This window comes from Arvicanthis niloticus, chromosome 6 (assembly GCF_011762505.2).
Source record: "Arvicanthis niloticus isolate mArvNil1 chromosome 6, mArvNil1.pat.X, whole genome shotgun sequence".
Classification (NCBI taxonomy): Eukaryota; Metazoa; Chordata; class Mammalia; order Rodentia; family Muridae; genus Arvicanthis; species Arvicanthis niloticus.
Window position 1 is genome coordinate 38959502 of NC_047663.1, and position 552582 is coordinate 39512083.

The 552582-nt window shown below is 46.1% G+C and overlaps 11 protein-coding genes, 3 long non-coding RNA genes and 1 pseudogene across 40 annotated transcripts; 8 read left to right on the plus strand and 7 right to left on the minus strand.

Moving 5' to 3' along the window:
- Window positions 1-651: 651 nt before the first annotated feature.
- On the minus strand, window positions 652-6250 carry LOC117710982 (schlafen family member 2-like). The gene is made up of 2 exons (XM_034506343.2): window positions 5927-6250; window positions 652-2171 (listed from the first exon to the last, which is right to left on the minus strand). The coding sequence occupies exons 1-2, from the start codon at window positions 5974-5976 to the stop codon at window positions 1088-1090; spliced, it is 1134 nt and encodes a 377-aa protein (XP_034362234.2). The 5' UTR covers window positions 5977-6250; the 3' UTR covers window positions 652-1087.
- LOC117711002 (schlafen family member 9-like) lies at window positions 4181-32548 on the plus strand. Of its 2 annotated transcripts, XM_034506366.3 has the most exons (6): window positions 21313-21612; window positions 21977-22252; window positions 25065-26173; window positions 28826-28978; window positions 30500-31220; window positions 31391-32548. In XM_034506366.3, exons 3-6 carry the CDS (start codon window positions 25072-25074, stop codon window positions 32247-32249), a joined length of 2835 nt encoding a protein of 944 aa, XP_034362257.1. In that variant the 5' UTR covers window positions 21313-21612; window positions 21977-22252; window positions 25065-25071; the 3' UTR covers window positions 32250-32548. The 2 variants fall into 2 exon arrangements, with proteins under 2 accessions (XP_076792279.1, XP_034362257.1); XM_076936164.1 differs by lacking the exons at window positions 21313-21612; window positions 21977-22252 and adding an exon at window positions 4181-4256.
- A 16969-nt stretch (window positions 32549-49517) lies between these two features.
- Window positions 49518-64521, minus strand: LOC117711389 (schlafen family member 5-like). Of its 4 annotated transcripts, none has more exons than XM_076936165.1 (5): window positions 64235-64521; window positions 58357-59387; window positions 56942-57067; window positions 52194-52914; window positions 49518-51988 (listed from the first exon to the last, which is right to left on the minus strand). In XM_076936165.1, the coding sequence occupies exons 2-5, from the start codon at window positions 59357-59359 to the stop codon at window positions 51178-51180; spliced, it is 2661 nt and encodes an 886-aa protein (XP_076792280.1). In that variant the 5' UTR covers window positions 59360-59387; window positions 64235-64521; the 3' UTR covers window positions 49518-51177. The 4 variants fall into 4 exon arrangements, with proteins under 4 accessions (XP_076792280.1, XP_034362898.1, XP_034362897.2 ...); XM_034507007.2 differs by lacking the exon at window positions 64235-64521 and adding an exon at window positions 64089-64228; XM_034507006.2 differs by lacking the exon at window positions 64235-64521 and adding an exon at window positions 63620-63969.
- Window positions 63562-64171, plus strand: LOC143442727 (uncharacterized). The gene is made up of 2 exons (XR_013111143.1): window positions 63562-63701; window positions 63967-64171. It is a non-coding gene; the product is annotated as an uncharacterized LOC143442727 (long non-coding RNA).
- Window positions 64522-72069: 7548 nt separating the features above from the next.
- Window positions 72070-103577, minus strand: Unc45b (unc-45 myosin chaperone B). Of its 2 annotated transcripts, none has more exons than XM_076936166.1 (20): window positions 103559-103577; window positions 102788-102955; window positions 102244-102280; window positions 101334-101509; window positions 99794-99883; window positions 97274-97441; window positions 96594-96762; window positions 92372-92542; window positions 88376-88547; window positions 86068-86368; window positions 83407-83501; window positions 83083-83224; window positions 82568-82708; window positions 81436-81563; window positions 80591-80657; window positions 78977-79090; window positions 78521-78636; window positions 77597-77714; window positions 75144-75299; window positions 72070-72746 (listed from the first exon to the last, which is right to left on the minus strand). In XM_076936166.1, exons 2-20 carry the CDS (start codon window positions 102953-102955, stop codon window positions 72486-72488), a joined length of 2790 nt encoding a protein of 929 aa, XP_076792281.1. In that variant the 5' UTR covers window positions 103559-103577; the 3' UTR covers window positions 72070-72485. The 2 variants fall into 2 exon arrangements, with proteins under 2 accessions (XP_076792281.1, XP_034363732.1); XM_034507841.2 differs by lacking the exon at window positions 103559-103577 and adding an exon at window positions 103273-103426.
- Window positions 103578-106080: 2503 nt separating this feature from the next.
- Nle1 (notchless homolog 1) lies at window positions 106081-115031 on the plus strand. Its single transcript, XM_034507898.2, has 13 exons — window positions 106081-106422; window positions 106526-106669; window positions 107673-107890; window positions 108959-109038; window positions 109723-109799; window positions 109930-110027; window positions 110739-110931; window positions 111375-111510; window positions 111628-111674; window positions 112278-112480; window positions 113926-114085; window positions 114162-114232; window positions 114748-115031. Exons 1-13 carry the CDS (start codon window positions 106390-106392, stop codon window positions 114758-114760), a joined length of 1473 nt encoding a protein of 490 aa, XP_034363789.1. The 5' UTR covers window positions 106081-106389; the 3' UTR covers window positions 114761-115031.
- Window positions 115032-115176: 145 nt separating this feature from the next.
- On the minus strand, window positions 115177-122663 carry Fndc8 (fibronectin type III domain containing 8). The gene is made up of 4 exons (XM_034507726.2): window positions 122383-122663; window positions 117959-118322; window positions 117043-117279; window positions 115177-116525 (listed from the first exon to the last, which is right to left on the minus strand). The coding sequence occupies exons 1-4, from the start codon at window positions 122586-122588 to the stop codon at window positions 116373-116375; spliced, it is 960 nt and encodes a 319-aa protein (XP_034363617.1). The 5' UTR covers window positions 122589-122663; the 3' UTR covers window positions 115177-116372.
- A 1613-nt stretch (window positions 122664-124276) lies between these two features.
- On the plus strand, window positions 124277-144356 carry Rad51d (RAD51 paralog D). Of its 2 annotated transcripts, none has more exons than XR_013111144.1 (10): window positions 124277-124547; window positions 124838-124899; window positions 125074-125192; window positions 132841-132922; window positions 133179-133313; window positions 133817-133912; window positions 136322-136412; window positions 136512-136670; window positions 137916-138083; window positions 138248-144356. XR_013111144.1 is itself a non-coding variant. In XM_034508008.2 (10 exons), exons 1-10 carry the CDS (start codon window positions 124466-124468, stop codon window positions 138329-138331), a joined length of 990 nt encoding a protein of 329 aa, XP_034363899.1. In that variant the 5' UTR covers window positions 124284-124465; the 3' UTR covers window positions 138332-144356. The 2 variants fall into 2 exon arrangements, 1 of the variants encoding a protein (XP_034363899.1); XM_034508008.2 differs by having other exon boundaries at window positions 124284-124547; window positions 136512-136582.
- Window positions 144357-146376: 2020 nt separating this feature from the next.
- Rffl (ring finger and FYVE like domain containing E3 ubiquitin protein ligase) lies at window positions 146377-212023 on the plus strand. 15 transcript variants are annotated; one of them, XM_076936173.1, is made up of 8 exons: window positions 146417-146625; window positions 170885-171028; window positions 196127-196314; window positions 201186-201599; window positions 204636-204719; window positions 205556-205766; window positions 207345-207368; window positions 209643-212023. In XM_076936173.1, the coding sequence occupies exons 2-8, from the start codon at window positions 170932-170934 to the stop codon at window positions 209822-209824; spliced, it is 1200 nt and encodes a 399-aa protein (XP_076792288.1). In that variant the 5' UTR covers window positions 146417-146625; window positions 170885-170931; the 3' UTR covers window positions 209825-212023. The 15 variants fall into 15 exon arrangements, with proteins under 15 accessions (XP_076792298.1, XP_076792288.1, XP_076792294.1 ...); XM_076936172.1 differs by lacking the exon at window positions 146417-146625 and adding an exon at window positions 165094-165313; XM_034506753.2 differs by lacking the exon at window positions 146417-146625 and adding an exon at window positions 165106-165313 and having other exon boundaries at window positions 201189-201599.
- On the minus strand, window positions 157932-164936 carry LOC143442728 (uncharacterized). Its single transcript, XR_013111145.1, has 3 exons — window positions 164780-164936; window positions 161545-161616; window positions 157932-159269 (listed from the first exon to the last, which is right to left on the minus strand). It is a non-coding gene; the product is annotated as an uncharacterized LOC143442728 (long non-coding RNA).
- Window positions 211577-234869, minus strand: Lig3 (DNA ligase 3). 3 transcript variants are annotated; one of them, XM_076936167.1, is made up of 20 exons: window positions 234742-234869; window positions 232157-232710; window positions 229817-229960; window positions 227397-227597; window positions 226512-226663; window positions 225713-225879; window positions 225516-225593; window positions 224765-224933; window positions 223089-223244; window positions 221213-221344; window positions 220630-220709; window positions 219719-219806; window positions 219388-219465; window positions 219022-219145; window positions 218375-218517; window positions 217972-218046; window positions 217427-217573; window positions 216218-216422; window positions 215553-215674; window positions 211577-214557 (listed from the first exon to the last, which is right to left on the minus strand). In XM_076936167.1, the coding sequence occupies exons 2-20, from the start codon at window positions 232704-232706 to the stop codon at window positions 214324-214326; spliced, it is 3045 nt and encodes a 1014-aa protein (XP_076792282.1). In that variant the 5' UTR covers window positions 232707-232710; window positions 234742-234869; the 3' UTR covers window positions 211577-214323. The 3 variants fall into 3 exon arrangements, with proteins under 3 accessions (XP_076792282.1, XP_034362637.1, XP_034362638.1); XM_034506746.2 differs by having other exon boundaries at window positions 227397-227594; window positions 234738-234861; XM_034506747.2 differs by having other exon boundaries at window positions 234738-234861.
- Window positions 234870-234879: 10 nt separating this feature from the next.
- On the plus strand, window positions 234880-292843 carry Cct6b (chaperonin containing TCP1 subunit 6B). 5 transcript variants are annotated; one of them, XM_076936170.1, is made up of 14 exons: window positions 234880-235167; window positions 252684-252747; window positions 254254-254388; window positions 260525-260698; window positions 262392-262495; window positions 271176-271286; window positions 271868-272027; window positions 273430-273512; window positions 274354-274450; window positions 275106-275253; window positions 288695-288828; window positions 290140-290242; window positions 292101-292173; window positions 292661-292843. In XM_076936170.1, exons 2-14 carry the CDS (start codon window positions 252745-252747, stop codon window positions 292731-292733), a joined length of 1398 nt encoding a protein of 465 aa, XP_076792285.1. In that variant the 5' UTR covers window positions 234880-235167; window positions 252684-252744; the 3' UTR covers window positions 292734-292843. The 5 variants fall into 5 exon arrangements, with proteins under 5 accessions (XP_076792285.1, XP_076792284.1, XP_076792286.1 ...); XM_076936168.1 differs by lacking the exon at window positions 234880-235167 and adding an exon at window positions 250356-251890; XM_034507744.2 differs by lacking the exon at window positions 234880-235167 and adding an exon at window positions 250427-250579.
- On the minus strand, window positions 248736-250336 carry Znf830 (zinc finger protein 830). The gene has a single exon (XM_034507743.2). The coding sequence runs from the start codon at window positions 250296-250298 to the stop codon at window positions 249198-249200; it is 1101 nt and encodes a 366-aa protein (XP_034363634.1). The 5' UTR covers window positions 250299-250336; the 3' UTR covers window positions 248736-249197.
- A 71942-nt stretch (window positions 292844-364785) lies between the features above and the next one.
- On the plus strand, window positions 364786-365117 carry LOC117711677 (large ribosomal subunit protein eL33 pseudogene; annotated as a pseudogene).
- Window positions 365118-431793: 66676 nt separating this feature from the next.
- On the plus strand, window positions 431794-439279 carry LOC143442729 (uncharacterized). Its single transcript, XR_013111146.1, has 5 exons — window positions 431794-432185; window positions 432764-432909; window positions 433587-433719; window positions 434211-434349; window positions 435925-439279. It is a non-coding gene; the product is annotated as an uncharacterized LOC143442729 (long non-coding RNA).
- The last annotated feature ends 113303 nt before the right edge of the window (window positions 439280-552582 follow it).

Consider the following 552582-nt stretch of genomic DNA (forward strand, 5'->3'; position numbering starts at 1 on the left):
TTCTCTAACCTATTTTTCCTTTCTTTGTCTCACCTCATTTTTTTAAAGCAGAGTACACAAGTGTCTTAAATGCTTGAACCTCTTGCCTTCTCCTCCCCAGTTCTGAGATTCCAGGCCTGTGCTACCAAGTCTAGGTTATGTTTATCTTTAGCATAAAGGATAATGGGTTTCATTGTGTCATTTCCATAGTTGTATCCTGTAGGTTGTCACATTCAATCGTTGATTGCCTCTTCATCTCTCTCAAAAGATGCCCTTCTGATTGCTAGGTTCTATAAATAAAAAAAAAAAAAAAAAAAAAAAAAGAGCCTAAGTGTCCATCTGTGTTTCCCCCGTTTTCTTTCCCTGGTCCAGTCAGCCTGACCCACACCTGAGAATCAGTGACCTCACCCACCCTGTGATACCACCATCCTTGCCCCCACTACCTAGAGCAAAGCCAGTGGGCTGCAGTACGAATTTATTCACACACACATTACATAGAGCAGGTGTCACACTTAGGGTTTCTATCACTGCAATGAGCCATCAATACCAAAGTGCAAGTGGAGAAAAGGGGTTATTTGGGGTCCACTTCCATAGGGTAGTCAAATGTGAGAGGAAGTCAGGAGGGGAATACAAACAAGGCAAGAACCTGGAAGCAGGAACTGATGCAGAGGCTGAATTTTTTTTTCAAATATTTATTTACACTAGAAAAGGGCAGCAGGGGCTGGACAGACAGCTCAGTGGTTAAGAGCACTGACTGCTCCTTCAGACTTCCTGAGTTCAATTCCCAGCAACACCATGGTGGCTCACAACCATCTGTAATGGAAATCTGGTGCCCTGTTCAGGTGTGTCTGAAGACAGTGACAGTGTACTCCCATACATAAGAGGAGTGACTATCAACCCTTCTTGTTAATTCCCAGCAGCTGCAGTTGGCCGGATATGTTTCACCTTGGACCCGATTCTTTGTCTAAAGTTAGGTCTCCCGGCCTCTGCTTAGGTTTCTCAGTTTCTCAATCCCACTATACATGGTTGGTGGGAATTGAACTCAGGACCTCTGGAAGAGCCACTGAGTCATCTCTCCAATCCTCGTAGCCTGGTTATTAATCCTCCTTCAACCTGCTGGGGCATCCATCTGGTGCTTCACCCATTCCTCTGCGGTGAACCTCTTCACACAGCTGTCTTCCACGTGCCAGGATTCAGGATGTGCAGCGAACACTGCACAGCAGAACCTCTCCACTCTGAGCGCACACACATATCCACGCACAGCTCCGGATTCGTGCACTTCCATGAATTTGCATGTGTACTTGATCTTCTCCTTCTCCTCACAGAAGTGAGTGACAGGCAGCTGTCTGATGCCCTTTTCTATTTCAGTCTCTAGAAGCTCGAGATCGCTCTTCTCTGCTTCAAAACCAATAATTTGCTGGGTTTTGCCATCCAAACCAATGAACAAATATCCCCCATCCGTGTTTGCGAAAGCAGAAACAGTCCGAGGGAGGAGCCCTTTGATGTGCTTTCGCAGGCGTTTCGCGGAAGGCGATGTAACTTCAACGTATGTGGATCTGGTAAAGTGGAACGTCTCCTTGTACTGAAATTCTGTCTTGTTAAAAAGTGCAGTAGCCAAATCCTCCAGGTGACATTCTTCTTCTACCCCAGGGCAGGCTCTACTTGCAGGCGACTCCGATCTGACACGGGGTCTCCCTCCAGTTTCCTCCAGGTCCTGGAGAAATTCTAGAGCAGCGTCAGCACTCACCTGCATGGAGGATGACAAGCTCCTCGCATACAAATTGGTTCTCAGGGTGCCAATAGGCAGTCCAAAGATTTCCTGGCTCCACGAATTCACGTAGATATAAAGGTAGCCTTCGCTCTCCGAGAAGTTCAGGTGCCACTGGACAAACGGCAGGCATTTAGAAACAGAGGCTTCCAAATCTAGTCCCAAGCCATCCCTAATGAAACTATAATTTTCGTTTTCAACTTTAACCTTGATGGCTCCACCTCCCGAATTCAGGAGAGCACATACAGCTAGAGAGATGTTTTCATTCTCCTTCTTCCTGAGGGTAGAGTTCATTTTCTTTCTATCCTTCTCTCCAAGTGTGATTGCTCCTAGATTTAGACCCAGCTTAGCATATGTGGCTTCCAGATCGACGCTGATGTCCATTTTCCCAGCAGCCTTTGCATTTTCCAGCTGAATGTCATTCCTGGAAAACAGACAGAGACGTTAGAATGAGAGCTAACCAGGAGAGAGCATCTTCTGTACCGTGAGACCAACAGCACAGTCCTCGGGTCATAGGCTCCACGGGCTCAGTCAGTGTGCAGGTAGAGAATTGGTTGGGTTTTTTTTTTTTTTTTTTTTTTTTTTTGCAGACTTTGCACTTATTAGCAGAACTTTTATGCCTACTAGTTTTTAGATGTAATGTTACAGGTATAGTTGAGCGTGTTCAAATTTTTAATCCCATTTTAATCTTTTCTCATTTCTTTTCTGGTCCTTAATATTGTATTCAGTCTTCTTTCAATAATCCCTCAGTGGAATCTGTATTGGTCTTTTCTGTACCACAGGCTTTAGTTATGCAGTGATGTAAACGTGCTTATTTTGTGTCTATTGGCGGTTTGCCTGCATGGATGTACCATGTGCCTGCAGTAACCCTGGAGGCCAGAAGAGGGGATCGTATCCCCAAGAACTGGAACTACAGGTGGTTGTTAGCCCCATGTTGGTGCTGGGAAATGAATCTGGTGCTCCAGAAGAGCAGCCAGTGCTCTTAACCCCTGAGCTATCTCTCCAGCCCAGTTTCAAATTATTTATGATTATTATGATTGTAAATAAGATGAAGAACAATACAAAGACATCTGACATTGACCTCTGTCCTCTAAACTCCAAACATTACAAGCGATTACTATTCCTTAATCCCAGTATCTTTTTTCTATCTTAGGAAGGCTGTCCAGATGTGAAGGCTGTCCATTTGCTCTACCGACCACATAAGGGAAAGCCTCTGTCTCCATCTGGAAATGCCACTGAGAGCCATAGATGCTGGTATCCACCTACTTTCCCGGCACATGGATTGCTAAAGCATAAACTGTAGGTTTGTGTCAGTGGTTTTTGCATGAGAATGGCCCCCATAGACTCATATATTTGAACAATTGTCTCCAGTTGATGAAAATGTTTGAGAAGTATATAGCAGGTGTGGCCTTGTTGGAGAAGGTATGTCACTGGGGATGGTCTTTGAAGTTTTAAGAGACTCACCCATTCCCAGTTAGCGTTCTCTCTCTCTTTCTCTCTCTCTCTGTCTCTCTCTGTGTGTCTCTCTCTGTCTCTGTCTTTCTCTCTCTGTCTCTCTCTGTGTGTCTCTCTCTGTCTCTGTCTTTCTCTCTGTCTCTGTCTCTCTCTGTCTGTCTCTGTCTCTCTCTCTGTCTCTCTGTCTCTCTGTCTCTCTCTCTCTCTCTCTCTCTCTCTCTCTCTTCAATTCAAGATGTGAGCTCTCAGCAGTTCTGTTACCATGGACTCTAACCCTCTAAAACCCTAAAGCAAATTAAATTCTACTTTCATAAGTTCACTTGATATCTTAGTTATGGTTATTATTCCTATGATGAAACACTGTGACCAAAAAGAAGATGTGGAGGAATCGGTTTGCTTAGGTTACTTCCACATCACATTCCATCATTGAAGGAAGTCAGAACAGGAACTCAAACAGGGCAGGAACCTAGAGGCAGGGGCTGATGCAAAGACTATAGAGGGGTGCTGCTTACTGGCTTGTTCCCCATGGCTTGGTTAGTCTGGTTTCTTCCAGAACCCAGAACCACCAACCCAGGGGATGGCACAACCTACAGTGGGCTGTGCCTTCTTCCATCAATCACTAAGAAAATGTCCTATGGGCTTGCCTGCAGCCCAGCCTTACAAAGGCATTTCCTTCATCAAGGTTTCTCCTCTGAGTTGATTGACTATAACATGTCACTTTGACATACACATAGCCAGCATAACCGACTGCTTGTCAGTTGTTGTGGGTTAGCCTGATGCCACTTGTACTCTGATGCTAATATTGGTTCCTTAAGACAAGAGTCTGCACATAGGCCCAAGGAACAGCATGTGACCTTGCCTCCAAGTTATTTCTGATTGGTGAATAAAGATGCCAACAGCCAATAGCTGGGCAGAAGAGACAGAGGCAGGTTGGGGCCTGATAGGAGAAACAGGAAGAAAGTGCAAAAGCCACCGCCATGAGTCAGATGAGTTCATAAAAATGTAGTCCCGAGGGCTGGCCACTTGGATTTCAGAGGAGCCGAGATGAAACACAGTAAGTAATACTCGGGGTTATCAATAGGGAGGTAGATTCTAACCGCATAGACAGTAGACATCTGCCCAACTCTTGTGCTGTTTAAGGCTTGTTGTAAATAAAGTTGTGTGGGCCTTTTATCCGGGAACTGAATGATCACAGCAGGGTAGAAACCGAGGTAATGGACTAAAAATGTCTACAATAGTCAGTCTGTTAAGCCACCACCTTTTTTTTTTTTTTTTTTTTTCTTGTTCAAACCTACCAAAACCAAAAGCAAGCTTTCAAAAGTCCTTTCAGTTCTGCCCAGTCAGAAGCTGCAGCCCACCCTGTTCCATGCTCTTCCCCATTCCCTCCCAGGCCCTCACCCAGCATCCCCTATTCTCAGCCAGCACCACATCTCACACCAAAGTACAAAAGAACAAAGGTCATGACATCCCCAGCCCCGGAAAATTCAGAGATCACAGGTCTATAGTGCAGTCACATTTACAGGAGCTGTGGGCTAGCCTACAATACTGGCCATTGCACTGGTACCTCTGTGACTAAGAAAAATTGTCGTTCATTTAAAATGCGCATCTTTTAGGCAGGTATCTGAGACTTTTTCCTTCAAAAGCAAACAGGTGCGCTATAAACCCAGGCATGTAAACTCATTAACCAACCTTGCAGTTTTAGGTCTGCTTTACCATTCAGATTCCCATCCCCCCTGCCCCCTTCCCCCACTCCACCCCTGAAATTCTAGTGTTGGCTGAAGAAAGTTCTCTGAGACTTTGGTTTGGAATTTAAAGTGTCTTGTTAGCTGTTCTCAGAGGGCAAGAACTTGGCACCCAGATTCGGGCATTGCAGGTTGGCAGGGAGACACAGAGGCAGGAGCAGTAGCTGCCTCATGGAGAATAAGGAGAGATGGTGCATTTTCCCACACCTCTGAAACTGTTTTGCAGTTGGTTTGAGAGAACATTATAAGCTTTGCAGGGCTCTAGCACCTACCTCATTTTTTTCATCTTGAATACAGTTCCACTTCCTCCCTCCCTATTGGTCATAATTACTCATCTCCCCAGCAGGTCAGGTGGGGAACCCTCAAGAGGCTCCTGAGACCAGCAGAGCTGGTCTTAGCTGAGCAGAGCCTTAGCTGCTGTGTGTCTCCAGTTTCCTCTGTCTGCATGTCTCTCCCTGTCTGCCCTTATCTCTCCTTTATGTTTCAACTCTGAGGTACCTTTCACTCTCTTCCTAATAAACCTCTTAGACTAGATCTGTTGTGTGACATATTTTGTCAGGGATACACCAGGGCACAGACCTGCCAAAAGTACACAATGCCTGGCTTGCATTTTTATCCTATGCCCTCTGCCTCTATAGTTCAGGCTCAGACTAAGCAGAACCTGAGCTCTCTCCCTGGACTCTTAAGCCCTCCCTCCACCCAAGAAGACACAGGCATTTGCCCTCCTCCACAGCTCACCAGGTTGCCCAAGCCCTTCACAGCCAGTTTGTTAACACTTTCTTAAAATGGGCTATCAAGACTCTAAGGAGCCAAGATTCCTAGTAGAGACAGAAACTAACCAAAGTTCCAGAGAGAGGTGGGTTGTACTGATGACCCCCCAGATGGTCCCAGAGCAACTAGACTGTACCCAGGAGTGGAAGTGAGAGACAGAAAGGGCATTAGGGGTGGGGCTTGAGTAGGCTGTAATTCAGTGGTCACGTACCTTTGAGCTCTGTCATTGCCTTGCTCAGTTGCCTGAAGTCCAGTGCCCATGCCAGCAGACAGCCCCCTTGGTGAGGCAGGCTAGTGTCACCTGAGAAAGACCCTCTGTCTGCCACAAGTCCTGGCCAGCAGATGTCTTCGACAGTGGGCTTTAATACTTGGAAGAGTTCTAACTGCCACCCTGGCTGTGTGCTCGCCTCTAAGCCCACCTGAGTTCTTTGTTCTTTGCTGCATTAAAGCCTTGCACAGATGGATCCCATCTCAGCTCTGGTGGAAGACTGAAAATCCCAGAACTGTGAATGTCTTTACTCACCCTCCCTCCAGGAAGTGAAAGCCCTAGGCAAGAAGGAACCACCACAGGGGTTTTCCATTGGTCAGAATGAAACACAAACCTCACCAGTTGAGCAATCAGATCTTTTACTTGCTAAGTGCCTCAACCATTCCCAGGGCAGCAGGCAGTTCATTTGCTTAAAAGAGCAGGTTCTCTGTTAAGGCCTCTAGAGTCCCTCCAGTCCAGGGCTTAAGACAGGCACAGCACTCCAGATTCCTAGAGCCCTCTGGGAATACTCTCTATGGGTTTCTCAGAGCTAGAGTAAAGCACCTCTCCTGCCACTTTGTTACTGTAACACCTCCCTAACTCAGTACATCAAAATTTGCCTTAAGAACTGATTCTGGGGAAAGGGAGAATGGGACAGGGGTCTCGGGGGAGGGGGCGTGAGGGGCGGGAACCAGGAAAGGGTTTCATTTACATTTGAAATGTAAATAAAGAAAATATCCAATAAAACATATTTAAAAAAGAAATATTGTCAGCATGCATTTTAAACTTTCAAGGATGTTAATTTTTATTACAATTTAACTGCATGTTTTAGTACTATGTTAGTCTTAATATATAATTTTTGACTTGTAGAAAAAATAAATTACTGACTTGTGAATTAAAAAAAAAAAAGTAACTGATTCTGTTTCTGAGTGCTTTGGAACTGAACACAATATTCAGTTCCTTTGTTACATTTTTACACCTGCTCCGCCCACTGTCTCCCTCTCTTACCCAACTGCCTGCACTCCCACACCCCCAAATCACAGGCTTAGGATGTTCAGCTCACTGGGGCTTCTCTGCTGTGTATCTCTTTGTATGGGGAGCATCACCTCATTCCTACTCCAGACTCTTCTGCCTTCCAGAAGAAGTGCAGCCCAGAACTCCACCCTAAGGGTCCAGAACCAGGGCTCTTCCATGTGGGCTGTTTCACTGCCTGTCACCACCAGTTTCTGAGGAAACTGACTCAGAGACCTTTAGAATCTCTTTTTTGATCTCTAATTTAAGAGATGAAGTGTAGAAACTTTCCGGAGGTGGCGAGGGTTGCGGAAAACATGCAAAACTTAAAGGGGAATAGATGCATCAACACCCAGAAACTGAACAAAAAAAAATCCCCCTTTGTGCTTGGGTACCAGGAGGTGATAAGAGGAAGTGGTTAGGGGGTGAGGCTTAGCCAAGCCAGTCCAATGAGCATATGAATTGAACACAGCTGAACTCCTCCCCCACCCCAGCACAGCCTCTTGCTCAGGACTGAACCCTCCCATTTCTAAGGAATGTCCCAAGACTAGCCAGAGGCCAGGGCAAGCCAACAACCAGGGCTTTGAGGGACCTGAGGAAGAAAAGAAGAGGGGTAGGAAAAGTGGGGGAAGCCAGGGAGGAGCAGCATCTGGATAGAGGAGGCTGCTGGGTGGAGAGAGTCCGGTGCTCATGCTCTGTGTGCCTGCAGACTTCCCAGTTGTCTTCTTTCCTTCCCCTCTCCTCTCCCCTCCCTCTTCCTTGCTTCTCTCCCAGTCCTTCCTCAGAGCCAAGGTTCAGTTCCAAAGTCAGTGAAAAGCAATTCAACTCCAAAGGTCAGGGATTAGAACTGCAGCAAACTCTGGAACTTTGAGATCAAGTACAAAGTGCAGGGTCCAGGCTTAAGGAAGAAGCCAGCCAGGAGAGCATTTGTAAGGAGACAGTTGTCTGAGTCCAGCCACCTCAGGGACAAGTTCTCCCTCTGCTGACAGGGTCCAGCTTAGTTCCTGATCCCAGCCAGGAGCCAGCTCTATTGTTCCCTTCTCATCTTGAGTTACAGGCCAAATATGGGGGGGTGGGGGGGGGGTGGTGCCGTGCCATGGCTACCAGGCCTCTGAGTCAGAGACCTTGAAGCCAGGTGGCTCAAATAAGGCCTAATCACCAACTAATCACCAATGCTTTCTCCTGTCTTGTGACTGACAATTGCCCCGCCTACCTCCCCACCCCCACCCTGCCTGAGTCAGAGCAAAGCACAATGGAGATTCCATTGCCCAACCCCTTGTGTCAAAATATGACTATACAAGAATACAGGCCACCACACTCCACCTCCTTCTGTGGTCTCATCCTTTAAGTATGCGATGCAATTTCCCTTGAGGGACACAGTCAGCTCCTGACTTGAGTGACAACGCCTTTGTTCTTGACTGGTCAGTTTTTGCTGCCTAATTGAAATACAGAGATTGCTTTGCTGAATTCTCCTGACAAGCTGCTTGATTTGTCTTGGCTTTCCGGACTCCCAACACATTGAAGAAAGACCAGAAACAGAACAAACTCCGCCGACCATTGTTTCAAAATTGATCTAAGTTCATCTCCAAGCCCCGAGTTATAGGGTAACCACATTTATTAACCATCCAGGAGTGTCTGCACTGGATGGAGAGAGGGAGAAGAAAGGACATGTTATTTAACCAGAGATGAGGTAACAGAAATACAACAGTTAGGTTTCACTGCTTCAAAACTAAAGTTCTCTCTGATGAATCGAATCTGAATCTTGATGGAGCCACCTTGAGAGTCTGGGGAAATCCAAAGGAAATCTGGAAAGTTTGTGAGGAAAGTGGTTGGTTTTGGACCCTGGGACAAGGGACTGAGGCGCATATTTTACATATGAGGTGCATATTTTACATAAGAGCAGACCTGGCCTCAAGGTTCTCCCATCATCCCTCAGTCCCTACCTGGCATACCCTGCCCCCATTTTCCTCCTCCTCGTCCTTCTTCTCTTCCTCCTGCTCTTCCTCCTCTTCCTTTTCTTCTCTCTGTGGGGAAGAAATCTCGCGGTCAGGGGGAGGGAGTCCGGCGGCAGGGTCCGAGGGCGGTCCGGCATCAGGGTCCAGGGCGGGCTTCCCACATCGCCAGCGGAGAGTCCCACATTCACGCAGCTGTCGGTGGGCGGCCGGCGGCTGCATCGACAAGGTTCCAGGGTTCCAAAAGCTGGGAATCAGGCGGAGAGACCATGGGACACGTGGAGTCCGGTTTTCCAAAGCTTTATTGTTCATGATATGGTTAATAGATGTAAGTGGTACGCGCTTCCCCCGCCAAAAGCCAGGGGAGACCAATCTTATAGGAAAGGGAGAAAGGGGAGGGAATAACTTAATTACCTACGCCCCTGGCCTTTTGATAATTCATTAATATTTAAATCTCTGGAGGTGGAGACTTGTTAATCTCGCCCTCTACCTGTGTCCTACCTGACTGAAGGTAACAGGTTAAATGGAGTTACCTTGTCCAAGGCCCAACATCTCTCTGTGTGTCCCTTTCTCTCTTTCTCCTCCCCGGGGCCTCCTTCTCATGGAGACTTCCCTGTCCTTCTTCCTTGGGGCCAGTGAACTTGATCATCCAAGAGCAGCTTCCCAACAAACCTGTTTTTAATATATTCTAATCTGGCTTGAATTAGATCATTCCACTAGTGGTGAAGGAATATAACCTATCAGAAAAGCATAAGTCTGCAGGATGAACATCCAAGGTGCACTTGAGACAGGAGACTTCGTTGGATTCGGTGTTTGGCTCCAGCCCTTTAAGAATTCCATGGTTCCTGATGTAGATGATGAGGGAGAAAGAGGACATGAGGTGGAAGAGGAGAAGGGTGAAGGATAGAGTTGAGGATGAAGAATGTGAAGATGAGGAGGAATGGGAGGATGGAGAAGAGGTGGAGTAAGAAAGAACACTGATGGGCTCCAGCCTTCTTTATATTTTTCTGGTTTCCCCAAGCCCGTGGAGCAAGCTGGAGCCTCTGCTTCACCCCCATAGTGCTCATGGCTGTTAGGTCTCAAACCTGGGACAAACTGGGTGACTGAGATACTCATTAACATATTAGAGCCGGCCATGGCCTCCAGGTTCTCCCAGCATCCCTCAGTTCCTACCTGTATTAGCCAGGGTTCTCGAGAGTCACAGAACTTATGGAATGTCTCTCTATATTGAGGGGATTTATTGTGATGACTTACAGTCTCTAGTGCAACTAACCCAACAATGGGCGGCTATGAATGGGAAGTCCAAGAATCTAGTAGTTGCTCAGTCCCATGAGGCCCTTTGTTTCAGCTGGTTGTCTGTAGAAGTAGGTTCTAACAAATGGGCTAGCAAGTAAGTGCAGGCAGTCAAAGAGTGTATCTTCCTTCTTCCAATGTCTACATAGGTCTCCAGCAGAAGGTGTGGCCCAGATTAAAGGTATGTACCACTACACCTGGATCTAGGACTTGCTTTGTCTCAGGCTGATCTTGAACTCAGAGATCTCCTTGTTTCAGTCTCCTGGGATTAAAGGCATGTATTACCTAAGCTTTTCATGGCCACTATGCCTCAAGATCTCCATGCCAAGATCCAGGTCAGAAACTTGTGTCTTCGAGCGTCAAGATCTGGATCACAGGTGTGCCCTCCAATTCTGGATCATAGTTCATTACAGATATAGTCAAGTTGACAACCAGGAAGAGCCATTACCCTACCTGTTACAGGGTCCTCCTGGCTGGCACACTCTGCCCCCTATAATAATCTTCTCCAACTCAAACACTAGACTGGTCTTTCCCTTCCCCAGCATCTTTGAGTCCTCTATAACCCAGCCAGGCTACCTATGCCGTCCCCTTTGCCCTTTTGCCCTTTGGCGTCCTGGCCTCTTGGCTGCAGGCTCCCCTCTCTCCTCTCATTCTCCTCACATGGCCTTGCTCAGTCTGCCAGTCACATCCACTGTGGACCCATTTAGATGCCCATTTTCTCCCTCATATCTGCAGCAAAACTCCTCCACACCTAGGAGTAGCCTGTCACCTTTGACCTCTGTTTCTCATTCAATGGCCCCTATCTTTTAGGTCTCGATGCCCTTCTCAAGGGTTATCAACTTTTGTCAAGATATACACTCTACAAAATACAGTGGGGAAAGGATCTCTACACTTGTTTATTATAAATTCATTTTTATCCTTTGCTGTCTTAGGGGGTAACCTGGAAGGAATCCACACCTCTTAGCTATGGCTGTGGGGTCCTATGAGGGGCAGAATGCTCTATCTCGCTCTGTTGGAAACTGGACAGTGTTGGGCCCCTGTGTAGTGGAGAATAGTGTCAGGCCCATGGGAAACTCCAGTTCCCCACACTCCAAAAGGCAGTCCAAATAACTTGTGAAGCCAGTTTCTCTCTGCCAGAAGGAGTCATTTCCCCTACCTCTGTCAACAGGGACTCATGGCTCTCCAAGAAACAAGTACCTGTGCCACCTCTCAGCACAGCAAGGCCCCTGCTAGTCTCCAGGCTCCCTCAGTCCCTACTCACCAACACTTCTTTAAACACCTCAAAGCCTCCAGTCCAGTCTCCTGGCTTTCCCTGCCCACCCCCACTGTCTGTTCATGTGACCTAGCTATTCTCACCATGGTCTGTCCCTGCTCCTCTCCCCTCCCTTGCATGTAGCCTTTGGTCAGGTCCGACCTTGGCCATGTTCAGTCCATTTCTTTCTCTCTCTGCTCTGGACTCTGCAGATGCCTCTGGCTGTTCTCTCTCCCTCTCTCTAAATAAAACCTTAATTTTCCCATGGAACAGTCATGTAGGCAGTGTCTTTATTTCTGCCCCTCACATAACACACATATACCTGGTGCCAAAACCCTCAGATACACATGAAACTACAGTTTTCCCATTTCATTCTATATACACTGAACCCAAAGGCTACGTTGTATCTGTTCATATGTTAGCATTTACCAACAGGTGACTTTCTCTTTTTCCTGTTTAGCAAAAGGGACTGCTTTTAAAAAGGAGTTAATAAGCTTAGCAACAGGTAGGTCTGAGATGTTTCCGGAGTTATTTTGAAAACACACTTTCTCCTTTGACATGATTAATGCAGTCTTTAATGTACATTCCTACAGTGTAAAGTAACACTCTGTGTGTGTGCATGTATATGTGAGGTGTGTGTGCCTGCTCCTGTGCATGTTGGGTGCATACTTGTGTGTATGTGTGTATGCATGTGTATGTGCATGGATGTGTGGGAGTATGTGTACACATGTGTGTGCCTGTGTGTTTTTGTGTGTGCTGAGGGGGATGCACATGTGTGTGCTACTGAGTTTAATATGCAAAAAATTTACATACAATACTTACATCTATCTTCAATAGGGCAATTGGTTTTTGGTTATATTTCTGTAAGCACCCCACTTACTTACCAGACCAAGGTCAGTTAATATGGTCTCAAGGAATTAAACCAGGCCCATCGGAGGGGATACAGTAAGCCAGAGGTCGTGACAATATTATTGAGATCAATCAGACTTTTGATACCTTTATTAGGAACAGACTATAGTGGCAATTGCCAAGATCAATACAGTTGTTGACAGAATACAGTGATGATTGCAAACTTTATAGGTTACACAGATTGGTCTCTAAGACCAGTTGTCTTGTCAAGTTTCCATGTCTCATTGACTACTGAAGAAATACATAGAGAAACACAAAGTGACCTGAATGCTTCAGTACCTGAGGAAGTGCCTCAGTCTCTCAGGAACAGGGAGGCACATTGTGCCCCAGGAGCCATGGACTCCAACCTGAAAAATCCATGACCCACTCCTCTCAAGTTCAGCTAGGCCAGGCCCACTCCATTACTCCTGGTAATTTTCAGGTTGTGGTTTTTAATTTTAGGCTATACAAGACAATCTTCAAAGCAGACAGGAGCAGCAGATTAATATTAAGTCTATGATACTTCCCAGCAAAACCAACAGAAAACTTCTCAGAGACATTACAATGAGACATAGTTTAGAGGACCAATTAGAAACAGAAAAATAAAGATTAAATATCTTGGCTGTGTTCTCCGGAGCAATGGAAGAGGGTAATCCATCCAACTTTGAATGCCAAGTGGTTTATATTGCATCATGCAAGGCCTGAACATACTCAAAATATCATGTGACCATCCTAGTTTGGGGAATAAGATTAGCTGTGGGGGCACCCACAAGATCTCAGAGTCGTTGACATGAATAGGAATATTATTCTCTTCCCGGTTAACAAATGAGGCACAGGAGGACCAGACACGTAAGCACAGTTTATGTTATGTTATGCTTCAGTAAGAACAGATGCATTTAACAAAGACAACATAGTAAGAAACAGCAATTCAGCAGGTACACCTAAGACTTCATTAATTCTTTCCCTTCAGTCACTAGTTTCCTCCTCTGAGTCATTGTTGGTAGAAAGACCCTGTTCTTCATGACTCTGCAATCCTTTCACCCTGGTCTCCTCCTTTTCTTCTGGCCTCTGCAGATGCCTTAGACACTTCATCTGACTTCCACTGGTCTACTCAGTCTTTCAGCTGTCCACACCAACTTTTAGCAGCCTGAGGGAAAAACACAAACAGTCATGACTTCAATGAATCGCTGGAACCCAGTGATTCAATTGGCCAGGCATAGCATCTCTCCAATAGACTATGACCCTGAATTTTTCTGGAGGAGTCCAAAAATGTTCTGCAGCAGTGAGGTCATCCTTGTTGAAGAGTAAATAGAAGATGAGATATTGTGAAAAGTGGCCATATTACCTTTCTCTCTCTCCTATATTTTTAAATGAAGTTTAAATTGTCCTTTAGCTCTTTCCTGGAAGATGAATTCTGAGGGTCACATGGGATGCTGGGGATACAGGTTATGCCAAACTGTTAGCAAAATTGTTGAAAAGGCTTGGCAACAATGATGTACACCGGAGCATCATCCACTTATAATATTTTGCATGGCCCTAAAACAGCCAAAGCTCTGAGGAAAAAGGCAAGAATATTCTTTACTCCTTTTCCTGAAAGGGGAACAGCAAAAATGAGCACCGAGTGAGTCAGTGTCCACAATGACACGAACATATATTTCAGCCTCCCGAAGCTAGGGACATGAGTAATATCAATGTGCCAAATGTGAATTGTCAACAATTCTTGGGAAGTCCCAGGGCAAGGGGTGGCCCTATTTCTAAGATGGCTTCCTTTTTTGTCATGAGCCAAAGCCCTCTGTCCTGAGTTGGTGTGTTTTCTGATATGTTACCATGTGTTGGGTTATTTGAACCTTTGGTGGGTATACTCAGAATCCCAGAGTCTAACTCTGCAGCTCTACAAATAAAGAGACTATGTACTGAAACAAATGGCTATTCTTTAGAACCAAGGACTCTCAATATATGTGGACTGATGTTATTGGGGGATTGAGACACAAGGACCACTCAGCATGATCAAAGTTCAAATTAGGCTTAGAGAGAAACACTGCTCACAGAACAGCCTCAAATGCACATAACAGGGATTTTTTATTAATTTATATTATGTATATAGTATTCTTCCTGCATGTATACCTGCATGCCAGAATTGGGCATCAGACCCTAGTATAGATGGTTGTGAGGCACAATGTGGTTGCTGAGAACTGAACTCAGGACCTCTGGAAGAGCAGTTATATTGACTGGCTTTGTGCATCAACTTGACACAAGCTGGAATTATCACAGAGAAAGGAGATTCCCTTGAGTAAATGCCTCCATGAGGCAGCTATTTCTCAATTAGTGATCATTGGTGAGAGGGCCCCTTGTGGGTGGTGCCATCCCTGGGCTGGTAGTCTTGGGTTCTATAAGAAAGCAAGCTGAGCAAGCCAGGGAAAGCAAGCTAGTAAGAAACATCTCTCCATGGCCTCTGCATCAGCTCCTGCTTCCTGACCTGCTTGGGTTCCAAGCCTGACTTCCTTTGGTGATGAACAGCAATATGGAAGTGTAAGCTGAATAAACCCTTTCCTCCCCAGCTTGCTTCTTGGTCATGATATTTTGTGCAGGAATAGAAACCCTGACTAAGACAGAAGACCATGCTCTTAAACTCGCAGATATCTCCCCAGCCCTACAGGGAGTTTTTAAAGACAACACAGAAAAACTACATCCTTGTTGCAGTTGCAGGGGAAAGTAAAGCAAGCAAACAGTTTAACAAGAGCCAAAAATATACAGTTAGCCAGGGCATTTCCACCTCGAGTTTCTAGAACATGGTTGGGGGCTTTCCAGGGCAGGGGTAAAAAAGATGCATTTGTGGGCCAGGGTCAGTTTCAGTTTAAACCAAGATGGCTTCAGCTGAGACAAAATAGAGTGATCTTTGACCTGTTACACTGTCACCAGTATTCAGAGACTTGTCTGGGAGGCACTAGCTAAAAAGCAGCCCCCACAGTGTCAGAAATAATCCATTTAAAGTCAAACATGAATTATGGCTTAGGATATGGTGAAATGACAAAGAAAACATCCACTAAGTCAAGGACATCAAACCACAGTTTCGTTAGGGAAAAACTAAAATAGTAGAGGTATTTGGGACTGCTGAATACAGATGAGTCTCTCCTTCATGACTTGCCCTTAGATCCTGAGGCAGCCGCAGTCCATACTCCACAACATCTTATAATTCTAGAAGTATCGAGATGTTACATGTAGGTGGTGGGGTGGCACAAGGTCATAACTGAGAAAAGATGACATAAGACACTCAAGTGTCTGGAGTGCCTTTGGTTTAAGAAGACACACACATGACACATGTCTGGTGCACTCAGGGGGCAGAAGATGGCAGTGGATGCTATGGAACCAGAGTTACAGACAGTCATAGCTGTCATGTGGGTACTGGGACTTGAACCTGGGTTCTCCAGAAGAGCAGCCCATGCTTCTAATCTCTGAGCCATCACTCCAGTCCCATTATGCGTGTCTTTTGACTAAATAAACAGCCAGTAAAATATTAATTATCTACCATAGAGCCTCTACACCACAGAATTGTGGCTCTCCTTGAGGAACTATTTCTACAGCAAGCGACCTTTGAGGTATGGTTCTTTACCACCTTTGCATAAAGCACTTTTGTGGAAGGAAGGTTCCACTCGAGCAAGCTAAAAGGTCTCCTTCTAACAAAATTGTAGGACATCTGAAAGACCTAAAAGATGAGAGAAACTAAGTCTCCAAGTCTTCCTGTTCACAGTTCAATGAACCTTTGCAGATTCTAATCAGCATCAATTTGTACAATTTCAGGCACGGAGCTGAACTGGGGTCAGTAGGCAGAGGATGACTTTGTATTTAAAGGAAAGTAACATTTTACCTGAGACACTAGGCCTCAAGTTGCTTTAAATGACTGTAGTGGTTTGAATATGCTTCACCCAGGGAGTGGCAGTGTTTGGAGGCGAGGCCTTGTTGAAGTAGGTATGTCACTGTGGGTGTGAGATTTAGGACCTTCCTCCTAGCTGCCTGGAAGCCAGTCTTCTCCTAAAGACCTTCAGATGAAGATTTAGAATTCTGAGCTCCTCCTGTACCATGCCTGCCTGTACATTGCCATGCTCCCACCTTGATGATAATGGATTGAACCTCTGAACCTGTAAGCCAGCCCCAATTAAATGTTGTCCTCAGGAGAGCTGCCTTGGTCATGGTGTCTGTTCATAGCAGTAAAACCCTAAGACAGTGACCTTCAAGCAGGAACAGCAGTGCTGGAGCTACCACAATACTCATCCTCAAGCTTCATCCAGAGTCCTAGTAACAGAAATAGTGTGGGACTGACACAAACCCACACATGTAGGCCAGGGGAATAAAACAGAGGTCCCAGAAATGATGCATATAGCTACAGCTGTCAAACTTTGACAAAGCTGTAAACAGACAAACAAACAACCCATATATTGGTACATTCAGGAAGACAGCCTCAGCCAGGAGGTAGAGGCCAGCCTGGTGTACAGAGAAAGTTACAGAACAGCTTGTCTCCAAAAATCAAAAAGAAAAAAAAAATGGAGGAAAAGAAGAGGAAGAGGAGGAAGAAGAGGAGAAGGAAGAAAAAGAGGAGGAGGAGAAAGATGAGGAGGAGGAAGAAGAAGAGGAAGAAGAGGAGGAGAAGGAAGAGGAAGAGAAAGAAGAAACAGCCTCTTTAATAAGTGGTACTAGGAAAGCTGGATTTCCACATCCAGGAAGATGATACTAGTATCTCTCACCCTATTTAAAACAAAGAAACCAAAAGCCATTTCAAAAATGGTTCAAAGCCTTTTGTTTTGTTTTGTTTTGTTTTTTGTTTTGTTTTGTTTTTTGTTTTTTGTTTTTTTTGTTTTGTTTTGTTTTGTTTTTCGAGACAGGGTTTCTCTGTGTAGCCCTGGCTGTCCTGGAACTCACTCTGTAGACCAGGCTGGCCTCGAACTCAGAAATCTGCCTGCCTCTGCCTCCCAAGTGCTGGGATTAAAGGCATGCGACACCACCGCCCAGCTCAAAGCCTTAATATTAAGACACAAAACTTTGATGAAAACATAATGGAAAAATACATACATAAATACACATGCACACACACATATACAACATAGCCAAGCATTTCTGAAAAGGAGTCCAGCTGCACAGGAAGATTCTCAAAAACTGACAAATTGGATTTCCTGGGATTAAGAACGTTCAGTGCAGCAGAGGAAGCAGTTGCCAGAATGAGGAGACACCTGAGTGATAGGGGGAGCTCTGACAGTTATACCTCAGATGCAGCATTAATACAGCATGTGTTATATTAATTATATTATTCATAGATGAGTTAGAGCCTTCACAAATTAAACATCATCCAATGGATTCAATAAGTGAGCTAATAAACCACATAGATTTCTCAGATGGAGAAATATAAATGACTGATAAATACTTTTAAAGATTTTCAATATGCTTGATCATCAGGGAAATGAACATTAAAACTGCTTTGAGATCCCATCTCACCCCCATCAGCATGGCTGCTGATAACCATGTGAAGCAACTGAGATCTGAAGAAGAAAATGGTATCTAATTCTATCTAGAAAGCTGCCTGCCTAAGTGTGAAACTGGTGAGTTATGAGCTGATAAGCACAAAGAGGAAGTAGGATAGTTATGTGGCACATAGATAGATACATGCATATATACATATGTAATAATAGATACATAAATACATGCATGCATATATATATAATAATAGTAGATACATACATGTATACATACATGTATGTACAATACTAGATAGATAGATAGATAGATAGATAGATAAAAATATAACAAACACAAAATAATTGACACTAACTTCCCTTTGTCTCCTGTTGACTTAGTATGTATCTTAGTTAGGGTTTTATTGCTATGGAGAGACGCCATGACCAAGGCAACTTTTATAAAGAAAAACATTTAATTGGGGCTGGACTGCAGTTTCGGAGGTTTAGTCCATTATTGTCATTCATGGTGGGAAGCATGGCAATGTACGGGCAGGCATCATGCTGGAGGAGCAGAAAATTCTAGATCCATATCAAGGGCAGTAGTAACAGACAGTGAGCCACTAGACCTGAATTGAGCTTCTGAGACCTCAAAGCTTACCCCCTAGTGATGCACTTCCTCCAACAAGGCCACACCTACTCCAACAAGGCCACACCTACTCCAACAAGATCACAGCTCCAATAATACCACTCCCTATGAGCCTACAGGGGCTATTGTTTTTCAAACAAACATACACAGTAATTATAAGCTTTTTGTTTCCACTGTGCTTAGTGGCAACTCTGGGGCTTACACTACCTGGGTTTAACTTATCACAGCTGAATTACATGCTACTTCATGAATGATGCAGAAGCATTGCAACAGCCTCATACACTCCCTTCCTTCTTTTGTGTTATTACACAAAATCTTAAGCATTTATTTTTAAATTGTGTATGCATGTGCCCATGTGTGTAACTGTAACTATTTATGCCCACCCTTTCTCTGAATAAGGACACAGAGACTTATTGTTTTTATTATTCTCAGTTATTCTAACCCGACAACACTAGCCTGCTCTACATCTCACTGTAAGGGTCTGAAAATTGCTGAAGGAAGACCCCAGATTCAGATAGTATGCAAAGACAAAGAGCGTTTACTCTGCAGAAACATCTAGCATGCAAGAGTTACCATTGTTTCCAAATAGCAACACTCAGAATCATTATAACAGGACTGCTTCATTGCTTCAGAGATAACAGCAGACTTCTAAAACTTAGGGCACATTCCAAGGGGTTACGAAAACCATTAATTGAAGCTTGTAAGGACCCCAGGTGCAAAAGCAGGATATAAGATATTGACTGAGTTTGACAAAACTTCAAAGATGGCTTAGTTATAATCTAAAACTTTTCCATGACCTTGCAACATAGTAACAAATGGTCAAAGTTAAGCCAGATAATTGCTCCTAGTGTATATACACGTAGGTGTTTTTCTGGTATAACCTCTTATTCTACTTATGACCTGATTAATGTGCAAACCTGCAGTGAGTTTTTTCTCTTACCATGTGAACACATGCTCTGGGAGTCTTACAAGTACTGAGAACAAAGGGCACAGATAAGTCCCCCTCCCCTTTTCTCCCAATATAGGGAAGAACAAAGCCTACCACTGTGTCACTTTGAGATGCTAACTGGATGCTGGGGAAGCCGGCCTTAAAGCAACTAGGTCAGGGGGATCATCTGCAGATTGCAGAAGCATAGATAGCAAATGGTCTGAAAGCTCCATGGCTTAGTTTCTGAATGGGATATGAAAAATGAACCCCTCACTTAACACATGGCCGACCTCCTGTCTATCTTAGTCTCATCCTGGCACCGACTTCTTCATCCTTGTCTGGCTGGTGATCTGGTTTCTGGTTCCCACCTGAGACCCTCTATTTTTGCCCAGAAGTCCCACCTTTACTCTCCAGCCCAGCTACTGGCCATTCAGGAGGTGATGAAGAACAATGTTTAGAAAATGCTAAGATTCGGGCTGGAGAGATGGCTCAGCAGTTAAGAGCTCTGACTACTCTTCTGGAGGTCCTGAGTTCAAATCCCAGCAATCACATGGTGGCTCACAACAACCATCTGTAATGACATCTGATGGGTCTTTGAAGACAGCTACAGTGTACTTACATATAATAAATAAACAAACCTTTGGGCTGGAGTTAGCCAGGCCTGAAGGGAAATGGTAAAAAAAAAAAAAAAAAAAAAAAGACAAGAAAAGAAAAAAAAAAAAGCAGACAGGATATGCTTCGTAATAATTACAATACCAAAGTCCAGCTGTAATCAGATCTCTGCCAGCACAGAGATTAGCATTTGAACAATACAAGAATAGTCTTTACACAGTGCTCAAACAGTTCACAAAAACATTACTCCAATGAGCACCTCTCAGGTGCTCACCAAGGCCAGAGACAGGGAACTGGAGTTACCAGGGCCTGTGAGGAGCCACCCATGGGTGCTGGGAGTCAAAGCCAGGTCCTCTACAAGACCGTGCTCTGAGTCCCTGAGCCGTCTTTCCAGCCCCCTGTAATTATCACAATTTTTTCTTTCTATACATTATAAGCACCATAATATAGTTGTATCTTTATCTTTTTAGTAATTTTTGAATACTGAGAAAGATAAATTACCTTTTAATATTCACGTAATTACTCCTGAAGTATAGGCTTTATTTATGTGACTGTAAGTGTCAGTCTGGTACAAAGTTCCATCAGCCTTTAACATTTCATGTGACAAAGATCTCCTGGAGACAAAATCCTCCTTTTATTGCTTTGTTTCACTAGAAAAGGACACCATTCTTTTCTATCAACTAGGTGAAGTGTGTGTGTGCGTGTGTGTGTGTGTGTGTGTGTGTGTGTGTGTGTGTGGTGTGTGTGTGTGTGTTGAATTCTAGGTTGACAGCCTTTTTCTTTCAACACTGTACAATCCGGAAAATAAGAATTTTAAAGAAAAATGACTATGGTGGTATGGAAAATATACTGAAATGGGAAGTCTGAAACCATAGAAAAACAGGTTTTGAACTAGAAAACATATCCTGACGCCGTTAACCGTGTTAACCATGTGTATGTAATAAGCGCACATGCAGTAGGCACACACAGCAGATGAAGGTCTGCAAGTACCTTCAGGAGTTACACTGGTTAGTTTTCAACTCTGAGCTCAGGAGGTGAGATCCTCATAAAAGCTTCACTCTCACTATCCTTTCCCTAGATCTGTGTGAATCTGTGCTCCTTCCCCAGGCTTTCCACATTTCCACAGCAGGGAAGCAGGGAACACCTTCAGGCTGACAAGGCTGTAAGTCACTGCAGGGAGGAGCCAACAAGGATGGGGGCTTAGCTGGAAAAGGGCAGCTAACAATCGGATCAAAAAAAAAAAAAAAATGAGTTCAATCTGGCAACATGCCTGCAAAAGGCCAGAAAATCCTAGCAGTTTCGTTTTCCCCCAAAACAAACACTCCAACAGCTAGAAGGATTGAGCCAGTTCGATGTGACTACTGCTAGCCAAACCCAAGTTGTAGCCTGGAGCCGGGGCTGCTCCCCTGGGCCTCACAGGCGGGTGACCAATCCACAAGTGCAACACCACCGGGCCACAGACCTGAACGATCTGGATCGGAGGCTGGATTCTGGAAGAAAAGAGAGTTTTTATTACATTTGAACTGTTTCCAAATTCTGCTTTCTGAAGCGGCCCTGGGAAGGCGATCTAGAGAACTCCTCGGAGTCTTTTCACACAGATTGGAAACAGTGAATGAGTGTCCAGGTGCGACCTGCGAGGGGGCCAGGGACAGACGGGAGGCGGGCACCAGAGGGAAGGGCCTGAAGAAGAGTTTATCTCCTTTTGAATATGTTTTATCCTGTCTTGTGTAAATTATATGAAGAGATTCCATAAACAGGTTGATTAGTTAGTAAATAGATACAGACAGATGGGCCGGTGACAGACGGAACACTAGAATATAGGAAGAGCGAGGAGGAAAGAGGAAGAAAGAAGTGGGGAGAAGGCGGAGACCAAAAGAAACTAGAAACACCAAGAACCATCCGAAAGCCCAACATAGCTAAGGTTCAGAATTACTAAAGTTTAGTTCATTAAGCACATTCTGAGTTTCAAGGTTCCCGGTATTTTTTAGGCTTCCTATTGGTTTCTTCCCGCGCCCGGGAGAAGGCGGGTGGGGAGCCAACCAGTGAAAAGGAAAGGCGGGAATTCAATGCCACATTCGCGCGCGGTGGGATCTGGAGCGCGGGCTGGGATCTGGAGCTCCTGCTGGCATCTGGAGTGCACAGGATCTGGACGACAGGCTCGGATTCTTCGCGAAGTGCTTAGAGACCCTCAGTTCCCTCCACCCTAACCGAGGCCTAGTCCACCAGATCTGGGACCGGGTGGCCTGAGCAGCCCAGAAGCCAAGGTAACATCTGTGTGTCTTTCCTGCCTGAAGGCCGGGATATTTTATCAAACTCAGCGACTAGTTCCTTTTAAAGTAGGTGCTGAGGACTCGAGGAGCGTCAGGGTGAAAGGGAATGATCCGGGTGGATGAGAGCCTGACCAGCCCAGCACAGGAGAAGGGGGACGCAGAGAAGCGAAGGGATAAGGGAGGGAGTCTGTCTCTGTCTCTCTGTCTCTCTCTGTGTGTCTCTGTCTGTCTTTCTTGCTTGCTCACTCACTGCCTGGCTGGCTGGCTCTTGCGCACTCTCAACAGGAAGTCTCTGAGCTGGCAGAACCTGTTACCCTTAGCAGATGCATGTTAGAATATAAGCTTCAGGCCCCAAGGTTCCGTTTTGAAATTACAGTGTTGACAGGGATTCTGCAGATGCGACTGACAACCCCTCCCTCCAAGATACTGTCTTTAAGGAAGGAGCAAAGAGGTAGAAACAGAATTGTTACTATCTAACCCAGAGTTTATAATCTAGAAACTATTGGAAAAGAGCCAAAGACCCCGTGATTTCAGTTTCCCAAATATCACGGGTTCTCCAGCCTGTTTCCTTTCTGTCCCAGTTCTGCCCCAAGATGATCAGTCTCAATTTGTTTTGCCCAGTGTACTGCCCCAGCCCATCCAGAGTCTTGTGTGTTCCACTCTTACTTTCCATTTCCACACACATTTATCAGAGGCCTAATCTTTCACCGACTGTTTATATGGTTGTATAAGGGAGACAAGCTCACCTTTCTGCCGTTCTCACGGAATGGTGCCATTGCTATAGACCAGTTGTCCCACCAGCCCCTACAATCGTTTAACATTGGCAGACATCCTCTAGTACAGCTTTATTCGGTGTCATGTGACATTTTTAGGATTTTACTCCCGAAAAAAAAAATACTCAATTATATATAGATCTGGAGAGATGACTCAGCCGTTAAGAACATTTCTGGTTCCTGCAGAAGACCCAGGTTCAATTCCCAGCACTCACATAGCAGTGAGCAACTCTCATAACAGGTCCCAGAGGATCTGATGTCCTTTTCTGACCAGGCACTAGGCGGGTGATGTACAGACATACATACAAGTAAAATACTCATATACCACTGAGCCATCTCTCCAGGACCATTGTCTTTAATTTTTATGCAAATATTATCATAATGTAATACCTTGCTATAGAATTGTTTTTTCAAGACATTATTACATATTACAGATGTGTAGATTTGTGTATGTTGGATGCATGAAGACATAGTGTAATGGCACTCACCTTCACCTTGATGGGATATGGGATCTCCTAGGAGAAAGGCCTCCAGGCACACACATGAGAAAGGGGGTTGCATTAGAAAACTTCCCTCCTATCATAACCTAACCTCCATCAGGCCCGCTGTTTGCCTTTCTCCTCTCCTTCACCTTCTCCTCCCAGTTCCTGGACCACCATCATTTCCAAACCTTGATGCTCGGGATTCTGTTGTTTTAGTCCCTCAGCCTCTTGCTCCATCTTTAAGTTCTCACTTCTGTTCTGGCTCTCTCTCTCTCTCTCTCTCTCTCTCTCTCTCTCTCTCTCTCTCTCTCTCATCCATGGTAAATATTGTTAGCATTCCCATCTTAAAGAGAACCTTCAACTTCTCTTTCTTTGTGTTCATTTCTGTGCCTCTCATTTCTTTAGTAAGTCTGTCTAGTGGCTTTTCTCTACCTGGTTTTCATTTCTCAATCCATTGTGACAATTCATAGAGTTTTGCTTACTAGACATCTATGAGCCAAAGCATCTGGGGGCTTTTCAAAGTCACCACTTATGTCATTTCACTAAACACCCTTCCCACCACCACCCTGCCATGCCACCAGACAGGGTTTCTCTGTGTAGTCTTGGCTGTCCTGGAACTTGTTCTGTAGAGCAGGCTAGCCTTGGACTCAGAGATCCTCCTGCCTCTGTCTCCCAAGTGCTGGGATTAAAGGCGTGTACCACCACTGCCTGGCATTTCACTAAATCATTCAGTAAGACTTCCTAATCTCTATGTGCAGCACTCATCAGCAGCTTATAAACCTGGAGAGTCTGAGCAGGCTGCCTTGAGCTCTGTGCCCTGAGACCATGATCCTCTGCTTTTCGCCCACCTCTGGGTTTTCACATCCTGTTTCACATCTCCTTCCAGTATAGCCTTCTTTTATCTCTTAATTTATTAGAAATATGTTCCAAGCTGTGATATCTCACTCCATGGCACACCCTTGGATTTATTGATTCCTCCTGGTCCTGTACCTCAATGCTGATGGCTTCACCCTGACAATTCTGGTAACTAGGTGACATTATCTCCTCCAGAGAGCATTACCAAAGTACAGTTTAATAGCCAAATTCGTTCAGACCCCCCATCAATATGTTTTCCCTCCTATAGCCCATGTCGCATGTGATGATAAGTTCTACTTTCTTTCTTTCTTTTTTTTTTTTTGTTTTTTGTTGTTGTTGTTGTTGTTGTCGTTGTTTTTCGAGACAGGGTTTCTCTGTGTAGCTCTGGCTGTCTTGGAACTCACTCTGTAGACCAGGCTGTCCTCGAACTCAGAATCTGCCTGCCTCTGCCTCCCAAGTGCTGGGATTAAAGGCGTGTGCCACCACTGCCCGGCATAAGTTCTACTTTCATTGCCCCCTCAAAACAATTTCTAAGGAGAAAGGACTATTTTTTATCTTACTTGATATTTTATTGCTTTGACAGAATATATTGGCTCATATTAAATATGTTTCAATAAGTAGATGAGTGAATTGTGTTCATGTGAGAATTAACTTTTTAGTAAAAGTAAAACAAATGTTTGGATTGTTTGACTGTAGGGTCAGCATGGAGACACATCCCTCCTTAGAGGTGAAACAGTCTTACCCAGACTTGATCATCTATGTAGGAGAAGTGACTATCGGAGAAAAAGATCGAAATAAAATGGACTCAGAGAAGAGAAGGCAGGAGAAGACAAGAATTACAGAGGCTGCTTGTGCTCTGTTAAACTCCGGAGGAGGAGTGATTGCTATGCAAATGGCCAGCAAGAGTGAGCATCCTGTGGAGATAGGACTGGACTTGGAACAGTCTTTGAGGGAGCTTGTTCCAGCCTCTGATTTGCAGGCTTTCTTTGCAACCAAGCAACAAGAGGACCAGTTTTACATTTTTGTTAAATCTTGGAGCTGCAGCCCTGAAGATGATTCTACTAAGCCTCGAATTTGCAGCCTGGCCTCTTCCCTGTACCGTCGATTTTTAAGTTCTAAGGTTGCCATGGATTCAAGAGTTGCTTTTGAGTTTCTGGAGGACAAGAAGAGGTGTGTCAAATGCAGTCCTACTGATGACAGAGCGCCACATGCTAAAATTCCCAGAGCCATTTGTCAGAACAGCTTTGAATCAAATCAGGCTTTTGAAATTTTCCAAAGCGAGAGACTTGAATTTGGCCAACACTTGCTTTTTTGTGAATCCGAATTTGTAGAGTTTAAAAATTTCTCTCCCGAGGAAAAAAAAAAAAGAAAAAGAAAAAAGAAATTCTCTACCAAACATGCCTACGAATATATAAAAGATACAATTCCAAAGTACATCTCTGCATTTGCAAACACCCAGGGAGGCTATCTTTTCTTTGGAGTGGGTGATAAGAGTAAGACAGTCCAGGGATGCCAAAAAAACAAAGTTGACCGTGAGTCTTTGAAAACAGTGGCAAATGAAGCAATATCCAAGTTGCCAGTTTTCCACTTTTGTTCATCTAAAGACAAGGTGTCTTATGAGACCAGAGTCATAGATGTGTTTAAAGAGGGAAGTTTGTATAGTTATCTCTGTGTGATCAAAGTAGAGAAGTTCTGCTGTGCAGTGTTCTCAGAGGCCCCCGTTTCATGGATGGTAGACAAGGAGAAAGGTGTCTACAGCTTGAAGACCGAGGAATGGGTACGCATGATGGTGGATGTTGGCCCAGGTAAGAGTTTTGCCTTCTCAGTCCTTTCTGCCTCTTTTGAATTCCTCTGTATCCTTCAAGCTCTGGAAATCTGAGTTCATTACACCCACTGAAGTTGGCTCTCCACTTTTTGCTTTGTTTTGTTGGTTTCAAGACAGTGTTTCTCAATGTAGCCTTTGGCTGTCCTGAAATTTGTTCTGTAGACAGGCTGGACTCAAATTCACAGAGATCCACCTGCCTCTGCCTCCCAAGTACTGTGATTAAAGGCCTATGCCACCACCATCTGGCATATATTGTTTATTGTATCCTACTACTGAAAGGGTTTTGTGGCAAAAGAGGAGGACCAAGGAACGCCACAAAATCATGCCATGCAAATGTTGGGAGTGATATCCAAATGGTTTGCCTCTGAGTGGGGTTGGAAAAGAGAGAAAGCAGGCCATGATGGTGCCGGCTTTATATTGGGTATTGAGCACTCAAATCATAATTATGGCAATGGTAGAAATATCTTTTAGTGATGACAGGGCTGCTGGCACCGAGTCACTGAGTGGAGTGGGGGGGTGGGAGCACCTGGATCTGGAATGTAGGCAGTTCTTTTGGCTAGTAATGATTTCAGCTTGGTATGAAGAATGGTTGCTAGCTTAATCAATCTAGTTTAGACAGTAAGTAATTTCCCCTTAAGAACTGATTGATTGTTGGTAGGAGTGGAGAGGCTATTTGCCTGGGGCATTGTGATTGTTATAAGGGTGACATGGCTCCTGGAACAAGTGGGCATTTTTCCAGTAGATGATTTAATACAGAGGGCAAATTAATCACAAAATGTAGTCTGAAAGCAAAATGCAGTTTGTAATGTTAAGCTGAGCCCTTCAAGCTGGGCCCTTTAGCACTTAGCCTGGTTGGAAGAAAAACCCAGTGTGATTGGAGAAGAAAAAAGCCTACTAACATTGCAGAAAGCAGAGGAGGAATTCACCTGGAATTGTCTCCAGAGCAACCATCCATTCTTTCAGTTCGGCTGGACACCCAGAGAGACTTGGGAGACTCTGGAGCAAGCAACCACTTCACAGGAAGTGAACATAAGAAAAACTAGGAAAGAGAAAGGAGGGTCTTTGAATTGAAGGGTATTTAAGACAGTGTGGAAAAGGAGCTTTTGTCTTCTGGGATGTTGGTGGATTAGGATGGTCAGTTGGGTGCTTTCTCTGTCTCTCTGAGCTAGCAGGCTTTCACCACAGTGTCTGGCTACTAAGTCTTCATTTGGTAAATCGAACATTTGGGATTTTGTTTTAAAAACAACAACTTATTAATTGTTTAATTAGAGTTTTTTTTTTTAATTTGTTGTTGAAGACACATAGAGAAGACATTGATAAAACAGGATGCAACTAGTAAAAACAGGAAAACGAGAAGCAGGAGTCAGGAAGGGCAGTATCCAACTCCCTAGTCTCAAAGGCCCAGGAGCTGGCTCATCAAGTTGTTCATTACAGTTTTGGAGATCTGTTTGAAGTTGTTGGGTTTTATTTTTTACTCCACCAATTGATTGACATGGAAGCAGCATTCCTCTTGGAGGAAGAGGTATTTCAGCTATAAGAAGATCCAGTGCTCATCAGTTTGGGAGAACCAGCAGGGAGCCAGGGTGGGTTGATGAGGAGAGCCAGCAGCTAGAGAGGGAGAAGGGGAGACCAAAGGTTCTGGAGGAAGGGCAGGAGCTGTGGGTGGAAGCCAGCAAAGCGGGGGCTTGTCAGAGGGATCAAAAGCAGGGGAGGAATCATTTTGTTCAGACTTCTAAGCTAGAAGGAGCTGAGTTGGGGAACAGGAAGAACAGAGAGAAGACTTGGAGTGGAGGTAAAAGAAAACTTTGATATAGGGACTCTCCATTTCCTTGATCGCTGATGGCAGTTGTAAAGGACTGTTTACCTGCTGATGAAATTGTCACCCACCATCATTGTATCTTGACCCCTCTGTCCCTTAGTGCCCAGTAGTGTTTTATGAAATTCAATGCACTGACATACAGTGCATATATATTCACTGCTGGCTGGGCCAGTGCTTCTGACAAGCTCATGCCTACCACACCCTTGGTTATCTTCAGGTTGTGGGCTCTACTCAGGGCAGGCTACCACAGACTACACCTTCACTTTCTTTAATTTTTTAAAAAATTATCCTTGAATGTATCCTTGCAAGTACATATTTGCACCGTGTGCATGTGCTTGTGGAGTCTAAAGAGATCAAAAGAGGCCATTGTATACTCAGAACTGGAGCTATGAATGGTTGTGAACCACCATGTAGGTGCTGGGAACCTTGGTCCTCTCCAAGATCAGCCGGTGCTCTTGACCTCTGAGCCATCTCTCCATTGCCAACCTTCACTTTCTGTGTGAGGCCTCCTGCTACCTGAACTATTTGGCATGTTCACCTTCCATCGCTGTCTCCTACCCTGGAACTGTAGCAGGCTGACACCAGGAGCCCTGATCTGAGTTCTTACTGTCAGGATCGCAGGGTACCAACCAGCTCAGTACCAACCAGTGATTCTCTATCATAGAGTTGTCAATCAGTGAACTGACAAAATGGTCCTAGTCTCTTTGTGGTTTCTGACTTCTTTCCAACTCGCCCCTCCCCACCCTCAGCCCCGCCCCGGAATAGAGCCTACGCTTTGTTACTCTGACTCTTTACATTTGCTGTGTCTCACAGAGGCAGCTTCCAATGAGCAATCTTCCCTCAATGACCTGTCCAAAGATTTTGAATGTCAGCTGAGTCTATCCAACAGCCCTCCACGCTGCAGACCAGTGTATTCTAAAAAAGGACTGGAACATAAGGTTGACCTGCAAGAGCGATTATTTCAAGGTAAGAACAGACAGTGTTTCCATTAAGAGAAAGAGACCATTTAATAACTTTGGTTAAAATGCAGTCAGTGAGATGGCCTTCTGGGACACCACATTTATGAAGCAGCAGTGCTACAAACCTCATGAAAATGGGGTGCAGGTACCCTTGAAATCATCTAACAAAGTACTAGCAAAATCTGATAGTTAAATGTGCAGAGGCCGAGGCCCCCACCAGGGATTTAAATCATATCATTCCCAGGGGCAAGACTTAAGCATATGCACTTGAGGCACCTTCTTAAGGAGTTCTGATCCTGTATCTGGAACTCACTGATCCAGTACAGCCATAGCAAAAGCCTCGCATGGGAAACACAGTGATAGAATTGGCCCCTCAGTCAGCTTTTAAGGATGGAGGGAAAACATAAACATTCATATGGCAGATAAGAGCGCACTGAGGAGCCATTAGTAATTTGTCTTGAGAGAAGGTAGTGAGACAGAGTCACCAGGGTCTAGTCTTGGTACAAAGTAATCACTTCAGACCATGGATAATGTTAGACTTCAACTAAGTTTTGTCTAAGGAAAGATCCAGGTTTCTGAAGGTAGGAAATAGCTTCTTTAACATTGCACTTGGAACATACGTGAGATCTATTAATCACATCTGATGCAGAGACATCCTGTGTATGGTATAAGCATTTATTTGTGCCCTGATAATTAATATATTAGAAGGACCTTAGATTTCCTTTCAAAATTAATTTACCTGAGCTCCTTATTATTAGCTTATCAGAATTGTTTTTAAACTTTCCACAAAGGAATCTGATGCAAGAATGACTACTTTTTTTAAAAAAACTTTTAAGGCTCAATAAATTTCATTTTGGTTGATGCAGATCTTTCTAAGATAATGGGAGGGCAACATCTTTCCATCAGCTTGGGGGGATATGACTGAAGGAGAATGTATACACATGGAGTTTCTCCTGCTTGTCTTTCGTAGACTACACATAAGGCTTAGTGCTCCTTTTTATTTTTAAACTTTTTTATAAATCTAATCTTTTTTCAGAATAGAGTTTTTCATACAATATATTCTAATCAAGATTTCCCCTCCCCCAACTCCACCCAGATCCTTTCTCACCTCCTGCTCCACACTCAACTCCACAGCCTTCTATCCTCTCTCTCATTAGAAAACAAACAGGCAACTAAAACAAACAAACCAGAATAGAACAAACTGGAGTGGAGAGAAGGAACCTAAGACAAAGAACAAGAAACACATACATAGAAAATACACATACACACAATCTCACACACATCTCATAAGAACACAAAATCAGAAACCATAATAAATAAGCAAAGGACCTATGAGGTAATATATATGCATATGTATATGATATGCATATCCCCAGACAAAGTATATGACACAAAAACCTTTCAAAAATGTTATTGTCTTGTTCTATATTGGCCAACTGCGTACTTCTCTATTTTAAACATAATACGTGAGTTGTTTGAAACAATACAAGAACTTATTTGAAGTCTTGTCGATTCTTTTCATCTCCAGTGTCACCAGACTGCTTAAAGTACACTCCTGAATCGCTCTGGAGGGAGCTGTGTTCCCAGCATGAGAGACTAGAGACTTTGATAAACCAGCAAATGTGTTCTTTCTCCTGTGGTCTGCTGATCCTCTCTAGAAGCTGGGCTGTGGACCTAAACTTGAAAGGGAAGCAGGGAGTCATCTGTGATGCTCTGCTGATTGCAGAGAATAGCCCCCCGACACTCTACACCATCGTTGGGGAGCAGGATGAGCAAGATCAGGACTACTGCACCCGCACTGCCTTTACTCTGAAGCAGAAGCTGGTGAACACTGGGGGCTACACTGGGAGAGTGTGTGTCATGACCAAGGTTCTCTGCCTGAGTTCTCAGAATACTGAGACCAATGGGGGCTCAGTCTCTCCTATTGATTACCCACACTCCTATAACCTTGAAAACATCCAGGAAATGCAGGCCTTGCTTCAGGCCCTTGTGATTGTCTTGCTCAACTTCAGGTCTTTCTTGAGTGACCAGCTTGGCTGTGAAATTTTGAATCTTCTCACAGCCCGACAGTATGAGATACTCTCAAAAAGTCTCCACAAAACCAGAGAGCTGTTTGTGCATGGCTTGCCAGGCTCAGGGAAGACGATCATGGCCATGAAAGTCATGGAAAAGATCAGAAACACATTTGACTGTGAAACAGATAGCATTCTCTACATCTGTGAAAATCAGCCATTGAGGGACTTCATCCGGTAAGTGTTTGGATCTTGGTCTGTGTGTTTTCAATCCAGGTTGAACTTTTCTATTATGTTACCCTGATTCTTGGAAATCAGTCAGTAAAATGATCTGAGACAGCAGTGCTGTGTTTCTGGGAATATGATACAGTCAGAGAAACACCTAATTTCTTTTTCCACTGTTACAGGGCAAAAAATATCTGCCAGGCAGTAACCCGGAAAACATTCATGAAATATAACTTTGAAACGGAGAAAATCAAACACATTATCATTGATGAAGCCCAGAATTTCCGCGCCGAGAATGGTGACTGGTATGAGAAAGCAAAAGGAATCACTCCTAAAATTCTCTGGATCTTTCTGGACTATTTTCAGACCAGTCACTTGCAGAAGAGTGGCCTCCCAGATTTCCCAGATCAGTTTCCAAAGGAAGAGCTCACACTAGTGGTACGAAATGCAGATAAAATAGCTGAGTTCCTACAACAAGAATTGAAGACAATTAGAGATAAGCCTCCATACAGCATCCCTCCAGAGTCCCTAAATATGCTCCATGAATTTAACTGGTCCCAAGGTGTATCAGGCACCTGTGAGCTTATATACTTGAGTTTGGGAAAGATGGTGAGCTATGTAGCAGATAAGTGTGATTTTTTCTTGAGTAATGGCTATTCTCCCCAAGATATTGCAGTGCTTTTCAGCACAGACAATGACAAGAAAGCCTATGAGCTTATGTTCCTGAGAGAAATAAGGAAGAGGAGAGTGTCTCAGAGGAATGTTGCCTCTGTCTGTCTTTCTAACATGTTTGACAGCATCCGTCGATTCTCAGGCCTGGAAAGAAGCATTGTGTTTGGTATTAATCCCTATGCAACTGAGAAGCCGATTTTTCACAACCTATTGCTCTGCCTAGCTTCCAGAGCGAGGAAACATCTGTATATTCTGAAGTTTCCTACCCTTTCAACTCCTGAGGGGCATAGCTCAACAGTTGCATGTTTGAATGAGATGTATGAGGTCATAGGTTCAATCACTGATGATGAGATAGTAAAATCTAGTTGAGGTCCTTCAGGACAAGAAGAAAGATAAAGATACAACAGAGCCTTGTTCTCTAGTTTTCGAAAATGTAGAAAAAAATAACAATGGATATTGTAACTAACTGAGGCTGAAAACAGAGTTGGGGAGATGGCTGGCAAGATGATGTACACATGACATATGCTATGGGAATTTTGAGACTACAATGAAGACGACACAATACAGTAAGTCGTATCTGATTATTACAACAGACTTCCATTTTAAATTGAAAAATACATTTATTAAAATATTTTATAAAGATAAATAAAAACACTAAAAATGCAGTACTAAGTAGTACTGGATAGTCTGGTTCTTTCCACCTAAGTACCAGCTTTCCACAATCTTGCAGGCAGCCAGATTAAGAAGCCAATGGAAGAAGACAGTGCACTTGGATTCTGCGGTATCCTTGCAGCTCTGTTCTTTGTACTGCTTGAGGTTTAAAGAAAAGAGGAGGAGGAAGAGGAGGAGGGGGAGGAGGGGGATAAACTGACCAGATCAGTACTTGGAATGATTGCATTCAAAGACAATGAGTCTGGAAGACACAAAGAAGGAAGGAAAGAGAAATGCACACAAGATAGATGAAACCCTGACCCCCACACACATGGGAAGAAATTCAGCAGAGGAGAAGGAAGAACAAGTCAGAAGAGTAGGACAAATCAGAAGAAACTTGGATGGAAAGGTTGATTCAGGGTCTTCAGGATTTGGAGAGGAGACACACAGTGGGCATTTGAGCAGTGGGAGGGATGCTTAGGGAAGCTGATGAACTAGAGATGCTTTGGGAGGCTAATTTACTGTAGTTTGCCTTGATGGCTATTTTATCTGATGTTGCCATGACAACTTAGCTTTCTTTTTCTTGCCATTTTTCTAACATACATTTGCCCATCTTCTGACACTGAACCCGTCTCTGTTGGTGGTTTTAGATAGAACTCTTAAGTGTATCTTCACATTTATTATACTTGAAGCCAATCTACAAGTCTCTGACTTTTATTTAATAAGTGTGCTTTACTGATGTGTAAAAACATGAGCTTCTGATGGGGAACAAAGTGAGAAAAGGTTACAAAGTAATGTGAGAATATCACATTTTTTGGAAGACAAAGAGTACCTTTTCATGTTACATATGTGCACACATAAGCTTATGAAAAATGAAAGAATTCAATTTCAGTGGTCAAATTATAAATATTTTCTGCTTATTTTTATTTCCCACATTCCTAAAATGAACATATATTATTCTTGCTAAAAAAATACACCTTTTATAGCAAGAGAGAGAGAGAGAAAGAGAGAGAGAGAAAGAGAGAGAGAGAAAGGAGGAAAGAAGGAAACCAGGTAGTAGATAAATAATGGAGGGGGGACACATCTTTGGGGTAATGGGGTAATAAGGCTCATGGGAGAGAATTGTGTGTGTGTGTGTATGTGTGTGTGTGTGTGTGTGTGAGAGAGAGAGAGAGAGAGAGAGAGAGAGAGAGATGTCAGTTCAGTTTTCTGGGTTTTTTGTTTGTGGTTGGTTGGTTGGTTGGTTGGTTGGTTGGTTGGTTGGTTGGTTTGGTTTGGAGACAAGTTATCTTAATTACTGATCTATTGCTATGAAGAGACACCATGACTAAAGCAATGAAAATGAAAACATTTAATTGGGGACTTGTTTATAGTTTTAAAAGGTTAGCAGTCCATGATCATCACCACAGGAATCACAAGGCATGACATTGGAGCAGTTGCTGGGAGCTTTACATCCTAATCAGCAGGTGACAGAAAGAGACCGGGCCTGGGTGTGGTCAAACTTCAAAGCACACCTCCAGGGGCACACCTCCTCCAACAAAGCCCTATCATCTCAAATATCTATGTAACAACCAATCAATTTCTCCTTTATAATCAGTATCAGTCACACCATAAGTACAGTTAACTTTTCTGACAATCGGTTCAGCAACCCCAGAAGCCCAACAAGGTCAAGACAAGAGTCTTGGCACATTATATCTTAGAACTCGGTGAGTATTGGGAACTCCAAGACTACCGGACAAGATAGTTATGGCAGCAAAAGTTCCCTAAAACCATTATTAGATATGATCATGAGATGGTCTACTGTGACCCATTCCATCTCTTGGTTATCAAACAGGTGTGGTCTAGTATATACTGCCCCCTGTAGGAGGATCTCAACCTTGTGGTGGTGTCTCCAAGCTTGAGCTGAGACTAATCCTGTAACCGGTAATGAATATATTTGTATACAGCTCAGCAGATCCTGAATGAGGGATACATGATCCAAGAGTTTTATGACCATGAGGCCAATGCTATACCACTGTGGTATACTTTCATCTGGAATATCTTCACTCAGGTTCCCCTAAAGAAGCCTGCTACTGTGAGGACTTATGTGTCAGAGAGTTATCTTTCAGTACTGTTGCCTTTCTGTTCATTCTTAGTAAGGGGACATTTATGTCTCTTAGCTCTCCATCTCAGAAATATGGGATCACACCAGGATTCCAGAGTATGGAACCCCAACTGTTTACCCTACCTCCAAAGGAGATTTAGAACCAAATGGAAAAACCTTAGACTCAAACAATCTTACTAGATTTATGGAACACAAAGGGATAGATAATTCCATTATTGTGTTCCAGAGCATTGAAAAAAAGATCAATCTTTAATTGCAAGAACATTTTGGAGGAAAGCATGTAGAAGTATCAATAAAATGGGTGCAGAATGCTTCTTTACCTGTGGGTAAGTTCAACACAGCTGCATCTTCCATTTTTCTCCTTGGGATCAGATGCCTAAAAAGAAGGAAGCAAGGAAGGAAGGAAGGAAGGAAGGAAGGAAGGAAGGAAGGAAGGAAGGAAGGCAGGCAGGCAAGCGTTTATTTGGGGATTTATAGTTTGAGGTTCTAACCTAGTGATGGTGGGAAAATGGGGCTGCTTTTAATGGAATTAAATTTAAAATATTTTACAGGGGAAAAAATCACTACTTTATATCATATCAGTCAGGAAGCAGAGAGAAATGGATGCTCACGCCAATCCCATGCAATGATGCCACCCACAATTAAGTTGGACCACTTCATTTAACCAAATCTAGACACTCCCTGGCATACGTGCCCAGGTATTTGTCTCCAGGTGGTTCTAGATCCTGACAAGTTGACAATATTTTTTTATTTATATTTTGAGACAAGACAAGTTCCTGGCTGTCTGGAACTGGCTATGTAGACCAAGCTAGCCTGGAAATCACAGAGATCCACTGGTCTCTACCTCCCTAGTGCTGGGAGTAAAGGCATATACCACTATGCCTGGCTACAAGTTGATAATGTTAACTACCATTACAGGGTAGCTGGCATTTTAAAATAATGTATCATTGTTTACATAATTCTCTTTTCCAGTGAATGTAACAGATTCATTTATACTAAGATGCAAGATTCAGTTTAACATGGAAAAATAAACTGTGCTCCATTGCATCACAGTTTGTTAAGGGAGAAAACTGACAATTATCTGGATGAGACAGAAAGGCAACATAGTATTACAGGCTGTGAATTTCAGAAAAAGCAGGGTTTTTCCTCCAAACCCAGGAGCCAGTACACTCCCATCCCAGGCTTCAGCTCCAGTTAAGTCTAGATAAGAATCCTGTCTGTAACTCACATTTACTTCAGTGGTGGACTGTGAACTGGACCTGCAGAAACACTCACCTTCTTGGGGAAGGGGTAGTAGCATCCCTTTCTGCTAGTGGGGATGCAGGTACATACCTCTTAACCATCATCCCTGGCCAAGGGCAAGTGAGACCCAGGTTGACCAACAGCCTGCCAGTATGCCAGCCGACAACAACCTGGACTTAAGATACAAATGAGATCAGCTAAGGTCTGAATAAACTCAGACATAAATTCCTTCAACAACAAGGTGTACCTTGTTAAGCAAGACAAGCACCCTCATGGCAGACTCCTGTAACAATAATCTATTTTCAGCCAAAACTTTATGTGATTCTGAACAGCCCAGAAGTATCCCTGTCCATCACAATAATATGACATGTGTGATCCACAACTTTAAACTAAATGCACACAAAAATATGTCTACTAACTTTTTCTTTTCCAATTATGACCTTAAAATAAGCATGCTTAGATATGTACTCCTTAACTGAGCATGCTGAGGAGTTGGCCATGTGGTGGCTTGAATGAGAAAGGCCCCATAGGTTCATAGATTTGAATGTGTGGTCTGTAGTTGGTGGTATTGTTTGGAAGTAGATTGGAAAGTGTAGCCGTGGAGGAGATATGTCACATTGGGAGTAGGCTTTGAAGTTTCAAAAGCCCATGCCAAGCCAGGTGATGGTGACATTCACCTTTAATGCCAGCACTAAGGAGGTAGACATGGGTGAATCTCTGAGTTTGAGGCCAGCCAATCTACAGAGGGAGTTCTAGAATGGCCTGGGCTACACAGAGAAATCTATCTCAAAAAAACAAAGAAGGAGGAGGAGGTGGAGGAAGAGGAAGAGAAGGAGGAGAAGAAGGAGGAGGTGGTAGAGGAAGAGGAAGAGGAGGAGAAGAAGGAGGAGGAGGAGAGGAAGAGGAAGAAGACTACTACTACTACAACAACAACCAAGCCATTCTCAGTTAACCCTCTCTGTTCTTATGCTTATGGATTAAAATGTATGCTCTCAGCTCCTGCTCCTACATTGTTTGTTAGTCCCACTGAGCAAGAATAAGACCACTACCACAATTTTAAGGCAAATTTGAAGCAAGCTTTATTAAATACTGGCCAGGTCCATACCTGAGATTCCCAGAGAATGACCCTAAATCACATTAGACAGGAGATTATAAAGGCAAAACCCACAAGGCTACATACCTCCCACCTTTGTCCACTCTGGGGCAAGCATACATCCTGACATGCTTTCTATCTATGTATCTCCTGCCTACATACCTTTTGCCTGCCTGTGTATGATCAAGCACACATCTTATGCAATTAGTGCAACCATGCTTGTTTGAAGAAGTGAAAACACTAGGCTTGTTATCTTACATGAACAGCCCCCAGAATTTTAGGAAATTATCTGTCCTTGGGCAAGTGGAGCTTACTGGTTAGAAACATTTTTGTTTTAAAGATCTCTAAAGCACAGTAATTTAAATATAAAACATAACTTTAGTGAACACACACATACACACTCAAGTTATATCCTGTGTCAAATCCTGGATTCTATGGTGAGATATTGGGATCTAATAATCATCAGTTTAATGGCACCAAGATGTGTATTTATGTATCTAGTTAATGAATTACTGATGCAAGGGGAAACACTAACTAGAAGAAACAGAAGGGCCAAAGGCATCAAAGTTGCTTTCTAGGAGGAGCCTGAAAAAGAGAATAGGAACCGGTCATTTATTTCATCTCAGGTCCCTTTTTAGCAATGTTTTGTTTTATTTTGTACTGCTAGATCATCTCTAATGATACTGAGTGGTTTGCATAGAAACATTTGTTTTCTTAAAGACACACAATAACCCCCCTTCTTTTACAGAGTAGGTTGGGTGCCTTGTCAAATAGAACTACTTCAGCTAATGAATCTACCAATTAATAGATCTGGGTCTACTTGCTTTTAATAGGCATCTATCCTGGTATGCCACCAGACACTTTAGGTAGCCATTTTGCCTCCTGTGCCAGGGACTTTCCATTTGACTTAACTAACATTCCAGCCTTTTGTTGAGGATAAGGAAAAAAGTATTCTCTTCTGTAACTGCTTCCTGTTAAAATTAGTATCAAGATCCCAGGGGAACTTGACACCCAGGTACTGAGGTGGAACATGTCAAATGAACCAGAAACTGATGACTTCTGGCAGTTTACTCTCTCTTGCTATTCTGAGGCCAAAGGCTGACAGATTCTAGCAAGTAACACTCTTTTAATATTTTGAAGGCCAAAGCTGATGGCTTCTGGCAATTGACTCCTGCTGGTAGCAGCAGGGGATTAATAAAAGAAATTTAGTTACTTTGGGCTCTTTACTCTTTTAACTCAGAGTGGGGTGGAGTCTGCTTGTTGGCCAGGGAGAGCCTTAGAGTTCATTAACTCTTCATGAGCCAGAGAGAAAGGAAAAGAAAGTCAGGCACACACACACACATGCACACTGGATGAAAGAGAAAAGGGATTCTTTACCACTTTACTTGTGTTCTTAGTTTTCATACTTTCTCAGATAAAAATTACCTCATAGCAATTATCAAGTAGAAACCTTACATCAGGATAATCAGTGGTTTTCTAAACACATTTACATTCCGTAAGTTCACAGTAAGTTTAAGGCAATAGTTCACATCACAGGTGGAGACGATTTAAGGAGGTACAGCAGAATTGTTGACATGTCTTTCCATTAAGTCTAGTACCTGACTAAACATCCCTTATCTATTTTCTAGTTCCATAAGTTCATTATAAGTTTAAAGCAACAATTTTTATGTCACAAGTTAGCAAGGTTTTGTCAAGAGACAAAACATCTGTCATGTGTCTTATTATTTTAAAGTCTTTTTTTTATTAGATATTTTATTTACACTTCAGATGCCATCCCCTTTCCCCATTCCCCCCCTTAGAAAACCCCTATCCCATGCCCCCTTTTCCTTTTTGCATTTATACATTTTTTTCAAATAATGTTAATCATAAGCGTTATAAGTTTGGAATTGTTCAGAGGTGTAACCCACTGACCGACCTAGATATAACAACTATCTTTGACTGGTGGAAATACATGAATATCTGCCTCCCTGTCTCCCCCCTCTTTCTCTCTTTCATCACCTAGCTTCTCCTATCCTTCTTCTCCTCCTCTTCTTACTCCTTTTCTTCCTCTCAGTACTCCTCCTACCTTAGCTCCTCCTACACATCACCCTTCCTGTTAAAATGAAACTTTTCTCTCAAAATACAATTAGAGCATAATTATGCCAATTTGTACCAGTGAGGTACAAGATAGTCCTAATACCCAGTCCATCATTTTGTTGACTAACCAGCACCTCTGTCATCTATCCTAACTAAAATATTTACTTCTGAACCTGGCTTTAGGATGAATGTCAGCTGACGACCATCCACTCAAATCTTTTCTCTTACGGTAAATAGCTATAAGTTTTCAACCCCGTCAGAAATCCAGAATGACTGAGTTAACTATAATTGTGGGAAGCACAAAGCATAGCTTCTAAAACTTAGCCAATTTATAGAGACCTCTGAACACCTGAAAAGCCCCTATACTACCGAACGTTGGAGCATCAAATCTTCAGCCTTCTGGCCCAGAATCATCTGACAGACCTTGGTGATGCAGGATTATTAAGGACTGATTACTCTGTCTAGGCAGATATAATCAGTCGACTATTCTGCATGTGTGTCCTTTTCTGGACAGTAATTTGTCTGTAGATGGAGAGAGGCAATTCTTGCCTAGTGGCTGTTACCACACAACTGGAGTAACTCCAAGGATGCTCAATTTCTTCTTAGAATCCATGACAGGAAGCTGTCAGGAGCAGACAGGTCTCTAATCAATATGAACATTAATATATAAATATTTGTAGCATCAGTTCTATGGACTTCTGATGTTTTGAAAACCAACTATCCATGTAAGGTAACCTGGACTGTTTTCTGTTAACTCCTCTCAGCTATTTCTAAGTAAAATATGGAAAGCACCCTAACAATAAACTCAAAAATATGAATTTGCTATAGTCCCTTAACTCATAGGTTAACCATCCCAAATCAGTTAAAAAAGTTAAAAAAGGGCTGGGTCTAGGCATTGTATTCCTAAATGTGTTATACAGGCACAATGCCCATGAGTGTATCAATATTCATCTCATTTTTATATTAATAAGAGGCTTGTACCAATGAAACCCTTAAATTTGAGATCAAAGTAAATTTTGTACCATTTAAGAATTTATAACTTCATCTTGATAATAATTATACAGATTTCTACCAGTAGGTTATGGCTATACAGTAAGTCCTAGCTAATCCCCCCTGTTCCAACAAAACCACTACTTGTCCCTAGAAAGACAGACCATTATTAACCACATTAGTCCCCAAGCTCAGGGAATAGGGGCGCTGACTCTTCTTTAACTTCTTCAAGCTGATTAAGGGCGTTGAGATTGTAGAAGAGGGGTGGGGGGGAGAGGAAGTTGATAAGCCTCTGATGCTGTGTCTTCACTGAATCCAGATGGAATTCCAGGACATCAGAGGTTTGGGCAGGTCTGCTCAGTATGCTTGATGAGTAGATACACCAAGGCTGTGTATTCTGCAATATACAATTCTCAGAACAAGTTTTAGTATCAAGAAAAAAAAAAATTCCCACCCCCAGGGGGCTGACATTTTTTTTTAAAGATGTTGGTTCTGAAGACTTTCCCCCCCCCCCCCCCGCTTCTTAAAATTGGTTGTAGTATTTACGTTTCAGATTTTATCCCCTTAGCCTACTTCCTCCCACCACCCAGAAACCTATCCCATCCCCCTCCTCATGCTTCCATGAGGCAGTGAGCACACTATCCCCTCCCGGCCCTCACATCCCCCCCCCCACTGTGTGTTCATTCATTCATTTTTCATTCATTTTTTTATGGGACCAAGAAACTCCTCTCCCACCTATGTCTGACAGGGCCATCCTCCCCTACATATACCTCTGGAGTCTTGGGTCCCTCCCTATGTGTTCCCAGGCTGGTGGTTTAGACCCTGGGGGGCTCTGGTTGTTTGGTATTGTTGCTTTCCACCTGGGGTCAATAACCCTTTCTGCTCCTTCAGTCCTCTCACTAAGTTCTCCATTGGGAAACCCCGATCATATCAGTGGTTAATTGTGAACATTGTCCTCTGAGTGTGTTAGTCTTTGGCTGACCTCTAAGGCTGTATCATGTTCCTCACATTATGCACTTCCAGCCATCCACAACAGTGTTTAGATTAGGTGGCTGTACATGGGGTGAATACCCAGGTGGAAAGGTCTCCTGATGGCCCCTCCTTCAGTTTCTGTTCCATGTTTTGTTTCCCTATTTGCTCCCTTGAGCATTTTTATTTCTCGTTCTAAGTAGAACTGAGGCATCCCCTCTTGGTCGTCCTTCTTCATGAGCTTCATGTGGTCTGTGGGTTGAGTCTTCGCTAATCCAAGCTTTTGGGCTAACATCTTCTTTTGGGGTTTTTGGAAGATTACTTTCTTGCTTTTTCTAGGTTGTAGTTTCCCTCCTTGTGTTGGAGTTTTCCACCAATTATTCTTTGAAGTGCTGGATTTGTGTTGAGATACTGTGTAAATTTGGATTTGTCATGGAATATTTTGGTTTCTCCATCAATAATGATTGAGAGTTTTGCTGGGTATAGTAGTCTGGGCTGGCATTTGTGTTCTCTTAGGATCTGTATGATATCAGTCCAGGATCTTCTGGCTTTTATGGTCTCTGGTGAGAAGTCTGGTGTAATTCTTATAGGTCTGCCTTTATATGTTACTTTGCCTTTTTCCCTTACTGCTTTTAGTATTTTTTCTTTGTTTTGTACATTTGATGTTTTGACTATTATATGGCGGGAAGTATTTCTTTTCTGGTCTAAACTATTTGGAGTTCTGTAAGCTTCTTGTATATTTATGGACATCTCTTTCTTTAGGTTAGGGAAGTTTTCCTCTATAATTTTGTTGAGGATATTTACTGTTCCTTTTAGTTGGGAGTCTTCCCCCTCATCTATACCTATTATCCTTAGGTTTGGCCTTCTCATTGTGTCTTGAATTTCTTGTATATTTTGGGTTAGTAGCTTTTTGTATTTTGCATTTTCTTTGACAGTTGTGTCAATGTTTTCCATGGTATCTTCTGCACATGAGATTCTCTCTTCCATCTCTTGTATTCTGTTGGTGATACTTGTGTCTATGACTCCTGATCTTTTTTTTAGGTTTTCTATCTCCAGGGTATTGTCCCTTTGTGATTTCTTTATTGTTTCTACTTCCATTTTTAGATCCTGCATGGTTCTGTTTAATTCCTTTTCCCGTTTGGTTGCATTTTCTTGCAATTCCTTAAGGGATTTTTGTGTTTCCTCTTTAAGGGTTTCTATCTGTCTACCAGTGCTCTCCTTAAGTTCTTTGAGAGTGTTATTTATGTCTTTCTTAAAGCCCTCTATCATCATCATGAGAAGTGATTTTAATTCTGATTCCTGCTTTTCTGGTGTGATGGGGTGTTCAGGGCTTGCTCTGATGGGGGAGCTGGGTTCTGATGATGCCATGTAACTTTGGTTTCTGTTGCTTACATTCTTGCTCTTGCCTTTTGCCATCTGGTTAACTCTAGTGTTGCCTGTACTTGCTGTCTCTGACTGAAGCCTGTCTTTCCAGTTATCTAGCTTGTGTCTGATCTCCTAGGGGTCCAGATGTCTCTGTGATCTTTTCCAGCTGCACTGATTACAGTGGTACCTCTAGGATGCCTCAGGATATGGTGCCTCCAAGGTAGTAGTCCAGCTAGGTGTCTGCTGTTCTGGGTGCAGTGTCTCCTCTAGAATATCTCAGGATATGTTGTCTGAAGCTCTGAGTTCATTTGTTCCTCTGTGGTTCTGGATTGAGTGGAACTTCCAGTATGTCTCAGGTGGAATCCGGGGTCCACACAACAGCAGACCTGGCAGAGGTCTGATCTAGGCCTCAGATCTGAGAACTAGTTTCTAAGACACTGTCCAAGTTAGAGCGCCTGGGATCCCTGCTTCCTCTGGGTTCTTGGAGGTTGGGGACAGAGCTGCCACCCAAGATCTGCTCAGTGCTCTGGCCCAGACCGGAAGGAACCAGTGTTCCGGGCCAGGAGTAACTTCCTGGGTCCTTTTGGTTCCTAGTTACTCCCTGTTTAGGGCAGGCCCTGCTGTCTGCTTACCTAGGATACTGCCTGAGTTCGAGTGCCTGGGATCCCTGCTTCCTCTGGGTTCTTGGATGTTGGGGGCAGAGCTGCCACCCAAGATCTGCTCAGTGCTCTGGCCCAGACCGCTATTTTAAAGTCTTGTATAAACTACTCAACATTTATTTTCTGTCCTTATACCTACAATAAATTTCTCTTTACCAGTTTATGACCTTTAATTACTGAGATTAGTAGCCTCAGTCCTAACTTAAAAGGAAGGTTTTCCTCGACCATAAATTTATTCCAAGCCTATTTGCTTTTCCTAGTTCAATTAGCTGGTGACACAGAATTCTATTTGAGCTTTTTATTCTACATGGGGGCTTAAAATTACTTGAATCAATTCAGGAGTTCTATAAAATCATCATCAGAAACTATGAAATCATCAATTCATGTAAACAGCATTATTACATGAAAGTACATCTTCAGATTGAGGTGCAGGAAATTTGACAAATAAGGTGATATTCAGGATTCATCAGGTTATGTAATGAAGTAGGAAAGGCATATCAACATCAAGAAGCAGTCCTGGGATGAAGTCTCTGGGATTCATGCTTCTCATGGCTCACCCACTGCAACCATGCAGAACAGTGGGCCATCTCCAGAAAAACTCCCTTGTTTGCCATAACCTTTCCTACATGGCTCTTGTCAAATTAAAATGTTGTCAACACAGAATGTTAGTCAAAGATTAGGAAGGGATTCAGTCAAGGGGCATTCATGCAATGGGCCGTTCATGCAATGGGGCAGTCATGCAATGGGGCATTTATGGGAAGCAGCTAGTTTGCTGACCCAGATGAAGAGACAGGAAGCAGTCACATTAGCTGTATAGGCTCACATCAGCTTTAGCACGTCCAGGGCTTGCAGCTATTTGGAATAGTTTGTAGTCTGCAGCTGATTCCTGGATGGCATCTGTCATCCAATTGAAACTGCTGGGACATATATAACTAAAGACAGAAATTAAAGCTTAAGAACTTAAAGGAAATACTGCATTTGGAACTCTGAAGCCCATGGTTCTGGTAGTTGAATGAAGGGAAAAGTCCCAAGACCAGAGGAGAGAGAAAGATCCCACCCTCAGGAGGCATGGCCCCCACCCTTGAGGTCTGTGAAAATCACGAAATGTCCCTGGCAGTTGCAATAGACACAGCAGCTGCAGCTAGCTGATAACAACATCGTGGGCTAAGAAAACATAAGTTGTTCTCAGGGAAAGATGCTCCTTTTTGATGTATGCTCCCTCCTTGTGGTTTAACCAGGTGCTGTAAAACAATTAGCTTAAAGGCCAACATTCCTTTACCCTCTAGTAGTGCCAAGGCTTGGAAACCCCTGGTTGCTTTTTGTTTGTTTGTTTGTTTGTTTATTTGTTTGTTTGCTTGCTTGCTTTTTTCCTTTATAAACTCCCTTCCCCTAGACCGCGGGGCTGCACTCCTGTCCTTTTGCATCGGAAGATTTGTGGCCTGAGCTCAAGTTTGAATAAAGATTCTCATGCGCTTGCATCAGAGTTGTGATTCCTGGTGATGTCTATGAGTTTTCGAAACCTGGGCTTAACAATACTGGTCTGCCTACCAGGGGCTATCAGTGGGGATCTGAAGGGTTCTGGCCTGTCTGGAGCAGCCAAAGGGTAGCAGCTCTCCAAGGGGGAGCTAAAGCAAGGTGGGCTGCTTGCTTCTTCTGCAGCTGCTGCTGCCCCTGAGTCAGTGGCAGGCAGCAGGAAGCAAGGGGCAACTAGGAGGCAAGGTCAGGGCCACTGAGCAGGAGGTGGCTGCAGTAGGCTACAGCAACTTCCAACAAGGAAAGTTTCAGAAAGGAATCCTCTTCCCTTAGGGTGTTACAGTTGGATAAAACAGGCGCTCTAAGGCAGTCTTTAGTGAAATAAGTCATGCACTTTATTCCTTGTAGATAGGATCTTAGAAGCATTTTGGGGTGGGTTGGGGTCTAAGGGCAGATGCTTTATATTGGCTTGGTCTGAGATGTTAGGAATGCCTCATCTGTATGTGGAGAGGCTTTGGGTGTTGCCCCTGCATGACTGATTGTCACAGTCCTCTCCATGTGGTGTCATGGTCACGTGTTCCAGGACTCGAACCTGGTCAGTAGTAGATTAAACACCTACCATTCTGAATTATGAGAATTGCCGGGGTTCCTGAATTATTCCACTTCGACCTTATCAGTTTTTCTGTCTGGTAGCATAGTCCAGTACCTCACATCCTCTGCTGGGGGGGGGGGGGATGTGTGAAGGGAGACAGCCCCAGCTTGGTGGGAGGAGAAGAGATCTTCTTTCTTCTCCTCCTGGGTTGTCGAGGCAGCCTCTGGGGCATGGGAAGAGCGTCGGCAGGGGGTAAGACCTAGAGTTATGCCACTGTATCTGGCCTGCCCTCTGCTATTCTTTGACCAGAAACTGCAGCCTCTGGCACTTAGCACCTCAGCTCAAAGACAGCAAATGATTAGGTAAATAGCCTTGTACTATCCTAAAAACTTCTGAGGGTAAAAGACTGTAGGCTTAGGTGATTAACACCTGTAGCCTAACAGCAGAGGATTAGGCAAACAGCCTTTGCACTCTCTCAGCAGGAACTGCTAGGCCCTGACTGATGTATGCTTGCTAGCCTGAGGTCGCAGGAAGAAAAAACACTTAGAAAAGTTATAATAGAGTTTATTACTAAGTGTAAAAAGTTTCCTATGAAGACTATCTGAGGGGAAAGGTGAAAAGGTCCTAAGTGGGGAAAAAAAAAAAGTCTAACAAAGGAAAAATTCTAAGGAAAAACATTCTAGGCAGGAAAAAAGGAAAGGACAAACGGCTCCTAACGACCGTCCCCTCTGTCTTCATCCTCAGTACTTATACATCATTCAGAGTACATGATCACACGTTACAAAGTTCATCACAAGTTCACACCAAAATTCAAATCATAAATTGAAATAGAAGTTTACAACAGAGAATGTTTACATGCATATCCATTAGGAATAATTATCTAAACATTCATCACCTGTCTAGCTCCACAGGTTCACTGAAGGTTTAAAACTATAACTAAGAAATTGGTGAAGTTTTGTATAGATAAACCCAGGCAATATTTTATCTTCTGTCCCAGCACCTATGATAAATCATAAGTTCCCTTTTTAAGACCCTTGGTTAATTGTTTTACAACCTCTTGACAACCTCTTGGAATGTGCTCTGAGAAGGAGAAAGTCTGGTTACTATCTAAGGGCAATTAACTGATGACACTCAGGAGACTGGCAGAGTTCTCATTGCAGTTTTGACTATCAGAAAGAGACCTAATATCAGTCCCACTATAAAAGAGCTTAATAATCATTGAAATAATTTTAGGAATTATTATAGGATCATCAATAAGGCTTAAGAAGACATATATTTGTCTATATAGCATTGCTACAAGACAGTTCATGCAAGAAAGATGTAAGAAATCTGACCGCTGTGCAGAATAGACCACTCCAGACCACGCGGTTCCAAGGGGGGGGGGGGAGGAGGTTTATTCAAGGGAAAGGGCAAAAGTGGGGAGAGGAAGATGGAAGAGATAAGAGAGCGAGTCAAGGGGATCCTGCCTGTTTTATATGGGCGGTGACTTAGTACCTCCCAGGTAAAGGTGAGGTAGCCAGGTGGATTCTGGGAGCATGCAGCTGTTGCCTTGGCAAAGATGTGGGGGTCACCTAGATGTGACGTCACTGGGTTCGGAGCCTGATACCAACAGTACATCTTCATGGATCTGCAGAGATCTGCTCCAAAGGGGTGTGCTATTGCTTAGTGATTGTTACATATGTTTAATAATAATAGGAAACGCATATTAATAGCAGGAGTCTTTCCTAAAATAAGTTCCCCACAGACTTGCTGAATGGGGGCTCACTTGTCGCAGATTATATAATAATCCAAGGCAAGCATTTCAGGATGATCATCTGCTAATTATTAGCTTGTCCCATTATGGCTCCTGACAATCCTCAGACCTTTCCATAACTTACAACACTTTCTTAGTGTTAGTTGTTAGAAGTCTGGCCGCAGTTCAGAACAGATCACTCCAGACCACATGGTTCCAAGGGGGAGGAGGTTTATTCAGGGGATAGGGCAAAGGTGGGGAGAGGAAGGTGGAAAGGTAAGAGAGAAGAGAAGTAGAGGCCGGCCATGACCACGTGGAGAGAGAGGAAAAGGGGAGGAGGCAGAGAGGCAAGAGAGTAAGAGAGAGAGGGTAAGAGAGTAAGAGATTAAGAGAGTGAGGAGGGGGCAAGCAGCCCCTTTTATAACCAGGTCTATCTGGCTGTTGCCAGGTAACTGTGGAGGTGGTGTTTAGACAAAATACTAACATTTAGCCCCTCAGAACTTACATAAACTTAAAACCTTTTTTTATCTGATCAAATACCATCAAACACAGGTGGTTGCTTACTGAGAGCAGTCACTTCAAAGCCAGTTCCTTTCAATAAAGGAATAGTATAAAGTTATATCTAAAGCTTTCAGGGGACCAGCCTCGACTGAGGACAGGGCCTGAAGAAGGGTGGATGCAAGAATGGCGAAGGGAAGGAACAGACACAGGACATTGTTCCTTTCATGAGAGATGGGGACGGAGAGGGAACACATCTCAGTATGGCTTCTCCTACTCTGACAACAGGTGTCTCTTCCAGGCATTATTTATATGTAAAATCATTTCCTCAGAATGTCTTTGCTGATCTTCACTTCTCTGAAAGAGACACTGTGTGTGTGTGTGTGTGTGTGTGTGTGTGTGTGTGTACGTATATATATACATATATATACATATATTTTTTTTTCTTGGTCATGGTTTTTTGTCACAGCAATGGAAAGTAACTAAGACAGGCTCACCCCTGTATGAGTGGATTCAGGGCCCCTGAATAAAAACCCCAGGCGTCTTTTGTTTGAGAAGAGCCTTGCTTTGGAAATGACTCCCCTGTTATTTGTCTGCTGCAGGCAATAAATCCTTCTCGACTGTGCTTACTCTGACTTTGTGTTTGCCACCATTCAAGCTCAGAGCATTCTCTGTTACAGTGTTAGCTTATTTTCCCAAGATGTTTTACAGAAATGGCAGAGGATCCTCTCTTATGTGGCAGGAGATAGCAGAGAGATTGCTGTCTCCAGTCCAGGAAAGCTACACAGTTGCCTCAGCCTTGGAACCCTGCTCAGGAGTCAGGATGGGACTGATTAGGGAGCTTGGCCTTCCCCAAGGAGATGTCTGTGTGTAAAGGCATCTGGCTGGGAGTTAAGTGGTGGATAAACTCCACCGGAAATAAAGGATTTAATGTTACTTAGATCTTGAATGAAATGAGGACACAGAAACCATCTAGGGAAGGCAGAGGGAAGGTTTTATTGTGGACATGAGGAAGACCACAGCCAGAGGCCTCTGGAAGGGTCCAGACTAAACGTGGCCAAGGGGAAGAGTGAGAGAGGAAGAAGAGGGGAGGTTAGAAGAGACAGAACAAGAAGACCAAGAGAGGCTCCTAGGACCAAGAGAGTGTGAGGCTGAAATGGCAGGTGTATGTAGGAATGAGAAGCTGGGGGAAGAGAAGCGAAGCCCAGACCCTGGGCTACAGAGGGTTAAGGGTAGAGGCTTGGTGAGAAGCCACCTGTACTGAGTGAGCCTTGCCCCAGGTTTCTTTGAGGCCTGACAGATCTCTATTACAAACACCAAGTCTCTCTTTTAAATAACAGAAGCTGTGAGCAAAGGAAGCTTTGTTGAAACTACCTAAAGTAAGGCAGAGAAATGCCAGATCCCAGAGCCAATGCAGTCATCCTCACAGGTCCACACTGGTTAATACTGTCTTAGCTAGGTTTTCCATTGCTGTGAAGAGACACCATGACCAAGGCAACTCCTATAAAGGACAACATTTAATTGGGGCTGGCTTACAGGTTCAGAGGTTCAGTCCATTATCATCAAGGTGGGAGCATGGCAATGTACAGGCAGGTATGGTGCAGGTGCAGGCAAAGCTGAGAGTTCTACATCTTCATCTGAAGGATACTGGTGGAAGACTGGCTTCCGGGCAGCTAGAATGGGAGTCTTAAAGCCCACGCCCACAGTGACACACCTACTCCAGCAAGGCCACACCTACTCAGGGCCACACCTTCTAATAGTGCCACTTTCTGGGCAGAACATATAAAAACCAGAGAGAGGGTTTATTTTGCTTACACATCTAGGTACCAGAAGGTCAGGGTAGGAACCTGTATCCACTCTCCCCAGAGCAGGGATTACATATGCATCGCCATGGCCCACTTCTTTACATGATTTCTAGAGTTTGAACTCAGCCTGGCAAGCGCTCCTCTGACTGAACTATTTTCTCAGCCCTCTATTATCTTTATAATTACTACTGTTGCCATAGAAACTAATTTGCCAGTTATTTGGAGTCCCAGTGCCTTTCCTCCCACCCTCACTTTATTCTACTGTCTAGTGTGGTCTGATGCCATCACCTGTGTGTGTAAAACTCTAACAAATATTCCAAAGTCCTGATTGTCATTGTCCTTGAGGGAAAGGGGAAAAAGCAATAGAATGTAAAAGAATACAGAAAGGTTCTGCTTTAGTTGCAACATTTTATGTCTTTTATTTAAAAAAAAAAAAAAGCTTGAACCAAATATGACAGTGTGTCAGCACTTCTAAATCCTACATAGTAAAAATCTATTACGTTGTATAGTTTTCAAATTCCCCTATTCACTATCCACTATCAATATCCACTATGATTATGAAATGTTTATCCAGGATACAGGTTGATTAAAAAAAAAACTGAGAAAGTCATGTATAAATCCATTACATTCATAAGTGAAAGCACATGCAGAGCAGAACTCCATCAGGTACCACATGGTAGAGAACCTAGAGTCATAAGGAGCAAAAGCTGTTCTTCTCCCTCAGCACCGATTTCCCTTCTCCAGAGTCAAAGCCAGTTTTTAAGGTTTGCTTTCAAAAATCCTGAATGCATCTGCAAGCATGTGTGTCAACTCTAGAGGCACAGGACAAACATTGTTCACAATACAGAACATCTTAGAGATGGCCACACATAAATACAAGGGAGACTTCATTTTTTTCTGGCTTCACGGTATGACGTGTTGAGATAATCTGTAAATTACTCCCTTTAACTCATCTGTATAGATATTCACTACTATTGTGCTTTCTGCTACTAGAAGCAAAATTCTACACGTCTATTCAGAAGCTTTTTACATGTGTGCAAGTTGTCTGTGCAGAGTAATTTCCTTAGAAATGAACCTCAAGGTAAAAGGCTATAAACATTCAAGCATATCAGGGCCATGGCCAGGTCTTTCTCTCCAAACAGCACGTCATCACACACCCTGTTTATGTGACACTCGTGCTACCATAAGTCATGTCTCCTCCATGTGTAGGAGCTGTTTAGCTCTTCTTGTCAAAATCCTTGTCCAGTTTTCTTTTTATCTTGGAATTTTTTCTTTAATGTATGGAATTTTTTTTTGAGACAAAGTTTCACTATGTATCCCTGGCAGGCTGGACTCAAACTCATGGAGATCCACCTGCCTCTGCCTCCTGAGCACCAGGATTAAACTACCATGAATAGAAACTTTAGAGAAATAAAATAGTCATGACATTTACTGCCAGCATTTCCCCAGCATATTGTTTCTTGGCCTTTCTGGTTGTCCTGGCACTCACTCTGTAGACCGGGCTAGCTTCAAATTCAAAGGTCCTCCTGCCTCTGTCTCCCTCATGCTGAGATTAAAGCTGTGCACCACAGTATTTTGCTAATATCTGTGCCCTCCCCTCCCTGAGCCCCACAGTGTCCTTTCTGCTTCATACCACATGTGTCCTCAAACAACCAATCCTTCCTGATACACACACACACACAGAGAGAGAGAGAGAGACAGAGACAGAGACAGAGACAGAGACAGAGAGGGACAGAGAGGGACAGAGAGAGAGGCAGAGAGGCAGAGACAGAGAGAGAAGCAGAGAGAGACAGAGAGAGAAGCAGAGAGAGACAGACAGACACACACACACAGAGAGACAGAGAGAGAGGCAGAGAGAGAGAGAGAATGTCAGTGCCAGCTAATTACTCTGCTATCTCTTCCTATTGTCTGAATCCCCCATACCCATATTTGCTTGCCCTGAATGGATGACTGTACACAAAATGTTTTGGTGCTTAAATGTTTAGGTCAAAGAGTTTCAAAGACATCTAGAGACTAACCCTAGCTAACTGAAAGCTAGCATCTTCCTATCAAAGCACAACTTTTATAATATACAGATGGGTCCTTGCCCTGGAAGCCAGACAGAGCAGAACATTGTAGAAAATGGCTGTCTCAAATCCCACTGGAATGATCCCAAACACTATACTTCTTTCCATGCCTGAAAATTGCTGGATACTGTTCAACACGATGTGATTACCCAGACTATCCAACCCCTCCCTGACCTGCACTAGTAAACTGGGCTCCTCACCAAGCTGAGACATGGTCCTCCGCCTCATTGCTAGCAGAAGCCTTTCTCTACATCTTTCTATATCTCTAGCTTTAGTGAAAAGAATAGCAACATCAGTGGGGTCATAGCCAGACCTCCAAAGACACTGGCATTTCTCTGCTACATAGATTGCCATCTGCTCCAAATTCAACTCATCAGTAATCTCTAAATTGCCTGTGACATTTGGACCCCATACAGGTTCTTCGCCCATCGTCAGGGCCTCTCGGGGGACATTCGGGGGAGGATTATCTTGGATTAGATGCATTATATCTTGAAGGTAGTTGGCTATGTTGTCTCCACTGCGAAGCATTCTGGTGAGCTTCAATATTGGCTCCTGGTGTTGGAGCTCAGGGAGGCCACTACAACACAAGTGATTGATCTGAAAGTAATCCAGAAAAATGTAGAGAACTCCTGGGCCATCTCTCCCTCTCTGAGCGATAGCTTTTGCTTTTGCATACCAATTCCCTTCTTCAGTTCGTAAATTCTGAGCTTCATCCACGATGATATGTTGCACGTTATCAAAGGTATTTTTCATGAAGGTTTTCCGTGTCACTGCCTGGCAAATGTTTTGCCTGCTGAAAGTGTAAGAAACACAGTCAGATTTGCTCAGCTAAGCAAAGCAAGTCAGCCCAATAGATAGGAACAGTTAGTTCCTGAGCATGGTAACAACAACCTAGAGCTTAGCCTGCAAAAGCCACACCCATTGAAAGCCACGCCCATTAAAGCCACACCCATTAAAATTGCCCATCAGAAAGAATTGAATAGAGTCAGACTACGTACCTCACAAACCTCTTCAAAAGCTGGTTCTCACAGATGTAAAGAATATCTTCAGCTTGACAGTTGAACACATTCCTAATCTTCTCTATGATCATGAGAGCTAGAGTGGTCTTCCCTGATCCTGGCGAGCCATGAACAAACAGCTCTCTGTGCTTGCTCAGGTTCATCGAAAGCAACTTATACTGTTGGTCTGTGAGTAGGGCCACAGTCTCAGACTCAGAGTTTAACTTTTCATTTAACAAGGGTCTGAACCCAAACATGATGACCACAAGAGATTGCAACAGAGCTTCCACCTGCTGCATGGTTGTGAAGTTATAGGATTCGGGGTAAACCGGTATCTCTAAATCATCCCTTACTCTTTGGTCAGGATCCAGCTGTAAGACCAAGGGAATGATGCCTAATCTTCCAGCATAACCACCCATGTTCACCAGCCTCTGCTTCAGGGTGCGGGCGACTGTCATGGAATAGTGCCTGTTCCCCAGATCCCACTTGTTGCAAATGGTGTACAGGATTGGGACATTGTTCGGGGAAATTAGAAGAGCATCACAGATGACATCTTGCCTCTTCTGAAGACCTAGGTCCACAGCCCAGCTGTGGGAGAAGATCAATATCCCTTGAGAGAAACAGCGCATTTCTGTATTTATTAATTTTCTTAGAACTCTGTAGTCTGAGAAGAGGTCCTTGTAGACACTCTCTGGAGTATATGTAATCCCATTGGGTGGCACTAGACAAGGAAAGAATCGGAATGAATCAGAGACAAGATAATAATCACCATTGCTCTGGGAATCTTTCTGGATAAGCACTTAACATCAATGAGAGTGGAAGAGAGGAGATGCCACCAGTGGACAAAAGCCAGGATGGCTCTGGAAAGCCTTCAAGCCCAAGCCCAGGCTGTAATCACACGTTACACTCTAAAACCACTAGGTGGAGTGAGCAAACAAGCAAGCAAGCAAGCAAGCAAGATTTTACTGAAGAGTATGTGGTTGTCAGTGGGATTTAAAGGGCAGGACCCTTTTTCTTTTTCAGCTGTTTCTCCAGGTCATTCTCTTTCAGGTGGCAAGTGAAGCCATGCTTGGCATAGAGGCGGCACAAGCAGTGCTTTAAGTAAATCACTAAACAAATCAATATCTAGTAATTAGTCTGATTCTACTTCACCATTACATGATGTAGATCTGCCAACCTTTGGGCCCTACCACGTGTCAATGATCAGTTTTATATTAGTAACAAAAAGAGAAGCAATCCTGAGTCTGGGGAGCCCAGAACCAGCTGCAATCAAAGGGTACAACAATGAGAACAAAGTAGCAAGGGAAGCAAGAAAGAGCCTCACTCGGATTATGCAAACATTAATGGGAAGTACAGTTTAGGATAAAAGACAGTTGAAGTCTTTATGAAAAGGAGACAGCTGGGCTGAGCCTCCAGGATGCCCTTTAGTTAGCCAGAGTAAGGATGCTGGAATAGAGAGCTAATAAAAGGAGAAGCATGAGCTGAGAGAGGTAGAATGTGTTTTAAATCTCAGCCCTCCGGAGGCTTTCTGTGAGTTTGAGGCCAACCAGAGCCTCACGGTGAAATGCTGTCTACAAAAAGGAGAGGCCTGTGCAACCATGGCAGCAACAAGCACCACAGTCCATCCGGATAACTCTACACAGCTTGTGTTTCCAAAAGTGAGAAACAAAGGAAGAGAGATGAGGATATAGAGAAAAGCACTTGAGAGCCAAACTGGACCCTTGACAAAAGCCACATGCTGTCTGGTGAGCGCAAGCAATCAACACCTGCCACAGGTTACGAGTTAGGGCAGTCTGTCTGAAGGTAATTTTCTTTGTTTGTTTGGTTTTTGTTTTTGTATTTTCGAGACAGGGTTTCTCTCTGTAGCCCTGGCTGTCCTGGAACTCACTCTGTAGACCGGGCTGGCCTCGAACTCAGAAATCCACCTGCCTCTGCCTCCCAAGTGCTGGGATTAAAGGCATGTGCCACCACCGCCCGGCGGTGGTTTTCTTTGTGAATGATGGAACTGCTTTGTATTTTGACTACAATGGTGGTTACATGAAACTATGGGTGTACTAACATCAGAACTGTACAACGAGAATATCTACCTTATGTAGGTTCATTGTGAGGTTTAAAAGTCTCTTACAAGATTTTTATATATTGGATGTATGAATATATATAAAAATGAAAGACACTTTTTGGATGTATAATATTAGTAAATGATATATTGGATACATGTTATATTTTATGTATATCCATTTCTAAAAATTTTGGAGGATTACAAATCCTGATTGAAATATAACACAAACTATGAATCCTTTTATAAAAAAAATCAAATTCACACTTGGGAGGTAGAGGCAGGCAGATCTTTGTGAGTTCAAGGCCAGTCTGGTCTACATTGTGAGTTCTAGGACATCCGGGACTACCTAGTGAGACTGTCTCTAACAAACAAACAAAGACAGCAACAACTACAAAAATCCAATTCAAACAAATCTGTATTTACAAATCAAGGTACAAAATAGAGCCAAGGATGAGTCCTTATTCCTGTGTTTAGTTGGATGGACAATAGATACTCCAAGTAATAGAATTTTAAACAATTAATATTTTTATTTTTTAAAAAAGTATTTGGATTTTTATGCATATGGGTGTTTTTTTCTGCATGAATGTCTGTGTACTATGTGCATACAATGCCTGCCAAGACCAGAAGGTGACATCTAATCTCCTGGAGCTGGAATTTCAAATGTTTGTTAGCTATCATGTAGGGTCTAGGAATCGAATGCGGGTCTCTGCAAGAGCAACAAGGGCTCTTAACTGCCGAGCCATCTTTACAGTCCCTGAACAACTAATTTTTAAAAGTACAAATAGAGAGCAATATGCAGATTCTAAAGAAAAATGAAAGGTAGTTGACCATATGGCTGGTACCATAAACTGGATATACAGACAACTTGGACACACCAGTAAAGTTTATACAGGCCAAGAGAAATACTAGTTATCTTTGATTAAAATAGGCTGAACTCAGCATGTATCTTACTACATTTTTTTCTACTACTATTTTAATTTAACACTTTTTTGGGAATAATTAACCAGTGAAGACCAAGTACAAGAAATAAAAAAACATAAATATAGAAAAGGTTACTCAGAATTACCTTTTCTTTTCACATCAAGAAGTTTATTAAGAAAGAACTAAGCTTTTCCTGCACATAGGCAGATCACCATCAGAAGTTAGAATCGTGAAAGAGCCCACTCTAAGAATGACATTATCATATGAAAGAACGATGTTAAAAAGCCTTGAAGTAATTAGGATATATGCCACATCTCATTGATTATAGATGTACTTCAATGTCTCATAAGTCACACATCTTACAGTTTAATTAGCAATGTTACTTTTCAGAGTTACTAAAATCATAAATTGTTACGCTTTAACAAAATGAAGAAAATATTTGTGTGCTTAACCAGACAACCCATGTTGAATCAGGAGAAAATTTACTATTGTAAAATTGACAGTTCTTGGGGCTGGATAGATGGCTCAGTGATTAAGAGCACTGACTGCTCTCCTGAGTTCAATTCCCAGCAACCACATGATGGCTCACAACCATCTGTAATGGATCTGATGCCCTCTTCTGGTGTGTTTGAAGACAGCTACATGTACTCACAATACATAAAATAAATAATTCTTTTTAAAAAATTGACAATTCTCTCCAAATCAGCTCACTGACTGAATGTATTGGCCATCAAAATATTGGATTCTTCTTTTCTTTTTGATACAACAAAATGCTTCTAAGATTCTTCTAGAAGAAAGCCACCATGGTGAGACCATATTGGTGAATATGGGTCTGGGCATCTATTTTGGATTGTACTTTGGGAATGTTCATCTAAATTTATAAACAATTGTTACTACTCAAAATTTATCCTCAGACCATGTCAGTTATTTGTAGAAAAATGTGTACTGTACTGCTTAAAATAAAAAAAAAATAGTGGTGGGTGTTGTGGCAACACCTTTAACTCTGAGGTCCAGGATACCTAGGGCTATACAGAGAAACCTATCTTGAAAAAAACAGAAAAATAAAAAAGAGAAAGGAGGGAAAGAGAGGGTGAGGAGAAAGGGAGAGGGGAAAGAAGAAGAAAAAGAAAGAAGAGGAGGAGGAGGAAGAAAGAGAAAAATGTTAGTCATTTTCCAAAAGCCAACAAAAGAAGAGAATCTGAAAAAGAAATGTCAGCAGATCATTTGAAAAGCTCTAGTTACTTACTTTATTTAGGTAGATACATAAGTTTTATGGTATAATTACTTACTAAATTATATCTTTATTCTATGTCCCAGCTGTATGCAAAAGTTCAATAGTGAAATAACTAAAACCAAGAAAAAAATCCAGAAACTCTAGAATATTTCAAAACACTTTGTAATCAATAAAAGAACCAAGAAAATCCATGAACAAGGTCATGACAAGATGTTCCTGGACATAGTCCACACTCAGCCCTGTGCTTGCACATGGGAATAATGCACTCATTCTCACTGCTAATGTTGGATTCTGCAACTATATTGCAACATACTTACCCATTGTGGTAATGGTTGTAAGCCATCATGTGGGTGTGGGGAATCAAACCCAGGTCCTCTGAAAGAGCAGCCAGTGCTTTTAACTGTTAAGCCATAGCTCCAGTCCCTCTCTAAACTTTCCATAGATGGTTTTGTATGGACATTCAAATCAAGGCTTTCCCACCCACAAATATGGGAACAATCAACATGTTCCAAAGTGGCCAGAAATGACAGTTACCTGGAAAGTAATCCTTCTGAAGTTCTTCCACAGATTTCAAATATTTATGTATCAACACAGTCCTGCTGTGGGGTGTGCTGTTTAACATATTCCACCTGGGGATCATCTGAGGGAAACTGGAAAGCTCTGAGGAAACATGAAACAACAGTTGAATATACAGAGGGCAGACCCCACTTCTTAGCTGAGCCATGTTAAACTCAAATGTATGATTTGCAGATATTTGCATTTCCAGCACAGATCAGCTGGAAACCAAACCCAGGTTCTCTGCAAGAGCAGCCCACGCTCTTAACCTCTGAGCCACCTCTCCAAATACTTAATATTTAGTCATATTGAAATCAAAAAATTTTATGTTTTTAGAATACTACTTTAAGCATATGTGAATAGAAAAATGTGACAGTTGATGGTATAGGATGCTGAATGATTTTTGAAATGGACCTTTTTGTTTGTTGGCTTGTTTGTTTTGCTTTGTTACTATTTTATTGGTTACTTATTTACATTTCAAATGCTATCCCTCTTCCCAGGTTCCCCTCCACAAGTCCCCTATCTTCTCCTCCCTCGATGTTTTGTTACTTTCGAAGTTACCTTTGGCTTTCTCTCATCTAATCTCATTTTATCTTGTCTTTTCCAAAGCAGATGCCTTTCGAATCCCTGCTTTCTAGACTTTCAGTATGGTTAGTGCCATGGAAAAATGGAGAAATCATGATTTGCTCATGAAAAGCTCAAAGAAAGAATGAAAAATGTTGTTTGCAGGTTGGGAGGTGACTCAGCACTTAAGAGCATAGGTTCTGTTCCTAGCACCCATATGGCAGCTCACAACCATCCAACTCCAGTTCCATGGGTTCTGTTGCCCTCTTCTGACCTCTGCAGTCACTGCACATACATGTTGCACAAATATGCAGGCAAAATGTCTATATATATAAAATTTAAAAAAAAATTTTTTTTTTAAAGAGTGCTTTAAAAAGCGGGGAGAAGAAACTGTCAAAAAGTTACAAAGGGCGCATCTGTCAGTGTGAAATGGGGATTTGCTGAGTAGTTAAATGAAAGCTAGTCATTGGAAAGGATGAGGTCTTAACATGAACATGAGGAAAGCTGTCCCAGGCATGGTGGTTCACACCTGTCACCCAACACTCTTGAAGGCTGCAGCAGGAGGGTTTGTTTGAGTTTGGGGCCAGCCTAGGTTAACCTGCAGAGTATTCAAGATGAATAGTCAGAGGGAAGGGCAGTGACCTGCCCTGTAGGGATTAATCTCTTCCCCCAAATTTCAAAGAATCTCACATCTCTCTTTTCTCTCTACACTCCCACACCCCCACCCAGTCCCTGCCCCTATCCCACCTCACGCCTGGCACCGTGCCTCTCCCCCACACCACCCTACCCCACCCAGCAAACATTATATCATTTCCATCTTGTTCCCTAACCTGGGTTGGTTTCTATCATCCAAGAGGTCCAGTCCTTTTCGGTTAGCTGCTTCATATTGCCGTCCTTTATCTCCCAGGAATCGGGCGCTTTGGCAAACGCTACACAGCAGAATCGTTCTACCTTGATTGCACACACATACCCACGGAGGACCTTCTTATCATACACTTCAAGGAATTTGAGGGCATATTGCACTTTGCTGTTATGTGCACAGAAGTGATAGACAGGCATCTTCCTGATACAGACATCGATGGTAGTCACTAAGCTGGGACGATTTATTCTTTCCTTTTCACATCCAATGACTTGACGGGTCTCATCATGCACGCCAAAAAACACATAGCCCCCTTCAGAATTGGCAAGTGCAGAGACGCACTTGGGAAGTCTCTCTCTAAGGCCCTGTGAGAGGTCTGCCGGGAACATTTGAAATTCAACGTGTGGGGACTCTGTAAAGTTGAGTTTTTCCAGGTACTGGAGCTGCGGGCTATCAAACAAATCAGAAGCTAAGATCATCTGATCATCATCAATAGGCACTTCCTGTAGATTTAGTGAGTCGGGATCACTAAGATTTCTAAGATCCTGGACCCTTCTGAGGAATGTCAGGGCTTCTTTAGAATCCATGACCTCGGTAAATGTTCCACATCTGTGGTACATATTGGAACACAAGGTAGCGAGCCGCACTTCTTGTGAGGCTGCCACATTCCACGAACTCACATATATTAAAAAGAACTTTCCATGCAGCATCTGGTCTAAATGGTTTCTGAACAATGGTGGCAGATTCAGGCCTACTCCATCCCTCTCAAAATTATAGTCTCCGTTCTCAATCTCAACCCTGACCACTCCGCCGCCAGAATTCAGCAGAGCGCACACGGCTTGCGCGATGGTTTCGTTCTGTCTCATCCGGTGAGTGGCGTCCATTTCCATCCTTTGCCTAACCCCAAGGGTGGCTTTTCCCCCGTCTATTATACACTCCGCAAAGTTCAGTTCCAAATTTGCCAGGAAACTCATCTTCTCGGCCTTTAGCTGAAACCTTTTCCTGAAACCCAGAAAGAATCATTAGACTAGAACAAGAACGCGCAGATGGAAAATGAAGTTTAAGGGCGCCTTTCTGAAGTTGGACCTTTATCCCACAAGGCTTGAGGCCAGCTTCATGAAAGAGGCTAAGTCCGTGGGATGGCCACAGGGAACTGCTCATCTTATGTGGCTTTCCTTTAGAGATGTATTGTATACATACACTGGCCAGTGCCACGGCGTGCACAAGGAGGTCAGCAGTCAGTTCTCTCCCACCTTGTGGAATTTGGGGATGGAAGTCAGGTCATCAGTTCTATGTGCAAGCATTTCTACTCACTGGGCCATCTTACCAGAGCATATGCTGTGGTTTGGGGGACTACCTCGGTCAAGTTCTCTGAGTGGCAGTCTCTTGGGTCATATGTAAAACCCAAGAAATTTTCTAATAGTACTTGTAGACTCCAGGAAGGAAGCTTCCTTGATCAAAAGCAATCTGTGTAGTATGCTGGTGTTTACTGTCTTGCTTCATTTTTATCTCTCTCCACTGATCAAGACTAGGAAATTTTTAAGATTTTTTTTAGTCCAATGCGATTTTATTAATAATTTATCATTGCTACTGTTGAAAAGATGATTTTGAGTCCTCTGATCCAGGTGGTTTCTATTTGTGTCAAAAAAAAAAAAGTTACACGTGCCATGTACACATACACATGTAGACACACACATGTATGCACATACACACTCATAGAATATCGATGCAATGCAGATCTGGTTAGGAAGGTGAAGGCAGAATTCCTGCAGCTATACCTGGCAGAATTTCATGAACAAAATTGGTGACTATTTGGAACAATAGTTCCAATCAAATGGCAGACTTTAGACATTTAGGAAGGTGTGTGATTTGATTTGTGTGTGTGTGTGTGAGAGTAGGGTATCTAGACATAGAACACCCTGAAGAGCTGTCAACCAACAGGAAGAGTGAAAACTATCTCCACACTTGCATCTCATGTCACCAACCTTTGAACCCAGACCCAACCATCTGTGTCCCCTCAAGAGGCTCGCTGCAAACCAGAGAGATGACTTTTTGGATCAAAGCTAGAATCTCATGATAAAAACTAAGATAGATGGAGAACCATATCTGGTTTTATTAGTGACCTATGATTCTTGGCCTAAATGAATACCAGCTCAGGGAGACTTGCAAATTTGCTGGTCCGAAGTGCCTGTTCTGCCCTGCAACTCTCCTTGCTATGGTTAATGGGGCACACAAAGGAGAGGAGGGGATAAAAAGGAATAGGCCAACTCCACCCCAGACACTGCCCTCAAGTGAGAAGAAGCATTAACAAAACTCAAACCGAAAGCTGAGAAGCTACAAGAGAACTGAGTCACCACTCACCACATCGGTGCAGAACCAGCAAGCTCCCATCCGCAAACCATGACAGGCTCGATGGGTTCTCACCTGGCTAAAGGCTGAGCTTAGGGCTAAGAGGTGAGATGGTGTCTCGCTGGAGCCTCCAGGAAACTGTGGATGTTATTAAGAGCACTCACTTGAGAACGTGATATTGATTCTGAGCTAACTGTAACTAGAGAGTCAAACGCCATCTTTTGCGTTGGCTGGAACTTAATAACAGGAAGGAGAGTTGAAAAGCCTGCTAAGCTTGGGTGTGGTCTGACTGAGATTGTTATTACTGGGGAAAGAGGCAACCTGCTAGAAAAGGAGCATCCTTCATGATTAATTCAGGGAACATATTTGGCTTCCTGAGTAGGAAATGGAGGCAAAATTAGGAAAGTTGCCAGTTATTAGCTAATCAACTTTTAAATAAAAGGGGTTATGTGGTTTGTTTGCTACAGACTGTGTGGTCAGATTCATATTCTCTCTGTCTCAACATTTTCCCCCTTAGGTTAGGCAGACATTTCATACACATGACATTAAATGCATAATACAGGAAAGAAAGGGATGGAGAGATGGCTCAGTGAAAGAACACTGGCTGTTCTTCCACAGGACATAGGTTCAAATCCCAGTCCCACGTGGTGGATAACAACTGTCTATAACTCTGTCCCATGGAATCTGACACCCTCTTCTTCTAAAGGCATACATAGCATGCATATAGCGAACAGACATACATGGAGGCTAAACACCAAGACACATAAAAGAAAATAATTGGGTCCTTTTAAAACTTCATCTATTTTTGCTTTATCTATCTGGATTTTCAGTCCACGTGTATGTTGTGTATGTGTGTGCCTGGGTGGCCGAGGCCAGAGAGGGAGTTAGATTCCCTGAATCTGGTGTTACTGGTGGCTGTGCACTGCCTTGTGAGAGCTAGAAATCAATTCAAGTCTTCTGCAAGCATAAGCAGTGCCCTTGATTGCTGAGCCACCTCTCTAGCCCCACGCAGATAGAATTTTTTAAAAAATTGAAAAGGAAAACTCAACACACTGAACTCTAAGAATTTCCTTTCTTGGATTGCAACCCCTAAAGAGATAAGAACTCCACAGGAAAACCAACAGAGTCAACTAGCATGGACCCTTGAGCTTCTCAGAGTCTCAACCACCAACCAAAGAACATTCCTTGCAAGTGGGAGACCCTGGGTTTTCTCCCCAACACCACCAGAAACCACACTGTCTGCTGTTTTGGGTTTTTTTTTGTTTTTGTTTTTGTTTTTGTTTTTGTTTTTGTTTTGTTTGTTTGTTTTGGTTTTTTTGGGTTTTTTTTCTGTAGAAACAAAATCTATGATAAAACCAATGGCTCTAATTCTGCATACTGCACTGTGAGACTTTTTTTTTTTTTTTTTTTTTTTTTAAGACAAGGTCTTACTATGCAGACCTGGGTGACCTAGAACTCACTTTGTAGACCAGCTTGGTCTTGAACTTCTGGAGATCCACCTGTGACTGTCTCTCCAGTGCTTGGATTTAAAGGTGTGGGTCTCACCTGGCATTTTAAGACTTTTAGATGCCTCCAATCTTTGTTTTCCTTTTCCCTTGCTTGTTGTAAGTTTAGACTTCTTAGACCCACCAAGTGCCCTCTCGGTGAAAACCTACGGTGCTGTGAGAACAGTAGGCTTTCCAAGCTGTGTGCAACATAAGAGAGGACTCCTCTCCTCCCTTGCAGTTACGGAAGAGCAGGAAGTAATACCCTCCAGAACTTTGAGAGTAGTTTTTTATTTTGTTTCATATTTTCACCAACAAAGTAATCCTCCCAGACATTAGAACTTAGAGACTGCCATTTGGGTCCAGCAGTCACTACTGAAAATCCTCCTGCTGTGTCAATAATTCTAAAATAGATTTCTGCTTTCTGATGGGTGTAACTCCTGTTCTATCAGGAAAGCCCACAGTCTCTTCTTTCACTTTCACAGTGATAGTGCCATTTAAAATTTAAATGCCTCCTAACATTTAAACCCTTCCTTCTGGTTCAGAGTGCTGTCACTGTTCTGGTATAGGTCCAGACACAGGAACCCTCAGTTCCTGCCTGCTCCCCTTCCCACTCTCCCCTGACACACACACACACACACACACACACACACACACACACTCTAAAGATCAGTTTCTATTTCCCAGACATGGCAAACCAAAACCAGCTTTGGTCTTTTGGGAGGAGGCGGGCCAAGAGAACTTCAGACAGTGCACCCACTTCCTCTAAACCACCAGCCACCACCTCACCCCAACCCTAGGACCTGAAGAGCTACTACCAAATGCTGTCATCTCTCCCTCCCTTACCCTGTCACTTCTGCTTTCAGAACCACCCTGTTTAAAGGGAAACAGAGTGAAGGGAATCATGCTCTGCAGACCTGCTTCTTTGGACTGCCATTGAATTGTTGTTAACCCCGTTATCACTTATCATCGATACTGGGCTCTGCGGGTTCCCCTGGGTCAGTGGGCACCAAGCCAGATGTTGGAGGTGGCTCTGGTGATAGACCGGACACTCCCAGTCTCCTCCCCGGGATAGGACCTCACTTGGCCTCCTTCCTCCGGACATCTGATACCAGATAGTTTGCTCTAGGGTGCAGCAGACCAAACCTTATAAGGTTGATTTAGAAAGGTTTGGGCTCCCCTTCCCAAGCCTCAACACCTCCCGCCCCCTGTGGCCCAAGCCTATCAGCTCTAGATGCTACCCCAGCCGGCTATCCTTAGACGTTACCACCCGGGGGTTACAATGGGAAGCTAACTCTGGAATTCAGGCGTGGCACCCTGCCTTGCCACAACTTCGCCTGGGAACCTGATGACCCTGGCTTTGATAAAAACTTGTGCAAAAGAGTCTGAGGGACCCGTTACCCGCAGTCAGCAGCCAGCGTCTGTCTTCCGTAGAGCGCCCGCCTCCTGGAGTCAGAGATGATGTCCCCGGGACCAGAGTGGAGTGAGTCCTTTACCCTGCGGGCTTTTGTCCTTATATCAGCTGAGCACAGTGACATCGCATGGGGCGGGGCACTGTGCAGAAAACAGTCCTGTTCGCGTGACCCAGGAAACCCCAGTGCTGCCAATAACCTTGATTAACTTTAAGAAAGAGGAAGGCTTTTTTCTTATTTTTCACTTTGAAGGGGCGTTACTTACGGCCACTAAGGGAAGAAAACCTGGCAATCGTAAGTCCCTCAAACCTCCCCACCCTATCTGGCCCTTTTCAGGACACTTCAGACTACTGCTCCAGAGTCCCTCTCCTCAGTGCCTGGAAGTCCCTCGGTTTCTGCTGGAATCTTCACGTCGAAGTCATCAGCTTACCAAGGACAGCAATCCTTACCGAGCTTACCAAGGACAGGGTGGTGGGTCGGTGGAGACAACCGGAAGAAGAGGCAGAAAATTAAAGCTCTCCTTTGTCTTCACTTCCCTAAACGTTTAGTTCGAGATTGTTGATGCCTCCCCTCTTCCCCCGCGAGCGCTTTCCTCTACCGTTACCTTCCTGGCAGGTTCCTGCAGGACAAGTTGCTGCATGGGGGTTGAAGTGGGGACAGGGTAGTTCGCAAGGATCCAGAGCAGGAAATGCTGCAACTGGAGGTGGGGGTGGAGGCGGATGAGGACCGAGCTCCCTGGGGGGCTGACTCCAGCCTAGATCTCCCCGAGCCTGTGACACTTGGAACTCCTAAGCATTCCTCCAGTCCTGACGCCAACTGTCGCCTTTCCTGCCCTTCTTTGCGCTTCTTAATATTCTGGCGAGTACATGTTTCTCTTACTCTTTACAACAACTCAGGCATGGAAACCCCCAGAACTCCTGGAGCTGGGGGAACAAATCAGGTTCCCTCCTCCCCAGCAGACTAAAGGGAACAAGCTAAAGGAAGCAGAATGGGGGTGGCTGTTAAAGAGATTTAAAGCCATTAATAATCCCTCTATTAGTTAGGGATTCAGCTGCCAGCACTTTCCCTCCTCCTCCAGTCAGCATAACACAGCTGGAGGCTGCAGTCAGTAAGTCCTGGCCCTTGAAAAGCTCAAGGGTGTCACCGAGAGGCTCATGTTGAGATTCTGTAGCCTTGTGACTGATGAGACTTGGGGAGGGGGTGGAACCTGGCAACCACACCCTTTCATAGCAACCAGGAAGGAGCCTAGAGGTTGGTCAACCCTTTTACATTTTCTCTTTGAAATCCAGATAAGTGGTTTATAACATTCCCTTTTTGAGCAAAACTACATTTCTCACTGCCCATATGTGTTCGTGTGTGTACAGGTGCACGTGTGTGTACAGCTATACATTCGCATGTGTGTTTATACAAGAAGGCCAGAGGGCATTTCATCTGCCGTTCTGTAAACACCAACCACCTTTTGAGACAGGCTCTTTCACTGATCTGGAACTCACTAAGTAGGCCAAGATGGCAGGCCAGCAAGCACCAGGGAGCTTCCTGTGTGCCTTCCAGGCACAGGGATTATAAACACATGGTTTGTAGAGATGAAACTCAGATTTGAGCTACCAGTCTAGGCCTCTTCTTAGTAAAGTAAATTCTTCATAGACACGATTACAACACTCTTTACAATGTTTGCCATTTGACAAAGTGGGATAAAACGGGCTCAGTCATAAGAGGAAATGGACATTTTCATCAGCATCTGTTTAAATGAACAATACATAGCATAGTTAACGAAGGAAGAATCAATCCTGCTTTCTAACCCTCGGACCACCTGCACTGAGGTTCAAGATTGCCCTGACATTTTTCCTGTCCCAGTGGGTAGGTGTCTTCTCAGGAAGCTTAGTCCTTCAATCAATTCTTGGATTTCCTGGTGAGGGAACAGGAAAACAGAAGTGGCTTGGAATTTTCTTTCTGCACTTTCCCTCAGACTGCAATCACCTTGACAGAAGCAAAAATACTTTAGAGAGAGCTCTCCCTCTGGATGGTCAGACCAGTGGGTCCTGAGGACTTGGAAATTGCCTAGGGATCTCACACTGGGAAAGGGGTAGAGGCTGGTGGCAGCCAGAGGAGGAGCTGACTCTCTGAAAGAGCTGTCACACAGCTCTGACAACTTGTCAGAGCATCTTGTAGGACAGATAGAACACAGACATCAAGGGACCAATTTACCAGCAAGACTACGCCTTGACCAGGAGTACTTAGTTCCACACACCCTCGGACTCTGTTTAACCCTAAGTTTCACATTAGTGCCTAGAAGGACTTGTAGGTCACTGGGCAACCTTGTTTGATCCTTTTCCTGATGAGGCCACACGGAATAAATCTTTCTCTGCTTGTCACTATTACTTATTTCTGTAACTGTTGTATTAAGGACCGGTGGCTGAAGCCGGGCAGTGGTGGCGCACGCCTTTAATTCCAGCACTTGCGAGGCAGATGCAGGCAGATTCCTGAGTTTGAGGCCAGCCTGGTCTACAGAGTTCCAGGACAGCCAGGACTACACAGAGAAACCCTGTCTTGAAGAAAAAAAAAAAAAAAAAAAAAAAAGACAGGTGGCTGAGCTCAGCTTATTGGGGGTGCCAGGCTTGGGCTTTACCCCCCAAATCTCCAGCAAACAACTTTTCATCTACTGAGAATGAATGTTGCCACGGCGAGAAGAGACTTTCCAAAGATGCCCACTTCCTACTCCAGCTCCAGTGAACTGGAACGCACGTGGTGTTTCCTGGTGGAGAATTAAGGCAGTAGATGAACTAGAGGCTGTGAATCAACCGACCTTAAGATAAAGAAGTCATCAGAGCCAAAGATGAGAGAGGGAGAGAGAGAGAGCCAAAATTGGATATCTCCATCGGGTCTCTCCCTTTGGAATTCTGGGAACCCAGGGAAAAGGAGGAGGAAAAACTGTAGGAGCCTGGGGAGGGAGGGTTGAGAACACCAGAAGAACATGGCCCACAGACATCAACTAAGCAGAGCTCACCGAGGCTCACAGAGACGGAAGCAGCAATCACAGAACCTGTATAGGTCTCTGCTAGGTCCTCTGAGTGGCTGTTTAGCCTGGTGTTTTGTGGGACTCCTCACAGTGGGAGTGAGGTGAGGGGGCATCTTTTGACACTCTCAGATCTCAGGACCCTCTTCCTCCTACTGGGTTGCCTCGCCCAGCCTTGATAGGAGGGTTTGTGCCTAGTTTTATTGTAACCTGTTATGCCATGTTCAGGGGATAACCCTAGGAGGCATGCTCTTTTCTGAAGGGAAATGGAGAAGGAGTGGTTCCGAAGGAGAGGGGGCCAGTGGGGGACAACAGTGGGAGGAATGGAGGGAGAGGAAACTGCGGTCAGGATGTATTAAAAACAAAAATAGGCTAAAAAAAGAATGTAAATAAATAAATTAAATAAAAATAAGAGGTCATTCTGGCTGCCTGTGATGACCTCAAGGATGCTATCAGTACCAGGGAGGCAACACAGGGTTGATAGGGGGAAAGGCTGGCTGGCAGCTGCTATCCTTGGAAGTGGAAGGTAGCATCGCATAACTCTTAACAGGAAGAGCAGTTTGGGGCCAGCAAAGATGGCTCAGCAGGTAAAGGCTCTTGCTGCCAAGCCTCAGTTCAATACCCAAGACCTATATGGTGGTAAGAGAGAACCAACTCCTACAAGTTACCCTCTGGCAAGAAAAAAATCAGCCCCTGCTTTCTTGGAGTGTCCTGGAAGTCTAAGCTCCCTAGGTTCTGGGCCATCTTAGTATTAAAGTGGAAAGTGGAAACTTTGTGGCAGTTCATGAGATGTTCACACTAAATTTTAAGAACAATTGCTTGGGAGGCTGAAGAAATGGCTAGGAATTAAGAGCATTTCTTGCTCTTCCAGAGGATCTGGGTTCAATTCCCAGCACCCACATGATGCTTCACAACTCTCTGGAGCTCCAATTGCAAGAGATCTGATGGCCTTTCTGACCTCAAAGGGTTCTGCATGTGCATGGTTCACAGATACAGATGCAGGCAAACACTCAGACACATAAAAGAAAAATAAATAAGATCTCAAAAAAAGTATACATGATGAACATTTATGGCTAAGGTGGTTCTTCTTGTAACCTATCAAGCAGGAAGAAATCACTCAGCAGTGAAATCCACATCTTCAAAGAGAAGTTCATGGCCGGGTGGTAGTACACTTCTTTCATCCCAGCACTCAGGAGGCAGAGGCAGACATATCGCTGAATTCCAGGCTAGCCTGATCTACAGAATGAGTTCCAGGACAGCCAGGGCTATACAGAGAAGCCCTTTCTCAAAAAAAAAAAAAAAAAAAAAAAAAAAAAAAAAAAAAAAAAAAAAGTCATAAAGCCAAAAGCACATTAACTGATATGATTGGATTAAGGGAGACTGAGGTTTTAATTTAGAACCTGAAGGAAAAAAAAAAAAAACTTCCAAGGTATTAAGAGATTTGAATCAGCACCAGGGGAGTCCACAGTGAGGCACCAAGCACATTAGAAGGCACAAAGAGTCAGCTCGGGGCTGCACTGCCCCTCACTTGTCCTTCCAGTCACTTTCTGCACACATGCTTGCTTTCACTCTGAGGTTGTTAAACAAAACAAAAGGTAGGCCCCTCAACAGCTGGAGAAACTTTCAAGTTCTCGATAACAAGGAAATCAGCTGTTTAACCAACACATTTCCTGGGTGTGCCACTGAAAAGCAAGAAGCTACCTTGCTGGCACTGTGCCCAGAGAGGTTGAAGGGCAGCGAGAGAGTGTTCTGTGTATGCTGCAATGGCAGTGTTTGCCAAAATCCACAGGCCACACAACCCAGAGGGAATCCTAACATAGCCTGTGGACTTGGAGTGATTCTGGTATGCCAGTGTAGGCTCATCCGCTGTAACAAACGTGCTATTGTGCAGCAGATGTCCTGTGTGAGGACAAAAGGTATGTTTGAGTCCTCTGCGTTCTGGTCCATTTTTCCTTGAACATCAAACTGCTCCAGAGGGCTGGAGAGATGGCTCAGCAGTAAAAGCAATCTGCTCTTCCAGAGGACCCCAGTTCAGTCCTCACCAGTTAGGTGGGTGTAACTTCAGCCCCGGGGGATCTGAGACCTCAGGTCTTCTCAGCACCCACATTCATGTGCACACACTGCACTCCCACAGACACATAATCTCTAAAAATAAGTAAAACTGCTCCAGATGACATTCATTCATTTTAAAGTAACTGGTGTATGTATGTGTGTGTGTGTGTGTGCATATATATGTGTGTGTGTTTGTGTATGTATATGTGTGTAGTTATGTGTGTGGTTGTGTGTGTCTGATTGTGTGTATGTATATGTATTATGTATATGTGCATATGTATGCGTCCGATTGTGTGTGTATTTATCTGTGTGTTTGTATCTGTATGATAGTGTATGTATGTGTATGCGTATGTGTACGTATGTATATGTGGGTGTTGGGAATTGAAACTGGGTCCTCTTGAAGAACTGGCTGTGCTCTTAACCGCTGAGCCACCTCTGCAGGCCATAAACAATTACTGGTTTCTGCTTTGAAGTGGGTAAACATGTGACTGACTGTGCTTTTGTGCTGTGCACACATGCGGCAGTCAAGACTCATCTCGAGTCATTTCTCCCCGAGAATCATCCATCCTGGTTTTATTTATTTGCTTTTATATTTTTAAAACATTTGTGTGCATTTGTGTGCTCTCACGTGAGTTTATGTGCACCACAGGAATGATGGCACCCAAGGAGGCCAGAGGGCATTGCATACCCTAGGATCAAAATTACTTGCAGTTTCCACCATGTGAGTTCTGGGATCAAAACCCAGGTCTTCTGCAAGAGAAGTTAAATGCTCCTAACTGCTGAACCCTCTCTCCAACTCCTGCCTTGTTTTTAAATACAGGCTCCCTCACTGAGATGTAGGCCTCATAAACCAGGATTAGCTGGGTGGAAAGCAAGTCTCAGGGATCCATTTGTCCCCACCCCGCCAGCAGTACCTACTACAAACACAAACACCACACTCAGATTTTTAAATGGACCACAGTGATGAAATTCAGGTCCTGGGGCTTTACCAACTGAGTCATCTCTCCAGGTCCCTCCCATAGCACATCTTGACTGACTCACACAAAGATGTTTCATCCAGACAATGAGAGGCAGCAAAACTCAGATTCAGGAATTTGCTCTCCTCAGCAAGTCCACTGTTCTTGGACTAACAGCTGAAAGCTCTCACTAAAAAATGTGATCTCTCCACCATGCAAAGATGAGATTTGTCCAACCAGCCTCATGAGACTGAAAATGGGCTGGGCTGTGAGCCTACATCTGAGAGATCTTTCCAGTAAGTAGTTTACTGGCCCCACTTGCCCCTAAATGTGGGGAAAGGAAAACAAGGAGAGTCTGGGCAGAGGTCAAGCATGCCATTTATTGCTAATTAATGTGTTTTTTTTTTTTTTTTTAAAGGCCAGGACCCAATGTCATTGATTGCGTTCTTCAGAATAAAAGGGTCTAATAAACACAGTTTTTTACTGGAAACCACCCAGGTGAGGGCAGGAAGAGTACATCAGAGTACATGTGAGGCTTCTCACTGCAGAAAGATCTGAGGAACTCAGATGGTCATGTCGGCACCTGTTGTAGCTGTGTACACCTCTAGGGAACAGGAGGTGACAGCTCCCAGTTCACAAACTCTATCTAATAAATACTCCTGTGATAATGAAACTTCTCACCTCTGGAAACCTTCCACAGACCTTGTCCCACACAGTGAGTTGACATCTAACTGACCAATACGGCCCTCCCTTTTACATCTGAGAGAGATCTCGGAGAGTGAAAGGGAATAACTGTGGTACCCACATCCTGACAGCACAACATTCCAATAGTCTTCAATTATCAATCAATCAGTCAATCAATCTCTGTCTGTCTGTCTCAGTCTCCATCTCTGCCTGTTTCTCTATCTCTCTCCATGTTTCTGTCTTTGCCTCTGCCATGCCCACCCCCTTCCATCTGATAGCCCAGGGATATTGAACAATTATATTTATTGTACCAAAATAATTTAATTATTGTATCAAGGGCCAAAACTCTGAATGTCACTTTCTACCCAATGAGATGATGTCAGAAGTGGTATTTTGGCTTGTTTGCTTGTTTGTTTGTTTGTTTGTTTGTGTCACTATCTTGCTGCATAGCTGGGAATGGCCTCAAACTCATGCTCCTCCTGTCTCTGCTTCATGTGTGCTAGTAGTTCAGATGTGGCACCACATCTGGCTTCAGAACTGTTGACCCTTCATTAAATGTGGGTAGAAGTGAGACACACTAGAGTGAGACACACTAGAATGACAATAGCTTTCTGGGTTTGTTTGTTTTCATTTTAATTTTTTCCTTTTTCCAATACAATGTTTCACTATGTAGCCGTAGCTGTCCTGAAACTCACTCTGTAGCCCAGGCTGGCCTCAAATTCAAACACCTGCCTCTACCTTCTGAGTGTTGGGATTAAAGGCATGCTCCACCACCACCCAGCCATTTATTTTGTTGCTACTTCATAACTGAAATTTTGCTACTGTTAATGAATTGTAAGGTAAATATCTGATATGCAGGATATCTGAGATGTGACCATGCCTGGCTTCATTTTAATTTTTTATTTATGGGTGGTTTGACGATGTGTAAGTCTGTACACTACATCTCTGCAATGTCCAAAGAGGCATTAGATCTGCTGGGGTTGGAGTTACAGACAGCTGTGAACCACCATGTGGTTGCTGGGAATTGAATCCAGGCCCTCTGGAAGAGCAGCCCTGCTCTTAACCACTGAGCCATCTCTCCAGCCCTTATATGTCATTCTTAATCATCCTAGGAAGTTCATATTAGCAGAGAAACAGAACTCCACAAGTGTACCGCTCTTCTGTGGCTAAGCATAATACACAGACATATGTTCTTTTTTATTTGTCCAAAGTATGGATTCCTTACTAACCCAAATCAGTCTGTCTGTGGGGATCTGCTAGGCTACTGGTCCTTCCTCTTCACTTCTGTAACAAACCATAACAACTACATAAGTCCAGAGCTGCTAGCATCTGCTCTTCCTAGCACATGCAGAGAACACACCACAAAATGAGGTCAACTTGAAGGAATGCAGACACCAGATGCGGAACTAAAAGAAAGAAAAACACACAGAGAGAATAAGACTTTGTAATGACATGAACTGAGCTGGGTCTAGCAATATCGGACCTTTCCCTGGGTGACTAACATATATTCATTAATCTTTATTTATGTTTTGCTCAGGGAACTTTGAGTTGATCTTGTTGGTAGTCGCTATATTCATCTTGCATGAAATGAACCATGTCCCACTGTGAGCATAAACTGTGATACCATTGAAATCGGGTGACAGGAGTGGGCACGGGGCTTTGACAGGGCACATGCAGTTGAGACACAGCTTCAATGTGTAGGAGAAGTCATGAAAATCAACCAAGATCAGCATCTGAATTGAATGAAAGCATTAATCTTTATGGTCACATACCTGTTAGTTCTTTCCTTGCCAGTACATAGGTTTTTTTAAAAATACAAAACAAACAAACAAACAAAAAAATCAGTCTACAGCCCTTTATCTGGCCTGCAGAATAGAGACAGACACAATTGTCTGCCTTGCTTTCTGATCACAGAGAGAACTTACCCTAGAACTTTCTGGGATGTGACAAATTTAGGGAGGCAGGAACGCTCAAACATTCCCAGGACCAAGAGGAAGAGTCACAAATCAGGAGACAACCAAGTCTTTCCTTTGTAATGAGACATCATTGGCACTGCTATGATCCTTAGCTGAACTGACACTTTGGGAGGACCCAACTCATGACTCTTCACAGTACAGGACCAACCCCAGCATCCCTGTGGACCACTCTCTCTATGACACTGGCTTGATGAAGCCGTAATCCATGCACTTGATAAGACACTCCCGGGCTGTCTGGACCACAGCTGCTCTCTTCTCATCTGGCTCCTGCTTTCCCACCACAGTCAGGATCTCCAGCAGCTCGCTCTCCACCAGCTTCCTAGCCAGCTCAGCATCCGCTGAGAGCAGGTTGTAGGCAATGACCAGGCCCCGGTGCTGCACTGACAACTGGTCATGCAGGCAAAGCCGCTGTAGGATCTCCAGCCACTGGGTTGTCTGCAGAGTGGAAGCAGGAGGAAATATTTGAGGAATCAGTGAGGAGGCAGAGAAAAGACTTGATAACAAGAAAAACAAAAAGTAACACCCAGGCCCACAGCTAAATAACTTGATTATGACCACATATCTATAAACAGTTTACACTAAACTAAAATAGACTAAAAACCCATCCATTTATTCATTCATTATTCATTCATCCATTCATTCTGCCTGTGTTTGTGTATGTGATGTACATGAATGTACACATGTTCACATGTACACAGGTGTACACACATGTAGGTGCACATGCACATACATGTTTGTTGTGGATGTGTTTGGAGGTCTGAAATTGATGTCCAGTGTCTTGTTTGAGCACAGTCCAGTTTTATTTGGAGAGGTAGCATCTCTCAGCTGAACCAGGGTTCACGGATCAGCTGTATTAGCTAGTCAATTTGTCCCTGGAATGCTGGGATTACACGCATCCACTATGCCTGCCTGGCTTCCACATGGTTGCTAGGGATCCAAACTTTGGTCCTCATGCTTTTACAACAAATCCTTTATCCACTGAGCTGTCTCCCCAGCCACCATCCATTTATTTTAAGCATCTTGAGAAACAGAAATGCCAGCCCACTGGATGTCTCAGCAGAAGAAAGAGGCAGATCACTAAGGAAAGTGAGTCCTCGTATGGGAAACACAGATAATGCTCGTGTCTATCAAGCCAGGTGCCCTAGGAGACAAGAGCTCCAGGCATGCACATGTGCCTCCGGCCTTCAACTGGACTAAACACAAGAATCAGAGGTGAGTGGTGGTGGCGCACGCCTTTAATCCCAGCACTTGGGAGGCAGAGGCAGGAGGATTTCTGAGTTCGAGGCCAGCCTGGTCTACAAAGTGAGTTCCAGGACAGCCCGGGCTATACAGAGAAACCCTGTCTCGAAAAACCAAAAAAAAAAAAAAAAAAAGAATCAGAGGTGAGTTTTTTTTTTCTCTTTCCTTCTCCATCCACCATCCACAATCATGAGGACAGTTGACTGTTGGGTATGGGTGCTCGGCCATTCTCATCACCATGAGACAGTGAGGAAGATAACAACACAACCAGGAGCTGACTCCTGCCATTGGACAAACACACATGAGGTAGCATAATAGAAGAAACATCTTCTGTATGAGTTTGGATTCATAGATAGCAGTCCTTGGGCCCCATTAAACCTAGCCATCTGCATGGCTTCACCTAACTCAGGTGCCTCAAGAGACTCATCACTGATCTTCTACTAGGGACATCTAAACCTGTCTTCCCAATGGAAAAATGAAATAATAATTCCCTAGATTCCAGGATGATCAGAAATATTAAATGATATATTATGTATATATGTCATACACACATCTCCTTAGGACAGAATCCCACTTATGAGAAGTACAAAGAGTCACCAAAGTGTCCTGATTTATCATCTGTCCACTGGAGCCTTATATGGTGTATAGTTACTCCACGGGAAGCAACTCTAGAACAATGATTTCTAAGTGTGGTCCCCAGGCCAACAATTCCCTCCCAGACACCAATCCATTGAATCAGAACACCAAGGGAAATTGTTCTAACTATCTCCATGGGTGGTGCTTAAAAGCAGTATAGTTTTGAGGAGCTTGCCATAGCAAAAGAAACTGAAGTCCAGAGTTTACAAAGGATGAACAGAACCCAGCAGGAGCCTCCCATAGCAGGCCAAAAAAAAAAAAAAAAAAAAAAAAGCCTACATGGAACTCAGAAACCACACACAGAGAGAGAGAGAGAGAGAGAGAGAGAGAGAGAGAGAGAGAGAGAGAGAGAGAGACCCTTCAACTGACCATTTAAAGGAGCCAACCTCTCTACCCTAGATATGAGCACGTTTGAACCAAGCTGACCTGTTCACTCCCATGGAAACAAATGCCCTTGAGCTAGGCTCTGTGTGGGGAGATAAAAAGAGTTTCATGCTTGAGACTGACAGCGTTATTCCCATTACAGCTGCTGAGGTGGCTACAGTCTTACCATAACAGCCAGTCAACTTGCCCATGGCAGGGAATCTACAGCCTCTTTGCCAAATCACCACCAGCTTCCTGCGGTGACCCAACCCTTTCCAGACTTCACTGAGGAACTCGAGAGCCCTTCAGCAGTGATGTGCATCGTGTTACCCTTTTTCAGTAGGAGTTATGCACACCCACAAGGCATTAGGATGCACTGTAGTGAGAGGGCTTTAGCTAACGCACCCAGGAAGTCAATCATGGTAATGGCCGATAGGCACTGTCTCCTCTCTTTAGGTGTTGGGAACCAACTTCCAGCTGGGAAAGTTTGCTCTGCTGCCCAACCTCCCTAGATGAGCCAGGACAATGGGGGGTCTGAGAGTTGTGACTCTATATACCTTACCCGGCCCCCACCTGTCCCTGACCGGCTCTTACCACTTCCGTCATCTTGAGGCACAGTTTCTTATGTGCTGCGGTCAGCATGGCCAGAGCTCCAGCTGCTGCGTTCTGCAGTTTGTGGTCATCCTCCCCACAGAGCAGCACCACCAGCTTAAGACGGTCATTCCCATCAGCCAGGAACCTCTCCTGAACCTGTTCCAGGTAGATGTGTGACTCAGTGAAACAGGCCCCACACCTGCACCTCCCAAGGAGGGACAGAGGCAGCTGAAGTTCCCTGACCCAGGATCTCTGAGAGATTTGCTTTGAGCCGGTCCTGCAAAAAGCTCTTCCCTGATTGCCTACAGGAAGAGGATACAGCTCCTCACAGCCAAAAGACTAAGGCAGAAAAAAGGGCACTTCCCACCTCCTCTGTATTGTGTGGTCTGTCCCTTCTGTTTGCACCTCATCACTAGGAAAAAAATGCAGCTTCTTTTTTGCTTCTGTGACAGTCCTGGGCCTTTGTGGTCTGTTGTGCAATGGGTTTGCATGGAGGTTTGTACAGGAGCAGGGGCAACTGGGGAGTCTGCTTGGTATTGGGGAGTGGTTGTCCTGTCTCCACCAGGTGAGTCTAAGGTGTCCCAAACACCTGAAAACAAAAGCACTGTGACACCTCTCAGCTCCCTGGCCTGTCACAGAGAGGTATTAAGACCACATAGCAGCTTGCTGCCATCCTTCAACACAAGATAGTAAAATCTAGTCAGTTAAGTTTAAGGGCATTCTATTGGAGCAAATATCTAAAATGTGGATCTCTGAAAAAGAATAACTGTCACAAATCCCCAGGTAAGGTCCTCCATCTGCATCTCCCTGGATCTGGAACAGTAGCCATCAAAGGGGAGGGGATGGAAGAAGAGGTCAGTACGATCCTCTCTTGTGGGGACCAGCTATTGCTAGAAGTAGCTGTGCCACCAAGGATGCAGCCCTTCCTTCTCTAACACCTGTGCCCATGGTCTAGTTATCACAGATGGACTGGAAGCAGAGATAAGTTCTATCACCTGCAGGCCACAGACTCTTCTTCTATGTTCATTCTCACTCACTACCAAACAGAGACCACTCCAGGCTGACAGGAGGCACTTCTTGATGCCCCCAAAGGCATGGGTTCCTAGTCACTGTGTAGATAAGCCACCAACTCAATGGTGCTCTGACTTGACCAGAAATAAACTTCTGCTCCTTAAAGACCACTGTGTAATTGATTCTATTGTTACAGCAGCAGGCTCCCCCAGGGAAGGCTGCCTCCTCTTTCCCTTTGTCTTCTTTATACCCAACATCATCCCTGACTCCTTGGATACACCTCTTTTCTCCCAGGTCTGACTTCAGCCTTAGGCCACCCCCCTGGTGGACTCTAGTAATTCAGTCTCTGCTGACTTTCTCCAGCAAGCTTTCATAAGTTGGCTTTTTCCCTATGTGGTGGTTAGAATAAGAATGGACCCATAGACTCCTATGTTTGAACACTTGGCCCCAGTTGGTGGAACTGTTTGGGAAAGATTAGGAGGTGTGGCTTTGTGGAAGAGGTGTGTCACTGAGGGTGGCGTTGAGGTTTCAAAGGACTCCTGTGATTCCCAGTGCTCTCCCTTTGCCTCATGGCTGTGGATCAAGGTATGAGTTCTCAACTCTTCCTTTGGCCTGCCATCATGGTCTCTAACCCTCCAAAAATGTATGCCAAATCAAACACTTTCTTTTGTAAGTTGCCTTGGTCCTGGTGTTTTATCACAGCAATAGTAAAGTAGGTAAGACATTCTGGTAGCAGGAGAGTGTCTAAGACTTGAGTTAGGTATAGATGTGAATAATCTCGGGCCTCATAATGTCCAGAAGTGACTCAGGCCTGGAACTGTCACGTTTCTGATTTGCCCTGTGATCACACTGATGCTTGACCACCATGAAAAGATACCCACTAGAGATTCATAATTTGTCCTGTTTCTTGACTCTGAAGCCTTATGGTATGCCCCTAACTCATTTTCTCTTTATATTCTGTGATTATTCAGTGGTTAGTGCAGCTATAATGCATTGCATGTCCCATAATGCATTGCAGGTTTCATAGACCTGGTGACATTCATAGTGAGGTTTTCTAAAGTGATTCAGAACTGTACCTTAGCACCTCTCCACTGTCTTGTGGATCTTTAATGACTTCCAAGAGCCCTGATCTCCCAGCTTGCCTTGCTATGACATTATTTAGGCATAATTAAGTTAGGGAAATGGCACCTTCCACCTCACTGAGACCACAACTCTACTTGGGATAGAATACTATAAAAATGTTTCCTTAGGGCTCCCACGTGGACATGGGGCAATAATCTGATTGATCTTGGGACTCCTGGGTTCTCTCACCAAAATGCTGTTTTAGTATCATCTCAGGATGCCAGCCTCATCCCAAGCCCAATATTCATATCTTGGTCACCCCATCCCTCTGAACCCCCCCCCACCTTAGTCACCCTGTCCCTCTAGAGCTCCAGCCTTACCTCCTTATTGAGCACCATGTTACACATGCATTCGGTGGCTGCCTGCCGTAGCTGGTCATGGTTCTCAAACATGTAGTTCTCAATGTCTGGCAAGGCCTTCTCCTTGAAGATCTTCTGCCTGAAATGGAGGGGAAGGATGAGGAAGAAGGGGCCCTGAGTCCCCAGCAGTAAGCATGTCAGGTTGGTCATACAGGGCCCTTCCTCCATCTTTGTGAGGTCCCTCCCACATCCTCAGCCTGTACAGGGCACTGAGCCCACCTCCAGAAGGGGCACTGATGGATATAAGTTAAATGACGTGACAACTGTCCTCCCAGGCACATCGATGGGCTCTGGGATGAATGTGTGACCTCACTGGAGAGTCTCGTTATTAAACAAGGAAATTCTCTCCCTTTCTCTGCTGTAGGTAAGATGGAGCGCTACCCTGTGACCATGAAAGAGAAGAAAAGTCCACCTGAAAGTTAAGACAACAGAAAGGAGGGGAGAGGAGGGGATTGGTTGGCCAGTAATGGAGATAACTTTATAATCCCTGAATCAACCCGCACCTGACTGGTTTATCCCAAACTTAATTTGCATGAGTCAATATACTTCCTTCATGCAGGGAGCCGGTTAGACCAGGTTGTCTGCCGCTTAAAACCACAACACAATACAGTCCATCATCCCTCTGCTTCCAAGAAGGGACAACTACTAATCCTTCCATCCACCTGCCTACTCCTTCCTACTTTAAAAGGCAAGATACCTTTGGGAAATCGGCTTTATATAATCCCTGTGGGTTTTTATGGGATACCAGCTCAAACCCCACCTACCCTTGATTCATCTTTGATGTCATCCAAGCAGAGGCATCAGTACATGATAAACACAGAATTTCAACCAAACACTCTATGGATCCCTCTATGACCCTCTGCCCTCTCCACCTGCCCCACATACCTGAGTTTGTCACTGCGCCCAGACAGGTTAGTGAGTCCTAGGAGAGCCTCATAGTTCTGAAGCCCATCCCTCTGTGTGTCCAGGAGACTCACAAGGGGCCGTACCACCTCATATACCTGCAGGGAAGACACAGGTCAGGTGAAATACAGGTATTTCCCTGTCTCTTGCATCTGAAGCTTTATGTTTCCAAAGCCCTTTCTTCTCACACTCTGCCTGGTTTAATCTGTGATCCTGAGAGGTTGGGTTGTTCCACTTTACTGTGCAGATGAGGAAGCTGAGTTTCTGGGAGGACAATCATGCTCACTAGAGGAAGAGCCAGGCCTGGTGTCCAGGTGTCCGAATCATTATCCTGCCTCTGACAGCATCACAACCCTTTTCTAGCAGAGATGAGGGGACAGCACCCTAAGAGCAATGAAAATTCCTTCATCACTCTTTCCTTTCTTCTTAGATACCCACCCGCTCCCCAGGGAAGGCGATGTCCGGATTGGAGACAGCAGCAATCTTGGCTAGCCCATGGGCTGCCTTCACCTTGCCCACATCTGTGCCCTCCAAAGCCAGGGGGATCAGGGCCTGCAAGAGAGAGCGCAGTCACTAGCCAGCAACAGACATCCAGAAGCCTCTCACTCCTCTGGCTCCAGCTGCCCTCCATCTGTCTGCCTCTGTGTGTGTGTGTGTGTGTGTGTGTGTGTGTGTGTGTGTCTGTCTGTCTGTCTGTCTGTCTGTCTGTCTCATCAGAGATTCACAGCATAATCAAACCCAGAGAACCATTCCTTTCTAGACAAAGCCCCGAAGATTCATGTGTGCAAGGCTTGGTCTCGAGCCGTCAGAGTGAGTGACTGGACTCTGAAGGCTCTGGGCGAACCCTCAGATTAATCCAATGATGAGCTCACTGCTGAAGGGGCAGTTGGGATGACAGGCCTGGTTGGAGGAAGTACATCACTGGAGTGTGCCTTTAAAGGGTGTGTCTTGTTTCCCTTCCTCTTTCCCTCTCTCTTTCCTCCCTCTCATTCCTGACTCATGAAGTGAGCAACTTTGCTTGGCTTCACACTCCACCATGAGGTTCTGCCTCATCTCTGATTTACAGGAAGCCCGTTAACCTCTGAGAACATGAACCCAAACCAATCTTTCTTCCTCTAAAATTGTCAACTCAGATATTCATCACAGAGTCTAGCCCAAACATGTATAAAGCAATTAAAACTTGTCAAGGATTTAACGCCCTGGTTCCCAGAGACTACCAAGGTCCCTACCTTCACTCTTCACTCCAAAATGAAAAAATAAATAACCAATAGATTGACTTTGCGGTGTGGTAGCACAGACCTAAGATCTCAGCACCCAGGAGGATGAAGCAGAAGATTACAACAATCTCAAGTCCAGCCTAGATTGCATACATGGCAAGAACTTGGCCAGCCAGGGCTACAGGTGAGACCCTGTCTATAATAATAATAATAATAAATAGTAACTATGCTTTTTACATTTTGCTCAAGCTAAATATATCCCTATTGATTGATTGATTGAATGATTGAGCAGCTACTGCAAATTGAATGTATCTAATCTACTTTCCATGACTATCTGGAAAGTTAGACTGTGATTTCTCCTTTCCATTTTGTAGAAAAAGAAATTACAGTTCAGAGGGAGTAAAATGCCCAGGTTTGCACAGCTAAAAAGAAGAAGCACAAACTCCCACTACAAGAGAAGTTTTGATTTCTGTGGAGAAGCCCATGGTCTGCCTTCCAGCTGGAACAGCAGGAAGAGAATGGGATTCTAGATACCAGGACATAACCAAATCAAGAAGGAACAAGTTTGGGCCAATGAATTAGATAGTGTAAATAACTAAGTAAGTGTATTTCATGAAGTTAGGGTGGTCTGAAACACATGATTTTGGAGTGAGAGAATAGGGACTCACCTATATGCATGTGTATGTAGCATTTGCAGGCAGATGCACACACGCATAGACACACACACACATACACAATGTGTGTGTAGGGTGTGTGTGTGCCCATGCACACACATGTGAGTTCCTTCCCAGTAGTTCACCTTCTAAGACAGCAGTACGTCATCTTGCCTAATTACCTTGCCACCACCTTGAGCTACAATGGTGCCCCGGTCCTTTGGGTTGTCACAGAGTGCCAGGAACACCCTGCAGAGCCAATGATAAGAGAGAATGAATATTCACAATTCCTGTATTGCATTCCCAGGAATCACACACAAGCCAGACAGAGCCAGGAAACCCTAGCACTGCAGCAGAAGCCTAGAAAGGCAGACTGCCTGCCTTTGCCTGGAACAAACCACCTTTAAAGGATACTGTTGTGGCTGCAAGTGGGGGCGGGGAATAAGAGCAAGCAAGGCTTCAAATATCCATCTTATTCCTATTTTTGGAGTCAGCCAACGGCTCTCTGATATCTCCAATCCAGGAGAAACTCTCCATGTCTACCCCTATCCCTGGGTAGACAGGATCTATCCTGTTCCTGGCCCTGGTCCCACTTAATACCACCACCACTCATAACACCCAGGACATTCCACAGGAAAAACCAAACTATACCCTTCATCCCTCCATCCTTGGTGCCTTTTCCTTCCCTTTTCTTCCTTCATGACTCTGTTGAGTTACCACCTCTACCAGGAAGCCTTCCTGGATGCCCACCTACTTACCTTCTAGTCTAGGTGGTTGGGACCTACTGCCTGGACTCCAATCACTATGCTTCCCTGTCATGGCATTTACACTGTGCTATAACCTGCCTACCTCCCCTCTAGGTTATCTTTCATCTCTGAGGAAAAGGTAACTAAAAGGGACCTCCCAATGCAAGTTTTCAATTGTGGTGACCTGCCTTGTCGTGTCTCTTCTCCATGTTCTCCATCCCCTAGGTTAGCCTCCACCCAGGCTTCTGCCTCCCAGTCTCCCCAGCCCATCCTGATTGCACCTGGCCAGCAGCTCCTTGGTCTGGTCTGTGAGGATAGCACTGTCTGCCTTCACCATACAGGCCAGCGCAGATATGACGCCTGCCTTCAGGAGCCGTTTCACCCGCAAGTCTACGAAGTCCTTCTTGTCCTGGAGGGGACAAATAGATGAACATGGGGAAGAGACCAGTTATCAGCCCCAGGTTGAGTCATTATGACAGATCCTCAGAGTGGGGAGTGGACAGGACTGAGGATACGGTGCATAATCTCTGGAAATGTGCTTAAACCTCACACACAGCCATGGAGCATGTATGTGTGCTACACCCCTGCCTGGATGAAACAACAACTGGTGTGTAAGAGGGGTGGAGACCTGGGGATGCAGCTCAGTGATAGAACACCCACCTAGTATGCCCATCACATTGAGTCCTGTCCCCTACGTCACAAAGAAATTAACCCATAAGAGACTGAGCTGGTGACAAGAGCATGTTCCCAATGTCTGGCACAAAGTGACTCGCAGATTCTAATTGTTGCAATACAGGGGAGGAAGAAAGAAAAAAAGACTTTCTGTGAGTGATATAAGAAACCACCATCAGCAGTCCTGTGGAGAAGGCGTCACTGCATGGCTAAGTTCCTCTCTACTGTCCACCACCCCATTTTGTAACACAAGTATGGTTTTTATCATTTCCTAAAATCTAAACAATCTCCCTAGCTGGGAGTACTTTTCCATATTCATTCATATGTAAATGACATGCAAATATATCCCTGGGTAGGGGTAATCACTTTATATACCTTTGTGTTAGGGGTTTTGTGACATTTGAGCATAGGAACCTGTGTTCCTCCTCTGTTCCTACTCAGCACTCATATCCCTAAGTCCAGATGCCCCCAGAAAAATCAAGATTCTATGGCTAGGAAGCATGAAATGAAACTCAAGTATCCATGAAATCAACAAATGTTGCAAAATATTCATCTGGCTCTGTTTAATCAGATTACAAAATTGTCAGCCATTCTCCCCACCCAAGTCAGAAAATTAAAAGACAGGAATCATGAGCGCCATCTAGTGGGGAAAATCAACTACTGTCATCGTCAAACCGCACAGCGCATCGCAACATCATTTCCTGACCACACAGCTCCTCACCTGAGCTGCCCTGGACCCACCTTGGGGTGCTCCTCTGGCACATGTTGCTTGGAGAACTTGGCCAGCTGCACCAGCTCAGGGATGACCTCCTTGACATCATAGCTGTTGGTGCAGTTTACCAGGGTGTTGGCCACTGAGTACAGGATGGTCTTGTCACTGGTCTGGAAGCCCCAGGTTAGGAAAAAAAAAAAAAAAAAAAAAACAGAAAGGAGTCACCAGAGTGGTAGATCAGTAGACATCTCTAAGCTGGTCCTAGTGGACCCCATCCCACTTCCAGAAGAGTCCAGACACTGTCTGTGCTCCCTCAGGATCTCGCTGCCTAAGGGTCCCAAACAGACATGTTGTCCTATCATTTTGACAGGACAGAGCTGTGAGTCCCACAACCAGACAAGATGAGGACCATCCAGTAAAAGAGCCAATCCAGCCTCACCAAGGAGGGTGGAGCCAGGGTGAGCCCACAGCCAGCTAAGCCCTGAGCACTGGGGCCAGCAAACTGGCACCCTTTCCTGAGTTTAGACATCTGGACCACTCTTGCCTTGGCCAACTCGAACATGGCTTGCAGAGCAGGGATGTCCTGGACAAAGTCATCCTTCACATCAGCATCCAGCGTGAGGTAGGCCAGGCCCTCCACTGCCCAGCGCCGTGTCCGAGTGTCTATGGCAGTGTTACACAGCCACCTGGAAGTGGAGAGTAGGGAAACCACTGGAGAAGGAGGCAGGGCTCTGAGCAACAGTGACTCAGGATCAGGATAACAGGGAGCCAGTGAAGGGTCTTTTCCAGCCTGACATCACTGAAGCACACCCCAGAAATCCCTCCTAAAGGCCCATGAGGATGCAGAGGCTCCAGGAGGCACACTTACTTTCGACACTGCTTGGCTAGCTTCTCTGTTGACCCTTCAGCGAACTGTCTGAGGCCATAGTCGGAGCCCCCAGCTGAGCCAAGTTTACAGAGCCCCTGTGGAGAAGGGATACTGAAGACCAGCAACACTCAGGCCTGAGTCGGTCCATGGTCAACACTGTCATACCCTTTTCTCTGCCTGGACACACCTCTGTGCCATGCCACCTTTTCTGAGATGCCCTCCCAGATTCCCCAGTATGGGAAGATGCCCACAAAGCCTCAGGCCCTCACCATTTTGACTTCTTTGATGCTTTGAAAAATCTGCAGGACAGAATCATACTAAATATCTGCAGCCACTGTGAGAGACCTCAAGATGATGTCAGAAAGCAAAGAAGTCGCATCAAGTGGGCAACAAATTCAGGCATACAAAGTCTAACCCAGGAGGGAAAATGGACCCTTGTCAGGAAAAGAGAGATGTCTTCTGAGGCAGAAAAGCTATCACGCCCATGGCAAAAAGTTTCTAAAAAAATTGACATGAGAGTCAGGCGTAGTGGTGCACATCTTTAATCACAGTACACAGGTGGTAGAGGCAGGTGGATTCCTGGGAATTCAATGCCAACCTGGTCTACAGCGTGAGTTCCAGGCCAGCCAAGGCTACACAGTGAGACTCTGTCTCGAAAACAAAACAAACAAGCAAAACATTGACTGATGTGGGGGTCTGTGGAGAAGGCTCACTGAGTGAAGCACTGGCTGTGTATGTATGAGGATCTGGGTTCAGATCCCCAGAACTGTGTGCAGTTGGCCATAACAGGTCTATAATGCTAACCGTTCCTTCAGTGAGGCCAGCCAGTCTGGTTAGACAATGAGAAACAACTACAGGCCCTTTGTCAAACAAGGTAAAAAAAAAAAAAAAAAAAAAAAAGCAACAGTCAACACCCAGGGGTGTCTACTGATCTCCAGACATGTGCCATGACATGTATATACACACACACACACACACACACACACACAGAGTTTTTTTTTTTTTTTTTAAGTATATGAGCCAGCATAGTGGTGCAGGTTTATAATCCCAGCGCACAGGAGACAGAAGCAGAATAATAAGTTGAAGGCCAGACTGGCCTACACAGTATGTTTGAGGCCAGCCTGCAATCTAGACTAAGACTAAAAAACAAAAATTAAATCAAAACAAACAAACAAAACTGTCTGGAGCTATGGCCTTTAATTTTAGCACTCAAGAAGCTGAGGCAGGAGGATTGCAAGTTCAAGGTCAGCTTGAGACACATTATCACAATAAACTACAATCTAACTTTAAAAACAGAACTACAACAACAAAAACTATCAATGTAGGCTGGAGAGATGGCTCAGTGGTTAAGAGCACTGACTGCTCTTCCAGAGGTCCCGAGTTTAATTCCCAGCAACCACAGCAACCACATGGTGGCTCACAACCATCTGTAATGGGATCTGATGCCCTCTTCTGGTTTCTCTGAAGATAGCTACAGTGTACTCATACCTTTTTTTTTTTTTTTGGTTTTTCAAGACAGGGTTTCTCTGTATAGCCCAGGCTGTCCTGGAACTCATTCTGTAGACCAGGCTGGCCTCAAACTCAGAAATCTGCCTACCTCTGCCTCCCAAGTGCTGGGATTAAAGGCCTGCTCCACCACTGCCCAGCTCAAAATAAATAATTAAAAAAAAACTGTCAATGTGAATTCAAGTCCAGGTCGATGAATCAAATCTTCCCTGTAATTTTTTTATGAGTAAAGAAGAGTGTAAATAATTCAGTAAGGCAAAAATAGTAAAAATGAAAATTCTAACAGCTGGCTAAGAAACACATTTATTGGTGTCTGCTCTGAAAGTATTTCTTGGACAGTGTTTATGTTTGTCTCTTCACAGTATGGAGGGTAATTTCCTAGTACTAAACTCAGGGTCATCCACCTTACTCTGTTCCTGAGCCCTGCCTATCACTTTGTCTGCAGGGGCACATGGGTAGACCTGGGTAAGGGGTCCCTAGTACCTGCCCCTGCCTCCATACTGGCTGGTTTTATGTCTACTTGACACAAACAAGAGTCATCAAAGAGCCTCAGTTGAGAAAAATGTCTCCAAATATCCAGTTGTAAGCATTTTCTTAATTAGTGATCACTGGAAGAGGTCCCAGTCCACTGTGGGTGGTACTGCCTTCAATGATATGGAAGTGTAAGGCGAATTAACCCTTTCCTTCCTAACTTGATTTTTGATCATGGTGTTTCATCACAACAGTAATAACACTAAGACACCCTCTATGGTGGTTTGAATATGTTTGGCCTATGGGAAGTGGCACTATTAGGAGGTGTGGCCTTGTTGGAGGAAGTGTGTCACTGTGTAGGTGGGCTTTGAGGTCTCCCACTGCTCAGGCTCCACCCAGCGCAGAAGGCAGCCTCCTCCTGGCTGTCTGTGGATCAAGATATAGAACTCTCAGCTCCTCCAGCACCAGGTCTGCCTGCATGCTGCCATGCTTCCCACCATAACGGACTGAATCTCTGAAACTGTAAGCCAGCCCCAATTAAATGTTGTCCTTTATAAGAATTGCCTTGGTCATAGAGTCTCTTCACAGCCATGGAAACCCTAAGACACACCCCCCTCAAGGAAGGCGGTCATGTTCCATTCATCCTGGTTCCTAACCCTGGCCCTCGGCACCCAGTCCACTCACCACCAGCGTGCGGATCTTGATTTTCTCATTCTTTGTGGTCTTGTAGATCTGCTTGAGAAGTGTCACACCATTGGTGATGATGAAAGTGGCCCGGCTGAGTTTAGTGGAGGCATGGATGAGAGCCTCCACAGCCACCAGCTGGTCCACCTCGCGCTCCGAGCCACACAGAGCCACCATCATCTCCATCACACCTTTCATACCCAGCAGCTGATTGCCCAGGTCAAAGGGCCCCTGCAGGATGCCCGACACTGTCTGGATGGCATTTACATTCTTGTCCATGTCCTGGGGATCAAACTTGCTCCTAAAACAGAGGACAAGGGTGGTCATCCCAAGGAGGTGCAAAGTATGGAGTGGGGGAAGGTTTAAATTTGCCTTCCCTCGTGAGCTGTGTGGCACTGGGCGATTCACTGAACCTTTCTGAATCTCAGTTTTTTGGTCTGTAAATAGAGAACATAGTGCTATTATTTCTCAAGAACACATGATATCATGGCTGCTCACAGGGTATGTCCCCCTGGCAGCACGTTGACCTGCAGGATTGACCTGCAGGAAGTTGAATTATTAGGCAGAGAAGGAAGTAGCACTGAGGAATGCATTGGCCTGCCATACAGTCACCCCAAAGTTTCTCCCTTGATGATCTGGGGCACCCTAGAATGTCATTTCAAATTGGGGTGAGTGACAAATCATGAGATGCTGGTTATACTGGGAAGGGCAGTAAAGCCTCATCAGCTTGGGCAAGGATCAATAAGAGACCTCGGCTGATGGCTATCAGCCAGCAGCAGCTCTAGCCTTCCCAACTTGGGGAGACAGTACAGAACCACAGCCACAGACAGGCCCAGTGAGGCATCTGAGGAGCTGTCCTCTTTCAGGCGAGGGTGTGGAATTCAATTTGGGATCTCATGAGATGAGACAGTGAGGGGAACACCCAAAAGTAGAGGTGTAACAGCCCAAGGACATAAATGGGGACCAGTGTGCACACAGAACCCCAGAGTTAAAAATAGTGGATGTGTCCTACAAACACGGGTGCAAGCAGACTAGCCACCTGACAACTGCCTCATCCCAGTAGTCCCAGCTGATCAACAAGCTGCCTCCCGCCGAGCTCAGAAACATTGACCAATCAGGACCAGTCACTCTACAAGCATGAAGGTCCTCCTGTCCATGGAGGACCCACATGAGAACTTTGGACAGCAGCTCTTCCTGTATCTGCCAGCCCGTCCATTTGTTTAGGGAGCCACTGCTTGACCAAGGCTCACTCAAAGCATCATCTCCCACTTAGCTGGAGCTTGCATCTCAATAAAAAAACCTGTGCATGTAGCTCTCTAGGTCCAGACTTCTTTCTAAGTCTCATGGAACTAAGACTCAAGCTGCAAAGACAGAGACTCCTGAAGTTAGTAGGATGGGCTGAAGCTCTCGTAGGCAGCTTCAGCCATGAAGAGCCTTAAAAGCCAAAGTCAGGATTAGCAGAACAGGACTGGATGGGAGCTGGCGCACCTGAGAGCTCAGGATAGTTCTTCATTTGGCAGTTAAACAACTTAAATACATAGGTGATAGGGATTATGAATTTGTTGGACATGATGGCCAACATCTTTTATCTCAGCACTCAGTGAATAGAGTCACTTGATATCTGTGAGTTCAAGGCCAGACTAGTCTACATAGAAAGTTCTATGCCAGTAGGAGCTACAGAGTGAGACCTTTTCTAATAAATAAATAAATAAATAAATAAATAAATAAATAAATAAATTTGTCACACAAAATTCCTGGCCCTTTACAAAACCAGTGTGCCACCCTAGGAAGAGAGAAAGGACACAGAGGAAAGGTGAAGTCTTTGCCCACCTCAAACCCATCCAGAGTGCAGCTTCCTAAGCCACACTCCAGGTTCCGAGGCATGAGTAGTGTTCCAGAAATCTGGACAATGTACTGGAATCACTTAACAAAGAGCTGCACCAGAGGAATGGTGGATGACATGAAAGGAGAAAGAAAGATTCATCAGTAGCTGATGGAGAGGTCCATATGGAAGGAACTACAGACCTCCATCAGCAGCCAGGACCAGTGTACCGCCATGGGAGTGCAGCCTCCTTAGAAATATCTTCTAATCCCAGTCAAACAAGCTGTCAAACCATCAGGTGACTGCAGCCTAGACCAGCTCGATTGTGACTTGCTGGGAGACCCCAAGCTAGAATCACCCAACTACACAGCTCCTAGATACCCAACCTACCGAGAGGTAATAAATTATTATCATTTCTGTAAGTTACAGAAGGTGAAGGTGACTGCCTACACAGCCATAGGTGGCTGGTGCCTCCTGGGAACTCACGTGATGTACTCCTCGCAGATCTTGCGGAAGTGGTCGCGCTCTGGGTCACATCGCAGGTCATCATAGAGTTTGTTGATGAGGATGGAAGCCAGCATACGAGTGTTGTCAGTCAGCGGGAGGCATGAGGGCAGGTCTGGAACCTGCCCCACCACCTTCAGGATCTTCCTAAGACCTGTGGTGATGGCAGCAAGAATGAGATTGCTGAGGGTCTCTGTCTCCCCCCAAAATGTCTCATCACTGGTCCTCAACAACTGTGGCTGCAGACAGTACATGGCCTCTCCCGAGTTCAGGAGACTGGAGAGGGGACAAGAGGGTCTGGCCTTTCATCTGACTCTGCACCTGTGGAGCAAGCCACCTGTTGCATGGCCAATATTTCCACCATACTTAAACACAACAGTAGTTGATCTCAGTTCATGGGTTGGATCTGACCTTCCTAATATATGACTTCATACTATCTTTTCCCCAGGTCTCAGTATTATTATCATTTACAAAGGTGAAAAAGCATGACCTATTTTATAGAGTTGAGGACTGTCAGAGGACATGCAGAAACAGCCTAGCACCCATCCAGAGGCATAACCACTCTTCAAATATCTATTATTTCTTTAGGAGTTATAAATCATTATCTCTTTTCATTACCTTATGGAAGAACCTTCAATGGCTTCTTCCACCAGTCTAAATTCAAGGCTCACATGTTTGTTGAGCAAGTAGATTAACAAATAAAGGAGCCCCTTATCTGCCCTACCTTCAACCTGGTGTGGGAAATGGGTGTGTAAACATGGCAGGAAAGTTCTATGGGTATTGAATGCAAAAAATGCAAATGAGGCTGCCAGCTTCAACAGAGCTACAAGCTGGGGATTCGGACAGCTCAGCGACAGGGAGTGCTTACCAGCATGTGAAGGCCCTGGTTTGATCCTCATTTCCCTACAAGGTGAGTGGACAGGTACAGAATCAGATGGAAGACCAGCCTCTTGATCCCTTTCCAGACTGTAGTGAGCATTTCCTTAGTGCCAAGAGGCTTGGGCTTTCCCCTGATCCAGGCCTAACAACCATCCAACTGCTTAGCAACCAGTTCCATCTTTCGGATGTGAAGAAGCCAAGGATGCTATTCATAATCTTGTAGCCAGCCAAGATACAATACAGAGAGGACACCTTCCCTGTGAGGTCTGTTGTCAAGCCCACTGTGTTAACTGTCATGCCATAAAGCCTCTAGGACAGCTAATGTCAGAGGTAGCTTGGAGGTAGAGAGACCTTTTCTAGGACCGTAAAAGGACAGCATAGTTTCTGGTTAAGCACCGGCTAGAGATGGCCGGAGACCCGACAGGTTTGAGACTCCACAGGTTTCCCTGCAAGGGACAGCAAGCATCTCGCCACGCTCCCAGACTCTAGGCTCCTAACTCGAGGCTGTAGACCTCCATAGATCCGTGGCTTTATGTCATGTAGGACAACACACCTACTAGCCCCTCCACAGGTAGAGGGCGTGACTACAGGCCACAGAGCCTCAAGACAGATCTCCATATTAATGAGACACTCAAAGGCCAGAGAGTGTAGCCAATTAAACATTCCTTTTCGGACCCTCCTCCTTGAAAAGGGTATTTAACCTCAGGTCAGCCCTGAAAATACCAGAGCACAGCTTCATCTATTTTCCGTCATGACAATAAATATTGTAAAACCGTGGATTAACTCTCTTCTTTGGGACCCGCCATGGGGAACCGTGGAGGTCTTCAACTAATGGGCCGTGTATACTCTCCTGCCGAGGAACACTCCACGTTCTTGCCATGGACTGAGGCCGGACAACTCAAGCAGCCAAGTGAGTCGCTGTGATCCCAAGACCCTCATCCCCGCAGGCACAGCCAGACCTCCCCCTCCCTCTCCTCTTTAGCTGGGGGCGGCTAGCCCATACGCCCCCACCATCTCGGCCTTTCCTCGGCCTTTCCACGGCCTCTCAGAGATGCCTGGGAGCCCGAGGGCCTGAGAACCAGCCCCGTGGATCCCCAACCCAAGAGCCCTGGCCCCCACGGGGCCACAGACTGTGTTCTTCCACCCCGTAGGGTAGCCCTGCGGCTTCTCATAGCCCAACGTCCACCCGCACCAGTGTTGAGTGAACACAGTCAATTCCCGGGCCTCTGTCCACACGATAGGCCCTAACCACGGAGACAGACTCGGGACCCGCGCACCAACACACACACACACACACACACACACACACACACACGCCACGAACCCGCAGACCTTGAGTGACACCTGTCAGAGGAAGGAAGAAGGGTTGAGGTAAATGCAGGAAGGACAAAGCTCTGGTTGCTGGGAGGGAGCCAAAAGTGATTGACAGCAATGTTACTCTGCCTATATTTTACCACTTCAAGGAAAACCTCCACTTCCTCTGTATTCCTCTTGGCACACCTGATGCCAGCTGAGTATCCTATAACTCACCTCTGACACTTCCTGTGGTTGGCATGTATATGCCCCTCAGACTGAGGGCTCGGTCGCAGCGTTCCCCCATCCTCTGCCCACCATGCCTACAAACAGAGGTCCTTGGGATCCCCTTGTCAGGCCAATAATATGTGAGAACGGCTCACAGAACTCAGAAGAACAGTTTCCTTACTACGCTATCAGCTCATAGAAAGGATGAGGCAGGAAGGGCTGGATGGAGGAGGAATGCAGGCCGAGGTGTACAGAAAGGGTGTGGAGCTCCAGAGTCTTCAGGTGCTGCCTTCCCAGAGCTCATTCGTGTCCATCGTCCCCCAAAGCTCTGAGCACCCTCAATTAGGAATGGGTTTGTATTTTTGCTTTGTTGAAATAGAGGCTTCATGATGTAGACATGATTGATTATGTCACTGTCTGTTAGTGATTACCTCAGTCTCAAGCTCTCACCCTGAGGTCAAAGGTAGGGATGGGAGAAGCTGATGAGCAGAGTAGGAAGTTCCCAATCTCTCTAACCACAGGGCTAGCTTTCTTGAAACCTCCTTCTGTTCCTTCCAAGCTCCTCACAGGCACCTCAGCCACTAGTCTCATCAGCTTATAAAGGATACTTAGTGAAAAACACAACAGTTGTATGAGTTATGTGCCAGGAGAGTGCAGAGGCCAAACATGTAGTTCGTATTATGTCACAAACTCACACACAAAAAAAGGGTTCGGTAAGGTAGGACCCGATGAGCCAACCCAGACACTGAAGCCTGGCTCACAAAGACTTCCCACAATGCACCTGCTCCACCCATCCCAAATTCACCTCTGACTTTTCCCTTCCATCCTGCCTATGGATCCCTCCCATTTCTCTCCTCTTAAAACACTCAGGACCTCCCCCTTGTAAGCCAGGAGCTTACAGGTTTGATCCCCTCCCAGCACCCTTACTGGCCCTGTCTGAGCTATGCACATGCCTCACACTTCGGCTTTGCGCTGGCCTACTGGAGCTTCTAAATCCACTTGGTTTTCACCTGAGAACTATTTCACTTAGTGCCTTCCAACCAAGGAATAAGAATAAGAAATGCTCCCCCCAACACACACACACACACCCACTCCATCCCATAAACTACATATTTGATCCTACTGCAGAGAAGAAAGAGGCCAGTGCTGTTCGGCTTTCAGAATACATACAGGGACCAGAACTGGGGTGGGGGCATGACAGCAGTCCTTAGGTACCCTGGTCAAGTGTTAAAGTCTAAGCACTTGTATGTGCACTGTGTTGGATAGGTGTATGGGGTCTGCATGGTTGATAGTCTTGTTTGTTACAAACACTTAATCCTGTCTTTTAGGTGGATCCATCCAGTGTTTTGGAGTGCTAACTACTTCCTGGGTATGTTCTTGCCCTTAATTCAGAGCCTTGACCCACCAGTTTTAAGAGACCCTGGGGGAATCCTACTACACAAAAGTCTGCCATTCCCTTCAGCTGAGACTGAAGACACTCTCCAGACAACATCTCCCTATTCTTTCTACACAGAGATGAGTATCTGACCCTACCCCAATGGAATGACTGAACCCCAAGTCCCTTCACCCCCATCTCACCATTATCTACAACATAGATGGTGCGTGAGTTGTCATGAATGGACAGGTCCTTCCTGGGGACGTTCTTATTGAGCAGGTTCAGTGCCTGGTCTCTGCCTTGCCCAGACACCTTCTTACTGACCAGCATGTCCAGCAGGTGGCTAGTGATCTGCTTCAGGTCCTTCTTGGTATCTGAGGAACAGAAAAGAAGAGCAAACAGAGATGAGAGAAAAGTTCACATGGAGAGGATCAAGAGTGGCAGAAACATCTAGAAGGATTCTGGAAGGACTGAAGCCACTGTTTTCTGAATGTTAACAGTTCAAATATGAAACATTCTCCTACAGAAGTGCTTATCAGTTGATAGTGTTGGAAGGGTTCCAGAAACTCTAGGCAGTGAGAGGAAATCACTCAGGGCAGATCCTTGAGTGAGGATTCATGAGGTGTTTCTTGTTCTAGGTGGTGTCTCCTGTCTCTCTCCTTTCTTCCTTCCTTCTTTCCTTCTTTTCTTCCTTCCTTCCTTCCTTTCTTCTTTCCTTCCTTCTTTTTCCCCTCTTCTTCATCCTCTTCCTCTTCCTCCTCCTTCTCCTCCTCTTCCTTTTTCCCTTCTTCCTCTTCCTCTTCCCTCTCCCCCTCCTCTTCCTATTCACCATGAGGTAAGAAGCCTCCTCCTATGCCTGATCCCACAACATAATGTCTGATTCTCTGCCCAAGTGTATGATGCCAAGCAACCACGAGATAATCCCTCTGAGTGTTCAAGCAAAATAGATCCTTCCTGAAGCTGCTGTCTGGTGTCAGGGTCCTGGTCATACAAGAGTACCTGGTACAGTGAGCATGTGAATTTCCCAAGACAGTGTTGTCCATCCCATACATCTTCCCCATAAAACAAAGAAATCCCAAGCAACACCCCAAGGGTCACTCTGGCCGCCAAGCATGGTCTCATCCAATAGCCCTTTGTCTTCAAACAGCTCCTGTTCTTGGAAAGCCCCTTATTGCCAGGCAATAACTGACTGGCAGTGACCCAATAACATGGTGTATAGTTTTAATAAGCTTTGTTTTGTTTTTCAAGCCTGGGCTTCTCTGTGTAGTCATGGCCATTCTTGAACTTGCACTGTAAACCAGGCTGGCCTTGAACTCAGAGATTCACCTGCCTCTCCCTCCTGAGTGCCAGGGCATGTGCCACCATCGCCCAGCTAATGAACTTATTTTTTTAAATGTCTTCCAGGGGACTAGAGAGATGATTCAGTGGTTAAAAGCACTGGATATTTTTACAGAGGAACCAGGGGTTCGATTCCCAGCACCCACATGTTGGCTCATAGCCATCTGTAACTTCATTCTCAGGAGATCCAATACCCCCTTCTGACCTCCACAGGCACTGGGAACACACATGGCAAACAAACATACGTGCAGCCAAAGCATTCGTACACATAAAATGAAACAAATAAATCTAAAATAAAGTAAAATCCAGGAAGTAATTGTATTCCTCCTTCGGACGCTTCATTTCACAGATCCAGACATGCTGGGAACTGGATCCCAGCCTCTGTCTGTAATACCAGGATTCCTCCACCCAGTGGTGGAAGTTAAAAGGCAAGTGCCTTTTCCTGACTCTGCTCTGACTTCCTGAAACCTAGAGATGTTAGTGATCTAGAATGGAAAACAAAGGTCAGACAAGAAGTAAAGGTCTCTACACTATGTCAGACAAGGGAGGGAGAAAAAAAAAGGGGACTATGCCATGTGGGAAAGGAGAGGCTTAAGTTGACACTGGAGATTGTCTTTGGATAGACAGGTCATGAAATAGGAGGCTTATTCTTGTCTTAAGTGGTCCCTCTCCCACACTAGCTCTGGGTTGATCATGTGACTTGAGGGTACAATCAGAGGATTACTAAGTGCTTACTCCCTGGACTGGTCCATTTATAACCCAGCTATCAAACCTTATAGAAATCCAAGCTAGCCACTAGAGAGGCCATAAGGAAAAATACCAAGGCTTCTGAGCAACTTCTCCAACTAAACTGAAAGGGTTAAAAATTTTCAAAAACTTCTAACAGGCTGAGCAACCAAGAGTGCAGGTCAGCTTGGTCGTGAGTTCTGTGTTTTAGGAACTTGGCTGACTACAAGATAGATGGTTGATTACGAATAGGCTCTTTGAGAATAGCCTATACAAAATGTTCCCCATGACTGTTCCTTGGACCCTGTCACAAACTGAATAATGGGCTGGGACTTTCCACAGGTACTCTCCAATAACCCTCCTTCACTCCCCCTGGGTTGTGGTTTCCCCCCTGAGTTGTGGGTTTTGCCTTTAAATTCCCTCTTTCTCCAAAGCCCCAGGGTCAGACCCCACTGCCCCTGTGTGGGTCATGGGTCTTGACCTCAGCATGCTGATAGAAATATACCTCTTGCTGATTGCATCGAGATTGGTGTCTTGTGAGTTATTGGATGGCTGTGAATTCCTGAGACTTGGGTGAGGTCCTCCCTTCATGGAGGGTCTTACAAAACAACAACCCTCCAAGCAAAGCCATCTTGGACCTTCTAAAAAGTCAGAAAAGATAAGCAACTCCTTAGCTATTACAATAGGGCCAACAGCCTCCTCTGCTGGGCAATGGAGGAACAAGCCTTTAAACCCAGCACTCAGGAGGCAGTGGCAGATGGATCTCTGTGAGTTTGAGGCCAGCTTGGTCTACACAGTGAGTTCCAGGACAGTTGAGGATACATAGTGTCTCAATTCCCCCCAAAAGAAAAGAAATATAAAATTAATTGATTATATAAAGTTATTGGGATAATTTTTTAAGAATATTAAATGGGGTGGACTTGGTGGTACACACCTGTAATCCCAGTACTTGGGAAGCTGAGAATGAAAGATGGGAAGTTCAAAGCCAGCATGGACTACATGGATAGATCCTATGTAAAAAAGAAAGAAAGAAAGAAAGAAAGAAAGAAAGAAAGAAAGAAAGAAAGAAAGAAAGAAAGAAAGACTAATACTAAATGGTGTGTGTGTCAGTTACTTTTCTTGTAACGGGGTCAGAACACCTGGCAAGGAAACTGGGAACAAAGGGTTATATTTTGTTTTGATGCGACTCATGGTGGGGAGGGCATTTAAAAAGCAGCTCACAGCTGTGGCGGTGGAAGTGTAGGATGGCTTGCTCATATCTGAGTGGATGAGAACACAGAAGAAAGGCCAGGCAGTGGTGGCGCACACCTTTAATCCCAGCACTCAGGAGGCAGAGGCAGGTGGATTTCTGAGTTCAAGGCCAGCCTGGTCTACAGAGTGAGTTCCAGGAAAGCCAGGTCTATACAGAGAAATCCTGTCTCAAAAAAACAGAAGAAAAAAAAAAAAGAAAAAAAAAGAAAGAAAGGAAGGAAGGAAGAAAGAAAAAAGAACACATGAGAAAGACAAAGAGACAGCTCCCAACCTCCTTGAACCACTTCCTTCATTTAGGGAGCCTCCCACCATGAGGCTCCCTAAAGTGTCCGTAACTTCCCAAAACAGCTCCACCGACTGCAGCACCGACTGCAGACCAACTGTGCAAACACACAAGCCAGTGGCTGACACTTTACACTCCAACAACAATGCAGATAACATTGATCTCACTCAGGAAGACAATTTAACAATACCTAGAGCAGGATTCCAATTTGTTGTTTTGTTTTGTTTTGTTTTGTTTTGTTTTGTTTTGTTTTGTTTTGTTTGAGACAGGGTTTCTCTGTGTAGCCCTGGCTGTCCTGGAACTCGCTCTGTAGACCAGGCTGGTCTCAAACTCAGAAATCCACCTGCCTCTGCCTCCCAAGTGCTGGGATTAAAGGCATGTGCCACCACTACCGGGCTCAGATTCCAATTTTTAATTGATATTTATGTAAACATATTTATATGGCTAAGAAAAGACAGGAGGGATCCAGTGGGTTGTCTGAATGAGCACAGTTTGTTTGGGGGAGTATTTGTCTTCCTTACAGATTTCTGTATCTTTCTCAGTCTCCCCAGTGAGCTCCCATTATGCTGTGATGAAATGTGAATAACCTAAATTTACTATTTTAACTATTTTTAAGTTTAAAATTGAGTGGCATTGAACACAGTCACACTGACATGAGCCATCACCACCATGGCTCCTTCCAGGCTGAAAACCTTATGCCGATTTCATTTTTATAACCCCAGCACACATCAAACCAAGCTTCCTGTGCACACCGGAATTGCCAGTGTAAGGTGGTGACTGGCTCTGCCTTGGAGTCCACATGAACCAGAACAGAAGATATCTCCTACCTAGAACCAGAGCCTCCTCCTTCCCACGATGCTCTCTCTTGTCCTCCCCAGAAAGGGAGTCAATGATGGCCTGGAGCAGGTTGCAGACAGCCAAGGACATCTCTTCATTCTCCAGGGCCATAAGGCTGCAGATTCTGTCTATTCGGACTGCGTGCAAGATGGCTGTGGCCTAGACCCCAGCAGAAACAGAGTCAGCAACCCTGCCCCCCCCCCCTCATCAGTTTGGCATCCAGGTTAAGAGGTGGGTGGTAACCTTCGTGCTATTGGGAAGTGAGGCCCACAGGCTAGGAAGCCTCCTCCAGAAGACTCAGCTATATTAGCCCATACTGGAGTCCTGGGGGCATTGAGTCCATGCCTGTGGCAGGAGCTCAGTGAGATGTAAGTGTAGAAGACACACTGAACTCAAAGGCTGAATATGAAGAAATACGCGTTACAATGCTTTTGCATTTTCCTGTAATCAACTTTCAACAACACCTCTGCTTCATCGAGCCCACTTCCAGGTTGCAATGAAAGGGTCCAGAGCACACTCTTAGCCATGATTCACATGAGCCAGACTGAGAGACAAGAGACCCTTAAGGCTCTGTCTCAAGTTCTACTTATGCCAACCACAGTCTGGCCACGTGCCACCCTCCACTTCCTTGGACCAGCTGCCATTCGCACCACCTACCCCAGGCTCTCACCCTTGCTCTGTGGCCACTGCACAGGCCAGACAGGGTCCTCACGGCAGCCAGCACCAGCTCAGGCCGCTTAGTGTCCATAAGCTGCAGCAGCAGAGCCACTCCATTGCTCTGGAAGATCCTCTCAGCCCCTGCTTCTTCACGGCCCAGGACAATGAGGTTGTTGGCAGCCTGAGGGAGAAGCAACGGAGGTTGTTAGGAAGTCAGAGGAAGGCTTTGACCGTGAACCCAGTGCAGGGGCTAGTACACAGACTGCATCTTCAGAACGTTGGTATATTCTCTCCCCCCTGGTTGCCTGCAGAAAATAGTCTCCTCTTGACTGCCCATAGGACACATACCCCTGTTGCAGGTAATTAAAAAATGGCATCCTGTCTGGCTTGATCTCGTGTAGCCACCATTTTCCCACAGCTCCAGCTCTGTACCGAGGCTCTGGCTATCTAGGAATACAGGCCCTAGCACCCATGAGACGCCAGCGTGGGGAATGGCTCTGCCAATCCCCCACGCTCCATCTACAAAGCTCGGCTGAACCCCAGACAATACCCGCCATCCCCGTGGTACCTGGTAGAAACAAGGCTCTTAAAGCTTAAAGGTTATCCAATTGGTTTATATGTTTGGAAATGCTCAATTAACAAGATGCCCACACAATTAGAGTTGTTACCCAAAATCAAACCTTTTGATAAGTTACTACCTAGGACTGCTCTCAAACCATCCGCAGTGCTCCATGGCTGCTAGCCTCTTTCCTCCTCTTCACTCGCCCCCCTTCTTTCCTCCCAACTCCTCACTCTGCCTACCTCTCATACAGACCAATCACAGAGCTTTATACAAATGTAATGGGAAAATATCCCCTGCATCCCCCTTCTGCTGCCTGTGGATCAAGATGTAGAACTCTCAGCTCCTTCTCCAGCACCACGTCTGTCTGCACACTGCCATGCTTCCTGCCATGATGATAATGGACTAAACCACTGAAACTGTAAGCCAGCCTCAATTAAACGTTTTCCTTTATAAGAGTTGCCTTGGGCATGGTGTCTCTTCGCAGTAATGGAAACCCTAAGACAGTAGGTAAGTGGCTGAAACTTCAGGCAAATGGGACCTGAACATTGCTATAAGCTTAGGGCTTTGTGCTGTTCCAAACAAAGCTGCTTTATCCATGACAACTCATTAGGTCCTCAGAGAAGTTATAAAGTACATTTTTGTATCATGTGAATTCATTGACCACAAAATGAATACACTGCCCTTCCTTGGGCATTAGCACCCAAGTTTTGACATAAATAAATGCAAAACATTTCAATGTTCACTCGAGGACTGGAGAGAAACATGAGACAGATCAAATAGTTTGGTTAAGATGACTGTTACCAGTGCATACTTCAATATTTTGTTTAATGTGTCAGCATGACCTCTTTGCAGTGTTTCTAAATAAAACAAAGCATTGTTTGAATGTGTCAGTGTTTCTTGGGATCAAAATTATAGTGGGGCAACTTAGATATTCCTTGTAGGTACAAAACTTTAGGAAATAACAAAAAGCTCAATATCCAGATAAGTAATGTTTAATGAAATACTTTTTCATCAAAATCAAGGCCAACATTTTAATAAACAAAATGTCTAACTTTAAACAAAGAAGTCATCTGACCCTGCTGTTGAATTCGCCACAATGGCTTCACCCCAGTCTTTACCCTTCTTATGGTTAATGCCAGTTTCTTTCTTTCTTTTCTTGTTCTCTTTAAGTTCTAGTTTTTTATTCTGGGGGGGGGGGAATGTAGAAGTTAAAGATACCCCACAGAACTTGGTTCTCTTCTTCCACCATGGGAATCAAACTCAGGTTGTCAGACTTGACAAGAGGCACCTTTACCCTCTGGCCATCTCACTGGCCACCTCAGGTAGCCTAGACTGGCCTCAGAGGCCAGGTAGCAGAGGCTGGCCTTGAACACCTGATCCTCTGACCTCCACATTCTACATGTTAGGGTTAAAGTCATATGCCTGACTCGAACTTAATGCCTTTTGCTCTCTGGGAGCTTTGAAGTCTCCCTAAGACACTCTCTTCTCCTTTTATGGAATTCTTGCAGAAAATGAAAATGCCAAAGAACAGAAGCAAGTCTCCAGTGAAGCTCTTCGATGGGATTCTGCAAGGTGAGTGTGCTGTGGCTATGCTGGCCCTCGTGCTCATACCTGTGGCTTCAGCACACTTAACGTTTGTTCAGGGGAACACAGGAACACATTTCCTATTTCTTTCATGTTTTATTTTGGTTTATCTTGGTCTTACTGTGTAGCCTAGGCTGAACTTGAATTCATGGTCAATCCAACTAAGGTAGGCTCCACTGTGCCTGGATGTGTGTACTATATGTACAAAACATGTAACTATGGCCACGTGTGGCTGTTGTAGTGCCGTTTTTTCTAATGAGATTAACTCTGAGCCAAGGTTTCTCCAGATTCGTGGTTACTCCCTCTGAACTCCCAGAACAAGGAAGCCTTTAATGGGAGCCGCGTGGAGAGAGCGACCTCTGCTGGCAAGAATGATGCATCACTCACCTTCTCCCGCTTATCAGTCTCGCTGTTTTCGTTCAGAAGGATTTCAAACATTGTCTGTACCCTGGAGTCGGTAGAAAACTGAACACGGAGCTGAGGAGAGAGAGCCCTAAGTGAAGCAGGCATCTGGAGCACACCTATTCTTCATATATTCAACTCAAAAAAAAATTTAATCTGGATCCTAGGGCATCCATTCATTTTTGAACAAAAGGGGGGAGTGTGTGTGTGTGTGTGTGTGTGTGTGAGAGAGAGAGAGAGAGAGAGAGAGAGAGAGAGAGAGAGAGAGAGAGCTGGTAAAGGCTTTTGCAGAGCAAGCCCTGAGCCCTAAGTTGGTTCAAAAAACCCTCAAAGATGAGAGGAGAAAACCAACCTCCATCCCCTTTGACCCCACACCCCCTCATAATAATAATCAGTGATGATGATGATGATAATAATAATTTTAACGATAACTGAATGACCACTCTATGCCAGGCACTGTTCTAGACGCCACAGACAGAAAGATGAACAAGGAACAGGAATAGTGCCCCATGCCTTTAATCCCAACACTCAGGAGGCAGAGGCAAACAGATGCCTGTGAGTTCAAGGTCAGCCTAGTCTACACAGTGAGCTCCAGGACAGCCAGAGCTACATAGAGAGACCCTCCCAAACAAGAATCTCAGAAGCAATCAACTATTAGATGTTGAATTGGAGATGAAATTAGAAATTTGTCTCCAGGCTAGTAAACCAGAAGTGAATTTCAGACATCTCATCAGATGAGTGGAAACCATTCTGTTTGGGGATCTAGACCCTCACACAGCCCACCCTGGGCTACTCTGAACCTTTCATAAGATGGTTTAAGTGATTGTCTGGCCGGCTCCCTCTGTGCCTCCTACAGCTCGGAGCTGTTGCTCACTCTCCTGCTTGTTTGGGTTGGCAAGCTCCTCCTCCACCCACCTCCTCTTTTCTATTCCCCGCCCAGCACTGAGTCTGAGTGCAACAGGGTCCAGCCACGCAGGATGTCTTGGAGCAGAGGGCTGAATGAGCTACTGCTCCCCTGCTCTCTTACAGGAGGAAGCTGACATGTCAAAGGGGTCAAGCAGAAAGAAGTCAGTAGCTGAGCCAGGGGAGGACTCAGGGCTGCTCCTCTCTGGCTCGGGTTCTCCATGCCTTTGTTCGTCTATCCTGAAAAGCTCTCATGTTCCTCTGACCCTCTATCCCGCATTGGTTCCCAAGGATTCCTGGCTACCTTTGTCCCCGAGAGTCATAATGGAGATTCACCAGGTGATCATAATTCCTTTTGCTTCCATCTGAAATGTAAAAGAACTTGAGCCATGAGTAGATTGTGCCCTCACCCAGCACCACGGCTCTCTCGCTCTCTCTCCATCACTCACAGGTAGATGTACTTGCCTAACTGTTCCATGGAGACTGCCAATGCTCTGTGCTGACTCTGATTTGCAGCTGAAGAGGCAGGGCATCTTCTGTCCTCCTCCTCAACCTCCCTTGCCTATCTTCCCCTAAGAAGAGGATGGAAGCAGCCGAAGTTCTCTGGAAGGGCCCAGCTTACCTGTTCTTGGATGCTGGTGTTGAGCCTCCGCAGTGTCTCCTGGAAGTTCTGGTTCCTTGGCTCGAGGGTAGCACAGCGCTGCACATCCTTGAACGCCTGGTCCAACTTGCCAAGATGCTCGAGGGCCTGGCATCGCCTATACAATGCTTTGATGTCAGCGGAGTTGATGTCAATGGCTACAGAGGGGGATAGGCAGATCCTGAGTTACAAGACTGATCTCCCTACTCTACTGCCCAGGAAGGGTGTCTTCCTTATATCATTCTTTTTTCTTGAAAGGGAGAAAGACCCACAGAGTCTCAAGGTTGGCAGAAAGGTTAAAAGTCCTCTCCCCCCTGCATTCCTCCCAGCAACTATCTGAACTCCCAACTTCTATCTGATCCCCAGTGCTTTCCCTGCCACAGGATTCCTATCAGGGTTCCATCTTACTGATGCTTGTATATCCCCAGAAATAGGGTGCTCCCCTCCTTTCTGAGGCAGTCAGGTGACTCCATCAAAAACATCTTTCATAGCCAGATGGTTATGGTGGAAGCTTTTAATCCCAGCACTTGGGAGACAGAGGCTGACTGACCTCTCTGAGTTCAAGGCTAGCCTGGTCTACAGAGCTATTTCTAGGACACACACACACACAAGCACAACTCTTTCTTTATTCCTACACAAACTCCTCTCTGTACTTTTTTTTTTTTAATCCTAAGTCTGGCCCAGAAGCTCCCAAGGTGAAACTAAACTAAACTTTCCTTATTCCACCTGAGAGCTGCCTTCCCTGGGCTACATATTGCCAGATGTTTCACTTCTTTCTTCAGGTGTTTCTTTACCTTCAGAACCCACAGACTATCATAACACTAATAACAATGGAAGCCAGATCCAAACTCCAGTGCGTCCATGCTGGGTAAGGGTAAAGTGTGGAGCTTACCTCTGGAAGCATCTGAAGCTGCCTGGGCGTAGCTCTCCTGAGAAACAGGAACAAGAGACTCCATTAGTGAGGGCCCAGTGGAGACAACCAGCATTCCCTAAGTGAGGGGAGAAGTTAGGGGGCGGGGACACTGCAGGTTATCAGAGGCTCAGGATGCACCGACAGAAACAGAACAGAAACAGCTCAGGAACAGAAAAGCACAGACGTTGGTGTCAGGCAATCCCAGGTTTAAGTGCCAGCTACCCTGGCACTTGAAAAACCTTGGGTTCCTTGACTGCAATACAGGAATAAGAACAATGGCTGTCACAGGGCTGTTCTTCAAAGGAGTGGCCCAACACATGAAAAGCACCTGTGTTGGGCCAACAGTGACTGGTGGAATCCTGCTTCTCTAGAGCAGTGGCCGGGGCAATAAGAGGCACATTTGCCCACTCAACGGGTCTAGAAGGCATGGTGAGGATGATGACGGCTCCCTTCCATCGGCCATCACACCCTTGTCTCCAGCCTTAACTGCCCTCAGCCCACCCAAGCTGTCCTGTCTCCAGACCATTTTCAGGCCGCAGGCTGCCCGATTCCGGTAGAGTGTGGCCAGCAGGGCCTTGTCCTTGGTCAGTTTCAGGGCCTGGCTGTAGCTCTTGGTGGCCGCCTTATAGTCTTGGAGCTGAAAATGCTGGTTCCCTTCCTCCTTCAGCTGTGCCGCTTCGGCCTCTGCCATCTGTGGGGATACCAACAGCCCCGTGTGGTCAACCTTTTGCTGGATACTCAGGACAGGGTTCTTAACCTGATAGCTAGAGCCCCAGGTTTCCCTCTCCACAGTGTGGGGTGGGAATTCTGCCTGGAAGGTATCCACTCCAGCACCCCAAAATCTACTGACCACCCCCTACAAAAGACATTGGTATTTGCTTAGAGCTTGACTCCCATTGGAAGGGTTGTCAGGGTCCCTACGCTTCCCTCTTTGTCTCTTTCAACCAAAGCAGGCCTACAGGCCTGAAAGTCCTCGGGCCTTCTTGCCCAGTCTCCCAGCCTACTCACAGTCTCCCAGAGATGCCTCCTCCTAGGTACTGCTCCTGAGCTCTGCAGACCACCTCAGACAGCTTCTGTCTGCTGCTCCCAGCCCCCACCCTGCAGACTTTAGCACCCCAGCCAGTGACTCCAGACTATATTTGGCCACAGGGGCAGGTGCTCCTAGAAGCTGTCACTGATATAGGGCCCTCCCCCTGCCTGGACTGGATATCCATACCCACGTGAGGGGGCTGACTACCCTCTGGCCCTCAAACCCCTCACTCAGGGGCAGTCCTGCAAGACTTCAGACTCATACCTCAAAGTGTGGGAGAAAGATCCAGAAGAGACAGGAATATCCCTTGGAGACTTGCCCTGCCTAGGCAAGTTATAATGCCCCTTCCCCACCTCCATCCCCAGATAAACAACCCTCCCCTCCCCCCCCCCCACTACTACTGCTATTTTGGGAGCAGAGTGACAGCTGAGGGGCTGATAGACTTGGACACACAGCAGCTGCCCAGGTCCCTCTGGAGACTTCCAGAAATGACTCTCTGGAGAGAAGAGAAAAGTACAGCAGAGGAAGAACCCTTCTTTGCTTCTCTTCATACTTGTTCAGAGCACCTGCATTTGGAAAGCCCAGCAGGACATGCTGACTTGGTATGTGTGAGCAGGTTGCTGTTTGAGAGTGCTTGTCTCTCATCTCTTCCTTTCCTCATTGATGAACATATTCAGTCCCCCATCTGGCTGTGACCCCCTTGAATGTCAGCTCTCTTCCTCTGGGTCAGATTTCATTCTCCTAGGGCAAGGACTACTAAGTCAGACCCGGAATCCCCCGAGCTCAAGGACTGTAACCCATCTTCCATTGATCCAGATCTCTCCCAGGACAAGAAGAGGCTCCCTCTTCAAAAGTGGCCATCACCATGGTGGATGGGTGTCTCTGGGAACCAGCATTGCTTGTTTCTCCTCAGCCAACTTTAAAAGGCTGCCCTCACGGAGAGTCAGAACTCTCCTATCCTTCAGTGTCTGCTCCAGGAGGCCAAAGTTGCTGTTTGGGAACCTCTATCGTCATCCCAGGTACAGAGCCTGGCAGACAGTGCCATGGGTGTGTTTTATGAATGAATGAATGAATGAATGAATGAATGAATGGAGGGAGGGAGGGATAGATGGATCTTCATTCTTATGCTTTGCTTCCCTTCCTTTTATTCTCCCCACACTTCCAATATATTTCAAAACACACTTAAAAGATACTGAAGAAAAGCCACACACAGGGACACCCACAATAGCTTCTGCAAGTACAGCTGTGGGTTGTTTGTTTGTTTGTTTGTTTGTTTTTCAAGACAGGGTTTCTCTGTGTAGCCCTGGCTGTCTTGGAACTCACTCTGTAGACCAGGCTGGCCTCGAACTCAGAAATCTGCCTGCCTCTGCCTCCCAAGTGCTGGGCTTAAAGGCGTGCGCCACCACTGCCCAGCTAACAGCTGTGGTTTTATAATATGGATATACAACTATGTGATCCTGGACAGGTCCCACTGCCCCATTGAACAAAAGGCCTAGTCCTAACATGTGAGCTTGTTTGTTTCTTGATTCTCTCACCTTTGTTTTCCAAACTGGCTTCAGACTGGCTTCAAACTCCCAGACTTAAGCAATTCTCCTGCCTCAGTCACCTCTACAGCTGGAACCAGAGTTGTGTGCCAGCATGTCCATCCTAACACACAGTTTTTGGATAGAGATGGGTAAGTGGCTGAGTGCATTTCTCTGCTTTCATGGGATGGATCCCAAGCCCAGAACCTCATTTGTGGTCCAAGCAGTGAGGTGCTTGACAAAGGATCCTACTACAAGCTGAGAAGCTTTGGTTCTGTGGCATTTAGATCAAGGGGTCCTATGTTCAATTCCTGACTTAGTCCTTCAGTCCACAAGCGTTTCTTCTGTGTCTCCTATATAGCAGGGGACATGATTGATAATGAGGAATGCCAGAAAGCTTGGGAAACACAGAAAGACAGGGTCCTAGGAAAGGCTTCCCTAAATAATTGAATTAATCTATACAAAGTTCCAAGAACACTATCTGACAAAGAATAGAGGCTCAATTCATTTTGTCAGCTGAATGATTGTATGCAAGTAGGAATGAGGACATTTAAGCCAAGAGATGGACAATGTGAAGAAGGCCAGAAGGTAGAATCCCTAGCAGATGGAGTCATTCCCCTCAGAAGAGGAAAAGCCTCCAAGGAGCACACAGGTCCCTCCTGGCCTTCTTCAACTTGTATTAGTTTCTTTTGATTGGTTGATGGTGTTTGTTTGTTTGTTTTTTGTTTGAAACAGGGTTTTTCTTTGTAGACCTTGGATGTTCTGGAACTTGCTCTGTACCAGGCTGTCTTTGAGCTCAGAGATCTACCTGCCTGTCTCTGTCTCTCAAGAGCCTGTATCAAAGGCATGCACTTACCACACCGAGTTTAATAGTTCCTTATAGGCTCTGTATTCTTTGGACTTACACATGAGGAGAGTAGAGACTCAAATCTGCCCATAATAGTTCCAGACAAAATAAATTGCCTATGCAAAAGCAGATACTGGAGAGGCCACACTTTGAAAGAGCTCAGAAAAATGCCAAGATAGCTGGGCACAGCAGCCCAGCAGCCCATCCTAGGAGGCACAGACAAGAGGGTCACAAAGTTGAAGTTCTACTTAGGTTACACACCCTTATCCCTATCTCAATACACACACACACACACACACACACACACACACACACACACACACACACACACACACACACACACACAAAGTAAAACCCACAAACCAACCCATAAATAACGTTTCTGCCTCAACCCAATAGTTTCCTGGTTTGTATTTACATGCCTGGTACCTAGACCCCGGAAGTCTCAACCTCCACCATCTCCCGCCTCTGTGAGCTAGGCGGGCAAATCAGTTAACTTCTCTAGGTTTTGGCCACTAAAATTGACCAGAGTCACTCTTGTGAAACATGTAAAAGAACGCATCCTGCGAGGGATAATGTAGAAGGCGAAGAGGGAGGTTGCCTGATTGGCAATCCCGGCCTCTGGGGCGGCTTGACTCCTCCGAACACGAGAGGGCGCTGTGGCCGGCGACTGCCCCCGCGCGACATGGACGTGACGCTCTGTCTCTCCGCCTCGGTTCTCCTCCATGTGGGGACCCAGGATGGCGGCTGAGGTGGCGGTAGGTGTACGCGCACGGGGCGGGGACGCCGGGTCTCCGCGTGAGGTCCCCAGGCAGGAGGGAAGTGGAGTGGGACTGACAGCCTCCCGGCTTCCTTCTGCAGGACGATGCGGCGGCAGGCGATGTGCAGCGGCTGCTCGTACAGTTCCAGGATGAGGGCGGTCAGCTACTGGGCTCCCCGTTCGACGTGCCCGTCGACATCACGCCGGACAAGCTGCAGCTCGTGTGCAACGCGCTGCTGGCCCAGGTGAGCACCCCAAAATGAATCTGCGGTGTTCCGAGGACTCAACTGCACACCGACAGTGTTGGTGGTGTGGGGAGGCCCCAGGAAAAAATATTCTTCATGCAACTTATCTGCAGACAGGCTGTGTTCTGAACTCATCGGATGCAGTATTTCCGTGACTCCCTTTTTACAGAGATGCCCAGCGGGATTAAATTAGTCGCATGGTGGTATGCAGTAGTTGGGATTAAGCATTGGAGCCCAGATCGATTTAACCAGACTCAAAACCTGTGCACTTAACCTTTCTGCCAGTGTCACTAATGCTGCCCTCTGATAGGGTGGAGAGGCAGACTTACAGATGCAGCTGGTGGCTCCTTTTGCACTTACCTTAGTCTACATTTTTAACCAGCCCTTTGAATATTCGTTTTTCAGTTGCAGCACAGTGTTGGTGGTTCCCGATATGTGAGGCTGTGTATTGACTCTCATCTTAGACCTTAAAAATAACAAAGACCTAGATTAGTCGTCAAGGTTAGGGCTTTGGGCTAATTATTTATTTGCAGTAGGCATTTTTTTTTTTAATCCAGCAAGTGGAGATATTAATGTCTACTTCCCAGGGTTGTGAGATGCAGAAAAGGGGCTCCAAAATTCTGTGAGTGGCCTAGGATTACTTCTCAATGTTATAAAGAAAATAAGTCATGCTCGCTAGGCATGGTGGTGCAAGCCTTTAATCCCAGCACTCGGGAGGCAGAGGCAGGCAGATTTCTGTGAGTTTAAGGTCAGCTTGGATGACAAAGAGAGTTCCAAGACGTCTCGGGCTACACAGAGAAACCCTGTCTAGAAAAATAAAGCAAACAAACAAGTCATACTCAGTGAGGAATAGTGAGTGCATCCCAAGGAAGGTGGCCAGGAAGACAACCCCATCCCCAGGCTCAGTGGGAAGCTGGCTCCCTACCCACCCCGCCCCTACTGAGGACAGGCACTCATCCTTCTGTAGCAGAGTTCCCTTTTACTCTATTGTTCTTGCCCTCAGGAGGAGCCCCTGCCTCTTGCTTTCTATGTCTACGATGCTGAGATTGTGTCCTCACTGGGGAAGACACTGGAGTCACAGTCTGTGGAGACAGAGAAAATCATAGACATCATCTACCAACCCCAAGCTGTCTTCAGGGTCCGTGCTGTGACACGGTGCACCAGCTCATTGGAGGGTCACAGTGAAGCCGTCATTTCTGTGGCTTTCAGCCCCACGGGAAAGTAAGGACATTGTCAGAATTGTTGGCATGTGGAGGTGTATCCTCTGACAGAGGATAGAGACTCAGGAGGGTCCTGAGTCGTGGGAATCTTAGGCTGCCTGTCTTGGACTTGGGATCTGGACTCAAGTTGCAAGTAAGAGACTTTCTTATTGGGGTTTGGTCCCCAAAGGCTAAGGATAGTACCTGGCTCAGAAGAGCCTATCTGGTCATCTGGAGATTTGAGCTATTTCTTTCCAAGCTGTGTTACTTAAACAAGTCAGGTTTCTGTATCTGTTACTTCCCTATGAATCAATTTCTTATAGTACTCTAAGAATATGAACAGTTGAGCCAGGTGGTGGTTATACATGCCTGTAATATCAGCACTCAGCAGAGGCAGGCGGATCTCTGTGAGTTTGAGGCCAACCGATCTAAATAGTGAGTTCCAGGACAGCCAGGACTACATAGAGAGATCCTGCCTCAAACAACAACCGAAGAATATGAAAAGCTTCAAAAGCTTTTTTTCAAGGAAGTAGAGACTAGGCAGGCAGGTCTTTGTGAGTTCAATGCCAGCCTGTTCTACAGAACAAGTTCTAGGTCAGCCAGGGCTACCCAGAGAAACCCTATTTAAAAAAAAAAAAAAAAAAAAAGTAGGTGGGCTGGAGAGATGGCTCAGGGGTTAAGAGCACTGGTTGCTCTCCCAGAAGACCTGAGTTCAATTCCCAGCACCCACATAACAGCTTACAACTGTCTGTTACTCAGATCTCAGGAGAGCCAACATGCACATTGTGTACAGACACACATGCAGGCAGAATACCTGTTCATGTAAAAGAAAAGATTAAAAAAACATTAAAAACACACACATAAAGTGGCTGAATGGGTAGATGGATGGAGCTGTTCCTGTTGGGAAGAAAGAAGAGAGAAGTGGCCTCCTAGGCCACTTCTAGGACACTAGGCATTAGTGTCCTATTTCTCCTCAGGGAATGGAGAGTCTGTTTCCAGAAAATGGTTGGATAGGCAGCAGGAATACACATGTGCAGTGTCTCAGGGTTGGCCCCACCACTGCAGCAGTCAAGCGGCCTCTCTTCCCCAGGTACCTGGCCAGTGGTTCCGGAGACACCACTGTGCGCTTCTGGGATCTCAGCACTGAGACACCGCATTTCACATGCAAAGGTCAGTGTGCATTTAACCACTTAAATGGGTCTTAGTGCATACCAAGTGGTTAGCTCGGCAGCTCCTGGTAGGGCTCAGAAGAATCCAACCCATTAGCGTGCTGTTCACAGCTGTCTGTTTCTTGAGGCCAGTCAGCCACTTAAAAAGAAGCAGATACTGGACCAAGTGTGGGATATGGGGAGGAGCTGAACCATTGGTTATGGAGACAGCTTGACTTAAAGTCAGCCTCTGCCACAAAGGTTGTTGGAGAGCTTGTTGAAATCAAGTGGTCCCTAACCACTCCCCACACCCACACCCTGGAGCTTTTGTTTCAGCAGATCTAGGGTGGGGCCTGAGTACATTTCTAAGAAGTTCCAGGTCTGGGGACCACATAGACGAGTCCAATACATGGCATACTTTTGCATCTGGAGACTGAGGGTAATTCTTTTCATACTAGAGCTGATGTAAGAAGGGATGGTTCATATAGAAACACCTCATACTATATGTCAGGTACGGAATCAACTAGGAAGTGGCAGTGTTATCTGCAGTAAGCTGTAGCTTTTGGGTGTGTTCTCCCTCACCTCTCCTTTAATTCAGTTCCTTTGACAATTGGTTAAAGAGGGTTTGTGGTGTGCCGTGCACTGCTAAGTACTGGCTTGAGATAAAGGTGACTGGAGCTTCTTTTTCCCTCCCTTGCTTTCTTAGGACACAGGCACTGGGTCCTTAGCATATCCTGGTCCCCAGATGGCAAAAAACTGGCCTCGGGCTGCAAGAATGGCCAGGTAGGTAACATCAGGATAAATGGACAGAGAATGGCTCTGGACTCTTTAAAAGGATGTGTTGGGGAGTCAGCTGGGAGATCCTTGGCCGGACAGATTGCAGAAAGTTATTTTATGAGTTTCTTTCCTTCAGATTCTCCTGTGGGACCCAAGCACAGGGATGCAGGTGGGCAGGACCCTCACTGGCCACAGCAAGTGGATCACAGGCCTGAGCTGGGAGCCCCTTCACATGTAAGTGGCCCCAACCTGAGACAAGTGAGCTAGGATTAACACTGCCTCCTTCCCCTGCTCAGTACAGAGACATTTTTTGGAGAGAGTAAAAGAAACATCCAGATGACAGTGACAGCTTGGCCTACCATGGCCACGCCTCCTGCTGCTTGGAGGAGGTGGCTCATTATGTCACCTTGTCCCACACTTGGGGACTAAGTGCTCTGGTCAAGAGAGAGAGTGGGGATGGAGGGGCAGAGATATGAAGAATGGAGACAAACCAGAGGGTCTGTAGTCAAGTCTCGTTTTCTGTCTCCCACTCACTCTGTTGACTCCTTTATTCCCTCCTCCTATTGCAAGGAAATCCTGGGTATATAGAAGCACAAGCAGGGGGACACAGCTGAAGACACTTTACCACATGCGCCTTGCAGCTAGAGTCACTAAACAGCAAAACAAGATATTGGGATAAACAAGATGTTTGTCAGAGTGTGCTCAGCTGTTGTAGGCTGTTGAACAACAAGTCTCTTGTCGGGTTATATGGCTGGAGATGGCTGCAAAGTTGATCTAGCCGCTTTCTGCTTAAAGTCGGCTCCCAACATCACCTGAGCACAGCCTTGCTATGCTGTCAGAGAGCTGTTAAGAGATTGTCCCAGCATCTTTGAGTCCAGAATGAGACAACATGGGCAGACAGGTGCTGCCAGGTCAGACCTGAGATCACATTTCCCCCTTCACCAGGAACCCCGAGTGCCGCTATGTGGCCAGCAGTTCCAAAGATGGCAGTGTACGAGTCTGGGATACAACTGCAGGCCGCTGTGAACGCATCCTCACCGGGCACACACAGTCAGTCACCTGCCTCCGGTGGGGAGGAGATGGGCTTCTATATTCTGCTTCCCAGGACCGCACCATCAAAGTCTGGCGGGCCCATGACGTAAGGGCTGGGAGTATTCGGAAGGCCAGTCTGATGGGTTACGGGTACCAGTGCCCTGCTGGTTACAAACTTGTTGTCAGAGAGTCTGGTGTTTCTAGAGTTATGCCAGGGGTCCAGCCAGTGCTTCTGGAGAAGTAACTCAGTACAACTTTTTGTACTGAGTGAGGGGAAGGGAGCTCTGTCTAGTTGTTTGCCAACTACCACACTCAAACCCATTAGATCTGGTAAATCCTTTTATTCCAATGTACTTCTCTGCCCTAGAGAGGGGCTCGGGCTTCTGGGGTGCAGTTTGATGAGATGACCACTCATCAGTGATGAATTCTTAGGTTCCTGATTCTTATGTCACCCATCCAATGGTGGGGTTTGGAGTGTGATCTGTTCCTTAGATGCTAGGTGTGTATGTGTATTTCTGTGTATGTCTGACCTGTCTCTATCTGCCCTAGGGTGTGCTGTGCCGTACACTTCAAGGTCATGGCCACTGGGTGAACACCATGGCGCTTAGCACAGACTATGCCCTGCGCACGGGGGCCTTTGAACCTGCTGATGCCACAGTGAATGCCCAAGACCTGCAGGGGTCCTGTAAGTGTGAGGGAGAAGGGGATCAGGCTGCCTATATGAAGGAGCCAGTTCTCCTGCCTAGTGGGTGGATATCTAACCAGTCTTGTCCTATCTCTCTCGTTCCCCATACCTGCACAGTGAAGGAGCTGAAAGAGAGGGCATTGAGCCGCTACAACCTTGTGCGGGTATGTGCCACCAGCATGCAGCCCCAGCTCAGGATTCTTTTCATCTGATCACAGAAACTCCACAGTCTCTTGGACCTCTCTCTCCCTTCTAGTCCCAGTTCAGTGTTTCTGTTCCAAAAAGTTGTTCTTGGTCATCATCCTTCATAATCTTCGAATCTTAACACACCAGGCATCATTTAACTTGTGTCTTATTTACCTTTTGTCTTGTCTTTCCTTTGTTGTCTGAGGAGCACATTTACATGGTCTAAGGTTCAAAAGATAGAAAAAGATTATCAAACATCTTCCATCTTTCACAGAGTCCTGCGTTGTTCCCTTGGGAAGCATTCAGTGTTACCAATGTCTGATAATCCATAGTATCAGCATGCACAGACTGTGTATACGTACAGCTCGCATATGAGAGCCCCCCCCCCTTTAGCACCATTCTGTACCTTGTATCTTAGGACTTCTTCCACATATGTATAGAATTCCCTCTCCTTGCAGGCTAGCCTGGAGTTTCATGTAAGCCTGTGGCCCTGCCAGGCCTCATTTCCCTAGTTCTAGCCTCGGTCACTGTTGCATAGCCAGTATCTGACCACATTCAACGCGGTGTGCTTTCTTGCCCAGGGCCAAGGCCCAGAGAGGCTGGTCTCTGGGTCAGACGACTTCACCTTATTCCTGTGGTCCCCAGCAGAGGACAAGAAGCCCCTCGCCCGGATGACAGGACACCAGGCCCTCATCAACCAGGTGCTCTTCTCTCCTGACTCACGCATCGTGGCCAGCGCCTCCTTCGACAAGTCTATCAAGCTGTGGGATGGCAGGACGGGCAAGTGAGTGGAGTGGGGGAGGCTGGCCCTTACTAGCAGTGGGGTTTGGCATGAACTTGATAACACTGCTTGCACTTTGTGTGGCACTGGCTGGGTCTGATTTCTTCATCCACACTTCTGACACATAGACCTCTCACCTCAGCACTGAGGCTAGTGCCAGAAAAGGTGAACAGTAGCTAGAAATGTGTCCACACACCCAAAGGGTGCTCCTCACACCAATGGCACCAGCATCTCTTGACAAAAGCAGAATGCAGAGGTTTAAAGAGATACCATATACTGCTCTTGCAGAGGACCCAAGTTCAAGCCCCAGCACCCACATCAGGCAGTTCTCAACCACATGTAATTCAAGTTCCAGGCCTTTGGCCTCCACAGGCACCTGCAGTCATGTATTTATTTATTTTGTTTATTTTTACTTTCTTTTATTTTTTTAAAGGTTTATTTATTTATTTATTTATTTATTATGTATACAGCATCCTGCCTGCATGTACACCTTCAGGCCAGAAGAGGCCACAAGATCTTTTTATAGATGGTTGTGAGCCACCATGTGGTTGCTGGGAACTGAACTCAGGACCTCTGGAAGAGCAGTCAGTGCTCTTAACCACTGAGCCATCTCTCCAGCTCCATGTATTTATTTAATAATAAAAATATACCTCTGTGCTGGGCAGTAGTGGCTCACGCCTTTAATCCCAGCACTTAGAAGGCAAAGGCAAGTGCATCTCTGAGTTCAAGGCCAGCCTGGTCTACAGAGCGAGTTCCAGGATAGCCAGGGCTACACAGAGAAACCCTGCCCCCCCAAAAACAAAAAATTACATCTCTTTTAAGCTTAAAAAAATAAAAAATGCAAGTATAGACTCCAGTCTGAACCTTGTGAATCAGAATCAGATTCTGATAAGGTCACCTGATGATTGTGCTGTCAGCTGAAGAAAGTCTGAGAGGCCGTGATATGAGGGAGTGTGGTGCACCAGCCATTATTGGGTGGAGAGGCATGATGTGTGGGAAAGAGAAGAAATATCTGTCACTGAATCTTCACACAGCGCTTCTTTAAAGTGGTAATTCAGATCCTTTAGAAATCCAGGAAACTGAGTCTTAATGGCTTAACCAGACATCACAGCTAGACTCTATTAACGTGAAAGCTCCAGCTGGGACTGGGCCTCTGTTAACTCCACACCACCTGTCAGCTGGCACCTGTTATGTTGGAGGACACTAGGCAGATGGGCTAGGCAGGTGGCACATTGGACTTTCAGGCATGCAGTGTTGTGCGGGTCTGGAGGCTTAGCAAGAGGGAGCCTCAAACCCATTCAGCTGGAGAAGTTTCACAAAATAGTAATGGCCAATGATCAAAACGGTCTAGCATGGGACCCAGGCAATGCTAACAGGTAGCCAAGGTAAGCGCCATGTTGTGGGCATGTTGAAGATCTAATACCTATCACTGGCTTCCCCTGGCCCAGGTACCTAGCTTCCCTGCGTGGCCATGTGGCCGCTGTGTACCAGATTGCCTGGTCAGCTGACAGCAGATTGCTGGTCAGTGGCAGCAGTGACAGCACACTGAAGGTGTGGGATGTGAAGGCCCAGAAACTGGCCACAGACCTGCCTGGCCATGCCGATGAGGTAAGGCTCACTGCACAGAGGCTGCGGTTGGCCCTGGCCCTCAGCTCTTCACTGTCTGACCCCTTCCTCTGTTTAGGTATATGCTGTTGACTGGAGTCCAGATGGCCAGAGAGTAGCAAGCGGTGGCAAAGACAAGTGCCTGCGGATGTGAGTGGGGGTGTGGTAGAAGCTGGTGTGTTTGCTTCTCCTGGCCCACATTGGCCAGCCCTTCTCTGCTCTTTGGCATGGCATGGAATTCAGAGGGACATTCTTGAGGCACAAGAGCCAGATTCTCCATGGGAGGTAGAAATAGGGGGTTATGGGACACTCTGGGAGAACCTGTAGGTCTCCATAATGCAGTAGTTCATTGTTAAGGTGCCAGGCTTTGCAGTTGTGGCACCTGGGTTCAGATCCTGGTTCTCCTGGCCATGTGCAGGCACAACACCTTTCTAGACAGGAGGGTCACAGACGGTGAACACTGACACCTAAAGCACCGTGTTTGTGACAGCAACTTGATGCTTGGTGGTAGGCACAGCAAGGTCGCACATCAGGACCAGGAGAGGGGTCCTGGCTGAGGTGTGTCATAGGTACACAGTTGAGTTTCAGAGCTAGAGGAGGTACCAGACTCTTGACAGGACTATAGGCAGCATGGATCCCTCCCATGCCTCTCCTTTCCCCTGCAGATGGAGAAGATGAATCTACAGCTTCCTGACCCCTACCTGGACTCAGCCTCTGCCTGCCCTGCCAGAGACCAGGGAATGCACATGGCCACCTGCCCAGGACAGGTCTCCAGTGTGTGACAATCAGGACGTTAGTTACAACATGGAGCTAAGCCATGGGCACTTCCTGGTTAGTGCTAACAACAGTGGGAAAGCCAAGCCTCTGGCTCCTGTGTCCTTTCCCAAGTGTTAGCTGTACAGGCCCAGACCCTGGGCTATGTGGCCAAATAAATAACTTATATTTTGTGTTCATGTTGCAGCTTATTGTCCTAGAACCCCCACACTCAGCCAGGGGCTTGGAGAAGGTCCATTCGGCCCCTCTCCTGCACTGGATGACAGTAGCCCCTGCTGATCAGGAAGCTGCCCTTTGCTGCTTCACAGTAAGAGAGTGGCCAGTGGAAAGGCTAAGGCGGTGCTGTCCATGGTCATCCTGTCACGTGCCTACCTGCACAAACTAAAAAGTGCGCACATCTGTCCACCCTGTTCTCAGCCTGCTCATGAGGACTCTGGTGTCAGATGACAGTCTTGCCAGTGTCTCTCATGGCATACTGTTTAAGGCCCTGCCAGATCCCCACCATGCCAGGGCTAAAGAGGAAGGCCAAGGCCATTGCAGAGGATGGCCAGCAGGGGGGGTCAGTTGGTGTGAGACAGTATCATGAGGGACTGCTCTCAAGAGGACCTTGAAGGAATGAAGGGTACCCCAGTCTTTTAGGCCTTGGCTGAGACCTTTGCTCTGCAAGAACCTACTGTCATTCTCTCTTGCTGTATAGGTAGCTGGGGCTCAGCATTGTCTGTTCATGGCCTCTAGTCATCTGTGGGGAGATTTCTGGGTCTGCCTGGTAATAGATCCTTATGTTTCCTACCTCCATGAGGGGCTTTTACATTTTACACGTCACCCAGCTGAGTATTCAGCCTCCCCCTCTTACATCAGAATAGAGCTGCATGAGAGGCACGAGAACCACCAGTTAGATTTGCCTGGTGTCGGGTGCATGTGTGTCACCGTGATCCTGCACCCATGCCCAAAAGCCCTGACATTAGTATTAGCTACCTGAGCCCCAGAAGATAATGACCTTGTACTTCAAAAGGGAAGGATTCACAAGCTAGGATTCAGCCAGAACGTTTCCCTAAAGCTGGGCGTTTAGTCTTGATTGTCACCCTGTCACCCAGCCATCCTTAGTCTCATTCTACATGCCATACTGCTGGTTCTGACAAGAGGCCTGTGCTCTGGCCCAGCTTAGGCTTGTGGCAACAGGAAGCAGAGTTTCAGGGTGCTGTATGGGCCTTCAGTTCTTTAATGGGGGACCTGGAACCAGCCCAGGTCAGGGAGGAAGAAGGGTGCCTAGCAGCTGTTGGGCAGTGACTGAGCCTGACCCAGTCCAAGATGTCACTAGGTGAACGGGGCTCCTGTCTACCCATGGCCCTGACCCAGGGTTGAGGTTCCAATACATCTGCCCCAGGCCCTAGGCTGGTGGATAACTAGTGGTTCTTTGGCTTGGTGCTCGATAGTACAGTACATCTCATGGTTCTGGTTCCTGAGGAGCCAGAGCCAAGGCAGATAGTGGGCAAGGGATAGCCTCGACCCACACCCCTTAATATGGATAAAGGTATTCCAGATCCTCCAGTCTCCGCATTTCCTCCATTGTCATGGACACAGTTCTCCGATGAGGTTGTTTGCGCTGCACAGTAACCTGGATGGGATTGTTCTCGGGGAAGCTGTTGAAGTCAGTACACACAGTTGCAAACTGAAATAAATCAAACACGGTTAGGATGACTTACCAGGCTAGCCTTGGCTTTCTCATTTCCATCACCTTCTTGCCGCTAAGCGAGATCTCAGCCTCACGCCACACAGTCACTGTAGGGTTCTCTCTACCCTAACCCTTTGACAACTACAAGCTTCCCTATGGTCTCTTCCATTTCCCTTCACAAGTCTTGGTCCACTCACAATTATTGGAATTGAGGAATACGAGAACTCATGGCTTTAGAAAATGAGCGTGATGATATTACGAATTGCATTTCTAATGGGCCCCAAACAGCTTCACCTATAAACCTTTCAGGGAACAGCAGTCTGGAATTAATGTGTATTGATTGGCCCAGGCATAAGGGAAGCAAGCAAGGACATGAGGCTTGGGGGGATTCCTGCCCCTCACTATTCTCTTGTACTTTCTCACCCATCTGGGCCAATGGTTCTGACCTTCAGTTGGTTATCTCTGGATCTGCCTTCCCTCCCTAGTCCTGTGCCTTTCTGCTTCCAGGACTCACCTTATAGGGCTTGCACCACTTCCCTACCCCTGCTGTGTTGGCAGCCCGGACAGTAAGGCAGTAACTTGTGTTTGACTTCAGCTCCATCAGCTTGACAGTGGTGCCCAGGATCTTGTTGAAGATCCAGGGGCGGTTCTTGATCTTGGGCATCTCCTTGTCACCTGGTTTGGTTGCCTCCTGCAGCAGCACCTGATAGAAACTGACCTGCTGCTTGCCTGCAGCATAAGTCCAGGAAATCTAGGCAAAGAGAGAACCCAGGCTTCCTCAGGTCTGGCCTGGCCCATGATATATGTGAGGGTGGGGGTGGGGGACATCACACTGGCCCTTCCATTCCTCTTCCTACTGGAGCTCGCTCAGGCAGGTCTAGAGGGATGCGCACCCACAATGCCTTGCAGCACGGGGATGGAAGAGTCAGCTGAAAACTACCTCTGGGAAGCACCTTTCCAACTATAGAGAGGTCATCACACAGCAACCAGTGACAGACTAGAAATCTGACTTAGCATCTCCGGGAGTTACCATAACATTTCCATTACCTGGGACTATGTAAGCAATACATATTGTCAGGCCTCCCTCAAACCCTCTAGGGATGGAGTCAAGGTGGACTGTAGGAACATTCCTGCCAGAAGCCCTCTGGACACACTGAGGCTGTCACTTCTACACTTCCCAGTTCTAGCAGATGCTCAGCTGGAAGTAACCTTTCTTTCTGAATTCCTGACAAACTTGATCCGACTCTCTTCTGCATTGAACAGGGAAGCAGTGAGCCCAGCTCATCTCACACTCCATAGACAACACGCCCTCCTGCCGCCCTTTCTAAACCATGAACTCCAGGTCAGAATGCAAGGGCGATTCCTTCACACTCCCCATGGAGCTTGGTTCGGTGTCTCCGCAGTAAGCCTTTGCCAAGGGAAAAACATACCACAGCGGTGGAATCGCCAACAGTGTGTTCACAAATGAATGGGGCCTCCGGCACATCCATGACCACAGAAGACTCAGAGCGTGTTGAGGAGGTGTCTGTGTCCAGCGCAGGGTTGTCCAGGTCCAATAGGCCCCTGGTGGCCATTTGGGACTTAGATGAACGAGGGCAGATGGCCATATTCTCCTTTTCTGCGTTCTTGACCAGTGATGATAAACTGAGTTTGTTCAGCTCACCCTCCAGGATGCCAGCAAAGAAGCTGCTATTAGGCTGGGTCACAGCCATTTTGATGGGGTTCGCCAGAGTGGACGGTGACATACTAGTGTCATCCGAGCTGTATTCAGAATCTTCCACTGGCATCTGCATCCTGGAGTGGGGAGGACATGGATATCAGATGGAGGATGTCAGATGTCACATGGAGGCTACCCCAATGCATACAGCCTGAGGAACCCTGAACATGTGCTCTGGGGGCTCAGTTTACCTGTATCCCCCAACTGTGAGATAGCTTGAAACATGCTCACCAGCAGCAGGGCCTGAGATTCACAGGATGTCCCCTAAGACTGCACATTCTTGACTCCTGGTCCCCAGTGGGGAAGGGAGCTGCATTTTAAATAAGATCTTCAGATGTTTCTGATATGAAGTGTTCCAAGAAGCACAATTTTAGAAACTGCTAAAACTGAACCCTCCCAACAAAATGGGGTGCGAGCGTCCCAGAAAATGACCACAGGCAACTGACCAGAGTGAAGGGAAATGTCTGCAAGTACCTAATGAGAAGGCAATAAATTAAGCTAATTTCTTTGCTAATGCTTCTTTACTATTCATGTTTAATATAATTTTATTTACTTACATTTTAATGACATCTAACACTATTAATTATGAAGCATGTGAAATTAATGGTCTGTATTATGTGCAGTGACATATATTGGAGGAATTTTCCTGTTCCACTGGGTATGACAGTTAGAGCTGAGGAAGGGCATATGGCTGTGAAGCAAACAGGAATTACAAGTGTGACACAAACACACTTGTAATTCTAGCACCCCAGAAGCTGAGGCAGGAGGATCAAATGTCCCAAGCCAGTCTGGGCTATATAATAAGACCCTTGACTCAAAAAAAAAAAAAAAAGGAAAAAGCAAAGCAAAACAAACAAACGAAAATTCTTGTTCCCCTGTGTTGCTTTGATGATAATCTTCCATAAGCTCATATGTTTGAATGCTTGGTTCCCAATTAGTGAAACTATTAGGGAAGGATTAGGAGGTGTGGCCTTGTTGGAGGAGGTGTGGCCCTGTTGGAGGAGGTGTGTGACTGTGGGTTGGGTTTGAGGTTTCAAAAGCCAGCACTAGCCTCCCCCAATCCCACCCCATCACTGGTCTATAACTTGGGGATCAGATGTAAGATCTCAGATATTTCTCTGGCACTACATCTGCCTGCCTGCCAGCATGCTTCCTGCCATGATGATAATGGACTGGTCCTCCGACACTGTAAACAAGCTCACAATTAAATGCTTCCTTCTGTAAGTTGCCTTGATCATGGTGTGTCCTCACAGAAACAGAACAGTAACTAAAACATCGCCCATTTGTACGTTTTTTGTTTTGTTTTGTTTTGTTTTGTTTTTTTAATTAGGGGTTATTTTAAACACACCAAGAGTAACATGTTACACTTTCGGAAATTAAGACATAGTGGCCTTGCTAAGACCCCCCCTGGACACCTCTCTTCTCGAACTACATATCCTGTAGCTGACACAACCAGCAGAGTAAGGTGGTGGGTTTTTTTTTTAACCTGTTTATTATTCACTATGTGTCGACTTAGGCTTGCTGCATATATATGTTAACCTGAGGCGAGACTATTACTTTGCATGTTTTGCATGTCTCTAGACTCTATATAAATAAAAGGTATCCAGCACGTTGTGCTTTGATTTGTTTGTACTGACACATGCAGCAGAGGCTTCAGCCGTTTTGTCTGTTTCATGTTTTTTCGTGTGTGACATGAGTATTTGTTGCTTTTTAGTTTATGTACACTGGCACTTTACCTACATGTATGTAGTATGCCACATGCCTACAGAGGCCAGAAGAGGACACTGGATCCGCCGGAACTACAGTCACAGATAGTTCTGACATCATGTAGATGCTGGGAACCCCAACCCTGGTGGTCCTTCAGAAAATCAGCCAATGCACTTCAGTCCGAGCCACCTCTCCAGTGCCTGCACTTGCTGCTCTTTGCTATTACAAAGAAAATACATGACCCTGCATTGTCTTGGTGATGACAATAGTTTTCTAATCCTTAAAAAACAAGTTTGATTGATACATACCTATAACTAATACTCAATATCACAGACCGATCGATCCTTACCCATAACATCCTCCACAGCTTCTGAATCTGTGTCTAGATATTTTCACTTTAGTTTTTACCAGCTAAGATTTCCTGGGTAAACAGTCCCTACTCTACCTTTCTACCTTAGTCTACTCCAGCTTACAGCTTCCTGTTTGCTTCACAGCCATATGCCCTCCCTCAGCTCTAACCCACAAACTCCTGAGACAGCTGGATGAGTCTAGAACACTCACCCCTCAGCCCATACCGTTCCTTGAAGGACATTTGAAACAGATGTTCTTTAAGTCCTGTATTTGTAGGCTGAAGTGTCAGGACACTGACAGCATTTATTCAGACTGCCCTAAGAATCTCTGTTTCAGAGTCACCTACTGGAGCTGGGCAGTGTTGGCATATGCCTTTAACCCCAGCACTCAGGAGGCAGAGGCAGGCAGATCTCTGAGTTAGAGGCCAGAATGGTCTACTGAGAAAGTTCCAGGACAGCCAAGGTTACACAGAGAAACCCTGTCTCAAAAAACAACCAACCAACCAACCAACAACAGCACGAACAAAACCAAAACAGACTCCCCTACTGAAAAAGTGAGTGCGGAAGTAGGCACTGAAATCCACTGGACCCTGGACTGCTTGTGGAACATGTCTCTTCCCTGATTTCCACAGCACCCTTGCTGGATGGGTGTTAACCCCTGTACTTGGCTGAGGCCATTTATCTAAGTGGAAGAACTTGGATTTGAACTCAGGACTCCTTGTCTGAGATTCGCCCCCTCTTTCCACCCTCCACCCTTAGTAAATCATGAAGTGTCCTACAAACAATGGCTATCTTAGCCAGGTCACAATAGCTAATAGTGACCTAGAATGGACAAATCCCTCTCTAACCAGCACACAGTCTGTGAATCCCAGTGAAAATTAAAGTATGGAACCCTTTTTAAAAGAAATTATAAAAGGGGGCTGAAGAGATGGCTCAGCGCTTAAGTACACCAGTGCTCTTCAGAGGACCCAGGTTCAATTCCCAGCACCCACATGGCAGCTCACATCTGTCTGTAACCCCAGTTTTGGAGAATCCAACACCCTCACACAGACATGCATGCAAGCAAAACACCAATGCATATGAAATAAAAATAAATTTTTTAAAAAAGGAATTATAGGGAATAGAGAGATGGCTCAGCAGTTAAGAACACTGACTACTCTCCCAAAGGTCCTGAGTTCAATTCCCAGCAACTACACCGTGGCTCACAACCATCTGTAACAAGATCTGATGTCCTCTTCTGGAGTGTCTGAAGACAGTGACAGTGTACTCACATACATAAAATAAATAAATTTTTAAAAAAGAGAGTTATAAAAGATTTCACATCTGGGGCTGGAGAGATGGCTCAGTGGTTAAGAGCACTGGCTGCTCTTGCAGAGGAACTGAGTTCAATTCCCAGCATCCACTTAGTAGCTCAAGACAGTGATAGAAGAACATTATACTAAGCCAGGGACCCACTCACTGGTCACTTCAATAAAACTGTACTATTTCCTCAGTAATCACCCTCTACACCCTTTCCCTGGAGGTCTTCCTCTAAGAAGTCTACCTTTTCTGCACCTTATCCCAAGCTAAACCAAGCCCTTGTTTTCTCAAGGTGCCCTGTGATGGCATTTACCAGGCTGCACTGTATTTCCCTTATTGCCTGATGTCCCCCACCACTGAGACCATTGGCACCAGGCCTGACATTTTTTTTGGAGGCGGGGACTATGCCTCCCAGCTCTGCATCCCCCAACTTGATGCTGGTTCACATTTCTCACCAGGAGGAAAAGAGTTTTGTGGTATGAAGTAGAGAAAATTCAGACTTACTCAGCAGACCTGTGAACCTCAGCTAGAAGGCAGGTGGGGCATTAGAGTGGGAGAGGTGAAGGAGAGAAGGCAGGGGTGACAAGTAGAATAAGAAGCACGCCCTGACAAGTCCAGAAAGGTCTCCTAGAGTGGGCAACCCACATGCTCTCAAAACTGATGTGGGGCTCAGGACAGGTGCATGGAGAACCTCCTGATATGTTCTTCCCTGAAGGACCCACCACAGCGGGCCGCAAAGCTTCTCCAGCCTTAGAAAAGAGGACCCCAAATTGTATCTTACATGACATCGGTGTTTTCATCCTCTGAGTAGTTGGCCAAGCTGCGTCTTGAGGGAAGCAGGAGGCCTTTGGTAGCCATGGACCGGTTAATAAACTTAGGGTTTGGACAGGGCTTTGGCAGTTGGTTGATCACATTCACAACATTGAGGGCTTCCTTCTTCGGTACAGCTTCCTCCCCACCCCCCACTTTACAGAATACCGTTGCCATCTGGCGTGGGTGGGTGCAGGGTTGCTACCACCCTGCAGGACAACCAGCTGGCAGGAAGCAGAGAAAAACTGAGGCAAAAGTCCCACCCTCCATTTGGGTGAGATGGGTTTGCAGGGCTCTGACTTCACAATCATTGCGGGGTGTAACAATCAGCAGCCGCCCCCCACCCCCTATATAAGAGCTTTGCTGGGCAGCTGGACAGACCAAAAGACTGGGCTGGGAGGTGGATTGAGCCAAGAAACAGACTCGATGGCCCCTTCCAGTACGCATGGTCCCCTCTAGGCCACATTTGCAGCCACAGCTACTCGGTCTTCTTCTGAGGACTTCAAAAGGCTTAAAGCCCGTGTCCCCTTAGAGCTGTCCAGGAAGGGGTAGCAGGCTAGTGACAGAAAGAACACCACTTGGCCCACGCCAACACAGACTTTGAAGAGGAGGCCTTTGCCTACTGATTCTTCTAAGACTCTATCCTGGCATCTAAGCAGCCAATAGCCAGTAACAGACACAGTGAAAGCTTCCTGTGGGTGTAGCTCACAGAGTAGCTGGCTTTAGGGCTAGGATTCCAAACACCTTGAAAGATTGAGAGACAGTGAATGAACGAGGGGAGGTATTTCTAGAAACGAGCCATACTTCTCTGCTGTGACGAGAGCCAGAGTGCAGGTTTTAGAACACACCCACAACTTCCAAGGAGGGAGAAAATTGTATGGCACCAGCTTTGCAGCTGAATGTGGACTGGAGATTCGGTTCTGTGCTTTCCTAGCTGTGTAACTCAGTAACTCAGAGAATATCAATCTGACTGAGCCCCAGTTCCTTCAACTATAAAATACAGGCAGAAATAGAACCTGGCTCATTTTGTAAACTGAGCGGTTTATAAAACCGATTTATTTCTTCCGATAGATGTGATAAAAAAAAAAATCAAAGTAGTCAAGCGTTCCCTTACTCCCATTAAAACCTTTGGAAAACATGGGGCTAGAAAAATGGCTAAGTAGTTAAGAGCACTGACTGCTCTTCCAGAAGACCAGCACCCATATGGTGGCTCATAACCATCTGTAACTCCAGTCCAGGGGAATCTGACCCTCCCTTCTGGCTGCTTTGGGTACCAGGCATGCAAAGGGTGAATAAATATCCATGCAGGCAAAACATCTATATACATAAGATAAAAGTTGATAAATTTGGAAAGTACAGGGGCACAGGTGCCCTCTGTGAACTTCACTGGATCTCAGCTCCATCATACAATCTGTAGTGATCTGAGTTGGTTCCTTTTCATTGTCTCTCTAACATGAATGCTACTAGAAGTCAGGGGTGCTTCACTCAGTAAGTATTGAGTTAGGTAGAATGAGAGTGTCCCTAGCTTTGCAAATAGGAGAGAGAGAGAGAGAGAGAGAGAGAGAGAGAGAGAGAGAGAGAGAAGAGAAGAGAAGAGAAGAGAAGAGAAGAGAGAGAGAGAGAGAGAGAGAGAGAGAGAGAGAGAGAGAGAGAGAGAGAGAGAGAGAGAGAATATGAATGTGTGTCTGTGCCTCTGTCTCTGTCTTTGTGCACGTATATTTGCTGTGACCAGCACCCAGTGCAACTCTGCGGCTTGCAGGTGGCTGGCTCGTTTGCCCTCGTGGTCAGCAGATGGCGCTGCAGGCCTGGCCCACAAAAGACGCTCCGGACGCGGAACCCGGAAGCGTCGGCCGGGAGGGGGCGGGCTCAGGAGTCCGCGTGTTGGGAAGGGTTAGTGTCCCTCATCCCGTCCTGCATCTTCTTCCCGCCCCCTCGTCCCGCGCTGGCACGCCAGGACCTTTTCCTTAAGTAGAACTGAGGAATGCCCAGAGTGGGGCACTCGGCTGGCGCCCACGTGACAGACAGCCCCTAGGGCTCCTGGGTTTGCAGGGAATATGGGCATGCTCAGGGCAGGGCTGTGCCCGGGCCTCACCGAGGAGATCGTCCAGCTTCTGAGGGGCCGAAAGATCAAAACAGGTGACCTCATGGGCACAATCCCGGAGGTTGGCGCCGTAGTCTTAGTACACACGTACCGGGCCTTTTGCTCTTACAGGAGGAGGGCCGTACTCCTCTGACTTCCTGGAGAAGCTGGGTTTGTAGCAGTCGAGGCAGAGGATTTTACTGAGTGCTGGGCCCCTTGCATCAGGGCCTGCGTGCCTGATAGGAAGTAGAATAAGACCTTAATTCCATTTCACAACAGAAAAAGGCAAACATGGCAAGGCTAAGCCATTCCTGTTGCCAATCAGTTGCACCTGCTCTCTTTCCAGTGGCAGACCTGGCAGCTGCAGACTTGGAGGAGGTAGCGCAGAAGTGTGGTTTGTCGTACAAGGTGAGCTCCGATCTCCAAGCTCCACCCTGTCTTCCAGAGCTGCTCTCCCACGATGCAGGATCGGAGTTCCTAGGAATTGATAAAGGGGGGCGCTAGACCTAGAGTGCTCTGCGGGGCAGCTGCTCTTGGGGCAGTCTGGCCGCTCTGGAGCCTGAGTGTCCGCCCTATTGGCAGGCCCTGGTTGCCCTGAGGAGGGTGTTGCTGGCGCAGTTCTCGGCTTTCCCTTTGAATGGCGCAGATCTCTATGAGGAACTGAAGACTTCCACTGCCATCCTGTCCACCGGCATCGGAAGGTTTGTATGCGAACCTGGACAAGGTGAAAGCAGAGCCTCATGCTGAGGCTACAGAGGACAGGGAGGGCAGTCTGGAGCTGTAGAGGAATCTGCAGGCATGTGGACTCCTGAGTTTTCCTTAGAGTAAAACGATAGGGTTTCTTAGCCTCAACACTATTGATACTTGGAGGAGAGGGCAAATAATTATTTGCTGGGATAGAGGTATCCTGGGCATTGAGAGATGTTTAGCTGCATCCCAGGTTTCTCTCTACCCATCAGATGCCAAGATGCCCCCAGTAATAACAATAAAGAGGTCTCCAGATATGACCCAGTATCTCCCAACAAGCTAACTTTTCCCAGTGAAGAACCACTGCCCTATAACTTAAGATGTCATTAGTACCCCACTATTGAGTAGAGTCCATGATACTTCAGAATAAAGCAAGTGAGACCCGGGGACGGATCGAGTTCCTGAGAGTCTGCACTTTTGCGCTGACACTAGGTGAGTGGTTTTTCAACCCTTCCTAATGCTGTGAGCCTATAATACAGTTCCTCATGTTGTCATGGCCCCCACACACCATAAAAATTATTGCTTTGCTACTACTTCATAACTGTAATTTTGCTACGGCTGTAAATCATAGTGTAAATATCTAATAAGCAAGATAGTCAGATCTGCCACCCCTGTGAAAGGGTTGTGCAATCGCCAAAGGGGTTGTGACCCCACTGGTTGAGAACTGCTGCCCGAGGTTATAAATGTTAGAAGTTATTGACCTCCCTTGTGGTTAGCCTAAGAAAGGGGCCAGCAGAGGTGAGCCCAGGGTTATCTTCTCCAGAACCTATTGCCTTTTCCATCTGAGGCAGCAGGGGGAACCGGCATACTCTCTGAAAAGAACACTTACATTGTGCCCTGTTGTTTGGGTTGGGAAAGAATTGGAAGACAACTGGCATTTTCTGGCCAAGCAAGTCTGACCTCTCTCCCGGCCTATTTGTGCGGAGTTTGATGAATAACGCTGCCATCACAAAGGTCTTTGGATTGGTCTGGCCCTTGCTGGTTCCAGAACACATTCTCTTGGCAAGGTCTGCACAGTCTGGTACTTGTTCTCGATGGTTGGGGGGGGTCTGTGTTTGTAATCCATCAAGCATTGGCTGAGTGCCTACTGGGTGCCAGACCCATGCAGATGCTCTCTGTAGGAGTGGGGCTTAGTATCTTAATTCCAGCTGACTGTTCCGAGGTATACTTGGAGGTGAGAGGCCACTGTGAAGTATTTGTAAGCTATGGGCATAGCTGTGCAGGGCAGACAGGCCAGCCAGAAGAGGCCAGCAGGGATCTAGTGCTGCTGGCTTAGGTTGTGTAAATCCCATCCAGGATTTGTGACCATGGAAGACATGTTGAAGGAGAGATATGAGAAGAGACCATGAGATAGGGTGTAGATTTAAAGAGTCAAAGGAGGTGGGCTGGAGAGATGGCTCAGTGGTTAAGCGTACTGACTGCTTTTCCGGAGGTCCTGAGTTCAATTCCCAGCAACCACATGGTGGCTCACAGCCATCTGTAATGAGATCCAACCATCTGTAATGGGATCCGGTGCCCTCTTCTGGCTTGTCTGAAGAGAGTGACAATGTATTCAAATACGTTGGTAAAAAAAAAAAATCTTAAGGAAAAACTGTGGTTTGCTAGTTTTAGACTTCTCTCTAGTGGGCTGTGCCTACCTAGTGGATGTAACTTTGAAACCTTGGAGGTAAAGCTGTAGGCAAAGTTAGTGAAACTTGTGATTAGCAGGCATTAAACCTGTTAAACAGGGTCTTTTGTGGGCCTTCTCCGAGGGCTGAGGGACAGTGTAGATCTTTGCAGGGCAGACCCCGTGGGGATGCTGTAGATGAGGACATCCTTTATGCCCTGCAAGCCAGAGCTTTTATCTGTTCATCTCTGTTGGTTTTCAGGAAACATGAGGCAAGGTGTCTGGATGAGTGACTGAAGAGTAACTAATAGGAAGTTCAGTGGGAGACTTGGGAAGAAATTCCTGAAACCTCTGCCTTCTAGGCAGTCCTGGAGTCCTTCTGCATATTGATGTGCCCAGAGGGAACCGGTTATCAAGGTTAGGGGCCCTACTCCAGTAGGAGGAGTCAGGAATGGAAATGCAAATGGAAGTTGTTTAGCGGGCAGATTTGGAAGTACCTTATGGAGGCAGGGCCTCACAGCCCAGTATGTGGTTGTTTTTTTTAAATATTATTTATTTATTTATATGAGTACACTGTAGCTGTCTTCAGACACACCAGAAGAGGACATTGGATCCCATTACAGATGGTTGTGAGCCACCATGTGGTTGCTGGGAATTGAATTCAGGACCTCTGGAAGAAGAGTCAGTGCTCTTAACCTCTGAGCCATCTCTCTAGCCCTGATTTTTTTTTTTTTTTTAAGGTTTTATTTTGCCCTCGCTGTCTTGCTTTCTCATTCTCTTGCTTTCCCTCCCCCCCTCCCCATTCCCTTCTCCCTCTGTTTTCCACGTGCTCATGGCCAGCCTCTAGTCCTTTATTCCTCTACTTCTCTGTCTCTGTCTTTCTCTGCCTCTACTACCCTCTTAACCCCCCTCCCCATGCCCTGAATAAACTCTATTTTATACTTTAAAAAACAAAAGATTTTATTTTAGCTGGGCATGGTGGGACACACCTTTAATCCCAGCACAGGAAGGCAGAGGCAGGTAGATCTCTGTGCATTCAAGGCCAAACTAGTATTAGGAACAAAACTGAAGTCTTCTTTAAGAGCAGCAAGCAGTCTTAGCTGCTGAGCCTTCTCCAGTCCACCCCCTATGTGATGGGTTCTTTGTTTTGTTTTTTTCAAGGCAGAGTATCTCTGTGTAGCCCTGGGCTGTCCTGGAACTCACTTTGTAGACCAGGCTGGCCTGAAACTGAAAAATCCACCTGCCTCTGCCTCCCAAGTGCTGGAATTAAAGATGTGCACCACCACAGCCTATCATGTGATGGGCTCTTAACTAGAGTGAGTAAGCCAGCCCAGTCAGTCAACAGGTTTTACAGTGCAAGAGTGAGGATTAAGAAGATAAAAGAGAGCCGGGCAGTGGTGGTGGTGGCACATGCCTGTAGTCCCAGCACTTGGGAGGCAGAGGCAGGCGGATTTCTGAGTTCAAGGCCAGCCTGGTCTACAGAGTGAGTTCCAGGACAGCCAGGGCTATACAGAGAAACCCTGTCTCAAAACAAAACAAAAACAAAGAAGATAAAAGAGGATTAGATTAGACAGTATTGTAGCATGATGTGACCCCAGCCAGTTCTGAGACTGAAGGGTTTATTTTTTCCCAATTTGCTTTTATACCATTTTAATTACATGCAAGTATTTAGGTCAGTTCTAGGTTGAGGAACTAGCAATACAATAAGTGCAAATAGTAAAGGGACAAGCAAGGCAATAAGCAAAGATCACTCCAGTGCTCACTCTTTCTAAGGGCCTATCAGGATGACCAAAATATCTGAGCCTACTTCCCTGTCCTAGCCCACAGTCATATTCGTGCCTGAGGCCTACGTCTTCGTTCTAGCCTAAAATTTAGATTCCTGCCTGAAATTACTTCCCTGTTTTAGCCTAAAATTAGATTACTTCCTTGTCCTTGGCCAATGTCAGATTCCTGCCAAGCAGCTCCAAAAGCTCTCCACAACAGAGTCAAAACCAGTGATTCAGTCTTCCCTATGACTACTTGGGAATTGTAAAAAAAAAAAAAAAAAGAAAAAAAGAAAAGAAATACTCACTTTTGGGTTCTGCCAATAGAACTTGTTTTGTTTTGTTTTGGTTTTCGAAACAGGGTTTCTCTGTGTAGCCCTGGCTGTCCTGGAACTCACCCTGTAGACCAGACTGGCCTCAATCGCCTGCCTCTGCCTCCCAAGTGCTGGGATTAAAGGCGTGTGCCACCACTGCCCGCTTAGAACTTTTATTTAATCAGTCAAAGACAGTGTTTCCCAAATTTGTCTGCAGATTGGAGTCACCAAGGAAGGGTTATAAGCAGTCTTTTGATGTTTTTTTATGTTCTTGGTGACTCCAGACAATTGCTGATAGAGGCTATGGGGGTGGGGGTGGGGGGAGGGGTTGTGCCTAGTCCCAGCTGTTAAGTGGCTGAGATAGGAAGACCATCTGATACCAGCCTGAGTTAAGACAAAAAAGAAAAGAGAAGAAAAAACCCAGAAAGACCTTTTAATGTGCAGAGAGAATTGATTCTCAAACTTGAGCATACATCCAATAGCAGAGAATTCGCTCTTTCTCTGCCTCTCCCTGACTCTCTCCTTTCCCTCTCTGTCTTTCTCTCTGTGTGTGCATGTGTACATGTACACATGGACGCCAGAGGACAGCAGATGTTATTCCTTAGGGACCATCCACCTTGTTTATTTCATATTTTTCATTTTCATGTGTATGTGTCTTTTGGCTGCATATATATCTGTGTACCGCATTCATTCCTGGTGCCCTTGGAAGTCAGAAGAGAGTATCAGACCTCTCTATAACTGGAGTTCCAGATGGTTATAAACTGCAATGTGGGTGCTGGAAATTGAACCCTGGCCCTCTGTAAGAACAGCCAGTGCTCTTGTCCCCTGAACCATCTCTCTAGTCTCCAGATGTTGATTTTGATGCAGGGCCTGGAACTAGTTTACTAGCTTAGGTTAGCTGGCCAGTGAGCCTCAGGGAATCCCTGCCTCAGCCTTCCCACCACTGGAATTAGAAATGCATACCACCACCTTTAACCCCCCAGCACTGGGGAGGCAGAGGCAGGCGGACCTTTGAGTGTGAGGCCAGCCTGGTCTACAGAGTGAGTTCCAGGACAGCCAGAGCTGCACAGAGAAGCTCCATCCCGAAAGACCAAAAATTAAAATAGAATAAAACAAAATTAAAAAAAAATGTACATCAGCACAGCTGACTTTTTTTCCCTCTTTTAAAATTTACTTTAGTTTAATTAGCATGTATATGTATCTGTGTGTAAGTATGTGCATGTTTGCAGGGGCCTGGAGAGACTAGAGGTAACAGATGCCCTGGGTAGTTGTGAGCCAGCTGCTCAGCCACCTCTCCAGCTCCTCACAGTTTTTTATGTAGGTTTTGGGGATCAAGCTAAGGTCCCCATGCTTGCAAGACAAGCGCTGTTATTGGTTGAGCTGTTATGTCAGCCCCCACCTCAATGGAGTATTTAAACGTCCAGAGCAGGATCTAGCTCTAGAATCTCTGACTGTGTTGCTGATGCAGTTGATCTGGGCCCCATCCTGGGAGAACAGGCGGAGAGGAACCGCTGTGATGGAACAGGGCTTCCCATGTCTCCAGGAGAATGGGATTCAGGAGAGGCTGAGGCTGGAGACCTACTAAGTAGATGCTTATTAAAAAGACACAGAATGCCGGGCGGTGGTGGCGCACGCCTTTGATCCCAGCACTTGGGAAGCAGAGGCAGGCGGATTTCTGAGTTCGAGGACAGCCTGGTCTACAGAGTGAGTTCCAGGACAGCCAGGGCTACTCAGAGAAACCCTGTCTTGAAAAAAAAAAAAAAAAAAAGACACAGAATGTACCGTGCTCCAAGAAGCCACAGGGTGGTATAAGAACCAAAGCAGGTTGACTGGCGGGGGAACCTGTGGCTCCTGAGTTAAAATAGGCAGAGGAGTAGTGATTGGTTGCTGTTTGCCATGTGCTGATAGGACGTGGTTGGTCATCAGGAACCTCTTCAGAGGCCTACAGTCCGTGATTGGTAATGCAGAGTAAGGATGGGCAGGGCATGGTCAGGCATTGGTCCAGCCTGGGATATGGAAACCAAAGCTCGTGTCCTGGGCAGAATGTGAAGGGCAGTAACCTGTTTGATGGTGGTTCAGGGGCAGAACTGGGCCTAGGAAATGGCCATGTTTTGAGGTTCATCTCAAGCTTCCACAGCTAGAGTTTTGACAGTCAAACCGCTGTCCTTTTCTTCAGTAACATTTACTGTGTGCCTTCAGGGCCTTTTCGGCTTTGTGCTAATACCGGAGATATATCAGGGATAAAGGCCCCAGAGTGTTCCTACCAGATGAGGGAGGCAGACAAAAACAGGCAAATAAAACATAATTACAAACTCCCAGAACTAATAAGTGAGTTTAGCAAGGTCTGGGGATACAAGATCAACACATAAAAATCAATTGCATTTCTCTGAGTTCACGATGAACATATGAGAACTGGAATTAGAAACGCAGCTCCATTTGCCGCTGCGTGTAAGAAAATGAAGTACTTGGGTCTAAACCTGACAAAGCCCGTGTAGAATTTGTATGCTGAAAATTAGAAATGCTGGTGAAGAAGATCAAAGGTGACCCAGATAAATGCAGAGACGTTCTGTGTTCATGGATTACAAAACTACATTAGTGAATGCCAACTTTCCCCAACCTTTCTTTTTTTTCCCTTGTTACCAGAAGTTGAACTCTGGGCTTTGCATATGCTATGCAAACACTCTACCATTACTATTAAGCTGCCTCTCCAAAAACAAAGAACACCAAACTATATATGTACACAAGTGTATACATACACACACACACACACACACACACACACACACAGATGGAGCGGAGTTAGGGAGGTAGGTGTATGGTCCAGGCTGCAACACAGAAAATTCAGCCCTGGTCCTGAGCAGAGTATGCATACATACATACATATGTATGGTTTTTTGTTTGTTTACATACATACATACATATATACATATATATGTGTGTTATTATGGATATGTGGGGTTTTTTGTTGTTGTTGTTGTTTGGTTTTTTGAACCAGGGTCTCATTATGTCGATGTTGACCTCATCTCCCTGATAGTGTGTCTCGAGCCCAGTATGTTATCTGTTGTGAGCAGGTTGTGATAAGGTTTTAGGGTCCCTGTGGGGAGAGGAGTGACAGGTCCTCTCCACTCAGGAATCGTATACAGGATTGACTGTGAAATGGTCAGTTCCACGAGAGAGGAGAGAGTACACCAGAGACAGAGGTTTGATATTTAATTGCTCTTTAATAATGCACAGCAAACAATATATTATCACCAATGCCAAAGCTATTGTAACAACGAGGTATTGCCACATTTCCTATGCATTGACTCTATCAGTGTCAGCACAGTTAACACAAATGATAAATTGTTAATTACCAAAGAAATAAGCATAGCAATAAGTACATTAATAATTGTGGGTTATACTGCAGTTTCCAGCAGCTCAGGTCTGGAGAGTGCTTGACCACCAAGATAGGGGTGTTGGTCTCTCGACTTCTGCTTTGATGATCCATGCTGCAGAGTGCTTGGTTTCTTGGCTGCAGAGGAGGCCTGAACGGAGGATCATGCTAGCCAGTCATGGCTACCAGTGTGATAAAATGCTCCGGCCGGGGGCTCCTCTTTTATGCTTGAATTGGGGTTACTTCTGATCTACACAGCAGATAACCAGATGTGTCCTGTTATCTGTGGGCTGTGACTTCCTTGCAGGTGGACTTTTGGTTATCATAATACTTCAAAACATGTCCAGACTTGTTTTCTGGACTTGTCCAAACTTGTTTTCTTTCCCATTACAATATGGATCAGCTCTGTTAAGGACCTGCTCCTTACATAGTGGGATCAAAGGCATATGTTACCGTGCCTGTTTACTTCCCAAATTTATCTGCATGTTTAATGCAGTTTCTTCTCTCCTCTCTTTGCCCATCTCCCATTCTCTCTTCTACCATCAGCCTGGACAAACTACTTGATGCTGGCCTCTATACTGGGGAGGTGACTGAAATTGTGGGTGGCCCAGGGAGCGGCAAAACCCAGGTACCTATGGGTCCAATAGTCAGGGGAGGATTGGGGGAAGTGGGTGCATTGTCCTGGATTCCCAGGGAGGGGGCTGCTTGCAGGTGTCCTTGTGGGTTTTGTGGTCAGAACAGACCAGATGGGTGCTGAGAATGGATATGACTTTGGCAAGTGTTTGTTGTTGGAGTCTGGGCAGGATGTGATGGAGAGCTGCCTGGTGGCCCTCCCTCTTCTCCAAAGGTTTAGGTTTACCCAGCACCCCATCTTGTCTCTGAAGGTGTGTCTCTGTGTGGCTGCAAACGTGGCCCACAGCCTGCAGCAGAATGTACTGTATGTGGACTCCAATGGAGGAATGACAGCGTCCCGCCTCCTCCAGCTACTACAGGCTAGAACCCAAGATGAGGAGAAACAGGTAGGGGCAGGGTGGCTGGGGTCCTGGAAAACACTGATGCTAGGAGACCTCATGACTCTATACATGAGGGTTTACACCATCTGTGGGAATCATTTTCACTTTGAACCTGGAGAGTCTCCGGCATTCCTAAAGCTGCTCATGTTGATGTCACCGTCCCACCTTGGCTGCCACCCACACTGACTCTCCAAGAACTTTAAGGCCTTGCTTACCATAAATCAGAGCAAGCAAACACCTAGCATCTGTGTTTCCAGCCCATTTCTTGTGTATGGCAGGCATCACTAATCAATCATATCCGTCCTTTCTGCTGAATTCTGAATGTCTTACAGCTCGGCACCCAGGTAGTCACCACTGTGAGATCCAGCCCATTAGGCAAAATCCATTTGCCATTTTGGATGCCAGAGCTGTGTCTAAGTGCCTCTTTGTACTTCCAGCTTTGTGATTACTCTTCCTGGCTTTCCTGGATCCCCTCTCCAAGTCTCTGCTTCTCTTTCTCACCCCTCCAGGCAAGTGCTCTCCAGAGGATACAGGTGGTGCATTCATTTGACATCTTCCAGATGCTAGGTGTGCTGCAGGACCTTCGGGGCACCATGGCCCAGCAGGTGAGCTTGCTGACATGCCTGTTTCTGCTTTCCCCAGCTGGCCAGGTGTTGCCTGTATGCAGGCAGGTGTCTGACCACAGACTTTATTTGGAATGCATGTGTCCACTGAGTGTAACATCTCCAGCTGTGTTTGCACATGCACGCCCCTAGCCCCCAAGTGGAATTCCTTGGTGCTTAATTCTTGTGCTTCCTTGTTTACAGGCTCACCAGCCCTGGACAACAGTGAGCTCCTTGAGTCCAGGGTTATATTTTCTTCACTTCTGTGTTACTCACTGAAATCAATTAGAAAAACTTTTGTGCCAGTTGTCGTGTCGAATGATTTTAATCCCAGTACCCAGGAGGTGGAGGCAGGTGGATCTCTGTGAGTTCAAGACCAGCCTGGTCTACAGAGTGAGTTTCAGCACAGACAAGGACTACATAGAGTTAGCTTGTCTCAAAACCAACCAACCAACCAAACAAAAATGTGGCCTCAAATGTAGCCGCCTGATGCCACAAGTCAACTGGGTTCACCTGAAAGGGGGGCTGAGAATGAAAGGGGACGGAGGGTGAGAAGAGATGAAGCCAAGACAAAGTTCTCTGATCAAGGCTCAAAGCTTTAATGTTCAGCTCTCAATTTAAAGGGGAAGACCCAACCCACAACCCCTCCTGGTTTCAGATGGGTGGGATAATCCATAGTCCGTTCCAGGTCACGGCAAGAGATATCTCAAGGCAAGCCCAGGGGCAGTTCTGCTTCTGTGTTCTGGGCAGCCAACGTGGGTAACTCCACCTAGATCCTATCACTTGGTCATGTTGTGGTAAACAAGGTCTCTCAGGCCTGCCCATGGTGGGGGGAAGGACACACAAAAAACTCCACAAATGTTCTCTTTATAGATCTCTTGAGCCAGGGACTGGACTCATAGTCACTGATATTGGGAGATTTCTACCTAGTACCTGAACATGTTAGGACTAATGTTTAGAAGAAAAGGAGAAGGAGATTTTAATGGCATTTGTTTGGTTTGTTGTTGTTTTAATTTAAAAATTGTTCTAAGATTTTAAAATTGTATTCTATGTGTATGGATGTTTATGCTTGGTATGCTTGCTTGGTATTCTTGCTTGTTTCCTTGGAGGCAAGAAGAGGACATTTGATTGCACTGGAACTGGAGTTACACAAGGTTGTGAGCCATCATGTGGGCACTGAAAATCAAACTCATAGGTTCTCCAAGAGCAGCAAAGGACTTGCTGTGCCTGTGCCATTTAACAGGGCAGGGACAATGGGGGCCTAAGCTGGTTGTTTACCTTCTCCCATTTCTGCCGTCCTCCCTTAGACACATGGGTAATGGGCTAAGACCTGGAGGCTGGATGATTGATACAGTCCCAGGCTGGAATTAAGGCACACAAAAGGCAGAACAAAAATGCAAATAGCCAATGTTTTGGCCAGTGGATGGTGGAAACAACACATAGTAGTAGCAGAGTCAGGATCTGAGAAGTAAGGGAGTGGGTAAAGGAAGACCGTGGTAGCTATGGGCTAGGAGGGTTTAGGAGGTAAGTAAGATCCAGGGATAGAAATCAGAAGTCTATAGGGCTAAGGGTGTAACTCAGGGGTAGAATGCTGGCCAGCATGCCCCAGGCCCTGGGCTCCTTAGTGGAGAGCTCACTCTTCAGAAAATGCAGCTTGGGAGCTTGAAGTGGAAGCAAGCAGCACTGAGGGGTTTCAGAAGAGAAGGGGTTAACAGTACCCCAGGTGGAGGAGGTCACCACTGGACTCTGCATGGGGATTCCTGAATGAGTGTTTGTGGTGTCCTATGACTTAAACCCTCTCTGTCTCCGAGATCTACTGGAGTCTGTTAGATTTATAAATGGGTGTGGGAGGCCTGTGCAGCTGTATTTGGTTGGAAAAAGTTGTTTATGACCAACTTTCTTCTCCTCTTCCTCCTCTTCCTCCTCCTCCTCCTTCTTCTTCTTTGTCTTCTTCTTTTCTTGAGAGTTAACCTTTTTGTTTCATTGTTTTGTTGTTTTTTGTTTATTTGTTTTGTTTTTGTTTTTTTGAGACAGTTTCTCAGTATAGCCCTGGCTGTCCTGGCACTCATAGATGTCTGCCTGCCTCTGCCTCCTAAGTGCTGGGATTAAGGCGTGTACCACCACCCAACCTAAACTTGTGTGTGTGTGTGTGTGTGTGTGTGTGTGTGTGTGTGTGTGTCTGTCTGTCTGTCTGTGTCTGTCTGTCAGAGAAGCCAACTCTCAGGAGTTGGTTTTCTCCTTCCACCTTTCCTTGGGTTCTAGGAATCACACCCAGGTTATCAGGCTGTGCTGCAATCGCCCACATCTGCGGAGCCATCCCACTGGCCTCCATCTTCTAACTGAGGATCAATGCCCAGGGCGGGCCCTAGAGGTCATTTGTTTGTGTTACCTGCTTTTCCCCCATTCCTTTAGGCGGCAGCTTCTTCAGGCACTGTGAAGGTTGTGATTGTGGATTCTGTCACTGCAGTTGTCGCCCCACTTCTGGGAGGTCAGCAGAGGGAAGGTAAGGAACAGAAAGAGAGCCTGGGGACAAGGTGGGGACTTCATCTCCCAGCCCGGTCCTTTGGCCCTGGCTGCTCCTCCTGTCTTCTCCTTCCCCCAGGCCTGGCCTTGATGATGCAGCTGTCCCGAGAGCTCAAGATCCTGGCCCGGGAGCTGGGTGTGGCAGTGGTGGTAATTTCTAGCTCTCTGTTTCTCTTAAATGTCAGTTTGGAACTTTATAGCCCTTCAAAGGACAGAACACAGAACCCAGCTCCTACAGGTCAGAAAGGTGTTACTAACCTGCCTTTTGGGGTGTGTGTGTGGGGTGTGTGTGTGTGTGTGTGTGTATTTGGCTTTTTGAAACAGGATTTCTTTGTACAGCTCTGGCTGTCTTGGAACTCTCTCTGTAGAACAAGCTAGCCTGGAACTCAGAGATACACCTGCCTCTGACTCCCAAGTGCTGGAATTAAAGGCATGACCACTACCAGCTTGGGGGGGAGGGGTGTTTAAAAGGAAGTTTGGTGGCCCCAACCACTTGTAACTCCAGCTCCAAGAGACCCAGTGCTGCCCTATTCTCCTCTCCACGGGCACCTGTACTCACAAACACATACTCAAATGCAAACATATGTATATACATATAATTAAAACTAATGAAAATCTTTTTGAGACAGGGTTTCTCTACATAACTCTTTTTTTTTTTTTTTTTTTTTTTTTTTTGGTTTTTCAAGACAAGGTTTCTCTGAGTAGCCCTGGCTGTTCTGGAACTCACTCTGTAGACCAGGCTGTCCTCGAACTCAGAATTCCGCCTGCCTCTGCCTCCCAAGTGCTGGGATTAAAGGCGTGCGCCACCACTGCCCATAGCCTTTATGTTCTTGACACAGTGTCTTACTAGGCTTTCAGGATGGCTTCAAACTCCTAGACTGCTCATGAGGGACTGGGACTACAGACACACATCTCCACACCCAACTCTATGTACTTTAAATTGTCTAGCTCGCCCAATTTTGAGGAAATATACTAATTTGTGCACCTGCAGGCATTGTGAAAGGACCTGTTTCCTGCTCTTTCAAATGGGTCCTGGGTCTCCATCTACTGGCTTCCAGGTGTTTGTGGGTGCTTAGGGGTCAGTCTCTGGCATAAAGAGTATGGAAGGAACCATAGTTGCTATTCTCAGGAGCTGTGGTCTGGGTCCCTCTGTGGCTGGTCTGCTTGCTTAAGTCTAGTCCCAGATTGGGACTCCTCATCAAACTTTCTCTTCCCCATACACAAAGGGCTGGTTACACCGTTCTCAGGATGCCAGTGAAAGGCACAAGTACAGTACTGGCTCTACTTTAGGAAACAGTAAATAAAGGTACCCAATGTCCCATATCTGATTGATGTCAGGCATAAAGCACTGAGGCTTTGTGGAAAGCTGGGTACAAGTCAGGAAACCTAAGTTGTAGGTCTAGATTCAGCTATAAGTTCTAGCACCAGGGAGAGTCATAAGTCAAATTTCCTGTCTGTAAAAGGAAGCTGTCCATATCTGCAGGTGACCAACCACTTGACTCGAGACAGGGATGGTAGAAGATTCAAACCTGCCCTTGGACGCTCCTGGAGCTTTGTGCCCAGTACCCGGATTCTCCTGGATGTCATTGAGGGGGCTGGAACGTTAGGTAGCAGCCAACGAACAGTATGTCTGACCAAGTCTCCCCGACAGGTGAGCCAAATCAGGGGATGCCAGGAATCTTGGATCCTGGAGAGAGTGGTTTCCATGCCCACGTGTATCTCATTGAAGGATTCTTTGATGCTGAAACCCTGAAACAAAAGCCAACCACCTAGATTGCTTAATTCTGTCTACCCCTCTCCTATCTCTTCTTCTAGCCAACGGGTCTGCAGGAGATAATAGACATTGGGACATTGGGGACTGAGGAGCAGAGCCCAGAATTGCCTGGCAAACAGACGTGACACTGTTGACTGGGAAAGGGACAGCCTCAAGGCCCTCACAGCTTTTCTTCCCAGGCAGCTATGTCCACTGCCACATGGGACATCAGAAGACAAACCTCAGTTCCCCCAGCTTCACTGTGTGGGATCCCATGGCACCATTGGCCAGAAGATGCTACAGTAGGAGGGACCTAGAAGTCCATCAGGATCTCAAATGTTTCCAGTGTGGGTTGAGGTCACCCTAGCTTGGGGCCTCACTGAAGAAACACAGTAGTACCTTCGTGAATAGTTTCCTGGTCCTGTGTGTCACCATTGGCTCCTAAACTCATCCCTCACACAGTAATTGAGCGGGAAACCTTTGTTCCCCCATCCCCCATTTATTTTGGCCTCTGTTTTTCCATCTGCAAGATGGTACTGCGAGTTAATAGAAACAACCTCAGAAATGAAACATCTTTATGCATGTCCTATTCTTAAATATATATATATATTTAAGAATTATATATATATATAAACAAGGAGGCCCTCTGAGCCCTACAGTCACCTGATTTCCCCCTAAGAAGGTTGGAGTGCTCTCTTCCCTGCTTGCTGACTGTGTTTCACACACCTGCATACCTCACCCTGATAGGTGAGAACATAGCTCGCTGCTGTCCCAGGGATATAATTTACCAGGGAGGAAGGATATGACCTGCTCCCAGTGAACCAGACACTTGTTTCATATGCATGGTGCCCTATGGGGTGCTTCCTCAGTATAGAGTAACCAGAGGTGCTGAACCGTGGCCTAACCCATAAACAGACACAGGAGAATTTGCACAGTAAATAGAGCCAGCTGGGAAAATTGATGCCGGCGTAAATAATACATGGCAAATCTAGTCTTTTATACAGAAATTCATTGCTGGTGGTGCTAAGATGCAGTATAATTACACCTCTCGTCCTGCCAGCTGTACCACAGCCTCGTGTCTTAGTGAATAAAATAACCCCCTGTCTGTTACCAACACTGTGGCCATCCATCTGAGAGTCGTAACTCTGGCTGAAAGGGGAGGATGGTACCAGGAAATGGAAAATAAAAGGCAGAGAGAAGTGATCTGGATTGTTTATGGACCACAGTTTTTATAGGAAGGTCATGCTTGGTTAGAGAGCTTGTTGTATAATTACTTGTGTCTTAGCCAAAAGAAAGAGGGAACACAGTTACAAGATCTGATATTTAGGGCCAGTGAGATGCCTCAGCAAATAAAGATGCTTTGCCACCAAGTTCAATCCCTGGCTGGGTCCTCCATAATGGAAAGAGAGATGTGACTCTTGCAAGTTGTTCTCTGACTTCCATACATCCTGTGGCCTATCTATGCCCTCTCACACCTGATAATAAAAATGTAACAAAAAGGAAAATAAGACATTTACAGGTGATGGGCATAGTGGGGGTAGAAATAGGTCTGAAGAATGGAGGATGAATGACGAACGACAACATGGGTGAACTTAAACTCTCACACTGTCTTCCGTAGAAGACCCCCAAAGACACCAGCCTCTGGTATCTACACCATGGCTGGTTGGCTGCAGGTTGGTTCTTGCAACCCTAGTGAGAAGCAATACATTAAACCAGGAGAAACAGATACTGGCCACTTCTGATGCTCTTTGGGCATTGAGACCTCATAGCAGATAGTACCAATTAGTCAAAGCATGCTCATGGAATGTTTCAGTTTCTTAACGCGGCTTTGCAGGGAACCACTATGAGGTAGGGGCCCTAGTATTCAAGGAGGAGCCTGGTTGCCTGCTCTGCCCTGGGTGGATCTGCCCTGTGTCCTGCCTGTGGTGATTTCAAGTGTTTCATATATGACCGAGAACTGTAGAACAACGGCACAATATGAGAGACCCATAAGGATCATTGATCCTGGAATGTCTACCACCCCCCCCACCCCCACAGTGGGACGACTCAAATCCAGGGCCTACCATGTGCAAGGCAAAGCTTTCACCACTGAGAACATGCCCAGCTCCCATCTCATTTTGTTAAGAGAAAGAACTCAAGGTGTTAAATGTGACAGTTCTGGTAGCAGAACTCAAGGCCTTCTGTGTCTGTTCTTCTCTTGTTCTTTCTGTGTTTGTTGGAGCCTGTGAATGAATGGCTTTAATGCATTTTAGAGATATCAGAGGGTGGCCTGGGAGTATTCAGCAGCGGTAGAAAGCTTGCCCAGCACGGGCAAGGCTCTAGATTTGATCCTCAGACTAGAAAAAATTAAGAGAGCAATGTAGGATTGTTTCTGTCTTGATGTGGATAGCCATTAGCTCCCCACAGTCTTTTGTCTTTTTTCACCTTCACCGTGATACAAGGAGCTCATTGTATGGCTATTTGAAATTAGACAAAATTAATGTTAAATACCTACTGTGCAATAGCACTTGATGGTTTCAAGTCAGGAAGCTGAGCTTTCCTGACAGGACTTAAAAAAAAAAAAAAAATCCATGTATTATTGAGGCCGCTTTCCATAGCAAGTAACAAAACCCCACTTAGGCATCAATGATAAGGAAGGTTTCTCATCCCTGAGACTCTGATGCCAAGCTTGATCAGTGCAATGACCCAATGTGGAGAAGGCATCAGCTTTGCCATCTCTGTCCTCTCTTTTCTGTTGGTTTTATCTTCAAGTTTGTTGCCTTCATTAAAACCTGGCTATAACCACTAAACATTAGGCCATATATGACAATGTCTACGTGCAGGGAAGGGATCCTCTCCTTGTGTCCTGTGAAGAACAAGGAAAACTCAGAGCTTCCTGATGACTGTGTCCCACTGGTGCAGAACTGCTTCAAGTGGTGGGTGTGTCTAGTTCTGTAGTGGAAAAGGAAATGGTGTCTGTTAAGGTTTGTGTTGCTGTGAAGAGACACATAACCAAGGCAAGTCTTATAAAGGACAACATTTAATTGGGGCTGGCTTAGTTTCAGAGGTTCATCGTGCTAGGAAGAATGACAAGGTGCAGGTAGACACATTGCTGGAGGAGCAGTTCTGATCCTAGGGCAGCCAGAAGGAGGGTCTCTTTACTGCACTGGGTGGAACTTGAGGTAGGATCTCAAAGCCCACCCCAACAGTAACACTCTTCCTCCAATAGGGCCACACCTCCTAATAGTGTCACTCCTTGTGGGCCAGGCATTCAAACACTGGTGGTGGAACTTGAGGCAGTTCTGCATCAGTGGGATACAGTCATCAGCAAGCTCTGAGTTTTCCTTGTTCTTCACAGGACACAAGGAGAGGATCCCTTCCCTGCACGTAGACATTGTCATATATGGCCTAATGTTTAGAGTGGCTACAGCTAGGTTTTAATGAAGGCAACAAGCTTGAAGATAAAACCAACAGAGAAGAGAGGACAGAGATGAAAAAAGCCCACAGCGGGCTGGAGAGATGGCTCAGCGGTTAAGAGCACAGACTGTTCTTCCAGAGGTCCTGAGTTCAACTCCCAGAAACCACATGGTGGCTCACAACCATCTGCAATAGGGTCTCATGCTCTCTTCTGGTGTGTCTGAAGAGAGCAATGGTGTACTCATATACATAAAATAAATAAATAAATCATTAAAAAAAAAAAAAAAAGCCCACAGCTTCTCCACATTCAAATTACCACAGTGCCTCAGTGGTAGTCTTAGAGAAACGGTCATGGAGTTGGGGCTCGGGCTCAGCCTTTTTGGAGGCACCTGCTGTGGTCCTTCTAGGGATGCTAGACTTGTGTGGAGGAATTAGACAATGGGTGGGCTTGTTTGTGTGCTCAGTGCCTTAGCACAGGACTCACTGTGGGCTTAGGACAAGCTGAGTGGTGCTGGGAATCTCTTCATTTTACAGACTAAATGGAGCTCGTTGGGGTTTTAGGACATGTATTGGTTAAGACAGCATGGGAGTCTAAACTTGACTCCTAATCGATGCCAGACTTTCTTTTCTCAACCTCTTGCTGCTTTCAGCTGAAAATATGTAAATATTTTAACAAAATTCTTTTTCATAGTTTGCCCCAACAGCGGAGGCTGCGGATCTCAACCCTCTTTGAGCTGAGCTCACCATAAAAAGCTAGATCAGAGATCGGCTTTATCTGCTCTTCCTGGTTTCCCCCAGGGAAGAGAGAATGACAAATACTTCAGAGAAGGCAGATAGCAAGTGTGTGAAAGAGAGCTGAATGAAAACAGCAGGCTCTGCGCATGCCTGAGATGAGGGCCAGGAGGAGATAAGGGATTTAGATGCATGCAGAGCCTGCTAGGCTTTCTCTGTATTCTGGCTTGGAGATGTCTGGGTAGAGTTTCAGCTGTCCAGTTCTTTGTGTTGGTGATGCCTATGTACAGCTGAAATTATAAAATAATGTGTATATTTCTATATTACTTATATGTGTGTATACATTGTACACCACATTGTGGTGGTTTGAATAAGAATGCTTAGTCACTGAGAAGGACTAGGAGGTGTGGTGTTGTTGGAGGGAGTGTGTTGCTGGGGGTAGGCTTTGAAGTTTCAAAAGCCCAAGCCAGGCCCAGTTTCTCTCTCTTCCTGCTACCTGTGGTTCCAGATGTAGAACTCTCACCTAAGTCTCTAGCATCTTGTCTGCCTGTGTGCTGCCATGCTCCCCACCGTGATGATAATGGATTAAACCTCTGAAACAATAAGCCAGCCCCAATGAAATGTCTTCTAAGAGTCGCCTTGATCATAGTGTCTCTTCCCAGCAATAGAACAGAGACCAAGATATACGTACGTACATAGGTACATATATACATAGATACATACACATATGACTTTTTATTTTTATTTTTTGGAGGAAGGGTGTCTGACCCAGTGAGATCTTGAACCTTGGATTGGTTCTCCTCCTTTCCCTCCAGGGTGCTGGGATTATATAGGTCTGTGTCAACTCAACTGGCTTTGTTTGTTCGCTTGCTTGCTTTATTCATTTTATCGTCTAAAAAATTTATTTTATGTATATAAATGTTTTGCCTGTGTGTAGATATGTGCACCGTGTTTGTGCCTGGTGCTTATGGAGGCCAGAGGAAAGTGTTGGATCCCCTGGAACTGGAGTTAGAGGTAGTTGTGAGCCACTATATAGGTGCTGGAAACTAAACCCAGATTCTCTGCAAGATCAACAAGTGCTCTTAGTTGCTAAGCCATCCTTCCAGTCCCTTATTTTTAATAAGAGCAAGGTATATTACCAGTCAGGTGTTGCTCAGTAATAAAGCACTGTCTAGCATGTCTAAGGTCCTGGTTTTAATTTTTAATTACTAGTACACCAGCTCCATACTCAGGCAGATATTTACCATCGATCTCTCTCTCTCTCTCTCCCTCTCCCTCTCCCTCTCTCTCTCTCTCTCTCTGTATGTGTGTGTCTCTCTTTCTCTTTCTCTCTGTAAAAGAGTAGGATTTTGATTCCCAAGTGCTGAGATTAAAAGCATGTGCGTGCCCTCACTAGCTGGCAACAGCTTCACACACACACACACACACACACACACACACACACACACACACACATCCAGACACAGATTTTTCCCCCTTGTCCTGGAACTCAGATCCACCTGCCTTTTGCCTCTCCAGTACTGGAATTAAAAACAAACCCACCATGACTGGCTGATTTTATGGAGTGTCATATCCTGAGACGTTAGAGTGGCCCATGGCTGGTGATTTAGGACTTTGGCATCAAGGAAAGACCCAGGTTCAGTACCCTGATGCACTCTTCCTGGCAGAATCCCTTGGACAAGATAATGTGTTTGTTTTACTGGTAGAAATCTTATGCTGTATGGAGTTACATTTTCCTTATTGGTAAGATGTGTATCTCAGGGGAGTTAAATAGATGATTTATGGAAAGAGCCTTTCACAGAGAGACCAGCACATAGTAGGTGCTCCATCTCTATTAGTTCTTCTGGTGCCTTCCAGAAGTAACAGAAATCAGGGCAGTAGGACTTAGAAGCCTTGGTGCTACTAATAAAAGAAATAATGTGATTTATTTTTTCAGTACTGTTTGGGGAAAGGCATGTGCTTCATAAATATGTATTGGAAAGTACTTAGCAAATGAGTAGAAATAATAAAAATATGTCAAAGGAAACAGCTCCTATAAATATGTCACTTGGTAGACAAATTAGTGTTTTATTACTACTAAATACTATTGCTCGCCGAAAAGGATTTCAGATTACTCGCACAATGGGTACATTATTGAATGCCTCTGCGGAAGGGCACGATAAAGATGAAAAATTGTGATGGTATAACGCCTAAGGTGGAGAAAGGAGGGGTGTGGGTGAAGGATCTCCGAGGCCTCGCGCCAGTGGTCTGCTCGGTATTTATCAGCACTTGGATGATTCAGCCATAATATGGACCAGAGGGCCCTGAGAAAAGGATTTCTGTCGGATGCCAAGAATTCAGGCCATGATTATCGTGTCTGACTGATGGTGCAGGTGGAGGGTAAGTGCACTTCCTTTCAGAACAGGGCACTGTGTGAGTTAAGTTGACAAAAAAAAGAAAAAAAAATCCCAAGTCTGGATCTTTTCTCACTTCCGTTTTGGACCTATTACATGTCTGTGTCTATAATTCATATCCAGAGACAGACAGTGTGGTGAAGAACGTGTGCCTCCAGCGCGGCGCTCAGACCCATTTCAGAAACGCGAGAGAGTGGACAGTGTTGGCCGGTCAAAGGTACAAAAACCAGAGAGTGAAGGGAGCCGATGATACACACCTCTGTGGAGGAAAAAGCCCGAGAGAAGGAGAGACCATAGGGAACTGCTGCAAATCGAAGCTGCAGAAATAGCAGGCAGGAGAAAGGGGCAAAGGGTGGATATCCAATTCAGGTGCCAGGGGTCCCTAGAAGGCGGAGCTCCCTGTACACTTCAGGTTGGAGAAACGGTTTGGCATCCCGGCTCTGCTATTTTCTCTCTGTGTGGAAGCTCGAAAATTACTTAAAATGTAGATCCTTGTTGATAACAAGCAAATAACAGTACAGAGCTTGATGGGGTGCTCTGAGACCTGGAAATAGCAAAGGACTTGTAAGGTGACAGACTGATACAGATACACATATTTTAGCTCCGGTTCCCTTCTGATAGTCCTTATTTTAAAATACAAGGGGTAGCACTGTGGTAGAGCATTTTCCTAGTATGTACAAAAATCCCAAGCACCAAAATATTGAATAAAAGCCGGGCGGTGGTGGCGCACGCCTTTATTCCCAGCACTTGGGAGGCAGAGGCAGGTGGATTTCTGAGTTCGAGGACAGCCTGGTCTACAGAGTGAGTTCCAGGACAGTCAGGGCTACACAGAGAAACCCTGTCTCGTAAAGCCAAAATAAATAAATAAATAAATAAAATAAATAAATAAAAATTACAAATTGTTCAGAAAACTCTGAGAGGTCTTTGAGAGGAACCTGATGCTTAAGAAAATGATGTCACTAAACACCAGCCGGAAGAATTAGCATTTATATGACTTCGGTGACTAGGCATCTTCTTAGATCACTGGCTAATGATCCCCTATGCTACCCTGGTGTTTTATGTTTTACTAAGGCCTTTGTGCATTATCTCATTTAATGTGCCTTTCTCATTTAACCTGCCTTTCTGGGATGGGGAAGAATTTGGAAAGGTTAAGTGTCTGCCAAAAGGTGCACAGGTGATGAACGATGGCTGGGTGGTTTCTTAGCAGTCGTTTTCATTGTACTGCAACCCTTCTCAGCTGTGTCCCCATCTTCCTTACGTGCAGGTAGCTTATCCAAGGAGGAAAACACAGGTTATGATGCCCCACTGACTTGGCTTTTAGTATCTCCAAGAGACTTAATACGTTGGGTGAGTCTGGGGTTCTGGAAATCTGTCGTCTGTCGGGTACAATGAAACATGAAATCAAGGGTTCGATACTCAAACTTTACTATAAAGCTAGTTGCTGATCTTAAGGGATTTGCTCAAGGTCACCACGTTGGTTGGAGACATTGGTTGGAGACTGTGGACTCCACACCTAGCCGGGCTCTCGCCGGCCCTGCGGATGAGCCGGGGCTCTGACAGAGGGCGCTCGCGGAGGCTTGCACTCTAGACCGCCGCGTGCCCGATTCCTCTCTATGGTGGCGCGGGCGCGGCGGAGCGGGGCGCGCTCCCGTGGGGGTGGGGTGGAGGGCGGGGCCTCACGCGGAGAGGGCGGGGTCGCACGCAGGACGGGCGGGCGGGGCCCACGCCGAGCCGCGGGGGACTGGGTTAGTGGGGGTGGACTTCCTGGGGCCGCCCGTGATAATGTGGTTCGGGCACCGGGGCGCCCCTCAGCCGTGGAGTTGCGGCGGCCGCCGACCCTGCAGCCCCGCTGCCTGAGTAGACGCAATCGGGATCTGGCCTCTGCCGTCCCAGGTGTGGCTCGGCAGCGTCCGCGGCAGGTGAGGAGGCGGTGGCTGTGGCGGGTTGGGCTGGAGGACCGAGTGCTCCAGGCTGTGCTCTGGGGGGTGTGAGGATCCAGCTGCGCTCCGGGAGTGGGGCAGCCTCTTCCAGGAACTCCCCACCACCAGGTCACCCCACACCTGTCCCATTGAAAGTGCCGCAAAGCATTTCGCCTGTGTGCGCCGTAACCCGGGACGTGTGTCCTCAACTTGTACCCAAGTGTCGTAAGAGCTCGGTAGGTCCTGGGGAAGGATGCATTTCTGTAGGACAGAAAACTGTCTACAGAGGCAGAGCTTAGGCGGCACTGGGGCTCTCTTCCTACAGGAGGACCCTGGAGATTCGGAGTTTGCAGATTAGATGGGAAGTTTGGGATGCTGCTCTCCCCTCCTCCCTGCCAGAGTCTGCTGTCTGCCTCTTGGGAGTCGACCTCTGTCCCCGAGGTGTGTTAGGTCACCACTGTGTGGTCCTGGCCGAGACTCAGAGGGAAGTGGGGCCCCTCTCCAGCTGGCTGCCCAGGAGACATTTGACCGGGCATGGGGAAGTCTGGGTAGATCAGGGGAGCCCGCAGCCTTTCCTGGCATCTGTCTGTTCAGAGCTTGATTTGAGACTGGTAGAAAAAAAAAAAAAAAACAGTGTAATTACTCCTTTTTCTTTAAGGCTGTCAGTTTTTGGGGGGAGGGGGTTGGGGGGTGCTGTTGTGTAATCGAGGAAGAGTTCCACATTCCTCTCAGTCCACCGTGGGGGAAGATTATTCTTAGCTGGGAAATGGGGTTTTCCCCACTCACACTCTGTAGCATGGTTAAAGGCCAGAGTGACGCATGAACAAACACCCCGGGATACGTGTGGCCTTCTAAGAAAGTAGTAAACTCCTTATGCCTTATGTATGTTTTGGCTGGTGGTTTGGAGAACCGAGAGACTTCCTGTCCCCACTTTTGAGAGCCGTATGGTGGTTCTTGCTGTGACAATTCAGTGTACTGAAATGTGGGCAAGGCTGTTCGAATATTGTGGCATTTTTCTAGGAATGGTTGGGGGCTTCGTCCTGGGCCCAGTTTGTAGAGTTCTAAGACTGAAGCTGGCCCTATTTCCTTTGTGGCAACTTCTTTATCCTTCCCTCTGCCTCCCCCCACAATCCCCATTCTTTCGAATGCTAAGAAATAGATGGTGGCAAGTGTTTGTGAAACTTTGCATATTTGCTAATTCTGGATTCCAGAGTAGTTAAAAAGTTGTGGTTTATTGGAGGACAGTAGGAGATTGACGTGGCAGGGCTAAGAACTTGATGGTGTTCAAAGACGTCTGTGTCATAGAGGACACACGCTCACCTTTTTTTTTTTTTTTTTGGTTTTTTGAGACAGGGTTTCTCTGTGTAGCCCTGGCTGTCCTGGAACTCACTTTGTAGACCAGGCTGGCCTCGAACTCAGAAATCCACCTGCCTCTGCCTCCCAAGTGCTGGGATTAAAGGCGTGTGCCACCACTGCCCGGCGACACACACTCACCTTAATGTTTAATTGCAGAGCCCAGTACATTAAAACTTTTTATATTGATAAGCTGTTATCCTGACTGTTTGTTTACATTGGGATCCAGGGTTGTAAATCCACCAGATTGACCAATTTAACCAACTGCTAAAATAAAAACTAAAGGAGAAAGCTGTTCTCAGAAAGCTTAAGTGTTTTCAAATTTTCTATCCACCAAGCCTGTTGACCTAAATATTTAGAATCATCTAATAGAAATGCCTCTTAAAGGGATTTTCATTGACAAGTGTAACAAGTAGCAACATTAACAAAAAGACAGTTTCTTTTCCAATTACAGGAGCCTTGTGAGGTCTAATGCAGCCACATCAAGGCTGTATGGGCCACACCTGCTATTTTCTGACGTCATCTACATAAACCTGAGGAATGTTGGGGAGGGAGCTAGGTATATATTCCTATCATAGCTTGATATATTCCTATCATAGAATCTTTAATACTGCTGTTATTTTAATGGGAGATTAGGGACTTTTATTGCCAAACTTGTGTTGGTACTATGTTTATGTTTGGGGAGGAGAGAAAGATTAACTGCTGCACCTTACAGTCTGTCTCTATAGTTTAGAGTTGGAGTATCATTCAGTTTGATGAGACTAGACCATTTAGATTGCTGCAAGTGAAGTCTCAAGGGAGCGCCTACTTTGCTTGCTTTTTTTGGAATTGATTACTTGGTGGCGGCTACTGGTTCTCAGCACTGTGCTGGGGGATGGTGGTGGGAAGGGGTGGAGCTGAGGGCCTTGCCCTTACTACAACCATAGCACCTTGGTGATTTTAATTACCTGACATCTATGATTTTGGCAATTGAAAGGGCTCATATTTCCATATGCAGACCCAGACTCTCATTCTTTAATAGGGGAATGTTCCGGTTACTTTCTCTTTTTGTGACTTTATGTTAGCCGTGGAATTTTAAAAACCTGAGAGTTGGGCTCTCAAGTCTCATAAATAAATGCCATCTCAAATAGGTAATTGACCTCTTATGTAGTTCCCTCTGTCCCCGGGACTTAACAGTTGCTATGCACTGGACAATGGTCACATCTAATTCTGTTAAGCTGGTCTTAGTCTAAACCCATTATCTTCTCTCTCCCTTAAGATGGTCATGAAGTGTTTCTCCTTTGTGTTTCATATTCAGGCTGATTAGTCCATATTTTTGGAGCCCCCATTTAAAACTGAAGCAGAGCTAAGCAGTTTGTTAAGAGTTCTGCATGTTTTTAAAACATTTCCCTTTTACAAAGCAAGCATAAAGTCTGCATTTCTTCTGGGAGAAACCCAGCTCTTTGAATCTGATAGTAAAACAAAAGCTGGACTTTCCAGCTTTCTGGCATTAGGAAATCTGTGGTAAACTTTTCCTTACTTTCTGATTTTTCCAGTATGATGACTAGTCAGTAGTGATGAATGTTGACCTAGGGGCATTGGGAGATCCTGAAGTCTCCTGTGTCATCAAAGGGAGGACACATTATATTCAGGGTGTAGCTTTCACCCTGGCTTTTTGTAAGGAGTTTCCAGAGGCCAGCCACTTCTTTTGAGGTTCTGTTTGTAACCCAGGATTCTTGAAAAATGTTGACCTTAGGGTCCCACCTCCTGGAGACTTTGATTCATTCGGTGATGACCTACATTTTGAAACCATCCATTTTCAAAAGGCTCTCCAGTTGCTTCTGAGGTGCAGTGCAGCCTAACTTGGAAATCACTGTCGTATTGCATTGACATGAATATGTGTGTGTGTGTGTGTGTGTGTATTTGTTAAGTATATAAATATGTCCAATAAAAATGTATCATCTGTACTTCAAGTCAGTATGGAACTTTGAACATTGGAGTTCATGCCTCTACTTTTTTTGTATGTGTGGTGTTTTGAGACTGGGTTTTCTGTGTAGTCCTTGCTATCCTGGAACTCACTGACAGACTAGCCTTCAACAAAGAGATCCACCTGCCTCTGCCTCTGCCTCCTGCATGTTCCACCACAGCCCAGTTTTTCTTAAAATCTTTAAAATCAAAAGAGGATACACTGAATTCTTTATAAATTGGCAGTGTCTCTGATAACATCATGATGTTAGGGATGTTTGGTTTGCTAGAATAGCCCATCTCCTAGCTGTGACAGATAAACAAAAGGCTTTTATGACTTTTATGTTCATTGCCTCACAGCAAGGCCCCTCTGCCGTATTATCTACTGGGAGTCATGAGGGATGGTTTTTGGTGAAAGTAGCTTCCTTTATCCCCTGAGTGGACAAATGAATGATAATGTAGAAACAACTGGAGGTTTGAATAGGTAGTGGGTGTAGTTATGATCAGTGTGGGGTAGGACAGATGCCTGGGATTTTCTGGTACAATTTTAAAATAAAACCAACATGCTAGCTGTTTAGTTTCTCATAGCTGAAGCTCTTATTGAAATTAATAGGTGTTTAATAAATCGTCAGAAAGTTTTAGTCACTGGTTCTTTGCTTAGTTCATGAAAAGAAGAAAGGTTGCTCAAGTCTGGGAGGATCTAAGTTAAAACAGAATTAGGCACTTATTTCCCTAATAAGAATTTTTTGGTTTTTCGAGACAGGGTTTCTCTGTGTAGCCCTGGCTGTCCTGGAACTCACTCTGTAGACCAGGCTGGTCTCGAATCAGAAATCTGCCTGCCTCTGCCTCCCAAGTGCTGGGATTAAAGGCGTGTGCCACCACTGCCCAGCAGGAAATAAGAATTTAAGAAACAGACTAACCTAGTTTTGAAACCCAGATTTTCACTTCCTGGCTTCATGAGTTTAGGCAAATTACTGAACCTCTGTAGCTTTCTTTCTTTCTTTTTTTTTTCTCATTTTCCTTTCTTTCGTTCATTTGTTTATCTTGAGACAGGGCTTTTCTATGTAGCCCTGGCTGTCCTGGAACTCACTCTGTATACCAGGCTGCCCTCGAACTCCGAGATCCACTTGCCTCTGCCTCCCAAGCGCTGGGATTAAAGGCATGCACCATGACCGCTCAGCTGAGCTATTTTTTTTTTCTTTTAATCTACAAAATGAAAACATCTGATAGGATTGTTTGGTGGATTAAAAGATGGGAAATTATATGAAGATTAAAAGAAAATATGCTCTTTGTATAGTGAGGCAGCTCGTTTCAGTGCCCTTTCAGTTTATGCTCTCTTAGTATTCCTTGTTAAAACATAGCTTTCTGTATGTAGTTTTCGGGGTTTTTTGTTTGTTTGTTTGTTTGCTTGCTTGTGCCATGACTAGTTCGTAAAGGTGAGTGTTGGCCCAGTGTCATTGGGAGATCCTGAGGTCTCTTGTGTCATTAAAGGAACATCATGTTATGTTCCACGGCGATTTCACCGGGTAGCTTGTTCATTGTAGGAAGGTCCTGGAAGGGAGGGAGCCATTCCTTGAGAATTCATTGGATTCCACTCCAGATTTTAAAATGTTAAGAAAACGAAGGAGTGAATCCCAGTTTTCACAGTTCCATAGCACTTGAAGTAAAGATGATAACATCATTTTTGTTTGTTTGTTTGTTTTTGAGACAGGGTTTCTTTGTGTAGTCCTGGTTGTCCTGGAACTCACTCTATAGACCAGGCTGGCCTCGAACTCAGAAATCCACCTGCCTCTGCCTCAAGATAACATCCTTTTTTGTACATATTATATATGCTTATCTCATAATTACATAGAGTCATACTAATGCAATACAACAATGGCTCCTAAGCCAGGCTTCCTGCCAGAAACATTTGGAGAGTCTTCGTGTTTGAAAAGATGGTTTGAAAATACAGGTTGTGGGCTGGAGAGATGGCTTAGTGGTTAAGAGCACTGACTGCTCTTCCAGAGGTCCAGAGTTCAATTCCCAGCAACCACATGGTGGCTCACAACCATCTGTAATGAAATCTGATGCCCTCTTATGGGGTATCTGAAGACAGCTACAGTGTACTTATAATAAATGAGTAGACCTTTGGGCCGGAGCGAGTGGGGCTGGAACAAGAGGGGGAAGCGGGGTGGAGAAAGAAAATACAGGTTGTAAGATTTTGCTACATAGCCCAGGATGGCTTTTGTTGTATTTTTTTGAAGTCACTGTAGCCCTGGCTGGTCTAGAACTTGCAGTGTAGACCAAGCTGGTCTCAGACTCAAGAGTTCCATCTGCCTCTGTCTCCATAGTGCTGAGATTAAAGGTCTATACCGCCTGGCCTGGCCTCTAATTCTCCATCCCTCCTGCTCTGGCTTTGCTCATATGTGCTAGGATTATACCATGGTTGGCTTTACAAAAACTACTATTATTATTATTATTATTATTATGTGTGTGTGTGTGAGAGAGAGAGACAGACAGATGGAGACAGGGTCTCACTGCATAACCCAAGCTGGGTTTTTGTGTCTCTGCCTCCTAAGAGGCATCTGGAACTTCAACCTAAGGCCTCAGACATGTTAGGCAAGTGCTATGCTGCTAAAATTAATCTCTAATGCATATGTACATATATATGCACACATATGTATGTATATATGTACACATACATATGTATTCATGTATATATGTGTATATATACACATATGTATGTATGCATGTATATATATGTGTGTATATTATTAGGTTTTGATATTTTATGTGATGACTATTTTGTCTTCATGTATGTCTGTACAGCATGTACGTGTCCGATGCTCCTGGAGGTCAGAAAAGGGTGTGGGATCTGGAATTAGAGATGGTTGTAAACCACATGTGGTGCTGGGAAGCAAGCCTGGGTCCTTTGTAAGAGCAGCACATGCTCTTAACTGCACAGCCACCATTATCTTCATCAGCAGCAGTCAGCTATTTTTATGTCAGCTTGACATAAGCTAAAATCACCAAGAAGGAAGGAGCCTCAATTGAGAAGAAATGTCTGTATAAGATCAGGCTGTGGGCAAGCCTATAGGGTATTTTCCTTATTATCGATTCATGGTGGAGGGCCCAGCCTATTGTGGGTGGGCATTCCTGGGCCGGGTGTCCTGGGTTCTATAAGAAAGCAGGCTGAGCAAGCCATGATGGTAAACCAGTATGCAGCACTCCCACTTGTTTCCAGCATCAGCTCCTGCCCCCAGGTTCCTGCCCTGCTTGAGTTCCTGTCCTCACTGCTTTTGATGATAAACTGTTATGTGGAACTGTGAGTGAAATAAGCCCGTTCCTCCCCAAGCTGCTTCTGGTTACGACATTTCATCACAGCCATAGTAACCCCAACTGAGACAGTTATCAGTTTGAGAGAGTTGTTCAGGCTGGCTTTGAACTTGCTGTTCTCTTGCCTTTGCCTCTCCACAGTTGGGATTACAAAAGTTCATCATGCCTAGCTAAGGTATCTGTTAAAATCCAGCCTCCCTTTTGTGTCTTTCCAGGAATGCTTACCCACTTAGCTCTTCTAGAAAGTATATAGAAGATTAAGGGCTAAACAACCAGAGAATATGGGTGGGGAAGAATGAGCCACAGGACAATTAGCAGTGCTTTAAATTTTTTTCAGAATGAGTGGAGTGTTGGCATTTGCCCAGAATTACTACCTGCAGGAATAAATTAATAACATTATCTGAATTCTGCTTGGTATATTTGGACGATAGCCCAGAAACTCCAGATTAAGCTAGCAGGCTTTGAGGGTGGCCTTGTTCAGGAGTGCCTGTCATTCGTGTTTCCATGTTTCCCCTTCTCTGGCCTTTGTTTTTTTTCCTCCCTTTTCCTCCTCCAAGCTGCCCCTCCTTTCCATTTGTTGATGGAGCCCATGATGAGTTCAGGCTGGGCCCCTGGACCAGAGGCTAAAAGAGGTTGCTGGTTGCTAACACCTGTCTCCCAGCTAAATGAATAGGCTCTTTTGTAGGCGGGGTTGTCAACGAAGCTGATTAGTGCAGTGCTGGCTCCAAGGGCCTACTAATGACACAGCATATGGAAATCGTGGGGGTGATTGAGAGCCATGGTAAAGTTTTTTTTCTTACACCGTATTTTTTTTTTTTAATATTGGATTATCATACCAGCCAAATTTTTGCATGTAACCTATGAATCTGTTCACTCACTGCCTAAACAGACTAATTTCTGTCATATTGACTGGGAATCATTTATATTCTGTAGAAGTTCCTACCCTTAAGGGCCTTTGTATTGTTCAGTCGATGTCTAGTGTGTAATACAATTAAAGTTTTGTTCACTGAGCACTGACATAATTAGTTTAATTTCTGCTCCTTTATACATTCCTGTTGGCAGCTGGAAAATTAAAATACTAGATGTTGCATAAAACGGTTTTTTGAGAGTGATTTTACTGTCAGTTGAATGGACTTAGGCCCCAGGGTACATTTTTTAAGATGTCTTATTCAACTTGCCTGTAATAGTCTCCTCTGTATAGAATTAATGTATTAAGACACATAATTGACTATTTAAGCATTCAGCAGAGACAGTGTTTGGCCTTTTACCCCGTGATTATATTTTTTCTACATCTCTTTTGAGGAAATGTATGTAATTTTTGGAAACTCTTAAGTATATCACAGTTACATGAGCATGTGAACCGTCTTGCAGCCTGAAGACCGGAGTGGTTCTTTCTGATAAGCCACAGTATTTAATTCTCTCCCCGAAGGGTTGGTGTGGTCCTTTTAGATCATAGCCCTTGTAAGGTTGATGTGGAAGTGGGAAGGCTGTGAAGCCTGGGAAATCCTTTCATAATTTTCCTGTATGTTTCACAGAATGGCTTTGGCCGTTCAGCAACTGAACTCGCTCTCAAGGAGGCTTTGCATCCAGTTATTCTAATCCTCACTTAATTTCCTATGGGGTTCATAGGGAGATTGTCACCAGGCTGATGTCATGGCCATGACCTACAATGCTTTTTAATGTGTTAAGGCACCAACCTTTGTGTGTTTGTTTGTTTGTTTGTTTGTTTCTTTCTTTCACTTATGTTCGTATGTATTTATTAAATGAAAAGTGATCTTGGTATGGTAATTTCTCCATTGTCCCCTCCTGTCAAGAGGTGACAACAGACACAGCGGTCCTGGTGTCTCAGCAGACTTTCCATATGAGCACAATGGGATTTTTGGAGGTGGGGGGTGGAGTGGAGGCCAGGCTGTAATGGTGTGGCTAAGGTGGTCTCCACTTTGTGGGCTCAGATGATTCCCCTGCAGCTGTGACTTTGAGTAGCTGTGAATTTGGGGTTTCACTGGATGGGTGTCATTTGATTTTGTCACTCTGGCTCCTGAAGCTTTATTGTCCCTTAGTTTAACCTCCACACTTGTCTAGAAGGGCACGGGGAAGATGAGTCTCCATTGCCTCTGGGATGTGGAATGGTCAGGGCTAGTTGCACCCACCTCTCTTAGAACCCGGCTCCCTCCAAGAGGAGGGGGAAATCGCCCCCATTTAAACCAGTAGGTTAGCTGGGCGGTGGTGGCGCACGCCTTTAATCCCAGCACTTGGGAGGCAGAGGCAGGTGGATTTCTGAGTTCGAGGTCAGCCTGGTCTACAGAGTGAGTTCCAGGACAGCCAGGGCTATACAGAGAAACCCTGTCTCGAAAAACAAAAAAAAAAACCAAAAAAACAAACAAAAAAAAAAAACCCAGTAGGTTTTGCTCAAACATTGTGATTGTCTGGATGCCCCTTAAGGAACTGCTGCCTAGCTGTCCCTACAGGTGTCCAGAAACCAGGCGCTGTGTGGCGAAGGCCCTACCATTGTTTACTTGCTGGGTTATGTTAATAGGTTTGAAGGAAAAGAAAGAGCCTTTCCTAAGGAGAGTGCCCCTCCCCCACCCTGCTTTCTTATTTTACCCCCCTTGTCTTGTAAACTTTCCAGGCTTGGGCCGATGCCTTGAACACACTGACCTTAGTGACTAGGTGAATCAACACACAGTATCACAGAATGTGTCCTCCACCCCCTCTTCTCCCTCCTTAATCGTAACTAAGAGACTAAGATATCTGCTTTGTACCTAGCCACGCCTCACCCTCCCGTGGCCTCACCCTCTGGAGGTTGCCAGGCGGTCCCTGAGTCCTTGCAGTTAGGTTGTATCCTCTCAACAGGGAACCCGACCACAAGCTTTACTTGAAAAGGAAAACGGTCTGCTTGGGGAAAGAGCATAGTGTCTTCTAGTGCTCTAACAGGTGGGCCAGTGCAAGTTTGGCTGTTTTGAAGAATAGTTAAGTATGGTTCTCTGGTCTTTGCAGTTATGTAGCCATTGTTTGGACAGCTTGGATTTTTGTTGGAATAAAGAGGAATAGAGTCTAAAATTATATGCAAGGGAGTAGGAAAGGAGAACTTTGTCGGCTGGTGGCGGCACAAGCCTTTGGTCCCAGTACTTGAGGCAGAGGGACTTGGATCTCTGTGAGTTCGAAGCCAGCCTGGTCTACAAATTGAGTTTCAGGCCAGCCTGGGCTACACAGAGAAACCCTGTCTCAAAACCAAATAACAACAACAACAAACAAACAAAAGAAAAAATTTTGTCCACCTCTAAATTCTGCACTTTGCACAAGGCTAGATTCGGGTGCTTTTCTTGGTTTTATCGTCTACCACGAAAGACTGGTCATAGTCTGTGTCAGAGCTCAGGTGTTTACTGACTGGGTGGGAAGAGGGCGGGCACAGTCGTTCCTAGAGAGCTTGACAAAAGGCCTTCTACCTTCCTGGTACACCTTTGGGCATATGGTTGGACTGAGCACCCCAGGTGACAGGCCCGAGCTTAGTGTTCCCCATAGCTACACTGCTGACTGCTACAGAGCAGGAGCCTGGGGAATTGTGACTGAACCAGCAGTGACTGGTACACACTGCTGTCTCTGAAGATGGTTTTCATCAGGTGCCTAAGTCCTAGTTACTTGACAGAATCTGATGGGATTTTTTTTCTCCCCACCCCCACCCCTGCCTCTCCTTTTTCCTAGAGCCCTCCCTTTTCCTCCCCTCATCCCCCAAACCCCACATTTTGTTTTGCTTTGTTGAGACAGGTTTTGCTGTAGACCAGGCAGATGTGTACCACCAAACCTGGCTTCAACATAGCTTTATATAACCAAAACCAGTTTCAAAAGTGAAAATATCTTTAGAAGCACAAATACTTAAAAGGAATAGACAAGACAAGAAAAAAAAATTCAGGGACCAGAGAGATGGCTCGGTGGTAAGAGTCCAGGTTTGGTTTTCAACACACACATGATGGCTTACAACTGTGCTAGGTAAGCGTGCATGTGGCACACATACATACGTGTAGGTGAACCATTCACGTTGAACAAATAAAGTGAAATTTCTTTTCTTTTTTCTTTTTTCTGTTTTTTTTTTTTCAAGATAGGTGTTCTCTGTGTAGCCCTGGCTGACCTGGAACTCACTCTGTAGACCAGAAACACACAAAGATCTGCCTGCCTCTGCCTCCCAAGTGCTGGAACTAAAGGTATATGCCTCCACTACTTGGCTTAACATGAAATTTCTTAAGAAAAAAAAACAAAAGCCTCAACCACTTGGGTTTAGTTCAGAGGCATGTGGAAAGCCCTAAGTTTGCTTGCACACCATGTCCACATATGTATGTACACACACACACACATGTATGTGCACACATACACACACATGTATGTGCACACATACACAGCCTCTGGTTTTGTTTGAGTAGAACAAACTTAAAGAGTTCAAGAAGGCAGGTTTGAGTGCTGTACTGTGGAGCTAACTAAGTGTGTGTTTGTGAGACAGGGTCCCACTCACTCTTGGACCTTTAACTCTCCATTGTTCTGCCTTAGACTCCCAAGCACTGAGATTACAGATGTGCATTTCAGCCTCTTTTGAACCCTTCACCAAACATCACTTTTGCAAAGGTGGGAGTGTGGAAATTTGCTAGTACATAAACATTATGAAAGTATTGAAGCATCTGTCTTTATTGAAGACGGCACAGACATTGTGACTTCTTTTTATTTGTAAAGCTGTAGTGAGGTTATGTAACTCAAATTTTAGTTTTCATCAAGTCTTTAAAAATGCCAATTCCAGCTCTACGCGGTGGCACAAACCTTTGATCCCAACACACCCAAGAGGTGGAAGCAAGCAGATCTCTGAGTTTCGGGCCAGCTAGGATTACATGATGAGACCATGAAGCAGATTCCCAGTGTCTAGTCCAAGCCTGTGGAGTCTAGTTGTGTGGAAGTGGGGTAGTAGCATTCTGAAGCAGTCTCTAGTCCCCACTTGAAGAAAGCATGTCTGTGAGAAAAAACCTCACACGTTCAAAACAAAACAAAACAAGAGACCAAAAAGGTTGAGGAACGCCGAATGCCGATGTCTTTACTTGGTAGAGGAGATAGCGAAGGCACAGGAAACGAAGGAGCTTGTCAGGTCTCCTGCCTCCTCATTGCTGGTTTTCCAGTACTATAACAGCATGCTCTCTTATCGCTTTCTGTACTTTCAATCAGAATCCATGAGGTTGTGAGAGCAAGGGTGCTTTGATTCCTTCATAACAGGATTGACCAGTGTAAAGTTAGGGCATGGGTGGGAGAGGTGGTGCAGGAGTGCTGGCTGCTCTTGCAAAGGGATCTGGGTTCGGTTCCCAGCACTCATACAGCAGCCCATAGCCCCCTATAACTCAGTTCAGAGCATCTGAGACCTTCTGGCCACTGTGGGCATCAGGCATGCATGTAGTAGACAGACATACAGGCAAGCAGAATACCCGGACGCAAAAACAAATCTTTAAAAAAAAAAAAAAAGAATTGGTGTTTGAGAAAAAAGAAGAAAAGAAAAGCTAGCATGTCCTAAAATGTGGTGAAGGATCCGCTTTGTAAAGGGTTCCCATCTACCCCCAACCCTCATCTAAATTATAAGAGGATAAATGGACAGAAAAGGCTCAGCCTTGAATGTCACAGCTGTGTCGAAGTGCTGTGAAAATATCTGAGTGTACATGGTTTTCTGTCTCCCTTGATGGATCTGAAGCACACTTTGAGTAGCATTGTTCTAGGTGGCTCTGAGGACATCTCAGGAATTCAATGATGCAGGTCTTCCATCCTTCCTCTCTAGCATCACCTGTAACCGTAGCAACCAGGAGTCTCCCCTTCCTCCCCAGGAGAGGTAGTCCACCACCTGGGACTCCTAGGTCAGAACCATAGTTTTAATCCAGTGCAAGGACATTGCCTCTGATGAGTTTAAGAAGAAGTCAGTAGAGCTGTATCAGGAAGCATAGTCACCTCTTGTGACTAAATAGCATTGTTTCCAACTTTGAGGCAGGTCACAGAACTCACCACTGACAAAGGTGCTGAAAGAGAACAGAAGGTGAAATTTTGGGATGTGCAGTTTGAGGCACTTCACCTGTGCTTGAAGAAGTGTGAAGAAGCATTAGTCATTTGCATGGTTATAATGTTGAAATTGGTGTCTGTCTGGGCCCCCCCCCCCCCCCAGTAGAGTTCTTTTCATGTGTGCCTTTCATTCTGGTTTGATTGTTTACTTGTATGAAATTCCAAACTTGAGAGGTTGTTGGAGCATTCTTTGGGTAGTTAAACAACAATGAAGCTGTTTGGATGTTTGCAGAACACAGCTTCCTGTGTCTGGACTCTGCACAGGAGATGGTTTCAATTGTTCAGAAGTAAAGCTGATTAGAAAATGCATTGTCTGCAGCTTGACACAGCTGTCCAGGATTCTGGCCCTGCTGGGGCCTTTGTACAAATGTTGCTCAACACTTTTGGAGAAAATTTGTGTTTGTTTGTTTGTTTGCTTGTTTGTTTGTTTGTTTGCTTGGCTTTTCAAGACAGGGTTTCTCTTTCTAGCCCCAGCTGTCCTGGAACTCACTCTGTAGACCAAGCTGGCCTTAAACTCAGAGATCTGTCTGCCTTTGCCTCCTGAGTGCTTGGGTTAAAGGTGTGCACCACCACCACTCATATTGAGTTTGTGTTTCTAGAAATGTCTATGGTTCTTTTCTGAATAGATAAGGAAGCTAGAAAGGTTCAAGAAGGGCATTCCCCCCGGGGGGGGGGGGTTCTCACAGCATCTCCAGAAGATATCCTCCCCCAGCCAACTAAGGAACCGCTCTTGACCTTGGTTTGGGCCTTTCTTTCCTGCTAATGACTGGTAGGATAGCCTGCTGTCAGGCTGTGAGACATCTTATAGTGGGGTTTGGCTAGTATAACTTCCATTAGGAAAGATGGGGGGGGGGGGGTGTCCATAAGAGTACAGATGGCTTTGAAAGTATCTCTGCCAGCCCTGTGAAGTCTTGGATTGTGACTTTGAACATTATTTTGTGACGGATGTAGTAAGACTGTCTCTACAAACAGCCTCCTTCCTGTTGGAATCATATGCTGGCCATAGGAGCTTGGGGAGCTGGGTGTGCTCTGCGGGCTATTTTACTCATCCCAGTGTGCACAGTGATCTTTTTCTGAATGACACTGTGTGCATTCTAAAGCAGGTGTTAGGAGAAGGCTTATTCCAACCTAAAAATATGAGAGAACTTTGGGTAAGACTGGTCAAAGACAAAAAAACCCAGAAAACAAACAAACAAGACCCCCAAACTCTTGCTATGTGGAACATGTCTCTTTGTGCCATCTTTTTCTTGAATGAAAAGCGCCAACACTATGGGTCAAAGGGGCGTTTGGTGGTAGAGCGCTTTACTTCCCTAGTACATGCCAAGCCCTGGGCTCCTTCCTGCACCACAGAAATCAAACAGAACGAAACTGAAACAGTCAGTGTGTGCCAGGAATTTTGCTGTGTTAACCCGTTCAGCCCCCCAGCCAACCAGCAAGATGCCAGATGCTGGTATTGCCTGTGTTCCACAGATTTGAAAACACCCAAAAAAAAGCTGGCCTCAGGCCAGCAGCATTGAAACTGAACCAGCTGAACGTGGTGGTTGAGTCCCCAGCCCAGGCTGCCATCACCGCCACCCTTTCAGCTCATCGAAAGCACATACTTTTCAGATGAGTCTTTACAGATTCCATCTCATATAATGTGGGCTTAAAACTTCTTTGAGACATGGCCCTCCTCCTGTGAAATGCTACTTTAAAATGATGTATTCGCTCTTTATCTTCCTAGTGTGCTTTTGTTAGTACTAAAGAATTGTTTTATCATTTATTCTTAATCCTAAAACTTTAAATGTATAAACCAGGCACCCTTAAAAGCATATTTGGCTCATCATCTAAAGCTTTGGTTTAGGGGAGATCTCATCGGTGGGCTTTCTGGCCATTTTTCTTTTCTTCTTCTGAACATATCATCCTGTTCATGAGTAGCCTTCCTCACAAATCCTATGTGAGCCATATAGTCTGTGCGCTGGGAGTGACATTGTTGAGAGAAGTGATGCTGGTCTGTCCTGCTGAGAAGCACTGTTCACATAGAAAGTAGAACGTGGCCCCACGGGAGAGTGTCACATGACATAGAAATGCCAGCTTTATCTTTTATCTCCAACCACAACTACCCACAGTCTACTATCCTAGTGTGCCCATCAGTCTCACTGAATAAGTAAACCTGTTTGCAGCAACTGATTGCCCTGCCCTACGCTGCAGGCAGCCTGTCTAACCACACCCTGTCTGACTGGCTCTGGTTCTTACCTGGTTTTCAGGGCAGGCATTCTCTCAGCCTCAGGAGTTCATGCTCTGTGGGTGCTTCGCCATTGTTCCTAGCTAAAGGGGGAAACAGAGAAAACTGCCAGGGAGGGATAGCACACAGGTCAGGTCTGAGTGTATTTCATTTGGGCCAGCACTCATTCCTTGCTTCAAGTCTGTCTGTCTGTCTTTCTTTCTTTCTTTCTTTCTTTCTTTCTTTCTTTCTTTTTAAAATCCCCACCTTGAATGGCATTGCCTGCAAAATAGTCTGAGATATACTTTGCTAGACAGCAACTTTACCATTTCTAGTTCTCTGAAGTCGGTGGACAGTTCAGTAATTGTACTTTATTTATTTCTGTTTTTTGATGTAAGGTTTCTCTATGTAGCCTGGCTGACCTGGAACTGCCTCAACTCACAGAGATCCTCCTGCCTCAGCTTCCTGAGTGTTGGGATTAAAGGCATGGATTACTACACCCAGCCTTCACTTAATTTTTTTTTAATTTTATTTTTAAAAGGGATATTTATTTATTTAACCTTGTCTATATGAATGTTTTGCTTGTGTTTTTGTATGTCTCATATTTGTGCCCAGTCCCCAGAAGTCAGAAGAGTGTCAGGTCCCCTGGAGCACTGGATCTGGTTGTGAGCTGCCATGTGGTGCTGGGAATCTAGCCCAGTCCCCCTGGAGGGAGCGGCAGTGTGTGCTCTTAACTGCAGAGCCCTCCCTACCCCCTAGACACATTCTTATTTTGAGATAATTACAGTTTTACAAAACATTGTGAAAACAGCATCCCTGAACTGGCTCAGTGGATAAAGACTGCTGTTGCCAAGCCTGATGACCCAGGTTCTATCTCTGGGACCCACATTGTGAAAGGGGAGAACCAAGTTCTGAAGTTGTCCTCTGACCTCCGTAAGCAAACAGGCAGTACCAGGTGCATGCATAAAAGAAATGCAATGTAATTTTTAAAAACTGCAAAATAGGAGTGCTTTTATGTGTGCCGACTAGCCTTATGTCAACTTGACACACAAGCTAGAGTTACCTGAAAGGAGGGGACAGAGTTGAGAAAATTCTTCCCTCCTAAGATCCAGCTGTAAGGCATTTTCTTAATTAGTGATTGATGGGGAGGGACCAGTCCATGGTAGGTGATGCCATCCCTTGGCTGGTGGTCCTAGGTACTCTAAGAAAGCAGGCTGAGCACACCATCCAAAGCAAGCCAGGGAGCAGCACCCCTCTGAGGCCTCTGCATCGGCTCCTGCCCTGTTTTGAGTTTCTGTCCTGACTTCCTTTGATATGGAAGTATGAGCCAAATACACCCTTTCTTCCCCAACTTGCTTTTGATTATGGTGTTTCATCACAGCAATAGTGATTTTGCTAAGACATCGTGTGTCCTTCACCCAGCTTTCCCCAGTGGTTATATTTGTTTAACCAGGAAGTGGACAGGGTTGCATACCCACAGATCTTCTCGCCGTCCCTCTTTAGAGTCTCACACATCCTCCTTTCCCCGCCACTTCTGATTCTTGGCAGCTAGTACTCTCTAGCTCTTTATTTTTGTCATTTTAGAAATGGTATGGAAATAGATTTTTAACAATTTGTGACTTTTTTGAGGCTGGCGTTTTTTTTCTTAGCATGACATCACCACATTGCATGTAGTAGTTAGTCACCTTTCTCTCTTTGCTGAGCGTCGTCGGCTGTTCACCTGTTTTGCAGCATGTTGGTCGCTACCACTTTGGGGCGCTTACAGATAAGGCTGTTGTGAGCATTCATGTGCTGCAGGTATGTGTATAGATAGAAGTTTTTTTTTTTTTTTTTTTATTTAGATTTATCTGGTGTGTGTGTGTGTATGTGTGCAGGCATGTGCCCTGTATGGTGCATGTGTAGAGGTCAGAAGCCAACCAATTGGCTGGAATTGGTTCTCTCTTGCCTTGTGGGTTCCAGGGATAAAACTCTGGTTAGCAGGTTCACTGGCCCTGGATACAAGTTTTAATTTCACTGTTAAATGCCCAGAATGCAGTTGATGGGCCTTATGGTGACATATGGTCAGGTTTCTTTCTCTTTATTGTTTTGAAACAAGGTCATGTTGTATTGCCCAGGTGGCTTCTGATATTGATATATATATATATATTTATATATTTATTTTGTTTGTTTATTTGTTTCGGGTTTTTCTGTTTGTTCTGGAGCAAGCTCTCTGCCACTGGTGGATTTGGTTTTTAAGTTCATCAGATTACTCAGTAAGTTGACTTGGCCAACAAAGACAGGTTTTGAGTTGTGTGCTTTTAGCCCTCCATGTGACTCTGCCTCTGTGCTGAGGTCTGGAGACTCACTGTAGAACCCTGCCTCTGTGTGTCATGAGTTGGAACCAAGACTAACTCACTCTCCTGACTGCCTGGGACCATGCAGTCCAGACTAGGAGTTTCTGGTGATTTCTTTATAAATCTGCCTCTGTGACTGTGTCCTCAAAATTTGACTACAAATAAAAGTTGTTCAATATGCTGGATAATGGTGGCTATTTAATCTCTGCTTTAATCAGCCAGCCTGATCTACAGAGTGAGTTCCAGGACAGCCAGCACAGCCAGGGCTACACAGAGAAACCCTGTCTCAAAAAAAAAAAAAAAAAAAAAAAAAAAAAAAATCAAATTGTTTTCTTTATCGAGTAGTTTTAAAACCTTAAGGTCAAGTCGTTTAAACTGCTTACTTAGAAATGGTGCAACAGTACAAAATGCATCTAGACAGAAGGTAAACTTCCACCTCTACAGAAGTGAACCAGTTGTAGACTTGTAATCATATTTCTCTCTGCTTCTGTATGTGTATCAGTGTGTCCATCATGAAGCCCCATGTCTGCATGCCTTCCCGCCTGCCAGTCACAATGCTTTCCCCTGATGGCCACCATAGTATGGTGATAATTTTCCTTATTAGGTTAGAGGATAAGCATCCTTCCTGTAACTGTTCTGTTATAAAAGGGATAGCAGAGGTGCCTTTTCACAAAAATCCCAGTCTAGATTTATCTTTTAAACCGATACCCAATCATAAACTTGTACGTGTTTATGGAGTGCCTTGTGCTGTTTCAACATGTATACAATGTGTAATGTTTCCATCATATCTGTCTTCTCAGTCACCATCAAATCCTCCAGCTTTTCGGAAATACATAGTATATTGTCATCACATCCAGTCACCTCGCCTCTTACTGCTATCTAACTCTAGTTTAGCACCCATTTATCAGCCTCTCCCCATCTCCCCTTCCCCTACCTTTAAGGACCCGAAGAAGATAAGTTTTATTCCTTGATCCATGGGCTCAGGTTGAAATAGGGCTGTAGCTTTATTTGCCAGTAAATCGATAGAATCTGGACGTTAGGCTGTGTTCCCTCATTCATTATAAATCATGCAAGCCTCCCTTGTGATGATGAGTCCTCTTGCTGAACCCTGGGGAGGTGGGGACTGAGCACAGTCAGCTTCAGAGGGTGTGCAGTCCTTGGGGTGTTTGTCTTGTTGTCATCAGCCGCTTAGTCAGATGAAGTGTTTTCTTAAAGCTCCCAGAATGTACAGTTCAGTCTTTGTTTTGAAATCATTCTTCCTGTCTTCTTTCCCTCCTCCATTACTTTGATAACCTCGATGAGACATTCAAGCTGTGGGGCTGTATTCCTTTATTTCCATAGCCTACAGAAGCCAGTTTGATGGTTAACTGTGGGCGAGCAGGGAATTATATCTGCTTGGCTGGAACTCACCCTTAAAGATGAAGCACTTGTTGACAGATGCCCCCTAGGCTTGGAGATGTGAGCAAAGGTAACTGGGTCCTTTGGATTTTTAGTGGAAATCGGGGTGAAAGTTTTCAAAGTTTGACTTAATGAGGGAGGATGTGGGATTGAGGAGGGAGAGGCATTGTGAGTGAGAGTGTCTGTGTTAGAGAGGGGGAGAGGGAAAGGGAGAGAGAATGAGTGTGTGTGTATATGTGTGTATATATGTATATGCGCGCGCACACACACACACACACACACACACACACACACGATTTTGGGAGGCAAAGAATCTAAAGCTGTATAGAAAGAAATTACAGATTCAGATGGTCTCCAGCACTGAGTTACCACGCTCTGAGAGGGAAGGTGAAGGGGCCAAGACAAGTAATAGGACTGGAGTCTAATAATGACTTCATTATGCAGCCATTTGAGTTGTTTGGGTGATGGAGTTTGATGTCAGGGCTTCTTTTCTGTCCCTTTTCTGTGTGAGCAGCTCAGGAAGAAGGCTAAGCAATAGCCCTGTGTAGAAAATTACACCCACAAATGGCTCCGAGATTTCCATTGCCAGGTTCTGAAATGAGCTGCCCAAGACAGCAATTTGAGCACATTGTCGACAACCTTTCTCCCAGCCCCTCATCAGGTCCTCAGACCGTGTCTTGACAGCTTCAACTCCTTCTGTTGCAGTGTGCTTGCTGCATTTTCTATTACAGGAGTTCAGCATCTTACTGTGCCTGAGGTGGGTAGTTGCTAGCCTCTTGATATTGGATACCTTTCCTGAGCTATGAAGTATTAGACCATAGTGGATAATAAAGGGCCCACAATTACATTATAGAACAGACTCTGGGAGCTGTAATGGGGGAACAGGCTGGGGGTGCACATCCTCAAAAGCTGGTTGAGGCTCAGCTGTGCCAGTTGCTATGTCTGAACATGAAAGTAGCTCGTTAAAGATTAAAGGGCTGCTTGGTCCTCCTGGCCCCAAGATGGAATGATCTCTGCTATGGCGACAGCTTCTCTTTCCCAGGAGAGGCCATTTTATACAGCAGGTTTGTGCTTCCAAATGTCACAGTGAGCTGCACTGGCTGATACAGTGTCGATAAGTTGACATTTGGGCACTCTCAAGACATATGAGCTCTATAGCATCCATGGTTTGAATTTCTGGGAAAACTGCCTCATCAGGAAGTCAAAAGCCTCAGCTTTCAGCCTGCCCCCACGGGGAGGTGGTCTCCTTTGTTTCATTTGACTGTTCCATGGAGTCAAGTGAACTTGTATTTTCTCAGCAATAAAAATTCTATGAAGTCCCTTGTACTGCATCCCAGGTGTGAGAGCGGCTCAGTATAACCAGACTGCGGGTGACAGCAGTTAGGAAAATTGTCTTCTGGAGACTTGAGAAAAATAATAGCCCAACCGAGAAAATAAGGAGCAGTTCAGTTACATTCCGTGTGGTTCTTGTGGATAGGACTGATGTCGAGGGCCCGTGTGACTACAGTTCAACTCAATGATCTTTGGAAAAAAAAAAAAAAAGGGACATTTCATTTTACTCTGTGCGTGCTCAGGTAAAGAGCAGTAGCCTCCAGGCACTGTCACAGTCTAGTCTATGTCTGAACCACCTGCCACAGGATTCCGGGGCGTGCCTCCACTTTTGTTCATTCAGAGCTGCTGAGGGACTGGCATGGAAACCATCTTTATCCCTGAGCGCTCTTCGTGGTTCTTAGGCAGCACTGCAATTGATTCTTGAGTATCCTGCAGCTTACTTCATTTGTCTGCCGTAATTTCTATGATTTATTAGATGATGTGGTTCCCATATTATTTTTTTTAGAATAGCAGGTACTTTTGTTTATTTGGAAAGGGGGGTGATGATGCAGAGATGATTGAGTGGGTGGGGAGCACTATTCCTTTCATAGAAGACTCGAGTGAGTTTGAGTCCCAGCACCAATGTCATCCATAGCTCTATCTCCAAGGAGATCTGACGCCCACTTCTGGCCTCCATAGTCACTACATTTATATACACACATATCCCTCCTACACATTTAAAAATAATAAAAATAAACTAAAAAAAAAAAAAAGGTATGCTTAGCCAATAAGAGCCCCTCACACCACAGTGATTAGAATTTGACAGTGTTTGGGACACCACTGGTTCTTGGAAACTTGGGTTTTACTGCTTCACTTTCAGAGAAAGGATGTGAATGTAAGATTAATTTTATTGTCAAGAAGAAATGTATTAAGTGGTGGGAATGCCTACAGTCTCAGTATTCAGGAGGCTTAGACAGGAAAATCATTCGTTTGAAGCCAGTCTGTGCTACATACATAAGAGTCTCCAAAAAAAAAAAGAAAAGTTTGACTCTTTGATTCTGTACCTGTTGCAGCTCCCTCCCTAAATCTGTTGACCTCTTTGCATATGCTTGCTCAGTCTGTATGGACTAAAGATTCTTGAGGAATGAATAGTTGTTTGTTTTTCATAGTTGTTTGTTCTGTTAGGCTTTATTGCAAGGAAGAAATGTCATTGTCTGTGCTTAGTCCAAAACAATGTGTGAGGTAGATGTATGTTTGTTTTTTTGAAACAGGATTTCCCTGTGTGTAGCCTGGCTATCCTGGAACTCACTCTGTAGGTCAGGCTGACCTCAAACTCATAGAGATCCACCTGCCTCTGCCTCCTGAGTTCTGGGATTACATTTTTAATTTGTAGTATGTGGGGAGAGAGGAGGAGCTGAGACAGCACTTTCTTGGGAGTTAGTTCTTACCTACCTCCCAGGTTTTGAGGCAGCGTCTTGTAGTTTGTACTGTTCCAGACTAGCTGGTCCATAAGCTTCTAGCTGATTGTCCTGTCTCGTCTCCCATTCGTGCCTTTGAGTGCTGAGAATACAGATGTGTACCACTGCATACCACTTCCTCCAGGGACAGAGCTCAGCTTGTCCAGCTTGCCTAGCAAGCACTTTTATCCACTGACCCATTTCTATGGTCCCTGTTTTGTGTTTTTCTTTTTTTTTTTTTTTTTTTTTTTTTTTTTTTGGTTTTTCGAGACAGGGTTTCTCTGTATAGCCTTGGCTGTCCTGGAACTCACTCTGTAGACCAGGCTGGCCTTGAACTCAGAAATCCACCTGCCTCTGCCTCCCAAGTGCTGGGATTAAAGGCGTGCGGCACCACTGCCCGGCATCTGTTTTGTCTTTTAAAGTAAGTGTGTGTGTGTGTGTGTGTGTGTGTATAGTTTCATGCTGGCCCAAAACTTACCGTGTACCCAGGCTAGCCTCAAAATCATGTCCTGTTTCAGCCTCCTGAATGCTGGGATTACAATCATGAACCACCACACCCAGCTCATTAAAAAAAAAAAAAAAAAAAAAAAATTATATATATATATATATATATATATATTTATATATATTTCAACTACCCATTAAAAAAGCCCTATTAATAATTTTGGGAGGTGGGTTGTTTAAGTTTTAAAATTGAAAGAACTTAAATGACAGAACCAGTACTATTTTCTTATTTCTACATAGGCTCATAATTTTACATAATCTCATAAAACCTCATGTGCCTGAAGCCATTAGTTCAAATTTAGCATCTTTTATGAGCTCGCTCTTTTCCAGTGTAAAAGGAGGTACTAGGGTAGAGTGAGGCTATATTTTGGAGAAATGGATTAAAGCTATCAGAATCTCAGAATGCTGGCCCTCCATAGCTGAATGGTGTTTTAGCAGATTGAGGAGCTCCATGCTTTGAGTGGTTCTTGCATTGGTTCACGTGATTTCTAGCATGCATCCCACTGCCTAGATTTTTACCAGAGTAGGAGGAGCTAATAGCTTTGTAACGACACTGCTAAAAGAGGCTGGGAGTATGTGACCCTTGAGAGTTGTGCTATGTTAGTCTGTGTGGGACTTATCCTCAGCTACAGGAGGATTCTCTGGAGTGTGGCTGGTGAGATAATGGGTGTCCGCTGCTCCAAAGATGCCTTATCCTTCGAGAAGGACTAATTAACACACTGTAGGGAAACTTGCCTTTAAACACCTCCCGCCTCTGAATGGGCCACACTGACCCGGGAGGAAAACCAGTGAACATTTATAGTACTTCCCAGCGGCTGCCCTTCTGGAATGTCATAGTTCTTTAGAGTTGTGTGAATGGGACCAAACAGAATTGTTTGTTGGAATGGAGTAAAGTAGCATAGTTTTAAACTCAGATTCTGTCTGCATGTATTTCCTGTTTGTTGTTTTGTTTTGAGAAAGGGTCTCACTATGTAGCCCTGGCTGTCCTGGAACTCACTATGTAGACCAGGCTAGCCTTGAATTCACAGAAATTCACCCTCTTCTGCCTCCAGAGTGCTGAGATTAAAGTCGTGTGCCACCACGCCAGGTTTGCCCAGGCATTTTAACTTAGCATTTATTGACTGGCAGCTGCATCGTCTGAAATCTACCTTGAAAGATGGAGGCGGCCATGTGTGGGGGCTGTGACTGTCATTGCTGAGCGCAACTGTTGGATTCGAGGGGAGCACTCACATGTCTTCATCAGAGAACAAAAGGATCTGATAGGAACTTCAATTTCTCTCTTGTCAAATTAAAGCATCCAGAAGTTCAGTGGATAAGAGCCATTTTCCAGAGGACTCAGTTCCTAGCACCTACGGTACATGGCAGCTCACAGCAATCCATTGATTAACTCCAGTCCCAGAGGGTCTGATAACCTCTTCTGGCCCCCTCAGGCATCATTTGCAAGTATGGTGCACAGACAGACACACAGACAGATGCCCATCAAAGCACCCAAACTGCAAGGGCCTGATCGTGTGTGTGTGTGTGTGTGTGTGTGTGTGTGTGTGTGTAAATGTCAATGCTAGCCTGTCAGAGCTAATTCAATAATAATGAATAGCTCTCGATGAGCCAGTTATTCTCAAATTGATTTTTAAATAAACAGGCTAATCAGAAAGAATTGATACACATTTAAGGTCTTTGGTTTTTAAGGACAAATGTTAAGACAACCTCCTGTGTTCCTTAGGCATCCCAAAGATATGACAGTAGATGATGTCACTTTAGCAGGGAGTGTGGCAACTGGGGAGGAAGAAAAGAATCCTGCTACTTTTGTTTTAATGAGAGAAGTCTAGTTGTCTAAGGAAATAGAGAGGTCAGAGGAGGCTGAGTGGGAAAAGAGAAGCCAGCCTGGTTAGGGCTGATAAAAATTCTGCAGTAGGATTCCACCAGCCGCCAGTGACTAGGCTAGTTCTCCCAGCCAGCTGACCTCAATGCTACCCTTTACAAAGGCAAAGCAACTTGTGTATCACCCTCCTGGGAAAATCTTCAGAGCTGTGAGCCTGCTACCTGCAGCAGCTGGCTTTGGGGGGGGCGGGGGGTGAGGTGCGGCTCAGGCTGTTCTGAGATGAAATTTCAGAAACTGGCCACCAGAGCTTTCCAGGTAGGGGCTCCAGCCGTGGGGGAAGTGAGCTTTACCTGGCTCGCTCCCACCCCGCAGGTGAATCCACCTTTGATTGAAAACAATCAGTGGGCTGTCTCTTTGTTAGGTTGCAGTCGATTGTTGCTGGCTCAGCTGGGTTGTTTGGGAAATGGGAGTTTTGCTGGCGTGAGTCAGCACTGCCCTGGGTAAAGCCAGAGCGCTGTTGCAACGTTGCTTACCAAAGATCCGTCCCCAGGCGGCACCATTCACTGTCCCTGAAAGCAGCTGCTGTTGGCCCCTGAGATGATCTCATCAGAACATGGCTCCAGCGACCTCAACGGCAGCTTCTTCGGGCAGCCTGCTGTCTGCTTTGGCAGTGTTTTGAGACAGGCAAAAGCAGGTAACCCCAGATGGTTTTTTGGTTTCCTTAAGCAAGCCTAGGCTAGGGCTGAAAACTGGAGAATCGTGCCTTCGGATGTGACTCAAGGCTTCTCAGTCTGGGAATCTAAAGCCAGCTCTTCCATCTTCGAAGTCCTTAAGGGAGGGGACAAATGTCCTTTCTAAGGGGATCTGGGTGTGTTAGACCTGAGCAGACCAGCGATTGTTTAAAGCTATGTAGCTCTACTCGTATTTTATTTCCCTTTTTCTGTTCATTTCGTGTCTTACGAGAAACAGTTTGCTCAGGCTAAGTTAGGTGAAAGTAAAGGCAGGCAGGTGCATTTGCTTCCCTTCTAGTACTGGCTGCTGAGTTGTGGGCAGTGTGGTCTTACCGTGGCTTTGAGCCCACCATCCTTCCTCTGACCCACTGTGAAGAGCATCCTCCTCTCATTCCTGCTTCTGTTCAGGTCCCTGCATGTGTGCCTCTTTCCTGTTCTTACCTCTAAACTCTGCTTAAGTGGCCTGGCAGTGTCATCTCTGGACACTTTTCTTCCTCCCCCGAACCCCCGTGCTTTTCTTTGACGCCAGGCTCTGTGCACGTGTTTCTCGGAAACACCTGGCCAGCTGATTTAGCCCAGAAGTTTCTTCTCGAAAGCTGCTGCTTACTTTCCAAGACTGCATGAGGCTCCTTCAGAGAGCGTGCCATGGCTGCAGCCATAGAATGGGGATGTGGGAATCTTGTGTATTTTGTTCCAGCTGTGACAGTGGTACATGGTTTTCTGCTCATGCTTCCGTGAACCTCAGCAGGGAGCCCCTACTTACCAACCTGCCTCCACCCCTCCACCCTGCCTTCTATCCCACCTGGCTGGCACTGTTGAGCCACTCTCCAGGCAGTCTTTGTTTTCCCTTGGCCTATTATTTTTTCCTATTATTTTCCTATTATTTTTTTCACTATCATAAATGTCAAGGTGTTGAAGGCTTTGGCATCTCCCATTCCCTCCAGGACCCTCAAATATGTTCATAAATTCAGCTACCTTCATTATATCTTTCTGGCTTAGCAGTATTTCTCAGACTTGAGCCTTATTGGCCATTGGACAAACCTTGACAAACTGTGAGCAACATAGCCAAGCCAAGCCCCCTTCGTCTCCACCCCGATATCAAAAACCACATAAGGTCATGGTGTACACTGAACTCATCATCTCAGAAGAGACTGGCAAAAGCAGGTAACCCCAGATGGTTTTCTTAAAACTAGACTAAGCTGGGGGGTAGAAACTGGAGAACCCTTGGCCCTCAGATGTGGATCAAGGGGTCTCACTTTGGGAGTCCAAAGCCAGCTCTTCCATTCTTCAAAGTGGTCCATAAGGGGACAAATGTCCTTTTTACGGGGATCTGGGTGTGTTAGACCTGAGCAGGCTGGCCATTGCATAAAAGGAATGCGGTGGCGTACCTGCTGTCTCATGTGTCATGTATATTGCTGTATGCTTGAACTTTGTTAATTATACCTGCCATCCTTTCATTTGTTTTTATAGTCACATCCTCTAAATGGAGTAGACCTGTGTTTGCTAGGTACTGCTGACTATATTGGGGTACTGTTCATACGGCTTTTCTTTGTCCTCAATCATTGCTTTCAATTACAGATAAAACAAAATTCCCATAGCCAGGCAGAGTGGCACAAGACTTTAATCCCAGCACTTGGGAGACAGGGACAGGCGGATCTCTGAGTTCAAGGCCAGCCTGCTCTACAGAGTGAGTTCCAGGACAGCCAGGGTTACATAGTGAGACCCTGGCTGGTGGTGGTGAGGGACAAACATTTTCCCCTTTATTTTTATGTGTATGGGTGTTTATTTTGTGTGTATGGGGTACATCACACACATACACATACCTGGTGCCTGCCAAGGCCTGAAGAGGGCATCAGATCCCCTGGGACTGCAGTTACAGTGAGTCACTGTGTGGTGCTGGGAATTGAACCATGGTCCTGTAGAAGTACTCTTAACTGCTGAGATTGTCTCTCCAGTCCCAGGACACAGTTTTTACTGTGTTTTGTTTTCTTTAAGCACTCTACTAACTTAGAGTTTTGTTTGTGAATACTTATAGACAGGGCTTGCCTTCTTCAAACATAGAGACTACTCTTTCCTAAGATTTCACGTACCAAAGACAGGCGGGCTTTGCCTGGTTCAAGTCCTGCTCAGAACTGCTAGACTTGTGCCACTCAGCTGTAAGTTTCAGGGGACTCTCATCTTCTCTGCTTGTTGCCCAAGTTTTTTTAAACCATTGCTGCTTACTGGGATTTGTAAAGAGCTTCAGACTTGACCCTGTCTTGTGGTTACCGGTAGTAGGTAGTAGCCTGTCTCCATCACCCTTAGCTACCTTTACTGACTTGTTCATTGTCCCATTCCCTGGCCATGACATAACCCTTGAGGGCAGTGGTTCTCAACCTGTGGGTTGCTACCCATTTGGGGATGATGAACAACCCTTTGGAAAACACAGATATTTACATTACGTTCATAACAGTAGCAAAGTTACAGTTCTGAAGGAGAAATGAAAATACTTTTATGGATGGGGCTCATGAGGAACTGATTAAAGGGAGGCAGCACTGAGAAGGTAGAGAAGCACTGCTTTAAGGATGAATCCTTTCCCTAATAGCAGCCCCTTCCATGACTGACAAAATCACATCCCCCAAAGATTTGTACATCTGTGAAGTCTCTGACCTCTCTAGCTTCATTATTCCTTATTTGGGTTTCAACAGCTCTCCCTCCCCTCCCTTTCCTTCTTCCCTTCTCCTTCTCTCCCTTTTTCTTTCTTCCTCCCTTCCCCCTTTCTTGTCTCCCCCCCCCCCTTGCTCTCTCTTGCTTGATCTCCCTCTTATTCTTTAGTTACCTTGTTCCTTAACTGACTTCAGGTCCTCAGTCTGGAGCCTGTTATATCAGGCAGAGTGGCTGTAATGGGTCCCCAGGGGTCAACCCACCATTCTAAATGTCGTTATTGCTCTTTTAAATGTTATAAGATCCATACGGTCTCCTCAGATGGATGCTTTGGGTTCCTGTTGGATGAACTCAGACTCATGGCTGCTTGTTGTGTGTTTCACTTGAAGTCTTGGAGTTGGTCACTCTGAGTTCATTTGAAGATTAAAGGGCTTGCTGAAATCTTGGTCCAGCATGTTGCCTTGTGTTTTTATTTTATGTGTATGTTTGACTGCCTGCATGTACGTATGTACATCGCATGCATGCCTGGTGTCCTCAGAGGCCAGAAGAGAGGATCAGATCACAGAGCTGGAGTTAATGGCAGTTGTGAGCTGCCTGATAGGGGTGCAGGAAACCAAGCCCAGGTCTTCTGCAAGAGCAGCAGAGCCATCTTAGCCCCAGTGCGTAATATTTTTATAGTGCTTTACAAAAATGATTTCTGTATTTTATCTGATGCCTGCTAGAACCCTGTGTTGGACTGGCTTTATTCCCCCCACCCCCTTTTTTAAACTAGTGGCTATAAAACTAGTTCTCATATAGAGGCATTTAAAATTCAGAGGTGGGGGGACGTGTTCTTTTAATGCATCAAGCAACTAGCTGGTGTCTTTGTAATTAAATAAGTACCGTCCAGTTCTACATAATTGGTGCCTTTGCTCAGAAGGCAAGAGCTAAGGGTCATTCTTTTACAAGGCCACTTTATGATCAAGGTGGGAGGATGAGCAACTCAAGGGATCCTGTCTCCTGACCTATGGCAAGACCCCATTATGCTTAGAACATCCCACTCCAACTTCTTGGGCTGTAACTGTGTGTTCTTGTGCCCCCACGCCAGGGATTAGGTGCCTCATTTATGCTAATCTAGGCAAGAGCTTGTTTCCACTGAGCTACTGGCTTTCTGCTGTGTTCCCAAGTGTAGACGCTTCCGGTCGTGCTGTGAGACAAGGTGAAGAGAAGAGGCATGAAGTGGAAGAGCTGTGTTAGGAGCAGAAGAGGTCTCATAGATGTTTGTGCAGCATAACTTTTGGGGTACTCTTATATTTGGACTGTGAAATTAGATTATAGAAAAACTGATTGGGGCTTGGGAATAACGTCTGTTAGATACAAAGGACATTCAGTTTTGGTCCCATCGTTCTTGAGAGATGAATAAAAGCGTTGAAGGCTGGAGAGATGGCTCAGCAGTTAAGAGCACTGACTGCTCTTCCAGAGGTCCTGAGTTCTATTCCCAGCAACCACATGATGGCTCACAACCATCTGTAATGCGGTCTGATGCTCTCTTCTGGTGTGTCTGAAGACAACTACAGTATAGTCATATACATAAAATAAATAAATCTTTAAAAAAAATCAAAGAATAAAAGCGTTGAAAAATAGCTAGGCAGTCATTTTGATCTCATGCCTTTGATCCCAGCACTTAAGAGGCAGAGGCAGGTGGATCTCTGAGCTCAAGGCCAGTCTGGTCTACAGAGCTAGTTTCAGAACATCCAGGACAGGACAAAGAAACTCTGTCTTGGGGGAAAAAAAATTTTTTTTTTGAAAAAATATGTCAGATTCACTTAAAAGTTGTTAGCCTAGAGAAGCAAAAGCTTAGGGAATAGCTTGACTCCCACCTTCAGGTATAAGTATGGTTACCAGGGCGAGTTTGATGAGTTGTTCCTAATGAACTTCAGAGATTTAAGAGTAAAAATGGCCTTAAGTTAAAGGGGAGGGAGTTATTGAATATGAATATGAATATTCAGTTATATGAATATGAAGAAAGGGTTTTTAGATCATCAAAATTAGGAAACACCTGAATGACTGCTATTGAGTTTTGAATTTTGGTTGTCCTACTTAAGTGGATTAACACAGAATAAATTACCCCAAAGCTTTTGGTGAGACGGCAGCCATGCAGTTGCTTATGCCCTGAGGGCTCATGGTGCTCCAAGCTGGTACGGACCATTGCTCCCTGTTGTCTAACATGGATCACTGGGCTGTATTCACATGCTTGGGTCTTGTTGCTAATTGTTGGTTGAGACTTGTTTGTCCTCCATGAAGTTCCTCTCTCTCTCTCTCTCTCTCTCTCTCTCTCTCTCTCTCTCTCTCTCTCGGTCTCTCTCCTCACTGAGCAAGATCAAGGCAATAACGGAAGCTGCAGGGTCAGAATCTTCCAACTGATCACTTTTGACCCCGTTGTTTTGGCCAAATATAGCCCAGAGCCAACAGGCTAGTGTGTGAGCCCAACTCCTTGGGCCCTGCAAAAGGACATGTACTAACTATGGTTAGGATCATTGCTGCTGATTTTGAGACAGTATACTATTCTGACCTTAGTGATTTCTCATGAGAGAATGATCAGTGTGTAGTCACTGAATGGATAGACAGACATATATGTCTTACGATTTGGTAGCACATCCAACTCAACTGGGGGAATTTACAAGCTTAGACTCCTAGGTACCAGACATGTGACTCAGCGTCTCCTGGGGGGGTCTGTTGGGTTTGTAAGAGACACTGCTCAGGTAACAACCAGCAACATGGGTATGGGGGGTGGGGAGACAGGGCCAGATAAGTTTAAGATAAGGCAGCCTGTTCACTGCCTTAGGACGGAGCACCCCTGACCTGCTTCCTGCACCTGGCTGACCCGTCTGCCCCACCCACTTTCAGGCTTCGATGTAGCTACATCTCATTCAGTCAGCTCATCACCAGAGCTTGTTTCTTGAGGCTTAACTCAATTCTTTCTTTCTCCTAATGTCAAGCGCCTCAGTGTTTCAGTCTCTAAATATTTGTGAGATGATTTGACTGACGGTCTTCTTCCTTTTCCTCTATTTAACACAGTGCTCTTCCCTTGTAAGAGGCTCTGGGTTTTTGTTGAATGAGTAAGTGGTTGATTGAATGCATTCATGAATGAAGTGATACTTGAATTCAGTTTCAGAGGTGATTAGGATTTTGGACAGGTCGAGCAAATGAATGAGAAACTCATTGTCATGAAGTCTACAGTGTAGATCATATTGCTTTCAGGAGGTGGAGGAACTGGTTTGGAAACGTTGAAAGGTTTGGTTTCTAATGTACTTATTATGCCACGTTTGAGCAATGGATATCTAGCAGGCTTTCAGAAGTGTAGTTCTGAAACGGGGGTGAGACAGAAGCGAGAAAGAAAACCATGGGGTGTATCCTTTCAGCCAATACAGTGAGCCCCTGCTATGTGCCAGACAACTATGTTACAGGGAAAGTGCACTCAAAACTGATACCAAGCCGCCTTCCGAACTGTGCCAAGAAGAATATTCCAGCCAGGAAAGGAAGCACAGGTGTGTCGCCTGGGGAAATAAATACTGTTTTTTGAGAAATTGAAAACAGAGTGATAGAAGGTCAGAGTGAGGTGAATGAGGGGCAAGTATGAAGATGGTGGGAAGGCAGGTGACCCACAATCCCTCAGGGCCTTTGTGGGCCACACAGGGAGTCTGGTGGGAGACCACTGAAGGTTTGAAGCTGGTCTAAGCATTGGCTGTGACTACTCTAGAGAATAGAGCGTGGCCGTATGAATTGCTTTCGTCATCGCTGTGACAAAATGCTCTGAGGCAGAGCAGTAGAAATGAAGAAAGGTTTCTTTTGATTCATGTTTTAAGAGGGTGCAGTCAGTCTGATCTGGTGGGGACAGTATGGCAGAGTTCATGGTGGCTGGAGCTTGTGGTGAGCACCTAGGGTCTGCAGAGACCAGGGAGCAGGCAGCAGAGGATGCTCTCTCTGCCCCCTGGTTTAGCTAGTCCCTTCCCCCCACCCCCCACTCCCGCTTATGGGATTGTGAGGTTGGTCTTCACTCTCCAGAATATGCTGGAGGACATACCCACAGCTGTGTTTGCTGAGTGATTCCAAATCCAGTCAAGTTGACAAAGATGATTAACTGTCCCAGTGTTTGCTCTGCACCTTGAGAGCCAGAGGCAGATGGGCAGGGTATAATAGTGTGCGCACTGAGAACACTTTTTCCCAGCTCTTTCCAAGTTTCTCTACTTGCTCTTTGATGTAGTCAGATTCCCTGGTTTTGTTTTCTCAGCCAGTCTTGTGTTCTGTTGCCATGGCCACCTCAGGTCTTGATCTTCTCTTCGTGCTTGTTGAGTAGGAGGCTCATGATGTTACTCTTCTTGGGTCCAGAGGCTTTTTCTTCTTGCCCTGGTAGAATTCCCTGAGGTTTTCCTTTTGAAACTGGTGAAGGACGGTGAGGGACGGTGAGGATACCAGTGGTAGATGTGCATGAGTTGGAGAGCAGCACCGACTGTCACCTTGGCAACTGGAAGCTGGGACAGCTCCACTCTCCTCCTTGATCTTAGCCATGGCTGTGTTGCTGACCGATTCAGCCTCCTGGTCTAAGAGCTTCACATTCCTTGTTTAATATATTCATATCATGCCACCATCCAAGACTTTTTGTCCTCTTCTTGCTTTTGTTTTGGAAGATTAGTCTCTTTGGACGGAGTTTACACACTGTGGATACAGATTTTATGTTAATTTTATGGGCTGGGGTTTCTGGTTCCTAGCTCGTCAGCTTCCTCCTCTCCTTCCATGGCATTTAAATTCAGTTTCTAAGGCTGATTTCTGAATTTTCAGTCTGGCGTCAGTCCAGCAATCCAGTTTAGTCATATCCCTCAGGATTGCTAGGGTTTTTATTAAGACCACCCTTCTCTTGCTGCCTTCCCTGTCTCATATCAAACCCGGGTACTTGTACTTACAGTCTTTGATCTCTCTTCCTTGGGCACCTTTGTTTCTGCTCCACTTAAGACTTTAGTGTCATCCTTCCTACAAGCCTCCTTTGTCTGGTCTGTCACTGGGAATTCACACCCTCCCCCAAGTCTTCCAGCAGCAGAGCCTCTTCTGTGTCACCTTTATGTCATGGTGCATCATTATCTGCCCTTTCTTTCAGTAGCTCCGGCCTCGCCTTTATCCCACTGAGCGAATTTATCCGCTGGTGTCCAGTTCTGTTCCCTGCACACAGTAGGCATTCAGTGTCTATCACATGAATAAGTGGAGCTTTGACTGACATTTGTCTCTTTCCTTTCTGAGACGCTTGCTGCTTGCTGTCATCTCCTCTTGTACTGACTCACACCCTTGTCTGTTCTTCCTTTTCTCATCCAGGTTTTGCCTGATTCTTTCTCTCATCAACAGTCACTGTGTGGGTGTCCTGCCTGCTGCTCACCTCCACCGTGCTGCTGGTCAGACCTCTGTCCTCCATCCCACCCCATCCACGAGTCACATAACTATGGGAGCCAAGTGTGAGCACATTAAAATCCTAATAAAAAGACTATATGAAGGACAGTTTTTAGGGTACTGGATTGAGGCGTGTAATAGTCCCACTATGGGATGTGGGATGTTAGAGGCATTTTTTTTTTTTCAAGCCAAAGAAAATTCAGGAAGCCACAGGCTGCTTCCACCAACTGCTAATTTTGAATCCCTGAGGGTTTTTCTACAGCTGAAAGAGTCATTAGCAATTAGTGGAGTCCCACCCTCGTATTTTCCAGATGAGGAGACAGACCTGTAAGAGACTTAAATGGCTTGTCCATAAAAGCCAAGCTATTGTGCCCAGTGTTTACTCCTGACACTGAATGTTGTCTGGGGAACTTCCAGCGCTTGGAAAGCAGTGGAGTTAGACCATAGGCCAGACCTGGTGTGAGGGCTGCAGGCCTGTCACATGCCTGAGGTCACTACGGTGTTCAACAGTAGCTGCTGGAGTGGTGGCAGGTTTGGTTCAGGGCAGTATGTACCACAAGGACCCTTGGAATCCTCTCAGACAATCTTCTAGAGAACTGCTTTTTGGGGACCAGCTGTCAGAAATCTTTCTTCTATATTTGAATGGGGGCCAAGGTTTAATTATAAAAACATTTCCAACTTCTGTGGCTCTTTTTTTTTCCAGCCTTCGAATTCCATGCTTTGTTTTGGACTCCATCTCCTTATCTCAGCACCATTTGTGGTCCATTTTTATTGCTCATTGCAGGGTAGAGCAAGGCATGGGAAATCCAGACAGTGTCTTAGAGGTCTGTGACTGTGAAGGAAAGCTCGCCAGGCAAATCTTCAACTTTAAATAGTAATGGATTTTCCTGTTCAGTGAGTCAGTTGTCAGGAGCTATGAAAGGTTACCTGTTTGTCCAGGGTCTAATGCTGAGCTGGAGAGCTGCGATGTGGAGCTGTCAGACAACGAACAGAATGGGCTTGTCTTCACTGCAGCCTGAGTGTTTGAAGTTTGAAACTTGCTGTGGGTAAAAAGTCAAGCTTCGACCAGATGTGATGCACGCCTGTGTATTCTAGCTTCTGGGAGGCTGAGGGAGGAGGCCCTTGGAGGCCAAGACTTAATATTGAAACGTTGCCTGGAGAAGTCTGTCCCTAGTGTGAGAGGGAGGTAATACAGCAGCCATTTAGTACACATAGTTTCTTCCTCAGTGTTGTGACTCGTGCCTGACATGCAGCAGTTTAGGGGAGAAAAACTTTGGCTTTGTGCTCATCTTTTGTCTTACAGTTTATGGAGATACAGTCTGCCATGACGGGAAGTGTTTGGTGCCAGGAACATGCCTATTGCATCTGTAGTAATAAGGGAGCAAAGAGTAAGACCAATAGGGCCTGCCTGTAAAACTTCAAGGCACACCCAGAGTGCTGACTTCCCCTTGTGAGTCTCCACAGCCTTCCAAAACAGAGTCACCACCCACCCGGGGACACGGGAGCCTATGGGGACATTTCATGTTCAATCACAAAACAGCTGTTGCCTCTCTGTGTACGTAGCAATTTTTCTTCTGGGACCCAGGCCATTCTTTGGAGTCACAGGTATGGTGTTTTTGGTTTCTACGATGTTGAAACAACAAAAAAAGTTTCTGTTTATAAACCAAAATGGCACTGAGCTGACTGCTGGAGGCCTGCTACTTTTGGTAGGTGTGAGATTCAGTCTGTACTAGCTCTTTTTTTTTTTTTAAATAACAATAGGGAATTTTAGCACATAATTCACCAGACTTTTGAATAACAGGTTCCTTTAGTGAGGCTCCAGGATTCCTAGCACCTTCTCAGTGTGTTTTGACCACAGTAGTTTACAAAGTACTGTGGGCCTTTGTGAAGGTTTTTCATCTTTGAATTTAGAGTTTCCTTGCTGACTGGAGGTTGGATCTAATAATGCTAGTCACTCGTCTGCCCCCACCCCCCCCCCAAGTCTCTGGAGAAGCTATTAAATAAGTAATTTGCCTTGGGGTCACTCAGCTGGTAAACAACCCCTTTTTCCTAAGCCCTACCCCCTTTTTCATTGCTTCCTACTGTGAAATCTGCTTTATTGCCTTCATTAAGGGACCAGATTGGCTGTGGGATAGCCACCTGCAGGGAGTCACCTTGGAATCTTTGTGGATTATTAAAACTGCTTGAGTTATTTCAAAACTGGTCCATTCTGCTGTCCTGGAGCTATAATTAGGGGCAGATAAAGGTCTTCTTTTATCATTTGACTAAGAAATACATTTTTATTGTCCTAAATCATTGGGATTGTTGGGTACTAAGGCAGGCACCTCTTCTAGCAAGTCCCATTAACACCTTTAAAGCTGACATTTCCTTGTGCTTCACTGTAGAATTGTTTGGGGGAACAATTCTGGGAGAACCAGCCTAGGTCACTGAGCTATGGTGTGTCATTCTTTCTGCACAGAGTAAACTTGGTTCAGTATATTGAACTGAGCATGCTCAAAGCACCTGTGCTTTCTAGGTAAAGGTCTTGATTACATTTTTTTTTTCTGCATTCAGTATCCCAGCCACATTGCAAGGAAGTCTAGGGGGTGGGGGAGGGGTGAGTGTTGAGATCAGTGCTAGGCTTGTGGCTTTGCAAATCAAAGTAGAGAGGACAATACTTCCTAAAATTAGCACTGGGTTCTTGATGTTATCAAGGATGTGAATAGGAGCTATTTTGTATTTTGTTGTGGGATAGCGACAGAGTAATATCTGAGGGCCAGATTAAGCACAGGTGTTGTTTGGTAGGAGAGAATATGGTAAACTTACAAAGGAGGGTGGTTGTTGGTGTGTGGGTTTTTTTGGCTTGTGTGTGTGTGTGTGTGTTTTGTGGTACTAGCAGACTAGACATGTTCATTTTTCTTTGCTTTGCTTTTTGGGATGGTTTCTGGGCATGCCACAGTTAACTCCTGGGAGTTAACTTCTGATTATACAAGTGCCCTGGCACAGGCCCATCCCAAATGTAATAAAATTAAATTTTAATGTAATACAAAGTTTAAAAAAAAACCATCTTCTTCATAGCCACCTTTCCCTGGTTGTACATTATATATTAAGCTCTGGGGTGAATACTCAGCATGCATGTTTTCACTCGTGGCCACAGTAGCTTCTGTACAGGCTACCTTAGGAGAAAAGTAGGTTGCATTGTTTGATTCAAAATTAGTGCCTTGACTGTTCCTGGGGCACCGGGAGCCCTCTCTGCTGGCCTGTGGCGTCTTTATTTTAATCCTGGCTCACCTGTAGTCTGCCAGTGTGATAGAATTTTGTGAAAGCAGTTTCTTGAGGCAAAAAGTCCCTAAAAGTTTATCTGATATGAGTTCTGTTTCTTGCACAGGAGACTAGAGGGAGACCCGTCTCTTTAGTCCTGATGAGCTGTGTCATCAGTTTTGATGGAAGATGATTCTGCAGTAATTAAACTGCGGGTCCGTTTATTCTGTGTTCAGCCTCGTTAGAAGACTTCACTCCAAACTGCTTCCGTTTCTGATTGACTCCCCCTTTGGGGCAGAATGCCTGGGCTGAAATGAATGTGTGGGTTTATGCTGCAGTGTTCAATCTGTCATCTCTCCTAACCGCCACACTAAGAAGCAGCCATTTAATTGGTCAGACCCCGGGGGTGATATTTTGGCTCAGCTCCATTGGTAGGAATTACTTTTCCTTGAACTTGGAGCAGATGCTGAGATCCCTCTGCAGATATTTGTCATAGACTAGTTGAAACCAGGGAGTTTCCAAGAACATTTATAACTTGTGGTTGTTATGTATGTTTTTCAGTTGTTTACAATGGCTCCCGCTTCAGGAATGGAGCTCACTTGGTGAGACAATGGGGAAGTGTGGTCTCTCTGCTATGCTCATTAGTCAGTGTCATTTTAACCCTTTACGTCCCAAAACCCTCATGTGTGCTATTGCTGTTCTTACTGTTGCTTCTTTCTTTCTTCTTCTTCTTCCATATTTAAGGACACCGTAGCTGTCTTCAGACATACCAGAAAAGATCAGATCCCATTACAGATGGTTGCGAGCCACCATGTAGTTGCTGGGAATTGAACTCAGGACCTCTGGAAGAGCAGTCAGTGCTCTTAACCACTGAGCCTTCTCTCCAGCCCATTGCTTCTTTTGGCCTGTGTGGGCTTTGTTGAGTGGGGCAGGCGAAGTTTCATCATATTCACTAGAGAGGTGTGCTCTCGGATTCCTAGTTTCTCTGCTGTTGTATTTTGTTTTTGTATTTCTTTGCATTCTGTGCAGTTCCCTTTACAGCTTTATGACAGAGTTTGGATGCCTCTGAGCCTTTCTGGGCAGGGAAGGAACGGAGTGATGGCCCTGTTTTCCTCCCCCCACCTCTTTTTGGTTTCCTGCTGCTTGAACAACCTCCAGCGTTAACAATGTTCTGTTCATTTCTGGGCAGCCTGCTCCTGGTTTTCCTTCTTCAGTGATCAGAGCTGAGTGGACACTTACTTGGAAGACGTATCTTCAAGTTAGTGTCTCTGGTTGCCCCCTTAAAGGCACTGCTGCTGTTACCTGGAGTTAAGCCTCTTAATTTGCCGGTCATTTTAGAATCATGACTGTGGAACATGAAATGCTGACTTTTTTTTTTTTTGAAAGGTTCTGTTATCCTTAGAGCGTGTGATTCGATGTGTATCATACAGCACTAAGACTGAGAATAAAGCTATGAGACAGACCTCCTTTGACTCCCTATCTACCTCCCAGGACAAAGATGTGTAGCAATAGAAGCCAAGAGGCATCTTGAGTTTTAAAGGCTTTATCTAGCATGCCAAAGCATAACCAGCAGGAAAAGCAGATGACCTCTAGACGTGTAAGTTAAAATTCTGCATCTTCAGGAATGGTTTTCTGTTCTTTTGACAGAGTGCTCCAGTGTTGAAAGGCTAGCTTGGGTTTTTGTGTTTGTTTGTGTTTTGTTTTTAACCTTTAGAGGGGGTGAGAGGCTCTGATGAAGAACTTCTTGCCTGCAGGCCTCTTCAGGTGCTTTCCACGTCTTCTCTCACAGGAAAGCCACTGAGTTACTAATGCTGACTACAGGCCTGTGCAGGTAGCACCTCTTTCTGTAGGACACTAAATTATTCAAGTAATTTGGTCTCACATCTCTTACCTCATAGCTGTATAGCCTGCTTTCTCCATATTAACTTGGATTTGTATAAGATTAATTTCTCAATGAGACACTAGATGCAGGCATAACTCAGCATACATTAGGTGTTTTGGAACATTCTTACTTTGTTCTTAGAAAAATGCCTTTAATCTCAGAGGCTGATCTCTGTGAATTCAAGGCTAGCCTCGGCTACAGAGTGAGTTTTACAGGACAACCAAGATGTGTGTGTGTGTGTGTGTGTGTGTGAGAGAGAGAGAGAGAGAGAGAGAGAGAGAGAGAGAGAGAGAGAGAGAGACAGAGAGAGAAAGAGAGACACAGACAGAGACAGACAGAGACAGAGAGAGATTTTGTATGTGTGTGAGAGATAGATTTGATTTTTCCAGGATCACTGAGGAACCTTGAGTGTGAATAATTCTTCCAGTTTTCCTTTTGCCACTCAAAACAGTATGACAAGAGAGCTCTCTGCTAAGGCTCCGATTCTTTGTATTGAATTCTCTAGCTTGGTAGAAAAAGGAGCTGCCAAGCTTAACTGCCCTAAAGACACAGACATGTGGAGGCTTGGAGGCTTGGGAAGCTAACGTGGGAGAGGCAGACATTTGATTCTTACCAGTTCCTTGCCCAATCATGCTTATGCCTAGCACTGACCTCTGCTTGCTTGTGCTGTGTGTGTGTGTGCGCATGTGTGTGTGATATAGCTTAGGCCTTGCACTCTTCTTGATCCCTTATCCACCTCCTCCCTGCAAGTGCTGGGGCTGCAGGCTTGAGCTTTATGGGAGGGTGAAAAACTTAATACAAGTATGATTTCTCTGTGCAGAGCACCTCCCCTGGGGACAGCCTGTGCTGTGTAGAGATGTTTATTCCTGTTAATCTGGAGCCCAGAGACCACATTCAAGTACACTCAGCATTACAGCCAGGATTTAAGGACCAGTCTACTACATTGACCGCTAAGCTTTCAAAAACCAAACTTAAAACACATCATTTGGGAACAGCTCCCTTCCCCCAAAACTATTTTATGTCTTCTTAAATTTTATCTTATCAGGTAAAATTCTCATCTATGAAATCTATATTATCCATCACCCACATTCCGGGTACTGCCTTGAAGGATCGGGGTATGTATGCCCCTTAGGATTTAAGCACTTGGAAGTGAGATCCTACCTTGTGAGGTCTTGCTTGTTTGTGTCTGGCCCGTATACCACTTCTCCAGGGTTTTTATTCACCTGGGTTCTAAAGTTCCACCATATTCTTGTTTCCTCTGTGACTTAGAGGTTCTGAATTCTTTATTCTGAAATAAATATCGCAGAAATAATCTCAGACTCAGAAAGAACATGCTCCTTGCTGTACACCCAGCAAGTGAGGCCAGTTGGTAATATGGTTCACCCTGCAGCTTGCTTGCTTACGACTGCAACAGTCACCTAGTTGATGTTCATTGGGAGTGTCACCAGCATCTTAAATCTTCCAAGTCAGGGTTAGATGCCCCAGGCAGGTTTGCTGGAAAATTCCAGTTGCAACCCTGAGATTCTAAGTCTTAACAGCTTCAGGGAGTCCAAGTTTCTTGCCTGGTCAACTTATTTTTAAAAGCGAGCAGTCTTCCAAGTTGAGAGATGATTTTAAATTTCAGGTGAGTTCTTAAGAAGCAGGGCTTCTTTATCATGTGGGCAATATAGTCATCCAGCTGTGTCCCAGCCCTGAAACACACAGGCCACTGCCATCTTAGAATCATAGCACAGTTTGACTAAACTGTCTGCAGTGTGCTTGCTGGTCAGATGTTTCTCTCTTGGCCAGGTACTTCTGGAAGTCACTTTTCATCCCTACAGTTACCTATCTCTGGGAAGTATTCAGACTTAAAAAAATTAAGTAGGGGCTGAGGAGACAGCTTAGTTGTTGGTATAGTGGTTGCTTCAAATCCCAAGTGAGCTTAGGTAGTTAGCATCCTCAGAAACACCCGGTAGAGTTGTATACATCTGTAATCCCAGCCCTGGAGAGGTGGAGCTCCAGGTTCAGTGAGATAACTTGTCTCAAAAAATAGGGTAGAGAGTGACTGAGGAAGACCCCGATGCTGACCTCTGGCCTTTGCACACATTGCCACCCATGTACGTTTGTAGTTACCCACACTTGTATACACACCCATACAACAGGTACATCCAAAGCTTTTGCAAGCTTGAATTAGCTACCCCCCCCTTTTTTTTTCCCCTCATGAAGGGTTTTTCTTTCTCAGTCACATTGTCACTGTTAATATGGAGGATGAGCCTTTTGGTCCTAAGGAGAAGTAGAACTCAATGTCTCGGCCATGCTGATAAACTGATTGCTGTTTGACCACATTGTATTCATCCCGAAATTTGGGTGTCTGGAGTCACATATTATGAAAGCTGTGGAGGAAAGTAGGGACACTGGGGCAGTGCGTTTAAATGGGGAGGGATTCCAGAGACAGGGTCACACTTGAGACCAGGGGAAGCCATTCAGGCAGATGACACACTAGAACCTGAAGAACCCAGGAGGAAGAGGGGAGTGGGAGCTACAGTGCAGGCTGCTGCTGGAGTGGAAGTGCTGGTGGGCCTCCTCAGGGACAGTGTTGTTGAGAGCTACCTGAGGTGTGGTGGGGAGTGCTGAGGGTCTGGACCCTGAGGACCAGCAGGGAGCTCTGGGGCTGAGAGAAGAGTGGAGGGTGCTGAGCCCCAGGCTGGGAGGTGGTTGGAGGTGAGAGGGTGGCTGTGTCCAGGAATGCTGGGAGCCTGAGGGATGAAGGTAGAGAGGGTACAGAGGTATCAGTAAGATCTGGCCACTTGCTCTTGGCTTTGGTGACTTAGAGATGATGCAGAGCACCTGTGTCAAGGAGCTTGGAGAAGCTTGGTAGAGTACTGTAGTTAAAATATTGAGAGGCATTTTGATGTAGAGAAAATTAACTTTACAGGGGCGAAAGTCAAAATGGTTTCTCTTTTGTTCTTACAAATTGTATATATTTTACTAGGTGCTTAAGAATTCCCATATAATGCTGGACAGTGGTGGCGCACACCTTTGATCCCAGCACTTGGGAGGCAGAGGCAGGTGGATTTCTGAGTTCAGGGCCAGCCTGGTCTACAGAGTGAGTTCCAGGACAGCCAAGACTACACAGAGAAACTCTGTCTCGGAAAAAAAAAAAAGAAAAAAAAAGAAAGAAAAAAAAAAGAAAAAGAAAAAAAGAATTCCCCATATAAGATGGTATTGAGGCACATGCCTTTAATCCCAGCACTCAGGAGGCAGAGGCAAGCAGACCTCTGAGTTCAAGGTCAGCCTGGTTTACTGAGCAGATTCCAGGACAGCAAGGGCTACATAGAAAGACTTCATCTCAAAACAAATTCCAAATAAAACTGCATGTGCATGGTGGTGCATGGCTTTAATCCCCACATATAGAGGGGCAGAGGCAGGACGATCACTACAAGTTCGAGGCCAGTCTGATATGTAGTCAATTACAGGATAGCCCAGGGCTACCTACAGAGAAACCCTGTCTTGAAGAAATAAAAAACAAAACAAAACAAACCACCACATATCACAAGAGAAACTCACAAACTGTACATGTAATTGAATGAATCCTAATACCTGTGTGATGACTTAGGTGTGGGAGTATTGAGGTTGGAGAGATGGTTCAGAGGTTAGGAGCTCTTGCTTTTAGGGAAACCTGGGTTCCAGTCCCAGAGCATATGTCCCATATCCAGCAATTCTTAACTGCCTGTAATCCCTGTCCTCAGAGATGTGATGCCTTTCTCTGGTCTCTGTGGACATTGTACTCGTATGCACATACAGACAAACAGGTACACATACCACACATACATAAGAAACCTCGAAAGAAACAATATTAGCAGAAGTCCCCGTGCCTCTTCCCTCCTGTCATCCCCAAGCACCACCTCTGTCCCTGATTTCTCGGATTGATTGGTTCTGTCTTGCTGGGTTGGTGGCTGACCTTAGGCTCTTGGGCTCAAGTGATTTACTTCAGTCTCCCAAGTAGCTGAAACCGTGGGGTATGCCGCCATGCCGGAATATACTCTCCCAGTTTCCATACCTTTGAATGTGATCATTTAGCATGCATACATTGTCACCTGTTTCTTTCTGTCAGCATCAGATCTATGTAAGATTTGTCTGTGCTGCTGTGTATATCTCACTGCTGTATAAATATAATTTTCTTCTCCATTTTGCTGTTGATGGGCGTTTGGACTGTTTCTAGCTTGGGGCTATAATAGCAGTGCTTCCATGGATATTCGTGTGTACTTTCATTTGGTGACTGCATTTATTTTGGTGAGTCTATTATACTTGGAAGCAGAATTGCAAAGCCAGGGAAATAAATGTGTATTTGTCTGTGTCACACACAAACTCTCACTTGTATGTACATGCCACCCCATCGGTGGCCCCCATTACTGGCAAACATCCCGGGGTCCTCCTTCTCCTATCAATGTTAGAATCCTACTTGCTCTCCAGCCTTACCAACATTTGTTAGACTTTCTTCCGGTTTTTACTTTACCAGTGGGAATTTGGTGGCAACACTCTGACCTGTAATTTGTACTTGCCTATGACAAGAAAAAGTTTTTTTAAAACCTGGGAGATCCTGGAGCATGCCTGTACATTGCCCAAAAAAAAAAAAAAAAAAAAAAAAAAAAAAAAAAGTTCTAAGAGTCAGAGCCAGGGTGGCAGGCTACAGGGTCGACTGAGGCTACAGGATGGACTGACTTCTGAGTCTAGGGCCTGACTTTGCTATCCGTTTTCTGTAACTTTCAGCAACTTATTTTTCTAAACTTTGTTTTTCTTACTTGAAAGTGAACGGACCTGCCTTGTTAGACTTGCTGGAACTAATGCTAGGCGAAGCACCTGGCTCCGTGTCTGGCAGGCAAGCAGGCAGGCAGGCAGGAAGGAAGGAAGGAAGGAAGGAAGGAAAGAAGGAAGGAAAACTCTCTCTCCACTTCTCAAATACTTATCAGTTACTTCAGAGAACCTTGACTGTGCCATATTTATAGGCTTTCCGCAGCATTTCCCTCCAAAGCCTCCTCAGTTGTACTTTAATTGCCTTTTAAGGATAGCATACAAGATGAAACTCAACCCATCCTGTATTAATGATCCATAACACTGGATACTTTGCTTTATGCACTTAGAACCTAGATGCTGTCAACCATTCCAGGAATACATTAGTGGCCATAGGTGGACCACCACTGGATAAGTGAGATGATTCGGCCATTTGATGACTCGCTGTGTCAAAAGGTGCCTCCCTGAGGCTGGAGGTGGAGGGCACCCCAATTGGATATTTTAAAGGGATCTTTGTAAGGTCCTATACAGTGGGTTTACTACAGATGTTTAATTCCTGGATGTAGTAGCTCTTTGCGTCGGTGAAGCTCCTGTTACAGAGCCACTTCAGTGCATCGAACGTTTCATTAGAATCAGAACAGGTTGCACACAAACCTTGCAGACATTAATGTCTGTGCGAGGGTGTCAGAGCCTCTAGAAATGGAGTTATATACGGTTGCGAGCGACCATGTGGGTGCTGGGAATTGAGCCTGGGTCCTTTGGAGGATTAGCCAGTGCTTGTAGCTGCTGAGCCTTCTCTCTAGCCCAGAACTCCCCTTCTGTCACCACTCCTTTCAAGCCCAAGCCCTTGACAACCAGTGATCTACTTTAAATGATTTGCCTTGGGCAGGTATTCACTTAGGAATTACTTAGGAATCTAGTTTGTTGGTGGTGGTAGTTGGTTTTGGGTTTTTTTTTTTTTTTTTTTTTTTCTTCTTCTTTTTTAGCAACCATATTATCTGCCTTCTTGCCTCTACGTCTGTACCAAACCCACCTGGAACAGGCAATATGTTTTGCTCTGTTGTTGAAACTATAGTTTTCCCATTCAACATCAGGAATGCCAGTATATCTCATGAAGTTATAAAACCCATATGCTCGCTAGCTACCCTTGCCTCTCCTGTAGGGTCCCTCTGGGAACAGTATGGCTTTCTCACTCCTCACCTTGCATCCCCTACCTTCTGCCCTTATGCATGGTGGAAGATCTCAGCCAAGCACAGTAAAAGTGCTTGTGGTGTTTGCCCAGAATTTATCTTCTCAGAGTAGGGTGGGGAGTTTGGGAGGAGTTTTTGAGCCTTCAGTAAAGGTGTGGTTGTTTTCTTTTTAAGATCAAGAAAGGAGTTTGTAGGACAAAGAATGGAGCTTTCAAAGTGTCCTGTTTACCCACTCCCCAAAGCTGGTTCCCCAGTTAGTCATTTAGAAATGTAATCAGATGGTGTTTGTTTAGGGCTAAGGGATCAGAAGAGCCTTCCCAAGAGAAAAGAATTTAGCTTGCATAGTGACATTGTTAGCATGGCAGTCTCTTGCCCTGGGAACCTACCATGGATGCAGTTGTTAGATGAGTACTTTAACTGACCACACCAGCCGATGGTTCTCTTCTGATATTTAAATTTCTCAGTGATCTTTGCTTGGAATTGTTTTGTTAGACTGACCCAGGTCTGAGGTATCTTGACACTGGTACTCTTGTCACTTGCCACCTCTATTCCATAGTTAACCTTCCCTGAATGCACATACCCAGATGAACAGGGTATGTGGGGTCACAGTGTGGCAAGAGTTAAGTCTTCTCACGGGGCCATCTGCTTCCTTTCAGAGCAGATGAGTAGGCTGTTCTTTTAAGATGTTTAGAAGAGGCTCTTGAGGTTGGAGAGAGACTGTGGAGGAAGCTATGCTGCTCTGCCTCCTAGCTAGAAGTGGGCCTGATCTTGGATCACAGTGGCTGATGGCAGCTCTAGTGTCTTTCTGGGCCCCAGGTCTTGTGGTTGACGGCCTTGTCCAGTCACCGTGCCTCATCATAGAGGCTGCTTCCTCCTAAGGGCTCCTCAGGCTTGTAGAGTCGATATACAGGCTTTTGTTTCAGAGCTGCCTGTACCTCACAGTGTAGCTCTGCTCATGTGACAGAGCCCTTACCTCTTTGTTTGTTTTTAGGAATCCTTACCTCTATGTCTCATGATGGAGATGCGACGAGCCTAGGTCTTTGTGTGCATGCTAAATACTCTGCCTCTGCACTGAATCCCCAGAAATAATAAGTAGTCAAGACTGGGCCCCTCTTTATTTTACTCTTTTACTTTTCTGTTGTCGGCCATGCTACCAGCTGCTCTCTTGGTTCCATCTACCTTCGTCTCCATTCCACAGTGGTGGAAGACGGCTGCCCCTGGACACTGGAAGATGGCTGTCTAGGAGTGTGCTAGTCCCTTGCTTGATCACATTTCTTGTCCCACCTAGACTTGCTCCCCTCACTGATGGCTTCCCTTCTTCATCTGTGACCTGTGTGTCTGCACTTACACTAGCGACCCTGGGTCCTCTCCAGCTGCTGCCTTCGCTCTTCCTTCCAGATAGCAAACCCTCACAGCACCCTGGAGTCTCATTTCTCCTTCTCCTTCCTGTGGTCACTAGTCAGCTGCTTTCTTCCTAACTGCTCAAGCAGAGCACACAGACTTTGTTAAGGCAAAGGACTTCGGACTTTTTTGAGTTTGAGTTCCTGACTGTGTTCCCCTCTCTGGGCTACTTAACAGCTCTCTCTGTTCAGTTCTTTGAAGCAGTGTTCTTCTGGTTCTCCCTCCTGTGAGCATTCTCTGCCTGTCCCTGGTGTCCCTGGTGTCCCTGGTCGGCTCTCCTCACTTGCCTTTCCCAGAACACCTTACCCAGTCTCTCGCCCCTCTCTGACTCTGTGGATTTCCAGTACATCAAACATTCTTCAATGTGCACACATGGCCATGCATGTGCCATAGGTGTAAAACTCAATCCTTAATCAGCCCAACTCACATATCAAGTAAGGTTATCACGATGAAGTCCTGCTGCCTTTCCCTGGGATCCAGGATTTTTTTTCCATGGCTCCTGGTAAAGTTGTTTACTTCATCCACCCCCACCCACCCCAGCTTTACTAAGCATTTGTAGTTATCTCTCTTCTATGGTGCATATCATTTATTTTTGTTTGTCTTAGAAAATGCTTCTGTTCCTGACTGTTGTTGTTTTAAGAAGTAGTCCAACCGCAGCTCAGAACAGACCACTCCAGACCATGCGGTTCCAAGGGGGAGAAAGTTTATTCAGGGGAAAGGGCAAAGGTGGGGAGAGAAGAGAAGTAGAGGCCGGCCATGACCACGTGGAGAGAGAGGAAGGGGGAGGGGACAGAGAGAGAGAGTGTAAGAGCGGGAGTAAGAGAGTAAGAGGGCAAGAGAAGAAGAGAGGGAGTAAGAGAGAGAGGAGGGGGCAAGCAGCCCCTTTTATAGTGGATCAGGCTACCTGGCGGTTGCCAGGTAACTGTGGGGAGGAGCATACCTGGCTGTTGCCAGGTAACTGTGGGGAGGAGCATACCTGGCTGTTGCCAGGTAACTGTGGGGAGGAGCATACCTGGCTATTGCCAGGTAACTGGGGATGTGGAGTTTAGACGAAATACTAACACTGACTGTCTGGTAAACTCTCCCTGCTGTCCCATCAAGATGTGGTCTTTTTTTAGTGAACTACTTCCTTGTCTTGCCTCTGCATGTTTTTTCTAGCCTCACTCCCTACCTCCCAACCCCCATACTTTGTCCAAATCTTCATTAGAGTATTGTCAACTCGGGTAGACCATTAACTCCCTAAGGACGGCTACTGAGCACTGGAAGGGACAAAGGGATTGGCATTAGGAACAATTCCATGTGTGTATGAGTTGAGGGGATTTTCTTCTGTTCTTGGTTTATTTTTTGACAGAGTCTTATAGGGAGCTCTGACTAGCCCACAGCTTACCACGTCAACCAGGCTGCCTTTGAGCTCACAGAGATCTGCCTTGCTCAGCCTCCTGAGTGCTGGAACTAAAGGCGTGTACTGCATGCCTGGCTAAGGAGAGGTTTAACAGAAATTACTGAGTCACTCGTGGCCTTGTGCCATGCAGACAGGCCCAGGAAGCCACATGGTAAGCTAGTGAAACCTAAGTTTACAGTCTTCCCTTGCCTTCCTGGAGGAAACTGGAGTAAACGGCATTTTTACAGTGTAGACAGAAGCAGCTACTATGCGGTAAGTGCTTTACTGTCCTGAAGAGTGTCAGAGGACAAACATGAAGTATAGGGGAGGGGTCACAGGTTAGAGGTGGACAGCACAGCCCACAGGCAGCAGAGCAGCACAGGACTCTGCCCTCCCTGTCTGCATGTACTCAGACATATTAACATGTGATTTAAAGAACTGTAGAACTTCCTTTTCAGGGAAATGCCACTCATGGTCTTGCCAACAAAGACCTCCTTTTAGGCTGAGCATTCACGCCGTGTGTGGTGGTTGCTACACTTAGGAAGTGGAAGCAGGAGCCTGAGGAGTTCTGAGACATCTTGGCTATGTAGCGAGTTCAAGAGCTGCCTGGGCTACTTAAGACCCTGCTCAAAACAAACTCCACAGAGACTCATTTACTTTAACTTACGATGCGTGCACGACATGGTCTTTACCATCACACCATGTGTGCTGTGAATTTGCAGTAAGGCAGATTGGGTTTCTTACCTGGTAACTTAGCCCCTCTGGTAAGTGACAGACAGAAGGACAGATGATGTTGGGGTGTGCTTAGCCAAGATGGCTTGACTAGTCAGCAACCCTAACCAAGCTACCTGGGCAACAGCCTGGACACCGTCACATTCCCTTTTCTCACAGGGGTCGAGGTCAAGGAGTCAGGTGTGATGTGTTTATAAAAAGAGAAAGTGTTCTGTGGAGGTGTGTATGGTGAGGTATGGGGAAAGGGGATGTCTCAGCAGGCCCATGCCGAGGCATCTTCCCCCCAGGGACCAGCCACATACCAGTATAGTATAGAATAGAGTTTATTTAGGGTATGGGGAGGGGAGTTAAGAGGGTGGGGCGGGGGAGAGAGAGAGAGGGGGAGAATAGAGGCGGCCATGAGCATGGGGAGAGGGGGGAAGGGAATGGGGAAGGGGCAGAGGGACAGAGGGACCAAGAGAGCAAGAGCAAGAGAGAGGAGGGGCTAAGCAGCCCCTTTTATAGTGGGCCAGGTCTACCTGGCTGTTGCCAGGTAACGTGGGGGTGGAGTTTAGACAGAATGCTAACGGTGCTAATCCAAGGTGCCTATAGAAGAAAATGATCTACATCATGGGTGTGTCAGGGGCCGTGTTAGAAAGTCTAAAACATTCTGGAGAAGTCAGGGTGCCTAAAATCGTGACCCATGGGACCCTGCATCCTCCCTTTCCTGCTGCGCCCTGCTTTTTCTTCTATAAGATGACCAGTGCTAGAATGATTTGCTTCTTAGTTCCTTCCCATTTCTGTCTCTGAACTATGAAAATACCTTCGTTAAAAAGAGACGGTGCAGGAAGTATCTATTTGTGTGTCTGTGGATTATTGGATTACAACGCTAGATGTTTCATCCAGAATCTTTTTGAGCAAAGAGCTCAGGCTCAGAATGTCCATGCAGCTGACCGCTTGCTCTGCTGTGGGACGCACTCATGTCTCCCCACAGTGCTTGGTGTTTAGTAAACCCCATGGGAACACACTCAGGCCTCCCAGCAGTGCTCAGTGTTGAGTAGACCTTCATCAGGCCCTTCTAACATTTGAGGGCTTGGATACGTTTGGTTCTGTGAACTTAAAAATCAACCTCACCCTCGATACCTAAGTAAGTAAAACACTCTTAGTTAAACCACAGAGGCACTGATTGACAAGGACCCAATGTTGCTGGGTATTTGTTACATGCAGAGCACCACTGGGCTCCAGTATAGACACTGGGGAGTTGTACCTGCTACCCTCAGTGAGCTAAAGTGTGTGAGCAAAAAGTAAAGGATCTGTAGGAACCTTTAGAAGTGCTGCCTCAGGGCTGGAGAGATGGCTCAGCTCCAAGAAGAGCTCTTGGAGAGGATCTGAGTTGTTCCTAACACCTGTTAGGCAGCTCACAACCTCCTGTAACTCTAGCTCCCTCTTCTGGCTTTTATGGCTCCTGCACACATGTAGCATTCACACAGACACATGTACACATAAATAAGATGAATCTTTAAAACAAACAGTGCAATCATAGAAGCTTAGCAGAGCAGGGGTGTGGTTAAGATACTTGTATAGGCTGGTGGGAGGGAACGTCAAAAGATAACATGGTTTAAGGATAAGTCCAAGGATTTAAGAGTCAGAAACCTGGGCTTTTACAGTCTCAGCATGCTAGTTAGTTTCTGGGTGTTAGCAATATGCTTCTTTTAAGTCTGGCTGGTTTATATACTTTTTTGGTTTTCCAAGATGGGGTTTCTCTGTAGTGTTGGTTCACACATAGATCATCAGGCTGGCCTCAAACTCAGAGATCCACCTGCCTCTGCCTCTGTTTCCATCTGTGCCTCTGTCCCTGCCCCTGCCCCTGCCTCCTGAGTGCTGGGATTAAAGGCATGCTGTTTATATACTCTTCCCCCCCCCCCCCCCCGAGAACTTGCTATGTTGCCCAGGCTCAGGTTACCCTGTTCTGTCTCAACTAGTGAGGTAGCTGGGACTACAGTCGTGTGTCACTGCATCTGGCTTTGCCCATTTACAGTACATGCTCTCCATGGCTAGTGTGAGAGAAAGTTCTTTCTGAGCTTCAGGGCAAGACGATGCCCTCAAATAAAATGGGTGTTAAGTTGGTTGTAATTGTAAGAATGAATTTTAACAAAGCAAAATTTCAGATTAAACCAGTCAGGACAAGGCAATCTTATAGGGGTTTTATAGCAGCCTGGTATCTCACCTTGCTCTGGCAGATTGAATGTCTTCAACATCTGGAACACTAACTCTGGTGGGAGATGGTGATGCAAGCCTTTCATGGCCCCTGAAGTTATGGCTTCACAGTTGCTGGTGTGGAGCATGTATCCTGCCTTGCCATTGCACACAGGGATAAAAAAGATGTAATGGTACATCTTAACTCTTACCTCTTCCTCTCCTGTCCCAGATTTTATCATGTGGGCATCCTGCTGCAACTGGTTCTGCTTGGATGGACAGCCTGAGGAGGCACCACCACCACAGGGAGCCAGGACACAAGCCTATTCCAACCCTGGGTACAGCTCCTTCCCTTCCCCCACAGGCTCGGAACCTAGCTGCAAGGCCTGTGGGGTCCATTTCGCAAGCACAACCCGGAAGGTAAGTGTTATTGCATCAGGACCCCAGGACCTCAGGCCAGCTACCTGATCTCTACTTCTGTGGACCCAGGCTTGTACTAGAATGTTCGAGAACAACCCTTCCAAGTGAAGGCAAAGCATCTCAGCATAGACACCTGAACTCAGCAGCATCACTGCTTGCTAGCTGTATGACTGAACCCCATCTGCGAGGCGCCCTTTCTAGTGCTGGGAATGAAGTGAGGCCACTAAGTGCCCAGTACCATGCTGGAAACATGGCAGGTGTTGGCTCTTAACTGTCACATACAAACCTGGCTGCAAGTTAACCTTGTCCTCATTATCAAAAGCCTGTCAGAGCTTCCTGAGAGACAGGAAAACTCTAGCAGAGAGTCCAACTGCAGTGGGCTAAGGTGGGGTCTGGGTGTCCCTTTGCAAGTGCCTCAGGCAGCACATGTCCTGCAGAACAGGAAGTTTGTGCAGAGTGACTGGTAGGCTTCAAGGATGAAACGGTGGCCATGGGAAGTGATTCTTTTTAAGCTTTCTACTGTGTGTGAGAGACTATTGAAGGTTTTAGCACAGTGGTGAACCTTGCCTGATGTGATTTTGAGATCATCCTGAGCTATGTAGTGAAACCCTGTTTCAAACGACAACAAAAAATTTAGTCTTATAATTTTACTAAGACTTTGTGTTATTGTTGGGACAGGGTCTTAACTCTGTAACCCAGGCTAGCATCACCCTCACTGCCTTCATCTAGCTGACCTCAGACTTAAGGCAGTCTCCCTCCCTCAGCCTCCCAAGTGCTGGGATTACAGGTGTGAGGAATACCACTCACTATATCTTGCTTAGATTTTTGTTTGTTCTTTGAGACAGGGTTTCTCTTTATAGCCCTGGCTGTCTTAGAACTTGCTTTGTAGACCAGGTTGGCCTTGAACTCACAGTGAGCCATCTACTCTGCCTCCCAAGTGCTGGGACTAAAAGTATCTACTTATTATGTATGCCTGCATGCCAGAAGAGGGTACCAGATCTCATTATAGTTGGTTATAAGCTACCATGGGGTTGCTGGGAATTGAACTCAGGACTTCCGGAAGAGCAATCAGTGCTCTTAACCTCTGAGCCGTCCCTCTAGCCCCAGATAGATAGATAGATAGATAGATAGATAGATAGATATAGATTTTTGTTTCTTTCATTTAGTCCTCACAGCAGTAGTTTTAGAAACTACCAAAGCCTGTTTTACAAGTGACAAAATCTTAGAGTTTAACATTTAAAAAAAGAAAACTGTACACGTCAGGTTCCTGGTAACCAGCAAGAGACATCAACGTAGTCATTATTTTTCCTATAAACAATACTTCACTATCCCATAGTTTTAAACTCAGACCCTAGACTTCAAGCAACCCATAGAAGACATTTGGGATGTTGAGCAGCAGATGACAGGTTCTTGGGAACATGGGGATGATGAAATTGCCTTCCTTTCACACTAGAAATAAGAGCTCAAATCTAGCTGGTGGATGGGGATGAAGGAAAGGTGGCCCCTGTTTAGGGAGCTTGCAGCAGGACAGAAAGGTCAAGGCAGGGTACACACAGTCAGACAGAAAGGCCACCATGGCCTGAAGCACTCCATGGGGGAGGCAGACTGATCCCAGTTTGGAGGATGAAAGATGTCATTGGTACAGTGTTTTCTTGCTGTAAATTGTGAATTAATTTTGTGCAATTCACAGTGAGTTTTGTGAAGGTTAAGGATGATTTCTGCTGCAAGTATTTTTCATTTGTAATTTCACGCTTAAATGGATCAGCCTTCTTAAGGGTTTGGCGTTTCCTAGACAGAGGCTTTTAAGATAGCTTTTCTACAAGTAGTTGAATTGACTTAATTACGGGAGTCCTGCCATCCTTTCCTGTCCTGTCCTGTCCTGTCCTGTCCTGTCCTGTCCCTATTTTCTATATGCTCACTGGGTGTCAAACACAGACAACAGCAAAGACTTGGAGAGAGAATACAGGTAAGGTATATCTCCTGGGGAGAGAAGGGGCAGTTTTGCCACAAGCTAGCTGTTCCATCTGTGTTGGTGATGCTCAGGTGTGGTGTTGTAGTGGCCTAACAGTTTTAGAGTGAGTTCTGGTGCCCAGTCTCTTCAGCTGGACCAGCATGAGGTGGCGGAGGAGGCTGTACTTGGTTGGAATTTGGGCATAGTTTTCAAATTCAGAGCAGAAGAGTAGCCTTTTGATGTTGAGAAGAGTGGAGATGAACCAGAGGGGAAAGAGAGAAATAGGGGATGATGCCTTCCTCTGTCTGCCTAAAACGCTGTTTTTTGTTTTTTTGTTTTTTGTTTTTTGTTTTTTTTGTTTTTTTGTTTTTTTTAAATAAACAATCTCTGAAATTCAATGGTTCCAGAACCAGCAGGACTGAAAGTATGGGCCTGTGCATTTCCAGGGAATTTGTTTCAAGCCATCCTGGTGAAGAGGAAAAGCCAAGGGGAGTGGTGCCTAGCCAAGGCTGACTCTAGCTAGCTCTTGATGAAGGAGTCTCAGGACAGGCCCAGAACCTTTTCCTTATTACTTGGCATGGCTCATTTGTTAGGATTCACACAGGCTTTTCCTTTGCTCATTCTCCCCTCCTTTTTTGACAGCCTTCTCTCTCCCTCCCTCCCTTCCTCCCTCCCTCCCTCCCTCCCTCTCTGAAACCCCCCACCCCGCCCCCACCCACCACACTCAAGGATTTTAGCTTTTAGCCTCAAGTGCTTCCCTTCACCTTTGGAGCTGTTTCAGAGGCAGGTTTGCTTCAGAGTCCTTGATGGGCAGAGGCAGCAGGATCTGGGTTGTCATCCCCACCTTCTGATCTTGCATCCAGACACTACACACATTTGAAGAAGAGAGATATTCCATCTGGCTGATGGAGCAACGCAAGCTTCATAGCTGTGCCAAGCTGGGTCTTGTCAAACTACATTGACTTATATAACATTCCACATGGGGACCCCAGCTTCACGACACTGCAGCCTCATTTTCAGCCAGGCATTCTGCACCCCAAATACTCAGAGCTCCCATTTCCCACTTGCATGGCCCTTGGTCACAACCGTTCTTTGTTTGTGTGGCCACATGTCCCTTTAAGTCTCTGCACAGCTTACTTACTGTCTAGTCATGGCGGAGTAGAGAGAACACTGGTGTATGTCCCCATGCAGCACCCAAGTTTTCATGCTTTGTCTGTGTGGATGACACGTAGACAAACACTAATGAGAACTCTCTTAACTCTGTGGACTCTTCAGCCCCACACAAAGGCTGCCCTGACCCTGCCTCTGAGACTCCAACTCGGCTATCCTTTTTGTATCTGAACAGCTTTCCATATTGAGAAAAAGAGATGCAGAATCACGAACGCTAAGGTAGCAGCTAAGCGACCATGAAATGAAAAGTTCCTAGCCTTCTGAGCACATGCCCAGTGTGTTCACGAATGACCTCTTAGGAGACTGTCTCTGGCTCCAGCAGAGCTCAGATGTCAGTGCACTTGCACAGCCTGCAGCTTGAGCAATCCTGTCTCAATCCAGTGCTGTCTGGGACGGTGGGAGGGGCTGCACCAGTCAGTGCCAGCTTGCGGGGCAGTCACGCTTGTCTCTAAACTGAGACACTGCATGCTTTCACAAAGGAGAGAAGCTAGCATCCCGGTCCCTTGTTCTATCCAAACCTTTATCTTGAAATGACCTTGCGTACCATCTACTTCCCAGCACTTGGACTGGCCTTGCTGGAGCAGGGAAGCCAGCAATCAGCCTCTGTGGACCGGGTACTACTGATTAGGAAGTAGAAAGCTGGGTCTCTGATTCGGTCCCATTGGCTGTTTGTTGTGGGGCTCAGCAAGACACTGGGCACCTGGGATGGCATGATTGAGGCCTTTGGACTAGGCCCCAGCTCTACCTTTACTACCTGACCTTGAATATAATTCCTGATCCCCTGATTCTTGGTTTTTCTCTGTGTAAGTCAGGGAAGGACGCTAATACCTTGTAAAGGGCTTGAGAATGAATCCAATCTTACTGTAGCATCACAATAGAGTCTGTTGACACCTGTGTTAACAATAGCTGCCAGCTGAGCCTGTTGACATATGCCTGTCATCTCAGCTTGAGCTGCACAGTGAGACCCTATCGCAAAAACCCTGGAGATGTAGCTCAGTGGTAGGTCACTTGCCTAGCTTGTAAAAGGTCCTCAAAAACAACCAAATCTAGCCAACAGCAGAAACTTACCTCTGTAACCCTCTTACGTCTGCTTGCTTTCCTCAGCAGTGAGATAGAAAGCAGCACAGATAGGAACTAGATCCCTGCTCCTCTCCTGAGGGCCTGCTGTGTATCAGGTGTGCCTAAATGCATTGTTTCTCTATCTCCACAATGACCCTGGAGAGAAGCCCTGCTTTTACCTGCTTCTTACAGAAGGGAAACTGAGCGGCAGAGAGCCCCACATAACATACCTAGGATGACTCTGTGAGGCATTTGACATGGAGACTTGAATAAAAACGCAGAGCCCTTGTATTCCAAATATGGCATTGCTATTAATAGTTCCAGGTGTGAGTGTGTGTGTGTGTGTGTGTGTGTGAGAGAGAGAGAGAGAGAGAGAGAGAGAGAGAGAGAGAGAGAGAGAGAGAGTTTAAAATAACATAAACCTTAAAATTATAAATGTAAACGATTATGTTGTGTATATACACAGTATATAAATGTCAGGTTTCCTGTTGGTGGATGCAGACACAGGGTCTGCCACTTCCAAGTGGCCTTTAATCCGAAAAGTCATAGTGTGGCTCCTGCCTTGGATCTAGGGAACAGTTGAGTAGAGCAAGAGCTATTGTGGGATGTTGGTCACTGGTGGCCTTGCAGTCCCCACTGGGTTCTGACTTGTCCTTTCAAGCTGACATGCTTTCCTATCTCTTGCTCTAAGCAGCAGACCTGCTTGGACTGTAAGAAAAACTTCTGCATGACTTGTTCAAGCCAAGAGGGGAATGGGCCACGCCTCTGCCTTCTCTGCCTACGGTTCCGTGCCACGGCCTTTCAGCGGGAAGAGCTCATGAAGATGAAGGTGAAGGACCTGAGGGACTATCTCAACCTCCATGACATCTCTACCGAAATGTGCCGGGAGAAAGAAGAGCTGGTGTTTCTGGTGCTTGGCCAGCAGCCTGTAATTTCTGAGGCAGACAGGACTCGTGCTCCCACCTTGCCCCAGGCCTTTCCTGAGCAGCAGGCCTTCCTGACCCAGCCTCAAACCAGCACAGTACCTCCTACCTCACCTGGCCTCCCTTCTTCACCTGCACAAGTCACCTCTGTTCCCTTAGCCCAGGATCAGGAAACTCCACAGGTAGGAGCCACCATGCAGCCTCTTTACCTGTCTGCTCCGGGACTCTTTTTCCTCCCCCACTGCATTGTGGGATTGGGATGTCAAGTATAATGTCTAGATGGTGTGAAGCCTTTTTGCTTGTTGATTCTAGAAGTGATGTTTTCTGATCATTAGGCTCAAGCCTTGGCTTCAGGGATGATAGGCCTAGTACCGTGTTTTTTGTATGGTTGGTTTGTGATACCTTCATCCCCTAATTAGACTTAATTTTTTCCCCATTGCTTCAGAAATACTTTGAGGAAAATCATTATCGTCTCTATTTGGGTTCCATATTGCCCTCCAGCTTACCGCCCTCTTGACTGATCTAACTGGCGAGCAAGGGGAGAGATGGGAAGCATTGGGAAGGGCCTTGCTGCTGTCCTGCTCACTGTGTACGAGCAGTGGTGGTCAGCATGCTGTGGGGCTGTAAGCTGCCTCGTTGTTACATAGTGGTGCCTGGAAAGTATAAGCCAAAGGCAGCAAGTTGAGGAGTAGGGAGTCCATAGCATGCACTGCCTCCACCTTCAGGAAGCTCTGACAGAAGCTAAGCATGAGACTGGCTCTGGAGTTTGTATGGGAGTGGTGGTATCACACAGATCTGCAGAAGTCCCTCACTGATTCTGCAAGTCACAGGGCTTGGGCACAGAAAGATTAGGACCTAGATCTTTATCCCCTGATTTTTTTTTTTTTTCCCTCCCCTTTTCTCTATGTAGCCCTGGCTGTCCTGGAACTCACTCTGTAGACCAGACCAGGCTAACCTTGAACTCAGAGATCCACCTGCTTTTGCCTCCTGGGGTTAAAGGCGTGCCCCACCATGCCTGGCTGATTTTTGTTTTACTTTTGGTGCTAGGTCTTCAGCATGGTGTGCAAAGGGCCCTCCCACTGAGCTATAGCACAACCCCACAATTACTGTCTCTGACTCTGGTCATCTAGAGCAAGTTTTTGAGCCTAGAACAATGAAAGAAACCCCTTTGGGCTTGCCAGTTTGCAGAGAGGCTCAGCTACCATAGCGTGTCTGTGGAGTACAGAACTGCTGAGAACTGGCAGCTCTTTTCCCACATATGATAAGGATGGCTATGCTTCTAGTTTATAGTCACCTCCTTTGCCAGGACTGGCCACTCATTCAGCTCTTAACATGATAGCAGAATCTAACTACAGAACAGTCATTTAACTCCCTGGTTCGCCTAAGTCTGTTTTTTCTCTGCAGCTGGTCAGTAATGCTTTCCTGAGCTCTGGCTCTTGCTTGGTCTGTTGGATAGGTTTTACCTCTCACTATACATTCCTTTTTGCTTGGTTTTGAGAGGCACTCTAATGTGTAGTATAGTGAGCAAGGACAAGAACCAGAGGAAATACTTTTTTCATGAAGAGCCTTCAGACAGGTCAGGTCTGATGTTATATACCCTAATCTCAGCACTTGGGAGGTGGAGGCATGCATGTCAGGATTTTGAGGCTAGCATAGTGAGTTCAAGGCCCGCTTGGGACTGCAGGGGATTCTGTCTTAGAAGAGGGAGAGGATGGGGAGAATGAACAAACCTCCAGGAGATTTTTCAATGTAGGATTATAAACATTTTATCACTAACCAGAATTTTCCTGTACCAACAGGTCGTGCTGTACCATGTGTTTTTGGGTACCTCTCCTCTGTAGTATCAGCTTCTGTTCTGATGATACCTGAACTTTGTAAGCAGGAAAACCAGGCACGGGGAAGTTAAATAACTTGGGCCAGGCTGTATGCTGCATAAGTTGCAGCGAGCTGCACCCAGGATGCAACACTAACAGTTGTAGACTAGGTTCTGTCCCTCTGCTTTGATGTCCTAACAGTATTTTCTAGGGAAGGAAGTGTGTGTAATAAGCTGAGTAGTGATCAGATAAATACTAGTCGTAGATTTTTTATTTAGCCAGTAGGCAGACTGGGAAGATAAGAGTGTTTGCAACATGGATTCCAGTTACTCTTTTTAGGGAACAAGACATTCGAAAGCTGTCTACTCAGGAACAAGCCAGGTAAGACCCCAAGGTAATACCAAGGTGACAGTGTGTAACTGGACAGCGAGTACCACATCTACAGGAAGCTAGGAGGAAGCTGGGGGAAGACTGGGCTGCATCCCCATAGGTGTGGCTTCATCGCTTAGGGTGTTTGAAGCTGTCAGGTCACTTTAGTTCCCCAGATTGTCTCTTCACTGTTGATTCAGGTTCTAGCAGAAAGGCCTGTGAACTCAGACGTGTCTGTTGCTCTGAGTTCACACAGGCCCTTTGCCTGGAGGCAGCTAAGAGTGAGGAGGAGGAGCTAGGGCAGGGATTTATGGCAGAAATGGTAAATAGAGTTAGGAGGTCACAATTCTGAGCATTCTGATTAAATGGTCCCTTTTGAGAAGGTAGAGTGCTGATTAGAACAGAACCCAAGCTGAGACATTTGTGTCCTGCAGTCTTAGGGTGCTAGCTCCTTACAGTCATTCAACACACTTCAGCAGCTTTAGCTTTAAAGTATGTCATACCGTGTCCTGTTGCTTAGAACATGGGGGGGGGGGGGAGGTGTCTGGGGGTGATGGCCAGTTGAGGCCAGGGAGATTGATCTTAATAAGGACATGAATGAGGTGTTTGAAAAAAACTAGTGGATACTGGTCCAGAGGCAGACCCAAAGTAGTGGGTAGAGGCTGTGGGGAGGGCATTTGGCATACTGTTAGGTTAAGAGAGAATGTGGTAGAGAGAAACCTTTCACCTCAGCTGTCCAAGCTGAGCACAAACTGGTGATGGGTGGTGGCTAATGCCTTCCTCACTGCTGGGCAGAATTAGCACATTCTTAGACTGGATGCGCTTTCCATCCATTGGAATTTGTGTGTATCATCTCTGGCTGTGAGGCTTGCTGTTAGAGAGCAGGCATTCATGGTCTTGCTCTGGGAGCCTTGTTTCTGGAGGGAGACGGGAATATGTGTTTTTTTGGACATTTGTATGAACTGAAAGAGGCCGATGGTTTGTAAGTCACCAGGACATCTCTGTAGATGTGATGGCACCTTTCTCTTCCCACAGGCCATTGGCCATGTGTCTCAGGACCACGAGGAGCCCATCTTCCTGGAGAGTACAGCCAGAGTACCTACTGAGGATGAGACCCAGGTGGGGCCTCTGCTCGGTCTGCACCTTTACCTTTGTTCTTTGCCTGGTCTTCTTGGGAAGTTCCTATGAACCTCAGCAGACTCGGGTGCAACAAGAGGGTCAGTCTGTAAGGATAGTCCTGAAGTCCTCGAGTCTAGTAGTACCATTCCAGATTAACCTTTGTTGCTGTCAGTATGAGCAAGCAGATCTGAGTTGAGGCTACAGTAGAGGCTGGGGAATGTTCTGGCCCATGCCGTGTTCCCAGTCCTTTGGCTTTCTGAGAGCTGCTAGAGGGTACACTGTGGGTGCTGCTGTGAAAGTCTTGTTCGTGGCCTGTGGTCTAGGGTAAGTAGCCACTGTTGGAGAAGGAAGTAAGATGACGAGGCTCTTAGGCCTCAGACACACAAGGGGCCATAGAGCTTCGGTGAGCCCATGCGTGGGGTCCTGCCAGGGAGTCAGAACTGAGGACAGGTAGTACCACACCTGGGTTTTCCTCAGGAACCCTGAGTGGCAGGGCAGTTGTCTCTTTTGTGGAAGGGTAACAGGTTCACGATGGTAACCAACTTGAAAAATACTGTCTAGTGGAGACAGCAGCATGGAGAATCAGCAGCCTCTGGCCAACTAGTGCACCCTTTATGCATCGTACTGATAGGCTAGAGTGTAGCTGTCTGCACAAAGCACATGACAGGGCAGGCAGGGAAAGACCAGTTTATTTTGCTGAGTCAAGCAGGTACCCTCTGTTTCATGTTCCTTGAGGTTGGTCAACAAAGTGCATTCTGATGAGTGCTCTGGGGTCCTTGAAGAGAGCTTGCAGGACACAAGAGCTGAACCACCTGATCGCATCTTTACCATTGCAGTCCATTGACTCAGAGGACAGCTTTGTCCCAGGCCGGAGGGCCTCACTGTCTGACCTGACCCACCTGGAGGACATTGAAGGCCTGACTGTGCGGCAGCTGAAGGAGATCCTGGCTCGCAACTTCGTCAACTACAAGGGCTGCTGTGAGAAGTGGGAGCTGATGGAGAGGGTAACTCGGCTGTACAAGGATCAGAAAGGACTCCAGCACCTGGGTAAGGACTGTCAGGGTGAATAGAGCCCCCCTCCTCTGTGGCCCTCCCACATGTGGTTATCCTCAGGGGGAGCCAGCCTTCACATTTGTACTTCTCAAGCACCAAGACTGGGGACAGGCATTGAATACACAGTTCAGTCAGTCCTCAGAGCAGCCTATGCAAAAGGCACTTAGTGTCACTCTTTCACTGGAGAGCCAGGATTTAAACTGAGGATCTCCTAAGGCCAGTGTCTTCCTGCCATGTGACACCCACTCCATCTGTACTCCTACCACCAACACTTTAATTTGAATCATTTTGGGGTTGGAAAGCAAATTCTGGAAGCATGTGGTGCGTGCACATGGCCTTCCCCTTGAAGGGAAGTGCGTTTACTTCCCAACGCATTTGACAAGACATCCTCCCAGGGTCTAATGCTGTCCTCATCCTGACTCGTTGTAGATGTTTTTCTGTTAAATGCAGAGACATCCTGCAGAAGAGAAACTTGTCTGGCTCTTTTGCTAGGCAAGCACTCTACCATGCAGCTGCATCCCCAGGACAATAGCAGGATCTTGGGTTTTCTTCCCTGGTGTTGGAGATCACCCACCCAGGCTCTTGTTCCCAGTGCAAGCTTTCAATTATTGTTTTGTTTTATTTTGAACACAGAACCTCATCTTCCTTTCCCATCACCAGCTGGTTTCATTCTTTGAGCATTTTGATTCCTTGTTTGATAAATGGCTGTTAAAGCCAAGCTTCAGGCCTTCCTCTAACTGAGTAATTTAAACGGACCAAGTTAGGGGAAGTCTCACTGTGCTGGTTGTAGACTCAGGGCCTGACAAGGAGGCTGTTTTCCCTTTGGGATTATCTCAAGAGTTTCCTAAGAGTACCAAAGACTTTGGGAATAGTTTTTAAATTCTTGGTCTCACTCTGTCTCTGGTTGGCTAGAAACTCACTATGGAAATTAGGTTGGCCTTAGACTCAGAGGATCCACTGGCCTGTGCCTCTTCACATGCTTGAGATTGAAAGTGTACACTACTCTGTCCTGTGCAGCTGCTGCTACTGCTGCTGCTGCTGCTGCTGCTGCTGCTGCTGCTGCTGCTGCTGCTGCTGCTGCTGCTGCTGCGACTTTTTAAAGACATGGTCTCAATACATAGCTCAGGCTGGCCTGGAGCTCACAATCCATCCTCTCTCTCTCATGCTGGGGTCATAGGCATGTATCACTATCCCTGGCAATAATATGACTCCTATGTGGAAGCTTTATCCAGAGTCCTTGGCTCATAGAAATAGTCAAATTCTACATTTTTTTTTTTTTTTAACTTCATTGATGGCTTCAGAGGCAGCATTAAAGGATAGTGTATATGTGCAGTATCCTCTCAGCTGACACAGTAGTCACTAGAGACCAGTGGGTCTGCTTTTCTCTGAACAAAACAGATGGAACAGCAAGTCCGTGTGACTTCTCTGCACACAGTGAGTGTGTCTGTCCAGACTCCAGGCAGGTCCTGTTCTCATTGCAAAGCTGACTGGAGTTGGTGACAGCAGGGTGGTGGGAGATGACCTTTGTGCTTACCAGACTCCTACTTATACATCATTTCCTTTCCTTTTCAGTGTCTGGTAATGAAAACCAAAACGGTACGTAATTGTTTCTATTAAGGGTAGGCTTAGGCTCTTAGCTGTTTTGTGCTTTTGACTTCCACTCTGATGATGGCTGTTCACAGTTCCAGGGAGAGTTCAGAGTCCCAGGGAGGCTGTGGGAAAGTAGAGTCAGGCATTGCCCTTGCCCCACCCCAATGAAGTAAGTTCTCCACAGCCTAGGGGCTTGGTTGAATTGGAGCCGACTCCCTGGGTGGGGAGTATCATGCTCAAGTTTATGTCTCCTCGGAGCACTGTAGAACTTGGTTGCCTGTGGGATATTTTCGCATATATTGTACCCTTTTGAAAGCCTTGAGGGACGTGGTTGTAAATTTCCCAAGAGAGAATATTCTCAGTAATGTTCCAGTCTGTAGAGCACTTTAAAACTTTTCAGAATTTATCCTAAGTAAAATGGTCCAATGTGCAGAATGGGCAGAGTTGCGTTTTCCTACTTAGTTATCTCACCCCCACCCCAATAATACTAAGATGAGATTAATCTATGTGTTACCATCCTTCCTTCTCCCCATTTCTTAGAGAATACTGACCACTGAGTCTATGTGTTTATTCTCTCTCCTCGGTGAGGTAATGAATGGTGAAATTCTGTAGACGACTCCTTTTGTTTTCGATATTTGTGTACCCTTCTAACCTCCATATTAAGGTCACAGGGGCTTTAAATAGGCTGAACTCTCACAGCCAGCCACCTGCTGTGGAAAGTGTTTTTTGACTTGATGTGTGTTTCATAGTTATGTATGAATAGCTACATGAAAAATTCCAGAACCGCTGGGCAGTGGTGGTGCACGCCTTTAATCCCAACAGTTGGGAGGCAGAGGCAGGCAGATTTCTGTGTTTGAGGCCAGCCTGGTCTACAGAGTGAGTTCCAGGATAGCCAGGGGCTACACAGAGAAACCCTGTCTCGAAAAAAAAAAAAAAAAAAATCCAGAACCACCAAACTAGCAATAAACAAACATATACAATAGGACCGTGCATTCAGTGACTTCATTTTTGAGACTAGTACAGAACAGAAAAAAAGGACTTAAAAGCAACAGAGAAATGGAAAATTCCCTTGGAAAGTTGCCAAGTCCAGTTGGGAGCTGTGGCTAGTAGGAGAACAGTTTTGTTTTATGGCTGGTTAATTTAGGCTAGTTCGACACACAGTAGATAGGTGGGCTTTTAACTATGAAGGCTTTTCATAGCTGAAGTAGAGTAGTAGCTGTGTCTACCAGTAGAATAAGCCCCAAGTTAGTATTTATTGAGAACTCTGTGGACAGGGCAGTTAACAGTGTCTTGATAGTCTCTGCTCTTGGAGCCCTTGTTCAGACGGCCATTATATCTATGAGCCTCTCTGAGTTGAATGTTGACTATCTCAGCAGCCCTGTGTCCTTGGGCAAGCCACTTAACTTTGGCCTAAGTTGTGTCATTTGTAAAACCCACTTTAGCACCTCTGGGTTAACACTGAAAGCTCTTAGGACCCACCCTGCCTGACACGTGTTAGGCAGTTAATCAGTTAATCAATGTGAACAGTTATCATTCCCAGGGCAGAATGTTCATTATCAGATGTTTAAAGAAGACCTACCATGTGACTCATGTTTTGGGAATTCAAAGATAAGTATCTGACCTCAAATCGGAAAGCAAATGCTAAGCTTATGATTACCGTCTGAATAAGTTGAATTAGAAGCTCTTAGTCTACTGTGGGAGAGAAGTAAATTATCATGCAGTATGATAAGCAGTCAGAGGTATGAATAAAATTCAATGGTTGTAGCACAGAAAAGGGAGCAGTGTATCTGCCCATGTCCTTCTATTAGGAAGTCTTTTCAGAAGCTTAGAGGTAGGTAGATTGTTGGATAGCACAAGGAGTCCCCCATGATTCTCAGCTTTATTAAATCAGGTCTATGTTTGTAGATAAGCATTAGGATTCTTAATGAACCATTCATAACAGTTCTGTTTATATCCAGACTTTTCTGAGCCAGTTTTTATCTTTTCGGCATATTCTGCCTCAAGAGACGTGGTACCTCAGCATTATTCACTCACTGAATTACAGCCTCCTTGTCCGGAGTCCTGGGATATTTTTGATCAGAGAGTATCGGACTCAAACCTTTTTGTTATGTTACCAAGGGTGGCTAGTTCCTGAGGTTTTTTTGTTTTTGGTTTTTTTTTGTTGTTTTTTTTTTTTTGATGGTGCTGTATTTGAGGGGAAGTGGATTTGGGGTTTTTCTTAACACAGGCCCTTATTTACAGAGACATAATCTTTTCTTCTTTTTTGCCTTGTTTGTCCAGGGGGAGCAGTGCCTTCTGGCCTGGAGGAGAACCTGTGTAAGATTTGCATGGACTCACCCATTGACTGTGTTCTGCTGGAGTGTGGCCACATGGTGACCTGTACCAAGTGTGGCAAACGCATGAACGAATGTCCTATCTGCCGGCAGTATGTGATCCGAGCAGTGCATGTCTTCCGGTCCTGAGGGCTAGCATTGGCTTCTTCAGTGCCTTACAGGACATAGCCCAAGATGTCTGGGCTCAGGGTTGGTCCGATGCACAAGGGCAGTCTACTGTGAGAAACTGGCAGTGTTCTGAACTAGAACAAGTGGAGTTGCCTAGCATGCCTGTTTTAGGTGGCAGAGCCCAAAAACCAGTGGAAACTGGTTCAGATCACATGGGTGAATGCCTGCTTCTGTGATCATTGGGTGGTGATGGTAATCAATGAAGAGGTCTTTCCAGAATGTGGACCAGTCTTCCCGTCCTAAGATCCTAAGACACATTTCATACATCTGTATACCACTCCTCCTCAGAAGTCCTGCTGGAATTGTTATCTTCCCCCACCCCACCCCCAGCACATTTGGATTTAAATTTCTGGTCTCTCTGGCTTTCTGTGTGTTAACAAATCTTTAAGTCTTCTCATTTGCCTAAAACCCATTTGTTTCTATGGACCAAAAAATGTTAATCAGACCAATAGTATTCCTTAGGTCAGAATTTGGATCAGTAAACTGACTTCTAGTGAGAAACTAAGTCTTAAGTGATATAGAAAAAAGTTCTAGGTTGAGTCACTTCTGTTTAGTATTGGGGTTAGAAAGGACCAGTCTCTGACCTGACTGCTGGAAAGTCCGTAAGAAATGGTGTGGCTTCTCTTGGGTTTGACTTTGTGTCATTCTTAACTTTAGATTATGAGGAAAGAGAAATCGAGGCAGTAGCTTTATCATTTTGGCTTCTGGGCCTCATTTTCCAGCAGGCTAAAACTCTTAAAAAACCACTTTAATTATATTTTCTCTTCCCTGGGTTTTAAACTTGCTTATTGAAGGTATAGAAACGTCACCAAAGAGCTCTGCTCTCCTCTAGCCTGGCTGCTCATGGAATTCTTGGAGAGCAGACATATAGGGCAGTGTATGAGGCACTGGAAGGTGTTCAGTTTGTTGGACTGTGCCTATGGCTGCTGAAAAGTCTTAATTGCACCCTCAACTGCTTGGGCAGGTCAGGACGAAGCATTCTTTAATTCATGATTCCAGCCCTCGTGGGGTCTCTACACCACTGAGGCAACTGAAGGGTTTGAGTAACGTTTGCTATAACAGCTCATCAAAGCACAAAACACATAGTGATAGTGTGTTCTTCTGTGGGATGAACCCGCAACTTGGCTAACACTGTGTAGCTATCTGAGACTGAAAGTACCAACCACTCATGAATCTGCAAAGTAGAGGGAAACCTCTTAGGAGGCTATTAGAAATGCTTAGCTTCTCCACTGAATTCCTGAGGATCAAGTAGTTCCATGAAGCTGTTGTCAGAGATGCCAGGCCCACTTACCTCTGCATTCTAAGTCCAGATGACCAGATTTTGGGTCAAAGCTTTTGTGGGTGTCAGGGATTCAGATCCCTCCACAAAGACTACCTTGCCCTCCCTCCCTGAAAAGTGAGTACTGTAGTTTACAATGTCTCCAGTTTAGTACGGCCCACTGATTTTGCTGCTCCTGAACTCCACTGTGAAACAGGTCTGATCTTGCAGCTCAGTTAAGACCTAACAGTAACTTTAAAGCCAGCTCTCCCTTATGACTGCTTTCTCTTCTGAGGCCTTACCTTCCTACCTCCTATACAGGAACAGAAAATACACTGATGGCTGTGGCTAGCAACCCAAGTAACAACCAGAACCCATGTCATTTATTTTGGAGATCTTACCTTTAAATCTCTACCTTTGGTGTTTTTACTTGAGGGGGAAAAAACCAAAACATGTCAAACAACTTTTTTATTGTTAAACCAAATGAAAGCTGGAACCCATTCCAGTTAACATCTCAGGTAGAAAACCTGATTTTTTTTTTTTTTTAAATACCTGAGCCCCTTTTCTGTTCACGGATCCTTGGTCTTAATTAATGTTGAAACACCTAATCCTTCCAATTATTCTGTGGATTTTGCTGATTGCACCAAGATTTCAGTTGAGACTTACGTTTCAAAGACACTGACTGCTTCATAGGTTGGAATAGCCAGTTCTAAACTAATGAGCTGTAAAGGAATTAATAGTTTTTGTTGTACAAATTTGTTGAGATCTCTTGGATGTAAATGTGTAGCTCCAAGTGGCTTACATTAAGATTTTTCTCACCTGGGTGTTAAAAAGCATACCCAAATGTGTATTTTTTGTTACAGAGCTCTGCTTTATAATTTTGTAATAAAGTTTAAATATTACAGATGCCTGTCCCATCTGGTGTGAGGGGATAATGCCAGAGGCCCCCAAAGAACTTGTAAATGCAGGCAAACATCAGTCCACATGCACAGAGACACTGCCCTTCAGAGACTGTATCCCACTTATAGAGATGCTTGGGCCACCTGGTCTTGTCAGGGTTCCCCCGCTCTGCTGTGACTTGCCCAAGATCACAAGAGAAACTGTGGAACAGACGTGGAGCTAAATGTAAGAATGATTCTCAAGAGCAAATGGGAAGCACCATGTGAAGTTATTCACAGTCCCACTGTAGAGGGACCTTCAAGAGCTAAGTAGAAAGTAACCTCAAGACAGCTAGGTAGGCAGTAAGTTTTCAAGTTACCCGGAAAGATTGACAGTAGCTTTCGGATACAGACAAGTGTGGCTCAAAGGTTGGCCCAGCAGACTACAGAGTAAGCATAGGCCTGTACCCACCTGACCAGGTGCCTGAGGGGAGTGTATCACCTCTGGGAGAACTGGATAAAAGGATTCTACTCGGTATCTAGCTGTTGAGCATCCAGTAATGAACACTGCCTGTCATCAACTGGCAGTATTTAAACAAAGGCCACGGGGAGGGGGGATGGGCATGTTTCCAGCCTTGGGGGAGGTTTCAGGTGATGGTGCTTAGGGTTGTGTAGAAAGACAGGAAAAGATATAAAGGTCCACAGAGTTTAACCCCTCTGCAAAGGGAAATGTACAAAGACCTGACAGTGAGTTGGAGTGAATATACAGTAAGGCATTAAAGGGACAAAGGGATGAACTTTTGGCCCCGTGGGATTGGGAAGGGAAAGCGTCCTCTTTGATGCTCTACCAAGCTGCTCTAAGGAAGGCAAGTGTTCAAAGCACAAAGCAGCTTCTGCCTTGAGGCTAGAATAAAGTGTTTTACTTACCAGACTGAATGTTGCCTACTCTGCACTCATCAGAGCATCTACACCCACTACTGTCTTAAACAGTAGGTGAAGGACAGAGCCAGACAAGCAAGCAGCCTCCTAGTGGGATATATTACTTTAGCAGTTACATGGGGTGGTGGGTCTATCTTAGAGGCTCATGTAAGTGTTTAAGAGGTTCCACCATAGTAACCTAGCTCACAGGTGGTGGATAGGTAAGCCTGCTTGAGTTCATCAAGGGGTGGCACAGCATAGACAAGGAAGCCCATGCTTAGACCCAAATGTGAACTTTTAACATGTGAGGTGGTAAGCTAGGCCTCCTTCTGGACAACATCTGTACCAGGGTGTGTGCTGCATGCCTTAAACAAGGTGTCTGAGGTCACTGGCCCAGTGATTTGGCAACAGTGACTCTGCCCATTCCTCTTGAGGAACTGATGCTCAGATGATGTGTGATGTCACTGGTAACTTGAGACCATTTGAAGTTGTCTTGAAATGTTGCATAACCTCATGTTAGCCACATTTCAAGGGCTTGCTAATCAGATGAGGCTAGTTTAGTACACTTCCACTGTTGCAGAATATCCCATGTGCAGTTGTACACAGAAATCATCTTTCTTTACCCTTCAGGGGCATCTGCCACACATGGCACAGGAAGCAGCCTTGGTAAGCAGGATGTGGAGATTTTCCCAGCTATGGACCTGTGCTCCCAAGAGTAGTCAGATTTGAGGAGGCAAATTTACCTTCAAGGAGCCTCTGTCTCCAAGGAGGCTACTTTTCTGTAGATGTCAGTCTCTCCCTCCAGGCAGTGACCTGGAAACTATAATCACTGGAGACTACTTTGTTCTTTCATGTGAGGGTTTGGACCAGGCATAATAAAGGTTTTGCCATATATAAGAAGCGTTTAGGAACAGTTTAAATACAGCTTTTAAGATGTACATGGAAATGAGCAGCACAGGAAGTAGATTCTGCTCAGTCTTCATTCCTTAGTCACCGAGGGAAACTGGTGGAACCAGTGGGGGAAAGGATGCTTCTTATTGTTTAAATTCTTACCCCAGGGTAGCCATGGACTTCTGATACCATGATTTCTTCATGCCTAGCTTAAGATTTCTTATTTATAAAACTGTAGTTCAGTGGCAGAGTGCTGTGCACAGAATGAATAAGGGTCTAAGTTGGTTATCAGCACCCCAGACAACTAACAAAACAAAGCTAGCACCTGGATCTGAAAGTTCCAGTTAAACTGTTTGTGTCCACAGCAGCTAACTCCTGATCCAGAAGAGACCTTGAAGAGTCAGAAGGTGTAAGAAGGTACACTGCTCGGAGAAGAAGCCCTTACCCTTCAGGCTGAGCCTCCTGTGGTGGTAGAGTGGGCAGAAGAGGACAGCCCAAAGAGGAAGACCAAAGTCCTAGCAAGGAGCTATCAGCCTCCGTTTCCGGATACATGCCCAAATCCACTCTGAGGAGACCAACTGGGCATCAGTGTTCTTGTCCTTGTTACCTAGCACGTGTGTGGCTGAGGCCATGTCAAATTCCTGTACCAGGTCCCCGTCGAATGCCACAAAGTAGCGTTTGAGCCGTCTGAAGTCTGGTGTAGAAGGTGGCAAATAGAGCCGCACCCCAGTGAAGACATCCATCAGCACCTGCAGACATACAGAGTGAGGCCTAGCCTGGGTACAAGTGCGACTTCACCCACCTGATGACAGCTAGGGATACCTGGAGTCTGGGACTTAGGACACAGTTTACTGGAGAAAAAACAGAGGCGTTGCTATCCCCTCCTCCAGTCATTCAAACTGACCCCGGTCTGACAGTTCTTCCTGACTCCAAGAAAAAAGGGAAAAGTGATGGGCTCTGAGATCCAGCTAAACTGTTTGGAAAAAGGACATTTCTCCAAGAGCCACCCAATGCAAAATACCCTGGAAGATCAGTTTGTTCTGCACAGCTACCTAGTCAGAGGGCCTGGGAGTCTTGCTCATCAGTGTGGATGAGTTCAAGGGCTTCAGGGAGGGCAAAGAGATGGGATTGGTTTCTACTGAGAACTGGGTGCAGGCCCTGAGATGTCAACTTCTATGCATATGCTTGGTCATGAGTGCTATCTGTTAATCATGGCCAGAAGTTAACCAGGGTACCATAGACTAGCTAGTAGTTCCTGATCTCAGGTACTCAACAGATGTTGCCAGACCAGGGACTAACAAAAGGGAAAATAGGCTCCTTAGCTGGGAGTTGTCTATGCCGTGGCAGTCTCCCTCTCCTTGCTGGGTAGAACTGTTTCGAGACAGAGATACACAAACATGCTGCACCCCACAGCCAGAGTGTGCTTCGCTCTTTAATGTGAACTGTAACAACATTGGCAGCAGGGTGGGCTTGCAGCCTCTCTTGCTAGGCCGGCTCTATCTCCTGCCTGTCTGCATAGCTTTCCTTCCTCTTTGCCTGCTGGCCCGCCGCCTCTGCAAGGCAACAAGAGGGCACAGGGTGGAGCAACAGGACTGCTCACCTGCCCAGAACAGGAAGGGAAAGGGCTCCGGGAGTCTTCCCCCAAACCAATACGGACAGCTTTTCATATTCACACACAGGAGCCTGAATCTCTAGACCCTGAGCCAAACTGGCCTGTGTCCAGTACCGCTATTTTTTCCCTTACCTTTGTCAGGCACGGTGTCTCATCAGTAGCTTTCCTCTTCATTCCCACTTTGACTGGAGAAGACTTCACAGCCAGCTTCTCTCCTGGTTTCATGGGGGAAGGCTTCGGAATCAGTTTGTTGCCTGCAGGACAGCAGAGGTCGGGCATGTATAAAGCATGTCTGATCCCTGGCAGTGCACAAACTGGGATATGTCTATAATCCAGCACTAAGGAGGTAGAGACAGGAGGCTCAGAGCCATTCTGAACAACACAGTGAGTTAAAGGCCAGCCTAGTGTAGAAAAACCCTGTCTCAAAAACCACAAAACCAAGAACAGGAAGGAAGATGGTAAGGAAACAGCCCTGTGAGTCAGGAAGAACACAGAGATCAAGTACTTCTGTTCGAATGATGAATGAAAGGGGAGCACGGCTGTTAGCCGGATCCTTTAGCTCCAAGGTGGCTTATTCCTCAGTCAGACTGGCTGTCCCTGGGTCCTCTGTCATCCAGGTTTGCTGAGTAGATGAGGAGTACCCGGGAGACCAATTTCTAGCCCCTAGGAATGTGCTAGAAACACACGGCTGTAGCAGACGCCCAGTCACAGGCCATCAGAGTTGAAGTGTACGCCTATGTCCTACCATCTCTGGCCTACCCACAGCCCTCCCCATCACCTTAGGTCCCTTTACTCACCACCTCTGTTACTGGGGTCATTCAGCTTCTGTTCAGTCTTGGCACTGGTAGAGGACTTATTGGGGGGGGCCTTGGGGCCCTTGCGGGGCACAGCAGACCCAGCAGTGCCCTCATTCTCACCACTGCTACCTCCAGGAGTGGAGCTCTCCTCATCTCCAGCCACCACAGTGAAGTCTGCCTTGTCTTTGGACAGCTGGTACAGTTCCTAAGAAGGGGGAGTTGGGTGCTGTCACTGACCTGACCCACCTGTGTCTGTGATGTGTGCTGCCTGATACATATGGCTAAGGAACAAAGTAGGGCTCGGGAACCTGAGTAATTTGGGTACAAGCTACTTTCTGTGGAAAAAGAAACTCTTGACTGGCTTTAAACTGAAGATCCCCCTGTCTCAGCCTCTCTGGTGCTCATATTATAGGCTCAGATGAACTATGTTTTGTTGTTTTGAGGCAGAGTCTCACTCTGTAGCTCTGTCTAGCCTAGAATTCACCATGTAGATCAGGCTGGCTTTGAACTCAAGAGAAATTTTTGACTCTGCCTCCTGAGTGCTAGAATTCTAAAGGTGTGCAATATTACATTCTGACTAAATCCCAGTTCTTTTTCTTAAAGGAAAAAAAAATGTGTAAATGTCTGGTGCCTACAGAGGCCAGAAGAGGGCACTAGATCCCTGGGAACTGAAATTATAGACAGTTATGAGCTGCAGCGAGTGCTGGGACTCAAATGGGGGTCCTCTGTAAGAGCAGTCAGAGCTCTAACCACTGAGCAATCTCTCCAGCCCCTAAACCTCAGGGTTTTTTTTTTTTTTTTTTTTTTTTTTGGTTTTTCGAGATAGGGTTTCTCTGTGTAGCCCTGGCTGTCCTGGAACTCACTCTGTAGACCAGGCTGGCCTCGAACTGAGAAATTCACCTGCCTCTGCCTCCCAAGTGTTGGGATTAAAGGCATATGCCACCACTGCCCGGCTAAACCTCAGTTCTTAATTAAAGTAGGACTGTGGTCTAAGTAACTCCTAAATTGTCTGTGGAAAGCTAGGCTCTTTGGGGGACCTGAGGAAGGGGAGCTAGGAGAAAGAGGTACCAGTTTCAACTCTGAACTGCTCTCTTTGCTTTGTCCCTGTGGATGGAGATAGGCCAAATGACATGTCAACAGGGTAGATGCCCAACACTCCAAGAGCAAGACAGTGGGTTGATGACTCTTAGAGAGCCAAGGAGCTGGCACCTTGAGTTGGGGGAGGTTAGTGGCAGATTTCCAGTCTTTGTCATCCCGGATTCGGGTGCATCGAGGAAATCGGATGGAGATCCCATCAGCAGTGTGTGCCTCAGATCTGGAGAATTCTGCCCCTGTGATCTCCCACACAGCAGCTTTCTGTCAGGTATAAAACAGGTAGATAGATTATCACTGGCCAGGAAGGAACTCTCCAACAGACAGAAACAGTGTAAAGCATTTGAAAGCACAGAGGCTCTCTCACTAGCAGCCAGGAGGCCTGTGCCAGTTATGCCTCCTCGTGAAACCTGTCTGCTTAAGCAGGGCCTGGTCTAGGTTTACTTCTAGAACAGGTCTCTTTTACAAATGGAAAGAAATTTGCTTCCCCTCCACTAAGGACAAGTCCTCAGGGCTGGCTGGTTAGCCCTGTGCTTGTCATTTGGCTGAATATCCAAGTCCCATCCTGGGTGGACCTTAGCAAAGCTGGATTGACTTCTGTAGCACTGGAGAACTAAAAACTACTTCTGGAGTGGGGGCCACAAAACATCCGGTGACAATACCTTTGGGTCTGGGACGATGAAGTCGGGGTAGTAGATCTTGTTGATCTTCAGCCAGCTGGGTATCTTGCTAGGATCCTGAAGGAGAAGACACTGTTTTGAGGTCCTGTCATGCTGGAACAAGGTTTAAACCCTATCTTTGGCAATAAGACTGTGAAATGACTTAGCTAAAAAGGATGACCTCTCACCCCAAGTAATCTTCCCTCTTCAGGTAGGCTATGGCCCATCATCTAGAAGACAGGCTCTCAGATTTAAAAGCCTAATCCTGCTTCTATGCCCAAGAAGTAAGCTCCTTTCTGAATGAAGAATCGGGACTTGCAGACCTCAGTCCTCAAAGCACAGCCTGTTTCAGGAAGGATGACTTGTCCAGGGCCAGGGTCACCCAGGTGCCAGGTGCCTTCCTTACCTTGCTGATCTTCACCATATCTAGCTCTTTCTGCAGGCGGGCAAGTGTGGCATCATCATGGCCTCCAGCACATTTGGTGACAGTGCACCACTTCTGGCTGTCAGGGTCATAGCAGCCCATGAGGAAGATGGACATCATTCCACCTAGGAGGGGACATGAATTGAGTGTGGGCTAGAAGGAACTACCTCTGACAGGCCCACCACAAACTGCTTGGAGAAGAATGAGCCAAGCCTTACCATCGAGAGTGTCAGAGTAATCACACTCTACCTTCTGGACTCTGGGGAACTGGAAGTACCTGACACATAGCAGACACAACCTGACATACTGCCTAAGTGTTCCTCAGACCTCATCTTTCTCCCCAATTAAGAAATACATTTTTTCTGAGAAGGAAGCTGTCAGGCCTTGAAATAGCTGGTAGTTGAGCTTCATTGTGCCAGAACTGCAGAGGTTATTGTTGACCAACTTTCTTTCCAGTCTTCATACATGCTACATACAGGGTGCAGGGGGGGAGGGGGAGGCAACTTGTGGGAGTCAGTTCTCTCCTTTTACCAAGTGGATACTAGTGATCAATTTAGGTCTGAAGGCTTTAGTAAGAAGGCCAGTGTGTGTTCTGATAGAGTACCACGTCAGGAACCAACACCACTAACCTTTGCTCCCTTGCCCATAGAAGGCCCCAAGAACCACCAGATCAGCAGTATCGGCCATGGCCCCCTCGTTCAAATAATCTTTCTTAACTTTCAGCCAGTGCCGCTTCCCAGGCTCATATGTACCCTGAGGGGACACACACACAAAAAAAGATCACAGGTATGGAAACTGCACAGAGGTGGAGTCCATCTTTTCACCACTATGGGCTGATCTCAGTGTCAAGGCGCTACAGGACATACAAAGCCATTTTCAGATCCAGGACCAGCCTGCCCCAGTTGAGTGGGAAAGATTCCTACATAGCTCTCCCTCTCTCCCACCGCCAACGCCTCTGTCACTTCCAGCAGGAAAAGACAGGTGTTGCAGCTTACCTTCACATCCTTTAGCACCAACCCTTCCAAGCCCTCTCGGATCACCCGGTTTATCATGTCAGCCAGGTCTGAAGCTTTCTGAGGGACGGTAGAAGAAATGTGCAGGATCATGTAAGAATAGACTGTTCACTTCTATACACTCGTGTGTATAACCTGGAGCTGCTGTGGCTTGGAGAGGCAGGCTGCAGACAGCAGTTTGCCATTGGCCTATGCAGGCAACATAGGCCAATGGCAAACTTATCAGCTAAGGCTCATCCTCTCACACCCCATGGGGTTCTCTACTCTCTTTTCAAACCACTAGATCCCTGCCTAGGAGAGGAACTTCACTTACTGTGACTTGCTTCATTTCTGAGAACATGATCCGGTTACGGATTTCAACCATGTTGTCATGAAGAAACTTCCGTCGCTCACAGAGAGGCCTAAGGGAAACAGAGCTGAGGTAAAGAGCCTCCCTTCCACTCCTAGCAGGAACCTTGACACAGGATAGTGCCCAGTGATAGAACTGTTGCTTCAGGAGAGGGACAGCTATGGATCCAAGCTCCCGTATGAACAGTTGTGCTGTCAAAGTCCTGCAGGACTCCATCAACACTAGAGATAAACAACTCTAAGCTGTTGCCCACAGCCAGTTCGTAGCTGTGCTTTCTACTCTACTGAGTCAAGAGAACACCAACCTCTAGCCCCAACTACATGTTCTGTCCTGTCCCACTTGAACAATGTTACAACTCTTGTGCTATCCCTAACCCCCAGGCTGGCACAGGCCTCAGGACCCTACCCCATCAAGTCTTACTTTCATAACCATGGGTGTAGCTATACAAACAGGATTAGGGAGAATCCTAAGTGCATAAAGCATAAGTATCAGTTGTGTAGGTCGAAGCTTTTGGATGGAGCTCACACTAGATGACCAGTTCCCCCTAGATGTTTTACTCATAGCATCCCCTATAAGCTCATAGATAAAATGCAAAAATGTTAGCCCTATCCCTATCTCTTTCCTAACTGAAGCCTCTATAGGCCCAACCCAGATAAATTCCCAGTGAAGATAAGAATCTAGGTTTAAAAACAGTAGCTAGGGAATAAAATCCAATGGTTGATTATATGTTTAATACGTCTAAAGCCCTGGATTTCATCCCCAGTACTGCAAAAAAAAAAAAAAAAAAAAAAAAAAAAAAAAAAAAAAAAAAATGAAAAGAAGAAGAAAAAAAAAAAAAAAACCCTCAAAACATGTCAAAATACAAGTTAACTCACCTGTCCATCAAGCTGACATCATTAAAGTAGATACAATCAAAAACAAACAGGCAGACATTAGCATCCTGGAAAGCAGCTTTCTGCAGAGAAAATGAGGCAAGAGGCATAGGAGGGAATCAGGGAAGTAGCAGTCCACCTCAGAAGCCCCTTGTAGACAGTCCATTCAGTGCTCTGCAGGGCCACAGAGCACTCCAGAGATGGTGCTCACTAAACTTTAGATTCCAAGTGTTTCCCAAAGGCCCAGATGTTCCCAAGGGTGGTGAAGTAGGGGAAGGGCTTAGGTCATTAGCTCCTAAAGGGATTGTGGGACTGGCCCCTTCCTCTTGCCATAATTCTTAGCTCATGATGTAAATGACTTTGTTCTGCCACATGTTTAGTGGACTCCTGTATTCTCTGACTGTAACCTCTAGATACAGAACCTTTCTCCTTTATAGAATGGCTACCTCCAGTATTTTGTTACAGTGATGAAAGTGTACATGCTCGACAGAAACAAACTCAAGCCTAAGTTGGTTCTAATATCTCCCCTCCATCCCTTTGTCAGACTGACAGCACATGTTTTGCACACCGGACTCTTAGTGTATACCTTGTGCACTCCTAGAGTTCCAAAGGGCAGTGGTTTGCCTGTGCTGTTGTCAATCAAGAGCACCTCGGAGTCCAAGATCATGCTTTGACCCCCAGGAAAAGCTTTGGGAATATAGTCCTTGAAGTGGGCTACCTAGAAGTAGAAAGGCAGCTTTGGCAAGGGTGACTTGGCAGTAAGACCTAAAACTAAGCCACACTGATCAAGGCTCAGGAAAAAAAAAAAAAAAAAAAAAAAAAAAAAAAAAAAAAACACCCAGAGAACCTTGCAAGCCCAAGCAATGAGTGAAATGAACAGCTAGGTTGTACCAGTCCCCCAAAGAGTATCAGGCTATCTGCTTTATCAACTCTGTGTAGATCCAGAAAATGGTCAGCCTACTGAGTCATTTTCTATGGGCTATACAGAAGGCTGGGAGGAAAAGGAAGAAACAGTGAGTTGGTCAGGAAGGACCTGGAGGTAGACAAATATGGGAGGGAAGGAAGGAGGAAAGACAGGTAGGTGGGGACTAGTGTTCATTACAGAGAATTGGTGTTATCAGGCTGAGGACTGGGATGGGAACAGATAGGTTGCAGGGCAGACAAATAAAGCTCTCGAAAGAGCAAGGAATGAGAACAGGGTCTCCTCTAAGTGGGAGCTCTGAAGCCCCTGCTGTCTTCAGAGTATAAGCACTGGGGCAGGGTTCTTCCTAACAGAGCTAGAGGCCCAATTTCTGATACTCAGTGGGAGAAGTCCCACAATTCCAAGTATTTTCTGACAAAGGGTACCAGCAGTGGGGTCTGGAGAGCCTGACAATGTCTCTGCTAAAAGCAGCTGAATCACTGCCTAGGGTGTGGAACGGGATGAGGAAAGATCTGACTGACCATCCTTACTCCCTTCCATCCCTAACCCAGTCCTTTAAGAACCAACAGACACTGACTGATGACATAGTTTAGTATACAGCCCTTGCCTAGCCTGTGTAAACCGTGATTCAATCCACAGTATTTGGAAAAGTAAAAAAAGCAGATTCTGGAAAGCTGTGTTCAAATGGTCCTGGGTCACAAGAGGGACTGTCTAACACATCTTTATCTCAGCAGTTCCTGATCAGCTTCTAGCATACCTGGAACAAGAACCTCACTTAGAGTTTCATGCAAGACGACTGGTCAGCTCTCTAGCTCAACACATAAAACAAGTGGCCCAGCCACCAAGTCATCCCCACAATACATCCACCAATATATAGACTCTGAGAAACTGAGTCAGAACTAGGAAAGAAGTGGGCAGCAAAGCCAGGAATAACATTTACTCACAAGCTACTGGAACCAGATATCCCAGCTGTTTCTCTTCACAGACCACCGACCTCAGGACTAGCCCTGGAAGCTGAGAAGGGCTAAGGACTGAGGCTCTTAATTCTGAGTAGGGTAGGGATCAGGATCCCAGACAGCCCCACAATACTGTGCACTTATCAAACTCTAAGATCCATGAAGGTCCTAATTTTTATCTATTGTTTGTACTTTTTTTATGTCCACTAACTACCACAGCGTACAGCATTTGAGAAATACTTGTTGAGCCACCTAATGAATGATAATCCAACATTTCCTTGTACAAGAACCCTAATCTAGCCCAGAAGGAGCACAGGGGACAGGGACACACCCAAGATTTTCACTGAGCTGTCTGTACTGTCTCAGGGAGCTCTTTCCTATCTGACTAACCCAAGTCTGGGCTTGTTGGCTGTCCCAGCTAAGCAGCCTTTCGTTACTAGAAGAGTGCACCCTTCATTCATTTACAGAAAAAAAAAAAAAAAAAAAAGAATTTCCTCCAGTGAAACAGCTTGAAAGGCCCTTAAGTTCTGGCCCAGCAGTTTTTTTAGAGGCAGGGAGGAGACGTCCTGCTGAAAGGGTATTACCTTATGAGGCAGGACAGGCTTGAGACTACGGCTGAAGTAGCTGAAGTGGTCCCCCTTCTTATGCACCTGGACTCGTTCACCATCGTACTTGATCTCAGAGAACATGCCATTGGGACACTTCTTCATTGCATACTCGATGGACTTGCAGGCCTCAGCCTTGGGATGGAAAAAACAAATGTTAGAACCCTTTAACCAGGGCTCCTCAGCAGAGTATGGAGCTCAGATCATCAGGACAGAATCGACTCAGGACAGACTGCTGAAGGGGTGATGTATTGCAAAGGGCTGGACAATGCTGTATTCTGATAATAAAATCATCAGCTGATATCCTGAGCTACATAGCAATATTGTCTCAAATAAATAAAAAAAAAGTTGGTTTAACAGTTTGCATTCTGAAAAAGACAAATGCTATCCATTCTAGAATACAATTCTTCTAAAATAGGATTTACTTTTTTCAATAACGTAGCCCCTTACCAGGCACCTGTCTTATTAAACACACTTGCTATCACAGTGTGTTGGTGGAGTTAAGAGTGGAGAGGGCCAGTGACAGTGGAACTGGCAGGGTGACTGGAACCAGAAACTGACAGGACACCCAGACCCACTCACTCACATACTGGCACTAGCCAGATCCAAACAGTAACTATCATTTTAGGGGTTCTTGACAGGCCACAAAACAATGTCATCTCATCTCTGATATGATGACATCTTTGATATGATCCCTTAAAGGACAAGTGCTGAATGGGAAACCTGAAGGTCAGGGAGGTTATGTGCTTACTTAAGGTCAGGCAGCCAGGAAACAGCCAGGCTTGGATGTGTATCTAAAGCCTCATCCCAAGCCTGTGTTCCAAGCACTAATAAGGAGCCAACCCACACCATTCTTCTGACAAGGCTGTGGAAAAGGACTCTAGGAAGAATTCCCACAGAAGCCAAAAAAGCCTCTATTCCAGGTGAGGAAAAAGGTTCTGACCCTGGCATGGAGATCACACTATTTTAGCAAGCTAGTCTGTATTTCTGGTAGTGAGAGAACTCTTTCCTATTCTAAACACAAGGATTTAGTATTACAAGACAACTTAAGCCGGGCGGTGGTGGCACACACCTTTAATCCCAGCACTTGGGAGGCAGAGGCAGACGGATTTCTGAGTTCGAGGCCAGCCTGGTCTACAGAGTGAGTTCTAGGACAGCCAGGGCTACACAGAGAAACCCTGTCTCAAAAAGGAAAAATAAAGAAGTTCCCTGCATACCCCTGGGAAGCTCAAGGAGACTTACAGCAAGCGGCAGAGCACCAGATGTTGACCAGAAGGGACAGCCATCCTCACTAAAGATGCACAAATCCAGCTATGTACTGGAATGAGGCTTTACTTCTACAACTTCTTTTCCCTGTCACAGGAAGCCTGGCTCTGTTGCCAGCTCTGAGCTACCCTGGAGGGTAGCCCTATCTTCAAGTGTGATGCTACACTACTTGGTCCCACATGCCGCTCCCACAGGGACAGTAAAGTGTAAGAGGCCGGACTCGGTTGAACTAGATCATCTACCTTCTGAACCTTCACTTCTTGGCCTAGCGCTGCTCTGCTCACCTCCACTCTTCCCTGGCAAACTACCAGAGCTCTTGCTTTTCATCCCTATCAGATGCCAGCAACTTGAGGAGACATGGATGTTAGGGACAAGGAAGTGCTCCTCACCAGCATGGGCTGCACAGGTGTCATCAGTGAGGCCTGGACGCTCAGAGCCCGCCGCCGGCCTGGGTCCTTTTCCACCTCCTGCTCGTTGTGAAGGATCCGCTCCACCACATCCTGCAGGTTGCGTGATGCTTTGAAGGCTTCATAAGCATTAGGGTCAAGGGCATCTAACCTGCCAAGGAGAACAGGAGCAAGGAAGAAAACCTCTACATCTGACATTATAGCTTAGGGTAGCAGTCTGTCAGACAAGGAGAGATGCTGGGGAAGTAGCTTTGTTTTTTACTTTAATTTGAAGATGTGACTAATCTACAGCGGTAGTCACATGGAGCCACAGACAGTTATAAATGGACCCCAACACAACATTTAGCTCAAACTTTTTTTTTTTTTTTTTTGTAACTTGAATGGACAGTTCTTGAGTATCATTTTGTAGATTTTGCAATAGGAAAATGTTGGAAATCAAAGCTGGCATAGGAAAAGACAAAGCAGAAAAATTCAGGATTTGAGACTGCATGCCTTACATGGTATCACCTTGGCAGAGAATAGGTCTGGAATGGGTAAGAACTTTCAGTTGTAGCAGTTGATGTTAAAGACAGTTATCTCTACTTTGTTTGTGAGAAAATGGATGTGGAAGTGAGTTAGGGTCCAGAAGAAATATAATGAGGGTTCAAATCTATAGCAGGACTCTCCAGCCTTGAGAGCAGCAGGGAACAGGGCAGTTGGCAGTCTGGGCTGTGAGAGGGGCTGTGACACTTACACATGTTTTGCACCCGCGTTCATCTTCAGATCATGTTTGATCAGCCGGATAATGCATTTGAGGTCATTGGCTGTACACCTAAAGAGATAAGGCATACTCAGCTTTATCTCTCAAGGACTTTGATCCTCCCTTCCCAAATTAGTACACTTCCATAGCCCATCCCCATAGGGCCTGGTTTCAGTGGGACCACCCCTCACCTGGAGGCAATGTCCTGCAGGGCCTGCTGCTGCTCATCCTCTTTGGTGAGCTTGGAGAGATGCAGGAGGAATGCATCTACTTCCTGGATGGTGAGGAGGCTTTTGGCAGCTGGGGGAAAAGACTTGCTCTGCTCAAAGAAGACTCTGATCGTCTCTGACACGTCACCCTGTCTCCAAAAACCAAAATGCCACTGCTGCAACCCCAGCAAGCTTGGGACACATGCCAAGTCAAGAGTTCCAGCACTGTGTCTGTCCCTAAGTCATACTTCTTGGGAACTCTCTCCCATCCAGTTCTTAGGAGGGGCCCATCTATCCACCTGCTTGCTTTAGCTGAGCAGAGGCACAGCACTAATCTAAGACTGAGCCAATCTGATTCCTGTTTAAGAGTCTGAACCAAAAGACATGGTCCATGAATAGTAGATGCTTAGATAAAAACTTTCCATGGCACCAAGGCTAGAATCATGAACAAACCAAAGATGAATGGAAAGTCCAAAGAAAGTAGAGGATAGCAAGCAAGTAAATAAAGCCCAGCACAGTTCCAGGACAGACAAAAGGAAGTCTCAAGCCTTGACTTTTCAGATAAGGCCTTTGTGGCTTGGCAGTGGTGTTTTCAGTTATCAAACTTAGGAAAGGAACAGCTTTATCTTCACACTCGGCTTCCCCAGCCTAACGGAGTCTTGTTCACTGAGTTTCAGCTTCCTACACCAGTATGTGCTCAGTTATTTTTTAAAGTGGCTATGGAAAGATTATCCTGGCAGAGTCCCACCTAGGTTATGACCTCCCTATACCTGCTTCTGACCTGTTCTAGGTCCCGGGCCATATCATCTGGGTTGCAGTTAAAAATTCGGCTAAACAGTTTCACAATCTGCTTATCATTTAAGTTGTAAACACTCTTGATGACACCAGGCAGCAGCAGCTTCACTGTTAGGTACACATCACCGCGGAAGCCATCTGAAAACAAAGGAAAGGAACTCCCATTAAGAAATGGAGATGTCAGGTATGGGTGCTGCACACCTTCCATCCCAGCACTTAGGAGACAGAAGCCTGAATGCAGATCTCTGTGAGTTCAAGGCTACCCTGGTCTATATAGTAAGTACTAGACAGCCAAGGATCTACAGTAAGGCCCTATCTAAATGATGATGATGATGATGATGATGATGATAAAGACAGGAGGAGGAGGAGGGAAGAGATGGAAGAGGAGGAATAGAAGGAGAAAGAGGAAAAAAAAGCAGAGATTGCTTCCCACAACTCCCTGCACGTGTGTCTCACCTTTACTCCACAGTCTCCCAATGGGCAAAGCCCTGACTTTCACATTATGATGAAATAAGAGATACTGCATGACAAACAGTGCTAGATCCATAAAAGAAACAGAGCCAGGGAGTTCTACTCTACACTGGGCATGTGGTTCCCTAATCACATATGCTAGTGGGACATTTGTCTATATTCACCAAATATGATGGGCTCTTCTGCCTCCTGGGGACAAAATAAGGGCAGAGGAAGAAAACAGCCAAGCACCCAAGCAGAACTGGCCATATAACATGCAGGGTCTGGTGATAACCCCAGCTATGGATCCCATTTCAAGATGATCAAGAATTTCATGACACTAGTGTCTTGTGCCCATCAAGCTGGCCGTGGCTTTGAGCCTTTCAGAGGAAAAGCATGTTTAGTGTATGTACAGTCCTACCTCCTGTGGAACCTTTCTGCAAGAAGTTGTGGATGATCTGGGTCTTGGTGTTATAGCTAGGATTTTCAGCCACCATGGCACACAGCTTTCGGAATTCTCGTAGCAGACAGTCTTTGTGCTTAGGGTCACATTTACTTGCAGACAGACTCGTCCTAGGAGCAGGGCTTGAAGGGGATTGTTCAGAGTTGTTGGGTTTGGCTGCTAGAGAGAAAAAACCACACAGATGGTTCATTTTTCATTTTGGGGGAAGCACAAAAAGGAAGAACACTAAAATTCTGCTGGGGTTTATATATCATTTTATTCAAGCCCCTCAAAGAGTCACTGGAGGTAGATGTACTGGATCCGTGTATCAGGTACAGATGTGGAGGCCAAGTAATCAGTACAAATACCACTGCATGAAAACTGCACTAAGAAGCACCTGTGTGTATGAGTCCTCACACAGGAACAAAGGCTGCTTTCATGCCGAAAGCCACCAAGCAGATCTCAGAGCAATTGTCATTCTGACTCCACAAAGGCTGGGGTGAGCAAGAGAGAAAAAACCAAAGGACCTGTAAAACTGAAATGACTGCCACTGTGGACTGTCAGAGCTATTGCAAACCTGGCAGGTTACAGAGTTCACTGTTCTCTTACTGTTGAGGCCCAAGGCCTGAGAGCAGACAGCTTTCAAGACCACCTACCCCCTTGGAAAAAGAGTGAAGACAGGGATGCCAGCAAGAGTCAGGGCCCACCAGTGTGCCCCAGCTCATCTTTTATTATCAAAATAAAAGGCACCTTGGTTTATCTGAGAGAAACCTCAGTGATTGAGTCTCACCTCTTTGTGACCATTTTCAAGAGCAAGGCAGAGTTGTTCTATCAAGAAAGTGCTGACTAAGGCTTCTTGTTTGGGTTTGTAAATTGTAAGTCTGTCATCATCTCTGACCTGGATCTGATCTGGGGGTGGAGATCTTTCCAGAGCATTGGTATTTAGCCAGGTTCACGAAGGAGAACACCCTGTTCTTCTCAACTCTTCTAAACTCCATGCACAAGATCAAGGCTCTCCCTGGACTGTGCCATCTTTAGTGTCACCCGGAATCTTCTGCATCCCTATCATTGATCCACTACCAAGCACAAACTGGAGTTCTCAAATAACAAAATCTGCCAGAGATGGCAGTACATGCCTGTACTTCTAACACCCAGTAAGCAGAGACAGGAAGATCTTAATTTCAGAACAGGCTGGATGAGAAGACCTCTCTCATATAAGAGTTTGAGTTGGGAGTAGCTTTTAATGGCTAAGCCATCTCTCCAGCCCAAGACTGTCTCTTAAACAAAACAAACTGTGCGTACATGCATTCGTGTATCATAAAACTCCTATGAAACCAGGCATCATTTCTGTAATGTTATCTCCCATAGTCCTCTGACAGGATTAATGTCTTGATTCACTGACAAAGCCGTAGACACTTGCTCAAAGCACCAAGTTGTCAAGCATGGGCCAAACCTCCATTCTCCTGACTTTACATCTAGGCTTCTTTGAACCTCTACACTACTCAAGTCCAAAGGTTTCATTTTGTTATTTTCTTCAATTGAGCCAGCCATAACAATTGTTTATCTCAAACAATAAAGGGTAAATAACATACTGAGACAAACAGATATCAATGTAATATTAGCTCCACATCTGCCTAAACTTCAGTCCATTCACAGAATGAGCAGGAGGGTAACAGAAGAGCACCTCCCCAGGTTAAGTGAAGAACAAAGCCCCTAGGCCAATGCTTTCTCTTACCTACAGCCAATAAACGACCCTCTCAAGTCCTATATGCAACATAGGTTCTAGCAACAATTCACTGATTCCATGTCCCAAACGATAGTTCATTATACAACAGAAACAAGCTACTTACGTGTGTGCATGATAACAAATTACTGTTTATCTTGCCAAGACTTAAGCAAGAAATAGGAGATGGAATCTGAATCCAGAGCCCATTAAATCCCAAGTCCTCCTGCCTTATCACTGGGCCCTACTGTCTCCCAACAAAACACAACACTCTGCATCCAGAGCTTCCTCTGGCTCTAATCTCATCAGCTCAACTTTAGGAATATATGAGCACAGAATATCAAGAGAGATCACAGGAGAACATTTTATGCATGACCTATCCTCAGCTCAAGCAAGTTTGGGGAGACAATTTCTCAGAATTCTGTCATTTAAAAATACAAGAGGAACAGGCCAGAAAAAAATCTTTTTGACCCAGGTAAAAACTTTAAGTAGAAGTAGTCCTGAAAAACCAGCATGCCCCTGCTATAACAGAGATTAACGTACGAGAGTTAGCCATGGCCACACTGCCCAGATAGAAGCCAGTTCTGGACACTCGGTAAAGCAGTATTCTCACTGAACCAGAGACTTAGACACCAAATAGAGAGTTAACAGGGAAAGCCACCTTAACACATCTTACCTGAAAAGCCAGAGAATTTCCGGGGATTGGTACTGGTAATAATCGAAGCACCTTTCACTGGAGATGTCACCTGGCCAGTGGTTGTCAGCTTAGCCTGGACAGCAGCTTTCTTCTTAGGTGTGGCAGCTGCCTTAGAAGACAGGTCTACAGGACCCACAAAGAATAAAAGTACCTTTCAGACAAAGACTGCCGAGAAAGCTTCTGGAGATTTTATCAACAATTTTCAAATCCTTGTTTGGTAAGTTTCTATTATATCCTGACCCCAGGCTGCCTAGTCTTTTTAGACTAGTAAAAAGTAGAGGGAGGCATTAAAAGGATATTGGTTGGAGAGAAAGAAACAAAACAGAACAGGTATTTTGAACCATTTATATCTATTACTAACTTGAATTTTTATCAAAATTGCATACCTCTTATCGAATACATAAGAATTAGTACAGATCTGGGAGAAATCAATAATGTTTTTTATTTTTGAAGATTTTTATTTCATGTGCATAGGTGTTTTGCCCACATATATGTCTGTGTATATGTGTGTGCCTGGTACTTAGAGAGGCCAGAAAAGGGTATTGGGTCCCTTGGGATTAGAGTTGCAGATGGCTGTGAGCTGCCATGGGGGTACTGGGAATAGAACCCAGGTTCTCTAGAAAAGCTACCTTTGCTCTTAACTGCTGAGCCATCCCTCCAGACACAGTGATCACATTTTGATAGATAAAACTTCGGCTGGCTCTGTAGAATAGCCCCAAAATATAGAAACAACACAGTAAAATGGAGACAGCAGAGCATGTCTGTCTGGCACAGGTAGAGAAATCTGAGTGCTCACTGCACTTCCTTCCTAGTGAGATACAAGTCAGTATGAAGGCCCGTCTTTAGGGCCACAGCCTTTAGATCTATATTACTTTAGAGACTGAGAGTCCTCAAATAGGCATATAAAAGTGAGCACGCATGTATATGTAGATAAATATATGTATGTGATTGTGTATATATGCATGCTTATCTTTCTAGTTGTTCCAAGAACTTAGAATAAAAGATATGCTATAATGATGAGACATACAGCATCCAGATCTTAGTTTCTAAAATTGTTTTTCCATTAATGGGAATCCAGACTCCTTAGAGGAATGGCTGCCTCCAAGGCTAAGAAAAGACACACAGAAGAAGGTCAAGAGCATTCTCTTACGCCTAATACATAAGTACTTAGAAGATATTTCTCAGACAAAAGTCTTGCTAGCCTTGAATTCACTCCAAAATACCTAGGATTACAGGGTCATACCACCACCTCACCTCGATAAACTCTCAAAAAAAGGATGTGCTAGGGGTAGTTGGAAAACATGCAATTTCAGACCTGAGAGGCTGATGCAGAAAAGACAGAATTTAAAGTCAAACTTAAAAGTCTGTCTCACAAAGGGGGGGGGGGGGGGTAGGAGAAAGAGAGAGAGAACACAACAGAACAAGCAAATTAGTGTATACAGGATACAGAAGCCAGCCTAAAGAGTGTGCAAGATGGCCAAATATGGGACAATTAAATACCAAACTGAGTATAATATTGATCTGTAAGTCTCTGGAAAAAAGTAGTAATCTGCTAGTTCATAAAGCTAACAAAGTGACAGCTAAAAGGTTGGTGGTAGTGTGTATTCTTTAAAAATATCATTATCTAAATGAAAGACCATGGAGTACCAGCCTTGGTAACACAAGCCTGTAATCTTAGTCCTGAGGAGACAAGACAGGAAGATTGCTCCAAGTTTGAGGCCAGCCCAAGCCACATGGCATAGCAAAAACACATCAAAAAAAAAAAAAAAAAAAAAAAAAAAAACAAAAAATAAAAAATAAAATAAAAAAACAAAACAACAAAACCAAAAAAAAACCTCTGGAAATGCTGCAGAATAAAGGAGGACAAAGAAACATGACAATTAATTGCAATACCCAGCCTGATTCTAGACTTGAACCCTGCAACGGAGGAAAATGTACTACTAAATTATAGCCTTCAGTCACCTGACAGAACAGTATACAGATAAGTTTACTGAGGCTCACAGGTAAACTATGATTTCAGAAGAAAAGATCCTATTCTTAAGATACATACTAGGTGTATCCCTCCGGGGCCTGGTGATACAACTTTCTGAATGGCTCAATAAAAATCAAGACTGATATGGAAGTGAGAATGAGCATATAAACAGAAACGATAAAGCAAACTGACTGTTATCAAGAAGGAAATCTGTGTAGAGAGCCTGAGTGTTCTTATTCTTATAACTAGTCTGTGAATTTGAAATTATGTCCAAGGAGGACACACAAAGAAAGAAATCTAGACTCCTATCAGCACCAGCAAGCTGAGCGTGCAGGTTCTCCCCTCACCGGCAATGTGCTGGCTTATCTGTTCCTTTTCGTTATCTTCCAGCTCTTCCCAGCCTTCCAGCTCGGTGAGGTCTTCAATTTTTTTTGTGGTGGCCCGTGCCCGTTCCAGTTTCTCAAACATGCACTTAATGTGGTACCACTCTTTCATGTCCCCCCCGGACTCTGAGAAGGGATTAGGAACCACTTTGCCAATGCGGCACACACCCTTTACAATCTTCTCCTTGCATTTCTTGCAGCCAGCTGTGCCCCGCTTGGCATAGTCCACACAGAAGCGCTGCTCCGCCATCGCACAGGGGCCAGTACAGAGTCCCACATGCGAACCTGGCCAGAAAATAAAGTGGGTGGCAAGTGTTCTTAGATGACCTCTCTGGAAAGATAGGACAGGCTTTCTTCTCTGGAGGAGGCAGAATCCACAAAGGAGATTTGTTTCCGACCACTGGCTGAACTGTCTTATGGCAGCCCAACGATTCTGTTCTGGGAACAAGCACAGTTCTTTTCTGCCAAGGGCACAAAGGTTTCTTGGGAAGAGGATCTTGAAAGCCAAAGTCATATAGCTGCATAAAAGGGTAGAACACAGACAGACAGACATGAAGAATCCAGGCTTCCAATTTCTCAATGGCTAGAATCTCATACAGAGCACGTGATTAACCAAGCACTTCCCTATGCATTAAATATTTACCACCCAGAGTTCCAATACAGGAAAAACCAGTTTCCAAAGGGGCATGCAGCATCAACATTGTAGAGACTGATAGTAAAGTCAAAATGGTTGGTGACCTTTAAATATTACCAAGATCCTGAAGCTCTGTCTTAAAAACCAAGAAAAATTACATCATGTTTATCAAGTTTCCCTATGAAATAAGAGCCACTTTCAGAAAACAATTAAGCCACTGTAACAGTTTTGGGATTTCAGAAGAAGGGCCCCTTTGAGAGAGGCAACTAATCAGAGTGTATAATCAGATTGACTACCTGAGTTCAACACTTAGCAATTTATCAGCTGTGTGACCTTTGTTGAGTTACTTTACCTCTCTGCTCCTATTTCATCTGTAAAATGCAGCTCACAGTAGTACCTAATTCAAGGAGTAGTTGTTCTAAAAGTCCTTAGAAGCAGAATAAGCAATTCCCTTGCTTAACTCGGCAACCTGAATCAGGAAAGCTTGAAATGACTGTAAGAATCTAAGCAAGTGATGAACCAATTCAAGTGGAAAATGATTATTCCTACCCCTTCTTATATTTATAATTATTTAAGTGGCTTTACAGCTTTAATTTCCAATTTACTGAAAACTATTCTTAGTCCAAACTCTGCTGAGAAGTAAAAATGATATTGGGTCAGAACAGCAAGCTGGCTTTACTTGCTGCTGTGCGACCCAGAGCAGAGCGCAGCAGATATACTATTGAAGAAGGGGTTGGCGGCCAAGCCTACCCATCTACAGGGAAGAGGGAAGGTGAGGCAGATACCAGGTGAGTTGGTTTCCTCCAACAAGACCCTTAGTCCACTGATCCTCTCACCTCCAGTGCTGGGATTATAGTGTAAGCCACCAAGCATGACAGTTTATTTTCCGTTTGAGACAGGATCTTTCTATGTAGCCTTGGCTGTCCTGGAAGTCACTAGCAAGCTAGAGTTCTGAGTGCAGGGATTAAAGGTGTGTGTTACCACACCCCGGCCCCTGTCTTATTTTTAAAAACAGGACTAAGAGCTAGTTATGGTGGGATATAGTTATAGCTCATCTATAATCCCATCACTCGGAAGACAAAGATATGATTGCTGTGCGTTCGAAGCTAGTCAGTCTGGTTTACTTACTAAACTTCTTGTCTAGCCAGGGGTACATAACGAAGACCGTCTCAAAAGCAAAACAAAACACACAAACAAACCAAAAAAAAAAAAAAAAAAAAAAAAAAAAAAAAAAAAAACCCAAAGTTTAGAACTACTTCATGAGGTGATTAGGAAAACTACAACGAATACAAGGGCAGGCCGGAGGTGGAGTTCTGAACTCCCGGAGGATGTACACCAAACTTGTGTATTTGACAATGTTCAACTTGGGGGAGGGGAGGTCCGTGACTGGCAGACTCAGTGGGTCACACAAGCCCTAACGGTTAAGAACCAGAGAGGCAAATGAAGGCCAGCAGGGCTGGGGAGGAGCTCCGGGCCAGTAGTTTAACTTTCCGCAGATTAGGGTGGGTCGAGTGTCGTATCGCCCAGCCCAGGATACGACAATTAACTATAGGGAGAGACCGGCGCAGGAAGGCCCGGGAAGCCCCGGCCCCCGAAGAGCGAGCAGCACAAGTTGTGAGGACGAATCGTGGCCGTGCAACAAGGCTGCGGGGAGGGACCAGCAGCCGCCCGGTCCCGACCCTCTGAGGATGCCCATTCTATCGCAGGCAGCATCCTGCCCTTCCGGGTACCCGCTTGGGGTCCCGGGGGCCGCGGGCCTCCCGTGGGCTCCCGGGGGGCCTCCACGTCACGGAGGGTGTGCCCCCAGGCTGAGCGGCGGGCGGGGGAGGAGTCACGGCCACTCCAGCCACGCCGCGCTCGGCCACGGCCCTCCCCACACGGCGCACCGCGGCCCGCCGCGCCGCCCCTCACCTGCCTTCTCAGCTGCCCCGGCTCTGACGCTCCGCACGGGCCACCGGACCAGAAGCCCACAAGGCCACGGGCCTCGCACGTAGACTAGACCGCCTGTCTCTTTAAATACGGGTCCTTGAGCCGGAGGCAGTGCGCAGGCGCAGTAACCGACTTGCGCCTTCGGACCCCGCCCCCTCCGGTCGCCACGTGTGTCGCTGTTCTGTTCCGGCCCGGAAGCCTTGAACTCTGAGTATTTGTTGTGTTCGAGTGGCGGCTTGGGGCGCTGCGAACTTCCTAGAGTTTCTCAGATTGTTAGATATTGAAGGTAGTAATTGAAAAAAATCATTGCAGTGATCCGAGGAAAGGAAAGCTCGAGTCGTTCCACCAGTGTTTTCTGCTCCTGCCCACATGAGTTTTGCTGAATTAAAAGACACTAACTTTAATTGAAAAGGTAATTAGGAAATGCGAAGGAGCGACAGGGACAATGGCTCCGATTATATGTCATTTAGCGTTCTATTACTTCTAAATCTCAAGTAGGCTTTGTGAGTTTGAGATGGCTATTTTTACAAAAATAAAAGTGTCCGGGCCGGGAGGTAAGTGACCTTGTCCCGTCTGGGAAGGACAAACATTTGGGCTTTGTTAGGTAAATAAAGAGCAGAACTTGGAGCGAAGTTCTATTTGTGAGGTAGAATTAAGCCTTTATTCCATAGGGAAAGAACGCGATGAGGGGGTCTAGGGAATAGTTGAAACTGGTCAGGGGAGAGACTAAGACGAGCCAGCCCACTAAAAGGTTGTTGTCTGTATCAAAGTGGCCTTGGGTTGGAGAAGAAAGTGTATGTTTGAAATCACTTACTTTAAAAATTATCGCCGGGCAGTGGTGGCGCACTCCTTTAATCCCAGCACTTGGGAGGCAGAGGCAGGTGGATTTCTGAGTTCGAGGCCAGCCTGGTCTACAGAGTGAGTTCCAGGACAGCCAGGGCTACACAGAGAAACCCTGTCTCAAAAAACAAACAAACAAAAAAAATTATCTGTGTGAGATGCTCAGTTATTTGTTGATAAAAATGACGGGAGAGTGAGCTGATAGACAGACAAGGTCTTTTACAGAACTGGGTATAAGCACCAAGGGAGGCTCTTTGGAGGTAAAGCTTGAGTGTCGTTTGCTGTACTGAGGACAGCTAGATCCTGGTGTTTGAAATGAGGTGTTTGAATGAAGGCTCTATCTTCTCTTACCTTGCAGCAGGATAAACCTGGGTTTGGGAATTGAAAGACCTTAGGAGAGGCTCAGGGGCTCCAGTTGAGGAAGCATGAACATTGTGACTGGAGAACCTTAACCCAATCAACTTTCCCCTATCCCTGTGCTGGCCAGCCTTTCATCACAAGCCATATATGTGGCTGCCGTGCGAGCGCTGGAAATGTGAACAGTCTGAAGTGAGAGATGCTGTAAGTGAACACTGCACACTGACAAGTACCCAACCCTTCCCCAAAGAGAGTAAAATACCTTATTAATAGTAATAGTGCATATACTCCACTTGTTTGCTGGCATAATTTTTGATGTGTTGGGTTCAATAAAGAAAATATTTTATGTCACCTGTTTACTTTTTTTTTTTTTTTTTGAAATAGGGCATGAGAAATGATGAGGCTACATGCTTGCCTCCCACTGTTATTTCTCCAGTACAGCACTCCACAGTGGGTACCTGCACCACTGCATCCATATTCTAAAAAGCTTTCACTTCTAGACAGGGTTTCTCTGTGTAGCCCTGGCTGTCCTGGAATTCAACTTTGTAGACCAGGCTGGCCTCAAACTCCTGTGCCTCCCATGTGCTGGGATTAAAGGCATCTGATACCACCATTCTGCCAGCATCTACTTCTAAATGAATGAAATTTGTGAGCTAATGAAATGAAAGGATAATAAAGAGTGTTAAACCCCTTAGAAGGAAATTCATTATGTCTTTGTCAATGATGGAAGTTTACAAAAAGACGCAGGCTCTAAATATTTGGTTTGCTTGATTAGAACTACATGGTATCCATAATGATCTCTGACTAAGGTCCCCCTGCTGTGAAACAAAACTAAGTATAAAAGCTGGAAATTGCATTTTTTTTTCTTTTCTTTTTTTCTTTTTGTGGTAAGAGCACTGAACTTTCATTTAGCATGAATCTAAATGCAGTGATTTTTTTTTTTTCTTTTTCTTTTAGGGGAGGACTGTCTCTCTGTGTAGCTGTAGGCTTATCTCCAGTGCAGCAGCTCCCCACCTCAGTCTATAATAGTGAGGACTGAGGTGTGTGCCCCCGTGCCAAGCTTGTGTTTCTTAATAAAAGTGAGGACTGATGCATCAAGGAGAGGTAAAGTTTGGTGAAGGAAATAGGGCTTTGGAATGGCACAGTCAGGTTTGAATTTTGTTCTAGCCTAAGCTGTGTACAACTTCATCTAATTTCATCTCTGGGCCTCAGTTTCCCTAGTGAAATGGGGAAGTTTTGCACTTTATATTTAGCTCTGTGATTTACTGAATTGCTTTTTGGAAAGAATGTAAGGTTGGTTATCCATGGCCTACCTGCCCCTTTCTCTTTTTGCACATGGATTTTGGGTTACTCAAGACCAATTCTTGAAGGATTGCTTGTCTCCCATTTATTGCGTGTGCTCCTGTTAGAAAATTAATCTTAGCCGGGCGGTGGTGGCACACGCCTGTAATCCCAGCACTTGGGAGGCAGAGGCAGGCGGATTTCTGAGTTCGAGGCCAGCCTGGTCTACAGAGTGAGTTCCAGGACAGCCAGGACTACACAGAGAAACCCTGTCTCGAAAAACCAAAAAAAAAAAAAAAAAAAAAAAAAAAAAGAAAAGAAAAGAAAATTAATCTTTTTAAGCAGGGCATGGTGGCACATGCCTCTCACCGAGAAGCAGAAGCAAGCAGATCTCTGAGTTGGAGGACAGTCTGGTTTTTATGTTGAGTTCCAGGCCAGGGAGGGCTTCATCGTGAAATCTTGTTTCAGTGTTTAATTAATTAATTTATCTTTCAGGTTGGTGTACATCATAATGGATTTATCATGGTGTAGATTACCCTGTTCTCTTCTGTTACCTGTGCCCACTGCTCTTCATGTGCCTGTCTACCTCCAGCTGGATTGCTTCTCCCTGTTAGTGCCCATCTCTGCCTTCTTAGAACAGGCCTTCCTTTACTCTGCTTCCCAGCACCGTTAAGGTCTCTTCCTCCCCTCCTAATCCTGTTTCTAGTTTCATGACCTATAAACACATATGTGAATACATACACAATTTTAAATCTAGGTTTCACATACGAGAGAAAATACAGACAGTATTTGTCTTTGGTTTTTGCTCCTTTCAGAGACATTTGACTGTGGACTGTGTGACTATTAACTTCGGGGCTCCATATTCCTGCCAGTGATATATTTGTTTTTTGGGGTTTTTTTTTGTTGTTGTTGTTTTTTAATACCACTGTGTTGGTTACTGTGGCTTTAGAGTGAGCCTTGGCATCAGCTAGTATAGGTCCTGTGGCTGTTATTTTCCATTAGTGGTTATGTTGGCTATAGCAGGTCTCCTGCTTTTTTATGTAAACACTGGAATCATCTAAATCTGATAGCCACAAAATGACCTCCTGGAATTTTGACTGAGATTGCACTAATTCGGGATCAAGTTGGGAAGAACTGACATTTTCTTAGGTTTGAGTCTTCCTTCCCACAAACATAAAGTTTTCTTCCTTGATTATTTTGTGATTAGCTGTTTGTATACATGTATGTTTATGTGTGTGGATGCTCACCCATAAGTATGTACATGGAGGCCAGAGGCTGACATTAGTCTTAAGTGATTTTTTACCTCTTTGTTTGTTTGTGGTTTTTTGTTATTGTTTTGAGATAGAGTTTCTCTGTGTAGCCCTGGCTGTCCTAGAACTTGCATTACAGAACAGGCTGGCCTCAAACTCAAGAGATTCTCCTGCCATGCTGTGTGATTTTCTACTTTTTTTTTTTTTTTTTTTTTGGTTTTTGGTTTTTGGTTTTTCTAGACAGGGTTTCTCTGTGTAGCCCCTGGCTATCCTGGAACTCACTCTGTAGACCAGGCTGGCCTCAAACGCAGAAATCCGCCTGCCTATGCCTCCCAAGTGCTGGGATTAAAGGTATGTGCCACCACCGCCTGGCGATTTTCTACCTTAAAAAAAAAAAAGTATTTAAAAAATTCTTTGACGATTTCATACATGTAAGTTATGCATCTTGATCATATGCGCCCCCACCTCTCCCTTTCATTCCTCCTAGGAACTGCCAACACATCCCTGTCTACCTTCATGGCATCTCTGATTTTATTAATAACCCACCTAGTTCCATTAGTGCTGCCCATTGGAGTGCTGACTGATCTCACTGACCTGCTCTTGTTCAGTTCACCGTAGCACCAGTGAGTTCCTGGGTCCAGTGGCCAGGCCGTGGCAAGGAAACAGCATTTCACAGCACTCCTTCTCATCCTCTGGTTGTTACCTTTCTTCTACCTGTCTTCTCCAACATTGCAGTTGGTCACCTCCATAACCTTCATGCCACAATGGCGTCAGTGGGCACGAATTGCCTGGAAGGTCAGTCCAGTAATCATGTGGTTGGCTGCAGGGATATCATTGATGTCTTTCCTGACTCAGCATCCTGCACAGCACCTTCCAGTATATGAAAGGTAGTCATCAAGGAGAAAGAAAGCCTTCAGGTCAGTTCCAGCTTGGTTTCTCTGTTTAGCAACCCAAGACTATTGTATCTTTAGCAATAGGGCCTATCTTCTAGTTCTGGTGAGTAACCAAGAACAATAATAGCCTGTGTTGTTTCAGGAACTTCTGGAACCTTCCCAATCAATAACTCAGGAAGATGCCCCTCACTAGGTTCTGAGATCTTAATAGAATAACATGTCTCTTTCCAGAGTAATGTTCACCATGTAGGCTATCTATGTTGAAAAAAAAAAAAAAGATTACTTTTTTGAGACAAGGTCTTAGTAGATAATCCTGGAACTTACTATGTAGACTAGGCTGGCCTTGAATTCTCAGAGATCTTCCTGCCTCTATCCCCCAAGACCTGGGATTAAAGGCATGCACCACCAAACCCAGCTTCTATTTTTTTTTAATTATGTTTTTAAATTAGCTTACAGAGTTGATGGGTTTTCAGAGATTTTTCATGCATCCTCTTTGAGTTGGTTCCTCTACTCTTACCCCTCTCTTCTGTCACCACTCCGTCATGGTTTAGGTAGAGGACAGAAATATTGGGAGTTAAAGGTTTACTATAATTTTTATGACAGTTTCTCAACTCACTGCTCCTTTTAGACTAGTCATTGAGCCACTGTTGTCTTCTTGTCTCTGCCCCTCTGTCACTCCTGCTGAGATGACAGATGTGTGCACCACCATACCCAGCTTTGACATGAGTGCTGGGACTTTGAACTTGTGCTTGCACAGTGCATATCTTCACACTTACAAAGCAAGCACTTAACTATTTCCCAAGCCCTCTCCTTTACTTTGTTCTTGGTTTATTTTTTTTTTTTTTCCTATTGGTTTTTTTAGTTTTATAATAGCTTTCATATTTTGTTAGATTTGTACCTTAAAGTTTCATTCAAAGGGCTGATGAAATAAGAAAATAAGAAAAATACTTTCTGGGATTGTGTATGGCTTTGCCCATAGAGCCATACCTTCAGCCTTATTTTAGAATTTTGAGAAAGGTTGCCACTATGTATACCCTGGAACTTATGATCATCCTGCCTTGGCATCCCAAGTGCTGTGGTTATAGGAACATACCAGAGAAAGGTCCAGCTTTCTGCTGAGTGTGCGCGTTCATGCACAGGTGCATCCATGCATATGCAGGTATGCATGTGTAGTCCAGAGAACAACCTCAGCTCTACCTCAGGTGTTACTCCCCGTCTTTTTTTTTTTTTTTTTTTTTTTTTTTTTTTTTTTTTTTTTGACTGATCCTCTCACTGACCTAGACCCAACAAGAAGGTTAGGCTGCTGGCCATCAAGGCTGGCTCTAGGATTTCATGCCTTCCACACTTAGCTTGTTTGTGTATATGTGTGTTGAAGTGGGGAGTTCTGGGGATTTGACCTCATGTCTTCACACTTACAAAGCAAGCACTTAACTATTTCCCAAACCCTCTCCTTTAATTTGTTCTTGGATTTTTTTTCTATTGGTTTTTTTAGTTTTATAATAGCTTTCATATTTTGTTAGATTTGTACCTTAAAGTTTCATTCAAAGGGCTGATGAAATAAGAAAATAAGAAAAATACTTTCTGGGATTGTGTATGGCAAATAAAACGACTCTTGTTGATTTGTACAGTGTGGCAGCTATTTCAGTAATTGTTCATTTTCTTTGTTCCCACATTCCTATCACTGCAGTGTCTTGAATTATCTCCTCAGTCAGGCACTCAGTACTTACCAAATGCCTACTGTGTGCTAGACAAAATTCCAGGACCTGGAATCCAGCAAATCAAATCCCCTTGCCCTCATGGAGTTAACAGGTTAATGTGGGTAACAAAATACAACCAAAATATATAGGCTGTAAGATATGAATGGATGTCGTGAAGAAAAAGAGGCAGGATCAGAGGCGTGGGGGCAGTGGAAGGTTGGTTGCAGGTTTTAATAGATGTCAAGGTCTCACCAACCAAGTGACAGTTGAAACAAGACTCAAAGGGATGGAAGTGTCACTTGCAGATATCTAAGCTAAAGCATCAAAGATCTGCTGGGAGAGCAGCAAGAGAACCCTGTGGCTAGAATAGCTCAAGATGGAGAAGAGCAGCAGAGGAAGTCAGCAAGGAGACACATCCTGTAGGGCCTTGCACGCCATTATAAAAGGACTGGCTTTTATTCCAGCCAAGATGGGAAACTAATGGATTGTACATTCAAGGATGAGGCATGATCTGACTTGGGTTTTAACAAGATCTCTGTCAACTTTGGCTGTTCTGTAGAGAAGGCAGGAGATGACCAGCAGCCAACAGTAATTACCTATGTGAGAAAGGGGGGCAGCTTCACTAACAAAGAGAGAGGAAGAAGTAATGGCTCATGGGCCCTAGAGCAGAGGGTTTCTAACCTGTGGCTTGTGACCCTTTTGGGGGTCAGATATCAGATATACATATTAGATATGTACATTATGATTCATAACAGCAATATTACAAATATTAGGTAGCAACAAAATTACTTAATAGTTGGGGATGGTCACCACAATATAAGGAACTGTAGTAAGGGATCACATTAGGAAGGTTGAGAACCATGGCCCTAGAGGATCTATAGGTGGCCTTGGGCATCTTGAATCTCCTAATATTTTAATATAAAAGTTTCTGCATGAAAGCATTTTGGAGAGGAGGACACTGGCCGAAGTCTTAAAGTAATTCTCTGAGCCAAATCAGGAGATACTAAATCCCTTAGTGGTGACTAATCAGGATATCCCACCCTTGTTCTAGCTACCTAAAAGCCCACAGTTAACTCCATTCCTCAGACCCCAGTCACACATTCTCCAGGGTATTGATCTTATTTGTTCCAGTCTCAGAGCTAACACCACCACCATCCCCTTTAGTATGATTGTCCTTGACTTCCAGCTTGGCTTATGAAGATTGTTAAAGAGAAACAGGGTTAGAAAGGTAGCTCCGCAGAGCTCTTGCATGGGACCTGAATTTAATCCCCAGCACCCACAAAGCCACCTCACAAGTGCCTGTAACTCCAGCTGCTTGGGTCTGATGCCCTCTTCTAGCCTCTGCAGACACTTGCACTCATATGCACATGCACACAAAAATAGGATCTTTTTGTTGCTGGCTTTATTTGTTTCTGTTTTCCGAGACAGAGTTTCCCTGTACAGCCCTGGCTGTCCTGGACCTACTTTGTAGACCAGGCTGGCCTCGAACTCACAGAGATCTGCCTGCCTCTGCCTTCCAAGTACTGGGATTAAACAGATTCACCACCTCACCTGGCTAAACATAGGATCTTAAAAGGAGAAACAACAGCAAAAACCCCAGAGAGATGTGTAGAGTGTGTCCATGCTGTTCACTCAGAAGCCACAGATAATGCTAGAGCAAACACTTCATGTCTTCCTGTAGAGGGCAGACACTTGGGAAGTTGGTCTCAGTGGATTCCGTTTTTAATAAGTTCTGTTCTATGAATCATATAAATCTCAGCTGCAAGATCCCATCTTATACTTTGGTTTGCTTAATAGTCACACAATTAAAAGAAGTTTTAAAGAAATATGGTAGAGGTGTTTGCCAGGATAAGTATTTAAAAGAGAGCTGCACACAGGGATATAATAGTAATTCAGCTCAGCTCTGTTTTTCACTGTCAGCAGGCTGCAGAGGTTGTTTCTTCTTCTTCTTCTTCTTCTTCTTCTTCTTCTTCTTCTTCTTCTTCTTCTTCTTCTTCTTCTTCTGCTGCTGCTGCTGCTGCTGCTGCTGCTGCTGCTGCTGCTGCTGCTGCTGCTGCTGCTGCTTCTTTTCACTGTCAGCAGGCTGCAGAGGTTGTTTCTTCTTTTCTTCTCCTCCTCCTCTTCTTCCTCCTCCTCTTCTTCTTCCTCTGCTTCCTTCTCCCCTCCTCTCTCTTCCTTTTTTCTATCCATATTCAGAATGGGCTGTCCCTCCTTAGTTAAACCTCTCCAAAAATGCCCTTAAAGACACATGCAAAGGAACAGTAAGATGACTCAGTGAGTAAAAATCACATGCTGCATATGCCTGACAACCTGAGTTGAATCACTAGAACCATAGCAGGAGGTAATAGACTTCCACAAATTGTTCTCTGACCTCCACACATGCTGTAGCTAGTTTGCATGTACCTGCACTCACGTATATAGCATACACATGCAAAATAATAATTAAAATTAAAGATAAAAGGGCTGGAGAGATGGCTCAGTGTTTAAGACCAATGACTGCTCTTCCAGAGGTCCTGAGTTCAATTCCCAGCAACCACATGGTGGCTCACAACCATCTATAAGGGGATCTGATGTGCTCATCTGGTGTGTCTGAAGACAGCTACTGTGTACTTTTATACATAATATAAATAAATATTTTAAAAAATTAAAGGAAAAGAAACACCCTTTGGTAGCTGAGTAAGAATGGCCCCACAGTTTTAAATGCTTGATCACCAGGGACTGGCACTATTTGAAAGGATGAGAGGTGTGGGTCTTGTGGAAAGAACTGTGGCATTGGGCTTGGGCTTTGAGGTTTCAAAAGACTCTGCTAAGATGAGTATCACTCTTTGGTAGTTGATGAAAAAGGAATACTCAATGGATGTTTATTGTTAGTATTATCGACTGCTTCTCGTACATGTGTGCAAGTATGTGTTGCTTTCTTTACAGTGATGATGAGGCATCCTAGTTTGACAGTTTCTCTGTCATGTTAATCACTGGTTTCTGCCACTGTAGAACTGTCTGAAGGTCTTTACAGTACAGTCCCCACATCCCCAGTGAAGAGCCAATGACTAGCAATCTCCTGGGTCAGGCTGGGCTACTGGGCAGCCCATTGTCTGTAGCATAATGTTGATGTCTGATGCTACACATACTCAATTTCATTACATCACTGGTTTGGAGGATATTTTGCTGTCCCCTTTGGTCCTCAGTGGGGCTCATTTGAGGCAGCTTGTAAGGACTATTTACCTACCCCTTAAGGGCATGTAGTCTTATTAAGGGCTTGGCCTTTTCTTTCTCAGTTTCATGGAAACATAATGAGGGATTTTGAATAGCAATTGAACATTTAAAAAGGATTACTATACTTTGTTAAAATATAGTGTTTGTGCAATGGGAAGAAGCAACATGGGCTAAGAGACATTAGTGGCTAGAACCAAGGCAGACAGAAGTAGAGATTCTGGGCATATTTTAGAGGTGGAACCGGACCTAACTAATGCCCTAGACTTAGAGGCGAGGAAAGGGCATAGGTGACTCCTAGAAGCTGCCTTAACTCCTAGATAGGTTGGTGGCTCCACATGAGAACAGTTCTCATTCTTTTAGAAATAATGAAAGCTAATTGAAATTCATTAAATGTAGAACACTTGTTAAACCTAATACAGTGTTAAGCAGGTAGGTGCAGATGCTAGAAGAAGCAGAAAACCATTTTATAGTTAGGATGTCAACCTACAAACGGGAATCTTCTTCTCAAGGATTTAAACAGGAGTGGCATTTACCAGCTCATACAACCCAGACATGGCTTGGTACTGTGGTAAGGTGTGATCAGGGCTTTGTCTCAAGATCTCTGCAATGCTCTTAACTCTGCCCTGGCTGTAGACTGAAGTCCTAGAAGAGAAAGGTCATCAAGATTGGTATAAACTTGGAGCCTTCAGTACAAAGGTGATATTTAAATCCATGTGAATGGAGGGGGTCAGCTGATAGTGGAAATGAAAGTAGAAACACAAGGCAGACACTGTAAAATATACAAGAAAAAAAACTCAGTGAATCCTGATTTTTGGTCCTGTTGAAACCTAAACCTATTCCTGGCATCACAGATGTTTAAAAAGACAACTGAAGTCCATCCAACCATCATTCCCACTGATAATCTTAATCTTCTGCATATTGCCAAGTTGCTAGCCAGTTGGTGCTTCTCTGACAGAAAACTTATTTTTCACTAAGTTTCTTCTATTCTATATTTAGGATGATTCATAGATTCTCAATGCATCCTTGTGAGAATTATGTATTTTCATTTGATATTTGAGCACACTGAAGTTTAGAGAGGTGACTCAGCTAAGATAATTACTACTGAAAGATGGAACAGGCTCAGGATCCCGCTCAGAGATGGACCCCTTGCTTAGCATGTCTAAGAACCTGGGTTCAGAGCCCCTGTACTGCAAAATAAAGTGGAACAGCTTAAACTGGGCTTTGTGTTGCCAACTGCTTTATCAGTCCATATTAGTCTGGTGTTTGCTATTAAAGGTTTTAGGTCTAAATTTTATATTTTTTTCCCCTGCAAGTACCAGAAAGGCAGCTATTATTGCTATCATATGTGAAACCCATGTGAAAGCATTTCATAAATGTAAAGCGCTGGACAAATGTTTACTTGAAGGCCAGTTGGGTTAGCATTCTTTTTCTTCCAAGTTAGGGTGGACTGGACTGTTTTAAATAAGGAACTGCATAGTTGAACATCAAACCTGACTCGGCTCAGAGCACGTAATGATTTCTGAAGTTTGTGGAGCTGCTCACTCCCATAGCTGTTCCCTCGATCTCAGAGTTAACAAGGACTCACTGAGCACTGGATATAATCATGACTCCTTCTTTACTGTTCTTAATAAGGACCACTGAACCATATTTTGAGATTTTTGGTCCTCTTAAAAGGTAGTGGTAGTTCATGTGCATAAACACACCTGACATTCCTTATGGCTTTAGAAGAATCATTCAAGAATAAAATGTTAACTGAGGGGTCTGGATGGCTGAATGGTTAAGACCACCTGCTGCTCTTCTAAAGGACCTTTGTTTTCTAGCATGCATGCTGAGTGGCCCATAGCTGTGCACACAGGCGCACACACACACACATATACGCACACAAAAACAAATCTTATTCTTTACATCATGACATGTTCAATGATAAGCCACACCTAACCACACTTAACCTCCCCTGCTGTTAAGAACGAACCTGCTCTCTACTTCTCTGTGTGTTTTCTTTTCACTTATGTAACTTTTAGACCTGTGCTGTCCTTTAGGGATGCCTGCTGAATGCTCAAAATATATATGCTGTTATATACACTTAGATTTCAAAACTGTATGCAAAAGTATTAAGTAGTCTTTAAATGTCACTGAAATGTTAATATTTTGGATATAGCGGATTAACTTCACCTGTTTTTTTTTTAAAATGGCTACTAGAAGATTTAACCCTCACTTTTTTTTCTTCTTAGAAAGGACCAAGATAAACAAAAAGGCATTTAATCTGAAAAAGACCTGAAGTCTTTTTTTTTATTTTATTTATTTAATGTATAAGTGCTCTGCTGCATATACATCTGCCTGCCCAAAGAGGGCGTTAGATCTCCCTAAAGATGGTTGTGAGCCACCATGTGGTTGCGGGGAATTCAGAACCTCTGGAAGAGCAGTCAGTGCTCTTATCCAATGAGCCATCTCACCAGCCCCTGTAGAAGATTTAAAATATCTATGATTTGTATTTTATTTTTATGCTTTAGTTTTTTGAGGTAGGGTCTTATTGTCAAATGTATGTCCCCAAAATAATAGCAATTCTCCTGCCTTAGCTTTTCCTAGTGTTAGGATTACAGATATGACCCACAATGCCCAGCTTCATATTTCTAATGCAAGTGCTCCTGCAGATCATCACTCATCTCCCAACAAACACATCTTTGTCCTTCCTTGCATGCTGAAATGACTGAAAATTCTCAGTGTAGGGGAAGGTGCACCCTTTGTGATTTTCAAACTGAAATAGCTAATCAGTTGGCAGTTAAGAATTCAAACTCTGTGATGGGCAGCAAGATTATTAATCATATGTGGCACTTACCAAGTCAGACAATGTCTTCTTGGTACTCACACATAAAAGAAAATCCTGGGACTGGAGAGATGGCTCGCTGCCTGCTCTTTGAGAGGATCCTGGTTCAATTCCCAGCATCCACATAGCAGCTCACAACTGCCTGTAAGTTCCAGAGGATCTGACACCCTTGCACAGACATACATGCAGGGAAAACACCAATGCACATGAAATAAATCATTAAAAAAAAAAAAAAAAAAATCCTTAGCCAGGCAGTGGTGGGGCATGCCTTTAATCCCAGCACTTGGGAGGCAGAGGCAGGCAGATCTCTGAGTTCGAGGCCAGCCTGGTCTACAGAGTGAGTTCCAGAACAGCCAGGGCTATACAGAGAAACCCTGTCTCGAAAAACCAAAAAAAAAAAAAAAAAAAAAAAAAAAAAAAAAAAAAAAAAATCCTTATTTTTTGACATCCTATTCTTATCCCTTCTACATTTTTCTTCTGCTTCTAGTCACTAACATGTTAGTTCTTCCTGAGAAATTATTATCCCCCACCCCCTTAGTCCATAACTAAACCAGTTACTTTACTTTTGAGGTAGTATCTACATAATTTTCCAGTTTCTTGTCCTAGACTCCTTCCATACCATACACTACAACTAGAGTAACACCAAATTGTCACAGAATCCTGCAGTTTAAAAACAAAATCCTCCATTTATTTCCACATTGACTGTAAAAATCAGTTTTGAGAATTAAAGGATTTTTTTTCTCCTTCATTTTAGACAAAGTCTCACTATGTAGTATAAGCTGCATCTCCCTTGGCTTTCCAAAAGCTGTCAGGTGGGAGGCACCACATCCAGTTTTCAAGGTTTTCAGGCCTTTTCTTCTTGGTGGTTCCCCTTATACAATCTGAACTTGAGTTAGTATATGTGAAGAACTTAGAATCCTGTCTAGCCTATGCTTAGAGCAGTATGTCTTAGCATTATTAGTAATAGTAAATTGGAAGACAGTGCATATAAAACACTGCTGCTTATCTTCCTTTTTGAACACCTCATCCTCCAAAGCAAGGAGTACCTTAAACTATCAATAACTGGAATAAGGCAACTGGCATTGCTTTCCTAGCTACTTACATAGCTTCCTGCCATTGAAAGAACCTGTAAACACAAGCTTAATTTACCACAAAAATAAAATTTCAGACTTAATGGGGTAATAGTGAAATGAGGTACTATTTCCTTCATTCAAAAACCAGCTTGGTGGTGGCAAGCCTAGCATTCCCATAGCCCTGCTCTGTTCAGCACCACTGGGGTAGGGCGTACAACAGCAACTACAGAACATGTTCAAGGAAAACAAAGCCTGAAAAAATATATAGATGGGTTTTAAACTTAGGGCAGCTGAATCTCTAACTCTGGCATATATTAGAATAACTTGAGAATATTGAAAAATATTGTCATCTGGATCCCATTTAGATTTATGGAATCTAAGAGGGCTCAGGCACTTAAGCTTCATAGGCAATTTGACATTCCATGAACAATCAAAAGTTTCACAGGTGATACTGATGTACAACTTAACAATTATTGGTCTTGTCAAAAGAAACGCTGAGCTTAAGGATACTGGACATTTGTATGCTTTTGAAAACAAAACACTCATTCATACTGCTTTTTGAAGAATATGTGTTTATGAGTAGCCTTCTAGAAACGACCTTCCCAAAGCTCCAACCCTTGAAGTTTAAGGCTTGAAAAAATATATACATCAAGGTCATATAAACGTGTCTTTTTTATCTGACTTCTATAAGGTTCAAAAGAGTGACTTGTACAAATATATACCTAGCTATGTGCAATATTTACAATTTAGATTTTACAACTGAAAAATCATGTTGAGCCTGTAAATAAAAAGTTGGCAATTTGTGGTTATAATTTCAAAACTGTCAACAACAGTTTTACCTTAAACATTTTATAATAAATAGCACCACACGCAGTACCATCCCCAAAGTATCACTGTTCACTGGCTTATTTATCCCAACAATTAAGCCTATCCAAGGACAGAGCAACCCAAGAACTTGGACACAGGATTTTTTAAGGGACAGGAGACTGATGGAAAGCCTAGGTCTTCAAAACCTTACAGCAAAGCCCCCTTTACCCTCCAGTCCTGAGACAGCAAATCCTGTAATTCTCCCTCGTCATCACTGTCCACATTCTCCTCTTCCTTTTTCTGAAGTTCTTTTATGGTCAAAACCTCTCTAAGTTTGTTTTTTATTTCATCCTGGCGATTCCGCAGCTTTTCCACTCGACGGTAACACTCTATCTGCTCATCAATCTCTCCAATCTGCCGGTCCAACCGTCCCTCCTCATCCTCTTCAGCAACGATCGCTTCAGAGATAGTGTCGACTTGCCTCATAGCCTTCTGAAACTCGTCCCACTCTTTGTCCATCTGATCCTTTGGGGCATCAACCTTCCGGACCTTTGCATCTACCTCAGGATCGTCGAAGAACCCTTCTGGTAATGCTTCGGCGGTGTTCTCTCTCCTTTCCACCACCTTTTCATGTATTTCTGCTTTCTCAATTGACCCTGAATGAGGAACTACGGGAGCCTTGGGAGGATTTGTATTAAAGGGGTCGTTTGGCAGCACATTGCTTGTTGTCTCCCTCGGAGAGGCAAGCGAGTGTTCTCTGCCCTGTGCATCGGGAAGACGCTTGCTGCTGTCTCTTCTTTCCTCCCCACCTCCCTGTTCTTCCTCCTCCTCCTCCTCCTCACCTCCATAATCAGGGAGTAAACGGAGTTCAGGTTTACTGGGGGCCTCATTTCCCGATTTCTCAAAGTTGGTGGACGAGGCTGAGGTGGAGGGCTGTACTTGAGGATCCACAGAGGCCTTGGCTTTCTTGGTGTCTTGGCTCTCCACATCCGTCGCTCTCCTCTTGGTGGGCTGAGGCGCAGTGCCGGCCGACGGGCCCTGGGTTGCTCCCTTGGCGCCTTTCAGCTCCGCTACTCTCTCCCGGTGCTGCTTTCCCAGAACGTGGGTCTGCCACAGGAGCTCGCTCTTGACCGGGGTGTTACATAGCGCGCAGCTCAACTGCCCCAGACGGTTGTACTTGGCGAACGGGGATTCTATCCTCTTCCGGTTGGTGCTCAGGCGCTGCTTCTCTTTCATCAACCGCCTCAGTTCTTCCTGATTCACCACTCGCTTCCCCGCCGGTGTCCGGGAGGAGGTGGAGGACGCCATGTTTGCGACCTGGACTCAAGCGACTCTAGCTTCCGAGGCGTGATAGCGTCACTTCCTGTCATGGCATCGATTGGGCGGAGCTCAGGAGTGTGGGCGTGGCGCCAGGGCTCGGAGACCTCAAGTTAGGGGCTGGACCGTTGAACCATGGCTGCGATCAAAATTGCCAACCCAGGGGCTGAAGTGACGCGGAGCCAGGCGGCCTTGGCTGTGAACATATGCGCCGCCCGAGGGCTGCAGGATGTGCTGCGTCCCAGCTTGGGTCCTAAGGGCGCGCTAAAAATGTGAGATGCCGCTAGGGTGTGCGGGGTGTCGCAGCTCCCTCTGATGCTGATCAGTGAAAACCTGTGAGCAATGCTGCGACACTTAGACACCCGGTTTCCTCCCTCTCATTCCTGCTCTTAGAGTTCTCTAGCCGAGGAAGAGAACGCCTTCTCGAAGAAAAGACTCCATCAATAGAAGCTGTGGCACCATGCCCTTTTCACTAAGATTCATAAACAGTCTATTCATTAATGTGGGTCTCTGGAAACGTGTGTTGAAAACGCTTCTGACGCTTCCTCCATCCTCTCCTGTTGGGGATGAACTTAGCCTTGTGCGCGCGCTCAGCAGACGTTGGGCTGCAAGCTCTGCCGCAGACAGTATTGTTTTGACGTGGTACTAGCTTTGGAGCTAAGCAGGCATAGGTTCAAATTCAAGTTCCATTATCTTCCAGCTGTTGGTACTTGGTCAAGTTCTTGCGACTCTCTGTACCTACAGTTCTTCATGTTTAGTCATCCATTTGGATAAATGTTTATTCAACACCATTGTTTTACGAAGGAAGGAAAGAAGAGTAGGGGAGATCAAAAGGTCTCTTGGGAAGGACACAACCTGAGAGGGATGAGCAAACTAGCATTAATAGTAAACAAGTCCACTTAACACCAGATGCTGGAAAACAGATGAGATCGTTTCTGTTCTTTCCTTTAAAAAATTGATTTATATCTATGTGTGTACATTTGTCTGAGTCTATGTGCATCAGGTGTGTGCAGATGCCCCCAGAGGTCAGAGAATGACAGATCCCTAGAACTTCAGTTATAGGCAGTTTGTTTTTTGTTTTTGTTTTTCTTTTTTCGAGACAGGGTTTCTCTGTATAGCCCTGGCCGTGAACTCAGAAATCTGCCTGCCTCTGCCTCCCAAGTGCGGGGATTAAAGGCATGCGCCACCACTGCCCAGCTGTTATAAACAGTTGTAAGCCATCTGATATGGGTGCTGGAGACCAAGCTCAGATCCTCTGCAAAAACAATAAGTGCTTTTAACTGCTGAGCCATCTCTCTAGCCCTTGAGATGGTATCTCAAAGTGACATAGCAGTGACAGGTATGTCAATTATATAGAGATGCAAATGATTTTTACAGAGGAAAGGATCCAATTACCGATGATTGAAGGAAAAGCCTCTCAGATATCAGGGGATGTTTGATCAGAGTTACAGAAGAATGACAGGAATCAAGGCCTCCCAGTGGTGTACATCCATCAGAAATAACCATTATAATGCATTAAGGGAACGGAAAGACCTGCTGTGGGAATAATGGTCGATGGAACAGGAGAGCTTGGAAAAGGCCAAGTATGTTACTGCTAAATTACCTGGATTTTTATCTTGAAGATGGTAGAGGATGTGACATCTTTGAAGGATTGGTAATCAGGAAACCGAGTCCCATTGCCTTTTAGAAAGGCATAACATGGAGGGTTGATTCAAATTTGGAGACAAGATACTGTCTAAGCAGTCTAGGAAGGATAACAATAAAATTGGAGAAAAGAGGTCCAAAGGCATTTTAATTGTGGAATTGACAGAGCTTAGTGCTTTAATAAATGCCAAGGATCAGACAACCAAATTCAGTGACTGAATCATGACATTCACCAAGATAAAAACTTACAAAAATTTGTAGATTTTTACTCTGTTTCATACTTTTAAAAAATACTTATTTTTATTATATATACAATGTTCTACTTGAATGTATGCCTGCATGCCAGAAGAGGCACCAGATCTCATTATAGATGGTTATAAGCCACTATGTGGTTGCTAGGTATTGAACTCAGGTCCTATGGAAGAGCAGCCTCTTAACCTCTGAGCCATCTCTTCAGCCCTGTTATATACTTTTCATTAGCCAGTGTGTATAATTCATCAGCTGCTCTTTAAACCCATAAATGCTCCGTTTGGAATGAGATTACTATAAGGCCATCTGAGAGAAATAATTCCATGAGACGCAAGTGGCAGTCACTACCACATATCACCCCATGGTTCAGTATAGATTTTCCAAGCCTAGTCATCTTTGTTTAGGACCATGGGTGGCAAGAACTTGGAGTGTTCTTTGATTCTTGGCTTGTGTAGTTAATAAATACCATTGTTCTTTTTACAGGCTTGTTTCTGGGGCAGGTGACATCAAACTCACCAAAGATGGCAATGTACTACTTCACGAGATGGTGAGCTAATGCTCTTTCTTTTCTCTTTTTCTTTTCTCAGACAGGATCTGCCTATGTAGTCCTGGCTGGCCACAAACTCACAATCCCGCCCCCCCTTCCCCTCTTGCCTGCCTCGGCCTCCTGAGTGTTGGATTCAGGTATTAGATACAATTCCCAGCTGCAGCTGGCTTTGATAAATCGTATAAGTCTTAATTAAAAACATAGCACATGGGCTGGGAATGCAGCTCAGTGGTAGAGCACTTCCCTAGTATGTGCGAGACTCTAGGTTCAACATTAGGGAGCGGGGAGGTACACTCTGCAAGTTTGTTTGTTTGTTAGTTTATTGCAGGCTGGAGAGATGACTTAGTGGTTAAGAGCACTGTCTATTCTTCCAGAGGACTTGGGTTCAATTTCCAGAACCCATATGGGAGCTCACAACCGTCTGCACCTTCAGCTCCTCGAATAAGTATACACGCAGGCAAAACACCAATGCACATAAATGAAAGAAAAAAATTATTTTAGCTGGGATTGATGGTACATGCTCTCAGGAGGTAGAGACAGGCAGATCTCTGAGTTTGGGGCTATCCTGTTCTACAGATCAAGTTCTGAGATAGCCAGGGCTATACAGAGAAAATTTGTCTTGAAAAAAAATTTTTTTTTTTTTTTGCAATGCTAGAGATTGAGTGTTGGGCCCTCATATGCTAGGCAAGTGCTCTTTACCACTAAGCTACACCTTCAACCTTACAATTGATATTTTAAGGATTTATTGATTTTTAAATTTTATATGTGTGAGGGTCTATCTGTATGAGTGGTTGTCACATGTATGCTGGTACCTGCAGAGGCCAGAAAAGGGTGTCAGATTCCCTGGAGCTGGACTTAAGGTAATTGTGAGCTACCTCTGCATTCTGGGAACCAAACTCCACTTCCTGGAAGAGCAGAACATACTCTTAATAGCCAAGCTATCTCTCTAGACCAACATTTTTTCTTAAAATTATTTATTTACTTATTTATTGATTGATTAAAGACCTGCCCCAAGACCACCTGGCCACAATTTGTATTTTTAAGGCTACCAGCTAAATACTGCAATCTTAATATATGGCTATTGGATTAAACCTCAACAGAATGATTTTTGACTGTTTTCAAATGTCTATAGAGTCTGATAGCTTAGGGAGACGTACAAATTAATAACATCTTTTTCAGAGTACTTCATTATAGTCTTTGTAATCATGCAAAAAGAAAAAGTCCTCGGCAGTGTTCGTAAATATATTCCTCTTAGAGATTGAAGGGCTTAATCTCTTCTTGGAAATGTCATTGCATTTTGAAGCAAAGACTTTCATACAATGTTCAAACCTCATTAATTCTCAACTTTAAAACTTGGATTTGACATTTACTAAATGTTGTAACTTGTAAATGTGCAGCATGAAGTTTGTTTGTTAATTTTACTATTGACCCTTGGGGTATCTTGGATTTATCAGCCTTCGTCATCACAGTTTCTGTCTTTTTAAATCTGCTGTTTACCTTTTCCAGCAAATTCAACACCCAACGGCTTCCATCATAGCAAAAGTGGCAGCAGCCCAAGACCACATCACAGGGGACGGCACTACTTCAAATGTCCTGATCATCGGAGAGTTGCTAAAACAAGCTGATCTTTACATTTCTGAGGTATTAAACTTTCACACAAAGCAAGTCTTTTTTTTCTAATTTAATTTTAGAGAATAAGAACTAATTTTAATTAAGATAACCTTAGGCAGTTGTAAATGGAAAGTGCTTTTTATTTTTTGCCAAAGTAATGGCTTTTATTGCAATTTTACACTTTTAAAAATGTAAAATATTTAACAATATATAGAAAGGTTAAAAAGAAACCTCCCGTGTACCCATGAATCATGCTTACAAAAGAAAATGTAACTGATAAAAGTTGAAACAAAATGTTCTTCCTTTAAATTAACTGGAGAAGGATGACTAGAGGCTTTTTACCTTGTGCCTCCTTTCTTTCTTTCTTTCTTTCTTTCTTTCTTTCTTTCTTTCTTTCCTTTTTTTTTTTTTTTTAAAGATTTATTTACTTTATGTATATGAATTCTGTTGCTGTCTTCAAATACACCAGAAGAGGGCATCCAATCCCATTACAGATGGTTGTGAGCCACCATGAGGTTGCTGGGAACTGAACTCAGGACCTCTGGAAGAGCAGTCAGTGCTCTTAACCACTGAGCCATCTCTCCAGGCCCACTTTGTGTCTTTTTCTAGTCCTCATTTCCTAAAGCACTTAGCTGAATCCTCTCTTCCTCAGCCTCTGAAATCATCATTCACATTTCTCTGTCTGTACTGTTGTTTAATCGTATTCTTTTCTCGACATTATATCTTTTCTATAACTATTTGAGTTTTCTTTCTTCCTCAGAGACTATCTTGGCAAAGCATAACCTGGTCAAAGTGGAGATTCTGGCTTCTTTGTGCTCTGAGAATTAATTATCTATTCAGTGTCTGTAACTGATTGGGGCTTAAACAGTGTAAACAACTAAAACTCTTTTACCTATACAGAAATCAATCATCATTTTACATAAGAGAATGGTATGTAGTCTGTTGCTGGTAAATTTAAAAATTTAACCAGCCATCAAGTACACAGGTCCTTTTGATCTCTTAGCTCTTCTGTGCACAATAAGGCTTCATCCTAAAATGGATCTTGAAGGTAAGACCCTCAGAGGAAGCCAGTGTTACTCAGCAAGTGTGGGTAAGATAAAGAAATTCCTCCACTATAGCATATGAATTCTTCCTTGGGCCAATCTTAGTCTTATGCCCATCCTAAACTGAATACCATTACCAGGGGAATTGATTAGACTAATTTAGACCTCACTACTTAAGCTAGGGTTAGCGTTCCTCTGAAGCACAGGTGAAAGATGGGTACCTCCTAAGAATTAGGGTTGGGGAGGAAGGAAGGAGACTGGCAATGGTGAGGGGTGTGTGTGCGTGTGCGTAAGTGAGCATGAGTGTGTGTGTGTGTGTATCTGAACAATGATAAAGAGAAGCACAGGATGTGATAGAAATGAGATGCCAGGAAAGCACAGAGATGCTAAATTAGCCTGCAGTTGTCAGGAACTTGAATACACAGTCCTCAGGATGGAATGTGAGGCATAAGGTGTTCAGGCTGAAACCCCGCTTAGCACTGGTATAGGACCACACGTATTTGATGTTACTGGAGTTTAAGGGCATTCGTGTGATAGTGAAGAGGTTGTGGAGGAAAGTGGAAGATGTTCTCCGAGGGTGAGGAGCACTAGCAGGTCAGGAAGCACATACTTTATTGCTGTAGTGAACAGGCCAAAGAGCAGCATATTAATGACTGATGGGAGCAGATTGGCATTTTAAATATTTGGGGACAACTTTAATGAGCCCACAAATGAGGCTCTCCTAGTAGTTCAAGTGAGTGATTATGAGGACTGAGATAAAGGAAAGTTTGCAAATGTTAATAGCACAGGTTGGATTAGAGTGTTGGGTCTTATGGATATAGCTCTTGGCTCCATTTCTAAAACAGCTTGCTGATGTAAGATGAATTACATTACCTGTGTAGAGCAGTAATAGTGCCCACTTTATACTGTTGTTGAAAGGATCAAATTAAATAATTCACATAGAGCCCTTAGAACTATGCCCAGCACAGATGCTCACCCTTTAAGTATTCTAGGAAGGACGAAAAGAAAAAACATGAATGAATTGTGGTTCACGTCAGCGTTCACAATGTTGTGTGCTATTTTACAAAATGAACAATACTGTGCGGGAGACGGCTTAGTGGGTAAAATGCTTGCTGTTCAAGTGTGAGGACCTGAGTTTGAATCCTCAGATCCTTGTCAAGCTAGGCATGGCAGCATATGTCTGAAACCCCAGAGCACCTCCGGGGAGATGAGGCAGAGATGGGAGAATGCCCTTGGAACATACAGCAACAAGCAACGTGGAAGGAGAGCACCAATACCTGAGGCTCCCAAGTTGCCCTCTGACCTTCACACTCATGCTCTGGCATGTACATTCCCCAACATCCTCACAGCACACGTAAACCATAGAGAACACAGGTAAATGCACCACAAAAGAGAATAAATAATGCTACTACTTCTTTTGCTGACTGTTTCAAAGACCAGGGATTTTGCTCATCCTAAGGAACTGATCTGCCCCTGCACTACAGCCTCTGTCTCAACAGTATTTGAAAACCTTTAATTTTGTGAGCCAGGCATGGTGGTGCATGTCTGTAATTCTGGGACTCAGGAGGCTGAGGCAGAGAGATTGTACCGTTTGAGGGCAGCTTGGGCTCATAGTGAGACATTGTTTCAAACATTCATTTTGGTTAGAATTTTAGATCCACCAAAAAGTTGCAAGAATATTACAAAGAATTGCCAGGGTTATAAGTGCATTTTCACACCTCTGCTATGTTGTCTGTGAGACATGTAATTAATATAAGGTGTCTAATGTTTTCTGAATGAAAGGAAGAGGACGTTGCAAACATGTCCTAATTATTTCAATGACTCTCTCTCTCTCTCTCTCTCTCTCTCTCTCTCTCTCTCTCTCTCTCGTTTTTAGACACGGTATGTAGGTGGGGCTGACTTCTTTTTATTTTTTACTTATTCACTTTACATCCTGCTCACTGACCCCCTCCAACAACCCTTCCCTACCCTCTTCTTCTCCTCTGAGCAGGTAGGAGCTCCCTGGGTATTCTCCCAACCCTGACACTTCAAGTCTCTTCGAGGCTAAGCACTTCCTCTCCCACTGAGGCCAGACAAGGCAGTCCAGCTAGAAGAGCATATCCCATGTACAAGCAAAGGCTTCGTTCCAGCTGTTTGGGCCCCACATGCAGACCATGCTGTACATTTGCTACATTTGTGCGGGAGGCCTAGGTCCAGGGGCTGACTTCTAACTTGCTACCTTCTTGCCCCAGCCTCCCAAGTGCTGGTCTTACAGCCATGTGCTCCCAGATTTTAGTGCATAATTTCTAGAATCACTGAATTCTCATATAGAGTCACTATATGTATAAAATTAATCTTAACAGCTCATGAGTGTATTATAATCCAGTCTGCAGATTTCTTTCAGATTCCCCGCTGATCCTGAGTATCTTTTACAGAATAAGGAAACTCTAGGACAATGCATTGTGTTGAGAGGTCATGTCCTTTGAGTCTCCTTGAAGCCAAGACAGTTCCTAAAGTGTCATTTATACTCTGTGGCATTGCTACTTTTTTTTAAAAAAGATTTATTTATTTATTTAATTTATATGAGTACACTGTAGCTCTCTTCAGATACACCAGAAGAGGGCATCAGACCCCATTACAGATGGTTGTGAGCCACCATGTGGTTGCTGGGAATTGAACTCAGGACCTCTGGAAGAGCAATTGGTGCTCTTAACCACTGAGCCATCCCTCCAGCCCCAGTATTGCTACTTTTAAAAAATACACTTATCAGCACTTGGGAGGCAGAGGCAGGCGGATTTCTGAGTTTGAGGCCAGCCTGGTCTACAGAGTGAGTTCCAGGACAGCCAGGGCTACACAGAGAAACCCTGTCTCGAAAAACCAAACCAAACCAAACCAAACAAAACCAAACAAAACAAACACTTATTAGTTGTATGTGGGGGCACATGTGGAGGTCAGAGGTCAACCTGGGAGAGTCAGTTCTTTCCTTCACTACATGGGTACTTGAAGCAAACTCAGGTTGTCCATCTTGGCGGCAAGCAACTTTACCTTCTGAGCCATCTTGCTGGCCTACTTAAAAGTTATTTTAGATTTATTTATTTTTATACCCTGGAGCTGGATTTATGGATGGTTATGAGCCACCTTGTGGATTCTGAGAACTGAACCCAGGTTGTCTGCAAGAGTAACAAGTGCTCTTAACTGCTGAGCCATCTCTCCAGTCCTGACATTGAAACCTCCCCCCACCCCCCACCTTTTTTGAGACAGGGTTTTTCTATATAGCCCTGGATGTCCCAGAACTCACTATGTAGACTAGGCTGGCCTTAAACTTACAGAGGTCTGCCTGTCTCTGCATCTTGTGTTCTGGGACTAAAGGTTTGTGCCATCTCACTTGACTGACATTGCTACTTTTAAATTGCACAGGCCAGTTATTTTGTAGAAAGCCCCTCACTTGGTATTGTCTATTTCCTCACAATTAGACCCAGGTTATTAATTTTTGGCATGGATACATCAGTTCTGTGGTGATCTGAGTGTATTCTATTGGGGGCATGAGATGACATCCAGCACATTACTGTGATATACTTTTGTCAAAGTCAGTGCTGACCTGTCCCTGGGTATTGAAAGGAATATATGTGCCTAGATGTAGTTGAAGCTTTTGAAAATAGACTTTGTTATGCCTTGCATTGCACCAGACATTTTTTATCTCAGCACTGGGAGAGCTGAGTCAGGAATTTGAAGACAGCCTGAATTATGCATGTAGCAAGACCCTATCTCTAAATGAATGAATGAATTTATAGTTTTTTTTGTACTTGCAACTTCTCTATAAGCTTATTATTATTGAGTTCCCACTCAGCTGCTGGAGCAATGGCTCAGTGGCTTAAGAGCACATGTTGCTCTTGCATAGGACCCTAGTTTGGTTCCCAGTACCCACACGGTAACTCAAACCCATCTGTGAGTCCAACTTCAGGGGCTCCAACCCCCTCTTCTAACCTATGTGGGTACCAGGATGCACATGGTACATATATGTGCACACAGGCAAAACATTTATATGCATTTTAAAAGATTGCTTTAGATACGAAGCCTGAGAAAGAGATACTTATGAATGACACATTTATGTTAGTGCCATTGTAGAGTGAAAAATTATAAAGACCATTTTATGAAATATATACAGGCTTTTTCTTTACCCTAGACCTGAGCAAAAGAATGCAGGTTCCAGAAGGCAGAACTGAATGTAAGATTTCAGGCCTTCACTGCCCCGGGATACATTCCGGGTGGAGGACATTATCCCTGAATCAGAGGACTTGCTGGATTAACATTCCTCAAGCCTCAGGGGAGAAAATCCATCTGTGGGTGAGGAAGGCCCAAAGCAGGAAGACACATTCCTGACCACAAAAAAGATGCAAGTCATCTAGGTGGGGCTGTGGCCGGAGAAAGTGAGAAATAGTTAATCTGAAATAGTTGGTAAATGACAGGGTAGGACACAGAGACATGGTAAAACTACATTCTTGAGAAGAATGAGCCGGGCAGTGGTGGCGCATGCCTTTAATCCCAGCACTTGGGAGGCAGAGACAGGTGGATTTCTGAGTTTGAGGCCAGCCTGGTCTTCCAAGTGAGTTCCAGGACAGCCAAGGCTACACAGAGAAATCCTGTCTGGAAAAACAAAAAACAAAACAAAACAAAACAAAACAAAAAAAAAAAAAAAAAAAAAGAATGAGTGTGCAGAGTGATTTCCACATGACTCTAAATCATTTAGGGTGGGTTCCTCTGAAATGTTCCACTATTTTTATGTTATGTATCCTTGACAACCCCTCACCCTCCCACTCCCCTGGTTTGTGGTTTCCCCCTTTAAAAACGCTCCTCAGACTGACTGGCTTTGTCAATTCAACTCCTGCTCGAGTGAACCGAATTGGCCTTGGCTAGCCAACTCTCTCCCTAATAAACCTCTGCTGATTGCGTCCAGGTACAGTGTCTTGCGAGTTTGTGGGTGGCTGTGACTTCCCAAGACTTGAGTAAGGGTCTCCCGAGTTTGGGGTCTTCACCATCTCTGTGGGCCACATTATTTTTTGACATACTTATTACTCAGAGAACATAACGCACATTTACTCTTCGTAGTTTGCTATGTAATCTGTGTATTTATGTTGCTACATCAGGGCCTGCACCCGAGAATCATAGCTGAAGGATTTGATGTTGCAAAGATGAAAGCACTTGAAGTTTTGGATGAAACTAAAGTACAAAAGGAGATGAAAAGAGAAATCCTCTTAGATGTGGCTAGAACATCCCTGCGGACAAAAGTTCATACTGAACTGGCCGACATACTAACAGAGGTATGCGATTAAACTGTCCTCTACCCAGAGTAGTCAGGCACATGGTGATACTTTTCTTTTTTCTTTAAGACAACCAAATATTGCACATAACTTTTCAGAAATGTAAAACAAGAAGGCAGGCTAGCGAGATGGCTCAGTGGCAAAGAGCACTGGCTGTTGTTTCAAATGACCTGGGTTCAAACCCCAGGGCACACATGATGGCTCACAATCATCCCTAAATCCAGTTCTAGGGGATCCAATGCCACCTTCTTACCTCTGTGGATACCAGGCATGCACACAGTACACAGGCATACATGAAGACAAAACACCCATACACATAAAATAAATACATTAAATTTAAAAACCACCAACAACAACTTAAAACCAACAAGGCAAGCACTTAAAATTCAGTTGATCACAACAGTGGTTTTTTAACCTTCCCAAAGGTGTCACATTAGTGATTACCTGTCTTGGAATTTGGAAGGAACTTAGCTTCCTGTGGCTTATCTCTTGTGAAACCTCTTGGACAGTGTATTCAGCTAAACCTGGAGGTCCATATTTGATGATATCAGGTGACACATGAGCAGTGTGCCTTGTCATTAGGGCTGCTGCTTTAATGAGGCAAGATTGACCTGATATATATATCAGGATATATATATATATATATATATATATATATATATATATATATATATATATGATATACATAAAAAGTTTATTGTTTATTGTTGTGTAAGACACCGCCCCCCAAAGGAAGTACCTCCCTCAAGCTTCAGGAATTCGCAGCCACCAAATAACTCACAAGACACCATTCTTGATGCAATAGCAATAGGTATATTTCGGGGTCAGTTGACTGAAGCCGAGACTCATGACCCATGCAGGGGCAGAGGAGTGTTGACCTCATGAGCTGGGAGTGGAGGGTTTATATAGAGCAGAACCACAAACCAAGGGGGGTAGGGGGTGAGGGAGTTACCAAGGAAACATAACATAAAAACAGTAGAAAGTCTTAAAAAGTCCCAACCCAAATTTAGTAAGGGTCTTACGAAAAACATCTTATACACTTAACTTTTGTAAGGATGTAACCTTGCCCAACCATTTAACTTGGGGTTAGCCAGTTCCTGGGACCACCCAGATGACTTGCATCTTTCTTTGTGGTCAGGAATGTGTCTTCCTGCTTTGGGCCTTCCCCACCTGCAGGTGGGTTCTCTTCCCAGAAGTCTGAGGAATGTTAATTAGTCCCTCCCTTTCTCTTTTGAATGTTAATCCAGCAAAAGTCCTCTGACTAAGGGATAATGTACCCCTCCGGGAATGTGGAATGTTTCCCAGGCAGTGAAGGCCTAAAATCTTACATTCAGTTCTGCTTCCTTGAACTAGTGAACCTGCATTCTTTTGCTCAGGTCTAGGGGTCATAAAAACTTTTTATATTTTTTATAAGTTTTCAATATCTTTCAGTTGTTCCTCTGTTCTCCCATTTCTGAAACTTGAAATGAGGAAATTCATAATAACTGAAGTCACAAGGCATTGCCATATGAAGCAGAATGTTGCATTATTAATTAACTTTAAGAAACACAAGTGTGCCACATGTGGTACTTGGTGACCACGCCTTTGACTTTGAAGCTTGAATCCTTTTTCTTGTTTAGTCTGGTGATAGGCCACTTGGACCAGGAGTTTCTTTTAGTCCAAGTAATATGCCCTTCATATGCTTCTCTTTCAGGCCGTGGTGGATTCTGTGTTGGCTATTAGAAGGCCAGGTATCCCTATTGATCTCTTCATGGTGGAAATCGTGGAGATGAGGCACAAGTCAGAAACAGACACACAGTAAATAGCATAAAATTTACAATTAAACATCTCCCTCTCCATGTGTGCATATGACTGTGTATGTGTGTGTGAGTATGTGTGTGAATGTATGTGAGCAGATGTGTGTGTCTGTGTGTGTACACCACAGCATGCTTGTGCTTATGTAAGTTAAATGCTGACTTGAAGCTCTCCCTCAGCGCTTTGTGAATTCCAGAAATCAAACTCAGGTTGTCAGGCATGTTACCTGCTGAGCCATCTCAGCAGCCACACTTTGGCAATAAGTTCTGAAATATTTGGCTTTCGTTGATTTCATTAGTTTTTTTTTCAATGGCTATTCATGGGTACTCATTTCAACACATTAGCTAGCTACAGTGAGCCTGTCATTTCTAGGTGCTGCAATGAGGAGTAAGCAGAACACACTCTTCTCAGAAAGCTCACATTTCAAATCAAACTAGAGAGTGAAGCACAATCATCTGTGCTGTTTTATAGACTTCAGGGAAAACCATTCTAATAAGAAGCTAAACTACAAAGCTACGAGTAATGATACAGGATCTAGCTATGTCAGAGAGACAGAGAGAGGGAGAGACAGAGAGGGAGAGACAGAGAGAGGGAGAGACAGAGAGAGACGGAGAGAGGGGGGAGAGAGGCGGGGAGGGGGAAGAGGGAGAGAGGGGGGGAGGGGAAGAGGGAGAGAGGAGAGGGGAAGGGGGAAGGAAGAAGGAGGGAGGGAGAGAGAGAGAGAGAGAGAGAGAGAGAGAGAGAGAGAGAGAGAGAGAGACTGCAGCACAGCAGAGGAGAAAAAGCAAAAGGACAAGGCCAGGGGCTAACGGGTCATGATGACAGTTCTTTAGAATATTTAGTTCTTCTCTCTTGCCTCTTGTTTCTTTCTTCCCCTCCCCGTTCTCTCCACACACTCATGGCCGGCCTCTATTTCTCTCCTCCTCCTCCTCCTTCTCCTCCTCCTCCTCCTCCTCCTCCTCCTCCTCCTCTTCCTCCTCCTCCTCCTCCTTCCTTCTCCTTCTCCTCCTTCTCCTCCTCCTCCTCCTCCTTAAACTTCTTCCTCTCTCTCTCTCTCTCTCTCTCTGCCTCTTTCTCTCTCTGCCTCTACTACCCTCTTAACTCCCCTCCCCATGCCCTGAATAAACTCTATTCTATACTTAAAAAAAAGAATATTGAGTTCTTTAGAATATTCGATTCCAAGTCCCTGTAAATACAGGGCAGAGATCTCTCACGCACCTCTGATTTTATCTTTCTCAGTTTCAGTCTAATTTCAGCCTTACAGTTTCCCTCTGCTCCTCTTCAGCCTTCTCCCTACAGACAGTTTTTCTCATGTTTGAGACGAGACCTCACTGGGTAGCCTAGACTCAGGCTTGAGATTCTCCTGCCTTCCAACAGCTAGGACTAACCTACATTATTCTGAAGCAAATCTTGAAATAATGTTTCACTTTTGTGGTAGTTTGAATAGGAATATCTGCCAGAGACTCTTGTGTTTGAATGCTTGGCCAATAGGGCATTGTTGACTTGTTGTTGGAGTCGATGTGGCCTTGCTGGAGGAAGTGTCACTGTGTGGGGCTGGGCTTTGAGGTCTTAAGAAGTCTGGCCAGCATACCTCAGTCTCCTGCTACTGCCAGGGGATCAGGATAGAGAAGTGTCAGCTCCTCCTCCAGCACCATGTCTGCCTCCACACTGTCATACTTCCTCCCATGACAATAATGGACTACACCTCTGAAACGGTAAGCCAGCCCCATTTAAGTGTTTTCCTTTTTAAGAGTTGCCATGGTCATGGTGTCTTTTCACAGGGATAGAAATTAGGATGACTTAAAAAAATACTTTATCTATAAGTAGATGTAAATATTATCAACATTAACTAATATACCTTTAAAAAAGAATACTAACTCATTAATATATTATGCATTTAATTTATACTTCAATTTTAATGTTTGAGTTTTTCAGTGAATTGATTTTGATTAGAATACAAACACTATATATTCCATTTGCAACTTAGACCATTTTTCTTAGGATCTGTTAGGTTTTTTACATACTTTTTTGAAAATAAGTACTTCTAAGTATTTGTCCATCTCATCTGAATCTTCAAATTTTGGAACAAACTGGTCCTAAAGATTCTGTTTGAAGGATTTTCCCCACCCCCACTCTCTCTTCCCACCTCCCCTCTCATTTTACCCAGGCCTTTTGTTCCTTTGTTTGTGTTTTGTTTCCTAATGCCTTTCTCTTTAATGCTTGGACTTCTGAGTTAAGGGGTGGGGAGCTTTTCATTTTTGTCTTATTAAATTAGCATTCAAGCCATTCATTTTTAGTTCTCTGCTTTTGTCAAACAGTATTTGAGGCTTTCAGTTTATAGTGTTAAAGTACGCATTCCTTAACCACATCCCTTAATTTTTATTTATTTGTGGCTTGGAGACTGGCTTTCACAGCATAGCTCAGGCCATTCTGGGACCTCTCTGACCTGCCTACCTCAGCCTGCCTCGGCCTGCCTCTGCCTCCTGCGTGCTTCGATTACTTACCAGAATGTGCAATTTTTTGTTTGGTTGTTCTGTTTGTTTGAGACAGGGTCTCACTATGTAGCCCTGGTTATCCCTGGAATTTGCTTTGTGCACTAGCTGGCCTTGAACTCTCAGAGATCTTCCACCTACCTCTGCCTCTGCCTCCCAAGTGCTAGGATCAAAGGCCTGTCCCACCTTCACCCGCAAGCATGAGCATTATGACTTTTAAAATCGTTTCTGTTTTCTTTGCCTTCTAAAGATTTCACTGAAGAGTGGTTTGGGTATAAAAAGACTATCTTAAGGGCAAGATTAGTGTCAAAGTACGGACAGATGTAAAAAAAAGTGGCCCTATGGTGACCCTCTCTCCTGGGATGACCACATTCAGCTATTTGCTTTTTCTGAGTTCTTTATTTGCTTATTAATTTTTATTTTGTTTAATTTTTTGGAGGCAACGTCTCTGTCATCCAGCGTGGTCTGGAGTTTGTGGCAGTCTCCCCATGCTTTCCTATAGTTGTGGAGTCCATCCCACTGGCAGATAGACTGAGGTTTGCTGGAAAATGCAATCCATTTCAAGTATTTTCTAATTTCTATTTTTTTTTGTTTTTGTTTTTGGTTTTTCGAGACAGGGTTTCTCTGTATAGCCCTGGCTGTCCTGGAACTCACTCTGTAGACCAGGCTGGCCTCGAACTCAGAAATCCACCTGCCTCTGTCTCCCAAGTGCTGGGATTAAAGGCATGCGCCACCAGTGCCCGGCAAGATTGCTTTTTTGTAAGTGACATTTTAATTTTGTTTTACTTTTTGGAGGCAAGTAAAAATTCTTAATCAGATAGTCTTTATATTTTAATTGAAGTAGCCAGTCTATTACCTTTAACATTGTTAAGAGTATATTTGATTTCACATCTCCTGTCTTTTTGCTCTCTATTCATTTCCCATTGTCTTATGTTTCTTCTAATCGACTTTTCATTTTATTGGTTTTATGACTATATTTTTCTCCTCTACTAATTTGCAAATTTCACACTTCTACTATTTTTTTTGATTAGTAGAAATTATATAATTTATAGTGACTTATAGGAGTCTAGCCTTAATATCTTTGCTCTGGATAATATCTCCATTTACTTCTTGAAACATGATCTTGTTACTGTTCTTTAAAATCCCACTTGATACTACTGCTATTTCATACTGAGTTTTCGAAGCTGTATCTTCATAATTTCAACTTGGTTTGATGTCTATGGCTTTTACCCTCTCAGTCCCACTTGAGACTGCAGCTCTCTCCCACTTATCAGCTGGAGATATTTCCCAGGCTCCCCAGTGGATGTCTAAGTAGTGCTCAACCTTCTTTCTCCCTGGTCCTTGCCAGCAGGCCTGGAGCTAACACATCCAGTTCAGCTTCTTCTTTTTCACCTTCCTTTCCCTCAGAGGATGACTCTGCAAGTTCATGCACTTCCTTAGTTAACGTTTCCCCATTTGACAGTGGGTTACTGAGAGCAGAGGTGAAGCCACGCAACCTCCTTCAGACAAGCAGCACTGATGTACTTTCCTCTGCTTACTGTTCAGCCTAGAGATTTTTCTCTACCTGTTGTTTGCTTTCATTTTCACTTTTTGGTGCTTTTATTGTGGTTAAAACTAGGCTTGCAGTTATAGATGGTTCCCAACTTAGAGTTCACCAGCTTTCCAGTGGTGTGAACATGACATACATTCAGGAGAACCTCTACTTAGAGTTTTACATTGTGATTCCCCTCAGCAATATGTACTGTATGACACTTTCTTGTGATGCTGAGCAGTAGCTCACAGCTAAGCCTGAAACCATGAAACTACACAGCCTGTACCCTGCTATATACGGCATTGCTAAATGATGGTGGTGCGAAGGTTAAGGAAAGTAAGTGCATTTGATGTGGTAGTTTCAACTTATGATGGTATATTGGAATGTAATCATGTTATAGTTCATTTTGATGGTCAGTTTGGTGGTATTTAGAATGGCCCAGGACATAAACCTCTGGGTGCACCTGTGAGAATATATCAAGAGGTTTAAATGAGAAGAGAGGATCCATTCTATGTGTGGATGACATGAGCTGAGATCCTGGAATGAGTTCAAAACAGAGGGCAAGATGAGAAATACATATCTGAGAATCATCATTATGAGGCTGCAACTATGACTTTTAAAGGTACCAGAAAGGGGGCTGGAGAGATGGCTCAGGGGTTAAAAATGCTGGCTGGCTCTTCTTCCAGAAGACCTAGGTTCAAGTCTCAGCACCCACTCTCTGTAATTCCAGTTCTAGGGTATCCATCGCCATCTTCTGGCCTATGCTGTTATTGCATGTACATGGTGCACAGACAGGCAAAAAATTCGTGCACATTAAAAAAAAAAAAAAAAAAAAGACATCAGAAAGATGCCAGTAGAATTGGAATTGTTGATCTACCAAATTCAAATAACCCTCACCAGCCATGATCTAGTTATGATGCGAAATTTCTGGTGTGTGCTTCCTTGATCAGAAGTGCAAAAATGAAAGAATCTGAAAGGAAACGGGCCAGTCCACACACCTACCACGACACTAACAATCACCACAGGAAAAATACCTTGCATCGAAGGTTCTAAGACACAGGATCATTTCCAGACGAGAATCTATGAGCCACTCATTGACTTACCCAGTCCATGAACCACCCATTGATTTACACAGTCCTGAGATCGTTAAGTGATTACTTCCATCAGCATTGAGCGGGGAATGGAAGCTGAAGGTACTATTGTGCTTGCCTAAGTCAACTATTTTAATAAACTGACTTAGTCAGTTAAGAGAAAGAGAATCCTGAACATTGGAAACTTGTTGAGAAATTGAAAAGAGGTCAAACATTCACCAATGGAGACTGAGGATGGGTGACCAGGGAGGTCAGAGAGGCCTGGTGCCTCAGCACCCAAGCAGAAAGAGAAATATTTAAAGTATTTTGTTGAGAACTGAAAAGTGATCGGCATACTGCTTCACTAGAGAGGCAGAGACGAAAGTCTGACTGAAGGCAAGTGCAGGGGAGAATGGTAAGGGGGCGGGTGTTTGTGGTTGGTTTTGATGGCCACTTGCCATAAATTAGAGTCACCTGAGCAAGGAGCTCCTCCTAAGAAACTGTCCTGATCTCCTTGATGAATCTGGGAAGACTCACCTTGATTGTGGGCACCTTCTGGGAGCAACACAGAGAAAGAGTGTGTCAGGAGAAAGAGCATCCAGCCTTCGATCAGCCTCCCTCTGGCCTTGACTCAATTGTTGTCTTGTTCATTGTCAATACCGGAAGCTGTTTCTACGCTTTCATCCTGGACTGGGGCCAGTGACTTTCCAGAGCCCTTCTGAGTTTCTCCTACCAGATCCGAACTGCTGAGGTGTCCAGCGTTGTGTACCAAGCAGCTACAGGGCACTCCTCCCCTCATTGAGAGATAGCCCCCGTGGGACTACTACCGAGGCACCCAGGCTTAAGTAACTCCCTGGTTCTCAGCTCTCAGGTGTGACTCTGCCATTGTTCCTATTTTAAAGCTGACTTCATAAATTCTTTAAATAATATATTCATCCCATTGGTTCTGTTCCTCTAGAGAACCCTTACTAATTTAAGGTGGAATTGCAAATTCCAGGTGGAGACAGTTCAGAGTAGCTGTAAGGAAAAGCAGTGAAATAGGACCAGCATTCTGTGCTGCAAGGGGATTCGGGAATGGAGTGAGGAGAGAGATGCTCTGTTTTAAAGAATGAGGGACTTCTGAGGATAGTGATCCACCTGCCTCTGACTCCTGAATGCTGGGATTAAAGGTTGTTGTGTCACCACAGCCCAGCCTAGTTTCTATTTTCTCAAAGCAGCATATTCATTCTCTGAAGATAAGGAGAGCAAACATGACAGAAGCTTGAAAAGTAGAGAACATTGAACGTATACTTTTTTTTTTTTTTCCTAAGTAAGGTATCTTTGTCTTCATTTGGGAGTTAGGGTATTCTAGTCAGATTAAAAACTTGAAAGCTCCTTTATATCTTATGTTGGACATTTAAAAAATGTCCTCCCTTCCTCCCTTCCTTCCTTCTTGACGGGATTTTACTCTGAAGCTCAGGCTGGCCTGGAACTCGCTCTGTAGACTAGGCTTACTTCAAATTTGTGGCAATCCTCTTGCTTATGCCTCCCAAGTACTGAGATTATAGGAGTGTGCTACTATGCTTGGCTAAAAACACTGTTTCTAGTACTTAGGAAATATTGGGTGTAGAGGGACTTCAATCCAGTTACAGGGCTACTCTAGCTGGAATAAGACACTCCCTTAGCACACAGTTTTACTCTCAGACAATAAAGGAAGAATTAATTTGTAGAAGGAAGCACCCATGTTTGAAAGTGTTGTCTAATTGAGAGGCAGACAAAGTGATGAAGAGAAAGATTTGATAGAATAAGATATGCCCAACTCTTGTGAAGTCAGAGAGAAAAGAGGCTACTTAAGATAGAGCAGCATAGAGAGAGAAGAGAGAGGGAAGTTTTAGCTGGATCATTGTTTGGAGACAGGCTGCAGAGAGAACAAGCTAGACAGAGATAAAGACAGAATGAGCCAGAGAATGAGAAGGAGCCAGAAGATTATATTGCCAAAGTTAATATGAGGCCAAGCAGAACAATTCAGTCAGAAGCTGAAAGAAGCCAATTTGGATCAGTCAGCATGGAAAGTAGTTTTGAGCCAGAGCAGCCAGAGGTCAGAAAGAGCTAGAAAGGGTGAGCTTATTCAGCAGTAAGTCTCAGAGGCTGAAAACATTCTAGGCCTAGATAAGATTATACGGAGGCCAGGAGCTTCCAGGACGATTACATTAGTTGAACAAAAGATACTTTTACAATTGGGCATAAACAATTCTTAAGGATCAATGGTAGAGGACTGGCCTAAAATGTACAGGCCTTGGTTCAATCCCTAGCATCATACATACATAAAAGATCCTTCCAGGGCAGGGAGAGGGCTTAGCAGGTAAAAGTGTTAGCTGTGTACAAGCCTGGTGACCTGTGTTTGATCCCTGGAACTAATGTAAAAGGCTGTATGTATGGGCTAGCCTGGAGTATGCTGCTCAGTGGAAGAAGCAACAGGAGAGACCATGCACCATTAAGGTGGAAGGAGAAAACTGACCCCCAAAGCTGTCCTCTGACCTCCACTTGTGCACTGTGGCACGTACATGCCCACACTTACACACACAACAAATAATTCTTTAAAAAACTTTCCAAGAGAGTATTAAGTATTGCTACCACTTAAATGTGTATAAGTGACCTTTACAAAGTTATAAAAACATTTATTCTAGAAAAATATATTTGGAAAACAGAAAAAAGCCCCATGGTCTGTATTCCTCCCATCCAAATCTAATCATACTTTCAGTGTTCTCTACCTACCTACCTACTTACCTACCCACCCACCTATTTATCTACCTGCCTATCTACCAACTTATTTAGTCAGATTTTAATTTTTTTAAATGTATTTGGGTGTTTTGCCTGCAGGTATGCCTGTGTATTACATGCATGCCTAGTGTCCTCAGAGGCTAGATGAGGGCATCAGATCCCTTGGTTGTAAGTTACTATTTGGTTCTAGGAATCAAACTCAGGTCCTCTTCAGGAGCGGCAAGTGTTCTCCAGCCCTTGTGTATTTATTTCTATGGTCCTGTGAATCAAAGGATGCAGAATCTCAATCACGGTACACATGCACTGTATCAACCAAGCTGTATTCCAAGTATGGGGTTTCCCTTTAATTGCCAACGTTTAAAAAAAGGGAATAGTTGCAATCATGTTTTACATACAGTATACAATGGGTTATTCTGTACTTATTGGCTATCCCTGTAAATATTTTCCATGTTACTACATAGTTTTTATAACCATTGAATAGCTGGGCTGTTATTTGTTGAACAATAAACCATTGTGCTGGACATTTAGGTTAACAATTACTAGTTATTCTATATAATTATTTTGAAACACTCATTGTGTGCCTACCTTTTATTATTTGATCAGCTTCTCCTATTTTTGAGCTGTGTAACTTAGAGAATAATTCTGGATTGGCTTTTCATCTTGACTTATGGTCATACTGTTAAAGCAGATTCTTTCCCAAATTTTGCTAATTATATGATGCTAGGTTTGAAATTATACAAGGAAACAATGTGTAGCCTGACTGATTCCAGCTTTGAATGGCATTCTTATTCGAGAATCTGTATTCCATGAAACATTATGTGTTTTAACAGGCTGGTCCGAGGATTAGTTTTGGACCATGGTGCCCGTCATCCAAGGATGAAGAAGCAGGTGCAAGATGCATACATCCTCATTTGCAATGTGTCACTAGAGTATGAAAAAACGTGCGTGTCAATTTGTCTTCATAATATTTGAAATTCTTTTAACGTCTCTTTTTTGTAAATTTCTTTTTATTTTAAATTATGCATATGTATCTGTGTGGGGGTATGTGCATGAGTGAAGGTGCCCAAGGAGGCCCAGAAGAGGGCACTGATCCCCTGAAGCTGACGTTGTGAGCCATTTTACATGGGTGCTGGGAACTGAACTTAGGTCCCCTTAACCTGAGCCATCTCTCTAACCCAAATTTTTTTAAATTATTTTTTCCACCCCCCCCACTTCCTTCTTTCACCCACATCTCTTTAGTCCAGGATGGTCTCAAACATGCAGCAATCCTCCTGCCTCAGTCTCCTGACTATTGGGATTACAAATATGAGCCATCATCCCCAGCTTTTTTTTCTCTGAGTGTGTTTAATAATCTTTTTATCTTCTACTCCCACCTCTACTAACTTCCTGTTTGTTTGTTTGTTTGTTTGTGTTTATTTTCTTGAAAAAGGGACTTATTTTGCCCTGGGTGGCTTCAGACTTATGAACCTCTTGCTTTAGCCTCCATATCTGGTTTACTAACTTGTTCTTATTAATCCTTTAGAGAAGTGAGCTCTGGTTTCTTTTATAAGACTGTAGAAGAGAAAGAGAAATTGGTAAAAGCTGAAAGAAAATTTATTGAAGATAGAGTGCAGAAAATAATAGACCTAAAGCAGAAAGTCTGTGCTGAGTCCAATAAAGGATTTGTTGTCATTAATCAAAAGGTGAGAGAGAAGCGGCAGCTCAAGTGCTTGTCACTGTTCCTCAGCATTTCCCAATGTGACCTGTTGACCCTCAATGACCCTACAACATGTTCAGGGAGTTTGGGGAGGAAACTCTTTTCATTAAGTGCATAATGCCTTTTGCACTGTGTGGACATTTGTAATGGAAGGTAAAGCTGCATTCTTCCCAGCAGATCAGGAGAGCAGCACCAAACTCTGCTCAGCACTCTGTTCTTTTCTTTATAAGTACACCACTGAGGCATTTCATTTAAGAGTGATGTCTCGATGATGGGTCTGGAGAGGTGGCTCAGCAGTTAAGAGCACGTCATGCTTGTGCGGATCTGAGTCCAGGTCTCAGCACTCACATGGTTGTGCTGCTCACAGCTACCTAGGACTGCAGCTCTAGGGGGTCTCATGCCTTCGGGCCTCCACATACCTGCACTCAGGTGCACATACCCATTTACAGACGTACTATACACATAATTTTTAAAGAAAAGAATGCTTTGAAATGTTAACTGTAATGATTTTTGTTAAACATTAATACTCAAGTATTCTTTTATAATTTAGTGTGATTAAAATGTGAAATATGCATGAATCACGTCTGTGTAGTAAAACATGATAGTTGTCTTGAAGAAAGCCTTTGTGTAAGTGGATTCTGAGCTAAACTGGCTGCTTTTTCATGGAAACCCATTTTTAGTTAAAAGAAGGACCAATAGGTAAACTGTAGATATTTTGAGTGGGATGTTCCCTGCATTTCTTTTCCTGAAAATCAAATTTAGCAATTTTACCATTCCAAGGAAGACACCTCACAGAGTGTGCTGCCAACAGTAACACTTGAGCCCAGCTCAATGAACCAGGACTTTTCTAAATGACAGAAAACCATACAGTTACAAAGTCATACATGAATAAATAGCCCACTTAAAATATAAGAGCCCCTTACAATGTTTTCCTTTTTTATTTATGTTTATGAGTGTGTGTATCTGAAACTAAAGCTGCAGGTGTACTGAGCCACCTCACTCAGGTGCTGGGAACTGAACCTGGGTCCTCTGGAAAGATCAGCAAGGCCTCTTAACCCCTGACCCATCTCTCTAACCTGTCTTTATGATTTGATACAGATACAACTCGCTATTTAGCTTAGGCTGGCATGGACCTCACTTTGGAGTCTGTATTGGCCTGGGACTTTAGACCTCCCTTGCTTGAGCCTCCTGAGTACTGGGATTACAGGTGTGTGCCACCACGCCCAGCATGGATTCTTCTTGACTTTAAGAATGTAAAGTGGTGCTGAGACAGAAGCGCTTGAGGAATATTGGCTTACATTCTTAGAGGTTGGAGGAGAGCTCAGTGGTGGCTCACTTGCCTGGTGTGAAACAGAAACCACATAACTTCCATGTTAACTTCACTACAGGGCATCGATCCGGTTTCCTTAGAAATGCTTGCAAAACATAACATCGTAGCTCTTCGCAGGGCAAAAAGAAGAAATCTGGAAAGGTAAGCACAGACTGTGCACCTGAAGTGCTTTCTGCCGCTCTTGTCCTTGCCATCCTTTTTGTTTGTAATTCCAGGAATTGAACCCAAAGCTTTCTAAGTTTTGTTTTTATTTTGCTTTTTTAAAAAAATCAATTGTGGACATGGTGTTCCATGTGTTTGATCCCATCACTGAGGATGCAAAGGCAGGAGAATCTCTGAGTTTTGAGAGTTCCAGGTCAGCGTGGTTCCAGGACAGCCAGGGCTATGCAGAGAAACATTGTCTTTAAAAAAAAAAAATCAAAACTAAAACAAACCAGAACAAAAACCATCCCCCAAACAATGTATTTATTTTCCTGTGTATTTGTGTGTGTTTGTTCATGTGTGCATGCCTACCATCTGTATGTGTGTGCTCCCAGAGGCCAGAAGAGGGTGCTGCATGCTCTGGTAGTTGTGAGTCACCTAACTGGGTGCTAGGACTTCATATCCTCTGGGAGAGCAATGAGTGTTCTTAATTGCTGAGCCTTCTCTTCGATTTCCCTCCTATGAGTTTTAACAGATTTAAATTTAAGTCATCTCATGTACATTCCTTGTAGCTCATAAGTAAACATTTCTGAGCAAGATATTAGTGAATTAGTTCTAAATTTTGTTGTTAATGTTAATAAACAATTGTGATATTAAAAAACAAGACTGGGCCATCCTTAAGAAGTTAGCTTTAGCTGGGCATGGTGGCTTGTACTTAGTCCCTATACTTAAGAGGCTGAAGTAGGAGGATCACCATCTGTTTGAGGCTAGATCATATAAAAAAAAAATTAGCCTTTGTGTTTTCCATGAGCAAAATGAGAGTGGCATACTGTGATTCCAGGCTCACCCTTGCTTGTGGAGGATTGGCTGTAAACTCCTTGGAAGACCTGAGTGAAGAATGCTTGGGACACGCTGGCCTTGTGTTTGAGTATGCATTGGTGAGTATTTCTATGAAGGGCAGTTATAATTTGATTCCTAAATGCTTTTTGGCATTTATACTTTTTAATTCATATTTTGCATTTTGTGGTCTGACAGGACAGAGTTTACAATTTACTTACCTAGATGTTAAAAGCTTTGTTTTGGGCTGGAGAGATGGCTCAGCTGTAAGAGCACTGACTGCTCTTCCAGAGGTCCTGAGTTCAATTCCCAGCAACCACATGGTAGCTCACAACCTTCTGTAGTGGGATCTAATGCTCTCTTCTGGTGTGTCTGAGGAGAGCAACCGTGTACTCACATACATAAATAAATCTTTAAAAAAAAAAGTTTTGTTTTGTGACCCAGGCTGGTGTTAAACTGTCTTTGTAACTCAACCTTCCCAAATGGTGGGATAATTTAACTACTTTAAAATATATCTTTAGTTATACTTGATAAAAAATTTCATATGAAGATTGGATTCACATGAAAATAGATTTGAATTTCATGATGACATGGTTATTTTATATGAGTGTAACAATATAATGTGTCAAATGTTAGTGTGTGTGTGTTATTGGGGATCTAAGTCAGGAACTCATGCATGCTAGGCAAAGTGTTCATCACCTATAGCCCTAAGCTATCCCAGACCTTAAAGTTACATCTTTTCTGGCCATTGGTTAGGGTGAAGAAAAGTTCACTTTTATTGAGGACTGTGTAAACCCTCTCTCTGTCACCTTGTTGGTCAAAGGACCAAACAAGCAAACTCTCATCCAGATCAAGGATGCCTTAAGAGATGGACTTCGTGCTGTCAAAAATGCTATTGAAGACGGTAAGCAAGTGCTTTCTGTGGTGGGTATGGACCCCTTGCTTCTTAAGTAGTAGCAAGTCTGTCATGGTATGTTTAGTATTTTAAGGTCCAAATGATTGTTCTTTCATTTCACTTTAGATTGATTTTCCTTTGAATCTGTTAAGAGTAAAGATAAGGTAGGCTGCCCCACTAATTAGCCCCTCTCTTAAGAGATGACAACCACTTAATATACTGTTAATTTTTAAATTTAGAAATTTAGTTTTAAAACCACGGGAGCTCTTATAGCTTGGAACTTGCTCCTTTGCCTCAGGTGTAGTGTAATTGTAAGAAAGGTTAGGAAGGAATGCTAATATTTTAAATTTACTGATAATGCGTAACCTGTTTGTATCTAAACGGAGTTAAGGGAGGTAGGTCCATAGAAGCATCCCTTTGATAGACAGTAATAGGCACGTGAAAGGACGTCAACATCAGCATTAAGAAAATGGAAATGAAAAGCACAAAGAGATGTTGTCTTATGTAATACAGAAGTTCAACGTAAGTGTCCTTCTTACAAAGAAACCGGAACCACCGTGGCAATAGCTGCTGGTTCCTGGCTGGACCATACCACGGTTCTGGTTCTGTCTTTTAGTTTTGACGAGCCTCCACAAGCTGATTCCTGTGGTGGTTGTACTAGCTCTTATCACTGCCAGAGTTTAAGGGTTCATTTCCCCACATCATTAGCAGCATTTGTTATCAGTTGATGAGGCTGTCTGACTGGGGTGGGGGTGGGGTGCTGCTGTAGTCTCAGTTTGCATTGCAGTGTGGCTAAGGACATTCTCATGTGTTTATTGGCTATTTGTATTTGTGGTCTGTTTATCTCTTTAGTGATGGAGTTGTTTGTTGGTTTAGAGCCCTGTATGTATTCTGGGTATTAATACCCAGCAGACAAATAACTAGGAAAGTCTTTCTCCCATTCGTAGCCTTCTTTACTGTTTTCTCTGCTGTACAGAAGCTTTTTAATTTCACACAGTGACATCAGGCTTTGCTATTTGGTCAGTGTAAACGAAGCTAACTAAACTAACTAACTAAACTAACTAACTAAACTAAAGGAAGCATATTTAGAAAGATTTGTCTGTGCCTGTTTTGTTTTCTTTCTTTCTATTTTTATTTATTTTTAATTTTTTTCGTTTTGAATCACTTTCTGGCCTCACAGAGATCCACTTGCTTCTGCCTCCCCAGTGCTGGGATCAAAGATGTGTACCAGCATGTTTGACATATGCCTGTATCTTGAACTTGAAGGTTTTTTTTTCCCCTAGTAGCTTTGAAGTTTCAGGTCTTGATATTAATGTTAAAGTGTTCTATCTATTTTGAATTAATTTTGCTACACAGTGAGAAGTAAGATCTAATTTTATTTCTCTACACATGCATATCTAGGTTTCGAAGCACTGTTTGCTGAACAGGCTGTCCTTTCTCCAACTGTAGCTTTTCAATGTCTCTATTAAAAAGCCTGTGACCACAGCAGTGTGGGTTTATTACAAGATCCTCTGTTCCATTCCATTAGCCTGTGTGTCTGTTTTTTTTGCTAATACAGCCCCCCCCCCCCAAAAAAAAAAAAAAAAACCTCCTAAATTGGGAGTACCAAACTATTTCCCATGAGTGAAATATGATTTGCTGCATGTGTTTAGTAAAGTAAAAATTAGGTTTTATTGGAACTCAGTCAAATCCCCTTAGCATGCATTGACTGTAGATGTTTAGTGCAACTGCCTCATAGTGGGATGAGACTGTTGTAAAGGGGATAGTAGGACCCACAGAACCTAAACTGTTCATTTTTCCCCCAGTACTAAGGATTGAATCAAGCAAGCTTTCTGCCCCTCGATAATTGAGAATTGTATTAGTGTGTGTGAGTGAGGATGTGCTCATGTCTTGGTGCGTGCATGGAGGTTAAAGGACAGCTTCAGGAGGTGCTCTCTCCTTCCACTACGGGTTCTAGGGATCAAATTCAGTCTCTTGGTTGGTGCTCTTCCCCACTGAGTCATCCTGCTGGCCCTTCCCTAGCCTTTTGCATAAAGTTTATCAACACTGATCTAAGTTGTTTAATACGGTCCTTACTTTTTCTTCTCTCTCCATAAGAATGTGTTTGCCCTTGGATCCCCATAACTGAGCTTCCTTATGAGGGATCACAGGTGTGGGCGCTATTTGTTTGTCATTTGTATTTCCATGTTTCTACTCCGATCTCTCTCATTTCTATTCCCTCACTTACAGTGGGCATCGTTTACTCCCCTCTCTAGTTTCTTTGTTTGTTTGGGTTTTTTTTTTTTTTTGTTGTTGTTGTTTTTGTTTGGTTTTTCAAGACAGGGTTTCTCCGTGTAGCCTTGGCTATCCTGGAACTCACTCTGTAGACCAGGCTGGCCTCGAACTCAGAAATCCGCCTGCCTCTGCCTCCCAAGTGCTGGGATTAAAGGCGTGCGCCACCACCGCCCAGCCTCTAGTTTCTTAAGAAGAAAGCTCAGGCCGCTGGCTTAAGGTCTTTGTTCTTTTCTAATGTAGGTGGTTCTATCAGTTTCCTTTCTACAGCATTCTACAGCTTCATGTTGTGCTTTCACAAGTAGTGGGTTCAAGGAGTTCTCAGAGGCCCACTAATGTCTGTCCTCAGACGGGTGGGCTAGGAGGTACATGGTACATGTGATTATTTGCACATTTAGTCTTTATACCTCTCGCATGCAAATCTTACTTTGAGTGTATTGCTTCTTAGGAAGTCGCTTTTCAAAACTGCAATGAGACCCTCAGCTTCTAGATGCCTGACTCCTTCAGGGTTTGTGTCATGAAGTGTTTCACAGAAAGGAGGTGGGAATAAAAAGTGCTGAGCTGAGAAGCAATTGATTTTATATTGTTTTGCTATAATTATAAGTAATTCCAAGCAAGTTTATTGATTTTCAACAAGTCCAAAGCACTATAACATTATACAAGCAGGGCTGGAAATACATAGTTGAATGGTAGAGTCAGTGTCTATCATGAAACTGGATTTAATATCCAGTACACAACTACCCAAAACTATACAAGCAGATGTAAAGCTCTTATCTAGCTGTGAAAATTGATGTATGTTAACACAAAGCTCTTGGCTTAGACTAAAAAGACACCTGCCTTTTTTTCTTGGATAGCAGTTTAGATTCTGTTCCAATACAGAAAGCAGGTTCTTGACTCAGTCCTAAGAATTTCACACCAAAACCTCTGGCCACATTGCTTGCCCTAATCCCTCCTCCATTTTAATAGATTTTCACTCAGCCAACCCTGGGAAAGGTCCTAAGAGTCACACTTTCAAATTGATTTAAAAAAAAAAAAAAACCCACATAATTTTGAATGGTTTTAATTCCCTTTTTGAGAAACCATATAGAGGAGTTTCCAGATGTACATAACAGTGTAATCATTCTCCAAGGCATAATGAAAACATGATACAAAATCAACAGGCCATTGTCTCCACCAAAGACATCCATGTGCAGAGATTAGACGGGATCAGGCACATTCAGGGTGGCATGGCTGTATGCATCGCTTCAATTAAACAGAAGTGGATGTCACCATTGAACTACTGTGGTGAAACAGGAACAGTCCAGAATTGTTACCTCTTGCCTTGGCTCCAGCAAACATCAAAGAGTTCTTTTTTAATCAAAGAATTCATTATGTTTATTCATTGTACATGGTACTATGTTACATAAGGGCATTTCATACCACTATGCAATGTATACTGAACATGCCTCTCTCCATATGCCCCTTCCTGCATCCCCCTTCCCAACAATCCTCTCTGTTCCCCGCTAGCCAGTGTTACTTAGACTTTTATGTCATACGTGAGGCAAGATGAGAGTCAGGGAAAATTATGGGGATCTGGGAAGGAAAGGGAGCCCCTGTCCCTGGGGTCTGCTTAAAGCAGTTCCAGCACTGCTAACAGCATTCACTGTGAAGGTTACCTACATAGAGACAGTCTTTCTTTTGTTTAGTGAAGATTCAAATAAGAAAGTTTAAATAGCAGTGAACCATGCCTGAAACCTAAGCATAGGTGACCTTTTTCCATTCTATCTGTAAACCTGAAATTTTCTAGGACTCTCCTAAGAATCTTCACAGGAAAAGACATGTCTTAACCTCTTTGCGCAACCCTTGTGGCTCATGATTTTATCTTTATTAGATTATAATCCTATCCAAAAGGCACCTCTGGAGCTACCCTATAATCTCACTTCTCATAAAGAGCCTGATGGGGCTGGCACGATTACTCTTAAGTGATGAGTTCAGTCTCAGGACTCTCATGTGGATGTAGAGGTCTGACTCCCTAACACTGTCTTCTGAGCTACAACCAAGGCTGCGGCATGCACACACCACATATGCACACATAAATAAATAAATGTAATAAAGAAAAGAAGAAAAGGTTCTGAAAGCAACCATTAAAAGCTATAATTTTAGAGCCACCAAAATAGTTTCTAAGTACTGCTAAGACATGTAAGCAGGGCTCTCTTCTGAGAAGCCCCTGTTTAGTCTTCCTTAACACCTTGTGTTGACCCCATGCTTAAACACGTGTTAAACTTGCCCCATTAACCTTTCACATGCATTTATTCATTATGTGAGTGTTATATGTGTGGGCATATGCGTGTCATGACATGTGCATGGTGATCAGAGAGCGGCTTCAGGACTTGCTCTCTCCTCCCACCATGGGGGCACTGAGAACTTATCTCAGGTTAGTAGGCATGGCAGCAAGCACACTACTCTAGTGCGCTTTTTTTGTTTCTATAATAAACACCATGACCAAAAAGCAACTCGGGGAGGAAAGGGTTTATTTCATCTTGCAGGTTACCATCCATTGAGGAAGGCAGTTGCAGGGACTCAAGGCAAGGACTTGATGGAGAAACCACGTAGGAGCCATGATGCTTACCGACCTGCTCCCAGGTTCGTGTCCAAACACAACAACAACACAACACAATACAACCCACCAAAACACATTAGACTCCATCTCATGCCAGGACAAACGGTAATCATTAAGAAAACGAATATCAAATGTTAATGAGGATATAAATGTGTTTGCTCACATGGTAGATCTACTTTTAGGGTTTTGAGGACCTCCACTACCAATTTGTTTGTTTGTTTGTTTTTGTTTTGTTTTGTTTTGTTTTTCCAGATAGGGTTTCTCTGTGTAGTCCTGGCTGTCCTGGAACTCACTCTGTAGACCAGGCTGGCCTCGAACTCAGAAATCCGCCTGCCTCTGCCTCCTGAGTACTGGGATTACACTACCAGTTTATAGCAGTTTATTGCCCATATCCTCGCTAGCATTTGATATTTGTTTTCTTAATGATTACCAGTCTTCCTGGCATGAGATGGAATCTAATGGGGTTTGGTGGGGATTTTTGTGGGGTTTTGATTGTTTGTTTTGAGTTTGTTTTGTTTTGGGTGGTTGGCCGGTTTTTTGAGACAAGGTTTCTCTCTGTGTCCCTGGCTGTTGTGGAACTCAGTCTGTAAACCAGGCTGGCCTTGAACTCAGAGATCCACCTGCCTCTGCCTCCTGAGTGCTGGGATTCCCCAGCTTGCCTATATGTTTATCTTAAAGTGTTTTCCCTTAAATACTTTCAGAGTTCCAGGTCTACATTAAGGTATTTGATCCATTTGGAATTGATTTTTGTACAGACAAGAGAAGGAGATCTACTTTTATTTTTCTACATGTCAATATTCAGTTTTCCCTGTACCATCGCTGAAGAGGCTGTCTTTTCCCCCAAAGCGTATTTTTTGGCTCCTTTGCCAAAAACCCAGTGGCTGCAGCTATTTGAGTTAATATCTTGGCTTTCTCTCTCATTGATCTATGTGTCTGTTTTGTGCTAGCACCATGCTGGCTTTGTTCCTATGGCTCTTTAATATAACCCTAAGTCAGGTATGTTGATACCTACAGCATTATTCTTTTTGCTCAGGATTGCTTCAGCTAGCTTTGTGCTTCCATAAGAATTTTAAGTTTTTTTTTTTCCTGTTTGTGGGGGGGATGTCAAGTTCTGGAAATATTCATGTGAAACCATGACTACTTCCATAGACATCATGGAAGTAAAGCAGATTCTCATATACAGACATTCCTAGTTGACCTGAACTTTTCACGTTTATTTGGCATTTGAAAAATAAAAGCTGCCAGGTGGTAGTGGTATATGCCTTTAATCCCACCATTTGGGAGGCAGAGGTAGGCAAGATCTCTGAGTTTGAAGCCAACCTGGTCTACAGAGTAGGTTCTAGGACATCCAGGGCTACACAGAGAAACCCTGTCTCGAAAAACAAAACAAAACAAAAAAAGAAAGAAAGAAAGAAAGAAAGAAAGACCCCTGTGTTGAAAAAAAAGAGAAGGAGGAAGGAAGAGGGAGAAGAGAAGGAGAAGGAGTAAGAGGAGGAGAGGAAAAGGAGAAGGAAGAAGAGGAAGAAGCAGATGAAGAGAAGGAAGAGGAGGAGGAAGAGAAGGAGGAAGAGGAGGAAGAAGAAGAGAAGGGTAAGAGAAGCTGGGCAGTGGTGGCGCACTCCTTTAATCCCAGCACTTGGGAGGCAGAGGTAGGCGGATTTCTGAGTTTGAGGCCAACCTGGTCTACAGAGAGTTCCAGGACAGCCAGGCTACACAGAGAAACCCTGTCTTGAAAAAACAAAACAAACAAACAAGAAACCCTAAATAAATAAATAAATAAATAGAATTTTAAAAAAAGAAGAGAAGGGGAAGAGAATAAGAAGAAAGCCATTAGGCTGGGCTGGGATTTAGCTCAGCAGTAGAGTGCTAGCTTGGGATTGGGCAGGGGCACAGCTCAGTGATTATATCTACCTAGCAAGTATGAGGCCATGGAATGCAACCATGATCACAATTTTTTTTTTTCATATATTTCACTTAAAAAAAAAAAAAAAAAAAAAGACCCACATCCCTCCATTCATATCTCCAGGGTGTCCAAAGAGTCCCCAGTTCCCGACAAGTCTCCACAGGATGCTCAGGATGTTTGTAGGAGTGGCTCGGTTCTGCCTTTTAGGATCAAGTGTTTCTATGTGAAGATGTCATGGGCCCTGAGTTGTGCTCAGATACCCGAGGGTTCTGGGTGATGTTGAGGATCTTCTCAGTGTCTCTGCTACCAGTGAGGTGGCTCAGGTGCCTGTGTCACTCATGCTCTCCAACCGCTAGTGCCAAGTCTATGGCCAACACGGTCAAGAGCATCCAGGCAGGGCTGGAGGTGATGCTGATACCTTGCCCAGGACAGGAGTACCTGCTGGGCCTGTGAATGGGTGCCCACCTATTACAGACGGCTCCTTCTTTAGGGCCTTCAAAAGGCTGTCTCTTCCCGGTCAGGTATGACAGTGGCAGCTGAGGGGGCGGGGCACAGAGCAGGATTAAGGGCTGTAGGTTGGATTTGTTCAGTGTCTGCAAGAGATGCCAACTGTAGTCATCTGAGCTACTGGCTTCTAGGGGAACTCCCAAGGTGTCTAGGGAGTTCATGCTGGAAGGAGGCATCTAACATGAACAGAATGGTATCAGCCTGCTCCAACCTGTTGTGGATGGGCACACTGTGCACTCTCCTGCTCTTGCAACCCTGTACCTTCTGTCAACCTGCTTACACTCCTCAGCAATGCTGGGGACTCTGGCTAGATCCATAGGGGTCTTCAGAGTATCACAGGTGATGGTCCTCCTGGGCTCTTAGGACACAATGGGCACAGGCTTTGAACTGAAAAGATTCATTGGTTGTTCTTGTGTGCATGCAATATTGTTCACTGATAAAAACATGGGCCCCTGAATAGAGTTTCTGTCCACCTGGCATTTGCACCAGGCACCACCCTCAGAGCCCCCATTTGACCATTGGCCTGCTCCAGGACGTCCTCTTCCAAGCCATCACCCTTCCCAAAGTCTTCTGTGTGAGCCAGAGCCTTGAGTTGAGGATCTTGGCCCACCCGCTGTAGTTGGTTTTGCTTTTCATCTAGCTGTCTTGAGGCCTGCCACCTCTGAGTGCCTGGGTTGCCCTATGGATCAGATCTGCTAGCCTCTCTACCTTGGCCAGGCTGAGCTTCCTGTGGATAAATGCCCTTCTGGTGAACTCTCAGGCCTCAGCAGGTTGTACTGCTGCTGAGTTGCCCAGAGTATGCAGGGCACCCCTCACCACAGTCCAGACCTCTGTGTGCACAGAACTCCTTGCATTTCTTAACCATGGGGTTGGGGGAAGGGGTTCATATGACAAAGAGATGAGTCTTGTGGTTGGCACAGCCCAGCAGACTGTGAGGCCAACATACTATCAGAGTCCACAGTCTCTGCTACATGGATTTACAACTTGTAGCCTTAAGATTTTTTTTTCTTTCTGTGTATAATGGTGGTAGATTTTGATGAATGCATTGAATGTGTCGACTGCTTTTGGTACGGTAACAATTCCCACATTATTTCCTTCAGTCCATGAGCAGAAGTAGTCTTTGCATCTAGTGTCATCTTTGGCTTCTTGAGTGTTGAAGGTTTCCGTCACAGAGGCCTTTCAGCTCTCTGATCAGGTTTATTTCAAGGTACTTTATTTTTTGAGCCAATTGTGGATGGGATCATTTCCTAATTTCCTTCTCAGCATGTTTGTGATTGGGGAAAAGGAAGGTACTGGTGATTTTTGTCTGTTCATTTTGTATCCTGGCTCTTTGCTGATGTGTTTACCTATTTACAAAAGGGCTCTCTGGGGGAGTCTGTAGGGCCTCATGTATAGAATCATCTGTAAATAAGGACACTTTGACTTCTTCCTTATTAAGATCCCCTTCATTTTATTCTCTTATTTTACTGCTCTAGCTAAGAGTGACAGTGGAGAACATGCCCCGATTCTAATGGAGATGCCTTGAGTTTCCCGCATTTAATATAATGTTAGTTAAAGGTTTGCTATGTAGCCTCTATTATGTTATACTGGGATATGTTTTTATGCCTAGTTTCTTCAGTGATTCTATCATGAAAGGGACATTGGATTTTATCAAAAGCCTTTTTGGCATCTACTGAATTTATCATGTGATTTCTGTGATACCTTTAGTATTATTCTTATTGCAAAGAATTGCTTTGGCTGTCTGGAGTCTTTTAAAAAATATTTTATATGTGTGAGTGTTTTTGCCTATATGTCTGTCTATGCATCACATGTGTGCAGTGCCTGCAGAGGCCAGAAGAGGGCACCAGATACCTTGGGACTGGAGTTACAAATGGCTATGGGCTGCCTTATGGGTGCTGGGGTTCAAAACCAGGTCCCCTAGAAGATCAGCAGTGCTCTTAACTCCTGAACTATCTTTCCAGCGCCTGTCTGGGGTACTTTATGTTTTCACATGACTTTTAAGATTTAGCTTTTATTTCTATGAAAAATGGTACTGGGATTTTGATGAGAATTGCACTGAATCTGTAGATTACTTTTTGTAGGACAGCCATTTTTACCCTATTAATTCTTTCAATTCATAAGCTTGGGAAGTTTTACTATCTTCTGGTGTTCTCTTCAATGGTGTTTTAAAACTTACATTATGGAGATCTTTTATTTCCTTGGTTATGCTTATTCCAAGGTATTTCATTTTATTTTGTGAAACTAATTTGAATGATACTGTTACCTTGGTTCTCAGTGTGTTTTCCATCAGTAGACAGGGTACTTGATATTTTGGTCATTTCATCTTGCTGAAAGTGTTTATCAGATGAAAGAATTTTATGGTGTATAGTATTATGTCACCTGCAAATAAGGATATTTTGGACCATTCTTTTGTGTTTGTTTGACTGTTTGTTTTTTGAGACCGAGTTTCTCTGTGTAGCCCTGGATGTCCTGGAACTCACTATGTAGACCATGATGGTTTCAAACTCACAGAGATCTGCCTGCTTCTGCCTCCTGAGTGCTGGGATTAAAGGCAGGTGCCACCACCCCTCCCTTGTAAATGTGGCTACTTTGACTTCTTTTTCTATCTGTATCCCTTTTATTTCCTTCTCTTGTCTTTTTTTTTTGGTTTTTCGAGACAGGGTTTCTCTGTGTATCCCGGGCTGTCCTGGAACTCACTCTGTAGACCAGGCTGGCCTCAAACTCAGAAATCCACCTGCCTCTGCCTCTCAAGTGCTGGGATTAAAGGTGTGTACCACCACCGCCCTGCTCCTTCTCTTGTCTTATTACAGGGTCCAGCTAAACCTTCAAGCTCTGTGTCTTATTCCTGATCTTAGTGGAAATGTTCTGAGTCTTCCTCTATTTTGCCTGATGTTGGCTGTAGGTTTATTGTATGTGGTCTAGTGGAAATGTTCTGAGTCTTCTTCTGTTTTGCATCATGTTAGCTGTAGGTTTACTGTGTATGGCCTTTATTGTGCTGACATATGCTTCTTTTAGTCCTAGTCTCTTCAGTGTTTTGTCAGATTTTGAAATTTGTCAGATTCAGGGTTTGAAAAGATATGCGATTTTGTCACAGGCCTTTTCTTCATCTATGGAAACAATAGTGTGTTTTCTGGTCTTATCTATTTCATGGCAGATTACATTAATTGTTTTACATATATTAAACCATCCCTGCATTTCTGGAATGAAGAAACTTGATAATGAAGGGTGTTCTTTGTGATGTATTCAATTCAGTTTGCAAGTGTTTTATTGCAAGTTTTTGCTTCTATGTTTATAAGATAGACTGGCCTGTAATTTTCCTCTGTGTGTATATCTGGTTTTGGTATGTGGTAGTACTGGCCTCACAGCGCTGTGAGTTTTGGAGCATTTCCCCATTTTCCTTTGTATAAATTAGTCTGGGAGGGATTGCTGTTAGGCCACTGACTTTATTTTATTTTTAAAATTTATTGATTTCATTTATATGAGTACACTGTTGCTGTCTTCAGACACACCAGAAGAGGGCATCGAATCCCATTACAAATGGTTATGAGTTACCATGTGGTTGCTGGGAATTGAACTCAGGACCTCTAGAAGAGCAGTCAGTGCTCTTAACCACTGAGCCATCTCCCCAGCCTGCCACTGACTTTATTAATCTAAAAGTCTTTATAAGGACAGTGAAAAAAACCAAAAAACAAAAACAAGGGAGGGAAAAAAGACCAGGAATCCATTCAGGAAGGCTGGTAACTGTTGCTGTGGACCTGCAGGGGGAGGTGGGAGGGGACAGCATTCAAGGGCAAGGATTCCAGAAAGGTTGAAATGCTGAGGGGAGAGAACTCCCAGAAGACCCTGGAATACAAAGGAGGTGAGTGTGACAGGAGCAATCTTTTCCTTCCTGGAGGACAGGAGAAGCCTGCCCTGCTGCAGACTCTGGAGACTCTATGCTGTGGCTGGAGGGCTGAAGGGTCCCCAGAGAACATTATGAACATTATGAAGCAGCATCACACCTTTCTTTTTCTTTCTTTCTTTCTTTCTTTCTTTCTTTCTTTCTTTCTTTCTTTTTTTTTTTGGTTTTTTGAGACAGGGTTTCTCTGTGTAGCCCTGGCTATCCTGGAACTCACTCTGTAGCCCAGGCTGGCCTCGAACTCAGAAATCCGCCTGCCTCTGCCTCCCAAGTGCTGGGATTAAAGGCGTGCGCCACCACTGCCCGGCGCATCACACCTTTCTTGAAGGCACCCAAAGCAATCCCCGGACTGCTTGGCATTGGCACTGCATGTATCTTTTAGCCATTCTCAGAAGAGAATGTTTAGCAGAAGTAGCCAAGGACCTCATAAGCCTTGCCAAAGCCCCTTTTCTCCAGCTTCTTGCCCAGGATGTCACCAATCCTGGCCAGGCCCTCCCCTCCCCCAACTCCTCCATCCCCCTACTCTCTCCTCAACTCCCAACCCCACCCCTACCGCTGTGGGCTCTGCCTTGAAGTCTCTATGCTTTTCAGGCACTGTCATCTTAATCAGGCCTAACCGGCAGCTCCGGTTCCTCACACAGCCTGGACTTTTTTGACCGGGTGTTTGTTTTATTTCTTCGCCAGTTTCATTGCTTGTTATAGATGTATTCAAATTGCTTATCTCCATTAATTTTTGGTAGATCACATATTTCTAGAAAGTCATTCATTTTTTTTTAGGTGTTCCAATTTAGTGGAATATATTTTTTCAAGGTTTGTCCTTCGGACTTGCTGAATTCTCTTGGCATTTGTTGTAATACCCTCCTCCCCCTCTTAAATTGGTGCTGTTAAATTGTATCTCATAGTATGCTATGTCTTCATTTTCATTTAACTCTAAAATTCATTTCCTTTCTGATTTCATCAGTAACCCAGTTGTTCAATCTCCATTGAAGTATTTTTTGTTTGCTTGCTTTTGTTTGTTTTACTTTTTTTTTTTTTTTTTTTTTTTTTTTTTTAGCTTTGTTTCATGTTCTGTGGATGTCTGCAAGGTTCATTTGATCTAAGATATTGAATTCCGATGTTTCTCTGTTCATGTTTCATTGGGATGACCTGTCTATTGATGAGATTGGGGTACCGCTGCCATGCACTATCCTTGTATTGGATTTATCTATGTCTTGACCTCTGTCAGTGTTGCATGCACTCCAGTGCACATATGTTTACAACAGTAGTATTGTCTTATCAGAGTGTTCATTTAGATAGTATGAAGCAATTTTATTTATTTCTTTTGGCTAATTTTGGTTTGGAGTTTATTTTGTCAACTACAAGAATTCTGTTTTAAGTCTAGTCTTTTAGTCTGTCTTCTATGTGGGGAATTGAGACCATTGATGTTGGGAGTTATTGAAGGGTGTGACATAGAGTGGGTTTTATGGTGTTTGGTGAGTCCTATCTCTCATTTGCTTGGCTTCTGTTCTAGCAACACTTACTCTTTCCTGTAGTCCCACGGTCTATCTTTTTTCTCAGCCCTTAAGATTCCTTTGAGTATCTTTGGTAGAGATGGCTTAGTGACCATGATTTCCTGGTTGACTCATGGAAAGTTTTGCCCTTCAATTATGAGAGATAGTTTTACAGACATAGTAGTCTAGATTAGCAGTTATTGCCTTTCAAAGGTTGAAATTCTAAGGCCCCTTAATTTTTTTTTTTTTTTTTTTAGATCAGACCTTGTATCCAGCTACTTGCAACTATAAATTACAAATAACATTTCAATGTAGTCGTATAACTATAAGATGTAAGCAAAAGAAATGTCTACCTAAAAACGATTTATTTTTATTTGTATGTGTGTGTGCCTGTGTGAGTTTATGAGCATCATGTTAATGCAGGTGCCTACATAGGACAGAGGGCGTCAGATCCCCTGGACTTGAGTTACAGGGGTTGCGAGCTGCCTGATGTGGGTGCTGGGAACCATCTCTATGACCCCAGAAATCTTAGTTATGTTTTCCAGAGGATAAACAATGAAACAAAGTGTTTGTGGCCAGTATGTGTACTGTGCTTATTTAATTTCAGAACCCTTAATAGGGAAACCTAGTAATTGCTGAGTTGTAGAATTTATTTGATTTCGAAATATGTTCAGAATATTTCAGAAGTGGTCAAAGTAATCAGACACGCTTGCCTTTGTAGCCAGTTGCTTTTCTTGCTCCTTTTCCTTGTTTGACATCTTTTTGTTATTTGCCTTTGGCAGGCTGTGTGGTTCCAGGGGCTGGGGCAGTGGAAGTTGCAATAGCAGAAGCTCTTGTTAACTACAAACACCGTGTGCAGGGAAGAGCTCGTCTCGGAATCCAAGCCTTTGCTGATGCCTTACTCATCATCCCGAAGGTACAGCTGTCTCCTGGCCGGATAACAACGGCGTGCACCTAAAGATCCTTGATTACAAGTTGCCCAACAGTTCACAGAGTTAGAAATGTGCTCATTTGCATTTCCTGTTGTGTATAAATATTTTACCAACCCAGCAGAGAAACTGTCGGGAGCGAAGCTTACAAGACTTTCGAGAGAGCTCCAGGAAATAGTCAAGTTTTCCCTGTGTCTCAAAGCTCCTTTGGGAAGTTCAGTACTAACCAATTCTAATGAGCAGTTTGGAACTCAAGTTTTGTTTGAATTTTTTATTTTAAGCAGAGATTCTTATTTTGTTGGTGGCATCCAAGCTGCTATTACTTTAGTTGTGGGAAGTGAAGGACTTGAAGATGTTTAGTGTCCCCAAACACTACTGGCTGGAACTTGTAATTGAAGGAGCAAAGTAGGGAAAGGACAGGGCTGCCCTTCCTTTCTCTTTGCCTCTGTTAGTCATCAGTCATGTAGACATATAGAAAGATGTTTCATGTATGCTATCACCATGAATTCAACCATTATTAACATTGTTAGCTAGCAAAGACTTAAATAATTTATATTATAATTATTCATAATTTTTGGGTTGTTTGTGAATCAGGTGTCTATTTTTTCTTTCCTCCAAGCAGCAAAGTCATTAGGTACTGTGTTGTTGACAGGAATTGGTGGTGCCACTGGTATACAGTGACCCTTTTTCTTTATCAGCTGTAAGTTTAGAAATTAGTTTAGTGTGGAGTACAGGCATTTTCATCCAAATTGCTACAGGTCTCGGCTGTCCTTCTGAAGCCAAGGGACATACAGTGCTGTGGATGCTCTGGTCTTTTTTAGCAAGTGCTGGAAAGAACAGGAAGGCACTTGGCTCAAGAGGCCAGAGGAAATAGTAGACTTATCTCTTTTATAAGGAAAGACATAAGATGGCTGTAGTGGCACATGCCTGTATCACCAGCACTGGGGAGGTGGAAGCTGGTGGGTCAGGAGCTCAAGGCAGTTTTTGCTACACAAGGGAAGAAGGAGTTCGAGGCCAACCTGGGCTATATGAGACCTTGCTTAAAAAATATCTAGGAGTGGAAAAAGTCTGGTGTCCTTAGAACTTGGTGTGGTGGTCACAAGGGGAAACTATTCAAGAATAGAATGTGTTAGATAGATAAAGCAATAAGTCGATTTAGGTTGGGAATGAGATTCTTCTAAAGGACATGGCCATTGTGTTGTGGTTGTGTTTAACAAGACTGAAAAATAGTGCCCTTTTTTTGTTCTTGATTTTCAAATTCATATATGAAGGTATTCTACACATTTTTTTTTATAAAGGTTCTTGCTCAGAATTCTGGTTATGACCTGCAGGAAACACTGATAAAAATTCAGACTAAACACGCTGAATCAAAAGAACTCGTGGGCATAGACCTGAATACAGGTAAGAAATTGAAAAGAAATAACTATTTACTCAAAAGGTTATACCTCAAGGGCCCAAATCTTAGAGGGAGGTAGGTTGGAACATTTTATTATATCAATCTTGAGTGCATCCAGCTTACTCCAAAAAATATTTAATGTGCATAGGTGTTTTCTGTCCTTGTATGTCTGTGAATAATGTGCATGCAGTGCCTGTGGAGGTCAGACAAGAGCATCAGATCCCCTTGGACTGGGCCTGAACCCAGGTCCTCTGCAACAGTAACAAGTGCACTTAACTGTAGAACATCTCACCAGCCCTGAAACAAAAGAAATTTTTAATGTGGGTCCCTGGGGACCAAACTCAGACTCAGACCTTGTGTTTGTAAACAGTCAATGACTGAACTATCTATATCTCTAGTCTTCCCACCCCCACCAATGTTTAAAAAAATAGACTTATTGAGTGCTAATTATTTGGATTCACACTGGGCAAAATAGACCAAAATTGTGAGCTTCTCGTATAGTGAAAACAGGCAGTAAACAATAATCTTAACAAATAAATTATTTAGCCTCTGTAAGGATGATCATGAATGCTAAGTAGGGAGGGTAGGGAAGGGAGAAAATTAAAACATCTGTACGGTGCAAACTAGGAAGAAGTCTACTAAGGAGCTGATGGAACTGAGGGTTTAGCCATGAGGGGACAGCAGGAAGTAGTCTGCTGGGAGAAGGAACAGTCAGTGGAAAAGGAAGGAGGTGACAGAGGTGACACGTCAGATTACACAGTGGCATGTGGGCTGGACTGAGGACTTCAGCTTTGTATTTTTTTAATCCTTGTAATAAAATAAGGAGCAATTTTGCAACATAGTCCATGTTTAAAAGGATGACTGTGGCTTCTCTCCACTCTGCAGAGAGCAATTAGCTGAACAACTAGCAGGTTAGAATTGCACTAGCTTTTGGAGAAGACTAGATCAAGCTGGCTATGAGTTGAGGGACTGTCCAGTTTTAGCAAAGTCAGGTTTGAAGTACTTATGGCCTTTCTGAGGAAAGTAGTTCGATATCTTGAGCTCAAGAAACACATATGTGTTGTTGGTAAGAGAGTAATCAGGGTGTAGATAGTTTAAACCTGGAAAACTGGGTGAGACCACATGTGATTATTTGTGCTGGATAGTTTTATGTGAAACTGACACAGGCTAAAAGTCATCTGAAAGGAAGAACCTCAACTGAGAAAATGCCTCCATAAGAACAGGCTGTGGCAAGCCTGTAGGACATTTTCTTAATTAGTAATTAATGAGGGAGGACTCAGCCCATTGTGGGTAGTGACATCCCTGGGCTGGTCGATCTGGGTGCTATAAGAAATTAAGCCGAGCAAGCCATGAGAAACAAGCCAGTAAGTTGGCATTTCTCCATGGCCTCTGCAGCAGCTCCTGTCTCCAGGTTCCTGGCCTGTTTGAGTTTCTGTCTTGACTTCCTTTGATGAACAATGTGGAAGTGTGAGCCGAATGAACCCTTTCTTTCCCATGTCGCTTTGGTCATGGTATTTCATCACAGTAGTAGGGTGACCTGACTAAGACTTGACTAAGACATGTACAGGGAGAGAATAGAAGAGCCTTGGAGTGCATGGGTGCTCCAGCAGTAAGCTCACTTAGGAGGAAGGGAGCCAATAGTGAAGAAGAAAGGGGAACATGGGGCCCAAAAGGCACCCTCCACCGGAGGCTGTGCTGAGCTGTTGAATGAGGCTGGCAGTCATCCACAGGGCTGAGCACAGAGGTCAGTGGTGACTTTGACAAACAAGTTCTGTAAGAGATTAATATTGTTAGAATTCACCAGTCAACACTGGCGGGGTGTGTCAAGATTGCTCAAGTAAGTAGCCTGTCTTTACTTTGCAGGGGAGCCGATGGTAGCAGCAGAAGCGGGAATTTGGGATAATTACTGTGTGAAAAAACATCTTCTTCACTCCTGGTAAATTGGCAATGAAGAGAAAGACCTTTAGGGATGTAACTGATAACTTTGAATAGTTCCCGTTATTTTTGTTTGGAAAACACTGTGAAGAGTATGACACCGTGGTCCCCAGCTACTGAGATTAGCTGCTGTCCTCTTATAGTCCCCTTCACATAGTGTCTGCAGCAGGGAAAGGCACAAGTAAAGCTAACCTTACCCTCCCTGTTTGGGTTGGAAGGGGAGTAACAGCAGCCTCCTTGTAGCAGGGACCAGCAGCAACCTGCGAGAATTTTCGCAGATTTGCTGGGTACAAATTAGACTTCTGCCGAGTCAGCAAAGCAGTCGCCATTACAGGGTGAGGAGAGTGCTTCCTTCGTAATGTCTCTGCTTCATGAATTCTCATTCCAACATGCCTGAAGGGGAAGTACCCCTCCACGTGCTGAAGGTTGCTGGGGAGACACGGGCATGTTGTAGGAGGCTGGGCTCACTCTGATCCTTTCATCCTCAGCACCGTCATTGCCACCAACATCCTCCTGGTTGATGAAATTATGCGAGCTGGGATGTCTTCTCTCAGAGATTGATTGAATTCAAAATCAATTCATCTGGAAGACAAGATTTCATACGTGTCATATCCAGCAGTGTCACATGGCCTTAACTGTTAGAAAATAAAGGTAGTGCATGTCTTTTGGTCTCAGCTGTTTGAAAAACACTTAATCAAAGCATAAAGAACACACAGATTTCCACAGTAAAGAAATAGCAATGGTAATATTTTCTGAGTCTTAATTCCCCACCCTGTAATATATGCTGTTTCAGTTTTCATAAAGAAAAATGTGTGGTGATGCCTCTACCTTCTGGGCACAGGCTTGAGAGTATCCCAGTCAATTCTAGCTTTTCAGAGATCATAAATGTAGGAAGACAAATGTTCTCTTTCCTTTCAAGAGTCCCTCAGCAACTTCCTGCTGCCGCTCCCTTCCATATGTGGCATCACTTGCAATATAGGTTTAGGTTGTTCTCATGCACAGTCCCTGGCCCAACCTACTTACTGTATAGCTTATTATAGTTGCTTAGCCTTTAAAAATGTGGGCAGGGTCTGCCTATGTGGCTAGGGCTGGAATTTAGAATCTTTCTGCCTCAGCTTCTGAGTGCTGGTGTTATAACCATGCCCCTTCCATCGACCTGTGCTCTGCCCTGGCTCTGATAGGCCTGACCGGACGGCAAGGCAGCCCCTCTGGAAAGGCAGGGCTCATTGGTATTGGCTCTATGAGACTATTGGCTTTTGGTTCAAATGTAGCTGTTTTATAGAAATATAGTCCTGATATGCATTTGTCCAAAGCTGTCTAGTTAATCAATCATAGTTACCAGGGGTAGATTCTTTGTTCATGTTTTTTGCACGGATCCAAGTTGAGAACATATAAGATATTTCAGGTGCATTCTTGAAATTTGTTTATAGCTTTAGGAGAAGATTCCTTTGAGCATTTCATGCCTTGATTGAAAAATCTACAATTTTATAGCCTGTTTATTTCTACTTAATATATTTGTTGACATCTTTTAAAGTAAGTAACCAATGTTTCTAAACATTGTTTCATGACAGTTCATTGCAACACACACTTCTATTTAGTTTATTCACATTTTTAAGTTTCTCTTACCAACAGTCATCTTGTTCTGCGTCATCTCATATGAAATAGCACATCCATCAAGACTTTTGTTGTTGTTGAAGATTTCAGAAAAGAGTCTCACACTATAGCCCAGGTAGGACCTAAACTGTCGGTAGTCCTCCTGACCATCCTCCCAAGTGTTGGGATTACAGGCATGAGCCACCATACTTGTCTATACAAGACTTTGTCTATGTAAATGTTGTAATCATGGGATTTGAGGCCTAGACTAATTATGTATCCTAGGCTAGTCTTTCCTGCTTTAGTCTTCCAATTGCTACCATGCCTACCTGAAATATTTTATTTTGGAAAAATTTTTATTTATCCAAATAAAATTTATTTTATTTATTTTATGTGTTTGTGCATGTGTGTGTGTACATACATGCATGTGTACATGCATATTCAAGTGTGCATATATGTTGTTAGAGGCCAGAAGAGGCTGTCAGCTCTCCTGGAGTTGGAGCTAGGGATATTTGTAAGCTGCATAATGTGGGTGCTGGGATCCAGACTCTAGGTTTGACTGAGCAGCAAGTCCCCTTTGTGGTGAGCCATTTCTCTAGCCTTAGTACCCGAGAGACACAGGAGGAGGGTGGTTCCCAGGCTCTTTCCAGGCCAGTGAAAGAGCAAAGGGAGGTGGGCAGTATTCCTAAAGGTGACATTTGAGGTTGTCCTATGGTTTCCACAAGCACATGCAAACATATGTTCCCTTGGGCACATACATGTACACACTCTGCTTTAAGAGGATGCTGAAGAACCACCTGTCTCTCTCCCTATCATGTGCTCTCCTACCTTGTCTCCATAGATGTAGTCTTTGGATTCCATACAGTGTCTTTTCAAATGTTTAATATGTATGCACATACCTGTGGTGAGATAAAACATTCTTCTTAAGTCTTTAAAGCTATAAATAGGTTATTCTGAAGATATATTTTTATTGTTTTTATTCCCCACTAAATGGTTTTGAGATTTATCTATTTATTTTAGCAATTTTGAAGTGCCCTAGTACATTTCTGTACTATGACACATTCATCTTATTAATGGACTTTTGGTTTCCTCTAATTCTACATAACTTTATTCACTACATGGTGAAGATCTTTGTACATGTCTTTTGGGAAATGAAGTGTCAGAGTTTAGTCTCTATGCTATATTTACTAAGTAACTTCACAAGTTTCTTATTCTCTCTGCAATATATTTAATCTTATACTACTCCTAATCTTAGTTTCTGCCAGTGTGAAGGGTAAATGGTTGTTTCTCACATTTGGAAATGCTTTGATTACTAGAACTGAACATGTTTTTCATAAACTCTTGGCCATTTCATTTTTAAAAATCATCATAAATGGTGTGCTATGGGAATGTGTGTGTGTGTGTGTGTGTGTGTGTGTGTGTGTACTACAGTTGTGTGTGGAAGTCAGTTTTCTCCTCCCACTCTGGGTTCTGAGGATCAAACTCAGGCCATCAGTGTCCTTACCCATGAGACTTCTCGTTGACCTTGACCCAATTTTCATGACCTGAGAGAGCATCAAATCCCGGCCACTAGACGACTGGGGAAGCTAAGTTTTCATCATTTGAGTTTGTTTTGCTCCATAATTCTGTCAGATTGCTATTATGCCATTACCACACTTTTTTTTTTTTTAATTCTTAAGACTTTACAAAAAGTCTTAAAACTTAGTAGTGTGACTCCTATGCCTACATTGACATTTCTTTATTTTCTTCAAAATCATTTTGGCTGTTCCTGGATTTGGTCTTTTCTCTTTCACATTTGAGTTTTACCATGTGGTCATTGAGGAACCTGTAATCGTTAGGATTGCAATGATTAATGATGTAATCCTAATGATTACAATGATTTATGGATTATTTCAGGTAGAATGGACAGTTATAGAGACAGTAGCAGTCTACATAACTTCATTTATATCTTCACGCTCCATGTTTTTAATTAGTCAATGTTTTGTTTTAATAGATTTTTTGGGGGTAGGGGGAGGACAGATCTTACTATATAACCCTGGCTGGTCTGAAACTGGTTATGTAGACCAGGCTGGCCTAGAACTCAAGAGATCTGCCTGGTTCTGCCTCCCAAGTGTTGAGATTAAAGGCGTGCGCCACCACATTTGGTCTATTTTAATACATTTGTAAACTATTTTTCATTCTTGAGATAAACCCTGTTTTGTACCTATTTCGTCAGCTGCGACATGCAGGTGTTTCATACTTTGACATTTCCGTAAGTAGAACATGCTTTACTGACAATGGCATCTTCTAATTTCTCATACTTAAACTCGGTCACTTGTCATCCCTGAGAGACATTTCACAGACCACTTGAGGACGGAAAATGACTCTTGCTTGGCCAAAGCCTCACTGTTGTCATTGCTGGCAAGTCAAACCTTGAGCATCCCAACTCAGAATGCCTGCTGGAGTTCAGTGGGGAGCACACCGAAGCCCCACCCCTACGAAGCCTTGCGTCACCACCTCTGGATCCCAGGAATGATATCAACTGTGTTGAACGGTGACTTAGAAGACTTGGACTCTAAATATAAAGTTTGCAGAGTACCTTATTCATCTTGCCTAAGCTTTATTTAGTATGAATCCACTGACAGTGATCTATGGTAAAGTCTGTATAAACAAGTCCTGAAAGCTCCTCTGGTGAGGATAAATAAAGTATGAGTGTCAAGAAGGCATTGTCATGGTTGAAGTGACAATATATTTTTCTCTTAGTATATAAAGAGATGGCACGTCTCATAGTTTTAGATTTGATGAAATATTACATTTTATCCATTTCTGGGCTCAATGCTAATATCTATTTAGAAAGGTTTTGGGGGTGCATTTTTATTGAATTGAAAACTCAAACAGCAGCAAATAAGCAGTGAGTGAGCAAACTTCCTTTTGCCACAGCAAATGCATTCAGTTCTCAGATGTGCTCAGTGCTGCTCTGCCTGATGCATGGCTTGTTCTTGCAAAGTTTGGTGCCAGCCCATGTTAAGCTTACAGCATGAGCTGTATGGGGAGCTTCTTTGTCTCTCCTGTGGCAGTTTGAACCACGATGATGAAGGGTTATCTATTTCTTGAAAGCTTGGTATTGCCTAGCAGTTTCTCAAATATAGAATAGACTTTTGACTCAATTTTCTTTATTGCTTGAGGTCTCAGATTTTGAGACTGTTTTGGTAATTTATATTTTTATAGAAATCCATTATAAAATTATTTTTCCTTAAAGTTTATTTGTGCTACCTCTTTTGATGTGGGGACTGAGAAAGGGACCATTTTATTTTTTATTTGTTATATGCTGAGGATTGAACCCAGGGCCTTGCATGTGCTTGCATCTACCATTGAGCTGTGTCCCTAGCTCTAGATAATATCTTTCTTAAGGTTTTGGTTAATTTTTTCCTTATTACTGACACGACAAATTTATTCCTAACATGTAATCCGGTGTTCTTACATTTATAAACTTCACTGTCATCATCTTAACTCTTTTAAAATCATAATTGTGTGGGGGGCACTCATGCCACAGTGAGCATGTGGAGGTCAGGGGGTAACTGAGGAGTTGATCCTCTCACGCCTCTTTCATAAGTTCCCTTACCCAGCTGAGCCATCTTTCTGCCCTACCTCACTCTTTTCATTATATCCAGCTTTGTCTGGTGCCCTTCTTCTTCCTCTGCAGGTTTGAAAATGATACATTCAGACCCCGCGCCCCATCCAGATCTTGCTGACTCATTTTTATTTCTTCTGTATTAAATATCCAGTGCCAGTGAAGTGGATCAGCCATGTCCCCCTGTGTTCTAGTCCCTATTTTCTTTTGTTCTCTATTCTTTTTTTTTTTTTTTTTTTTCATTTTCCCTTTGATAGACCTTCCCAAAGAGCATAAATGGGACTGTTTTCTGAGAGGCCTCTGTGCTTCAGCCTTTCAGGAGGCCCACTGCTTGGTTTACCTAATGGAATTTATTTGCCTCATTTTACTTATAATTATCCTTTCAGCCAGAGGTACCACCTCTCACCTTTCCCGACTCCCATCCATATAAAGCACAAGCAACACATGAGGTCTATGGGGTACTCTGAAAAGGTACAATATATGAACCATGAGCATAGAAGTATGACTTTACACTAAAAGAATGGAATTTTTTCAGTAAAGCCATAGCAGAAAACTGACTGTATTTGGGGTAGAGACGCTCATCCAGGTAGAGAGGGTGTTTAGGACACCCAACACACAAGACTAGAAAAGAGCCCCGTGTCCTGTTATAGTTCAAAACACTGGGCTTACAGATCAAAGAAGCCATATTGAAAGCATCAAAAGAGAAACCAATTATACATAAAGACAGCCCTATCAGAATTAACAGCAGAATTCTCAACAAAATCCCTAAAAGTTGGGAGGGCTTGGAATGACACCTTTGAAGATCTGAAGAACTCACCTCCCCAGCCCTCACTGCCTGTAGCAAGCAGGTAAACTGGCGCCAGAACATGAGAGCAGGGGAGCTGGGGAGTGGGCTCTGCCTCTCACCAGCTGCAATAATCGGGAGGTGTGTGTGGGGGGGCACCTTGCCTGGGCAGCAGGAGAGCTGGCAGCCTGACCAACTCGGTTACCACCCAGGCCCAGAGCCAGGGCTCTGAGTTGGCTTACCCCAACATCTGCCCCATCTATGAACTGCTGAAGCTTGTGAAAGGGCTGGTCCTGCAGAACCAAAGCTGCAGGATCCTCATGACTCAATGTACAGCATGATATCCTCACGATTGATAGTGGAGCAGGAGCCAGAGGCCTTACAATGACCATTTGCGAGTAAAGATGTGTAGACAAAGGGTGCCCTATGTGACACACTGTGACAAACTACAGCTTCCACAAGAAGATATTTTAAAAATTCTTTTTTTTATTTTCTTTTTGGGGAGAGATTGAAAGGGTGGAGGGCAGATATGAAAGGACGGGGAGATGAGTGGGATTGGGGTACATGAGGTGAAACTCACAAAGAATCAATAAAAAGTTAAAAACAAAACCAAAATCAAACAAATCTGCAAGACAACTGCCATCTAGACTGTATTACCTAAGAAAACTACCATAATTGAAAAAGAAAGAAAAACTTTAAACAAACAAACAAACAAACAAACAAAAAAACAAGCTACAAGAATTCGTAACCAACTAGGGCAGTGCTACAGGAAATATCTGAAAGAATCATAGAGACGAGGCAATAGAAGAGAATCCTCCACCCTAGGAAGGCAGTTAAGCAAACTAACAGTGAAAAACAGAAACCTGGGCTGGGGGGATGATCCAGCAGGTCATAGCACTTGTTCTTACAGAGGGCCCAGGTTCAATTCCCAGAACCCACATGGTGGCTCATAATCACCTGTACCTACCTCCAGTTTCAGAGGATCTGATGCCTTCTTCTGACCTCCAGGGACACCAATAGACTTTACTGCTTCTGCAGAGGACCTTGATTCAGTTCCCAGCACCCAGTTTTATAAAAGAAACATGGCTAGAAATAAAGACATGGATCGACCCCAGCATAACCATATGGATGATGTCACCCATTTTCACCAATAGGCAGGCCATCTTGACAGTGAACAGTGAGACACTGAGTAAAGGACAGATCAAATGGACCTCATAACCAGTTACATAGAATACTACCCTAAAAATCCAGAGTACAACCCAGCAGCTCACTGAAGTTTCTCTAAAATAGATCACGTGATATGGTACAAAGCGAGTCTTAACAAGTATAGGAAAATTGAAATAATTACTTGTATTCTATTCTGACCACAAAAAATAAAAAAAATAAGAATCCACTGAGGAGAGGTTACAGAACAAGCTCATGGGCATTGGGCACACCCCCACTGAGTAGCATGTCAATGGAGAAATCAAGAGAGAAAAAAAAAATTCCTGGAGTTGAATGAAAACACAACATACCCAAACCCATTACAATGCAGGCAGCCCTAAGGGAGAAGTTCCTAACTACAAATACATGAAAAGCTCAAGGAAGTTTCAAACAACAATGGACCTCAGGGTTTTGGAAAAACCAAGAATAATCCAATTCTCAAATCAGTAGAAAAAAAATATAGTTTGTGGGGGGCAGGGAATATGCCTAATGCACTAGATACATATATACATATGCACACACAATTATATGAAAGTGTCCTGTAATATAGTACTCTATATAATAAACACACAATAACAAAAATTTAAAACTTGAATATTTGATAGTTGTCTCTGTAATTCTCTGTTCTTCCCAAAAGGTTTTTGGGCATTTAAAATTAATTTATGGCATATGCATACTTGCTATAGGCTGTGTGTGTGTGTGTGTGTGTTTGTGTGTTGCTGGAACTCAGACCCAGGGCATGTTTGCAATCTGGGCATGTGCTCTGTGTCTGACAAAATTCCCCAGCAAGACAAAACCCAAACCCCGTTTTAAACGCATTTTTTAGATGTATTCATTTTTAAATTTTAGGTGTGACTGTTTCACCTACATGTATCCATGTGCACCATTTAAATGCTTGGTGCTCATGGAGGTCAGAAGAGGGCTCTGGATTCCCTGAAACTGGAGTTATGGATGATTGAATCATCATGCAGGTGCTGGCAATTGAACTAGGGTCCTCTGCAAGAACAAATGCTCTTAACTGCTGAGCCACCTCTCCAGCCCCCTGCAGTGTGTTCTTAATCAGTGGTGAGGCTTGTGCAGTTGTTCACTCCTCTGTTCACTGAGACAGGACTTACTGCTGACCTAGTGTTGCTTTCTTCCTTCTGGGGGCAATGTGATGTGGCTTCCTCAGCCCTAGAGTGCAGCTGAGGTAGGAGAGCCTCGTGCTACCCTCAGAATGTCTCTATTGCTCTTTGCTTTCCGGTGCTAATGTGTTGAAGACATGGTCCCATTGTTTTCTGCCACCACCTTTTTTTGTCGCACCTGCAGGGACCTGTTTTGAATCACTCGAGCATGGCGAGCATGGCAGCATGGCGTAGCTCTTGCTCTTCTGTTTCTCAGTCACAGAGGTAGCAGAGCACATCCTCTGCTTTCGGCCCTTCTGTATAGAAACCAGAAGTGAAGTGGAGGATCCTATGGTAGTTTCGCTTTTAATTTAATTTTTCTTAGGCGTAGCCCAGCTTCACAGGCCCAGCAGCGTTATAGGAGGAGTCCGAGTTCCTCTCTGTCCTTACAATAGTTACTCCTGGTAATAGCCATCTTAATAGATGGGAAATGGCATCTCATTGTGAGCTGTCTGCCTTCCACAGCATTTTTATGTCTGTAGATTGGGGTGAGGTTGCAGGTAGTCCCCGTAAGTAAGAATCGCTGTGCGCTGGAACTGCCAGACCTCTGTATTTTTTAATGCAATTTGTCTAACTCATTTTTTCTATCTTTTGGACCATATCCAACTTATAAGTACATAAAAAATTCATGGCAGTTCTCTTAAAAAAAAAAAAAAGCCTTTATCCTAAGATTGTTTTTATAAATCTCCTGGTTTCTGTTAAAGCGTCACGGAGCTGAGAATGAGAATCGTTATCCCCCTGCCTGCCATCTCCCGTTTGCTTCTCACCTCTCTCTCTTCCTTTTACAGTCCTTTCTGTAACAATAACTATTTCTCTGCAATCACTTTACTGGTGCCATCACTATGGCTTTATGCTTTGATCCTTTCTCATAGTCATACATAACTATTCTCCCCCCCCCCCACTGCCATCTCTGGGGCTTGGCTCACAAAAGTAATTCAGCTTAATATCTCTAGGTATTAAGGCCTCGTAACATCCATTCACTCCTCTTTACAGCTGCCTATATAATTGTCAAAGAGATCTAGGGGAACAAGGATACAGTCATTAAGGGCATCCGCGGCTGACTCTGTAAATAGCTTTTCTTTCCTTACTCTGTTCTAGGCTGGGGGTACCAATGAGGAAAACAAGTACTCCATGGATTAGATTTAATCTCTGATCATATTTTTTCCTGGCCAGATGTTTAGACTGTACAGATGGCCCCTGATTCATGCTTCGATTTATGAGACTTCAACTCTAAGATGGTGGAATTTAGGCATTTAGTAGAAATGGCACTTTGATTTCAGAGGCTTGATCTTTTTTTCAAGGCTGGTGATATACATTACAGCACCTTCATGATGCTGAACAGCTATAGAGGGGCCAGTCCCCAGGCAGCCACCCGACCATGAGGGTAAGGAACAGGTGGTGTACTGGCTGGTAGGTTAAAGATAGTAAATTCCTTAAAAATTTCAGCAACTTATTTTTTTAATCAAAAAATTTTATTTTACGTTATTTTTAAATGTGTGGGTGTTTCATGTGCACATATTGTCTATGCACCACTGTCGGCCTGGTAGTGTCAAAGGCCAGAAGAGGGAGCCATATCCCTTGGAACTGGAGTAACAGGTGGTGGTGGTGAACTGCCTTGTGGGTACTGTGAGTCAAAGTTGGGTCCTCTGGAAGAACATCCAGTGCTTTTGACTGATGAGGGATCTTTCCAGCCCCCTAAATGCATTCTGATTTATAATATCTTCCATTTATGATGAATTTATCAAAATATAACCATAGTATTTTGAGGAGCTTTAGTCTAGGGTAAGAGCAGAACCTGGACCCTGCTGAGTGATTCCTATATAGGGTTAAATTGTAGATTCCTGATCACTCTGCTTCTTAGCAATTTATAAATTTTTGCTTTTTGTATTAATGTTCTTATTGCAGTGACATAGTATCTGATAGGAATATCTGAAGGAAGGAAGCTTCTGGTTCACAAGGATGCAGTTCATCACAGCACAAAGGTATGGTGGTAAAACTGTGAAGTCACTTGTCATGAGCCACCTCCCCCTTTTTATTCAGTGCAGGACCGCAGCCCATGGGCTAATGTTGTCCAGATTTAGGGTGGGTCTTGCTACTCAGTTAATGCAGTCTAAGACCCTACCCAGACATGCCCAGAGTCTGGCTTGTCTCCTTGGTGGTTTTAGCACTTGCCATAATATTAGTCATTAGATACAGACCTTTGCAGAAGGATATTATATGTAAGGACACAGAGAAAGCAAAAGCCAGAGCCTGGATGGTAAGAGTACTTTCCCCATGGGCTTGGCTTGCCATCTTCTCCATGCTCAGCAGAGTCCCTGACAGTACAGAGCAGAAATGGTGACAGTCACAATGAGAAACAATGACAGTTTCCTCTTGTCTGGAACCTTGTCAACATTTTCTAAGTGCTTGGTTCAGGAATCAGATGGCATCACCTCTATCTGTCCACTGTCTGGGCCAGCATAAAGCCGAGTGTCTCGCTGGACAAATAGCCTGTACACTTGAATCTGGCTCTTGTCCATGCCTTGGAAGTAGATTTAGTTACAGAGGTTGAGAAAAAATTTTGAGCCATATGCGCACCTGGCAGGTGCTATATAAAACCCTCATAGTGAGTAACAGAAGGCTTTGAAAGCAGAGAGCCTGAAAGAATCTTTCCTGTGGCTTCTTTCTTCAGTAGCTCTGGGGCTATTACAGGGCAGTTTGATTACACGGTAGTGTCTGTGGGCCACAATGTATTGCAACAGGCAGCATCAGCCACTGAGTTTGACTGTTCTGTCTTTCTAGGACGTTTCCTGTTCCTGGAATGTAGGCACTGAAGGCTGGTACCACCCTTCATTCCTTATAAAAGCAAAATAGTCCCTGACCCCGGTACTTCAGATGTCTTGTGGAAGATGCCTTTCACTGCTCAGGGTTCTTCCTGCTGGTGTATCACTGCTTAGCTTGGTTCTTTGCTTCCACTACACTTAAGCCTCCAAAGCTCTTCTCTTCTAGGCTACATCCCAGTCCAGATGGGAGGAAGTGATAGGCTAGCCTGTGGAGAGGAGAATGCTGGAAACCCCTCTGCTCTGGAGTTGTCTCTGTGGAGAAGGGTGGTATCAGCAGCTGAGAACACTCACAGTGGGATGTGGGGTCTTACTTCGTCCCTCCCCTGTAGTCACTGTCCCAGGGCCCTTACTCACTTTCTGTATCCCTTTTCTGTAAAAGAGAGATGATGTACCTATCTTAGGGATTGCTGTGAGAAATAACACATGGAGATTGCTTCTCACTGTGCTCAGCCCATTCTTTGAGCTTAACAACTAGTTATTTTTTATTGTCTATTGTGTGCACAGGAGAAGGGTCGCATGTACAGTTTTTAACATGAATGGGGTAAAATCAACGAGTGACAGTCACTCTGAAGATCTGGGCTCCAGTGGCAGAGAGGGTTGGAGTGGTGGTGATGAGGTGGAGAGATGTTGTTAATTCTGCTTTGGCATCGGCTGTGTTGATGATGGGAGAAGCAGGTAGGAGAGAGTGGTTAGTTTCGGCCTTCTGCTTCCCTCTTCAGTGGCGTTCTCTCAGTCTCTGCCTTAGGATTGGTATTCATAGCTTGCGTTAGTGGGGCTAAAATTGCTGAAAGGCCACAAGACCCAGGAAACCATTTTCTCCATAAGGGCAGCACCTAAGCACCTCTGTCTGTCAGTCTGTCTAATTTAAACTTTCTAGGGATGTGCCTAACCTTACCCATACATATGGGTAAGCTAAGGACATGCCAAACTCTCCTGTCTCCCAACGCTCAAGTTCTGACATTGACATTTAATTTCATACCATTAAGTGTTATCTACTTTCTGAGTTTTTGTTTCAAGTACAGATGTTCGGGGAAAGTTTACTGTCATGTGAAGGGCCTTCTTGGTCTTTGTTTGGCATCTGGAAACTTGGGTTTGGGAAGTGATCCTACTATTCTGATAAGAACATCTCACAGTGTCTATGCTGTTAATATGCTTGGTCCTGTTTTGAGAGTCTGGAGTTCGAGTCCATCTTAGGTATGGGGTGGGCCTAACATTACACATACATATGGGTAAGCTAAGGAAACGTGTTTCTAGAGTAACTGTGTGTCAACCATGATCCTGGGTGCCAATTCCCTAGTGATGCCCTGCTGTTAATACTTCACATGCCACAGTTCTTGCTGGAGATCCTCCTTTGTATCGTCTCCTTATAACAAGCTGTAGCCATACAGGCGCTCTGTGCTAGCCCCAAGCCTTCCTCGTGAATCTTTCAATCTCAATGTGGTCTATGGGAATCTTGCTATCACGAGAGAAGAAAATTACAAACACCTGAGCTAAGATCTTTAATAGAATATTAGAAAGCCAATCTCAACATAAATTAATTTATACAGCATGACCCAGTGGGATTTACCCAAGAGCCAACTAATGTAAAATACCATGTTAATAGAATGAATGACAAACCCCACAAAACCGTTCCAATATACGTGTACAAGCCTCCAGAAAAAGATCACGATAAAATCTCAAACCGTTACCTGAGCAACAGCATCTACAAAAACCAACTGGAAGAAGGAAGACGGTACACAGGGGTGAAAGCCCAGAGCTCCCCACCAGAGATCAGGAACACAGCACAGGAAATGCCCAAGTTCACTGTTCAACACAGCCCAGAAGGTCTCAGTCAGTGCTGTATGGAACTAAGATGAAGAAGCAGGCTTCATGCTCGAACTTTTCTGGTTCCAAAATCCATGACCCTCTCATCCCTTTGGTAAGAGTGTTGGACAACTCCCTCTCCGAACTTTGTGAGAGGGCACAGACAATGTGGCTTTTCTAGGCGACATTATCCAGCCTCCAGAACATTCGGAGGATTATGTAAGTACCAGTGTTTCTGAGAAGAGGGCATTTGCTGAGTTTAGGTGAGGATGAGTTTGTGGGTCTTCTCTCTTAGGGCCCTAACAGAAAGTGGCACTTGGGACACAGAGCTCGAGGGGTATAGATGGGGTTGGCCATGTGCTCTGCCTGGTTGTGGCTGGTTACCCACCAAAGCGAGTAGGGAGAAGCAGGCATCTGCTGTGATGGTTCCTTACTCCTTTTCCTTTCAATAGCCTTTTTTTGAGGTAGGCTCTGCCTATGGAGCCCAGGCTGACCTCAAGTTTCTGATCTTTCCCAGAGCTCAGGTTACACCTGTGAGTGTGCCATCACATTGGCTTTGTGGTGTGGTTCTTTAAGATAAGAGCAAGATGGAAGAGAAACTGTTTGCCATCTTCAATTCTACCACAGTCCCTGGTGCCTCATGAATCCTGGGAGTGAATTGTCCTGCAGCCTCTTACTGAAGAAATGATTGTAGCGTTTGAGGCCCTAATGATTCGAGTTTCAATCATTCTCCTTTCCCCAAAGAGTGAGACTTGTTTCCAAATAGGAGTGGCTGTGAAACCCAGCAGGGAGAGGCATGTTGACAATACCACTGCAAGAGGTATAAGGAGCCCAGCCCCCATAGCTCCTGAAACAAAAAGTTAATTTTGTAGAGAGACATACAGGGAGAGGACAGATCACATCTGAAACATGGTGTGCACTTCTCCAGTGGGAATAGCATTTAGGTGTCTTTACAATGGAGATGTCTGACTTTTGTGACTTCCTAAATTATATTCCTCAAAGGATGTAATTTTCAACAAGGCTCAATGGCTGTATAACACTTTAAGTTAAAAAAAATCAAGCAAAACTAGAGATGGTGAGACGGTTCAGTGAGCATAGGTATTTGCCACCAAGCGCGATCTGAGTTTGATCCCTGGGACCCACAAAGTAGGGGGAGAGAACTCGCTCCTCTAAGTTGTCCTTGACCCCATGGCACACCCCACAACATTCAAACTGAGTACATTTGTCTGAGTGGGAGATGCAGAGAAAGGACCCACTTCAGCAGCCTCACCGCTCCCGCTTAGGGAACTGTCCCACAAGTCCGGCTGAGTGATTTCCTAACATTTCTTTAAGCAGAATCTTTAGCCCTGTGGGTACACTTAATTGCAACAGAGGCTTTAAAATGTAGTCTTTAGTTAGATGCACAAGCAATAAACAGGGTTCTTGTTCTGCAGAACAGGTTCACTAGGTAGGTCTCAGCCATGCATTCCCTGCTGAGCTGATGGAAGGGTTGGGTGATATAGCACATGGGGAAAAAAAAACAAAACAAAACAAAAAAAAACGAGCAAGCTCATGTGGCTGCTCCCACACCTTCCTCCCCTGCTGTAGTGCATTAGCCAGGAGTTATGGGGCTGAATAGAGGATGTAGCTGACAGAGGCACTAACTAACCAAGGGATCCTTTCAAGGTCAATGTTTCTTGTTTAAGTACTTAGCTCAGTGCCTGGCACTAAATAGAGGCCTGTAAGTGGCATTTGGATGCATAAAGTAGCACAGCTTTGCACTTAGGCAGACCTTGTATTTGAATCCGCACATCCCAAGCCCCAGAATGTTGGCACTGTGGTGTGCATCACCAAGCTCACCTAGCTGGCCATGTGGTTATTGACCTCTTCAGTTGCAACAGCCACTCCCACGCATGGAAGGAAGAGCACCACCATGGAATATGGGGAGAAAATAGTATGACCCCAAATTTCTTCCCCACACTTTGCCCTCCCTCTCAGCCCAGTCTTATTTGAGTTGCCTTTGACCACATTCTAGTCCTGCATGTCCTACCCGGCTATAAGCATAAACTGAAATCTGCCTGCCTGGTTCCCCAACTGCTCTGCCTTGATGTTCTCATCTGTACCGTGAGCACCCATTCCACAGGGCTTCCACTGGCACAGTGTTAACTGCTGTTACCATTTGGCATCTTCATTGTCTCTGCCTGGCTTGTCCACACTTTAAGTTCTTCTTTGTCCCCTTCCCTATGGGAACTCACATTCTCTTTTCCCATAATAGAGACGTGTCCTTCCTTCATCCTGTAGCTCTCTCCTACCAATCCACTTCTGGGATGCCACAGTGAGTGACAGTTTGCTATGTCCATGTCCCCATTAGACCCTTGGGCAGCAACCGAACATGGGCATGGGAGTGGGGTTGCTGTAGGGCATCAGAGGAAGGCTCTGGAAGGGAAGATCTTCCACAACCCCATCCCTGCCCATCTTTGTGGTCCTCAAAGCCCTGCATTGTTCAGTCTCTCCAGTCTCATCTCTTATCCTCCCCAACCCCTGCTCACTCTTCAGCCCCAGTGACCTCCTTGCTACTTCGTCTGCCAAGCTTGTTTTTGAGTTGAGCATTTTGCCCCAGCTTTTCTCTCCTACAGCATTCCTCTGGCAAACCCTTGCACTGTTACACTTTAAAGATGAAATAAAAGCCTTGCCGGATATGTTCTCTGTCTCCTGCTTTCTGTTTCTTAAGACCCTCACTACCTGATATCCAGTAGAATCCTGGATTTGTGTACTTCTCACATCTTCCTAAATAAGTCTAGAATATGCTTTCTTGAATCCAGAGCAGCCCCTGTACGCAGTAAAGTCTCTGAGCTCTCATGGACAGACAGAATGGCTACCTGCTATTGCTCTAGGAATGCATTCTTCAGCCATGCTTTCCTTTCACGGGATGAGCCAAGGCCTCCAAGAGGTGGGGATAGGTAGAGGAGGGGTGGGATGTGGAGAGGATCTGGTGACCACTGGTTAACTTCAATAGCAAGACCTGAGATGCAAGTGGGATGTCTCTTACCTTCTCTTCTCCTGGCTCTGTATTTCAGGCTCTAGAAATTCTAAATAAGACACTTGGTTTTCAGACCAGCTTTTATATACATTGTTTTCTCTGACATTCCCTTCATGTTTATAGCTAAGGATGGCCTTGAACTCCCTCTCCTCCAGCCTCTGGCTTCCAGGATTATGGGCATGCACCAGCACGCCTGGTACAATTCTCATAATCTACTCAGAGGGGCAGCCCTTATTCTAATGTCAGTTTTGTAGCAGTGTCGACTACAGATAAATGCAATTTTGATGCAACACTGTGTGATCCTGAGATCCTCTTCTTGGAGATCAGACCAGCCCTTTGTGGGAGAACGTGGTAGGTATGCAAGCCCTGATGGTCCAACTGCACGGACTTTATGATCCATTCAAGCCGTAGTTTATGGTTCTTCTATCGTTATCTTCCTCATGAGGACACTAAGGCTTAGCGACATTATATGTCTTGCTCAATACAGAAATCTGGGGAAGGGGAGGCTCATCTGATTTGTTCAGCATGCCCTTCCTCCTCCTACGTGATGGCACAGAGCCAAGCATCTCAGATATGTAACCTCATGCTTAGAAGTGGCCATGGCTGACCCAGGTGCTGTATGCTAGGTCCATGATAAAGGAGCAGGGCTAGAGGGGACACACAGTTCACCCCTGTTCTTTGCTCAGGCATCAGCTCCTGGTCCAGAACCTGCTTAGGGCCAGCACTGCCTACCCCTCCCCATTGTCTATATTTTTGCTGCAGGCTATTAAGGGCCCCCAATCTGCACCATCTCTCATTAATTAAAAATGCCACAAACCATCTGTTTGAGGAAGCCCGTGAGAGGGGTCTGCCTGTTCCAGCTGCATTCTCTCATATTTCCTAAATTTAATGGAAAACTTAAAAAAAAAAAAAAAAAAAGAATAAAATCTAGGCACCTAAGCCTTTCTTGTAGCTTCTGGCAATGATGGTGTAGTCAGATGATGAGGGCAGCCACATGAATGGCTCAGCTTAGGTGCTGGAGAGCCCGGGAGGCCTGATCCTAACTCTGCCCTTTCCTATGTGGGACCAACAACACCTGTCTTATGCCCCTGGGATACCGGAGTCAGCATTGGTCCTTGATTGTCTACAGTGGGTGGCCTCGTGTTGGGGACTCAGGGTCTGGGCTTTCCACTGAGGACCCTTGAGGGATCAGGGCAGACCTCTGACCTTTATTCTGGCTCTGAATTGCTTTCTCACTCTGGGTTATTTTCTCTTATCCTAAACCCTTGTCTGAGTTCATGGAAGCAGGCAGAGGAAAGGTAGTTGCTCCCCCCGCCCCCGTCTGTAGATAATGGTCCCCAGCTTGATAGCCACGATTTTGTGAGCTACCCTTCAGCAAGGTGGAACAGGATCCTCATTGGTGGTTCCCCTGTTTTTGTGGAGAAGGCAGCTGATGACTAGAAATAGAAACATAGTCAGAGTCAGACAGCAATTGGATCTGGTACCTGTGGGGACACCAGGGCTTCTGGCATCAAGGCCAGGCCTCTTTCCTCCATATTACAGCATGTGTCTGATCCTCCCCGTCTTCTAGAGCCCGTAATAAGCCTGTGATGCCAAGTTGGCCCAGCCAGAGAGTACGGCTGGCCTTTGACTTCATCAGCCAAAAGTAGCTGATTTGTATCTCTCGCCAATGCCTACTGTAGAGCAACATAAGAGGTTTGATCTCAGTCCTGTACTGGAGGGACAGATGGATGAGGGGGAGGAAGAAGGAAGGCGGCCAGTCAGTTCTGAGAAGAGGGAGCCCTACTGCAAGCCTCTAAGCCTCAGAGGGTAGAGCTATGGAAGCCAGAAGAGACTCCAGTGCGTAGAGACTCAGCCAAGGCTCTCATCCGACAAAGTTAGCAAGAGAGTACTTAGCAAGAGGGTGACAGGTCCAAGGCCACAGGCCACACCAGGAGAGCCAGGCCTGGAACCCTCGTCTTCTGATTCTTGCTCTTTGCTTTTGCCCCAACAGAGATCAAGGTCAGGAGGATCTGAGCCACTTAGAATGGGCTCCACGTCAAGTCACGCCAGCCTCTCACCACATAATCTCCCCAAATCAATTTGCAAAACTTCCATTAATACCGTCAGGAAATCTGCAAGCTGTTTCAAGCCTGGGCACTGTAATAACTACAGGTGTAACGACTACCTGGGGGAGACAGATATTAACGGAATAATTAAAGATGAGCTTGGCCTTGGGCAGTTCAGCAAAATTTACCTTTCTCAGCAGCTGGTTTCAGAAGAACCTTGAATCACAGGAGTCTTGTTCGCTAAGCGCCGGGCTGGGTGCCTGCCATGCCGTCTCTTTTATTAATGTTCTGCTCTCAGGAGGCTGTCTTCTGGGGCAGAGCACACAGGATTGCTTGACTAGCTATGGTCAGTCTGGTCCAAAAGAATGGCACCCATCACTGCAGATTCTGATACAAAAAGGTCAAGTAGCTGAGACTTTGCATTGCTAATGGGTTCCTGCCCAGGTGATGCCCAGGCTTCTAGGTGGTGGACCACACTGAGAGTAACACCATGGGAGGAAGTCAGAGATGAGGACAGGAGCCATGACCTGGATGCTGATGGTTGGGCTGCACGTTGTTTACTTTGAGGGAAGGAGCAGGCAGGTTCCACCAGCTAGCTGCTGGTAACAGTGCTTTAGGCTGGCTCCTGTGGTAGATGCCTTCTTACAAGATCAAGACAGATGCTCTGAAATTCTGACTGTTTAGGTAGGAATTCCAGCTCCAGGCTCCAGACAGTGAATAAAGATAGTACACAAACAACGTTCATTTAAAGCATTAGTCCTGAATATGTGGGATGCATTGTTTTCCGTCCTAAACACACACACACACACACACACAAACAAGCACTCACACGCACTCCAGATCCAACGCTTTTTAAAAAAAGAATATTTAATTTATCAAGTCATGTACGTCATAAAAATCCTACTCTTTTGTTGTATTTTAGCACTGTAACTTCTTATTATTTTACTTGCAATTCTGCCAAACCTTCGCTATCTCTTTAAGGGACTTTTGGATGCTGTTCATTCCATGCACAAAATTAGCCAAACGTCTTCAAATATTTAAAAGAGCACTTGACAAATTCAACATGTTTAAACTCTATATTCACTCTTTGAGTGATAAACCTTCCCAAATGATTAAGTAAACCTTATAATTCTAAGAGAACCTTAAGTATGTGCAAAGGTAAATGACTTTTTCAATAGAAAAATCTAAGTTAGTTACTCAGTTATATCTTAGATTGGATTTATGGGGCTGGAGAGAGTAGACCTGTCCCTCAAATAAGTCAAATTCTTAGACACCCCAAATACTAGAGTATCAAATACAACCAGACTCTTCAACATCTAAAAATAGTCATTCCATAGGTTTGCGTATTTCAGCCATTTCTATATTGAAGACTGACTAAATTGAAAAAAAAAATCCTTACCTATTAAGAAGATAATTGTAACTTCCAAGTAGTTTGGGGGTCACCTTCACAGAAGGCTAAAGCTGTTGTTCTGTAAGAGCTATTAAGACTCAGACTGGATTCTTATCAGCAGCATCGATGGAACCCACTGAGCTTGGCTCTCTTGATATTTTGTAGGGGATTTCACAAACCAAAGGAGGCATCGGCAGCCTGTGCCCCAGGAACTGAGGCTTGTCATTACTGGCTCCTCAGTTTACACAGTTCTCAAGCTTATAGCACATGGCCAGGCTTGCCATGTGTTGCCTTCCCAAAAGGAGGGAGGTAGAGGGGAGTCCATGGTTCTGTTTTTTCCTGCTGTTTCTCAGTCACACTTTCCTTTTTTTTTTTTTTTTTTTTTGCCTCAAGACAGGGTTTCTCTGTGTAGCCCTGGCTGTCCTGGAACTCACTCTGTAGACCAGGCTGGCCTCAAACTCAGAAATCTGCCTGCCTCTGCCTCCCGAGTGCTGGGATTAAAGGCGTGCACCACCATTGCCCGGCTACAGTCACACTTTCCAAGACATAAAAACAGCATCCTTTGGATTCTGGCAACCTCTTACAATTCGGTTTAACTTTGTAGTCAAATGGTCACGGGCAGGTTTCCGTAAATAAAAAATTGCATTTATCAGTGTTGCTCCTAACCTGATATTCTTAGAGTGGTCAAGGGACTCTCTGAAGACCTTGAGACATCTAAGAGGACACCACGTGGTGGCTCTTGGGCTCCTTAGGCCCTGCAGACCTCTGGTTGCTCCTTCTTGACATTGATGTTGTAGAGTGGTAGTTCTTAACCTTTCTAATGCTACAACCATCTAATACAGTTCCTCATGTTGTGGTGACCACCCAACCATAATTTCATTGCTACTTCCTACTGTAATTTTGCTATTGTTATGGATCATAATGTAAATATCTGATATGCAGGATATCTGACAATGTGACCCCCAAGTGGGTTGCAGCCCACAAGTTGAAAGCAGCTGCTATAGAGGACGGAGAATCAGTTCAGGTTCAGATCTGAGATCTGTCAAGTGGTGTCACCTCTCTGGGAGTCCATTTCCTGATTTGTAAAATTGGAGATTGTGGCAGTTTAAAATGTTTCCCAGGAGAGGGGATTAGGAAAAGTCTTATGAGATAAACATTGCAGCTCAGTAGTCAGCACAAGTCATGTCCCTATTTCTTCAGTCAAACTTCAAAATGGCAGCTGACTACAGAACCCTCTCTCCCAAAGCACAGATACAGCTCCATAACTACGGGGCAAATGCAAAGCCAAGTCAATAGAGCAGAGGTCTTCTTTTTGAAGCCATCTTTGTATTTTGAGGTAAGAGTTTCACTGTGTAGCTCTGGCTGGCCTGGAACTTGCAACATGGACCAGAGTGACCTTGAACTCACAGAGATGTCCCTGCCTCTGTCTCTTGAGTGCTAAGACTAAAGGTGTGCACCAACTAGACACCTCGCTTCTTCAAAATCTCTCTGAATGGAAAGGGGTAATATAAAAAGGAAGACATGACTGCTCCTAGGGATGGTGGAGGAGAAGGTTTATTGTAGATAAAAAGGGAGAGCATAGCCAGAGGCAGAGACATTGGGAAGAGTCCAGAGTGGAATGACCCTGAGCCTTGTGAGGAGAGGCCGGGAAAGGAACTGTCCTTCTCTGTCCCTGCTTCTCTGCCAACCAAGGTGGGTAACTTGGGCCATGAGAGCAACCAAGAGACTGGCATGACCAAAATGGCTGAACTATATAGGGGCCTGAGAAGCTAGATGGGGTTGGGGGAAAGGCTAACACAGTACCTCAGTCAGAGAGTTCAGGGTAGGGAGAAAGCCAGGAGGAGCCTGTAATAGGTAAGAGACTGAGGGATGCTGGGAGAACCTGGCAGCCAGCATCCGCTTTGATATGTTAATTGACATATCAGTTAGCCATTTTGTCCTGGTTTGAGACCTAACACTCAACTGTGGCTGGCTGACTGAGAGGTGATCAGCCTGAGAGCAAGGGTTTTCTCTGTTCAGACCTTGTCACGTGTGTAGAGGGAGGGGTTCACAGGGAGTCACCTGTCACCTGTCCTTCTTAATCTCCATTTGGATCCACTTCCCTCTCAATGCTTTCCCTGAAGCATCCTTCTCCTGAGGGACACAGGGACATCTCTAGGGGTGGAGGGAGAACACAGGTTTTAACCATCAGATATGAATCAGATATGGAGTTTAATCATGAGATTTGAACTCCAGCTCTGGCATTCATAGGCCAAGGAGACCCAGCCTGGTGTCTCTTCCCAGGACCTTTGCTTCCTCACTCTCAGCATAGTGACAATCCTGAGATGGTGTGTGACAAATCCATACTGACTGCTGAACCCCACCCCAACAATTTCATTGTAAAGATCACTGGGGTATAAAATGTCATAATTATTATGACATGTTTCTGCCCCCATCATCTGTCTGGGAATTAAGTTGGAGGGGCAGTACAAATGTCCCCTACACACTTGACAGCCCGCTTATCTCCTTGCTACCCTGGAGCTTAGCACAGCCTCTATCAGAGTTGTTTAATGATGAAATCTAGGTGTGTAGGTCTGTAAACTCCCACATTATGGCCTGGGCCTACATGTCTTTTTCCCCAGTACATAACACAGTGATCTTACTACAGATACAGGGCAGGCAAGCTGCGCCCTGTCTGCCCAAGCCTTACATGAGGAGCTAAATCACCTCCGAGTCCTCCCTGGAACCCACTACCCTCCACTACCCCTGGCTGGGCATTGGGCTGCTAGCCTGCTTGTGCTGGGAACCCTAAACAGAGATTCTGCTCCTTGCCTGAAGCATTGAATGCAGGAATGAGAAATGTGTTTTCTTATTGTTTTAGGAAACCACTCGGGGAGGGGGAAGCAGGAGGGAGGAAGAAATTGAATCAGAAGGAACAATTTATCTTATGCTAAAGGGGACTGCAAAGATTCCCAGAAGCCGGGTGGTAACTGAGCCCTCATCCATTTAGACGGCAATTAGCAGGTATAGCTGGAGCCCATATGCACTGCCCCTGTGAAGGAGGAAGAAGAGTCAATGGCCTTGACTGGCATTCTGGTTCTGCAAGGACCTTTCTCAGCATCGTGAAGGCATGTAGGAGCCTTGGTTACTCCCTCTTGCCTGCCTGCCTACATTCCTTCCTTCCTTCCTTCCTTCCTTCCTTCCTTCCTGTTATGAAATATAACACGGTGGGGAGTGTCCTGTCTGCAGGGCATTAAACAGGATCCAGGGAGATCACCTAAGAGAGAATGGGGGAGAAACGGGCTAACGCAAAGAACCACGGCTTGTCTATAGGCTGATCAAACCATAATTTTTACTTTTTCACACAGGAGTTATATACACAAAAAGGCAGGATGTGGGGAAGGGGATGACGCAGGAACGTAGGTGTTCAGGAGGAGTAAAGATATCTTCCAGAACAGTGTGTCAGCTGGGTGAAGGTTCAGGGGACAGTTCACTATGACTCTGCCTATGATTCACTTGTCCTTATCTAAGTTGGTACTATCCACCAAGGTTACCCAAGGTCTATGACTATCCACAAGACCTATGACTACTTGTTCCTATCCAGGCTGTAAATTTCCACCCAAACTGCCTGTTTACATTAGCTTATAGCTGTCTGTTTCAGTGTTTTCCCAGAGACCCGAGACTTTGTGTTAGCAGGCTGACTTAGGCCTATGGCTGATTTTAGGCCTTCAGTGTATAAGCAAAGCTGCCCCTGACAGGGGAGGCATTGCCCGGTGGGACCCATGTCAAGGTGCCCCCTGAGATGTCAGAGAGGCTTAGGACCAATGTGGGCCTTGATGCTGAACTGCTGTGAGAATCGTCCATGCTGGAGTGTCAGTTCTACTTCTATGAAATGGGCAAAACTGTGACAGCCACGTGACAGAGCTGTTGGATGGAAAAAAATGAACTGTTGGGTGCTTAGCAAGGCCCAGCGTTTAGAAAACACTGAGAGTGTTAGAACAGTTAAGCAGGGCCTGGCATCACTGGGGAAGAGCTGCTAAGACAGGTATGATGGCTAGCCTTCTTTGCCCAAGTGGCCCATCTCCCAGGGGCTGAGGTCTTCTCAGGCTGTGCCAGGGATTGCTCCCCAGATGATGCTTTTGGCCTTTTCCATTACTGACCAAACATCTGCACACATCACAGTCAGCTCCAGTAGGCTTGTGCTTCCTCAGTCACCTTGGCCATCTGGCCTTGCTGTTTAGAGACTCCTCGTTCTCAAAGGGGCCAGTCTCACATGATCCTTCAGGATCCTAGAGGAGAGTGTGCAGGCATCAAATCCTGCCAAAGTGTACCTAAGAGAAGTGTATCAGCCTGCAGCCATAACCATCAGTTTCAGCCTTCCTGGTTTCCATGACAGATAACCAATGCCGGGATCCCCCTCCAGCTTCTGCCTGTCTCCCTTGTTAATGAGACTGCAGCTCTCAGGCTATGTTTGGTGTGTTCTACCCCCACACCCTGTGAACCATCCGATTGTGCTCTCCATGCATCTCTAAAAAGGGATCCTGTCTCTTTAATGGGATCGTTTCTCATTAATTTCCAGTTCTTTAAGCAATCAGATTTATTTGTGAACTATGGACTAATGAATATCACCCTTCAATTTATCATTCGTCTTTTAATTTTGTTTCAATTTTTTCCTGTAAGTTAATAATTCTCTGTGGAGCAGGGATTTATGTCCTTCGACTTCTCTGGGCTTATGGTTTGTGTCCTACTTAGAAGTTTTGCACATATTAAGATTTCTCTCTCTTTGTGGGGACGTTTGTGGCTTCATTGTGTATGTTTAAACATTGAGATCCATCTGGAATTTATTTTGGTGTATGGAGTGAGGTAAAGATCTAGCTTCAAATGCCTCCCAGATGGCTGGCTCCCCAAATATGAAGAAACAAAAATCTGGAGAGAAGCGGCAGTTTGTTTGGGTTCGCACAGATTGCAGGGCCAACAACACCGTAGCCCTGAGTGTGGGGAGTGGCCAACAGAATAACTTCACAAGAGCTAGGCAAAGGACAATCTGGCTGGAGCTCCAGGAGTCGCCCAGCCTTGGTCTAAGGGCAAATAAGGAATCTGGAGGGTGGGGACGGGGGCCATTAAAGACCTGTTTAAACTGAAGGACAGCCCTCCAGAGGGCTCTGTTCGCACGGGGAGGGGAGGAAGGACCCTAGGTCAGGCTCTCACAATGCTGGGGTGCTCTCAGATTCCAGGCCTCTCTCAAAGCAGTGCTCTCTCCTCAGCCCAGAATCTGGCTGGCAAGTGAGGTCCCACCCCTGTGCTCAGCCCCAGCAGGATCTGCCAGGGCCGGGAGGACTCATGGAATGAAAGGCTGAGCCGGTGTTAGACCTCTGGAAATGAATATACCCTTTGGAAAATTGAACTTTGCTTTGGAAACCAAACATCCTGCCTGTCACAGAGAGGGCATAGATCTTAGGGTGCACCCCTGTGCTCTAATCAGATGCTCTAAAGAAATAGCCAGTAGGTCACAGTTCCATATGTTTGTTTCACACAGACATTTAATATATAGAGCTAACTGGCTCACTTTCTTATGGATATGGGCAAGCCTAAGATTGGCAAGCTGGGATTTACTTTGGTGTATGGAGTGAAGTAAAGACCTAGCTTTCAAGCAAGTCTAAGCACTCAAGGAAGCCTAAGATGGGTTGCCAGACAGACTCAGGAGAAATGAGGGATTGTCTTCTATCTGCATCCACAGGCCTGAGAACCCCAGAGAGAGGGTGGTGTGGCTCCCATCCAAAGGCTGGCAGGCCCAGCACCAGGAACAGTCATCATTTCCTTGAAACAAAAGCCCAAGCCAGTTTGATGGCAGACATGAGATGGTGGGAGGCAGGGGTGGGGGTGGGGGTCGGGGGCAGGCTCACAGACATGACAACACAATGCCAGAGGTCACACATTCTGTCTTCCTTAGCAGAGCAGGTTCAGGCTTTCAACCAACCTAAGTGAGGCCATCTGCTTCTCTTTGTCTACTGGCTCAAATGTCAACCATAGACACCCATAGAGACACACACACACAAGAACAATGTCTATTGTCCAGTGAAGTTGGCACAGAAAATTAACCATCATGCCCTGCTTAAGGGGCATTGGTGTAAACAAAAACAGAAGAAAGGAATAGAAACATCCATACAATCGCTCAAGTCTACAGCCTCCGAGATCACTCTATTGGTGAGAGGGACCCAAGGTCACCAAGGTCACAGGAAGAAGTTGGACAGGGAAACCAGAATTTAATGTAACATCCTACCACTAGCTGCCTGAGAGCGGTCCAGCTTCACAGACTCTCTTGAGTGTGTCTCTTGAGTTAAAAGGGGGAGACTGACTACTTAGCTCACTTTTGATGGCTGATTGTACTAGGATGTCTAGGTAGTGAGTCCCTGTCCGGATTGCCATTTACCAGGGGTTCTTAGTCCCTGTTCACTCCATGCAGAGCTGGTCTTGGCAGCTCATTTGAGGGCTGGGAGCTCTGAGATTGGCCCACAGAGTCGGCTGTTCTTTATTCTGTCTCCAGCCCTTGTTCTGACGATCTCCCAACCCTCAGTACCCTTTCCCCTGCAGCAGAGGTAGGGTGTGCACTGGCCTCTGGAGGAGGGAGGATGCTTTGGTGGGGGCGGGGAACCTGCCTGGGAGCCGCTCAGGAACTGTAGTTCCTGTTTGGAAATACAAATTGCAGCAAATTTGTCGTCTCCGGAGAGAAATTGCATTTGGCAATTTCGATGTTTTTCGCGCTTTGATGCTCCCGTCTGTTTAAGGGGAGGGGAGGAGAAGGGAGGGAAGGAACGGAACCGGGCTACGGTCAGTAGGAAGTGGAGGAGAAAGTAAGCAAGGAAAGCCACTGTCTAGGCATTTTGCAAAAAGGCTCCTGGGGTCAGCAGCCTGCTCTGGGCTTGAAGAGGACGTCTGCCTTGTGGGGCTGTGATCCACCCTGGTGGTGACAGGCACAAGGCTGCTGCATTCATAGAATGGGACTCGGAGTTAGACTCCCCTGCAGGAGGACAGATGGGGGAGGGGCCACAGCTAAGTAATAAAGGTGGTGAGCTTCCAAGATGGCCGGCCACTTCCTCACTCTCCTAAACAGAGACAAAAGCCTGGCTACTTAAAACAAAGGCTTCGTAGACTTCTTTTCTTTTGCCAGTAGGCCCCCTGCTGATGGACTGGCCAGAGTTTGTCTTGACTGGCCAATCAGCTTGTCTTTCTTCAAACTGACCAACTCTAAATTAGGGAAGGAAGACTCTTTAGAGACTAAAAGCCGAGGGTCTTTTTCTGTGTGTCTTCCGCATTTGAATATTTTCTTTAGCCTCACCCCCTCACCTCCCCCTCAGCCCCCCCATACCCCTCCCCCCCAGTAATCGTTGGTTCTGTCGGCTCCTGATTGCCCTGTTTGAGATTGCTACTTGTCCCACTCAAGGTTTTTCCTGCTTTTTAATCCTTTAACTGGCAGAGAAAACAGACCCAATTAAGACTCCTGGACAGTAACAGAACTTCAGTAGGCCAGGCTCCTGGGAGTTAGACGGGGGGGATGGATTGTGTCAAAGAAAAGAAATGAGTGTTAGGTCTCAGACCCTGCGTGTCTACTTAACATATCAAAGTGGACCTGGCCACCAGGTTCTCGCAGCATCTCTCAGTTCCTACTAGTTACAGGGTATGGCTGGTATATCCTGCCTCCTACCCCCAACTTCTACAGGCCAGGGGCTGGGCTTCCTCCACAGGCGCTTCCCTATATAATTCAGACATTTTGGTTACTATCTGTGATGGTTTGTATATGCTCGGGCCGGGGAGTGGCATGATTAGAAGGTGTGGTCCTGTCAGAGTAGGTGTGTCACTGTGGGTGTGGGCTTTAAGACCCTCATACTAGCTGCTTGGAGGCCAGTATTCTTCTAGCAGCCTTCAAATGAAGATGTAGAACTCTCAACCCTCCCTGCAACATGCCTGCCTGGATGCTGCCATGTTCCTGCCTTGATGATAATGGACTGAACCTCTGAACCTGTAAGCCAGCGCCAAATAAATGTTGTCCTTATAAGAGTTGCCTTGGTCATGGTATCTGTGCACAGCAGTAAAACCCTCACTAAGACACTGCCCTTTTGTACCTTTGGCTTCCTGGCTGCTGCACCTGCTGTTTTTTCTCCCTTCCTCTACCTACCTCTCCTCACAAGGCTCAGGGTTATGTCCACTCTGGACTCTCCCAGATGTCTCTGCCTCTGGCTATGCTCTCCCTTTTTATCTACAATAAACCTTCCCCTCCACCATCCCTAGGAGCAGTCATGTGCTTTCTTGCTTGCCTTTTTTTTTTTCCCCAGAGAGCACAACTCTGACCTGAACTGAAGGAGATTGTCCTTTAATTAGAACGATGGAGACCCACAGCCTCACAACATGAATGGAGGCTGTGTTCAGGAGGCCTTTGGGGCAGACTGACATCTCAGATCGAGAAGATGAGAGTTGCAGGTGTTGACTCTGGATCATTTCGGGTATTTCTCAGAACATAAAGGGCAGGGAGTTCAGTAGGCCCCTGGGGACAAAGCAGAGCCTCCTGGGTCAAACTAATTTAGCCCAACACTAGGTCTGTGACCTTGCTGATGGCCTTGCCCAGGTCAGGGACTTGTGTTGAGTGGGAAAAGCTCCATTCCAGTAGTTAGCTTCCCTTCCATCTACATAAAGGGAGCTGACAAAAGCTCCTAAGACTGTTCTACCAGGTTCTAGTGCCTATCATTTCTAAACCCTCACAGTGATCCTTTGACCTGAGAACTACTACTGCCTTCATTTCATAGATGGGGAACCCAAGGCACAGAGAGGGACTGGCCTGAGATCACATGGGAAGTTAGTGCAAGAACCCAAGCCTCTCAACTGTCACCGATGTGTCTCCAAGTCTAGTTTGTGAGGTTGGCTCAGGGTTGTTCTCTGAAGGTCAGGAGTGAGAGGAAGTGTTATGGGAATGGAAGCTGGAGAGTTGAGTCAGGGAGGACCCCAGGGGTCCATCTGGTTAGTCTTGAGGAGGGTATGTCTTCTGCAGCAGCTAAGCAATGAGAGTTTTCTGGGTATTGGAGGCATCCCAGGTATGCAGACCTGTGTGGGCCAGCTCCAGGAAGCTGGCACGGGGTGCTTAGGAAAAGGGGACTAGGCTATTGAAGTAATTAAAGAGGCTTATCTGCGGAAGAACAGGAGACAAGTGTTCATCCATGTGCCAGAATCTCTGCTCCAGAGAGCCAGGGTCATAGTACCTTATGGTAGGGCTGGGCTGATATCCTGAATCTCGGACCACAAAATGCAAAGCGGAGGCAGAAGTAGAAGGAAGGTGGGAAGGGGACCACGGACTGGCCTATGCTCTGGTCCTGGCAGGTGCATTCTGTGTACCATGGCTGTGTGAGGGCTGGGCTCTCTGTTAAGGCTTTCTAGCAAGCTTTGTCTCCTGGCCTCCTAGCCCCAGCCCTGGCCATCGAGTCACCGCAATAGGAGTTGGAGTTGGCGAGATCTGACACCCAGTCCTAGGGAGCTGCTACAGTTTACTCTCAGACTGAGGGCTGAGGGCTCATCTCCCCTGGCTTCAGAGTCCTGAGAACTGTATGGGTTTTTAGACTATGGCAGTTCAGACTCAGCACCTACTCCCTCTTCTCCCCTTTCTTCTCTTTTGCTTTGCCTTTCCCCAACACTTCCTAATGGTAAGGAATTGGGGGATTTTACAGCTGCCTTTTTCGAACAAGGTCTTACATGGCTCTGGATCCTGCCCGAGTGTCAGGCCATGACATCCTTTTATATTCTTGTTCTGCTCATTCTGGGACAATTGCTCCGGTCTCCACACAGAATATTCCAGAACCTTGTCATCAAGGCTCCCAGCAAGCCTCCCATGAGTCTTTAGGCCTGAGAGCCCACTCTAAATGTGTGAAATGTGGGGGGAGGGTGGCTAAATTGCAGAAGAGGAGGCAGTGGGCAATTTAAGAAGGATTTGGGAGAGATGCTTGTTGCTAGGTGACCAGCAGGGGCTGGTTGGGAAAGGTGGTACCAGCCTACGGTGAGCCTGGTCTCTATCTTTTTAACTCTAGGGTGAATCCTGTCCCATGGAGGATCCTAGTCTGCTTTCTCCTCTCCCTCTTCCTGTGACCCTTCATCTAGTGTCATCAAGACTATGTGTGTGGAAAGATGTGATAAAGTCTCAGGCTATTGGCAGATTTTAATTTTCTTTTACGGATATTTTCAGTTTGTGTGTGAGTGGGTGAGTTTCTGAATACAAAGTACTTGTGTGTGAGGACACATGCGAGTGCCCGCGTATGTATGCATGGGAAGACAGTGGTGGCTTACCTGTTGCATGCTTTTCACGGACCATGTACACCCTGCATCCCTAATATTGCTCATGGCCATCATTCTCCTGAGTCTTTATGGCTACCCTGGGAAGTAAGCAATTATAGTCCCCTTCCCTGGTTCTGACAGACTCTTACTAGGTAACCCAGGCTAGACTAAGACTAGTGCACCTTCTGCTTCAGTACCCCAAGAACTGGGGTAATAGGTATATGGCACCATGCCTGCTTCTATATATTCGTGTTGCAGATTAAAAAACACAACAAAGGGGCTGGAGAGATGGCTCAGCAGTTAAGAGCACTGACTGCTCTTTCAGAGGTCCTGAGTTCAATTCCCAGCAACCACATGGTGGCTCACAACCATCTGTAATGGGCATCCGATGCCCTCTTCTGAAGACAGTGACAGTATATACATATACATGAAATAAATAAATAAATCTTAAAAAAAACAACAAACAAAACAAAACAAAAAAAAAAACAGGTTCAGAGAGCTTGAATGTCTGAGGTGTTTATGTAGGAAGCATAAGAGCTAGGATTCGAACTCAGGTCTCTCTATATAGGCACCGGGTACTGTTCTGGAGGGAGGGTTCTTGGCTTGATAAAGTTGTCTCTGGTCTCAGGAAAAAGGTAAGTACAGGAACTGGGCATTGGTCTTGTCTCAGCGGGTTTCTTATGATTCATTCCTTGACCTTAGGCCAAACACTCACTTTCTCTGGGCTTCATGGCTCTAATCTGCTAACCTGTGACTGTCCCTGCTGAGCAGATATCCTATGGCTCTTCCTAAGAAGGGGTCCTTGTCCACAGCCATAGCCCTACTACCATAGATGTGGGGGCTCTGAAAGACCCTGCCTTAGCTAGGGGCAGAACAGCTCTGGGGGGCTCCTCCAGGATAGAGCCAGGAGAAAGTTCATATATATTTTGGTGATTCCCAGACTGAAGGAGTCAGATCCACGCTGTGACTGGTGCCAGGAATCCCAGAGTCAGAATACAGGGGAGTGACTACTTCTGTATGGAGAGCGTTCCCTACTTGGGGAGGAGTCTGAGATGCAGACAAGGAAACTGATTTGCCTGCCCTGTCCATCAGAGCCAGCCCCATAGCAAGTTCCAGGCCAGCCTGGACTACATGAGACCCTGTCTCAAAAATATAAAACACAGCCACACAAGATGGCTCTGTGGGTCTGAGTGTGTGCGGTGCAAGCCTGATCATCTGAGTCTCACCTTGGTGGCAAGCATCTGTAATCCTAGCATCCATTTAGAGAGATGGGAGGTGGAGCTAGGAGAATCTCCCTGAAGCCTGAGCGCCAGTTAGCCTGGACTACACCCACCACATGATAGAAATACCAAGACACCCTGCTTCAACAAGGTAGAAGGAGAGAGCTGACTCCTAGAGGTTCTCTTCTTACCCTCCTCACATGGCATGAGCATACCCACCATGCTAACAACAATAAATAAATACATAAATAGTATACACAATCAACAAAAAGACTCAGGCTGGCCTCAAAGGAAGGGACAGCCATCTCCAGACTGGAGCTGGCTCTGAAGCAAGGGCTAGAGGTTTCACTGTTGATTGGGCCCAGGCTCCTTGCTGCAGATTTTGTTCCAATGGTGCAAAAGAGCAGCTGGCTTGTGTTTGAGGAAGCCGGGCTTTGGGCCAACAGAAGCACAGGCGTTTGTTTTGCAGAGATGCACCCTGTGCTGTGCTGTGTTGTGCTGTGTTCCCTAGCCTGCCGCTTCCAGTGTCTGTCACCCCGACTCCTTTTCCACACTTGCTCTGTCCTCTTTTCTCCTGTACTGGTGCCCTACATGCACCTCCTTCTGCCCTAGACAACCAGGCTCCAGCCAGGCTTTGGGACTTAGCTGCAGCTGCAGCAAGAGAGATCTTGGTTGGCGCTCTGTAAGTATTTCTAGACAACTGGAGGCCACGAGACAGAAGGAGGTGGACAGGACCACAGAGTCAGCAGTCCAGGACAGGAAAGGGGAGTATGTCTTCTCTGACAGTGTCCTGACACAGTTCTGGGTGAGAGATCTGACTCTCTCAAGTCCCACACTCTAATGCAGGGCTTAGAAACCCTCAGCCCCACCCTGGATCTGAGTTCTCTCCTGACATCATTTAAATGGATTTCTCTGTGCCTCAGAGTGAAGCTGAGGAATCATGGAGATAATCCAGCAAAGAAATTCTACACAGCCCACACCCTCTCCCGGTGCTGAAGAGATTTCAGCCGCTAAGCCCAGAGACCTCCTCCTCTGACTGCCTGTTGGGGGCAGCCTTGTCCCACGCACCCTCTGCAGATCCTCTGGTGGAGACCACTGGCTCCCAGGGTTAGGTGGGGGCTCTAGCAGGTGGAGGGAGAAGGGCAGGGTCCCTTGCTCCCTTCCCAAGTAACACAGGATGAAGGAAGATCTTGGCCTTTAGGGCTCATGTACTCTGGGTATCTAGGGATCCCGAGGTCCAGTTTTGGGTCCCAGGGAAAGGCTCTTTTCCAGACCTCGGAGCTTCTGGTGCCTGCCTACAGCCACATTAGGCCTCTCCCAGGTATGGCCTTGGAAGCAGATGGCAGCAGCAGATGGCTGCTTGGGTGGGAGAGAGGGAAGTGCCACCCTGGGATACACAGGGCAGGGTGTCAGCTCACTGCCCATGTCCAGTTACTAGTGCTTGAGGAGCATGGGATCTGGGGAGGCAAAGCAGGTGGCGGCTGGAGAGTAAGGTGTAGAGGGTGGGGAGGTTGGGATCTAAGCAATGGGGAAGTAGAATTAGCCAGCATGGCTGCAGCCCTCCAGCAGGGGACCTGGGGCTGTGGCTGTCAGTGTTCTGCCAATGAGGGCAGTGAGAGTGAGAGGGCAGCATCAGGGCCTCACAGAGTCCCTTGTCTCTTCCACTTGGACACAGCTCTATAGAGGCTGCAAGTCTTAGTGGTCAGAGAAGGCCCTGCCAGCTCAGCTCACTGGTAGTTTACTTACCCTGTCTGTGCCTTGGTTCCCTCAGTTATAGAGTCAGGGACACCATTCACACTGAGAGGGCCATTGTGAGGGCGAGGGAAGGACCATAAGCCTCTATAGTAGTGATACCAATGTCAGCAAAATTGTAACCAGTATCACTGTTCCTTATACCCGCACACCCTGGGCTCCCTACAGAGGAGCTGCCTAGAGTCCCTAGGAGTCACGCCTTTCCTTGGATGGGCACATAGAAGCTTCAGACATGGAGGCTCAGGTGTCATACAGAATTGCTCAGAATCCTGGCATCCCTTATGCATGTATGGATGTCTATATGTATGCTTTTTCAAAAAAAAAATATTTTATGTGTATGAGTGGCTTGCCTGTATGTACACTGCATGTGTGCCTGATGCCTGAGGAAGTCAGAAGAAGGCATGGATTCCCTGAATCTGGAGTTACAGATGGTGGTAAGCCATCATGGAGGTACCAGGAATGGAACTCTAGAGCCTTCTTCAGGAGCAACAAGTGCTCTTCAATTCTAGGCAATCTCTCCAGGCTTTCTGAGATAGAGCCTCATGCAGCTCAGGCTGACTCAAACTTGTGGTACTCTTCTGCCTCCACTTCCAAGTGCTAGACTTTATAAGCATGTGCCATTACACTGGGTCCTGTCCCTTTTCTTTAAAGTGGCTCTTAAGTTCTCTTCAGCATAGGTGAGGTTCTGAGTACTCACTTGTCTCAGGCAGGTGCCTCTAGCCTCCAGCACTGAACCAGAGAAGATGGCTCCCCACCTCATTCCTTCTCTCCCTTCTCCTTGCCTCCTCATTTTCCTCCCTCCTCCTACAGTCTTTTTCTCCTGTTCTTCCCCTTTTCTTTCTTCTCCTTTCTTCCCTTCCCATCATCTTCTTCCTTGTTCCTTTTCCTCTGGCTGCCCCCCAGAGAGAGGAGACAAAGTTTCCTTGTGGGGCCTGGTAGGAGCTTCAGGGCTCCCAAGGTCCAGATCCCTGTCCTTACATTAGTGTTTGTATGTGGCTGGGTACCTGTGGCAATAAATCGCTGACCTAACAGGTGAGGACTAGCCTCTCTTGCTGGGAAACTGACTCCCTGGGATGTCCTGTCTCTCATGCTTTGGGGAGGGGTCTGAGTCTGGATGGGTTGGAACACAAGAGGAACTTTCAGTCTCAGCGGAGCCTCAGATCCTTTCCATCCTTACACCAAATGCCATGTGAGGTCCTGTGATGGGTGTGAATGCCCTAGGGCCAACAGATGGCTTCAGGAGGATTCCAGCCACCTCCAGAGGCAGCCAGACCCCATTTTTCCCCCTTTCCTTTAGTCACTATGTTACCTTGGTCAGCTCAATTAACCACCCCCCTCACCCCCCCCCCTTCCCTGATCTTTCATTCCCCTCACCTGAAAGCTGTGCTAATGGTGTCCCTGTGACCTGGCTATTGTGAGGAGTAAATAGGATAATGAGAGTTAAGTGCTGAGCCCAGCACCCGTCAACCCTGGAAGCGCCCAGCTAGATGCTGGCCATACTTGTACTCCGCTGGTGGGTTATGCTCTGAGACCCAGACTCAGAATGAGTGCCAGGCTCCCACCTGCACATTGTCCGTGGGCCAGGGAAGATCTACAGGGGTTTGTCTGCCACCCTCCCTGAAGTCTCCGTCCAACCTTTACTAAGTCCTCTGTGCCAATAGCACCAATCGACATGAGCCCCTGTAGTTGCTCCCAGGAATCACAGTTCAATCACAGGGAGGAGTGTTCCTGAGTGATGAATGATGGGCTCCTGGCGTGTGACTGGGTGGCTTTCCACAGGAGGTGACACAGATACTGTGAATCAAGGTAACATATGATTCAGGGTAGGGTAGGTAGAGCACTTTCTCTGACTACAAAAAAAGGATTCACATGGCTGGAGGGGGAGCCTAGGTCATGCCATGGAAGTTTCCAGGAACACAGACATGGTCCAACTGAGGCTGAGGGGCAAGTCTCAGGTGGGAGATGCAGAGTTAGGCAGAGCTATTCCTGGAGAGAAATGAAAGCCAGCTTTGAAAATGGGACTGGGACTTGGGTGGTGGCTTCTGTTTGTGGCACAAAGGTTACCTAAACAAATGAAAGCAAGAGGTAGACAGAGGAAGGGTAGATGGGCGCCAGACACAGTGACCCTCTCCCTCTGCCTGAGCAGAGGCATGGGTGAGATCCCCAGAAGGACAGGCATTGCTGGGGGTGTGGCCTTTTCTCCCCAGCATCTGGCTCCCTGGCTTCTTCCCAGCAGGGGCTTCACGTCAGGACTGAGCCATTTGTTGCGGGAGGACATGATAGCTTTCAGTCTGAGCAAGCCTAAGCTGAGTCTCTCATCTGCTTAGTTTGTGACAATGATTCTTCTCATCCTAATGGCCTGCTTATACACTGATTCCTAGCAGAGTAAGCCTTTGGGGTACCAGGGACCCTAATACTTCATTGTCCACAGCTGGGGTCATTTATCTAGAGTTGTGTCTGTTGGAAACATGCTAGAGAAGGTGTGTCCCCCAAGAGGGATGTCATCGTGGGAATTGAAGAGGCCTGGCCTTGGGTCTGACTGATGCTTAATGTCTGGGGACCATGGAGGCAGTTGTTGTGGGATACATGTTTGGTCATCAAACCCTTCCCAACCCAATGGCATCAGTGGCCTATGTGTCCCTGCAGAGAAATACTCTGTGTGTGCTCATGCTTGTGTGTGTGCACATGCACATGTGTATGTGTATGAGTGTGTGTGTTTCTGTATGTGTGTCTACGTGTGTAGAACAGGGGCTGTTCTGCCCTCTAAGCCTTTGAGGCCGGGCAGGGCTATGTTGGACCCCTAGTTCTGGCATCTGGCTCTGTTGTTTTCACTTTCCTCAAGAGGAGGATGCTGAGTCTTCGTACCTCCCACATAGGAGGTGCTTGAATACTCTGTTAAAGCAATGCTACATTTCAATGTTAAAAGTGCTTATTTAGTGAGTTTTATTTTTGTCATTGCCAATTTGCGGGGATCTGGAGGGAAGAGAGAACCCTGCAGATCAACAAGTGAGTGACAACCCAGGTGTTCCATGGTGAGACACCCCCCCGGGGGGTCCTAGAAACAGGAGCAAGTTTTATGAAGTTCCCAGTTGGCAGATGGGTACTCACGGCTGGTACTATCAGAGGTGGAGGATGCTAGTCTCATTCACACCCATGCTGGTGAAGAAAGGACATGTCGATGTTTTCTGCATAAGGAGAGAGTGACTTGTTGACGTAAGATCTGGGGCTAAGTGGGGACAACCCGACTGAGTCTTCGGCGATGATAAGAACAGTTCAGTACCTGTGTTTACAATTTTCTTTTTGTCTTCTCCTCCGGTCTTAGTGATGTGCTAGCCCCAACATATTCTGGTGGCCTTGATGTATAGGAGCCTGGGACCCGCAATGGGGCAGGAACTACAGGCTTTCCAATTCCTGAATCCTGATAATGGTCTCTATAGGAGGCTTGAAAGCCTAGGAAGGTGGAGAGGGTTAAGTGCTGTGTTCTTCTCTTGTGGTACCCACAGACCTCGTGGTCTTCTCCCTCTCCTTCGCCTCAGCAATATAAGATCAAAGGCTGTAAATTATTCATTCACAGTTGAGTGGAGTACATTTCAAAGTCAAGGCTGCTGGGTATTTCTTCCTAGAACTGCCAAGGGCGAAGACCCACATTTTCAGGTATACCAGTTCCATTCAGTTGCAGCCCGAAGGCTTGGAGTCTGTCCTACCACAGCTCTGACTCCTGCCAGTCTCATTTCTTTCCCCAACCTTTCCCTGTCCTGATTCTACACTCCCAGCCCCAAACCTGCCCTGATGGAAGCCAATATTAGCTTTCCTCCAAGAGGTGTGTCAGGGTGCGGGGGTCTGAGACTACTGTGCCCCCTGGAGGTGGGAAGGTAACCTACAGGTTGGGAAACAGGGCAAACTGCAGTGCCAACGGCCACACAATGGTTTTGTGTTCTCCCACACAGCAGGCACTCTTAACCGCACCTCTGTGGGGTGTCCTTCCTAGTCCCTACCACAACACTATGTGGTAGGCACCAATTCCATGCTGACTGGACAGAAAAGGAGCCCCAAGCTAGGAGAAAGTGAAGGATGCAGCTTGGAAGAGGCAGAGTTGGGACCCAGTGTGACTGATGCTGGAGACAATACCACGTGTCCCGAAGTGAAGGTGCTGCCATCTATCCTTATACCCACCCATGTACAGAGAAGGGAACTGTGATTTTGAGAACCTAAGTGACTGATTTGTTATCACTTAGCTAGTGACATAGGATCGGAATGCAAGCCACACTGACTAGAGGGCCATATTGGTTTGCTTTAACTATACCTCTCTCACACCAAAGAACCAAATGATACTGTCCACATCCTTGGAGCAGAGGAATAGGGAGAGACACGCACAAGGTCCAGACAGCTCACCCAGTGTGTGTTGGTATGGTGCGGGGTGCAAAGCATACTGGCTGTCCTTGGCATTCACTGAAAATGAACTTCCACACGTGTGTCTGGGACACGGATTAAATCTAAAGCCTTTGCCATTTCAAGACTTGGAAGAATCAACAAAGAATGAAAACAAATGTATGTTCTCCCAGCCTTTGCTTACTAGAGAGCTTATCTCCTAGGAGCAGGCTAATCACGGCACACAGAGCCCATGTGGGGCTAATTCGCTTTGTTGTAAGTTTTATTTGATTACAACAGCAAAAGTCTGTTGGTGACTTAGGGTGCAGCTGTATGGCTGCTTGATCACAAACAAATAAACAACAAGAAAATAGAAGCAGAGGGACCAGCGGGGACCAGGAGCCTCAGATAATGAGGCTGCTGCTTAAGAGTAGGTTAATCAGCAGAGGCCCTGTGCTGGGGTCCTTAGTGTACACAGGCCATGCTGTCTTAACGGCTCTCACAGCGGCCTGGGGCTTCCTTCTTGCAACAGTATTAGATCAAGATTTGGGCCATTCATGGGGATGAGGCTGAAGGGGAACAGGAGAATAGGAAGGGCTTCTGAGTGTGACTCTGATGACTTGTGGTGCATGCTTCCTTTCCTCATGCATGCCTGCACACGCATGTGTGTATGTATGTTGCTCAGGATGGATCCCAGGCCTTGCTTGCTTGCCCATGCTAGGCAAGCACTCTGTTTCTGTGCTAGCTAGTTTTATGTCAATGCAACACAAGTGAAAGTCATCTGAGAGGAGGGACCCTTAATTAAGAAAATGCAGCCCTAAGATTGTCAAGCCTGTGGAACATTTTTTTAATTAGTGATTGGTGGGGGAGGGCCAAGCCCATTGTGGGTGGGGCCAGCTCTGGGTTGATGGTCCTGGGTTCTATAAGAAAACAAGCTGAGCAAGTCAGGGGAAGCAAGCCAGTAAGCAGCACCTCTTTCGTGGCCTCTGTATTAGGTCCTGCCTCTGGGTTTCTGTCGTGTTTGAGTTTGTAGCCTGACTTCCCGAAGTTATGGACTATTACCAGGAAGTGTAGGCTGAAATAACCCCTTTCCTCCCCAGTGGCTTTGGTCATGGTGTTTTATCACAGCAATAATGACCGTAACCAAGACAACTGTCTCCGGCTCTAGCCTTGTTTTGTTTAACAGACAAAAAACCAAACAAACCAATTTTCCTCTGACTAATCTGATTTTGTTTATTTGTTTGTTTGTTTGTTTGTTTTGAGACAGGGTTTCTCTGTGTAGCCCTGGCTGTCTTGGAACTCACTTTGCAGACCAAGCTGGCTTCTAACTCATAGATCTTCCTGCCTCTGCTTCCTGAGTGCTGGAATTAAAGGCATGTGTTATCACCAGCTGGCTTGGCCAATCTTATTTTGTTTGTTTACTCTGTCTCTGTCTGACTGTATCTGTGCCTGTATCCCTCCCCCCTCGTGTGTCTGTGTGTGTTCGTGCGCACACATGTGTGTGTGTACTCTATATATTCCTGGCTGGCCCAGAACTTGCTTTTTTGCCCAGATTGGCCATCAACTCACAACAATCCTCTCTGGTGCTGGGACAGCAGACGTGTGCCTTCATGTCTAGTTAATGAGGGCTTTTGGAGTGTCAGCTCTATAAGTTCTGTGTCACGTGTCTACATGGCAGCCTTACTGAGCAAGTGTTTGAGCTCATTTTACAGATGTGGAACAGAGGTTTGGTCAAGTGCTCTGGACAGGGTAGTGATGGGAACCGGGAATCTACACTATACTCATTGGGGCCTGTATCTTTCTGACCTGGCTGGCTGCAGTACTGTGTTTCAGTGGGATTCTAGGTGTGGCAGGAGGGACTCATGCTGACCCAGGCTGCTCCACTCAGCTTTCTGGAGGCCTCCCAAGGCAGAAAGCCAAATAGATAGGGGGTGGGGTGGGAGTAAGGGGGGAATTGTCCCAGATTGTGTGACTCCAAAGAAGTGACTGGATAAATCTGAGCTACATCTCCAAGGTGTTTTCCTGACCTTCCTCGTGGTCATTGTGAGTAACTGGCACTGTGAGGGGTTGTCCAGCTACTTACCCATGAGGGGGTAGTGAGCAGAACAGAGGAAACTCTCAGGAGGAGATGTTGTGTGAGTGTGTGTGTATGTGTGTGTGTGTGTATACCTGTGTGCTCATGCACCTGTGCACAAACATGTGTGCACATGTGCTTGTATGTGTGCAGTACTGGGAATTGAGTGTAGGTCATTGCACATGCTGCATAAGTGCTTTGCTACTAAATTATATCACCAGCATTTTTTAAAAAATTATTTTAAGACAACATCTCCTTAAAATCCCTAGGCTGACCTTGAACTCACTTTATAGCCCAGGGTAGCCTTGTGCTTCCCACCTTCCTGCTTTAGTCTCCTAAACCATCAGGATTACAGGCTGTGCTACTAGTTCTGGCTAAAGGAAGCTTTTTGAACTTTCAGGTGTCTGCTCTTCCTGTCTCTCCCAACCTCTCTAGAGCCTCCAGCTTTGCCTAGGCATGACTTACTCATAGGGAGACTGAGGACTCAGGACAGGGACACCATTCTAGTGAGGGGCACCTAGAAATCACACCCCAAACCCCACCGTACACACACACACACACACACACACACACACACACACACACACACACACACACACGGTATGTGGGGTAAGCGTTTATTGTCAGGAAGTGACTCCTCACAGCAGTTAAGCACACTCACCTGTCCCCAGACAGGTGTTTGTGTCTGCTGGTGAGATGTGTTTTATTCACTGGTCCCTCCTAGGACCTCTGCCAGTTTAGGCACCTGGGCCTTACCAGAACTACACTCCACTCTTCCCCTTGACAGAGAAAAAAAGGCTGTGGTTGCCAATAGGCAGGAACATTTTTGGATGGTTCTGTGTGGATTGATGTTTTTGATATAAAAAGGGGGTGTGAGATTATGGTTTAGTGAGGGACTGTGAGTCTCAGTGACAGGTGGGTAGAGGGAACAAGGGAGCAGTGTACAGAAGTCTTCCTTTTTCAGCTGGGGATGCGGGATATATGGATGCTGCAGGGGCTCCATCCATCCCCACTGTTTTTACTGGCTCAGATGCAGCTGGGAGCTATTTATCAACTTCACACTGGAAGGTGATGAGCAGGTGCTGGGAGGGGAAAGCCTCCTCATTTTATGCAGATAGGGAGCATTGCGAGGTGACCTTCTTTCCTGGAGGACAGGCTTAGGATGACCCCACAAGGGTCTTGGCAACTCCTGGCTGGACAAATTTCAAAGAGCTGCAGATGTCCCGTGAGCCCCGAACATTCCTCTTGGCTTTCTGCACTGGGGAATTTAGCCTGCAGGACCAGGTGAAGCTCCACAGGTTGACCATGACAAAGGCTGCACGGCAAGGTCACTAATGTCCTTTGATACCACTGAACTATACCCTAAAGATGTTTTACTTCAAACATGTTTTATTGCAATTTTTTTTAAAAGGTTGAATCTGAGATTTTACTTCAGTTTGCTTGGTTTTTGTTTGTTTGCTTGTTTGCTTGCTTGCTTATTTAAAAATGGAGTCCTACGTATACCAGGCTGGCCTTGAACTCACTCTGTAGGGTGACTTTGAACATCCTTATCCTTCTGCCTTGACTTCTCAAGTGCTAGGATTCTAGGTGTGTACCATCATACCAGGTTCATGGGTGCTGGCAATGGAACCCCAGGTTTTGTGCATGCTGGGCAGTTTGCTCTAACCTGCTCCCTGTTAAGTCCCTAGCTCTTTCTTCTAGTCCTTTTGTTCTGTGGAATGGTGTCCTTGGATTTGAAGAAATGTGGGGGCTCAAGTCCTAGGAGCAGGCTGTGGCTTGGTGGGCACCCTCTACAGGCTATACCTCTTTGGTAGCAGCCTACCATGGCTCCTTCAGACCTGGTCAGTGGACTTCCAGAAATTTCCATCCAGACGTGTCCTCTCTTCAGAGATTGGCACATCTCCCCCACTTTGGTGGTCCTGCTGTCATTTGTCTCAGCCTCTAGAGCTTCTCCTTTGGACCAAAGGGGCCTCGGCTTGGTGGTTCACTAAAGCACTGAAAATTTCATGGATAATTCAGGAACACAAATCAAACAGGAGTCTGGAAGCTCTGAATTTATGAAGAAAAATGAGTCAAACTTGGTGATTTATGAGCAGCTCAGAATAGCAGCAAAGGGAAGTGCTTGCTGGGGGTTGGGGAAGATTGGAGGGCTGGTCTGCAGGGCTGGGGCACCTGTGGGAGGAGCTAAGGGAGTGGGGCTGGACAGAGCATAGGGACTCCATTCCTTAGCACCCAGACTGTGGAAGTTGTGTCCTGGATACCTTGGGAAGGTGGGGGCCAAATGAGGGGCAAAACTCCTTCAGACCTCAGGGAGGGAGGAGTCATCCCAGAGATCTGAATTTGACCCCTGGGGACTGGGCTTTGGTTGGGTACCAAGAGGATGGAAGTACAAATGGAGGTAAGGGAATGTATTCTAGCCTTGTAGGACACTAGGCCAGAGTCTGGAGGCCTCACTGGACTCCAGAACAGTGCTGGGAAGTAGACATAGGCCTTCTTCGTGTGTGTGTGTGTGTGTGAGAGAGAGAGAGGGGGGGGGGGTTCAGCTGCTTAAGAAGCTTTGCCTTGCCCCTTGTCAGTGGATAGTGGTACTCCACGGGAGTCTAACCCCAAGAGGAACACAGAGGTCATATCCAAGAAGAAGGTCTTAAAGGCTTAGGGGCCTGGCAGGGTGGGAGATCTGACAGGCTTCACTCTTATGTTAAGCAACAAAGGTTGGCTCCAGTCACCTGGCTCCTCTGACCAAAGATGAGCACAGAGTAGAGTGACAGTGGAACAAGTCAGGTCCCCTTGTAGGGTCTGGATTTACTAGTCTATAAAATGGGGCCATTGTTCCATTCCTGTAGCCCTCCTTATAGCTCACAAAGAGAATAGCAGTAGATGTGAAACAAAACACGTGAATATGTCTTTGGAGATTTCTGCCAAGCTGTGTCAAAGGGGTGTTAATGTTTTTTTCTCTTTGATGGCTTTCTGAAGCTGGCAGCCTTCTGAGGGCTCTGATTATACTGGCATGTGCCTTCATACCTGGTCAATGGAGTTCTCCTTTATCAATCTTCCACGGGGAGCCAAAAGACTGCATTAAACATGCACCCAGCCCCCCATTTTTTTTTATGAGAATTGACTCCTGTCACTCTATGCTAGGCATTTGAGCCCCGATGCCAGAAGTGATGGAGTCACAGCCAATCTTAGCTTGACTTCCCAGCTGAGGGTGGAGCCTGTAGCATGAGGACATGGAAGAAGCAGGACTATGTTAGCCAGCCATTGAGCTAAGTAAGTTCTAGGTAGGTGTTGGGGTCCAGCCATAGTACTCCCACCTCAAGTGGTGCCTTGGTCCGCTGAGTGGGGGAAACTGGTGAGCCCAGAGGAGCAAGAAGATAACTGGTATTCTCCTGCCTTCAACCCAGAAGGATGGCCACTGAGAATTCTGTCATCCCAGAAGGGCCTGGCCCTAGGCCAAGAAAACACAAAACAGCCCTTGACAAATTCATTTCACTCTCTAACCAGGGTACCACACCTGTGTCCTTAATCAGACTTCTGCATGCCCAGTTTTCCCTGGGTCTTTGGCCTTCATTCCAGAAGGTTCCCATGGTATGCAAACTGAAAACAAAAATGTTTGTTACATTTTCCTTTCACTTGTGAATCTGTCCTTTGTCATAGCTGTATCTGCCAGGTACCGTCCTCTGTGTGAAGAAGAGATAACGTGTTTTGTCACCTGTGTGGCCTCTACTTCTCTCTTAGAGTCCTGCTGAAACTGTGGCTGGATGTGAACATGCTCACTGCTGGACACAGCTGGCTGGGCTCTGCATGAGAACATTGTTTGAAACTTTCCCAGACCTCATGTAATCACATGAAAAACATTTCCTTTACTCCTCTTTCTTCCTTCCTTCCTTCCTTCCTTCCTTCCTCCCTCCCTCCCTCCCTCTCTCCCTTCCTCTCTTCTTCCCTTCCTCTCTTCTTCCCTTCCTCCCTTCCTTCCTTCCTCCCTTCTTTCCTTCCTTCCTTCCTTCCTTCCTTTTCCTTTCTTTTCTTTTCTTTTTTTTTTTTTTGAGACAGGGTTTCTCTGTATAGTCCTGGACCTGGTTGTCCTGGACCTCACTCTGTGCTAGACTGGCCTCAGACTCAGAGATCCACCTGCCTCTGCCTCCTGAGTGCTCGGATTAAAGGTGTGCACCACCACCGCCCTACTCCAAAAACATCTTAGAAAGCTGGCATGGATGGAATACAGAGGAGGTTAAGGCTTCCTGAGATCTGGACGGGCACTCGGGGAATCATTATTTAGACACTTTCAGGTTGTTTCTCAATCTAGCTTCACAGTAACCATAAAAGGGCAAGCTGTATCACTCAGGATGGCAGAAGAGAAAACCAAGACTCTGAAAAGTAAAGACACTAAACTTCCTGGGTGGCACATCTGCATGGTGGAGCTGGGGCAGGACCAGGGTTTCCTGTGCTCTGAGAACACTTTCCCACCAAATGGCTTCTTATTTCACATCCAGTTTTGTGAGCATTGAAGCTACTATGTCACCTCACCACTGGTGTCCTTGATGGCCTCTTTCTTAAGGCCTCATCTTCCTATTTCTTCATATGTCTAACAATTTTAGGATGTGTTGTAAATGCCATGAAGGGACTCTGGGTTCTGTTATATTCCTCTGAGATATGTTGATTTTTTATTATTTAAGATAAACTCTTATGCATCCCAAGCTGAACTTGAACTTGCTATGTAGCTCAGGATGACCTTGAATTCCCGATTCTCTTTCTCAACTTCCTAGATGCCTAGGTTGGAACCCAGGGCTCTCTATGCATTCTAGGCAAAGTCTCTGCCTACTGAACTACAGCCAGTTTTTATTTGTTTTTGTTTTTCGAGACAGGGTTTCCCTGTGTAGCCCTGGCTGTCCTGGAACTCACTCTGTAGACCAGGCTGGCCTCGAACTCAGAAATCCGCCTGCCTCTGCCTCCCAAGTGCTGGGACTAAAGGCGTGCGCCACCACCGCCTGGCCTACAGCCAGTTTTTAATTCGGCTAAACTACATCTTCAAGCCATCTCCCCTCTGAGAAGTAGCAGTGGAAGAGTCCATTCAGTTTTGTAGTCTCATTTGGTTGACTGAAGCTCGTCTGTGCAGGCATCTGAAGGATGGGGCACAGGCTGGGTGGACTTGATATACAGAGATCAGGGCTTGCTCTCATTTTCTGATTCTTCCAGCAATTTAAATGGTTTTTCTATAAATGCAACTACTTTGTGTGACATCTGCTCTAAGGAGCAAAGTTTAATAAACACAAAATGCACTCACTACTGTTCTTCTAAGAGTTGATTTCCTTCCCATTTTTGCTCTTTTTTGTTGTTGTTGTTTGCTTTTCTCCCAAAGCTGATGTTGTTTGTGAGTGGACAGGTTTGTTAGGAATGCTTATTAAAAGTCTCCGTCCTCTTTGGGTTGATAGCTCCTTCTGTGGTTTGGGTGAGGCAGAGCCTATGCTTACTACTGTATCAGACCCAGTTGTCCCTAGGAATCAGTCTCAGGGCAGTGTTGTGGCTCTTGGGAGCACTGGGGTGTGGTGCCTGTGACAACCTTCAGGTGGTGTTCATTTCAGTGTCACCTTTCTTGGAACATCTGGCCTCAGGTTATCATTCCAGATGCCCTGGCCTCCAGAGGTGGGTGTGGGCCCTGTTCCTTTCTCACAGTGACTCCATGGTGAAGTCTACTGGGAAAGGTGCACCAAGACCAGAGAATTGCAGTTACTAACACTGTCTGAAGCAAGCATCTCTAAACCCTGCTCATGACATTTGTCAGATGGTTGTCAACTGCTCAGCTCCCCTCAGGCACCTTCTGGAACAGCAGGCATGCAGCAGGGGCTGGGGCAAAGTGGCTCCCACCCAAAGTCCCCCTTCTCTTTGAAAAGGTCAGGACAGCCAGTGCCTGGTGATCCAGCAGCTTTATAGGGTGCTTGCATCTCTCCTGCTTTTCTTCTATTAAAACAAGCTCTTATGTATCAAAAAAAAAAAAAAAAAAAAATGAAGACAGAAGAGAGACATCCCTTACACAGCCAAGAATTTTTGCTTTAAAGGCTTTATGTAAGCTGCCATTAACAAAACTTGAACATCTGGCTTGTGTCTGTGTGCCAGTGGTCAGCTGGAAGGAGTGTGTGACAATGGCAAGTGCCCAGGCTGAGGGAGAGGAAGGCAAAACTGCCAAATATAACGTGGTTGCGGTGCCCGCTGCCTTGGAGTGACTCCCCAGTCCGTCTGTATGAGGAGGAAGAGCACATCAGCTTGAGCACGTCTTTATGGAAGAGAGCTTTGCTGAGGTGAGTCTATTCGTGTCTAAATCTTAGTGTTTAAGACCCAAGAGAAGCAGAGACTGAGCCTAAGAGCCACTGAAACCAGGCTGTGAGATAGAGGCTCCCAACACATACCCATGCCGGATGTTTTTACATGCATCCTCAGATTCGGTTCTTGTGACACTGAGGTAGGTGTGACCCATCCACTCTAGATCAGAAACCCAGTGTTATAAGTTGCTCATGTTGGAGGCTGGGGAGTTTTTAGGTCCCAGAACCCACATAAAAGCTGGGTAGCTGTGGCTACCTGTAATCTCAGCATTCAGGATGCACAGGCAGGGATCCCAGGGGCAAGCTGGCTAGACTAGCTGCAATCAGTCAGTTTCAGATTCAGTGAGAGAGCATGGCTCAATAAATTGGATGGAAGAGCCTTCCAGAAAGACATTTAATGTCAATTTTGGGCCTCTGTACACATGTGCATACACATGTACCCATGTACCCACACAGGTATGCCCATGCAGATGTAAACCCACACAGACACAAACACACACAGACACAGACACAGAGAGAGAGAGAGAGAGAGAGAGAGAGAGAGAGAGAGAGAGACACACAGAGAGAGAGAGAGAGAGAGAAATATAGAACATGTACAACACACACATGAAAAAACAGAGGGGGCTGTTCTTCCCTACAGCACATCTATGGTCATCTACTGGGAAAAGCACAGCAGGAGCTGAGGACTGCCGTTGCCAATACTGTCTAGGGCAAGCATCTCTAAACCTGGCTCATGACATTTTCCATTATAATATCTTGTCACCTCTCACACAAGCTGCAGACCCTGGCTTCCCAGGACATCACACTACCTCCTTCCACAACCCATGCTCTTCTGTGGCTTGAGGAGCAGAAGGCTATCACTGCAAGTGGCTTCCCAGGCAATGTTAAGGTGACCTGTATGGTTCCCAGGCTGCGATTCTGGCCTTGGCATGCAAGAGCTGTATGACGTTGAATGTATTACTTAACGTTTCTGAGCCCTAGCTTTCCCAGGTAGGAGTAAATTGGTAGGAGCCTGTAAATGCATGTAAAAGCCCACAGTTGTATATGACAGAAGCACTTACCAAGTGATTTCCTTTCTTCTCCAGCTGTGAGAAGCACAGGTCTAATCCAAGAACAGAGGTTTGAGGTACTGAGACCTGAGGGAAGCAAGAGAGGCTAGGACATTAGCAGGCTCTGGGGTGCTGAGGAGGGGACAGGCACTAGCAGTACCAACACATTCATTGGGTAGTGGAGGCTTGGTAGTAGACCCTCTCAGTTCTACGAGAGAATCAGGAGAAGGGAAGAACATGGTAAGTTCAAAACCGGGCAATACAGTGAGAGCCTGAGGAAAAGGAAGAGAAAAAGAAAAGAAAGAGAGTTGGGGTTGTAGATATGCCCCATCACACCCAATTCCCTTTTCCACTAAGCCTTGGAGTTTCTGGCATTAAGATGGAGTCAAGGGTCATGCCCCAGAAGGTCAGAGCACTGCAGAAATCCCTAAGTCATGGAGATGGAAAAGTCAGTACATGGGGAGGAGTGGATATGTCTGGACACTTTCTTAAATTCTGGGCACAGCTCCAACGGCCCATGAGAGGTTGTAGGGAAATCATAGGTGGCCATTGTTCAGAGACAATTATCAGAATAGGTAGGAAGGGTGAGGCTTGGGGGATGCTGGGTTTCACTGTGCTGAGGTTCTGGCTAAACCAGCTGGAGAGACTTCAGCCAGGAGCTGGGAAGTCTGTATCATTTTTTTCCTCACAAAAAGAACCTACTCGGAGGTCCCCTTTCCATGTATACCCCAGTGGACCCTTGTGGCATGGCTGCTATGGGCCATGCTGGCTCAGATGCTCTGGAGGTGGTATTGTTTGTGACCTGAGCCTGGGCCTGTGATGGAGACCTGTGTTAGTTACTTTTGCACTACTGTGGGTAACAACATATGGGGAGAGTATATTATTTGGTCATGATTTAGAAGATGCCCTCAAGGTGAGGAGGGCTTGACAGAGCATAGCAGCTCACACTGGCAGCCAGGAAGCAGAAAAGGAGAAAACAGGAAGTCAGCTAGAACAAAGTGTCCCCAAAGACTTGTCCCCAGAAACCTACTTCCTGCAGCTAGGTTCCACCTACTTTTAAGGACCTATCAACATAGTGCCATAGGTTGGAGATCAAGCCCCCATCACACAAGCCTGTGGAGGACATTCCTATTCAACCAGTAACAGGGTATGGTTGTTGACTTTCAGGTGACACTCCTAGGGAGTGTGTCTCAGTGGGGTGGTCCATGGCTTCCTCTGATGTCCAGCCTGTGCTGCTGTTGGTACTCTTATCTGGTTGGTAGCTGAGGAACTGTCTTTTCTGGAAGACTGATGTCTCAAAGACAAGGAGTCTATATTATCAACCTGGGCACTCCCAGCCCCTTCTTACCCTTGACTGGTCAGAATCAAGGCAGAAAGCACATGGAAGAGTAAAGAGAGAAAAGGGGCAAGCACTGGAGGCTCACGATGTGTGCACCTAGGGAAATTCATATGAGGGAGGGAGGGAGGGAGTCGGGAGGGGTGAATCATGGCACAATTGTATCAGTGGCTTTGGCCCATCTGGTACAGAATTCTGGGGCTAGAAAGGCCCATGGGAGTCATTCCAGACCAAGACAAGGGGGCTGAGTTTTGAGCCCCTCAATGGCTATTCACTGGACATTTATCTTTGAGCAAGGCAGCTCTGAGCAGAAGGCAATGACACAAGCACTCAGTTGATGTTACTTAGTCTTGCACAGCAACAATGCTGACAACGGTTGGGATCAAGGACCTCAGCTCTAAAGGGATGAAGAAAAAACTGTACCCCATCTGGAGTACAGTGCTCAGCTGAATCTCTGTGGGTTGAAGATGGTGCCTTTATTCTGTTACTGGCATTCCAGAACAGCTACTTCTTTGTTGCTGGAAACCATCTACAACTTTAAGGATATCTATTCCTGGTCTACCCAACGAGGTACTCTCTTGTCAGGTATGACGACCAAATATTTCCAGGTTTTTTCTGATGTCCTTTGGGAGAACCAGTGGTTTGGGGGAACAGATGATTAAGGTGTTGCCCTAAGGGTGCAGGTGTCTATGCTTTGTTCACAGAACTGGGAGAAGCCCAGCGTGGCTGGAGTGGAGTTACCTGAGCCTGAGGGGACAAGAGAGGAAAGCAGCAATGGCAGATCACCAGGACCGGGGTTCCAGTTTTTACTCTAGGTTAATAATAATAATAATAATAATAATAATAATAATAATAAAGCCTTGGAGGGTTCTAAACAGGGAAAAGTTTGACTTAAAAAGAATTGCTGTGGCAGCTCCTTACGCAGGTGATGGAAGATGAAAGATGAGTTCTGTGAATCAACAGGCACTCGACAAATGGGCTGTCACCCTCAGGAGCAGGTGCAGCGCGTCCTCCATTTGAGTCTGAGGTCGTTGTGCAGCTTGTCTCCCATCCTGTCCTGGGCATAGAGGCAGACCAGAGTCTTCATGGCTCTGGCTTGGAAATGGGGGCCTGGCATGTCAGAGCTGGATGGAGGTTCCGGAAGAATGCAGAGCATTTACTGTAGGGAGGAGAACCAGCCTGGAGAGCCCAAGTATCTCAGGCAGCGAGTGCACCAGGCCACAGCAGCACGAGGGTTAATCCATACAGAAGTGCTCTTTGAGAAGAGAAAGAAGTCTTTGATGGTGACCCAATTTGAGTTTTCTTATGTGAGTGGTTTTTTTTTTTTTTTTTTTTTTTAATTAAAAAGAGAGATAAAATTCAAAGACAAGAAGAATGTGCTTAGGGCTTGATGGGATTTTACACAAATAAAAAGATTTGCCCGGAAAATTACTCATTAAAATAATAATAATTAAAAGATAGGTTTAGCCTCCCTCTTACCCCCAGGAAGCTGCAGTGCCAAGTCAGCATCTGGCATTGCCCAGTGGGAAGGAGCAGAAGGTACAGGTGCCCTGAGACCTTGCTCTTGTTTGTGTTCTGGCTTTGGCTAACATTCTCTGAAAGAGAGTCCCCTCCTGAGATGAGTAAGCATGGCACTGTTGACCTTGACTTTGACCTCTGCTGCTGGACATGTGTATCCAGTAGTAGCAGAGCCTGCATGTGGGCCCCAGAGATCCTGGCTCTGTTCAACTACCACCTAGACTGAGCCCCAGTGCCTTCATTTCCTGGTCTCTGTGTGACCCACAAGTTTCTGACTTTCCCTGGTGTGATCTAAACAGTAGGACGTTTTATCTTCCATACGTTCTCAGCCCAGCGCTTTGCCTCAGATGGGTACCTGATACATGTTTGCTGAAGGTATGAATATTTATTGAGAGACATGAGGTGATGTATGGGCATGTCTAAACCAGAGCGTGAAGGACTTTGTAAGCATCTCTCAAAGTGATTGGGTGAGCTCCTGGCCCCTGATGAATTGATGGCTGTGGGCTGGGAGATTCGTTTATCCTCCAGCTTTCCCAGGTCATCCTGTACAGAGCCAAGTGGGAACAGGGCTCCGTTTAGTGGATATGCTTAGCAGTGGCTCGGGGGCTGGATCTGAGACAGGGTAGCCTCATTTACTTCTGGGGCCTGATGCTGTGGCCATCTCTGACTCCCATGGGTGGGGGCAGTGGTAGGCACATCCAAGGGCTTGGGTTCCTAGCAAGGAGCCATTCAGATACAAACAGAAGAAACAGTCTCTGCTTACCTTGACTTCCCTGAGTCCCCACAGGAGACTCTCAAGCCTACAGAGCTGGGGTTGAATCTTGCCTCTGCCATGATACCGGCAACAACCATGTTTCTACAAATACCCCTTTCCCACATATGTAGTAGGGTTATTAGACACAACAAAAGAAAAAATAGGTAGAGTAGACTTCATCAAAATAAAGCTTTTGTGCTTCAAAGGATATTGTTCAAGATGGGCACAGTTCAAGATGGATGCATGGCTTGTAATCCCAGCATTCAAGAGGCTGAAGTGGGAACATCGCAAATTCTAGGCCAGCCTGGTCTACAAAGTAAGACCCTATCTCAAAAACTAACTAAACTCTGGCAGGAATATAAAGCCAACCAAGCAAAGAAAAACCCCAAACCAAAACAGAAGATACTATTCAAAGTGAACAGACAACCCACTGAACACAAGATTCACACATCTGATAATCGTTTGTTTTTAGACTATATAAGAATATAACTCAACTTGATTTTAAAATAGCTAAAGGCTCTAAGTAGACACTTTCAAAGAGGAGCAAATGGCTAGTAAGCACACAAAACGAGGCTCAGCCTCATTAGTCACAGGAGAAATGCAAACCAAACCCACAATGAGAAAGAGAAAGCACTGCATTCCCAGTAGCCCAACTCTTCTAAAACAGACAGTAGTGTTTGGAGAATTTGGAGAAATCCCAGCCTCCCACTCCAGCAGGAATATAAAAGGACACAATCACTTTAGATAGTAGTCTGAATCATAACTCAAAAAGTTAAGCTGGAGGTGCTGGTACAGATCTGTAATCCCAACACTGGGAAGGCTGAGGCAGGAGGACTGAGAACTGGAGGCCAGCCTGGCCTATGTAGCTAGACCTTGTCTCAGCAAACAAGCAAATTAAACAAAAAACAAACAGGACCTGGAGGGATGGTTTAGTAGTTAAGAATGCTGGCTGCTCTTCCAGAGGACCTAGGTTTGATTTCCAGCACCTACCTGGTGGTTCCCAACTGTCACAACTCTAGTTATGACTCCCTCTTCTGGTCTCCACTGGTACTGCATGCCCATGGTGCACAGGCGCGTATGCATACTTATTTATGTAAAATAAAAATACATCTTCAAAAGAATTAAACATATGATGTTACTATATGATTCAGTCATTCCATTCCTTTGTATACATCTCCAAATAGCAAAAAGGTACATTGGCATAAACGTATAAATGACATTGCTTATGGCGGTCAAAAGATGGGAACGACCCCAATGCTTATCAACTGTTCAATGGAAAAACAAATTGTGGTATATCCACACAATAAAATATTACTTGGCCACAAAGGGACTGGGAGACAGATACATATTACAATATGATCGAATCCCGACAACTTAATCCCTTACAGAAGAATCCCAGGTACAGCTCTACTTACTTGACTGCCCACAATAGGAAAAATTCATAGAGACAGAAAGTGGGTTGGAAATTGCGTAGGACTGACTCAGTGGTGGAAAGGTTAGGGGTGTCGGCGAGGAGGATGAGGCTTCTTTGGGGGCTGATGAAAGTATTTCAAACCTTCAGTGAAAGCCGGTACAACTCTGAGATTATACTAAAAAAAGAAATCACAAAATCATCCCCTTTGGTGGGACAGTTCTATACTGCATGGACTATATCACAGCAAAGCTGTTGCAAGGGGAAGATGGATTCCTAATAGATTCTATCATTCAGTTTTGCAGCAAGGGACGAGAAGATAAAGCCTAGTGCCTAACGGGTAATGAGCTTAGCCAGTGCTCATTATTTTACTATCCCGTCACCAGGACCGCTGCAGACTGTATGCGCTCGCTAGGAGATAGAGTTGCTGGAATAGCCCACTGTGAGCTTGGTGATTGTGGTGCCCACGTGAGAGGGCAAATCTATTCTATCTTGGGACTGGCCTCTATCTTAAAAAACCAAAAGCCTAAGAATTTGACCTACAGCTGAACCAAAGCTACACCCAAGTACTAGGAAGGACCCCATGGCTTCTCCTTGGTCCACACCCCAGAGTTACTCTCTAACTTCTTCTTAGCAACAATTAATCAAAGATTAGTCTGATAGTTTCAGATGAACTTTCAGACCGTTTGTGATTGTTCACCTGTCTTGCTTCAGAGCACCCACCTGTCGCCTTGACTTACCATAGTCACTCAGTCAGATGCTCGCCAGGATGGACACCCCCTCACTTGCTCCCATTTTCCTACAAAACCCTGTCCCAGTGGGGGTTCGAGGCTGCTTCACCCAACCATCCTGTGGTTCAGCCAGCGGTAAGCCCAAACTCGAGTTTGTAATAAAATGGCTCCTGGTTGGTCTTTTGGGATTCACGAATGCTTCCTGGGGTAATACACGCTCCTACCTGTTCCTGGGTAGACAGACCTGGAGAAGGCTTGGAGACTCCCCACTGAATCCAGGGCTCTGGTCAGCTCCCAGTGGGAGACTTAATCCTGGCATGAACAGAGGGAAAAGTTGGGTTGGGAATCTTAATGAGGCTCCTGGTTGTGAGTCCTGTGTCTGTAGTCGCTGAGAAGAGCATTCACCGTTTTAGGCCTACTGGTCACGCTGTCCCTATTTTCCCTCTCCCAGATCCCCCTCCCTTCCTACTCAGGTAAGAACTCAGCAATTTCTCCTCTTTGTTCTGGGTCTGCTCAGAAAGGAGTGAGCTGTTGTCTTTACTAATGGGGCCTCCTGAGCCTTTTCAATTTGAGTCTTTCCCCGGAGCTCCAGTCTCTCCCCCTAGTTTCTCTTTGTAGTGCAGATTAGCTCCTCGGAAGGATCTTTTACATTAGTTTGTTCCCAGGAGGCATAAGAAACACATGGGGCTGAGCTGGGTGGGGGTTGAGATGGGAGGCTTTGGCAAAGAAAAAAAAAAAGCGAGTTTTATTACATATATTTATTTTTAATTTGGGCTAAGGGTTTGATTACCAGCTCGAGGTAACAACTATCTGTAACTCTGGTTCCAGGGGATCCAATGCCATCATCTGGCTACAAGGTACTTACAGAGTCAGACATACACAAAGCCAAACACCCTTACACATACAATTAAATTTTAAATTTTATTCCTAACTGTGGTTCAGGAACCAGATCTTGGGTCTCTCTCCTTCCACGCCATCTTTCAGTTCGAAGCACCATCTGATAGGTTATTTCTCTGCCTCTGCCAATGAGCCGATTCAAGCCAGATCAGGTTATATTAAAGGCAGGCTTACTGGGAAGTTGCTTTCAGGCAGGTGAGTTCACTGGCCCCAAGGACCAAGGCCAGGGAAGTCGCCATGGGGAAGTGCGGGGTGGGGAGAAAGGGTGCTAGCAGAGAGAAGAGAAGAAGAAGAAGAAGAGAGCAAGAGACCAAAATGTCTGGTTTATTTAGGGAAGATCTTTTGAGGAAAGGTCAGCCCAGACCCTGGGCTGGAAAGTTCAAGGTTGGGGGCAGGGTATGCCAGATAGGGACTGAGGGATGCTGGGAGAACCTGGAGGCCAGGTCTGCTGTAACATATAAAATATGCACCTTGGTCCCTTGTCTCTCTGGTCTGAAACCAACAGGCATGGTAGAGGGGAATCAGGAGATGTCGGGTGGGGATGGGGACAGGTCTATGTGCATTCCTTTATTTCCTCATAAGACAATGTGGCATTCAGTTGAAGGTTTTACTGCCCGGTATCATGCAGGCCGTACTCATGTGTGCAAGAGGGTGGGGAGAGAAGAGCGACAGAGATGGAAGTAAGGAAGATCATCTCCATTGGGTCCTATTGGAGCACCAGACCCAGGCATTCTCCTCTCCCTGTTTTGGACCCAGTCAAAGCTGCTGGGACACAGGCTGTTGATATCTCTCAGTTGCTTTCCTCTCTGACATTGCTTCAACCAAAGACAGCCTCATCCCAGCCTTATCTCCTTCCTATGGAAGAAAGTCTGGACCCGATGACCATCCCGTGGGAGGGTGTAGTAAGGGTTTCCACTCCTTCCTCAGATCAAGGAAACTTGTAAGAGCCACCCAAGATTCATCACCCCCTATGTGACCCACAGAGGCCCTGTCTGTAAGCTCCCCTAGCTTCTCAGAAAGAAGAGCAGCCTGTTGTCCAGGAACTGCCTTGATCCCGACACTGAGGTACTCCCGTGGCACTCACACTTGGGTCTGAGTCCCCTGGCTGACACTCTCATGGGTCACTAGACACAGCCCCCCCTCAGTCACCTTGAAGACACTGTTAGATCATAGGCTTGTCCCTTTAAAATGCTGGTCACTCTAAGTGGCCAGAACTCGTAGCCTGAAGAAATCAGACTAGCCTCTGCTGCAGTTCTTTCTTAGGGACAGAGTTAAGAAGTCACACTCAGCTGCCCCTAATTTATCATCCTACCTAATACCTAGTTTCTCCATCGTCCTTGTCAAATAAGCTATCCCAGACTAAGTCATGTGGTCTAAAACTTTCTGCAAACCTTTGAAAGGAGACTGAGAGAGCCAGAGTGAGTGAGCAAGTGAGAGAGAGAGAGAGAGAGAGAGAGAGAGAGAGAGAGAGAGAGAGAAAGAGAGTGAGAGAGAAGCAGACATTAACAATAGAGTAATGAAATTCAGAAGTGAGAACTGTACCAAGAACCGATACAAGACAACTCCTCAACACTGAGGACTTGAGCTGAAAGAACCTATTACTTCTGGGCCAAATAGAAAAACATATAAAAAAAAAAATGAAACTTAATCCCTATAAGCTACATGGGAAAATTAATTTAGCATGGGTGGTAGGCTTAAATTTGAGTAGTATCGCAAAGCTTTTAGGAAGAACCCGTAAAGGAGGGGCTCATGTCTTGGGGACAGACAAATACTTCTCATAATACAAATAGTAACCACAAAAGAAATCATTGCTGGATAAGACTGTTAAAATTAAGAACTGATTTTCAGTAAGAGACCATCTTAAAGAGATGAAAGGCAAGGCAAAAACCTAGAAAAGTATTTTCATGGCTCAAATCCAGTGCACTCAAATTCCTGCAAATTTATAAAGTGAGAGCCTTTGACTTTAAGGACCCTCCCAGTAAGATTGTGCCCACTCATGCAGGTTGTTGCGGGGGCAACTAACAGCTTTCTAGTTGGATGTAAGTTTTGTTCAGGAGAGAATATATGCTGGTATTGTAAACCTGATCAAAAACTCATGGCTTGGTAGGTCATGGGCCCTGGCAGGCAGTGTGTCCTCTTATTGTTATTTTTCCAAGTAGACATATTTTCAAACTGCCTTCTAAAAAGTTATATCTCTATCCACAGATTAATGTAGCTCTCAGCCTTGGTCCGAGAAGCTTCTTTCTACAATTAGAGTTAATGTAGAGACTCATGACTGTTAAAGAGACGGAGTTGGGCATAAGTTACCACTGAGTTTTCAGACCTAACAGGACATTTTTTTTTTTTTTTTTTTTGTCAACAGGGCACCCCTAAGGCTCAAGGGACACCACAGAAAAGAGGACTGAAGGAATGAAAGCTGGGGAATGAGGAGGAGTGCGGGGAAATGTCTTCCAGAGAGGACATGGCCATTTTACTTACAAGCTCACTGCAAGCATGTTTATCTGCACAAGATCAAATCAACCACATGGTTCAAGATTCCCAAAGGCAGCACCAATTGAACTCCATGGTTTACAGGAAAAAAGGGAGGACTTAAAGAAAGGATGGGGATGTCCAGAGAGATGGGTATCTTGAGGGAGTAGTGGGGGTAGGCTCGAGATACATTATATTCATATAAAAATTATCAAAGGATAAATAAAAATAGGCGCCTTATGAAATAAGCTCACCAAAAAAGTATAAAATGGTCGATAGACATATTAAAAGACGATCAATGTTATTAGCAACCTGGAAAATAATAACCACAACCCCGTGAAACACGACCACACTGCTACCATACATAATGGTGAGAATGTAAGGTCTAAAGTTGTTAACACTGCAAGGAAGTGCAGCAACGTTGCTGGTGGTTGTTAACATTTGTAGCTTAAGCCACCTTTGAGAACCATTGGGCACTGTCTTAGTTAACATTTCCTGTTGCTGTGATAAAATACTCTGACCAAAGCAATTTAAGAGAGAAAGGATTCACTTGCTTTCCAGTTCCAGATCACAGTCCATCACAGCAGGGACACCACAGCACTGTCAGGGACTTGAGGCAGCTGGTCACATTGTATCTACAGTCACAAAGCAGAGAGCAATGGATGTCTGTACTCAACTCACTTTCTCCTTTTCTTGCAGTTGAGGATTCCAGCCCAGGGAATGTCATCGCTCATAGTGGACAGTTTTTTCCGACTCAGTTAACCTAAACACAATAGCCTCCCACAGGCATACCCAGAGGCCCAGCTCCCAGGTGACTCTAGACCTCATCAAGTTGACAACTGAGATTAATCATTATAGGCACCGTCTACAAAACCTAGGCAGATGCCTACCCTGTGTCTCCCAAAGTCTACTTCTATATAGAAACACAAAAAAGTAGATACTCATTTCTACCAAAAGACACGAACAAGAATGTTACAGAAACATCATCTGTCAACATTTATATAAACTAATTGCACAAGTCAATAAATTTGTGACTTTATAAATTTAAACAGCATTAAAAAAAAGAACCAATGATTTCTACATGGGTGACACTTGGAAAAATAGTATTAAATAAAAGTGGTCAGGCATAAAGGGGCACTTCACTGTAAAAGCCTGTTTACAAGACACTCAAAAAAGGTGGTAGGTGTTGGAATAGTGGCTGATGTTGGGATACTGTCTTTTGGGAGAGTCATACAGGGACTCAGGCTGCTTGAAGTATGTTTGTTTTGATAAATTGTGTAGTTCACAAGCTGTAATTCACAGAATCACATGTAAGCCCCAACACAAAAGCATGCTGAGAGCCAAACACAATACCTGAAAAGAGCCCACACCAGCTTCCTCTCTGCGAGCCACAAGAGACACAGCGAAAAGAACATTCTAGAGACTCCCATGAGGGAAATCAGGTCACTGACAGAGCAGCAGGACACAGGCTGACACCGGCTTGTCAGTAGCATCAAATATCCTCACATTCAGAAAGATAACATTTCCAACGTAGGCTTTCTGTACCCAGCCAACCCATTATTCAAGTTGCAATGACTCAGGAAATTTATCTCCCATAAATCCTTTCTAAGGAAGAAGCAACCTGAAGATGTACAGCAATAAGCCAGGGAGTGAACCAGACAGAGGGAGGCTGGGAGAGCTGCTGGCTAGAGCTCAGAAGGGTGTGGTGAGTGCTAGACCTGAGTTCAACACCCAGGCCAGTGGTGAGGGGGCACCCTGGCCCCTTATGAAGAGGGGGCTGGACAGAGTACAGTACACCTGGGCTTTTGAAAAGACCTGTGATCGGGCTGGGGAGATAGCATCGGTAAAGCACTTGCCATGCAAACCTCAGTGGGAACCCCAGATGTACATGCAAAGGCATTGAAAAGCTGGGCATGGTGAGGCATGCTTGTAATCTCAGCACCGAGGCTGAGGGTATAGAAAGATGGATTCTGTGGCTTGCTGGCCAGCCAGCCTACTCATCAAGGAGGTCTACCTCCTGCTGAGCTTGAACTTGTTTCAGAAATCAGCGTGGAAGGGTACCTGTGGTACAACACCCAAAGTTGACCTCTGATCTCAAAGGACACACACACACACACACACACACACACACACACACACACAAATGCCGCACATACACAAAACAAAAATGATAAAGAAGGACAAGTTAGCTGAGTGTGGTAGCACACACCCCTAACCCCAATACCCAGGAAGCTGAGACAGGAGGATTGCCTGAGTTCCTGGCCATCCTGGGCTACATATGAAGACCTGCCTAAAATCTGAAAAAGGAAACCAAGAAACAAAACAACAAAACCCAAAGACAACTCAAAACACAACACAGACCCTGCCCTGTCCTCCAAAAGCAAACGAACCAAAGCACACACTGGACCCTTCAGTGAGCAGCCTTTCCCAGGTCCAGGAAATGGTTTTTTGAAGATTTTCCAGTCTTAGCCCCATTCCAAGAGCTCTTTTCTGGTTGCAGAATGAATAAACACTTTGAATTCCTCATAACGTGACAGAGACTGAACTTGTGCACTGAGAGCAGGGGAGAGGTGGGGGTGGGGTGGGGTAAAGAGGTGTGTGTCCACCTTCCTCTTTTAGAGACCACTCAGTGGTCCCACACCTGCCAGAAACTGACAAACAGAAGAACCCGAGCCGGGAAGGTGGCAGGAGGGGTGAGGGTGTGGGTGAGATAAATCCTTGTTTACCAGAGCAGCAAGTCAATAGGCTGTGTCTCAAATTGATGAATCAAGAAATATGGGTAGAAGAATATTATTGGGAAAAATGGAGGCAAATACAGGACAAGACATTTTAAAAAGTTAGATGTGGCTGCCTGAGGGACCGGATAGGGAGTGAGAGGCCCTTTAGCAGGGTACTGTTTTTAACCTGATGCATAAATTTCTTCAACTCAAAACAGGGGAGGCTCAGAAGCTGGAGTGTAGCTCAGTCAGTAGAGTGCTTGCCTACCGTTTACAAAGCCCTGGGTGTGCTTTGCATAGAAGCCTGGGATGGTTCTGCACGCCTGTAATCTCAGCATTGGGAGGTAGAGACAGGAGGATCAGAAGATCCAAGTCATCTTCAGCAACAGTTTGATTTTCAGGTCATCTTGGGCTACACAGGATGCTGTCTCAAAAGCACTCCAAACAAACCAACTATAAAAGGGCTGGCAAGATGGCTTAGCAAGTAAAGGTGCTTGCTGCTAGGCCTAACAACCTGAGTTCAATTGCAGAACCCACATGGTGGAAGGAAAAAAACTGACTCCTCAGGCTGCCCTCTGATCTCCACTTGTGAGCCCGGGCATGTGAACCCATACACACGCACATATGGTTCCCTCCCATAGTAAATAAATGAGTGCACTTTACAAAACAAAAACCAGCAAAACATAACAGTGTTGGAAAACATGGTTGGGAAAATGGCTCAGGGGGCAAACCACTTGCTGTACAAGCATGAAAGCCTGAATTTGGATCTCCAGAACTCCTGAGTAAACCCCTGGACTTTCAGGGGCCAGGTGGCCTGGGGTACACTGTGGCAGATAGCCAAGAGGTTCTGTCTCCAAAATGGTGGAAGGTAATGACTGGCTCCTGAGGTTGACCACAAACTAGCCATGGTATGTACATGTCCACATGAATACACATCACACATCACACACACACACACACACCCCACCACCACCACCACCACCACCACCACCACCACCACATACCATACACTACACCCCAACACAACAAAACCTTAAAATAAACAAAATTAGTCAAACAACAACAAACAGGCTCAAGAAAGAAGACCCAGACAGGTCAGATCTAGAGGATACCGCTTCAAACCTTTGTCTCTTCCTGAGGCTGGAAGAGCCTCCAGGAGCTGCCAATAGCCGCCACACTCAGATTTGATGTCAGCATATGCTTTGACACCCTGGGGGAACAGTACACCTATTCAGTTTGTCTAGGTTCATGGAACTAGTTACTTGGACATGTCACTAATTTTCCTGCTGAGGCTTCTTTTTGGCGATAAACCTTATCCTCTTCCCCCTCAAAAATGCAATTTTCAATAAACAGCCAGTTCATAAATAACGCGGGCACCACAGCTCCTAATGAAATAGTGACGGATGCTCTGCCTCTGGGTTCCGGGGAATTTGCAAAGGGGAGCCTGAGGAGGGGGCTGAAGCCCCAAAGCTCAACAAAGATTTTTATTTAAAATTTTTTACGTTTCATGTAGCCTACTAAAGTGGTTCTTCTGTGAGATAATTAAGGGCCATTTGGAGATCTCATTACTTTGTTAAGAAGACACACAGCTCAAGTTTGCGCAGGTGAAGGTGGGGAATGGGCTAGCCTGAGCTCTCACTCTGGTTCCGTTGGGAGTGGTTTTATGACTAGAAGAGTCCTGAGACTCTTGGATTCTTCATCTGTAAAATGGGATGGTTTCTTATCTGTTCAGAATGGTGTCGCCATAGATCTCACACACACACACACACACACACACACACACACACACACACACACCTTCTGCTCATGATTCCAGAGGCTCAAAGTGCCCTATCTCTGTCTGTATGCCTCAGTCCGGTCAGCACCTGAGGACTTAGTGGTTTTCCTTCTCTGTGCTCATACTATGCCACTGCCTCTGCAGCTGTAGTTTGATTCAGGTGGCTAGTATAACTGTCATGCAGAAGGCTCTATAAAGGTCCTCAGCCTCCTAGGTGCCATCCTTTGCCAAGCACTGGCAGGTGAGGCCTGTAGTTTCCTCGAGTTGTAGATAGCCCACAAGAAATGTCCTGAGGGTGAGCAGCATGGCAGGACCCAGCACTGGCTCCCTCCACCTATGTCCCTGCTATAGGGATCAGCTCCCTAAGGAACATTCCTGACTTTCCTCTTGGAGCTGTTGGGTCAGCTGAACTCTGTGAAGTTCTCTTGGGTTCTGGAGCTGCCTCCTGCAGATCCCCTGGTTTTTCTTGCTTCTAACTAACCAAATCATTTCCCCAGACTTAGAAGGTGTTCCACCCATAACCTGTGTTCAGGTTCACCCATCTCCCTGTGTACTGGCTGCATGTAAGCCTGACCTGGTACTAGCTGCTTGGCCTTCCTCTTGGGATGACATGTTCCACTCTTCCTTCCTTCCTTCCTCCCTCCCTCCCTCCCTCCCTCTTTTCCTTCCTTCCTTCTTCCCTCCCTTCCTTCCTTCCTTCTTCCCTCCCTTCCTTCCTTCCTTCTTCCCTCCCTTCCTTTCTTCTTCCCTCCCTTCCTTCCTTCCTTCCTTCTTCCCTCCCTTCCTTCCTTCCTTCTTCCCTCCCTCCCTCCCTCCCTCCCTTCCTTCCTTCTTCCCTCCCTCCCTTCCTTCCTTCCTCCCTTCCTTCCTTCCTTACTTCCATCCCTCCCTTCCTCCTTCCTTCCTTTCCTCTTACTCTTCTTCTTCTTCTTCTTCTTCTTCTTCTTTGACAAGTTCTCATCATGTAGCTATGGCTGTCCAAACTCACTATGTAGACCAAGCCAGCCTCAAGTTCACAGACATCTGCCTGTCTCTGCTCCCGAGTGCTAGAACTGGAGACTTCTCACCATTTCCTTAGCTCCTCCTGGATGCCTGTTGCTGAGCACAGAATACCAGCCCTAGGATCCCAGAAGGGGAAACTGACACTCACAGAGGCAAAGGAATGCAGCCAGGGATGTATAATAATAATAATCATGCCCTTCTGTCCTGCCACTCCGAGTTGGGGACTGTCCCTGGTGTCAAAATTCCAACAGACAGAATGTAGCAGAATGGTGGTTAAATGTCCTCTTGTGGTTAGGTTACTAAAGACTGTGACTCCAGTGTATTGTGTATTTTTCTCATTGGGCCAAAGGAGACAGGAGAAATTGCAAACGGTATTTTCTAGAAAATTCCAGGGTCTCCATTTTCTTCTGTGTCCTATGCCAGTCATTTAGCTGTGCGATAGTGCATATCAGCACTCAGGAGTCAGAGGAAGGGGGATCTGTACAAGTTTGAGGGCAGCCAAGGCTACAATACTGAGAACCTGTCTCAAAAAAATCCCAAGTCTCTCTCTCTCTCTCTCTCTCTCTCTCTCTCTCTCTCTCTCTCTCTCTCTCTCTCTGTGTGTGTGTGTGTGTGTGTGTGTGTGTGTGTGTGTATGTGTAAGCAATATTGGACAAGTGAGTCCCAATTTTATAGTATCTCTAGATGTTAAAGATCACAACTTCAATCTTGCTAACAGACTCCATATTGTCGTCTTGACCCTGAGTTGCTGTCTTGAGAGAAACCATGGCTTGTAGGGATTATGGCAAAACTGGACATCCATCCATACCCACAGACACTGTGCTAGTGACCACGGGCTGCTTTACATGGCTGTTCTCAGGGATGACCTGCAGCAGTAGATTTCTATCATCAAGCAGAGCCAGGGTATGAGGACAGGCCTGCTTGGAGCTTGGGTTCAGGGCTGGGCTGGCCAGCCTCCTGTAGAGGACACACTGGAGTTGTCAGCCAGAACACCTTGGCTGCAGGTCAGGGTTCACGTGGCTCAGTGGGCACTCTGGAATGGTGGCCTAGTTCAGCTTGAAGCTGGAGGAGTGACTGGGGGAAGAGGAACCAGCCAGGTGCAGGACAGGCTGATCTCAGCTTTGCTGGTCCTGTATCCTGTGAGTTCAGGGAGACAAGCTTCTCTTAGCTTCTAAGTATGTGGTACAGAGTGACGGTTCTTGAGGTCCTTCAAGGCTCAGCTCAGGAGGAAGTCGAATTGAGGGAATTGGGGACTTAAGTTCTCAGTGGGGAGTTTTGCCTTGGACCCTGAAATTCCTCCCTAACTGCCATTATCTGAAGGCTTCTGGTGATCAGGGGCAGGGGAGTAAAGAGGCAAGGAGGCCTGATTCTCAGAGCAGAGGGCAGAATGGCAGGATGGAATGTGTTGGGCAAGGGTGGTAGCTGCTGGGCTCCAGAGGTGCCTCTCTCAGCATCCTCCCCTACAGTTCAGCTCCACAGCCTTGGGTGAATTTGTCCAGCTGTATTTGTGGTCTGGAGAGGCTGAATCAGAAATGTTATTTCACACCATTCTTCCTCCTTTCTGTGTCTAAGGGCAGGGGCCAGAAGGCTGTGTGTACGTTTTAACCATCTTTTATAAACTATGAATCTGGATGCTTGCACAGGTCTCTTTGCTGCCACTGAGCTGCAGGGAGACTCAGAGAGAACCCCTGTAATACTCTAACAGAGAGAGTTAGAAGGGCAGGCAATGTCTGAGTCCAGGCTCCTGTGTTTGTTGTCTACATGACCTCAGCAGTGTTCATTAGCTTTTTTGAGCCTCAGTTTCCTCTTTCTGTAAAGGGAGAGCAAGAGCACAAAGCTGGCAGAGCACTGGAAGGAGTTTGGTATTAAGCTGTGTACAGCCAGTGGCCAATGGTGCTGCAGTTAGACAGCCATTACCCACAGACCTGGGATACAACCTGCTTCCTGTTTCCAGTAACCTTTAATCCCATGCTTCTCCAGGAGGCTGTACCGCCATCTGCCTCCCTCCAAGCTCTGTGGCCCCTCTGAGGTTGGCACTTAGCTTGATTCTAATTGTTTTCTGTGGCTTCTTGAATGTTTCCTTTAGTCCTTTTTATGGAAGGAAATGGGGAGGTGGGTGGGAAGAGGTGAGAAGAAGAAAGAATGAAGTTCTAGACCCCTGCGACAGGGTCTTCTGTAGCCCAACCCTGCCTCCTTCTGAAATCCACCCCAGACTCTTCCTTTCTCGCCATCCTTTTCCTCTGCTCACAGGTTGGGATGACAGATGTATGTAAGCTTTCATTATTCCCATGTGACTGGAGAAGACCATGCCACCTTAGGGGAGAGTGACTTGTTCAGGCTGACAGAGCTGGGAAGTAGGGGATTCAGGCTCACCCCAAGATTTGGGCTTACCTCTGAACTCTTGGCTGTTTACCAGGTAATTCCAGACTTTGGTCTGGATGAAGCCCCTCTAGGGACCTTGTCTCCCTTACTTGGAGGCAGAGGTAGCTGTTAGAGATTTTCAGCTAGACTCCTTGCTCCAGGCAAAACCCAGGCTGCCTGGTCTTTAGAAGGGATGCTCCTGCTTCCTGGAATCTTGGCTGACTGCTGATGGAAAATTTCAGCCTCTGCTTCACCTGGCACTTTTTGGAGTCTTGGGCCACAGAAGCAGAGTGTCGTGCTTAATTATTCAGAAGCCCATATATCCCCAGTAAGCAAGAAATCCACTCCAACAGGCAAGAAACGCCACAAATTGTTTATAGCTCTTTGTTTCAGATCTGGAGCGGGAGGCAGGAGAAGAGTTGCCTCTTCAGCTGCTGGAGAAGATCCGGGTTGGCCTTTTGGGTATCCATGTTCTGTCTTGTCTGGCTGAGGCAGAAACAGAGTGGTCCACGGGTTGGTGTCAGGGGATGAGTTCAGGTTCTTGTCCTTCCACAGTAGCTTCTGTAAAGCCAGGAAATGGCTTCTCACACACTCTGCTCTGGGAGACTTTGTGGGGGCCATGAAGAAACAACTATAGCCTATCCCCCAACCCCAGAGCAGACTCTGCGGTCCAGGCAACTCTGTCCTTGGCACAAGGCTAGCTCCCTTGTTTCACTGAGATTGCCTAAGGACTGTCAGAATGACAGCTCATCATGTCTGGTACACATGCACATGTGCACAAGACGTGCACACACAGGGACATTTGTAGGCCCCAGGCCCATTTCCACCCTGGCTCTCTGCAAGTCTTGTCAAACACATGGCTTAAAGATTGGACTGAGAAATCAGTTAGTGAGTGGGGCTAAGACCCAGCAGTGAAACTTTGGACCAGCAGCCACAAAAGGAGCTGAGCTCAGATGAACTCAGCTCAACAAAGCGCAAAGCTCAGAAATGGACCTGCTTCCTTCTTTCCTCTCCTTCTTCCTGGCCAGGGAAGCCCAGGACTGCCTTCTGCTGTCTGATGCCGATACCCTACAAAGATGTATGACAGAGCTCCCCCCCCCCCGAACCCACAGAGAAAAAAGCTTGGAGGGTGGTGCACAGGAAGTTGAGCATCCTACTACACTGAACAACCCAAGGACTGAAGCTGCCCCTGGCTGCTCTCTCCACCCCGTCTCAAGCAGCCCCACCCTGTTATCCCACACCATCCTCTGGTCAGATAACCCATCACCACCGTGGGGACCCTGTGACTGCAAAACCCCAGCTTGCCACCTGAGAGGCTCCCTTGGACTTCCCCAGGCTACCGAAACCTGCTCTGCTGTTCCACTTCAGTACTTTAGGTACTTTCCCATTGCTGGGATAAAAGACCATGACCAAGACAGCTTTAGAGGAAAGAGTTTATTTTGGGTTATGGTCCCAGGGTTAGAGTCTGTGAGGGCAGGACAGAGGCATGGCAACAAGAAAGCAGCAGCAAGCTGAGAGCTCACATCTCGAACCAGAAGCATGAAGCAAGGAGGTTGGGGTTGGGTTGGGTCCAGGGAGAACACATAAGAAATTACATACGTGTTTACATTCTCAAAGCCCACCTCCAGTGACACACTTTCTCCAGCAAGTCTTATTCCACCTAAGATCTCCACACAGGGCCACTGACAGGGCATTTTCAAATGCTTGAGACTATGGCACCTTTTACATCCAAACCACCACATACAGTGAATGGACACCCTCTACTGGGAAGTGACTGGCCAGTGGCTATGGATGCATCCTGGCTCCCTCTCTGATGAGGACCATACCCATTTCTTGAGTTCCTCAAGTATGACCTGCTTGTCATTCTTCACTGTCTTCCTTCCTTCTGGGGCCCGCACTCCTCTCTCCTTCCTAAGTTGACTATGCTTATGCACTCAGCCTTTGTCTCAGTATATGCCTGTGGCCAGCAGGGTCCACACTGAGAGAGCCTTTATAATAAGTAGACAGAGGGCAGGCTGGTTCAGTGAGAAGACTTGAGGTACTGTGCTATCACAACGAGACCCTGGACTGGGTACTCAATTCCTGTGTGTCCCCTGCCATCATCTGAGGGCCAGGGCTACTAGAGGTGTCCTGAATCACATAAGCAAATGCTCCTGACCCATGGTAGATGCTGAGTTAGGAAAGCTGTGATCACTGTTACATGCTGTGGAAAATATGAAAGCGACCCAAAGGTCTGATTCTTAGCACAGTGACACGGGGATGGAAACCCAGGGAATGGCACTGATTGACAAGGATGAGGCAGACAGAGGACACTTGCCTGAGTTTCTAGACACAGGCCCCACTGCCCTCTGGGGGGATCCCAGCTCTAGAAGGAAGGGATAGGATCTCTGGAAGTGTGGTAAAGCTGATGGAGCACTGAGGTGTTGCCGATCTGTGTTTCTGTCTTGTTGTTGGGGTGCCTCGGACTAAGAAGGCGAACCACAGTCTAAGATAGCAGCAGATCCTGCCCGTGAATCTCTGGGTGAGAAACAGTGGGGGCTGGGATGGATGCTGTAGTTCTCAAACTTCTGGGCACCAGATGCTGCTGGGAACCACAAGGAGTTGAAAATGGGAATCCACAGGCCCTTGAAGAGCCAGGGATGAGGGTGGGGGTATCTAGCTTAGCATTGAGTGCCAGGAGTATGGAGTACCAAGGGGCTTCTATGGGAGACTTAGGTGTGGCTCTATATGGCTAAGCGTTGCCCCTCTTCAGTCCTTGGTGAAGGAGATAGTTCTTTCTTGTCCAAACTGCTTTATTCATGGCAGATGAAGATGCATACAACTTACTCAGGGTAAATCAGAGATTAAACACCTTTGGCAGGAGGGGATGCCTAGGCAGAGAAACTCATTGGTTAAACACTTGGGGCCTGTCTAGATACCTCATTAGCATGAAGAACTCTAGGTTCTATGTATGCAATGTGACCAGTTGTCATGGGCCTCTTAGTGGGGTGTCCTGGTCACATGCTCCAGGACAGGAACCTAATCAGGGGCTAGTTCAAATTCCTGTCCTTCTCAATTATGAGATTTACTGAGGTTCCGAACTTGTTACTACCTTACCAGTTCTGTCTGGTGTTACAGTCCACTGCCCCACAAGGTACAGTCTAGGGAGTTTCCAGGAAAGCCTCTGAGTTTCCTGGCCTGGTGGCAAACGCTCATAATCCCAGCTACTCCTGAGATCAAGCAGGAAGGTTGCAAGTTCAGAGACAGCCTAGGCAACTTAGTGAGACCCTGTCTCAGGGTAGGGCTGGAGATATAAAAGTGGCACAGCCTTGCCTAGCAAGTGCAAGGCCTCAGATTTGATCTCTTGTACAGAAAAAAAAAAAGTTTCTGGATTCTGTTTCCTCTGTGGGTTGAACTTGTGCATCCTAAGTCCTCACCTGGGCCCGATCTCCAACAGCTCTTTGGAGCCTCGTTTGGTAGCTGCACTCACAACCCCCATTTTGGGGCCAAGATTTCACTTCAAAGCATTTATTACCCGTCAGTGTGATAAATGAAAAGTCATATTTTACTGTGAATTATCCCCAGCCTGTGTGAAGCACAGATCTATGCCTAGAGAGTTATTAAGTACTTACCACAGAATCTATAAAAACCTCATCATTTTCCCAAGGTCCGCCCCCGAGACGGAGCGGGGAGGGGCCTCAGTGGTGGAGGGGCTGAAAAGGAAGGACTGCAAAGCCCAGCTAGGTGCTCAGCTCAGGGAAGACACATAGGTGAAATCTGGGGTGGCGGGCTTTCTGCTTGGTTATGATTGGGTAGATTTCTAGGACTTGGTTTCCCCTCAGAAGAAGTGGGTATGGGGAGGAATGGTTTTGGAAGTTGTGAGCCATGAACCGAACAATGACCAATACTATAGTTTAGTACTGAAATGGAATAAGGCTGGCAACAGTGACTCTATTCATTAGTTAATTTATTAAGTGTGTGTGTGTGTGTGTGTGTGTGAGAGAGAGAGAGAGAGAGAGAGAGAGAGAGAGAGAGAGAGAGAGAGAGAGAGAGGAGTGTGGAATGTGAGAGAGACAGAGAGACAGGAGTGTGTGTGTATGAGAGAGAGAGGAGTGTGGAATGTGAGAGAGGCAGAAAGACAAGAGTGTGTGTGTATATGTGTGTGTGTGTGTGTGTGTGAGAGAGAGAGAGAGAGAGAGAGAGAGAGAGAGAGGTGTGAGAGAGACAGAGAGACAGGAATGTGTGTGTGTGTGTGTGAGAGAGAGAGGAGTATGTGTGTGAGAGAGAGAGGGGTGTGTGTGTGTGAGAGAGGTGGGGAGTGTGTATGTGAGAGAGGAGTATGTGTGTGTTTGAGAGAGGAATATGTGTGTGTGTGGGGGGGTGTTTGTGGGTGGGGGGCATGTGTGTGGAGGTCAGAGGATATCTTTCAGGAGTCAGTTCTCACCTCCCACCTCTCTGAAGCAGGGCCTCTGTTGTTTCTGCTGCTGTGCTGTGTGTACTTGAGGGTAACTGAGCTTGCCGGTAATTGTCCTGTCTCTGCCTCCCATCTCGCCACAGGAGTCCTGGGATTTACAGACACACACCATCACATCCGTTTTACACATATCCTAGGGTTTGAGCTCCGGTTATAAGGCTTCCTTAGCTACAGCTTTTACCTCCTGAGCCATCTTCTCGGCCTGACAAAGTGACTCTGATTCGCATTCTGCAGAACTACTGACTTAATTGTGGCACACAGAGAGGACAAATTGTTTAATTCTTTTGTCTGATTAGGGACCCTGCACATCAGTCAGGACCCTGGCAGGAGCCAGATGGCGGGAACACATTATGATAATTCCAGCAGGGTTTTTGGTAAAGAAACGATTTGTCAAGGTGTGGGCAGAGTGGTGGTGGGGAATCCCAACAGGTGTTACAGGGTTAGTGACAGGTGTAGTGCGATGGAGCTGACACTTAGGTGGAGAGGAACAGAGAAGGAAGCATGATCAGAATTCATAGTGTCCAGGGTTGTGTCACGGAGGCTGCTCAGAGAGGCTCCTGACTTCTTGTCTAAGGTGGTCCTGCAGGGAAGGATCCTGGGATATGGGTACCTGTCTTCTCCCCCACCCCACTGCATGGTTTCAGAATGTTCAGACCCAACAGGAGCCAGAGGCAATCAGGACCTAGGCTGGGTTTTAGGTGAATAGAGTGAAGATAGAGAAAGACCCAAGAGAGTAAGGAGAGACCTTGCCTCATCATAGGGTTCTGCACCTCCATGTTGGCTGCAGCTGCTGGAGGTGTGCCTTCCCTACCTACCTCCTAGTTCCCCTTTCTCCTGTTTTAGAAACAGAAAGCTTCCTAAAAGCAAGCCCTGTAAATCCCCCAAGGTTAGCAGCAAGCTGTGGTGCTGAGCTTGCAGAAGAGGATGGTGGTAGCATCCAGGGTGAGAAGGTTAGTGTCCCTTGTTGACACTCTGCACCAGCCCAGGACCTTCCAGCTCTGTTCTTCGTTGACTCCGTGTGTGAGCACTGAGGATGCTGAAGCTGCCTCTGGGTCTCAGGACCAACAGACCAATGGGATTAAAGGTTTCCGTGACCTTGAGGACTCCTGAATACCTGGAGCAGAATCACTCCTGCTTCTCTTCCCACACACACTTTTTCCTTCAGGTGTCCTGCCCAGCGGCATACCCCAAAGCAGAGCCTCACTTCTGCCTAGAGATCTGTATCTCCTTCACAAGCTCTCTCACTTTTCCCTCAGTTTCTTGCCTCTCCCCAGGAACCCCTATTTCCTCCCAGAGACCCTCACTTGCTCTCAGAGACTCTCAGAGACACCGGCTTCCTCCCAGAGACCCTTGCATCCTCCCAGAGACCATCAGGTGCACTCAGCCTTGCCCTATCTCATTTCTACCTTGCAGATAGACCTAGGGCTAGACTCCTCTTAGGTCCAGCTCTTTGCTGGGAGGCATTGACAGACCTGCTTCCTCTTAGGCACAGGTCTGTGAGGATTGGTGTAAGCACAGGGAAATGTTGGTCGTCAAGGATTTTTGCCTTAGACCCAAGATTTCTTTTTCCCGGTCTGCTGTCATGGAGTCTGAGGAACTCTGGAATGGGGGAGGGCACATGGGGGTGGGGGGGGCGGGAACCTCGGAGTCCATTCTTTCCAACATGCCCTTTGATGGGTCCAGTTCCTGTTTGAATAACTCTAGGGACAGGAGGCTCCTCACTCTTTAAGGCAGCTTGTTAGCTAGTCAAGAAGAGCCCTGGCTGTCTTTAGTATTTTGCTGCTGACAGAGGGTATGCTGAATGGTGGTATAAAGAGAATGCCAGACACCTATGTGACACAGGCCATCACCACTGTGACATTGACTGGCCTCACCTGTGTAGCTTCCTAGAGAGCTGGGAAGTGCAGGGTGCTTCCTGCTCTGCCTGGCTGAGTCCCTGCACCCTCACCCCCATCCTCTGGCCGCAGCTTAGGTCTGAAGCTGCCAATCACAGGGATCTGGGTTAACTACTGGTCCACAGGCGTCTTGAAGCATGTCAGACTATCTGCTACCTGTTTCATTCTGAAGGCTCACCTGGCAGTTCTTGGGATCCTGCCTGGGGCCTGCCTGCTTCTCATATATCCCAAGCTTAGCTTCCAAGTACCCACTACCCTGGGACCCCATGATGCCTCTCCATACCTTCTTATGCATCTTTTCATTCAGCTGTGGGCTCTAGACTGTACCCCTCACTATGAGAAGATGGGGGAGCAGAAGATCGAGGGACAGAACTCACAACTAGTGTCTAAGTCCTTGGTCCTCTTTGCGAGGACCTCTAGGAAGACCACTGTCTTCCGTATCCCTATGAAGTCCTCCCACCTCCCCACCCTCACCATGGCTGAGTCCTTTCTCCCTTCTCTCCACCCTTGCCTTCCCCTACCCTGCTTCCAACACTATCTTGTTACACCACCCTTCTTTCCCCCTCCATTTTCTGCAATCAGATTCCTGTCCATATACCTGCTCAAATTCTAGATGTATTTACGTTGTTGTTTTTTTGTTTTGTTTTTTGGCCTGTGCATCAGCACCAATAATGTCTGATTTTTTTTTTGTGGAAGAATTAGAAAATCCAGGTAAGTGTAAAGAGGATATGGGTGCATGTATATCTTTCCAGATTTATATGAAGATATTTCCCCCTACGGGAATGGCATCGCACCATAGGTATTATACTGCGACCTGCCATCTCACCTGAAATATATGGGGACATTTTTCCATGTCAATAAATGTCCTCCCTACATAGTGGTTTACAGCCCTGCTGTGCTCTGTGATGTGGGTCAGGACTGGGGCACTGAGAGTGCAGAGTGGGATGCCCTCCCCTCCCCCTGCGTGCTGTGACCTTGTGCCATCCTCCCTGGTCTGTTGGCATCCGTCCCTGGATTCTCCTCATCCTCCTTCTCAAAGTCTAGTCAAAGCTTGGCTGGACATGTGTTTCTGTCTTCCCACTTTGTCTCTCATCCTGGAACCCTGGCGCCCTCAGCGACACTGCAGCTCAGGGTATGCCTGGGTGCAGCTGCTCAGGGGCAGTAGATAGGGGTGCTGGCAGGGAACTTTGTTTGTCTTTTTTGTTTGTTTTGTTTTTTGTTTTTTTGAGACAGGGTTTCTCTGTGTAGTCCTGGCTGTCCTGGAACTCACTCTGTAGACCAGGCTGGCCTCGAACTCAGAAATCCACCTGCCTCTGCCTCCCAAGTGCTGGGATTAAAGGCGTGCGCCACCACCGCCCCGCCCTCTGGCAGGGAACTTGATGTTGAATGCTATAGGGGTTTTAGTTAGTACATTTTCCTGTCTCTCCCTCCCTAAATGTTTGCTTGTCCATGTTGCCTCCCTGTCTTTAGGCTCAGGTCAGAAGTCACCTTGTACAGGAAGCTTTCCCTTCCCTGAATGCCCACACTTCATCATCTTTTCTCGGTCGTGGACCTTGTCACAATCAGTTATGCAATCACAATCAGTTGTAATTAGTTACCATATGGATGAATGTCATGGTGGACTGTTGACTTTGCTATTGACTGGCTGTGTGACTTTGTTACTTTTTTGTTGCTGAGAAGAAACACCATGATCAAGGCAATTTATGGAAGAGAGAGTTTACTGGGGGTTTGTTTACAGTTTTAGAGAGTTAGCTCATGACTACCACAGCAGGGAACATGGCAACAGGCAGGCAGGCATGGCACTGGAGAAGTAGCTGAGAGTTTCCAAGGTGTGATAACACCCTCGAGGAGGGAGGAAGGGAGGGAGGAAGACAGGGAGGGAAGAAGGGAAGAACACAGAGACAGAGACAGAGACAGAGACAGAGACAGAGACAGAGACAGAGAGATCTAACTGGGAATAGCATGGGCTTTTGAAACCTTCAAGCCTTCCCCACTGACATACCTCCTTCAACAAAGCCACACCTCACCTCCTAATCCTTCCCAAACAGCTCCACAAACTGGGACTATGCATTCAAACATTTGAACTTGTGGGACCATTCTGAATGATACTACCACAGTGATCTAGGGCAGACTCTTGAGTCTCAATTTCACCTGTAAGATGGAGACAATATTACCATCCCCAATCCTGAGTTACCTATCACTGCATCATTATTGCTTGTGTCTGCTTTACTAGATGCAGGATTCTTTGTGTCTTTCCTACTGTGTTTCCCACTCTTGGGCCCAGTACAGGGCCTGGTACTAAGCTAGCTACAAGCGTTGTAGCCTCAGGGATTGAAAATAAAATCCTAACAAGGAAACTGAGGCCCAGGAAAGAATCATAGCTTGTGATTGTGGGGAAAATGGGCAGTGTCGCCAGGCCACAAGGGCAGGGCTTCAAGCCTTTCCTGGAGTCTCCTCTACATGGCAGAATCTTAGTCCTTCCACCAACAGTTGGAGGAATGAATATTGTGTTTAAGAATGTTCTGGGGGACTGGAGAAATGGCTCAGAGGTTAAGAGCACTTGCTGTTCCTCCAGAGGTCCTGAGTTCAATTCCCAGCACCCACATGAAAGCTCACAACCATCTATAATGAGATTTGGTATCCTCTTCTAGAGTGCAAGCATACACACGGGGAGAACATTGTATACATAATAAATAAATAAATCTTAAAAAAAAAAAAAAAAAAGCTCTTTCTACCTTCTTGGCACCTGTGGAGGCCTGCTGGGAACAGGACTTCTAAAATAAAGCAAGTATGTCTGGAAGGCTGTGGTGCAAGGCCACTTTTGCTGGCTATAAGTGAGATCCCCGGAACCAAAGAGAGCACATGGCTCTTCTTAAAATTGAAGGCGTTTATGCCAGAGATGAAACTGAGTTCTACTTAGGCAAGAGATGTGCTTATGTGTACAAAGCAAAAAAACAATACAGTGACTCCTGGAGCAAACCAAACAAAACCAGAGTGATCTGGGGAAAAGTAACTCGGGCCCACGGAAACAGTGGTATGGTCATGCCCAATTCCAAAGCAACCTTCCTGCAAAGGCCATTGGACACAGAATCCGTGGGATGCTGTACCCATCGCAGGTTTAAACTAATGGAGAGTAAATAAATAAAAGTAGATTTGTGCTCTTGTAAAAAACAAAAAACCAAAATGACAACAAAACAAAAACAAAAAACAACAGAAAGAAAGAAAGAAAGAAAGAAAGAAAGAAAGAAAGAAAAAAAAGGAAAAACTGTTCTGGACTAGAGAGATTGTTCAGCGGTCCAAAGCACTTTCTGCCCTTGCAGAGGACCCAGGCTTGGCTCCCAGAACTCGTACCAGGTGGCTCAAAACTACCTGTAACTCTAGCTCCAGAGGATCTGACACCCTCTTCTGGACTCTGTGGGCACCATGCATGCAAGTACATACATGCATGCAGGCGTGTGGGGAGTAGAGGAAGCAGCTCTGAATGAGTGTGTAAGGGGCAGATAGACTTCTGGGTGAACGTGTACTGTTGACACAGCCATGGCCAAATCAATCACCTCAATGGCTCAGACCCATGGGAATGACAAGGCCTTCCTCAGGTAAGGTTCAGTGAGTGGGTGAAGCTTTCTTCCTGTCTGTGTGCAGAGGCTGACTGCATGTGCAAACGCTGAAAATGTCAGGTTTCTCCTCCGGGAGGTCTACAGAGCCCTCCTACCAAGATAAGCCAAACCTGTCTCCTTCTTTGGCTGGGTACAAAGCTGCCTCCTGGATTCCAGGCTGATGATGTTGCTGCATTCCATCAGAGTGCACAGCCCACCAGCTTTGCTGTGCGTGTATTTGTGTTTCTGTGCTGCTCGTATTCCCTCGTGCCCTCGTCAAGGATCCAGAACCAAGTCACGCAGAAAAGGCACAGGCAATCAAACATTTTAAAAAAGTATTTTTTACCCAGGGGCTGGAGGGCTGGCTCAGTGGTAAGGAGCACTTCCTGACCTTGCAGAGGACCCAGGTTCAGTTCCAGTTATTCACACGAAGGCTCACCACCATCGTTACTCCAGTTCCAGGGTCAGCAGCCTGCAGTCTGATCTAACTGGTAAAATCCAGGTCAGCCAGAGCAACAGTGTGTGTGTGTGTGTGTGTGTGTGTGTGTGTGTGTGTGTGTGTATGAGAGAGAGAGAGAGAGAGAGAGAGAGAGAGAGAGAGAGAGAGAGAGAGAGAGAGAGAAGTTTCTGTTGAAAAGATCTAGCAGCCAGTTTACTCCAAGATCCCCATCCCTGTGGTCCTAGGAGGCTAGGGTCCTCTGCACCCTGGTACCCCTGATGCCCTGCTCTCTAACTTCTGATCTGCCCAAATCATGTCCTTGGTGGGGACAGGAGGGTAGAGGCTGTGATGCCTAGCCTGGTAGCTGCTGAATGTCCCAGAGGAATCTCAAGATGGCTTCGTTTTCTGTCCCGGAGCTGGAGGAACACGTGGTTGTTGTCTGAGTTCTGGGAATATCTTGGCTGCAAGGTAGGAAGAGGTTAGGTGGAAATAGGAAAGGAGAATAACCTGCTAAGCACATAAGGGGTAGCCTGGGCTAAGTAGTCTTCTGGACTCTCTTGCCTAAATTCCTGAGGCCTCTATTGCTGGAGAAAATGCATAGGAAGACCATATGATTTGGAGTTTGAGCCTTGGCCTTGCCATGTCCTATCTGCATTATCTTGAGCATGTCATTTGACCCCTCTGAATCACAGTTGCCTCATCTATAAAACAAATGTCAGCTGTGGAGATGAAATGTTATCTGTGTGCCCAGCATCCACCAAATCCTCAGCCCTCTGGTTTCCTCTCACATTCTTTTTCTTCGTGAATACTTCTTTTCCTTTCTAGCATAGAGAGCCTGGGGGCCCAAGGGAATCAGGACTATCAAGTCCCAGAGTCCTGTGGATGCTCCATTCCACTCAGCAAGACTTCCTGCCTCATACCTTTCCCCCAGGCTTGCTGAGATCTAGACTCTAGCTTCCGGTGCTTCTCCATGCCCACGTTTCACCAGACTGCTGCATTCTTGCTTAAAACCCAACGCAAGCAGACTGGCACTTCCTTGTCAAGTCCAAAGCATGCTTCCAGAAGGACATCTGTGTGTGCTGGCATCCTGGTAAGGGCAGACCCACACGCTGCTGGGGAGGCAGGCTCAGAGGTGAAGCCTCACAGAGGATCTTTCTAGAACGTAGACCATCAGTTAAAACATACAGTGCTGCCAGTGCTCAGGAGATGATCCCTCCTCACGTTATACAAGAGCAGCGATATCCAAGGGGTGGTGGCTTGCCAGGCTCTAAGAACACAACTGGGGTGAACTGGTTTTCCCCACTCTCATCTGGAGCTCTGACATCACACAAGCCCTGGGACTGGGAAGCTCATGCCTATCCTTTGCTGTGGGATATCTGGACTGTAAGGCATCAGAAAGTCTGATGTGATTAGACTGAGTAACTTCAGGACCTCTGGCAACATGGTTCCAGGCGATAGACTTCTGAGGGTAAGGAGGCTTTTCTAGGCATGCTGAATTCCTTCCTCCCCCAGGCCACCATCGTTGCTGCTGCATTTGGAACTTGGATCTCTCCTAAATTCTTGTGTGTGACGGTCTGGGGTCTGTGGGGGTAGAGCTACTGGGAGGTTGTGGAGCCTTTAAGAAGTGGGCCTTTACAGGAGGTGTTTCGGTCTTTGGGGGTGGACCCTTAAAGGACCTTGTGAGATTCTCTTTCTCCTTTGCTCCTCAGGCATGAGGTGAGGGGTTGTGCTATCTCTGGTTATGTTCTGTCACATCCTCCCACTGTGATGAGTGGCTCTAGACCCAAAGTTAATGAGCCAACTGATCATGGACCGGAGCCTCTGAAACCAAGGGCCAAAGTTTTTATCAGTTGACTATCTTAGGGTTTGGTTATAGTAATGGACATCCAACTGACCCAATAGGTCTGCTCCTGGGAGTGAGGGTTGAGGAAGGTCCCAGTGGTCCCCATATTTGATAGAACTCAAAGAGCTTCCCTCACTGGGTCTCCAGACTGGGGAAGCAAAGGATTGTTAGGGAGACTTAGCCTAATGCCAACTGACTTCCCCAGGGAGTGGAAACTACATTCTGTTGTCCCATCTGCAGGCTGAGTCCCAGATATGTTTTCAACCTTCCCCTGAGATGCACATTTTCACCTTTTCCCCACAGCTGGCAGGGGCAATGACCTCCCCATGTGCTGGGGAGACTTAGCTGCATTCTGAGGCATCAGCAAACCCCAAGACATTCATCTCTGCTGCACACGTATGCCATGAAGCTTCGTGTTCACAGCCCAACTCCAGTTGGCTGGAATTGCATATGGCAGGTGTAGAGGGCCAGTACCACACTTTCATCAACGCTCAGAGCTTCTGAAGGCCCTATCCTGATTGGCTCTGATCACAAGTGGTGGGTCTGCTCTCCAGGAAGTTGCAAGTCCACATGAACAATCCATACAGCCTTCCAGACTCCACAGTGTCAAGACTCTGGCTTGGGTAGTAGTTGGCATCGCCTCCCACGAGTTTTAAGCTTGGTTAGGGCTGGGAGATATGCTTCTGACACAGGATAAAGAGAAACAAATGATTGTGGGCTAACCTGAGCTCATAGCAGCCTGAGAAAGGGCCGTCGGTTATTGGTATTTGGAGCAAGAAAGAGGAATTCTGGGAATACTTCCTGGAGAAGGAGTCAGGGCAAGGTGAGAGCCAGGGGGTGGGGTCTGTGGTAGATGGTGGGTGGGTACTTATGCCCAAGCATGCCAGGTGCAGGTGCAGAAACTCAGCCCTGTTAGGTGGCCTCAAAGGGCATCGCGCACCAACACATATGCACTGATTTACAAAGTTCACCTTTATGAACATCTGCTTGTTTTCTCCCCTGACAAAGGAAAATAGTTTCAAACATAAATCCTGGAGTGGCTCCAGGGATGGCCCCTCCCCAACCCCCATCCCTGACTGCAGGGCCTGAGGGGGTAGACAGTGTGCTGCTTCCTGTGTTTATCACCGCCAAGCAGAGCTCTGGTGGCAGAACTGACAGCCTGGTCACGTGAAGGTAAAATACAGAGGCTTGGGAGAGGGCCCTGGAGAGGAGACTTGGTGTTTGTCCTTCAAATACAAAGTCACTCTATTTATTTATTTATGTATTTATTTATTTATTTATTTATCTATCTATTTATTTGGTGCACAAGGACAGCTGCTTACAATTGTGCTGGGGGTGGGGGGTGAGCACAGGACCTAGAAAGGGGGTGATGGCGAGAAGTTTGTTCCTCTGCAGTGCCTTGGGAAGCACCATCCAATGGCACCCTTGTGGTTTCAGCCTTGACAGTTGCCAGATGGGTGGCCTCCCTCATCTGTTTATTTCCAGGACTATTCGGGAGCATTGACTCCTGGGACCCTAGAATCCTGTATTTCTGTAGGCTCTGCCCTCACATTTAAGACGTCCCAACCCGGACTGGAGATGCTGTGGTTGATGCTGGGGGTTCCACACTTACCCCAGTGTCCTCTCTTTCTCGAGGGAACCTTCTGTGGTTCTCTCACTGGAGTCTCTTGTGTTGAATTCATAGGTGTCAGAATTATTTCCTTCCTCAAGCAGTTTGTGATTTTTTAAGCTGCATCAAGGGTTCTGTGGGATGCTTACTCCCTGTGGAGATGAGAAAGGTTCTAGTTCTCACTAATACTCCAGGGATGCAAGGAGGGCCATGCTGCAGGGACAGAAGAGAACCCAACTGCACTCTATTCTGCATTAACTTCCCTTGAGAGAGAGGTTCTAGAACAAAGCCCCCATCTAGATATTTCTTCCCAGGCCTGAAATCCATGTGGTGAGTCTTCTGTTACAGACGCATTCATTGTCTTCTGGGTAAACCATATGTGAAAAGCCTCTCTGGGGAACCTGAGGAAGCCTAAGGTCCCCTTAGATTCCTGGTCGCACCTTGAGGATTGTGTTCCCAGCTCATCTGGCTTGGCTGAAGAGCTGTGAAACTGGGGGTTGTGGTGGGGGGAGCAGCTGGAGGAGACTGTTCCTCATTCCTGAGCCAGTGTGCTATAGAAAGTGCACTCTCTGTGACTTGCGGCTGGCCCTTCTGCAGCCTTACTGGGGATCAGCCTCCTTATTCACTGTAACCTCCAGAGACCTTCGTTTAAAACCCCATGATAGGAATTCTCCAGGAAAAGGCTTACTACTAGGTGCTGTGGGCCAGGTTATCCCATGGTAGCAAGATCCATCTTTTTACACAGGCAGAGGTCTGGTTGTTAATTCTGCAAAATGTTCTCCAAGTGGCAGAATAGGACACGAGCTGCTTCCAGCTTAGCTCATCCACCTCCCTACCATAGGCCTTCTGGACACCACACGGGAAGATGCAGCAGGGTGGTCATTTCTATTGTAACCTGAGACTAGGAGTGACACAGGTCACTTCTCCTGAGAGCTCACTGGTCAGGGCTGGATATGTGGCCTCATCCAACTGCAGAGAGGTTGGGATGTATGGGGAAATAGTCCATGTAAATATTAGGTGAGCATTGCAGTTTCTACCAATCTCTGACTCTCAGGACCAAGTGGCTTGGATTACCCCCAGAGCACGGGAAGATGGCTGCCTGGATATATGAAGGGTAACCTGCCTCAGAATAATTGAGGTGCAGTAGATGGGAGATTCTAGAAAATACCTCAGACCTACCCCTTCCTCCTCGTCCCATGTTATAGATGATTAACAGGTAACCTAGAGAGACAAACCAAGTAATTGCAAGTCACACAGCAATGTGGACCACAGCCGGCCTAGCCAGGGCTCCCAGAGCCTACGAGTTCAGCACACCTGTCCACACACCCTTCCATGGCCCATTCCTATGGGCAGCTGGGAGGTCAAGAAGAGTGGTGGAAAGATCTTGCTGGAGCTATGTAGTTGGGGTCCTAAGACCAGGCAGGACCTGGTCAGCATTCTTCACCTGTCTCCATTCATCCTGAGAGTGATGGCCAATTAGTCAGTGTGCGCCATTATCCTGCCTTAACAACCACTTTAGATGCAGCCAGCATGGGTGTGCATGACAGCCACGATGGACGGACGACATTTGTAATTAGCAGAGACATCGGGGAAGGAGAAATGGGAAGCTTTTATAGTCAAGCAAACCTCAGAATTGAAATAACTCTGCTAATTGTGCCTGCGTGCTTATTAACATGAAGGCAGTTAGTAAATAACACTGAGTCTGGAGCTTCCTCACCCCATTGTCTCTGGGGGCTGAGACCCACCGTGGAGGCAGCTTGCCCAGAGAGACTGAGCTCAGATGTGAGCCGATCCTGTTCTCACCACTTTGCCTGCACTCATTCTGTGCCCATGGTTGTAAGGAAACTGTGGAGAAGCAGAGGAAATCTGTCTTTGATACAGTTTTCTTTTCAATACTGGGTGTTGGACATAGGGTCTCAAACATGTTAAACAAGCATTTTGTCTTACTAATAGTATACTAATAGGTGTAATATGAATACATATTATCTTACTAATTAATTCATTAAAACACCAGGGATAAAAGCTAGAGCCTTTTACATGCTAGATCTGTGGTTCTCAACCTGTGGGTCGCAACCCCTTTAGCAAACCCCCAAAAGGGTTTTTAACCTCCAAAAATATTTACATTATGATTTGTAACAGTGGCAAACAAAAATAAATTTTATGGTTGGAGGCTCAGGGCAGCATGAGGAACTGTGTTAAATTTTATGGTTGGGGGGCATTTAGCACAACATGAGGAACTGTATTCAAAGGTCTCAGCATTAGGAAGGTTGAGAACCGCTGCCCTAGACAAACACAAAACACTGGCTACATCCCAGCCTGTTTTTCCTTTTTCTTTTGAGATAAGGCCTCTCTGAGTTACACAGGCTTTCCTTGAACTCGTTCTGCATCCCAGGCTGTCCTTGAATGTGCAATCCTCCTCCCTCAGCCTCCTGAGAAGCTGGGATTATAGGCCTGTGCCACCAAGCTTGATAGGCTCTGATGTTCTTAACTGCTGGTTGAGAACAAAACTGGGGCCTTGTGTATGGCAAGGATTTCTCTCTGGCATCCTGGAGATCCAGGGGGAGCAAGGGAAGAACTCAGGGAGCCTGTGAACTTGGCCAGGAAGGAGTCCATCTCCATCTTCCCTAAGCTTTCAGTGAAATTGAGGATTTTGTTGTAGATGTGGGCAACCAGCTACAATAGAATTGGCAGAAGCCAGGCTTATCAGTAATAGAAATCACAGGTGTTTCCATGCCTTATTCCAGAGGTTTAAATATCCTGAGAAACAACTTTAACTCCTTACTGTTTGCTGCAACTAGATCCTGTCCTTGATACACACACACACACACACACACACACACACACACACACACACAAAGGCATGTATGTGACTAAAATGTGCATTTTTCTTTTAAAAGCCCCACTGGATGATGCCTGAGGAAATGGCTTCCCTTGCAATCCTATACATTATACTTTGGTCTTTTAAAAGGCAGGATTCTGAGAGAGAGTACACAGGCTTCACCGGATCTGCAAAGGCTGACATAAGGCAAAGATGGGAAAGAGAGAACCCCCACTACCTCTTGCCAGAGATCATTCTGCATGTGGAGGGACCCTGGCTGCCCCTTGCCCTGCTTTGTCTGGAGCTGCTGACCTCTTTCTACTCCTGAGTTATGTGTGCTCCCTAACCATCTGCCTGGTCTGCTGTCTCTCTGGCTCATTGGTGCTCTGCTCTGCAGAGCAGATGAATGGCAGGATCTCTGCCCCTGGGAAAGTCTCCATGGATTCTCTGTGGGGAGGGACTTCCCGAGCATGGAGTTCCAGGTTAATTTATGTATAAGTACAAGTTTATGTGTGCACATGTATGTGCACATGGAGGTCAGAAGTCAAGGTCAGGTGTTTTCCTTTACCACTTTTTGAGGCAAGATTTCTCTCCAAATCTGGAACTCTCTAACTCAGCTAGACTGGCTAGCCAGCGAACCCCAGGATTTTCCTGTCTCTAGGGCTGGGATTACAGAATTATGCTGCCAAGTTTGGCTTACTGACGTGAGTGCTGAGGAGCTGAATTCAGGTTTTAAGGCATATGCAGCAAGCACTCTTGCATACAAATCCTCTCACTAGGCCTCCAGCATGGTCACCCTGGCTGTACATACATGGAAACTGAGGCACGGAGAGGCTTCACACCTTGCCCAAGATGGAGCTAGGAGTCAAATGCTATCTCTCTTGCTGATACCAGGGGCAGAGCTCTGACTCCCAGACCTGGGCATGGTGTGTGAGGCAGTGCCCCAGCAGGCCTTTTACAATACAGACGCTTGCATAACTAAAGACAAATCCTGGCACAGGTGGGTTGGTGTTTCTGTTGATGAGCTGAAGTCACCCTGCTGCACAGCAAGGCTTCAAACGCAGTTTACAATTCACTGGGCCTGACAGCTTCAACATTCTTCATGCCTAGAAAAAATGCGAACAATACATGTTATTCCATACTTTGCATATAAAGTGAGACTTTATTAATATCTTTATGTCACAGTGCCAGAGTCACATAATTCTGAATCTTATAAAACATGGAGACACCTGTTGCTAAGTGACTTGGGTGTCCAGCTGTGTGGTAGGGCTAGCCTGTGAGCTGCTAGGGAAGATCCAGTTTCACATGTGTGTGTCCCCTGTGTCTAGCACAGTGCCTAGTGCCAGCTCAGGAAGGGCCGTCCAGTGAGCACAGTCTGATCAAAACCAATGCTATCCTGTTGGTTCTAGCTTGGGGGACAGGGAGACTCCCTGGAAAGTGATTGTGCTGTTTTGAATGTGAAATGTTCCCCATAGGCTCATGCATTTGAACACTTGGTCCCCAACTAGTGACACTATTTTAGAAGGTTGTCAAGGCTTTAGGAGCTGGAGTCTCAGTGGAGGAAGTGGATCACTGTGGGTGGGCCTTGAGGTTTCACAGTCTGGCCCCACTTCCTGTCCATTTCTCTGCTTTGTGTTTGGTCAAGCTGTGAGACTGTAAAGAATCCCAGCTGCCCCAGATAGAGATGCCCTCACCACCATGCTGTCCCTGCTATGATGGATGGTACCCTCAAACTGTTGCATGTAATTTTAAAATGTACACTTGCTCCCATGGCTAGTTCCGCCAAACCTCTAACAACCATCCTGTGACTGTGCCCTTTCTCCCACCCACCTGAGTCGACACGGATGGAAAACACCAGACAGCCTTAATATTTTAAAGCCAGACAGATAACACAACTGCTGGGCGAAGAATATCCTGCCCCATCCTCCTTAGCCCCCACCGGGAGACCCACATGTCCACAGCCTCCTCTGACTCCTTCTCTCTCTCTCTCTCTTCCTCTTCCCCCTGGGACCTGGAAATCCTTTCCCCAGTAATTGGCTTCTGCTGTCTTTACTGACCAGTTAAAATAGGGAGAAGGTTCACAGGGAATCACCAGAGTAGTGCTCCACTCCTCATAGGGGCAACCCCTCTTGAGGAAGCAGAATTAACATCAAAATACAAGCAGCAGCAAGGCAATCCACGACATCACATGGTGGCTCAGGATAAATCTTCCTCCTTAGTTTTGTTTTTGTTTTTTTTTTTTTTTTCTTTGTCTGTCAGGTATTTGGTTCCAGCAACAAAAGAAATAATGGCTACAGTGGTACTTCTATGGACTTTTGTTTGTTCCAGGTTTACTGCTACCTTTAAAAAGTGAAGAGAGGGAAGAACACAGCAGCTGATAATGATAAGAGGGCCAGGTTAGAGAGGACCACAGCAGCGAGCAATAGAGGAAACAGTTTACATAGAAAAACTACATTCAGGATGAGGAAGAGCTCAGGGCATTGATCTGGCAGCAATGATGACCAATTTCTGGGTCACTTAGCAAAAGTTGGGGAGATGCTGTTCAAGTTGTACACAGCCTCCTGAGTGAAATGAGGCTGGAAAGACTTGGGGATAGCTAGAATCAGAGGGCTACCATCTTTTCTCCTCTGTAAGAACCCTGCTCACAACTACCCAACATAAGGATGGCATTTGTCAGCTTCCCTTGCAGCTAGTTACGTCCATAAGACTAATCTCCGGATGAGCAACAGAGGCAGAAATAGTGTTCACAGCTTCCAGGATATGTCCATGAAGAAACTAGAATACACTCATCTTCCTGCTAGCTGCAGGACAGATGTAACGGCTAGTAAGGGAACAGCCACATTGTGCCGTGGCGTGAAGTGAGGGAAGAAGCCGTGGAGCAGCACGGTTGAGGGAGCAGTGGTTGAAGCTTGAGGCCCTGATATGGAAGGTACCAGAACAGTGCGGGTCCTTCACTGGAAACATTCCTGTGAAAGTTCACCGACTTACAGAGCTTCTCCCTTGCCCAGTGACTGAGACTCAACCTGTTAGCAGTTGCTGTGCTACATGGTTTAACCTGAAGGGGGCGGGGCTAGATCCAAAGGAAGAAGGTTGGCACTTCAGTCCTGACAGAAAGTGGGGTTCTTCTTTCCAGAAGTGAAGTATTTAGTGAAAGGGAAGATTGTTTGGGGTATGGGATGTGGGGAGGGTGCTGTTCCTGACTTTGCCAATTGTGTGTCAAGTGCTCTTGGGTGACTATCTCCTCATCTTAGGAGCAAGAACAAGGGCCCCTCCTCCATGGGGTTGGGAGAATGAGAGTTGATGTACACAAAGGGCCTGGTGGAGGCAGGTGCTCTGGGATCATGGGTTTGAGAAGCCAGGGACCTGAGCTCTCCCAGGCTGAGAGTTCCATCATGACTCTTCCTGCGTCTCTGGAGCTGGAAGACCCAAGTGATGATCTAGGTCAACAGGGAATTCTGTGAGAATGGGGAGACGGGAAGAACGGAAGAGCGCAGGGGAGGTGGGCTTGTTAGAGGCGGGGCATAAGTGCTTGCATGCGTGGGTGTGTGCGTGGGTGCTTGCGTGCATGAGTGCGTGTGTAACTGAGATAGATCTGAATGGGATCAGAGTCTTAGTTTGAGACAGCGGTACTTCCTGTTGTGACTGTGATTAAATCCAAGGTCACAGGAGAGTTGGTTGGAGGAACAGGCCCCAGAACCAAGCCCTCTCTGCGGTGAGAGGGTCCCCTCCCACACACCTCGAGCCACCCTTTCTCCCTCTTCCCAAAGCCTGTATTTCCCTGATTAGGATGCTAATGAAGAGAGGGAGGAAGTAGGGGAGCCGTGGCGCCAGAGAAACACCCAGGATGGGGAGCCAGTGGCTAATTAAAGGCTCCATGTCAAAGAGGAATGCCAAGTAGGTAATTTCCATGTCATTTGAATAATGGGGAAAAACGTTTACCATCTCTCAAGTTTGCTTATTGAAAAGAGAGGAGGAAAGAAAAGGGAGGGAAAAAGGGCCGGAGGGGCGGCCACATGCTGTTGAGGAGGCTGGGGGAGGGGAGGAGCAAGGAGAGAGAGGGAGGCGCAAGTGCGATGGGTTTTTTTTTTGTTTGTTTTTTGTTTTCTTGTTGTTGCTGTCTTTGTCTTAGGGAACTGGAAAAAATTTGGGCTAGTCGAGAGGACAGCTGTGATGTAAGATTCCAGCAGAGCTTAGAAAAACCTCACGTGTTGTACTGCACTTGAAAGTTGGCAAAGGTAGCCTCTACCCTCTGCCTCCCAGAATCCTTTGCTGCCCATAAGATGGGCTGTGAGGTGGGCAGAAAAGACATGGTGATGGTGATCATGGTGGTGATGATGATGGTGATGGTAATAATGATGGTGGTGGTGATGGTGGTGGTGATCATAGTGGTGATAATGGTGTTGATAATGATGGTGATAATGATGGTCTTGGTGATTATGGTGATAGTGATGCTGATGGTGGTGGTTATGATGATTATGATTATGGTAGTGGTGATGGTGATGAAGGTGATAGTGATGGTGGTAATAATGATGGTGGTGATGGCAATGATAATGGTGATGGTGGTGGTGGTGGTAATAATGGTGATAATGACTGTAATGATTTGAGGTAACCCAAATGAGCTCCTAGGGGTGAGAATGAATTGCACAATGCCACATTTATTCATCAACCAATTGATTCAGCCATTCAACAAAGCCATTTGTTAAGGACAGACTGTGTTACCAGGCCTAGTGCCATGTGATAAAGATGCAAGGGAGAATAAGCCATTGTCCTGCTCCCAGGGAATTCTACAGAGAACGAAGGACAGGTAGAATCACCCATTGCTAGGTGTGTGAGTGCCAAGGACAGTGGGGAGCCTAGCCTGCTGTGGTGGCAGGGGTCTGCAGAGGGATAGCCTTCAAAGTGAGATTTCCGGGATGGTGGTTGTCAGATGACGAAGAGAAGGGTGTTTCAGGCTGAGGGAACCACATATGTGGAGGCATGAAGTCTACTGAGGGCTTCTCTTTCCCAGACACTAGAGAGGGCTTACTGTAAGAGGTGGGTTGTACTCACGGGGTAGGGCTAGGTTTGGAGGAGACAGTGAGACTACAGAGGCATGTGTAGACAGACTGGAGGCCTCATAGATTTTATCTTCAGGCCCCAGTATCCAAGATAGTCACCATATAGTACCTGAAGGATATAAAGTATTGAAAGTATAGGAAGTCCCTTGTCTCTCTGGAGCCACTCTGGGACCCAGGCTTCCCCAGGGTACCCAGTTGGGGCCTCTGAGTTCCTGTAGGTTCTGGGCTCCCAGAAACAAGAAGCCAAGTAGTGGGTAGAAGGCCCCTGTGGCTCTGGCTTCCCCTCCCTGGTATTAATGATAGGTGGAGGGTCCCTGTGGCTCTGGCTTCCCCTCCCTGGTACTGACTTCTTCTCTTTTTACTGTGGCCAAATAAATACCTAACTAAAACACTAACTCAAAGGAGAGATGTATTTTGGCTTATGGTTCAAGCATCCTGGTGAGGAAGGTGTGGCAGCAGAGGGAGCCTCCATGGATGACAGCAGGAGTGTGGGGCTGTTCGCTCACATCTCCACGGACCAGGGAGCAGAGAGCAGCAAACACTGGCATTCCATGGGCTCCTCCACACCTTCTGTTTCTTTTTATTCAGCATGGCAGTCCAATTGATGACTCCCACCCTAGGGTGGGTTTTCCCTCTGCAGTTTATAGAAATGCCCCACTTCCCAGAGCTGTGCCTCCTAGATGACTCTAAACGCAGTCTGGTTGGCAATCAAGACTACGGCAGCATTCTGCTGTCTTAATTTCTGATGCTCTGATCCCCCACAAGCCTGGCTGACCTAGAGAATCTGCCTCTCCTAGGGATAGCTCACACTTGGGGGTGCCAACCATATGTAAATCCATTTTCCATCCACTTGCTTTATGGGCTTCTTCTACTAGGGACTGTCCCTCAACCTAGGACTCACTGAGACTATTCCAGCAAGGTGTGCCTCAACCCATCTACCTTGTGGTACACATGACTGTTTTGGGGGAGGCCACAGGAGTCCTCGTGACTCCCTCTTACTCCCCTGTGTCCCTGTTAAATCTGATGCTGCCTGTGTGGCTGTGCTTGTCATGACACACTGTTCCCCTGAGGCCCTTGACAAGCTCTTTTCAATGACAATTGTCTCCTCACCTGCTGGCCTCCCTATGCCTGAGTAAAGTACTACCTACATCAGTTACTTAGTGACACTTTACAAGACCAAAACAGTGTCTTTCACAGCAAACGTTTGCAGACACTGGTGATTTCTTTGGGCAAGAACGTCAGGGATGCCCGCTGTGGCATCTGGCTTAGAGTTTCTCATGAAGTCCCAGATAGTGTGTTGGCCCAAGACTGAGGCCATCTGAGGCTTCTCTAGGGTTCTCTGTGTCTTAGTTAGGGTTTCATTGCTGTGAAGAGACACCACAACCAAGGCAGCTCTTATAAAGAACAACGTTTACTTGGTGCTGGCTTACAAGTTTAGAGGTTCAGTCCATTATCATCAAGGTGGGAGCCAGCAGCGTCGAGGTAGGCATAGTGCAGAAGGAGCTGGAGAGTTCTACATCTTCATCTGAAGATCAATAGAAGACTGGCTTCCAGTCAACTAGGACCAGGGTCTTAAAGCCAACACCCACAGTGATGCACTTCCTTCAACAAGGCCACACCTACTCCAGTAAGGCCATATCTCCTAATAGTGCCACTCCCTAGGCCAAGCATATTCAAATCACAACACCCTGCATCTAGGATGTCCAGCTTCATGATGGCCTATCTACCTGACTATCAAGACAGCATTTGGAGGAGCTTGGATCCTCACCTCAAGGACCTCTCTGAGGCCATTTAAATGTCTTCACATCCTGGTGCCTGGATTTCCCTAGAGTGAGAGGGACAGGACGGAAGTAGATGATTTGTTGGTGACCTAGCAGTTGTATCACCCATAGCTGGAGTAGAACACAGGACATGGGCACCTGAGGACACCACAGCCTTCATCCCAGAGAAAAATCAAAGAGTGGCCTTGCGGTGGGACTGTGATGTGGGATGATATGTGCACTTCCAGCCTACTGAGCATGCTCTCTGTGGTAGGCTGGGCTCAGCCCGCTTTGCGGGACTGGGCATGCGCTTTCAGCTCCAGGGCATGCGCTCCTGGCAGTTGCAGACTGCTGAGTTTCTCCTTTCCCATCTTTAATCCCATCGCTTCACCTTCTTCGACAATTGCAGTTCCCAGAGGGCTTTGCAGCAAACAATTTGCATAACTGGCCAAATAAACACCATTCTTTGCTTTAAACTAACTCCCAGCTTGAAATTTTCAATGAGCTTCTACGTAGGTCAGCCACTTCGGGGAATCTCTTTCTTATGCTACCTCCAAATCATCTTCGGGGTTGGCTGGGCAGCAGAACAGGGTCTGGAGTGAGCTCTGCTCACTGTCCTGAGAGTACCAGGTCCTGTACTCTGATTCCCAGGGCCCAGTGTGGCCAGTTCTTTCTGTTCTCCTCCTCAGAGTCCCTCTGTGGGACATGTTGGACCATCTTTTGCCATGGGCTTGACTTTTCCAAATAAAAGCCAGTGAGAGCCTACAGTCCCATAGGCACAGCACTGTGGTGGCGAGGGGTAGGATAAGGTCTCCCAGCCCCCATGGAGGGCTCCTTATGGAGCATATCCATGGGTGACCATGGCAGTTCCATACTGTGGCCTCCACTTATGTCTTCCTGACAGGCAGGGCAAGTGACAGGAAGACAATGTGGGGAAGAAGGGAGGAAGAAGCGGTACGTACTAGCCAGATCTCATGGGCGGTATGTATGCACATATGTGAACATACACATAATGCAGGAACACACATGCACAAACACACATGTGCACACACGCACATGAAGGGGGTGAGCATGGGGGATGTTAGCAACAGGTAAGAAGCAGCTCTACCCCTGTAAGGCTCTTGAGCCTAGCAGAGGAATAGAAGGGCTGGACATGGCCACAGCTAGTGTTGTTTCATTGGATCCTGGAGCTGTCATGGTCCTTGAAGCTGAGAAGCAGGTAAAGGGAAAAGAGGGATCCCAGGCACACTCTTATTCACAGGGCACAGAAACGGGTGGGACCATGAAAAGCCAGTGAGGTCTGGGGCTATGGGGCTTTCAATTTGATGTCAATTGTGCTCACAGCAGAATGAGGGCCCTGGATCTCTGGCCAAGGTTTCCTGTCCATCTCAGGGACCTGGAGAGTCTGGGACAGCCTGTGTGATAGCCTCACTGGGACCTTTCTTGGTCCCATCCACATCCCTCCTGGCAGATGAAAGAGACTGGAAAGCCCTCTCCTGCCCCATCCATCCCTGTAATTTCTCAGTCTTCCCTCCCTCCTGGCCCTTCCCCTCCCTTAATTGGCCTCCATCACGAGTTAACATCAGGAAAACTCATTTTGATCTTGGTGTGAGAAAACCTTAATCCCAATTGAAAAACAGAAAAGAGATCTGCTCATGCTGGGAATGTCCTGCAGGTGCCTGCAGGGAGATGACTTCTGAGTCAGGCAGGGATTGAATTTCTCTTCTCACCAGGCTAGAGCATCTCTGCTCCAAGGTCTGTCCCTGTTGGTGGCATCAGATGGCAGGGAAGGGGGCAGAAAGCCAGTTATGTTATTGGTGCCTGGCTTGTGGCTTCTCGTGTGGTTTTGTGCTCTGGTGTGGTAGAGCAGTGGCCAGGGCTCACAGCCAGGTTCATACAGCTTTGGAAGCTGGGCCTGGGTGAACTTAACTCTAGGTGCTTCGCATAAATGACAGAAGCAGAAGAGGGGTCTTGCCCCAACCCCTAGCTCTGTTGCCAAGCCCGTCAAGCAGCTGGCAAGGATAGGGCCCCCTAGGGGAGCCAGACTCACCACCTGCAGTGGGCTGGGCCTGCGGATGAACACTGACACTAATTGGGGAGAAGGATCCCCGACATCCTGATTTCCTGTCTTGACTGCCTGGCCCAACAAAAAGGCTTTGTTTGATCTGGCTCGGTGACAGCATCTTGTCAGAATCTTCTTGTCTCCTTCAGCCCTGCTTCTAAGACGAAAGGACCCCCTCACTCCCTGTCAGTGTCTGGTAGTCAAGGACAGAGGTTGGAGTGTTCCTAGAGAGCACATGCTATGTAATCTTGAGCAAGTTGTCTCGGTTCTCTGGGTCTTAACTTTTCTACCCATGAAAAACAGAATTAGGTCATCTATCTTTTTTCTCTCCCTCTCCCTCCCTTCCTCTCTCTCATCTGTCCTATGGGTTGAACCCAGGGTGTAATGCCTATGGAGCAAAGGCTGGACCACTGATCTATAGCCCCAGCTGCCCTGTTGCTTTTTATTTTGATAGAGAGCGTATCACCAAGCTTCCCAAACTAGCTCTGAACTCAGGATTCACCTGCTTCAGCCTCTGGAGTAGCCGGATGCCAGGCTTATATCACCCAGTCTGGCTTCCTTTCCATGGTAAGAATGGGTATCTTGGAGGGCCATAGGAAGCAAAGGTCTGGTCATCCCTGAAGCCAGGCTGCAGAGATGGGAGATGTTCTCTAGGAGGCAGGGATTTATGTTAGAGAGATGCTATTTACATGTACTTTACACTGTCTTCAAATGTGGAAGTGTCCTGGCGTAGGGAGTCTAGCACCAGCATGGAGGTGTATCAGCACCAGTCTGGGTGGTACAGACACTGGCCCTGTCTAGGTGCTTGGCTGCCTTCACCAGGATCTTTGGAAGGCACTGTAGGGACTTGATTGCAGCCTGTTGTCTTTGTGAGTGATTTATTTTGTTGCTATGCCTGAAACAGCAGGATGTGATTCACAGTGGCTACTCCCTAAGAAGAGCAGCTAAGCGCCTCGTTCAGTATCACAGTGGAGGCAGCGTTGGCATGCCCAGGGCCTCTGCTAAGAGATGACCTACTGTCCAAGAGTAGGGGCACAACCCACAATTTGCTAGAATGAGCCCCAGATCTAGGTGTGCATGGATCAGGGTTCCCAGGAGACTCAGAGAATAAGAGCAGCAAAAAGACCAGTCCTAGAACTATCTCCCATGTCTGCCATGTTTGGGGTGGTCTCAGTGAATGCTCAGAGGTCTTCAAGGCTGGAGCTTCACAGGCTGTATTTTGCGAGTAACTGTGTCTTCTCTGGGTGGGGTGAGAAAGATGAGCAGGCAGGCCCCAGGCATCTTACTCCTTATACATCCTAGCCTCTGGGGATGAGGTTAATAATTTGTAAGGAATACAACATCCCTGGAGTGGGCTGTGCTGTCAGGATTTGTGTCTTTAAGGACCTGATTTATCCCATTTGTCCTTTGTCTACTTTACAAGTGAGGACACTGACATTTGCAGAGGAGCAGGGTGATGCTCGAGGTCATAGGGAGTCTAGGGCCAGCATGGAGGTGTATCAGCACCAGTCTGGGGGGTACAAGCTTGGCATCCTGGTTACCCTTTGGGGCTGGAAGAGGAACAGCAAATTCAACTCCCAGTGGGTTAAACAAATGTGGATTTTCTCCCATGCATCAAGGAAGCCAGGCACAGACTGAGGAAAATCACCACACTGAAGCTCAGTGATGGGCATATTTTTCCTGTGTCAAGATATTCAGCCATCCTTAGCTTGGGCGTTTGTTCTCATGGCAGAAGATGGCTGCCACCACTCCAGAGTCAACCCTGGTGTTTCAGACAGGAAGAAGAGGAAAGTGTGAGCAGGCAGAGGTATTCTTCTTGCTTGTGCTTTAGTTCAAGGAAAGATGGCATCCCGAGGCCTCTCCCCACTTGCTTTAGACTAGAACTGACTTACCCTAACCCTGAGTTGCAAGTATGTGTTCACTCCTGGTTGCAAGCCAGGGAAGGGAGATGGTGGCCATCTTAGGTGAAGCCACTCAGAGATGGCAGTGAATGAATACCTTTCCCTCTAGGGACCTTGTCTTGAGACTCCTCAGCATCCCAGTGCTTTGGGATGGGGTGGAAAAAACTGGTTTAGGGGCAAAAGCTTTGCTAGACAAAGACCTGCACCTGGGGTGCATGGGGACATAGGATTGGCTTAGAGTGCACAGTCGAAACCCTGGGGCTAATTCTAATTCTCCTTCCTCTGAGCAGCTCACAGCCCCTAATGAAAACATGTGTAAGAAATCTGCAGGGTTAATTTTGCTGGGGAAAAAAAATTCCAATAAAGCTCCATTAGATTTTCGTGTTAAATTAATGTAATGGATGCTTAAAAGCCATGCTAATTAGGATTTGTTATTAAGGGGAATGTCAGGTGGATGGGACTTGGCCCGCAGCTGACACTTTCCGCACACAGATAGGGGGGCGGCCCTGTTGTGATCTGCAGACACTGCATTGTCTGGCCCCAGTGCCCAACTCATGTCCTGGAATGTGTGTTGCCATTTAAGTTCATTGTCTGAGTCTGGAACATTTTTTGCCCTGAGATGTCAGAGAATCAACTGTGGGGGTTTGTTTTTGTGTGTTTGTACTTTTCCTATCTCCAGAGATAACCTGCAGCAGGGAGTGTGGCACAGGAGGGTGGCCTCTTAGGTAAGGATCTAATGACCCTCCCATCCCGTCTCTCGATGCAGGAAGGTCAACATGCAGCCTGTTGAACATCTCCTGTGAGTCACAGCTGCATGGAGGGCAGTGTTATAGCATCTAGAGTGCCTGGCACTTGGGGGAACTTGGGGCTCTTGGGAAGCTGTAAGTCAGAAGTGGCTGGGGAAGCTGGGTATGATGGCGCAACCCTGTAATCCAAGTGCTCTGGGAGTGGAGGCTGGAGGATCAGGAACATAGGCTCCGTCAGACCCTGCATCCAAAAAAAAAAAAAGAATAAGAAGAAGAAGAGGAGGAGGAGGAGGAGGAGGAAGAGGAGGAGGAAGAAGAAGAAGAAGAAGAAGAAGAAGAAGAAGAAGAAGAAGAAGAAGAAGAAGAAGAAGAAGAAGAAGAAGAAGGAAAGAAAGAAAGAAAGAAAGAAAGAAAGAAAGAAAGAAAGAAAGAAAGAAAAAAGAAAAAGAAAAAAAAGTGGCTGGTGCAGCATCCCCTGGGAAGAGCCAGATTTACCATGCATACATGTATCCATCCATCCATCCATCCATCCATATATCCATCCATCCATCCATCCATATACCCATTCATCCATCCATCCATATACCCATTCATTCATCCATCCATCCATCCATCCATTCACCCACCCACCCATCCATCTACCCATCCATCCATCCATCCACCCATCCATCTACCCATCCATCCATCCATCCATCCATCCATCCATCCATCCATCCATCTATGCATCCATCCATGCGTGCATCCATCCATCCATCCACAGAGATCCGTCACTTCTCTGTATCCTGGCCCAGCCTATCCCTGAGATTCAAGGGGATGAGCCTTTCCCTGGGAAACTGTCCCTTACCTGAATGTGTGGGACAGGGCTGGGAGGCGCAGGAAGGTCACTCTTTTAGGATCCTGTCACCTTTCTTTCCAACCTACAGGGGTGCTCATCCCCCCCAGAAGGGATCAGAATTTCTCTTTGAGGTCCCAAGTTCTCAGGTTTGGGGGTAGATTCCATGGTATCCAGGGATCCAGGGAAACCAATTTTCTAATGGTCTGGGCAGCAGGTTGGGAGAGATAGGGACTCCTGGGAGCCTGGTTAGTCATCTGAAGGCATCTCCCAGTCCTAAAAAGGGAAAGAAGGAAAGGCCTCCTCCAGCTCTCCTCAAGACCAACCACCCGTCAGAGAAGCAGGAAGCTTTAAAAATCCCAGAGGAATTCTGAAACAAACCCAGCAGCCACTGGGATGCAACAGCAGGGAGAGGAAACAAATCCTGGGGACAGAGGACAATGGAGAAAGCCAAGGGGTCTGCAAGTAGAGAGAGGGGACAACATGGGGAAGAGAGAGGCAGGGAAATATAGAGAGCATGTCTTATGGACATCTGGAGGGAGTGAGAAGAGCCATATGCAGGATTTGCACCAGTGTCTAGGTGTGGTCACTCACCCTTGTGGTTCCCATGAGCCCTAATTCTTTCTTGCTGCCAGAACTCAGATACCAGCAGCCTTAGTGCAGAGACAACAGATACTCCCCTAAAGCAGTGCCCGGCTCTCTTTCTCACTCTTTTCTGCAGAAGGCAGCCTTTCTTTCTTAGGTTTTAGTTAACCCCTGTGGGAAGTAGAAGCTCATTGGGGGTGTTTCCCTGTCAAAGAGGCAAGATGATCCTTGTGAATGAGAAAGACCCCTCCCAGCCCATGGACTTCCCAGTCTCCACTCATTGCACCCCCTTTCCTATGGTAGAAGGTCTTAGCACCCTGAAGTCCCTACGTGGAGATCTGAGACAAGGGATGCCTTAGATAACTTCTTTCCTCCCTCCAACAACTGTTCCCAAGAAAGCAGCAAGAACTTCAGACTCCATCAGTGCTGCTGTTTGGCATGTGGTCAGGGAGGTATCCAGCAATTCAGAAGAGGTGGGCCTTTGGATCCAGCTCTCTTTGGGGCTACTCAGCCGCAGTCCTCTCTGCACAGCTCCTGGTTCATGGATTCTCTAGTCCTCATAGATGGGTGGTGAGACTTGCTGGGGAATTCCCAGGAGTCATTGTGGCTACCCCCTACCCATGGGTCAGGGAGAGAGGAGCAGAGGCTGAGGGCCTGCCAGAGGGGCTCAAGCTAGGGTATGTAGAGACCAAGCTGAGCACTTAACAAAGATGAGAGTGGAGGCTGAGTGTGCTCCCTCACCTTGAGGGCTGGGACTCTCCATGTGATACCTGGAATGGAGCCCTGAAGCTTCTTCCTCACCCTACAACCCCCCACTTTAAAAAAGATTTAGGGGCTGGAGAGTTGGCTCAGCAATTAAGAATACTGGATGCTCTTTCAGAGGTCCCTAGTTTAATTCTCAGCAACCACATGGTGGCTTACAACTATCTATAGTGGGATCTGATGCCTTCTTCTGGCATGAACCATACAGACGCACAGAACTCTCATACTTTTTTTTTAAAAAAAAAAAGGTTTATTTTTATTTTATATGTATGGGTGTTTCACCTGCATGTATGGATGTGCACCTTAACTCAGGTCTGTCCACAGAGTGCAGAAAAAGACTCTGGACTTGGAGTAGCAGAGGGTTGTGAGCAACCATGTGGATGCTGGGAACAGGATGCTGAGTTCTCTGTAGGAGCAGCCAGTGCTCTTAACTGGCGAACCAACTCTCTGGTCCCCACAAGCTCTAATTCTTTCTTGCTGCCAGAACTCAGATACCAGCAACTCCCAAATGCCAGCAGGATCCTGTCTGCCCCAGGATTGAATCCTGATGTCTTAAAGTAGAATATACTGACCATGTTTCTTCCACTGCTGCCACCGTATTCACGGGCCATGTGGTCACTGCTCTATTCACTCAACCGTTACTTTAGTTTATAATTTACAAACTTGCAGCAGCGAGATGGCTCAGCAGGTAAAGGCACTTGCTTTGCAAGCCTAATAACCTGAGTTCCATCCTACCTAATGGTTGAAGGAGAGAACAGACCCCCCCCCCCCCCACAAGTCATCCTCCAACCTCCACATGGGTACCGTGGGACCCTGTACCCCACTATACACACAAAATAAATAAAATATAATTTTAAAAACTAAAAACATTATAAACTAAATTTTACAGTTGAGGATAGCTGCAACATAACAAGCCAGTAGTGTTTATTTATTACACATACCTAGATGGCATGTCTGGGCTCTAATAGAGCTTATTTAGAAAAGCAGGTGGAGGTTAGATCCAGTGAGCCAGCCACGGTTTGCCAACAAATCATTATCTGCTGGGTCTCAGTTCTCACATCTGAAAACTGGGGGCTCATGGTTCTCGTGAGGCAAGATAGGTCATCAAAAGAGTTGGTTTAAAAGGAAAACCAAGGGTCCTGGTGCTCAGGAGCAGAGAGGTTCTTCACTCTGCCTTTTGCCATCACTTAGCTTCCCTGGGCATCAGTTATCTCCTTTGTAAAGGGGGAATGCTAAGACCCGTGTCTCATAATATAACATGCATGGGTTAGGTGACAGCACAGACTGCGTGCTCAGTGGATGTTAACGAAGAGCAGAGTCCCTAGTCCCTGTCACCTGCCTCTTGCTGGACATTTGGTAAATCCTTTCCCTGCTCCAGTGCCCATGGGCCCAGGAACCCTCCTGGATGTGGGATGTGAACCTGCCATATGTGGTCCCCCCCTTTCCCACCCAGTGCCCCCACCACCACCACACTGCTTCCCCATTTAACAGAACGAGTAATTAACAATGTTAATTCTAATCTCATTTGCTAATGAAGGCAGTCTAATTGCACCATAATTGGCAGCAGCAGCAGCAGAAAAACACAAAATAAACCCTGCGTGTGTAATTCAGTTTAACTTCTTTATAATTACCTAGGGGGCTGGGACTGGGTGCCTGGGATGGGGTGGGATGAGTAGGCTGGGGAATTCAGAGCAACCTCTGAGAGTCGGAGAAAGGGGTTTAAAAGAATCTCCCTTCTCAACGGGCCCTAACCATTCTCCCAAGACCTTTGTGACAAACCTGTTTTCCTCCCTTCTTCCTCCTTTGGACAGGGACAGGGTGTTCTCCTGCAGGCAGATCTCTGGGCCTTCCTAGTTTTACTGCATCGAGGTTTCCTCTAGGTGGGCCTCTGCAGAAGGGGACACTAGCCTCAGTTGTAGACCATCTGCTTGCCTCTCCAACCTCACTCGACATCCAGTCCTTAGATCTCAGACCTGACCTTAAGTTCCAGCCTGTAGGGATTGGTCTCTGCATCATTAGGTTTCCATGTAGAACTCCTCCAAACCCCAACCTTTAGAAGCCTTCAGAGGACCCCACAAGAAGACCTGATCTGGCCATCTTACTCGACTTCAAGTGGAGGAGGCTACTTAGATAGGCATCCCATAATTACACACATGCCTTTTTATCGCCAAGTTAAAGTTTTGTTTTTATTTTAAAATTTCATGTCTGTGGTGAGATTTGTGCCCATGGCATGCAGGTGCCTGAGAGGCCAGAAGAGGGTGCCAGATCACCCTGGACCTGGAGTAACAGGTAATTATCAGTGTGGGCTTTGCGAACTGATCCCTGGCTTTCTGCAAGAAGTACTGGCTTTCATTTGTTGAACCATCTTTTCAGCAACAAGGTGGATTTTATGTAAAAATTCGCAGCAAAAATAGGTGCTTGGCTTTTATTTTTGTAGAATAAGAGGTAGGGACTATGGAGAAGGTTCTGGAAGGGAGGGGAGTATGAAAAGCCTTGGGCAGGCTAGTTCTGGTTTAGTCTGCGGTGTGCTCAGGACCTCACTCTCTGTGAAGCCAGAGGCTTAAACTTCATCTCTGTGTGTGACACTTTTTATATTGTCACAGGAAAGATGAAAGGAGGGAGGGAGGGAGGGAGGGAGGGAGGGAGGGAGAGAAAGAGAGAGGGGGGAGGTTAAATTCTAGGCTTCTCATCTTTGGAAGTGAAGCTTCATACCTCAGTCTCTCTCTCTCTCTCTCTCTCTCTCTCTCTCTCTCTCTCTCTCTCTCTCTCTCTCTCTCTCTCTCTCTCTCTCTCTCTCGTCCACACCTTCTCTAAACCCTAACAATCGCCTCCCCTTTTTGACCCACAGCAACATCTCAACAGTTTCTGCTGCCTCATTTTGGAAGGAAATGAGTACCAAGGTGTTTGCTCTGCTTAAGGGCCAATCATTTCCATAGCAACCAGCTGAGGCTTAGGCTAAACTACAACCTGCTCCGGCTTAGGGGTGATGAGAAAGGACTTAGCTAGTTTGGGGTTAGAAGGCATTTAGTGCCCTTCTTCTGAGTCTGTAGTCCTCACCGCAGGAGACTTGGGTGCCTGGTCTAGGTGCATTCAGCGGATCCCGGATCACGTGGTCCTTTGGTTTTGGTTTCTTTCCCAGTCTCACCTACGGGGACCATGGCAATCTGGGCGTTGGTTCCTCGCCCCCTGCCTTCCGCTTGGCTCCTTATTCCACACTGTTGTTTTCCCTTGCTTATGCCTTTATGTGGGAGCCAGCATACCTGAAATTACTTAGAGAAAGTTGGATGCCAAGCAGTTCTCAGGTCATTTATGTAAAAGAGGAGTCTTTCTGGTGGTTTTCATACCTTTTTTTTTTTTTTTTTTAATCCTCATTGTTCTGAGATTTCCCAACAAAGTGTCTCCAGTATTAGGTGCCACCCAACGGAAGCGCAGATCCTAGGATGTATAGATGTTTTCCTAATTGTCTTTGTGGTAATAGTCACACTTCTGTCTCCTCCCTCACCAGACCTCCTGTTAGCTACTCCATGGGTCTCCTGGACCATTTCCTGAATTTCCAATCACTTTTCTCCTGTCTTTCACTTCTATTCTTTCTGATACATATTCTGGTACTTTCCTAGATAGACTTCTCCAGCCCTTCAATGGAACTTTTCCTTTTTGTTTAATTCCAAGGGTTAAGAAAAGATTCTTCCTAGCATTTTTTGTTTCTTCACTAAGGGACTCTCTTTTTTCATGGATGCCTCTCTAGTTTCTCTGAGGATGATTTTTAGCGTTTGACATTTGCTGGTGCTGTGCCCTGCATCTGTTTAATCTAGGGCACCACCCCAGGCTTTTCTTTTTGTCTCTAACTTTTTCCCAGATGCTGGGATCTGGGCACTCCCTGTGTGCCGGCCTGGTGTGCACTGGATATGGGGGGGGGGGGGGCCGCAGTGGAAGGTCTACTCTGGGTCTGTTCTTTCTCACAGAGAGCCCCTACCTCCAAACCCCAGCACAGCAGGCCTGGTAGGAGGTGGAGAAGCTTCAGAGACTTGGGTAGAGAGGTGAAGTAGGAGGCACAGAGGGCTTTGCTTAAAGCATTTGTTTGCATTCTGGATTGGAAAGTCTCAGACCTATTTCTCTTCTTCCTCTCTGCTAGAGGGTCCTCTGCTTCATATACTGGCCTTTATCATGCACAGCTATTTTTACCGTGCCTTCAGTGCAGCCCTTGCTATCAGTGAGACATGCCAGCCTGCCCCTGGGCTTGCTTCCCGCTGTCCATTCACTTTCTTGTCACCTCTAGTCCTCAAGTGGTCAGCCACATGCTTTCTTAGCATCCAAATCTTTTTTTTTTTAGGTGAAACCCTGTCGTTCTAGTGAGGCAATGAGACGGAGAGATGGAAGATGGCTTTCTCAGTTATGTGCAGCGGTGTAGCGTCTGCATGGTCCGGCCTCACAGAGATTTCCATGGGAGCCCTGGCTATCTAGGTGGGGAAGGAAGTTTGCTTGGCTACACTTGGTCAGCAGTGGAATCTACCTTCATAAGCGACTATGTTCACACAAGTGAAACTAGGTGGCTGTGGAGGTGAGGTGCCGCCCCCTCCAACGCCTCTGTTTCCCCATGCTCCCCATGTAGAGTTTAATGAGAAGCAAAATGCCATGGGCACAGGGCCCAGTGGGAGGGAGAATGTGGAATCAGAGCTGCTGAAGATGGCCTGGGTCCTGTGCACCTGTGGGAAGATTGCTTTGATGTCATAACTGATGATGTGAAAATTAAAAGCCGAAAACCAGAGGCAAAGCCCGTTGCTGGGGGGATGGCATCGGTGGAGGCTGGGCATGCTTTTCTCTTAACCAGTCTTCTCTGGAGGCCTGGCATTTCCAGTCATGTGCATACTTTGTGTGGGCGTGCATGTCAATTGCATGTGTCTGTGTGTGCAACCTGCATCCATGTGTATGTACAGATCTGCACACTCCTACACAGGCATACCCACCCGTGTCCTGTGTATACATATGAGTGCCTGAATGTGTGTGAGCATGTATGGAGACCTACAGCACTGCTCTGAGTTTTGGTCTGGGGCGGTGGGAAACCTTGAGGATGTAGATTAGGCCTGCTACCTGGCCTCTCCTTGTCTCTGTTTGGACTGCCAGACACACAGCAATAGGGTGTCTGAAAAAATAACAGGTGCTAGCCAGATTGTGGTGGTGCACGCCTTTAATCCCAGCAATTGTGAGGCGAAGACGGGAAGATCTCTGTGAGTTCGAGGCCAGCCTGGTCTACAGAGTGATTTCCAGGACAGCCAGAGCTATACAGAGAAATCCTGTCTCAAAAAACCAACCCAACCCAACCCAACCAAACCAAAACCCAAAACTAACCAACCAACCAAACAAAAACAAAACAAAACAAAACAAAACAAAACAAGACCATCCTCCAAACAGGTGCTTAGTTCTCACTGAGCTGTGGAGACTGGGAAGGTGTATGGGGAGGGCCTGGTCTCTGGCTCATTGACAGTAAGTAGAAAGGCAAACGCGCCCCTTTGATCCCTCTTACCAGGGCACTGACTCACATCCATAGGCTCTATCTACTCTTATAATGGAATCACTTTCTGAAAGGCCCACTTCTTTCTTCTGTCACCTTGGGGGTTGTCTTATTGTCTTTTCCTGTCGCTGTGATAAAATACTCGGACACAAGCAACTTAAGGAAGGGAAGTTTTTTTTTTTTTTTTTCAGCTCACAATTCAAGGTTCAGCTCATCATGGTAGGGGAGTCAAGGCAAGCAGGAGCTTGAAGCCGCTGGCCCACTTATCCCTGCAGGCAGAAGAGCAATGGATGAATGCTGGCTAGTGTTCAGCTCTCCTTCTCCATTTTATAATGCAGGATCTCCAGCCTAGGGAATGGTCTCGCCCACAGTTAACATGAGCCCTTCTCTGTCAGTTAATGGAACCAAGACAGTTCCCTACAGACATTCTCAGAGACTAACCTTAATTTAGATCATCCCTCATGGGTGTGCCCGGAGTCTCATCTCCCAGGTGATTTTAAATTCTGTCAAGTTAGAAATAGTGACTGTCACAGAGGTCATTAGGATTCCAGTATAGGAACTGGGATCAGGATGAGGAGCTCCCACACATTTTAGGCTACCCTCTTACCTTTGCTGAGTCACTTGTCAGTGAGGTCAAAGCTAGGCAGATGGGGCAGGTGGGAGAACTCTTGGAGTAATATGTGGAAAAGACCTCAGGGAACATTAAGACTTAGGCAAACAGTCAGTTACTCACTCCTCACCTGAGGAGCAGTCATTGAGCATTTCCTGTAGGGGACCCCATCCTGAGGCCCTGAGTCACAATTGCAGGCACTCAGCATGCTCCCTGTACAGAGCCCAGAGGGGTGCTGGTCTGGCTAGAAGAGACGCTGAGTGTCCATGCTGTGAGAGGAGGTGTGAGGAGAGGGCGTCTCTCAGGTGAGGGAAAGGGGATCTGTACTTAGCCTAAAGGTCCTTCCAGCAGAGGAGCAGGAATCACAAAAGCTCTGAGGGAGCTTGGCGTAACTAGAGTGTGTTTCACGGTAGCTGGTCCAGTTCTAGGCAACATTATGTTCCAGCCAATGTCTCTCTCCTGCCACAGCGGCAGCCAGGCCTGTGAGCATCCCTAATTCACTCTTGAACTCAAAAGCATTAAGCATCACTTTGTGTTGGATCAGTGGCAGCCTTTTCATGCCAGGAGCCCAAAGCCCCTTGTAGCCCATCAGTAACTCTCAGACCCTCAGGTCAACTCTGGAGACATGCCCAGAGTCACTGAAATTTTATGCTGTTTGTCTCATCCCAGGAGAATGTCTCTGCCAATGGCTTTTATGATACCAAATAAAAAGCCCTCCCCCGCCCTTTGGATACTTTTATTTCAGCTTTAAAGGGTGGGCACGAAGATCGAGAACATCTCAATGAAATAGCTGCCTTAAGTCCTGGATCTCTTCCTCCTACAAGACAGAAATGACAAGCCAAACTGGAGGTGGCATGTACCTCCAGGGACCTCATGGTGCCGGGTCTTCAGGACCCACGCTAAACTTCCAGTGACAGGAAGGGGGCATCCTCACTCCTTGCAGAAGGGCTTTGCCTCCCTCTGGGACCCCTGGGCCCATGTATCTATCCAGCTGCTCACTTGGCTTTACAGATGGGGCTTACAATCCTAGGTCATATGCTCTGCTAAGCACTCTGTGTGGGGACAGAATATGAAGGGCAGGGCTCTGTCAGATCTGCTCTACCATGGCTGGCTGTGAGCACTTGACCAAGTCTCCCAACCTTTTTGTGATCTAGTTTCCTTATAGGAATACAGTGTATGCCTGCTAGGGTCACCGGGGTCAATAAATAAACTGATTTGGGATTGTGAGATGGTTCAGTGGGTAAAGGTGGGTAGGTGGGTAGGAAGATGGAAGCATCTTCCTTCTATAACCTAGCTGCTGAGTGTCGCCTCTGCTGCCCTCTAGTGGTAGAGGCAGCGGCAAACCTGCCAAGGTTTAAGGTTGGAACAATTTACAGGCCCAGCTTACCGGCTTGGATATTTGAAGTAAATGATACATGTTTAGAAAAATGCCTGGGATACAGTGTTAGTTTAGTTAACAAATGCTAACTATTATGAAAAATAACACCTAATAATTAAATGTTACATTTTATAATTAGTAAAGTATAAGTAAATGAAATATTTTAGTTTGTGTTGTTGGGAGATAGTAAAGAAAGGCTTCTGGAAGATGATACAGGAATAGGGTTTTGAAGGATAGATAAGAGTTTGCTACTGTACCTCTTAACACAATTTGGGTAGAGGAAATGACTTGGACAAAGTCCTAGAGGGCTTGAAACAGTGATGTGTTCAGGGACACCTGAACATTTGGGGATGCCGCAGTAACATTCAGAGCAAAGAGCGTGGTCCTGAGTAAGATGGAGGGAATCTTGTCAGCCGGACTGGTCTGGACTTTGTCATGATAGTAGCAAGAAGCTATGAAGGGTTCAAACAGGAGGAGTGACAACATTGTAAAGGGAGAAGGTGGAGTCTGGGGACTGGAGGAGAAGCCACAGCACGGCCCCATGCAGTAACATGACCACCTACATGGTACCTGTCCCCACTCCAGGCATCCAGGAGGAAGCAGGTCTGTCCATTGTTTTATTATATTTATGTAGGCATGTGTATTTTATGTGTATGTGTGCAGGTTCATGCACATGTACCACAGTACACATATGGAAGTCAGAGCACAAGTTGTAGGAGTTGACTCCTTTCATCCTGTGGATCCCAGGCATCGAACTCAGGTAGTAGGACTTGGATGCAAACCTCTCTGTGCTGAGCCATCTTACCAGGTCCCAGATCTGTCCATTGTACTTTACCGAGTCTGAGGACCCAGAGACCTAACCAGACTTTCCTGAAGTCCCTCGGCCTAGAGCTAGAGACATCACCATCTGATGATGCTAGTCTTGTATAACCACAAAAGGGGCCTCCTTCTAGACACAGCCCTGCATCTTCAGCCTCATCAGCCAGGGCTCTAGACAGTCTTTTACTTTCTTTCTGGGTGGCACTAGGTGGTCACATCTCAGCAACAGGTGGATGCTGTGTCTATGATGCATGGCATGACAGTGTGAGGGACTTGGGGCAGGACACAGACATCCTGTAGAGTACAACTTTGGCATAGAAACATGGGTGCTGGAGCCTGGCTCCATGGCTTCAGGAAGAAAACTTTTTTTCCTGACCTCTAACCTCCTTGTCCTTGCATGGTAATTCCATGACATAAGTATCCTGACTGTATGGGACATGGAGGCCAAACCCTCTGAAAACACCTTCTGTTGTACCTGCTGAGAGCCCAAGACCCTTGTTGTCTTATCACCTAATAGCCCAGAGAAACAATGCTGCATCCAGAGCATCTGCCTCTTTTGGCCACAAAGTGGACTACATTTCCCAGGATCCCCTGCAGGGAGGCCATACAACCTGGATCAAGGCCAGGAAAAATAGTGGCCTCAAAGCAGATGCTGCCAACTTCCTCTTTCTCCCTCTGCTGGCCAGCTGTAGAGACACTGGAATGACAAGTCTCCACCAAGGTTTTGTCCCTCTGGGAACACTTGGTGATGTCTAGAGATAACCATTGTTATGTCTTGTGGGAGTGCTGCTGGTGTCTGGTGGGAGAGATCAGGGATTCAGCTAAACATGTCACTATGTTTGGTAGAACACCTCCACAGATCACCATCTACCCCATGCCACTAGCGATGAGTCTGGAATTTCATCTTGAGTGTCCAAGTCCCTTTGATGTGCAGATGGAAGATCCCGTGTTCTTAAAGGGCCGCGTGGAACACCACAGTGCACAAACTCTGCACACTGCTAAGTCATTGTCTTCCTGGGCTGTGTTGTCAGAATCACTGGTGTTTCTTGCTTGGTGGCCATTTCATTTAGGAAACCAAGACCAATGTGAAGAACTTGTATGTTGACAAAGCATGGGTTTGAACTGGTGAATCTGGTTCTAAAACCTGTGCTGGCCTCTGTGTTATAACTCCTGGTTCCAAGGAGAAGTGGGCCATTCACTGTGTCCCCCTTGTCTGCTCTCTTGGGGGCTTCAGTTAAGCCTACAGAGCACCTATCACCAGCATGCAGCTTTCTTCCCTGCAGAGCCACGACTGGTGAGGGTGCAGGTACCAAATTGGTAATCTGGTGCTCCAGACCAGGTTGACTGTGTCTCTAGTGGCTGCATCTGGGGCAGACCAGGTTGGTTATCTGTGACAGATACCTCTTAAAATGGCTTGAAAGACACCACTCCTGCATGGACCCCTGTGGTGTCCTCTTCAGGAAGCTCCTATAGTCTGGGTACTTCTGTCAAGCTAGTCCCCACTTGCCCCAGGCTTGAGTTTGCAAGCAGGTGTCTGGAGGTGTCTCAGCTACTTGTTAATTTCCTGGCTTGCCTTCCTGAAAGGCGGAGGGCTGAGAGACTGCTGTACAGGGAGATGGGGGAGATAACAATGTCTGCCCTGGCTTCCTGCCTGTCATCAGTTGTCTCCCTCACCTCTGTCTACCCTCATAGTTTCTACTATGCAGTCAGAGCCTTGACAATAGGCCCTGGCCAGCCTAGCTGCAGGCTAGCCCTGGGAAAAAGAAGGAAACGTAAGGTGTCTTTGGTCCTAAGACTCACGTATGTTTCTGAACATGTGTGGAGGTGTGCTTACCTATGCTTCTCACCCTTACAAGTTGTAAACATCTCTGACAGATCATTAAGTTCAATCCTCTGTATCCACACAAGTTGGCATTCTTCAAAAGGATCTCCATAGTCCTCCTTTCCTGAAGTAACTTCCAAGGGTAAACTGACACTTCTGTCACTTCTCCAGTAGGTGGGAAGTCCTTCCTTAGGTTTGCTCCAAGCCTATCTAACTGAAATCTGAGACCTTTGTTTTTAGTGTCTGGACTGAGATGACTGTCTTTTTACTTCTTAGATATTAATTCACCAAGTACCTGAAAGGAGAAAGTGTACTGCCCCCCCCTCCCCCCAAGCTTCCTAGATGCTCTTTTGCATACGAAGCCCAACCAATGGTCTGTGGAGGTTTGCTGCAGAAGGGAAATACACAAATACACAGCAGAAACAGCCTCACTCCTCTCTGGCTCTTGGATGCTCTTCAGCCCTGTTTTGAAAGCTCTATGACTGCAGAGCAAGCAAGAGTGTGGGAAGAAGACTGGCAGACAGGCACGATTAACCTCCCTGGGTCTGAGTTACACTCAGATAACCGAGTTAAGTAGCTAGATGGAGGTTGGTGGTCTTGGAGGCCATTGAGGATGGACACCTCCCTCATGAGGGACCCCACCTAGAGCATGCAGCTACTCCTCGTTAGGCCTCTGGGTCCAGAGACCACCTCAAGCTGTACGTGGAGGTATGACATTCTCACCTACTCCAAGGCCGAGAACATTACATATTATTGCTCCTCCCTTAAGAGGTAAACCAGCTGGGCTTGTCACTCATCCAGTTCGGAGGCCATCCTTAAGGAAGATGGATTCACCTGAAGACTCTCTAAGGAGACGGGAGGAATAATTATCCCTTTAATGAGATAATGTGCTTATACCACCCAGAAGCCCCACCCCCACCCCAACCCCAGCCATTTATGGAGCATCCATGCAGCACTGATAAACCTGCCCAGTTTTCCAAGTTTTAACTCACAAAGCACAACTTGTCATTTTCTATCTTTCCACCTCTTTTTCCTTTGGGATATTGGTCAGAAGCCTAAGCATGCTTTTGCTGACACCCCAGGCTTTCTTGCTTTTCCTGTAAAGCTCTCTTCCCCTCCCACCCTGCAGCTGCTTGCTGGACCTCCATGGCTGAACGTGCGGCTTTCTTGGACCCAAAAGCAAAATGCATGGCTTTCTCTTCTTCTTTGTCCATCTCCCATCTCCTGCTAGGCGGCAAGGTCTGCAGTTTGCCTGACCCCTTGCTTTTCTTTCAAACTAAATTGTCTTTGAGTTTCCTTCTGAGTCTATCTTTAAATTCTTTTATTGATGAGACTAAACCCCAAAAGGGAACCCTGAATTCCCTGGTAAAACTTACAAGGAACAACCTGGAACAGGAAGCTGTTTCTTCCCCACTTTCCTGTAGGAGCCTTGATCTCACCCCACCTACCCTTCCCTTCCCTGAATCTCATTGGCCGAGTGGGGCAAGAGCCAGAGGAAGGCAAAGACATTGGCTTGTTTTCCCAAGTGGAGGCCCAGGCTCACTAAAGTCATGCTCTGTCCAGGGTTTCTTCCCAGTGGGCCTCATGCCTGGCCAATGGACCTCAAGTCCAGCGCCTTCTCTCAATCATGTTACTTAGTCACAAGCTAAACCCCAAGCTTTATCCAGGGACCTCAGACCTCTCCATTGCATTTAGAGGTCCCTTAACACAGAGTATGAGGATGTAAGGGGATGGGAGTAGAGAAGGCCCAGGCTATCCCTGGGGCTATAAAGGCCTGCGGCCCATTTTCCTGAAGGCTGCTAAGTTCTTAGTCTGCTTGCAGCTTCCAGATTGGCTACTGCCTCTGCTGCCCAGCATTACATAAATCCTCTCAGGATCTGCAGACAAGAAGCAATTAGGAGAGGGAGGGAGGGAGGGGGAGAAAGGAGGGGAGAACAAGGCAAGGAGGCAGAGAGATAAAAACAGCAGAAGAAGAGAGGTTAGCAGACCTAAGCCTGGGATCAAAGAAGGGGAAACAGAGACAGGGGAAAGGAAGGGGACAGAGAAGTGGAGGGGCTGCACACACACACACACACACACACACACACACACACACACACAGAGTCAGAAAGAGAAAACAGAGTGACAGAGATCCCAAGACAGAGACAGAAACAGAGTCACAGAGAGACACAGAGAGAGAGACATTGACACACAGATACACAGACACAGACACATAGATACAGATACACACACAGATACAGAAAGACACACAGTCACAGACACACACACACACACACACACACACACACACTCAGACACACACTGAGGTGAAGCTGAGTGAGAAAGGAGTCAGAGCAACCCAGGAGGTCAGGGAGACAGCTTTCCATTTGCAGAACATGGATTAAGCCAATCTAGGGTAAAGGGAGGTAAGAATCTTGGAACCATGAGCTAGGGTGAAGGATAGGTCCAGAATGAGAGAACTAACTATCCGTTTGCAATTTTGTATGAGACTGAGCTTTGCCGAGGTCCCATGAAGGAGAGCAGACACCGCTTGTCATCCACACTATAAAGTTGGGAAGCAGATCGTCTGTGAAGCAAGGTGAGATCCCAAGTCACTAGGCAGGAAAAAGCCCAGTAGGGTGTGCACCTGGGCCAGTCTCACCAGCAACTTGGTCCTCTGGTCTGTGGCAATGGCCCCAGTAGCCAAGAGCATAGTAGGACAACTACCTGGTTTCTGTGCCTCTCTGTCTGTCTGTCTTTTCTGGGCCATGGGTAGGCTTAGAGCATCTGAGAATCCCAACAGGTTTTATAGGGGGCGCCTCTTTGTGGTGTGAGAGGCAAGGAAGGAGGCTTGTCTTGCTTCTTCCTTTTGTGTGTTGGATGTTCCCTGTATCCCTGAGCACACGGGAACTCCCTGTCATGCCTGCAGCCTGCAGGCCCAGCCCTGATTCCACAGATGGCCTACCTTGAAATGAAACCTAGTACCTTGGACCAGAGCCAGGGGCCTGGGGAGCAACAGCAACCTCCTTCTCTCCCTCCCTCTCCTATTCATTTTTCAAATGTTATTTATTTTTTAAACATTCCCTCTCTCTTATTCATTTTTCAAATGCTCGCTCTGTGCCAGGCAACTGTTTTAGGCATCGAGAACTACAGCAGTGTACAAAACCGATAAAAACTCTGCCTGGAGGAATTTACATTTTAGAAGAGAGAGAGAGAGAGAAAAAATAAACCAGCAAAATAAATACAATGTGAGGTAATAATGATGATAAGAGCTGTAATGAGAGATAGGCATGAAGGAGTGATGGTGGTTCTGGTGGGGCAGTTTGGAGGCTATAGTTTGGACCCCGCTGGGCTGGATGCTTTCTCTGGTATACCTGCATCCTGTTTCTTCCTACCATCACCAGGGGACCATGGGAGAACTGTCCCTCAGTACTGGCGATTGCTGTCCTGGCCTCCATGGAGGGATACAACCTGAATGGGGCTGGCCTGAAGATACCACATCTGCTCTGGCCTCTCCCTCCTCTGGAACTCTTCAATGACTACCAGCCCCCGGGGAATTCTCCAATTCCCCACTAGCTTTGGAGCATCTGTGGAGTCCCTGCCTGGTCATCTCTTTTGGTCCTTGAGTCAAGAGTCTTCTTGCCCTGGGCCTCGTGGAACCTGAACAACACCCCTTGCGGACCCCTCTGTCCAACATCAGCCATATTGGCCGGCCTCCAAACGTGGGGCCACGTTTCACCATGAAGTGTGGGACACGCCTCTGGGGAGGGGAGACTTGGGGAGCTTGACTGCACTTATCCCAGTATGCCATTGGCTGCTGGGCTTTACGGAAGTGCTGAGATACCACCCAGGGCATGGGAAAATGCAGTCTGAGATGTGGGGGAGCCAAAGTTGGGGTTACCTGACTCCTGGACCACTGCTGAGTGCTGCACAGAGGAGTAGGGAATGGAGGATTGAGGGGTCCACAGGCCTCGACTGAGGCTGGGACCATTGGAGGCCTTCAGACTGAGGACAGTGATGAACCCGGACTGTGAACTCAGACTTAGTTCATCAGCAAAGGTAGCAGTGGTTGGTTATCTGGAAGCGCAGAGAGGCCTTCGACAGGAGACTGAGGCTATGGCTCTGTAGGCAAAGGCCTTCTCCGTGCTCCCTACAGTGGTTCTCCGTGCTCCCTACAGTGGCTCTCCATGAAAGAGACACTCCACGTTTATCCATACCATTTATTGACTGTTCATCATAGAAAATGGATGTGTACCTACTTCTCAGGGTGGAACAGAGATTAAATACCTTTTGCAGGGAGAAATGTCTAGGAAGGGAAACATATTAGCTAAACCCTAAGGACCTCTAGGTACCTCATTAGCATGGAGAACTTTGTTCTGGGCTGTGTGACCAACGTGGGGAGTATGGACACCTGTTCTAGGCCAGGAATCTGGCAGGGAGCCGGGAGCAGGGAGCAGGGAGCAGGGAGCCACCAGCTGCCCACCATCTTAGGTGGATGCCCGGGTGCCGTGAACTCAGACCCACTTTACCTTACCAAATTTCCTGACAAGATTCATTGCCCCATAGTAAAGTGCTTGTCCCAGGAGAACACAGAACAGGCTGGTCTTATGTAGGAACATGGATTAGACAGCTCCATGTCCAGACTGGATACTCTCTGAGCAAGTCACCACCCTGTCTCCAAAGGTGGGCTGGGACCCTCTTTGTCCTCAGCAACCACACTCTTCCCAACAGCTACAGACACATCTAGAAAGCCCAGGGGTTGTCCTGGGCTACCAGGTCTCTCCTGCAGAGGCAGGGCACCACCCTCCCTCCCTGCATTCCACTGCTCCTGAGTGTCCTACTTGGACTAGGGGAGGTGTCATGTGTCATGTGTCAGCTGAGTGACTGAGAAGCAGCCAGGAAGATGTGACCTCCCTTCTGGGGCCATACACATTCAAAACAAGTACATTTTGTCCATGACTAAAGAGAAATCAGACCTCAGGCCAAATAAAACTGCTCCCCACCCCTACCCTTTTAGAGCCGGATTTCTCTGTGAAGCTCAGTCTGGTCTTGAACTCCTGATCCTTCTGCCACAGACTCCCCGGGTCTGGGATCTTAGGCATGTGACACCAAATTGAACTCTGTCATCGTCATCATCATCATCACCATCATCATCTTAATTCTCCTGTGTTTAGGGATCACAGAGCTTGAACTTAAATGTGTCTCCACACTCTCCACACTCTTATAGTCTCAGAACATGATGAGGTGTCTTGGAAATCAGGGCAGGATGACAGTGGTTGTAAATAATGAGGGAAGTCAATGCTAGCGAAAGACGGTTTTTTCTGGGTCTGTTGTCAGGCACTGAGGCTTTATCTTGGCTTGGTTAAGATATCTGGCTGCACACTGGCCTCTGTCTTTGCTTCGCTGAAGTGTCTGGACCCCTGAGATCCTTCCATTAGGTACTGACTTCCTGCAGCAAGCATAGCAAAAGGGACCCCCATGCTTTCCCGAAGAACTGTGTTATTTTGGGCCCTGGCTTCTCTTCTGTGGCTCCTTGTGTAGAGAACTGAATTCTGAGTTTGATGAGAGACTGGGGACCATGGTGAACTGTGTCGTGTGGTGTGTGTGTGTGTGTGTGTGTGTGTGTGTGTGTGTGTGTGTGTGTGTGTATCTGTGTGTGTGTCTGTGTGTGTCTGTGTGTGTGTGTGAGATGCCTGAGAGGCAGATCTAGAATCAGTGGATGGTGAAACCTGGGGCTGTCTGGTTCCCTCAGGGGAAAACCCCAGCCGGCCTCTGCCTGGTTCATTTCTCAATCGGCATCCTCAGTGTGGCCTTGACCCTAATCTATTTCCTGATTCCTAGAGAATTATCTCCAATGCAGCCAAGGTCTCTGTGATCTCAGCTCCTGTGGGTAGAGACCCTTTGCTTAATACATGTGGGCTGCTAGTCCTGCCTTTCTTCCTGACCCCTGGCCAGAGATAAGTGTGGGGACAAATAGAAATGTCAGAAACAGGAAGGGATGCTTCCATCTTAGACCCTGGTTGCAACTGCCTGCTTGTGGATGGCTGGGCTCCCTCAGGGAAGCAGGGGTGGAGGGGACTGTCTTCCCACTATGCTGGTGACCTCAAATGATGCCCACAGCTTCTGCATCAGAGCCGCCTGGCTGTGCATTACATACCTAGAAGACAAATGTCTTCTACAGACCTTCAGATCCGGAGTGCTTGGGCATGTGCCCAGAGATCTGTATTTTCATAAATCACACCAGATGTTCTGTTTCATGTGAACTTGGCCTTGACCTCCGAAGGATCTCTGTTGTGGACAGTCTCCCAGCCTGACTTAATGTTTCATCCTTGTACAGTTGTGTGCTAGGGGCTGTACACCAGTGTCAGGTGTCATGTGAGGCCCTGTAGCTGGTTCTGAGAGGAAGCTTAGTGGTGATGGTCACTGTCCTTGGAGATACCATGAGGAGACAGATTAAACTGGGTAAAGGACAAAGCACTTCCTAAACAATTGCCTCCTGCTGCCCAGGCTCCTGCACTCAGCAGTGGGGAATGCCTATCTCTGGGGATGGGAGCAGGGGTGGGAGTGGGGCTGGTGCTCTGTGCTCTCCTGGAAGATGGAGAGGGAAGAGGTTAAGTGGCAGGTGGGAAGTAACCTGGTTTGAAGATATTTATGAAGGTTTCTTTCAAGTCAGAGATGCTGGACTGCCACAAGAATCAGGTAGCTTTACCTGCCTGGAGTTTAAAACAGTTTACACACACTCAGTATGCACTTATACCCATCCAAAGGCACCTGTATGCTAGCTAGCCTTCAGATGTGTACAGAGGCATAGGTGAGTACATGGGTTTTTATTTTGTCTGTGCATGTTTTCTTGAAACAGGGTCTCTCATAGCCTAGGTTGGCCTCAAACTCACTCCATAGCAAGGATGATGTACAACCTCTAATTCTTCTGCCTGTATCTCCTGATTGTTAAGAGTACAAGCACACTGCCTGTCTTTTATATGCAGCGCTGGGAACTGAACCCAAGATTTCATGCATGCCAGGGAAGCATCTGCTAACTACGCTACACGATTTAGCCCAGAGTACATGTTTGCCTGTGAGACAGTGAGCAGTTTTTCATGTGCACAGATACACATATGTCTCCCACACTACACGCATCTGTCTCAGCCTCCTTTTCCTGGCTGTTTAATTTTGTCCCCAGAGCCAGACTCTCCCTTTGCTCTTTCTAGAATGCTCTCTGGAGTGAAAGCCTTGTTTAATCTCCATTAGCTCTCTTATTTCCTGCACCAAATTAAAAGTGTGACCAAAAGTTAATTATTCTAATTCAATTTGGTCCTAATGTGGTGTACGTGGGGACAGAGAGGCCTGCGCAGAGGTGAGCTAGAAGCAGGCAGGAGAGAAGGTTTTAGTTTTAATACATCTTAATGGCTCCTACAGGGAAATGCTGAAAGCTTTTTTTTTTTTTTTTTTTGTCTTTGTGATTTTCCTGCAGCTTCCCTGGGTTCAGTCTCTAGATTTTCTAGGAGTTCCAGAGTGCTCTTGGGAACTTGACTCTGAGATATATTTGAGGAGATAACAGACTTAAATAGAGGTGAGGCAGTCCGAGTGTGTGTGTGTGTGTGTGTGTGCAGATACACGTGTGGCATGGATGTGCAGAGGCATGCTTGCTGATAGAACGCAGCCCCAGACTCTGTTCCAGAAGCATGCAGATAGAAGAGCCCAAACCTCCCCGGTGAGAACAGGCTGCCCCTGAACTCCCCGCTGAGTGCTTAGCCTTAGACAAGCTAAGGGATTACTGCCTCTGCCAGGACTGGAGAGCAGCCAGCTCACTGTGCCTCCGTCTCCAATCTTTCTCAGATCACCTGTGACCCGCTTCACTTCTCTTGGACCTCTGTTCATTCCCCTTTCTTGCTCTGGAATACAGACTTCAGCGCCCGCTCAAACCTAGCTCTCCAGGTTGGTGTGTAGCTCAGTGGTAGAGTGGTTGCCCAGCATGCATAAGGCTGTGGGTTCGATTTCTGGTCTTACAAGGAAATAAAAAGGCCTAAGGTGTCAAACTAGATTTCTCTAGTAATCATAGCTTCCCCAGGCTGTGTCTGAATCCTACATGTGAGCAGGAGTCATGGTAAATCCACATCCCTGCTACCCTCCTCCTCAGGCTCAATCTCTCTAGGAGCTGACAAACGGAGAAGAAAGGATGGGGGTAGGCTGGCCTGGAGGCTTTCCCAGTTCTATCTGGAGTACATGTTCCTCATTCTTGTTCACAAGCCCCCTTTGGCTAACACTCAGCTCCATGGTTATCTAACTGCAAGGCATGCTGGGAAACACCAGCTGTGGTGAGTCCAAGAGGAGCATGTCTGTCTCCCTTAGCCCATCACTGAGAGCATCTTTCTCTAAAATGCCAAGGTCTCTTTTAAAGGTGATGCATAAAAGGTATTTAAAAAATAATGCTCTGCGAGGTACTAATAAGAATTCACCTTTTTTGGACACTAAGCACAGTCTACGTGGCACTGTGCTGAACGGGGCTCCTGCCAGCTCTGAGACCTGAGAGGATTTGCTCTCAGCTAGCTGCTGAGCTGACCACACATCTTCCTGTCAGACCCCACGGGGGGTGGGGGGGGGCATGAAGGACACACCTGCATCACGCAGCTTCAGTGCTCAAGCACCCTCTGGTAGTGGGGGTTCAGACTCTTGAGTTTCCTTTCAGATTGGCAAACAGAGGCTTGGAGAGGACCAACAAGCCCCTAGCATAGCACAGCCTGAGGGGACCAGAATCTTCTAGATGCTTGCCTATCTGCTGATCCTATACGTTTGAGCACCAGCTATCTTTTAGGAATACAGGAAGACATTTAACACATTTGGTCACACATGTCACAGAAGGAAAAGGTACTTTGAAGCTTGCTGTTTCTCCCTTTGAAACATTCTAGAAGGCTTGTGCCCTAAGATGTTTCCTTCTCTTTGTGCTCTGGAGAAAGATTCTGGACAGCTGAGGGAACGCTGGAGGGTAGACTGTGTGCTTTGTGTACATAGCGTGCATACACAATGTGTGTATAGTTTGTATGTGGGTTGTATATATGATGTATATGTGAACTGTGTGTGTGCATATGTGAACTGTGTGTGCAGTGTATATGTGTGTGTGTGTGTAGTACATATGTGTGTGTTGGCAATGGTGGCTTGGGTAAGAGCAGACTCGGAGGTGGAAATGCCTTGCATGACCCCAGGCGTCTGTCTTCCTGGCTTTCACCTTGTCTGTGAGGCCTGCCATTTTGGTTCAGGGCAGTCCCACTTGATCCCACACTGGGGTTTGGAGACTCGAGTTGGAGCTCTTCATGTGACCTGCTAATCATCTATTTTTTCTATCATGACTAGAGTCATCCCCTAAAACAACTTCGAGAGTTTTGTTCTCCCCTCTTCTGCCTCCCCTGGCTCACTTTAGTGTGTACATCAGGCATCCAAGGGCCAATTCTGCCTTTGTTTCTGGAATTCCTGCTTTTTATACAGAAAAGACAGAGTTGCCTGCTTTCTTCCAGGCACTGAGTACAATTTGCTTTTTGGGACTTTTTGGGGAAAACACTGTTGTGCCTAGGGCTAAGGCCCAGCCCACAGGGCTCTGCTAATTTGTGTAAGGAGACTGGCTCAGAGTCAGACCCGCCCACCAACTCCCATGGGACCTCCTCAGTTTATGCTCTGAGGATCTGGGAGAGCTGGACCATAGTTTCGCCAGCACATTTTAGACTCAGAAGAGACAAGGTCTGATTTTGGTAAGGAGCTGGGCTTTCTAGGTTCCCCTTTCTGGGGTACAGAAGGCTCTGGGACTTGGGGACCCCCCTGGGACGTCTTTTGATGCTTTTGTACCTGATGACAATAGTGGACAGGCAATGGCAATAACCATGGCTTCATGAAGTTAGGGCCAGCATGAGCTAACCCCTCAGAAACATTAGACTGTGTTACCCTGCTGAGCAAGTCTAGATACCTGGCCAAAGCACTGGCAGAGTATGGAGTGTTTCTTTTAAATGGCAAAGGATGGACATGGATCTCCCAGGACCTGCAACAGTGCTCCCAGAACCTGCCATAGTGGCTGGCACTTCTGTATCAACACAGGGGCTCGCTCTGTAGTCCAGGTTGACCTCAGTGCCCCATCCTCCAACTTCGGTCTCCAGAGTTCTGGGTTTCGCTGTATCTCGAGGCGCCATTGCACTTATCAACAAACATTTCTACCTTGAAAACCCAGGGACAAAATGACCACATGTGGGGTCTGCACATGACAAGGGGAGGTGACTCACATCAGACTTTACTTCCCCATGGCAGGCATGTTGCCTCAGTGATCTGTATCTGTTGGGGACTGTCTGGGCAGCTCGCCAGCTCCTTACCTCCAGCATTCCATGGGCTCTCTGTGTCTCTGGCCTTCTCAGTTCCGGTTGCACCTGTGCAGTGAGAGACCGGAAACCAGACAGCTCTGGATGTGACTCTTCAGTGGTGGGGCCAGTAGCCCAAGGCAAATGCCTCTGCCTCCTTCTTCCAATGCAGTCGCTGGGTGGTTGTTCTCATGGCAGTTCTGAGGCTCCAGGACTTTCCACACAGGTTTTTCCACAACTTCATTGTCTGTGCACTCGATGTGTATGTGCTCTCCTTCTGTCTCCCCAGACCCCCTGTCTGCTGCTCCCTTTGGCCTCTTAGGGTCAATCATCTTGGTGTTTGATAGTTTTTCCTCCTTTGAGTCTTTATAACCCTCCTCAGACTCCGAAGCCATTCTTCCCAAATTCTTCTTCAACCAGTGGTCCAGATGAGGATCTCTCTTATGATGGAGACACTCCCAGCACCCGATGGGCGGCATGTTGTGCTTAGAAAACGCACTCAGTAGATAGTCATTACACAAATGGCTCCCTTTGTGGAATGTCCCCCGGGAGGGAGGAATCACTGAGGGTGAGTGAGTCTCTCTCCCACCCCACTGGATGCTGTGATCTTGCAGATACTGGAGCCAGCTCCCTGTGTGAAAACACAACTCCATTATCTGGTCACATCAGCCAGTGATGCACCTCAGCAGGGGTCTGGGGACCCAGGTTGATTTAATGCAGCACACCCCTCTTCCTCTCTGGCTTCACTGCTCCTGTCCCTTCCCCGAAGCCAGTCACATTAAGTGAGTAAGTAATGAGAATGGCTAGAAATTGAATTTTATGAAAAAGTAAGCCACAGCTTAGAGAGCAGGATGGGAGCGGGGTTTGGAGAGGAAGGGGAAGAGGTGGGGTTTCTAAGGCTGTCAGGAGGAATGAGGGAATTGGCAAAGAGAGTCAGGAAGGATGCCATTCAATTAGGTAGGATTTTTGTCCTCTTCCTCCGTTCTCTCCTCCCCCGACCCCCATCTTTTTCCTCATCTATGGGTATTTTGTCTTTGTATTCAGGAGATGGAGAAGGAGAAGGGACTACGGCTGAGAGGCAGCAGGGGGGAGAGAAGAGATGTTCAGAGCAAGAGCACGGAATAAATTACTCTGCCTGCAATTCCAAGAGCTCAGAGGCTGGAGTGAGCAAGGACAGAGTTGTGAGCAAGGCACAGGGTTGGTAAGGAATGATCACCCAGCTCGGATACCATCCATCCCATCACTTTGGCCTCTACAGTGGCCTCTCTAGTCAATCTGGGCCAAGCAGGATGGGTGAGCCATGCTGTTGGACAGACTGGTTAAGATAGAGAGTAAGCCAGGCTGGGTACCAGTCGCAGGGAGGAGAACATGTTTGTCACTCATCCTGTGATGTGCTCATGCAGTGAGATTGATCTTATTTGGCTGAGAAGATGCTTAGCCAGTCAAGTGCTGGCCACAGGAGCATGAGGGCCTGGGTTTGACTCCAAGAATTCATGTGCAAGAGCTGGACCGGGTGGCACTCACCTGTAAACCCAGAGCTGGAGAAGTGATGAAGACAGGCGGGTTCCTGAGGCTCTCGGTCCATCCAGCTTAGCCTACTTGGCAAGTTTCGAGACAGAGAGATGTTCCAGGACACAGGGAGATGAATAATGACAGATGGATGACATGAAATGTTGTCCCTTGGCCTCCACACACAATGCAGGCAGTGCACACATTGCACACATAAACAGTCACAGACACCGGCACACACAGATGCACACACACACCATTTCTGCATACCAACAACCCCATTTTCAAGATGAGCCAAGTGAGATTGGGAAGGTGAGCTGAAGCTTGGGTTTGGATCCACACAGTAGTTGTCCCACGCCCATCACCATGGGAGTCTGGGGGTTATAACTATGGGCAGTTCAGACCCTTGGCACGAATTTACTGCTTTCAGCTAGCCGATCTTCTTCACAAGCCTTACATGTCTGCCCTAGAGTCCTCTGCTTTTGTGTCTTCTTACAATGCCCTGTGCCCCTTCACTGACACCTCACCCCACCCCACCTCCATTTGCAAACAGCTAAGTGGAACTCAGCTGGAGCCTGATGTTTGGTGATGATGAGGTTCCCAGCAGGGGAAGGGTTTGATGTGTGAAGACAGAGACCAAAGCAGAAACATTAAATCTTCCTGCTCAGAGCTGCAAGAGGGCCCTGGCAGGCGCCCTGAGAGGGCAGCGGTAGAGAGAAAGCCACAACCAACAGAAGCCTCAGGGGGTTAAATGCCAGGCAAAGGGAGGCCCACACAGGGCTGATGGGATAACGGAAGGGGGTGTGAGCCTGCCTATTACTAGGCAGACTGGATAATGGGAGCACAGGGCAGAACTCGGGCGCCTAGCTGGCTGGAGGCTGGCTTCCGGTTGTGGCTTTGCCACCCGGTTGTGTGAAGGAGTTGAGCTTCACAATCAGCTGTTTACAGTTAGTTAATTTGTTTTTGTGTGTATCTGTGTATGCTGTGTGTGTGCTCATGCATGTAGGAGACAACACCAACCATTGTTCCACAAGGGCTAACCATCTCTCTTGTTTTGATACAGGGTCTTTCAGTGGCATGGGACTTACCAAGTAGGCTAGGCTGGCTGACCAGAGAGCCTCAGATATCTGCCTGTTTCCTCCTCTCTGGGATTGCAGGCGTTTACCACCATGCCCAGCTTTTGAAAATGTGGGTTCTGGGACAGAACTCAGGTCTCCGTGTCTGTAAAGCAGGCTGTTTTTGTTTGCTTGTTTGCTTGTTTTAATGTATGGTGACAGAGGGTAGGGGGTTACACTGTTTTTCATTTCAACTAACCCAGGCTTTAATTAGCAGCTACTCCAGGAAAGGGACTATATTTTAGCAGAGGTCTTACATTTAGAATGGTGTCAGGGACTTATTTACCCCACCACGTACTCAGCTGAACAGGACCAGCCTGAACCTGGCGTCCCAGGGTCCCTGTTCTAAAATGGGAAGAGATGGCTGGTAAGATCAGGCAAATGTGAAGGACTGGGTGAGGCACACCACGTGGATAGCATTGCATGGAGATTTGAAGCTGAGCTACAAGGCAGGAACCAGGTTCTCAGTCGTAGGAGAAATGGGAGGAGAAACTTCCCGAAGGTAGAGTCAGAAATGTGCAGCAGGAGAGGGTGGAGCTTGGTGCATTTGATAAAGGCTAGAGGCTGGGAGTGGGTGGGGCTGGAAATGCTGGGTCTGGGTTGGAGCTGCCAGGAGCTGGGCTGAGGGAGCTGTCCAAGGTTCCAATCAGGAAAGCGCACTAAAGCACAGAGCAATCTTTTTACCGTGAGGTGGGCAAGAGGGATGTTTGGGATGACTGAGGTTTCAGGGTAGAGTGTATGATGGGCTGCTCTGCAAACACCCCAATCACTCTTTCTCTGGCCCTTGTGCCTTGCAGCACATCAGTTTTCCTGACCCTTGTTTTTTTTGTTTTTTTTTTTTTTTTTTTTTTTTTTTTTCTAAATACGTCGTATCATTTCTCCTTGCTGGTGTCTGAGGGAGCCAGGGACAGGAAAGATATTGCCTGGTACAGAGAAGTAGAAAATAATGAATCTTACTCCTGATGAAGAAGGCAAGGAGCTCGGTGCTCAGGAGCCACTCCCTCCCCTCCTCCTCCGCCCATGCATGCATCAGCAGGATCTGAAAGCAAGATCGTGATATCAGTACCTGAGGCCACGAGGAAGAGAGCAGAGGGAGAGAATTGGGCCAGACCTGAGAAGCCAGGGAGACACCAGGGAGGGGCGAGCAGTGATGACTGCTGGGTTCATACCTTGTAAACGGTGGTGGTAACGCAGCACCAGGCAGAGGCTAAACACAGGTGAAGGGCTATATGCCGCATACCTTCTATTTATTGTAGGGGTTCCATAAGGCGGTTCTCATGTGATTTGAGAATATTTCCCACCACTCCCTTTCCTTCTTTTCCACCCCCTTTAGTGTCTGCTGTTCCACAGTTTAGCTTCTCTGCTCACATCATTAGCACTTTGGTTACCTACCAAGTTTAGGACCCTCAGTGAGAGAAACTATGCAATATTTGCTGAAGATAATTATTAACTGAATTGCATCCTCTATCTAAGAATTCGGGGAGAAGGATAGAGAGATGGCTCTGTAGTTAAGAGCACCAGCTGTTCTTGTAAAGGACCTGGGTTTGGTTCCTAGCAACCACATGGCAGCTCCCAACCATCCAGGTTCAGGAAATCTGATGCCCTCTTCTGGCCTCTGTGGGTACTGCACATATATATTGTGTAGAGAAACACACAGGCAAGACATTCAAACATATAAAAATAAATATAAATCTTGAAATTTTAAATTATGATCATTTATTTAGTATGTATGTGTACATGGCAGGAGGGGGAGAGCTTGTGTGCCACAGCAAGTGTATGGAGGTCAGAAGCCAGCCAATGGGAGTAGGGCTTTTCCCTCCAACAGTAAACTTCTGGAAATCAAACTCAGGTCATCAGGCTTGGTGGCAAGCACCCTCACTGTCTAGTTTTTAAAGAGGTGCAGGTAAGTTGGATTTTTTTAGGTGAAAAACTGAACAGTAGATGCCCCTTCTCTCTGGAGGGATGCCAAACATCCCCTTGGGGCCAGTAGATCTCCAGTTAACAACTTCTTAGGGTTTCCCCCCACCAATCTGATAGATGGACAACAGGGTCTAATGAGGACAAAGCCTGCCCAACAAGGTGTCCATTCTTATGGAGTAAAAGGTACACTGTCTAACTTAGAGTGTATTAATCTTCCTCAACAAATTGGGGGTGGGTTGGGGGTGGATTTAGAATCACCAGAGATTTAACTCTGAGAAAACAAAGACCCACCACCCTGAATGTGGGTGGTGCTGTTCCACAGGCTAGGGTTTTAGACTGAACAAACAAACAAACAAACAAAAAAGAAAGAAAGAAAAATGAATCAAATGCTAGAATTCACCTCTCTCTGCTTCCTGATTGCAGGCACAGTGCAGCCAGCCTCCTCAGGCTCCCCGCGCTGTGGGGAGAGCTGCTCTCACAGTTGTGGCTTTCCTGCGGTGATACAGATACACTGTGCTCTCAGAATAAACCCTTCCTTCCTTCTGTAAGCTGCTTCTTGTCAGGTATTAGGTCTCAACAACAGAACTAACAGAGCATCTACCATGTCCTCTGCCCGGCAGATGCAAAGATATATTTAAAAGCCACAGTGCCCTGGGGTAGGGAGTGACCAGTCCCATGTCCCTAGGACATAGTATGGTGGTCATTAGAACTTGCACCAGGAGCTCCCCAACAAGCATAGAAAAGGAATCGGTAAGCTTTGTGAAAATATTGATAGAACAGAGTCCTCTAAAGAGCCCAATCTCAGCTTCCTGTGCCCTTAGCAGTTAAGAGGCTAGATGGTGCTCTGAGCCCCACCCTTGGCCGGTGGACCTAGATGAGGATCCTGGGGCTGGAGACCATCATTCTTTACTGGGACTGGGGCCCAGGCAGTACGGGTGGCGGCCTGGGCTGCAGCTGGCAGACGAAGGCTGCTTGGCAATTTACAGCAGCTCTCTGGTGTCTAATTGCACCATGACTGCTCGGTGTTGCAGGGCCGGGGAGAGGATGGATGAGCTGTTGTTATGGGCCTAATGGTTGTAGTAAAGCTTGGTGTTCATAGTGTTAAACAGCCAAGCCCACCATGCTCAGGACCATCCTTCAGCTCCACGTTGGGGCTGGTAGCTGTAACACTGGCCGGCTTGCGATGGGGCTCCCAGGAAACAGTCCTCTGTGTCAACTCCTGAGGTTGCAGAGGGGTCTGTATGGGGAAAGTGACCAGGATGTTGGCCCTTTTCTCTTGCTCTTCCTGAGCACCTGATCACATTAGCGTCTCCCAATGGAGGGATATGCTCCACCTACACAGGGGACTCTCAGGAAGCAGGGCTTCCTACCTGTCACCTGACTGAGGACATCTCCAAGAGAAGGAGCAGGCAGGGCTCACTGATCTCGTTGTATCAGCATTTAATTGGCTGGGCTGACAGTAGCTGCTCAGTGGGAGTGGAAGGAGCAGATGTCTTAGTTCCTGGGTGGCATTATAGGCAGAGGACACAGCCTGGGCAAAGGATGGGGAAGGGGGGTGCAGGGAGAGAAAGAGAGTGAGCTGTTCACAGAAGTGTCATGGGAGGAGGAGGAAGACTGCAGATGAAGGCCTTTTGGGTTTTATTCTACTCCTAAGTACTAGGGTCTCTGTTGGGATGGAAGGGAGAGGCTGGGAGCCCATCAGACACTTCTTAGATGCCTTTGACTTCCTCCCCCCCCTTTTTTTAATCAAGATTCTTTACAGGGATGGAGGAAGGTAAATTGGGATCTCCAGTTCAAGGACCAGCCAGCTACTGAATATGAGGGGCAGTGCCATCTTACTACTATTTGGAAAAAGAAAGTGGTGGAGATAATTGTGTCTTGTTGGGTACGGTCAGAACATCTTTCTGCTTTGGAAGAAGAAACATTTGCTCAGCGTTGTCCATAGTGGGTGCCTGGCACAGTTGGATGTTTAAGTTTCCCCCCTTTAACATCCACTGGAGCATCTCTTCCTAACAGGTGACCATGCATAATTATGTCAAAGGGTTTGGAGCTAGTCCTAGAGGTTGGTTAGGACAGTTCTCCAGTCTAGGAAGGCAGATAGGAGGCTGGGAAGGTATGGACCTTCTAGGAGCGATAGGCAACGTGGAACAAGCACCAGCTTAGAATACCACACCACCCAGTCTTTCATAGCCTTCTCTTATCTGCCTCTGTAGCTTCTCCCAAGCCACTCAGTCCTGGCATCTCCTTTCTGTTTCACTCATGGGGACTGTCTTAGTTATAGTTTCATTGCTGTGAAGAGACACCATGACCAAGGCAACTCTTGTAAAGGACAACATTTAATTAGGGCTGGCTTACAGTTTCAGAGGTTCAGTCCATTATCATCAAGCCGGGAACACAGCAGCATCCAGGCAGACAGGGTGCTGTAGAAGGAGCTCAGAGTTCTGCATCTTGATTCAATTGCAGCCAGGAAAGACTATCTCCCAGGCAGCTAGGAGGAGGGTCTAGGGCCCACCACCACAGTGACACACTTCCTCCAACAAGGCCATGCCTCCTAATAGTGCCACTCCCTGAGCCAAGCATATTCAAACCACCACAGGGATTCTAAGCCTTGGTTTAAGGCCAGAGGCCGACTGATCATGTCCAGGTTGGTCACTTGCTCCAGAACAGGCAGCCACCGCCTCCATCACATCTATTAACTTAGTGTCCAAATGTGTTTAGTTTGTACCATCCTCCTTCATGGCCTCAATCTGCAGTTTCCCCTAATTAATGATTGCAAATTGCTAAGTAACGAACCACTTGATGGTGCTGCTAATAATAGTGGTTGATAGTGGATGAAGACTGGGGTGTGGGAGGGAATGATCATTAGTCTGGTGTTGAGGGACTCTGTGTTGGGGACAGGCCCAGAAGTTTACATGGAAGGTAAGGTGGCAGTGAAGGAACTGCAGGCTCCATCTGGTCGTTGCCAAGCTGGAAGTGACTCCCACGGCTGGTAGCTCTAGGGTCCTGAGAAACGTGGGTGGGATCTCTGGGAGATTAGGTCAGAGTTCTTCCTAGAGCTTGCCTAGGGTCTAGCCAGCTGAAGTAGAGAAGATATCCATCAGACACCCATCTTGGGTGGCAGGGTGTGGGGGCAGGGGAGTAGCTGCCTGGACCATGAGCAGAAACTGAGAGTAGATAGATTCCAGGTGCTCAGGGTTGGCCCAGGCCATCAGGAAACACCCACACAATAGCTGGGCTCCAAGGCAGATGGCAATCATGCTTAATGGCAACCTGAGTTGTGGGTGGAAGGAGCAGGGGCAGCTGTCTTCTGACTGGAGGGAGCATGGATAGCTCACGGAGAGAATACTCTTGGAACTTATGATGAGAAACAGCTGCGCATGCCAGCTCCAACTGGCTCAATGGGCCTCCCAAAATCCTCCTGGGTCAGGACCAATGGTAGCTCTCAGACTCCCAGCTGCACTCCATGAAATGCAACAGCATTTACCAGCTCTTCCCAGTGTTCTGGTGTCACTTTCGTGGTATGTGCGTGCGTGCGTGCGTGCGTGCGTGCGTGCGTGCGTGTGTGTGTGTGTGTGTGTGTGTGTGTGTGTTTCAATGTTTCTGCTATCTTTGTTCTCATGTCTTCTCAGCTCATGGCTTCCTGTCCCTTCTAGTCAAGGAGACTGCTACACATCTGTAAGAATTTGCTCACGCTATAGGTAAATATGACAGTTCTTCAAATGTCCTTCTTAAGAGGCAGCTGGGGAGAAGGGGACGCTGACCTCTAGCCACATCTCCTGGAACCCTGAGCTTGGTGGAGAGCTGGGTGGGATTTAGCATTTCGCTTGGTGGATTTCAATGCAATACCGTTCCGCAGCTGTTAATCCGCCCCCCCCCCCCCATGTCTGTTGGATAAGTTAAAATAAATCTCTAAAGATTGCTCGACACTAAACAACTTTTGGTGGAGGGGGAAAAAAGCCAAATTGAATAATAAGCTGTTTTCTGGTTCCCTCCTTTTTACCAGCTTTTGTGAGCACACAGCCATCTTGCTGGCTTGTCACTAACAGGAGAAGTCTGTCTACTTTCCCACCTAAAGGCCTTGCACCCAAGCCTTTCTACTAGTCCTGTTTGGTCCCCCAGAGCTGTCACATTAACTCGGCCACCACTCACTTCTCTGTCATTGAGTGTTTGGGCAGTGGTGACATTATTTCCAGTCTCCTAAACAGTGTTGGCACCAACATCTTTGTCAAAAGAGTTTCTTCCCCCTGCCTGTCTCTCCTTATTTCCTCAGGGGTTTATTCCCGAAAGGAGAATTACCAGGTCAAAGGTGTAACAGTTTTGTAGCTCACATCCCACGCTGCCAGATGGCATTTTGAAGTCAGCGCTGTCCCACTTTTAGCTGGGTGCACAGGAACGGAACTGCACCGTTGGTCTGGTGCTTTGCTTCTTGGGATTAGGGTTCACCACCAGTTATCTGTGCGACCTTGGGCAGGTCAGACCCCCCTCTCTGGACCTGGATTTTCTTGCTGGGGAAGGAAGACAGAGCCCAGCTAGTTATGCAAGTTTGTGAACATGTGTGTGTGTGTGTGTGTGTGTGTGTGTATACATGTGTGTGGGAGAGTGCACATGTCTTTCAGACACTGGGATTACAGGTGCACATGACTGACTCTCATGTTAGTGCTGAGGTGTGGGCTCAGACCTTATGCTTGTACCTTAAGGCTGAGTTGAGTCGCCTCCCCAGCCTTCTGCTTGATTCTGAATGGATGATGTGGTGTGAGGGGTTAGTAGCCTCAGTCTTAAGGTTCTAGGCTGCAGCTGTTAGCTCCCACTGGCTCAGGTACACTTCACACTTGGAATCTTTTGCTTGATGGGCTACTTGGTAGGTATTCTGAATTTCATCCCTGGACATAAAGAATCTGGGAGCCTGATAGAACTGAGTTTGAGTGCAGCTTTCGTGTTTGTCCACTTTGTGAGGTCAAGCAGGTGACTTGATTTCTTGGAACCTTGGTTTTTTTCATCTGTGAAATGGGAATAAAACCACTCAACCAGCAAGTTCTTTCCCAAAGGTTAAATAGTAATGCATACAAAATGTTCTTAGTGGAGTCCTCATTAGCACAACAGTTTCCACAGACCTGTGTTCTTACAGTCTGCCTTGGGGCCTCTCAACCAAGGTACGCATGGCTGTCTCTGCTATCTGCTCAAGGACCTGGAAGGGCTTAGCTTCCTGCCTTTTTCTAGGTTCTACCCACGTGCTCATTTACCTGCCAGCCCCTTTCCCCTGGGTTACCTGGCCCCTCATGGTCCTCTTGGCTGCCATGAAGTTCAGATGGTATGAGGTCAGAAGGCTAAGCCCCAGCATGAGGCAGCCTGCCTGGATTCTCACCCTCATTCCACCTTAGGTTCTGCCCACATCTCTGCTTCATCTCATCCTTTCTTACAACCCTGGGCCTTCAGAAATGATCCACTAAAGTCTCCCCAGTACCCGGAGAGCCCCAAGATCCTCTACAGATCAAGTACCTGCCACTTGGCCCTTTTTCTTATTCCTACCCAGGCTCTCATAGGTCTAGCTGCTAGACCGTCACTTCCACACAGCACTGTGGCTGGCAGGTCTTCTCAGCAATGCCAGCTGCTTTTTCTACCCACTCAAGGAGACCTCCCAGGCAGGGCAGCCTTGCCCCTGGGGATTGGGCCATCGACCCAGGCCCAGACACTTCAAGGTCTGCAGGTTGGAAGAGGTATCTTTAATCTAGACCAGAAGCTAGCTAAGTAAGAGAGTAAGGAGTAACAGGGACCCAACTGTCTCTTGCTTGCCCTTTGAAAAGTTGTTAATAACATACCACACCGTCCTGTGATGCCCCAGCATCCTGACAGGTAAAAAACCTGGCACCATATCCCTGTGTCTATGCCCTCTATGGATGGAGATCCCTAGAGGTGAGGTGTCACCCTCCTAAAGCAGAGGTTCTCAACCTGTGGGTCATGCCCCTCCAAAAATCACCAGAAAACACAGATATTTACACTGTGATTCATAACAGCAAAATTACAGTTATAAAGTAGTAATGAAATGATTTTATGGCTAGGGGTCACCACAACGTAAAGACCTGTGTTAAAGGGTTGCAGCATTAAGGTTGAGAACTGACGACCCCAACTCAGGGGAGACGCTCACTCAAGTCTCGGGATGTCACGACCACCCCAAAACTCACAAGACACCAAAACTGGATGCAAGCAGCATGAGGCAGCATATGCTTTAATCAGTCGACTGTTGGTCAATCCATAACCCAAGCAGGGGCAGAGGAATTGACAAGACCACCTGGTCAGGGGTGGTCTTATATAGGAACTCACAAACGGGGGGGGGGGGTGAAGGGGTAACCAAGGAAACATAACATAAAAACAGTGGAAAGTCTCAGAGAGACCCAGCCCATATTAGTCAGGGTCATGTGGAAACTGCACCTTGTATACCTAGTTTCTTTAAGAATGTGGCCCTGCCTTATCATTTACCCAACTATTTCTGGTTAACTATTTCTCAGTTGTCCTGATGATGGCCTTGCCCTGTCATTGTGGTCACCAGTTTCTCAGTACCACCTAGATGATGTATATCTTTTCCTTGTGGTCAGCCAGTTCTGGAACCAGCTGATCTACATTCTTGGCTCATTTCAGAGAGAAAATTTTCATGTCCTTTAAAGGGAAGTCTAAAGAAAAGCCTGTATATATTTTATAAAATGATTTCTTATAATTTTTCATTCCTCAGAACCACTGTCTGATAGCTTGGTATTTCAGAGGCAGCACTTAACATGGAGACCTACTTACGATGACCTGCTTCTCACAAGACATGCCTTTCATAGTACCCACCTTGCACTGGGGCAAATGAAGGCCCAGAAGATGTTTTCAGTTGATTAGACCCTAGTGCATGCTAGGCCCTGTGGCTACCACCTGTTTGGTATGTGGATTTCTATTGGAACAGCCCATTTGTTTTGTATTGCCTGTGTGATGCTGGCGGAGGGCTGTGTGCAGAGTTTGCCAAGGGTGAAATAGTAACTTCGGTTCTATAGAGTCCAAGGTACTGGTGTGCACAACCAGGCCTAGAGCCTATTCAGCCTGCTGTTATTAACAGTAGCATGGTGGTCTCAGGGCCACACACTTCCAGGGCCAGGTTGGGATTAGGTGCTCAGTATATACTAAGCTCAATCCCTCTCCTGATGTACTTCCTTCTCCAGGTGGGAAGGTTCTCTCTCCCCCTTCCCCCTCTCTCTTCTTCCTTCCTAAAGAAAGAGAAATTAAAACAGGATTTCTCAGACTGGACCCACAGTTTTTCTCCTCCTGACTCAGTGCTAGGATTAAGGGCATGCCATACCACACTTGGCTCCAAGGGGACTTTCTTGACTTGTTGGAGTTGAGGGTTGGTTCCACTTCTCTTTCCCAAGCATCCTGAACTGGGGAAGTCTGGCCTAGGCGAGACCCACCCTCCCAATCACTCAGTCAGAGGCGAGCACCTAGGAAAGAGATCCAAGAGCTGCCCAGCCACTGAGCCCATCTCCTGGGCACAAGAAGAGTCCTGGGTCTTTGGCCTTCCCAGGAAGAAGCAGAGCCCTTCATTCTGTGATCGAGTTGGCTGGCATTGTGGTTCTGTCCTGGGGATTGGGGTGAAGAGAAGAATGGGACCCCAGCACCCCTAGACTCATGGTTTTTTTTTTCTTCCCTAAAGAGCCCAAGGCATTGGACTCTCACTCCTGAAAACCGTCTTCCCAAGTACAGGAAACAAAGTAATTAGCAGCCTCTTTGTTCGGGTGCTAATTAATTAGTGTTTTCTGAGCGCACCTCCTTCCAGGTACAGCCCATCATCTCTGGGGCGCTGGCAGGGGAAGGCAATTAGACCCTTGTTACTGTGCAACTAATTATGGCTTGGAAACTGCTTGAGGAGGCTGAGAGGGATTCTTCTGCAGCTCCAGCTCAAGGGAGGGACTTCACTTAGGGGCAAGAACTGAGGTGAGCTAGGTCTGGGCCTCAGAGAAAAAGGCCTTGGAGTTTAGGTAAGATTACACATAGGCAGGTCTGGGCACCTCACTCTCCCACTCAGGAACTTTGAGCGGCTCCTACCAAATCAAGATCAAGCAGCATACCTCATGTTCACAGCTCCCTGTCACATGCTTAAACTAAGCTTCCAACAGCATCTCTCATAGCTACTCACAGTCTGTGTGTCCCTGGAATACCCAAGTGCTACCTGGATGGACTTTCCTGGTCTTTGTCACTCGATTTCCAACCTTTACCATCTATCTGTGTCTGCTGAAAATGGACTTCCCAAGCCTTCCCTGAAGGCAAGAGGGTTGGAGCTTAGTTACTTCAGCTCCCAGAACATCAGCTTTGATCCTGTAACCCCAGGTAAAAAAGGTCCACAAATACCCAGCTTGGATGCTGGTCCTCTGTATCCTTCCCATGCTCAAGTCCTGGTCCTCCATGTTTGCCTCATAGAAACAGCCTCACTTGACCTGGGTCAGGAGCTCACCTGGCTGTATATTAGTTTCCATCCTTTGTCTCCGAGTGGAGAAGAGGAGGACGAGGAAGGAGCGGAGGAAGAAGAGGCAGAGGAGAAGGAGGAGGAGGAGAAGGTTCTTCATCTCACCTGCCACTGTGGGTCTCAGGACCCTGGATATGTAGTCTCAGAGGAACCAAGACAATGATTCAAAGCCAAGCCACTGCTGCCCCCTAGGGACACTCTAGACCATCACTAAGACTTGGTGTGGGAGATGACACTTGAAGTAAAGGTAAAGAGGCTCCCTCCTTGTCCTTGTCACAGAGGGGAGGCATCTAGTGTATGTTTGAGACAGGACCTAACTGTGAGTCACTTTATGCTCCGGTATTTTCAGCAGCCCTCATGGAGCCTACAGGAGGCTGGACTTTGTTTCAGGAACATTTTATTGGCTGGAAATACAGCATCATGGCAACCCTGTTCCTGGTGCCTCTGTTCCTAAGAGAAACCAGATCTGAGGCACTGTCACTGCTTCTAGGAGCAGCACTCACAGGGCCACCTCCCTCCCAGCTCATCTGGGGCAGTTCTGTTCCTGCCTCACAGGCTAGTCTCCATGTCATTGTCATTGCTCTGGGGGTAGAACTGACCAGGGCTTCACATCCATTTGGTACCCCCATGTTAACTTTATTATGACCCCTTTCTTATTTATTTCAACAATTAAAGCGAAGTAATTTGTGGAGGTGGGTTCCACAGCTTCACTTCATTTCAAGAGGAAGTTGTTAAAAAGGGGGGGCAGTGAGCCCAGGCTATGAAAATCCCAGGTTAAAGCTGGGCCTGAATGGGTAGGGGCTGTGTAGTCTCATTAGGGGGTCCCCTCTTTCTCCTGTGTGTTTTCTCTCTGTGAGCATCTGCATACGTGTGTGTGTGTGTGTGTGTGTGTGTGTGTGTGTGTATTGTATGTATGTGACTATATTATGTGTATGTTCCTGGCTCAGGCTGAGTTTGACCCTAGAAGCTGCCCCCATGCCATCATATCCAGACTCCGGACCTCAGTTTCCCTCTCCGACACTCCAGGCATTCTTCCTGCATCCACACTTCGTTAGAGTCTGCTCCTCTCTTGAACGGCACATCTGCCTCCCACATCCTTCATTCCTGTTCCAGCTCTAGGTTTGGCTCCCTGCAGTGAGCAGAGTGAATTAATTAGAGAGTTAATACAGGGTGTTCTGAAGCATGTTGCTTCTTCTCCCACCAGGACCAGCCCCTACCCTGCCTGTCCTCCCCAGGGGCTGTTTGTGTTTGCTGTGGAAAGTGGCTTCTAATAGAAGCTAATGTCCCAGAACGGTGGTGCTGCCTTTGGGATCACAGGCCCGTTACCTCATGGCTAATTGACTGGTGGCTGTGCCTGGCTCATTGCGGTTCTGAAGCAGCAGCTTTGAGGGGACTGACAGCCTCACTGCTTGTCCATCCACCCTCAACCTCCCGTTGTCCATCAGACATCAACTGTCCTTAGATGTTCATCAGACCTGTGAGAAGGAGCTGGGGCTATACTGAGAGGTGTGTGTGTGTGTCTGTGCATGCATGTGTGCCTGTGTATGTGTGTGTATGCTTGTATGTCTGTGTGCTTGTGCTTGTATGTCTGTGCATGCATGTGTGCCTGTGTGTGTGTATGTGTGTGCATATGTGCCTGTGTGTGTGCATGTGTGTGTGCTTGTATGTCTGTGCATGCATGTGTGCCTGTGTGTATGTGTGTGTGTGCTTGTATGTTTGTGCATGCATGTGTGCCTGTATGTGTATATGTGCGTGCATATGTGTGTGCTTGTATGTCAGTGCATGCATGTGTGCCTGTGTGTGTGCTTGTATGCCTGTGCATTTGCATGCCTGTATGAATGCATGTTTGTGCATGTGTGTGCCTGTATGTATGAAGAATTATTTGTCCCCATGTATGATGGTTGACCTTGAATCTGTGTCTAGACTGGGTTTGGAGCAGAAATCAACCCTCTGAGGACTCTCACTTCAGTGCTCAGGGCTCTGGCGTGGGCCTGCCAATAGGGAAAGTCCTCCAGCCTGTGGAACAGCAGTATGTTTTACCAGCCAACTTTCCATCCATCCCTTCTACTATGAGGAACAGTGGTCCTGGCTGTCAGCAGGGGAGTGACCGAAAGGGACTGGGTCCATGACTGATACCTGGTTTCCCTGGATCTCCAGGGTTCCATCTGCAAAGACCTCTCCCTAGGCAGCTAGCTGGGGGAGAGCTGGGAGAGCCTCTTTCACTTGCTTTTCAAAACCTGCAAGCTTGGAGCTCCTCCTACCCAATCACTGGGCCCAGTCAACTGATCAGCACACAGCTCACACTTCTACTGAGAAATCTACTTATTGCTCATCTGAAATGAAGTGAGTATCCTTAAAGATGATCGACCTGGAAGGTGACCTGCTTCGGTGGACATGCTGGGGCCATGCACTTTGTCCCCAAATGTGGCTGGATATGTCTTGGTTTGATGACAGCATTGTGGGATGGTGAGGATGTTTGGAATGGTCTCCCATCTTTTTCTTTTCTCAAGGGGCTTTCATAGATCTGAGAAATCCATGGCTAAAGAGCTCCAGCAAGCTCACAACCACCTCCTCCCAGGCTGGGTTTCTCCCTTCCTGGAGTTCACAGGCCCAGCACATCAGCATTTGCATGGCTGATAAGCTGGGAGGTGAATAAGCCTGGAGGGGTGGGGTTAGGAAGGGAGGGTCCAGTACAGCCTCCCCGATGCAGTGGCCACGGGGAGGGGCCTAGAGCCTAGAGCCACTCCTCTGAGTTTGGCTTGCCAACCTTATTTTGGATGCTCTCGTCCTAGGACAAGGGACTCACAGAGAGAAAAACACAGAGCACAGAGGGCCTGGGCTTCATAATAGGGCTTCCATGTCCTCTCGTACCTCTGGACTGGCACTGGGGCCAGATGGAGTTGTGCATGGCGTAGACAGGTTTCTGAGCCAGTGAGGCCAGGGCTGTATAAAAAGCTCAGATTCCTCATCCCACTGTGCCCCTAGGCAACTCTGCAGCCTGGACTTTCTACTCTTCCTCACCATTGTGCATCTTTCCTCTGGCCAGCATATCTTTTCATGCCTTCGCCCCTTTCTTCCGTAGGTCCCTCCTTTTCTTTAAATCCTGGACATGGCAGGTACATGCAACCTGCCCTTGCAACCCCAGGGCTTGCAACAGGTACTCAGTGAGCATTCAGCCAGTGAAGAAGCTAGTCTGCACCTCTAATCCCTCCTCTTCCCTTATCCCTCCAGGCCTCTTCTGCTCTTTACCAGGGCTCCACATTTTCCTCAGCCATCTGTCCACCCCATGTTTCTTCTCAAAGAAAAACTCTACTATCCTGCAGCTTCCTGGCCAGAGACTTAGGGTCAGATCTTCCCTTTGGTTTCCAATACATGCCCCCAGATCTCATGACCTGGTCTCACTTCTTACCGCTCTCCCTGACCTGATAACCTTTGATCAGACTCTGGTGGCTCACCATGGTGACAGCTGGTCCTCTAGCCTTACCTTTTAATGCGCACTTGATTTTAAGCACTTCCTCATTTAGCACCCTTCCTCAAGGTCTAGTGCAAATCCACTCAATGGGTCCTTCATGCAACTGTGGTGATGGGTCTGCTACTATTCTCTCTCCATGTAGGTTTCTTCCTACCCAATCCAGCCTCCTGACTCTAGCCATTCTGAATGGACTGCCTATGGTCCCAGGAACTTGCTGTCTCTTCCCCACTACAAGACCTTGGGAGGTGCTCTTTCCAGCTCTTTTGGGGAGCCTTCTGACTTCTGGAAACTTACCTAATGACCTGGACACCTACCCTCTGGTACTCCTTCCTCATTCTCAGCCCTATGTCCTTGCAGGATTGTACCATATTTTATGTCACCCAAACCCCTCTATGGTATTGCTGTGTCTTGGGAACTCAGAAAAACCATGCCTTCCTTGAACTGGTCTGTGTCTGGTTCATCTCTGTGTTTTCAGAGTCCAGGTTTGGGGTAAGGTGGAAAGCAGGACACAGTAGCTTTGAATGCAGCTCAGAAGTATCCGCCCTAGGGCCACAACCAACACAATGCTTCTGAGCAATGCAGCCAGGTCCATGAGCCTTAAACAGCCACTGATTTCCCAGGCTTAGTGTGAAAACGAGGACATAAAGTGTCTCATTAATGCCTTTTAAATGTTCATTCTACATTGAAAAGATCACATATTGGATTCATCAGGTTAAATAAAATATCTTTAAAAATTAATCTCACCCACTTATTTTAACTTTTCAGGATATGAGTAGGAAATGTAAGATTGCATACAAAGTCTCTTGATTAACACCCACCAGTGAGCTTTGATCTTGATCTTGCCTTCCCAGGTTCAAATCCTTGTTTTAATATGCCAGACAGCCTGGGGCAAGTCAATTAATGGCCTCAGTTTCCCAATCTGTAAAACAGGGATAGTATTAGAATCCTGTTCACAGGCTTGTTACAAAAATTAGACCAGCTCACACTGTGGGCTTTTCAGATAGGAAGTCTAATATAAATATTAACCGTAGCTCACTCTGATTAGTCACATAATTAGTGTTTGTTGAATGGAGCATTGAATTACTAAATCCTAGCCATCTCACCCCACCCCATTCCCGCTGTAAGCGTTTATCTGTCACCCAACATTTATTCAGCAAATATTTATTGAGACACTACAGTGCGCCAGGCTCTGTGACTGACACCACAGGCAAAGAGGAATATTTCATCAATCAATTACTGGGCTTCACGGATCTTAGCTGAGCTCAGCTTTGGTGCCAGGGATGACTATAATCTGGGTCTACACAGGCTACACACTCAGCTTGGAATGGGATTTCAAGGTGTGTAGAGAAGACAATAATTGGCAAGAGTTTCACACTGTAGGCTGCCTGCTAGGATGGGGACCAACAGGATAAGTATACTGAAGGAGGGGGAGAAGGAAAGGGTGCCAGGAGATGCCTTGGGAGGGGCATATGGAACTCTGGGAGAGGCTGGCCAGAAAGAAGGAAACTGCTCCAGGGAGTGGAGAAACATCTTCCCTGTCATCCATCAGATTTGGAGCAGAGAGAGCTGGGTCACAGACGTTAACCCGAAAGGCACGGACACATCAATATCAGTCGAGACGGCTGTTTGTTCCTAAGCAGACAAGCCAGCTGGTTGATTGAATTTTTCACTCATCGTTAGGGTGGCGAACAGAAATCTAGGAAACAGAGCCCTCCAGCCAGCAGCCTGGGCATCCCTGAGTTTAGGCTCCCAGACAGCAGTACCCCTCTAGGCCTTCCTGCCAGACTCTAACACCCAGCCTTCATGGCTGGCAGTTTAGTGCACAGCTGGTAAGTTAAAAGCAGTTTAGTGATAATTCCACCTCGCACTGAAGACTTCCAGGGACTGTTAATGAATTTAAATGCCGGGGATTTTCTCTGATGCCTCGCTGCATATGCTCCTCACATTAAGATGCTAATGAGGACTCTAGTGGATGGAGTCACTGGAGCCGGACCAGGGACGGTGGCCTGGAAAGGGTTGCTGGCTGGTCAGGGCTTTTCTAATTCCTTATCAGTGCTGGATCAGTGACCTCTCGGAGTGGGTTAACTGGCCCTAACCTCCTTAGGGTTGGGGGATGCACTCAGCTGGGACTGAGTCAATGCAGTGCCTGGAGCCCAGGCTAATGACAGCAGTCTTAGTGAGCAAACAGGGGAGCTGCTGTGAGATTCCAACTAAGGCCTGGGACTCCATCCAAGAGGCTGTGCCTTGCAGACCCAGATGGATTGTGGGTGAAGCTCAGACTGCAAGTCTGAGTTCTTGAGGACTCTAAACTTTCAAGAAAACACTGAATACCACCAGGATAAAAGATTGCTCAAGAGGCAGGTGGCACAGAGTGACAAGGTGTGTGGACACTGGGCAACTGGCCGGGATGACAATCAGGCTGCCCTTGAGGACATCAGAAGTTGGCCTAGAATCCCCATGAGGATGGGAAGATGGAGCATGGCTTCTCTTCTTGATAAAGACAAAAGAAAGACATAAGATATTAAGGTTTTAGAACAAAGAAGAAGTTGTAATGCTGATTTGGGGGGGCGGGGCAGAGGGGCAGGCATTCTGGTTTGAAACTTACATCTGCCACTAAGAAACTGTGGGACCTCTGGGAATGAAATACTGAATCCTTTTCGGCCTCAGTTTCCCCATCCGTTAAATGGTGATACAAATAGTAAGTATCCACCTTGCTTGCCCAGTTAATCCCTTGGATTAGTGATGAAGGCTGATCTTCTCCAACCAGTTTTCTGGCTCTGCTTACGGAGAAGAATCTGGGAGAGGAGGTAAGCCGAAAGGTGGGCTCCGTGCCAGCGAGTGCTGGGGAAGGGGCTCTGATAACGAAGCTTCCTTTCTGGCGACTAGCACTACACACAGTGGGGAGAATCTGCTGGCTCCCCTAGAAACCACTTTCCTGGGTTTCCAGAAAATCCACTGACAATTTTTGTAAATTTGTTTAAGGATTAAATTAATAAGTCTCTTCTCCTTGGCTGCCATCAACACACAGAACCCTGTGGTTCTGTGCTCCCACAAGCAGCTTCTGAGGCTGCTGGTAGAAGAAGAGAGGCTGCCTCAGAACCTTGCTCCTCCAGGGGTACCCAAGATTAACTTGGGGGCCTCCTGAAGTGTGAGTGCACTGCCCTGCTCAGCACCTGCTTGTAGGAGGTTTTTGTCAAGGGCCAGCACCCTGGCTAGCAGCTGTGTGAGAGCTGAATTTGTTCTTCCTCCTCCCTGGATCAGGGCTCTGGATCTTCCCGTCACACAGAAAGCTCCTTCTATGGAGGGTTAATATCTCCCCCAGGAATGCTTTTGGGAGTTCTTCCCACATTCTCAGGAATGGAGGTAGAAAGGTTATCTACACTTAATAGTAACCTCTTAGTTCAAAGATACCATGTCATCTTCAGCTTCCCATGGTGGGTGTACATGGGGGTCTTTTGGGGTCTCACTGGCCACTACTCCAGAACTACCAAAACCTTGGTTGCCTTGAGAGCCCCGATGTTCCCCGTTCCCTTACCCATCACTCTCAGTCTGCACAGGCTAAGAGCACACCATGGTTCTCTGTCTTATGCCTTTTCTGCCTCCTGCCAGCAGGTGAACTTCTTGCAGAGTAATTGAAACTGGAGGAATGGCTGGCCACATCCATCCCAAAGCTGTGTGTGCAGAGCCTCTGATGAAGGGCCAGCAGGTTAACTCTTCACCATTCAGCATGTGGGCAGGTAGGGGCAGGGACCTCCTGTTCTCTCACCATCCCCAGCCAGTACTCTGTCTGGAAAGCTTCAAAGGAGAGTCTGGGAGGTAGAGGTCCGGAGCCCATCTGTCAGTCGAGTCTTAGCAACCCAGCTGCTTAGCCCCTTCTAGAGAATGCTGGAACCCCAAGTTCTAGAGGGTACAAAGGGCCAGGTCTAGCCCTCCTGCAGAAGTTTTGTGGGTGAGCATTCAGCCTGAGCTTAAGTGCTCCCAGATACATTGAGGGCCCCGCCTCCCCACTGCACAGTGGACCAGCTCTACCTGTTAAATTCTTTCTATTACATTAAACCTGTCCTGTGATAACATCTGCCCACAGCATCTCTGGCCTTTGGAGATGTACAGATTAAAGCTCATTTGTCTTTTGTGACTGGCCATCAAAGATTTAAGGCAGGCTGTTCCTTCCTCATTGAAGGAACATTGCCTTCTCTTTGCTGTGCAGTTTCCCCTAGTTTGTTTTCACTGACAGACGTTCCCATAGATTCTGGAGTCAAAATATCTGGGTCCCTGATTGTTCTCATAGCAGCTTTATATGACATTAAGCATAGCAGCTCAACTCTCTGAGACTCAGTTTCTAGGTCTGTGACTTGGGTACAGACTGGAAAATTGCACTCTTTGGGAATGGGTCCAGATGACTAGTCCAGTATGAGATTCGGAGTAGCTCTTCAAGACTGATGCCCTCGCTGGGCAGTGGTGGTGCAACACCTTTAATCCCAGCACTTGGGAGGCAGAGGCAGGCGGATTTCTGAGTTTGAGGCCAGCCTGGTCTACAGAGTGAGTTCCAGGATAGCCAGGGCTACACAGAGAAACCCTATCTCAAAAAAAAAAAAAAAAAAAAAAAAAAAAAAGACTGATGCCCTTTCCTTCCCTTTATCCAGAAAGGCTTCCCATCCCTGCTCCTGACCCCTGTCATTCATGAGTGAAGGGAGGCATGTATGGTCTGATCACAGCCCCCAATGTTGGCACTGAGCTTTCTCCAGCTGCTGTAGTGTGGTGTCTTCTTCGTCTGGCTTTGCCTTGAAGGGAGGACTCTTTAAGGGCGTGCTGGCACTGATGGCCTCCTCCTGATGCTCTGGGAGCCCCTGCAGTCACCGAAGTTCAGCAGGCACAAGGTATGTGGCTGCAGAGCTATTTCAAGGCTTCCTGTTTTGAGGAGGAGGTTTTAATTATCCCCAGAGGCGTGACTGAATTACAGACCCCCCTCCCCCATGGGTGCACAGCACGAACTGCTCATGGAACTGTACCCTGGTGAATTACATGGTCCTGTGGAAAAATACAGGCTGGAGAGTGGAGTTGCTGAGAAGTCTCAATGGCTTGCAGGTCTATGTGACTGGAAATTGCAAGGCCCAGTCAGCCTGCACGTGGGAAGCACAAGGATGGTGATAGGTGTGCTTTCCTTCACTAATCTTATCTCACCCACTTAGGTGGGCCATGCTGGTGGTGGTCTGCCAGTTTTACTGGCTGAATCCACTCTCTTAAGCTCAGATTGTTTTTTTAAACTTACAGCCTTCCCATCAGAGCGCTGACAAATATCCTGCCTACTAATGTCTTAATTCTGGGCGAGCCTGCTCTATAGCAAGAACTCCAATCCCTGCCCCCTGCAGTGGAAGACTTAATGACTGTAGTCTCATCTTACATTCAGTCCTATTTGGAGTTGGATCTGCTTCTCCAGCCCCTTGACACTGAGCTGACTTTGAGACATACTGGCTTATAGAATGAGGCCCCTGGGAAGGATAAAGGATGAGGACCAGGACTTAGGCTCTTGGGCTTGTTTCATCTTTGGCCATTCTACGCAAGATCCTAAGGCCACCATGGACAGCAATCAGTGTAGCTCCTGGGACAAGAAGCTCTGAGCAGGAGACTGAGTCTGTCCCAGCCAGTGGTCGGTGTCACTGCCTGTTGTAAGGGCAAGGCTAGCTCTATCTTCCAGACCAGCAGACTTTACAGCCAAATGCAGCTCCATGAGGGACATGAGAATGGGGGACCCCAGTAGCCACCTTGCTGGCTTGTAGAACAGAGGGAAAGAAGGAACCATAGTTGCTTGAGTCACTCTAGTAGTTTGCTGGGTCATAATGGTGTCCAAGACTCCAGGGGACAGGATGAGTGGAAGCTGTGTTTGAGCGGGGGACCCCAGAAAATGCTCTGAGAGTATGGGGTGGTAAGGCAGAAGATGGGTAAAGAAAGGTATGTGAGGGGTAGTTTTGAGGATAGCTATGACTCTCTCTATCTCCTAGGAACTCTAAGATACTTGTGTCCAGGAAGGAACCATGTCTGAGACTGATTATAGGGAGAGGGAAAGCAGTGGAGACTTACCCATTGAGCTCCAATCTCACCTTCAAATGGTTATTGGAGGCTGTAGGTGCTCCAGCTTTTTTTTTGGTCTGATTGTACAGGGCCTTAGTCAGCCTGGGGCTAGAAATGACATACAGATGGGGGCTCCGGAAGCTGTGGATACATCTGCAAGTGGTTTCTGGATCTGACAGAGGAACGTGGCTGTAGTGTGCATTCATGGGCTTCAGACAGGAGGAATTTACTGAACACCCACTGTATACCTTCTATAACTTCTAGAGCAGAGATGAACAGGACAGGGCAAGTGTATCTGTCCTTTGGAGACCTCCAGGGTAGGAAAAGCCCAGGAAAGCTCATGGCACAGGGCTGTCACTTATGGACAGTTTTGAGAGCAAGTGGGAAACATTTTTTATATCCATCATCACTATAGGGATGCTTGCTGGCTCTTCAGAGAGGGGTCATGAGCACTAAAAATTCATCAGTACATAGATTCATCAGTACAAAGATTCATCAATAAATAGATGACCTTGTGAGCTGCAGAGTCCCTCTTCATCCACATGAATTTCAAATATTTCAGTTGATATTCAGGTAGGTGACAACCTGTTGCTAGCTAATTACTATGGCCAGGAACCTAACTCTGGTTTATAAGGAAACATAAAGTATTTATGTTAGATTCAACACACAGTTCCCCGGGAATGCCACCACTGTGCAAACTGAGGGACAGCTGCACTGGGCGTCTCTGCAGATGATTCCAAGAACTACTCAGCATTCCTGGAAAATCTGCATTTGTGAGGGCAACGTTGTTTGTGTCCACCAAGTCTCGGCTGCATTTGGGACAGGGTCCTTGTCCCTCATGGTGACTGGGCATGCATAAACTTCTGCTTCCTCAGAGTCCCTCGAAGCGAAACCAGAATGTTTTCATACTGAAACACAAATTTCAGTATAGATTATCTGCACTCAACTTTCTCTTTCTATCATAGCCAGGATATTATGTTGATTCATTTGCCGCTGATATGTCTGGGCCGTTTATGCTCGATATGAATGTCGTCTCAGGAAGGCAGAAGACCCTTTACAAATGATTTGTTACCCAAGTGGGAGGGAATCTGATATGGCCAAGAGCTGCCTGGCATTTCCAGCTAACTTCCCCGCTGCTCAGGAGCCTGGGGCTTTGGGCTGGAGAGAGAGGAGACAGGGATGGCTTAGTGGAGGTGGGGGTTAAAGGCCACAGTCTGGGCATACTTCACAGGGAAGTGACATGTGAGCAGGTCTCAAAGGTCAAGTGTACAGAACATCTGTCACCCTAATATAGGTCTAAGGAGCAGATGAGCTCTCTACGATCTTGGTACAAGCCAGTTACATGAATGGCTTCTTTGTTTTGTTTTGAAGGCATGTTCTCATTATGTAGCCCGAGAACGTGCTATGTGAGTTAAGCTGGGCTCAAACTTGCATCCATCCTCCTGCCTCTGCTTCATGAATGCTGTGGTTAGAGGCATGCCCATCGTGACTGGTTCTGTTATATGACTGTGTTTGTTGCTTCACAAAGGAGCAAAGGGCAAATGGGTTTCAGCAACGAAGATGATGTAACTGAAAAGTAGCTCATCTCCTTTGCAAACCTCTGTAGACCACCTGCTACATGAAAGCTGTTGTAGGCTCTGCCAGTTAACAAGATATGAACATGGTGGGCCCAAGAGAGAATGAGACAGACTTTCTCAGGAGGAAGCAAAGCAAACAGACAGACAGGACATCCCAGCCTTCATACTGAGGACACCTGTAGAGGTTGTGCTGTGCACTCCTGTCCTCTACCCACAGGTGCTGACAGCACTCTTCCTTGCCTAGATGTGACATCCAGATGTGTCTCCAGATATTTCCTAGGTCTCCTGGGGGACAAAATGATCCCCAGTGGAGATGACTGTTGCAAACCAATATGACTTTATTAGGGACTGTTAGTACCATGAGTAAGATAACTTGGGTGGTCAGGTGAGTATGTGCCTGAAAAGGGTGGGTGGTAAGGCACGTCTGAGGAAGTGGCTCTGGAGACAAGGCCTGGAGACAGGACAGCCATGCATTAATTAGAAGGAAGGAAAGCTTCCTGCCTTCCTTCCTTCCTTCGTTCGTTCCTTCTTTCCTTCCTTCTTTCCTTCCTTCTTTCCTTCCTTCTTCCCTTCCTCCTCCCCTCCCTCCCTCCTTTCCTTCCTTCCTTCTTCCTTCCCTCCTTCCTTCCTTCCTTTCCTCCCTCCCTCCCTTCCTTCCTTCCTTCCTTCCTTCCTTCCTTCCTTCCTTCCTTCCTTCCAATCTTCTGTCATTTCTGAAGGTGTAGTGTCTCTGTGGGGAACTCTCAATACTATTTGATGCAGGAGTGCTTATCTTACCCATTTCACAAATGAGGAAACTGAAGCACAGGGAAAGCAGCAAAAGCAGAGGCCTTGAGGTTGGCCAGATGAAGGTCAACGTGGCAGGGCAGAGCAGAGCAGATGTTGGGGAGGGTGGGAAAAGAGGCACTGGGGGTGGGGCAGGTCATAGCGGCTTTGTAGTTGTATGTACTGAACTCTGCATGGGTGGCTGTCATCCCCTGGCAGCTGAGTCCATCTCAGAAAACCACAGGGAGCTGAAGAGAGCTACCTGGTCCAGCTGGGGTTGTGCCTTGCTTCTGGGAAGGCAGCTTACTTCTCTAGCAGGTTGATTCCAGGATATAAGGTTTGACTCCCTGTCTGGGACAGCTGTGAGAGTCTACCCATTATGTATCTCCTGTGGGCTCTGCTAGGCTGTGGTGGCACCAGCAGCGTGAGTCCTGCTTCCTTCCTTCCCCACTGGTAGGTCCTGAGAACACATCTGAATAAGTTTTCCACACACTTTTTGCTGTCATAGATAGAGTCTCTCCAGGGAACCTGATTAGTGGAATAACATAGTGTGCCATTTGGCTCTGTTTTGGCTGCTGTGGGAAACCATTGACCTATGAAAGTCATGCATGATTCAGGCCAGCACTTAAGTGAGGAAGGACTATATGAACTCAGGAGCCTGTGGAAATGGGGTTCCCATGGAAGGTTGGAGCTGGTCACCCTGAGGCTTAGGAACCAGGCCGAGGAGCTCAGAAAGGAGCTGGAGAAGTGGCCTTGAGGAGGAAGGAGACTCTGGAAGCAAGCAGCCACATGGCAAGAAGCAGTGACATCTAAGGTGTGTGTCCCATACTCCTGAGAGCTTCACCAGGGTGGAGAGACAACTAGCTAAGGCCGGAGTGAAAGGCCAAGTCACTGCACAATGCTTAAGTGGGGGTGTGGTCTTGCCTCTTGGATATCCACCTCCTTCTCGGGTAGATATCCTCTTGACCCAGTCTCTGGTCTCATCCTGCACTCTTCACTGCCCCAACTGAGGGATGGCGTCTGCAACAACTATGAGAATCTGGGCCCCATCCCAGGCTTTGAGATGAAAGACAATTGGAATAGAGACTCATTTGGAAGCAAGGTTTTGGATCTAGGGGTTCCAAATTTGGCTTTCTGACAAGGCTTTCTGCTTGACACTGCTACCCTGGTCCATCATCTCAGTCTATAGGGCTGGAGCCATTTTTGAATGTTTACCACCTGCAGAGACTCAAGCCTCTAAGCATAGGTGTGCCCCCTTAGGCCTTCAGTGTATAAGCAAGGTTGCTGTCAACACAGGTGTGTCTCACTGTTCTGTGGTGGGGTGGGCTGCAAGCTCCACAGATCTCCCACTCCTCTCTGATCATAGCAGCTTGATTTCCCACTTGGCTGCAGTGTGAAGCTCAAAGAGGATGCATGGCATGGTCATGAGTCACACGTATCCCCTAACCTGGACGAGGGGTGGCTCTATCCCCAGCACTGCTTCCTGCCCAGGCTTGGAGGGAACCTATGGACTTTTCCACAAATTTTCCTTTGAAGAGGTATGTTTGGAAATAGCTTCCGGACTCCAAACCCAGCATTGTCTGCTACACAGAACCTCAGTCTCCTTATTTGGTCGGAGGACATTTTGCTGTTAATTGGGAAGTTTTCTTTTCTGCTCATTGCTTTTAGTCACCTTAGGATTCAGGCTCAGGTTGCTGTGGAGGGCATGGAAACAGGATATTAGTATCACTTAGTCCCTTCCGACTGGCTTGGATTCATGCCTTTAGATCAATTCCAGGTGTGCCTAGTTCCATGGCTCAGAGTTTAACTGTTAGGCTGGGGAAAAAAAAAAAAAAAAAAAAAAAAAAAAAACAACTCTCTTCTTCCTGCGGTGTTAAACTTGGTCCTAATGGCCAACCACACCATCTGTAGCATATTATGAACTAATTCAAAAAAACCTGTAATTACCTTGTTAATAGAGCAATTATATTACATTGTAATTTTTGTGTTAAGTATTAAATTGTTAAATGTTAAGATGTAATATATACCACATTTTTTTTGTAAGCCAATTTTGGCAAATCTTCATTGTTTTAACACAATAGCAAGCTTGAACAAGTGGCCTCAGAGGGACGCTGTGGTCACAGGATCTTCTAATCCAGTTGGAATACTGGTTGGGAGGAGGGAGCTGTTGTGTTTATTTCTCGTGATTCTTTTCAATTATTTTTTCCTGGCAAAGAGCTGTCCTTCGCCAGAGCCTGGAAGTCCATGGGCTATCGAAGAATTTATGAAGTCAAAGAGGAAGGAAGCCAACAAACAGAACAGAGGCCTGACTCTGCAAGTTCTCCAGGGGTTCTTGGATCCGGTCAGAGGTCAGTTGGTGGATGACTTAAGCTCAGAGGGCTGGTGTGTGTGTGTGTGTGTGTGTGTGTGTGTGTGTGTGTGTGTGTGTGTGACAGAGAGAGAGAGAGAGAGAGAGAGAGAGAGAGATATTAGAGGGCTGTGACACCCATTTGTGTGTGTGTTTGCTCTCACTTGCTTATGCAAGAGAACACCCAGCCAGATGGGCATGGCTGGGCAGGGCTTCCTTAGGGCAGGAGAGGTGACACATATTTAGAGTCAGTACTGAACAATTGAGGGGCTTCCTGGAGGCAGTGGTCTTCCTGTCTCAGGTGGGCCCAGAGAAGACAGTAAGACCCTCTCTTGTTCTTGCTCCTTAGACATATCACAGTCTTACCCCACTCCCACCCCGACCCTGCCCCCAAAGAACAAGTGATCCAAGGGGAAGCAGCTTCGCCTAAGACTGGGATCTGGGAGGGACCTGAGTCACTTCCCTGACAGTCTCCTGCCCTTGTCCTTACAGGTGAGGATATTGAGGCCAAGAGACCTCCCACTCTGGTATTTCCTTCAGACTTCTCTACCGATATTTTGGGAATAAGATAGGGAATAAGATTGTTACACACAAAGAACACGGGCTCTCTTGGAGTTCTGGGTCTCCACAGGTAAGCTTGTGGGGTTCAGGTTCCTTATAACCCTTGCCCAGCCTGTTTCCTGTGTTGCACTGTGCTGCCAACCCTCTCCTGAGAAAAGTGACAGTACAGTGTTGGAGGTAACCTCCACCCCCTTTCCCAGATTCCCTGACCCACTTTGATTCTGGAGGAGGAAACTGAGATCAGAAAGGGGCAGTGAGTAGCTCCAGTTGCCCAGCAGGCCCCAGGAGTCCTGTCTACCCACAGTAACTTTTGTGTGCTCACTGGCCTTACCTGCTGAGGGAGGAGCCCAGCAGCTTCTCCAGTGAGGTGCCCCATCCCTTCCACCTGTCTTTGCCTTGTCTCTGCCTGTACAAGTCCTCTCCTGCTTCTTGAAAGACAAAAATATGGATCCTGAGGCTCCACTGGAGTCCAAGGACAGTGACAAGATTGTCATAAAGCACCTGGCAGGTACAGGGCTCAGCCACAGCAATGTTCAGTGCATCAAGGTCAGAGGTATGCAGAGAACATTGAGCCATTCCCTCAGATTGGTTTTAGAGTCATGAAGCCTTAAGGAATTGACTCAGAACTACCTGGGTTCAAGTCCAGGCTCTGTTACAACCTGGCTGGGCTTTTGGGTTAGAATATTAAATGTCCTATAGGCTTCTGAGGTGAATGGGGTTGGGGGAGGCATTTTGGAAGGTTCTAGAAACTTTAGGAGGTAGGACCCAGAAGGAAGAAATAGGTCACAGGAGGAGTCCCTGGCCTCTTCCTTCCCCTCTGCTTCCTGTATACCATAAGGGGAAGATTTTTCCCTACTACACACTTCCTATTCCACGCATGTGGCTACAGCCTGCCATTCTCTCGAGCCGCAGCACTGGTAAACTATCACACTGGGTGGTCCAAGGCAATAACTGACCCTTTAGAGACTCACTACAGAAGGGAAATATTGAACTGAACTTTGTAACTACACAGCTAAAGGAGTGATGCTCTTGACTCCACACTGGGAATTAGGGGCATGCCAATTTGTATCTGTTAGGCACAGGCTCATTTGTATCCATTCTTCTCTGGAGGGGAGGGCAACACCCTCCTACCTCTTTTGGGATTAGATTCACTGCCTGCCATGTGATCTTTAAGAAGGCTGCTTTCTTTGATCCCTTACTGGGCTTCTGGGAAAACACACAATGTCAGTAGTCAGTGGTGTTGGGGATGGAACCCAGGACTTGACTTTAGGCAAACACTGAGTGACTTTTTCAGTCCCCACAAACCAATTATAACACTTAAGATAGACTATTATGGGCTGGGCTCTGTGAAAGGAGCAACATGGTCCCAATGGAGTCTTTCTAGAAGTATCTAGTATTGGGATCAGACCTGCCCTGGCTCAGACACTATTGCTCCCTGGACCAGGTTCATACTGAGAAGACTCTGGCTCTCCCTGCTTAGCAGAGGTGTAGTTCTGAGAGTGAGCCCTCTCCCTGTCTCAAGCAAGCAAGGCTGGTTGGGGACCAAGCACAGTGGAGCCTGAAACCACAACAGCATTTACTGGGTTTTAAGTAATATCTTCTAGGCATGTCGGCTTCTCAGAGGCTTCAATGTCTTCTTTCTCAGAATCAGTATCCTCGGGCAATGCTCTCTACTTTGGCTTCCCATGGAGCAGCTGAGCAGCAGGGGATGGAAGGAACATGAGCTGCAACGACAGGATGCAGTGACCCTAAGAGACGGGACACAGTGTTGGTGAACAAGTGAATGAAGGTCACCTCCAGGCATGGGAGCATCTGGTCCACCCATCCAAACGAATCCAACCTCTCCTCTGTGCACACACCTTGGTGAATACCCATAGAATCAATGACTACCACATGGACCATTCCCCAGCCAGCAGGCGGCTCTGTACACTGGGAAGAGCATCAGTAGCCTGCAGAGGGAGTTTTGTAAAATGCATGTGCCTTATGGATCTAGGACAGCATACTGCTCTTCTCATTATTTTACAGCCCATGATGTTTACAGGAAGCACTGTCCACCATAAGGCAAGAGAAGGAGGAGCCCAGCATAGAAAAGCATGAAAAGAGACCATTTAACTATTTGTCTCAGGCTGTTTCACACACACTACCCCATGTCCTCTGCATAAAACCCTTTCAGTGTAAGAATTAATACCTGCCTTTTTCAAGCTAGGAAGATGGTTGAGAGGTGAGCTCCCCAGAGGTCACCAAGCAACACACTGAGTTTTGGACCAGATCTGTCTCATGGGTTAGAGCTCTTAAGAGCTCTGGCTCAGTCTGGTGCACTGGCAGGGGGTAGCCAGTTAGCCCTTGTCTTGGGAGCAAGGTTCCTACTCCTTAGCACAATCCAGGGCTAACCCAGGCAAGGGTCAGCAGCAGGCAGCTGGCAAATCAACTGTAGAATGAATGAGTGACTGAAGGAGAAAATGATTCAGGAGGCAGGTTGAAAAGGAAAGTCTCCCAGGGGTAGGGGAGACCCCATGCCTGAATTCCCCCTCTTCCCCTCCCTCTCCTTTCCTTCCCTTCAACCTGACTCCAAGTGGCAGATTTATTAGTTTTAATTAACAGTCCAAATGCTGGGAAAACGTCCAAATTCCAGCTCTCGCCATCACTGGGTTTCCATGGGAAATGAAGGGAGGGGGGATGATGCCAGGAATAGCAGCAAGGAAGGGGCTGTCAGAGAGACCACCTCCCCTACCTGGGCCCAGCCTTGGAACGTGACCTTGGAGCCTGACCTGGCCTTACATGGCTGGGGCTGGGAATGGGGCTGGGGCTTTGATGGCTCCTTGGAGGGGTAGACCCAGGCCAACATTGGGCCACGGTGACCTCTATGAGTATTGTTGCTACTCTGGACCTCGGCCAAGCCACAGGACATCTCTGGTGTTCTGTGCCGCTCATCTGTAAAGCAGAGGGTAGCTGGAACCACTGTAAGGGTCCTGGTAGGTTGGACTTATGATTCTAAGTTCCTTTTAGATCTTCTAGCTGGCAAGCGTCCCTAACTCTTCCCCTTTGGTGAAAGTGGAATCTTCCCTTGGGCTATGTGCCTTCTTGGGGGAGCTCTTTCAGGACAGAAGCAGTTCTCCATCCCTTGTCCAGGTTCAAGGCTCACTGAATGTGATGGAAACATGAGCATTTGTTTGAAGACTGTCTATCTCAGCTTGGCCTTGACTCTAGTGTCCCTGCGGGAAGAGCATCTCAGGCAAACCTTGAGGTTTGCAGGCTGCACACAGGCTCAATGCCTGCTGCTTCAGTGTGTAGAGCAGGGGAGCAGTTGATAGTGTCCTGCAACCTCTGTATGGTCATCAGCACAAGACCATAACCATGATAGTTAGGAGCCATCAGGAGGGCTTTGCCTTCCCCAGTGACAGGAGAGGGGGACCTTCTCAGAGCACTAGGCAGAAGGAGAAGCTTCTTCAATGGATGGTGGCTAGCAGTAGCTGCTGGCAGAAATCCCAGAAGCTGGCCACGGCCCTGTGAAGGAAGCTCTTCAGATTTCAGTCCTATTCCTTCCCCTCAGCTCAGGCCCCTTATCCTCAGCTCGGCTTTCTTTCATGCTGGGCAGAAATCATGCAAAATTATTCAGCTAAAATCATCCAGCAGGAAAGATACCACGAGCAATCATGGTTTGCTGCTGGGAAGCTGTGGCCTTAACTTAGGCTGGGCAGCGGGAGCCAGGGCTGTGGGAGGCTGGCATGTTTCAGTAGTTTGCAGAGATGGAAGATGCAGGGTCCCTGCCGGGTCTCCCCTCATCCATGCTCAGCCCAGAGCAGGGAGGGGAGCGGAATGGCCAGGTAGTCGGGCTCCCTCTTGGTGCCAGGCTTTGTGGGTATTGTCAGCATGGGCTCCAGGCTTTTCTGAGCTCTAGCTCCAGCAGGCTGGAGTCACTGATCTGAGCAAAGGGATTTGGGTCTTCAAGCGGCACACTTCCATCTGGGATCTGGGGCTGAAGGGGAAAGGAGACAGAAGAAGAAGTGAGGAAGGGAAGCAGGAAGGAGGAAGCAGAAGAAAGCTAGAGAGCAGAGCCTGAAATGCAAGTCCCTGCTGGGCACCTTGGCCACACTAAAGTCTTCCTCTTCCGATCTGACATCCTTCCAGTTCACTCTGCCTTCTTGAAGGCATACCACCTACTTCCTACAAAAATTATCTTATCTGCCTGCCATTCCTTAGCTTCCTGTGCCCTATCCCCAGACAGAGCAGGACGGGTGAGCAGGCTGAATCCCTCTCTTGATTCCTATGATGGAACTGGACACCCAGCGAGAAGAAACTCATGGAGTTGGGCAGGGCCCTGTTCAGGATGCACTTCACAAGGCCTGTGCTCCAGGCCCTGGGTGTGACTTCACCAATCCTAGAATGGCACAGATGGCTCAGGTCCTACCAGTGTCCTACTGACCCTTCAGAACTCCCTATAAAACCCCAGGAGGAAAGAAACCCACTTGGCTTCTAGAACCATTCCAAGTCAGGTAATAAGCTCCAAGGTATGGGCAGACTAAGTTCAGAGGACTCTGAATTCTCCCTTGCTCATGTGTGGACAGGAGGCCTCCCCTAGTTCATTCACTGACCGTGCCAGGGTGCCAAGCCATGGAAAAGGCAAAGGAAGGTCATCATCAGAGCTTCCTCTAAGGTTGGGCTGGTCTCCACCCACACAGCACCCAAACACTTCCGTCTCCTTCCTGTTATTTTAGGATGTGGCTGCACAGTCTCATTTCTCTGGTCATGGTGAAACCAAGGCCCTAGGGGGGTGGGACTGTGTTTTGCTTTCTGCTTCCAGGAAGCTGGCCTCAGTACAGGACAGAAAAGAGGCCAGCAGTGAAGGTTGCAATGGGGCCTCCCTGGGATGAGGAGGTGTCTGGCACTGCAGTGGAGCCCGTGAACACCCCTGGCAGGCAGACATCATCATCCTGCTTCCGGGGACCCAGGAGATTCCCAGGGCGTTCACTTTATACAAGTCATTAAGCTCCCCATTTATGGGTTATTCAATTTTTGGTATTTGTGTTATATTTCACAATAAAAAAGGTTTAAAAACTCTAATAAATCTCATAGAAACCAATTACACATACAAAGCATTTGTGGGAGCCCAGGAGGTATGCAGGCAGCTTCACAGTGCTAAAGCCCCAGTCCTTTCCTCTGCTGTCCCAGGAGAGAAGCAGGCAGTGGGTAGGAGACCCACACTATAGCAAAATCATGTGGGTCAGTGTGGCCCTGGGCCAGGGCTGGTAAGGATGCCTGAAGGTCATGGCTGCCAGCAGCCTCAGCTTGGAGGCTGTGTCCTTGAGTCTACCACATCACTACACACCCCCACCCCCAGGGCAGCAGTTACTGGGGGTCTATAATCAGGGTCCCCTCCAAATATGTCTTATCTTCCCGCAAAACTGGGGGGCCAAGGCGGGAGCATCATTTCTAGATTCTGTTCACTTAACTGAGTCCTCAACTCTATAGTTCCAGAGTGGCCATCTTTCCTTCCCGGGATCACGCAGCATTCAGTGAAGATCTGAACTGAGGACCTCCCCAAACCCCTTGCTCTTGGCCAGGTCCCCTTCAGGACATAAGGCCATCTTGTCCTGGGAAGGATGTGTGGCTCTCTGTTGTCTGTGGTGATACAGCGCTGGCCCCAAACATTTGTGACTTCTAAGTTTGCTGAGATTTAAGGCCAGTGACTGCTGGCCTCCATCTCCCCAGGCTGTGAGCAGGAGGAGGGGTGTGATTCATCTCTCCTCTCCTGGTGTTTAATAAGAACAGGGCTATAAATGTAACCGGCCGTTTACGAGCCCCACTGGCTGCAGCCTCTTCTGTCAGCTGTAGCTGTTGTATGAGCTCCCCCAGCCTGATTCTCAGCCCTGGAAAGAGGAAAGGATGCTCTTGGGGCCTTTCCACCTCCACCCTTGGTCCTGCTCTTCTAATTTCCTTAGAGTTCCTTTCCTCCCTGCTAAAGGTGTGTGTGTGTGTGTGTGTGTGTGTGTGTGTGTGTGTGTGTGTGTGTGTGTCTAAGGAAAGCCTAGTTCCTTGACACCAGGAGGCATAGCCAGCCCAGAGAATTCACATCACACACAGGAGCAGTGAGCATGCTCTGTGCTCAAGCATTGCCAGAGGTTTTCCCAGGTCACAGGACCTCTACTGTGAATTCGAGGTCTGCTGAAGGTGGGCTTCTGCAAAATCCCTGCTAGCAGCAGCTACAGAGGACAACATAGCCTTGGCTTCCACAGAGGAGCAGGAGGAGCCAGCTACATCTACTGGTTTTGTTCAGAAAGACCAGGAAACTTGAGACTAGCCATCAGAGCTGTACAGCAGCTGGTCCACCATCCATGCATGGAGCCTCACCCTGGTTAGCTCTCTACGTCCACCATATCCATCCCCCCTACACCGTTATGACTCTGCATAGTGGGGCAGCCTAGATGCTGGGTAGGACTTGCTGAGGGTCAGTCATGAAACACACACCTGCTATTCTCAGGAGAAGCTGTGGGCTCCCTCCCAAGCTCTGCAGGTTTGGGATGTGCACTCTTTAGCAGCTTTCACCATCTCTCTTAGTGCCAACCTGATCATCTATAAGACAAGAGGAACAGCACCTACCCTCCACACCGGCTGGTGATGCTTTGTCAAAGACAAAGTGAGACAATTGGCATGCATCGCCCACACAGAGCCTGGCATGAATAGATGCTCTGTGCTTGTGAGTTTTCTTCCTTCCTTACCTGGGCCACAAAGATAGAGGAGGCATTTGAGGTGTGGTGGTGGTGGTGGGGAAGCCGCACAAAAAAGGAGAGCCCACAAAAGACACAGACTCTGGGAGCCGGCCAATCAATGCTGGCATAAGCAGACCCAGGCTATCATTGCTTAACCAATTTTGCAGGGAAAAAACATCAAAGGACGGCAAGAAATGAAAAACAAACAGAGCAAAACCAATACTCATTTATCTAAAACTAGTTTGCTGTCAAGGAGGGGCCGGTGCCTTTGCCCGAAGATCCATCGATTACAACTGCAGAGAGAGGTGACGGGCAAGAGGCGGGCTCTCTTCCCCAGATTTTACAGGACAGGGAGAAAGACGAGGAGAGTTTCTGGTGAAGACTCAAGAGAGGACCGCAGGCAGAGGAAGATAAAGATGTCAGGCAGCTCCGGGAGATGTGCGCTATTCTTGTTTGGCTGCTAATGTTTCACCCAGTATATGGAGGTATTCTATACCTGCACAAAAGATTGGGGGCCCAGCAAAGCAGAGCTAATCACTGGCCCCCGCAGCAGGACTGCCATGAGCTACTGAGCATGCTCTGTACTGCACAAAGCCTGGAGAGAAAGTGGGGACTGAAACGTAACCTATAGCTCATTCTGTAGCAGCGGTTCTCAGCCTTCCTAATGCTGAGACCCTTTAATACAGTTCCTCATGTTGTGGTGGACCCCCCCCCCCCACACACCACAATGTTCTCTTGTTGCTTCTTCATAACTGTAATTTTGCTACTGTTATGGATCATAATGTAAGCACCTAATATGTGACCCCCCAAAGGAGTCACGACCTACAGGTTGAGAACTTCTGCACAGAGCATGATTCCTGATTCCCCAAAGAAACAGCTGCATGTCCCCCCTCCCTCTACCCCGATAGCATGTGCAAAGCATCCTGGAGGTTAAGGTATATCTTAGTTAGGGTTTCTATTGCTGTGAAGAGACACCATGACCATGGCAACTTTTATAAAGGAGAACATTTCATTGGGGCTGTCTTCCAGTGTTAGAGGTTTAGTCCATTATCATCATGGCGGGAAGCGTGGCAGCACCCAGGTAGTCATGGTTCTGGAGAAGCAAAGAGTTCTATATCTTATTGGAAGGCAGCAGGAGATTGTGTGTCACACTAGGCATAGCTTGAGATTAGGAGACCTCAAACCTTGCCCCCACAGTGACACACATCCTCCAATAAGGCCACACCTCCTAGTAGTGCCACTCCTTATGGGCCAAGCATTCAAACACATGAGTCTATGGAGGCCAAATGTATTCAAACCACCACAAGGTACTTTTGTCTCTGGATGAGGCCAAGAGAATCCCTGCATGAAGGGGAGCTTGTTTGTACAGGAAGACATGGGGAGGAAGCTCATCCCACTGCAGCCCACTTGTGTCTCTTGCTGAGACTGAGCTGCTCCAGGGGGAGGTAGAACTGCCATCTTCTGGAACTGTCTATCTTATCCCCCAGCTCTGGACACTCAGGAGGTTAGCTCTGAGGACTGGGCTGGAAGAGAAGGCATGGGGGGGGGAGTAGGAGAGAAAGAGGAAGTGATGGATTGGGGGTGGGAGGGATGGAGGGTGGAGAACAAGGAAGAGATGCCAGAGTTAATGTAGAGTAGAACCTGCAGGAGGGCAGAAGAGGGCAGGCCAAGAGAAGAGAGCCAAACTGGGCTGGAGAGCAGACAGACACTGGGTAGATTCCCACAGAGGAGAAGGTGGGTGGCCCAGAAATCCAGAGGCCCTGCAGACCTGGAGTTGGAGAAATCTTGCCGTCTGGGATCTCCTGAGGTCTGTGTAGCTGTGTTCCTTCCTCCCTGATCCTGAAGTATGTTGAGACCATTCCTCCTGGGGGAAAGCACTGGGGGTGGGGAGCTGTGGGAAGTGATCAGGTCGTCAGGCTGTGCTGGAGTGGGAAAGACCTTAGCAGGGAGCCTCCTAGGGCTGGATGTCCCTTCACCAAGAGTGGACAAGGCAAGAAGCAGCCATGGGTTGTAGCTGGGCTCTCTAAAAGTCCCTAAGTTCACTGGCGCTCGGCCTTAGACTTCCTTTGCCTTGCTAGGAAACAGATTTCTGTTGTCTGTATGGCCCTTGGTCTATGGTGTTTTGTCACTCCAGCTGAAGCCCCTGTTTGTGTTCCTGGAGGCTGCATTTATCAGCAAGCCTGGAGCACTGCCCCAATGTTCTGGTTAGGTTTTTGTTCACTTGATACAAGCTAGAGTCATATGCGAAAAAGGAAACGTCAATTGAGAAAATGCCTCCATCAATCTGGACTGTTAGGGAAGTCTGCAAGTTACTTCCTTGATTAATGATTTATATGGAAGGGCCCAGACCACTGTGGGTGGTGTTACCCCTGGTATATATGTAAAAGCAAGTGGAGTGAGTCACGGCCTTTGCTTCAGTTTCTGTCTCTAGGCTCCTCCTTAAGTTCCTGCCCTGACTTCCCTCAGTGATGGATCAGGGATGTATGAGCCACATGAACCCACTTCTACCCAGGATGCTTTTGGTTGTGGTGCTTTATTACAGTTACAGAAAGCAAACTAGGACTCACCCCATGCCTGATGATGGAGCAAAGTCCTTGTGAGTTCCCAGTGCTCCTTGCTGTGTGTTACTGATGAGGGACAGGAGTGTGTGCCTTTCTGGAACTTTCTCCACATCTCCTCTTTCAGAAGAGCCGAGAACATAACAGCTCAAGTCCTGTAGCATGCCTAATGGGGTGATCAAAAAGAAATACTCTCTGGGCTCTGGAGACAAGGTATTTGGTAAACAACTCTGGCAGGCACCACCTAGGAGTAGATATACTCCTGATTATGACCCCAGGCTATCTAGGGACATCTTAAGTCTGCCATTCATTCACTGTGTATCTTGAGGAAGTGGCTTAACCGGCTTGAGCCCCAGTCCCTTCATAATACCAATATTGTTTGCCTCAGAGATATAGTGATAACAAAACCATCCTTTGCACACTGAGTGCTTTCATGAGGGTCTGGCACAGAGCATGTAGCAGTGGGGATTTATAGATTTATCTCTCCAGAACCTTCTATAGGCTCTCTTTTCTTTCCTCTGCTGATTTTTGGCTTTACTGAAGTTTAACATCCAAACTCCAAGTGGCTGAGTTCTCAGAGTGCCCATTTTGTCCCACCTAATGAGATACTTGAAAGAGTCTGCGACCACATTTGTACAAGAGGGCTGGGCAGTGAAGGATCAGGCTCTAGCTCCAGCAGGGATAGTAAGTACGCTTTCCCCTTCTCCTTTCACTGAATGAGCCTGAGAGACCCGGGCAGAAGGCATGGAGGCTGGGTATAGACATCCCTGACAGGGAACAGATACACTTTCTCTTCTCCCATCTCTTCTGCTCAGCCCTCATGTAACCCCGTGTAGCACAGGTGGCAACAGCCACAGTGCGGCTAAGTCCCCAGGGTAGGAAAAAAAATTCCTTACAGTTACAGTTATGATCCCCTAAGGTTACTTAAGAGCAGACCTACACAGTCTCTCAAAGATTTTGAAAAAGAGCCTAACAACAGGCTCTCGTTAACTCCCGGATGTGACATTGTATGGCATATACACAGATCTGAACAGCTTTGAAATCACACTGGTGTTGAAACCACAGCCTACAGTAGGCTGACTGGAACTCTTGACATGAGCCCAACTGGGTTGTTTGCATGCTCCATCAAAAACACCAACCTCCTCCATAGGAGTTAACGAAGGGCCAGAGCCAAAAGGTCTAAGAGTCAACTAAATTTACCTGGAATCTGAAGAGCCCAGGAAAATCTCAGTATTTATGGCAACAGACAAAAGACACTGACAGCAAGAAGCCACAGATGCTGAGCCAGTAGGCAGAGTTTTCAAGAGAGTGTTTATAAACGTGCTTCAAGAATCAAAGGCGAGAGCAAGGCATGGTGGCAGGTGCCTTTAATCTCAGCACTCCAGAGGCAGAAGCAGGAGGATCTCTGAGTTCAAGGCCTGCTCTTGGTCTACACAGCAAGTTCCAGGATATCCAGGGCTACAAGAAGAAACCTTTTTTAAAAAAATCAAAGGCCAACAGTCTTGGGTTGGTGAGATGGCTTAACAGGTAAAGGTGCTTTACACAAGTCCTGAGGTCTGAGTTCAATTCACAGGACCCTCATGATGGAAGGAAAGAACTGAGTTAACTCTCCACATGTTATTCTCTGACCTCTAAACTCAAGCTGTGGCATGCATTAATACACACACACACACACACACACACACACACACACACCATAAAAAAATATACTGTATTATGTATACAGTATTCTGCCCACATGCCAGAAGAGGGCATCAGATCCCTGTATAGATGGTTATGAGTCACCATGTGGTTGCTGGGAATTGAACTCAGGACCTCTGGAAGAACAGCCAGTGCTCTTAACCTCTGAGCCATCTCTCCAGCCCCCCCTCCCCCCACACACATAATACATTTTTAAAAGGTAAACACTCTTTAATTAAATGACAAAAGGCTCCTCACAAAAACAGAAAATTGAAAGATGAACCAGTTGGAAATCTCAGAACTGAACAGGCTAAATGGAGACAGCTCACTACATGGGCTCAGCAATAGCAATTAAATGGCAAAGGCGACAATGAACCTGAAGGCTCATCATTAGAATGTACCTAGAGTGAACAACACAGAGACAAAAGACTAAACAGGAAAGGCCAGACCTTGCCACCCGTGAAGCAATACCGAAGGGCCTCACGTTTGCATCTTCAGGATCTCAGAGAACAGGAGGAAAGACGAGTGCACAAAACAAATTTGAGGAACCAGTAGGAAAAAGGTTCCCAACTTTAGCAGAAGACATGGATATATAAGACCCACTGAGCCATACAACAGCTTCAGCCAGAGAAATCTGCATGGAGAGACATCAATCAAACCGTGAGCATCAACCACCAAGACAAATCCTAAAGCAACCAGAGAAAAATGACACATCCCTTACAGGGGAACCGTGGTGTAGGTGACAGATGATTTTTTTTTTTAAGCCAGCCATTATGGAGGTTAGGAGAAAATTGGAAAAATTTAAATGCCAAGAGAAAAGAATTGTCACCTCAATTCTACATTCTGTGGAAATGTTTCTCAGGGATAAAGAGATTCTCAGATGAAGAAAACTTCAGAGATCACCTCTGTTGTGTTCCCTCTACAGGCTGAACTGGGTCAGAGGGCAACCTGGCAGAGAGTGAATAAAGGAGGAGCAACAGGAGTGGCCAATATTTATGTCTGGGAAAATATATATTCCCCTGGGTTCTTTAAAATGTTAGGCAGTTAACAACAAACACTGTAACATTGAATTTTCAGTGTGTGTGCTGCTATCATTTATAGGGGAATGATAGCAACAGCCCATGAGGGAGGGCTAGTCTCCACATTACCTTTGTGTCGTGATTTGGTTGTTGAAATGTCCCCTGCCAAGCTCACGTGCTCAGTGGCCGACAGTGGATGATGAGGGCTCTGACTTCATTAGGGACCCAGTCATCTGGATTCACCACTGAATGGATTTGTCGGAAGTAGCAGAAGCCAGAAGGTGATTGGAGAAAATGGATTCTGGAGACAGAAAAGGGTTATTGTGTCTCTTCCTTTGTTCTTTCTATTACCTTCCTGACACCAGCGGTTGGCAGTTTTCCTCTGTGCCCACACACAATGATGTTTCCCTCCATACCTGTCTTAGTTGGGTTTCTATTACTGAAATATTGTGACTTAAAGCAAGTTGGAGAGGGAAGCGTTTATTTACTCTTATACTTCCAGGTAACAGGCTATCTCTGAGGAAAGCCAGGGCAGGAACCCAAGGAAGGAACCTGGATGCAGGAACTTCTGCAGAAGCCATAGAGAGATTGCAGCTTTCTGGCCTGCTCCCTGCTCCCCATTGCTTGCTCATCCTGCTTTCCTATATCAGCTAGAACCATGGACATGGGGTGGTACTGCTCTCACTGGACTGGGTGTTCCCACATCAATAATTAACCAAGAAAATGACCTATAGGCTTTGCCTATAAGCAATCTGAGGGAGGAGTCGTTTTTCACTTGACAGCCTCTTCCCATATAACTCTAGCTTGTATCAAGTTGAAAAAGAAACAAAACATAAACAAATAAAAAATAACCAGCATACCACCCATATGCTATGAGATGAGCAGCTCCCCCTCACTCTCTCCACCAGAGGGTGAACGTCATTCCTATATGTATCTGCACTATTAGTGAGCAGCTCTCCTCTGTTCTCTGACACCAGGAGCTCAGCAACACTGTTCCATGCTTGTCCACCATGATTAGTTTATCTTACTATGGGACTAGAAGCAATGGCTCCAGGGGTTAATGGGGTGTTAGAAGCTAACACCCCAGAAACTGGCCTAAATGACTCTTTCCCCTTTACAGCTGTTTCCTTATATATTTCATCACAGTGACAATGTGATGAAATATATGCCCACCAATGCCCACAATTTGGAGGTGACAACACAGTAATTTTAAGTGGGACTATGGAGAGTTAAGTGTGCACACTGTCTTCCCTACAAGAACCACCGGGGCGAGGGGGACCCCCACAAAGCAGAGGTAGTGAAAAACACAGTAGGTAAATTAAAGTGGGACACAAATCACTGTTCACATTCCTATAACCTATAAGAAGTCAGGAAATGAGGAAAAAGAGGAAAAAAAGACTGGTGGAAAGAATTGGGAAACTGATAAAATGGAACTCAATGCAAGCATCAAAAATTGTATCAAGCATTAGTGTTCAGACAGTGACATCAGTGTAGATGACATCAGAGTGGACATTAGAAAGCAGCTGCCTATAGAATAGGCACATCAAGCAAAACACTGTAGGAGCCTGGAAGCACAGAGAAATATATACCATGCAATGCTAACTACTGTGTTAAGACTGAGAGTCCCTATTAGCATCAGATGAATACACAAATAGTCATGTGGTGGTTTGAATGAGAACAGCCCCCACAGGGTCATATGTTTGAAGGCTTGGTTCCCAGTTGGTGTCCTGAGTTGAGATCCCAGGAGTTAAGGCCTCTAGGAGGTGAGCCCAGAATAGACTTTTCTAGAGGATAAAAGAAGATGCAGTCACTTCAAAACCAGAAGAGTCCTCCCCCTGGTCCCCGTCCCTGCCTGGATGCCAGACCTGATGCTACCATGAACCTGGGCTCTCCTGGAGTTGGGAAAGAGAAACATTTGCTGTCTGAGCCGCTCAGTCTGTGCCTCTCTGTTAAAGACCAAACTTGAGACAGGTAAAAGCAATCAAAACATACTCAGGATCAAAGAGCTACCTAGAAGGAGCCTACAATTATAAAGATTGAAGTTGTAGACATATAAAAAGAATTCTTACAAAAAGGGAATCTCCCAGTCAAAATAGTTTTCCTGCAAATGTTGGCAAAGTTTTTTTTTTTTCTTAATGCTTAGAAGAGTTCTTCACACTGTCGTCTAGAATAGAGAAGAAAAAGGAAGACTTCCAAACTTAATGGAAGCGTCCAAGAAAGAGAAGCAGAGATCAATTTCCCCCCATGAACACACACAAAATTACCTAACAAAATATTAGTGAATTGTTTCTAACAGTATATAAAAAGCATTTCACACCATGACTAAGAAGGGCTTATCACAGGGGTGCCAAGCTGGTTAAATATTTGAAAATTAAACAATGTAGGCTGCCATAATACAGCCCTCAGTAGAGGTTGGCTATATTAACATAAATGATTCTACTAACTAATGCAGGAGACACACTTAACCTTGGCAAGTGAGAAAACTCTCAGAGGCCGGAGGGACCTTCCTCGCCCTGATAAAGGGTACTTGTTATAAAAAAAATTAAGGGCTGACATCTTGTGTTACAGGTGTAAGAACATAATAGTGAATATGTGTTTCCCACCTAAGATGAGGATAAGACTGTCCTCCCGTCCCTGGGAGTGCTGGCCAAGACAGTTAAGGCAAGGAAAGTAAATAAAGGAATGCCAATTGAAGAGTAAGAAGTTACATTGTTTCTATTCACAGAACAAATGTTTGTTTCCATAGCTGCGAAGAAACCCATTCTGGCAGCTAAGCTGCAGTTTAAGACAAAATGGCTACGGGACACATGCCCCAGTCGATTCTATTTCTCTACACCTGTGACAAAAACTGGATGGCCACTAAAAAGATTTTTAAGTGGCATCATTTACAGTAGCTCTGAAATGATGAAAGATAGGGCATACATTTAGCAAAAGCATGTACTGGTTCTGTATACTGAAAATTACAAAATGCTTATGAAAGAAACCAGCGAAGGTTTGTATAAATGGAGAGCCATCAGGGGCAGCCTACATAAACAAAGGCACACATGTCAGAAGAATCAGAGTGATAAAGATGCCAGCTTCCTTCAATCAGACCTATCGATTTAAGACAATTCTGGTGAAAATCCAGCAGGATTTTTTTTTCCTTTAAAGCTCTAAACAAACAGCTTCCAAAATGCATTTGGAGAGAAAGGCAAAGGAATTAGTCAAAACAATTTTGAAAGAAGAAGTTTTTAAAGCCCACAACCCCCAATTTGAAGGCTTGTTATAAAGCTGCTGTAATCAAGGCACCGTGGTATTGGCAGAAAGAACAACAGTATGCAGAGAGTGATTGCTGATCAATGATTGGGGAAGGAAGTCTGAAGCAGACCTATGTGTGTAGGATTTGGCAGAGGTGGAAAAGCAATTCAAAGGAAAAAGGATAGCCCCTCTCCATCAGGAATGGAACACTGGAGATCCAGATACACAAAAATGACCCTAAGCATCATTCTGTATGCAAAAATCCACTCAAGACAGAACATAGATCCAGACATAAAGCACAAAACCTTTAGAAAGAAACATAATGGCCAACCATTGTTGAAGGGCTCTAGCAGGCCGAAGCATAGCAAGCATGGCTCTGGCAGGCCTTGCTCTTCTCCCCCATTCCCTCTGCCTTGCTAAAAACTATTAGATTGCATTCCTAAGGCTGGCCACCAAAGTCTATCCCCTTATTTGACCACTTTCTCCTTCTGAGGCTGACCACCAAGGTCCAACTATCAAAGTATGGAAATCCAGCAATCAAAAGCCACCTTGTGGTTAACCTAGTTAACATGCCCAATTAAAACCAAACACTTCATCTTAACACAGAGTCTCTCCCCTGGTACCTTTATGAACTGCCATTTTCCTATGTGCCATGTCTCTCTCCTATCCAGAGGCAGTCTTTTGCCCCTCAGGACAAATATCCCTTCACCCTCTCCCTTGTTTCCTTCTCCCTCTGTTCCTGTCTTTGTCTCTTATTTCCTGCCCTTTGTCCATCTAGGGAAAATAAATCTCCTCTGTGCCGAGAACTTGGTCCTAGGCTGTGTGTGTGGTGGTTTGAATAGGTTTGGTCCCCATAAATTCATGTGTTTGAATGCGTGGCCCATAGGGAGTGGCACTATTAGGAGGTGTGGTATTGTTGGAGGAAGTGTGGCATTATGGAGGCTTTGAGGTCTCATACATGCTCAAGCAATGCCCAATGTGACAGTCTCCTGAGTGCCTTCAGATTAAGATGTAGAACTCTCAGCTGCTCCAACACCATGCCTGCCTGCACACTGCCTTGCTTCCTGACGTGGTGATAATGGACTAAACCTCTGAAACTGCAAGCCAGCCCCAATTAAACGTTTACCTTCATAAACGTTGCCTTGGTCATGGTGTCTCTTCACAGCAGTGAAACCCTAAGACAGGGTGTCTGGTACCGATTTCAAGGTCTTTTCAGTTTTAATGCGAGGCCAGGAGGATCCCAAATGAAATGTACTAAACAGGATGTCATCAAGATACGCTCCCACTCAAGGAGTGAGGCTGCCAAGGGACTGAAAGGCAAGCTTTACACCAGGGGAAATGTTTACAAATCACATATATGTGAAGGGACCCGTATCCAGAATACACAAAGAGCTCTCTCAAGACTCAAGAAAAGAAACAACCTAACAGAAAAATGGACAAAAGACTCAAGCAGGTGCGTCACCAAAGGGAACACATGATGTAAGTAAACACACACAAAAAAGATGCTCTACGTCATTAATTTCTAGGGAAATGTAAAGCCACAATGAATGCCGTATACATCCATCAGAGTGGCTAAAATAAATACTGACAATATAAGTGCTAACAAAGATAGGGAGAAAGTAAACGCCACATCCTTTGTAGGTGGGGATGCAAATGGTTTTTACAACTTTCTATTAAATACACACATCAAGCTCCTCAGCCATATTAGTCTTTGGTATTCCCTCTAGAAAATTTATGTTGAGACACAGACCTGTAGGTGAATGTTCATTGTAACTTTATATAACTCCACTTGAAACTGTAAACAATCTTATTGTCCTTCAAAGGCAAGTACCCAGGGCATATCCACATAATAGACTACTCCTTAGCAATGAGAGGAAATAAATAATTCACAAAACGTGTTATGTGAGTCTCAAAGGCATCATGGAGTGACAAAAGCCACACAGGGCTTCTGATCACACAATGACATGTATATTTCTATGGTAATTGTAGATAAGGCAAAGAAATAGTGATTAAGAACTGGCTTGTGTGTCTCTGGGTGTGGGAGTCAGGGAAGATTTTCCTGTAAGGGTTAGTACATGGGAGTTGCCTGAGGTAACACTGTTCTACAGTGGTGGACACATGAATCTGGTGTGTTGAAAGTCACAGAACTGCACAGGCTGGAGAGATGTCTCCGTGTTTAAGAGTACCGGCTCTTGCAGAAGACACAGTTTGATTCCCAGCACCCACCTGGTGTCTCACAACTCTAACTCCAGTTCTAGGGGACTCCAATGCTGTCTTCTGGCCTCTGGCATTGCGGGCACAGACATACAAGCCATCAAAAAACCAAACAAACAAAAACAAACAAACAACAAAACCAAAAAACTCCTACACGTAAATTAAAATAAAAAAACTAATAGAACTATAACATCAGGAAAGTCAGATTTATATTATGTTAAACAACTTTTAAAAAGGGAAAACTAAGTGTTTTGATACCTCAGAGTCCCAATGAATGACACAAAGAGAGTTGCAGAGGAAATGAATTCTCAGGTCTAGCAGCTTTCATAGTCCAGAAGAAGATGAAATTCCTCTTTGCTCATCACTTCTCATCACCAGCCCCGGGGTTCAGTCTGACGGCCCAGGAGTCCTAGCTTGATCTGACTCCATATTAAAAATCTCCTTCTCCATGTGGACCACCATCTCATCTCCTCCCCAGCACTCTCCTCCAGCTCCCCCTCTGCTCATGTCAGAGACTTAGGGTGGCCTCTCTGCTTCCTTCTCCACCTCTTCCTGTCATTCCATAAGATCCTCCTCTACACCATGTGAATGTCCATCACACATCCCGCATCCCAGCCTCAGCCCAGATCTCCTTCCTATTCTCTGCTCTGGACCATGACAGTGGCCTCTTCCAGCCCCAGCCTCTCACCACATCAGTCCTCTGGACTCACTGCATTCTCTGTACAGAGCCAGCACGTTCCTTCTGAAGCTCAGACTTCATGTCCCTGCTTGAAGCCACCACGGTTTCTTAGGTAGAAGAGAACAGCTTCCTGCCAGCCTCCTCATAGGATCTGCTTCCTTCAAACCTCAGCACACCAGCTCTGTGTCTCATTGCTGGGACAAAATACTTCACAAAACAAATTAAGGCAGGAGAGCTTTATTTTGGCTCTGAGTTGAGGTACAGCCTATTATGGCAGGGAGGGCCTGGTGGCTACAGCTTGGACAAGTGGTCACCATGTGTCTGGAGTCATGAAGCACAGAGATGAATGCCGGTGCTAAGCCAGGATCCTCCTGTCCTCCATCCTCCAGTCACTGTCTGCGATCATGGTTCTCAACCTGTGGGCAGGGATCGCATATCAGATATTTACATTATGATTCCTAACAGCAAATGAAGTAGCAATGAAATAGTTTTTTTGGCTGGGGGTCGCCACAACGTTAGGAACTGTATTAAAAGGTTGCAGCATTAGGAAGGCTGAGAGCCATTGGTCTGAGACCTCAGCACATGGCATGGTGCCATCCATGTGTAGTGGAGGTCTTCTCACTGCAGTTTACTTAATCCAGATAATCCCTCACAGACATGCCCAGAGAAGTGTCTCTGCCATGATTCTAGATGCTGTCAATTCACAGAAACCGTCACATTCAGCTCTCCAGCCTCCTTTTAAAACCTTGGGCCTCATTATTCTTCCTCCCAAAGTTCCGTGACTCCGCCTCCCTTTAGTCTGGAATAATCTGCTGCTAAGGTTGGATCTTAGGTGACCATTGTGGTAACGGCTTGATCTCTGGCATGATGTTATGGGTGGGAAGGCGGCAACCTTTAAAGAGGTAGAACATGAGCTCTCCTGATTCCTGGGAATGTGCTGGTGATGGGGAGGGGAAAGGGAAGGGGGATGGGGATTATGAGGGAGAGATGTCTGGTCCCATCTCCCTTTTCTTTTGATTACAGTCACAAGGTCAGCAGCTCGGCTCTGTCATGTGCCCAGCTTTGATGTGTTACCTCAGTCCCAAATGCAATGGAGACCGTCAGTCCTAGGCTGGAACTTGCCAAACTGTGAGCCAAGATGAACTTCTCCCCAAGCCAGTAGGGCATCAAAGGTGTTTGCTGTGGGGGATGGGATGATGCCCAGTGCAGTTCCCATCCCCTTTTCTTGGTTACCTCCTGGTTTTCTTTCAGGCCCATCTTGGATGTCATCTCTTCTAGAAGTTCTTCAGGAGCTCCTGTCTCCAGACAGCTTAGGCATCCCTCCCCGCCTCCCTGCCCACCTAGCCTCTGTCTCACTTCCTTTGCAGCCTGGTCAGAGGACACAGAGACAGTCTACAGAGAATGTGTCTGGAGCAGGGTCTGGGTCTGGTCACAGGGACCAAGGCAATAGTCCCCAACCCCTCTATGCATGTTTGTGGAGCCATTCAGGAAATCTCCTAATAAGTAGATTACACAGGATCTCGTAAATCTCCACTCTCCTAGGCTTTCCCAAGCTCAACCTGTGTCTGCTGGTTCAATGTCTACTTGGGTGGAAAAGAAAAGGGACCAAGTCCCTTCCTCACTGTGATTTAGTCATAGCCCTTTGAAGATGCTTGGTCTGTGTAGGGAGGAGGAGGACCATAGATAGTTAAAAAAAAAAAAAAAAAAAAAAGTCTTGAATTCGAATCCTGCCTCCATTTCTACTGTTACTTGGGATAAGACACTGTTGCTCTCTCCAGCCTGCAGTTTTATGCATCTGATCAGGCTAATGGAACTTGTCTGGCCCATCTCTTAGGATGGTCAGTCTGAGAGCTGGGTGAGAAGTCAGCCTTGAACCAGTGGGATACCTCCAAGGGTGACTGAGTCGGTAGCTCACCTGTGGTTAGCAGTCACTTGTCCTCTCTCTTGAAACAGTCACTCATAGCAAGGAGAAAAAAAGGTACTCAAGGAGCCCCTCCCTTCTCTCACCCACCTCTTAATTGCAGGGTGGGCAGCTGCCATCACCCCTTTCCTCTCCCACATTTGGTTCAAACCCCTAATTTGTCAGTCAGGAAAGCAACCAAGCATTAGCAATGGGTGGAACATGCCAGGCAAGAGTGGCATTCACTCCACCAGCGGTTAGGGTGTGGAAGGGTGACATATGATTACCACGAGGTAGAACTGGAGTTAGGGTGGTATCTTACCTCTCTTGGCCTCTCGTTTCTGCACACAGAGAACATTCTGGAGTGAGGCAGGCGGCCTCTCACAGTGGGCTCTCTGCTTTTCTCTAATAGTCACCATTAATAAAACATTGTATTAAACCCAAGCTCAGAGGGGATAATTGGAGCCATTTGTCACATCTCCAGGAAGAGAGAGGGTTGACTCCTGGGTATAGTGGCTGGTGACTAGGTAATTTGAGGTAAACTGAGGACCTGTGGGGGCTAAGGAGCTGCAGAGGAGCAAGTTCCTAAGAAAAGGGCTCAGGTTGGAGACTCTAACCTTCTCCTTTCCCAACCCAGGACAGCAAGGATTCTCCCTTCTGCTTTATCCTCATTATCCATGAGGGCATGCCCAACTGCCAACAGGATAGCTGGAGTGCTGGCCTTACTACTTTCCAGCTCAGTAAATCCTTTTTCTGAGGCTTAGTTTTCTTATCTTCTCGGTGGACATGATCCTATAGAGGGGCTTTGGTAAAATCATCTAACACGCTGAGGTGCCCAGAAACCAGGGAACACTCTCTGTTAACTTCTGTTAACAGTTTGCCTGGCTGATAGGGCATGGAACACGGGCTCTGGTGATTCGAAGGGTAAGGATCATAATTATAAAATCTATAGAAGAACAGTGGGGTTAGACAGATGGCTCAGTAGGTAGAGAGCACTTTCTGCTTTTCAAGAGGACCTGAGTTAGGTTCCCAGCACCCGTATTAGGTGGTTCATTCCAGGAGACCCTACATCCTATTCTGACCTCTGTGGGGACACACACACACACACACACACACACTATTGAGTAACACTATTCCTGAGAGCTGTGAACAAATGTCTACTCACCCTAGTCAGGGAACTGATGACGGATCAAAGTAAGGATACCACAAATCCAGCCTGATGAACCAATGAGTTTTGTTGGGCTTCCTTAGAGTAATATGGGTGAGGAGTTACTTACAGGGGCAGAAATGATTCAAAGACAGTTGTAACACCAAAAATCCACCCAAGCATGGATGACAGCTTTTGAAAGCTAGGAATCTAGAACATACCGCACAGACTACAGGCAGCTTAACAAGTTGGAGAGTGTCCTTTCCAGGTGGCTCAGCTGGTCTGAGCCTCCCTCTTCTTGGCAGCTATGTTAGTCTTTGATAGCTCAGCTTGTATGAGAGTCAGCAGTCCTTGCTGCTTCTATATGTGCTTGGAGGGAGGAGCCTAGTATATCTGGTCAGTTTCAGGGACTTCCTGAAGCTAGTTTGAGTTGTTTACTTCCTGCCTTAAGGAACTTTCCTGCAGGATGGAAAGTTTCATACATACCCCCTTAGAACATTCTGTTGTTTAACCCCTACTCTCACCCCATACCCCCACTCACAGCCCTGCTTGTAACATATTGTGTCTTAAAGAGCTTCCTTCCAAACTAGAAAACTTTATTTATATTAAAGAAAATTGCTACACAGCATATACATAGAGATAAAAATTCACATTTAAAAATTAAAGTAGGGGTCAGAAAGATGGCTTAGTGGCTAAGAACACTTGCTGCTTGCTCTTCTAAAGGTCCCAGGTTCAATTCCCAACACTCACAGTCATCTGGAACTCCAGTTCCAGGGAATCCAATGTTCTCTTTGGCTTCTGAGAATGCTGACACACACATGGTACATAAACATACATGCAGTTAAAAACACCCATACACATAAACTAAAAAAAAAAAAAAAAAAAAAAAAAAATGTAGAAAAGACTTTATCCTTAGGCAGGCCCCAGGGATTTCAACCCAGTCCGTGTTGTCACACACAGAAGTTAACTATGATAACTGCATCCTAGCTTTCCCCTTTCTCCAGCAGTCACTGCCCTCCTGGTGAAGCTGTTTCAATAAACCTTTAGCAGACCTCAGTGTACATCCTGCAGAAACCCAGAAATCCAGCATTGGGTTCTAACTGGCTTATATTAGATCTACCACTTATCCTTAAGCCAATCCTTGTAGTCTGGATTGGCTGGGTCTCTAAGTGCTCACCCATGGAGCTGGGGTGCAGTGCCAACTTTAGAGCATCTTGTCTGTCTACATGGAGAGGGATGCGAACTATTTATAACCAGTGGATGAGCAGGTGAGAACAGGGAGAAGAGCCTCAGAAGTAATCAGAGCAGAGGGAAGCTGACTCAGAGGGAGACTTACTGTAAGTCAGCCTGGTTAGATGGATGGTGTCTTCAGTTTTGTTCAAATTTTTTTTTTTTTTTTTTTTTTTTTTTTTAATTTCAGGAATCTCAACAGGAATGGGACGTTTCATAGTCAACAGGCTTTCTTGGCTGTTTTTAGGGTTGATGGGGGTTATTCCAGAAGGTTTCTTCCCTCCAGAAGGTGTAAAAAACACTCCAGTGTGAAACTGGAATCCTGGAGTAAGGGCACCTCTAGGGACATCAAAGTCATTAGAGGATAGACCAGCATGTCACAGGTCATTCCTGGGGCACTGTGCCTATTTGTGATATAAGCTGTGTACACGTCGACCATGATGTTTTAGTGTGGGTGGATCATGGTTGATCTTCTGTAATCCCGGATGGGAACAAAGCCTCCTTAGAAGCCAGGATTCCTTCACCTTTGGTTAAGTACTCTTATCAGAGAGGCCTCTTTAACCTTGGGAGAATCCTCTAACATTAAAGACCCCAAATTTCTCTAACACTAAAGAGTTCCCAAGTCAGTGTAGGGCCGTGGTTTCTCAACGTTCCTAATGCTGCCACCCTTGAATGCAGTTCTTCATGTTGTGGTGACCCCCAACCGTATTTTTATTTTTATTACTACTTATTTTCATTGCTACTTCATAACTGTAAATTTGCTACTGTTATGAATTGTAATGCAAATATCTGAGTTTTCTCCATGGTCTTAGGTGACCCTTGTAAAAGGGGTCATGTGACTCCCCAAAGGAGTCTCGACCCATAGGTTGAGAAGCACACTGATAGCTTTGGGTAAGCCAAACAAGCAGGAGACAGAGCCACTGTCAGGAACAAATGAGGTGACTTGTGCTACTAATTCCAATTCTACTTCCAGCTTCGGCCTATATTTGTCAGAATGAGAAGCACAGTCTGAAGCTGGTGGCCCAGAAGGTACCTGAGGGCAGCATCCAGGCACTGTGGATGGACAGTTCAAGACTGAGGAGCTGCTGTGGGGGCAGGAAGATTGAATTGTCTTTTGTGCCAAAAGCTCCAGGCTCAGTGTGACTACATTGGAGATGGAGTGATTGGAGAATGATTGAGGCTGTGATGTCATAGGGTGGGACCACAATCCTAAATGCCATAGAAGAGTCACTGGTCAGCCTCTGTCTCTGTCTCTCTCTCTCTTTCTCTCTCTCATTCTCCTCTATCTCCCTTTCTCTTTTCTTTCCAACCTTTCCTGGCCTTTCTTCTTCTTCTTTGCACATACAGTAAGGCAAAGACATGTCAGCACACACAGGGAGAGGGCAGCCATTTGTAGGTTAGGAGCATGTGCACAAGATCCCAACCAGACTGATGCTGGATCTCAGACTTCCTGTAAGACAAAAACATCTTGGTGTTGAAGTCACCTGGTCTGTGGCACCTTGTGTCATCTTGAGAGAGACTAAGGCAGAGCTGGTGAGCAGTAGCCGTTCAGCTGCCTGGGCAGAGGTTTCCTAAGTGTCACTTCTGGTCTTCTGTGTCCTCTGAGAGATGGCTGCCACACTCACAGCCAGCCAGGAAGGCTAACATTGTACACTGGTCTGTGTGACCCAATCTTCCTCAGTGTAGGATGACACGTGTCATTCTACTTGTTCATTTACAAAGGCTTATTATCCATTGCTTTCTCCCCAACATGGAGACAGATGTGACTCTTAATGTTTTTGATAAATATTAGTTGAAACAGCAAATGATCAAGGAATTTTGAAAAGGGGCAGAGGTGGGTGATCCTTGTAAGAGGCCTCTGTGCTATGACAACCTTTTGCATGGGTGCAATACAGAGTCTGGTTAGCAAAGGAGCCACTGTACCTTCATTCCAGGTGGAAGAGATGTGTGACTCTGAGTCCTGCTGGGGGATACACTTTAGTCCCTGTGTGTTCTGCAGACAGCTGAATACTCCAGCTTTGGACCATAGATCTCAAGGCCCTGCCTGGGCTCCCTGGCTGACCACAGATGGCTGGGTTGTGTGTGGGGGCTCTGCTGGCTGATTTCCATGTTATTCTCTGGGTTACCTCCTCTCTCTCTGGGATGATTAGGCCTTAATAAATAACATTTCTCCCCGATATTGTGCTATCATCAATTCTGCTTAGCTCTCCTCTGAGAAGATTTTGTGGAAACACTCTCAGTGCTGCTATTTAAAGCTAAATTAATTCGGCTGATTATTTCTGTCCAAGTAGATTTGTGCTCAGACGACTAGGGCCAGCATGGGGGAAGGGTGAGATGAGAGTCCCCTTCTTTATGGCTTGACCAAAGCTTCTTCCATACTCCGAAGCTGAGACTTGGGTTCTCCCTGGGTGGTGCTTTGGGTTTCTGGTATTGATTTGTCAGGGCTGCAGGGTTCAAATCCTCCTATCCTCACTTAAGCGGTGGGTGATCTGAGGAGGATCTGTGGGCTGCTTGCCCTCACTGCATCTTTGTAAGGTGTGGACAGGTGCCAGGTCCTCAGAGAAGACACAGCCAAGATGTTAGGTTTTGTGGGAGAAATCAAGAATCTTGTAGAAAAAACAAAAATGATTTCAGGACAAGCCCTGAGTTTTCTCTGTGTCTATAAACACAGGGGTCTAAATTCCCCAGTCAATGACACTGGATTCTCCTCTATACAATCTATCTATACATAGACGAGGTTGTCATACTCTGGGAAGTCTCAGAAAAGAGTTCTGTGAAAAGTGCTGCCTAATACAGCTGAGTTGCCTCAGATTGTCCAGGTGGCCCTCACACAGCAGGGCTCTTGGTAGTAGAGTAGAATTCCCTGAATCCAAATCTCTACAAACTCACCAAAGGTTTGACACAGCTAAGCCCAGTTCCAAGGAAAGAGAATGAATTCCACGTAGCCAAGCAAGTTGCTATAAAAACAAAATGGGGTTATATGGGAACAAAATTAGTTTCTGTACATCAATATTGGGATGACTAACAAAGCCCAGAACAGATTTCTAAGAAGCTAAGTGGAGGTCGGCAGAATTGAGTGGAGTTCTGCTTAAGAGAGCAGACGCTAGGTCCCTGAAGAGCCTTGGTGGCAGGTGCAGAGTTTTGTTTGATGATGGCATACTTATGTGTTTGGGGATATGAGGCAGGTTTCTAGAAGGCAAGGAGGAGCTCTGTGTACCCACTTCGCTCTGGATAAAGCAAGGATTTGCATAACAAAGCAGGCTTTTCTCAGGGCGCTGGGAGAGACAGTTCTAAAGGACAAAACAGCAGCCTTGCATGTATGCTGTGAGGTAAGGCAGGATGATGAGAGAGACAAAGCACAGCATGCCTTGTGTGACAGAGTCCAGGCTAGGTGCTTCCATGCACCTTAGCTGCAAGGGAGGCTAGAAACAGACAAGGTATTTACACCTTAGCTGCAAAAAAGGCTAGAAATACATTGCCAGATTTGTTCAGTTTTCATGATGAAAAAAAAAAAAAAAGGAGGTTCTTTGAACAGAAGAAGGAAGTTTGGATGCTGGACAAGGACAAATTTTATGGCACCTGCCTTCAATCGCATCACACTTATTCCTGCCACAGGACCTTTGCTCCTGTTTTATCTTCTTTTCTTCCTCTCTGCCTTGTCTTTTTCCTACCATTTACCTGCAAGCACTCCATACACTGAATTAAAATACCAAGGGTATGTGGAGGTTTGCCTCAGATCCCCTCATGTAAACACTTTTTGTTTGTTTGTTTGTTTGAAACAAGCTCTCATGTAGCCCAGGCTGGTCTTGAACACACTATGTAGCTGAGGATGACCCTGACTTCCTGGTCCAGCCTCTTCCTGTGCTATCTCACCAGCGTCATGCAATCTTTGTATTAACTCACTGCCTTACCCTTCACCACAATCGAGCAGGCTTGGGATACAGGCTTACCCAAGCATCTGTCCAATAACCACTTCCTGTCCGGGTGGCTTTGTTCAGCTCTGTGCCTAGAACTATGCTTCAGCTCCTTACAGAGATGGCCCTGAAGTTCTATACCTACAGACCCCAAATCCTTCCTGGGCCCTGGACCACCTCTTCCTTCAGGCCATGTGTGCCCTAGATTGAGTTCTCCACCTTCTTCCCACCATATAGGTCACATCCTAGGTCATGCGGGGTGGCAGTTGTGTTGCTGGGCTCTTCATCTTCCAAGAAAGGCATTTTAGAGTCTCCGCAGACTTGTCTTCATTCCTAATTTATTGTTTTTAATTTAGGAAGGGGAAGCTGGGGGGGGGGGTTGGAACTCAGGATCTCACACATGCTAGGCAACGACTCTGCCACCGAGCCCCACCCCCACTTTCATGTTCTTTTTATCTCCTCACAGGTGAGCTGCAGTGACAGGCTGTGGTGCTGCAGGTGGCAGATCACATTATCACTGGAATCCAAAGTCAAAGTGACACTGGCTTCAACAAGATCCAAGATTGTCTTCTTCTCAGGACCACAGGCTGCTTGCCAGCAGTTCTGTGTAACAGGTGTCCTGGGGTGCTTGCTTCCCTGCTCCCTAGGCTGTTGCCCTCCTTAGTGTGATCACCAGGACTCAGCACTGTCCACCAGGGTCTGGCCTTCCACCAGCAGGAAGGAAGAAAGGCAGCGGGGAGCTGGACAGGCGCATTGCCACCTGCTCTAAGAGCACGTGCCAGACTCAGGTCTCCCACACTGCGGGCCAAAACTGAGCTGCAAGGGAGGCTGGGGAATCTGATTGGCTCTGGAGGTTCTGTCAGAACGGAGAGTTTCTGCTACCAGCGAAGAAGGTCGGCAGCCAGAAGTCTCTGTCAAATAACTGAAACAGCATGAACCTTAACCCACCCCTTAAGGAGGCCTACTGGAAGCCAGAAGGTATCTGGTTCTCACACTGAAGTGCCAAGGCAGGCATGGCTGCCCCAAGACGGAAGCCTGGGCTGGTGAAGCTGTTCAGTGTTCTGTTGACAAAGCTCAGAGAGATGGTGGCTCCAAAGCTGAAGCCAGCAAGCCTGATGCTGGAGCCCACAGGCTTCGTGTCATGGCACACAGAATGGATGCTCTGAGGAAAGAGGCCATAGTCCGCTTTCTTCACAGATCTACTCATGGCACATAGGCAGTATGAGCTGAGTCGTTGTTATTTCTAGAAGGAATTTCTAGTCTGGTCTTGTCTTACCATTGCCTCTTGTGCTTAGTCAAAAGGTTGTTGGCCCTTTCCCGCCCTGTGAGTGTGCAACAGTGGCAAATGGCATCCCCTTCTCATGGCCTATCATTATCAGCAGAGAGCCATCAGTTCAGGTCAGGCCCCTCACTATTCCTGTGCACATGGGTGGAGGTGGGGCAATAAATCTCACAGGAAGGGGTGCTTTGCCAGATAGACAACTCAACTAAGAATTCCTATCTGCCAGATCTCCAGTGGGGCTGCTCCTCCTTTTGTTGCTCAGGAGCCTGAGAACCGGGGGCTACCCAAGCCTTTTTCCTCCTGTCTGTAACACGACTAACTATCCCCCCACCCCCGCCTTCTCTGTTGCGGGCCTTTTATTTATCTTAGAACAATGTGGAATAGGTCTCCCTTATTCTCACTATTTCACTGATCAGGTTGTCAAGGGAGAGAGTGGTTAAGTAATTTTTCCAAGATCACATAGAGAGGGAGCCTGCTGAAGGCTTGAGGCTACACCTGGAAATGCTCTGTATTTCCTCAAATACTTCCACACTTTATAGCCCAGGGTGAAGCTATGATTTAGCTTGACTCAGGTTAAGACTCACATTCAGATGAAAAACATCAGAGAGGTTCCTGATCCTCCCTAGGAACCCAACTGGCTGTGAGGCTCTCCCAGTTCCCACTGTCCTCAGGGACCCAGCCCCTTGCAGCCTTCCTTCCCTCCTGCAGCAGCTGCAGCTGTGCTTGCATGTCAGTGATGGGGATGGTGGGTGTCGTGTGGGAGGAGAGGGCTGTTTATTTACGATGTGACAATTTTGATGTATTTGCAAGGGAGGGGGGAGCCAGCCCAGCACCACACAATTAAATTAAAAGACCACCAGTTGTGGGCGAAGCCCATCTATGGCTGGCTTAGAATCAAACAAATCAGAAAAAGACACAAATTGCTTCTCAGTCTCCAACACCCGCTTCACCCCACAGCTCTTACGCTGCTCTCTGGGGGACAGCTTGCCCAGGACTGCACCCCAACAGGGCTTGAGTCAGGTGAGGCAGTGGGTGCTGGGGTAGCTGCACATTCTTTTGCTCTTGTCCTGTGATGATCCTGAGGATAGCACAAATGGGTTCATCTCGCTGCTGTCCAGGTTAAAAGCATGGCTGTGATTATTATTTATCTCGTGTGGCAACGGTCTCCCACCTAGCCTCCTTGTCTCCAGTTTTGCCCAGTTGGATCTATTTTACAGTTAGCTCCCGTCTGTAGAGATCAATTCCTTGACATGTCCTGCAAAGCCCCTGTATCTGATAGATTTCTGCTATGATAATGCCATATAACAACAAGTAATCCCCAGCTCTTCAAGACTTAGAACCACAAACACCATTCTCAGGCACAGGCTTCGAGTGGGGTTGGGGGAGGCAGCTCTGTTTGAAGCCATAGGTTGGCTTTAGATCTGAGCCCATGACCCTCATTTTGGGGCCAGCAACTCTCCAAAGCATATTCTTTCATGGCAGACAGCAGAAGTCCAAGTGGTCCAGCTGAAGACGGCTTCCATCAAGGCCTCTGACTGCGGCATGGATGGCCCTTCTGTACCTTACAATCTCGGGATAGGATATTGATTGCTGCCTACTGATCTTGCTGGTTTTCAATATGAAGTCTGCAGAGTCAGCTCGGTAGTCACTCTCAGTGGGACAGGATCATGTGTCCCACCCAGTCTCATGGCAGAAGAACAGACTTGTAATTTTATTACCGGGAGGAGCCAGAGCACTGGGAATATTAATCTAATTTGCTGACCCGTTTTTAACTGTGGCTCTCAAAGGTATAGTCTAGTCTAGCATGCATTAAAGTGCCAGCTTGGCCCCATCCCAGGGTACAGAATGAGGAACCTGGCCTAGGACTTGGCAGTCTGTTATCTATCCATCCCTCCATGTGATACCAGCTTCATCCCCAGGAGTAGAAGCTCAACCCAACCCCTGCTTCTCTGTATGTGCACAGGACTCAGATCTGTGTGCTCAGTCCATCAAGAAGGAGTGCGTGGTGGCTGTGTGATTGGGACCAAGAACCTGCATGCCCAGGACCGCAGCATGGATGTCTTGTCCTATACCTCACAATCTCAGAATAGTGTATTGATTGCTGCCTACTGATCTTACTGGTTTTCAGTATGGAATCTGCAGTCTCTGCCCTGGGAACCAGCTCTCCCAGAATGCACTGCTGTGGCTGTGGCTACACAGGGATTATGAGTGGGCAGGACACCTAGGCTGAAGGTGTGAGGAGGGGATGGCCAGGAGTGGATGAGGCACATGAGACGATGGTTTAGGAAGTCTGGTTCAGGTTGGTGCCCAGCTCTGTAGGGCTTGTGTTGCTTATTTTATGTTAGCTGAATGGCCATCAGACTGAGGGGTTCAAAGTGAGCTACTTCCTCCATCAGACTGGATGCTTATTTGAGTTAGGAGCTCCTGGTCAGCAGCATCATCTCTGCCCCATTATAACAAGGACCTCCCCTCCCAAATGGGCTGCGTGTGCCTTTTCCAACAAACCATGAATTCCTGGAGTTGGGACTGGATCCTTCCTACCAGACACAAGCATCCCTGATTGGAGATGTGGGCTGTGTCCTTCCCCACTGTCTCCAGGAAGAAGCAATTTACTCCCAGTGCACTTTCTAGTTGTATGTGTGTGTGTGTGTTATATGTATGTGTGCCAACACATGTTAATACGTGTGTGAGGATGTGATGTGTATGAACACATGTGTGCTATATGTGTGAGGATGCATATGTGTATATACATGTGTTTTGTGTATGTTTGTAGGCCCATGAACAACCTCAATTGCTGGTCCTCAGAAGCCCAACATATCTCTCTCTCTCTCTCTCTCTCCCTCTCCCTCTCTCTCTCTCTCTCTCTCTCTCTCTCTCTCTCTCTCTCTCTCCTTGAGATAGTCTCTCACACTTGCCTGGGACTCATCAAGTTGTCTGCCAGCATCACTGGCCAGTAAAGCTGCATAGAACTGCCTGCTTCTGCATCCTCAGCACTGGGATTACAAGTGTGCCACACCATGACAGACATCTTTATTTTATTTTAAAGATGAGTTCTAGGGATTGAACTCAGGCCCTCATACCTGTAAGGCTGAGTTATCTCCCAGTCCCTCTCAGTTTGCTTTCAGTAGTTAAGCGATGGAGGGCATCATTTTGTCCCTCCACCCTCCAGGGCAAGCCTCCTTCCTCTTATCTCGAGTTCCTGGGCAGGCAGCTAGCCCAAGGATGAAGCACTTGCAGTGGACAGGAGAGGGCTGAGAAGCAGCACTGGGTGCTGGGAGGAAGGCTCCCATGCAGTTGGCAGGCCAGATGGATGTTTCTCTCTAATCTTTTCCTTCGGCTGACAGGTACATTTCAAGGGAAATTGAATTGCGCATTCAACTTCATTTACACTTACTGTGGTCTCATCTGGCTGGCAGTGGGCAGGAGGCTTTTGATGTCTGCTTTTGGTACCCAAGCCTGCTTAAGCCTTTTCTCTTTGAAGCCAAGGAGACCTGCCAGGGAGGAAGCTGACTTTCACTCCTCTAGCAACTTACTTAGTCTTTGGAGATCTTTCTCCCAGAGGCTCCTAGGGCTTGAGCCAGTGCTCCATCCCTTCAGCCTTCTAGCATGCTTAGGTAAAGCTGAAGAAAAGCTTCCTGAAGACTCTCCCTCATAGAAGAGATGGGCAAAAACCCCAGTAAGTTTCCAAGCCGGACTCACCAAACCCAACTCTTTATGCAAAGCCAGGGAAGCCATCATTTCCCAAAAGCTTTTCTAAAGTGGCTCCAGCATCTCTGTGCCTCCATCACAATCTTTTCCTCACAAGCCACCCACAAAGTCATCCCCTTGGGCTGCCTTGTTCTTTTTTAAAAAAATTTTTAATCAATTAATTTATATGACAGGTAGCTGGCCTTTGGCTACTTTGTGAATTCTTCCTCCTTCCACCTTCCTTCACCATTCAACCCTCTAATACTAGATAAGAGAGAAAAAGGATGAGAGGAAGAAGATCCGTGAATAAAGTCAGGTGTCAGAAAGAGGGCGACATTAACATTGAACTACTTCCTGCTGATTACAGGCATCGAGATCTTTGGGGCTAGTTTTATCTTCGCGTTCAGGTTATCTAATTTCTTCCTGTTGTTTCTTTGTGTATGACTACTTAACAAACCACAAACACCAACAAACAACAACCCACCTCAACTCTCAGGGGCAACAACTAATAACCTACCCCAACTCTCAGGGGCTCTAGCATTCATATACCCTCTGAAAAGTCCCCAGAATTCCAAATGTCACATGATCACAGAAACTATCTGCTATAGGCAGAGTCACACCTCCGCTAGAGCATGAGGCAAATCATACCCAGCTGCTGCAAAGCAGCCCCGTTACTCCATATCCACTACTTCTGTGTTTTGTAAAGACACCAAAATTCCAAAATTGTCACTATAATTATGCATACTGGTGTTCTGTTTACATATATGTTTGTGTAAGGGTGTCAAATCACTGGGAACTGGAGTTACAGACAGTGGTCTCTTAACTACGGAGCCATCTCTTTAGCCTCTTTATTCTTCATATAGGCAAATTATGTTTTCTCCATCTCATGTGAAGAAAGCACAGCTGTCTTCAGTATTCCATGTAGCCGCAGTGCCCTGGCCATGCAAACGCAGCCCAGCCTGCTGAAACTGCTTCCCCAGTAGATCACACTGATCCCTCCAACCCTTATTGCCTAGAGATTTGCAAGGGAGCAGAAGCCACTTTGGCCCCTTCTTTCTAGTTTTGATGCATCGTTCTCTCTAAAGCCCTTAGCCTGAGGCTATGCCTTTGCCTGTTCCTTTTGGGCTTTTGGCAGCAAAAGAGGTCCCCATCTTTGTTCCTGTCTTTGGAAAGGCTTCATAGAGGAGAATGAACCATGTGGACAGCAGTAGGCTTCATCTGTCTGCCTGGCTAGACCTGAGGAGTGTCTCTCTGCTCACCCAGCCTGGCCTGAACTCTCTGGGATATAGGTGGCTCTTTTGAGGGCGTTCACCCCAGTTCTCTCTGTACCCAGCTCCAACATTTTCAGGAAAGATAGGAAAGGGTATGGCCCCAAGAGCCTGGTACCCAGGGTCTGGGGGAAGAGAAAGGTCTGAGCTTAGAGAAAAGCATGGATTTGAGGAACAGGGAGTGTGTGTGTGTGTGTGTGTGTGCGTGTGTGTGTGTGTAGTTGGAGTTTCAGCCTCAGATCTGAGGGCCCTCCTTGTGATGGGGAAGACAGTTTATGGGTTAGAATAGACTTTTATTAGCATAGCATCCTTGGCCCCCAAAACAGACAGTACAGGTGTTGTATGACATCACTGAATTGACATAAGCTAGCAGAATGGGCTCCCGGGAGTACCTCCTCTGGGGTTTGAAGAGCTCAGGACTAGGATGACCTTCAGGATGTCTCAGTGACAAGGGCCACTCCTTTGGCCAGTGCTAGGCCATGAGGCCTCAGAGAGGCATAGCATGGTGTACTGAGCTGAAAAAGTCGCTTGAGCTCTTCACCTCTTACGTCCTTCCCATTACAGGGGAATTTGAATCCTACCTGCCTAATAGCTGACACAACATGGTGAGGCCCCCATTAGCTTGAAGCTCTCTGGGCAGCCCATCCACCCAGGGCAGCCTGTTAACTTCAGCTGTGCTGGCAGCAGGCTGAGCCCTTGCCCACCAGCTGTGTGCACCAGCTGGGCCTAAGTAAAAGTTTCTAGTGACTTGACTGGGAAGGGCTCTAGTGGAAAGTAGGCCTCCCTGTAGCACCAAGGTTGCAGTAGGAGGGAGTACCCACACCAGCCTCTGCTTAAGAATAGACAGAGTCATTATCCAGCAAATAATCGGCATAATCCCGGAAGACACATGGTTCCCCTCCGGTGCCTTCAATCACCCCTGAATGGGAGCGGAAACCTGCACAAGCATCAAGCCCACGCAGGTGGAAGCTGACAGCTCCCTCTCCGGTCTGCTCCTAGCAGCCTGCTCCTGGCTCCCCGGAACCTGGTTTGCAGAGCCAGGCCTCACTAACTTTCAACCTGCTGGGGGAGGTGGGATCCCTGATTACTAGGAAGGTGTCCTTGTTTGCTTTCCTGTTGCTGTGAGCAAAAGCAACTTTGGAGAAAAGAGAGGACAGGGTAGCAGCTCAAAGTAGAGACCCAGAGGCAAAGTCTTGAGCAGAAACTTTGGAAAAACACTGCTTACTGCCTTGCTCTTCCTGGCCTGCTCATCAGTTATTTTTCAAGTACATCCCAGGCCTGGCTGCCCAGGGACGGCACTACTCACACTGTGCTAGACTCTCCTACATCAATTTGCAATCAAGAAAGTGAACCACAGACACACTCACAGGTCAATTAGATGAAATTCCTCAACTGAGATTCCCTGTTCCCAGGTTTCTGTCAAGTTGGCAAAACTTCTTACCAGCACAACGGGCACACCAAGGGCAATGGTCACGTCCAGATTCTGGCTGTGTTGCTCACTAGCTGCAACTAGGGGGGTGTCATTGACTGTGATAGGACAATGACCACATGATTACTTTATTTAACAGAGGTTGCACGAAGTGATGTATGAAGTACCTGCATATGTCCTTACCATGGTGGTGAAGCCAGTCGGTCTCTGAGCTGTGTTTATATACATGATGTCATTTTAGGCTATGCATAGCCTGAGAGATAAATACCCATGAGACTCAGAAGATGCTCACTCATCTGTTCCATCATCCCCCACTTTCACAATTGGTACTGGACCAAGGGACTGAACCTCTTTAATGGTCCAGCGTCTATGCAAAGGAGCCCTTCAGAGAGAGGGAATGCAGGATATATTCCTATAACTCAGACTTCCATGGGTTGATTTGCTTGATGGTGTCTCACCCGCCACATGCAGGGAGGGTTGGCACATAGAGTCCCCAGTATAGACTTCCTGGGGGTTTTCTCTGGGGTCCATGGGATGACAGGACACAGGAATCTTTGACTCCTAGGGACAAACTTTTAATTGAGATGGAGATGTCCCCCAAACATGGTGGGAGCTTGGCTGCACCTGGCAGCCATTTCCAGGGATCTACTCTGAAGAATTGCAAGAGGCCATGCCCACTTCCCCAGTGAGGAAGATAGGTGTGAAGCATCAGGCATGGGGCTGCTGACACCCCACAGGGATGTGTAGCCCTCAGGCTGTGAGATGGGGTAGACAGAACATAGGTCAGGGTCAGACAAGCTGGGTTCAGACCCTGACCTGCCACTTCCAGATGGCATCTATCACAGGGCCCCATGCCTTCCTCTCGGGAGCATGGGAGTTAAAAGCAGCTGACAATGTGAGAGGACACAGGAAGTGCTGGTCTCCTCCTTACTTTCTTCCTCTCCCTAGTGGGCCTCACTAGGGTCCCTGAACTACCTACCCCAGGAATCTACTTATCTAATGCTGTGCTCTGGCCACCTATACATACCCAGACATGATGCCCTTTAGAAGCAAATCTTAAGGTCAGTTTTGGGGAAACAATCTTTGGAGAATTTCATTTCCTTGTAAACATTTGATGTGCAGAAATGACGGAGGTGGCATTGACTCAGAGTCTTATTCCAGGAACCGGACTGGAGCAGTCAGGCTGACTCTACTGGTGTGCGCAGAGCCTGCAGAGGGATAAAAGCCAGGACTGGTTGCTTCATGGGGGTCTGCAGACCTAACTATGCTATCCCAGCCCCTGGCTTCTCTGTTTCTAGGTAGCCAGGTAGAGAGGTAGAATACAGGCTTTAGGGCCATGCGAGTCCCCAACTCTGACACCCATGGGTTCTGTGACTATGGGAGAGGAAATGAAGCTCTCTGAACTTCAAGTCCACATCAGCCGGGAGAGATAACTACAGCTGTCTGAGCCCAGTGGAGCACAGAGGAAATGAGGCCAAGTCTATGAACCTCAGCTTAGAGCCTGGTGCAGAATAGGTGTTTGGTGAATCTTCTCAGCATTCGAGATCTGTTTGTGGAACCTGGATGGAAGCTCATTCTCCCTGATGGGTGAGGCCCAGAAAATAACTAATATTCCATCCCTTCCCTTCAGGACCTCTGTGGAAGGAGACACCCTTCCTTCTCTGTCCTGTTCTGTCCTGTGTTAGGACAGGAGCAAACTGGACACTCAGCAGCCCCCTAGCTGGTTCCTAAAGGGAAGCTTACATTCTCTCCACCCCATCTTGTAAGCTGGGGTTCCTGTGTCTCTATCACCCCAGTCCTTGCCTGTTTTTAACCTCCCAGCTGAGTGGTGACCCTTTCTAGAACTTTATTCCAAATCCTTTCTATTTTGAGCCCTGCTGAAAAATGAGGAGCCTGTGGGGAGCCAGATGTGGCTGAGTCTTGCTCATGCTTCCACACTGGGGAAGCTCCCCACACATACTGAGTTTCACTCCTGTCTCTCCTGCTATTTAGCTATTTAGAACCCTGCCTTTATTCCCTCTAGCCATGCAGAGCTCAAGGTCAGGTTAAAAAGAAAGGATTTTTTAAAAAAATGAAATGAGCAGGCATGGGGCAGATTGGCTTCAGGCGGAGAAGGAGGGCTGGGGTGAGCAAGGCTGTAGTGGCTCAGGCTGCAGACACAGCCGTGTGTTCCTCACAAAGCTAGGAAAGGATGCTGGTTCTCTCAACCTTTCCTGGGCCCCTGGCTGCCCCTTGATTATTATTCTGTCTTGTCCGAGCCACTCTTGCTGTTCTTCCCAGCTTCATTAGACCCTTGCTGACCTGTGCACTCAAGAGAACAAGATACTTTGGGCTTTCAGCCCCTCTCTGCTTATGCATTTCCTGTGTAAGGCAGCTTCAACTTATGGAGAAGCTCAGTTTTTTCCAGGCTTCCAGAGAAGAGGGCTGGTGCATGGAAATAGTTCCAGAGAGTCAGATCAGTGGGCAAAATGCTTGTCGTGTAAGCACAAGGGCACAAGTTTGAATCCCCAGAACTCATGAAAAAAAAAAAAAAAAAAAAAAAAAAAAAAAAAAAGCCAAGCATGTCACATCAGTTCTGGGGGAGGAGAGACAGGCAGACCCATGGGGTTGTTGGCCAGCCAGTCTAGCCTATTAGGTGAGCTCCAGAGCAGTAAAAGGCCCTGTCTCCTAAAACAAGGTGGATGGCTCCTGGAGAAAAATATGTGAGGTTTTGATCTAGCCTCAACATGCATATGAACACACACACACACACACACACACACACACACACACACACACGAGCTGGGAAAATGACAAATGCCCTCCTAGAAAAGTCTTTAGCTGCTAGCTGGCCTCCAAGAGCCAGCATAATATGTCCATGTTCTCCTTCACACCCCAGCCTCTTCCTGAATCCATAGTGTGCTGACTGGGGCATGGTCCACCTAGCACAGGTGGATCAGCCAACACAGGGTGCTGTGGGTGCTGTCCATGGTACCACCATTCTCTTGGATGACTCAACACTTGTTCAACAAGTTGACAGTGCCAACTATACGGGCACAGAGAGACTTATAAGATGCTGCAGAAGCATAGCTCCAGCCGCAGGGTGTGACTACCTTTCAGCTTATGCCCTACTCTGCACAAGGTAGAAGGATAAGAAGACCAACAACAGAGTATAGGCCCGGGAAAGAGGGCAGTAAGGGAACAGGGTTTCCTAGTTCTTCCCCGCAGGGCTTCCGCAAGGCCAAGTACTCTTCAAGCCACTTGTTAGCCTCCCTGCCTTTGTGCTCCCCAGGTGACTGCTATGCCTTTCACTGGGACCTTCCAGGGCTTTTCTCACCAAGACTGAGAGTTACGTACAGTTTATTAAGGACTTTGTTTGCATTCCCAGATCATGAAGCAAAGTTTATCAGAATATAGATGCTTAAGCAAATAATTGTGGATGGGTCAGTGAGGAGTAATAAGGCCCAAAATATACTGGGATAAAGGAGTTATTGAGTTTATTATGTAGCAGGCTCTTTAATATCGATGGTGACACATACAAAGTGCTTATACCCTATAAGCAGAATTAGGTTCATGTGCTACAGTGACCAAGAAATGTAGGTACTTTCTTTATTCTTTTATACAGAGGGAAAGTGAGGCAGAGGGAGATTTTTCACTAGTCATAACAGAGTTATTCATAAAGTAAGATTGCCTTTGCAGAACTTTTTACTGGGCTCTGCTCTTTTCTTCTGCATCCAGAACATCAATTGCTAGACTCAGCAGGGCCCAGAGGACTCATCTTTATGCTGCATACACACATAAGGAGAAACTGAGGTCAGGCTTTGTTAGGCTTCACCACCCCACAGTGGTGGTCTCTTCTGGGTGGCAAGAGAGGGAAAGAGTCATCTCTGGCCACACCCTACCTGTCCTCAGCTCTATTTCCAGGCAACCTGTTTCCTAAGTAGTGCTCCTAGCTAGGTGTTTAGATGTGCAGCTCATGAGGCTGTTGGTCGGGAGGACAGGCTCTGTTCTCTGACAGGAGGTAGAGAGAAAAAGAACAGAGGGCAGAAGGAGGGAAAGGACAATGCACAGAACTGCATTCACCTGAATGCAAAAAGCAAAACATAAAACAAAAGCAAGCAAAACACATCTTCCCAATTTCTGTCTTTAAGGTGTTTCTAATATCTCTATTATCTAAACCCTGGCTGCATCCTCTCAGAAAGAATAAGGGAGAGAAGATGCCTTTAAAAAAAAGAAGACAGGATCTCGTGTAGTCCAAGCTGGCTTCAAATTTATTATGTAGCCAAGGATGGCCTTAAACTGCTGACCTTCCTCCCTCCACGTTTAGAGTCCAAGATAACAGGTATGTGCCCCCATGCCTGTTTTTATGTGATGCTAGGGATAGAATCAAAGGCTTTGTGTATGCTATGTGAGCACTTTACCAAATGGGAACACTTCCCCAACCCTCTTTTCTTACATTTGAAAAATATATTAAAAATATTCACTCCAAAGTAAAAATTACTTTTGGACAGCAGCAATTCTTTCTGGTTGATACATTCTATCCTGCAAGAAGCTCAGCAAGACTCAGGAAGCAAACAACTCAAAAGCATAAGGAAGTCCCTGAAACTGACAAGAAACACTAGGCTCCTCCCTCCCTGAGCTTATATAACTAGTAAGCACTGCTGAGAGACAGTCCCAGAGGAGCAGAGCTGCCTACCAGGGGCTCAGATTAGCCAAGATGCATGAAAGAGGCAGACACCACCTGAGCTGGCTTGAAAGAGACACTCTGTGATCTGTTGAGTTGCTGGCAGGCTGTGCACTGAACTCCTAAGTTCCCAGATTTCATAAGCTGTCACCCATGCTGGGAAGAGCTTTGGTGACAAAGGTATCTTTAAGTCATTTCTGCTTCTGTAAGTAACCCCTCACCTGTATGCCTGTAAGTATCACCAATAAAACTCACTGGTTCATCAAGTTGGACTTCAATGGTATTCTTACTTTAGTCTATCGTTGGTTCCCTATCTGGGGTGAAGAGTGTTCATGTCTCCCTAGGAATAGTGTCACACAATAATCAGTCTCAATCCCATTATATTAAATTATACAAAAATAAATTAAAATTGTTAATCTCTAGCACTGAGCCTTTCCCTCAGAGGTTAAATCAGTTAAGAACATGACATTCACATACTGATTTTCCGTTTATACAGATCTTTTCTATGTATGTTCAAACATATCAAATATATTAAATTAGAATTCAGCTATTCAACTAAGTTTACATCTTGCTTTTTTCTTTATTAATATTATTTTTAATTGATAAATTATAATTATGTGCATTTATAGAGTTCAATGTGACGTTTTGATATATGCATTCAATATGGGGTGATTAAATCAAGCTAATTAACATATCCATCACCTCCCTCACCCATCATTTTTGCAGAGAGACATTTGAAATTTATTCTCTTAGCTGTTTCAAAATGCAACTTGCTTTTTTAAAAAACTTGACAATAGATTCTGGAGATTTTCCAGCACGGTATCAGTCATTATTAAAGTATCTTCCGTTGCTGAATAGAGTTTTAAGAACAAAAGAAAAGGTCTGAGTTGGGGTTCCAACCCTGGAGGCTTCTGGAGGAGGCAATTGACACCCTCAGCTTCTGTGACAAGCAAGGAGAAAATCGTGCTTTCCTGAGCTGCACGGAGCTGGTCTTATATTCCCATCAGCACATCTTTTTTTTTCTCTCACCACAGTCCTTGAGGGAGATTAGCTCCCTCCTGCGATTGCAGAAGCTGAGGGTGAGCACAGCCTCAAGAGCCAGGAAGTGGAGTAGCCCAGAATTGGATTCCAGGCTGTCCCCTCCAAGCCTGCAAGTGTCCTCCAATCCCACACTGGCAAGTCACCCAGCCCTAGCCTGTAGGGACCTGGAGGAGCCCCCTCAGCCCTTCCCTACCCGCTCTGTCCTTTCTCTATTGGAGTCAGAGCCAGGTGGAGCTCCGAGCTCCACAAAGCACTTTGGAATTCATAAAACGGAAATTTATTGAACAAGCCTTTGGAGAAGGGAAGTAATGAAAGCCACTATATAAATTACGAGGTCATTGGTATTATACAGCTGCAGCTAATGCTGTTGGTCCCCAGAAGGGTACAGAGTCTCTCAGCTCCACCCAGCTCCCTGGCCAGAGTGATGGGCTCCTGGGCTCACCGGCAGACAGAGCTGCAGGCCACTCAGCTCCCTCAGCCTCAGAGCTCTCTTCCTACCTGCCACACCCCAGGGTAGGGTGCTGTGTAAGAGGAGGAGGTCTGTTGTGTTTGTAACCCTGTCATCACTACAGTAGTCCCTCAGTTTGAAGACGCCCATTATTTTCCCTTCTGACCTTTTTAATCTTGGAACGGCCATGCAGAGAACAGAGAGGCAACAGCTTTGGTTTCGCTTGATGAAGCAGCAGACCTGATTTTAACTTAAAGGCATCATGGAGTTGGAGGAACATTGTTGGTGGTAGGTGGAGGAGGGGGAGGCTGGTGGGCCGGACTAAGGGTGTCTGTCCAGAACTGATTCTAGGCCTATTTGAAACTGAAGGTTTTTTCCCAGTGTGGGGTCTTTATTGCTTCAAAGCATGAGAATCTTGGGAGACCTCAGAGTGGGCTGCTTGTCCCACTTGGGTCTCTGGGTCCTAATTTGTTCACACCCAGCAGGGACAGAAGGCTGAGGAAGGTGTGGCAGATCTATCAGTGACAGTGACTTCCTAGTCCAGGGCTCCTTGCCAAGAATGCCTCCTGCACAGTCTTGAGATCTCACACCAGGAAGAAGTGCAGCTCCTGCGAACACAAGCCCAAGCTTTAGGGGTGGTCGGGTCCGTCTCACAGAATGCTTCGTCCCTAGCACAGCCCTGACGTCTGTCATAGCTCATATGTCAGTCATAGCTCACATATCACGGCACCTGTATCCTCACCTTTGCACAAACCTGCTATAGACGGAGCTGACATACCCCAGAGAGAGCAGTCCTTCCCACAGGGTACATCAGTGCCAGGCCCAGGAGGGACAGAACATGGGATCATGGAGACATTTTTTTTTCCTGCAGAGTGCTCCATCCTAGCTTGCCCATAGAGATTACTTTGTGGGAAATGGAGGTAGAAAGAGGGTTCAGCTGACAAGAGGGAAGCCCTGGGACCAGGTTGCCCTCTGAGTTCACCTCTAGGTGGCAAGTTTGAGCTCAGCTCAATCTTTGTGCATTTGCTGTGCAGCCTCAGACCAATCATCTGCCCTCTCTGGTCTTCAGTTCCTCCCATCCACCCCCCACTTATTAAATGAAGTATTTGGGATAATAAAATGATCCTCATAGCCATCTGCAAGTCCATCTATTAAAGGAGAATGCTAAAGTAGTCCCAGGCTCTGACCTGGAATTGCCATGAGAGGGCTCAAGGCTCTGTGTGAGCAGCTTCACGGAGGTTTCTGAGTTGAAACCGAGGTGAGCTGCATGGTCAGCAGGGGAGTGGGAGGCCATCCCAGGATAGGGGAGGGTGGAGGTATGCTTTCGGAATGCTCAGCCTTTGCTCCCAGATAGGTGACCTTGTATGTTGCCTTAACCTCTTGAAGCCTTGTCACCTATGAAAAAGTGGGGCTGATGACCCCAGGGAAGGGCTATGGAGGGGAGTAAATCCCATGATCCATGGGAGAGGTTCCATTTCCTTTTCCAGCCACATGGTTTGGATGTCAGCCTGGCTCATCTATCACTGCAACACAGCAACGTCTCATCCCTTAGCATCTAGGGGGCTGGACTGGGAGGTGGCAGGGGCAGGTAGAGGATGTCAGAGATGGGGAGAGGGACCTTGGAGAAGAAAGGACAGGAGGTAGGGTTAAATATAACGCCCTTTTTTTCTGGAGTGTGCCTGCCTCTTTATCAACCTAACGTGGCTCTTCTGAGCAGGGCTTTGGAAGATATGAGAGCAGAGGTTGGGAACAGTTGCAGCTGCCAGCTCTAGGGTGTGTGTGTGTGTGTGTGTGTGTGTGTGTGTGTGTGTGTGTTTGTGTGTGTGTGGTTTCTGGGAGCGAATAAGGGCCTGGCAGAAGCCTGGAAGCTAGCCTAGTGATTGAGATTGTCATTCTTCTTCGCCTTACTGCCTCCAGCCAGCACCTGGGAGGGGACAGAGTCCCTTCTGCCATTTGACAGCCTCTGACTTTTAACTTCTGGTTTCTGAACCCTGACATGACTTGAGGTCACTCCAGGCAAGCATTATGATTTTTGCAGCCCCATGGGCCCATAGCGCCAGTTGTTGGGCTGAGAGGAGGAGCCTATACACTGGGTCAGGACTCAAGCCCATGGTGACATTCACTGGTGGCTGTTGAGGTCCCTAAAACATAGGTCCTCTCAAAGGAGGTAAAAGTCTACTTTGGAGTCAAATAAGAGGGACCATAGCTATCCCCTGAAAAGACAAGTATCAGCTCAGGACCCCACAACCAAATTGTCAGCATAAAGGAGATTTATTTTCCCCAGAGGGATAAACAGCAGGGAATAAGAGACAAAGACAGAAGACAGGATGAGGGAGAAGGGAACAAGGGAGGAGGGGAGACAGGGGCAAGGGGAGGGGTAAAGAGTATTTGTCTCAAACTGGGGCAAAGGACTGTCTCTGGATAGAGAGGAGACAAATGTGGCCTGCAGGAAAATGGCAGTTTATAAAAGTAGAGGAAAACCATGATGGGATGAGGTGTTTAATTTTAATTGGGCATGTTAATTAGGCAAGCCAAAGGGGGCTTTCGATTGCTGGACCTTGGTAGTCAACCTCAGAAGAAGGAAGTGGCCAAAGAGGAGAATAGACCTTTGTGACTAGCTCTAGGAATGTAATCTAACAGTTTTGAGCAAGGCAGAGGGTATGGCAGAGAAGTGTAGGGCCTGCTGGAGCCATGTTTGCTATGCCCAAGCTGGATAGAGTCCCTGCACCCTCAATTCCATGTTCAAAAGGAACATTAGTTTCATGACGTTTCTTTAAATATTCCCTTTATTTTTAAATAAATAATTTATTTTTAATTATGTTTATTTGTGTATGTCTGAGTGTGGGTTTGTGCACACGAATGCAGTCTTTGAGGAGGCCAGGAGAGGGCATCAGATACACTGAAGCTGGAGCCCCGGGTGGTTGTGAACCAGTAAAAGTGGATGCTGGGAAATGAACTCGGGTCTACTTCAAGAACAGTGTCCCCATCTCTCCAGCCTTTTCGTGAAGTTTTTATAGTAACAGAAGGAAGAAGGTCATCAGTCATACCTTTTCAAACCTGTTGGAGGGAACACCAGACAGGTGGGTTAGAGTAAAGCAGAGCAACCTGTTGCCACAGGCCTCAGATGCTGTGGGATGACATTCTTAGCTTTGGGTCTGCCCATACATTCCAAAGGATTTACCTCAGAGGCAAAAGGCTGGTAGGTCCCATACAAAGGTGGACAGGAAGTGACCACTAAGGGGCTAAAGACCACTCATGATAATCTGTAGTCTCTGGGTCTGCAACATTCTGACCTCTCTCTCACCATTGACGGACTGTTCTAAGCAGTACACCAACCTTGGTAAGTCCAGCTTCTTTCTGGGAACTTCGGTTCACACTCTTTCAGGTGTCAAAGGTTGGTGGCACTTTAGACCATCCTGGCAGGCAGCCCATTGGCCTTTAGCAAGACTACGACTCTCAGGTTGAGCTAAGCCTCAGGTGCAGATGTACCACCATGGCTTTCCTCATTCCTCTCCACTGGCATCCTCAGGAGTGACAACTCTCAGGAAGGGAGCTGGCTTAATGCATCTCTTGGATTCGTTCCATGCTGAACCTCAGCCTTTCCCGTGGTTGCATGGGGGTCCTGATGCCATCCTCGGCATAGGGAGGGAGGAATCTGATGAGTAAGGGGCTCAGTGCGTGCTGAGCCCTTGAATTTCCAGTCCTGGAGAGGGGTTGTTTGATCCTGGAGTAAGAGAGTTGAGGTCTCTGATGGTGAGTGGTACCCGGGGCAGGATGAGGAGCTGGTGGGGTTAGCAAGACAGAGCTGCACTGGAATCCTAGGAAAGCTGGGTGAGGGAGTTGACTTGGACAAGTGTCTCTCAGACAATTGCCTGCAGGTAGATTTAAACGGGGTGGGGGAGGTGGGGGGGGAGGGCTTCTTAAATACTGGAGCTCAGGAATGCAAGGGAGAGAATAATTTGCATGTGTTTTGCATATGACAATAGGTCTCAAAGTCTGTTTTCAGGCAGCCTTGAAGCAAACTGAAATCTTAACTCGGCCCATCCATTTGTCTCAGCTTAAAGGACTCCTGGACCAGCCCCCTTTGGAATACAAAGCGTACCGAGGTTGGGAGCATTGTTTCTAAAGCCACACACAGTGGAGGAAGACAAGGATGTGAATAAAAATGAGGTCCCGGGTTGCTGCTCCTGTGGGCATTTAATATCACATAATAATAATGGTGGTAGCGATAAAAATAGCAACGTGCTAGTCAACACTTACTTACCGAGCACATCCCACTTGCTGGGCACATATCTAACACGTTAATTCATTCCATCCTCTCACTCACCCTGGGTGTTAGGATTATTCCCACTGGACTCACGCAGAGACTTGAAAACAGAGAGGTTAAATAGCTTGTCCGGGGTCACAGAGCTGGACATGGCAGAGATGAGATTCAGACCTGGGTAATATGTGGCCATAGGTCACCCCCCTGTGACACCAAGTTTTGACCAGTGCATTCACAAAGGAGCCAACCAAGCCTCATTTATCCTTGCCCCAGGGCTGGCTCAGTCCCTCTCACAGCCCCTTTCTATAAGTCACTAGCCTGAATTTGAACCCCAGTGGGGTGGAAGGCCAGGGTCTCTGTAGCTTCATCCCCCACCATGATTAGGGGTTGATTGCCTGTACTGCCCTTTGGCTCCAGAGGGCCAAGGCTGGAACAGCCGGGGAGACAATTGCTGCAGGAGTTGCATTTGTTAATCTTGCATTCGTTAATTTATTTTATTTTCAGTCCTCGGAATTAGGACGGGCCTCTTGAACACAATATGCAAATGTATGCAAAACAAGATGAGCAGGCAGCTTCAGAGCACTGTGCATTAGAGGCATTGTGACTCTTCAGAGCCAGAGGGGAGTGGAGGTGGCAACAGTGGTGGAGGAGGCTCCTATGTCACTTCTGAAAGAGCAGCTCTGTCCAGGTCTCTGGGGTACCTCCAGGGACCCTCTTGGGGCAGGGGATAATCACCGTTTTCTCTGGAAGCCAGTGAAGTGACATATTCCGCATCTTGCAGGAAGGAGGGAAGGATTAGACAACAACACTTCAGCTCCAGGTCTCAGTTTCTTTCTCTGCCTTCAGCCTCACCAACTCTTACCCTGCCTGTCCCTCACATAATGGGCACTGCAGCCTGGGTAACCTGACAGAGGCCCAAATAACCTGTGGCCTGAGAAAGGGTGATTCAGGTGAAGGGTCTTCAGTCCTCTATCCTACAGTAGCCTTTACACATCTCACTCCTGTCCTATGAGTTCGCCTGGGCCTCTAGGTATAGAAATGGAGTCCTTCAGGATAACCTGTTCCCTCCCCCTGTGCCTCACTGGAGACTGTGTTGCTGCTTGCCATGTAGTTAAGAGGTCCCTGGGTCAGAGGCCTCTGTCTGATTGCTAGAAGGGCTACCCTTGGCTCCCTGGGGAGCACAAAAAGATGAATTCCTAGCATCAACCATGGCTGGTGGAGAGGAGAATGGAGAGGAAGAGGGGGAGGGAGAGGGAAAGGGAAGCAGAGGGAAAAAAGGAAGGAGGGAGGGGAGAGAGAGAGAGAGAGAAAGAGAGAGAGAGAGAGAGAGAGAGAGAGAGAGAGAGAGAGAGAGAGAAATATTTAGGAAGAACTCCTCTTCCTCCTCTCTCCTACCTCCTTCCCCTTTCCCTTTGTTTACTAGGAACTCCAGTTCAAAACTAACTTTTTGCAGTACAAGGACAGCTTGGGAACAGAGTAGTGCAGACTGAACTGAGGTGAGACCCAAGAGCTGCTGGAGTGGGCCTTGGAGGCTCTCTGGATAGGGCAAGAGGGGGCAGGGAGCCTGAGGCAGCTGAGGAAGAGACCATTTAAAAATAGTGGTGGGTGGGTAAGGAGACTTAGACTTGTGTCCTAGTTATCTGTAACATCAACTTGCCACAGCTTAGAGTTTCCCAACTGGTTGTGGCTTGTAGGCAGAGATGTGGGGAGACTTGATTGTTAATTGGCGGAGGAGGGCTCAGTCCACTCTGGGCGGCACCATTCCTTGGGCAGGTGGTTCTGGGCTGTGTAGGAAAGCCAGCTAAGCACCAGCAGGAGGGAGCCAGCAAGCCACCTTCCTCCATGTTTCCTGCTTCACATTCCTGCTTGAGTTTCTGCCCTGACTTTCTTTAGTAATGGATCATTTGCCATTTGAAAACTGGAATAAGCCTTTCTTCCTTTAAATTGCTATTGGTGAGGGTATTTTATTGCAGCAACAGATCCTACCAAGCTAGAATAACATTTCACATTTTATTTTTTAGATACCGAGAGTGGGCCATCATCCTGTCCATGCCCCTGTCTCCCTGTCAGGAGGGCCAGAGAATGGGCACAGGGGCCATGCATGTGAATCTAGAGCCTGCTGCAACCCTTCCTTCACAGGTGATTCCCGGCAGAGGAACTTGCAAGGCTGCAGTCTGTTGCTTGGGGAAGAAATGCCCAGGCAGAAGCTAGGATACAGCCTGGTGTCGGGAGAGGAGCCCACCATCTGCTCATGGGGAAACAGACACCATCAGCTCAGCCAAGTCAAACAGCCGGGGTGCGGTGGTGAGGTTCCCAGAATCCCTGCCATAGCAGACAGCAGGCCACCCTACTCGATCCCATTGATCAATACAGGGACTGCAAAAAAGCAGCTATGCAGAGTCCCACCCAGAGGTCAGCCAGCATACTCCTGGGGCAAACCTGGGCCACCAAGCCACCCTGACACTGTCCTTCCTCCCACTCCCGCTCTCAGATCTGCTCTCCAGGGTCAGGTTTTATGAGAAGAGTGGGCGAGACCTTGAAAAATAAATAAAAATTTTGAAGACAAATAAATAAGGGAGCAGTCCGCTCTTTTCCCCTTTAATTTTTTAAAGGAAAAATTAATTTTCCCCTGCCTAAGTACCTGTCACCTTAAATTAATGTTTCCGAGAGCAAAAATGACAGAGAAGTTGGGTCATTAGGCAAATTTTAATTAGAGGCTCAGATGTCCTTTACTAATAAGATGTTACATATATTTCATCCTGTTCTTGCCTCCCTACCTCCAGGATGGCTCGGCAACACCACCAGAGACTGCTGGGGAACCGGGAATTGGGGACTGGGCTATTGAAGAGAATGCAGCTATTTTTGAGGGGGAAGGGGAAAAGGTGGAGGGAAGTAGGTCTGGCTTTTCCTAAGAAGATGGCCTGCCAGGACCAAGCCAACTTCTGCTCTCAGTGGTGGGCATCCCAGTGCTTTCAGGGCAGGCTGAGAATTGTATGTGCCCTGAGAATTGTGTGTGTGTGTGTGTGTGTGTGTGTTAGTGTATGTGTATACGTGTGTTAGTATATGCATTAGGGTATGTGTGTGTAAACATGCATGAGTATGTACATGTATGATGTACACATTGCATTCGAGTATGTATCATAAATATATATATGCATATATATGTTCATATGTCTGTATGTGAAATGTGTGCACATGTGTGTCTCTGCATGCACACATGGGAATGTACATATGTATAAGTGTGTATATGTGCTGCATATATATAAAATTATGTGTATATTTGTGTATGTGTGCATGCATGAATATGTACTATACATGTGTGAATGTGTTAGAGTGTGTATGTGTACATGAGTATATATATGTGTACATATGTGTATATGTATGTATGTATGAATGTGTGCATATACATGTGCCTGTGTGAGTCTTATGTGAGTACATATTAGAGTGTGGATGCGTGAATGTGTATGCATGCATGAATATATGCTTATGGTATACATGTGTGAGTGTTAGTGTGCATGTGCAAATGTGTATGTGAGAGTATGATTTAAAGAGTCTAATCCAGCCTCCTCAGACTAACATTGACTCTAATAATGTCTAATAATGAGTTCTTGGAGTAGCTGTTTACCTTACGCTTCAGTTTCCCCATTCTAATAAAGGGGATGGTGGATTCCTTCCTCTACAGATGCTGAAAGAGTTCCTTAGACTAAGGCCTGGTGCCAGGAAGCCCTCAGAGCCAGGTGCACATGGATCTGCATGCTGCTGAGAGCCTGGGTATAGGGATGACAGACCTTCATGTGGGAAGAGTGGAAGTTTGGGAGTCAGAAGGTGTGGCTTAAGCCACACACCCACTACTTCTGGCTTGGGGACCTTGATGGGCCAGGTCCCTGATGGCCGGCCACCTTACTCCTCTGAGCCCTTAGAGGTTACAGTGTGCAGAGAAACCTGGGGGCTGAGACCTGCAAGCCTCTGGAGACTAAGCGTCTTTAGGAAGCAGGGGACACAGGAAGAAGGCCTACTTCCCTGTAGGCAGCTCCACAGACTGGTGCTGAGTCTGTTTGCAGCTCACAGTATCTCTGAGCATGCTTGCACTTGTCTATATGGATGTGGTTAGGCAGAGAGGGTTGGAAGGGTCCAGGGGCCCTGATGATCAGGGGCCAAGAAAGATTCAAGAGGTAGCCTATTCTCCTGGTGTCTGCTTCCATCTTATGACACAGTCAAGGTCAAGGTCAAGGCTTGATCCAGCTGAAGTATCTCCTGCTATGTCTTGGGCACCCAGTCCTGTGGGGCCCCTGTATCCCTTCCAGTAAGGAATAAAAATTTTCCAAGCTATGGGCATTACATTCCTCCAGGGGCTTCTCAGAAAAGAGGCTGTGAAGCCCACCCCAGTTATTCTTGCTTCCCTGGCAAAGTTTGTTGAGGCTTCTTCCTTCAAAATCTTTGATTGGGTCAAGAGAACATGGCACATGTTAAGCACCTACTATGTTCCAGGCACTGAATGTGATGCTTTACATGCCTTGATCCACTGACTCCTCTAAGGAACCAGGGATGGTGCTACTATTAGCGCTTTGTATAAATGGGAACACTGAGGCTGGGTAATTTGCACAAAGCCATACAGGTGATAAGCAGACACCTCGCCGGGCAATGGTGGCACACGCCTTTAATCCCAGCACTTGGGGGGCAGAGGCAGGTGGATTTCTGAGTTTGAGGCCAGCCTGGTCTACAGAGTGAGTTCCAGGACAGCCAGGGCTACACAGAGAAACCCTGTCTTGAAAAAACAAAACAAAACAAAAAAAACCAAACCAAAACAAAAAAAGATAAGTAGACATCTCAATGTAGCTCTTTCTGATCTAGAAGTATTTTCTTTGTGGATAATGGGGAAGGGGGCAAAATGAGAAGTTAATTGCTGGGCTCTGGCAAGTGTCAGGGGCTCATAGTCTCTATAGAGACAGCACCTTCCCTCTGGGCTTTGTCCCCTCTCTGGGGCAGTGAATCAAAGGAGCCTTGACAGCCCCCTGGGGAGCAGGTTTAAAGCAGGGCATTGGTGTGGGACCTGGACTGAGCTAAAGCTGCAGCTCGCCCTGACTCACTGGCCCCCAAGTTCATCTTTGGGGCACAAGGTACAAGCTGAGGGCAAAGCCATTGCCAGGGCCATTACTCACCAAGGCAACACCTCGGCAGCCACTCAACAGCTGGACTCAGCTTCCCGTGGAAAGGAATGGAAATTGCATTCATTTTCCAGGAACAAAGAGACCAGCTCACACCGACCTCTCCTGTTTCCTCCCACCCGTGCCCTGTTCCTGCCTCTGTCTGGTTGCATAAGGACTTGGAGACCCTTTGGAGACCTGGAGAGTGAAAAGACACACAGAGTGAAGCAGGAAGGCTGAGGCTTCACACCACACTTGAGAATCTTTGCCATCAACAACCTACCTTCCTCCTCTCAGGGGAGACAGAACCTGGGCAAGTGGGTATGGCAGAGAAAGTTAGGGCAGGGGTGCCCAGGTTATGGAGCGAGCAAGGGTCGAGAAAGTGCAAACTGGAACAAGGAGCATGCAGACCTGTGCTGATCTTTCGTGTGACATATATCCATACGAGGCGTCTCATCTAATTCTCAGCAACACTAATCCTCACTCCCATGTTCAACAAGAAGAAAACAGCCCCAGGGAGGTCAAGTGACTTGGGCATGAATACAGCCATGCCAGGATGTGGACAGATGCTTGCTCTGACTCCCCAGGACTTTCTATCAGGTTCCATCCTGACTAGGAGTTGGGAATTCTCAGTTTCAATGAGGGGTGTCAATTTAATATTGTCACACAGGACCCTCTGGGTCTATCTAAACATACGCATGTACAGAATGAGAGCACATTCTGCACATGGCTTCCATGTTCCAAGTGACTTCCAAAGTCTATTTTAGTGTTGTTTTTCTATGGTTAAAAGGAGACACCAGGCGTGGTGGCACATACCCAAAATCCGAGCACCGAGAAAACAGAGGCAGGAGGATTGCCACAAATTAATATAGCCTGAGCTATATCAAGAGGCCAGTCAGGGATGTATATAGAGAGTTCCTGTGTTAAAAAAAAATCAAGAGAAAAGAAGAGGCTAGAGATTGGGGACCAATGTGAAGAAGTCTGAAGTGTGGGGAGGTGTCAGGACATAGTCTGATGTCCTCGTGAAGTAGAGCAGAGCCTTTCTGCTCTCAGCACCCTCATAAACTCAGAATCCTTTGGCTATAACTTCCTGCTCTGCAGGTGCATGTAGGCTTCCAGGATGGGAATAAGAACAGACCAGGTCCAAGGAAGGGAAACCCGAGTGACTCCTTGTGCACCATGGTCCTTTTCCCTCCCTACAAGCCACTGACTCCAACTAACATCTCAGCACCAAAGTTCTCAGACACCTTCCTGTAATGATACACTGAATAATGTATGTCTCAGTGCTGAAATGAGGGAGGTTGGGAGGGTGGGAGGTAGGAGCTGTGTGTGTGTGATGTGTGATGTGTGTGTGTGCACGCATGTGTGTGTGTAGCAAAGGAAGAGATAGGGAGGGAGAGAGAGAGAGAGAGAGAGAGAGAGAGAGAGAGAGAGAGAGAGAGGAGAGACAGAGAGAGAGAAAGAGAGAGGGAAGGAGAGAGAGAGAGAGGGAGGGAAGAAGAGAGAGAGGAAAGGAAGAGAGAGAGAGAGAGAGAGAGAGAGAGAGAGAGAGAGAGAGAGAGAGAGAGAGAGAGAGAGAGAGAGATTGATTCCTGGAGGCTGCACTCCTCCACTGCTTTTAAGAAGGGTCAGGGTTCTCAAAAGGACTCCTGGCCAGAGAATAATCATAATTACCTGGATCCTCTAAGCTACCATACTGAGCATTATGAAGTAAGAGGAATAGATGGTTGTGCCTTCTGCAGGAGACCCCATTCCTATCTCAAGGGAGTCTGAGCTTGATAGGAAGGGATTGGTACCAGTGGAGTTAGGAACTCAAACTGAGAAGACACTTGCTGTCTTCCCTTAGGGGACTCCGGGCTGGTAATGGAGTGTGTGGACAAAGTGAAGGAGTGAGGAAAGTAAGAGTGCGGAAGGAAGGAGGTACAAAGTCCAGACAGATGCAGAGACGTGAGACTAGGAAGTCTTCAGGACCAGACAGGGGGCAGCTGTCCTGGTCCCAGCTGAGTACAGCTCCATACAGTCCCAGCCGAGAGGTGTGTGTTTGTGCATGTGTGTGGGTGTGTGCAACCTCACATCCAAAATGGGAGAATTTTTACTTTCCAAATTTGTTCAAATGAAAACATATCAAGGAAGCCTTGAGAAAAGTAATGTCTCTCTTGTCTCTTCCTGGTCATTTGGTGGCAGAAAAGCTCAAACTGGGGACAAACAGTATTACATTTCAGTTGTCTGGGTTGAAGTTGTTAGACACCATGCTCTGTTCCAGTAGAGAAAATGAACCAAGGTGGTAAAGGCACACCTAGTCATTGCATGACTTTAGAAGAGTCCCTTCTCTCCAGGGATCCAGTTTCTCCATTTTCTCAACCACCTGCTACATTCCCCTTGGCCAGCATGAGAATCAACCACCCCCCCTTAGGTCTGGCCCAACTTCAGTTATACTTTTTCTATTCATTAGTCACCAAATTTTAAATTTAAGTTGTACTTGATAAGTTGACAAATAAAAATGCATGTGTTGCTATGGGTGTGTGGCATGGTATTTTATTGTTTTAGACACACATGTGGCAAGTGCTCAGAGCTCTACATCACAAAAGCCAAAATATTAGACTCAATTGCCACCTCCAGCCAGAACACTGTGTGCCGGTAATGGGGCCAGGGCTAGAGGACAGTCACTTTGTCCCTCCATATTTATTGTGGTGCTTCCCTGGCTAGGACGGCTGTGGTACCAGTTTCCCCCAATCCCAATGTGCACATGGAGGGGGGGACCATGGAGAACTGGAGATGCTATTTTCTCATTTGCTGCTCCCTCGCCATCCCACGAGGTGAGTGGGGATGGTCTTTCCATGTTGTCTGAATGGGTTGTTCATCTAAAACACATGTACATTATAACTTGCATGAAACAGTCCCATTTTCCCTACTCATGGCTTTACAGCCAGGAAGGGAGTTGAGTCTCAATAATCCAAAATCCAAGTGGTCTTTTCTTAAATTTCTAAGGAATGAGAGATGGCCCAGCAGTTAAGAGCACTGACTGCTCTTCCAGAGGTCCTGAGTTCAATTCCCAGCAACCACCTGGTGGCTCACAACCATCTGTAATGGGATCAGACACCCTCTTCTGGTGTGTCTGAAGACAGCTACAGTGTACTCACATATATAAAAATAAATAAATCTTAAAAAAAAATTGTATATCCAGGAAAAGGCACAGGAGGAAGGGTGAATGGAACATACCACTGACTGAGTTCCCACCAAGCTTTTGATGTTTTATGTTTGTAATTCATGAAGCCTTCACAAGAGTTCCCTGTAGAAGGACATCTTACACTCTCCATGCTGTTGTACATGATACCAGGGGCTGTTGAGATGGCTCATCTAGTAAAGGCTCCTGCTGCTGAGCCAGATGACCCTAGTCCAACCCCCAGGACTCAAGTGGTGGAAGGAGAGAGCCAACTCTTGCAAGTTGTCCTCTGACCTCCATATGCACACACAGGTGCACGTGTGTGTATGTACACATGCATTAAATAGATGAACATAATAAAATATTTAAAAGATAAATACTGTGTTATCAGGAGTGGGAACTGTTACATCATCACACGGTGGAAGGCAGAGGCTCCTTCCATCAAGCTCTTTTGTGAAGTATTGACTAACTGATGAGGACTCAAGCTTCATGACCCAAACACCCACTCCAGAGTTCTACCTCCCTCCAACTGAGTTATATTGGGAGTTAAGTCTCAGACACATGGACTTTTGGAGGGCAAAACATCTGTATTCTGGCCAATGATATTCGCTATAATCACCCCAGTCTTGCAGCTAGCTGAGTGGGGGAGCAGAGAGATTACCTGGCTCAAAACTCACCAGATAGTGAGTGAGAGACTGTGGTTTCCAGTCTGCAGCCCATCCTTCTTCCATTCCAAAATTAATGCAGGCGCAAGAGCAGAAACAGAAATAGCCTAAAAGCACTTCTTATTGAGTTATCCTAAATTGCCCTGCAATTATTGCCCATCTTTCCCCATCTGCAGTCCTCTCTGCTCTTCTTGCTTGTAGCAAGTGAAATACTAGATTCCCTCTTGGGGTGAGTCAATTCCTTTTCCTTTTCTTGAGAGAGGGGATGGGGTATGGTTTCTCTCTCCTTATCTTTGCCCTTTAGATCTCAAATATGCCTCTTGGGAGAATTTTTTGTCACACTAAGTGACTTTACAAAATTGGAAGTGTTCAGACAATGTGCTCTGCTCCAAAGGGTCGTTTGGTGGCTCCCTGCAATAGTAAATCTGCAGGTGGGGAGACATCCTGCTGGGACCAAACCTCCTCACTCAGGAGCGCCTGCTATCGCCATTCTGCCTAACTTCTCACCTCTGCACTGTGTGGAGGGATTATGTGACTAGCAGTGGTGCATTTAGGGGAGGAGCTTCCAAAATACTCTGGAGGAAAACACTTTCTTAAAACAAGTTGGAAATGTGATAGAAGCCAGCATTGTATGGTGTCTGCTTATTTTGTGTCAATCATATGAAAGTCACTACGATGTTATTGATGGGGGTGAAGTGGGATAGAAAACAGAGAGACAGGACAGGAGTTAGCACAATCCTGGAGCTGGGAGAAACAGCCAAGACCAGTTTGTAAGTATGAGTCAGCACCACGGACAGCGACAAGCTTCCGCTCTGTGGTTGCCCTTCATCCTTGCTTAGTTTTCAACTAGGGTCAGAGTCTCCAAACAGCAGGGCTCCTTAGCCTGACCCTTTTGTCTGATCCCTGACTTACCCTCTGCCCTAGCTTGGGCATCTCCTGGGGCCATGAACAGCTGGCCCTGCTTTGGCACATTTACAGAATGAACTTGCTGCTTTTAGAACTCAGGCCTCCGACATGGAGGGCATCTGGGCTGCTTGGGCCTCCTCCCTCCAGGGTAGGTGACCTTCTTATTTGATGAAGGAGCAGGTGTGCTACTTTGGCTTTGTCTAGGATTTTTGCTGTGACAGGTGGCCTTAGAGTCATTGGACAGGAAGCCTTGTCCCTTCCCCCACATCCAGGAGTCTGGCTGCAGGGTAAGAGGAGAAAGATTAAAAAACTAAGGTTTATTATAGAATTAGGGCCATAAAACCACAGGCTACAGAAATGCAACAGCTACAGCCATAAACCCAGAATCCACTCCATCATAGAATAGGAACTGTTACCCATTAAGCAGCAATGTTTATGTACAGGTAACAGAATTACCCTTGCACTGTGTTTTGGCAATAACTGGTTCTTTATGAAGCTTTTGTGGCTGCTTAATTATGGTGGATGAACAAAGAGATCTGGAGTGGAACAAGGTCAGGGTACACAAAACTGTGGCCAATGCTGAATTTCATGACCAAGGAAACAAGACTAGTGGTCCACATGTTTCAGACCACCAGACACATGAGCCCTTTCTAGACTAAATTGAGGGAGTATACCTGGAGATTTGGGAAACAAGGTCTGAGGATTCTTTCCTTTCCACCTCCCCAGTGTCTTAATTGACCATGTTATGATCATGGTCATGCTCTTTGTCACCTTTCAGAACTCAGCCCTGGTATGGTAGCAGAGAGGGCTGTAGGCAGAGCAAGAACAACCCCTCCCTTCAGCAGAACAGTGGCTGGAAGGTGGCCTGACCACTGCCATGTAATATGGATTAGGCATTAACCAAACCCTGCTCTTCTACCCAGAGAAAGAATGACCCCAGACATGCAGCACAAGTCATGTGTGTACTGCTTCCTTATCTCTGTCACAGCACAGATCACATGTTAACTAGGCCTGATTCTCTGAGGTGCAAGGCTTTCCATCCCTGGAAGACCTTCAAGGAAGGCATTTTGTTTTGTCTTACAGGCCTGAAATTCTACCTCTGGTCCCTCCCTTTACTCTTGCTTTGGGATCTCAGCACTTGCCTTTTTTGTCTTCTTTTCCCTCCTTTCCTCACCCTCTCTAAAACATAAGGAGACAGGAAGTCAGACTTGTGGGATCACTGGGTGTCTTTGTCTTTCTTTCCAGTGTGCTTCTTTTCTGTTCTCCACTATTGTTTATTCAGTTGCCTTGTTGAGGAAGGATGGCCCCTGGCTTGTTGGGTTTTCCAGGGCCCCGACTGATGCAAATAACTCCTGTGGCACTCCAATCTAGGTGCTCTTATTTCACCTCTCTTCACAGGTGGGAAGATGGAAGCACAGGGAAGCGAGCCAAAACCACAAAGCCCACAGCTGGGCAACATCTGCCCAAAATGGCCTGGCTCAGATACAAGTCTTTCCTTGACCAAATTTCTTTCAGACTAATCTGCATCTTTTCCCCTCAGGCCTTGCCATTGCCCAATTCGATCAGCAATCCTGCTGACTAGGTTTAGCCTGAATCCTACACCCTCAACACAGTGATCAAACAAACATCTTATCCTCTACCACCCTCCCAGAGTTAGAGTGGTTGTTTCTGCAAGAATCCTGAAGGTGGGTTTAGCTTGAACCCTCACCCATGGTGTAACTTCGGTCTCAGTAGTCCCTCAAACAATGCTCTGCCTCCACACCATGCACCTAGCTATCATTCCCCAGCTTTCCATGCTGTGCTTGGAGTTGTACCTATTCTCTATCTGTACCACAGACCCCGTCTTAGTGGTTTCCCCATATCCATTTTTGATGCTAAAGAACAAGGTCACCCGGTAGTTTCAACAAGTGTCACAAACAATATTCACATTGACATTTTCTATCTTCTTAACCACTATGTTACACTGTAGTTCCTATGGGAAGATTGGCTTTCAAGTCTCTACTTTGTATACTTGCAGTGTGACTTTGGATAAGCCCTATCTTCTATGTCTAGGACTTAGTTTCCCTTCACTGACAAATAGCAACAATAGTAGCTCATGCTCGTCTGAACTTTGTTGCTCACAAAATGTTTTGTCAGGCACCATCCCATCTGAAGCCCATGGCTCTCCGTGAAGAATAAGACAGTCTTGATTTTACATGCAGAGATCCGGACCTGGACAGGGTCACACAAACAGGACTGCTGGAATTGCAGTAAGGTCTGCCTGGGACGGGTGCAAGTCTGCAAAAGCTGCTTTTCCAGAGTTTTTGAGTTATAGGCATGGATCAAACTCTCAAGTTTACTGTGATGGTTTGTATATGCTCTGCCCAGGGAGTGACACTATTAGTGACACTATGTTGCCTTGTTGGAGTAATTGTGCCACTGGGTGTGGGCTTTAAGACCCTCATCCTGGCTGCCTGGAAGTCAGCCTTCAGATGAAGATGTAGAACTTTCAGTTTCTTCTGCATCATACCTGCCTGGATGCTGTCATGCTCCCACCTTGATGATAATGGATTGAACCTCTGAATCTATAAGCCAGCCCCAATTAAATGTTGTCCTTACAAGACTTGCCTTGGTCATGGTGTTGGCTCACAGCAGTAAAACCCTAACTAAGACAGTTACCCAAGTGAGAGTTCCAGGTTTTTGTGTTCCGGAACAAAGAACCAGGGACACAGGTGGCAGACATGGAGATAGTTTGTTAAGAAGTAGAATGTTCTCAGCACCTCCCTATGGCTGTGTTTGATCAGGGAGGCTCCCGAGGTCCCCTACAACAATGCAGACTGTCTCCATTGTTCTTAGTTGCACACCAGAACTACTTGGCAAATCCAGTTCTTAAGATATCATGCATCTTGGTTGGAGGATATAGAGAAATCAAGCTAAGCTGCAAACCTTCTCCCTGCTGGCTAGCTTTTCATAATGCCAGCACATGCTATGTAGGTCACTAGGGAAGAAAAGTCAGCAACAGGCTTACCCAGTTATGAAATCTGTGAGTGACAATATCAACCTGGCAGGCAAGGTGTGTCCGCTGGGTCAGTAAACACACGGCTCTCACAGGGCTAGTGAACTGCTTTCTGATTGTATTGGAGACTCATCCCACAGGAGGGAATTCATGCCTGCTTCTCTAAACCAAGCCAAAAGCCCACAGTTGAGGAGGTCAGAATCCTTCTCCCCTGAGGTGAGACCGTTACCATTGTTTTTCTAAATAAATATGTTGCCACACCTTGAAAATATTTATGTGTTTACCCACAAATTAATGCTGCTCTCAATTGTGGTCAGAGATGGTTCTCTTTGCAGTGGACAGTGGTTAACGCAGAGACACCTAACTAGTCAGCATGGAGAATAAGAGATTGCTGAGCGCTAACAGCTCTAGATGGGACACCTAAGTCACCCATCTGAGACTCAGAGAGCATTGTGGAAGAGGAGATGGAAAGGATGTGTGACCTGGAGAAGGAAGGAAAAGAAGAGGAGGAGGAGGAGGAGGAGGAGGAGGAGGAGGAGGAGGAGGAGGAGGAGGAGGAGGAGGAGGAAGTGTCGGTATCAGGCTCCGAACCCAGTGACGTCACATCTAGGCGACCCCCACATCCCTTGGAACTGCCTGGTCTGGAGTGGTCTGTTCTGAGCTGCGGTCGGACTTCTTAAAAGAACTAATAGGAAGGCTAGGAAATGTGCCATTCAGGCACGATTTGGTTGTTGGACTCAGAACCTCATGGCAGCTGTGGTTAGCTGTACAAGACCTAACACGACCCAACACTCGGCCTGTCAACAATTCTATCATGATCTGAAGAGGGACTTATGAGGCCCCACCCCTCTCAGGGAAGCTATTGGCAGATAATGGATGAAGGGAATTGTTTTTTTTCATTGATGTAGCCACTGCTTAAATTACCCATGCTCCCGTGAATAAACCCTTTTCCATGCTCATGCTGGCAACCCTAACTAGCCTTGGTGAGTTATTAAAAAAAAAGCAAAAACAGAAAAACAACCCCCCCCAAAAAAACCCCAAAACAATAACAAACATATTCCAAACAAGCAAACCAAAAATGTGAGATTGTGAGAAGGACTCATTGCAAAGAAAGGTGAAGTTCAATGGGAGAGGGAGGGAGTGAGGGATGGTGACCGGAGCTGGACATGGTGGAGATACATTGTATAAACATATGAAACTGTCGAAGAATGATACATTTAAACAAATAAAGTCCCTCCTATATGCAGGAATAGAAGGAACTTGTTTACCCCCACTGCCCCTTTGTACTGACTCAACAAGTACTGACTGACTCGCAGGCAACTTTCTTCCTCCCTACCACGTGACTGGATGGAACGATGTTCATTTCGATTTTTAATTAATTTTCTCTTAGTTAAGATTTTTTTTTCAAATAAAATGTTAAATTTGTTGTAAAAAATAGGGAACAAAAGGAGCACCCCAAGCATGAAAGCTGGCCAAGAGCTGGCTGGCCAGGCAGCTGGGACACTCTGAAGCTGCTGCGAAACCAGTCCTTTGTCATTTGCATGGCGCCCGCCGGTTTTCTCCAGGTTTTGGAGGCCGGGAGCTTTCTCTTTCTCTTGCCTGTAGCCCTAGTAGGGAAAAGTTCCCAGCCTTCCCCCTCAGGCGCCACCGCCACCGTGTTGGTTTCTTTCCTCTCTCAATGCCTCTCCTCCCCTCGCTCTACTCTCCTGCCGCGCTGCTAGCCCATACCTGTGCTGGGAAATAAAGAGTCCAAGGCGAAAGTGGGCTCTTTCTGTGAGGTCGTCATGATCTAGTGGTGCAGGCGACCACACCTCCCTGAGCACCTGGGTGGATGAGGGGATGTTTTTGTAATCCTTTGCCCCTCCCAAGGCTCATGGGAAGAGGACTCCCCCAAACCACCCCATAATACAGACTTCCTTTTGAAACAGCCATGAAATCACCACTTGGCTCTTCCCTTCCCCAGCCTGAGGAGCCCTTCTCGGCCTGCTCTTTCATCTTTTCCTGGAACCCACCGTGGGGATAGCCGGAGAATCTCTGAGCTAAGGCTCAGTCCCCAGAGGGGCCAAAGGAGAAAGGGCAAAAATATAAAACAAAGATTATGCAAAAGAATTACCCCCGCGTGTTTCTCCCATCTCCCTCATCTCTCCGGGTAAATTACCCTATTATTCGGCTCCCGGAGGACTCCAGATCGTCCTTATTTCTTCTTTTGAGCTAAAGTCATTCATGCAGTAAATTAGTTCTTTGCTTCGAAACAGCTCTGATTGTAGCCGTTGCCGCCACCAGCAGCAGCACCATCATGTCCCCGGACAGTTTCCAAAAAAACTAAGGATAAACGACAAAAAGAAAGAAAAGATAAAAGCTCCCAATAGCCTCCCTCACGCCCCACGAGCATCCTCCTGTTCTGTTCGCAGGCATAGAGAGACATGGGGGTGGGTGCCCATTTCCTAGGAAATGATTCCTTCGAAAGGCAAATTAGATGACGAGGGAGAATGCAGATAGAGCCCTAATCCAGAAACAGCTCCGATGGGACAGGGACAAGTGGCCACCGGAGCCATGCATTGGCAGTCTGTTCTCTCCTCTCAGATGCAAGACTTGTCTCACCGTGGGTCACCAAGGAAGCAGAACAGCAAAGTGGGTAAAGGCTGATTTTTAGCTGGTGGCATTGGAAAGTGTCTTAAAAGTCCTAGCTATGTAAGGTCCCTTACCTCAGACATATACCTCATCCTATGTTCAGGGATCCAGGGCCTGCCTCAGCCTCTCCTCTTACACATCTAGTAAGCAAACCAAATTTAGAATGTCCCTCCTGATGCTCCTACCCACTGTGCTCATCCCACAGCTTCCCTAACTCTGCAAATGTCAGCTCCTGTCACTTTTGTTCAGGCTAAAACTCATCATGGCATCGACTCTGCCCCTTCTCTGACACGCACACACTCACTAGCTTTGCCGCAGAGCAACTTGACTTTCTTTAAAATTTTATAATCCTTGTGCTTCTTCCCAGCATGCACTACTGTATCCTGAGCCCAGACAATGATCATCTCTTAGCTGTGCATTCTAGAATCTTCTAACTAGCTGGCTTATTGTTTTTCTTGACTCCAGGATATTAAAAAAAAAAAAAAGTTTATTTGCAACACCATCACCACTGTGTAATCCTGGCTAGCCTAGAATTCATTACGTAGTCATGCTCCTGCCTCAGCCTCCTGGGTGTTGAATTCAGGCAAGAGGTTCTCTCTTTTTTATTTTAAACATATTCTCTCTCTCTCTCTCTCTCTCTCTCTCTCTCTCTCTCTCTCTCTCTCTCTCCCTCCCTCCCTCCCCGTGTGTATGTGTGTGTGTGTGTGTGTGTGTGTGTATTCCACATGTGTGCAGGTACCCATGGAGTTCAGAAGAAGGTGTTTTGTACTCTACGGCTGAAGTTATACATGGTTGTAAGCCACTCAATGTGAGTTCTGGGAACTGAACTTGAGTACTCTGGAAGATGAGCAAGTGCTCCCGATGGCTGAGCTATCCCCTTAGCCCACCATGTGGCTCTTAAACAACATAACTTATACTCCTCCAATGGCTTCCACATGACTTGCAGTAATAACCCAGGCCCTGAGCACTCTGTCACCCTTCTCTGGGTGGCTGTAGTCAATCCTTATTTTGTAGGATCTACCAAAAATAGTGTCTTCCTGTGATTCTGAGATTCTCTTATTGCAGGATAACTTATAGTGTGTGTGTGTGTGTGTGTGTGTGTGTGCACATGGGCAAGGGATTAGAATGAAGAACAATAAAGAACAATAATTATCCTGGTTAGTTCGTTTGTCAACTTGACACAACTGGAGTAATTTAGGAAGAAAAAGCCTGTGATGGTTTGAATATGCTTGTCCCATGGGAAGTGGCACTATTAGGACGCCTGGCCTTATTCGATAGGTGTAGCCTTGTTAGAGGAAGTGTATCACTTTGGGGGTGGGTTTTGAGGTCTCTACGCTCAAGCTCTGCCCAATGTGGAAGAGAGCTTCTTCCTGTGGTTCAAGAATTAAAGGGGTACCAGAAAGTGAATGGAACTAAATCTTGTTTTCAAAGAGAGAAACAGATTAAGGGAGTGGTGATCTTGGGGCAGGATCCCATCCAGTTAAGCTTATTGTTTGTGCATTTGCAGTTGAACAAGGGATAGTTATATCATGTTAAGTGTTATTCTGACCTGGTTATTATTTTCATTTGGATATAAGGAGATATGATTATGTGTTAAATTGACAAGAGATGGATTGTAACAGCTATCCTTGGTTGTCAATTTGACTATATCTGGAATAAACTACAATCCAAAACTTATAAAGATTTTGTAAAATGGAATTAAAGAAAAGCTTAGGTCTGAGCATGATGGTACATGCCTTTAATCCCAGAAGAAAGAGTCAAGTAGATCTTTGATAGGATAGCATGGTACAGAGCAAGTTCCAGGTAAAGAAAAGCTTAGGTCCAGGCATGGTGGTACATGCCTTTAATCCCAATACTCAGGAGACAGGCATGTAGATCTCTGAGTTCAAGGTCAGTTTACAGGGCAAGTTCCAGGACAGCCAAGCTTAGGTAGTGGAGGATAAAATAGAACAAGGGGGCCATGTTACAGCCTCAGTAAGCAACAGAACTCAGCAGCTTTGGCCATGTAGCTCTGGCTTTAGAGTCAAGAATAAGGGATACTGGGACAATTGATACTGGTTATCTGGAGCTTAGAAATTACCAGTTATTAAGAAGAGACTAGCATCATTGAGATGATATCTTCTGGGGAGTGTTTTCTGAGAGCACCAAGAGTCTATGTTCCAGAGAAGGCCAAGGTTGTACCGTGTGCTGCAGCTGGACTTGGAAATATGTAAGAATCACCCAGGTGGTACTGGTTTTGAAGGCATGAAGGGGTCATGGAGAACAGCTGAGGCTTAGCACTGTGAGGGACCAGGAAAGGCCATTGGTGAAGGAGCAGCCTCAGTTGCCGTTGACAGCTCAGGACTGAAGGGGTTATGCAAAGAAGTTGAGGCTTGGCATCATGAAGAGAGCTTATAAGAGGCTATGGCTAAAGCCTAGTTGTAGCAGAAGACTCCAGTGTATTAGAGATGCCAGTACCATAGGATGACCATTAAGAACAGCAGCAGCAGTGGAATGGAGTCAACCAGAGCCTAGAGTGCTACAGAGGGCAGAGCTGGAGAAGTGACGCATGCCCTTTGGAGTTGCTCAGAAGACCATGTGTGGATTCTGGACACTGGAACAAGAAGCTGCGAAGTTGAGGTTGCCTTGCAAACCTCAGGATGTTAGAGATGCCAGAGTGGCGGGATACTTGCTGAAGAAAGCTGCTAGCAAGGAGTGGAACCAGGAGAAAGAATTATGTTGCAGTTTACAAAGCTGAAAGGAGTTGGACATGAGACATGGAGATACAGAGTTTGAAGTTTGCCCAGCTTGTTTTTGGTCTTGCTTTGGTCCAGTATTTCCTTACTATGATGTTTTGGAGTGGTAATATATATCTTGTGATGTTGGAAGTTGTTTCGAACTGCACTAGCCCACGTTGGGTGCCAAAAATGTGGAGGCCTAGGCTGCCCCACTTTGGGCGGCCTAAAATGTTGAGGACCTCTCCACTCCACGCTTAGGGGCCACTGTTTCCCAGCCCAAGCTGCGGCTCCGGTCCAAGGGTTGGGGTTCAGCAAGAGAGAGAGTGAGGAGGGACTTGAAGAATGGAGACCAGACAGAGTGTGATTCAATCCCGTTTATTCTTCAGTCTCTCTTCCTAGTCCAAGTCCCAAGTTTTGAGTTCCTAGTTCCTAGTTGTACTCCTTCTGTTCTCTTCCAAGTGTCTAATGTCTACTCCTACTCCTAGCGTCTGAATCTCTGTTACTTCAAATTGTTCTGTCTAAAGTGTCTGATTCTCTCTAGAGCCAAGTGTCTTCTACCTAATGTCAAGTAATCTGTTCTCTTTTCTGTCTGCCTCTCGCCTTTATATGTCTCACTTCTAAGCCATGCCTCTAAGTCACACCTTTAATCATGCCCTTAGGTCTTGTCTCTAAATCTGATCTCTAAGTCACACTCTTAAGTTACATACCTTTAATCTCACACATGTTTAATCTCACACATGTTTAATCTCACACATGTTTAATCTCACACAAGGAAAGTCCTGGGTATCTAAAGCAAGATGTTATCAGAGTGTGCTCAGCTGTTGTAGGCTATTGTAATACAAGTCTCATGTCAGGGTATATGGCTCAAGATGGCTGCAAGGATGATAGCCGCTTTCTGCTAAAAGTCGGCTCCCAACAGGAAGTATGTGATTAGCTTTTTAATTTTGATTTTATAAGGGATTACAGTTAATAGATTGCATGAATCTCAGAAGAGACATTGAACTTTGGACTTTTAAACATTGTTGAGATTGTGATAGATTGTAGGGACTTTTGAAATTTGACTAAATGTATTTTGCATTATGCTATGTTCAAGTATGGCCCCCATAGACTTGTGTTTGAACAAGTCTATGGGAACCAGGGAGTAGAATGTGGTGGTTTGAATATGGTTAGCCTATAGGAAGTGTCTCTATTAGGAGGTATGACCTTGTTGGAGGAAGGGTGTCACTGTATAGACAGGCTTTGAGGACTCCTAGTGCTTAAGCTCCACCTAGTGTGGAAGAGAAAGTCCCTTTCTGGATGCTGGCAGAAGACAATCTTTCTCTGTCTAGCTTTGGATGAAAGAAGATGTAGAACACTCAGCTCCTTCTTCAGCACCATGTCTACCTGGATAATGTCATGCTTCTTGCCATGATGATAATGAACTGAACCTATGACACTGTAATCCAGCCCCAATTAAATGTTGTCCTTTATAAAAGTTGCCTTGGTCATGGTGTTTTCTCAATTGACTAACTCAATTGAGAAGATATCCCTACAAGATCTGCCTGTGAACAAGGTTATGAGGCATTTTCTTGACTGATGGTGGTTTTAGGAGAGCCCTGACCGTTGTGGATGGTGCCACTCCCTGGAAGGTGGTCCTAAGTTGTATAAGCAAGCAGGTTGAGCAACCCACAAGGAGCAAGCTACTAAGCAGCACTCATCCATGGCCTGTATTAGTTCCTGCCTCTAGGTTCCTGACTTGAGCTCCTGCCCTGACTTCCCTCACTGATGTAGTATGACCTGAGACTTGTAAGCTGAAATCAAGCCTTTTTTTCTCCAGTTGCTTCTGGGCATGATTTTTATTACAGTAGCAGAAACCTAAGTAGGACAGAAATTGCTACCAGGTTCATGGATTACTGCTGCGATGCACTTGACCACGTTGTTTTGGGGGAGAACATAGAATAACATTAGAACATTGTGCTAGAAAAGCTATTGAGCACTCACATCTCAGAGGTCTACTGCTGTGGAAGGTTGGAGAATAACTGTGAGGAATACAGACCATGGAGGCCTGGCTTGTGAAGTTTCAGAGGGAAGTAAATATTCTACTATGGCCATTTGAATGATATTTTGAATTGATAATCTGTGATCTTGATCTCCCAGGGCTGATAAATCAGTTTTGGCTAAGAACCACTAAAGTGAAACATTTATTTTGATGAGACAATTGATACTGGTCAACTGGTGTTAAAGAATCAGCTGTGATTAAGAAGAGACCAGCATCATTGAGATGAAGTCTTCTGGAAGCATTTCCCTGGGATCAGCACACAGAAGCTGTGGTCCAGCAGGGGCTAAGGCATGAAGGGGTCATGGAAAGAACTTGAGGCTTGGTATCTGCTAAAGTCGGGAGACATTAATATGAGCCCTTGGGGATAAACAAGAAAGGAAAGGTTATGGTTTAACAGTAGTATATTGCTGTGCTAAGTTGAAAATGAGTCAATTACCCTGGTTAGTTATTTGTCAACTTGACACAAACTAGATTTATTTCAGGAAGAGGAGTCTTCATTGAAAAACTGCTTCCATAAGATTGGTCTGCATATAAACCTTTAATCAAGCATTTTCTTTATTCGTGTTTGATATGGAAGGACCCAGCCCATTGTTAGTGGTGCCACCCCTCAACAGTTACTCTGAGTGGTTTAACAAAGCAGGCTGAGCATACCATGAAGAATAAGGTATCTGCTTTAGTAGCCAGTTCTGTTGTTGTGTTTGCAATCTCCTTATTTTAATATCATTTTAATTTTTTTCTGTAATGTGTTCTTTTAGAAGTTTATTAGTGAAGTTCTGTTAGTGGTTAGTTCTTTCAAACTTTAATTTTCTGTAAGGAAAGTTTTTTACATTTGTTCTTGTGAGTCAGTCTTTATGGAGTACACATTTCTGGATTAATAGTGATTTTTTTCCCCTTAGGATTTTGTCAGTCATTTGTCTGATGTCCTATAATTTCACATTATATATATAATATATAGTATTCACATTATATATATATATATATATATATATATATATATATATAGTATTTATGTAAATATCTTATACTTCACAATAGTTTATTTTTTGTATATCTCTAACATATCCTGCATGTTACATATTGTTCAAATCTGCTTTTTTCTATTAATCATGGAAAATGTTAATTCATTTCTATTTTATCTTGTCTTTAATTTTTTTAGTCTTTTCATTTTGTCTCTGATTAAATGCATGCTGAATCTTTTGAATCTTTTCCATACATCTTAACTTTCCATTATTTTACATTATCTTATCCCTGAATACTTTTCTCAGGTTGATCTTCCAGCCAGCCAAATTCTCTCTTCAACTATGTCTAATTTATTATATTCCTTCATTTCTAGAAGTCTCATTTGATCTTTCAATAATCTTTGATGAAAATTTGTATAGTCTCTTACTGATAGTTCATTTAATTTTTTTAAAAAATTCTTTGAATATTATATAGAAATCTTATTCTTAAAGAAAAAATAAATATCTGACTTTATGGAGTTTACATCTAGCAGATAGTTTCAATATTGGAAACCCTTGCAAACCTGTATTCATTGTTGGTTTCTTCTCTAGATTTTCATTTACAGTTGTTTGTTTCACTATATAGTTATAATTCTTGATTGTGAGCTCATGTCTGGTTGCACACAATCTATGGAAGCTTATGGGAGATTGAAAGGTGTTTTCCATGGATTTGCTTCATTTGGGAACCAAGCAAGTCTTACTCTTTTGACAAATAAAATTGAATCACTTTTGAGAGCTTAGATTTAGATAGGAGCCTTGCTCAGTTTCTCTACCAGTGTTCCAGGAGATAACATCTCCACCCATAGTCACTGATGTCAGAAGCAGTCCATGGCAAATGCTTGCTTCAAATATTTTTATTGTGACAAATAAAGTAAGTGTGCTAAAAACTTAAACATTCAATTCCAGACACTCCAAGTATATAATTAATTCAGTGTTATTAATTACATTCACAGTGTTATATAACTATCACTATTTACTTTAATAACTTTCTTTTTGACAAGACCTCATGCAACCCAGGCTGCCTTCAAACTTTCCATGCGGGCTTCTCTCTCTCTCTCTCTCTTTCTCTCTCTCTCTCTCTCTCTCTCTCTCTGACACACGGGTGCTGCATCATGTGTGTAGAGGTCAGATGGGGAAACCTCTGGTGTTGGTCTTCAGTCCTACCTTGTTTAAGACAGGCTCTCTTGTTTGCTGCTTCTCACAGCAGGATAGCCGACCTGTGAGCTTTTGATGATTCTCTGAGACCTTTCCATCTCCCACCTCCTGGTAGGATGCTGAGATTGCACTGCATCAAGTTTTTTGTGGGTTCTGGGATTTGAACTCACATAATCAGGCTTTCATGGCAAGTACCATACTCATGAGCTATCTCCCTAGCCCAGCCTTCAATTGATCCTTCTGCCTCCAACCTGCTGAGTGCTGGGACTACAGTTGTGTGTCACCATGCCTGATTTCTACAAATCCAAGGCTTTGTGCATAACCACCAGCTTACTTACACCCCTGGCCCAATTACCAAAACTTCCTCATGCTCAAACAGAAAATCCGTCACCATTAAGCACTAACTCTTTGTTCCCCATCCCTCTATTACACCCTGCCTCTCCATCTTTACCTATTCAGGATATTTCACATGAATGGAACCATATAGTTAAATGTCTGTTGTGTCTATCTGGTTTCACTTGGCCTAACGTTTCCAGGCTTCAGCCATATTGCATGTGACAGTGTCCTTCCTTCGTATGGTTAAATAACATCCCATGGATGGACAGACAGCATTTTGTTTATTAGTCTATGTGCTGAAGAACTCTGGTTGCTTTCATCTTCTGGCTATTGTAAGTGTGCCTGCAATAAACACCAATACATAATTGTCTATTTGACCCCATTGTTAATCGTCTTGGAGTTTACCCTGGAGCAGAGTTCTGTGTCATGTGTCAGCCCGTGTTTAGTGTATCATGGAACCCACATATTGTTCTCTAGAGCCTGCTCTGGCTGCCAGCAATGAACTAATGCTCTCATTTTTTCCATCTTTTTGCCAACACTCAGTATTTTGTATTATTATTACTGATATTACCACGATGACAGGTGTGCCGTGATGTCGTCTCATTTGGGTTTCTGTTTCTTTAGGTTGATGACAGTGAGCTGGTTTTCATGGGCTTATTGTCTATCTGCCTGTTTCCTTTGAAGAAAACTCTATTCAAGTATTTTGTCCATGTTTTAACTTGGTTGCCTTTTTTTTAATTGAACGTAGAAATTCTTATTTATATTCTATATATCAAATAATCATCAAAATATCTACATATCCTTTCTCCCATTCTATGGGTTGTCTTTTTACTTTATTGATAATGGCTTCTATATACAAAGGTATTTAATTTTGAGAGATCCGATGTCTTTCTTTTGTGCTCGTGTTTTTGATTCTTTATTTGTGAATCCAGGGGAATTAAAGAGTCATGGAGACACCCCTATGCCTTCTAGTAAGACTTTGACACTTTAGCTCTTGTATTGCAATCATTGACTCACTTTGCTCTGATCTTCGTATTTACTATGAGGTAGGAGTCCAGAGGAGTCCAGTCTACTCTTTTGCACATGAAAATCCAGTTGTGCAGGCACCATTGTTGAAGAGACTCTGTCTTCATCAAAGAGGCCTGGAGTCTTGTCAAAAATCCATTGACCATAGTCAATGAGTTTATATCTGGACTGTCAGTTCAACACCTTTGGTCTTTATCAATGGTTTTTAACCTTAACATAGTTCCTCATGTTGTGGTGACCCCCAACCATAAAATTATTTGGTTGCTACTTTGTAACTGTAATTTTGCTACTGTTATGAATTGTAATGTAAATATATCTGATCAGCAAGATGTCTGATATATGACTGTCAGACATAAGTAACCCACAGGTTAAGAACCACTGGTCTATCTGTATGGTTATTCTTACACCAGCATGGCTCTGAGTCCCTATAGCTTTGCAGTAAAGGTTATTTTGGTTATTAAAAATCTCATATGATTCTATGTGATTTGGGGGTTAACTCTTATGTTTCTACCATTAAAATCAAAATTTTGATAGATTGCCTTGGATGATAAAGATAACTAGTTTCCTTGTTTATGGACACAAGTGTCTGTCCATCAGTTTAGGTAGTCTTTAATTTTTTCCCCAGCGGTGTTTTGTGGTTTTTAGTGTGCAACGCTTCCATCTTCTTGGTTAAATTTATTCATAGATAATCTGCTCTCTCAGACATTCTTGTGAACGGGGCTGCTTTTTACATTTTCCCTATTTGTCATTTCAGGTATATAGAAACAGAATTGATTTCTTTTTTGTGACTCTGTGTCCTGAATTTTTGTTTTGATTTTTTTTTTTTTTGAGACAGGGCCTCAATCTGCTGCACAGTCTACCCTTACACTGATCATGTAGCCCAGGCTAACCTTAAAATTTCAGTGATTTCCCTCTAGCCTCCTGAGTTCTGAGATTACAGGCACCCACTACCACAATCACTGTTAATTCTGCATTTTTGTTTTATTATTTTTTTAAAAGACATTAACAGCTACTTGGAGGTTCTTTTGTGTTTCTATAACTGGGTCATTTATTCACAGATGTTCCTTGGTCTCCTGCTTCCTAGCTTGGATACTTGGAGTTGGTTCTCTTGTCACTGCTCTTGTGGTGGATTTTAAAACACTGATGTGAGAAAGGGCATCTTTGTCTTTTTCTCTTCAGTGCTCATAAATCCTCACTGTTGTGTCAAGCACTTAAGTGATAGTGTACATGCGTGTGGTGTGTGCGAGGGTGAGTGTGTGTGTCTAAGTGTGTGTAGACATATGTGAGTATGCACGAGTGTGTGTGAGTATGTGTGTGTATGTGCATGTGTACATGTGTGTGCTGTGTGTACTGTGTGTGAGTGCATGAGTGTGAAAGTATGTGTGTGAATATGTGTGTGAGTGTATGTGTGTTAGTGTGTGTGAGTCTGTGTGTGAATGTGTGTATGCATGTGCATCTGAGTGTGTGTATATGAGTATGTGTGAGCACGTGTGAGTCTGTGTGTGACTGTGTTTGCATGTGTATATGAGTGTGAATGTACATGAGTATGTGTGTATGAGTGCGTGTGTGATTATGAGTGTGTGTGCTTGTGAGTGTATGTGTGTGATTTCCTAATTTTCAGTCACATCTGTCCCAGCTTGCATTTACCTCTCTGTCATCTTTAGAGAAGAGATTTCCAGTTACCTGGCCTGCTCTTAGTGGATTCCAGTCTGCTAAATGTCAACCCTGGATGGCAGTTTGAAAACTCTGATATTGGTTTTCATGCCTTAGCAGAATGCTCCTCACCTCCACTGTACCCAGAAGAAGACTAACAGCTGTGCTATCAAGATAGACTGTGAGTCTCAGAGAGAATTCACGACTTCAGTTATTAGACTTGGAGGGGCTGGTGGGTGTGAGAGCTCTGGGGAGTTTGCTGGAAGTGGGAGAGATACTATATTTTCTATCCATATTGAACCCTAGAGTGTTTGATTTCTCTCAGCCAGGGACCATCATTTGTATGATCAGACAATGCTTTGAAATGCATCATCAGTTGCTAGGGAACTTACTCTTGTGAACACAGTCTTACTTTAAGCAGGCATGGGGGATCACATTGTGGAGGTGTTCCTGATGGCTCTTGGACGTTCCCTCCCAGTCACCTACACAGTTCTCTCTTCTTTCCCCAGATCTTCCCTCAGATAGACCTTCTAGGTGGCAGAATAGTGAGTGGGTCATGAATCCTGTTTCCAGGGCTTCCATGATATCTCCCATCTGCCAATCTCTGGGCACAGCCCACCCTCGCTTCCTTTGGTCCTGGTGTGTGAACGCAGCAGCGTTCCTGCCTGCTCAGTGAACTTCCAGGTCCCGTGACCTCTTGCCAACACCTGTGTTGCCCTACAGTTGCGGAGGGAGTTTTCAGTTAAATTGTCTTCACTTGAGGGCGTGTAAAGTCTCATTCACCGCAGGGAATTAATGCCACCTTCCTGGCTCGATGTGAAACCCAAGTGAGTGAGTGTCAGCTCCCTGGGATGATTGAAGTCAGAGCGTTCCTATTTGGATCTTGTCAATCACATCTCTTTTTACTCTATGCTCAGTCTGAAGATCCCAAGTGAGAGTCTTAGGGAAATGCAGATAAGCTAATGACAGCCTGCTAAGGAGCCCTACCGTGAGCAAGATGCATTCAGGGGACCTTGTGATGGAGGAGGTGGCCCCCCATCTCCAGGGAGCTTCCAACCTATGGGAAGAACTATAATCTTTCTGTCCTAGGAAGACTTGAGGTCCTGCCACAGCAAGGGGCTTCTCATCTGATAAGGAAGACCTCTTCCTTACCTTAGGGAACCCCCTGGTCTGAGACAGATGCCTTCCTCCAGGAGATGCAGGATAAGAGGAGACAACCTGTCTCCAGATGTTCTATTGGACAAGGAGTTAAACCTGGCTGGGGTGACTTGAGGGACAATCCTTGGGAACATGACATGGACTTTCCAGCACAGGATAGCAACAATGTCCCAGCAGGATGCTGTTACCCTGAGCTGTCCTGACCAACTAACTCCCTTTCACCCTTACTTAGGGCTGTTCAGAGAGTTTCCCTATTTTTGACTGGCCATGCTATCCTCTCCCCACTCTCCTTTCTCCGGAGTTTATTGTGACCCTTCTAAACATGTGGGACAACTGGAAGTATAGCCTGTATAGCTATCAACATTTCCATTATCATTGTCCCCAAGAGAAGCCTATGTCAGTATCTATCTTTAAACTTTACTTTGGACACATGCCAGAAACAAACAGAATGATCTCCTTGTCGCACAAAGGGGCACACAAAGTCAAAGTAGCTTTGCAAGGCAATTCTTACAAAAAGGGCTGTGCTGAGACTCAAACCCATTTAGCAAACATACCGGAACTTGGGATGTAGGTAGTGACTGTGTCTCATTCCAATTTTACAATCTGGCATGATTGGCTAATTGGTGCACAGGGTAAGGTTTCAGGACTATGAGTCTCTGTGAGGCTAACTAATTTTGCTAACAAACAAAGCAAACAATGACAGCAACAGCAAAAACATGTCTCACAGTGTGTTAGGAAGCGTTCTGTACCCTCAGACACTTCAGTATGTGTGTCATTAAGCAAAGTTCTCATTGTCTATGGTTCTGTGTGTACCTGAGGGCGGGCAAGGGGGCAGGGTTTATGTCAGTGAAATGGCAAGATGCTCAAGTCTTAAGTATGTCACACATGTGTGGCCCTAAACCCTGCGAAGGCTGGGGCACTTTGGTCACTCAGGAAGTCTGTCCCTGCACCTTCTTGTCATTGCTGTCATCTTACAGAAGCACCACAAATTCCAGATGAAAAAGCCAAACAAAAACCAACCAAACAAAAAACCCAGGGCCACTGAGAATGCCCTCAGCCAAGGCTTTGCATGGGTCCTGTGTTTTCATCTCTGCTGGGTCATTGCATATAGGTAGAAGTCAGCACACCACCGCAAGTGCTGTGAGGTATCAGCCAGTAAGATTTGGGCGTAGCTTCTACCTTTCTCCATTGGGTTGTTAGTGCTTCTATTACTGCACTGAGAAAGGTCTTCCTATGTTTTCAATACAAGCCCCTAATAGGCACATTTTTTTTTTTTTGCAAACATTTCTTCCTAGTGTGACTCTGCTCATTTTAACTGTTTTTGATGAACAGACGTTTTGCATTTTTATGAAATCTAAATGACCTCCTTTTCTTCTGTAATGATCATTTTATTACATTTCATTTACTTATGCATGTGAACATTCTTATGTGTGCGTGCACTCACCTCTGTATGTGTGCGCGCGCACGCGTGCACGCAAATGTACATCACTTAATCTGATGTTAGCTGTAGGGCTTTTACCAGGTTGAAACAAAAGTTCTAACTTGCTCATGAGTTTCTCTTCTTTCTTTTTTTTCATTTTTTGCTTCCATGATGAACTTGCAGGACTTGCTTCTCTTTTTCTACCATGTGGGTTTCCAGCCAGATCTCAGGTCATCAGGCTTGGTGACAAGTGTCCTTTACCTGCTGAGCTGTCTCACCAGCCTAAACTGAGCAGACTTTGCCTCTTGTTGAAGAAAGCTTGCCTTCTGGCGGGTGATACAACTCTTCTGTTTTATTCTAAAATCTTTATAGTCTTACCTTGTATGCTTGAATGCATGACTCATCTTGCTGTAGGTTTTATGCATTGTATTGGACGGGAGTCAAGTTTATGTTTTCCCATGTGAGTAGCCAGTTGTCTTAGGCTCTACCGACAGGCCTGCCTTGAGTCCTTCTTGAAAATCAATTGTCCGTGTCCACTTCCCGAGTCTCTCTGTTCTTTTTCATCTGATTGTGTGGCTTTTCATTGTCCTGTCTTTGTGGTGTCTTTGTTTTGCATCAAGCCTCGAAGATGAGTCCTGTAGGTCTTTCGACTTTGTCTTCTTTGCTGAGATTGCGTTGGAGAGTTCACATTCTTGTATTTCTCTCTATACTTTAGAATAAGCTCATCAACTTTGACTAACAGGGGCCACTAGAAATTGAGATTGTCTTTAGTCTATAGAATTAAAAAAAAATTATAGATTGTGGAAAATCGACATTTTAGCAACATCAACCTTCCTAATGTATGCTGTTCAATTAGGTCACTTTTAGTTTATCTGTTTTTATTTCTTATAGTTTGTAGTATATAAGTTTTATGAATCTTTTGTTAAATATATTCCTAAGTATTTTATGTTTTTTGATTGTATAATAAGTGGAATTTTTGTTGTTTTTCAGTAGTATGCAGCTATTATATGAATATCAAATGGGTCTATGCAGTGTCATTTACCCAGTGACTTTGCTAAAGCCACGTGATAGTCATAGCTGCTAGTTTGTAGATCGTGTTGGATTTTCCACATAAACAATTATGTCATATGTGCAGAGAAAGAATTCTAATTCTTCCATTTTGAACCTTGGTCCTTTTATTCGGTTTTCTTGCTTTCTTATCCTGGCTTGCTTCTCCAATCCTATGTTCCTGAGATACAGTAGTGTTCCATCGCCCCCCCCCCCCTTTTTTTGATAATATGTGTCAAAGTTAACTGGGGACAATCTACTGTCTGAGTTCTACAGCATCAGAAAACAATGAGAGAATATTTACCTTTTTGTATTTGTATATTTTTTGTATTTGTCTTCCTTAATGTTTCATGAGTTCACAGAGAAATCACCCATTTCTGGGCAGGATTTTTTACAAAAGTTCACTTCAGTTCGCAAGTATAGGAATATTTAGCTTGTCCATTTTATCATGTGCCAGGTTTTTTTAAATTTGAATTTTTCTAAGAATATTTATATTTTGACTAAGTTGCTAATAATGTTTTCTGATGCCCGTGTCTGTTGTCTGTAAAAACCAAAGTACCTCTGGCACTTGTAAGTCGGACTCTCTCTTACTCTCATCGATCTAGCTTGACTTGATCTCTATCTCTTGACCTTTACTTTAGTTTTTGTTTTAACTAAAGCCCTTGCTTTTGGCTTTTCTGCAAAGGTCAGTGGTAGATTTTCTAGGCCTTTCTACTGTCTATCTGCTTCAAAATGCTTTCAACTTCACTTCCTTCATTTCTTCTGTCTTAAGGGAAGAGTTATCCTTGAACTTTCTCAGATCGACCTCTCCTATATCTGAGACTGGATGTGTCTTCTCTCTTATCTCCTTTCCATTGTGGTCCAAGCATCCCAGCATCCCTTCCTCCTGCAACATTATGGTGCTCACTGATGTTCACACCACGGTCGGTCCCTTTAGGCATCTACAGCAGCCCGATTAGCAGCACAAATTGCAAATTCATGCCCTACCTTTTCTCTTTTTGATTTATTTTCTTGGTAGCACTGGATATTGAACCAGGGCCTGGCATGTGCTAGACGAATGCTTTACTGCCAATAATAGCCCCTGTTTTCATTAATTTTTATTTCGAGATAGGCTTTTACTAAGTTGCCCAAGTGAATGTTAGAGTCATGACCCTTGTGCCTTTTAGGGCCCTGGAGCTGGGGTTACAGGTTTGCAGCACCAGACTTAATTGATATTTCCCTCATGCCTCTTCCTATGGAATAGCTGCTGCTTCAGTCTCCCTGGAGAACATTCCCTTTGTTCCTACATAATCTTCTGGTAAAGCCTGGCTTGGTCAGACACTTCCTTATTTTGCAGTCTACTTGGTCAGATGGGGTGGAGAAAGTCTGTTGTTGCATTTCGACGCCGTGTGCATTTGTTGGTACTTTTCTTTCTCCCAGTCATTCCACAAAGTCCTTAAGGGCAGGAGCCCCATCTGCTTGTATTTACATCTTTAGCACACTGCAGATTTTCAGAGTGTTTGTTGATTGCATCTGTAACATTTGCATTTATGAGGATCAGGGCTTCCGTGTGGAACCCCTCCACTTTGGTCCATCAGCTCCCCGGGCCCCCTTTCTTCCCGTGTGCAGCCACTGCTGCCCTCTTGTTCTGCTCTGCAGCCGTCAGCTTTTCTTCATGGCTTCCCAATTCCTTTTCTATGCTTCAGTCTCCATTGCTTCCACTGAGTTGTGGAGCAGCCACACCTCACTCAGGAGCCCTAAACACATCTCCTGGCTGTGTTCCCGCTCTTGCTGCCGTCCTTCATTCCTCCCATATTGTGACTCTGTCACCTGGACATGCCAGGAGAGACTTCCTGAGCTTTTCACTGCTCATAGATAAAAAACAAACAACAAAAAGTACTTGAAAAAACAAACCAAAACAAACAAACCAACCCCAACCCTTGCTCTTTATTGAACAGCTACTACACAGCAGGATCTGCATCAGTTAACCACTGCTCCTTTTAGAGGGCTTGCATTAGCTTCCTTGTAAGGATGAGGAAATGGAGCCTTAATGAAGGCTTAGCATATTTAGTACCAAGGCCACTCACCTGCCAAGTGATATGTAATTCAATCCTCTAGCTTACATGTGAAGCCTTTACGTTTGATTTCTAAACTCTCTCCTGTCTTCAGGGGGCTCAACTGATGGCAAGCCATCCTTATGCTAGCACTGATTTCTAGGAAGGCCTTGTAGACCTCTTCCCTCTGTGTTTCCAGGTTAGGACTCTACCTACCATCCCCCATGAAGGCACACTTGCTAAGCTTCTGCCCTCCTTCCAACCTCATGCAACTCCCATCCGGGAATCCTGCCCCATTGTACTGGCAGGGGAATTTTGACTCGTTTTGATGCATTATAGACTGGACTAATGTTTACATTTTTTTCCTTTAGTTGCTGGTTGTTTAAACTCAGCACACAGCTTTGAGGACAGCCTTCTGTACCCTCTCAGCTAGCACGGAGCTGGAAGCTCTGATGATTCCCACAAATGTTTTATGCTGGATAAGGTTCTCCATGTGTTTCATTTCAGACTTATCTACCCACCGGTCCTTTGAAAAAGCTATAAGTGGCAGAAACTGGAGAGGGGATCAAGGATGAGGATGGCAATGAAGGTTATGATAGCACTGTCTTCATCAATTCTGACTGACATACCAAAGCACCATAGGCAGGCTGAGTGACTCACCAGCAAAAGATTTGCCATTGTCTCAGTCATGATCAGTATTGGGATCCAGTGTTCTTAGGTGCTGGGGAGTGTCCCTTCTCAGGTCACTAAATACTGGCTTCTTGTTTCATCCAAGCAAAGGGCTGGTGAGATGGCTCAGCAGGTAAGAGCATCCTTCTGCCAGGTCTGATCATCGTAGTTCAGATACCCGGGACCCACATGATAGAACAAGAGAACTGAATCCCAATAGTTGTCCTCTGACCATCACCCAAAATGGGGCAGGGAGGGGGAGTGGATAATCTCTTCTGGTCCTTCTGATTAGGTTGCTAATCTTACTCATGAAGGCTCAGCTTCATGATCTTATTGCCCCATGAGGGCTCCAGCTTCTAATGCCATCCTACTGGTGGGTAAAGACTTCTGCACATAGACTGTGAACATGAACATTGTTGATTATGATGATACGTGCTAGTGAACAACAGGCTGGATTATTCAGGTAGTTTATAGACTTCAGTCCTCACAACAACCCCGTGACATAGCATTATGATTTAGCCTCATTTCACAGAAGAGGAAACAGAGGCAAAAGGATTAAAAACTCCTCTTTAACTGACAGATCAGGAGCCGGGAATCTCTGCTGAGGACAATCCAAGCTCAGCTTGGGGAGTCCTTATCCCTGGGTACATTTATTAATCCTTGGGATGGCTGTGCACTGAGAGTTTCACACCAGACTGTGCGGGCCACACTAGATACATTGTTTCATTTTAATCCTTTAGTTACTTTTCGCTGCTGTCATAAAACACCTAGACCAAGGCACTTTGCTTTTGTTTGCTTGTTTGTTTGTTTGTTTGTTTGAGACAAGACTTCTTTGTGTATCACTGGCTGTCCTGGAACTGGTTATGTAAACCAGGCTGGCCTCAAACTCACAGAGATCCACCTGCCTCTGCCTCCTGAGGGCTGGGATTAAAGGCAATTTAAGGAAGGAAAGGTTTATTTTGGGTTTATGGTTCCAGAGGAATAGGAGTTCATCATCATCACACCAGGGCAGGAACCTGGAGGTAGAAATTGATGCAGAGACCACGGAGGAGTGCTGCTTACTGGCTTGCTCCCCATGGCTTGCTCAGCCTGCTTTCTTTAGAAAGCCAGGGGATGGCACCACTCCCATCAATCACTAATTTTTGTTTGTTTGTTTGTTTGATTTTTGCTTTTTAAATGCCCTACACGCCGGGCAGTGGTGGCACACGCCTTTAATCCCAGTACTTAGGAGGCAGAGGCAGGCAGATTTCTTAGTTTGAGGCCAGCCTGGTCTGCAGAGTGAGTTCCAGGACAGGCAGAACTACACAGAGAAACCCTGTTTCAAAAAACCAAAAAGAAAAAGAAAAAGAAAAAGAAAAAGAAAAAGAAAAAGAAAAAAAAAAAAAAGCCCCACAGGCCTGCATATATTCTGATCTTATCTTATGGAGGCATTTTCTCAATTGAGGCTCTGTCCTCTCTGACGACTATATCTGTGTTGAGTTAACATAAAACTAGCCAGGACACCCCCAAAGTTGTGTGTGTGTGTGTGTGTGTGTGTTGTGTACATGTATATAAGCATATATTTGTGCTTGTTTGTGTGCACAGGTATGCGGGAATCCTTCCTGATATCTTTTCATGTAATATTTTGAGACAGGATCCTTCTCTGAACCTGGAACCCACCAATTTGGCTAGACTAGGTGATCAGTGAGCCCTGAGGACAGACCCTCCTGTCTCACCTCCCTAGCATGGGACCACACCTGTGCTGTCACTCCCTGCTTTTGACATAGGTAACAGGGATCCAAACACAGATTCTTGTGTTTGCATGGCAAGCATTTTACCAAGTCATCTTTTAAAATCCAGTATTAAGATTCACATTTCACAGGTAGGGAAATGGGTTTAGAGAAAGTGAATTTGCTTGAGGTCATGAGTAAGTGCACAGCAGAGCTGGGACAGAGCCCAGATCTATAAAACTGCAAGGCAGTTAGTTCACTACCCTGCGTCATGGCTGCTGATGCCAGCACCAGGTCTCAGACCTGAAGGAACCCCTTTAGAAGTTGCCCTGTGCATCTGTTACTTGATGGGCAAAATCATCCTGAGAATCCCTGATTGAAGATCTGCCAGCCCAACTTGAATACTTTTGGAGACGGAATCTAATTCTCTCCAGGGTAACCCATCTGTGGCTGGACAAAGTCAAAGAACTCTATTTTTCTAATGTGTACAAGAAATGAACCTCCCTTAGTTCCAAGCAGGTCCCCTTCCTCTCACTCCCAGATGCCTAAATCCCCTTTCTTAGGGGACTTCAGCTTTGCCTGTGGAAGATAGAAGTCAAATCTTAGCCAGAAAGAGTGCACTGGCCTGCCCAAGGTTGCACGGTGGGGGTGGGTAGCCAGAGAAGTCTCAGGCCTCCCTGAGAAGGGATGTGCAAGTGTTCTCGGCTTTTCATCTTAAGTGGTTTCCAATCTGTCTGGCTGAGCGATGGCCTGGAGCCACCCCTGTTTAACATTCATGTGGATTCCAGGCTGGGCTATTGCCGAAGTAAATCACTTTGCTTGCTTTCAGCCCCTCCCCAGCTCCAGCCCCCCCAGGACAAGGAGCTCCTTGGTCTCCATAGCAACAGAGCCATCTGTTTCTAATGGCATCCCAGGCCAGGAGAAGTTCATTCTATCTCAACTTCACTAAGTTAGGGGTAGCTGAGCAAGAATCAGGAGGGCAGAGATGGGAGAGGAGGGTGGGGGCATGGCTCCTTCTTACTCCAATGCCATTCTGAACAAGGCAACTGTCAGAGCTGGACCCAGTGCATTCCCTTTGTGTGAGAGGAAACTGGGTTAGGAGAGGGAAACAGTAGACAGGCACATTAGCAATATTGCTGGGTCCAGTGGGCAGCTGATAAACATTCATGGGATGAATCATAGAATCATAAAGAGTTAGAAACAGCCAACACATTATGCAAAACTCCCATCCAGTGCAGGGAAGGGTCCAGAGATTGTTCTCTACAACAGATGGCTGTCCAAAGTACCCTTGGATGCCTCTAATAATGGGGAGATCACTCTCTCTTTCCTGCTTCTACTGCCAGATACTTTGAATACAGAAATCTCTTCTGCATACTTGAATTCTTCTGGCCTGCCTCCCTGGAAGGTTATCCTTCAATCCCTTCACATATACTATCTCTTTGTCTGTCTCTGCAGGTTTCTGAGAAGAGAGCTCCTTGTTTCATAGGGGTCTGGACAAGGACAGCCCAGAGCAAGGCTAAGGACTCAGATGTCCAGTTGTCCTGGCCTGAGTAGGAGCCAAGGAGAGAAGAGCTGTCTCCCCTCTTCATCTCAGCCAGGCTCCCAGGGGCTGGCTCCACCCTCTTCTTGCTTTCTTGTCAGCCATAGAGTATGTTTCTGATTTGTTCTTTCAACCTGTCCATGTGTCCCACTCATAAATGCCTGCCTCTGCAAGTCAAGAAAGAACTTCTGACCAACTGTGGGCCCACACTCTTTGTGTGTGTATGCATGCGCATTCATGTTTGTGCATGTGTGTGCATGTGTATGCATGTGTGTGTGTAGGTGTGTATGCATACACTCATATATGCATGTGTGTATTTGTTTCTTCTGCATTTCTTTGATGAACTATCCAATAGAACTGACTTACAGCAGGAACGATATATTTGGTTCACAATTTCAGCAGGTCCAGCACATAGTTGCTTCTTCCCATGCATTATGGTGGCAAAAGTATTTCACAGAGGAGAACTGTTCTCAACATGGGAACACAGAGAGAAAACACAGGTTCTATGCTAGTTTCTTCTCCTCCTTTTATTCTGTTTGGTTCTCCAGCCTCTGGATGCTGCTAGGTGTGTGTGTGTGTGTGGGGGGGGTGAAGGATGGGAGGGAGACCTACAAACACCACAGCCTGCAGCCTGTCATCCAGAGAAGGCAAGATGGAATTCCAGTTTAGCATGACTCAGTAGCCACTTTGAAAGTCTGACACCAGATAGTTTATTTTAGGCATATTTAAGCACAACACAATTTGGAAAAAAGTTTCTCCAGGTTCACTCAATCCTGTGAGCACGACAAAGCTGAAGACATGATTACACTGACGCTCTTGTAAAGAACAAGTGATATCTTCCATTAAAATAGAATCTGTACACTAAGGAAGCAGGTCCAAGGTAAACAGTGCTCGTAGTAAGAGTCTGGGGAACCAGTGTGGCCTGGGGATACAAAAAGCACAGAGGTCATCAGGGTAGTAACCACCTCTGCTCCCAGCCTTCTTGGTGGAAAATAAGAGACAACTCTGTGTGTTGAACAACCCTGGTTTCCACAGTGCTTATCTATAAGTACCAGTCTCTACATAGCTATATCCCACCCACATGCAGGGTAGGACTTTTCTCCTTTAGCTAATCCTTTGAGAATGCCTCGCAGATATACCCAGATGTGGGATTCAACCTCTGTGGCTCGAAATCCAACCAAATCGAAGGCAAAAACTAACAACCCCAGGGCTAAAGATGGCTCCCAGCAATGTCCATACATCCAGTCATTGACTCTCAGCTCCCTAGTCACTGGGAGAACAACCTCCATGTGCCTACATAGCGTGAAGGCTGCCAGATGTTTCTGCCTGGAGAAACCATTTGACAGCGTCAGAGAGATGGACTAAGCTCCTGTATGCCTCCCTGTCTTTCTTTCACTCCCTTAGAGCCCTGGATTTCCTTTAAGAAAGGGTACATATGGTGAGCTGTGGTGTCAGGACCTGGAGTGTAGTCATTTTGGGATACAGGGCAAGAGGAATAATGGAAGGACAGGGTAAAAGGTTCAAGTTAGGGTTGAGTAGAGGCAGAAGGGGAGGCTTTGGGAAACCTCTTCTCTTCCTTTTCCCCCTTCTTAAACTCTGCCCCTTGCTCCTGTCCTTCCAAGGAGTTTGGCTCTATTCAGTAGGCCATCCTTCCTATCTCTCTAAAGCAGAGTTTGAGTGAGTAGATACCTGGGTTCCTTCTGCCGTAACTGAGAGCTGGCAGTGATTTAGCCAATCCATGCAGATATGCAAATGAGAGCATCCTAAATGGTCTTTATCCTGTCCACTCTAGCTGAGCCACAACCTTGGCTTCCTTATTGGCCCATCAGAAGACAGCTAGGGAGTTCAGGCTCCATTATCTTCTTTAATGGGCCAGTGGGCAGGGCAGGGAACAAAAGAGTAACTAATTAGAAAGGGCTGACAGCATGTTCCCCATGCATTATCACACATTCTATCAAGTACTGCATTCTGCTTGAGTTCAAGTCACACAACAGTTCTTTGACTTGTGTCCAATCAGGTGGAGTGGAGAATGGGAGAGGGTTGGAGAGGTCAAACATGCGACCCATAAAGTAGACATCCCCCTTCTAACTGATCTGTCATCCCACCTTGTATTTCCCTTCTTTTTGACTGATGCCAGCCTTCTGTTTGTCACTCCCACCTCTGATGTGTTCACCAGGACTTTTCCAACATTCAGCATAAAGACCCCTTGGGTGTGCCCAGAGCATAGACCAGACTTAAAGATAGATTGTTCTCTGCAATAAATATCGACTGATTCATAAATCTGGTTGCCAGGTTCGATAAGAGTCACTGCCTGCATAATCCGGAGCTGGGAGACGCTAGCTAATTCATGTTGGGCTGGCTGAATCCCAGGGGAAGATGTATAAACAGAGTGCTGCCCCCACTGCCTGCAGCTGGGGGCTGTGTAAGAGGTGGAAGGAGAACAAATACTCCCAACCAAGAGGTCGGGTCTCTGAATGAAGTTGGATGGGCTGGTACAAAAGGGCCCACAATGCATATTACTCTCCCTCCCTTTCTTTGGCTAGAGCTCTCAACTTCCCAGGCTCCAGAAGACTCCACAACATCCATACTCAGGCTGAGTCTGGAGGGATGAACATCTGCAAGGAAGGTAGAGTCCGCCAGCTCATCTTCCTCCAGATGTTTTTAAATACCCAAGGCTCCTTGCCCAGAGAAGAAAAAAACAAAGCAGCCTTTAGCAGTGATGGTTTTCAACTTTTTATCCAGATGTTGGGTGCTAGGCAAGCAGAGCCTGGGGGTCCTTTGGTGTGTGTGTGTGTGTGTGTGTGTGTGTGTGTGTGTGTTCACGTGTGTGCACATGTGTAGGAGCACACGCATATGTATGGAGATAGAGGTCAACATCAGGTATCTCCTATCACTGCCTGCTTTGTGTTTTGAAATGAGATCCTTGATTGCTCTTTGCTAGAACTCCTCTTCTTGGCTTGGGGGATCCCTTGGGAGCCCATAAGGAGCCCGCCATTCCCTCTGGGTGTCTTGGGGAGTGTCCTTGGCATGGTGGGAATAACTGGTATGAGATAGAGAGTCCCCCCACACTGCCCATTTCTCCCTCTAGACCCTTCACTCTTGTTGTCTGTCAGTCTCGCTTCATCTTTCTGGCAGGAACCCCTGAGTATCTCCCATAGGCAGTTCTGCTTTTCTTCCCTGAATCTTTCCCAGGCCAGACTCAGGACCATCCATCTGAACAGCTCTTTCCCCTTCCAAGACTCACTCACTATGACAGAAATTACAGGAAACCAGCCCTGCCCTGCTCAACCTTGGCAGGAGCTGGGGCTCTCTATGCCTCCTGACCAAGGAGAGGCAGGGCTTCAAGGGCTTCAAAGGTATAGGAGCCTGTTGTGGTCGGCCAGTGTATGGAAAGGCCCGTGGCAGTCTCCGGAGCCAAGGGGTGGTTCTGAGAGCTGCTGGACCACTCACATCCTCATGTCAGCTGTGCTGCCAATTCTGTATCCTTATGTGGGTTCTGGTCTCAGCTTTTCTGATTGTATAGCAGTGTGGAAACAGTGTCCACTTTAGGGCTCTTGTTGGAGAATATATTGGTTACTTGTCTCATTGTTGCAACCAAATACCTGACAAAAGTGACTGAAGGAAGTAAGGGTTCATTTTGGCTTACAGTTCTAAGGAATACAGTCTACTGCAGTGGGGGAAGATACAGTGGCAAGAGCAGGAGGCTGCTGGTAACATTGTATTTTCTGCCAGGAAACGTATCTTCTGTCAAGAAGGAAAGGGAGAGATTAGTGCCAGGCTGCCTTTCTTCTCTTTTTCATTCAGTCAAGGACCACAGCTCTGGGAGCAGTTTCACTCACATTTAGAATGAGTCTTCTCACCTTAGTTAATCCAATCTAGATAATCTCTCAAAGACACACCCAGAAGGTTCTCTCTATAGCAATTCTAGATCTGTGAAGATGAGAGCCCGTGTTGACCACTGCAGATGAAATAAGTTCACTCAGGGTTAGGGTTGTAGCTCAGTAGTAGAGTGCTTGCTTAGCAAAGCACATATGTCACTAGATTCAGTCTCTGGCATCCACAACATATGTTAATACAAGCAAAAGCGTGACAAGTGTTTCCACCATCTAACAAATTCTTGGATTTTCTGACACCAAGTGTGGGTGCTTCAACACCATCTAAATCTCACCAACTACCCAGAGTGAGCACAAGTCCAAGACCTCAGTCCTACAGGGCCCAGTTGTACTTGACATACCAGGCAGACATTCTTACTTCTCTCTGTTGTGGCTACAAAGCCTCTACGCACAGTATCACAATTTTCTACTCATGACAATACTGTCCTGTCCATTATAAATAACAGGCAGCAGATGTGCCTCTGAGCTATGAGGAAACCTCCGTCTCCCCACTCTGTGCTCTTCCTTAGTTTGGATGTCCCTAGCGCCCTGACAGCTCTAGAGGGATTTCCATTCAGATTTAATTGTATAAGCATGCCAGGACTTTTGGTGATCAGCAGGCTTTGCATCTTTCTTATCTTCCTAGAGATTGAAAATGAGGGGCTAGAAGTTCCTGAACTTTCTAATCACCAGGGTGGTTCCTCTGGTTCCAAGCCTCTGCCCTGATACTATGGGCAAGAGCAGTCATAGTCTTTTTAGCAGGAGAGACTCAGAGATGGTTGAGGGCAGCTTATTATAGACCAGCAAAAAACATGCCTGTCACTCAGGAGACTCAAAGGGTTTGAGAAACTTTCAGGAGCCGAGAATAAGAATCATGGTTTTTAGAATTAGGAAGTATGAAGATATGAACGAGCTCTGCACTCCCACACTGAGAGTCATTTCTACTTTGGCCTGGAATCCTCCATGTTTCATCCTGACACACTGTGTGCAAGGCCCCTGGCTGTCATGGAGGGCACATAGGCCAGCTTCAGAGTAAGTCTTTGACAAGTTTCCAGATGTTCACACTAAACCCAGTATAGGATGGGACTGGCTGGGTCAGTATTCTGCTGGTTGGAGGCTCGGGGTAGGGTGTGAGGAGAGGCCCTGGATGTTTGAAGTAGATTTGCTGCTGGGCTGGGAGACTCTACCACATGGGTAAAGGGAATGCTGTTTGGAAATGAAAGTACCACAGGGAACTGGAGTTTTTTTGTTTTTTTTTGTTTTTTTTTTTTTTAATCAGAGATGGTATCACATCCTGGACAGCCTTAAGTAGTGTGAGGGATTACAAACAGCCGTGTAAGACACTGATGGTCCCAAAGGCAAACCTTATTCAAAGCCACACTTCAGTGAGGTCTCTCTGCAGGGTCTGTCTGGGTGGGATGAGAATGAGGTTGGCAGAGAAGCCCTGGATAGTCCTGGGTCTTGACATCATACATGGAATGGACAATGACCCTATGAAAGGAAAGGGTAGATCTCAGGAAGCTGGAAGTACCACAGGGCAAAGAGGGGAAGATCCCTGGGGCATACAATGAGCCCTGGCACAGTTTCTCCTTGTTGGTACCCTGGAAAGAAAGAGTAGCTATTGCTATCACTCTGAAGTAGCTCCTGGAGTTTGGAATGGAACTCTTACACACCCACATAGTAGTGGAGAAATACATGGATCACTTATATTATTGGTACCCCAAAGAGGTCAAAGACAGCAAGGTGTGTTCCTATTGATATTTCACCTAACAAAGATCACAGTCTGGGTAGCCACTGTTGTCCCTGGTCCAGCTAAGGCAGATGGATTTCTAGTGTACTCTGGCCCACTGCCAGAAACTCTCAAAGATCAAAGCCAGGTGATAATGTCCATACCGTTATATGGACAATGCAGAGCCAGTACCTCTGCAGGAGAGCCGAAGACAAACACACCTACCACGCCCCCAAGAGACAGTGGTATGGTGGGAATCCCAGCTGCATGAGGTGCAGTGTCCCTGAAGCTCTGCAAAGATACCCCAGGCAGCTCTGCCTGCCTTTCAGCCCCCTTTACGGCTGTCGTTGGCTCCGAATATAGTTATTAAGTTTTTTTGCAACACACACACACACACACACACACACACACACACACACACACACTTCCATGCCCCTATCAGCCTAGCTCTTCCTGACTGAAGAGAAACATATGCTGGAGTAGAAACCAGAGTCAGGCTTTACATCAACACGATCACTGAGGCTACTCACTAGGAATGCCCTCCCTGGCCTTGCATCTGGGCTCCTACTTTCCTCGAAAACATACGCAGTTGAGCAATTTTGCAGGTGCTCGGAACTGACATTTTCTAGTGACTGCTAAGCACCTCCTCTACCTGTGGCTCAGGTGGTGCTGGCTCCTGCTTGCAGGAAGCCACAGACCTCCAGTCTGTAATGACATACTCCCATGCCAGGCTTTGTTAGAAACTCAGGGTAGCAATCAACTACCCTGAGCAAACCCTACCTCATGAGCTTCTATGTAGAGACAACCAAACACACCCAGTCCCGGACTGTACAGGTTAGGTGGCCAAGGACAGAGATATGAGAGAAAAGCCAGGGGTGTGGAGTTGGGGCCGTGAGTTTATTAGCACTTCCAGGAAGGGGAAGAGAGTGGGGCTAGCACAGAACTAGGGGACTAAGATGTTTAGAGGTCATGCTTTGCCTGTAAGGTCCCCTGTGTCAGTGAAAACAGAAGTATGGAATATAATCAGGTCAGTGAGGTCACAAGCCTTGGGGGGTCATGGGCCAGATTGTCACTGCAAGAATTAATCCTGGCTTTTATTCTGGGTAAATTCAACCCCCAGGCAGTGTCCTTCTAAGAATGAAGCTCAAAAGACAGTGGTTTCGGGTTGGAGAGGTGGCTTAGCAGTTAAGAGCTCTGACCCCTCTTCCAGAGGTCCTGAGTTCAATTCCCAGCAACCACATGGTGGCTCACAACCATTTGTAAAGGGATCTGAGATCCTCTTCTGGTGTTTCTGAGGAGAGCCACAGTGTAGTCACATACATAAAATAAATAAATCTTAAAAAAAAAAAAGACAGTGGTTTCATGTCTCACCCAACAGAGCCAAGGCTACCTCCCCTGCCTCCAATCAACATTACAGCTGCAGAGGGCAAAGTGCCTGCCCCCCAAACCCCAGGCACACTATGTGCATCTAGTTTATTTGGAAGCCAGGGCCGCAACTTCTACTCAGAGTGAGATGCACCCACCAAAAGCTTCAAGTTCTTGTGTCCCAGAACCAAGATTTAGAAAAAGACATGTGGTCAGTAACTGTGATGGAGATGGCTTATGAAAGGAAACCACTTCTGAGCTTGGAAATGGGCCAGCTCTGGAAAGAAGCCAAGAACCCAAAGAGACAGAGCAAGGGGCAAGTTGGAAACATCAATTTCTTTATGGTTCATTTACATACAATGCACTCTTTCTGCACATGCTCTGTTTTGTTACTCAGGGTGGTTCATCCAGTCTTCCTCTGCCACTTTGTTTCTCTTCAATCCTAATCTTGAAGCCTCTGGAATTCTCCTTTCCTCCCTACCACCCTATTCTCCCGCCTCACCTTGGCTGTCTGCTTATTTGCACGGCTAGTGTGCATGGTGGTGGCTGACAGTCTTGACAGACAGCGTTATTTTTCTTTTCACCCTCTGCCCTGGTCCTCCCATCCATCTTCATTCAGCCCCATCCTAAATCAGAGAGGAAGAGCTCTGGAGACAGACGGTTTCCAGTTCCAGATCCTTATGCCTGCTGTGGGACTTACTGAGTCTCTGGATTTCTGTGAGCATCGGTAGCTACTGATAGGTGGAGTGGTCAGAGTGACAATGGTTTCCAATCTGTGCAACAGCTGGAAGGCTGGGTGTGACTGCCAGGTAAAGGACAGAGTGAATAGAAAGCCCCAGATCAAGCTGTATTTTTATTATAGCAGCAGCTGGATGGATGAGCCTATCATGGGAGCCTGCAGTGCCAAGTGTCAGGAAGCAAAGCTCCTAGAGCCATTAGGACTCAAGGCTCTGCTTAGAGACTGGGGCTCTGGGAGTGGGGTGGGAGCAGGGCAGCTGTTGTCCTAATACACTCAGCTCTGTGGACCACACAAGGACAGCCCTCTTAACTAAGCCAGTCGCTGTGAGAGCCTGTCTGGTTTTGTTGGTCTTCTCCAAGGTAAGACTGCTTGGTCCAATCTCCTGCCTTTCCCATTTAATGCATACATAGCTTTGGCAGGTTGCAGAAAATGACCTTGTGCAGCAGAGTGAGAAGAGTCCAAACAGGAGGAGGTAGGACATTCAGGTCCTCACCCCTAATGAGCCTGAGTGCCCTCGGGCAATGGCCTCCCCTTGCTGGGTCTCAGCAGTCATTTTTTTGCTGAAGCTCCATTCACGGCCCAAAGGACAAGGGATCTCTCTGATTGGCAAAAAAATCTATTCAGAGGATCAAAAAATAAATCAAAGCCAAGTTCCAGAGCCAAAGTTGAAAGCTGCTCATCTGTGAAAGGAAGGTTGAAATTACCCCGTGTTTAAAAAAGAAGTGGGGAGGGACATCAGAAAATCACAGGGCTGACAATAGGGAGCGCAAGCCCACAAAGTCAGCCGTAGAAAGCGGAGGTTGCTGTGAGTGGTTGCTAAGCTGTGATCCTAGACTGAAAAGATCTACTATGGAGGGAAGGGGAGGAAGTGCCAGCAGGGGAGTGGGGATGGGGGAAGCTGGAGGGTCAGCCGGCAGGGCAGGGGTGTGTGTGGTTGTTGCGTTGGGAGGAGAAATGTTCTCAGTCTAAGCAGAATGTCAGCTGGACGGTGGGTAATAAGGTCGCCCTATGAGGTAGCATCACAGGCCATCCAGTTACTTAGAGCATCAGTGCTGGGCATTGAGTAGAGGTAGGGAATAGACTGGGGTGAAGAATGGTGTACCAGAGCTAGTGCTGGTTATGGTGGTGTTGGGCTGGGTCAGATATGAGACAAGTAGGTGGCCATTATAGTATCTAGGTATGGAAGGGGTCATTAAAAGATGCTTGGGGGTTGATGCCCAACAGAGAATTGGAGAAATTAAATGACTTGGTTTGAACTATAGAAGACAGAGGTTTGTGGGAAGAAGTCCCAGGTTGGGGAGACAGCAGAAGTTGAAGCCCAGAAGCTTGCAAGTACAAGTGTGTGTGTGTGTGTGTGTGTGTGTGTGTGTGTGTGTGTGTGTGTGAAGGAGAAGAGGAAATCTAATGTCATTCATGACTTTCAGGCGTGCTGCTCATTGTTAGAAAGGCAGAGCCTCCAACAAGAGCAGTCCCACCTCCGTGGGGCTCCATGCCTTAAGGGCACAGCCAGAAGTGTTTGAGCCAGAGATTGGGCCAGAAGTGAAGCCAGGCTATGCTAAGCACATCAGAGCCCTGCATCTGGGGACTAAAATTCATATCCTGACGATTAGTCAGTGTGAGGCACTGAGCAGGTGAGCTGACAAGAAGCTCAGGAAGAAGCCAGAACTGGTGAACCAGAAGCCAGAACCGGTGCCAGACAAGCAAAAGCCCTACCAGCTCTGCAGATGGCAGTAGGTTGTGTGTAACAAAGAGAAAGGGTAGGAGGTGGTGTGCACAAGGGAGGGAGGGGGACGGTGAAACTCTGGGGTCCCATACCAGGAGTTCCATTGGGTCATTATGTTAGCATGAGAAAGTTTATATTCTTAGCACCTTAGGCTGTGATCCCTGGTTTGGTGAAGTCTGCTGAAGCTTGGTAGGGTGGTCTTCAGCATTCAGAAAGAAGCCGGAGGAGTTTGGATTATGATCAGGCAGGCTTTGGAGGGCCAGGGGAAGTTCATGTTAAGTCTGTTGGCTGGGGGAAGGGGTGGGGAGAGTCCAGTTGAAGTTGGAGCAGTCCTATAAGCCCTGGTGTGGTGGAAAGGAATGGGTGTCCTCAATAAGAAAGCCCTGAGGGGGACAGCTTCATTATGCAGGGTGCTCCATGCCAGGTGCGGGTTATGATCCGTGTAAATGGAGGGGCCTCCTCTTGGCAGGCATCCTTTCCTCCAATATGATGTCTTCATATTTGTGCTCCAATACCTACCCAGTGAGCATCCACAGGTTCACCTTTGCCCAGTGTAGAAGCAGATGAACTCTCCACCTCCCAACATGAAACACCCAGGGCCCAACATGTGGATTCCCAAAGATCTGAAGCAAATTCTGCCTCCCATCTGTAACTATGCAAATGAACACATCCTTCCAGCTGTTAATGTTGCAGCCCACAGCTGGACAATATCCTTCCTGGTTCTTCTCTACAGTTTCTGTGAGTGTTAAGCAAAGGGCTGAATGCCAGGGACCTGTGTATACCTCACAGACTCAGTTCACCCCGGCAGTTTGGGTGGGTCTAATCTATACTGTTCTTCAGGAGAATAGTACTGAAGCATATCTCAGTCACACTCCCGTGTTTAACGATGTGCCTGGGACCTCATGGGTGTTTAGTTTGTGCTCAGTGGATAAACAGAAAAGCGTATGTTTTCCAGAGACCTGCTAGCCTCTGGAGGCTGCAGCCTCCACCTACCTCTGAACCTCCAGGCTCCCATACGGAAAGAGTGGTCTGCCCTCAGCCACAGAACAGGTTCTGTTCCTGCCCTATCCTGGTTCTATGGACCTAGGCTAGTTCCTCAGAGCTTCCCTTACCCCAGTGGCTCCCACTTACAGAGGTGCCATGGAGGACCTGTTCAGGCCTCACCCAGCTGACTCAGGGCACAACTCTGAAAACAGCCATTTAATGAGTCCACGAACACCCAGCTGTCCTTGCTTCAAAAGCCTCAGAGGCCCTGGTGTGTGGCTTAGAGCTGGGGCAGCCTCGGGGGTTTTCACTTCTCTCCTGGTAGGGTGGCAGATGGGAAGGGGGCAGCAGGACCCTGTTGGGAAATGAGACAGCCCTAAACAGCCAGCCTGGCCCATTCTTCAGCATCTGCCTGCCTCCCTTCTAAGAGAGAAAAAGAACAAAAATAAACCCTGCTGCCATCTAGCAATTAAGTGGCAATCAAATAATCCCGAGGACAGGAAAGCCAATTAATAAAGGAGCAGTGAAAGCTCACAGGACCTCAGGGATGCATGCAAAGGTGAGGAAGCACAAGTGGACACAGGGGGAAAGCAGATCCCAGGGCTGCTGGGAAGACACAGCTCTGGTCTCTGTAACTGGGAGGGGACCAAGCCCAAGCCAGCTGAATAGCATTCCATTCTTACCCTAGTTTTTCCCTACACCCACCCAACGCCTGGTCCTGATGCACTAAGTAACTGAACGAGGGATGGATCAGATGCAAATGTGAACACTACCTCCTCACTCTGACATCAGTTTCCCCAGCTGGACCCTGGAAGATTGGGGGAGTAAGTTAACTCAGTTTCTCTTACTGTTGTGAGAGAAAACAAACAGAAATAAAAATAAAACAACAACAAAAAACCCCCTACCTTCATAAACAAGCACAGCAAGGACCAAAGGCTTGTTCTGGCTTTTGGTTCAAGGATGCTGTCCACCGCGGCAGGACAAGTCAATTCTGCGGGGGATTGAAGCAGCTGGTCACATGGCGTCCAGAATCAGGAGGGAGAGGGTGATCAGCTTTCTTCCTCAGTTTCACACAGTCCTGCTAGGGACTGGTCCTGCTCACAATTTAAGATGGATCTTTCCATATCAATTCATACAATCAAGATAATCCACCCCCCCACACACACACACGCAGGCATGCTCAGAGACCCATCTACCAGGCGATTCTGGATTCTGTCAAGTTGATGATACAGATCACGTGATTGCCTTCACACCCCATACTGGGAATTAACTACCACAAGCCAGGCAAGTACTCTACCAGTGAGCTACAAATCCAGTCCTCTTTGTAAAATTTCTATTCTTCTCTCATATATTACACTCTGATTGCAGATTCCCTTCCCTCCCCTCCCTCTAGTCTCTTTCCCCTACCACATTCCCTTTTCCCCAGATCCGAAAGCCCCCTGCCTTCCCTCAACAAAAGCAAGCCTTCCAGGAACAGCAACCAAACACTACATAACAAGCTACAGTAAGACCATCACATCAACGCTGAATGATGCAACTCAGGAATAGGGTCCCACAAGCAGGCAAAAGAGTCAGAGACAACCCTCATTCCCCACAGGATTCCCACAAGAACATCAAGCTAATCAGCCATAGCATATATGCAGAGGACCTAGGTCAGCCTCCTACAGTCTCCCTGATCTCTGCGAGCCTTCATGAGTCTCAGTTGATTCTGTGATACTCAGAGATTTGCAAAGCTAACCAGGCTGACCCTGAACATCCACACCTCCTTCCTCAGCCTCTGGAGTAGTTGGGATGACAGGTGTGAGTCTGACAAATCCACGTGTATCAGGGATATGCCACATGTATTAGCTTTTCATTGCAAGGACAAATCCTTGAAAATGTCACCTTAAAGATTTTTCTGGGCTCCTGGTTTCAGAAGGCTCTGTCCACGGTGATTCACCTCCTCCATTGCCTGTGGGCCTGAGATGTAGCCAAGATGGAGGAGAGCTGCTTACTTCATAGTGGTTAGGAAGCAGACAGCACAAGTCAGGCAGGGTGGAGACAAGAGAGCTCCTTCAAGAACGGGCTCCAGCAAATGCTACTCCACCTAGATCCCATCTCTTGCCAGCCCATTCAACTGTGATGCATAGATCTGCTGATGAAGATAGCTATCAGTTCATTGATGCTGATGAAGATACTGTTCTCAAGCCGCATCCCAATAGTGTCTCCATCTGGAGGCCCTGCTTTTAACTCATGAGCTCTTGGAGTCACAGTATATCCCTGAGGCTGGGCCTCAATGGGCTTTCAGCACAGCTGTCAGCTGTATGCAGCAATGGCAGTGTGCATCTCAGGAGTCATGGCAGGTTATAAAGCATACACTTTGATGAGAAAGCTCACCAGCATCCCTGGCCCCCAAAGTACACACCCAGAGCGCCCAGCAATGCTCTATTGCTTCCAGAGCTATTGCTCAACAACAGAGGAGACAGGGAACAAGCTGGTGGCAGAGTCCACATCCAAAGGGATTCTTAGTTATTGGACCAAGTCCAGAATCGGACCTGAGCAGTCTTAATGAGGACAAGGGGCCAATCCTACTATTGGTGATTGGTGGCTCAAGGACCAGGGCTGGGACCAGAAGGGGTGCCAAAGACATTGGCTTTGCAAATGGTCAGGCAGATGGTCCCATGTAGCTGTGTGTGTGTGTGTGTGTGTGTGTGTGTGTGTGTGTGTGAGTGTGTGTGTGTGTGTGTGTGTGTGTGGAGAGAGTTTGGAAACCCACAGTCAACATTGTATTGGGTTTTGTTAATACAAAGCTGAAAACAATAGAAAGTCAGTCCCTGTGTAAGATTTAGGAACAGAAGAAAGCTAGCTGGGGCCCTGAGACCTGTCTTTCTTGGAAATAGGGTTCAAGGCCAATCCTGAACACTGGCATTCAGGCACAGGGATGTGAAACTCCTTCTTTAGACAGCATTCCGGCCTCCTCAGATCTCTGCAATGGGGGAACGGTCAGGTGTAAAGGCTGGAGGGCAGAAAATAACATGGGAGATTCAGGCCAGAGACAAAGAAGAACTTCCTTACTTCTTAGGCACAACAGCCAAAGGCTCATCCTCCCCCAGGCTTGTGTTAAGAAGATGGCTCTGCCCATGTGTGCTCAGGCAGATTAGGCACGAGGCTCAGATGCCCAGAGTGTATCCCTCCCCAGAAGAGAGCAGTGATGTCCAGGAGGGATGAAGGACCAGGGGACCCCAGCAGCCACAGCTGGCACTATGCTTTCCCTTTAATCGCTCCTTGGTCTAATTGGTCTTCCAGCCCCTTCACTGCCAGGGAGAGGCTTTTGTTTGCTTCCTGCATGTTTACTAAGCAAATGGGGTTTAAAAGCTTTCGCAGACACAAAAAAAGCCATTTAGAAGGCTCGGCGGGTAAAATTATTTATAGAGATGAATGGCCATGCTCTCGGATGCCTTCGGGAGATCAGGAGCCATATGCCAGAGCTGCCCAAGGCCCCTCCCTGCTCTGCACAGGTCTGAACCGGCCGATCCTCCCTTCCAGCCCTGCACTCCATCCTTCCCCTCTGCCGACTCTGGGTCTCTCCTAGGCCTCTGTTTTCTCCCCGGCTCCCCACCACACCCTGGCTCCTCCTCCCTTCATGTTTCTTCAAACTGTGTGTGTGGATTTGTGCGCTTGCTGTGTCTATGTTCCTTTCTCTCTGATTCGCTCCAGGAAGCTCCCATCTCTGCGTGTCTCTGTCTCCCCCTCTCTGTCTCTGCCATTTGTCTCTTCTCCACGTCACCCTCTTGACTCCTCTATTTTTTTTCTTTTCCTCTCCCTGTGGCTGTAGTCTGTGCATTCCATGAAGATACATCTTTGAGCTGTGGGTCTTCGACCTGTGTCTCTCTTCTAGTGCCTGGGGGATCTGGGACTGGGCCTTGACTGCCTCTCTGGATGAAGAAACTCACGGACACAGATCCTTGAGGGAGAGCTCTGTATCCTCAGCAGTTCAGATCAGAGCAGCCAGCCTGCTGCTCCCGGTCGCCCACCTAGCACTGGAGGAGAGAGCAGGAAACCCTGTGCAGCTGACAGCCACAGGACCAAGGTGGGTCAGGAGACTCTCAAAGGTTAAAGATCGCAGGGAAGCTCATGGGGTCTTGGGTAGAATTTGGACTTTCTCAGAGATCAGGCCCATCAAAACCTCTTCCAGGCAACACAACAAAAGGTCCTCAGCCCTAACACAGACCTCTAGTCCAATGTAATACAGACCTTCAGAGATCTGAGGCTCTTTTTTGAAACCACTGTTCAGAACCAACAGCTAGTCCTTATTAAGCAGAGCTGTCACAGGCAGGAGCTGAGGAATGGAGAGCTTGAAATGGTGGACCTGGGGACATGGCCTCCACAGTGCTGGAGGCTGTCGGGCTAGGGCCTGGTCCTTGTTAAGGTGTCCGTACTCACTGGTGGGATGCTCTGGCCTAGTCACATCATCCTCTGGAGCCTTGGTTTCCTTCTCTGGAAAATGGATTTGGTGCTAACATACCTCTTTGTTTGGAGGTAGGGGTTGATACAATGTGGTGAGGTGATCAGGATCCCAGCTTTGGCAGAAAGTGCCGTGGTCTGTCTCATAGTATAAAGTCCATGTCAGTGGAAAATTGTCCCCTGACTCCCTCCCTTCCCAGAAGGGTGAGGCCACACAGTCCCAGGAAAAACCACAGGGCTCCTCCCTTCCAAAGAAAGGTGTGGTCACATGGTTCCAAGCAAAACCACTGGTTATTAGTCGAATGAAGCCCCCTGGCACCAGATAGCTCCCCCTTAGAAGGTACCCCAACAGCCCACCCATGCCAACCAACCAGTTTTAAAGATTAAACTAACCCACCAATAGTATACTGCCCAGTTGCTGTCGATAAAAACTGCCCTGCTCAAACTGTACCTAAGCTTCTGCCAAAGTGTGCTTGGGCAGCTTCTTCTCCTGTGGGCCCTGCCTCCCGGTTGCGTGGCCTCCTGAAAATTTCATAATCTCTCCGAGCCAGCATCTCACCTCTAAACAATGGTGACACAGAGCCCCTTAGAGTCAAATGTGGTAGTACATGGCCATAGTTCCAATATTTGGGATCTGGAGGCAGAAGGTGGAGAGTTTGGGACCATGTCTTAAATAAAGTTCTTTATACCACAGAGCTGTAGGAGGAACAGTTCGTTGAGGTCTGGAATGCACAGTGCCCATCTTGGACAAGCCAATTGCTCCACACCGGAGTTTCCTGTTTATAAGATGCCACTCATAGGCTGCCTTGCAAGGGTGGTGGAGGGGATTGAAGAAATAGCACATGCAGCGTGTGGGGACCAGAGCTTGGACATAGAAAGTGTCATTCATTGTCCTTAGCACAGTGCCTGGCCTGCAATAGGCTGTGACCCACTTAAGACCCACTCCCCTGGGCTCTGGCCCTCTGAGTACTTCCTGATCCTAGCCAGTGACCCCAGGAAGTCTTGATCCTTCCTGGTCTGGCTGTCTTACAGAACCAACTGAGCTGGACCTAGCAGGGAGGAGGGTTGTGGTCTCCTAGGAAGCCTTGTCTGCTCTCCTGTTCATATATTTCTCCATTTGCAAAGCCAGTGGAGTCTCTGCAGCGCTTTACCAAGGCTCCGAGGAGCTTCTGTTCCCTGCTGGCAGGTGCAGTCCAGAGGGCCAGGTGCAGACCAAGTAGCATTCTGAAGGGGGGAATTCTTAGGGGGGTGCCTTTTATCCCTGAAAGGAAAGCTACTCAATCAAGCTCTCTTTCTGTAGACAGGTCAGGTCCTCTGAATCCTTTAGAATCCTTGAGGGGATGTGCTGGGCAGGGCGTGAATTAGAATCCAGGGTGTCTTAGTTATGATAAACACATGGCCAAAAGCAAGTTGGAGAGGAAAGGGTTTATTTGATGTACCTGTTCCAATCACAGTCACTGAGGGAAGCCAAGGTAGGAATCTAAGCCGGACAGGAACCTGGAGGCAGGAGCTGATGCAGAGGCCATGGAGGGGTGCTGTTTACTGGCTTGCTCTTCAGGGATTGCTCAGCCTGCTTTCTTATTATAGAAAGCTGGACTACTTGTCCAGGGGTGGCTCTGCTCCCAGTGGACTGGGCCTTCCTACATCAGTCACTAATCAAGAAAATGTCCCCCCAAACTAATCTGATGGAGGCTCTCTTTTCCCAGATGACACTAGCTTGTGTCAAGCCAACAGGACTTCTCTAGATCATTAAGCCCTTCTAGGGTTGCAACCTAAGTGACACTAGGGTGAAGGCCATCAGATGGTGAGGGAGGGGCCCTCAGGCATTTCTTCTCATCAGCAAGGACACTGAATAGATGCTCACTAAACCTGGATAAATGGCTGACAGAGGAACCTGTCAGAGGATCTGGAGCCCCCACTGCTGGCATTCAGAGCCCCCTTTGGGGCTCAGGGGCTGCATGTGGTTGGGAAGACCAATGACCCTTTGTGCTCAGACAGTGGGTGAAGTCCTTTAAGAGAACACTGGCCACCACATGGGGGATATTTAAGAAGAACTTGGGGGAGTACAGTTAAGCACTCCATACAGAAATGCAGTGAACATGCCTCAGTTAATGTACTTAACTCCGGAATTACTAAGAGACCTTGTGAGATGTCACCCATTCAAAGGAGAATCCAGAGTACCTCACCCAGGTCAGCAAAGAAATGATGTTGAGATGCACTTAGAAACAGATCCATTACCGGTCATCTTGTCATTACCTGCAACAGAAGAGGGTTGGATTCCACCCAGAGCAGGTCACAGTTCTGTGGAATCTTTTGCATTCATCCAGTTAAGACCAGAATGCCAGCAGGAAAAGGATATGTGGAAGGGAGTCTCCACCAGAGGGAACCTGGTAGTTTCATCTCCACACTGGGGACCCTTCTTAGTGCATGTCTCCACCTTTGTGTGCTGAGGACTGTGCACCTGCACTAGTTCCTAGAGGGTTGAATTAGGTGGCTGCTCTGATATCTGCAGTGGCCTGAGGCCACTGTGTACAGGACAGTAAAGTGACCCTGGGGACTCACACCGGTGGAAAATGTATCTTCTTTGTGGGGAATAGAGATGTTGTCAAGAATAAGTGGAGGCAGGGTTATGAGGAGGCAGAGAAGGCGGGGGGGGGGGGGGGGGGGGGGGGAGAGAAGGTGGGGCTAAGAGAAAGCAGAAAGGGTTTGGGGTGGAATCCTGAGGTTGTTCAGGCCTAGGAGCTTCTGCTAGCTTTAGCAACTGGGTGAGGGAAGAGGAAAGGAGGGAAGATCTGCAAAAGGAAGAAGAGGAAGTGAGGCAAAAGTGGTCTGAGCATGAGAGGCCCAGACTGGGGTCCCAGGCCAGCACTGCCAGGCAGATGAGAAAGGGCAGCCCTGTGTGCCTCATCCTTTCATTTGCAAAGAATGCATGGTATCAGCGACTCTGCACAGATCCCTGGGAATGCAGTTTCTAGAGGTGATTTATGCCTAAGAAAGCCGTGTCACTGAAGCTGGTGGGCACACTCAGGCCGGATTGACACTTTAACATCTGGCTCTTCTGGTTCCAATTCTCTCTCTCTCTCTCTCTCTCTCTCTCTCTCTCTCTCTCTCTCTCTCCTTTCTTCCTCCCTCCCTCCCTTCCTTCCTTTTTCTTTTTTACTTTCTTGAGTATACACTTAGACCCAACCTACTACAAAAGCCACTTTCCCATTAGCGTTCCCAGTCACCACAGATCGTCCCTCCTCAACAGTGGTCATAGGAGAGGGTGTCCAGTGAAGGACACATACTTAAAGTCAAGTGGTCTGGAACTAACCAGCTCTGCTCCTACCAGCCATGCCCCTGCCTATGTCTAGCATGATGGAGAACCCCTCTATTCCATCACACCATGCCATGATGGTTCTAGAAGAGGGTGTTTATAAAGCCAAGACCTGTCCCTGGCAACTGTCAGATTCGATACAGTTAGCTATTATTACACAACTGGAAGGTAATTGCTCATCTGAGATTCCCAGGGTTGGCTCTGCTGACATGCCTCAGGACTTGGGTCTGTGTCCCTATAGACCATATCAGGCTCTCAGGAATTCCTATCAGAGTGAACACAGAAGACATAAGAATAGGAACAAGGGAGAAAAGTTAGGAGGAAGGGAACTAGGCTGGGCAGAGTGCACAAACTGTAGCTGCCAAGAGTGCTAGCCAGCACCAGTGTTGAAAGGCAGGGCTCAGCCAGGCCTGCTTCTGGGAGAGGAGCTGGCATCTGGTTGGGGGATTTATTTCTCAGGGCAGGGACACCCTCCAGGTGCAGGAATTCTCTCAGACTCCCTGGAGGATGGATGGAGATAGGAAAGGATACAGGGTAGGTATTCTGTGTTTAAAAAAGGAAAGAAAACCTGGCATCCATTTCAAGCATCACCTTCCAGAGATGCTCAATCCTGTTTCTCTGAGATGGGGCTGGGATGGGCTACAGGTGGGAGTTGGGTATTATGTTCGTGTCTTCTTAGTGTTGCTTGGGGCACAGAGAAGAGCAGCAATATGGCTGAAGTCACACAGCATAATGAGTCATGTGTAAAATGCAGTCTTTTCATGGCCTCATTGACAATCACAGAGCCCTGGGAGAGGAGGAGAAAACTTCATGTAGTGGATGAGAACACAGTCCAGTGCCAGCCTAAGCAAAAGCTGTCAACCGTAAGTGGTGGGTTTAAGGTTAAGACTTCGCCTTTCTTCTCTGTCTGGGATGGAACTGCTGCTGGGTCTTAGGTGGGGACTTTATTCTAAGAATGTTTGCACCCAAGCTTGAGAGCCTGGAGTTCGGTGATGGTATGGTTGAGAGACTTTGCTGTCAGGGGCTCAGGCAGGGACGCCTCAGCCCACTGGTGGCTGGCTGGGCACTGTCCCAGGTTCCTGGGATGCTCTGGAAGTGGAGTTGCCAGAGGCTGCCAGGATGCTTGGCAGAGTAACGACCACACTCTGGGAATCGGGAGAAGATAGGATTCGGGAATCGGTGCTGGGCAGTGGTCCAGCACGCTGGATGTGTTCCTGGCAGGGCCCACCTGGATCCCAGCTGCCGTGAGCCTGTTCTTTCCCCATACATGACCACCATAGCAGCTCACTCCCAGCCTGGATGCTGTTAACAGCAGCACCTCTTTTCCACCCTCAGCTACCTTATAGACGGGAGCCACACAGGACCTCAGGCTTCAGCTTCCCTTGGCGCCTCTCATCCCCTGTCCTAGATGCTTCTCTGTACTGAGGTTCTGCACTGGCCCTGAATACAGATGTCATGAATCCAGTGAAGGGTGGATGCCCCCTGTCAAGTAGGTTTTGAGCTTCCCTAACAGAGTAACAAGGTGAAAGACATTGTTCAGCATTATCTGTCAGCTGTGATGCTATCAGCCCTCTCTGAAGCCCCAGGAAATCGTTATACTCTTCCCCTAGGCAAACAGGGCTACCATCACCCAGGTAGGAGACTCCCTTGGACTCTGGTCAGGAGCTCCTAGGTAGTGGAGCTGTGATTCAGAGGCAGTCTAGAGAACATCACCCCTTCCTGTACCTCCACATTCTGCAGAATTCTTCCTCAAAGTTCTTGGTGGGAGAAGGTACAGAGGCAGAGATGCCCCACCCAGCAGGGTGCACACTGGAAGTGAGGACAGATGGGCTCAGATTCAGAAGGGAGGCTCGGGGAAGATGTGATGAAGAGTGGTGAGAGAGTGTGTGTGAGGGGGAGATATGAGAGAGAGAGAGAGAGAGAGAGAGAGAGAGAGAGAGAGAGAGAGAGAGAGAGAGTAGTGACCACCAGAGCTGGAAGAGACAAAAGAGCATGCACAACAGAGAGGAGTCAAGTACAGGAATGACTGTTCCCAGGCGCCTGGGGCTGGCACTGTGAGGATGCCTATTTCATTAATATCTGTCTCTTTGAACAATCTGTGAGCTACATAAGGCCAGAGGAGATGGGTATCTTACTGATTTATTTATTTTACCACAATGACTCTATACTGGGGCCAAATGCTAGGTGCTTGAAAAGGATTTGTCAAGGCCTGGATGTAGCTCAGTGGGAGAGTACTTGCCTAGCATGTATCAGGCTCCGAGTTTAAGCCCCAGCACAGAAACAAACAAACGAACAAATAAGCTAGCCAGCTGGGTAAGGAGTACACATCTATAATCTTAGCCTTGAGGAGGCTGAGGCAGGAGGATCACCATGAGTTGGAGACCACCCAAGGGTACAGAGATACCCTGTCCCCTAAACAACGAAGCAAAACAGTAAAACGAAATAAAACAAAACTTACAATCAAACAAAGGTGTGCGTAGTATTTTGGTGTTGTCTTATTACTGTAACACAGTCCCTGACAAAATCAACTGGAGGAGGGAAGGAGAGAGGGAGGAAGGAGGAAGGGAAGAAGAAAGAAGGAAGGGAGCAAAGAAAGGAAGATGGGAGGAAGGGAAGGGAGGAAAAGAAAAGGAAGGAGGGAGGAAAAGAAGGAAAGAAAAAGGACGGAGGGAGGGGGAAGAAAGGCAAGAAGGCAGGGAGGAAGGAAGTTGGCTCATTTTGTCCAAGAGCAAGAGACAACCAGCCAACATTGCTCCTATGATCAGGAAGCAGAGAGGGATGAACACTTTCTTCTTCAGCTCTCTTTCTCCTTCATGTTCAGTCCAGGACTGCAGCCCATGGAATGGAGCTACCCACATTCAGGGTAGGTCTTCCTTGCTCATTCAGTCCAATCTAGACAATTCTTCAGAGGCATGCCCAGGTATCTATGCTAATTCTAGATCCTGTCACTTGATGATCAAAACTGGCCATCGCACATGGCTTTGCTAGTCAAATAACCTGTGCCTGTTTCAGCTGGCCTGGAGGTCCCTTCCCCTGTCCTCTTACATTGGTGTACAGCTTCTTAGTCTACTCTTGGCTTCTCAGGTAGCAGGGAGGGTGCTTGCCGAGCTCCTGGGCTGAAGCAAAGGCTCCTTAACAGCCCAGGATGGCTTAGAAGGTCATCCAAGTGTACACAGGGCAAGAGTGTAAAAGACACACACACACACACACACACACACACACACACACACACACACACAACCATATGCCTAAACGTCTAAAAGCTATTCATTCAGTGAATAGACTGGTAAGCAAAGTCTGTTTACCACCCAACCTTGCAAGCATCCTTGTGTTATAAGAAAACTAGAAAGCATGTATAAAGCCACAGTGGCAGGTACTCACAGACGGCACTTGCATGGAAGTTCTCCCTTGAGTGTCCTGGCACGGGGAGTCTGTGTTTCCATGAGTCATAAAATAGACTTGTGGAAGAAGCTAGACTTGAAAGAATAGATACTACGTGATCTTGCTTAAATGGAAGTCAAGAAAAGACAAAATGAATCCATGGAAATCGGAAGCAGAGAAGAAAGGCCGGCTTGGGCAAAAACCTATCTCAAAATGGAAAACAAGAAGCGGGTGAAAGCCAGGCATGATGGCACAAGCTTTCGTCCCAGCACTCGGGAGGCAGAGGCAGGCAGATCTGAGTTCGAGGTCAGCCTGGTCTACAAAGCAAGTTTTAGGACAGCCAGGACTACACAGAGAAACAAAGAACAAAGCAAAACAAAAAGGTAAAAGAGGGTTTTTTTTTTTTTTGGCAAAAATTGCAAATTCTGTGATTAAAATTAGGATTTTCATATGCTTTGTGTTGCACTAACAGAATATGACCATCCATTCCAAAGTAAGCTTGTCCAGGGGGAAAGTTGTCACAAGCAAAGCTAGCTGTCAAGTTGAAATAGTCAAAGAGAACACCCAGAATTAATTTTAGCAATGTCCTGAGTCAATCAAAAAAGATGAAACTGATATTTTACAGGCCATCAACATAAAAATATCATTGTTGCTATTATTATTACTTTGAGATAGAGGTTCCTGTAACTGTTCTCAACCTGAGGGGTAGTAACCCCTTTGGCAAGCATCTATCTCCAAAAAATGTTTACATAACAGTAGCAAAATTACAGTTATGATGTAACAACAAAATATTGCATGGTTGGGGGTCACCACAACATGAGAAACTGCAATAAAGGGTCAGAGCATTAGAAGAGTTGAGAACCACTGGTTTCATGTATCCTAGAGTGGTATGGAACTTAGTATGGATCTAAGGATGACTGAATTCCTGATCCTTCCGCCTTCATCTCCTGAGTGCTAGGATTGCCAGCATGTACCACCATGCCCAGCCAATACAAAGATTACTATTGTTTTATCTTGTGCCTGTGTGTGTGTGTGTGTGTGTGTGTGTGTGTGTGTGTGTGTGTGTAGGAGAGTGTATGTGCAGTTCTGAGAACAATGTTGGGTGCCTGCTCTTATCATCCACCTTGTTTGAGGAGGTGTCTTTCTGCTCTGTGCATGCCAGGGTAGTGGGGCTAAAAAATTTCAAGTATCCTCCTGTCTGTACTTTTCATCTGTATGTAGGAGTGCCGGAATTATAGATACATGCTACCACATCTGGCTTTATATGATCTCTGAATATTTGTACTTAGGTCCTCATGCTTGCATAGCAAGTACATTATGCACTAAGCCATCGCCCCAGTTCCAAAAAAAAAAAAAGAACTTTATTATTTAAAGATGTATTTCTATTTGTGTATGGGTGTCTGCAGTTAAGTGCTGGTGACCATGGAAACCAGAAGAGGGTATCTGATCACCTGGAGCTGGAGTTGCAACTCCCTACTGGGTAAGTAGGGAGCTTAGGAAATAAGCCACCCTACTGGGGTGCTGGGAATTGAACCCTAGTCCTCTCTGCAAGAGCAGCAAGCATTCTTAACTGCTGAACCATCTCTCTAGTCTGTATGTCCTGTAAAGCACCAGATTTCTTGAATATGGTGCATACTTTATATTTATAGCACATCTCATCTCAAACTAAACATATTTCAAGTTCTTGATGGTCCCTATGTAGACAGGAGAGCTACAGCAGATCTCTCAGATAAAGTATTAGGGAACAAAATCCCATTTATCCTATGTCTAAAATTTGAATATACTTTCATTAAGCAATTAAGGTCAAGTAATGGTAAAAAAATTTTTTTAAAAAATCATATCTCTCACATATGATTTCAAAATAGAATTCCAAATGAATTATTAAAATTAAAAGGCATAATTTATATTACATGGAATTAATATCAACCAACTAAGTAAAAGTCATTTATATACAGCTGGCATTTTATTTAAAAAATTTAAAGACTTAAATATTATCAAATATTTTAGCGAGATGAAAATGTTCACAAGTCTTGCATTGAAAGTGGGATTTTTGGTTACTGTAGCAAATCCTGTTTTCTATGTCTAGGCCTATAGACCTATCTCCATCCCATATGATATATAAATCGCTAATGCTGCAAAATGTTTCTTGGCTGTGATGTCAAGGGGAGTCGTGCTACAAATAATAATTTGATAACCCGTGGATACTTCCAGAACCACTCATTAGAGCAGGAAGGCGGCCAGAAAATGGACACTTGGCATTTCTTGAAAATGATGCTTTGTTTTTCAAGACTGGATTATGTTCCTGCTATCAGCAAGCAAGCGTTTGGAAAGCTAACTCATTACTATACTTTCTTACCTCTGCGCTTCTATGGCTCAGGCCCTCTCCATACGGTGGAGTGGAGCTGATGTCATCAGCAGCAGGTCCTTGGCAGCCTTCTGCATTTGAACTCAGTTGTCTTGACTTTAAGCACTGAGACCCAAAGATGGAGAGAAATTGTTCCCTGGAATGTGAGCTGTGTGAATCCTCAGAGCAAAACACTTAGGCTACTGCATGGCAGAGCTGGGCATAGCAACCCTGCATCTGTTATACTGAAGGTATGTGTGTGTGTGTGTGTGTGTGTATGTGTGTCTGTATGTCTGTGTATACAGCGTATGTGTGTTTGCATGTATGTGTGACTGTGTGTCTTTATGTCTGTGTGTGTATAGTGTATGTATGTGTGTCTGTGCGTCTGTGTGTGCCTGTGTGTATATATGTGTGTGTGTGTGTATGTCTGTGTGTGCATAGTGTATGTGTATGTATGTATGACTACGTGTCTCTGTGTGTAGTGTGTTTGTGTATGTGTGTGTGTATATTTATCTGTGTGCTTCATGTACATATGTGTACATATGTATGCACTCTAGCAGATGGTTGCCTCTTACAAATAAATCCCTAATGGAGTACACTCCTGCCCATTTGTTCAGCTGCTGTTTAAGGCTGCTTTTGACCTGAAAGGATGGAGTGAGTTCAACAGAGACCATGTGACATATTAGCTGGTGCCTTAAGAATCTGCTGACCCTGCTCAGGAACCCTTGCTTCCTGCCTCTTAGTGATTCCCCTTTTAAGAAGGTTCTTTGATTCAAGGCCTTCTGTACATGAGTTTTGATGAGCTACTTCTGCTGCAGCTGCTGGAAAGGCCAGAGAAGGTTCCCATCGCAGGGTTGTGAGTTGTGTTGGTAGGCTTCGGTCAGTGTCTATGAGTCTGTCTCTATGGTGACTGTTCCCCATGGGCTCAAGTATTTGAACATAAAGTCCTTAGCTGGTGACACTGCTTGGGGAGGTGACGCAGCCTTGCTGGAGGGAGTACCCCAGCTTTAAGAGTTCATAGTCTCACCCACTTCCTGTATCCTCTCTGCTTTGTGCTTATCGTTGAAGATGGGACCTCTCAAGTCTTGCTGCCATAGGCTTGCTGCCATGTCTACTTGTGACTATGGACTCTCCCTCTGCAACTGTAAGAATGAACACTTCCTTCCAACCAACTGCTTTGGGTCCTCCTGTTTTACCACAGCAATGGGAAAGTAACTAACACAGAAGTCAGTCGGTCTCAGGGTTCTATCTAGAAAGGAACAGAACTGATAGCGTGAACATACACATGAAGAGGGGATTTCTTAGATTGCTTTACAGCATGCAGTATGGGCAGCCCCACAAGAGCTATCTCACACCTGTGAGGCTGCCATTCTGAGAGTAGACGCTCACCCCATGAGGCTGGCCATCTTAGCAGTCTCAACTCAGTACAGAGGGCCTATAGGGTTCCTGGAATTATTCTTGGAACACTGAAGAAGTTAGTTCTATTGCCAGTGAGAGAATGTTGCCGCGTCAGAGTAGACACGCTTGATGATGAGAATGAAGGCAAGCAGGCCAAAAGAAAAGCTTCCTTCTTTTGTATCCTTTTATCTGGGCTGCTAGCATCAGGGGCCACCCACGTTTAGGGCGAGTCTTTCTGCTTTAAATAATCAGATCAAAAAATCCCTCCTAGGGGTGCCCGACAGCTTGTGTTTTAGTTGTTGTAGATGCAGTCAGGTTGACAAGCAAAGCTAACCATCACAGTCTGCAGCAACTGGGACAATGGTTTTTCACTAATGAGTCCAAAGGCAGCAAGGGGTTAGGAGAACGGTTCACTTTCACTTTCCGCTTGTTGCTAGCCCTTCCTCATCTACAGGAATCCCCACAAACCCGCACTCATCTTTTAAAGGGCACAGCTGGTACTGAATCTTGATTTTCTTCTGGTCTCAGTGTCCTGGATGGTGATGGGAATGGGCAGGAAGCCAAGGGGAGCTAGGCACCTTATCTTTCCAGGAGCCCAAACGATCTGTGGTCAGTGTGGATTTACGAAGCACTATGCTATGGGGGAGAGAGATGTTTACCCCTGGAGCCATGGTTACAGGAGCTTTTTTGTTTGTTTGTTTCTATATCTGTATCCTCCCTTAACTACATCATTCTTTGTTAGCTCCTTGTATTTGGCACATGGTGGTACCAGAGAGTATAGTCATAGTTCTTTTTGGCTCACTCAGTATGCCATTCCAGGGATGTGGAGACCCTAATTTAGAGGGCCTGTGGCAGGTGGGCGGGGCAGAGAGACCAGCAGACTTTCTCCATGAGGACAACAGCCTCAGGGATATGTTCAATCTGAGGTTTCCAAGCAAGGCTCCATAATTCAGCCAGGAGCAATCTAGGAGCCCCAACAAAGAGGAGACCAATGGAGCCTCTGGTTGGATGAAAATGGGAACAGATGTGCCTCGTGCTCAGGCTGAGAACCTTAAAAATGGGGGACAGGATTGTCTCCGAAGTTTTCAGCGGAATCCCTGTAAGACGTCTCCCAGAGAAAGCAGGACGGGTGGGGGGGGGAGTGAGTGGGGAGGTCAAACATGGAGGAGGGTGGTTGAGAGCTGGAGGACCCACTGAGGCCAAGGACAAATGACTCCCACCTGCCCCTGCCGCTCCTGCAGAGAAAGCCTGAGCCACAGCCTAAAGGGACTGCTGATCTTGGAGCAGGAGCTAGCAAGATGAGCTGTCGCTGTTCGAGGACAAATCTCTTTTAATTTTGTTCTCTCGAGGCGAGAGTGGGGGTGGGTCGACATCAGAGCAAGAGATTGGCTCAATAAGTAATGGTCCTGCTGGTTCCACTCACACCCCAGCTGAGGGATGGGAGGAAAGCCGTTCCACAGCTTACTAATGCTGAGCCTAGCTGCCAGGGGATAGGGAAGGACCAGTGGCTTTCCCCATTTGTCCTCTCATGGGACATGCAATGTGGAAAGGTTCTTAAGAACCATCCCATAGGGAATGTGAATGCAGCCTCTGTAGAGCTTTAAGGACAGTTCGTCTGGCAGTTCTCAGTGCAGCCTGGACAAGGACTAACGAAAGCTGCTTCCTGGAGTTCACTGTCCCACTGGTAGGCAGCTCCACGGTAGAGCCTCATCTGCCCTAAGCAAATGTTCCCTGCTTACGTATCTGTGAAGAGAACCACTGTTGTAAGGGGCAGAGAAGGTGGTGGAGAAAGCCAAAAGCTGGAGCAGTTGGCAAATGCAATTTTTGGAGGCCATTGATTTGTGCCAACGTCCGGTACTGGCCCTATAGACCAAACCAATATGGAGTTACTCAGGTTAAACCAAGCTAATGAACTTCGGGATGCAGTCATGTAACAAACAGCCAGGTCTCGGTCAACTGAAGCAGTTGCAGCAGTCATTGCTGGAAGGCCATCCATTTCAAGCCAGGCTGAAGAAGTCATACCGATAAAACTTTATATATCTTACTCCTATTTCTACCATGACTTCCGCTGTCTCTCCCGAAATTCCTCCTGACCACGTGCAGTGTGGTGTTCTTGAAACCTGCTCTGGTTCCGAGGTCTTCTCAGTTCTAGAATCATGATTAGGAGACAAGAAAGATCTTCGTGCAAAACTCATGGTGATGCTGACTTTGGATGAGTCAAACTTCACTTGGTCTCTATAGAGAGTCCACTACTTCTGGTGGTTTGAACATTCAATGTCCTGACTTCTTGATGGTATCGATGAGGTACAGAATCACCGGAAAGGCATTTTTCTTTCTCCTCTCGTCTCTGTCTCTGTCTCTCTCTCTCCTCATCTTGAAACAATCTCATGTATCTCATGTATCCCAGGCTGGCCTTGAACATGTTCCATAGCTGAGGCTGGCTTTAGACCCCTGATCCTCCTGCCTCACCTTCCAAGTACTCAGACTAGAGTCATGTGCTACACACTGACTTATGGAGTCTGGGGGAACCAATGCATACATTTTATACATTTGGCAAGTGCTCTATCAACTGAGCCCCAACTTCAGCTGGAAACTGTACATTGAATGCTGATGTTTGCCCAGTCTAAAGATGTGGACTGGGATATACTGTCAGGATGCTGGACAGAAGCCAATGCTCCCAGTTAATAATGAGGTCGTCAGGGGATACATGACACTCTCCTCAGAATGGTGTACTGAGACATGTAGCATTTGGTGGATTAAATGCATTTTCATTTTATGATGTTTTCAACTTCTGATGGGTTTAACAGGACATAAACCCACTATAGATGGAGGAAGGCCTGTGACTTTGTCGCTTTCCCGGAAACACAATGCATTTGACATGTGCATTTGACAGCATCTGCTGGGAAGGAGTAGACGTTGATGTGGTAGGAAACAGGGAGTTTTGGCTTTAGACACATTCCAGCCCAGTCCTGATTGCACTGGAATATGAGTGCTTCCATATTGATGATGCTGATGGGGAGGGGGTTCAGTGTGGCTAGGGACTGATGACATAGCTCAGTGGTTAAGGGTGCTTGCTACTCTTTCAGAGGATCTGAGTTTTGTCCCCAGCACCCGTGTTGGGAAGCTCACAACTCCAGAGAACCTGAGGCCCTTTTTTTCTAGCTTCCAAGGCTACCTTTATATATATGTGACACACAGACACACAAGTACACACATAATTAAAAATAAATTTTAAAAACACATAAAAGGAAATGATGTGGCTGGAGTGGAATAGACCGTTCTACATCCCAGAGCAGAATTCAGTGTCAAAGTAGATATTGAGAGTGCTGGCAGGGATGACTGGCAGGCTCAAGAAAACTCATGGATGAGGTGCTATGTAACTGGCTCCGGTAGGATTCCAGACATGCTATAAAGAGAGAGAAGGCTGGGGTCTCTTCTGTGGGAGGGACAGAGAGGACAGGCGTTTGGAACACTGGGGGAAAACAGGCAGTTTTTCTTCAGGATCTTCTTCTTAGAGAAAGGTTGTAGCATGAACCATGGACCCTGAGTTTCTAACCTTTAGTTTTTGAAGGTGCAGGTAGCTCTGCTGAAGGTCTTACACTGTGTCCACCCTTAGGAGTCCTGTCCATCCTGGGCGGCTGGGGAATCAGTCCTGTGCTGCTACCACACCTCCTGGCCCTGTTCACAGACTGCTGAGCTGGGCTGGCTGGGCTGCTCTCTGCAAGGCTTTCCTGCTTGCCACTTTGCTGCCGAGCAGATGGATGACTCGTAGGCCCCATTTTTCTCCCATAGCAGCGGGGAAAATGAATCTCACCAAGTGTTGCCGACACCATCCTACCAGGTTGCACATCCATCGCAGACTGGGGCCACTGACAGAGCACAGGCCCATCCTTCAGCCCCACACTGAGGCCCAGGGGACAGACTGGTGAACATTTAGCATCTCTCCCTGCTGCTGTGGTCCTCCTCCACCCCTGCTGACTGCCTCCACAGGCTGGGCTGGCCATGGTAGCTTTGCAAAGAGCTCTTACAACACAGGATAGGTAAAGCTGGGTCTGGCAGAGTTGGAAGGATGACAGTGGTCCAGTCCTGTTCACCTCTATACACAGCATAGTGAAGGGTGACGTCCACTGACTTCTCAAAAGCCAATTCTGCAGAGGACAGTGGTCAGGGGTCCTGACTTTGAATCCCTGTTCCCCTATTCTACAAACTCTAGTACTACGGACCAGTCATGCCGGGCTCAGGGTCTTGGTTTATTCCAGTACTGGAATGGATTCTTTCTATTGCTTATTTAAGACTAATGGTATGTGGGACATTTAAAGGCGGGACACTAATGGTCCCATTTAGAAAGCAATTTACTGTTTTTAAGCTTGTATGGAAATGGCCACTGGTCAACATAACCTGGAAGAAGGGGAAATCAGCCCCATTTTATAGATTGGGTAACTATAATAGAGACTCAAAGGAATGTGTAACCAGTGGCAGAACCAAGACATCTCAGCTCCTCCAGCACTAGGTCTGCCTGCAAGATGCCATGCTTTCTACTATGATGATAATGGACTGAACCTCTGAAACTATAAGCCAGCCCCAATGAAATGTTTGCCTTTATAAGAGTTGCCTTGGTCACGGTGTCTCTTCACAGCCATAAAACCTGAACTAAGACACCAATGTACAGGTTGTGAGTAGCTCTGAGATAGTCTCTCATTTGCTTAGAACTCACCAAGTAGGCTAGTCTGGCTGGCCAGCGAGCCCCAAGGATCCAACTCTCTTTCATTCCACCATGCCTAGCCTTACTTTTATTCCTCTCCCCCCCCACCCCCCCCCATGGAAATTGAACTTAGGTCCTCATGGCTGCTAGCAGTTTACCAACCATCTCCAAGTCTAGGATTCTTTAATGCCTTCTACTGCCATAATGACTACCTAGTGACTGGGTTGTAGGGGGCCAGGACATCAAGTCCTTATGTGCCAGAGAGGTGGATTCAGGAAGCCTCCCAGCCTGCATAAGCCCCCAGAAGATGGGATTCTGGACTCATATAGGTAGTCCAGATTGGAGGCCGGCTGTCCTTGGTCTCAGCACATCTCTAAGCCACTTCACAGACCCAGAGCCACTGGGAAGATGGTGAGCTGCTGGGTGGAGGAGCGTGGGCCCCAAGACTTGCTGTGGTATGCTCCCATTCAACCCAGAGAGGGGGGGTGCTCCCTGAGGGTACACCCTGGCTAGAGTTAGAGCTGATCCCATGGTCCTCTACCTGGGAGTGCGTGTGAAAAGCAGGGCCTCTGTCCCAGATCCCCAACCCTAGTCAACTTGTCCAAGCACACACATGATGACATGCTTCCTGAGTCCCAGGCCCCAAGGCTGATGGAGGATGCAGCACAGAGTAAAGAAAGCCAGTGTCCACAGGGGGTTTCACTCCAATGTGGGGATGCATGTCAGTTTCTGTCCACCTGTGCAGTTCTTGTCCGCTGGATCTTGTCACTTGGAATCTGAGGACCTGAAAGAACAGGGTGGATCACAGTCTAATGCTGTGCACAATTGTACTTCAGCTTAGTGTACTTTTATATACAAACGTAACAAAGAGTAATGACCCAAGGAAGGTTGAGTTCAGAAAAACGTGATCAGAAAAAAAAACTGTATAAATAAACGCCAGTAAGCACTTACTAAATATTACCACAGCAGCCCTTTCCCAGAACTCTCTCAGGACCAACCACTAAACACAATTGCCTGGCACATACTATAGATTATATCTGGGAGAACATGAAAGCAAGGCAGAGGGCCATATCCAGACTCAGGGTACACTGACCAGATTGGGTTCTATAGCTACGTTTGGACATCCAACAAGAATAAACATGTCTTATAAATTGAATATAAATGTTTAACAGAAAAAGCTTGAAATCACATCCAAGAACAATCTAGGGAATAAAATGTGCCTAAGGTAAAAGGCCCTCCCTCAGCTTTTTCCCCCTGGAGTCTCTCTCACAGGCCCCCAAGGGCCTGTTCACTATGCATCCTTCTTTTGACCACATTCCTGCAGCAGGGGCAGTAGAATATTAGTTAAACAGAAGGCCTTGTGTGTGTGTGTGTGTGTGTGTGTGTGTGTGTGTGTGTGTGTGTGTGTGTGTGTGGTAAAGGCCTGCTGGAGAGTAAGTCATGTGGAGGTCTTGGTGAAGGAGTCCAGAAAGGCTCCTGAGGTACAAGAGTGAGCAGAGGCAAAGTCACCATGTTCCTTAGCAGTTCCAGGGCCCTGGAGCAGTTCAGCAGAAACTGGGTTCAGTGGCCCAGTGTGGATCTGAAGGAGTCAAGAAGACAGCTTCCTGGACTGTCTCAGGGACCTTGGAGCCTGGTATAAGGCCTGTGCACATCCATGGCTAGGATTCACATCCCACCAGGCTCATCCCCAGGAGAAAGGGTTTGTGGCTAAGACAGAGACTCCTTGGTCATGCCATGTTTTAGGGGAAAAAAAAACCCACCCCCACCCCTATCCAGAGCTTTCAGCCCCTGGTATTACTCATCTCTTTTACCACAGCTGCCATGGTTGCAGAAATCCCTCCCCATGGGAAAGGCCCCTTCAGGAGGACTAAGATGCAGCTTTGGGAAAGGAGGACAGAAGGATGGAGTAAGAAGAGCTGGCACCCAGCCATCAGACTGTGTCCTCACCAGCCTGTGAACACAGCCCAGAGAAAAACCAAAAGGAAGAAGCTGCCCGGCTCGGGCCTGGCCTTATCTGCTCCCCACCCCACAGATAGGCATCAGTGCCCTTAGAGCCAGTGCCAGGCTGGGAAGGGGAAGGGAGCTGAGTGTGGTCCTGCATGGCAAACAGCAGCTGGCCCATTGTATCAGAGGGCCTGGTTCTAAGTATCCCAGGCCTGTCCTTTCTAAGCACTCTGTTCCCTGTGATAGAATCTGGGCGAGGAAGACTAACAGACTGTCCTTGCTCTGAGTGTGGCTCCTCATTTTAGAGGAATCCCAGGGATTGAGGAGCTCAGGGTACGGTATATCTTGAGGAATGCTTAAAGTAGACAATGTTACAAAGGCTCACAGCCACCCCTTTTGAATTGCCTAAGCTATCTCACAAGCACATGTATGTGTGCACACACAAGCGCGTGCGTGCACACACACACACACAGAGCATCCGCGCGCACACACACACACAAACACACACACTCACAGAGCATCCGCACACACACACACAAGCCTACTCGCCTGCATGTGTCATACCCCAACTTCTCTGTAGTACAATAAAATATTAGTTTCTCTTTTTTAGAGACTTCCAAAGTCTTCTGGGAACTGTTCAAGCTTCCTGAGAGAGATGACTCAGGTCATGAAGGAAGATCTGTCTCTAAATGCTAAGAAAAAAATAAATCAACTGCATTAGGTAGACTCTGAGGCCAGACCTCCATGTCTCCTCGCTTTAGGGATGCATCCTTCTTTGAAAGCTCATAAAATGATCGTTGACACTTACTAAGGTGATCTGAAGGCGTAACCAGTCTCTGTTATCTGGGCACAATGAGTGACTCATTTAATTCTCTCAAGAACTCTCCAGGATGGGCATTTTATTCATGGTTGGAGAACCAAAGCTCTGGGAAGAATCAGCCCTGCTCCTCCCCTGGCCCAGTGAATTAAGACATACCACCTGGCAGCCTTTCTGCCAGCCTCACTGGGGCTCCCCCCTCAATCCTTTCTGACTATTGTGCAAAGGACCAGGCACCCTGAAGGAGGGCTTCTGTCCCCAGGTTCCACCTCACCAGGCACCAGCCCTGAGTGAATCGTTTCATTAGAGTTAATGACACAGCCCCTTTAACTGCAATGTTTCCAAATAGAGGGCCCTCCAGTCACTTTAATGAACAGATAAGAATCTTTGTAATTAACTCAGTGATGGCTTGCATGAGAATGCCAGTCTTCTGAATGCTGGGAGAGCTCTTACTTACTGCTGCTAAGTATGGGTTGTTCTGCTTGGCCCAACCCCCTTTCCTTCCACAAGCTCCGCATACATTGGGACCTCTGAAGGTTATTTATGCAGACGGGCCACAGCTCCTGTGGTCAGGCACATACTAGAGCTTCAAGGGCTGCCCGCTTCTCCTCTACCTCCTCCATTTGACCCAAGCTTGTACTTCTTGCCTGTGACCTGCATCTTCTCAACTGCAGCTCAGTGGTGATAAAATGGGGGAGCGGCCATTGCTTCTTAGTTCTGCATGGGTGCTGTGAGGACGTTCCAGATGCTTCTTTGCACACGTGCAATTAGGACGTGTGTGCAGGGGTGGATGTGAGGAGTGGACTGGAGTATGTGAGTTGCATGTGAGTGGAGCCTATATAGGGCTGCACAGGAGGCTTGTGTGCACATGTGTGAAAGGCGTGCACATGTTTCATATAGTCACTTCTGAGAGGAGAGAATCTCGGGCAACTTGGAGATTAGAGTTTCTCGGGGAAACTCAGGAGGTTGCCAGATCCTCAAGGCTCCTCCCCAAGGTGATGGAGGCAGTCAGTGGGGCACATGAGAGGGGACTCTTCTTCCTGCTGAGCTGCACAGGAAAATCCGAGGATGGAGATCAGTAACACAGCTGCCTTTGGATGCCCCATTTGAGTGACCCATGCTCCTGTAAGTAAGCTCTGTAAACTCACGGGCCAGCTAACCAGGACTGGGATGGAATGGATTCCCCCATCTGCCACCGACTCCCTGTTTGGGGGGATCAGACTCCTTTGTTCATATCCCCCTAGGAAAAGTCACACAGCATATGAGGGTACATGGGAGTGTGCACATGTGCATGCACGGAATGTGTGTGCTTGTGAGGTGTGCACTTGTGGAGGCACAAGGAACAGGCACCTGCTTGTGCACCTGCAACTTTGGCTGGTGCTCTGCTGACCAGCCCCTCATGTCTGGGGCTTCTCTCAAAGGCTACCATTTAATCACCTGACTGGACCAGTGGCTTCAGAATGGGATTTTTTGAGGTCACTGAGAACCAGGCATTGCTGAAGATTTCCTAAAGGATCTACATTACGGGAATGATCTCTTCAGCCCCCGGGAGACACAGTCCCTGCACAGTAGACTAGCTGGGGTCTCATGATCACCCACTCCATAGCCAGCTTCCCACAGGTGGAACCTGGATTTGAACCTGAAGGGCATGGAGAAGATACGATGTCACTAGTGTGCAGGTGTGTGTCTGTGCAGGCAGAGGAAGGGGAATGGCACTCCAGATTCCTGTCAGTTCTGAGCAACGGCATCTCCTCTCCACCTCTGCTTCCTGGGCAGTGAAGTCTGTGCCCAGGAAAGGGTGGGGGCTGGCAAATATCCAGGAGGAGCAGAAACAAAGAGTAAAGAGGAAGCTTTAGCCACCCCACACCTCTATCTTTTTCTTTCTAGGCTACCTCTGATGGGTGGGATGTCAGCTGGAGTCTTTCAGGGTAGGTAATGAGCTATCTGGCTCCTCTGACTGAGGAGTGAGAAGCTCCCAGGACTGGCTCACTCTCCTTTCTCTGTCCTGTCACCAACTCCTCCAGCTGGCAGGCCCTTCCTTATGGAAGTTGCCCCAGAGACCCTGCCCCAGCCAACCCAGAGGAAGCCCACTGAGAACATTTTTTAACAGTAGGAGCAAGGCAGTGCCTACCAAGACGACTCTCAAAGGACATCCTGTCTCTCAGAGGTGGGCCAGAGACTGGGATGGCCAGGAAAATTAGTCACACCCCTGACCCACTTCAGGCCTCCTCCTAATGGGTTTTTTATCCAGCACCTTCTTCCACTGGTTCCTCCTTAGGCTGGGAACCAAGAAGGGATGGGGCTACAACCTTCTTGTTGTCTCTAGAATGACATTTTAGACACCTGTAGACACCCCCAATGCTGTCTCCCACTCTGCTTCATGCTGCCCTTCTGGATTACCTGCCTGCTCTCCGCCTTTGCCCTGGGTGTGAAGTGTGCATAACCATCTGTATGCACCTCTTTAGATTCTCAAAGGCAGGAAGTCATTTCTTTGGGATGGAGAAAAGGATGCAGGGCTGGGTGGAACTTGGGCTTCAAACCTTGGGGCCCAAGGACCACCAAAGACACTGAAGGGACACTCAGGCCTGGGATTTTAGAGGAGGGTCTTATCTCTTTGCACATGTGAGTAGCACAAGGCTCATAACCACACACACATCAATGAAGGAATCGTATCACACCCATGGACTTCTGTCTGGCGCTCTGACCACTGCCAGAATGATGGAGCTCACAGTCTCTACCCAGGAGGCCAGTGATGTAAGTTCTCTGGGCCTCAGTTTGATCATCTCTAAGATGGGTATAACTGGACCTAGCTGACCTGGCGGCTGAGAAGCTAATGAAATGACAACTCTAACACACTGAGCAGGTAGTAAACCCCCAACAAGTGTTAGTAACTTAATTTCTTAACTTCACTTCCTCTGTGCTTGCGCTGTATGGGAGATGGGACAGGGTAGTACTCTCTGCACCACTGTGGCAGGGATGGTAGTCCTCAGGGATGCCCTCAACTTCAACCTCCCAGATTCTGCCTTGTCCCAGTGCCCCAGGGAAAGGGTAAATACAGGTTCATTCTCAGTTGCTTGCACTGATATCTGTCCTGTTCCATCAGCTCCCCAAAGCAGGCACCTGGTGAGGAAAGCCCCTGGAGTACTCTGCTGATGGTTGTGTTGCTGGGTAAGGCAGCCAGCTGAGGAGAGTGCCATGGGAGAGGGATCTGTGACCCCCAGAAGATGACTCCAAATACTTATCTTCTACCTATGCTTCAAGTGAGGGCCTGCAGTCTTACCCCACACAGTCCTTATCCATCTTTCCCTCACACTTCTCCCACCTCTCCATCACAATCCTCTCCAGCTTTATCCACAATACCTGTTTATGTCATCAGTTGCCTTGGGGGAGGAAGGAGGAGTTTCAAAGCACTCACTAGATCACATCTAAGCTGGAGACCTTGAGCAAATGCCTTGCCCTTCCCGAGTCTGCTATCCCGTGATGAAGTAGTAGGGACCGCCACTCGATATTTTTGGTAGAGATGAGTGTTGGACCTCTGGGGCCACTTAAGAGATGTCAGTAGATATTGTCTGGTAGATATCCTTTCACAAATGAGAAAATGAGGGACCAGAGGTGGTGATACATTAGCTGAAGCCCAGAGTGCAAGCACAGCTGAGCAGTAGGAACACCTGATATACAAACTGCCTTGGGAAGTTTGTTCCCTTTAAGATTTTCAACGACTTCATTGTGCTTGGGAGTCTCTATTTGGCTTGTAGACCTTGCCTAAATGATCACTGTTTAAAGGGGAGCACATGCTTAGTGTTTACTTAATACCCAACTGGAGACTGGCATGCTCCATTGTTGGGGTGGGGGCTGGAACAGGGGAACTCTGGAGCCTGTTGTTGGGAAGAGATCAATTGAGTGTGTTCTCCGGCTTGCTTTTCCTGCTCCAGCGCCTGAGAAATCACATTTTTCTAGTAAACCGATTCCTGGGCCCAGTTCCTCAATATCCTTTAAATATCTGTCAATAGCTATTCTGTACAAGGTGTCTCCATTCATTTTAGAGGTTGAAGACAACTTTTTATAAAAAGAGGAGTTCAGTGCCTGGGTTGTTTCAGAGCAGCTGTTAACTTAAGGTCTTCACCTCATTCCTGTCAAATCTGCTCTGGCTTGAATTCCTCCAGGGTCATGCAAAGTGGTTTCTAGTGATTGCTTCTGAGCTCCTGAACGTGGACAGTGTGAGGGATGAGGAGAAAGGGTCACAAATTACAGGACAGGACGGCAGGCACAGCTGTGGGCTTGGTTCCAAAGCCTGCAATGTTGCTTTGGCCCTCTTTGCCTCCACTATGGGTCCTCAGGTCTTGGCTGGCAATAGTGTTTGCAAAGACAATTCTAAGTGTCTGACTTGATCCTGCAGCATCCTCAGTCCTGGGGAATTGGGAAAATGAGGGTTCTACAACGAAACAGCTGCTCTTTCTTCTCCCCAGTGTCTCTACATGGGAGGAAGCAGTTGCCAAGTTCTGATTCTGCACACTGCGGTATGCACCAACTCTACTCTTCTTGCCCAACCCTGGGCTATATTCTATCTGCTGCAGCTTCTGCCTCATGGTCTGGATACTCCATCATCCTTCCTTCACCCAGGTAGAGGAAAAAAATCTAAACCTCACGTGGGATCCTGATGCCCAAACCCATGGGACTCTGCAGCACTCCTTCCGTGCCCCAACCCCAACCCTTTTCATAGAGGCTTGTTTCCTTATTGGCAATGACTTAGGCCCAATAGAAGCAGGGACATAGCTACAGTGCTCGGCAGCAGCCTGGGTCTCCATATCTACTGAGAAAGTCTTTGACTATCCTGTATCTTCACCATCTCCTTGATCGACCCAAGTCAAAACTCTATGGCCATTCCAGGTGGCAGTGGGGTGCTAACCTGTGGCGCCTTTGAGGGCTGGTCCACACTGCAGCCCAGACTCCCCGCAGAGTTCAGCGCACAGTGTTCAGCGCACAGTAGTAAATTAGTGTGTTAAATATGTTTAACACTAGTGACTTTTCACTCACCACTCTGGAATATTCTGCGTATGCTTCTGTGTCTCTTTCTCCTCTCCGGGAGCTCCATGGGGATGCCTGGGACATCTGTGACTTCCCTACACTGATAAACATGGTACCAGACATCCCAAACTATAACAGCTGGCTGTAACACCAGCTACCGAGGAGGCCAAGGTAGGAGGCTTGCAAGTTCAAGGTCTGCTCAGGTGACAGTTCGAGTTCAAGGTCACTCTGGGCCACTGAGTACTTAGATAGGACCCTGCCTCGAGCAAACAAAAGGAGGATGAGTTAGTGGCTCAGCGGCAGAGGGCTTGCCTACTACATGCAAAGTCCTTGGTTCAGTCCCCAGTACTAGAAAAGTAAATCAAGCCCAGGATGATGAACTGTCACTGAGTCTACATCTGAACTTTAATCTAGTCAGCAAACATTGGCTGATCACTTACCAATTCCAGGCACCATAATTAGGCGCAAAGGATTAAGAAAAATGATGGAGACTCCCACAGTTCTCAACCTGTGGGTGGCGAACCCTCTGGGGGTCGCCTATCAGAGATCCTGAATATCAGATATCTACATTGTGAAAAGTAACAGTAGCAAGATTACAGTTAAGAAATATCAATGAAAATAATTTTATGGTTGGGGGTCACTACAACATGAGGAATTATATTAAAAGGGTCACAGCATTAAGAAGGTTGAGAACCTCTGCTCTTCTATAAGGATCCTGCATGAGCTAAATACAGCAAATGCTTATGTTCTGGCACCTGTAAAGGAAGTCTGACCTGAGCCCAAGTCCCATTCCGTGCTCAGCATTTGGGGTGGCTCTCTCTAGCTACTGAGCTGTTACCAAATACGTGGTGAGTTACTGGCATGTCAGTTTCCAGCCTTCCCATTCAGACTCTTACCTTCCTGAGAAGTTGGACTCTGGTCCCATTCACTGAGACGCTCCAAGCTTGTGATCTCTGCTAGGTAGCGTGACTGCCATGGACAGAGCCTTGCCCAGGCCTGCAGTGATTGTGAGATAGAGCCATGCAAGTCAGCTGGCTTTCTATGGTGAATCCCCCCCCAAAAGTTCTGTCAGTTACTGCAACCCCAGTCTGCTTCCATAGATCCCTCCCTTCTCAAGATGGCTACTATAGCCCTGTGTATGGGGTGGCCAG

Bases quoted from the DNA above. Each gene is read 5' to 3' on its own strand.
- LOC117710982 (XM_034506343.2), bottom strand. From the start codon at position 5,976: ATGGGCACTGGACTTCAGGCAACTGAGCAAGGCAATGACAGAGCTCAA. The intron at 2,172-5,926 runs GTACGTGACCAC...TCTGTTTTCCAG, and splicing joins GGCAATGACAGAGCTCAAAG to GAATGACATTCAGCTGGAAA.
- LOC117711002 (XM_076936164.1), top strand. From the start codon at position 25,072: ATGGAGACACATCCCTCCTTAGAGGTGAAACAGTCTTACCCAGACTTG. The intron at 26,174-28,825 runs GTAAGAGTTTTG...TGTGTCTCACAG, and splicing joins GATGGTGGATGTTGGCCCAG to AGGCAGCTTCCAATGAGCAA. The intron at 31,221-31,390 runs GTAAGTGTTTGG...CCACTGTTACAG, and splicing joins CCATTGAGGGACTTCATCCG to GGCAAAAAATATCTGCCAGG.
- LOC117711389 (XM_034507006.2), bottom strand. From the start codon at position 63,756: ATGTCACTGTGCTCAGCTGATATAAGGACAAAAGCCCGCAGGGTAAAG. The intron at 59,388-63,619 runs GTAACGGGTCCC...TCTGGGTTTCAG, and splicing joins ACGCTGGCTGCTGACTGCGG to GAAAAGGTTTCAGCTAAAGG. The intron at 52,915-56,941 runs GTAACTGTCATT...TTCCTTGTCTAG, and splicing joins TCAGAAGGATTACTTTCCAG to TGCCACCCAATGGGATTACA.
- Unc45b (XM_076936166.1), bottom strand. From the start codon at position 102,955: ATGGCAGAGGCCGAAGCGGCACAGCTGAAGGAGGAAGGGAACCAGCAT. The intron at 101,510-102,243 runs GTAAGCTCCACA...CCCCCTCTGTAG, and splicing joins AGCTTCAGATGCTTCCAGAG to CCATTGACATCAACTCCGCT. The intron at 99,884-101,333 runs GTAAGCTGGGCC...CTCTCTCCTCAG, and splicing joins ACACCAGCATCCAAGAACAG to CTCCGTGTTCAGTTTTCTAC.
- Nle1 (XM_034507898.2), top strand. From the start codon at position 106,390: ATGTGGGGACCCAGGATGGCGGCTGAGGTGGCG. The intron at 107,891-108,958 runs GTAAGGACATTG...TCTCTTCCCCAG, and splicing joins GCTTTCAGCCCCACGGGAAA to GTACCTGGCCAGTGGTTCCG. The intron at 111,511-111,627 runs GTAAGTGTGAGG...ATACCTGCACAG, and splicing joins CCAAGACCTGCAGGGGTCCT to TGAAGGAGCTGAAAGAGAGG.
- Fndc8 (XM_034507726.2), bottom strand. From the start codon at position 122,588: ATGGCAACGGTATTCTGTAAAGTGGGGGGTGGGGAGGAAGCTGTACCG. The intron at 117,280-117,958 runs GTATGTTTTTCC...CTCTTTGCCTAG, and splicing joins TTGGCGATTCCACCGCTGTG to ATTTCCTGGACTTATGCTGC. The intron at 116,526-117,042 runs GTGAGTCCTGGA...GATTTATTTCAG, and splicing joins AGTGGTGCAAGCCCTATAAG to TTTGCAACTGTGTGTACTGA.
- Rad51d (XM_034508008.2), top strand. From the start codon at position 124,466: ATGGGCATGCTCAGGGCAGGGCTGTGCCCGGGCCTCACCGAGGAGATC. The intron at 132,923-133,178 runs GTACCTATGGGT...TTGTCTCTGAAG, and splicing joins CAGGGAGCGGCAAAACCCAG to GTGTGTCTCTGTGTGGCTGC. The intron at 133,913-136,321 runs GTGAGCTTGCTG...CCATTCCTTTAG, and splicing joins GGGGCACCATGGCCCAGCAG to GCGGCAGCTTCTTCAGGCAC.
- Rffl (XM_076936173.1), top strand. From the start codon at position 170,932: ATGATCTCATCAGAACATGGCTCCAGCGACCTCAACGGCAGCTTCTTC. The intron at 204,720-205,555 runs GTGGGGCCTCTG...TTACCATTGCAG, and splicing joins CTACTGAGGATGAGACCCAG to TCCATTGACTCAGAGGACAG. The intron at 207,369-209,642 runs GTACGTAATTGT...TTGTTTGTCCAG, and splicing joins TGGTAATGAAAACCAAAACG to GGGGAGCAGTGCCTTCTGGC.
- Lig3 (XM_076936167.1), bottom strand. From the start codon at position 232,706: ATGACTTTGGCTTTCAAGATCCTCTTCCCAAGAAACCTTTGTGCCCTT. The intron at 229,961-232,156 runs GTGAGGGGAGAA...TGGGTCCTGTAG, and splicing joins GATAAGCCAGCACATTGCCG to ACCTGTCTTCTAAGGCAGCT. The intron at 217,574-217,971 runs GTATTGTCACCG...TATACCTGACAG, and splicing joins TCATCGTCCCAGACCCAAAG to AAAGCTGCTGTGTGGGAGAT.
- Znf830 (XM_034507743.2), bottom strand. From the start codon at position 250,298: ATGGCGTCCTCCACCTCCTCCCGGACACCGGCGGGGAAGCGAGTGGTG.
- Cct6b (XM_034507744.2), top strand. From the start codon at position 250,443: ATGGCTGCGATCAAAATTGCCAACCCAGGGGCTGAAGTGACGCGGAGC. The intron at 250,580-252,683 runs GTGAGATGCCGC...TTCTTTTTACAG, and splicing joins CCTAAGGGCGCGCTAAAAAT to GCTTGTTTCTGGGGCAGGTG. The intron at 274,451-275,105 runs GTGAGTATTTCT...GCCATTGGTTAG, and splicing joins TTGTGTTTGAGTATGCATTG to GGTGAAGAAAAGTTCACTTT.